This window comes from Loxodonta africana, chromosome 11 (genome assembly GCF_030014295.1).
Source record: "Loxodonta africana isolate mLoxAfr1 chromosome 11, mLoxAfr1.hap2, whole genome shotgun sequence".
Classification (NCBI taxonomy): Eukaryota; Metazoa; Chordata; class Mammalia; order Proboscidea; family Elephantidae; genus Loxodonta; species Loxodonta africana.
Genome location: NC_087352.1, coordinates 61,101,502 through 61,678,217, shown reverse-complemented (window position 1 = coordinate 61,678,217; position 576,716 = coordinate 61,101,502). Strand labels below are relative to the sequence as shown.

At 42.7% G+C, this 576,716-nt stretch overlaps 8 protein-coding genes, 1 non-coding gene and 2 pseudogenes across 21 annotated transcripts; 7 read left to right on the top strand and 4 right to left on the bottom strand.

Moving 5' to 3' along the window:
- Positions 1-118,719: 118,719 nt before the first annotated feature.
- Positions 118,720-174,101, top strand: SLC14A2 (solute carrier family 14 member 2). The gene is made up of 19 exons (XM_003406733.4): positions 118,720-118,995; positions 124,598-124,778; positions 125,951-126,140; positions 129,523-129,651; positions 133,615-133,807; positions 139,063-139,210; positions 140,513-140,647; positions 141,228-141,277; positions 141,827-142,001; positions 156,652-156,777; positions 159,290-159,372; positions 161,125-161,284; positions 162,009-162,198; positions 162,901-163,029; positions 163,884-164,076; positions 168,121-168,268; positions 169,117-169,251; positions 171,209-171,258; positions 173,678-174,101. Exons 1-19 carry the CDS (start codon positions 118,822-118,824, stop codon positions 173,876-173,878), a joined length of 2,790 nt encoding a protein of 929 aa, XP_003406781.2. The 5' UTR covers positions 118,720-118,821; the 3' UTR covers positions 173,879-174,101.
- Positions 174,102-178,897: 4,796 nt separating this feature from the next.
- SLC14A1 (solute carrier family 14 member 1 (Kidd blood group)) lies at positions 178,898-238,325 on the top strand. 5 transcript variants are annotated; one of them, XM_023543836.2, is made up of 9 exons: positions 178,898-179,059; positions 214,578-214,734; positions 215,310-215,499; positions 217,802-217,930; positions 227,602-227,794; positions 228,355-228,502; positions 228,702-228,836; positions 233,599-233,648; positions 235,603-238,325. In XM_023543836.2, exons 2-9 carry the CDS (start codon positions 214,599-214,601, stop codon positions 235,774-235,776), a joined length of 1,155 nt encoding a protein of 384 aa, XP_023399604.2. In that variant the 5' UTR covers positions 178,898-179,059; positions 214,578-214,598; the 3' UTR covers positions 235,777-238,325. The 5 variants fall into 5 exon arrangements, with proteins under 5 accessions (XP_023399604.2, XP_064150656.1, XP_010585050.2 ...); XM_064294586.1 differs by lacking the exon at positions 178,898-179,059 and adding an exon at positions 179,097-179,356; XM_010586748.3 differs by lacking the exon at positions 178,898-179,059 and adding an exon at positions 203,014-207,637 and having other exon boundaries at positions 214,581-214,734.
- Positions 238,326-284,665: 46,340 nt separating this feature from the next.
- On the top strand, positions 284,666-304,618 carry SIGLEC15 (sialic acid binding Ig like lectin 15). Its single transcript, XM_064294581.1, has 6 exons — positions 284,666-285,295; positions 294,868-294,927; positions 295,374-295,757; positions 297,424-297,795; positions 299,116-299,146; positions 299,621-304,618. The coding sequence occupies exons 1-6, from the start codon at positions 284,896-284,898 to the stop codon at positions 299,709-299,711; spliced, it is 1,338 nt and encodes a 445-aa protein (XP_064150651.1). The 5' UTR covers positions 284,666-284,895; the 3' UTR covers positions 299,712-304,618.
- Positions 304,449-418,631, bottom strand: EPG5 (ectopic P-granules 5 autophagy tethering factor). 6 transcript variants are annotated; one of them, XM_064294578.1, is made up of 46 exons: positions 418,464-418,578; positions 416,882-417,294; positions 402,242-403,168; positions 400,722-400,965; positions 399,234-399,370; positions 398,270-398,377; positions 397,282-397,355; positions 394,919-395,024; positions 392,171-392,285; positions 391,600-391,750; positions 388,332-388,487; positions 384,771-384,928; positions 382,635-382,789; positions 381,334-381,474; positions 380,194-380,358; positions 378,982-379,101; positions 378,009-378,268; positions 375,817-375,957; positions 370,307-370,451; positions 369,865-370,062; positions 369,376-369,486; positions 365,520-365,642; positions 364,424-364,590; positions 362,928-363,149; positions 360,969-361,092; positions 356,336-356,480; positions 352,261-352,432; positions 350,728-350,890; positions 342,020-342,162; positions 340,663-340,819; positions 338,708-338,902; positions 337,325-337,538; positions 335,593-335,741; positions 334,765-334,966; positions 333,964-334,036; positions 332,316-332,419; positions 329,116-329,151; positions 328,131-328,306; positions 326,124-326,309; positions 320,908-321,117; positions 319,966-320,110; positions 316,748-316,990; positions 315,210-315,426; positions 313,853-314,068; positions 312,740-312,854; positions 304,449-309,793 (listed from the first exon to the last, which is right to left on the bottom strand). In XM_064294578.1, exons 3-46 carry the CDS (start codon positions 402,992-402,994, stop codon positions 309,611-309,613), a joined length of 7,518 nt encoding a protein of 2,505 aa, XP_064150648.1. In that variant the 5' UTR covers positions 402,995-403,168; positions 416,882-417,294; positions 418,464-418,578; the 3' UTR covers positions 304,449-309,610. The 6 variants fall into 6 exon arrangements, with proteins under 6 accessions (XP_064150648.1, XP_064150647.1, XP_064150645.1 ...); XM_064294577.1 differs by lacking the exon at positions 416,882-417,294 and having other exon boundaries at positions 418,464-418,631; XM_064294575.1 differs by lacking the exons at positions 416,882-417,294; positions 418,464-418,578 and adding an exon at positions 404,724-416,873.
- Positions 318,362-318,443, bottom strand: TRNAS-GCU (transfer RNA serine (anticodon GCU)). Its single transcript has one exon. It is a non-coding gene; the product is annotated as a tRNA-Ser (tRNA).
- On the top strand, positions 372,336-374,108 carry LOC135232729 (protein sidekick-1-like; annotated as a pseudogene).
- Positions 418,632-420,847: 2,216 nt separating the features above from the next.
- PSTPIP2 (proline-serine-threonine phosphatase interacting protein 2) lies at positions 420,848-510,428 on the bottom strand. 3 transcript variants are annotated; one of them, XM_064294584.1, is made up of 15 exons: positions 510,103-510,428; positions 471,968-472,068; positions 465,199-465,276; positions 459,852-459,886; positions 455,030-455,136; positions 448,512-448,574; positions 445,107-445,205; positions 444,478-444,523; positions 443,438-443,517; positions 440,957-441,055; positions 439,080-439,176; positions 438,880-438,958; positions 436,781-436,815; positions 434,452-434,565; positions 434,180-434,219 (listed from the first exon to the last, which is right to left on the bottom strand). In XM_064294584.1, the coding sequence occupies exons 1-14, from the start codon at positions 510,133-510,135 to the stop codon at positions 434,474-434,476; spliced, it is 1,044 nt and encodes a 347-aa protein (XP_064150654.1). In that variant the 5' UTR covers positions 510,136-510,428; the 3' UTR covers positions 434,180-434,219; positions 434,452-434,473. The 3 variants fall into 3 exon arrangements, with proteins under 3 accessions (XP_064150653.1, XP_064150654.1, XP_064150652.1); XM_064294582.1 differs by lacking the exon at positions 434,452-434,565 and having other exon boundaries at positions 510,103-510,268; XM_064294583.1 differs by lacking the exons at positions 434,180-434,219; positions 434,452-434,565; positions 436,781-436,815 and adding an exon at positions 420,848-428,121 and having other exon boundaries at positions 510,103-510,285.
- A 6,337-nt stretch (positions 510,429-516,765) lies between these two features.
- Positions 516,766-517,934, top strand: LOC104845596 (NEDD4 family-interacting protein 2-like; annotated as a pseudogene).
- A 4,929-nt stretch (positions 517,935-522,863) lies between these two features.
- Positions 522,864-532,302, bottom strand: ATP5F1A (ATP synthase F1 subunit alpha). Its single transcript, XM_010586744.2, has 12 exons — positions 532,174-532,302; positions 530,868-530,946; positions 529,509-529,678; positions 527,526-527,699; positions 527,268-527,434; positions 526,751-526,899; positions 526,320-526,471; positions 525,996-526,220; positions 524,565-524,672; positions 524,298-524,442; positions 523,543-523,693; positions 522,864-523,086 (listed from the first exon to the last, which is right to left on the bottom strand). Exons 1-12 carry the CDS (start codon positions 532,231-532,233, stop codon positions 523,005-523,007), a joined length of 1,662 nt encoding a protein of 553 aa, XP_010585046.1. The 5' UTR covers positions 532,234-532,302; the 3' UTR covers positions 522,864-523,004.
- Positions 532,303-532,582: 280 nt separating this feature from the next.
- On the top strand, positions 532,583-551,772 carry HAUS1 (HAUS augmin like complex subunit 1). The gene is made up of 9 exons (XM_064294585.1): positions 532,583-535,381; positions 536,170-536,344; positions 538,062-538,197; positions 540,498-540,632; positions 542,226-542,349; positions 542,722-542,787; positions 543,768-543,839; positions 544,095-544,142; positions 551,497-551,772. Exons 1-9 carry the CDS (start codon positions 535,352-535,354, stop codon positions 551,545-551,547), a joined length of 837 nt encoding a protein of 278 aa, XP_064150655.1. The 5' UTR covers positions 532,583-535,351; the 3' UTR covers positions 551,548-551,772.
- A 4,239-nt stretch (positions 551,773-556,011) lies between these two features.
- LOC100666431 (HAUS augmin-like complex subunit 1) lies at positions 556,012-576,057 on the top strand. Of its 2 annotated transcripts, XM_023543831.2 has the most exons (10): positions 556,100-556,211; positions 556,906-557,080; positions 563,074-563,107; positions 563,322-563,457; positions 566,391-566,525; positions 567,298-567,421; positions 567,795-567,860; positions 568,682-568,753; positions 569,000-569,047; positions 572,898-576,057. In XM_023543831.2, the coding sequence occupies exons 2-10, from the start codon at positions 557,069-557,071 to the stop codon at positions 572,946-572,948; spliced, it is 678 nt and encodes a 225-aa protein (XP_023399599.1). In that variant the 5' UTR covers positions 556,100-556,211; positions 556,906-557,068; the 3' UTR covers positions 572,949-576,057. The 2 variants fall into 2 exon arrangements, with proteins under 2 accessions (XP_003406363.1, XP_023399599.1); XM_003406315.4 differs by lacking the exon at positions 563,074-563,107 and having other exon boundaries at positions 556,012-556,126; positions 572,898-574,741.
- The last annotated feature ends 659 nt before the right edge of the window (positions 576,058-576,716 follow it).

The window sequence follows — 576,716 nt, the reverse complement described above, 5'->3', positions numbered from 1 at the left end:
TTACACAGGAATTTTGCAATGATTAAACTAGAATATATATGTGTGTGTGTATGTATGTATGTGTATATATATATATACATACATATATATAAAAAAATAATTAATCCATTGCCATCAAATTGATTCTGACTCATAGAGACCCTATAGGACAGAGTAGAACTGCCCCATAAGGTTTCCAAAGAGTGGCTGGTGGATTCAAACCACCAACCTTTCAGTTAGCAGGTAAGTGCTTAACTGCTGCACCACCAGGGCTCCCTTGCAGCAGTGCAGTGCTCAGCTGCTAACCAAAAGGCATGCAGTTCGGACCCCCCAGCAGCTCCATAGGAGCAAGATGTGGCAGTCTGCTTCTGTAAAGATTACGTTCTTGGAAACCCAATGGGGTCTTCTACTCTGTCCTATAGGGTCACTTTGAGTTGGAATTGATTTGACCGCAAAGGGTTTGGTTTAGTGTATATATACATGTCTATATACATACATATATATAACCATATACAATGTTTTAAATAATATAAGACACTAGGAGTCTGTGTGATATGATTCTTGTCATTTCTCCTTTCCCTGAGGCTGAAAATCACCCCAAGCCCTGCCCAATCTTGAGATGATAGCCCTCTGCCCTTTGTTCTGACCCTGGCACTGGAGTTAGTAAAGGAAAGCTTTCTCAGAATTCAGTGAGATTTCTGATAGGACTAACAGACTCTTACTCATCTTCTGACCACACATGGTCATCAAAGATGGAATGAGTTGGAAGGTCCAAGGCAGACAACTGAGCAACTGAGTACGTGTTTGTGTGTGTGTGTGTGAGAGAGAGAGAGAGGGAACTTCTTTATCATCAGGATGAAATGTCATACAGTATCATTCCTCTGTCCCTCCTCATCTTTTAAACTCTCCCTCTGACCTACCTGGGGTTTTTTTAACTGTAGTTTCTATTGGTAAAGAAGCAAAGGAAATAGCTTGATAATGGAAATTAGGAAATGAAACAAGGACTGCATGTGATAAGCCCAGGCATACTCTGTCCCATCGCCCTCTCCTGGGAAGGGTCAGGATGGATGTGGCTTGTAGTGAGCGATTACAGGGCTGCTGACACCGTCCATCCTGCATGTCCTCAGGAATGTCCCTTCTGCCACTTCCATGCTCCCCAGGGACACACAGCTTAGATATTCCTTGGCTCCGTTTCTCTTTATTACTCTTTATTAACTCCTTTGACTTACACTGAACATGCACCAAAGCCCTGGGACTGGACACAGAAATGTCTCTTATTAAACACTGGTGATAAAAATATGCTTATATCAACCACGATGATTTCAAAATCATCACAAACTTCACTGATCTTTTTGCTGTCCATTCCAATGAGCATTTTGTAAATCTGCTCAAGAAGTATTTTCACATTTTAGATGAGATTCCTTAGAGGGTGTGTATGTTTTCTGATAGTGTCCTAGATGAACTCTGGCCCATGCAATAGCAACTTCAAACTTATAATAGTACAAATTCAAATGTATAGCAGCTGCTCCATTTTTTAAAGCAGTTGATGGTGGCCATTTTGTTTCTAGGTGTTCACTGAGACATGATGGAATTCGAGGTGTATCTTAGGGCCCTTGAAGCTCTGCAACAAATCTCATCAAAATCAACCCACTAGTTCAAAGGACATTTGTAAGCAAAAAAGACAGGAAACTGAAAAATGCTCAATGGTCAGTAAAAGCATCATTTTATCTGGTTAAAGAGAGAAGGCAGCATGGTATGGAGAAGTTCTCCATATGAGGGACAGCTTCAGAGAAAATGCACTTAACTTGCAGCAGTTTAAGTATTTGGGCTTTACACGGAGGGTCTTCATTGTAGCATATCTTAGCCTGCACAACCATTCTCTTCCCAACAGTGACCCCTCATGGTTTACAGTCACTGAGATTCTCATCCAGAGAAGAGAATAAAAAATCCTCTTTGCTGGTGTAATCTGAGAGAAACATGAGTGACAGCGTCAGAGTCATTGTCTGTGTGTCCCGACACTGCAGCAAAATGATAAGTCCTAATTCTGGTGCCTAATTGAGAGGCGGGCTCTTCTGAAGGTGTTAACAAATGGGTGGATACTGTCGGATATCTCTATCCATCAATAAACTCAGGCTAACTGTGCTTGGCACTGTGGGAGCACAGGAGAAAGAGTCACAGGATATCTAAGTCAAAAGCTTGCAATTTACTTGGGAAGATAAAGAAACTAACCAGAAAATCCAGTAAATGGAGAGCAGTAGGGCCCAGCTAGTGACTCGGATAAGAAGAGATATTGAAGTGAAATGGAAGGGCCAGTGAGGGGCCATAGGGCACATAATATTAGATAATTGAGCCATGGTGGGACGGGGGGACAGACTATCTGACTTAGCTGGAACAGAAAGTTCATGTTAAAGAGGAGAGGGAAATACATGGTGGACAGGCAGGATGGAACAAGATTGCAAAGGCAGGAGGGAGTTGCTAAAGAAATTCACCATGACCCCACACAGCAACCAAACAGAGGAAACAGAACTTAACAAAAGAGAAGGAATTGAACAGGAAGAAGATTCTTTAAAACCAGAATAATAGATGATAGTTGCAATGGAAAGTTATAAACATAGAATGTCAGAACTGCAAGGAGGGATTTTAGTGATAATCTCCCAAAGGCTTCATTTTAGAGACCAGTAAACTAAGGCCCAGAGAGGGGTATGAATTGCCCAAGGCCACACAGCTGGTGAATGACAGAGGTGAGGTGTTCTAGTATCTGTTCCCAAGAACCCTTCAAGACAGGAAAGCTTGGCTCTCTATCCTGGAGGATTTAGACATTTCGTGTCCTGATGATAGGGCCTGGCTGACAGATTCATCAAGGTTCTTTAAACAATAAGATCTTGAATCTTAGATGGCACCTCTCAACTAATGAAACAGAACTGGCAAATTCAAGACTTGAGATGATGAGAAGCAAAGTCACCTTTATGATCTCATTTTTTATCTCTAAAATCTCAACAGTAAAAAAAAAAAATTATTAGTTGTTGATGATGGTGGTGGCAGAGAAAACAGGTTTAAAAAAAAAAGACAATGCTTCCCCTAAAATAAGCAGTCTTGCTAAGATTACATAAATTACCAAAATCACACCTGCATTTATTCATAATTTTCACAAGATTTGCAATGTTTAGAGAAAAAATATATAAATATAAAAAGGTTATTTTTTTTTTTAGAGATCCATGGTATAGAAAGGACGTGACATTTGGAACCCAAAGCCCTGGGTTCAGTTTTAACCCTGACACTTCTGGCAGTGTCCGCTTGGGCAAGTCACTTATTTGAGTCTACTTCTTCAGCTGGAAGAATGGAGATAGCAATATCTGTGTCCTAGCACTGTGAGGATTAAACGCATAATACATTTGAGAGAGCTTTGAAGAACTGTAAATTGATGTGCAAATGTGAAATGATCACAGTTCATGACTCTTCTTCACCACCCACAACTTCTCACCTAGAAAGCTATTCCTGTGGCCAAATTGGCAAACAATTTCCAGGAAAAAATTTGCTTATTGAGAGAGGACATTGATACTGTCCCCCAGGGAATATTACCCTGTAATCAATGTGGAAAACCTTGTGTCTGTGCAGGACCAAAAAATTAGCCTAAAAGGACCTTAAAGCACTCTCATGGGAATTATTGGAAACCCTATGGGGCAGTTCTACTCTGTCCTAAAGGGTTGCTATGAGCTGGAATTAACTTGAAGGCAACAGGTTTTGGGTTTTGTTCCTCCAGGCGGGGGTAGCCCCACCCTGACCTGAAATACACAGGCTCCATTTTGGTCCATCATTTTGGTCTATATTTTTTCCCTCAGCCAGGTGTGTAGCTGTCAACTGTTCATGACAGCCATGTGTGTGTGTGCATGTGTGTGTACTCACACACGCACACATACACACTTCCACAGTCTATGTCTATATGCAAAGGTATTCTGATTTTGAAAACATCCCAGGAGTTCCTCCCAAAAGGTATGTTTTTATCTATAAAAGATAGGATGGTTCTAGATTTAAACAGAAAAGTTGTCACTGCAAGCTACCATTAAGTCCTCAGTGCTAGTTCAGTGGTACAATGCTCACCTTCCATGTGGGAGGCCTGGGTTTGATTCCCAGCAATATGCCTCATGTGCAACCAGCACCCGTCTATCAGTGGAGCCTTGCGTTTTGCTATGATGCCAAACAGGTTTCAGTGGGGCTTCCAGACTAAGACGAACTAAGAAGATAAGAATAAAGACCTGGTGATTTACTTCTAAAAATCAGCTACTGAAAACCCTATGAATCACCACACCCCGATCCACAACAAATCATGGGGATGTTATAAGGTTTTTTATTTGCATATGAAATCTAAGAAATTACGTCACTTTTAGTCTGAATAAATTGTTTTGGCATTATTCTTGCTAAGATAAAGCATTCAGGTCACCACAGACAGAGAAGGCCCAAGGATTCTGCTGTGTAGAAGTTTCTACAAAACTGTAACCATTTCAAGTTTAGACGTGTTCTTTGAAAGATTGTTGCTCCACTCATTTTTCATGGTTAGTTTCAAAGTCTCCGTGAATTAATGCACTCAATTGTTGCCTTGCCCCTCATGAGGACGACTTCACTGGAAACCACCTTCCTTTCATTCAAAGTCCAGAGGCGAAGGTCAGAGAGGGTTTCAGCAGAGGTCAAATGATGACAGCCAGTGAGTCAGGGGCAGTGACCTAATCTCACCCAGACCCAAGAACCCAGATCAGGAAGAAAGTGGAAAAGGAAGAAACGTCCTTGTTCAGGGGGCTTGAGCTGTCGCTGGCTCTTGAGCTTCACAGTGAAGGAAGGGAGAGGTGAGGTGACATTGTAACCTTTACTCAGGAAAGCACTTTGAGTATAAGGACTCAGAGCTACAACTTAAGAGCTGGGAGAGACATTAAAAACCAGTTGTCATGGAGTGAATTCTGACTCATGGTGACCCCGTATGTGTCAGAGTAGAACTGTGCTCCATAGAGTTTCCAATAACTTATTTTTTAGTTGGTCACCAGGCCTTTATTCCAAGGCACATCTGGGTAGACTCAAACTGCCAAGCTTTTGGTTAACAGCTGACCATGTTAACCATTTGTATGATCCAGAGACGACCTTAAGGGCTCTTTTTATATGCACTCCCTCCATTAATCCCACTTCCGCACCTCATCCCTGCAGAGCGTGTCTATTAGCCCTTACTGAAGCTAAACAGATAATTCTATAACACAGTGGCTAGTCCTAGAATCAGGGAGCTGGAAGGGGTCCGAAGACTTGTTCAAACACCTCAATTTATAGACGGAAAAACAATCTGGTGAGGGTCAGTGACTTGCTTAGGACAGCAAAGCTGGTCAGTGGCTAGGTCAAAACTAAAACTCAAGCTCAGTGGTTTTCCCACCACACCGTGAAATACAGCTTCATGGGAGTCTTAATTTTATTTCGCCTTGAACACTTGGAGTGGAGGCATTGTCAATTGAATCCTCTAATAAGAAGCTGGACTGTATGAAGAATGGGGCATCAGGATTGGAGGAAGACTTATTAATAACCAGCGATATCCAGATGACACAACCTTGCTTGCCGAAAGCGAAAAGGACTTGAAGCACTCACTGATGAAGATCAAAGATTATAGCCTTCAGTATGTATTACACCTAAACCTGAAGAAAACAAAAATCCTCACAACTAGACCAATAAGGAACATCATGATAAATGGAGAAAAGATTGAAGTTGTCAAGGATTTCATTTTACTTGGATCCAAAATCAACTCATATGAAATCAGCAGTCAAGAAATCAAATGACGTATTGCATTGGGTAAACCTACTGCAAAAGACCTCTTTAAAGTGTTGGAAAGCAAAGATGTCACTTTAAAGACTAAGGGGCACCTGACTCAATCCATGGTATTTTCAATCACCTCATATGATGAGAAAGCTGGACAGTGAATAAGAAAGACCAAAGAAGAATTGATGCCTTTAAATTATGGTGTTGGTGAAGAACATAGAACACATCAAGGACCGCCAGAAGAACAAACAAATCTGTCTTGGAAGAAATACAGCCAGAATGCTCCTTACCAGGCAAGGATGGAGAGACTTTGCTTCATGTACTTTGGACATGTTATCAGGAGGGGCCAGTCCCTGGAGAAGGACAGCATGCTTGGTAACGTAGAGGGTCAGTGAAAGAGAGGAAGACCCTCAATGAGTTGGATTAACACAGTGGCTACAACAATGGGCTCAAGCATAGCAACAATTGTGAGGATGACACAGGACCAGGCAGTGTTTCATTCCATTGTACACAGTGTCACTATGGGTTGGAACCAACTGAATGGCACCTAGCAACAACAACAATAAAAAAAAAAAAAAATTTTTTTTTAATGGATAATAATAATATAAAGTTAGGGCATGTCAGGTCTCAAAGGAAGTTTAGAGTTTGTCTAGTCCAATCTTCACATTGTACATATACTGTAAATACAGGTTCAGACCCAGGTCAGGACTTGTTCAAGGTCAAGTGAAGGATGAGTGTAGACCTTCATAGAGGATATGAGACCTGGGCAAAGGATTGAAAATGGAGTAGAAATGCATAGAATTATACATTTAGGAACCTCAGAAATCATTAGTACAACTGCACATTAGATGAAGAATGAAATCTGAGAGTTAGAGAGGGAAACTGGTTAGTTCATAGGTCAGTTAATGGTAGACCAAAAAAACAAACAACAACAACAAAAAAAAACCCATTGCCATCAAGTCGGCTTTAACTCATAGTGGCCCTACAGGACAGAGTAGAACTTCTCCATAGGGTTTCCACTTCCATAATCTTTACAAAAGCAGACCGCCACGTCTTTCTCCAGTGCAGTGACTGGTGAGTTTGAACTGCTGATCTTTTGGTTAGTAACTGAGTACTTAACCACCATGCCACCGGAGCTCCTTCAATTAATGGTAGAGCTGGTACCTAAACCCTGATGCTTTTATTCTCAGCCCTATGTGCTGTTTAGATTCCTAAATGGTGCAAGCAGTTTGCAATTGGCTGCCAGCGTAAAACTTGGCAGTTCAAACCTGCCCAGCAGCTCTGCAGAAGAAAGGGCTGGCAAACTGCTTCTATAAAGATTATACCAAGAATTCCCTATAGAACTCGGTCCTATTTTGTAACTCATGGGGTCGCCATGAGTTGGAATCAATGTAATGGCAATGGATTTTTTGTTGTTGTTGTTCACTGTACCACAGGACATCTTTATAGTCGCTGATGGGAAAAAATATATATACCTTCCAAACATTAGCATACTGCAAAATCTCAGTTCACTGGAGTCCTGTGAATGAGGCATCCTGGTTAAATGAATTAGATGGTTAATGAGACCTAAGGTCTGCTCTGTGTCTGTAATTCTTGCCCACTTGCCCATCCGCCGTGATGTTTGATCCTTCACAAAGAGCCAACGAGAGAGCTTTTTTGTTTCTGCTCTGGTTTTTGGAAATATTTTCAAAATGTCAGATTCCCATTTTCCTTTTTATAGTCTGTTGAAGTCTAGTGAACATCACTGGGTCTTTGTTTGCTGATGAAGGATCTTGCTAGCACCATATAACACTTGCTATTAATGACAAGGCTGGAATAGATTATTTTACGTACTTCCATTATTCCTGACAACTTCTCAAACTTGAGCTGAATGTGACAAATAGACAAAGATTTTGTTGAAAATGTGATTTGTTTCTACCTTTTTCTAGTCTGGATTTTATGTGATGAGAATAAAAGTTAAGGAATTAAGGTTCACTGAGCTCCCATGACACACAGGCTCAGTTCCTCGGTGACATTCTAATTGAATCTTCCCCGCCACCCTGGGAGGTAGATATTTCTATCTTCATTTTTCAGATAAAGAATCTGAGGCTTAGGATTAAATAACCTGCCGAAGAGCATACAAATAAAGAGTAATGTGCTGGGATCTGAACGTGGTGCTGAGTCCGTGGTTAACAATGACTCTGCAAGGCGCTAGGTTAGGGGTGGGGGAACGACTATTTGACTTTGAGCAAAAGCTCCAATGTTAACAATAGTATGTGGAAGCAAAATGGAAGTGTTTGGTGTTTTTTGTTTTTGTTTTTTTCCTTTTGGAGGTCACTCTTTCTTCCTGGAACTCAGTTACCTGATCTGTAAACTAGGAAAAGAAGAGGAGAGAGCCAAGCCTCTACTTATTAAACAGTCCTTATCCACCAGCGGCGTGGTGGTGGGCTTGAACTATATAGTTAGACTTGAAACTACAGGCTAGGAAGGACACAGATCTGTTTCTTGTCCTCTGAGGACCTTTTAATCAGAGAGACAACATGGCAATGACTGAACTGTAAGTCAGAGCAGATGGATAAGATGGACCTCCCCATTCTCTCAAACCAGTAGAATGCACATGAATTATGAGTAAAGAAGCCAGTTGTTCCCAGTTTTAACCTTCAAACACAGGGATGCTGACAACATTGACTTCCTTCTCCCTAGGCTGTCTGAGAGGACTTCTTGGAGGAAGTGGAATTTTTCGTATTGTGTGTGAGAGAGAAAACACTCTGGAGAGCATCAAAGCCTTGTGTTCTAGTAGTCTGTTGGAGTTAAGAGAAGGCTCTGAGGGGAAGTCTTAGTGAAAACACCCAAGTTCACTTGATAATAAGGGCGACAAAACTGAGGGGCTCCTGGGCTGCCAAAGGCAGAGCAGTCAAAGATATTTCCTAAATCCTGGTCTCAGCAGCATCCTGAGTGCTGTGGGGGATGTTCCATGCATGCCTTCAAGGGCCTTGCAGTCTAGGTGGGGAGAGGAACTGCATCTACTTAACATCAGTTCGAACCACAATGCAAAAGTGCTCATACAGTGTTGCTCCCTCCCTCCCTTCCTGTTTACATTCTTCCCTCCTGCCATCTCTTCTTCCCTCCTTCCTTCCCTCCCTCCCTCTGCTCTCCCCTCCTTTCTTCCTTCTTTCCTTCTCTTCCTCCTTATCTTCTTCCCCCCTTCCTTCCTTTGTTTTGACCTTTTTACTTTCTTTCCCTTTCTCCTTCTCTTCCTTCCTGGTTCATATCAGTTGCTGACCACCTACTATGTGTCAGGTCTATGTAATGCCATCAGGGTCAGAGATGACATACTATACACAGTCCTTGCTCCTGAGACTTGCACGGGAAAGGTGAGGCAGCCAAGTAAACGAGTAGCCACACCCTGCTCTGTAAAGCCCCAACAGCTGCACAAACAAGGTGCTCTGGGGGCTCGGAGGAAGGAGCAGTGAACTGTAGCTCAATGTGCAGATTCAGAGAAACTTCTGGCAGAATGTGGAGTCACTGAAGAGCCATCATGGGGCTTCAGAACAGCTGGGAAGAGCTTCAAGGGAGAAGTTGGGGACCAGGAATAAAAGGGTGTTGTACTTGTGGAGAAGGTGAACACCAAGACATCCACTATCTCGCCTATCCTGGGCTCTGTCCTCAAGGCCATGTCACTTCCCTGCTTCTAGAAACTGTCCTGTCAGGGCACAGGATGCTCATGGCATCAGAGATGGCCACCTTGGCAGGCTAGGCTAATGAGTTTGAGGCCAAAACCTTGGGGCACCTCCACACAGATGGGAATGTTATTGGTGTGGTCTCAGAGCTGAGGGTCAGATCAAACCCAGACCCGCCTCTGTCCTCACAGCACCGGCACTGCTGGAGCTCAGCCAAGCAGCCCCATCGATCCCCAGACCACGCAGGAGTGCCTTTGAAATATGGCCACCTCTTCCTGGGCCTGCTCCCCTCGCCCCAGTGGTGTCATTTCCAAATCCATTACATTCCAATGGTTTTGGGATCTTTTAATTACATGTGACGAAACCTTGCTGTTGCTGGAATTAGACGGCCTGTGTTGACGATTTATAGGCTTCAGCTTTCACGCAAGCAGGGTAATAAATAACACGAAATGGGCCCTTCAGTATTAAAAACTTCAGAACTACCCACTAAGCCATGACAGGAAGAAAAAGAAAAAGGATAAAAAAAAATGAAAAAATGGAAAAAAAAAAAAAAAACAGTAATGTCTGTGTCTCATGTTTAAAATACTGCATATGAAACAGGGAATGTCAAAAATATGGGGTGCTGAGCTATAGGCAACTCGTAAAATTTTATCTCTGGTATGAGGATTTCCAACCATATAATAAGGTCTTTCCTTTTTTTTTTTCTTTTTAATCCTGGGCACTTCATGCCTGATGAGGTGACTGAGTGGGCGCATTGACTAACACACACATTTGGCATCCTAAGATTTAATAACAGGGTAAGGACTACAGAGCAAACCAAGCCCCACCCTCCAGCCCCCCACTCCGACTCTCCTCCCTGGCCCCTGTTGACCAACATCATTCCCTCCCTAAAGCTTTTACTCTTGCTGTTTTCCATAAACTAGGACATCCTCTCCACTGCTTTTCACCCAGCTGAATATCCCAGCCCCTCAGGCCACTCCTCCAGGCACCTGCCCCTGACTGCCAGGGGCACAGAGGTCTCCTCTCAGCTGGAGCAGGGCTTGCCCTAACCAAAACAATTGCTGTAGAATTGACTCTGACTTAAGGTGGCCCCATTTGTATCAGTGTAGAACTGTGCTCTATAGGGTTTTCAATGGCTGGTTTTTCGGAAGTAGATTGCCAGGTCTTTCTTGGAGGCATCTCTGAGTGGACTTAAGCCTCCAACCTTTCAGTTAGCAGCAGAGCACTTTACCTGTTTGCACCACCCTGGGACTCTTTCCAAGTTTAGCTAGATGGGTGTGATTCTAGACTGAAGAGAGTGACCAGCCTAAAAGCCAGATCTAGCACCATCTGATGGCAGTGAGTCACTAGGATTCCTTTTGGATCTAGGTTTTCAGCTCCCTGAGATGTTGTATGATGTGAATGAAGGAGAAAGAATTGGTAGAGGACAGATGAGAGCATGTGGGGTCATTAGGCTGCTCTACCTTGCCTTTGGCTGGGGCTTAATGAAACATAGTCTCCATGTGGGCAGAAACCAAGGCCATGTTGACTGCTGAACTCTCAGTTCTCAAAACAGGGTCTTACACAAAATATTTGTTGAATAAATTAATAGCGTTAAAAGCCAGATACCCCTGCTTGACAACAGGATAACTTCTTTGACAGACATGATGAGATACATCTATCCAGGGGGCTTCTTAGCTGAAAGAAAAAAGGATCTTTTGCTTGTGGGTCCCTAGGCATTGACAATCAGAACACCTAGCTTAGGTTTTTTGGCTCTCTTGCCTGAAACAGACTATTGCAAAGGTATGTTTTCCTGCTTAATAACAACTTTCCGATCTCCATGGGCTTGACATTCTCGGAGGTTATGACTCAGAATTGCAGTCAGTGGCTTTGGAGGTCCCAGTGGAACCCAGGATGGACAGTCAGGACGAACACATTGCCAGCTGAGAATGGCCCCACCTGAAGTGTGGGCAAGGGGAAATCAGAGAACTAGGCTAACTCAGAATGCCAGTGTCTCTAGTATAACGGGTATTGGAGTAGAAATTGCTGAAGGAATGAACACACAGGGAAGTTAGATTTAAGATGCTGAAAATGGTGTACAACAGGAAGCTTCTGGGTGATTCGTGTATTTTCTTTTATCCATGCCCTTCCTGCAGTGAATAAACAATGATAATATTTATAAAGGGGTATCTTGTTTTTATAGCCACACATGCAAAAAAAAAAAATATTTCTGAAAATATTGAGTAAAGATTGAATTCCATATTTCCACTGACTTGTATTACCAGGTCTCAAAGAATCAGTGAACTATTGTCTAGTCAATATAGACGGTAGTCTAGAAGTAATATAGTTCAAGTCTCTTACTTCATAGATGAAGCCTATGAAACCTGGAAAGTCCACAACAAAAGTAAAAACATGTAGTAGGACTTTTGCAAAGGGAAGGAGGGTGGGCTAAGCAACATGGGCCCTTTGCTCACCATATTGCCCTCAAGGGATTGGGCATGACCTTGGAGCCCTGGGTCTTTATTGATTTAATACTTGTCTTTAAATAGACTCACATTAAAAAAAAAAAAATTAGCCTTATCCTAAGCAATAATATCTGTAGTATCAGAGTTTTACATACAATGTATAAATGTAATATATATGTATATATAACTACATTATATATAACATATAAAAATACTGTCATGTATATTTATATTATATTTAACTAGATGTAAAAATAAATACATAGGTATTAAAAATATAAAATATTCATCCAAATACCACCTAAAATCATCTTGCATACTGCTAATGGTACATGCTCTGCCCTTTGTAAAGCACCAGACTAGGTGACTTCTGAGACCCCTTCCAATCTGCAGAGTCTCTGATGTATAAAAAAAGGTTTGGTTTTGTGAGCATTGTTACACCTGGGACATTTCCCCCTTTTCTCTCCATGGAGGTAGTAAGTGGGTGTATCTTCTGACTTCTACTTTTCAAATGTTCTTCTATAGATGTCTTTTTTTGTTTTTGTTTAAAAAAAAAAAAGTCACACAACTGGACTGAGGGAACCATGGGGGGCCTTGAGCAATATCAACTATGCTAAACTTTATGGAAACATGGAAATGGACAAATTAAGGTGAATCAAAAGAAGTTCCACTTTGCACAGAGGAAGACAAACTCATAGAACTCATTACCAAAAAAAAACTTTAGGTAAATGTATGTGTTGCATCTGAACAAATGATTGAGTAAAACCTTAGAGGAAGTCTCTGGTCCAACAAGTTAGGGCTCCCTGCTTTTGCCCTGCAAAACATCCAGGCCGACCTCTCAGCCCTGCCCATGTCTCCTATGCCCTAGCCACACAGAACTACAGTTCCACCCTGAATTTGCTAGATTCTTCTCACCTCGGTGCCTTTGCCCATACCCTACTAAACCTTCAAGCTCTAACATCAAAGCTTTAAAATCCCATAAGGCGTTAATTGCTCCCTGCTCTGAAATCACAATGAAACTCTTGGTTTCCCCCCATCTCTCTCCTACACTAGAGTGAGCTCTTTGAGGGTAAGGATGGTGGCTTATTCGTCGCTGAATCTCCAGCATCTGCCAAGGTGCCTAGCATTTATTATAGTCTATGTTGTTGTTGTTAGTTGGCGACCCCATGCACAACAGAACAAAACATTGCCCAGTCCTGTGCCATCCTCGTAATTAGTTGTGTATCGAACCATTGTGGTCCATAGGGTTTTCTCTGGCTGATTTTTGAAAGTAGATCCCCAGGTCATTCTTCCTAGTCTGTCTTAATCTGGAAGCTCCACTGAAGCCTGTTCGTCATCATAACAACATGCAAGCCTCCACTGACAGATGGATGGTGGTGAGCCCGAGGTGCATTGGCCAGTAATCGAACCCCAGTCTCCCACATGAGAATGCTACCACTGAATCACCAGTGCCCCCACTATTAGGATCCTAATAGATGTTAATTAAATGAGTGTTTCAATCATCATGACCATCTTAATTTAAATCAAAGTCATTTATTGAACTTCTCCTTAGGCTGGTCAATATGTAGGCAATGGGGTGTAAGGTACTGTCCCCACACTTTGGGGCTCAGCTCACGGAGACCTTTGGCAAAGCAGAAAGAACGTGTGCACTACACTGAACTCTGAGAATTTAACTGACATGATAGGAGTCCAACTATGTGAAAATAGGAGTTCCTCAGGGAAAGATCTAAAGAGACTTGAAGGAGGAGAAGGAGATGGGGAGCATTCCAAGACTCTATTGAGGGTGTCCCTTCTGGGCTTGGTTGTGTGGCAATCACAAGATCAACATGAGGTAATTTCCACAGAGCTGAGAAATACAAAGTCAACACAGCTGAGGCAACCGGAAGAAAACCAAAGACTAAGTACTAAGAAACTTCCCATTTCTGCTATGGAGATTTCCCAGAAGTGAGGGCTGGAGTAATCAGTAAGCCTTCACAGAGGAGGCGACATAGCTGGGCTTCAGAACTACCTTACATTTAGGTACAGGAAGATAGATGTCCCTGACATAAAGAACAACCTTGGGTCCAGAAGCAGTAATTAATCAATATGGGTTGGAACAAGCAGCAAGTAACCCTAAGTCTACACTCTACTCTAGGACAGGTTCTGCTGCAGACGGGAAAGCTATGATACCTTCCTTTGTACCAAGACACTGATTTTTTTTTTTTTTTAATACAGAGAATTAAAACAAAAAAGAAAGAACTCCAGATGGATTTTAAACACAGTGGGGAATTGGGCGGCGTGATGGCAGATGGCTATTTCAGCTGCACATGGGTAAAAATAATTTCAACTCCCCAATACCCAGGACTGCTCTGAACTTGTGAAAACCTCTTAAGGAAAAGCTGCAGTGTGATGCTCAAAGCACAGAGCTGCAGCAGATGGGGGCTGAGGGCTGGGAGCACACCAACAAGAAAATAGCTCCCGCTATTGGAACGGCCAAGGCGCCGGACCAGTTAAGAGCTGCCTTCTCGCCAGGTTCTGTCAGGGCTGGCCCATGATTTCCGCCAGGTCCAGGGAGCCTCTCCAGGCTTCTTCCCCTATGTTGTGGGAGAAGGGAAGTCGGATGGGTCAGTGCAAGGGCTCTGTGTGGGGGTTGCAAGATGAAAACATGGAGGAGCAGAAAACATACAGAAGGGGAGAGTGGGGAGTGTGTGCTTGTTGGAAGTGTGTGCTTGCTGGAGGGAGAGTGACTCCAAAGAACACGGCGGTGACTTTGAAAGTTTGCACTTTGTTTTATTTTTTTATTTTTATTGTGCTTTAAGTGAAAGTTCACAAATCAAGTCAGTCTCTCATGCAAAAATTTATATACGCCCTTTTTTATATACTCCTAGTTGCTCTCCCCCTAATGAGACAGCACACTCCTTCCTTCCACTCTATTTTTGTGTCCATTCAGCCAGCTTCTGACCCCCTCTGCCCTCTCATCTTCCCTCCAGACAGGAGATGCCAACGTAGTCTCAAGTGTCTATTTGATCCAAGAAGCTCACTCCTCACCAGTATCATTTTCTATCCCATTGTCCAGTCCAATCCCTGTCTGAAGAGTTGGCTTTGGGAATGGTTCCTGTCTTGGGCTAACAGAAGGTCTGGGGACCATGACCTCTGGGGTCCTTCCAGTCTCAGTCAAACCATTAAGCCTGGTCTTTTTACAAGAATTTGGGGTCTGCATCCCACTGCTTTCCGGCTCCCTCAGGGGTTCTCTGTTGTGTTCCCTGTCAAGGCAGTCACCGCTGTAGCCAGGCACCATCTAGTTCTTCTGGTCTCAGGCTGATGTAGTCTCTGGTTTATGTGGCCCTTTCTGGAAAGTTTGCGCTTTTGGGGATCCAATGGCTGCAGATGTTGCCACGCTGGCTTCACTGCAGCAGGCTGGTTTTACCCACATTTACTGCTGTCTACACCGCGCCCTAGAGTCCTGAGTGGTGCAAACAGTTAAGCACTGAGCTGCTAATAGCAATATTGAAGGTTCAAATCTACCCATAGGTGCCTCGCAAAGAAAGGCTCTGCAATCTACTTCCAAAAAATCAGCCACTGAAAACCTTATGGAGCAAAGTTCTGCTCTGACATACTTGGGGTCGCCATAAGTTGGAATCGACTGGACAGAAACAGGTTTGGTTTTTGTGGTTCTATACCACACCCCAGTGATGGAAGAGGGAACTAATGTGGAAACGCAGTTTGTCCATCTGACTGGAGAGGGCCACATTCTGGAACACTGACCTTTGTCAAACTGAGCTATAGGGGCTACAAGGATGAACTGAGCACAGCAGTGAGGGGCTCAGCCAGGCCATTGACTGAGAGCTGGCACAATGAATCAGGTCCAATAGAGGTCCAATGCAGGCAGCAGACAGGCTGGTGGGTCACAACCAGGACATGCATCTAAATCACTAGCTTAAGTTCCAAAGACATCATCTAGCATAAGAGTGCCTGACAGAGCTATTGTATAGTTAGTCTCTGGTCCAAGGGTCCAGAAGGTCAAAGATGCAGAGCAGACCCTGAGGAGACCTCTGACCCTAGAGAATAGACGAGTGCTCTCTGCTTTTTCCTATAAGTCCTGGTGATGATAGACTGTGTTCCCGCACTGGTATACACCGCGACTTCCCAGACAATATGGCTTTGGCTGTGTGGCATGCTAGGTGCATATGGCCTGGAGGAGGGCACAAGTCACACCACCTTAATGGGAAGATTAGGGATGCAATGGGGCATCAGGGGAAACTGGGCTCCAGAAGGGAATAGTTTACTTGAGTTCCATCCAATTTGGCCTCCCTGCTTGGAGGTAGTGGGGTTACAGGGGTCCAACCACAAGTTTATATGCAGTGGTGATTCTCAGTGGCAAGGAGTTCTCTCCAAATGGAGTCAAGGGACTCTGGAGTCAGGACTAACCCCAATGAGAAGTAGGTGACAGGACTGATTTAGGACCTGACCTATGGACTGGACTGGACTGGGCCTCAGGGCCCAAATCTGGCCCAGGGAAGACCAGAGTGTGCCTTTCTTTACACGTTAGATCATTCAGAGCAAGGCAGAGAAATTTTGGTACAGACAGAGACCCAAATGGTTAATTGTGTTTGTGTGAGGTAGGAGGGATGGATGTTGGAGGTGTGAGGTGTGGGTTACTGCCCACCAAGCCAGCTCCCAAAGTGGCAGCGTCTGTGTCCAACTCCTTCCTGTCAGCCTGCCCTGGTGCTCTCTGCCTTCTTTTGCTCTCACGCTCCTGGTCTGCCATGCCCAGGTAGGGCCTAACTCCCTAGGAGTCCCCTGCGACCACTCCGCCCTTGTCAATCTCTTCATCTTATCCCCATGGCAGTTACATACCCTTTTCAATCATGCCTTCTCTCCCTGATGTCCTCCCAAAGTCAGGAGCACCTGCTAACAGGATCCAGTACCTTCTGCCCCCAAATGCCAAGTAGGTGTAATGTTGGGGGCAGAGGAGGCCATCCATGAGTGAAGAGAATCTTATGGGAATGTGGAGTATGGCCTAAGCTGCCTCCTAAGCCCAAGTCAGAAGGTACAGAGCTAAATCTGCCCAACCAGAGAATTCAGGGAAAGTAGGGGCGGGAGTGGCAGGGGCAGCCAGGTAGGCTCTGTGGGGAAGCCAGAACTTCCATGGCCTGTGCACCAAGGTGACCTTTGGACAGGATGGGAAAGGGGAGCACAGTCACTGATTTGGGATTTTCTCGAACGCACCTGACATTGCCGTAAGTGTTGTTGTTGTTGTCGTTGTTAGGTGCCATCGAGTCCATTGGCTACTCATGATGACCCCATGTGACGGAGTAGAACTGCCCCATAGGGCTTTCTAGGCTGTAACCTTTATGAGAGCATATCCCAGGTCTTCCTCTCGTGGAGCTGCTGAGTGGGTTCAAGCTGCCAACCTTTCGTTTAGTAGCACGAGTTTAACTGTTGCTGGGCCAGCACTGCATAGTATTCTTATAGGGGTTTGAAATTAATTTGCATCTCGCAGGCCTTTTCATAGTAGAATCAAGCACTTAGATTTTGAGTTATTTTAGACAAATCTTTCATTTCATAGTTTTAGAAATACATCCCAGAGAAGTGAAATAATTTGTTAGTAGCAGATCTGTGACCAGGCTATGTACTCCCAGTATGAAGTGCTCATTCATTTATGTCCTCTATCATTAGCCCAGTCCTTCCTTAGGACTGAAACATACAACTGACAGAGGAGAGAGCAATAGGGCCAAAGCAAACTCTGCAAACAACTCAGCCAGGTAGGAGGGGAGGAGTATTATCTTCATAGTACAGATGAGTTTGGGCGAATGAGCTTCCACTCTCTGACTTCCAATGTCCTTACCACAATAAGCAGGAGGGGGTGCCTCTGGGCTCTCGCACCCTAGCTGCTTCCTCTCCTTGTACTTGTATAGTTTTCCCTCCTGTTTCTTGGTAAACCAGTCCCGGAACTGGGGCACTCACTTATCTCATGAAGATCTACTATGTGGACTCAGCAGTGGACACCACAAAGTTCCTGTTCCCAAAGACCTTATATTCTTGTGGGGGGATACAGACAAAAACAAATATGAAGTTAGGTAAGGTTTGGTGCTGTGGGGAAAAATAAAACAGGAGAGGGATCAAGAATGATGAGGAGGTAGCTATGTTGGAGAGAGTTAGAAGAAAAGTGGCTCTGATGAGGTGACATTTGAGCAGCGACCTGGAAGCGGGAAGGAGCCAGCCAGTGGAATACCTGGGGCAGGTTGCCTTACAGACAGAGGGTAGCAGTGAGTACAAAAGATGGGAGGAACAAAAAGCGAGCCAGAGGCTAGGGAGCTGGGATAAAATGAGCAAAACCAAAAAAGAAAAAAAATCAAACCCATCGCTGTCAAATCAATTCCAACTAGTAGTGACCTCATAGGAAAGAGTGGAACTGCCCCATAGGGTTCCTAAGGCTGCAAATCTTTATGGAAGCAGGTTGCCACTTCTTTCTCCCCCGGAGTGGCTGGTGGGTTTGAACCGCTGTCCTTTCGGTTAGCACCCAAGCGCTTAACCACTGTTCAATCAGGGCTCCTTAAAGGGAGCAAAGAGGAGAAAGATAGCAGATGAGGTCAAGTAGGGAGGCCATGGCAAGCATATGGCTTTGACTTGGAGTGAGCAAGATGACAACAACTATTGGAGAGTTTAAGCATAGCAGGACCTAACATTTTAAAAGGACCACTCAGGCTACCAGGCTGGGGTAGGTGCAGAAGGAGAGAGATGTGTGCACAGGCTATTGTAGTAACCTAGAAGAGAGATGATGGGTTCGAGTGCTAAAGTAGACTTTTTTCCAGTTGCCATTGAGTTAATCCCAACTCATGGCAATCCCGTACGTTGCAGAATAGAACTGTACTCCACAGGGTTTTCAAAGCTGTAAACTCTCAGAAGCAGAGCATTTCCATGGTGCCTCTGGGTGGGTTGGAACTGCCAACTTTTCAGTTAGGAGTCACGCATTAAGCCGTCTTCAACTCATGGCAACCCCGTGTGTTACAAAATAGGACTGTATTGCGTAGGGTTTTCTTGGCTACAGTCTTTGTGAAAGCAGATCACCAGGCCTTTCTTTCATGGTGTCACTGGTTGAGCTCAAACTACCAACCTTTAGGTTAGTAGTCGAGCACGTAAGCATTTGCAACACCCAGGAATTCCTTAGAATAGACTTCTTTTTGTTAGCTGCTGTCCAGTGGACTAGGGGTTCCCGAGCTTTCTCAAAGACTCCTTTTTTTGCATTAAATAACCTCTCAAACTCCTTCCTCCATGATAAGTTACCATTTTAGTACCTGTTGATTTGGGCATACACTTAATGTCTACATTTCTAAAAGAATGCACAGTTTTGGCATCACAATAGCATTTACATACATTTAAAGAAGACTGGGCACATAGGTCTGCAAGTTGCATCATTTACTTAGTCTGAAGACTGCATATTTAATGAGTAGAAGATTTTCGGACCTGTTGTGACCCAAAAATAGGCCCCTGAAACTGTTTCTCTCACCTTCCCCATTACATTGCCCAGGCTAGACCCTATTTCCTTAAACCTCTCTGCTTGTTGTCGTTGTTGTTAGGTGCTATCTAGTCGGTTCCGACTCATAGCGACCCTATGCACAACAGAACGAAACACTGCCCGGTCCTGCGCCATTCTCACAATCGTTGTTATGCTCTAGCCCATTGTTGCAGCCACTGTGTCAATCCACCTTGTGAGGGTCTTCCTTTTTTCCGCTGACCCTGTACTCTGCCAAGCATGATGTCCTTCTCCAGGGACTGATCCCTCCTGACAACATGTCCAAAATATGTAAGACGCAGTCTGGCCATCCTTGTTTCTAAAGAGCATTCTGGTTGTATTTCTTCCAAGACAGATTTATTTGTTCTTTTGGCAGTCCGTGGTATATTCAATATTCTTCACCAAAACCACAATTCAAAGGCATCAACTCTTCTTCAGTCTTACTTATTCATTGTCCAGCTTTCACATGCATATGATGAGATTGAAAATACGTAGCTTGGGTCAGGCGCACCTTAGTCTTCAAGGTGACATATTTGCTCTTCAACACTTTAAAGAGGTACTTTGCAGAAGATTTACCCAATGCAATGCGTCTTTTGATTTCTTGACTGCTGCTTCCATGGCTGTTGATTGTGGATCCGAGTAAAATGAAATCCTTGACAACTTCAATCTTTTCTCCATTTATCACGATGTTACTCGTTGGTCCAGTTGTGAGGATTTTTGTTTTCTTTATGTTGAGGTGTAATCCATACTGAAGGCTGTGTCTTTGATCTTCATTGGTAAGTGCTTCAAGTCCTCTTCACTTTCAGCAAGCAAGGTTGTGTCCTCTGCATTATGCAGGTTGTTAATGAGTCTTCTTCCAATCCTGATGCCCCGTTCTTCTTCACATAGTCCAGCTTCTCCGATTATTTGCCCAGCATACAGATTGAATAGATATGGTGAAAGAATACAACCCTGGTGCACACCTTTCCTGACTTTAAACCAATCAGTATCCCCTCGTTCCGTCCAAACAACTGCCTCTTGATCTATGTAAAGGTTCCTCATGAGCACAATTAAGTGTTCTGGGATTCCCATTCTTCGCAACGTTATCCATAATTTTTTATAATCCACACAGTTTAATGCCTTTGCATAGTCAATAAAACACAGGTAAACATCCTTCTGGTATTCTCTGTTTTCAGCCAGGATCCCTCTGACATCAGCAATGATATTCCTGGTTCCACATCCTCTTCTGAATCCAGCTGGAATTTCTGGCAGTTCCTGTCAATATACTGCTGCAGCTGTTTTTGAACGATCTTCAGCAAAATTTTGCTTGCATGTGATATTAATGATATTGTTCAATAATTTCCACATTCAGTTGGATCACCTTTCTTGGGAATAGACATAAATATAGATCTCTTCCAGTCAGCTGGCCAGGAAGCTGTCTTCCATATTTCTTGGTATAGACGAGTGAGCACCTCCGGCGCTGCATCCGTTTGTTGAAACACCTCAATTGATATTCCATCAGTTCCTGGATCCTTGTTTTTCACCAATGCCTTCAGAGCAGCTTGGACTTCTTCCTTCAGTACCATCGGTTCCTGATCATATGCTACCTCTTGAAATGGTTGAACATCGACTAATTCTTTTTGGTATAATGACTCTCTGTGTATTCCTTCCATCTTCTTTTGATGCTTCCTGCATCATTTAATATTTTCCCCATAGAATCCTTCACTACTGCAATTCGAGGCTTGAATTTTTTCTTCAGTTCTTTCAGCTTGAGAAACGCCAAGCGTGTTCTTCCCTTTTGGTTTTCCATCTCCAGCTCTTTGCACATGTCATTATAATACTTTATTTTGTCTTCTCTAGCCGCCCTTTGAAATCTTCTGTTCAGTTCTTTTACTTCATCAATTCTTCCTTTTGCTTTAGCTGCTCGACATTCGAGAGCAAGTTTAGAGTCTCTCCAACATCCATTTTGGTCTTTTCTTTCTTTCCTGTCTTTTCAATGACCTCTTGCTTTCTTCATGGATGATGTCCGTGATGTCATTCCACAACTCATCTGGTCTTTGGTCACTAGTGTTCAATGCATCAAATCTATTCTTCAGATGGTCTCTAAATTCAGGTGGGATATACTCAAGGTCATATTTTGGCTCTCATGGACTTGCTCTGATTTTCTTCAGTTTCAGCCTGAACTTGCATATGAGCAGTTGATGGTCTGTTCCACAGTCAGCCCCTGGCTGATGATATTGAGCTTTTCCATCATCTCTTGCCACAGATGTAGTCAATCTGATTTCTGTGTGCTCCATCTGGCAAGGCCCATGTGTATAGTCTCCATTTATGTTGGTGAAAGAAGGTATTTGCAATGAAGAAGTCGTTGGTCTTGCAAAATTCTATCATTCGATCTCCAGCATTGTTTCTATCACCAAGGGCATATTTTCCAACTACTGATCCTTCTTCTTTGTTTCCAACTTTCGCATTAAAATCACCAGCAATTATCAATGCATCCTGATTGCATGTTCGATCAGTTTCAGACTACAGAAGCTGATAAAAATCTATTTCTTCATCTTTGGCCCTAGTGGTTGGTGCGTATATTTGAATAATAGTCCCATTAACTGGTCTTCCTTGTAGGCGTATGGATATTATCCTATCATTGCCAGCGTTGTACTTCAGGATAGATCTTGAAATGTTCTTTTTGACGATGAATGCAACACCATTCCTCTTCAAGTTGTCATTCCCAGCATAGTAGACTATATGATTGTCCGATTCAAAATGGCCAATACCAGTCCATTTCAGTTCACTAATGCCTAGGATATCAATGTTTATGTGCTCCATTTCATTTTTTTGATGATTTCTAATTTTCCTAGATTCATACTTTGAACATTCCAGGTTCCAATTATTAATGGATGTTTGTAGCTGTTTCTTCTCATTTTGAATCGTGCCACATCAGCATAGGAAGGTCCTGAAAGCTTTACTCCATCCACCCCTACATGTCTGTCAGTTTGTCGTACTGTGGGGGCTTGCATGTTGCTGTGATGCTGGAAGCTATGCCCCTGGTATTCAGATACCAGCAGGGTCACCCATGGAGGACAGGTTTCAGCTGAGCTTCCAGACTAAGACAGACTAGGAAGAAGGACCCAGCAGTCTACTTCTGAAAAGTATTAGCCAGTGAAAACCTTATGAATAGCAGCAGAACATTGTCTGATATAGTGCTGGAAGATGAGCCCCCTACGTTGGAAGGCACTCAGAAGATGACAGGGCAAGAGCTGCCTCCTCACCTCTCTGCTAGAAGGTGTCTAATGAGCTCACATGGGCTAGTTTGTCAATGGGTAATATTAATAACTGAGCAGGGGTTCATAACTTGGAATTGATCCAAGGCTGGAATTCAAAAGATCCAAGAACACCGTGAAATTGTAGGCAAAGTATGTGTGTGTGTGGTGTGGTCAACTTCCCTTAGATTCTTGAAGGGTCTCTGAATAAGGAAAAAAGGTGTGAGGGGTAAGGGCCATAACTTTAATGAGTTATTCCTCCCAGATACTTTTTTTCATTGTGCTTTAAGTGAAAGTTTACAGTTCCAATTAGTCTCTCATACAAAAATTTATATACATATTATTATGTGACCCTAGTTGCTCTCCCTATAATGTGACGCACTTTCCACCTTTCCACCCCTGATTTCCCAAGTCCATTCAACAAGCTCCTGTCCCTTTCTGCCTTCTCGTCTCACCTCCGGACAGGAACTGCCCATTTAGTCTCATGTATCTACTCAAGCTAAGAAGTATACTCTTCCCGAGTATCATTTTACGTCTTATAGTCCAGTCTAATCTTTGTCTGAAGAGTTGGCTTCAGGAATGGTTTTAGTTTTGGGCTAACAGAGAGACCAGGGGCCATTTCTTCCGGGGTCCCTCCAGTCTCAGTCAGACCGTTAAGTCTGGTCTTTCTACTAGATTTTGAGCTCCGCACCCCACGTTTCTCCTGCTCGGTCAGGGACTCTGGTGTTTACCCTGTTAGGGCAGTCATTGGTGGTAGCTGGGCATTCAATACTTAACCCCAAACAGTGAGCCTCAGATCGGAGTCAACAGACATTTTTGAAACCGTAATACTTCAATTCACCCCAAGCAGAAAGGGACGCCCTATTACATATGTTATTGTTGTTGTTAGCTGTTATCAAGTTGGACCCTCGACTCATGGCAACACGTGTGTTACACATAACCAGACCTTTCTTCCGCAGAGCCACTGGGTGGGTTCAAACCTCCTCGGTTAGGAATGAAAAACACAGCCGTACAAGGGCTCCCATCTGAGAAACAGGAAAGCAAGGGTACACTGTGCCGAAAGATCATTCAAAAGGAACTCGTGTATTTGGAGTAAAAAAAAAAAAAATCCAAAGACTGTCTGCTTTCCTCTGATAAATCATGCTTGATTTGAAGGTCAAGAGCATTACAATGCCCTGCTTCATGGCAGTGCGTGAAGGCTGCAGCCTGTGGTATGGTAGAAGAATTTGCAGGGTGTAATTATGCACCCCTTCAACATCCCCACTGCCTTCCACATGATATGAAACAATGTGTCACAGTCCCGTACAGTCAAAGCAGTAATTTACAAGCGTCAGCAATTCCGCAGGGCAGGTAGGCCATATTTCAAAATGGGAAAGGGAGTTTGGGGAAAGAGGGGGAAATCAACCGATCAATTTACAAAGATCCTGTTTCTCTGCCATTCTGTTGACCTTTCAGGCAAGACCTGATGCCAATTAGCTCAGTTATAAAGTCCATAATTCTTGTGGGGAAGGCTGTGTGTAGCACATGATCATTTTACAACGTTTGCCCTAATTTGCAGCCCCCAAACATGGACTCCTGGGGCTGCAAGGTGGGGGCGGGGAGTTTGTTGGCAAGCGGCGGGAGCAGCTGGAAGGGATCACAGAGCACAATTACTGTCTGCGCATGGCCACATCTGGAAAACAGCTCGGCGCTGGCTTTAAAACAGCATTAATGAAGAATGGAACCTTGTGCTGTGAAGGGTGGGGGGGCTGCGGGGGAAGCGGGGGAGGGGCGTCCTTCTGCCCAACTTGGTGAGGATGAAAATACGACAAAGAAAACAGCAGGCCGGGTACAAGACCCAAGCCCGGGAGAAGAAGGTGTTGACAAGAGAGGGGCAGCAGGGAAAAAAAAAAGAAAAGAGAGGGGCAGCAGGGAGATGTGGTTAATTTAAGGAGAGGTCTCTAAATAACTTTCCTCATTTTTGCCATCTTCAAACCTAGGCACCCAGGCAGGGCTGGCCCTTTTTGCATTGGTTGAGCAGACAGTCTGTCTATATCACATGATTTTAGGACTATCTGAAAAATTCCCAACTAAAAATCTCTATACCCAACCAGTACTTAAATTCTACCCTTAAACATTCTGTCCTTTGGTCAGGTGGTCCCTTTTCCTGTGGTTGCCTTGAAAAGGTAAATGTACCTGCTACCTTTAGGATACCAGTCACCTAGAAGTTGCTCAATAAATGTTTGACTAGAAGGGATCAGATTATTTTGTGATTGTGACCAAATTAATTCATTTCTCCATTTTATATAACTCCAAGAGTTATTCTAGACCAGTGATTCTCCACTGTGAGGGCTGAGGGAAAGGGAGGGGAGAGGGGAACATTCCAGTTTGAAAAAGAAAATTCATAATATAGCCTAATATAGTTTTTTAAATTCGGAAAACCAAAGAGTATGTCTGTGGCTTTCCTAGTACAATCTACAGAAAGAAAAGCTCAATAGAATCTTATTGGCTGGTGAGGATTCATAAACTGACCTTAGAATTCACAATGGACACTGCCCATCCCACCAAAACTCAGGGCATCTCTGGAGCTCCTAAGGGAGGAGGGGAATATATTTTCTCAGGGGTTGAAAAAGGCTGGGAAATTCTGAGTAGATGAATACGAGGCTCCCCAGCTCCATCTACTCCAACTGGCTCCTTCATGTTCCTCGGTCATGACAAATCAGCTGCCTGTGGTTCCAGATGGATGTTTCCACTCGTAGAGACCTCATGTAACAGAGTAGAGCTGCCCCCTTAGGGTTTTTGTGGCTATAATCTTTACAGAAGCAGATCCCCAGGTCTTTCTCCCATGGAGCCACTGGGTGGGCTCAAACCACCAATCTTTCAGTTAGAAGCTGAGTTCTTAACCACTGAGCCACCAGGGCTCCTTTCCCCAAGGGCTAGGTACCCTTAAAGGGACAGCAAGGACAAGCTATAAAGGAAACAGATTCGATGGTGGGGATGTAAACAAACTTCTCACCCCACTTGCCTTGTGCCTGCTTTTCTGCCTATCCAATGCTATGTCCTCAGCATTGCTTTAAAAAACAGACATTTCTTTTTCACAGTTTTGGAGGCTAAAAGTCCAAATCAGGATCTCAGCAATGTCAATTCCTTTTGTGGGCCTCCCTCCTAGTTTCGGGTATCTTTGGTGCCCTTTTACTTGTAAGCAGGTTCTCACATGGTGTCTGCCTTCCCCCTGTGTGTTTCTGTATCTATTCTGCTCTTTTTATAAGACACCACTTACAAGTGATTAGGTTTAGGGCCCACCCTACTCTGGTGTGACCTCATTAACACAGCAAAAGAAAACCTGTATTTCCAAACGGTCATATTTACAGGCACAGGGGTTAGGACTTCAACACACATTTTGTGGAACACAATTCACCCCATAACAATGACATGTCTGCAAACCTGAGCACAGCCAGCTTTCAGCTACGGTGAAATGTGCTTAGCATCAGGCCCTGCACAGGGTAAGCACTCAAGAAACAGCAGGTAATTCTAGCGCAGGCAGCATCCTCCCTTCAGTACAGCCTTCATCGTCTGAAAACCAATATTCTCTAAAATTCTTAGTTTTGCCCACATGGAAGCACTACCCACGAAAGTTCATCGGATGACATCCTGATGGCAGTTCATCAGATATTTGACAACAGCTGTTTTGTACCCTCTACCACCCCCATTCCCATCATCTCTTCCCCATACTTACTATCGCTCCTTCCCTAACAGTCCCTGCACGAGGCCTCATCTCCCCACGCCAACCTAGTCTGGATGCTCTCTGGTTTGCCAATGTCTCTCGTAAGAAGGGGCGTCAAGCCAGGCTGTCAGGCCCCATCATGTGTCTAAATTTTATTTATTTTTCTGACTGTCCTGCCACACTGTGGGCTCTGTGCTTTTGCACTTTCCAGGAAAAAGGTATTTGGAAATAGCCTTGAGCAGGTGGGTTTGACGTCTATGTGACTTTCCTCCAAAAATGTCCCTAAACTCTGCCTCTTTCAAGGTACCAAGCTTCCCTGGAGTTGGATTATGGCCACGGGCCGCTATCTCCTTCATAGGGCATAGGGCATGTCAGAGCCCCCATATATTGGGTCCAGGTCTGTGAGTAACATCCTTTCCCAGTGTGGTCACCTCTCTTACTTTTTCCTGTCCCAAATCATCAGCTGTCCTCCAGGCTCCGTTAAAATGCCGCCTTCTCCGTAAATCCCTAAGGACCTTAACTGGAAAGGAGCCCACCAACTCCGAAATCTCATCCCTTATATCACTAGTATAACCCTGCCTCATGTGTTAATCTTTGAATCTGGTGTATCCCACCCTACCCTAAACGGACTCTAAGGGAGAAATCAGACAGGAATGGCACTGGTGAGGAAGGTTTCATGGGAGGCCACACTGGGCTACCTCAGCAGTGGAAGGGAAGCGGTTAGGAACTGAATAGATAAAGAGCAGACAAGAAACCACAAAAGCAGCAGCACCCCTGCAGGAATACACAGGTGTTGTGTGTTGTATGTTGTATGGAGCCCTGGTGGTGCAGTGGTTAAGAAATTGGCTGCTAACCAAAATGTTGGCAATTGGAATCCACCAGTCACTCCTTGGAAACCCTATGGGGCAGCTCTTCTCTGTCCTATAGAGTTGCTGCAAGTCAGAATTGACTCCATAGCAATGGGTTCGGGGCTTGGGGTATGTTGTATAGAGAATAATAATAAGTCTAGCCTTGCTGGGGTGGAGGTAATTGGGCAGGAGGATATGCAGGTTGGATAGGTGAGCTAAAGCTAGCTAGGTGTTAGTCATCTGTTAATGTTTTCACCTCGGAAAGCATGAAAAGTTCTAATTCCCCACAAATGTCCATTTGTCCAGAGATGCTAAGGAAAAAGATATTACTAGCTTACTAAAGACTCTGCCTTCCCAACCAGGTGACCAATATCTCTGAGTTCCTTATGTGCCCAGCACTATGGTAGGTGAAGTGGGAGATGTAAGGAGTTATAGACTAGACATAGTCGTACCCTCAGGGGAGTTCACAGTGTAAAAGAGGAGACACTTAAACAGCCACAGTGCTAGGCAGGGAACGCTGAGTCAAACACAGAGCAGAGCACTCAGAGATCAGGGAGGTGACACATGGGAGACAGGTAAATCGAAACGTGGAGTTGAGGGCAAACCCCTTGATCCAGCGGGAAGAAGGTGGGATTTGAGGGAGCACTGATGACGTGGTGCAGCTGGCTAGAAAGAAAGGAACAAAATAGCATGTTCACTTGGTTTGGTGTACTCAGATCTTGGCAGAGTGCAAGTTTGTGCAAGGCAGCCAAAGCTGGAGAGAACCCTGGGAAGATGGTCTGGCCAGTGTGCAGACAGCTCCAATGTCAGACAAGGATGTTCAGACTTCATCTCCCAGGAAATCAGGGGGTTAGTTTTCTCAAGTAGCCAAAGCCCTGTGGGATAAAACGTGTATGGTCTTATATTCTCCAAGGTATGTGTGTCCTGCATTTGTGTCAGGGTCTTCCCTAATTTCCTTTCTAGTTGTCGCTTCATTTTCTAAACATGTGGCTATTGTGCTCTGTGTGCCTTTTGGCTAAACTCTGTAAAGACCAGATTACTAACATCTGAGGAACTGCTTTGTTTCCCATGGCCTCTTTGGAGTCGGCTCAATTCTGGGCTCCGCCTATGGTGCTGGAATCCACAGAACCCTTCGTTAACCTCAAACACCAAGTTCTGGCCCAATAGCTTTCCCCTGGGGAAGAGGATGCCTTGACCCAAGGTGGCCTTTAGGAAATAAGGGATAAGCCAAATCAAGGTCATGGAGCAGGGGCTTCCTAGGTGTGGCCCCAAGTCCCAACTAAATGCCCTTTTCTAGGTAGTGACTCTGCCTACATGTCTATACTCTGGGCCTCAGACCACCTGTGAGCCTCTGCCCCACCCCTAGGGAGCTCAGTCCTTCATCCATTCACTCACTCATCCATTGGCCTATTCGTTCTGCGTAGCCAACATCTATCTGGCATCTATTATAATACCACAGTAATGGCATATATTTGTATAACACTCATGAGTTGATAAAGTCTTCACATGTTTTGTTCAATCAAACCTGAAAACAGCCCAGCAAGGTTGTATCATCCCTCATCTAAAAAGAAGGAACCTGAGCCTCCAGAGGCTAAGTGGCTTTGTAAAGGCCACAAGGTCAATAAGTAGTCATTTCTGTATCTCAGACAAGGACCCCATCCCTGCCCCTAAGACCTCCTCTCCACTCTGAAGCCCCCCACTACTTTCTTTCTACCCACAAACCTCAGAGATTTAGCCCAGTTACCTCTCTCCTTTCCTGCCCCAACCTTTGATTCTCCCTCCTGAGCCTTCTGTTTCTCTAAGGCCAGCTAAGGGATCCAGTGCTGATTTCCACCTGGACTTCTGAACAAACTGCCACTGAAATAAACAACACCTTTCAAAAAAAAAAAATTTTTTTTTTTTTTTTTACACTCTAGACTTTTTTTTTTTTTGCACTCTAGACTTATCTGGAGTTTCCACAGAAGAACCAAAAGTGAAAACAAAAATGATGTACAGGTGGAGTCATGAGGTTTAAAGCAGTATTAAGAAATCTTGTCTGAAGTTAGCCTTGGTCTTCCCATCAATGAGAATGAAACTCGGGTCAGGTCCATAGCCCTCTTCCCTAATAGCTTCTTGTAGGGAGGCCTCCATGTCCTTGTCCTCTCTGTCCCTTACAGTCCTGGGCTGGCAGCCCTGCTTGCCCCCTATTTCTCTTCAGGAAGCCCCCCCCCCTTTTACCCTGACTGTCTAAATTCTGAACAATGTGTTGTGAACCCATCAGACTCAACAGAGAACACCAGATTGGAATCTGTTGTTCTTGTCCTCTCCACTTAGAAAAAGTCAACTTGAGTCTTTCCCTCACAGAGGGATACAGAGATAAGGCATTGCCCCTGTCACCAAGATATAAGCAACAACACAGGGCAGTGCATGGTTAAAGCCAAAACAAGCAGTACAGGTAAGAGTTCTGAGGACTGGAGCGGGAGGGGGGAGTGAGGACACCAGCCTGAGTTGGGCAGAAGTGTTTAGCAGTTGAGTACGTGCTGTAAAAGGGAGCCCTGGTGGCCCAGTGATGAAGCACTGTGCTGCTAACAGAAAGTTTGGCAGTTTGAACCAACCCAGAGACTCTGAAGGAGAAACTTGGTAATCGGCTTCCTTAAAGATTGATGGTGTTGTTGTTGGGTGCCATTGAGTAGGATTCAACTCATAGTGACCCCATGTGACAGAGCAGATTGTCTGCTCTGTAGGTAATCTGTATGGGAGCAGATTACCAAGTCTTCCTCCCACAGAGCCACTGGGTAGATTTGAACCACCACCAGGGCTCCTTCCACAAAGATTACAGCCTAGGAAACCCTGTGGGGTAGTACTACTCTGTCATATGGGGTCGCTATGAGTAGGAATTGATTTGACACACCCAACAATGTGCACTGTAAAAACAGAGAGCCGTAGGGAGGACCTTCTGGTAGGGAGAAGATCAGAAATGAGCACTGGGGGACCATGAGGAGGAGACCAGCCAAGAATAATTAAAGGGTAAGTGTCTGTGTGGGGGGCCAGCAGGCAATGCATGACTTCGCCTTTATCCTGTAGGCAGCAGAAGGCTCCTGACACTGTGCTCAGTGGTCATTTTAGCTCCTCCTGTTCCCGGCAGTCCCACTTAGCCTGTAGAACCTGACTGCAGAGGGCAACAGCTAAACCCAGAATGTGTCTGCCTACCACTAGGGCCGCTGACCCAGGCCAGGCATTTCAGGAACCCCCACACCCATGCACATCCTCATCCTTCCTGCATGGTCACATGGCTGCAGTTCACTGCACAGGAGGCTGGGAAATGAGGCCCAGCAGGGAACAGGAGGGGGCAGTCCTTGGGTTGACATCTTGCCAGTCTCTATTGCTAGGACACCAAGTGCTCACCAAGCAGAATTAGCAAACACTGACATGTTCTTATTTGCTTCAGATTTTTATAATGAAAAGAAAAAATATCCAGGAGGAATTAAAGAGTCTTGGGTCCCACTCTCCATCCTCCTCCCTCCTTCTCCAGAGGCAACCACTACCAGGAGTTGCAGTTTTTCTTTCTCATTCATGTGTTCAGACCTGGTATATTCACCTAGATCCCCAAAACACTATATAGTATTGGTTGATAGGGAATATTCGCTTTACATTGATTGTGTCTTAACAAACATATTATTCCTCAACTTGCCTTTTTTATTCAACATTTCTGTTTTTGAGATTTATACATAATGATAATTCAACTCTATTTCCTTTTTTTCATTGCTCTATAGTTTTTTTTTATAGCATGCCAAAGAGCCCTGGTGGTGGTTAAGTACTCAGCTGCTAACCAAAAGGTTGGTGGTTCAAACCCATCAGCCGCTCAGTGGGAGAAAGATGAGGCAATCTGCTTCCATAGGGATTTATAGCCTCGGAAATCTTATAGGGCAGTTCTACTGTGTCCTATTGGGTCACTATGAATCAGAATCTGCTCGACGGCAATGGGTTTGGTTTAGTTTTATAGCATGCCATAGGAGTTCCTGGGTAACACAAATGGTTAAGCACTTGGCTACTAACTGAAAGGTTGGAAGTTCAAGTCCACCCAGAGGCACCTCGGAAGAAAGTCCTGGCAATCTACTTCTGAAAGGTCACAGCCATTGAAAACCCTACGAAGCACAGTTCTACTCTATAACACATGGGGTCGCCATGAGTTGGAATCAACTCAATGACAACTGGTTGTAGCCTGCCGTCATGTTCCATATTTTCTTAATCCAGTGCCAATGATAGACTTGGACATTTAGGTCAGGCCTTTTTTTTCCCCTGTGTAAACAATGCTGCATTGAAATCCTGCTACCTGCTTTCGGGGGCTCACAGTTAACTCTCCTGTCGCAGAGAAAATGTTGAGCCGCCATTTTGAGTCGGGCAATTATTAAACCTTCATCACATGCAAAGCACTAAACTAAATACAATGAATAGTGCAAAGGATGCGGAGGAGGAATCCCTGCCTTTAGTGAGCTTACAGTCTAGCAGTGGAGATAAGTCTGACTTGGCCTGCATGCTAAGAGCCCTACGACTGTGCCCAGACTTCCCACACACATTTAAGAGATGGTAGGCAGCTGACTCCATATAGAAGAACTGAAAGTAGTCAGATTAAAGGGGAAATCTGCATGAATGTGGATTTTATCGTGGTGTGGTTGTTGCTGGTTGCCCTGGAGTCCACCGCAACTCTCGGCAACTCCATATACAACAGAATAAAAGTTGCCCGGCCCCGCATCATCTTCAGGATTGTTGGTATGCTCAAGTTCGTTGCTGTGGTCACTGTGTATTTCCAGTGCCTTCCAACCGAAAAGGTCCCTGGGTGGCACAAATGATTTGAGATCAGCTGCTAACCTTAACGTTTGGTGATTCAAACCTACCCAGCAGTGCCAGGAAAGAAAGGCTTGGTGATCTACTTCAGTAAAGATTACAGCAAAAAAAAAAAAACCCTATGGAGCAGTTCTACTTTTTAAAACATGGAGTCACCATGGGGGCCCTGATAGCATAGTGGTTAAGAGCTTGACCGCTAGCCAAAAAGTTGGCTGTTCGAATCCACCAGCTGCTCCCTGGAAACCCTGTGGGACAGTTCTACTCTGTCCTAGAGGATCACTATGCAACGGAATTGACTCAACAGCAACGGGTTTTTTAATTTTGGGTTGGTCATGAGTCAGAATCAACTTCACAGCAATGGGTTTGGTTTTTGGTTTCCAACCTAGGAAATTCATCTTCCAGCAATATGTTGAACAATATTTTGCTGTGACCCATGGGGTTTCCATTGGCTAATTTTTGGAAGTAGATTTCTATGTCTTCCTAGTCTGTCTTTGTCTAGAAGCCCTGTTGAAACCTGTCCAGTATGGGTGACCCTGATGGTACTTGAAATACCAGTGGCATAGCTTCCAGCATCACAGCAAAAGCAGGCCACTGGAGTAGAATTTGATCTTGATAGGGGCCTCAAAGAAAATATGAGATTTAAGTGAACAGTAGTAAGTGTTCAATGAGTAGGAGAAAGGTCAGTCCCAGCAGGGGCAAGCCAGGAACTAGTGCCCTGCGGCAGGACTAAGCATGGAAGGTGAGAGGTCTGGTCTGGCTGGAGAACCTGGCTGAGATGAGTCTGGAGCTACTCTTGCATTTCCACAGTGGATCTCAGCCCCACACTCGGGAGGCTGTCCATGTGGCCTGGTGCCCTGGGCAGCCAGCCCGGGTGGTATTTTTCCATTACCCTGAGCAGAGAAGCAGTTCAGTCACTTGTTGATAGCAATGTGACCATTCAAGGAGAAAACAATTAGGGATGCTGAGCTCTGGCCCCTGAAGGGGAGGGAGAGAAGGAAAAAATTCTCCCTAGGGGCAAGGGGCCGGGTGGGAAACATCCAAGAGGGTAATTGGTAAATATTATTGTTTCATTACATGTTTGCCTGCTCCGCCCGGGTCCCTTTGCAAGTGGTGCGTTTAAATCACACTGTCTGACTTTGGCAGGTTTAATTGAGTCGCCACTGAAAAAGAAATTATCCCTGTGCTATTAATTTTTATAGTTCCTCAGGGCTTTTAAAAAGTGTTTGGATTTTCTAGGTCTTTGAAAATGAAAACATTAAATTTTATTAAAAGGAAACGCGGGGCGGGGGGGTGCTGGCAGGCCCAGCCAGGTCCTGACGAGACAGTTGCTGGGAGGGTTTGGGCCCTCACCGGCGGCGTGACAAAAGTTTTGCCCCTTTTAGGATAAGAATCAGGTGGTACCCAAGGATACATGTAGTCAGCCAGACCCACATTCCCTGCCAGCTCCTGGTCTTGTCCGTGTCGGTGCCACCCAGACCCACTCCCAAACCCTCTGCTGGCAGACACAGGCCAACAAGGAGCTAGGAGAGGAGCCTCTCAGCAGAGCTTAGGGTACAGGCAGGGCAGACCCAGGTTGGATGGGGCCCAAAGCTCTCACAATTTAGGAAGGGGGGGGTCTTGAAGAAAATTAATTTAAAATGACAAACGCAAAATTACATAGGAAAGTGAAATTTTATTTCAAAACAGAAAAATCACAGCAAATTACAGTTTTTAAAAAGCTGACAAATGCCAGAAGCATCAAAAGATCTAGAGTAACAGTCTGACACACATCCATGGTACTTATCTCACTATACTTTTTTTTTATCACACACTCTTCGATTATCTCTTTAAGTGACTATAATTTTTCAATATAGCTTTTAGAGAGAGAATACAAAGATAATGCTGTCTTTCCTCTAACAAGTTGATCAAATTTTGTATTTTATTATTCATGGTTTGGAAAGGTTTCTTTCAGTCTCAGCATTCATCACTGGTAACGACATGTGAATTTTCAAGATTATTATCAACTTTGGGGAAACCTCTGTCAAGCGTCTCTCATATATGAGCTATGAGATTACAGAGCATATCGAGTTTTCTTTTGCAGTAGCAAATCAAAAATGCTCTTTGAATCTATGAAACTTATTAACCAGATTGTCATCAATGTCCTCATTGTAGTGGTGTATAATGAGTTTTATGTTATCTCTGTCCAAGTCAGTATTTCCTGTCAAATCAGCACAGCATTTAAACGTGGGGATTCTGATAAATTCTGTGTCGGCAATTCCTACCAAAAAAGAAACAAGATGAATGGTGCTTTTATAATTGTATTACTTTGCATGATTGAATATATTCCTGACAAGAGAGAACTTCCATTTTGACCAGGCAATGATGAGAACAGGATCCTCTGCTTACAATTTTACATGCCTGATGACTGGAGGGCTTTCCCACTGAGAGGAGTTTAGGCCAACTGCAAAGTTAGAGGGTACAGCTCCAAGACCACCCTCACTTCTGATACCAACTTCAAGTTCAGAAGGTTCCCAAAACTACCATCAGGTTTGATCATTCACTAGAGGGATTCACAGAACTCACTGAAAGTTCTTATATTCACAGTTATGGTTTATTATAAAGAAAGGATACAGATTAATATCATCCAGAGAAACAAGCGCATAGGGCAGAGCACAGGAGAAGTACCACACTTGGAGCTTCCATTGTCCTCTCCACGTGGAGGCAGGAGAAGTTACTCTGCTAATATCAATGTGTGGGAATACACCCAGAGTATTGCCAACCAGGGAAGCTCATCCAAGCCTCGGCTGATTGAGGATTTTTTACATAGAAATGATTGAATGATTGCCTGTGTGGCTGATCACAGTCTTCAGGTCCACTATTACTGCATAACCCAAAGCCCCAGCCCTAAATCACATTATTGGTCTTTCTGAAATTTCCAGCTTCCACCCTCAGGTGTGGCCAGCACCCAACCTAATTCACTGTCTGGCTAGCCTAAGGCTCCCAGGTAAACAAAGGTCCCCCTCCTCCACACCCAGGAGCCAGGGGCAAAAGCCAAACCTTTTTGGGGGCAAGGTCATGTTCTTTACTACACAACCACACACTAGCTCCTGGCTCTGTACGTTTTAAACTTTGTTTCTCCTCCACTATTCACATATTTGTCTAACACCATAGGACACTTTCATGTCTCCAGACAACTTCAGTGTCCCTTCAAGATCCAACACAGGGTGTGACTGCACAGGGGCAGTGGAATTGTCCTTGTGACAACTAAAAAAAAAAAAAAACCCATTGCCATCAGCCCATCTCCACTCCTAGCAACCCTGTAGGACAGAGTAGAACTGCCCCATAGAGTTTCCAAGGAGTGCCTGGTGGATTTGAACTGCCCATCTTTTGTTTAGCAGCTAGTAGCTCTTAACCACTATGCCACCAAGGTTTCCTGTGACAGCTAAGAGATAAGTTAATTTTACAGATATGTGACTAAACACCACATAGATACATCCCACTAAGCCCAGACCAAACACATCCCCAACTCAACTGCTCTTTAGCCAGTGTTCAAAGTGGCCACATGAAGTGAGGGAGTATGACAGGGGAAATCAGAGTTGAAAGAAACAGAGATATTAACAGATTATGGTTAAAATATCTTACTTTTGCCAATTACATAAAAACACATGATCACAGAAACACATTGCAGGGCCTTGGGAGGTATCTGTGCTAATGAAAGGCCCTGAAGCTTAAGCCTCGTTAGCATCATAGACAATTCATTTCTGCACACTGTGGAGAATGTGGAAAGGGAGAGTGCCTTGAACCTGGAGCTGCTGGGGAATGAGCTATGCATTTGGAGACAACACAGAAATACAAACAGACCCAACATGACAGGGAAATTGAAGTGAGACTTTGTGTGGAGCCACCATCAAAGTTCAGACAAGCAGGCTGGGAAGACCCAGGAAGGCAGTAGAACTTGAACTGGATATCATTCAGATGGCTGGAAAAGAGCGCGTGCATGTGTGTGCATGTATGTGTGTGCATGTGTGCACTGCATGTGTGTACCTGTGTGTCCATCTATGCATGTGTGTGTGCCTGTGTGTGCATTGGATGTACATGTGCATGTGTGTGTCTGTGTGTGCACGTGAATACACATGCATGTGTGTGTGTGTAAGCAGGGAATTATGGGATCAGCCTGAAGTCTCCAAGAGAAATGGCCAGGCATATGAAGGACAGCTGTCTGACCAATGAGGAGGACACTGAGGCTGAGAGAAGTGAGGCCACTTGCCCAGGGTTCTGCTGTTGGTCAGTGGCAGAACACAGAGTCATCCCTGGGTCCCCTGACACCATGTCCATGATGTTCTCCACCACATCACATGCATCAGCCCCTATGCTGAACAGCCTCCCATTTCTCTCCAGGGCTGCGTCAGTGCACCCTGACCTGCTTTTCCAAAGACAGAGAGCCCTTTAAGCACAGGAAGGAAAGTGAATGAGTCCATGACCCTCCTCCTCTTCCCTCTCCTGAGGGGTCACTCTGATCCTATAAATCATCCCAGCCTGCCCTGACTCAGTAGAGAAGAAAGTTGCCTTGCCCTTTTACCCTGACCCTTCGGCGCCATCTCTGTCCCCACTGAAAGCTACAAGGCACTAGAGTGTCAGGAGGGGAAATGAGTTAAGGAAGGTGTGCATATTGCTTCAACAGGCAATCTGTGCACTGCTTGCTTAAGAAAACAAAGTTGGTATGTGTCATTCTGTTGCAGAACTAAGAATTCTAGATGGCTTAGGCCTTCAAGTGAGGAAATGAGAATGTGGAATAACCTAATACCAGTTCAGAGAGAAAACCAAAGAATAATAAAGTTGTTTTCCTTAGGTGCCACCTAGTCAGTTCCGACACATAGTGACCCTACGTACAATAGAATGAAACACTGCCTGGTCCTGCTCCATCCTCACAATCATTGTTAGGTTTGAGCCCATTGTTGCAGCCACTGTGTCAATGATCCATCTCATTGAGGGTCTTCCTCTTTTTTGCTGATCTTCTACTTTACCAAGCATGATGTCCTTCTCCAGGGACTGGTTCTTCCTGATAACGTCCAAAGTACAGGAGACGAAGTCTTGCCATCCTCATTTCCAAGGAGTATTCTGGCTGTATTTCTTCCAAGACAGATCTATTCATTCTTCTGGCAGACCATGGTATATTCAATATTCTTCACCAACACCGTAATCCAAAGGCATGAATTCTTCTTCGGTCTTCCTTATTCATCGTCTAACTTTCACATACATATGAGGTGATTGAAAATACCATGGCTTGGGTCAGACTCACCTTAGTCCTCAAATTGACATCTTTGTTTTTTAATACTTAAAAGAGGTCCTTTGCAGCAGATTTATCCAATGCAATGCATCATTTAATTTCCTGACTGCTGCTTCCATGGGCATTGGTTGTGGATGCAAGTAAAATAAAATCCTTGACAACTTCAATATTTTCTTCATTTATCATGATGTTACTTTTTGGTCCAGTTGTGGGGATTTTTGTTTTCTTTACATTGAGGTGTAATCCATACTGAAGGCTGTAGTCTTTTTCTTTATTAGTAAGTATTTCAAGTCCTCTTTGCCTTCAGAAAGCAAAGTTGTGTCATCTGCATATCCCAGATTGTTAATAGGTCTTTCTCCAATCCTGATGCTGTGTTCTTCATGTAGTCCAATTTCTCAGATTATTTGCTTAACATACAGATGGAATAAGCATGGTGAAAGAATATAACCCTGATACACACGTTTCTTGATTTTAAACCATGCAGTATCCCCTTGTTCTCTTCGAACGACTGCCTCTTTGTGTACAGGTTCCATATGAGCACAATTAAGTGTTCTGGAATTCCCATTCTTTGCAATGTTATCCATAATTTGTTATGGTCCACACAGTCAAATGCCTTTACATAGTCAATAACACACATGTAAACATCTTTCTGGTATTCTCTGCTTTCAGCCAAGATCCACCTGACATCAGCAATGATATCCCTCACTCCATGTCCTCTTTGAATCCAACCTGAATTTCTGGCAGTTCCTTGTCAATGTAATGTTGCAACTGTTTTTGAATTATCTTCAGCAAAATTTACTTGCATGTGATATTAATTCCTCCATTTTCTGTTGGATCACCTTTCTTTGAATGGGCATGAACATGGATCTCTTCCAATTGATTGGCCAGGTAACTGTCTTCTAAATTTCTTGGCATAGGCAAGTGAGCGCTTCCAGAGTTGCATCCACTTGTTGAAACATCTCAATTGGTATTCCATCAGTCCCTGGAGCCTTATCTTTCACAAATGCCTGCAATGCAGCTTCAACTTCTTCCTTCAATACCATTGGCCCTTGTTCAACCTCCTGAAATGGTTGAACGTTGACCAGTTTTTTTTGGCACAGTAACTCTGTATATTGTTTCCCTCTTCTTTTGATGCTTCCTGCATTGTTCAATGCTTTGCCCATAGAAACTTTCAATAATGCAACTTGAGGCTTGAATTTTTTCTTCAGTTCTTTCAGCTTGAGAAATGCCAAGCATGCCCCTCTGTTTTGGTTTTCTAAAGCCTGGTCTTTGCACATGCCTTTATAATACTTTACTTTGTCTTCTTGAGGCGCCCTTTGAAATCTTCTGTTCAGCTCTTTTACTTCATCACTTCTTCCATTTGCTTCAGCTACTCTACCTTCAAGAGCAAGTTTCAGAGTCTCTTCTGACATCCATTTAGGTCTTTTCTTTCTTTCCTGTGTTTTTAATGACCTCTTGCTTTCTTCATGTATGCTGCCCTTGATGTCATTCCACAAGTCATCTGGCCTTTGGTCATTAGTGTCCATTACATCAAACCTATTCTGAAGATGGTCTTTAAATTCACATGAGATATACTCAAGGTAGTAATTTGGCTTTTGTGGACTTGTTTGCATTTTCTTCAGCCTCAGCTTGAGCTTGCATATGAGCAATTCATGGTCTCATCTTTGGTTGGCCCCTGGCTCTGTTCTGACTGATGGTATTGAGCTTCCCCATCATCTCTTTCCACAGATGTAGTCAGTTAGATTCCTATGTATTCCATCTGGTTAGGTCCATGTGTACAGTCACCATTTATATTGTTGAAAAAAGATATTTGCAGTGAATAAGTTTTTGGTCATGCAAAATTCTATCATGTGGTCTCCGGCATCATTTCTATCACTAAGGCCATATTTCCCAATTACTAATCCTTCTTCTTTATTTCCAACTTGTGCATTCCAATCACCAATAATTATCAATGCATCTTGATTGCATGTTTGATCAATTTCAGACTGCAGATGTTTGTGAAAACCTTCAATGTTGTCATCTTTGGTATTTGTGCTTGGTGTGTAAATTTGAGCAATAGTCATATTAACTGGTCTTCCTTACAGGCATATGGATATTATCCAATCACTGACAGCATTGTACTTCAGGATAGGTCTTGAAATGTTCTTTTTGATGATGAATATGACACTATTCCTTTTCAATTTGTCATTCCTAGCATAGCAGGCCATATGATTATCCAATTCATAATGGCCGTACCAGTCAATTTCAACTCACTAATGCCTAGGATATCGAACTTTGTGTGTTCCATTTCATTTTTGACAACTTCCAATTTTCCTTGATTCATACTTCCTACATTCCATGTTCTGATTGTTAATGGATATTTGCAGATATTTCTTCTGATTTTGAGTTGCGCTGCATCAGCCAATGAAGGTCGCGAAAGCTTTACTCCAACCACGTTCTTAAGGTCGACTCTACTTTAAGGAGGCAGTTCTTCCCCAGACATATTTTGAGTGCCTTCCAACCTGAGGAGCTAATCTTCCACCAGTATATCAAACAAAGTTTCACTGCTATTCATAACGTTTTCACTGGCCAATTTTTTTAGAAATAGATCGACTGGTCCTTCTTCCTAGTCTGTTTTAGTCTGGAAGCTCTGCTGAAACCTGTCCACCATGGATGACCCTGCTGGTATTTGAAGTATCGGTGGCATAGCTTCCAGCATTGCAGCAACGTGTAAGCCACCATAGTACTACAAACTTACAGATGAGTGGTGGAGGAATAAAAATAGTAACTTCAAATTTCAGTCCCTATGCTAGGCACATTGCAATCACAACTCTGATGCCATTTCTCTGACCATGCACATTTTTCAGGTGAGGTAATTTAGGCTTAGAGAAGTTAAGGATTTTGGCCAAGCCACACAGCTAGAAGTAGCAGGGTCAGAATTGGATTCGGGTAGTCTGATTTCAGAGCCTATGTTCTTAAAAAAAAAAACCACTGTGATATACAGCTTTCTAGAAAAGGATGTGGGATAATTCTCCCATAAGCACAGAACTTTGACCAAACCCCCTAAAACACTGGACCTTGTAAAGCCCTCTAAATAGAAACCTGATGGCAGTCTTCTCCCTTTTGTCACCCCAACACACATATACACCATGTCCATATCATTGCTCACCCCAACCTCCCTGACCCACCAGACTTCCTTCCCTGTGACTGTCCCTGAACCAACAATGAAGGCTTTAGCCCGTTAGTTGTTGATCTTTGGCTTCTATTTAATCTCCATGTGGACCTTCAATAATTACAGCTTTTGCCTCTTGATATTTCAGTGTATTAAATGAAGGATCTCACAGCGGGAGATGATATCTCCACTAACAAATTACTACAGGACAGTGCAGACTGAGAATACCTCCAGCTTTGCTCAAAAGGTCAGGTTTATGAGAGGTGTTGGTGAGGTTTGGGAGGTAAGATGAAGACTTCCAAGTGGGGTGTGTGTGTGTGTGTGTGTGTGTGTGTGTGTGTGTAAGGTATCTTAAGGTGGCAATTGAAGTTGCAGCTTTAAGTGGTCAATGGGGGGCTGGTGATTGATTTGGCTGAGTATGTGAGGAGATCTAGATGTAAACCATTCCATCAGTCTGTCCCATTTTAGAGCTGAGTATGCATGCATTGTGTGTGTGTGCACGTGCGTGTGCACACATAGGCGTACCTGAAACTCATAAGGAGAGAAAGGGCCAGCGAGTTAGCCTGAGACGGGCTGAGGGGTACCAGTTCTAAATCTTCTTTGTAGCTCTGTTTACCATTGAAGAAACCCACTTGTACATGCCGAGAAATAAAGGCCGACACACCCTCGCCAACCGAACTCATAAATCTCAGGCTTGTGGGAACAGGGCCCACCCTTCCCAAGCAGAGATAGACAGAGACGCTGGCCCAGACACACAGAGTGTGGAAACTTCCACTGACCTGCGTTTGACCCCCCTACCTCTAAGTTCTGCATCTTAAAGGGACCTGGCAGATTCAAGAGCAAGCTCGCTGGATAGCCTGGAGCTGTCTGCTGACTTTGAGCTGTTGTCCTGTACAGAAGGAAATTTCTCTGCCTTATTCCATACCGAGGATGCCTTAGAAAATGGAAGAGAGTCAAATTATCCCTTACATTTAGAAGACTAGAGTTATTTTTACTCCACTTTTGAAAAAGCTAAACTCTGACCAGGGACAATTAGCCAGGATACTATGTGGAATATTGGGAAGTGTGAGGAGGCAGAACTCCTAGTTACTAGTCACCCCACCTTGGGCAAGTTGCCTGCCTCTCTAAGCCTCCTTTGCTGCCACTTCACTGGAGAGTTGTTGAGTTCAAGGTGAAAATGATCAGTTACTTCAAGGGCAGACCTGTAGAAAGGTTAAAAACAGGCAAATGTAGATAATTTTACCAATGACAGACCCACTGCAGGATCTTTCATGAGAAGAAACATGTTTTAGGACACATGAAGACATGCAGAATGGCAGCATGGTTACTCACAATCTGTCCCTCAGGGTCCTAGGTTGGAGGAGGTATTACAGGGCTAGAGCTTGTATGGATGTTGAGCTACCCTTATCGCCTCATCCTGACATTCATGGAAGTGCACACTCCTACTTTTTAGAGGCTTTAGGAGAACTAGATCACTCAAAATGGCAGCACAAGCACCCCTATCATTGTGAGGTACCTTTTTTCTGGTGTCTTACTACTTGTTCCTCATCCTCTATAATCCTTCCCATCCACTGCTTTCCCCATCAGGGCCTTGCCTCACCCATTCTTAGCCTAGTCTGCCTCATGAACTCTGTGGTCTGTGGTCTGTGGCCTGCAGAACTGTGTAAATTGGTGAGCTGTATGGGCACATCCAAGACATGGAGCCTATGTTGTGACTAGTACTGTGGCTGCCCAAGAGAAGGAGGAGGCCCAACCTGGTATTGCCTTCAGGGACCGTGCTGTCTGGCTGAAGAAGGAACATAGTCATTAGTACTGTTTACTAAATAGTTATGGTTCTTATCCGTTCTAGGCATATGGTAGGGTTATTCTTCCTGCTCACTATGCTAGGTGGAGATTCGATAATAGAGCTGGGCAATGAGTTATGAGCAAAAGTATCACAGTACTTCCAGACCTGAGCATTTAACTGCTGAGGTAAGACCTCAGAAAGTATTATTTTCTTTTTGGCATGAAACCAGCAACATTTAAGAAGGTGACTGCTTTGTCAGCCCAAATCCCTGAATGACAATGTACAGCAGAGCCCAACCCCCAGCCACGATAGACCATGATAGACATTTAGTATTAGCAAGAAATTAACCTTGGTGGTTTTAATCCACAGAGATTCCGGGAGTCGTTACTTCAGTACAACCTAACCTACCCTGAATGATACAGATAAGGAGGGTGTATAGATCTTGGAAGGAGCCCTGGTTGCACAATGGTTAAAGCACTCCACTGCTAACCAAAAGTTTGGCAGTTCAAACCCACCAGCCCCTCCTTGGGAGAAAGATGTGGCAGTCTACTTCTGTAAAGATTACAGCCTTGAAAACCCTATGGGGCAGTTCTACTCTGTCTTATAGAGTTATGAGTTAGAATCAACCCTGATGGCAGTGGGTTTTGGGTTTTATAGATCTTAGACAAGATGAAAATCATACAAGGCTGTGGATGGTCATATTCTCTTACGGAACTGGTGGTAAATGCTGGACGCAGTAAAAAATGTGAAATGTATTGTAAGCTGACAGGGTCTAACAGCAATCCCAAGAGTTTAAGTAGGATTTAAATTAGGTTGATGGAAGTGGAAGGAAATGCCCACCTCTCCCATTCCTCTCCAAACATTGGAGCCTAAATCACACTTCTAACATTTCATTGGTTAGGAGGACATCAGCTTTCAACTGCACCCCTTATGACCCCCACCTTATCTAAGTGCTTCTCAACACACACCTTCAATCTTTTATTTATTTCTATCTTTGCCCACCCTTACTTCCAGTCTGAGAAATTATGGTGCCCTCCTCCTGTCCAAATCCAGTCCATCCCATCAACCCTCAGTGCCTTCATTCCCTCGATGACTCAGCCTTCCTCTCCCTTGTGTTTATACCTATCTCCCCACTGGTTCCTTACCAATAGTTTGCAAATGCTCTCAAATGCCTCCGTAATTGAAATAGAAGTCATCTCTTCACCTCAAACCAACCCCTTTTTTATGGTCTAAATGATTCATTAATATACTCATTATACACTTTCATATTCCTTTAGAATCCACTATGAGCGTCTTCTTTATAAAATAAAATTCCAGGTTTAGGGGTCAGCTGCTTTGAAAGTAATTCAAGGTGCATTTAGTCCAGACTTCATATCTCATCCCTGGCCAGTGTTAGCTTTCTCGCGACAATGTTTCCAGGGAAATCAATATTCTATGAAATAAAGATTTCAGGGGGAAAGTTCATGTTGGCTGCCCACATGTGGGTAATTAGGCATGCTGCAGTGACAACTGATCTGATTTACTATGAAACATGCATGGCATGATGGTAAAATTATTTGGCTCATAGGATAATCTGTCTTCCAAGAGTGCTGGTCCACACCACCATGCCCTCCAGAATGACAGTGGGAGACAGAGTCTTGGATGGAAGTTAGGAGTCCTGGGTTCCCATCCCAGCTATTGACTAACCAGCTGTGTAACCTTGTACCTGTCACATTCCTTCTTCAGGCTTCAGTTTGCAGCCTACCGACATCCTACCCTAAACCAAGCGAGTTTGAGTAAAAGCTCTGCCATTGTTCTTTCAACTGCGAAATTCTTTGATTCTTCCTCGTCAGTCTTTTCTGCACTAAATTGTAGAGTCAGAAAGAATGTAGAAACGATTGGGATGTGTACCAATTTGTTCCAGATAAGTAGGAAAAATTCTCTTTCATCCTGCAGCAAATGTGTGCACAGTAAGAGGATGATGGGGACCAGTGTGTGTTCAGCATCTTTTAACGAAGAAGAAGTAGAGAAAGAACACAGCTCTCTGTGTTCTCATCCCAGCTACAAGCCTTACTACCTTTGTGACTTTGAATGGGTTACTTAACCCTCTAAGCTGCACTTTGGCCATATTTTTTCATGGCTATTTTTTCTATGACATCTTACAAGTTCTTTAAGACCCAGGCTGTAGTCTCTTCAAATCCTCCCCCAACCTTCACCTTGAAATGAAGCTCTTCTTGGATCATATGGTTGGTGTTTAACCTAAATGATGGATTTGAAGCCGCAATGACAGAAGACCTTCACCCATATCTCTGGAAGCCTATTGCTTGAGCAACATCCTACCCTAAGACTACCTATGCCCACATGAACCCAAGTACTGGGACCTGACAGTGACAGGAGAGTAAGAAAACATTTAGATAATTCCTAAATGACAGACACTGAGTCTACAATGAGGGGGCACAGAATATATTGTCAACTTGGAGTTATAAAATTTTTTAAAAATCAGGGCCGTCCCTTACTTTTATGTAGCATTTTGAAATCTCCCAGCAGGGTGACTTCCATCATTTTATTTGATCCTTACAATATTCTTGTTCTCAGTTCTCCCATTTGGGACCACATGCCTTTGGCAGTGCACAGCAGAAGGAGCACCATGTGACTCCAAGGTTGTGGAGCATGGGCAAGGGGGGAGTTAAGGAATTTTGAGGTTGTAAATATGTTTCCTTGTTCCCATATTAAAGCAACACAGATAAATTGTGAAGTTTATTGTGTCTCCCTTCACTAGAATAGAAACAACAGGAGACTAGGTCTCTTTTTTTTTTTAGGTATTGGGACGTATATTCAACTTTCTCTTCTATGTGCCTATGTTTATTTATTTATTGTACTTTAGTTTATAGAACAAACTAGCTTCTCATTAAACAGTGTACATATTGTTTTATGACATTGGTCACCAACCTCATGACATGTCAACCCTTCTTGGACCTTGGGTTCCCTTCTACCAGCTTTCCTGTCCCTTCCTGCCTTCTAGTCCTTGCCCCTGGACTGGTGTGCCCCTTTAGTCTAGTTTTGTTTTATGGGCTTGTCTAATCTTTGGATGAAGGGTGAACCTCAAGGGTGACTTCATTACTGAGCTTTAAGTGTGTCTGGGGGCCAGACTCTGTGGGTTTCTCTAGTCTGTCGGACCAGTAAGCCTGTTCTTTTTTTGTGAGTTAGAATTTTCTTCTACATTTTTCTCCAGCTCTGTCTGAGACCCTCTATTGTGATCCCTGTCAAAGGAGTCAGTGCTGGAAGCGGGCACCATCTAGCTGTACTGGACTCAGTCTGGTGGAGGTGGTGGTAGTTGTGGCCCATTAGTCCTTTGGAATAATCTTTCCCTTATATCTTTAGTATTCTTCATTCTCCCTCGCTCCCAAAGGGGTGAGACCAATGGAGTCTCTTAGATGGCGTCTCACAGGCTATTAAGAACCCAGATATTACTTACCAAAGTAGAATGTAGAACACTTTCTTTATAAATTATATTATGCCAGTTGAGCTAAATGTTCCCAGAGACTATGGTCCCCAGAGCCCTGGGCCCAGTAGTTCGGTCCCTCAGGGAGTTTGAATGTGTCTATGGAGCTTCCAGAAACCCTCGTGGTGTAGTGGTTAAGAGCTGTGACTGCTAACCAAAAGGTCAGCAGCTTGAATCCACCAGGTGCTCCTTGGAAACCGTATGGGGAAGTTCTACTCTGTCTTATAGGGTAGCTATGAGTCGGAATCGACTCAAGGGCAATGGGTTTGGTTTTGGGTTTGGTATGGAGCTTCCATGACCTTGCCTTGGACAAGTTTTTCTGGCTTCCCCAGTATTGTGTACTGTCTTACCCTTCACAAATGTTACCACTTATCTATTGCCTATTTAGTGTTTTTCCATCCCCACCCCTCTCCTCCCTTATAACCATCAAAGATTGTTTCTTTTTGTGTATAAACCTTGTCCTTTTGTGATTGACTTATTTCACTCAGGATAATTCTCTCCAGATTCATCCATGTTGTGACATGCTTCGAAGATTCATCATTGTCCTTTATCATTGAGTAATACTCCATTATGTGTATGTACCATAGTTTGTTTATTCATTCATCTGTTGATGGGCATGTAGGTTGTTTCCATCTTTTTGCTATTGTGAACAGCACTGCAATGAACATGTGTGTACATATGTCTATTCATGTGGCAGCTCTTATTTCTCTAGGACATATTCCTACGAGTGAGATTGCTGGATCATATGGTATTTCTATTTCTAGGTTTCTAAGGAAGCACCATATCGTTTTCCAAAATGGTTGTAACATTTTGCATTCCCACCAGCAGTACGTCAGAGTTCCAATCTCCCCACAGCCTCTCCAACATTTGTTATTTTCTGGGTTTTTTTTTTTTTTTTTTTTTTTTGGTGCCAGTAACTCCAGGGTGAGATGGTATCTCACTGTGGTTTTGATTTGCATTTCTCTAATGGCTAGAGATGGGGTGCATTTCTCATGTGTCTGTTAAGCCACTTGAATGTCTTCTTTTGTGAAGTGTCTGTTCATTTCCTTTGCCCATTTTTTAATTGGATTATTTGTCTTTTGGTTGTAGAGGTGTTGAATCTTCCCAAAGATTTTAGAGATCAGACCTTTGTTGAATTTGTCATAGCCAAAGATTTTTTCCCAGTCTGTAGGTTCTCTTTCTACTCTTTTGATGAGCATTAAGTGTTTCATTTTTAGATGATCCCAGTTTTCTAGCTTGTCTTCTGGAGTGTGTATGTGGTTAGTTATAGTTTGTATCCTGTTAATGCTGTGTATTTGGGCCTCTAGCACTGATCCAATTTTTTCTTCTATGATCTTTACAGTTTGGGATTTTATATTTAAGTCTTTGATACATTTTGAATTATTTTTTGTGTCTGGTGTGAGGTATGGGTCCTGTTTCATTTTTGTACAGGTGGGCATCCAGTTTTGCCAGCATCATTTGTTAAAAAGACTGTCTTTTCCACATTTGATAGACTTTGGGCCCTTGTCGAAGATCAGGTGACTGCAGGTGGATGGATTTACATCTGGGTTCTCAATTCTGTTCCATTGGTCAGCGTATCTGTCATTGTACCAGTACCAGGTTGTTTCAACTGTTGTAGCTGTATAGTGGGTTCTGAGGTCAGGTAGCGTGGAGACTAGGTCTTTTTTATTGTTCGTTGTGGGGTCCCGAGTGCCTAGAGTAGAACCATGCACATAGTAGGCACTCAATAAAGCTTTTCTGAATAAATGAATGCACATCACAAATGAATTTTTAAGCTAAAACTTGATCCTTGGGAAAAAATGACATATCATCAGAGACACGTCACTTTGGTCTGTAACCCCAGATTCTTAAAGTTTATCTGTTCATCTTCTTCTGCTTTGGGGACACTTCCTGAAGACTGCTTTCAGGAAGTTAGGATATCATTACCCCATTTTACAAAGGAGGAGACCAGAGCTTTGGGTGAATAAAAAACATACTCAAGGGTACACAACCCATAGGAATGGAAGTCAGGACTAGAACACAAGTCTATATGACAAACACTTATTTCATAAATTTGGAGTGCTGAGTGTTCAGTTAGCTACACATTTATATATGACAGAGCCACAAGGGGCCCCTGCTCCCAGTGACTTTTTTCCTGACAGCCCTGATTTCTTTTCTTTTGAAAGCTGTCCACGCCCAGGCCTGGGTGTTCCTTTCTTCCAGGATATTATGCCACAAAGCCCTCCACTTTTCCTTTAGGCCTTGACAACAAGCATGCCAGCTTTTTCAATGTCAAGGATTTACTGGTAATTGCTACGGGGCTACAGAGGGGAATGTAAAAAATAACAAACACGGGATGGTTATAAAAGTCTACAAAATCAGACAATGTTTTTACAGTTATGGTCCTGATCTGTAGTTCCTGTCTCCTTGCTGGGTGTTATGCAGAAGTCTTCAGATGCCTGCACCCAGAGCCCTTTCCATGGCTATACAAAATGGAATCCACACCTTATGTTTTCTCTTCTGGGTCCATATTTTTGAGCGTGGGAGCCTGGATCACTCCTGTCTGCCATACTCCCCCCCACAACCCCCATCTGCCAAGGCCATGTCATCCTGCTCCATTATTTGGAGAATCAGCAAAAATCAGGGGTAACTAATTCTGAGAAAACAGAAACATTTCCTCATTAGGAGGAATATATTACGAGTCTGTGGGGTTGGCTGAACGTTATCTGACACCTACAATTATATCTGTAGGATCCTTCAGGGGGTGGTGGTTCACAGCCCTGGCTGCACATCAGAATCTCTTGAAGAGCTTTTAAAATATACCCATGCCTAGACCCCACCCCAGAGCAATCAAATCATCTGGAGGTAGGGTCCAGATATGGATTTTTTTAAACCTCCTCAATGATTCTAAATTAAATTTCTAATATGTAGCCAGAAATGAGATCTACTGCTAGGAAAAACTTGCTTCCTTTCCTGTGGGCATCTGAAATGTTGCGGTTGGACTAATTGCTGAAGCTGTTAGGGGTTAATTAACACCTGTGCATTTAGACTGGCTCCACTGAGCCAGCCAAGGTAATTCCCAAAATAATCTAAGCAAGTTTCTAGGGCTCAAGGCTCAGATTCTCTCTTCTTTCCTGAAAACATATGATCAGATGCCCCCGGCTCATCACCAGGTAAATGTCCCACCAACCCTGAGGAAATCTGTAGCATGACCAGTGACCTCTTATGTTGATATTCTCACTTGGAGCTTCCAGGTCCCTTTGCCAACTATCAAGACTCTTGACTCCTGTTCTCAGTATCCCTTTCAAACTGTTCTGTCACTACACCCCTCAACAAAGACTGCGCTTGGTAGTTGGTCTACTCACTGTCCCCTCTCTGTACCCCCATATTGCTCTGCACATTTACTCCTGGCATTCACGTATCTGGGCTGACCAGGAATACCCTTCCTCACTCTCCATCTGTCTGTAGATTCTTTAAGTTCCAACTCAAAACCCACCTTCAGTGTGTAGTCTTCCTGTCCACTTAGCTCTCAGAAGCTGCTTCTTCTTCTGAGTTCATTGTCCATCATATGTATCATTTATTCAAACACAACAAATACACAATATGAGAAAGTGTGTGTGCTTTCCTTACTGGGCTGTATGTAGCACCTACATATGGTGGAAACCAAGATTTCTTAATCATGCAATCCTGTGTAAAATAATGAGAATCTGGGCCCCCTTGAGAATTATGAGAGGTTTTCAGGGGTTTTTTTGTTTTGTTTTGTTTTGTTTTGTTATTGTACTTTAGATGAAGGTTTACAGAACAAACTAATTTCTCATTAAACAGTACACATATTGTTTTATGGCACTGGTTAGCAACCCCATGACATGTCAACACTCTCTTTTCTCGACCTTGGGTTCCCTATTACCAGCTTTCCTGTCCCTTCCTGCCTTCTAGTCCTTGCCCCTGGGCTGATGTGCCCCTTTAGGCTCATTTTGTTTTATGGGCCTGTCTAATCTTTGGATGAAGGGTGAACCTCAGGAGAGACTTCATTGCTAAGCTAAAAGGGTGTCCAGGGGCCAGACTCTTGGAGTTTCTCCAGTCTGTCAGGCCAGTAAGTATGTGCTTTTTTTGTGAGTTAGAATTTTCTTCTGCATTTTTCTCCAGCTCTGTCCAAGACCCTTTATTGTGATCCCTGTCAGAGCAGTCAGTGGTGGTAGCCAGGCACCATCTACCTGTACTGGACTCAGTCTGGTGGAGGTTGTGGTAGATGTGGTCTGTTAGTCCTTTGGACTAATCTTTCTCTTGTATGTTTAGTTTCTTCATTCTTCTTTGCTCCTGAAGGGGTGAGACCAGTAGAGTATCTTAGATGGCTGCTCTGAGTTTTTTTTTATTTTAAATCTTATAACGGTGTGCATGAAACGAATTATTTGATCTTTAGAACAAGCCTGTTAAGTAAGTTATTTTCCCCGTATCACCAGTCCAAAAATCTCTAAAAGGAGAATAGTTCATCTTTACCCCCAAGGACACCTAGATGGAGAGAAAAACAAGCATGAGGAAACTAAGACTTGGAGTCACTCAGTCTTTTAATAACAGAACTAGAGCTAAAATTCATCATCTAAACTGCCAGCTGAGTGTTTTTTCAACAACTAGAGTGGGTCTCAAAATTAGCGTGCATCAGAATCACCTGGAGGCATGTTACACTAGGAGGTCTGGGCTAGGGCCTGATGATTGCATTTGTGAAAAGTTTCCAGGTTACTCCACTGGTACTAGCCCAGAGACCGAACTTTTGAGAACTGCTTCTCTAATCCAAGTTATTTCCTAAAAGAAAAGAGATAGAAACAGGGATTCCGGGCCTACAAGGAGAGATGTTAGAAAAGCAAGCCAAATATCATATGGAAATAATAATAAAAAATAATAAATAACGGAACCTATTTATTTCAACAAATGCATGTCCTCAAAAGTAATTTGTTATAAATTACAAATACAAGCTCAGAGTTGTAATAGAGAAATCATTTTTTATAGGAGTTCAGGCCAAAATATCAATATGTTTGAATGGGTTGAAATAAATTCACCATGATAGAGCATAATGGATTACAAATAATCCAGTGAAATGATGAAAATGGCAGGGAGAAAATGGAAGCCAGACCAGTCCAGTTCTTTGTGAATTCCCTTACATGGAAAGAGGGTTGGCAGCAAATCAACCGATTCCTCCATCAATCTGCCTATCACTTAATTAATAGGTCTTTGTTGGACATCAACTCTATGCTATCAACTCTGTGGCCAATGAGTGGAATACGAAAGTGGTCCAACACAGAGTCCCTGCTCATAAGAAATATATCATCTAATTTTAGAGACAAATCATACAACTGAGAAAATTTGGTGAACAATGTTCAAATTATGTCAGGCTTTTTTTTTTTTTTTAGTAGTATTGATGTTACATGAAGCAGAAATTCAAAAAAACAAAGACTGGGGTGAGCCAGAGTAAAAAAAAGAGTCTAATGTTTGCTGTAACCCAGAGCTTGGTATATGCCAGAGTTTCAATGAATGAATGAGTGAACAAAGTTTATCTAAGAAGTTCAACTTATTAGATAAATGGGCAGGATTTAGATAAGTGTCATGAGTAAATTGAGAGGTAGGAATCCACATACCTGGAGTGTGTGTGTGTGTGTGTGTGTGTGTGTGTGTGTGTGTGTTTAGGGGAGCAGGGGAAGGAGGGGAAAGGAGCATGGAGGAGTAATGAAGATATTTTCCCAATCACACAGAAAGTTCATGGAGGGGAAGAAAATAGTGGTGGGAGGTAGGTTTAGGACAGTAGATTGGGGTCAGAATATCCCATGGGTTCTCAGGGCTCTTCTTATAGACAAGATCAGCCATTGCAGACTCTTGTGAAGGGAGTTAAAGTTGAAGGCAATACCATCTCACAAATACCATCCCACACTCAAGACAGGGCTAGAGAAAGACTGAGCTCTCTGCAGCTGATACAACAGACTGACACAGTCTGCCTCTGCCCTTTGCACAGGCCATCTTCTAACATTTGTGAGGCCTAAAGTAAGAGTACATACGGAGGTCCACATATAGCATATGGCTAATTATACAAGAGTTAAAAATCAAGATAACAAATACATTATGCTCTGCCCTCCTTTGTTGGCAAATACACCTTCATATTGACCTAGAAAACCAGGTTTGAATTTAAAATTCTCAGAATTCTCAGCTTTCTGTACTAAAACCTGGAGGCATGAGGACTGTAGGTCCCAGTGTCTGGCCTGTACCTCTCTTTTCTTCCTGTCCTTAGCTCCATTCCACAATCTAAGGGCCTTAACCACATGCAATGTGAACATCTCAGATCCTGTGTCCACACTTCTCCATAGCCTCCTGCCACCAGTTGGCCACCAAGTCTTGGGATGTGCACAGTAGCAGGGTGGTCTGTCCTCAAAAGAATGGACCAAGGAGGAGGCCCACACAGGCTCTGGAAGTAGGATTGGGGCCATTTGGTCAGGGAATTACAGATCCCAGATACCCATAGTGAGGTCTAGAAAGAGCCATGGACTCCAAGTGAGCACATCTTCTGGCTCCATGAATCCCTTATCCTATGCTGAGGGCATGGCTGGAGGAGGACCAGAGTAGTGGGGAGCCTGTGTCAGGGGCTTCTTTTGCTTGAGTCTAAGGGAGGTTCAACCCTGGAGCCTCTGTGAATCTGGATTCCATTATTATATTCCATTGCCATTCCCCTGCCCCCCACCCCCCCCATCATTCTCACCATGTCAGATATTTCTTCCTCCAACTGGTGATGGAAGGATCACTAAATCAAAATGCCAACCTGGGCTTTTAGATCACCCTTTGATAGAGAACTCAGTCCACAGGGAACCAAGCCAAACAAAGCATCCTGTATGGGTTTCACCTGAAGAGATTGTAGCCCATCCTTCACCTGCTACCCTCCCCACATGGCGGGGTGCCTGCAGACCTGGGCCTTCGGAAGCCCATCGCATCACTTCCTTTTTAATCTTCATGTTAGCACTTGTGCCCTCCTTCAAGTGCTCTGAGGTGATTTTAAAGAACACCTCATTTTGCTTTCATTTTGCTCTGGCCAGGCCTTCCCATAAATCAGAGCTGAGGCAGAACTTGAGAGGACTGGGCTAATCAAGACTTCAATCTCGAGAAATGTTTAAATATAAATCAAAAGAGTTGAAGGCTCTCCAGATTCTCAATTTTCTTTCAAAGCCTAGTTTGTCTTGTTTTCTTTCTTTTTTATTATTATTTTTTCCTCTTTTTTTTCTGATTGGCCATGCTAAGCTCTGAATTTCAACCTGGTGCCCCTAGAAATATTTCTAAATTGTTTTAGATGTTTTCCTTGAGGCAGTGCACCCAGCAATACAAGAGGGTTATTACTGTTACCCTGGGTATGTGGAGGGGGTAGCGACAATCTACGGTACCTCGCTGAAAACAAGGGATTTCAAGTTTCAGGAATTAGATCCTAAAAAGGTATAAACAGTGAGTTGGCAAACTAATGGAGTAGAACCAAAATCAGCAGGAACCGTAACTTTGATCATCCCTCATGTTTTGTGTACCTATGGCTGTGTAACAAACCATCCAAACAGAGTGATATAAAACAAGAAGTCGTTTATTATTATCTCTCATGGTTCTGGGGCTTGACTGGTTGTTCTGACTGGAGGTCTTCCACACAGTTGCAGTCAAAAGGTGGCTGGAGCAGGGGTCATTTCAAAGGCTTCCTCACACGTCTGGCACGTGGGCTGAGAAGCCTTCAACAGCTGGGACTAGAACAGCTGAGGCTCCCGGGCATCTCCTTCCTCCCTATATGGTCTCTCCACATGGTCTCTCCAACATGGTGACTTCAAGGCATCCAGACTCATTGCATGGTGACTCAGGGCTCCAAAGGCACATGTCCAAGTCTACAGAGAGTCAGACAGAAGCTGTATTGCCTTTTATGACCTAACTTTACAAATCACGCAGTATCACTTCCTTTATTTTCTGTTTGTAAGAAGTGAGTCACTAGGGCCAACCCATAATCAAGAGGAGGGGAATGAGACTGCATTTTTTGATGGGAGGAATGTCAAGGAATTTACAAACATATTTTAAAACTACTACATCTCCCATAATATAATTTCTACAACATGTCATTAATGACAAATGGGCCCCTTTCCCCCGTCCTTTACAACCCATGAGCCGTAGACTCAAAAGCTACTAAATCCAAATGCCCATCTGTTAACACTGCAGTTCCCAGGTCAAAACACTAGACAGAGTAGCATTGTTAGTTGCCTTCAAGTTGATACCAACTCATGGAGACCCCATGTGTGCAGAGTAGAACTGCTCCACAGGGTTTTCAAGGCTGTGAGTTTTCAGAAGCAGATTACCAGGCCTGTTTTCCAGGGTGGGTTCGAACCACCAACTTTTCAGCTAGTAGTCAAGCAGTTAATTGCTTAAGCCATCCATGGACTCAGGTCAGAATAATATTCAGGACTCCTTTATATTCTTTCTTAAAATGACAGATGCAGGGTAGGGGTGATGTTGAGGAATTATGATTCCAGTGCTTTGAGACACAGGAACATGTCCGTGGTCAAGGTCAATGCACACATATCAGACTCTCCATATGCATCCACCTCCATGGCTAAAGTAAAGAAAGGAGGAAACTAGCTCTACCCTCCAAGACCATGCACTCTGGTGGGAGAGAAAATCTTGAAGCATTAAATGAAGCACATGAAGTTCAGAGAAATGACGTATTAGCTTTTTGGGGGTGGCCAGAGAAGGTTTCATGGAGGATGTGGACCTTAAAAGACTCCTTTCTGACACTGTCCCATCTAGAGGAAGCTTGGGTCCATTTTTCAGGGTTAACTTCCTCCATTCCAAGGCCTGGAAGTCTCTTTAACCCTGTAGGTAAAACATTCAATCGAGTCCCACAAATATAAAATGCTCCTCCCTCCCCCTGAGCCATGTCATTCCCTTCTTTCCTTTCCCTGTTACTCATTCAAATCCTGTGCTGTCTTTGGGTCCACTTCATCTAAGACCCTTTTTCTGAATACTCTGATTGCCCTCTCCACCACACCCTTAGCTAAGACCTAGAGCTTCTACCACAAATTCCATCACTCACTTACATGTCCCTATTTGTTATTTCAAACTTGTTAATTAATTTTTCCACCATTAGATTGGGGTTAGAATCCCTGGTGGTAGAAACAGTTAACATGCTCAGCTGCTAACCGAAAGGATGGAGTTTCAAGTCCACCCATAGGCACCTCAGAAGAAAGGCCTGGTAACCTACTTCTGAAAAATCAGCCATTGAAAACTGTATGGAAGACAGTTCTACTCTGACACACTTGGGATTGCCATGAGTTGGAATCAACTTTACAACACTTAGAGGTTTAGATTGAGGTTACTGCAGACCATAAACCACACATTCTCCTGGCCCTGATGGCTGCCAACAGTCTTAAGACCAAATTGAAACATACAGTAGCCACTCCATGTCTATTTTGGAGAGTAGAAGACTAATGGTGTACATGTAGCGGTTGTCAGACTGTGTTCCTCTAGGGGTTCCCTCAGAGGTCACCATGCAGGGAAAAGCCACAAGGAGGGTAGTACGGGGCTCTAGGGCTCTGTGCCAGCTTCAGCTGAAGGAGTAGGTATTTGGTTTCCGTACTGAGATTCCCCAGACAATTTCACAGAAGGAAAGACTCTATGTTCAACCAAAGATTAAGAAGCACTGGTTTAAATTTGAAGGAGCCCTGGTGGTATGGTGGTTAAAGCAATCAACTGCTAACCTAAAGGTTAGGGGTTCGAACCCATCAGCAGCTCTGCAGGAGAAAGATGTGGCAGTCAGCTCTCATAGATATTTACAGCCTTGGAAAACCTATGGGGTTGCTATGAGCCAGAATCAACTTGACGCAGTGGGTAGTGGTTTTAATTCAACAGCAATAAATTAGGAACTGGAGCTGTGATTCATTGAGTATCTGATTCCTCACCTATAGAGTGGGAATAACCCCAATCCTGGCCTACTTTTCTCATAAGGAGTGTATCAGTTAGCTAGTGCTGTGTAATAAACCAACCCCAAACTTAGAGGCTTGAAACAACAAGCAGTGTCGTCATTAGGTGGGTGCAGGGAGTATGGACCATACCAGGTGACACTGTCAGAGGGGGTGACACCGAAATGAATCTCTATACAAATATCCTTGTAGTTAGTTATAACAACAAAAACATTTTTCGTAAGCCCAGCCCACTCATAAGCCCAGCTTTCATATGTCAATATACCTACAAGGCTGAAACTCTATGCTAATTTACTTTTTGAACCTTCTAAAACACTCCAGTGAGAGCTGTCATTATTACCCAATTACAAGGATGCTTTGAATCACATTGTTTCATCTGCACTTGCTACAAGCACACATTGTTGTTTTCATTGCTGCCACTGTTTTTATAGTCACTGATTTTGTCAAATTTTCTAGTGTTTTAGCTACAATATTGTGACAAGTAGTATTTGTGAACCTATATCAATATCTTTTCTGAGAATGAAGTAGTAATTAAAGGAAAAGAAGGAGTGATACAGAAATCACAATTTACAAGTAACATTAGTACAAAAAACATTACTAGGGATTCTGTATGGTCTGGTATGGGAGGAGGTCCATGGGAGAGGGGAGTGACACCATGAGTTACCATACTGCGTGACACAAACCCTAGCAATGCTACTAACAACAAGCATTCATTTAGCTTAAGAGCTGAAGGTTGGCTGGGGGCTGGCTGGTCTAGTGTGGCCTCACTCATATGTCTGCAGACAGCTGAAGGGTCAGCTGCCAGTTGACTTTGTTGAGCTTGCCCACCTGTCAGGGTTCTTGGCTGGAATGACCTAGCCTACTCATCTTGTTCTTTGTGATCTGTCATCCTCCAGCTGGCTGGCCAGAACATATTGACATGGCAGTCACAGCTGCCCAACAGAGATAGCCTTTTGAAACCTAGACTCTGAACAACTGTAAGACCATTTCTGCCATATTCTATTGATCAAAGTAAGTCACGAGGCCAGTCCAGATTCAAGGCACGGGGAAATATATTCCACCACTTGATGGGAGGAACTAAAGTCTTTTTGAAAAGGAAAGGATGGAGAATTGGGGCCATATTTGCCATCTACCACAGGGAGGCTTTGAAAATTAAATGAGATCATGGATGTAGGGGTCTTGGGAAAAATATATGGCTTTATGCAAGGGATAAATATGATCATCGGAGTTTTCTTCATCCACAGAGTTAGGGATGGTGGTGATGCTCTAAGACACATTCAGATGTTCACGCTAACAGGGCTGCATACAGTACAGGTAACTTGCTTCCATCTTCTTTAAGGTGTATGTGTGTGTGTATTAATTACAGTTATTCTCAAATATTTTTAAATTATGTTCCTTTCTAAAAAATAGGAAAGAAATCTGCCCTGTCAGGTCCATAAAACAAACAATAATATGCATAGCTCAACTATGTATATAAGACTAAATGGGCACACCAGCCCAGGGACAAGGACCAGAAGGCAGAAGGGGACAGGAAAGCTGGACAAATGGAAATGGGGAGCCCAAGATTGAGAAGGGGAGTGTGTCGACACATCACATCCCAGGGTTGGCAACAAATGTCCTAAAACAATATGTGTATTAGTTGTGTAATGAGAAATTAGTTTGCTCAATAAACCTTCAACTAAAGCACAATAAAGAAAAGAAAAATCTGCTCTGTCTTATTTTAGATATGCCATTGCCATGCTTTCCTAAGTTTTCATGTTAGCAGTGTCAGATGAGAGATGGTCCACTCACCTATTCACGAGGCACAGGCCGGGCACAAGCTTGGCACCAGGCTCACAAAGACACTCAGGCTGCAATGATAAATAAGACCTCATCTCTGACTTCTAGTTGCTTATAGACTAATGGAGGACACATAGTGCAAAGTAGTAGAGGTATGAAGAGAAACCTATAGGAAGCATAAAGAAGAGTGACTAATTTTACCTGGGAGAGTTGGAAGAGTCTTTGAAGCAGAAGTAAACTGGGTGGTAGAGAAAGAGAGGGAATGTGCACCATGTGGAGTCCCTGGAGGAAGGTCTGCCAGGTCGACCGAATAGCGTGTGCAAAAGCATGGAGTGTGAAAGGGGACAGAGTGTTTGGGGAACCCTGAGGTATGCCCTGAGATTGGAGTATGGGGTGCATAGAAGAGAGTGTTGGGATACTGAAGGTGGAGAGATAAGTTGGGGCAGTGTGTACAGAGGCCATAATACCTCAATTCTTAGGCAGAGGGAGTCAACAGAACCATTAAATCAGACCTTTCATTTAGGAAGAAGTCTGCAGCAACAGGGAGTGTTTCAATCATGTAAGAGACGAGACAATGTGAGCCAGAACATAAGCAGGACCAGTGGGGATGGGGAGGAAATGCCATGTTCAGGAGACAGATATAAGGAGGTGGAATGAGTGTGGTGGCTTAGGTGTGGGAGTGTCTCTCTGATACCTAGTCTGAGAGACAGAATAGCTAGAAGCAGCATTTGCTGAGGCTGGGAGAGCAAGAGGGAAACACAAAGTTCTACCTGGAGCTTATTAAGTTTGAAGAGCCTGTGGTGAAGATGACCAATGAGCAGTTAGAAATACAGGTCTAGATCTTCCAGGGCTTTCTTCAAGGAAAGCAGCAACTAACTCCATGGGGCTGCAAGTACCAAGAAGTTTATCAAAGCAACAGGTTGGGAACAGCCTAGATCTGCCACAAGGAACTGGTTAAATGGAGTACTATCCAGCTCATAAACTGACGATAAACCAAAAACCAAACCCGTTGCCATCGAGTCAATTCCAACTCATAGCGACATTATAGGACAGAATAGGACTGCCCCATAGGGTTTACAAGGTTGTAATCTTTACAGGCCGCCTGCAGATGCAGACTGCCACATCATTCTCCCATGGAGCAGCTGGTGGGTTCACACCGCTGATTAGTGAAAGCTTAACCATTGCACCACCAGGGATCCTAAACCAATGATAAAGATCTGTGTTTATTGTTTAAATACTATATAAAAATCAAACCCATTGCCGTTCAGTCGATTCCAACTCATAGCAACCCTACGGGAGAGAGTAGAACTGCCCCACAGGGTTTCCAAGGAGTGCCTGGTAGATTTGAACTTCCAACCTTTTGGTTAGCAGCCATAATTCTTAACCACTACGCCACTAGGGTTTCCAAATACCCATGTATGTGTTGTCTTAGTTATCTAGTGCTGCTATAACAGAAATACCACATGTGGGTAGCTTAACAAGTAGAAGTTTATTTTCTCAGTTTAAGAGGCTAGAAGTCTGAATTTATGGTGCCAGCTCTAGGCAAAGGCTCTCTGTCAGCTCTAGGGGAAGATTCTTGTCTCGGCTTCTGTAACCCCAGAGTTCCTCAGTTCCTTGGTGATCTCCGCATGGCATCTAACTTCCCCCATTCCTGTTTGCTTGCTTCTGATTAGGTGCAGAAGCAAACCCGTTGCCATAGAGTTGTTCGACTCATAGGGTCTTTTTGAGTCAGAACCAGCTAGAAAACAATGGGTTTGCTTCTGTGCCCAATCTTCTCTTCTATATCTCAAAAGTGATTGGCTTAAGACATCCTACACTGATATTGCCTCATTAACACAACTAAGAAACCCCTATTCAAAAATGGGTTCACATCTACACGTTCCTTGTTGTTAGGTGCTGTTAGTTGATTTTCAACTTATACTGACACAGAGTAGAACTGCCCCACAGGGTTTGTAATGGGGGCACAGTGGTTAAGCTTTTGGCTGCTAATCAAAAGGTCAGCAGTTCTAATCCACCAGCCACTCCTTGGAAACTCTATGGGGCAGTTCTACTCTGTCCTATGGGGTCTCTCTGAGTCGGAATTGACGGCAATGGGTTTGGTTTGGGTTTTTTCTTCTTTACAGGATCAGATCACCAGGTCTTTCTCCTGCAGACCTGTGGGGTGGGCTCAAACCACCAACTTTCTGGTTAGCCACCAAGAAGCACTTAACCATTGCACCACCAGGGCTCCTATCTGCATGTATAGGGGTTAAGATTTACAACACTTATTTTGGGGGGACACAATTCCATTCATATCAGGTGTGTGTCATATATTATACACATTCACAGAGAAAAGACTGAGAGAATTTTACCAGACATATAAATACTTGGCGTCTCTGAGTGGCGGGGTTACATGATTTATATTTCTTCTTCTCTTTGCTTATCTCTATTGTGTAATTTTTTCTTTTATTGGTGAACATGGATTACTTGTGTAATAAAAATGCCAAAATTTGAAAAAAGAAATACTGAGTCATCAGCAGATCTATCTTCATTAAAGTCAATAGAGTAGATGAGATCACTGAGGAAGACTATATGGAGAGACTGCGGCGATGAAGGTTGACAGAGGGTAGCTCTCGCGAGGGCCAGCCTTTCAGGAGGGAAGCTCTGCAAAGGAGACTTAGAGAGCTCAGCCTGAGGAAAGGGAAGGCAGCAAGACGATGATGTCAAGAAGCTGCCGGGGAAAACAGTCTAAGGGAGAATGGGATGATGACCACTTTAGCTGATTCTCATTGAGGGCTTACCATGTGCCAGGATCTGTTCTAATGGTTTTGCATGTGTTAGCTTCCTTAACGCCCACAGTAGCTTTATTTGCAAGTAATATTGTTTACTGTCGTTGTTGGCTGCCTCCAAGTCGGCCCCCAACCGGTGGCAACTACAGAACAACATGCTGCCCAGTCCTGTGCCACCCTCATAATGGGCTGCATATTGGACTATTGTGATCAGTAGGATTTGTTGGTTAGTTATCTAGTGCCTCTTTTTGGAAGTAGATCACCAGGCTTTTCCTGCCAGTCCATCTTAGTCTGGAGGCTCCACTGACACCTGTTCAGCATTAGAGCAACACACAAGCCTCCACTGAGAGACGGGTGGTAGCTGTGCACAAGGTGCACTGGCGTGGGACTCCTCTGGCATAGGAGGTGAGAATTTTACCACTGAACCACTGCCCCCATGCAGGTAATATTACATGTCCCATTTTACAGATGAGAAACTGAGGCACAGGAAGGTTATGTAACTTGCTTAAAGTCACGAAACTAGCAAGGGACAAACCTGAGATTCAGACAGAGGCGGTCTGTCAGAAGAGCCAGTGCTATCATCCACTGGGCTCTGTGGTCTCCCGTGATGAAGAGAGACAGGGCTGAGAAAGGCAACGGGGTGAGGGCCCAAAATGGGTCTGTGGTTGGGCAGTAAAGGGAGGGCAGTCTGCTGAAACTTGGAGGCAGAGGTCTGAGAGTAAAGCGTTGGGGGCTGAGGAAGTTGAGCGAGAGAGCAGGGGCTTCCTTCAAAAGTGGTGACAGAAGGAAAGAGAGAGATGATACTGTAATTTAAGGAGGGCAGTGGGAAAGGGATTGACATTTAGGATGAGGGAAGCAAGCACGTTTGCAGGCCAAGAGAACAGAGATGTTAGAGAAGAACTGGAGGCAAAGGAGAAGGAGTGATGGGCAAAGCCTGGCTGGGAAGAGGCAGGAGGCCCGGGCTGTGCTGCAGGCAGGTGGAGACAGGAGGCGACCCCTTCCTTTGTCTGGGCAGAGAGGCACGGAGGCCAGAGGAAAGGACAGAACTCCAAAGTCTTGGGGAGAGGAGGAAACGTGGGCCTGTTCCCTACTTTCTCCAGAAGCATGAGATGCTGTCATTTCCTGGCCCTGAACGTGGAGGATGGAGTAGGGGGTGGGTGGGGGGACGAAGAGAACAGTGATGGTTTAGAAGCAAAACAGGAACAGAAAGGGAGCTGAGAGCAGAGGGCAGGAGGGTGGTGGGCTCAGTGGGCATAGGCACCTGGTGGTGTGGGCTGCTAGTGACACTAGTCACCCTACAGACCTCAACGTCCCAGGGGAGGAGGCAGGGCCAAAGGGCAGGCATGGGACAGATCTAAGAGCAATGGGATCTAGAGCCCCAGAGAGAGGCCACTGGCATGATCTAAGCTACATAGGGAAGCCGTAGAGCCAGGAGCATTCAAGGCAGCAAGGAGAACAGAGATGGAGCCCAGGAGAGCACTCAAAAAATAGGCCTCCAGTGATGCTATTCTGTAAGATAATGTCATGGTGGATGCATGGCATTATGTGTTTGTGGAAACCCGTAAGACTCTGCAGCAAAAGAGTGAACTCTAATGTAAACTATGGGCTTTAGTTAATAATAATGTGTCAATATTGGCTCATCAATTGTAATAAATGTGCCACAGGAAAGCATGATGTTAATAATAGGGGAACCTGTGTGTCAGGGAGAAAGGGGGCATACAAGAACTCTCTGTACATGCTACACAATTTTCCTGTATATCTAAAACTACGCTAAAAAATTAAGTCTACTAAAAAAAAAAAGAAGAAGAAGAAGAAAACTAGGTTTCAGAAGAGTAATGGAGGGTACAAGTTTGAAGGAGAAAAGTCACCGTGCCAGGCATATTGGGTGGTGGCCAAAAGCCACACCAATGTTAAAGGTTCTCAGTCAGATAGTCTGGGTTTGAGTCCTGACTCTGCCACAGACCTGGGGCAAATGTCTTATCTTCTCTGAGCTTCAGTTTTCTCAACTGCAAAATGGATATAATACTAGTTCTGCTCAACAAGATGTTGGAAGAATCGCTTGCCACATAAGCAGTGGATATTAGTTATGTTGTTATCAGTGGTGTTGCCAAGTGGCCCCGGAATCCTCAGTGAGCTGAAAGGACAGACATTCAGTCCAGCAGCACTCCCTCTAAGGTGCCCAAACAGAACCACAGTCTGACCTGTTTCTAGTCGTTCTGGAGGAGCTGCCCTCATTTCCCACCCTATGCTCAGCCTGGTGAATAAGCCCTCTGGTCTGCATCCCCTTTCTAGGCACCCTCTGGGTTCTCTGATGCCCACAGCCTCCTAGCTCACAGGACAGCTCTACTCATGAGAAATTTCTTTCCCTCCTCAGACATCTGCCTCATTCTGCTTCCACCCTCCAGATTCAAAGGGAATTAGCCAACTATTCTTCCACCTGGCAACACCTGAAGTGTTTCAAAGAGCAATCACCTTTTCTGCCCATCATCCATGTCTTTCCTTCCTTTTTCTTTTAAACTACACTTGCTCAGTTCTAAGCAAACCCATGTCCAATTTTTCCTGCTTACGTATTTGGTCGAGAAAGAGCTCAGGGGAAACATCTCTGGAGCAATTTCCGCGACACTGAATCAATCCATCAGCAAGTGTTCTCTGAGGGGTCTGGAGAGCAAGACCCCATCAGAGGCAGTGATACTAACAGCACCTCAGTTCCACCTAACCCTTTGTCACTTACAAAGCCCTTCAACTACTATTATCTATTGTCCATTTTGGTTCTCAAAAGGTCCGGGGAAAGCAGGATAGGCAATACTATTCCCATCTTATAGGCAGATCAGCTGAGGTTGCCAAAGAGGTGAATTCATGTGTTCAGTCTTAGGAAGTTCATTCCCAGCTGGGAGGTCCACCCCTCCTGATCCCCCACGTACAGAATTTCTGTACTCTCTTCCTCTTGAAAGCCTTTCCTGCCCCTGCTTCTCACCGCCATTCAGGTATACAAGCTGTCCTGTTAACTGGACCCCACCATCACCATTGCCCTGGTGGTGTCATGGTTAAGAGCTATGGCTACTAACCAAAAGGCCAACAATTTGAATCTACCAGGTGCTTCTTGGAAACCCTGTGGGCCAGTCCTACTCTGTCCTACGGGGTTGCTATGAGTTGGAATTGACTCAATGGCAGTGGGTTTTTGGGGTATCGCCATTGCCACAGCTCTTTGTCTCAATGCCTGTTCTGTCACAGCTGTCACCCCTGCTAGATCATGAGTGTTCCAAGAGCGGGATTGTGAATTATTCATCTTAACCTCCATATTCTAAAGCAATACTGGATACATAGTACTTATTGAATGATTATGGAGGAATGGATTAATCAATGAGATATTCTAGGCACTAGGGAAATGAGACAGAGGAAAGCACACCAAACTTTCAAACTGAACCTCCACAATCAAAAATCTTAGGAAACAAAACATTACACTGAGAGTAGCACAGACCTGTAGCAATGTAATGAGAGGAATGGGGAGCTGGTAAACCAGCGCTCAACAGCAACAACAAAGCCCTAATTTGTAGCACTTGCCAATTTCCAGGATGTAAAAACTTCTACCACAGCTGACTTCAAGAAAGGTGCATAAATAGTCTCATGAACCAGTGTAAGCCAGCTCCAGCACACCATTGAATGCAGGCCACATGTACATATATATAATTTTAAATTTTCTGGTAGTCACATTAAAAAATGTAAAAAGAAACAGCCAAATTTAATTTTAACAATATTTTCACTTAGCCCAATATATGAAAATTATAATTTCAATATGCAGTCAATATTTTAAAATATTATTGAGCTATTTTACTTTTTTTAATTTTGTATTAAATCTTTGAAATTAGAATGTGTATTTTACACTACAAAACATCCCAATTTGGACTAGCTGCCTGTGGCTAGTGGCTAGCCAGGTCTAGAATGTTGGACAGTACAGGTCCAAAATTCACAAAATCATGGAATTAGGGCCACAGAAACAGAGTAACTGGATCGTTGTGCAACTTTTATGGTTTCGTCGATGACAGCTATTTTTAAAGTTATGTTGCATTTTTACAACTTCAGGCAGAAACAGTGCTTGTCCCATAACCAAAAAACCCACTGCCATTGAGTCGATTCCAACTCATAGTGACCCTATAGGACAGAGTAGAACTGCCCCATAGAGTTTCCAAGGAGCGCCTGGTGGTTTCGAACTGCCGACCTCTTGGTTAGCAGCTGTAGTACTCAACCACTACACCACCAGGGTTTGGTTGTCCCATAGGCTGGATTAATTTAAGAGGAGGCTGGATCTGTTGCACCTTAGCAGGATCTCGTACCTCCTCTCACCGACATGCCTGCTCCATCAGGATCCTGTGGCACATGCCTGCACTTATTAATTACCATACATGCTTTCCAGCTTTCAGTAGGTTAGATTGAAGGCAACTAATGAGTGAGTACCCAGCTGCACTTTTTCCTCTGTTCCACAAGGCAATTTAGCATCAGAAATTACACTTCTTCCTGCTCCTCCCATCACGTGACCGCTGGAGACAGCACAGGCACACAGGTAATGAGGCTCAATTTTTCAGAACCTTAGTAGAAGTGAGTAGGACTTGTTCGGAATTGCATCTGTTGTTTAGCCAAGGCAGTAAGCTGAAGCACAGGGGTCTCAGGATAAAGAATTCGAGGCCTTCTTCTTTGAAAGGAGAGGTGTACAACTTAGAAGCCGTAGCTTGGGCTTCAGAAGCCATGGCTTCGGACTCCAGCTCTGTGCAAACTTCAGAAAATCTCTTAATCTCTGTAGCTTGGTTTCCATTACTGTAATCTTACACGAGAATCTAACAACCTGTTTCTGAGTATAAAACAAAATCATGTTTGTGAACATGCTGTTATGCTCTGGAAAAATGTCTAATGCCAGAATATTGAAACCAAAAGCAGCAGAGCTTAGTGAGAGGAGCACAGAATGGAAACTGGAACACCTGTGTTCATTTCTTGGCTCTGTGAGAAATTGACTGTGCATCTGTATTCAAGTCACTTAACTTCTCTGGGTCCGTTCCCTTATCACTAAAATGAAAGGGCCCATGCCATCCTCTACTAACACCCTGCAATGGCTTCACATCTCCCTCACAGTCAAATCCAAGTCCTTGCAAACACCCTCACCCACCTCCCTAATACTACCTCCTGCTCTCTCTCCCTCACTCTCTGCTGCAGCCACACTAGCCTTCTTGCTACTCCCTCCACTCTCACATCTCCCTCCAGTGAAACCTCCTCAGTGAGATACTCCCTGACCACCCTATTTAAAATTAAAGCTCCCCCCCTCCATATTTTATTTCTTTCATAGAAATAATCATCTCTTATCGTATCGTAATATAGGAGTCCCTGGGTGGTGCGAACGGTTAACACCCTTAGCTGCTAACTAAAAGTTTGGAGGTTGAAGCCTACCCAGACATGCCTCAAAAGAAAGGCCTGACAATCTACTTTTACTTCTGAAAAATCAGCGTGGAAATCTCTATGGAGCACAGCTTTACTCTGACACACATGGAGTCGCCATCAGTTGGAATTGAGTCCGCAGCAACTTGATCTTGGTGTTTTGTTATCCTAATACATCATTTACTTATTCTGATGTTTATTTCCCTTCTCGAGAATATAAGCTCCATAGAGACAGAAACTTTTCTCTGTTTGCTTAGCCTGACGCATTTCCAGTGCCCAGAACAACACAGAGTAGGTACTCAACAAATATTAATTGAATGAATGAATAGGGACCTAAGTCTATTCTGGCTCTAACATACTGAGATTATGGCTTCCTATTAATAAAAATGAGCACTCAAAACAAAGAGGTTAAGAGCTAAGTTTCTAGAAACCTTCCTACTCCATCTTGTACCTGAATTGTCTTTTCCCCTGTGAGGTAGGTCCAGCTTAGTATTCCTGGAGCTCTGAGCCCAGGGAACAGAAGTGAAACAACTAGGGTGGCTTCATTCTTCTGATGACCCCAGCCTCCCCCTTCCCAGTGCCTGCTCCAAGCCTCGACACCACTCCTCCCAGAAGATGCTCTGTTGACCACCTCTGATGATGCTCCACATGAATGTGGGTCACAGGGCCGCCTCTCCCTGAGAGGGTGTCGGCTACACCCTATTTCACACCTAAAGTAGGTTCAAGGTTTTCCTTGTGATGACATCCCTCATTGGAAAAAGTAAGGTTTTAGTCACTCATTCATTTGACAAGTATTGATTGAGTGTGTAGGCAAATGGGACAAAGTACCCTGCCCTCAAGAAGCTGATGTTCTTGTGAAAGAGATAGGCTATAAACAATATGCTAATAAAGATGTACTACAATGTCAGGTGGTGATAAAAACTATGAAGAAAAGTGAAGTACTCCTCTATCCTGAAACCAGAAGAACTAGATGGTGCCTGGCAACCACAACCATTCTGACCAGGGACACAGTAAATGGTCCTGGATAGAATGGGAGAAAAATGTAGAGGAAAATTCAAATTCCTATTAAAAAAAAAAAAAAAAAGCCAGACTTACTGGACTAGTAGAGACTAGAGGAACACCTGAGAATATTGCCTTGAGATACCCTTTAAACTCTGTGCTGAAGCCACTCCCAGAGTTCACCTTTCAGACAACGAACAGACTGGCTCATAAAATAAACAATATCACCCATAGGTACTGTGCTTCTTTAAATAATCATCTATATGAGGTCAAATGGTCAACATTTACCCTAAAACAAAGATGAGAAGATAAAGGGGGCCAGAAAAGCTAGATTAATGGAAACAGAACGATGAGAATGAAAATGAGAATGCTGACACATTGTGAAAAATGTAACCAATGTTACTGAACAATGTGTATAGAAATTGTTATATAGGAACTTAATTTGCTGTGTAAACTACAAAAAAACAATAAAACGTTATTTTAAAAAACCTAAGTGGGTCGGGGAGAGAATGGCAGGGAGTGAGTGCTATTATAGGTGAGGTGGTCAAGGAAAACCTCACTGAAGAGAACCGAGTCAAGTGAGGGAGTGAGAACAACCAATACAAAGGCCCCGAGGCATAAGTGTGCCTGGCTTGTCCAAGGAACACCAGGCATGTCGCTGTGGTTGTGTAGTGGGGCGTGAACGTAGAAGGCATGGGAATTCAGGTAGGAGAGATAGCCAGAAGCTAGCTCTTCTAAGATTTGGAGGCCTTGGCATAGATTTGGACTTTATTCCCAGGGTGATGGAAAGTCTTCAAGTATCTAGAGCGGGAAAGTGACATGATCTGATTTCAGTTTTCAAATAAGCCTTCTGAGTGCTGGGTGGAGTATCTTCTGAAGGGGAACAAGAGTGGTGGCAGAGAGACCACGTGGTAGGTGAAGTGACTGGCTCAGGGCCACGGAGCTAGGTGAAGAGGAGAAGAAAGTGAAGATGAGAAGTCATGGGAGGCAGTGCCCACTCTCAACAGGCAACGCCAGTCAGTGCTATGCCCATGTGTCAGTGCTGAAGAAAAAACGCAGAGGGAGAAAATACAGAGGGAAGGAGCCTCTTCATCCCATTGCAATCTTCACTGTCATTCTAGAAGGTAGGAAAGAATGGCATAAGCATCCCATTTTGTAAATAGAATAAGCAAAGACCAAGATTATGGTGACGAAACTGGGTTTGTCCTTTTTTTTAATCCTGGAAAATGTAAAAGTTGGAATGAATTTGACCATGGAAAGACAGTCATTCAAAAGGGATTTGAATTCTTGTATGTAGCTCAAGAGAATAAAAAAGAATGAGCAAAGGCAAGCAGCAGGAACGTGGATCTGGGCTCAATAGGAGGGAAAGCTTTCAGATAATTAGGGTTCCCTAAACACTGAGGCAACTGGCTCAGGAGAGGTTGGTTCCCAATTGCCGAAAGGACTTGGGCTGAGGCTGGAAGTTGGCCTGTCAGGGCACTGTTGAGGGGGCCCTGTCTCTTCAAGAGCAGTCAGTTGGGCAGGATGAGCTCTGAAGTCCCTTCCAAGACTGATATTCAGTAATTCTATGCACAGAAAACTTGGCATTGGATTCCCTCCCTTTGAAACCAGAAAAAGTTTATTCCACCCACTTGGCTGGAGGCACTCACCCCAATGAAGTCATCCCAGAAGACGACATCCAAATGTCTCTTCCATCCCCAAGGATGGCATGAGGAGGAACAGTCTTAACTCACGTGACTTCCATTGGATCCATGAAAGGCTTCTTATATTGTGAGCTTAGAGGTAGGGTTCAGTTGTCAGAAAATCTTACAGAAACTCCTCTCTGGGTGAGCTCTAAGGAGGTGAATACCTGTGGACTTCAGTGCTTTAGATAAAACCGTGAGGAGGTAGGGGGATGGACTTCATGACCTCTCCCAGTGCCCTCCAGCCTGCTCCAGCTATAATTCTACAATAAAACCATTAGAGGGCCCAGAGGTGGCTTAACCTCATTTCTCCCATTCTGGTGATTGAACACATTTTTTAAAACCCTATAAACCCTAAGCCATAATTCTTTTACAGCAAAGGGAAAGATAGGACAGTCATGCACAGTTTGGAGCAAGGGAGCTGCAGGGAAAGGTTAAAACAAGAGGAAGGTTTGTTTGCATTGCGGTGTCTTTTTTTGTTTGGGGTTGGTGGGGTGGAGGGGGGGTATTAAATGTGAAGTTTGATGACTGAACAAAAGCAGAGCAAAAGAGAAAAAAAGAACATGAAATCCTTCAAACCTGCAGTTTTCTGATACACGGAAGGGAAACCCAAACTCTGCTCATTATGGCGCATATTTATGGCAGATCATAACATTAAATTACAACTCCACCGCCTCAGCCAGGCCTGCCCAGCTCTTCCCATGTGCTTCCAATTAAGCTCGTTTGAAGTTGCCCTGGATATTTATTTGTAGGGGATTTACTGCGCAGAACGATTAAGGTTTGTTCTCGTTAGGAGTTTGGGGCTAGTTTTGGGGGTGGGGCAGACGGAAAAGGAAAGAGTGAGCTAAAAAGAGAAAGGGGGGCTGCAAGAGGACCCCGAATAAATATATGTATATGTATTGAAGTCCACACAAACACACACAGAAGGGTCCTTTGTTTTCAACATGGTGAGGGGCCAAAATCTCTGACTGTGATTTTGTTTATAGGAAATCCTTTACAATGCAAGTTTAGTGTTTCCATATGGAATTCTCATAGGACCTTTCCTTGCAGCCCCCTTCTCCTTCCCCTTTTTTTATTTGGATAAGGCAAGAGAAAAGGGACTGTACATTCCAAAGATTCGTAGTCATTCCGGATCAAATTCAATGGATCTTGGCAAGAGTTGAAAAACCCAGATGCAGGGTTTCAGGCTCCCGCTGAGCTGCCTCCAGCTGGGAGTGTCTGGTGGAGGCACTTTGTAAAATCATGAAAACCCTATTAAATTCGTGAAATATGATATACTGTCGTTGCAAACTAACTTTCCATTGAACTGTCCCATGAAGAGAGAATTTGGTTAGCTTTCTTAAGAAGGGGAAAGGCGGCGAGGCTGAGGCGGGTAGGGGGCAGGAGGGGCTATTGAGGAACAAACCCAAAGAAGTGGTGGGAATTCTTCAGTGGTTGCAAATGTCTGTGTCTGGGTATGAGACCTCCCTCAGACCCCAGCAGAACCAGGCTTTCTCAAGGGTTGATTCTTCTCAGAAAAGGAGGCGGCACCATGATTCCTCTCCCTGTCAAGTTGCTCACATCCAACCGTGACCAGTTTGAGCCAGAACGATTAGTTTCAGAGAGCATAAGATGCCAGCAATCCCTTGCAGGACATTTCGGGTCCACCCCTTATTTTAAAGCTGAAGGCCAAGGGCAGAGAGAAAGAACGACTTGCCCAAGGTCTAGCAAGTTGGAGACCCAGGTCTCCTGAATCCCAGGTTAGTTATTTCCAGTAAAGCCTGCCACTTTCTGGAGGAATTGAGAGGAAGACTTTCAGTGGGGGCACTGTGCCTCAGATCAGAGCTGCTGACAACTTTGTTTTTTTGTATGAACTCATAGTCCTAGACCCCTCTCAGCTATGAAACCTCTCATCCTAAAGAAGTTGGACACTCTGAGTTCATTTCCTATTGGACTATAATTCACATCATAAAACTATCACATGTTTATTTTCAAACAGAACAGGGTGAGGACTCCCTAGAGGTGAATTGGTTTTGTTTTCTGGAAACCACCACAGGACATGGGTAATTACAAGTGCTTATGTGTGTGCACAGAATGTGCCTTGCAGGAAGCTAAGTTAGACCCTCCTTCCCCATATGTCTGGGTCCCTAGAGGTCTAAAGTCCAGAATCCTGGAATGGAAGGGCAAATGTGATCATCTGGCCCCCCCGTTATCCATGCAGTGGACATGGGAATGTCACACCTTGCAATCAGCAACATATCTGACCCAGCTGTAATGAGCAGCTTCATGCATGGAGAGTGATAAGAGTAAGCTCACTTCGAGAGTTTACAACGTACCAAGCCACTGATACAAGGGTTTGGTTTGAATTCAGTCATCTCATCCTAACAACCCAACAATGCAGTGATACTATTATCCTCATTTTGTAGATGAGAAAACTGAGGCAAAGAGAGGTTAAGCAACCTGCCCAAGGTCTCATAACCAACTAAGATTTCAGAGCAGACATAAATGACTGGGGTAGAGTTTGAACCTTGTCAGTAAGATTCCAGAGCTTGAGTTCTTAAAACTGCCCCTACCCCTCCGCCCCCCAACTAAATATCAAATGTCAGTCCCTGAGGTCTTAACTGCCCCCTTCCCACCCCAGTGAAGTTGTATTTTTTTAATTGAGTAGTTCATACTCTGTCCTTACCCTTTTGATATGCAAATAGCCCTGAGAGTGGTAACACATGGTTACTAATATCCTAAAGCCTACTTCTCAAACTGTAATGGGCTTACAAACCCCCTAGCAATCTTGCTGAAATGCAGCTTCTCATTCTGTAGCTCTACAGAGGGAGTCCCTGGGTGGCACAAATGGTTACCTCGCTGGGCTGCTAACCAAAAGTTTGGAGGTTTGAAGCTACCAGAGCATCCTCTGAAGAAAGGCCTGGCAATCTACTTCCAAAAAAATCAGCCATTGAAAACCCTGTGGAACACAGTTCTACTCTGACACATGTGGGGTCGCCATGAGTCAGAATCAACTCAGTGGCAACCGGTTTTAGATCTGCAGAGGAGCGTGAGTTTCCACGTTTCTAGCAAGCTCCCAGATGCTGCTGCAGGGCCACAGGGCCCACACTAGAGCAAGGTTCTGTGCAGTTAACCCAATGCTTTCCTCCACCAAAAGGGGCATCCATAATACCCTGAGAGCAAAGGCACGTGTGGCTGGGAGGGCCAGAGGCGTTTCATCGATTTGGCGCAGGCTAGCCTTACTGCCCATCAGTAGACCCACTAGATTTCCAAGCTTCAAGTCCCAGTCACCAGGAGACATGGTGAAGGGCGGGGAGTCTCTGGGGCCGCTGGATTGGCACCTTTGCAGCATCTGGCAACAACCAGGTAACACAGGAACAGAAAATCCAGTCTCTCTATTTGTGATGTTGTTGTAGGCCATTGAGTCGATTCTGACTCACAGCAACCCTGTGTATAACAGAATGAAACACTGCCCGGTTCTGTCTCATCCTCACAATCGTTGCTATGTTTGAGCCCTTTGTTGCAGCCACTGTGTCAATCCATCTCATTGAGGGTCTTCCTCTTTTTCGCTGACCTTCTACTTTACCAACCATGATGTCTTTCTCCTGGAACTAGTCCTTCCTGATAACATGTCCAAGGTATGTGAGAAGTCTCATCATCCTCGCATCTAAAAAGTGTTCCGGCTGTACTTCCAAGATGGATTTGTTTGTTCTTCTGGCAGCCCACGGTATATTCAATATTCAATAACTAACGTACAGTAATCACTGGGGTCAGGAACAGGCAGCACCTAATGCTTGCCTTACAACCTGGAGGGAAGATTGCTGACCAAGGGGAATTGGCAGTGATGGCGGTTTCCACGCTCTTGCTGGGAAAGTTTGGGCAGACATTTAACCTTTCAGGCTCAATTTGTTTGACATGTAAAATGAGAAGATTACATTAGATGATTTTTCAACCTCTCCCTACTCCTCCCCAATCTATGAGTTTATAAAAACCTACCCATTAAAAAAAAAAAAAAAAGAATCCAGCTAATTGTCTGGATATGTCTAAATATCCCTACGTCATTGTTGGTAACGCCACATCTCAGGATATCAGACTGAACCAGTTTCGTTTCCAGCTGGAGAGTGAGGGACATAAAAACACAGCCTCCACGTGAACGCAGGAGCTCCAACCTCAGTCCCCATCTTGGGAAACGGCTTCAAGAAGGTTGATTCTCTGCAGTGGCCAAGCATCCTGCCTGAGACCATGACTACAAGGCGGGCGTCTAGTCCCCAGGGCTCTGCTCCACGGCAAAAACACTCTGCACTGTATTCCTACAGCTCTGACGGCCTTGCACAGCCAAGAGAAACAGGCATCTGAGAGCAGGAAGGGGCAGCACTTGACCCTTGGCCTCTTCTGTCTGGCTCGCTCTGGCAATGGAAGGCAATGCTCTATGGCTCCATAGATAGCACAAGAACAACAGAGCAGGGCTCCAACCCTAGCTCGTCCCTGTTGGGTTACTTACTCTCATCCTCTGTGACCTTTACCAGTATTCTGTGGACTAATGAAGTAACCCCTTATAACGGTGAGGCACAGAGTAGGTGGGCAACAAGGTGAAGCTATTCCTTTGAGAATTGTTGGCAATAAACCCAACGTTCCCGAGATCCAATCTCCAACCTGACAGAGTCCGAGAGGGACCCCTAGAACCTGCAATGACTCTTTCAAGTAACTGAATATCCACGGTTCCGACCAGCACTGTCCAAAAGAACTATAATGTGAGCCATCAATGTCAGTCACATGTACAATTTTTAGTTCTTTAGTAAAAAAAAGAAAAAAATTAAAGTCTATTAGAAAAGTAAAAAGTCAAATGCATTTTAACAATTTATTTTATAAATTGGGATATGTTGTTGTTGGTAGATGCCGTTGAGTCGATTTTGACTCATAGAGACCCCATGTGACAGAGTCGAATTGCCCCATAGGATTTTCTTGGCTGTAATCTTCGCAGGAGCAGATTGCCAGGTCTGTCTCCCGTGGAGCCACTGGGTGAGTTTGAACTGCCAAAATTTGCACCAGCTGAGCTCCTTCAAATTGGAATATAATATACTCAATATATACAAAATAGTATCATTTCAACATGTAATCAATATTAAAAATACATTAATGTAATATTTTATGTTCTTTTTTTTGTACTAAATCTTTGAAATCTGGTGTGTATCTTATACTTACAGCCTATCTCAATTGGGACAACCCACATTTCAAGTGCTCACTAGCCACGTGTGGCTCACGGCTACTGTACCAGAGAGTACAGGTATAGAACATAGGTCCCAGTGGGTACCACATCCGTGGTGGCACCAGAAGCTGGCTGGGGAGTAGGTAGGCTTTTGCCCTCCTCTATCTCCATCAACCCTCCACCAGCCATCCCCAAATAATCACAATAACAGTAAAATCCTAAGAAAAAATAGGCATTTTCTCAATCTTATGTAGGGAATGACCAGAGGGACTTTCAGAAAACTTTGCTATTTTTATTGATCTTTATCATTTGGCCTAAGTTATGACTTTGGGCCTGCCATCCAAATGCAGCTTTAAAACATTAGCACCCCCACCTTCTAGCCAGGCTATTGCTCCTCCATAAAGTAATTCTGGGGCCACAACTGACCGGTGTAAAAAGACATTCCCGTTGCCATTGAGTCAGTTCTGACTCATAGCAATTAGACAGCATAAAAAAGCACCTACAAGAGTCCCCCAACAAGTGAAGCGTTTAATGCTATTTTTTTTTTTTTAGTTTAATTTTGGGCTTTGATTACTAGAACACAGGGGGCTGGTAGAATATAGACTACATGGGAGCAGAATCTTAGAAACCAGAGGCTGGACATTGGGGGACATAATTTATGGCACAGATTATTCACTACCAGAGCAGAGAGTCTGAGAAGGACCACAGAACAGACTACTCAAGCACATGGTAGAAGGCTATAGTGCACAAGGATGCAGAGTATGAGGAGATACACTCTAGTGGGGGGGATTTGGGTGCAGAACACGTCACAGAATACTTGAACGTTAGATGCAAGGCTCAAGGGAGCCAAGGCACGGGCCAGGAGAAAAGCAAAGGTTGAGCAATCTATGGCCTCCTCCAGTCAAAAGATGGCTCTGCAGGTTTCCTCTGCTGCTTTGGGAGTGGCCTGCCAAGCTGTCATTGTCTTTTGCTTTATCTTTAGGATTGCAAGGTCCTACTTGTCCCTCCCTTCTTCCCTGGTACTCTTCTGTCCTCTCTCTCCTTGACTTCTGCTAACAGAAGGCACCAGGACAGTGGGGTGGACAATGAAAAAGTAGGGACAGACTTTCAAATACAAGTGATACCGGGAACATCACAACTTTTGGCACGTGTTTTCTCTTTCTTATAAGAATTGGGGTAAAATTTACTAGCTTGATAGACTGGAGGTGGAGCCAGATGTCTTCTAGCTCTAAATTCTGGAATTCTGGGTAACAAGCCAATTCCTGTTACCAAAGTCCCACACTCAGATTACCTGGCTCGCCACTACCTTGACTTGACTACCCTCACCAGTGGTCACGCCCCAGTCAGAACAGGCTCCCACTGGGCAATGGCTGTCCTCACTGAGCACCACTGCCCATGACACACACACACAACTTCCTCCCATCTCTGTGAGTCTTCACCCCCCTCCACGAATGCCTGCTTCTTTCTACCAAAACATAGCCTTTTCCTTCCTCCAAACTCTGCCCAGATTTTTTTTTCTTTTAAACACCTTTATTGAGATACGTTCACATACCATAAAATTCACTCATTTAAAGTGTACAATTCAGTGATTTTCAGTATGTTCACAGAGTTGTGCGACCATCATCACAAGCAATTTTAGAAGATTTTTATCACCCCAAAAAGAAACGCTGACTTTTCCCCATCCTTCCATTCCCCTAGCCTCAGGCAATCACTAATCTACTTCCTTTTTTTATGGAACTCCCCATTCTGGACATTTCACGTAAATGGAATCATACAATATGATGCCTTCTTTCACTTAGCATGATGTTTACAAGGTTCATGCATGTTGTAGCATGTATCAAAACTTCATTTCTCTTTATGGCTGAATGATACTCCATTGTATGGATATACCACATTTTGTTTATCTGTTCATCTGTTGATGGATATTCGGGTTGTTTCCAGTTTGGGGCTATTATGAACAATGCTGCTATGAACATTTGTGTACAAGTTTTTGTGTGGGCACACATTTTCAATTCTCCTGGGCATACCTAGGATTGGAATTGTTATGGCCATATGACTCTGTGTTTAACATTTTGAGAAACTGTTTTCCAAACTGATTGTACCATTTTATATTCCCTCCAGAAGTGTATGAGGGTTACGGTGTCTCTACGTCCTCACCAACAATTGTTATTATTTGTCTTTTTAATTATAGCCTTCTGAGTCTGTGTGAAACGGTATCTCGTGCGTGCGTGCATGCGTGTGTGTGTGTTTTCCTTCTAAATGTTGTCTATTTTGTTGTTGTTGAGAATCTACACAGCAAATCATACAGCAATCCAACAGTTTCTCCATGTGCCTTTTAGGGACATTGATTACACTCCTCCCGTTGTGCAACTATTCTCACCCGCCTTTTCTGAGTTGTTCCTCTTTCATTAACATAAACTCATTGCTCCCTAAGGTTCTTATCTAATCTTTCAAATTGCTGTTGTCAATTTGATCCCATATAGATAGTTCTTAAAAGAGCATAATGCTCAAGGAAGACCTTTTTTACTAGTTAAGCTAAACTATTGTTTGGTTTAAAGATAATTTCAGGGCATATTTTTGGTTTAAGGTTTAAAGATGATCTCAGGGCAATAGTTTCAAGGGTCCATCCAGACCCCATGCTTCCAGAAAGTCTAGAGTCCATGAGAATTTGAAATTCTGTTCTGCATTTTCCCCCTTTTGATCAGCTCTTTTCCATGGAATATTTGATCAAAATGTTTAGTAATGGTTGCCAGGCACCATCCAGTTCTGCTGGTCTCATGGTAAAGGACCTGCCCAGATTTTTACTCTTCCCTGAAACCTTTCCGCATTAATTACCCCAAAATCTGATCATCTTGTTTGTTCAGCCATCTACTCAACATTCTTACCTACTTGCAAAACTAGCTTTTTAAAATATCCCCTTGCATTATAAAACTATTGGTATGATTTATATCCTTTTAATATGCTTGCATATTTGTTACAGTACCAAGCATAATGTTATGCAAGAAGCAGGGGCTCAATAAAAATGAGCTAAAACAATTATCTCAACAATTTCTTTTTGAGGAATTAATAATAGCAAACATTTACTTAGCACTTACAATGTGATTGGCATTGTGCTAAGCACCTTATATGCAATATCTCATTTCATCAGCAACTCTATAAGGTAGGTACTCTTTATATCCCATTTAAAAAAAAAAAGCTGAGGCCTAGAGGGTTCTAGGATATAAGGCAGTCTGACTTCAAACCCCACACTTTTTCCACTGCACTAAACTATCTTTCCATTTGACCATTAACAAAACTGAGGCACACAGGCACTAAGTAAATTACTCAAAGCCTCCACCGAGCCTCATGGCCTCTTTCAACCTTCCTTTGTGCAGCTGGATTCTCTATCCATAGGAAATATGTTATGTGTAAAGGAAACAGCAAAGACAGTAAAGCCAAGCGGGACCTCAGTTTCCCTTTCTATAAAAATAAAATACTAATAATTATTTCTAATAATCATCTTCACAGGGTTGCTGTGAAGATTAGGGTCAAAAAAGACTCTCACACATTTTCTGGCATGTATTAGGTATTCCCACCACCTATCTGTCAGATTGTTGTACTGTGGTGGCTTGCGTGTCACTATGATATTGTAGGTTATGTCACTGGGATTTCAAATACCAGCAGCATCACCCATGGTAGACAGATTTCAATGGAGCCTCCAGACTAAGACAGATTAGGAAGAAAGGCCTGGTGATCTGCTTCTAAAAATTAGCCATTGAAAACCCTATGGATCACAGAATATTGTCCAAGACTTTGACTCATTTGCTTACTTTGGAATGTCATCAGTAAGGACCAGTTGCTGGAGGACATCACGTTTGGTAGAGTGGAGGGCCAGCAAAGACAAGGGAAACCCTTAGCGAGATGGCCTGACACAGTGGCTGCAACAGTGGATTCAAACCACCACCAACCATGAAGATGGCACAGGACCAGATGCTTTGTTCAGTTAAACATGGGGGTCACCATGCCAACCTGACAGCAATTAACAGCAACAATATTGTTGTTAGTTGTTGTTGTCAGGTCCTGTCTAGCCTGCCTTCAGGTTGATTTGGACTCATAGCGACCCCATGTCACAGAGTAGAACTGTCCCATAGGGTGGTGCAGTGGTTAAGAGCTCAGCTCTTAACCAAAAGGTCACAGTTCAAATCCACCAGCCACTGCCTGGAAACCCTACAGGGAAATTCTACTCTGTCCTGTGGGTCACCGTGAGTCGGAATCAACTGGATGGCAACGGTTTTGGTTTTGGCTTTGGTTTTGATTTTTTGGGTATCTATTACAGGAGCAGATCTCTAAGTCTTTCTCCCCCTGACCCTTGGAATGGGTTCGAACTGCCAACTTTTCAGTTAGCAGCTGAGTGCTTAACCATTGTGCTACCAGGTCTCCTTACAACATTATGTACTCAGCTTGTGGCAGCCTCCAGCCTTTTCTCCCCTTCCCAACACCCCTCTTTTGTATACACTCCACAGCCTGGCAGGGAGCATCCTTGCTCAATCTGCCTGCCTGGCTCAATCCTTCGGAGCCACCGTCCGATGGAACAGGCCGCCCCAGCACACTCATTAAGGAGGTTCTGCTCCCCAGCAATCACGAGGACGCAGTGCAGAGATGAGCTCACAGCCTGAGATGCTCACACTTCAGGGAGCCTCTCCTGCTGAGTGGGGTAGGAATTTCAGCCAAGAAAGAGAAAGCCACCCGTCAAGGGTGGGAAGAACGCATCTGTTCCTGGTGCTTTGTCAGAGAAGTTTGTGCCCTTGGAGGGGCCGCAGCGACCCTGAGAATCCTCTTCTCCCTCCATTTACTCCTCCCCTTTAGCCCTCCTTTGAACTAGACCTTTGTACCCCAGTTACCCTCCTGTCTCACCATGGTGGCCTGAGGCTAAATTAATTAATGTGGGTAAACCATGTGGAAATGCTTGGCTTGCCAAGTCCTCTCTATGAGTTTGAAATACTACTGGAAGCAGTGGAAATTGGCACGACTATCTGGAACAAAATGAATCGCACCCCCAGGACTCCCCAAGTTTTGGTTAATAGAGGCATATGCAGATAGAGCAGGATCCTCATTAAAACACAGTGGGTGTATTTCAAATCCTTATTGGGGAGCAGGGAGAGATTAGAGTTAAAAGGGAAGGAAGGACAGCCAGAGTAGGCATTTCCTGTGATGTATTAAACCCAAAGGGAATTGTCTGGGAGCCGAACAAGAGGAGGGGGGTGACTTATTCCGTGTTGGTTTGGGTCTCACAGTGTGCCTGTGTATTTGTGCACACACAGGACAGGCAGGCATCTGCTTCTCTTTCCCACAGAGACTTAGCTGTGCTGCCTGCTACTCCACAAGGCTGTGGATAAAGGAGCCAGGGGAAGAGGCCCCTTCACCTGGGGAGTGACTATCACTGCCCAGACAAGGGGCCAGGTTTGGTTCAACTAAACCAGCTAGGGTTCAACCAGAGAGCCAGAACCAGGAGGAGATACATAACCAGTTGCCGTCAAGTGAATTCCAACTTACGGTGACCCCATGTGTGTCAGAGTAGAGCTATGCTCCGTAGAGTTTTCAAAGGCTGGTTTTTCAGAAGTAGATCACCAGGCCCTTCTTCCAAGGCACCACTGTTAACAGCTGAACATGTTAACTGTTTGCCCTACCCAGGAATTCCAGGAGATACATAAGAAATTTAAACAAGGAACTGGCTTATGCAGTTTGTGGGGGTTGGCTAGGCAAGTCCAAAATCTGTAGGGTAGACCATGAGGAAGGTCAGGCTGGAACTCTCAGGCACTAGTTGAAGTTGCTGTCCACAGGAGAACTTTCTTCTTTTCTCAGGGGATTTCAGCTCGACTTTCAAAGTTTTTCAACTGATTAAATCAGGCCCACCCAGATTATCTAGGATATTGTCTCTTACTCGGATCCCTGTTGGTGTAGTGGTTAAGAGCTCAGCTGCTAACCAAAAAGTTGGCAGTTTGAATCCACCAGCCGCTCTCTGAAAACCCATTGGGGCAGTTCTCCATTCCTATGGGGTTGCTGTGAGTCAGAATCAACTTGACAGCAGCGGGTTTGGAGTTCATCACATCTCCAAAGAACCTTCAGATAACATCTAGATTAGTGTTTGATTGAATAAGGGGAACTGTAGCCTGGCCAAGTTGACACATCAATAAACCCATCACCTCCCCATGCCCCCCTCTCCACTCAGCCCCCTCCCCACCTCCTCTGCTGTCACACCTGTCTCCTGCCTCCAAAATCCCCCCTCTTCAAGCAGCTCTTTTGAGTCCCAGTCCACCAATTCCATCTAAACCTTGAACAGATCTCCAAACCAGGGTACTTTCACATCCTTATCCCTTCTCAAGTGAATTCCTGAGATGCCTCCTGACCGGCCTCCCTGTCTCCAAACCCACATTGCCAACAGAATGCATTTCTATGGTTAGAACACACCGTTTCCATGCTAAGAACCCTCCAGCAGCTCCCCACAGCTTTCAAGGTAAACTGCATACTGCTCAGAGCACCGTCCGGCCCGTCTTCCCACCCTGCCCACTCTCCCTCCTGGCTGCAGCTTTTCTAGTTGCTGCAACTAGCTACACCCACTCACTTCTCAGCACCAGGGTCCATGCTCTCCTTAGGCCTTCCTCGTGTCTCTGATTCACTCCCTCTTACTCATGATCAAAGACAGCTCAGACTTCATGGCTCTGCAGGGGTGGAGGGTCCTTATCCTGGGCTCCTTAGCACTCTGGGGTCCCCCCTTCATCTGGATACTTATCACTTGCAGCATAATTTCCTGCTTGCTGCCTGCCTCCACACTAACCTACAAGCATTGCATCTTTTGGGTGTAGATTGCCAGGCCTTTCTTCTGAGGTGCCTCCAGGTGGACTTGAACTACCAGTCTTTATCCCCATATCATCTGGCTCACAATGAGTGTTGCAGAAATGTTGGTTGAATGAATGGACAAAATCTTTACCAATAAAACTTCCCCGCTCTCCTATTTTACCTCCAGCTCTTGCAGAGTCCCTACTTCCTTCCTCCCTCTCCCCACAGTTCCATAGGAAATTTATTGTAGTGGGAGATCATTTTTACCTTCTACCACTCTCTTCCGGTCAGTTTGAAAACTGTGGCAAGCAACAATAGTGCCATGATAATTTATGGTCTACAAAACTTATGGCTTGAGGCAGTGGGACCTCTTTCAGGAATTGTAAAGCCCAGGATGGCTGCACCCAAGAGCACAAGGTGGGCAAGGTGAGGAGGCACCTCAGCGCCTTTCTGCAGAGTGTGCAATTCACTTCAAGGCCGTGGAGCCACTGAAGGTTTCTCAGCCCCCTTGCCCCACCATCCCACCCAGTGACTGTTGTTACCCTGAGTACCTGGCAGAGGCCTGGGCACAGGCAGAAGGAGGGCTGGAAATGGGCTCGTTCATCCTGGTGCATCTCCACTATGCCATGGTAATGGTTGTCCCTGTCCCTGGCGGTGCCAGGACATGTTCAGCCAGTAACTTGGCGAAGGTGGGACCCTCACCCACCCCCAATCCTGGTACCAACTGCACCCTGTTGTAAAAGTTGTGGTCCCCCAGGTGTCACCTCTTCATAGTGGACTGGGGAGATACCTAATTCAGCTTCTCCACTCTTGGCTGGGCATGGTATGTCGGTCCACAGGTTGGTGGGAGGGGACCCTGGCAGCCAATGGGGTAAGCTTACGTGCGTGGTGAGTCACAGGGTGGAGCCTGGGGTGCCCACCAGGGTCTGCACTCACAAGTATCTATATGCCCAAGGGAATGCAACATTAAGTAGCAAATAAAAACACCATGAGAGGTCAAAATAGAGACCATGGAAGAAAGAAAAACATTTTCTATTTTTTTCCTTAATAGTACTCCCTGCCTGCTTTGGACAAGGACCCTGCATTGCATTTTGCACTCTGTCCCCTTGAATTTGGTACTGGCCTTGTATCTGCTTCAGGGGCTGTCTTGAGGAGGAACTGAAGGATTACCCAGGGCTCAGAACAGCGCTTGGCGTGTGGGCAGTTCTCTTCATCTGTATCCATGCTACAAGCGCAGAGCGCGGGGCTTAACTTTGCTTCCTGCTCCAAGGGAGGTGAGCCTCCACCAGCCAAGTCCATAACAAAATAGGGTGTTATCTGGTCCCTTCCTAACTTCTGACATACTTTCTTAAACCGAGCCAGCCAGGTAGTCGAGGGATTAAAAAGAAAAAAAAGATCGTCATTTCAGTTCTGACTCATGGTGACCCCATGTGTGTCAGAGTAGGACTGTGCTCCATAAGGCTTCCAAAGGCTGATTTTTGGAAGCCAATCACCAGGCAGGCCTCTCTCTTCGAAATGACTCCAGGCGGACTTGAACTGCCAACCTTTCCATTAGTAGCCAAGCATGTTCACCATTTGCACTACCCAGGGACTCCAATTTGAGGGGTAACTACTTTTGTAATAGAGCAAGCGGGACAAGGACTGTGGTAGGCATCTCACTGAACCCAACTGGAAGAAGTCCACGGGGGATAGTCGTGTGGCCACGCTTGCTGCAGATTCAACTCATTTCCAGCACGATAATGAATTCAAGAATGAGCTTCTGAGTGAATCCTCAATCAGGGAGAGGCAGTAACTGTGCTGGTTATTAGCGATTACTCCTGGACGGGAGTTAGGGGTATGAGCCATAGAATTAAATGAATTTCCTTTGCAAGTTCTGCTGCACAAAGTGAGAGATATAAATGCTGGATTACGCGTTTAAAATACCTCCTGGGCTTGGTTTATAGACTTGTTTATATTTATATATTTATTTGAATGTTTATAACTTTCACTGTCATTTTCACACTGGTATCTCCATACTCATTATGGTTTTATGGCCATGTTTTGGAAATCAGCAGCACACATGGGCACGTGATTGGATGGGAAAAGGAGATCCAGAAAAGGAAAACAAGTTTAATATTGTAGTTGGGAGAAGAGCCTTCCCTGGGGGTCAGAAAACTACAAATGAGGCTAAAGATCTGCAAGCTTTAGTTAGAAACTTGGAGAGTTAGTGCTAGATGGCCCCTGAGAGATGGTCTAGTCCCTCCCCTCCTTGGAAAGATGGGGAAGAAGAGGCCTTGAGAGGTACTGGTCAGAGGTCTCATAGCTTACTGTTCAGATGTCAGGATGAGGGTCTCGTGATGCCAAATGCTATGCCAGACTCAGCTTCCTATACACAGCAGGCCCAGTGCCTAGGGCCCAGGATATTTTTAGGGGCCCACGTGAATGTTTTCACTTCTTTTAAAATTAGAAGAAAGAAATGCATATAATCCAGCCTGCATTATATTTGTCTTGATACCAACATAGTCATAAAATATCATTTCTAATATGTTTTATGGAGGAAGGGGCCCATAAAAGCAAAGTGCATAGGGCTCCCACAAGTCATAATGCGTCACTGAAGGTACAGATCAACCAAGAGAGGTGTGGGAGAAACGCTGGGGCAGCCCCCTGAGCAGGTCCCTCCACAGCGCTGATGCTCTGCTCTATCCTCGGCTCGGCCCTTGTAAGCCCCAGTCTCTTAAAGGTCTTTTTAACTATCTCTCTGCAGACCATTTCACACAGGGAAGAGGGGGTTCTAGGTAATCCGCTGGGATGGGTAAAGAGTAGCAGAGGTAACCTATATGGGAAATAATCACCTAATACTAAGCTCCTGCTGGCTCAACTTGGTTCACTCAGAAGGCACTTGAGGAGGCTGGGCCTCAGGGTCTCCACGATGGGTGTGAGTGATAACTGCTGTGTCAATGCCTGGGTGGCCCTGGCCGCCAGGAGGCGGGGAAGTCAGTGGTCAAGAACTTGTCCCAGGGAGATAGGACCACAGTGTGTGAGCCAAGGAGCCAAGGGTTCAAGACAACTGGCCCCCCACCCCGTACCCCATTGTCTCAGGGATTTTCCTTACAAACACTATCAAAGATAACACTGTTAAGAATTCCGAGACCATTAAACCCAAGCCCAGAGCCATTCTAAGCATAAGGCCATGTCAGCCACGCATGCCAGAGAAGCCGATCACTGGTAGGTTTTATTACCATCCTCGGTTTGCAGATGAGAGAACTCAGGCCCCATCATTTGCCCAAGGTCATGATGCTAAACATTGCGGGGGGTAGGGGTTGGCCTGAGACTCAAACCCATTTATCTGGCTCCAGAGTTTCATTTTTCCTTCTGCTACCCCTTGTTCCACCAGGCCTGGCTGCCTCTCCTCAGCACCAGTGGTCTGGTAGAAAAGCAAATGAATGTGTGAGTAGATCTACCTGCACTATCAAGCCTTCTGGGCCACCCACTGGCTGTCTGACCTTAGGCAACTCAACCTGCCACGCGGCGGCGCTGTGAAAGGAAAAAGATGAGGTCAGGGGCACAGTTGATGCCCCCTCGAGGTAGTTGCTTTAAACACTGAGTTAGCAAATACTGAGCTTTTGTTCCAGGAGAAATACCGGGTTAGATTCCTGTGAGTCTCTGATCACCACATTTTCATCGACTGATCAATACATAACCTTGCTTTATGAGTGCTTCTGTTTAAAGAGCCCTTGTTTAATTTTTATTGCTGATTTACTAACACTGAACTCACAGCTAGCAGCGCTACAACTCGGGCCGAAACGAAGCCTGTCTAACGCACGTATTTTCTCCATAAGGCGTGCCACAGCCTTGAGCTTAGGAACACTAGACAGCACTTCAGCACTCTGCTTGAGGGCTATTTTAACAGCAAAAATCATCAACAAAAAGCACAAACATGTGAAAACGTGACACTAAATAGATCGTGGAAAAGACACTTGTCTCGCACTATGAGAGCTGAGACAAGAAGGCAAGAGCATTGCCTGGTTCGTCCTCGTCTAGGAACATCCGGCCACTCACATTTTTCACCACTCTGCGCATGTCTGCAAATGACCACAGAATCGCTACAAGTATTGGTGTTGGGTTACAAATAAATTTTAGCAAGTAGGTGAATTTGCAAACACAGAATCCACAAATAATAAAGATCAACTGTGTATTTATATACAAGCATTCAGAATCACATAAAATATAGAAAACTAGTGGGAAGTCACCTAACCAGACCCAGACCTCTCTGCCATCTCCTCCTTTCCCAGGCTTTGCCCGTGTCCTCTGGGCCCCTGACCCTGGCCCTGAATGTCCATGAAGGACAGTATGGACACTTTGTAATGTGACGGCTCTGTGGCCACATAGGATACGATACCGGTGAACAAGGTTAGACCAGTTCACCTCTCAAGTCTCTTGGGCTGGGATGTTTTCTGGGTCTGTGTATAGTGCTTTGGTTTCCTTGTCTTCATTCCAGTGGTTGTTCCCCGCATCTGTTCAGCCCAGTGTGTCCTAAGGAGTCCCCTGGCCCAGCCTGGCAGCTACACCACTACAGACACTTAGCAGATTTTTGCTGGATGAGTGTTGTTACAGAAAAACTCTGCATGACATTTTCTCCTCAATGAATTGATCAGATTGACCCACGAATTGAGGGGACCCATGCTTATAGTGCAACGAAGCAACACGCTAGTGACACTCCAACTTTTAGTCTATTCTGCTGAACTAGAGTGATTAGTGGGAGCATTGATAGTTCAATGGTAGAATTCTCACCTCGTATGTGGGAGACCCAGGTTCGATTCCCAGTCAATGCACCTCATGCGCAACCACCACCTATCTGTCAGTGGAGGCTTGCCTGTTACTATGATGCTAAACAGGTTTCAGCGGAGCTGCCAGACTGCGACAGACTAGGAAGAAAGACCTGGTGACCACTTCTGAAAATCAGCCAGTGAATACCCTATGGATCACAAAGATCCAATTCATGACTGATCGTGGGGATGGCCCAAGGCTGGGCAGTGTTTCGTTTCGTTGTACTTGGGGTCGGGGAGGATTATCCAATAAGCAAGGTAAGCTTAGTTACTAATCTTTAGTGAACAATTTCATGTGGGTTTCACCACAGTGAAATTGTTCACTACAGATTAGTAAATAAGCACAAGCAAGCCCATGCTTACCTTGCTTACTGGGTAATCCATCCCTGTCAGGGACTGCAAATTTGCAAAGAGACTGATTCTGTAGGAATGTGCCGTGGGGTTGGGAGAGAGACAGATGCCAGCCAAACCTAGAAGCAGAATCTTTGATGTGGTTAAAAAATACGAAATTGGTCACTACAGATTAGTGAGCAAGTGAGCAAGTGCTTTCTTGGGTAATCTGCCCCTGCATGGGGTCACCATGAGTCAGGGGTAGACTTGATGGCAGCTAACAGCAATAACAGTGGCTTGTGCTTTCTCAGACAAGGTTGGGAGCATTTCCTTTGGTCTTACCCAAGAAGCTTCTGCTTTGGAAGGACAGGCTAAACGTTCTGAACAGTCAGAGCCTTGGCATCGTCCACTGCACTACAGTATGTATGTGAGGTGAGGACATACACTGCTGTACCTGATGCTGAGGGCCCTCCATCCTTCTGCCATCAACATCCTGATCTAGGCATCCAATTCACTGACCAGATCAAGCCAATCCATCAAAAAATCCACTCAAACTTCAGCTCAAAACTTCAGCCAAGGAAGCTTAAAAAAAAAAAAAAAACCACTGCCATCTAGTCAATTCTGACTCATAGTGACCCTATAGGACAGAGTAGAACTGCCCCATAGAGTTTCCAAGGAGCACCTGGTGGATTTGAACTGCCGACCGTTTGGTTAGCAGCCATAGCTCTTAACCACTACGCCACCAGGGTTTCCTAAGAAAACTTAGTTCTTGAAATATCAAAAAGGCTGTAAATAGCCACAGGGTGAGTAGCAGTTGTTATGGACATTAGATGAGGTAACATGTGTAATATGCTCGGCACAGTGCCTGGTAGATAGCAAGTGTCAGTTCCTATAAAAATCTGATTAATCTCTCTTGAGGAGAGTTAGTGAGTAGAGTGACTCATCACTCCCTCCTTAGGGGAACCAGGGGATATTTGCCCTTGAAAGGGAGAATATGAGGGCACTGGATACCCTGGTGATCAGAAAGGGGTTTAAAGTAGGACAGGGTGGCAGAAGAATCGATCATGGAATACTGACAGCCAACTTTACCTCCACCCATCCATCCAGTTGCTGTCAAGTGAACTCTGACTCGTGGTGACCCCATGTATGTCAGAGTAGAACTATGCTCCATATGGTTTTCAATGTCTGATTTTTTTTAAGGTAGATTGTCAGGACTTTCTTCTGAGGTGCCTCTAGGTGGACTTGAACCACCAACTTTTCAGTTAGCAGCTGAGCACATTAACTATTTGCACCACCCAGGGACTCCACTTTACCTACTGCATGGCTTTTCCATTGGCTGGCTCTGTGCTGCCCCAAGGATGGGGTTAGTGGAAGGTCACTGATATAATGTCTTCCCCAGATTCTTGAAAAATGTTAACTGCGATGGGGCACACAAGTTTGTCTTTCCTTGAGAAACATGGGTTCTTGCAAGAGATCAGAAGACTCAAAAATTCGGTCAGATACTTTCAGAGAATTCTCCTCTAGGATCAGCTTTTTTGTGTCTTCGGGCCAAATGCCTTATGGCTTCCTGGATGTAAAATGCAGACACTTGAGCGCTTTCCCCAGAGCAAAAATTGGTTGACGCTCCCTGGTGATGGCTTCAAACATTTTGACTGAATTCATTCAAATTCTCGTCAGTTTAGTCAATTGATGTCATATCAGATATCTGTCAGCACAAACAGCCAAGTCGATTAGACACCTGGTCTTTTTGGTAAAAGAGCTAACTTGTTATTTCCGAAAACAAAAATAAGAAATCAAGTTAAAAATAACCTATCAATTTAGCTAACAACTGATAAAATCCACCCAAAAAGCACATTTGGGCAAACTACTTTGATTTTTTCCCCCCACTGAGCCTATTAAATCAATCGGTTGTTGGGAGGGGGTATTATTGCACAGATGTGTCAGTTTTCTGAACTAGCAGACAGGTGAACGTCAGAAATGAAATCATCAAATAGATTTCATCAGACTGGTCATTGCTCAATCATCCACAATAACAATGAGAAATGGGATCCTGCAAAACGTAGGAGAGCTAATCCCCCAGTCACAGCAATTTTGTGCTTTGAAGAGCATTTTTCTATTCTTTCTAGAAATTCGCCCTTCCTGTCTCTTGTTTGTCTATAATTGATAAGAAAATGGATGTGATTTCCCAGAGAGGGCTCTGATCTGAGTTCCAGATTGCCCATCAACCATCCACAAGCAGATGATTCGCTCACTGGAACATAAGGGTTGACTGCATTCATTGGGGTCCCTTGCATGTTGTATTATACTGAACTAATTCTGAAAGATGTGCGTTTCCTACCCAAGTCCAATGGATGATGGTAAGTTCAGTGTTGATGTGGTGTGTTTTAGACCTGCACTAGAGGGTTAAAAGGAGTCCCTGGGTGACACAAAGAATTAAGTGCTTGGCTACTAGCCAAAAGGTTGGCAGCTGGAATCCACCCAGAGGCACCTCTGAAGAAAGGCCTGGCAATCTACTGCCAAAAGATCACAGCCATTGAAAACCCTACAGAGCGCAGTTCTACTCTGACACACATGAGGTGGCCATGAGTCGGAATTGACTTGACAGCAACTGGCTTGGCTTTTAAAGGGTTAAAATCAGGCTCTGTCAAAACTGAAGCCATTGAAACTGGCCTCTGGCATTCTCCTCTCTCTACTCTTACCCTAGCCCTTAGTGGCTCACCACTATGCCTCTCCCCAAGATGCCCAGAGCCCTAATACTGCCCCAGAACTCTTCTAGCAGGCCAGAACTCATTTAATAGCCCAAGTTTCACTAAGAGGTTGTTGACTTGATGGACTCTTTCCAAGGGTGCTTGTTTTTCTAAAGACGATACCCTAAGATGTCAATGCTTAACCCAAAGAAGTGAATCACTAATGGTGTAATTTCAGTTGCCAGGTAACTGGAGAGGGTCAAAGTGTCAGCAGAGGTGATTGTAATAATACCAGGTATTTTGAGAAGCCATCGTGCTTGGAGAGTCAGAACACAGCCACCCTTGAGTATATTCATATGGAATTAAGCTGCCCACTTTTGTCCCACTCATTTTTTTCCACAGGTCAAATTGTCTCCTGGTCACATACATTTCTGCAACAGGAATAAGCTGATGATTTATTACTAGGTGCTCACCACCTACAATTCATTTTTCCGATTTTCCTCTGTGGCGTGTACAGTGCCACTCTGTCAATCCCTACGGATTATTGGCTGAGTTCTGATGGCTGGAGTAATCGAATTGCTTCAAGAGTGACCAGGGTGCAAAAAGGGCATCACTCGCTAGGTTCTAAATAACAGGATTGGTGTGTGATCCAACTGGTCCTAACGTCAGGAGGCAATCCACCATCATGAGGATGCAGGCTACCATAACCCATTCTTCAGTGACATAATGTTGTATGGAACATAACAGTTACCATTTTTTAAATTCTGAGTGAAAATCTGGTAATATCCAGATTGGATGATTTATAGATAAAATACTCCAAACCGTAAAGCCTACTCCTTTAAAACTCACTGAAAATGGACAGAAATATACTGCATAATAACAATTCTGCTTTATAAATAAGTCAGGAATATCAATAACCAAGGTGCCTACATTCTTGCATTAGATCAGAGAATATCATTGGGTCTAGGGCAAGTCTTTGCACAGATCCAAGTCCATGCCTAACTCAGTGCTCTCTAAGTTTTCCTTACTATACAACTCTACCGGAACACAGTTTTGAGCAGGCATCCCCAATATATTTGATTATAAGTTATATACATGTCCTTACTGAAATTGGAACTCCTTGGTGGTGCAAACAGTTAATGGGCTTGGCTTCTAACCAAAAGGTTAGAGGTTTGAGTCCACCCAGAGGTACCTCGGAAGAAAAGCCTGGCAATCTACTTCCAAAATATCAGCCTCTGACACACATGAGGTCACTAAGAGTAGGAGCTGACTCAACCTCAACAGCAACTGATTGCTTACTGACGTCAGCCAATACATTAAGGCATAATACAGTGAATGTTAATCTGTGCGTAAAGGAGATTTCATGAATTTTGAAATGTTTTTGATGACTGTCTTGTTGTGGCTGATTAGGTTGACATTGTCCTTACTTCATAATGTGGGTGGTCACAAGCTTATAATCTGAACCAGGGAAGCAATAGCCCACCACTTGCTATTCATTTGGCCTTGCGTTAGTCAATCTTTCTTTGAAGCTTCTTTGCAGGAATCTTATTAACCCACTTGTCCATTTCATGTAAATCCTTCTGCACTGTGGGACTTTCAATCTTCCCCAGCATGATCATAATAATAATATAATACTAATAACCAATAAAAAAAGCATTTATCCAGGCTGTCTGGCTCCAGAGCCTGCACAGGCAACTGCCAACCCCTTACCCTTGCAATGCTGACCTTCCCACATGGTAGACAAAGACCATCCATGAAACGTGGCAACCTGAAAGATGATCTGAGCCAGGTCCCTTCATATTAAATGCTGATAAAGCTTAATTTGCTTCTTAATGTTTTTAAATAAAAATACACATGAAAGTTCTAATCATTTCCACTCACACCCCAATGGACTGTCTTGTGTACCCCCCCAGGTGAGCTGCCCAGTTTAGGGACCACTAGCTCTTGTTACTCTTAAGATAAAGCCCCCTCTGAAGAAGAGGGTAGAGATGTCTACTGAGACCAAATCAGACTTAATGTCCTGCCCAGGAGTTTTGACATCCTGGAGGCAATGGGAGAATTAAAGTGTTTTAAAGGAGAGGTGATATGATCATATTTACATCCTTACAAGGCTATCCTGGATGCACCAAGAAAAATGGATTGTGAAAGATGCATGGATAGCAAAAGTTATAACAGGAGTAATGACTAAGGGTCTGATTTGAGGTTGCAGCCTTTAAAATGGAGAGAAGCAGGCAGATCGGCAAGAAATTAAAGATTTGGCTCTTAATTAAACTTGCCCAAGGTTAAACAGCTGGTAGGCAGCAGAGCTAAATTTAGATCTCAGGCCTCCTCATTCCCAATGCAGTGATTTTTCTTCTGATTCACCGTGTCAGAGAACACCTGGTCCCTCCATTTCATCCTTCCCCAGGGAGGTAGGTGATCAGGAGCTGAACATGGGACAGCAGCCCGTAGTTTCCAGCAGGGTGATGAAGGAAGGCAATGGGAAAGAAAGGGCCTTGCATTTTTCAGGTGCATTTGTCTTTGCAGGATCCACAAGGGAGGGCTCTGTGAAGATCTATCTTCTGGGTGTTGAAGCCCATATTGAAATAACACATTTCTCAGTGACGACAAACAGAAACTCCAAGTAACCATTCACCTCCAGGTCTCAATAAAAACCATAACCCATCCAGCTGGGGTGTGGAAGGTGGTGAGGAGGTAACAAACTTGAGGGAAAGAGAAAGCGACTCTTTTAACCACTCCCACCAGGAAGCCCTCATCTCTCCTGGGCTGTTTGAAATCTTTACTCCTTTATGCTAAAAAATTACCTCCTCCAAAAATTCCTTCCTAGTTACCAATACTTCCCCTCCCCTGAGCCAGTCTCATATAATACCGTCTGGTTCCTTTTTTATGGCACCTATCAGCAAGGGTTCAACACAGGAAACAGAAACCACTCTAGGTATTTTAAGCAGGAAGGGATTTAATACAGGGATTCAAAGGCTTACAAAATTTAAGTCAAGGTTGCAAGAAGGGGCTTAAGGTTGAGCCAGAAATTGCCCCTGGAACACTACAATACCGACCTGCCCGAGGAGCTACTACTTCTGAGGGCACCACTGAAACTCGAGTTCAAGAACCCAGCACCATAGCAGCAATCCAGAAATAAGGAAGCCAGAATCAGCAAGTCACTGTAGCTACAAAAACTTTGCATATCCATGGCCTTACTTTCGTCAGAAAACAGCCAGAAGGGCAGGAAGAAGTGCTCTGCTTCACTTCCACGTTAAAGATTTTGCCTAAGTGCATATAATGGGCAAACATGATTTTCTTCTAAAACCCTACCTGCAAGCGATGCTGAGAAACTTGATTTTTAGCTTTCCAGCCTCTTGGGTAGAGTAAAATGCCCTAGAAGGGGGATTAGGCAGGCAAAGCTACAGGTTCCACCACAAAAATTATCTACATAATACCTTCTATCATATTTTAATGTGTCTCACCACTTCTCAGTTCCTGGAGGACAGGGATCCTGTATTTCACATCCTTCAAGGCTACAAGTCTTGCAAATGAGAGGTCATTGCTAAGGACAGTCAAATAACTAAATAATGGAGCTCTTTAACTGTTTCAGTGCTCTATTACTTTGCTCTCTGGTTTTTCAAATGCATTTAAGTGTTGCTTCTGCATTAAATACCCTTGAAGGCAAGGCAGTTATTATTTTTCTGGTATGTGCCCACAGGGCTGAACACATATGTTCCTCCATTAGTCAGTTGATTATGTTTTCCAAATTGATCCCCAGTCAAGGTTTTTCTCCAAGAGATTCCTGCCCCATGAGATTCTGATCCCTGATGAGGAATTAGTGGCTAATATATAAATGATCTGTTTATGCTTAACAAATTGCCCCCAAGCTCAGCAGCTTAAAACAAGAGGCAATTATTATCCCTACAAATTCGTAGGCCAAGAATTCAGGAACAGCATAGGTGGGTGATTCTGGCTTAGGTTATCTCATGAGATCACAATCAGGATGTCAGCTGGAACTGCTGTCATCTGCAGGCTTGACGGAGGCTGGAGGATTCACTCTCAAGATGGCTCACTCACACGGCTGGCAAGCTGGTGCTGGTTGTTGTCAGGGGGTCACAGTTCTTACCCCATGGACCTCTCCATAAGGCTGCTTGAATGTCCTCACAACATGGCAGCAGTTTCCCCCAGAACAAGTGACCTAAGAGTGCGAGGCTGAAGTGAGAACATCTTTTATGGCCTAGCCTCAGAAGTCACAGACCATCATTTTTACAATGTTCCGTATGTTATACAGGTTAGCTTTGTGAATTCTAGGAAGCAAGAATAATTAGGGGCCACCTTGGAGGCTGGTTACCACAGCTAATATTAGCCTAATGTATTAGCTCTCCAGATACTTTAATTGTGATTTTAGGAGGGATTTTGAAGGCCTCAATACAACATTGTGAGATATTCGTAAAGTTCTTTTATCTTTATCAATACTTTATATTTAAATAATATTTTATTGTTTTTTAAGTGAAAATTTACACAGCACGTTAGGTTCCCATCTGACAATTTCTACACAAATTGTTCAGTGGCATTAGTTGCATTTTTCACAATGTGTCAACATCCTCTTTAATTTGTATTCTTGTTGTTCCATTTCCAGTACTCTAGTTTCCCTACTCCCTTATCTTCTCGTCTTTGCTTTAGAGTAATTGTTGACCTTTTGGTCTCATATAGATGGTTTTTTAATAGAGCACCATACTCACAGGTAATACCCTTATTTTGTGTGCCAATCTGTTAATTCTCTAAAGGTGACCTTGGAGATAGATTTGGTTCAAGGTTTAAAGGGTATTTCAGGGCAATAGTCTCAGGAGTCCTCTAGTCTCAAAGGTAAGTAAGTCTGAACTTTTTAAGAATTTGAGTTCTGTTACCGTTTTTCTCCCACTCTATCAGAGTCCATCTATTGTGGCCCTGATCAGAAGGGTCGATAGTGGTAGCTGGGTACCATCTGTTTCTTCCGGTCTCTGGGTAGATGAGGCCATGGCTCTTGTAGGCTTTCAGCCCCGTAGATTAGTTTCTTCTCTGAGATGCTGGTTTCCTTCTTTCTCTTTTGCTCCTGATGAATACAGACCAGTAGTTGTACCTTAGATGGTTGCTCGCAAGCTTTTAAGACCCCAGGTGCTACTCGTCTCACTACAAAACCAAAAACCAAGCCCAGTGCCGTCGAGCTGATTCCGACTCATGGTGACCCTATGGCACAGAGTAGAACTGCCCCATAGAGTTTCCAAGGAGTACCTGGCAGATTCAAACCACCGACCCTTTGGTTAGCAGCCATAGCACTGAACCACTATGCCACCAGGGTTTCCTTCATCTCACTAGGATGCAGAATATAAACTTTGTAAATGTATTCTGTCAATTGACTGATTTGTCCCATGAGACTAAAGTCCTGAGCCTTCAAACCTAAAAAACGAGTCTCACAACGTGTTTGGTTATGTCTGAGAAGTATCTGTAACTCTGTCTTCTATAAGTATATGTGTCCAAACCCACATCTGTACAAACATGTACCTATAGATATTTCTGTCTGTGCATGTACGTGCACTCACTTGTACCTACCTGTACCTCCCAGGGTCTTCACCCATCCTGGAAAAGCTCTGCAGACTTCGCCCACATTGGGTCTTGCCCTTCCCACCACCAAAAATAACAAGCATCTACCACCTAGTAAGTGATTCCTCCTCCTTCCTCCTCCCATCCCTGGCAACCATCAAAGAACACCACCTCTGTGTGTATACCTATTTCCAACTGTCCACAAAAGTGAGACCATACAATACGTGTCTCCCTGTGTCTTAGGCTGTGTTCTCTAGAGAAGAAAAACCAGCAAAGCGTATACGTATACACAGAGAGAGAGATTTATATAAGGAAACGCCTCACGCAGTTGTAGAGGCTGGAACATCCCAAGCTTGCGGGTCAGGACACAGGCTTCTCCTAATTCACATAGCTGCAGGGGCTGGTGAACCCAGGATTGGTGGGTCAGACAGCAGGGCTCTTGCTCACAGTCTGCAAAGATCTACAAATCCCAAAATCAGCAGGCAAGGCCACAGGTAAGCTGCTAGCTCAAGTCCCAAGAACTGGAGGTCGGATGAACAGCAGCCAGCTGCAGGATCCAAAGCAAGCAAAAACCCCAAAGCCTTGCCAGAATGTCCACTTATATTTGACGCAGGCCACATGCTCAGAGAAACTCCCTTTCAACTGATTGGCTGCTCACAGCAGATCCCATCATGGGCATGATCCCATTATATCAGATCTCATCATGGAAGTGATCGCAACATCATATGACTGCCAAACTACATCGTAACTGCCAAACCACCAAAAATCATGGCCTAGCCAAGATGACACACAACCTTAACTATTACATGCTGTGACCAACTCGTTTCACTCAGCACAATGTCCTCCAGATTCATCCATGGTACAAGACGTACAATCTAGAGAGTGATTCCCTCTCTCCACCCCCATTCCTGGTAACCACCAATGAACACTAGTCTCTGTGTATATATCTATTCTGTCTTCTTATAAAAGTGGGATCATACAATATTTGTCCTTATATGATTGACTAATTTCACTCAGCGTGATGTCCTCCAGACACACCCATGCTATAATATGTTTCATGGACTTGTTCTTTACGGTTACGTAGTATTCCATTGTATGTATTGTACCACATTTTGCTTACCCATTCATCCACTGAAGAGCACTTAGGCTGTTTCCATTTTTTTGCTATTTTGAATAATGCTACAATGAACATAGGTGTGCATATATCTATCCAGGTCTTTTTATTAACTCTTTAGGGTATATACCTAGGAGTCAAATTTTTTTTTAAGGTCATTCTATTTCTAGTTTTTTGAGGAAGCACCATACTGTTTTCCATAGTGGTTGTACCATTTTACAATCTCACCAGTAATGGATAAGGGTTTCAATCTCCTCACATCCTCACCAACATTTGTTCTTATTTGTTTTTTTTAATCAGTGGCATTTTAGCTGGGGTAAGATGGTATCTCATTGTAGTTTTAATTTTCATCTCTCTAATGGCTAATGTTTGTGAGCATCTTTCCTTGTATTTGTTGGCCACCTGAATGTCCTCTTTGGTGAAGTGTCTGTTCATGTCCGTTGCCCATTTTTTAATTGGGTTGTTTATATTTTTGTTGTTGAGTTGTTGAAGTTTTCTATATATTTTAGAGATTAGAACCTTACGGGATCTGTTGTTTCCAAAGGTTTTTTTTCCTGGTCTGTAGGTTTTCTTTTTACTCTTTTGATAGTCTTCTGATGAGCATAAGTGCTTAATTTTTATGAGGTCCCAGTTGTCTGATTTGTCTTCTGCCACCCATGCATTTGTAGTTATGTTTGTTAACCTATTTTTATAAAAAATTAGGTCCCATAGTTTTCTCCCAAGAATTTTACAGTTTTAGATTTAACATTTAGGTCTTTGATCCCTTTTGAGTTAGTTTTTGTGTATGTACCAGGTATGGGTCCTGTTTCATTTTTCTACAAGTGGATATCAAGTTTCACCGGCACCATTCATTAAAGCGACTCTTTCTTCCCCAGCAAATGGACTTTGACCCCTTGTTGAAAACCATTTGTACATAAATAAATGGATTTATTTTTGGATTCTCAATTCTATTCCACTGATCTACATGTCTGTTATTGAACCAATACCAGGCTGTTTTGGTTTCAGTTGCTGTATAATGTGCTTTGATATCAGGGAGTGTGAGGCCCCCGATTTTGTTCTTCTTCAATATCACTTTGGCTATTTGGGACCTCTTTCCTATCCATATATGAGTTGGTCATTAGTTTTTCTGTTTCAGTAAAAATGTTGTTGGGATTTGTATTGGGATCACATTGTATCTGTAAACTATTTTACGTAGTATTGAAGTTTTCGCTATGTTAAATCTTCCAACCATGAGCACAGAATATCCTTCCGTTTTGCAGGTTTCTTTTAGTCTCTTGTAGTAGTGTTTTGCAATTTTCATTGTATAAGTCTTTTATGTTCCTGTTAGATTAATTCCTAAGTATTTTATCATTTGCGGGGCTATTGTAAAAGGTATTATTTTCTTGATTTCCTTTTCAGAATACTCTTTGTTAGTGTATAGGAACCCAACTGATTTTTGTGTGTCAATCTTTGTCTTAGTCATCTAGTGCTGCCATAACAGAAATACCACAAGTGGATGGCATTAACAAAGAGAAATTTATTTTCTCACAGTCTAGTAGGTCACAAGTCCAAATTCAGGGTGTCGGCTCCAGGGGAAGGCTTTCTTTCTCTGTCAGCTCTGGAGGGAGGTCCTTGTCCTCAATCTTCCCCTGGTCGAGGAGCTTCTCAGGTGCAGAGACCCCATGTCCAAAGGACACACTCTGCTCCTGGTGCTGCTTTCTTGGTGATATGAGGTCCTCAACTCTCCGCTTGCTTCCCTTTCCTTTTATCTCTTGAGACATAAAAGGTGGTGCAGGCCACACACCAGGGAAATTCCCTTTACCTTGGACTAGGAAGGTAACCTGAGTAAAGGTGGTGTTACAATCCCACCCTAATCCTCTCAACATAAAATTACAATCGCAAAATGGAGGACAACCAAACAATACTGAGAATCATGGCCTAACCAAGTTGACACATATTTGGGGGGAAACACAATTCAATCCATGACAGTCTTGTACCGTTTCACATTGCTGCATTCTTCTATTAGAACTAGCAGTTTTCTTGTGGAATCTTTAGGGTTTTCTATATATAGGATCGTGTCATCTATGAATAAATATAGTTTTACTTTTTCCTTTCCAATTTGGATACCTTTATTTATCTTTCTTGCCTTACTGCTCTGTCTAGGACTTCCAGTACAATATTGAATAAGAGTGGTGATAATGGGCATCCTTGTCTTGTTGCCATTCTCAGGGGAGTATCTTTATGAATGTTTTAAAGTGTACTTATTAGGTACTCAGAACTACATAAATAACGAATGAATTTGTTCCTTAAGTAGACATACTGTATTTTTATACAAATAACACACGCATTATAGCTTTTTGGTTTGGTTAGGCACCACCCCTGCACTATTTTTGTAAGTGTGCTATGCTGCACATTTCATGTGTGGGTACCTTATTTACGTGAGCACATTATTTGCGAAAAAATATGGTAGGTTCTAAAACATGTATTAATTCAAGGGATGCAGCACCTATGGGCCTTTCTTTAAAATATGTATATATATGAATTATGTATTACGTGTATGTTCATGTGTGTGATAAAAATTTGTCATCCACAAAATGAAATAAATTTAAAAATTAGGAACCCCTTGCCATCAAGTCAATTCTGACTCATAGTAACTCTATAGGACAGAGTAGAACTGCCCCACAGAGTTTGCAAGGCTATAAATATTTACAGAAGCAGACTGCCACATCTTTTTCCCATAGAGTACCTGGTAGGTTCAAACCACCAACCTTCCAGTTAGCAACCAAGTGCTTAACCACTGCACAACCATGTCTCCTAGGAATACATTTAAAAAAGCTATGATAAAAGAACTGAGGATGATCACTGAATTCTTTTATATGTAGAAATAATATATAGATATAATCTCTATATATGTGTGTGTATACAAAAACAACTGTAAATTATAATAAAGATAGAATGAAATGGCATAAACCTTGACAAAGTGACTATAATAATAAAACTAATAAAAATTGATAAAAGTATTAAAAAAATTTTTTTTTCTTATTTTTCTTAGGAGGCAATCAATACTGCCTAAGTAGAAACCTGGGTTTTTTAAGAAGTTACTAAATTCTTTGTTTTTTCAAAATAATTTTTCTTTTTTTTCTAAGTCTTAGAGAGTTACAAAAACTAAAAAATATTCCTTGTGATGAATAAACATTTATTTAAAGTTTAAAGGTTTCTCTAGTTTCACCTTAATTCGTTTTTCTTTTGTTACATTCAAGTAAAATTAAATATAATACTTTTCAAATATAGCTCATAGAGCATGATCCTGTTCTAGAAACTTATTTTTGTCTGTCCTTTCTCTTTCTGCTTGTGAATATACGTGCAGAGATGTCTGGAAGGAAAGTTCCCTGATGTTTATAATGGCCATTTCTTCATTTGGGAAATAGCAGTAATCGTTAGCTCACTTCATTATACTATTTAGTCATTGAAGTGTCGAAATGAATATGTAGAATTTTATGAATGAGATAATGAAAGGATTAAAATAAGATATGGTGGACTATATTGTCACCTCATTTTTAATGTATATCCCCCAAAAATGTTTCTATATTGAATCTCAGAAGTCTTTGAAGATATTATAGTATAGATGGGTGTCTTCGTCATTGAGGGCCGCTACAACAGAAATACCACAAGTGGATGGCTTCAACAAATAGAAATTTATTCTCTCATAGTCTAGTAGGTTACAAGTCCAAATTCAGGCTGTCAGCTCCAGGGGATGGCTTTCTCTGTCAACTCTGGAGGAAGGTCCTTGTCATCAGTCTTCCCATGGTGGGGAGCTTCTCAAGCGCAGGGACCCTGGGTCCAAAGGACGCGCTCTGCTCCTGGCCCACCTTTCTTGGTGGTATGAGGTCCCCATTCTCTGCTAGCTTCCCTTTTCTTTTATCTCTTGAGAGACAAAAGGTGGTGCAGGCCACGCCCCAGGGAAACTCCCTTTACATTGAATCAGGGAGGTGACCTGAGCAAGAGTGTTATATCTTACCCTAGTCCTTTTAGCCACAGGCAGAGATTATGATTTATAACACATAGGAAAATCACAAAATGGAGGACAACCACACATGGCCTAACCAAGTTAATACACAAATTTTGGGGGAGACATAATTCAATCCATGACAATGGGTCATCAGCTTTTAGAACCATGTGCTCTACCTATTTCTTGTCTCAGTGGGTCACAGTGTGGGCTTAATGAAGCCAAGACAATGGTTCAGATCCCCGAACATGCCAGTTGTCTTCTCTCAAGTCTGAGATCCCCATCTGCACCCCTAACCAGAGATGGACCCCTTGTAGGGGCAAATCACTGATCAAAGGGACCTGGAACCCAGTTAAATCTCATTTCCCCTTAGCTCACAGTCAGTCATATCAGCCTTATGTATGACGGAATTAGGAACATTACAAAAAACTAACACAGTCACTATGTAGAAGAAATGGAGTAGGAGAAGAGGGATGTGCCTAGAAAATCGGCAAAACAGAAGGAAACAGGACACAGGATCCCTTAACGCCCAGCTCAGAAATCTCCTGAAAGATGATCTTAGGTAAAAAACAATATGAAAAATCTTTCTAACAACAGGCAGGCTTCTGGTTTTCATGATTTTTTTTTTCTACCCATGGTCTACCAGAGTTTCTCACTGAGCCTTTTGAATGGGACAATCCCTTGTTATATCGGGTTGTCCAGCACATCGCAGGGTATTTAGCCTCCCTAGCCTTCACTCAATAAATAGTAGGGACACCCCTCCATCATTGAGACAATCAAAAGATGCCCCCCCTCATTTCCACCTCATCTCCTACACTCACCCTCCACAAGGAACCACTGCAACCCTGTCCTGGGCATTTACAGTTTTCTTTCTGTTTCCATTAGGGCAAGAATAGCTTTTTCTTGCTCACTGTTGCATCTCCAGTGCCTATCACATACTAGGTGCTTAACACATACCAAAAAAAAAAAAAAACCAAACCCAGTGCCGTCGAGTCGATCCCAACTCGTAGTGACCCCGTAGGACAGAGTAGAACTTCCCCATAGAGTTTCCAAGGAGCACCTGGCAGATTCGAACTGCTGTCCTTTAGTTAGCAGCCCTAGCACTTAACCACTATGCCACCAGGGTTTCTGCTTAATACATACTAGGTGCTTAATACATATTTTTGAATCAATGAACAACATTCAATGCTCTGCCAAGAAGAAATTGACGTTTTAGGAAGATTGTCGTTCTTGTTGGGTGCCATCAAGCTGATTTTGACTCATAGTGCACCCATGTGACAGAGTAGAACTTCCCTATAGGGTTTTCTGGGCTGTAATCTTCACAGATCACCAGGCCTTTTTCCTGTGGAGCTACTGGGTGGGTTCAAACTGCCAACCTTTGATTTAGCAGCCCAGCACTTAACCATGGCACCACCAGGGCTCCTTTTAGGAAGATTAACCTTCCTAAATACTGACATCAGCAAATCCACTCTCATCAAATCCCTGGGGACTCCTAACCAAAATGTTGAGGATTCGAGTCCACCCAGAAGGATCTTGGAAGAAAGTCCTGGCAATCCACTTCCAAAAAACCAGCCACTGAAAACCCTATGAAGCACAGTTTTACCCTGACACACATGAGGTAGCCATGAGTCAGAGCTGACTCGTCAGCAGGTGGTAAAGTTGGAGACTTCAGAGCTTGTGAACAACCCCAGAAAAGATGGGAGGACGGAGGTAGGAACGGACATTTGTCGACACCTACTATATGCCAGGGAGGGAAGGCCCTCTTCATGTTGTCTTATGAGGTAGTCATCACAGTCCCCATTTCACAGATGATCAGGGGATGTGCCTGACGTGGGCTGCAGAGCGGGACCTGACCGCACTGGTTGTACTCCAGCCATGCTGTTTGTTCCACTGGGTTTTGCTCATCAACAGTTACCTTCCTTTCAGATGCTCTCAAGAAAACTCATTTTCAGAGGTTTCACAACAGGCTCCATTTATTTTCCAGTGGTGTCCAGACAATTTCCATCTTTCCAGAATCTTGGCTATTTAGATACAGCCAATTTATCTCTCTCATAACCTTAGTCAGGCCGCAGAGGGATCAGAGAACAAGGGTCTTGGCAAGTGCCTTTAGCCACTTCCAAAATGCATACGTTCCTCGTGACTAAACTAAAGCAACCCCTAGTGGCTTTGCTGGGGTTCTGAAGAAAGCTCTTTGTGTAAGTCTGATTAAGCACAAGGGAGGACAAAAGGTGGGCTGAAGCTGGGATTGTTGAGTGCCCGTCTCCACACCAGGTCCCCTCAGGGTTTCCTTCTGAGAGGGCCAGTCCGGGACTGTTTCTAAGTCCAGCTGGTTTGCCAGGAGCTAGAGGACAATGGAAAGAACAGCTCCGTTCCTATCCTTAGGGTAGAGTCTTGCTCTGTCCTTACAGAACATCAAAGGAGATGGACAAGAGAGAGGACATTTCTCAGGGAGTCTTTGGCAGCTTGAAGGCTATGGCCCCCTTCTGAGAGGACAAATGACTCAGGAGCTTCTTCTGTCTCCCTCACCTCATCATCTCCTCTTCCTCCTTGTCATGCTTTCTTCTCAGCATACCCTTTACCAGCTCTCCAGCTTCTCCCCTGCACTACTGCTTTTTATTGTCTCACCTCTCCTCTTGTACTGTTTCTCCCACTCCTTCTCTTCTTTCTTCTACTGTCTATAATTTCCATATACTTTCATTTTTTTCCCCCTCTTTCTCATCACTAACTGAAGGGTTGGCATTGGAGTCCACCCAGAAGCACCTCAGAAAAGAAGCCTGGCAATCCACTTCAGAAAAACCAGCCATTGAAAACCCTATGAAGCACAATACTATTTTGACTCACTTGGGGTTGCCATGAGTCAGGGTTGACTTGTTGGCAACTAGATTTTTGGAAATTTTTTCTGCCTACCTGAATTGTATGTCTTTGTCAAGGGTCAACTCTCTCACAGCTTCCATGAAATTCCCTCACCACTCCAGGTGGGCTTTCCCTATCTTCTTCTTCAGTGCTGCACAAACTTAACGTTTCATGATTTATGGTCTTTATGTGTGCTCTCCACTCCTGCATCCCTCCCCTCACCCCGGCATGCTCCATTGAAGTTTAACACAGCCAAGAACCAGGGTAGCACCACAGCTAGAGCCTCCTAACATTGACTCATCCCAACATAGGTTGGGAGGATCCATCCTTCCACCCTCTTCAGTGGTTGGGCAAATCTACAACCCATGTGTCTCTCCTCTTTAGGACCATGAAGCTTCCATGGCAAAGGTAAGCATTCTATTTAGATATTTCAACAACTTACTGAGCCTCCATTTGCAAAAGTGGTACAATGTTCTTTCTGAGATCATGTACCATGGACGCTAGCTTCCTCAGAAGCATGTGGTTGCTAAGCCCCTGAGCAGGTTGCGTGGGAAGCAGGGAGTTCGCCTCCACAAACCAAGACCCACACTGAAAAAAACTGGGGTGTCTGCCACTTCCTTTCATCTGGAGAGGGAGAATGTAAACGAAACTTAATTAAAGTCATAAATCTAGCTTTTGTTTCCTGTTGTTTGGGCTGTTGCTAAATCTAATGTGGTTTTGCTTGTTTACTGGATGCTTTAACCACAAAGTAAAAAACTCTGAAATGAATGAAGATTGTCTCCAGGCCCTCTTCTGCCCCCGACCCCCACCTCCTTGTAGCTGTGCACACACAGAGCCCACCTCTCAGCAATACCCCTGCCCCGTTGGTCTCCAACACCTGGCCTTCTCAGCCGTGGTGGGCATAGGAATCCCCTGGAGGTCTTGTTAAAATGCAGATTCTGAGTCCAGGGGAGGGCCGAGAGCCTGCCTTTCTAACCAGCTTCAAGGTGATGCTGATGCCTCTGATCCTCAGCCCTCACGTTGAGCACCAAGGGTGTAGGATGTGTGTGGCAAGGACATATAAACAAGGGTCTAGATGAGTGGCCCTCCATCCTGCAGGCACACTACAATCACCTGGAGAGCTTTCAAAAAATTCCAATGCCCAGACTACACCCCAGACCAATTATTTCAGAATCTCTGGGGGAAGGACCCAGGTATCCGCATTTTTTTAAAACTCTTTAAGGTGATGATGGAGTCCCTGGGTGACACAATTAACACAATGGGCTGTTAACCAAAAGGTTGGCGGTTCAAGTCCACCCAGAGATGCCTCAAAAGAAAGACCTGGAGATCCACTTCTGAAAAATCAGCCATTGAAAGGCTATGGAGCGCAATTCTATTCTGATACGCATGGGGTCGCCCTGAGTCAGAATTGACTCCACAGCAACTGGCTTAAGGTGATGATGCCATCGTTGAGAATCTCTGCTCTAGGGGGGGCTTGAAGGAGGGAATGTGCACATACAGCTGAAAGGGAAGGTCCTCAGAGAACAAGGCTTTAGCTGAAAGGAACCATCCCTCAGAGGGTTTCAGCTCTTGGTGACAGGCTTTTAAAGCTCTGTAATCCCATCACTCCTCTGAATTCCAGGCTGGCCCTGTGTGGCCACACCAGTCCATTGCGTGTCTCCTTTCCTTCAAGGTCTGCCTCCTCGAACCCCGATCTCTCCCAGAACCCACAGGTCATCAGCAAAATGGCAACATCACCAGCTACTCACCCTGTCAGTTTTCCATTAAGTCAGGCTAAGAGGGTGCCTCGGGTTCCTTGCATGCAGAAAATTCATTATGTGGGGCTGATTTTGAAAGACTGTGGGTTTACTGGGAAAGTCAGTGACTATGATGACGCCTAAGTAAGTTACATCCTGCTGAGAAGAGCTATCAGAAGGCAAGGAAGATGGGGCACAGCCAGCTGCTGTGGGAGAGAACCCAGCCCTGGTGGCCCCTTTGGCTGGTGCTTAAGAAAGATCCGAGATTTAACATCAGCCCATTAACTACCTCCCCCCACCTAAGACCACTCCTCACTCCATTCTCAACACCTCCATTCTCTGGCAAGTTGCCCTTTTCCCACCTCCGATATTAGTCCGACTCTTGAATTTTACCTGAATAAGAGGCTCCAGGGCCAGCACTTGATGGGATTTGTCCCAATTCCCATCCCCTCCCAGGGACAGCCCTGCCTCCCACTTCAAATCGGTGTCACTTTCAGAAAACAAACATCTGTGCAAGGAAAAATTATCAAGGTTTTCTTGAAAAGGAAGGAGTGGCTTAAGGACTTAAACCAAACTGTTTGCCGTTGAGTTCTCCAACTCCAGGTGACCCCATGAGAGTCAGAGTAGAACTGTGCTCCGTAGAGTTTTCAATGGCTGATTTCTCGGAAGTAGATCGCCAGGCCTTTCTTTCGAGGATAAATTTGAACCTCCAACATTTCCATTATCAGCTGAGTGCATTAACCATTTGTACCACCCAGGGATCCCCAAGGGCCTAGAGAACAAGCCAGACTAGGTCCTTGGAGAGGTCAAGTGTAGAAGAACTGTATCCCTGCCAAAAGAGAGGGGTTACACACAGAACCAGCTGACACAGAGGAAACTTTACACCATGGCCTAGTTTCTGCACAGAGGTGTGCGTCTATATGCATTGAACCCGAAGACCAAAAAACCAAAACTACATAAAGCCAGGCTCCACAGGGAATCAAGGACCTGCCAGGCTGTGGACACTGCTTGAGAGGGGAGAGAAATTCTCAGGGAAGAGCCCAGGCCCATAGCAAGGGGGTTGGCTGATTGTGCTGCTGTGGAAAGAGCCCAGGTCTGAGCTCTGGCGGGCAGGGTCAACTCCTGTGCCAACTTGCTGTGTGACTTCAGGGAGGTACCCTACCTTCTCTGGGCCTGTTAAATGAGAAGGGCATCACCCTACCTCTCTCTCCCCATCATGGGATTGTTCAGGGAAACAAATGCAGTTATAGAAAGTGCTTTGTAAAGCATGAAGTAGTAGATGCATGAAGGTTCTAAACAGTGAAGAATTTGCAAAGTTCCTAGTCTCCAATCCCCAGTGAATACTTCATTCATTCATCAACTATTTAATAAGTACCTACTATGTGCAGGATAGAGCCCTGGTGGCACAATGGTTAAGAGCTCAGCTACTAACCAAAAGGTCTGTAGTTTGAATACACCAGTCACTCTTTGGAAACCCTATGGGGCAGTTCTACTCTGTCCTACAGGGTTGCTATGAGTTGGAATTGACTAGACAGCAGCGGGTTTGGGGTTTTTTGGTTTTTTTGGCATGCAGGATGGGACTCCCTGGGTGGCACAATGGTTAAGCACTTACTGAAAGATCAGCGGGTCAAATTCACCCAGATGAGGCTTGGAAGAAAGCCTAATGATCTACTTTCAAAAAATCAGCCACCGAAAACCCCGTAGAACAGTTTCTACTCTGACACACTGTGGCCACCATGAGTCTAAGTCAACTCAGCGGCAACTGGTTTTTAATGAGTTCCTGGGCAGCTCAGTTAACATGTGTCTTAGTCATCTAGTCCTGCTATAATAGAAATACCACAAGTAGACGGTTTTAACAAAGATAAATTTGTTTTCTCACAGTCTAGTAGGCTAGAAGTCCAAATTCAGGGTGTCAGCTCCACAGGAAGGCCCTTGTCATCAATCTTCCCCTGGACTAGGAGCTTCTCCACACAGGAGCCCCAGGTCCAAAGAACGCCCTCTGCTTCTGTAACCTGACACTCCAAGGTCTGCTAAGTGCAGCTGTGAAGACAGAGGGCACTGATGAAAGCGAAAGAAGCTTTATTTAGTCGGCCAAGTAAAGGGGAACACCGGGAGAACACCAAGACTTGGGTCGCCAAGGTGTCTCCCCAAACAATAGCCCAAGGGGTTTATATGGATAAAGTAAATCAGGTCTGGGGTCCTCAGCAGAACCCCAGAGTGGGGCCAGCTTGCTGATTGGTTTGACATGAGAGGGCATTCTTAGTGCTGTCCGGTCTTCTATGCCTATTAAGTCTGCAAAGGGGGCAGCAAATATGGCATTTTGCCCACGTCCAGGGTGTAGATGGCCTCTGAGGTCAAAAAGTTGTCTGAGGGGCAAGGTGATCAGTATTACGCAGTTCAGGAGGGCTTGAGCTGGTCCCAGACCGGTTTTAGCTGGACTGAGGACCCCAGTCTCTTGTTTTCTTTAGCTGAGTCGGAACGGGAAGTATTGCTGAATAAGGAGATACTTTTAAAGCAGAGGTTAGTTCCTGTTTTGCCTAATAAGGGAATAACTTCTACACTGGGAGTTAACTCTCTATGTTGCTGAATATAGTAGGCTCGGCCCTTTGGCACAGCCCCTTGTTTACCCAACATGGCCAGTGTACTGCCAGTCTCACTCCCGGCACTGCTTTCTTGGTGGTATGAGGTCCCCAACTCTCTGCTTGATTCCCTTTCCTTTTATCTCTTGTAAGATAAAAGGTGGTGTAGGCCACACCCCAGGGAGACTCCCTTTACATTGGATCAGGGATGTGACCTGAGCAAAGTGTTACAATCCCACCCTAATCCTCTTTAACCACAGGCAGAGATTATGATTTATAACACATAGGAAAATCACAAAATGGAGGACAACCACACAATACTGGGAATCATGGCCTAACCAAGTTAATACATATTTTGGGGTGATACATTTCAGTCCATGACAAAGTGCTTGGCTACTAGCCAAAAGGTTGGAGGTTCAAGTCCACCCAGAGGCACCTTGGAAGAAAAATAATAATAACCATTGAAACCCCTATGAATACACAAGGGGTTGCAATGAGTTGGAGCCAACTTGACAACAACTGGATTTTTTAGTCTGGCTCTACTACACTGCCTCTATTCAGTAACGTTAAATTAACAGCCCAAGTCAACTTGGGGCAGCTTGCAGTGCATATATATGTGGGGGTGAGTGTATACGGGTGAGTGTGTCATGTGTGGGGGTGACTATGTGGGGATGAGTGTGTGAGGGTGAGTGTGTTTACACGTAGGGGTGTGTGCATGCATGTGGGTGAGTGTGTGCATGTGTGCAGGCGTGTGTGGGTGTGTGCACATGTGTGAGTGAGTGTGTGGGGGTGAGTGTGTCTGGGCATGTATGGGGCAAGGAGGAGTACCAAGAAGAGAGCCCATTGCACTGGGACATAGATCCTCACCACCACAAGAGGCAGAGAGAGGTCCAGGTACCCGGGGTGGCCAGGAAAGCGTCGAGACGATGATTGAGCTGGGGCATGTGGGCAGAATTTGAGTGGGCAAAGAGAGCAGCACACACAGGAGCAGAGCGAGCAGTAGCCATGGGGTGGAGGAGGCGTCTGCCCAGAACACCGGGCACGTGCTGCAGAGCAGACACACTGGCTCAGCCACAGGTGCAGCCATGCAGGGCACAACAGTAGGAGAGAAAGAACAGGTGTTATCTTCAGTGCTTCCTAACTTGCCCCCTAAGTAGCCCCACCTGATAAGGACAATTGACAATTTCTTCCCAGAAATTTTTGTTTTAGAAATAAAAAATTTGCACTTTACTCTTTCATAATGCAGGTTTGCTTAAATATAAAGATACTATTCTATGTTCTTTCCCATTAACTACAATCTAGAAAGCAGTGCTCCACTGCGCCCTGGGCCTTGGCCAACCCCGGGCTCATAGCTTCTTGTCCACGGGGTAAACATGCCCAGTTCAAACAGCAAGGAATTAGACATGGACCGCCTCAGATGTTTTGAGCAGTGATCTGACCAAAAAGTTTTAAGATGATCTACCCATCACCCTCTACAAGGTGAAGAAGACCTGGAGAGCCTGAAGTCAAGCAGACCAGCTAGGAGCTGGCGTGCGGGCAGGGCCTGGCCCAAAGGGAAAAACAGACTGTTCCAGACAGAATCACTTGAAGACAAATTTCACAGCTCAGTGATGCTATCAACGGAATGCGACGAGGCAAAGGCTCAGTATGCAGAACATCGAAGGGTCACCCTACTGTCTGTTTATAGTAATGGAAAACTCGGCAACAGTTATTGGCTGCACAGTGTGATTAGTATAGTTGATATCGCTAAGTTGTACGCGTGAAAAATGTTGTGTTGCCAAATGTGTTTTTATACATATATACACACACATATTTGTTGCTGTTGTGTGCCAGTGAATCAATTCCAAATCATAGCCACCCCACGTGACAGTAGAACTGCCCCATAAGGTTTTCTACGCTGTAATCTTTACAGGAGCAGATCACCAGGCCTTTCTCCTGCAGAGTGGCTGGTGGTTTCAAACCGCCGAACTTTTGGTTAGCAGTCAAGGGCTTAACAATTACGCCACTAGACAATCCATTGCTGTAGAGTCGATTCCAACCCATAGCTACCCTGTAGGACAGAGCAGAACTGCCCCACAGGGTTGCCAAGAGCACCTGGTGGATTCAAACTGCCGACATTTTGATTAACGGCAGACTTTTTGGTTAGCAGCCAAGCTCTTAACCACTGCGCCACCAAGGCTCCACAACACTAGATTTCCTTACATGTATCTTTACAACAATAAAAGAAAAAATTCATGGTAGTGTAGTAGTTAAGAGCTACAGCTGCGAACCAAAATGTCAGCAGTTCAAATCCACCAGGCAATCCTTGGAAACTCTATGGGGCATTCTGCTCTGTCGCACAGGGTCGCTATGAATGGAAATCAACTCTACAGCAACGGGTTTTTGGGGTTTTTTGGGTATCGGAGGAGCGTCAGTTGAGAAGGGTGGAGCAATGCACTGCGATTGTCCCTGCAGACACAAGCCTATATCTGAGAAGCATGGAAGGAGGGCTGGCACCTTACCCCACCTCCTCCCCATGACCACTGCAGGTAAAAGCTCCTCATAGACTTTCAGCTGAGGTCAGAGTTTCCTTGCTGGCCCTGAATCCCAGCCGCCATGCCCCAGTCCCAGCCCTGTGGGAGAACCCAGAAAGATGCAGCCCCAGGTCCGCAGGTCGCTGCCTGTAGGTTACCCCAGACAGGCTGCAGACGGCCCAGAGAGCTGTGCTGTCCCACCCAGCCTGACCCCCTCACTGCGGTGAGTCAGGCTCTGTTCAGCCCAGATCAGACTGCTTGGACTGGAACTGCCAAGAAAAGCTCTGAGCCGCCCCCCATAGAAGGTAGTACTCGGCCAATCTGTTGCACAACCCAGCCCCGAGAAAGGCACCTCAGACCTCAGCCAGCTGCCACCAGGTCCCCTTCTCTGTCTCCCTGCCCATCACTGGCCAGCGGCCATGCCTCTTCTAGCTCCCTCCCCTCCCTGACCTCCCTCTGGCATGACCCACCAGCCCATGGGCCTATCCTGGTCCCACAGCGTGACTTAGAACCCTCCTAGCCCCACACACCTTTCTGCCTTTTGGCACTTCTTCACTCGTTCGGGCCTCAGCCTTAGCCCCTGCCCCCAGTGACCCAGCTTAGAGTAGCAAGGCAATTTTGGAGTTATGTGTCTGCTATTTATCCTACTGCCACAGTGATGCAATGGCAGGGTGGCAGAGGGTCTGGAGACCTGGTCTAGTAAGCAAGACCGAAGGACAATCAAGGGAGCTGCTCCAGACAAGGGCAGGCTTGGGGTCACTCTCATGTGGAAAAGGGAGTCGATGCGACCTGTGAAGACATGGTGGACAGAACTGGAACCAGAAATGGGTAAAAGGCCCAGGGAGCCAGTGTCAGCTGAACACTTACAGGATTTCTAGTCATCAGAGTTGTTCATAAGAACAGTGGGGTCGTGGGACCCTGGCCAACAGGCACTGGGTATCTGTTTGTCAGAGGTACTAGGGAATGCATTTCTTCCCCGTTTCAGAGAGCGCAGACAGCATCTCCTTCAGACTTAACCAGTAACCAGTTGCTGTCAAGTCAATCCTGACTCATGTCTATCCCATGTGTGTCACAGTAGAACTGTCCTCCATGGGGTTTTCAATGGCTGTGATTTTTCAGAAGTAGGTTGCCAGGCCTTTCTTCCAAGGTGCCTTTGGGTGGACTCGAACCACCAACCTCTTGGTTAGCAGTCAAGCATGTTAACTGTGTGCACCGCCCAGGGACTCCCTTTCAGTCTTAAGGTTGTATAAGTTTCTGGACACTCTTCTTTTTCTCAGTTGTACGGCCTTGAGACAAAATGTATCACTTCAGGAAATACTGTGAAGAACCTGTTAATTGCTTTTCTTTCTCTAGAGCTGCTGCAACCTCAATAACTCAGTTGGTTAGAATGTGACATAAATGAGGCCATTTTAGATTCAGCTCCAGGTGAACAGTTTACTCACATGCTTAACCCCAAGGGGCCCCGAAGGAGGGAGAGAGCTCTGACTGCACTGATTCACACCAACAACTCAAACACCTCCAAGCAGGGACCCCTTTCCATCCGTGACAGCAAGAGCATGCTAAGCAGGGCTCAGAGAGGGTGCAGCCTCTCCCCCAGGCAGGGGCGTGTCCTCGCATTCCCACTAGAAAGGATGATGGTCTTTTAGAGAAAAGAGCCAAAACAGTGAAGTTAGCAGTAAACCAACTGCCTTTGAGTCGACTTTGACTCACAGCAACCCCAAGTGGATCAGAGTAGATCTGTGCTCCATAGGGTTTTCAATGGCTGGTTTTTTGGGGAGCAGATCGCCAGGCCTTTCTTTTGAGGTACCTCTAGGTGGACTCAAATCTCCAAGCTTTTGGTTCAACTGAGTTCATTAAGTATTTGCCCCACCCAGGGGCTCCGCAATAGAGTTATGAGCCACGTTTTCTAAACTTTGGAAGAAGAATTGGGTCCAAATATAGGGACCGAGAACTCCTTACACTCTGGCTTCTGATCCCCTCCCCCTCCCCGCCCGATCCCCTCCCCCTCCCCGCCCCAATTTTGCCTTTCATTCCTGCTGACACCCCTCTCCATGATCCAGCAGGATCCATAGCTGGGATTTCCTGGCACAAGCCATGTCCTTTCTCAGGACTTTTCTTGGCCTAGAGTATGTTCCTCCCTCTTGGTTGCCCAGTGAAGTCCTGATATAGAAGCCTAGGCCCCATCTCTCCAACACTGGGAGGTTAGGGGCAGCTGTCTGTGACCCTAGAGCTGCCCCTGCTTACCCTCTGCCATTGGCTTTCTCTCGGTAGTGAAATGCCTGTTCACACCCCTCTCCCTGCTACTCCATCGTCAGGTCTTTTGAGCCTTTCAGCTTCATTCCTTCCAAGATAGCCCAAGGGTGCACACGGTAGGTACTTAACAAATGTTTTGTTGAATGAGAAAGTTCTTACAAAGAGGATAGAGGAGCAAGTGTGTTTTTGGAGGCCTCTTGCAGAAACGTTTGAGGGCTGGCTCTTTGGAGAGATGTGGGGCTGATCCAAACAGCCCTTTTTATTCCTATTTCTGAGGGAGAAGAGGAGGTGTGGGCAGCCAAGGAGAGTGTGAGCACGCCAAACAGATAATTATGTGTTCTTGGAAGCAAGTTTAATGTACTGGCTCAGGGCTGAGTTGGGAACGGCTCTGAGGCCTGCTGTCTTCAGATGGAACGTGGCTCGGGCAAGGATTTCAGCGTCCAGTTCTAACAAGTGGCCGACGCCTTATGGAAATTTTTTAAAGGCTTTCTGTTTCAGACAAGCCAGCTTGTACTTCACCGTGTTGCTCTAGCCATCTTTCGCTTCAATTTGGGAGCACAAGAAAAGGGAAAACTAAAAATCACTGGGTGCATACTATCCGCCAAGAACCGAATCAGCAATGTCACTGTTCTAAAAATCCTGTTTCCTTTTGAGGAGCGGGAGATGGAGGCCCACGCAGCCCCCAGTGGCAGAGAAAGGAAGCGCAGGTGTCTCAGCCTCCGGACTCTTCCCAGGCACAGCGACTTCCTTTTTAGAAGTCCTTCTTAGCTGCACGTCTCACCCCTGCCCCGAGGCCAAAATTTCCCCCCATTTTAACAGGATAAGCATCCCTGTGGCAAAAGAACGCTGTGTTCCCCAGAGTTGAAGCAAGTGCGTTGTTTTGGCTAAGACTTTGTGTGCTTGTGAAATAGAACACGGCACTGAGGGCCTGGGCTGAGTGCCTGGACGCGGACCTGGAGGCACCCTCCCTGCTCTGCCTCCCCAGCTTGTGCCCTACAAGGCAGTCGGAGTATCAGAAGAAGCCCAGGGCTGGCAACTGGGTCTAATCTTGACTCTGCGGCAAGCCACACCTTTCCCTGGGTCTCTGCATCCTGCAGGCATCATGGTGTGGCCAGCTTGCTTTGGAAAGTGTAGAGAGCAACGCACCTAAGAATAGGCTCCCATTTTGCTTTTCTGGGCCTTTTTTTGCCATCTGTAAATGGAAATACTGTTCCGCACGTCGGAAGGACTCAAAGGTAGAGAAGAAAGTGTCATGTTGGGGAGTACTTTGGGGAGTTCGTCGTCGCTCAATCTTCGTTCGCTTTTCCTTTACTCATTTTAGGTATCCTGGACTGGGGGCAGAGAGGGGTCATTATATGTCGGGCTATCTGCTGCGCAGTTCAAATAAGAGAATGAGCAAAAAAAAAGTCCCTGCACATAGTTTTCGTCAAAAGAAATACAGAAATGTTTGAAGTCTCATCTTTACAAAATAATCCCTGGACATATCACTCTCAACTCCCACCTATACACTTGAGCACTTCGCTAAAAAAACACTGTATTTCCTTTGATTTGATGATGGACATCGTTTTCATATTTTAACATTTCTGAAATCAAGATGCATATTAAAATTGATGACATCTTACAATTATATTTGGCAGCATTTTCTTCTTTCTTGGTAATACATAAAAACAGTTGCTAGCATCTTAAATTCAAGGAGATATGATTGGGAAAAAAAGTCATCATTATTCATCTCGTCTTTTAATGGATTTCACAGCCGCTGGACTTAACATAAGGTTTTTCCAGCATTCTTCTAGTTCATCCAGATGTATGGTGTCGCACAGATCACATGTCAAAATATCTGATTGCCCCTTGTCACCTGGACAGCTTCAAAAGAAATTTACGCCAACAGGCCAGAATGCTGTATCACTCTTTGGCCACTAGAGGGGGAGAGTGCATCGGAGAGGAACAGACAGGTTCCCAGGCTTGTTGGCTCTCTACTAAACCTTTGCCAACGTGACACGCCCTTCCACAGGCAGTCCGCCCACTGCTCGGAAACTCTCCCTGCAGACTCAGATTAGAGGACAAATCCCCCATTCCAGAGCAACCGCAGCACCAAAAGGAGAGTTGGTTTGATTTGAATGATGTTTGATGACCCACGCTACAAATCAGCTGTAGTTTAATGAGCTATGTGGGGCCAGGTGCTGGACAGGGCCAGGGTCTCACCTAGAAATGCAGGACTGGGTGCAGCTCCTCACCTTCTTTAATCACTCTAGATTCCTGAGGCCCACTGTGATTTCTCCAAGCAAGTGTTCACGCGCTAGCTATCACCTGAGCCCTTGCTTACCTATCTCTCCTTCCTTCTTCCCTTTCTTCCATCTTTCTTTCCTTCCTTCATTTAACTACTGTACTTTTATGCAAATAACATGCACCTTCTGGTTTGTTTGCCAACCTTGCCCCCTCCCCAGGAGGTATTTTCTGTAAGCTAATTTTCTTTTACAGCAACATGAAAAAAAAATATTGGCGTCTCAGCGCTTATGAAAATACTTCACGGGGGATGGCACTGTTGGCAAACAAATGTTGAAGGTTCACTTATTTGCATAAAAATATAATATTTATTTACTGAGCACCTACTACATGCCAGACATTATGCTAACAGCTGGGGATATAGCAGGAAACAGAATAGAGAAGGTCACTGTCCTCGTGAATCTTGAGTTCTGCTAAAGAGATGAAGATTATGCAAATATACAAATGAATGCATCATTGCTTGGTGCAAAAAAAAATGCAATAAAAAAAAATATGGGTACCATGACAGCATGTGACATGACATATAGGGGGTTGGGTCTGAGAAAGCTTCTCTGACAAGTGATAATTGAGACAAAGCCGGAAGGCACAATAGGAACTAACCAGGTAAAGAATGAGGGAGAGGCCTTCCAGGCAGATGGACTGGCATTTGCAAAGGCCTTAAGGTGTCAAGGAGCCCCTCAGGGGTGCAAGTGGTTAACTTGCTTGGTGCTAACTGAAAGGTTAGAAGTTCAAGTCCACCCACGGGAACCTTGGAAGAAGAGCCTGGTGACCTACTTCCAAAAATGCAGCCACTGAAAACACTATGGAGCACAGTTCTACTCTGACAAACATGGAATCTCCATGAGCAGGAGCTGCCTCAGTGGCAATTGGTGTGGTGTGGCATGGCATGGTATGGTGTGGTAAGATAAGAAAGAATTCGACATCTTCTAGGCCAGTGTTGAGCCCAGAGATGAGGGGCAAGAGAAGCACAAAGCGGGCTAAAACATAATGGGAACTTAGTAATGCAGACCCTTGTGTGCCATATTAAAGACACTGCTATGGATTGCATTGTGTCCCCCAAAAATATGTGTATTAATTGGCTAGGCTAGATTCCCAGTATTGTGTGATTGTCCACCATTTTGTCATCTGGTGTGATTTTCCTATGTGTTGTAAATCCTATCTCTATGATGTTAATGAGATAGGATTAGTGGCAGTTACGTTAATAAGGCAGGACTCAATCTACAAGATTAGATTTTGTCTTAAGCTGATCTCTTTTGAGGTATAAAAGAGAGAAGCAAGCAGAGAGACCGGGGACCTCATACTACCAAGAAATAAGAGCCAGTAGAACAGCATGTCCTTTGAACCTGGGATCTCTGCACTGAGAAGCTCCTAGACTATGGGAAGATTGATGACAAGGACCGTCCTCCAGAACCAAAAGAGAGAAAGCTATGCCATGGATCTGGCACCCTGAATTTGGACTTCTAGCCTTCTAGACTGTGAAAGAATAAATTTTTCTTTGTTAAAGCCATCCACTTGTATTTCTGTTATAGCAGCCCTAGATATCTAAGACAGATGTATTTTTAACCTAAAGCCGTTCAAGGATTTGAAGCAGGGGACTTACATGAGTGGATTTGGGTGTTAATATGACCACTCTGGCTACCCTGCGGAGCATGACTTGGAGGAGAAATCTGAGAAGTAGGGGTGTCCAGCTGGGAGTTTATTGAAGAAGAGACAATAGGCAATGATGGTGTATGGTGACAGTGGACATAGGGTATATTCCAGAGACAGAATTACCAAACTTGGAGTGGTGGAGAAGAGCATAATAAGCCAACTCCTGAGCTTTCTAAAGGAGCAGAAAGGGGAAAATGTATTTACCAAGATGGGCACCTCTGACAAGGATCTGGTTTGGGAAGGGAAGATTATGAGTGTTTTAACGTATTAACTTTAAGCTACTTCTGGAACATCCACATGCAGGAGTAAAGTAGACAATTAAATCTATGGATACAGTGCTCAAAACTAGGCTGCAAACATTAGATTTGGGAGTCATAGCATGTCTATCAAACTTAAAGCCATGGCAATGTCTGAGATCACCTAGGGAGTTACAGCAGTGAAGAGAAAATGACCCAGGATAGACCTCTGAGGGTTGCTAATACTCACAGGAGGAGGAGTCAGCCAAGGAAAGTGTGATGGAGCAACCAGAGAGAAGACCAAGTGTAAAGGCCAAAGAGAAAACAGTGTGTCCAGTAGACAGCCGGCACTGTGGAATACTGCTGAGTGGTCTCATGAGGCAAGGACTGAGACATATTTAGGTCTGCCAACACAGAGATCGCAGAGCTCTCAGCAAGGACAATGGCAGAAGAGATCAGACTGAGGGGGGCCAGAAAGTGAAAAGGAAAAGCCAAGTGCTCATTTGAGGAGGGTGATCATAAATTTAGAGTAAAAGCTGTCTACCCAGTTATGCCATTTTTCTCTAGCAATGTTCAGTTGCTTGGTGAAGGCCAGGAAAAAAAATGAAGCACTGGGGTTTATCCTGGGATTTCACTACAGGGGAATGACAGGGGAAGAGAGGACCTAGGGAATTGAAGAAAGTAAAATGGTGGACCCTGAAATCTAACTTGGTCAAGGAGGGAAGAGAAGATAGGCAGCTGGTGGAGCTAACGGATTGGAGGTCTCTAGGAGGTCACAGGGCTGTGTTAGTGGTGACAGTTGTCAGGAGGTGGTGATCAGAGGAGAAAAAATGACTTGAGATATCATAGTTTGTGTGATATCAAGTCCATGCTGTGACCATAGAAATTGGTGGCCGAAGAGAAGAGGTGGAAATGGTCACTGGAGATGAGGAGGACAAGGATCTGAGAAGTCAGAGAATAGGATAACGAATTACCTGCCTGGAACTGAAGTTGCTGAAAATTATTTGGGATGGAAAAAAGACTGCTAGGAACACCTAAAGCCTTCATGAATGAGAGTGACCAGAAAGTCGGTAATACAGCAGTGGGGCTTGGCTGGGTGTTATAAGCCTCAGTGGAAAAGGGGTCACTACAAAAGCAAGGTGAATGGTGTTTTGGAAGCAAGAGTGGAGAGCAAAAATTCCTCTCATTGGAAAATGTAGAACAAAATTGTAACTCACAGAAAAAGACCAGGCTTACTGGCCTGACAGAGACTGGGGAAACCCCAAGAGTATGGCCCCCAGACATCCTTTTAGCTCGGTAATGAAGACACTCCTGAGGTTCACCCTTCAGCCAAAGATTAGGCCCGTAAAACAAAATGAGAGAGACTAAAGGGCACACCAGCCCAGGAGCAAACTAGAAGGCAGGACGGGACAGGATAGCTGGTAATAGTGAACTTAAGGTTGAGAAGGGAGAGTGTTGACATGTCATGGGGCTGGTAACCAATATCACAAAACAATATGTGTACTAATTGTTTAATGAGAAGCTAGTTTGTTCTGTAAACCTTCATCTAAAGTACAATAATAAAGGAAATAAAAATAAAGGAATGAGAGAATAAAAAAAAAAAATCTCTAACAAAATAAGTTGGAATTTAATGCTATACAGAAGTAGTCACTTCCTTTTTTTAATTATCATTCTATCTTGGGTCTTTCCTATACCACTCATCACATTCTTCTTTACATTATAGTAATTCACATTTATACCTTTTCTCTTTTACGTGTTGAATTTCATTCAACTAATTTTCTTAGACCGGTGCCTTGAAAATAGTAGTACAGAATTCATGTTGGTTTAGTTAATATATATTTTTAAAACTTTTACTGTAAAGTCTTATCAGAATGCACCTAAAGCTAAAAATTCTTATTGTAACTTATTTTCAACATAAAATCTACAAAAAATGATGCAAACCGCTTTCTGAATGCAATCTTATGATTCATGTTCAGTTATAGTAATAAAGGCTTTTTACCCTTAAAAAAATAATTTCTCTAATTGGAAGTAGAAGAGTAAATAGCCCAGGGAAATGGTCCTAATGTAGGGATAGAAAAGGGACTTCATTCCCTTTGGAAGAGAACTCTGCAATCTGTTGACAGTGTCTTCCATGGTCAGTTAAGGAATGATAGCACCCATGCTAGTGATCTGCAGTCACTCTCCTAAAATAAACTGTCCTGCAACCCAAATTCCTCATGCAGATATCTTAATTTCTTTGGATTATTTCCTCATTGCAAAATGAAGGCGCTAAATCATCTATCTGTAAGATTCTTTCCACCATTGGGATTGGGGAACCAGAAGGAAGGCTGCTCACTGGACTTTTGAGGGGCTTTGAAAGCTACACCTCCTGTGGGCAGGGAACTTGGGTGACCACTTGGTATAGGTAATCCAGTCCTATACACATGACATTCCATGGCCAGTTTCACAGGTGATGGAGGGGCCTAAGTCTGCTTTGGGTACATGCTTAGTCACCAAGGTTAATATTTTCAGAATTGTCATAACCAAGTAATCTTTAAGGTGAGGTCTCTTCAATCCTGAGATCTGAAAGCTGAGAAAAGCAGCAGCTGAAAGCTATAAGTCTATGAATGGGAAGGAGACAAGAGGGGGGACAAACTCGGGCATGCTCTTGGACATCACCCTCATGGACCAAGGACACCCACGTTCTTCCATGCGTGGTGCTCATGATTTATCTAAAACCTTTTGGAACCAATTTATATTTCTATTCTTGATTTGTGGTACCCCTTACATAAGGAATTTAATTAATTAATCACCTGTTGTGTAATGGAGTGCTTCAACTTGTCCTAGGATTATTTCTTTCAAGCTTCATGTCCCTAGTTCTCATCGTTTGCTGTTTCCTGAACAAACCTTATTTGCTCTTCCATGAACTTCTATCATCTACAGATTCATACATTTGTCAACCATCCTACAGCTTTCTTAAGAGCTTGCAAAATGGGAGCTTTGAATTGACAACAGCAACTTGAAAGATTAGATAGGAACCTTAGGGGGCAGTGAGTTTATGTTAATGAGGGAGGAATGACTCAGAAAAGGAGGGAGAGAGTGCTTGCACAACTCAAAGAATGTAATCAATGTCACTGAATTGTACATGTAGAAACTGCTGAATTGGTGTATAGTTTGCTGTGTATATTCTCAACAATGAAATAAAATACATTATTTGTAAAAATGGAATCCTGGAATGTTTAATGCAGGAAGAGATCCTAAAAAAATACAGTCTCTCATGTAATAGATGAAGAAATTGGGGCCAAGAATTGAGAGTGACTTGTCCACAGTTACCCCAGTAGACCAGGTCCAGTTCTCTGAACTCCCCCAGCATGTGGCAGCTAACAATGTTAATAATGATGATAATAACAATAAAGCCCACCATTCATTGAGCAGTTACTTTGTGTTCTCATATTGAAAGAAGACTGTGTACAGGTCAGTCATGGATTGAATTATGTTCCCCCAAAAAAGTGTGTATCAACTTGGGTGGGCCACGATTCCCAACATTGTGTGGTTGTCTCCATTTTGTGATTGTAATTTTATGTTAAAGAGGATTCCGTTGGGATCATAACACCCTTACTAAGGTCACAGCCCTGATCCAATGTAAAGGGAGTTTCCCAGGGGTGTGGTCTGCACCTGCTTTTATCTAACAGATGAAAGGAAAGGGAAGCAAGCAGAGAGTTGGGGACCTCATACCACCAAGAAAGAAGCACCAGGAGCAGAGCACGTCCTTTGGGCCCAGGAATGGGATGAGTTTGAAAGGCAAAGGTCAAATGGGTGGAGGAATGGCTCTAGGCCCCCTGGCAACACAAGCTACTGGAATACTAGATTCCTGTGTATGCCACTGCTCACCCCATCAGGACAGACCTCGTATTTCCTGAGGTCTCAACCCAGACTCAGCCTTTCTGTGCACTGCTGACCCGACTCACCTGTTGTTTGCCTCTCTCCAGCTGCATGCCAAATGAGCAGCCACTCCCTGAAAGAGATGTCTGACACCCACAGCAGCCCTCTCCTGGCAGAGCCTCTTTCCAGCGGATACAAATTCTATGAGTCAGAGTTTACCAGCCCTACCTGGCCCTCAAGCTCCCAGGACACACACCCAGGCTTGCCCCTCCTGGAAATGCCTGAAGAAAAGGTGAGGAATGTCCCTCGCAGGATGTTTCATAGGTGAGGGCCAGGAGATAAGGGTAGTGAAAGATGTGGCTTGCCCGGCTTCCCAGTATACTTCATAGGTACCCTGGAAGTGCCACTGCCCTGAAAGATTCTGCCCTAGTCAATTCGTGGTTACACCTGTCCTACTTAACCATAGACAGAATATGTACCTCTGTTTGAGGCAGGATTTGAAGGGCAAGTAGAGAATACACACACTCACACACCAGCCTTCCTACCAATGTCTAAAATCATTCTCCTGAGATCTGCTCCCCTGAATTACTACCCTCAAAAAGAAGGCCTCTGTTAAAACGCAGGCCATTAGCACCCGTTGAACACAGTAGCAGGGATGTAGATTAGCTGGCCAGTGCAGAGAAACCAGGCTATTAAGGTAGTGTTGTTTTTTTGTTTTGTTTTGTTTTTTTTAATGAGGTATAATTCACGTACCATAAAATTCCTCCTTTAAAGTATACATTTAGGTGTTTTTTAGTATACTCACAGCTTACGCAAACATCACCACTATCTAATTCTAGCATATTTTCATCACCCCGAAAGGAAACCACCGTACCTATTAGCAGTCACTAACCACTCCTCTCCTCCCCTGGCAACCTACTCTAGTTTTTATCCCTACTATTATCTATTCTGGATATTTCATATAATAGGAATCATATACCAAAAAAACCAAGCCCAATGACATTGAGTCAACTCCGACTTATATCAACCCTATAGGACAGAGTAGAATTGCCTCGTAGGGTTTCGAACTGCTGACCTTTTTGGTTAGCAGCCGAATGTTTAACCACTGCACCACCAGGGCTCCAGGAATCATATAACACGTACCTTTTATGACTGGCTTCTCTCATTTAGCATTAAGTTCTCAAGGTTCGTCATGTTGTAGCATAAATCAGTATTTCATTCCTTTTTGCAACTGAATAATATTCCATTGCGTGGACATATCACATTTTTTTAATCCATTTATCAGTTGCTGCACATTTGAGTTGGTTCCACTTCTCGGCTACTACGAGTAATGCTGCTATGAACATTGGTTTATAAGCTTTTACATGGATATATGTTTTCAGTTCTCTTGTGTATATACCCCAAAATGGAATTGTTTGTCATATGGTAACTCTATGTTTAACATTTTGAGAAACTGTCTCTTAAAGAGACTACACCATTTTACATTTCCGTCAGCAATGAGTGAGGGTTCCAGTTTCTCTATATCCTTGTCAAAACTTGTTATTATCAGTCTTTTTTATTACAGCCATTCTTAGTGAGTGTGAAGTAGTAACTCACTGTGGTTTTTATTAACATTTTCATAATAACTAATGAAGTGGAGCATCTTTTCATGTGCTTATTGGTCCCTGCATTTCCATCTTCTTTGAAGAAATATCTGTTGAAATCTTGTGCCCATTTTTAATTTGGATTATTTGGTGTTTTGTTGTTGTTCTTGTTAACTATATAATAGTTCTTTGTGTATTCTGCATACAAAATTCTTATAAGATACACGATTTACACATATTTTCTCCCACTCTGTGGGTTGTCTTTCGCTTTCTTGACAGTGCCCTTTGAAGTACAGAATTTTTAATTCAAATAAAGTCCAATTTTTTAAATTTTCTTTGGTTGCTTGTGTTTTTGATGTCATAGCTAAGAAATTGTTGCCTAATCCAAGATCACGAAGATTTACACCTATGTTTTCTTCTAAGAAGGAGCCCTGGTGGTGCAGTAGTTAAAGCGATCAACTGTTAACCAAAAGGTTGGCAGTTCAAAACCACCAGCAGCTTTGTGAGAGCAAGATGTGGCAGCCAACTTGGAAACCCTGTTGGGGTCGCTATGAGTCAGAATCGACTCGACGGCGGGGGTTTGGGTTTCTTCTAGAAGTTTACAGTTCTAGTCTTATGCTTAGATTTTTGATCCATTTTGAGTTAATTTTTGTATATGGTATGAGGTAGGGGTCCAACTTCAATCTTTTGCATGTGGATATCCAGTTTTCTAAGCACTGTTTGTTAAAACACTATTCTTTACCCATTGATTTGTCTCAGCACCCATATCAAATATCAACTGGCCATAAATGTAAAGGCTTAATTCTAAACTCTCAATTTTATTCTATTAATTTATGTCTATCCTTATACTAGTACCACACAGCCTTGAGTACTGTAGCATTGTGATAAACTTTGAGATCAGGAAATGTGAATCCTCCAACTTTGTTTTTCTTTCAAGATTTTGTCTGTTCTTAGCCCCTTGCATTTTCATATGAATTTTAGGAGCTGCTTGTTCATTTCTGCAAAAAACAAAAAGGCAATTGAGATTTTGATAGGGATTGCACTGAATCCATAGATCAAAATTAAGAATATTAAATCTTCCAATTTATGAACACAGCATGTCTTGTCATTTATTTAGGTCTTTCACTCCTTTCAACAATGTTTCAATAGTTTTTGATGTATAAGCCTTACACTTATTTTGTTAAATTTATTCCTAGGTATTTTATGCTTTTTGATACTATTGTAATTGAAAATGTTTTCTTAATTTTATTTTTGGATTGTTCATTGCTAGTGTGTAGAAATAAAATTTATTTTGTATATTGATCTTATATCCTGCAACCTTGTTGAACTTGTCTATTTTCTTTAATAGTTTTTTGTAGATTTCATAGGAGTTTCTATATAAAAGTTTGTGTCATCTGCAAATAGAGATACATAGCTTCTTTCTTCCCAGTTTGGATGATTCTGTCTCTTTTTCTTGCCTAATTATCCTGGCTAGAATTTCCAGTACAATGTTGAATGGAAGCGATAAGACCAGACATCCTTGTCTTACTTCTAGTCGTAGGAGGAAAGCTTTTAGCCTTTCACTAATATAAGAATGACATTAGTAGTGGGTTTTTCATAGACACCTTTATCAGGTTGAGGGAGTTCCATTCTATTCCAAATTTCTTGGGTGGTTTTTTCAGGAAAGGGTATTAAATTTTTTCAAATGCTTTTTCTGCACGTAAGGAGATCCTGTGTGTTTTTTCCTTTATTCTCTTCATATGGAATATTACACTGATTGATTTTCATACATTGAACCAATCTTGAATTCGTGAAATAAATCCCACATGGTCGTAGTATGCAATCTTTTTTCTATATTACTACATTTGGTTTTAGAGTATTTTATTAAGGATTTTTTATTTATATTCATAAAGGATATTGGTCTATAGCTTTCTTTTCTTGTGATGTCTTTGGTTTTTGTATCAGGGTAATACTAGCATCATAGAATGAGTTGGTAAGTGTTTCCTCCTCGTTTGTTTTTTTGGAAGAGTTTGTAAAGGACTGGTGTTAATTCTTCTTTATATATTTTGTAGCATTTACCAGTGAAGCCATCTAGGCCTGGGATTTTCTTTGTGGGAAGGTCCCTTTTTTCTTTTTTTTTTTTAACTAATTCAGTCTCTTAATTGTTATAGGTCTATTAAGATTTTCTATTTATTTTTGAATAATTTTGGTAGTTTGTGTCTTTTTAGGAATTTTTCTATTTCACGTAGGTTCTCTAATTGCTTATCATACAATTGTCCGTAGTATCTCTTACAATCCTCTTTATATTTGTAAACCCATTGCCATCAAGTCGATTCTGACTCATAGTGACCCTATAGGACAGAGCAGAACTGCCCCTCAGAGTTTCCAAGGAGCGCCTGGTAGATTCAACCACTGACCTCTTGGTTAGCAGCTGTAGCACTTAACCACTACACCACAAGGTTTTCCTTATATTTGTAAGGTAATAGTAATGTCCCTCTTTCATTCTGGATTTTGGTTGAATCTTCTCTTTTTTTTTTTTTTTTTTGTTTTGTTTCTCTAGTTAAAGATTTGTCAATTTGGTTGATCTTTACAAAAAAACAACTTTTGATTTTGTTGATTTTTTAAAATTGCATTTCTATTCTCTGTTACATTTATTTTCCTCAATCTTTGTTACTCCCTTCCTTCTGCTTGCTTGAGGTCCCCTTGTTGGCCCAGACAGTTTGCATTCAAATACTAACCTAAAGGTTGACTGTTCAAACCTACCCAGCAGCACCACAGGAGAAAGGCCTGGAGATCTGCTTCCATAAATATTACGGCCAAGAAAACTCTATGGAGCAGTTCTACCCTGTAAGACATGGGGTCGGTCACCATGGGTCAGAATTGACTTCATGCCAACGGGTTTTGTTTTTTGTGCTTGCTTTGAGTTTAGTTAGCTCTTCTTTTTTTAGTTTCTTAAAATCGAAGATTAAGGTATTGATTTGAGATCTTCTAAATTTCCTTCTAATCACTGCTTAGGCGCGTCGGCAGCTTTTCCTTTTAAGCTTTTTGATTAGCCTGTTGTTTGTCCAAACTTATCCACCAACTCAGGCACAATTTCTGCCAGTGTTCTTGTTACATTTATGGAGGAAATAATTTTGAAGGTCCTTATACCACCATTTTCACTGATGTCCTCAGAACTGTTAAGTTTTGCTGCAAGAAAAAGGCCAGGAAAATCTCTACATTGGTAGTGTCCCGTAGAAATATAATGTGAACCACATGTATGAGTTTAAGTTTTCTAGCAACCACATTAAAAATGTAAAAAGACACATAAAATTAATTTTAATGATATATTTCATTTAGCCTTACATATATTATTTTAATATGTAATCGATATAAAATATCATTGAGATATTTTACATTCTTTTTTCATACTAAGTCTTCAAAATCCACTTAAAGTACATCTCAGCTCAGCCTAGCCATATTTCAAGTGCTCAGCAGCTGTATCTCCTACTGGCCTCTGTATTAGACAGAATACTTCTAGAACATGGGTTCCTGGCCAAGGGGTCCACAGAAAGAATTGAGGGAAGTATGAACCTGGATGGGGGAAATAATTGATCCTTATTTTCACTAACCTCCAATGAACTTCAGCATTTCCTTCAATTATGAATATGGGCAATGAACAGTCATTTCAACAGAACACGAGATTTATGCCACTGTCAGAGATCAGGTTTTCCAGAAAGCAGAAGTTGAGATGGAGATCTGTGTGTAAGAAATTTACCGGGAAGTGCTCTTGGGATCAACACTGGTAGAGGAGTGAAGGTAGCAGGAGAAACCAGGCTGTGATGCAGTCACAAAAGACCTTACCGATCCTGTGTGAACTCTGGATCTGGGGTGAGCCTACAGAGTTGTCTTAAGTTGGGGTGAGGGGGCCCTGTATATTCACCCATCAGTATTTTGAAATGATAATGATAATGATAATTGGATCTACTACACGAACAAGTATATCACATTCTTTTTATATTTTGGTAACTACATCTCAGTTTCCTTTGTAATCCTTTTTATTTTATACATTTAAAAATATTATTCTGGGAAGAAGTCCAGGGGCATCACCAAACTAGCAAAGGAATTCATGGCACAAAAAGTTGAGAAACCCTGAATGTAGGGTGAATAGTAGTCCTAGAAGAGCAGGCCCATGTGGGGCAATCTGTGTAGCATTAGTTGAGCACGTGTTGTGCCTTTTGACTTCATGATCTTTTATCTTTATCCAAAAAATTGGCCCCCTCCCCCACCTCTAATGCCCCTGTTCCCTGAAAGCTATCTTATCTGACATCTTGTCATGGCTTCTCCTGAAAGGATCTTCGGCCATCCAATGAAGGTAGCCACATTGTGAAAATTGAGAAGTCAAATGAAAGAAGCAAAAGGAGAGAAAGCAGGGTGGCCCATCGGGGCTTTGCAGGTCGTGGGGGCATCGGCCTCTTCCGGGCAGTGGGCTACCTCACAGGCGATATGAAGGAGTACAGAAGCTGGCTGAAAGGTAGGTGAATACCTGGTGGGAGCAGCCGGGCCAGGCCACCGAGACAGCCGTCCCTCTGGCCTCGCTGAGGAAGCTGCCCCCTCACTCACCATGGTGAGGGTCCCCTAGGCTGCACAGCTACAGCCCGGGTTGACTCCCATTGCTATCAAGCCAATTCCAACTCATAGTGACCCTACAGAACAGAATAGAACTGTCCCATAGGGTATTCAAGGAGCAGCTGGTGGATTCAAACGACTGATCTTTTGGTTAGTAGCCAAGATCTTAACCATGCCCTAACATTCCCATGGAAACCCTGGCAGCATAGTAGTTAAGTGCTACAGCTGCTAATAGGTTTGGGTTTTTTGTTTGTTTTAACATTCCCATAGTTTCAGAACTAAACACCCTTCACTGGGCTAAGTTCTTTGCAAATTGTTCACTCCTACATGGAATCCAGTACAACCACACCAGCAACATACAAGCCATGTCCCAAACAAGCAGAATGGTCGCCCCTTCACTCGTTCCGTAGTGGTTTATTATGTGCCATGTACCAAGGAAATATTGGCATCACCCTTCCCAATGTTTCTGGGTTCTTTCCTTTTAACTTCTTCCCACTCCTCACCTCCCTGAGCTACATGCTGCAACGAACACCCCCCACTCAACCAGTCCCACCTGCCTCCACCTGGATAGGTTGTCCTGGAAACCAAAGTAGAGAATGAAGCAGAACGTATGTCCCCTCTTCTGTACTTGGCTTCCCCTGGGCCTGACTCCATACTGATTTTCACAGCTGGTCTGAACAGTTTCTTTCCTAGTTTCCTTTCTCTGCCTCCAGGCTACTTTCTTCGCTGCCCAGATATCAGCCCTCAACTGGGTTATACAGCACTATGCACTCCCCGCCCCACCCCTCCCCCATGCATTTCCCTTGGAATGCTCCTGGGGCTTCTTTGCCAAACAAGTCAATGCCTGGAACAGTGTTAAAACTGATCTCAGCATGGGTTCTCCATCTGTATGGGAAAAACTACTACCCCCTGCAGCTGATTGCTTGGCCACTCCGGGACTTAGGCTAAGTGCCAACCACTCCCCACCAACCCTACCAGGCTTGTACATCCCTGTCTGCCTTGGTTTTCACTCCAGCCAGTGGCCCAGCAGGGAGGCCCAGGCTGGACCCTGCTGATGGCTCTGTCTGTCTCTTCCAGATAAGTCCCTGGCCCTCCAGTTCATAGACTGGGTCCTGAGGGGTACTGCTCAGGTGATGTTTGTCAACAACCCTCTCAGCGGGCTCATCATTTTCATTGGACTCCTGATCCAGAATCCCTGGTGGACAATTGCTGGGGGCCTGGGAGTCATGGTCTCAACCTTAACTGCCCTCGTCTTGAGCCAGGACAGGTGAGCCCCTCTCTACAGGGAGGTTGGTGAGATGCACGGGGCAGACAGTTGGAGAGGTGTTTACTTGAATATCAGCCAACCTTATCCTCCTAGCCAGCCCAGTCTCATGGGTATCAACTTTGACCAAGTCATGGGAAGTCCTTACAAAACAAAACTACTCCTAGTACTTACAGCAAGGGACTGCGCCAGGCTCCGTGTGACTGCAAGGTCTGCTCTGAACACCCCTTCTAAGTGAGGACAGAAGAACCTCCTTATCTTTTTTGAAAGCTGTCCTACCTTTCTGGAGGCCACAATCTAGTTGAGGGAGTCAAGATTAATGGGTGGGAGATGTCTTGGAATAATACAAAACAATACATAATTGAAAGTTCAGAGAAGGCAGACATCAGTAAATCAGTCCCAGTGGGAGATTAGAGAGAACAGCCATTGAGCCATCAGCTATGGGGAAAGGAGGGCAGGGAAGAGGGGACAGCAGGTACAGGAAGGACAATAAGCTGGAGAAACTCGAGGCACAGCCCAGCAGGGGTAGAGGAGCCAGTGTTGGCTAGAGGCAGGCACTAGAGGCAGAGCTGACGAACAGCAACAACAGCTAGCATTTTGTGGAACTTGACCATTTCCTCAGACTTTGCCATCTGTTATTGCAACGGCTCCCCAACTTCCCTGATGGTCAGAATCACATGGGGCACCCCTCAGGCTCACCTACCCCCCACCCTCCATAGATATTCTGATTCAGTGGATCTGGGCTCAGAAATCTGTTTTGTTTTGTCTTTTACAGGTTATGTGTGTATGTGTGATACAAGCATATATAATAAAACATTTTCTATTTCAATAATTTTTATTGTGATAAATACATAAGTAAAAAAATCTATCATTTCAACATTTTTTAACTGTGGTAAATATATAAGTAACAAAACTTTCGCCATGTCCACATTTTTTACATGTGTAATTCACTGACATTAATTACACTCGGCCAAGTTGTGCAACCATCACCAGTATACTGCATGATACTACTGATGGCCAGCAAATTTGGGAAATACTGGATTATCCCAAGCTTAACCCATTGCCGTGGAGTCAATTCTGACTCACAGGGACCCTACAGGACAGAGTAGAACTGCCCCATAGGATTTCCAAGGCTGTAAACCTTTATGGAAGCAGACTGCCACATCTTTTCCCTGCAGAGCAGCTGGTGGGTTTGAACTGCCAACCCTTTGGTTAGCAGTCGAGTACTTTAACCACTACACCACCAGGGCTCCTTCATCCCATACTTAGTGTTTTTCAATTTGTGGGTCACCAATCTGTTTGTTGGAGCCCTGATGGCACAGTGGTTAAGAGCTATGGCTGCTAACCAAAAGGTTGGCTGTTCGAATCTACCAGATGCTCCTTGAAAACACTTTGGGGCAGTTCTATTCTGTCCTATGGGGTTGCTAAGAGTCAGAATCGACTTCATGGCAATACATTTGGTTTGGTTTTTGTAATCTGTTTGTGGGTCTATTACTTTGTGAAATTTTTGTTTTACTTATACTGATGAGAGAGAGAACATACAAATTGGGTCATAGTATGAAACATATCCCTCACAGCGATTATTCTGTCATGCATTATTACCTGGCAGACAGGAAAGGTATAGGGTCTGCATTTTGCAAGTGTGGAAGAGAAGACTGGAAGGGGTAGAGTGCTCACCTGAGGTGCTACAGCCAGGTACTAGCAGGACTCGGAAGTGTGACCTGGGTCTTTCATGTCCAAGGGCAGAGCTCTTCCTGTCGTGGCATCAGTGCTGGCAGGGTGGCCAGAGGCTCCTTAGTGAACTCAGAGTCTCAGGAGCAATCAGCTGGTTGAGTTGTAACCGACGTCACACTGCCTCCAGGCCCATCTGGCATTCCCAGGTCCACTGAGGCAAATGCATGGGCAGGCTTGTCTCCAGTGAGAAGCTGCTCCTGGCATCTCCACCAGCTTCGGTGGGGTCACTGTGATTTTAGCAAACAGGAGGTCATTTGAAGTCAGATGAATAAGAGGCTGAATTCTTTTGGGGCAGGTCTGGTGAGATGAGAAACAGGCTCCAGCCACGATTTTGTGTTCTTTGTTTCAACCTGTGGGTTCCTTCTTCTTGGCTTCCATTTACCTATGATCTCATGGGCAGCTGGTACAGAAATGGCCCCTGACAGGATCAACTTGTAGCTTATTGCTTTCTCTTATCACTGGTTACCAAAACCCACCAGGCATGAGCTCTGTCCAGCTTACTGCCCTGTTTGCTGTGTGACCTTAGACAAGCACTTCCCCTTTCGGCCGCAGTGTCCTCATCTGTGAGACAGACAGTTCAGCTTAGATGCACCTGCGTCCCTTTCTGCTCTAGCAGTCTGATTCTCTGATTTTCCTCCCCACCATATCTGCTGGTAAACTTGACCAAGCCAATCAAATAGTCACTGCAGATTTCCTTCTACACCTAACAGTCTGAGGCTCCTCTGAGCGGCAGAGGAAAGCTTAGCCATAAATAAGACAGAAGAGTGTAATTCTAGTTACCGTATTTTTATGCAAATAAAGTGTTATAGTTTTTTTTTTTTTTCTTTTGCCAACTGCACCATCCCCTCACCAGGAATTTTTTTCAAGCTTGGTATACTAATTTTGGAAACCTGGCAGTGTAATAGTTAAGTGCCACAGCTGCTAACCAAAAGGTCAACAGTTCGAATCCACCAGCCACTCCTTAGAAACTCTATGGGGCAGTTCTACTCTGTCCTACAGGGTCGCTGTGAGTTGGAATCAACTCAACGGCAACGGGTTTGGGTTTTTTTGTTTTGGTTATACTAATTTTGGAACCTTAGTGGTGCAGTAGTTAAGAGCTTGGCTGCTAACCAAAATGTCGGCAGTTCGAATCCACCAGCTGCTCCTTGGAAACACTATGGTTCAGTTCTACTCTGTCCTATAGGGTCGCTATGAGTCGGAATCGACTTGACGGCAATGGATTCAGGTTTTTTTAATACAATTCTTTTTTTTTTACATGTACACAAGATAATCAAGGTATGTGTCTGTGTGTTTGTGTGTCATCTAGAAAGGTGCTAGCAGCTATGAGGCTGCCCAATATTCATGGAGCGAGCTGACTTTTTTCTATGTGGTTTTATTAAAGGAATCATTTAATTAAGCATATCCTCGAAGTACCAGTTGGCCTTGATAACCAAAACCAAACCAAACCCAGTGCCATAGAGTCTACTCCGACTCATAGCGACCCTATAGGACAGGGTAGAACTGCCCCATACAGTTTCCAAGGAGCGCCTGGTGGATTTGAACTGCTGACACTTTGGTTTGCAGCTGCAGCACTTAACTACTATGCCACCAGGGTTTCCGTTGGCCTTGATAAGTATCATCAAATTCACATGCAAAGTGACTGTTTCCTCAGGTCCACCATCGCCTCTGGACTCCACGGGTACAATGGGGTGCTGGTGGGGCTGCTGATGGCTGTGTTCTCCGAGAAGAGGGACTACTACTGGTGGCTGCTGCTCCCTGTGACCTTCACAGCCATGGCCTGGTGAGGTGTCTCATTCTTTCTGCTCACAGATCCACAGGGCCCTGAGGTGCTTGTGTCTTAAACTGGGCAGGGACTTGCACACTTGTGGAGCCCAGCATCTTCATACTCGGGCTGGTTTGTCTAGCAAGACAATGTGAAAGTCTATGAGTTCAGTTACAACACAATGGGGTCGTTCTGAATATGGGCTAATGGGACCCTTTAAGGCAGCAAAAGACCATATTGTTTTTGTTGTGCTTAAAATTTCCTTGAACGATAGGCTTTATAATATAGGCTAACACTTACCCAGTACTTCCTTTAGGAAAGCTGCCAGGCACAGTGCTAAGCAAAGTCAAGCTATTATTGCCCCCAATTTACAGAAGAGAAGATTGAGGCATGCAGAGGTTAACTAGCTTGCCCCAGGTCATACTCTGCAAAGGTTTTTGAATGCTGGCCACCTGAATCCCAAATCAATACTGTTAAACAACAGACCACATGGGAATCATCTCTTTCGTGGCCTAGCCAAGATTTAAAAACTCCTTTGTGTAGACTCAGAGGGCTTTCTTGGAAAAGAATTTCTACATTTCAGTGTAGAATCTTTGAAGTTGAAGTATCAGTTGAGATCTTTCAATACAATCACCTCATTTTGCAAATAGAATAAAAAGGTCAAGATGTAAGGCAGTTGAGTGCAGGGATGTGCTAGGCCTTCATCCATTGGAATTGGCAGCAGCTCTGTAGAGGGTCCAAGGGTGTCAGTAGCACAACCGCCATTACACAGGCAGGAAGCCTGAGATGGATCCGCATCACCCAACCCCTGGCCTCGCATGAATATACCACCCTGTGCTCTATGCCTCCCAGAATGGTGATTTATTTTTAACATCTCTAAGAAGTAGATGTCTTCCTGTGGTTTCAAACTCTGGAGTTACTATAACCAGTTAGTTTAATTCAGCTTAAAAACTGTTTCATTACGTTTTAGTAGTGCTTACAAATAAATTACTACATTAAGCATTCTGGGCAATTTATTTTTCTTCATAGGGTTTCTGTCTTTCTTAATCAGTTGGGACAAAAAGCTAAAGCCATCATTTAAGTGGAGAGTTCCTTAATGCCTCCCACATACCCCTGTGTGAAGAGCAAGAGAACTCGTCTTCATTTGCATATATTTGGTTTTTAACTATATAGATTAATCCCCTTTGCACAGCCCCTCAGCCATACTGCACTAGGTGGTAGTTTGTCTTCAGTACTCCCCACTCCCCAATTCCAGTTTAAAAGACAAGAAAACATTGAACACCCCTACTCTGGGCTAAGCGCTTCACTTCTAATTCAGTACATTCATTGATCCATTCACGTGGTTCTTGAAATTCAATCATACAGTAGGTATTAATAGTTCCTTTTTCCAGGTATATCCCACAAATATTTGTTGAGCACCTACTGTGTGCATTCTAGGCACTGGGGATTGCTGTGAACAAGGGACGTTCTCTATTCTATGGAGCTTACATTCTTCTTGGCAAAATAACAATAAACTCATAGACCAACTAATAAAAAAGAAAATTTCAAGATGCAATAAATGCTTTGAGGAAAGCAAAATAGGACAAATGGGACAGAGAGTGATTCCAGAAATGAGTGGTCAGAGAAGGTCTCTTTGCAGAGGGTCTATTTGAGCAGTCACCTAAATGATAAGAAGGTACCTGCCATGTGAGGATCTGGGTGGAGGGTGTTGGGGCGGAAGAAGGAGCATATGCAAAGATCCCAACGGGGGATGTGTGATGTGTTCAAGAAACAGAAGCAAGACCAGAGAGGCCCAAAGAATGAAGGAAGAGGGGTAGGAGGTGAGGTCAGGGAATAGGCGAGAGCCGGTTCCTGTCCGCCTCGTAGAGCCAGTAAGTCTTTTTACTTTATTACAGCTGTGGTAGGAAGCAGTTAAAGAGTTTTAAGCAAGGGAGTGATGAAATATGGTTTCATTAAACAACTCACTCTGCTTGCAGTGTGGAGAATGGATTTTAACCGGAGCCAGGGTGGCTGTGGGAAGCACAGTTAGGAATCTGCTGTAATAATCAGCAGAGAGATGGTGTGAACTAGGGTGATATCCATGAAGGTGGTGAGAATTGGTTGGATTGAGAGTAGAGGCAACAGGACTTGTAGTGAGGCTGTGAAGTATGAGGGGGGAAGACGAAAGAAGATTCAATGTACTCCTAGGATTTTCCTGAGCAGCTGGGTTGGTGGTGAAGATTGAGAGAAACAGGTTGGTGGAGGCAAGGGAGTGCAAATCAAGAGTTCTGTTTGGATAAATTAAATTTTAGACTTCCAAGTAGAGCTATTGAGGTAGTAATTGGATGTACAAATTCGGAACTTAGTAATATGATCAAGATTTGTAAGGCGGAAACACATAGAAGGTATTTCTTCCAAGTGACTAAAGGATATCACTCAGAAAGAGAAGATAAAAAAGAGAAGACCAAAGATAGAGCCCTAGAGTCTTCCAACATTTAGATGTCTGGCAGAAGAGGGTAAGGAACATGGAAGGGGACTTAAGAAGGAACAGGTGGAGAGGCAAGAAGAAAATTAGAGAGCCCAGTGTCATGACTACCTAGAAAGAAACTGTTTCAATACTTTAGGAAGGTTCAACTATAAAATGAAGGGGACAGGGAATTGACCATTGCATTTGGCAAGACAGATGTCTTCAGTAAACTGGACAAGAGTCATTTCCACAGCATGGTGAAGACATGGGCCTGATTGGGCTGGGTTTAGGAAAAAAAGGGTGGGGAGTGATTGGGAATAGCAAAGACAGACAACACTTTTGAGGAGTATTCCTGTGAGGAGAACAGAGAAATGGAACAAAAGCTGGAGGAGACATAGGTTAAAAGGGAATGTTTTTTATAGGTAGAATATACTAGAGCCTGTTGTATACTGATGAGAGTGATCCAGAGGAGAGGGAGAGAGCTACAGGAGAGAGAGGAGAGAATTTCAGGTCTGAAGTCCTTGAGACAATTGGATTCAGAGTACTAGGAGAAGAATCAGCTTAACAAAAGAGTAGGGCCACTTCTTCCATTATATGAAACAGACCGGGAGGCAGAGTTTGTGTGCATAAATCAGGGAGGGTGTGGGTTTCGTGATTGGGAAAGTGAAGCATTTCTGTTCCCATGACATGTATTTTCTTAATGAAGTAATCAAGGTGGTTAGCTGAGACTAAAGGGACACAGATAGTGAAGATTTGAGGAGAAAAGAGAAAACGTGAAATAATTGTCTCAGCAAGTTGGAGAGTTAATTTTTTAGGGGTGTGTAACAGAACTTTTAGGAAGTCTTGAATGCCCATTTAAGATTCATGGTCATTAATTAAGAACAAGCCCATCAACATAATTATGTGATTTCTTGTTTTGTCCAGCAACTCACTAAAGGTGGGAGACATGGGGTGTAAGGCTAGAGTGGCTGGTCCCTTCCGGAGGAAACCAGAGCTAAAGGAAATTAACTACCTAAGGTTGTTTGCTCAGCCTAAAGTGTAGGAGTTAGGGTTCGCACCCAGCTCTGTTTCCAAAATCCAAACTGAAGGTTTCATTTTCACCTGGCAGTTTCTAGAGTGTCTCAATGTATCTGTGCTGAATCCAGGCCTTTGCTTACCTAAGTACATAGAAGACTCCTCCCAGAAGGTCAGACTTCTAAAATGGTGTCACAGACCAGGCCTAGCACCAATAAGAAAAGATTATATTTTGTTTAGTTTTTATGGTTTAAGAAACAGGAATTTTTTTTTTTTCTATTCGAAACAGGTCACAATACTTTTAAAATTTGTTTCTCAAAGAAGTAAGCTTCAGATGACTGAAACAATTGCTTACATTGAGCATATTATTCCCAACCCCAGACCAAAGGACCACTAGAGTCTCAAAGGAGCCAGGAATCCTTGTGCTAAGGAGAGGGTACAATGGATGGTACACTGGCCAGAGATGATGAGATAGTGGAAACCTAAAGATATGATTAACTCTATGTCTCTTCCGTCTTTAGCCCAGTTATTTCCAGTGCCTTGAATTCCATCTTCAGCAAGTGGGACCTCCCTGTCTTCACACTGCCCTTTAACATTGCGGTGACCCTGTACCTGGCAGCCACAGGTCACTACAACCTCTTCTTCCCCACAACACTGGTGAAACCCGTGTCTTCAGTGCCCAACATCACCTGGACAGAGATTGAAATGCCATTGGTAAGTTACCCAGTGGCAGAAGGGTTGGGACCCCTGATCCTGCCACAGACCTGACTAACTTATTCGTGGATTACCCATGCTCACATTTTCTCTAGATGCATCTCCACCCCATGATGGGCTCTAGGCCAGAGGCAGACAGGAAAGGGCTGCTACCACATCCATACATTCATACAACAAACCCTTATTGGACTCCTAATATGTGCTGGGCACTTTTCAGATACTGTGAATACACAGGAAGAAGACAGACAACATCCTTACCCTCATGAAGCTTACACTCTACATGTAGAAACAAATAATAAACAAATGAACAAATAAGTGTCAACTTGACAATTTAGAATGGTGGAAGCTGAGGGGAAAATATTAGATAAGATGGATAGTTTGACAAAGGGACCAGAGACTAAAATAAATGTTTAAAATTAAAATTTTAAAAGGCACTACCAATGGAAGACAGAGGGTGAGTTTTCATGTACTTACTGTATCAGTGCTTCTCAACCAGGGGACTTTGCCCCCCAGGGGACATTAGGCAATGTCCGGAGACATTTTTGATTAATACAAAAGCTGGGGGAGCTAATACTGGAATCCTGTCAGTAGAGGTCAGAGATGCTGCTAAACACCTAACAATGCATAGGACAGCCCCTAAAGCAAGGAATTATCCACCCTAAAATGTCAATAGTGCCAAGTTTGAGAAACCCTCCTTTGTATCCTACTATCACTGCTGACTTGTAGACATCGAAGACAAAGGCAAGTAATAAAAATCTAACATAAGATTAAATATATAGAATTCTACAATTTGCCCTGGTTAACATACATACAGATACCTAGCACCAAAACTATTACAAACTTACTAGGTATCAGGCACTGCCCCAAGCACTTAACATATTAACTCATTTAACCTTCATAATAACCGAGTATTGCAGGTACTATTGTTATTCCATCTTACAGATGAGAAAACTAAGGCACAGAGAGGGTAAGTTGGCAAGGTCAAACTACAGCTAGTACCTGTGCTTAAAATCCAGTTAACCCCGCTGTGGGATCCAAGCTTGAACAAATGCAGTAAGGCAACGCCTGCTGCTTCAAAATGCAGTCCACCCATCATTAGGTTCCTGTAAGTGTTGGCATATTCTTCTTTACATTCCTCTGTGCCTGAGTTATCTAGTGCTGCTATAACAGAAAAGCTACAAGTGGATGGCTTTAACAAATAGAAATTTATTCTTTCACAGCCTAGGAGGCTGGCTAGAAGTCTGAATTGAGGTTGCCAGCTCCAAGGGAAAGCTTTCTCTCTCTGTCAGCTCTGGGGAAAGGTCCTTGTCATCAATTTTCCCCTGATCTAGGAGCTTCTCTGCACAGGGACTCCGGGTCCAAAGAATGTACTGTTGTCTTGGCTCTTGTGTCTTGGTGGTATGAATTTCCACCATCTCTCTTCTCACGTCTCTCTTTTATATCTCAAAAGAGATTGACTCAAGATACAGCCTAATCTTATAGATTGAGTCCTTCCTTATTAACATAACCGCCTCTAATCCTGCCTCATTAACAAAATAGAGGTAGGATTTACAACACATAGGGAAATCACATCTGGTGACAAAATGGTAGACAGTCACACAAAACTGGGAAACATAGCCCAGTCAAGTTGACACACATTTGGGGGGATGCAACTCAATTCATAACACTCTGAAATCTGTCTCTCTTTACTTTCACCCACTGGTTCTAGCTCTGCTTTCTAGAATAATTTAGAATATTGCTTCCACGATAGTCTTTTGGACATTGGAAGACATAACCCACGTCCTCAAATGTTATTTGTGTGATCTGATTTCCAAGACCTCACCATGCAGGCTGTGCCCGTTCACTATGTGGGCTTACCTTGCCGGTGCTCTGCTACTGGGGTGCTCAGATCCAGAGCCACTGCTCAGGTCCTCGGGTGGGCACAGCAAGGTGCAACCTCCAGGGACAGCCACATTCTGCTAAACCTATTTAAAAAAAAAAAAATGTCTCCCTGCCTCTATTGGCAAAAGCTGCTGCAAACAATGCAAGACCTTTTTAAAGTTTTGTCTGGGCTTGGGACTGGGGTAGGATCAGAGGCAGTGTTAGCACCTAAATCCACCTAAAATGGCAAAGTCAGCTCTGCACTTAAAGGGAAAGCCCTGGTGGCGCACTGGTTAAGTGCTCGGCTGCTAACCAAAAGGTCAGCGTTTTGAACCCACCAGCTGCTCTGCTCCATGGGAGGAAGATGTGGCAGCCTGCTCCCATAAAGATTACAGCCTAGGAAACCCTATGGAGCTGTTCTACTCTTTCCTATAGGGTCGCTATGAATTGGAATCAACTCCACTGCACACAACAACCACAGCCCTTTCACATGTAAAACAGCCAGAACAAGAACTTTGAAAGCTCAAACTATGAAAGAATCATCAATGACCTGGCCTCCTGGCAATCAGGCAAGCTGTCTTTGGGTGCACTGGCCTCACTGTCCCTGATCTCTACCCATGAAGCACTGTCCAAGTGACAACAACGGGAATATGTGGCATTACCAGAAAAAAAGGCCCACCGAGCCCCCATCAGGACGGTTAGGCTGCACAGCCCAGCGCTAAGAGGACCAGAGTCATGTGGGTCACAGGGAAGAGATGCCTCTTTGGTTCATCTTCAACATAAGCAGTTAGAAAGTGGTAGAGCCAGGACCCAAGCTCAGATACCCAGAGGCCCAAGTTCATCATCTTAACTCCCCACCATACCACCACTCTGACCACTGGCTTCTTCTCTTCCATACCATTTGGGTCCAAGTTTTGAAGAACCAATGCCGTTTCCCTCTTTCTCCTTAAAACAATGGGGCAATGACTTCCTTTTTGTTTAACCATCTTGTTGTTGATAGATAAGAATTTATCAGTTTGGAGGAGGTCAGTGTTAAGTAAATTTCCACCACACACCTGACTGCCCTTCACACCAGCATGTCATCTGTGACCTCGACAACAGCGTGGAGGGAGGACAAGGGGCCCTGGTTCCACAGTTCACCAGGCTAAAATATGGATCCCAGCTGAGGACACTTCCCTCTAAGCCCAGGCTCCATTCCAAGGCAACTCGTTCCCTCATTCCTCTCATTCTTGACTGTTTGAGCTTAAAACTTGTGTTCCCTGATTGAAGAGTGGAAGTTGGATTCCCCTCAGCATCCAGCATTCCTCAGACATTGGGAAGTTGTAGGTGGTCATGGGATGTTTACTGAGTAGATTTCCAGCCTGTTCCCCACACTTAAGCTGAGTTCTCCAGTCTGTTTTCAGAGCCACCACTCAGGTCCTGGGGTGGACACAGGGATGAATAAGACTGGGCACCATGACAAGTCTGTAGGCTCTGATCCAGACAGTGTTTGGCTATTAAAACGCCACTCATTAGGAGACAAGGGTGGGCAAAGCTTAAAAGCTCCCTGGGACTCCTCAGACACTTATTCCATAAAGAAATCAGACTGATTCCAGAATCAAATCAAGTTGTTAAAAAGTACAAAATTTTATCCAAAGGGAGAAATGCAATCAGCTCCCAGCTTCCACAGTAGATTATCTGTAACTAATGCAAAAAACAAAAACAAAACAGATGCAGTGGAGTTGACCTCTACTCGTGGCAACACCACGTGTGTCAGAGTAGAGCCCGATGCTTCACAGGGTTTTCATGGCTGATTTTTCCGAAGTAGGTCACCAAGACTTTCTTCCAAGGAGCGTCTGGGTGGTCTGAAACTGCAAACCTTTCAGTTAGTAGCCAAGTGCTTAACTGTACGTGCCACCAAGAGACTCCGTTACTAACCCATTAGTCCCCAAATTCTGTTGCACTTGAGGATCACCCAATGCCTGGGTCCTATCCCCCCAGGCCAATTAAATTAGAATGTCTAGGGGGGAACTTGGCATCGGCAGGTTTTTTTTTTTTTTTTTGGAAGTGATCCCAATGTGCAGCAAAGTTTGGGAATCACCAAACTAATCACAGTCACTGCGTATCTAGTAAGCACCTATTATGTACCCAGCCCAAAGGGTCCCTGTCCTCAAAGAGGTCATATGGCTTGGTAATGGAGAAAAGAATTATAGGATTCTAAAGCTGGAAGGATCATCCGCTCGGCCAGCCTTCACATGTTACAGACGGGGACAAGAAAGCCCAGAATGAGGGAGTGACATGCCCATGATCACACAATGAAGCTGGAGCCCTGGAATCACAGACCAGTGCCCTCCCTACCTTGCCATATTCCCCCCTTTCCTGCCCTAAAAGGACTGCCAAAATGTGGATGAGTCAGCCTGGGCAGAGAAAGGCCATCTGACGTTCCTGCCAAACAAGCCAGTTGCTGTTGAGTCAATTCCGAATCATGGCAGAGTAGCACTGTGCTCCATAGGGTTTTCAATGGCTAATTTTGTGGAAGTAGATCACCAGACCTTTCTTCTAAAGCACGTCTGAGTGAACTTGAACCTCCAACCTTTCAGTTAGCAGGCAAAGGCTTTAACCATTTGCCCCACCCAGGGACTCTCACTGCCGAATCAATCATCTCAAATTCCAACACCACCAAGTCATACTCAGGTTCTGGGATATTTGGGCTTCCTGCTGTTCTCTGGATGCCCCACACACTACCTTTTCTTAATGCTAAGGGCTCCTTGAGAGCAGGGGAAATGCCATCTACTTCTCCTGGGAACCCACAGATCCCAGGGTAGCACCGAATACACAGCAGCCACCAAAGAGGATTCATCAATGGTGTCTTGATGGAGAGATGATGAGAGTGGTAAAGAGCCTTAAACTAGGAGTCAAGGTCAGAGGCTCTAGCCAGGTCTTGGCCACCAACAAACTGTGTAACCTTTGGGGAAATCATCCATCAAAATGGCCTACAATATTTCCAAGAACATTTCCTAGAATATCCCCAATATTCCTAGAGTATTTTTAGGCTTGCAGAATGTCTAGAGAAAATCCCTCAGTGCCCTGATACCTCCAGTGGCAGTCTTGGTCCCCTAGACTCTCTGATGCCCTCAGAGCTTCCACTCTCCAAGCAGAAACCTGTGCTCCTCAGAAGTGTTAGTGCCCAGCCCCTGTGTCAGGGGTCTGCCTGCCTTGCCCAAGGGATGCTCAGATGCCTGCTAGGTTGTGGAGTGAGGCACTGTTTGTTCCAGTTCTTGCCTTCCCATGTTCTCTCACACTCTGAAGGGCACAGTCAGCCTCCCGTTCCACCCCATTGCTCCCTTAGGAGTGGCTCAGTCTTGCCTGGCACATCAGCCCACACTTGAGTGACCTGGACCCTGTTGACTTTGCAGCTGTTACAAGCCATCCCCATCGGGGTCGGCCAGGTGTACGGCTGTGACAATCCCTGGACAGGCGGCGTGTTCCTGGTGGCTCTGTTCATCTCCTCACCCCTCATCTGCTTGCATGCGGCCATTGGCTCAATTGTGGGGATGCTAGCAGGTAGGACATGGCCCACACTCTGCAGGGAGGTCCTGGGATGCTTTTCCTGTGATTATTTCTCCTGTGAGCATGGCAAACACTCTGGACTTAAGGTTCTTCACTGGGGTCTTAAGGCACTGTCAGGGGTAGGGGTTTATTTTTCCCTTTCTGAAGTCTCAAAGGGAGCAGATTGCAGTAGCCAGACATGTGGAGGGAGAGACATGTGGGGGCTGAAGACCCAGTCAGCCTGTAAATGGGGCTCCTGGGTGCTGAGGGGCAAGAGGAGAACGGTACCATGGGAGGAGATGGGAAGCAGTAACAGACCAAGCAGGGGTATAAATGACCCAGCATGCTGAAATTTTGAGTAAGCTAAAAGGAAAACATGGCAACCTCAAGTGTGCAGAGTAGAACTGCACTCCGTATGGTTTTCAAGGCTGTAACCTTTCAGAATTAGATGGCCAAGCCTTACTTCCAAGATAATTCTGGGTAGGTTTGAACTGCCAACACTTCAGTTAGGAGTTAGCACTTAAACTATTGCACTACCCAGGGACTCACTTGGGGTCGCCATGAGTTGGAATTGGCTTGACAGCAACTAACAAAAAAAGGGAAATGTTTTCTGAAAAATTAGATTGCCAGTTGACAAATGTAATTTAATACATATACATGTATGTATATACACACATTTATGTATGTATAGGCTAATAGTAGAGTTAGAAATTGGGGTGGAGGGATTTGGGAGTAGGAGTCTGTTGACTTATTCCAATGTTTTTAAATACTTTTTGGAAGCAGCACTTTTAACATTTTTTAATTTGTAAATAATTTCAAACATCAAAAAAAATCACAAAAATATACAAAACACACCCATAAACTCTTGACCAAAATTCACCTATTATTAACATCTCATCCCTTTTATTGTAACACGGCTATATTTATCTATACTTGTCTATATGTGTATATACATAATTTTCTGAACCATTTTTGAAGTGACATCCTCCTTGCTAAAAATGCAGCTGCTCTGGTCAAAGGCATAGAGAAGGGCTGGAGCCCCACCTCCTTGATTTTCCCTACCCCAGAAGTAGACATACCTGAGTGTTAAGCCTTTGGCTTCAGAAAACAGTATGAAAACCACTGCTCCCTTATCAGCGTTGGTTTCCTAAGACTAGATATCATTCGTGGAGGCTCATCTGACATGTAGGGCATGGGCCGTGGAGTGAATGACAGGAGCAGTGTCAGGCCTGCCATCCTGAGACCTGGTGCCAGCCACAGGGTGGCCTTTATGCTGTGACCCAGAACCGTCCAGAAAAACCACATGTTGTCCCACAGCCCTGACGGTGGCCACCCCTTTTGAGACGATCTACATGGGCCTCTTGAGCTACAACTGCGTCCTTTCCTGCATCGCCATTGGAGGCATGTTCTACGCCCTCACCTGGCAGACCCACCTGCTGGCCCTCTTCTGTGGTGGGTATTCAAGAAAGCTGACAGCCAAGCCACTCTGGCTATTCTTCTCTCTTCTTGGTTATGTGAAACCCACGGTGACCACTGATAAGTAGAGAATCAGTGGTAGAAGGACCAGGAGCTTGGGCCCTAACACCAGTGCTGCATTTAACAGGTGGATTAGAAGTTCCTTTTCTATCAAAGGGGGTAAAGGCCATTATTACTTCCATTATATTTACACAGTGTTCTAAAGTTTGCAAGGAAATCACACATGCATTTTCTCGTGTGCTATTGACAGCATCCCTGCTCTCTATAACTCTTCATTCAACAACTATGTGCTGAGAACCACTAAACGCCAGACCCTAGACTAGGCACAAAAGATACAATGGTGACAAAGACACATAAGAAACCTGTCCCCATGAAGCCACGCTCTAGCAGAGGAGAAGTAATTACACAGATAATCAATAAGACTGTCATATGGACGAAGATTGTGGGATATTGTGGGAGAGAGGGTGGGACCACTGCTCTAGGTCTGAGCAAGTGGCTGGGAGGCAGGGGCAGGCTGGGGGAAGCAGAGTCTCTGATGGTCCTTGTTCCTCCACAGCCCTCTTCTGTGCGTACACAGGAGCAGCCCTCTCCAACATAATGTCGGTGGTAAGTGCAGGCTCTCCTGAACCCCTCCCTAAAGTGTCTTCCCTGGCCAGGGCCTCAGAACACTTGGAGACTCTTGGAAGAATCCAAGTGGCTTATAGTAGCTGGTGTCCACACAACGCCTCCGTCAAGTTTTATCCAGGGTTTGTCCAGAAAATGCCTGGCATGTGTGTACACTGCCTCTGGTTGGTGTGTGTGTGTGTGTGTGTGTGTGTGTGTGTGTGTGTGTGTGTGTGTGAAAGAGAGAGTGATGTAACCAGCAGTGGAAAACATGAATGAACAGATGGAGGTACTGGTGTATGGCTGAATGCAGAAGACCATCCCTAGGCTAATATTCAGCTCCATCATTAAAAGATTCTGATTGTGCCCAAAAGTACCAATATCTCAAATTTCCTGACCAGCTACTCTGTCATTATGAGTCCAGAAACACCAATGCCTTCCCTGGCAGAGAGTCCCCATCCTCAACCCTTTCCACACTCTTCTCCACCAGGGCCCCTGGCTCCAGACAGGGGCCTAGGAACATTCCTCAGGCCCCTATGCTTTTATCTTCAGGTTGGCGTGCCACCAGGCACTTGGCCCTTCTGCTTCTCCACCATCATCTTCCTGCTCCTGACGACCAACAACCCTGCCATCTACAAGCTCCCGCTCAGCCAAGTCACTTACCCAGAGGCCAATCGTATCTACTTCCTGACAGTGAAAAGTAGTGAAGAAGAGAAGTCCCCCAGTGGTGACTAGCCAAGGCCCCTTTGCCTGAAGCTGGTGTCTGCTCTCTCTGTCTGTCCCCTGTGGTCTCAACTCTGGTCAATCAATTGCAGCACTTCTTGTCTTGCCTTAAGCCTGTGTGGGCCCAAACAAACTTATAACTCTCTTTCCCAGGAGCTGATTTCCTCTCTCTCTCTCTCTGCCTAAATCTCCATAACTTTCCTTCATAGGACATTAGAGGACGTTAGTAACAGGCTTGCTGGAGTTATAAATAAGGAGTGTGTTTTAAATGCCATTGACTTATAACAAAAACATTATTTAGTCTTTTAGGAAGGTGATTAATTGATGAACTTGGCTTGTTTAACCAGATCATAGATGTTCCCAGGCAAGAGGAGCAGGGAGGTTCATATACTCTCAGGGCTGGAAGGGTGTGTGAGGTTCATGTGGTCCCACCATTCTGTGCTACATGAGTCCCTTTTATAACGGAGGACAGGGACTTCAGTTCCTTGCCAGGCTTCCAGAGGGGGCTCAATTACCCAAAATGGAGGAGAGATCCCCAACATATCCTAACAAAGGTAACCAAACCAGAAACCTTATTGATTCATTGTGGCCTGCTTGCGCTAGAAAAGCCCTTCCCTTCTCCATTAATCCCCATCCAAAGCACTGGGACTGAATGGGAATGGTCCTTTAGCCATGCTTTTTATTGGATTTTCAGGAAAGTGACACTATTTAAATATGAAAAAATCTTTCAGTTCACTTGGACAAGATTGTCCCTTCTCTTCCCACCCACTTCATAATTTGTCATTTACAAGGTACCACTGGTCACAGGTATCTGGGGTTTTTCCCCCCTCATGTTCGCATTTTAGCCCCTGATAGGAATTAAAATTTAACTGTATTACAAACTGCCAAACCCACTCGAAGACAAGTGGATAAAGGCTAAGCTATTCAGAAAAAGGAAAAAACATGTCCAGCAAGTCTGAAAAAACCACAGGGTCCCAGAAATTCTCTATTCCACACTATGACCAATATGATCAGATATTTATGTAGAAAATAGAAAATCAAATTATTTCCTACTTTGTAATAAGAAAGAACTGCCTGACTGAAGTGTTGTTAATCACTGAGTTAGCTTGCCAAGAGAAATCATATATGAGTGATGAAATGTTTTAAAACCATCTTTGTGGGCTAAGAGGAATAAAATTGATGGTATTTCCCAAATGTATCAAGAGGAACTCCTCCTGGAGGCTGAACAAAACTCATTAGGTCTGGCTGGTGAACAGAGATTGCATCCCTTCCATGGGCACGGATAAGGATGGGGCAGAAGTGAAAAATCCCCACCACTCTAAGAAAAGCCTGCACAATGCCGATAACCCTGCCCAGAAGCCAAGGAGAGATGCCCAGATGGCCTCTGAAGTAGGTAGCCCAAAGTGTCTTGGAGTGATCTTATCTCACCCTTACCAGGGCTTCCCATCTCACTGACCCACTGAAGGAGTGGGCATAGGAACCCTGGATGTACAGATTCACACTAATAACATGAAGTTATAGGAGGCAGCCACTCAAGAGAAATAAAACTTTGGGACCCCAGCTACCACTGTTTTCTACACTTTCCCCCAAATTACTGATAGCTCTTGGTTGTACAAATGGTAGTACCTATGTTGAACATAAATTTGAAACCATTCAAGACAGCAGAAATGTATGGGGAGGGGAAGGCTTTAGTGGAGGACATCACACCCACTTCCTTCCTCCTAATGGCCCCTCCCCCAATCTTCGTATCTCCTCTCCCTTTGACCTCACCGTCTCCCCCTTCCCTTTTTATCTCCTCTCCTTCAACACTGATGAGTTTGGCCATGAACCATACCATAAGCAATGATATGGTCTTGTCCTGCTGCATTTTTAAATGGTAGGTCTGGAAAGATCTTTCCATTCTCTTCTACGGTAGTTGACATAGTCAAGTTTGCTACTTCTTCTTGGGTCAGCTTTGAGAGTTTATGTTTACGACAAAACATTTTAAAATGTTTTGCCATAGAGTTACTCATGATGTTTTCATGTAATAATTTTCATCTTTCCTGTATCTGTGGTTGTGTCTCTTTTCTCTTTTCAAATCTTCTTAGTTTTGGTCTGTTTTCTTTAATTAGGTTTGTGAGGGTTCATCCATTTTACTGGCTTTTTCAGAAAGCCGATTCAGATTAATTTGTCCTTTCTACTTGTTTTGGTTTGTTTTCTATTTTATTGATTTCTTCTTCCTGTTTTCTCATGGTTTATTTAAATTTTCTTTTTTCCTAATGTCTTAAAATTGATGTAACATTCCTTCATTTTAGATCTCTCTTTTTTAACAATAAAAGCATTTAAGGCTATTAAATTTTTCCTGAGTACAGGCTGTAGCTGTGTACCATACCCAAAACCAAACCCAACTCATAGCAACCCTATAGGACATAGTAGAATTGCCCCACAGGGTTTCCAAGGAGCAGCTGGTGAATTTGAGCTGCCAAACTTTTGGTTAGCAGCCTGGATTCTTAACCACTGTGCCACCAGGGCTTTTGTGTACCATGGGTTTTGAAATAAAGTATTCTACTTTCGTTGATTTTTTAAATAATTTGTAATTTGAGTTTTGATTTCTTCTTTGAGCCTATGATTATATACGAATGGATTTCTTAATTTCTAGCACTTAGGAATCTTTTGCTATTTTTTAATTTTATATATCTAGTTTTATTGGATTATAAACAGAAGATATGGCCCATAAAATCTCTGCTTTAAAATTTTACAGGTTTTTCTTTGTAACCAAGTACCTGATTGATTTTTGTACATATAAAAATGCAAATTTTTTACTTGAAGGAAATATATATTAAATTCAATTGTTAATTGAATCATTCATTTCCTCTATGTCCTTATTTATTTTTGCCTATGGAATCTTAATTCTGAAAAGGTTTATTAAAAATCATGCTATAAATGTATAGTGTTACTAAGTTCTCTCTAAAAGATTTGCTTTGTATATTTAGCTGCTATGTTTTTTGATACCTATTGATTTATTACTATCATTGAGTCTTCATAAATTTTGCCTTTTACCATTATGAAAGACCCCTCTTTATCCCAGTTAGTGCTTTTAACCTCCCTTCTACTTTATCCAACATCAGTGTTGCCATACCTGCTTTCTTTCTGGTATTATCCCTTTGTTTTTAACCTTTACGTTTTTCTTTTAACTAGATTTCTTAAAAATAACATACAGCTGTATTTTATTTTTTAAGCTAATCTTAGTGTTTCTATGATTTAATAGGATAATTCAGCCTGTTCACACTTAGGATAATAATCAATATGATTATTTTATTTCTTCTAGCTTATTTTTTTACTATTTATTTTTCATATTGCTTTTGATTTTTAATTTTCCTTATTTTGTAAGTTTGATCATGTTACTACCTTTTTTCTTTCTTCCTTCTATTAATATGGGAGTTCTACCATTCTTTTCCATTCTAATAGTAGTTACTGTCCCTTTCCCAACACTCATGATGAAAAACATCTTTCTCTATTATTCTGCCAATATACCCCATTTCTTCAATGCTCCTTCCCTACCTTGAAGAAATAAAGGCTTTCAAACAGACCTTAAAACTCTTTTACTTCTCTCCAGTCATCTCTTATCCTTAGATTTTGTTTCTTAATTTTAACTCTTTGCCCTGCACAAATATGCTATATCGTTTTTCAAGAATCCTTATTTAGCCCCTATATTAACATTCTCAGTAATTCTCTAATTGTCTATTTGGAGTTTACTATTTATATTCAACATGTTACTTTTTATTACTGGTTCTTCTTTTCTTAATCTTCCCCTGTCTTGCAATCTTTGTTTGATTTATTTATTATTTGTTTAGAACTCTTTCTTGAGTACTTTTCTTAAATTATATATGAAAGATTATGATGATATATTCTTTGAATCCTTGCATGTCCACAAACCTTCTTACCTCCTGGCAGGTGAATGAAATTTTGGTTGGGTACAAGGTCCCTGAGTTGCAACCTTTCCTCTCAGTCATCTGTGGGTGTTATTCCTTCTTTATCTGGATTCCAAGTATTACAGAGAAGAAGCCTGATATCAGTATCATTCTTTTTCCTTTGTAAATAACTTGCTCTTTCTTTCCTGATGGTTGTAAGATTTTTCTCTTTATCTTTGGAGTTCTAGAATTTTATCAAGTTACACCTAGGTTTGTGTCTTTTCTCATTAATCCTGCATTTTAATCTGCAAATTCCAAGTCTTTCTTCAGCTCAGCAATTTTTCTTCTAACATTTGTTTGATGATTGCTTTTTTCCTCCATCTCTTCCCTTTTCTTTATCCAGAATACCGATTATTCATGTTAGTCCCCTTGATCTCTGCTCCAAGTTGCTTATCTTTTTCTTTACAATCTTTGCCACTTGTATATTTGCTCTGCTTTGAGATATTCCTTCTGCTTGATCTTCCAGGCCACTGCTTCAGGTCTCAACAGGAGCTATTCTTTTCTTCAATTTACCTGTTGAAGTGTTTAGCTCAAAAATCATGTTTTTTAACTTCAGAACATCTTTGCGATGAGGGATGAAATTGAATCTCCGTATGTGTTTTTATTACTCTTTTGTTGTTGTCTGTCTTCTCTCATTCTAGAAATCAGATAAAACTTCTGGTAGCTTGTGGCCCCCGATTTTTTACCATTCCTCTCATTTATTCACAGATGGGCCACTGTGCTGGTTTCCCAGGGCTACTTTCATGAGCCAGTTCCCTAGAAATTCTGCTTTGTGGCTTGACCTCATTCACTCATTCATCCAGATGACATTGCATGAGGAGCTATTAATATGTTACTCAGGCCCAGGGATTAACAACAAACCAGGAAAGAACCAGATGGGTCCTTGCCTTCAAGGAATTCATTTTATGGACATTTGCCTAGCCAGGTGAGTAGTCTCACCTGAGATGAAAATGAGGTTGGAACCACAGATTGCCTGAGCCCACCTAAGTTCACAGCACCAGTTTTATAGAGTTATCTGGTTGAGTTGGTGTTCTATTCAGGAAAATATCAAGCATAATTTTAAGGGTTCCAAGAAAATTTCTATCCCTCTTGTTGCCTATCTTGCTACCCAAACATTCCCAGCCATCTCTTCCGTTCAAGGCTTTAAACTTGTTAGAATGTAAACAGCCTCGGGACAGTCACACAGTAAGCATGATCAATCATTTGCATCCTAGGTTGAAGGAGCCATTCCTGAGAATGGGTTTGATGAAAGAGGAGGGGAGAGTACACAGAAAAATAGGTAGCACATCTTCAGAGGGGTTTTTTTTGCAAGGAAATGTATGTTGAGATGAGGACAAGGTGGGTGAATGGGGGTCTGGAGCCGTCTTGTCTCATAGGGAATGATGATGAAGCCGGTAGTGTTTATCTTGGAGAAGAGAAGTCCTGGCTGAGACCACAGCTGTTTATAGTATGAGGTACCACATGTGGAAGAAGAGGTAGACTTACTCAGCATACTTCCAAGCATAAAGCAAGGACCACTAGGTAGAAGCAATAAGCAGGCCAACTTTGAATCGGCGAAGGGGAGGCTTTTTAACAATAGAAGTTGCCTGAGAAATGATTGCCCTGTGAGTTCTCTGCTCTGGCAGTAAGTAAGCAGGGACTGAAGACCTGTTGGGGATACTTGTTTTAGGTGGGAAGCTAGACCAGTTGACCCCTGAGGCCTCTTTCTTCCAACTCCAAGCTCCTGTGATTCTATGGCCCTGAGAACCTATAGCGTAATAAGGAGGAGGTATCACTGAGTTGGCAAAAAGCTGAGAGCATGGAGACCATATGTGCCAAAAAAAAGTAGTTGCTGCCTTTAGAGCTTTTCCTAGAGCTTCCAGTTACTCAATTGGTTAATTTATCAGAATGCTGAACATGGTTACTTATGTGGACACAAACCTGGTCAACACTCTTAAGATATGCCCATCAGAAATCCAGTCTCCCAGTCTGTGTTTGTGGTTACGTCAGACCACCAGTGTGCATGATGCTGAGCCTTGTCTTCTCTAATTATAAAGGTTTCTAGGGCCCAGGGACAGCTAGAAGGTAAAACCAGAGAGGAGTGGGGGGCTGGTAGTTGCAGTACCGGCTTGACTTCTACTTAATAAACCATAGTCTCACTTGGCAACTTTAAAGGTATTCACTTTTTATGAGGGATTTTCGACATTCCTGGCAATTCCTGTCTGTAACCATTCAGAGAGGATAGAAGAATCCACAGGGAACTCTACTGCCACTAGTGGAACTAGAAATTCCAAGACCTCAAGAAGTGAGGTGGGGGAGCCAGAAAAGTTCCTTTACCCTCTGTGAATTGATAAATAGGATTTTTCCTTCAGCTGCAGGGGCTGCTAAGACAAAGGAAGCAACTCTCTGGAGACCTCTAGCTCAGTTTGCATTTATTCCACACGGACTCTGGCCCTTTCTACTTGAGGAATCTGACTTTTCTGAGTTTAGCCCCTGGCAGTCAAAGCAGGCCTCCTCCCACTAAACCAGTTGCCTTTCCGATTCATAGTAATCCCATGTGTGTGAACTATGCTCTACAGGGTTTTCAATGACTAAGTGTTCAGATGTAGATCATTTGGCCTTTTTTCTGAGGCATGTCTGGGTGGACTTGAACTGCCAACCTTTCGGTTAGGAGCCTAGGGTTAACCATGTACACCGCCCAGGAACTCCTTCCTCCCTCCACAAGGTTGGAAACATAGAGATGGAGTCTCAAATGTTGTAAAGAAAACATAGTTCTGAAGTGAATTCTGACTGACTGGGCCTTCAAGAGAGGAAAGTTCTGTTGGTATAGACAGACCTCTTGGGATCCCTTGGCATCTGAGCTCCAGCCTTCTCTAGGACCTGTGGGGGATATGATTCCATCTTTGCCTTGTGCTCAGGCTGAGAGTTGATTGCCCCACCTTAAGTCTAGCCTGTTTGACAGACACAACACTTCTAAGCACCATGGTTCCATTTAGCTTATGGAACACATGTGAACTTCCTGGATGGCTTCCTGAAGGATAATTATTTCCTGTCTTTTCAAATAGGTTGCCTGTTGTCATGGGTGGCATCTTCCTGGGGTGGGTAGGTGCTTGGAGGGCTGGATTGAGCCAAGTGACCAGCCAGCATGGGGACCAGGACAAGGTGAACACTCAAGTGTCATCAGGGAATGGCCACCGGCCCTGAACCAACAACTAAAGAAAGGCTGCCATACCTGTGCTGGGAACCAACCTCCCCCAACCCCACCTCTACCTGGAATGTGGGGCCTCTGGGTTCTGCCTACCTCCTTTGTTTGCTTTCCTTCCTTAGAAGGCCCTCCGTGATCAGGACCCCTCTTCAGCAGTTCCAAAACACCTGGCCAGGTGGGACAAGGCCTTTGACGTCAGTGAGAGTATTTGTCTACTCAAGTGTAGCTAATTTCCTCAGGGTACGGTTTTGTTTCTGAACCTGGGTAGGCCCCTCACAATCAGCCACTGTGTGAGTTTGCGTGAGGGGAGAAGGGAGGCGTGGGGGATGAAGCATGACCCAACATACTCACAAAGCCAAACAAAGCATGTTTGGATTGGGCCCCCTCCCCAAACTCCAACCCATCAGACCCCATGATTTCATGGGACCTGGGAGGCCCGCTTCTCTCATATATAGACCTCAGAGTCCTTTCAGGAGGCAGGGGTTAGGTCATGCCCCTTCTTGCTCTGAGGTGGCCCCGTTGTGGTTCCCAGGCCCCCAAGAGTCTGGTCAGCAAGAGTCAGAAGGAGGAGAGGTCTGAAAATTTCCACAGAATCAGGAAGACAGCACCTAGTATCGGGCTGTGCGGAAATTTTCATCGAGAAGCAGATGGCGATACTCAAACAGTGCCTGGCCTGTGAGGGAAATTAGGGGAGCTTATGGAGTTTGGAAGGCAAATTGGCCCCCTGAGGAGACGACACTTAGATAATTGCTTAAAGACAAATACTGGGTCTAGAATTCTAATGAAGGAAGTAATGGGAAGGTAATACCTGAGGGCAGACAGGGACACTAATAGACTAGTCTCTAGCTCTTTCCCTTAAAGAAAACCTGCTGGATCAACCCCAGTGCGGGGCACCGTGGTAGCGGGAACCGGTCATCCCCTGGGAGTTTAGGAAGTAATCATTTGGCTGGAAGACCAGAGAGACCTGCATAAGAGAATTTACCCTCTTCTCCCTCCTCCTCCATGGTACCTTCCTCACCTGGCAGGGGGGCACCAGGCATAAAAGCAAGCAAGGGGGTAGGATGGAGGGCTCCAGGAAGTAAAGGGGTTTGGGTTTAGGGAGAAGTCACAGCTCCTGGAATTGAAGACTGGAAACGCCGCCCCCATCAGAAAGAAACTTCTTTCCGTATCCCGATGGTCTGGATCCTTCCAGACCTGTGCAGAAAATCAAAGGAGGCCAGGTAAGAGACCCCAGGGGAGAGAAGTGAAACAGGGAACAGGACCAGGTAGCAGGACCCTAGTCAGTAGGCCGATCAGACTTTTCAAAGGAAAAGCCAAAGGAAAGGCTCGTCTTGTTCCTTCCTCCTGTTAAGCTTCCTCTGGGAAAGCCAGTCCTGGGGTGGGGAACCTCCCTAAGAGCTCCAATGCAAATTTTGATCCTGGAAGCTTCAAGCTGGAAGGGCTTATAAAATATTAATAGTTCCAACCCCTTATTTTGTAGATGAGAAAACCATAGCTTGTACAGAGATTTGCCCAGGTGATCAAAGATTCCAAGTGTCCTAACTCACAACTCCGAGTTCTTCTTGTTGACCTGCTAATAGAACCAAGCTAAGCTATCACCCCTCAGATCCCTTTTCCACCCCACCTGGCCACTGGATCAGGCTTTGTATTGTTTATGTCATCCTTTCCATAAATCACTCACAGGTCCCACCTTGCATCTCTGGAACTTAATCCTACATCACTCTTGACTTCCGTGCTATGACCCACAGCTCTGGCATGGGTATATTTCTCGAGTAACACCAACACTGAGTTCAGCCTGTGGGATGCAACCTCTGGGTAATGAGGTAGAGCTGAATACCTTCTGCCCAGGGCACAGACTAGGGCGGGAACAGTGAGAGTGCAGAGATAATTTGTAGAAAGTGTGTAGGCATGGACCTCTTTGGGTAAAAGCTGATTTTCAGTAAGTTAGTCTAGATTATTTTTCCCCTTCTGAAAGATGTTATATACAGTTTGGGTTTGCTTTGTTTCCCTCAAATAAACTGCAATGAGCTTCAAAAATTTGATTTGACAGGTGCTTTTTCTACAAAATCTTTTTTATCCCTGATATTTGAACAATTGGCATTTTCTGAGCATTAGAAGGCAGTAGAAGCATGAGCGCTTTGGGATCACCACTCCTCAGAAAAAGAGTTTGGGAACAAGCTGTTCCTTCTTTCTCTGAGTCAGGGGAGGAAAGCATTGCTGGACCCTTGCCTGTTAAAACACAAGATGATGGCAATCCTCGAGGGCAAGGACCGTGCCTCTGAAATGACTCTGAACAACCCCCAGCACGAAGCTACATGCATTGGGACACTTAATAAGGCTTGTTAGAGGAGGAGAGCAGCAGGTTCAACACCAGGTGGGCATGCCAGGAGTTTCTCAGCTGCTAAGGTGCACCACAGGTTATCCAGGATCAAGCTTCCCAACCCATGTGCCATAGCACATGTGCAGCTGTGCTAAGACAGCAACCCTCTGGCCCTCTGAACAGCCAGGGGGGCCTTGGAATGTCCAGAGTCTCTGGGCCCAGGCCTTCGGGCCATACAGCATCAACTGTTTGCTGCACCATGCCGCAAAAGTACTATTATCTATGTGCGCCATCATGTTAGGAGAAAAGTTAGAAAGGACCCAAAAAAGGTGCGGGAGTATTTATTGTGAAAGAAATTTACTCTTGAGCTATAAAGCACCTTCAAGCAGCTTTGGGTATTGTAGCCAAACAGATGAACTATGCAAACAGCTTATTAACCAAAACAAATCACATCAAGCAAGATCTTGGTTTACAATGGATTATTTTCTTCTATCTCATTAACTCAAGGTCTTCCAGCCACTCTTGCAGGGATTTCTGGTTGGGTGATCATAGGTGGCCCACCAGTTTAGCACCATCTTAGATGCTCTTTTATCCATGTAATCCTGGAAATAATCAGCCCTTAAACCAAACCTGTTGCCGTCAAGTCAATTCCAACTCATAGCGACCCTACAGGACAGAGGAGAGCTGCCCCATAGAGTTTCCAACGAGTGCCTCGTGGATTCCAACTGCCAACCTTCTGGTTAGCAGCTGAGCTCTTAACCACTGCGCCACCAGGGCCCTGTAAATCCCTGAACAAAAAACTCTTCTCTGCACAGGGAATCAGGCACTATAATAAAATTTTGAATCAAACTAAGGTTCATTTTGCTTAAAAAGCATTTTTCAGTACTTCCTTAATCTTTAAGAAAAGGAAAAAGTTATCATCCCCAAGGCAAAGCTTCTATTGCAAGAATAACGTATACTTTAGATGAAAGATGTTCTGAATACCTGAAATATGAATGTGACGGTAAAGTTAATAAAGACAGCGCTGAGCAGGAAAAAAAAAAAAAAGTCACTGCAGGTAGGTGTAAAAAGCCGGAAGGGTGGTGAGGATGAGGAACCAACTAGCCTGGAGCAGAAGGCCTGGTGCCACCAGACAGTAGTGTCCCCCCTAAGGAGGTGCCTGAGGGGTGAGCACTTCAAAATTATCTCCCTGAGCAATTTGCAAGCTCATCTTAGCTCATTTTCAGAACAATATGAGAAAGAAATGGCAGGTACTAATTGGCACAAACGGTTAAGCTCTTGGCTACCAACCAAAATGTTGGTGGTTCCCATCCACTCAGAGGCGCCTCGGAAGACAGGCTTGGCGATCTGCTTCCGAAAGGTCGGTCACAGCCTGAAAACTCTACAGAGCACAGTTCTCCTCTGCACACTTGGAGGCATCGTGAGTCGGAGTGACTGGATGGCAACTGTTTTTGTTTTGGGGGGTTTTCTTAATGATCTTTTTTTTTTTTTTCCTGAGATATTTGTCATCATTTTATAGGTTGGGTTTACAAGATCAGCTCTACGGTGTCTGTGTATTTCTTCCTGGAAACCCCTCCTGCAATTGAGGAAACTGGCAAGGGGATGACATGACTTGCAAAACGTCATGCAAAACTAGTGACTCTGGCTCCCAACCAGTTGTTATTGTTTCCATTGTCCCCACCATAGCACTGGTGTATTTTATTTCTAGAACATTTGATATATGTGTCCATGATATTCTAGATATTGTCTTTATCTGTTATAAAATTGTCCTGAGATTCTGTCCCAGAGGCAGGTGCTGAATTGCTATCACCTTAGCTTTAAGTATTTTCACAGCCTCACGTAGTTTGTTACTTTGTTACCAATCTTCTTTGTCGCATCTCTTCCAGCCTTTTGTCCTCAGCTCTTTAATGGGCACATCTGGAAGGGCTGCTGCCCTCCCTGGGTGGTGTGCAGCTGGCCTCCCGGTATCACCCATGGGAGACACGGAACCAACACTACATCCACCCATATTAGGTACCACCTCCCAAAGTTACCCCAGATAAGAGCAAAAACATTTTCAATGGAAGGAAAAGATGCTCTTTGGGGTTTTTTGTGGCTGGGACTGTAGTAACACAGAGTAATCTGTATTACTGTCCTGCTTTCCCAGGCTCTGAGCAGGCAGCAGAACCTGGGTGCTCATGTGAATAGACAAGGAGTAGAAGGTGAGCCACTGGCCTTATGCAGTCAGCTCTAAGCTTTCTGGCGGGGGTGGGCTCGTCCACACCTGGCAGCCTTCACACACAAGCCCTCGGCCAGCAAGACCAGCTGTCCCTGCTGTGTTACTGTGGCTGACTCCTTGGGAAAAAAATCTGGGGTGTCCTAACAACCAACAACTTTCTTTTTCGTATTTCTTTTAAAGTTCCAGGTAGATGTTACCTCGGTTCATTAAACTGAAGCACCCTCTCTGTATTTATGAAAAATAATCCAGGTTAGTAAATGGCATTGGTCATGGCCACCAATGTCCAGGACCAGGCCCTGGAATAAAGGGAGAGCTCCTCTCTTTCACCAAACAGGTCTGTGCTGTACAGTACAGAGCAGTATTGGGGTGGAAAGAGCAGCAAACGGGACCTGGGTTTGGTTCCCAGCTTTGCCATAATTAAGAGCTGTGTGACTTGCATGAGTTGCTTAATTTCTCTGGACAAGGAAAGTGGACTGTGATCTGGAAGCTCCTCCCCAGCTCAGAGTCTGTGAGGCTCAGGTTGGAACACTGCTCTGCCCAGGATGTGGCTGGGGTAACTGACTCTTGGCATATCAGAAGGAGAGCCATGGACAGACAGAGGTGCCCTTGTGTACCTGCAAGCATGTTGGCTTTATGGGGAATCCCAGCTTTGTCAGGTGATGTGATGATACCCCCTCAGGGCTCGTCCCCCCACATGGGCCCTGCCTGTAGAGGTGGCCCAGGGTCAAGGGGGACTCCTTTAGCCTTGGGAGTTATGGCTCATTGCTGATCTGTGGGGAGGATACTGAAATGGGGCCTTCTTCCCATCCTGAGCCTAGAAGGAAGGCACTTGGTTGTATGTTACCTTTCAATCTGACAGTGTAAATGAGGCCTCCTTCCCTGCTTACTCATAACTGTCCCACCCAGTCGCTAGAGAAGGACATCATGTTTGGTAAAGCCGAGGGTCAATGAAAACAGGGAAAACCCTCAATGCAATGGATTGACACAATAACCTCAACAATGGGATCAAACATATCAAAGACCATGGAGGTGGAGCAAGACCTGGCAACATTCTGTTCTGTTATACGTAAGGTCACCATGAATTGGAGCCCGCTCAACAGAAACTAATATCAACAAGATATCCCATAAACATCGGCTGTCGACCCTTCTGTATTCCAAGCTTTGCTGAAGTAGTGTTTACATGAGTAGTTTCTAGTAGAGCAGTGCTTTCAAGCTTTAATATGCACACTGATCAGCTGGGGATCTTGTTAAAAAGCAGATTCCAATTTGGTAAGTCTAGGTTGGGATCTGCAAGTCTGCATTTCTCTCAAGCCCCCAGCACTGTCCCTGAAGCTGGTTCATGAGCCAGACCCTAAATAGCAAAGATGCAGAGAAAAGAACGGGGGCTGAGAGTCACGTGGCTCCACTCTTTGCATGATGCCAAGGAAATCATTGCATACTTCCATTTCCATCTTTTGGAGATAGCATTGCCCACTCTGTCAGTTTGAAGGTACTATGGAAAGGGCCATGTGAGTTAGCTTTGAAAGCATGCAAATCTGATGCATTAATAGTGTGAAGGTTCTCTGCTATTCCAGGCAGCCACTGCATTACCCAAGTCTAGTGTGCGCTGGGACCCCAAGCAGATCTGTGCAAACTGCATACTCCGGGGGTCAGCAAATCCTCCCATTCAGTAGACCTACGTGCATGCTAACCAGCCATCAAGGTGGTCTGGTGCTGTTGTTTCTTGGACCACAGGCCACACTTTGAGAGACCCTGTCCCAAGTGGTAAGAATGTCCTGTTCTGCCCAGTATGTGGAAATTTATGATTATAGGGCACAGTAGAGGACTGCTTGTAGCTGATCACAGAGTCAAGACTCTTAGTTCTCTGTAGAGTGATGTTTCTCAGGCTTTAGTGGGGAATCTTGCTGAAATGGAGATTCGGATTCAGTCAGTCTGGAGCAGGGCCTGAGATTCTGCATTTCAAACAAGCTCCCAGGTGACGCTGATGCCACTGATAAGGACCACACCTTGAGCAGCAAAAACCTAGATCAGTGGTTCTCAACCCAAGCAGACATTACTGCCATCTTTTAAGTACCATGGGTATTAAAACTTTTATTTTTTACATTAGTCTGGGGCAGAGATCAGCCAGTTTGTAAAGCACCTGGGTGATTTTAATATGCAGCCAGCATTTACTCCCCAGCACAGGTGGAAGACAAAGCACCAGAGAAGAATAGGAACGGGCAGTCAGCTGAGGGTCCATTCAGTCATGATACAGGTCCAGGGTCTAGTTAGGTGGAGTTTTAGTTTCTTGGTGCTGCTGTAACAGAAATATTACAATGGGGTGGCTTTAACAAACAGAAATTTATTTTCTCACAGTGTAGGAGGCTAGAAGTCTAAACCCAGGGCACTAGCTCTAAGGGAATGCTCTCTCTATCCACCTGGGGGAAAATCCTTGTCTTAACTTCTCTGCCCAGGCGTTCTTTGGTTCCTTGGAGATCTCCAGGTGGCATCTGTCTTCCCCTTCGTGCTTGCATGTCCCTGTGCCTAATCTGCTTTTTTTAATATCTCTCAAAAGTGATTAGGTTTAGGACACACCCTACACTTATATGGCTTCATTAACATAACAAAACCTTGTTCCCAAATGGGATTACATCCACTGGTATAGGGGTTAGGATTCCAACATTATTTTGGGGAGGCACAATTCAATCCTTAATGGGTGGGTCTTACAGTAGTTCCTGGCTGGAGAAATAAAGCACGATGGCTCACCCACCTTTTGGCACTGATATAACATAGGTCACTGTGGGGAAAGGAAGTGGAAGGTTTCACGGAGGAGTGGAAAAGCTGGATGTCTGATACAGACACTGATCTATTTACTAACCCAGCTTCATACCTCACCGCACTTTCCTTCCCAGCTTCCTGTGATTGTTCGTGTGCTCTCTGTCGGGCTCTTTCTGGGTGGGGACCGTGGTGGGCCACTGACCTGTCTCATTTTGCCCTGGCTAGGCGGCAGTGGGAAGCAGCCACCAAGAGTGGGGGGCCCGAAAGCCAATGAAGGCTCAGAGGCCGTGCTCCTCAATCACAGAAGCGTGTTCCACATCGAGTGGCCATCCATTCGGAGGAAGAGCAAAGGTGTGCACTTCCTCCCCTCACTCTTGGGGCCCTAATTTCCTCATCTCTATAATGGGCACGGAAACCCTGGTGGCATAGTGGTTAAGAGCTACGGCTGCTAACCAAAAGGTTGGCAGTTCAAATTCACCAGGTGCTCCTTGGAAACTCTATGGGGCAGTTCTATTCCGTCAGTTCTATAGGGTGGCTATGAGTCGGAATAGACTCAACGGCAACGGGTTTGGTTTGGTTTTGGGTTTTAAAATGGGCACAATGGCAGTAGCATTGGGTGGGGCTCATTCCTATCGCATCTGACTTCTGAGCTCTGACCACAGCCAGCTTTCGAGGTATCTGGACTCCGCCCTGGGTGGGGAAGAGTGGACCTGGGACAGGCAGTGGACCTGGGACAGTCAGCCTAGACCAGGGGTCCTCAAAACTTAGCTCTGCCTTGGAATCACCTACATCCCATCCCCGGAGACTCTAATTTAATTGGCCTCGGATCAGCCTGGGTGGGCACCAGGATTTTTAAAAGCTCTCCATGAGATTCTAATTGACTGCCAAGTTGAAAACCACTGGTCTAGGAGGCTAGAGATGAAAGGTTCTCACCTACAGCAGAGATGTGGAGCCATGGGGAAGGGAGTTAAAAGGGTAGCTAAGGCTGAGCAAGTGGGGAAACCAGAAACTTGGGCTTGGAAGATGAGAATATGTGCTAGCAAACAGAGAGGAGTTGGTGAACTTCTTAATCAGCTGCAGAAGTGCAGCAGCCCCAGGAAAAACCAGGGCAGAAGAAAAATAGAGCTAGAACCCCCACCCCCAGCTAGGGGAACAGACGTTCCCAGAGTCATCCATCCAGCTGGGGAGCTCTGGGGGATAAGATTGCAGACTTTAGTGCCCATTTGACTGCACTATGTGTTTCCCCAACGATGCGTTTAGTGACTCTCTTCCTCCAGTTTATCTAAACCCCATCATTTCATACCAAAAGTCAATTGGCCCATGATTGAACTTGGGGTGGTTTATGGGAGCATCATACGAGGTGGGAAGAGCATTACATATGCCTCAAGGGTCCCTCTGGCCCCGGAGCTTGGTTTTGCCAGGGCTCAGAGAATGCAATAGAAGGGATCGTGTTTGCCTCAAAGATTAGCAACCCCCATCCAAACACCCTCTTAAGATAGTGGCTGGGGCTGGGTGGGGAGGACTTGGAAGAGAGCCCCCTGCAGAGGAGCCTGGGAGACGGAAGCTGGTGGCAGTCGCTGCAGCATTGGCTGGCAGAAGGGAGCTGCAGACAGAAGCAGCAGGTGGATCCTGTCAGCACTCTGGTGTCGAGGTTCAGAAGAATCCTCTCTGCTTCCTCCCCACTTTTCAAAGCTTCCACAATTGTTTTGTTTCTTCTGCATAGTGTAAATTCCCAACCACACTGGTATTTGCAGTTTCTGCTCCTTCAAGAGTGCAGACACAGTGCCTTTGACGCGTCCCGTCAGATAGCCCGAGGACTCATGAAACAGAAAGGAAAACACCTACTTCTGTCTGAAAACAGAAGTTCAGAGCCCAGCCTGCCATTCTCAGAGTTGACCACTGGGGGGAACCAGAGCATCAAGACTGAAATTCCAAATGCCTTTATTTTGTTGTTGGGCGCCATTGAGTCATTATAAATTATCTAGTAATAATTAAAAATATGCTTAAAGCCACATTAAAAGAATTTTCTAGAATTAAAAGGGCTTTCCAAAACCTGTTTCAAGTGGCTACAGGGATATCACTTGTCCTAATTTAATGCAACCAGCAGCTGCTCCTAAAATACCTAAAATCCAGACATACACTCTAAAAAACAAAACGAAAAAAGGCCAAAACAGCCCCCATTTATCCACTGGGGAGAGTAATGGCCAAATTCAGACCTCACATGACCCAGGCAGCCTATTACTCTATGAGCAGGAAGACAAGGACTCCAGCAAAGTACAGCTTCTCTTTGTATACCTGCAGTTCTCCCTGGGGTACAGGAGAAAGAGCCCTGGACTGGGGATCATGAACAACCCACTGATCCTCTGGGCTGCTGTTTCCTCATCTAAAAAATTAAGGGGTTGAGTTAAATTAGGGCTTCTTAACTAAAGGTTGGTGAGTCCCCCTAATTCGTATAAAAGTCCTGTTTATATGAGAGGCCCCAAAGGGGTCCATGACCAATAAAAGAAAAAGGGGGCCTTCCAGCTTCAAGACTCCATGGTTCTGTGCTTCCTTAAGAGGGATGAAACCAAAAAAAACCCAAACCTTCTGCCACTGAGTCAATTCCAACTCATAGCGACCCTATAGGACAGGGTAGAACTGCCCCCATAGAGTTCCCAGGGAGTGCCTGGTGAATTTGAACTGCTGACCTTTTGGTTAACAGCTGTAGCACTTAACCACTAAGCCACCAGGGTTTCCTCAAGAGGAATAGGAAATACTAGATATTCCAGTTCAAGCCTTTTAAGAAATTAGCTGCTGGGGGGAGGGGGTGGGGGGTGGTCAGGGTAAAGATGTTCTAATTGATATGCTTTCTTTCTGACTCCAGTGTTTGGAAAAGGCGACCACCAGGAGAGAGCAACCAGATACCCACTTCTCTATCAATACCGGAAGGCCACCCTTGAACTAGTTGTGAGTATGGAGTGGCCTAATCAGGGGCAGGCCAGCAATCTCAGAGCCTGCAGGAGGGGAAGGAGCTGACGACCAAAATAGACCTTCTCTGCTTTAGGCAAACTTTTCTTGAATTCATATATTCACAGAAGTAATTACTTGGAATAAAAAAAATGTCTTTTTCACAGTTTACTTTGTCAAGTTTCACAGTCCTTTTATTTATTTATTATCAGTCTTTCTCTAAATCAGAATTCTAGGATTTAAAAGAAAAGCATGTACCAGTTTTCAAAAACAGAATCTTGACGTGTGCTATTTCATACCTTTATGTGTATGCACCGTTAAATGTTAAGGACTGGATATGCTGGGGTGAGACTAGGTACCATGCTCTGGAAGAAATGCGGTATACAGGAAGTAATGATTTTTTAAAAGAATCTGAAGATCAATCGTTAAATCTTCATTCTGCCATTTGAACTTGACCTTTGCAATGAGAACGTCTCCATGCCCAAGTCTTCATCCACAGTATTATGATAAAGATATCATCTAGTTGTACCTTGTAGTGGTAGGTTGCCCATATTAAATGAGATAACATGTCAAACAAAGCAAAAGACATTCTAATCTATAGAAAAGGAGCCCTGCTGGCACAGTGGTTTAAGTGCTTTGCTGCTAACCGAAAGGTCAGCGGTTTGAGCCCACCAGCGGCTCAGCGGAAGAAAGATGTGGAAGTCTGCTTCCACAAAGATTCCAAAAACCAAACCCATTGCTGTGGAGTCAATTCCAACTCATAGCGACCCGTAAGGGATTGAACTGTGTCCCCCAAAAACGTGTCAACTTGGCTAGGCCATGATTTCCAGTATTGTGTAATTATTCTCCATTTTGTGATCTGATGTAATTTCCTAATCTCTACCTGTGGCTAATGAGGCAAAATTAAGTTATGTTAAAGAGGATTAGGGTGGGATGCAATACCCTTACTTGGGTTACAACCCTGATCTGATGTAAGGGGAGTTTCCCTTGGGCATGGCCTGCATTACCTTTTATCTTACGAGAGATAAAAGAAGAGAGAAGCAAGCAGAAAGAGAGGGACCTACTACCACCAAGAAAAAGAGCCAGGAGCGGAGTGCATCCTTTGGGCCTGGGGTCCATGTGCTGAGAACATCCTAGAACCAGGGGAAGACTGATGCCAAGACACGTGGCGATCTCCAAGGAACACTGGGCCCACAGATGTTGAAAGGAGACAAGGACCTTCCCCCAGAGCCAACAGGGAAAGAAAGTCTTTCCCTGAAGCTGGTGCCCTGAATTTGACTTCTAGCCTCCTGAACTGTGAGAGAATAAATTTCTGTTTGTTAAAACACTTGTGGTGTTTCTGTTATAGCAGCACTGGATAACCAAGACACAAATCCTATAGAACAGAGAACTGCCCTGTAGGGTTTCTAAGGCTGTAAATCTTTACCAAAGCAGACTGCCACATCTTTCTCTCATAGAGCGGCTGATGGTTCGGATGGCTGACTTTTCAGTTAGCAGTCAAGGGCTTAACCGCTGCACCACCAGGGCTGTTCCATAAAGGCGACGGCCTTGGAAACCCTGTGGGTCAGCTTTACTCTGTCCTATAGGGTTGCTATGAGTCAGAATCAAGTTGAAGCGGGAGCTGATTAAATAGCAACTCCCAATTTCAAATGAAAATCTTAGCTGGGCCCCTGAGCAACCATGCATACCCACTCCTCAGTGTTAGAAGCACAGAATGTGAGCACTTCCCGCCCATCTCTTGTCCCTGCACAGGATCTGGACAGCATGGAGGAGAGCTCAGAGATCAAGGTGGAAACAGACATTTCCAAGACTTCCTGGATTCAGAGCTCCATGGCTGCCAGTGGGAAAAGGGTCAGCAGAGCCCTCAGTTACATCACAGGAGAGATGAAGGAGTGTGGAGACAGCCTTAAAGGTAAAGGTTCTGTGAGAGAAGCCCAAACCCCACCCTAAAAAGGTCAACTCCAGTCATCCCATGGAAACACGTTGCTACAGTTCCCGCCAGACTAGCCTTAGTTCCGTTTCTGTGGTCTTCCAAGAGAAGACAGAAGTTTACTTTCATAGCAGACATAAAGTCTTTTGGGATGTAAACACCAATACATTTAAGTGTGTGAGCTCTCATTTCTGAACACAAGAGCTATGCTCTGTCAAATATGCCAGCAGAGGGTTGCAGACTTGCAGGCTTTAGCAGTGGGATTCTAGAGCCAGCATGCCAGAAAAACGCCTTCTGAATGGCTCACAGAAGAACCATGTCTATTATTCCAGTAGGTTCTCTTTAGCAGTCTCCCCAGAGCTCAGGCCACGGATTTGATACATCTTCACGCAGCAAGAGAGTTTTATTCTAGAAATCAGCCTTCTTAAAAATCCATGTCACTGTCATGGGGGGGGTGCACATGTTTAGGTCCAGGTACCCCATCCCCACTGCTTGGAAACCTGCCTAAAGACCACGCCCGGCTAGCGATGGGTGTAGAGTCATCCGGGCAGTCAGATGCCCTCTCTGGTTCTTTCTGACTCCCTTCTGTGGTGATTGACAACAGGTAGCTGGCTCCCTGCAGACCCTCTTTGGGTGCTGGGATTCCCTCTCACCCAAACGGAGGGCCAACTGAACATTGCTGATGTTCTGCCCCGGTCCATTCCAGACAAATCCCCCGTGTTCCAGTTTCTCGACTGGGTCCTCCGGGGCACGTCCCAGGTGATGTTTGTCAACAACCCCCTCAGTGGCATCCTCATCATCCTCGGCCTCTTTGTCCAGAACCCCTGGTGGGCTATCTCAGGCTGCTTGGGAACCATCGTCTCCACACTGACAGCCCTCATCCTGAGTCAGGACAAGTAAGTTCCCACAGCCAGGGCCGGAGGGACCGCCCTGTGGAGACCGCTTCCCACCTGCCCACCCCACACACTGCTGGTTTCCCCTCCAAGTAAGAACACTGTAACTAAAAATGACGAGTCTCTCTGGTTATTCTTTTCTACTATGGTCATATATATATATAATTTTTTATATACACACATATATCAAAACATTTGCCATTTTAACCATTTTTAAGCATTCAATTCGATGATGTTAATTACATCTACCACATTGTGCTACCATCACCACTATTTCCCAGATTTCTTCACCACCCCAAACAGAAACTCAATACGCCTTCAGCCACAACTCCACTCTTCCCCTCCTCCCAGCCCTTGGTAACCACTAATAAACTTGTGCCTCTGTGTATGTGCCCACCCTAGATATTTCCTAAAAGTGGGACATACAGTACTTGTCCTTTTGTGTCTGACCTATTTCACTCAGCATAACAGCTCACAAGGAACCATGTCTACTACCAGTTGGCTGTGTTTTCGTAACTATGCATTGTCTAGAGAAATATGAAGGGCTGGTGTCTGCTCTCCCCATTCCTAGAGGGGCGGTTGGTTTGAAGGTGTAGTCAGGCCGCAGGAGAGAAAAACCTGAATCAGAGGACCATTAACAAGGGAGTACCCCACAGTCGGCTATGTGGGAAGCCTCCTGACCAGCCCTCACCCCTTTTTCCCCAGATTCGCCATCGCGACAGGACTCCATGGGTACAATGGGGTGCTGGTGGGGCTGCTCATGGCTGTATTCTCTGACAAAAGCAACTATTACTGGTGGCTTCTGCTCCCCATCATTGTGATGTCCACGTCTTGGTAAGTTTGCAACTGAGGTTGTGGGTTCAGCTTGAGGGCTGCCACCGTTTTTATCCCAGGCCATTACTATTTATGCAAACATGATTTGAAAGTCACATTTACTTAGCTTGCATATCAGAAACACCTCCTGGAAATGACTAACATTGCGCAGCGCCAGGCACCATGCTAGATGCTCCACACAGAGTATCTCATTACCTACTTTTTTTTTTTTTTAAGGTATTAGAGGACTAATCTCTGGACCCACCTTGCTAGAGTAGAAAAACTGAGGCCCACATAGGTTAAGAGTCTAGTGCTGTGGGGTCCTATCAGCTTCTGTAAATCTTCTCATCCCTCCTCCACCCTGTCCAGATTTCTTCTCCTTGGGACCCCTGATCAGACCAAGACAATCTACATGGGTAGGCTGAAGACAGGCCACTGGGCAGAGTCCCCAGAACACCAGATGCCAGCACATCCTCCCCTCCAGGCAGCTCAGGGCCCTCTGGCCACAAGGTTCAGCACACTCAGACACCCAACAAACATCTGTTGAGTGAATGAATGTGATTCCCTTCCCTCTCCCAACTCATCCTCTCTCCTCACATCTGTGGCTGAAGCTATGTGACTCTGGGACTTCCTGTCTCATAACTTCCCCCAGGAAGCCTCCTTCTGAATTAGAGTCTGGACATCACATCTGCCATTGTGCCTGGCCCAGGGAGGAGGCCAAGGGAAGGCCCACTCAGGCCAGTCATGCTCGAGGATGCTGCTTTTCTCCAGAAGGCACAGGGAGCCCAAGTCCCCCTCAGTCAGTCCTTGACCACCCCTCAAGTGTCAGGGCCAAGTGACTTCTTGAACAGCATCTCTTGTGCTTCTGCCACCAGTCCCATCCTCTCCAGCGCCCTGGGCACCATCTTCAGCAAGTGGGACCTCCCAGTCTTCACGCTGCCCTTCAACATTGCGGTGACCCTGTACCTGGCAGCCACGGGCCACTACAACCTCTTCTTCCCCACAGCACTGATGGAGCCTGTGTCTTCAGTGCCCAACATTACCTGGTCGGAGGTCCAAGTGCCGCTGGTAGGTATCATGGAAAGTTGAAGGGGAGCATATGTCCAAACTTGATTTAAAAGTAGAGTTTGCTTATTTATCATGTCAGAAACATCTATGAGTGATGGTTGTTGTTTGCGCCATGGAGTCAGCTCCAACCCATGGTGACCCCATGCACAACAGAACGAAACATTGCCCTGTCCCGTATCATCTTCACAGTTAGTATGCTCAAGTCCATTGTTGCAGCCATTGTATATTTTGAGTGCCTTCTAACCTAGGGGGCTCATCTGCCAGCACTATACCAGACAACATTCTGTTGTGATCCATAGGGTTTTCACTGGCTAATTTTCAGAAGTAGATCAACAGGCCTTTCTTCCTGGTCTTAGTCTGGAGGCTCTGCTGAAGCCTGTCCACCATGGGTGACCCTGCTGGTATTTGAAATACCAGTGGCAAAGCTTCCAGCATCACAGCAACATGCAACCCACCCCAGTATGACAAACTGATGGATGAGTGGTGGCCACAAGTAATAAAAAAAAAAAAAGTTATTAATAATTCTACAGTGTGAACCACTCTACATATGATAACTCATTAAATACCATCCTTTTCTCTTCTTAAGAGCTGAAAGGGCCATCTCTGGTCCCACCCTGATATAACACAGAGGAAGAAAATGAGGCCAGGTTTTAAAACTTCCCTGAAGCCACACAGCTAATTAGGAGCAAAGTCAAACTTAGCTTTCAGGCCCCCTGACTTCCAGGCCCCCTGACTTCCAGGCCAGGGTTCTTTCTTTCTTTCTTTTTTTTTTTTTGAGATCTCTTTGATGCTTTCCTCCAGCCTTAATGCAGCTTCTGCTGTGCATTTTCTTTCATTCAATCACACTGGATAATTAAAGACGGACACATCACACTACCATCTATTGGCTTAAGAAGTCGCTGTGCTCGCCTCTGGAGTTTGTCCCAGCCACTTGTGTAGGAGTGATCATGCCGAAGGCACAGGCGCTTCTCTACTCAGAGTCCCATGACAGAACACTTCATGTTTTTTACGAGTGTTCTGTACCTGACGCTGACCTCTGGAAGTCAACCAGTGTGATGAATAAGAACCTACACTAAACACAGTAAATCAGCACGGAGAAGCAGGCCCACCAGCTCCTTATCTAAACAGACTTGTGGTCTGAGGCCCCCTACTTCCCGTCACCCTAAAGGGCCCAGGCCTGGGGCTCAGTCCGCTGCTTCCTGATTGGCAATTCATCCTCTAACCACAGGCAGCTGGGGCTTGCTCAAGGAACCTTCTCTCAGAAATCGTGGGGCAGCGTCTCTCTTTAGCATCCCATAGCTGGCAGCAGCGGTATGGCAGAGCAGAATGAGGCCTGCATTAGCAGTGAGGAGATCGTGATTTAGGAAGAGAACTACTGGCGTTAGGCCCATCCTCGCTGATTTTTGTGTGTGAGGACTTCATGGGCCAGACCCTATCAAAGACCCTCTCAAAAAAAAAAAAAAAAAAAACCCATTGCCATCTAGTTGATTCTGACTCATAGCGACCCTATAGGACAGAGTAGAGCTGCCCCATAAAGTTTCCAAGGAGCCCCTGGTGGATTCGAACTGCTGACCTTTGGGTTAGCAGCCGTAGCACTTAAACACTACACCACCAGGGTTTCCAAGTCTCTCAGAGACAAGAAAAACATGAAAAGAGGTATGTTAGCAATTCAGCTTCTAGGCTTCTTACCCACCATGTTCATGCAATCAATATCCTTTAGAGGCAAGATGACTCAAATTGATGCACTCTGGGGAGACGATGTTAGAATAGGCCAGTTTAAGATACTTTGCATGCTTCATGCCACATTTTCAATGAAAAAGATATTTGGGAATCTTGTGCAAATGAAAAAAACAGTATTTAAGAATCCAGTTGTCTTAGGCATCTAGTGCTGCTATAACAGAAATACCACAAGTGGATGGCTTTAACAAAGAGAAATTTATTCTCTCACCATCTAGTAGGTTACAAGTCCAAATTCAGGGTGTCAGCTCCAGGGGATGCCTTTCTCTCTCTGTGGTTCTGGAGGAAGATTCCTGGTCCTCAAACTTCCCCTGGTCGAGGAGCTTCTCAAGCGCAGGGACCCCAGGTCCAAAGGACACACTCTGCTCCCAGTGCGGCTTTCTTGGTGGTATGAGGTCCCCATTCTCTGCTTGCTTCCTTTTCCTTTTATCTGTTGAGAGATAAAAGGTGGTGCGGGCCACACCCCAGGGAAACTCCCTTTACATTGGATCAGGGAGGTGACCTGGGTAAGGGTATTACAATCCCACCTTGATCCTCCTCTGTAACATAAAATTACAATCACATCATGGGGGGCAACCACACAATACTGGGAAATGTGGCCTAACCAAGTTGACACATATTTTGGGGAGGACACAATTCAACCCATGACACCGGTAAAAACACTTTGGAACTCCGAAATTCCAAGAATAGTAGGAAAGAATTTCATTTGGGGGTGTTTTTTTCTTTGAGAAATAACTTTTTGACTAACTGAATGGATCATGGGCACAATTAATATGTTGTTCTTTCTGACTATTATAATTAGAGCCTTGAGTTTCTGGGAAACGAGCAGCAAATGTCAGAGGGAGGGTCTAAAACCCCTGACAGTGTTGAGTCCTGCGTGCCCCCTGCTCTTGTGCATGGACAGCCCCCTTCTAGAGGGCACAACCTGCTGAGAACTGAGTGGTCGTGCAGCTCTGCTATCTCTCATAGGCCTCTTTCCCATCCCGCCTTTCCCTGCATGATGGTGCCAGAGTCTCATCCTGTTCTCTGCCTTGGGCAAAGGGGATACTGAGCCCAGAGGGTGAGCCCTTCAGGCCAGCCCAGGGGCTCCTGCCTCAGCACACTCCCCCCTTGTGCGAGGGCCATTGAGCTACAGGATTTCCCTCCCCTGACACCCCCAAGAAGCAGAGGCCTCACAGAGGACATGCCTCACATAAATACACACACCTCAGACTCTGCCCCTTCTCCACTTACAGCACCGGAGTGAGACGAATCCCAGTGCACCCCAGCAGGGCCCAGGGTCTCCTCCCTGAGCACTTGCTTAGCTGAATGGCCTTTGGCCAACCCCCCCAAAACTCAGGATCCTGTCCCAGGCATAGGAGGGCCAGTGTCCCCAGGATCCACCAATCACACTCCTTTTCTCAAACACCAGAGCACAGGTACAATGCCTACAAGGCAATGGGTCCTGCACCCTCACACACTTTTTCATCCAGCAGGCAGGCCCCGCTGATCCCAGAGCTACAAGGAGGCCTGGCTCAAGCAGTGTGCCAGTCACATCTGTCAGTCAAAAGAGCAGATATGTAACAATACCACCTTCTCAGGGGCTTTTCTGTGGATACCGGACCCATTGCTCACAGTCTGGAGTAATATACCCGCACCCCAGACTCATTCTCAGAAACACAAAGGATCCTTTTCCATCAATATCTGGCCTTCTACTCATCTTTCAAAGGTCCCTAGATGGCACAAACAGTTTGCTCTTGACAGCTAACCTAAAGTTTGGCAGTTTGAACCTACCCAGCAGCACCACAGAAGACAGGCCTGGCAATCTGCTTCTATAAAGATTACAGCCAAGAAAATCCTGTGGGGGGAGTTCTACTCTGCAACACATGGAGTTGCCTTGAGTCGCAATCGACTTGACGGCAATGAGTTTGGTTTTGGGTACTCATCTTTCTATAACTAGCTTTTAAAAAATAAAAGTTATAAGAGGGTTTTTAAGCCCTAACTTTGATCAGACATCTATTGCTTTCCTAATAAATAATGCCCTAATCTGAAAGGCTTTCCATTTCTCTTCACTGAGGGCATAATGCTTTATGCCCATGTTTCTAAATAAAAGAAACATACCATCCTCATCCCTAAATGTTCTAAGAACTCAAGAAGAAGGTAGTAAAGTCTGTGTTCCTTTTAAAGCTAATCTACTTGAATGAAAAATACCTTGGGAACCCATAGCAAAGTGCTGGTGTGGAGGGTCGGGTGCCAAGTCTTCTTCAGCCATGGTGCAAGTCATCTCCCTTGCTTTGTAATAAGCACGTGATCCTGTCGTACCTACAGCTTTTGAGGGCCATCCCTGTTGGAATTGGCCAAGTGTATGGCTGCGATAACCCCTGGACGGGAGGCATTTTCCTCATCGCGTTGTTCATATCCTCACCTCTTGTTTGCTTACACGCGGCAATTGGATCCACCATGGGGATGTTAGCAGGTCAGTGTCATCATGCCCCCTGTGGCTTGGAGCCCGGGGCCAGCTCCAATGGTGGCATGTGTCTTCAATGACCCACCTGCTCTCCTGCAAACTTTTCTCCTCCCCAGAGTAGATTAACCAGTTAGCAAGGTATGTACGGGCTTACTTGTGCTTACTTATGAATCTGTAGTGCACAATTTCACATGGGTTTCACCATATCCTTGATTAGTAAGCACAAGTAAGCCCATGCATATCTTGCTTGTTGGGTAATCCATTCCCGACCCTTCCGTTGTGCCCTGTTTCTCCACTGATGGTGCCAGTGCCTTCATGCTCCCTGGAGCAAAAGCTGCCCTCAGGAAAGGTTTTGGTATTAGTCATTTACACCTTAGTATAAATTTATAAATTTAAGGTATAATTTATTAAAAAAAAATTTTTTTTTTTTTTACCTTAGTATAAATTTAAGGTATAATTTGTTGGGGGGGGGTGTTTTCTCCCAGACATATTTCTATTTTAAGTCTTATCTCTAACAACGATAAGAAGGATTCATTTTCCATTAGAGAACATTAAGATATCAGTAAGGAGGGAGAGGTCTCTTTTGGGGAGAACTATTTAATTCCCACCGCAAAGTCTTTACTCAAAGGGCCTCCTACCCATGCTAGTTTAACTACTAGTATACATGTGGCTCTGTGGCCATTTGTTTCCTTTAGATGTTTTTTCACTGAATAGAAATCAGAAGTCCTTTCTATAAATACCTTAGAGAATAAGGAGTCCTGGGCTTTGAAGACTGTAGTGGTCAGCCCAGGAGGTCAGGGCAGGCAGGAAGGCTCAGGAGATACAAACTCAGCTCTGTCACCTGCCTTCTCTCACAGCTCTCACTATCGCGACACCCTTCGACTCCATCTACTTTGGCCTGTGGGGCTTCAACAGCACCCTCGCATGCATTGCCGTAGGGGGTATGTTCTACGTCATCACCTGGCAGACGCACCTCCTCGCCATTGCCTGTGGTACGTACTACAAACAGAATTCTCTTTCCACCTTAAATGATGCCTGCGTCTGTCCCATGAGGTTATTCTCTGAAAATTCTGCTAATTCCCCAAAGATACACTAGAAGAATTACTTGCTTTATAAAAGGATTTTTGTTCAAAAAAAGTTTTAATGGTTCCAGTTCCAGCTGCTGTCAAGTTGATTCCTACCCATGGCAACCTCATGTATGTCAGAGAGAACTGTGCTCCATAGGGTCTTCCATGGTTGATTTTTCAGAAGTAGGATTCCAGGCCATTCTTCTGAGGTACCTGGGGTGGACTTGAACCTCCAACATTTCAGTTAGCAGCCAAGCATGTTAACCGTTTGCACCATCCAAGGAAAACCAAAAAAACCTGTTGCTGTCGAGTCAATTCCAATTCATAGTGACCCTATAGGACAGAGTAGAACTGCCCCATAGAGTTGCCAAGGAGTGCCTGATGGATTTGAACTACTAGACCTTTTGGTTAGCAGCCTTACCTCTTAACCACTACGCCACCAAGGTTTCTACCACCCAAGCACTCCTTTTAACTGTTAACCCAAACCCACTGCCTTCGAGTTGATTCCAACTCACAACGACCCTATAGCACAGAGTAAAACCACTCTGTGGGGTTTTCAAGGCTGTAATCTTTAGGGAAGAAGATGCCACATCTTTCTCCCACGGAGCATCTGATGGGTTCAAACTGCCAACCTTTCAGTTAGCAGCTAAGCTCTTAACCACCATGCCACGAGGGCTCTTTTTTTTAAAGGTTACTTAGTGATTAATACATTAAAATCTTTTTTCACTAAGCATGAAGTGTTCAGCCATATGAAGACAGATTTTTTTAGATGGTGGTGACTTTTTTGAAGCCTGTCCTGACCCATGAAATTTTTTCCTGCCCCACACCTCATTTCGTATTTGTTCTTTAATCTCCTCTCTCCCTTCCAACTTGAATCCCCACTTCTAAACAATAGCGACTTCTCCAACTGAAAGACAGAACAGTCATGTTAGTTAACTTCTCTGAGCCTCAATTGTCTCATCTGTAAAATGAAGGCAATAATAGTGCTTACTTTGTAAGAATATTGAAAGCATGGTCAAGATTACTACCAGCTGGGCACACAGTAACTCTAATAAAGGTTAACTGTCATTAATTTGAGTCCTTGAGTGGTGCAAATGGTTAGCGCTTTTGTAGCAGCCAAAGGGTTGGAGGTTCAAGTCCACCTAGAGATACCTCAGAAGAAAAGCCTTCCTAAAAATTAGCCTTTGAGAACCCTATGGAAGCACAGTTATATTCTGACACACATGGGGTCACCATGAGTCAACTCAATGGCAACAGGATTTTTTTGGGGGGGTCATTAATATCCTAGGGGCTACCAATGCTTTCACTTGAGAGATTAAGAGTTCAGAAGCAAAGCCCAAACACCCTGGCCCATTTTCACGGCATCTCACCTCTCACTGGCACTTGGCTCTTCCCAAAGGCAACATGGCCACACCCTCCGCCAAGCCTGGAAGATGAGGCAGTTTAGGCACGTTTGTGTTCCTTAAGCTTCCAGAACACTGCTCCTCCCTGGAAACCCATATGATGTTAATAACCTGTGCCGAAGTATTCCAGCAGGGAGCTCTGGGATTCACTTGCCTTTGCTGAGCAGTAAAATTTTCATTTATGACTTATGCTGTTAAATGTTCCTTTACTGGAACGCAAGGTGGTGGAACCCATGAGGACAGTAACAGCTAAATTCTGGACCTTTTAACAAAGTTCATCTGTTGTCTTAGCTGTGCCGGCATTTGTATGGAATTTAACACTTTTCAAAGCTGCCAAGCAATGGATACGTAACTCAAGTTCTTTTTTAAATCTGTGAGATGGCATTTGTGGCATAAAATTGATGGAGAGAGCATGTGTAGACTAAGCTGGAGGGACTGTTAAATAGTTACTAGAATGTTCCTTGTGGTTCTTTTTCCAGCACTGTTTGCGGCCTACCTGGGTGCTGCCCTGGCTAACATGTTGTCTGTGGTGAGTCACTGTGAGCTCAGAACAAGCCCACAGCACCATCCTGATGTTCACTCCAGTTCCCAGAGCCTGCTGCTCATACCCCTTCCTCCAGGAGCCCCTCCCCAGCCCACCCCTTCATCTCAGTCACCCCACTCACCTCAGCACCAACCAGACAGAAGGAACAGGGCCTCAAAAGTTTAAATGTCAACCACTGGGTCCATCAAATCCCCTTGTCAATAGGCAGTGGAGCTCCTCCTAGAAAGACAATTTGTAGAGCATCATCTTGTAAATCAAAGATTTAAATCACACTTTTTTCTATGATATCATCCTTCACAGCTGTTTTGAAACCTTTCTTATTTAAATTTGTTTTTGTATTGATAGATTGTCTGCCCAACTAGGTGGTGGGTCACTAGCACAGTGCTGGTCACTTTGGTGGATATGAGGAATTTAGAGGTGTTACTCCCATCCCTTCAGCAGTACGGACTCTAAGTGGGATGGGAATTTAGAGGAGGAAGAAAAGGGGGGTCACTAGTGAAGGCTTCAGGAAAGAAGGGGTGTTAAGCCCCAGCCAAGCCCAGCGGAAGATAGAGCTGGAGCTCATGGGCCCTGGGCAGCAGTCAGAGACCCTGGTCTTTGTCTGAGACCCAATGTACCGTGGTTTATGGAGTCAGAGGAGCCACACAGCCAGCCCTAGTCCCCCTACACCTACCAAGAAAGGCCTAGTCCCCAGATGGCAGCACAGAGCACTCAGGACCCAGCTGCAGTCCTTGTCTCCCAGCTTTGGATAAAGGCACAGGCACACATCTCACGTGGCCAACCAGGAAAAGATCCAATGATCCTGCGGTGGTACAGGGGTGGGCATTCTACTCACCCTGTCTAAATCCTACCCCCACTTCTAGTGAAAATGAGTGGTTTGGACTCAGCATAGGAAGAAATTTTCTAAGCAGTAGAACTAGCCTTCCCTGATAGTGTTCTGTCTCCCCAGATAGACTAAGTCCCTCCCTCCTCTGGGCCCTCATTTGCATTTTGCATGCACCTCTGCTACACCATTTGACCTGCAGAACTATGACGAGTCAAGTATATATGGTCTTCTTCCACCTTCAGCCCCTGTGCTCCTTCAGAACAGGGGCCCTGTCATATTCTTATCTTTATCTCTGGCACCTATTTTAGAGCTCAGCACATAGTAGGTGCTTGAGAAATGCTGAATGAATGAAACCTTAAGGTAATGAGCCCCACAACAGGAAATATGAAAGCTGGGACTGAAGAAGACTCTGAAAAGGATTTGGAGAAACACGTTGAGTGGAATTCATCATTCATCGGTATTCCTTGCAGCAGCATTTCTGATATCAAGCTGTCACTGTCCTTCCCCAAGTCCCACCCAACAGCGCCATCTTTGGACACACACTTGTCTGGTATGCTCTGTGAGCTCCCAGACCAGTGCTGGATTACCCCTCTGTGATGCCTCCTGTTGGGATAGCAGGGACCCATGCTTTGACTAAAATCAGTGTTACCCAGTGGTACTGCCTAAGGTTTTTAGTACTTATAATAAAATGATCTTCAGGGGAGAGGTGACAGGATTTGATCTACCTGATAGTTAAATTTGCAGGCTTTTTATTAGCAAGCTCTCCACTCAAGCTAGCTCAAAAGAAGAGTAAGGAGGGATATTAAAAGGCCTCGGGGCATCTTAAGGAAATAAAAAACAGCTCAACATCATGAGAAAGGAAGCTGGGAATGGGAGACTCCTTGAGAAGAGAGGCAGCTACTCTCCATCCGGAGATCCCTGGGACTTGGATTTCCTGTCTTTGCCTCTCTCCGTATTTCTGCTCTGTTTCCCTGAGTCTCTTTTTGATGAGTTTCCTCTGCTGCACACAGCCCCAAATGCCACCCAGCCTGGTCCTCTAGACCTTTCAGTTCATGGACTCTCACACCATTTCTGGACACAGGCTCTGTGCCTCTTAGTTGGAATTCTCAAGAGAGAGAGTCTGTTGGGCCAGGTCATCATCCTATGGGAAAGCTGCATTTGAGTGAGCTGCCTATCTGTAGTCCAGTCAACTGCAACCAAAGAGAAAAGGCTCAGAGGATACAAAATGGCTGCCAGTGTTACTCCTTCAACAGGAGCTGATGACAGAAGGTGGGAGAATAGCCATAGTTCCAAGAGTTTTAAGTATAGCCTGGCCAGACACCCCAAGACATGCCTTCTACATAAAGGCATATTATAATAGCATTCTAATGGGTGCATTTTGAAGCATGTCTGTTCATCTGTTACAAGGCAGACTGAATCACTGACATGATTTTATATAGGTCAACATTAAGTATCACCCGTATCAGTGCCCAGGAAGAGTCCCCTCCTCTGCAGGGCTACAGGTGACTGGTGAGGGCTAATAAAACAAACACAGGCATCTGATGTAATCAAGGCTTCTCTTGTGTTCTTCTCCCCCAGTTTGGATTACCACCCTGCACGTGGCCCTTCTGCCTCGCTGCGCTCACCTTCCTGCTCTTAACAACCAACAACCCTGCCATCTATAAGCTCCCACTCAGCAAAGTCACCTACCCAGAGGCCAACCGCATCTACTACCTGTCCCAGGAGAGAAACAGAAGGGCATCCACCATAACCAAGTACCAGGCCTACGACGCCTCCTAAGTTGCCCCTTCCAAAACATGACACTGGAAACTCAGCCTCCTACAGACTGACTGGGTCCCTTAGCTAAAGGCCACTGAACCTTCCCTTCTGTCTGTTCTGTGATTCTCCCCCAAGCAAGCCTACCCCAGTTACTCCCAACCACAAGGAAGTGGTATGTGTGATCACCACTCAGGAACCTCTCTGTTCTAAGATGCACAAGGCTTATTGAGGATATGGTTAGTCTAGACTTTATACCCATAGCACACACCATAGGACCTCCCTTTGAGACGCATTTGCCCTCATCTGCAAAATAAGCCACATCTCCAAAGAGAAGTCACTGAGAAGGTAACAGAGATTGGCGACATGATCATCCAACTCAGCCATTTGATGTAGGGAAGCTCTGTGTCAGGGAACATGCTGGAAGGTAGGCGTGCTGGTTCTACCCCCAGTTCTGCCTCTAACACAGTCCTTTCCTGCTCTCAGCCTCCATTTCTCATTGGCTCCGTGATGGGGTGGAACTCCACAGTCCCTCCCACCTCAGACGTGTTGATTCTCCCTCCCCTGCAAACTGATGAAATCAGCATAACCAACAAGTAGTTACTTTGAGTTAAGTGAGAGATGGAAATGTTACCCAGAGATGAGGTGGGAACTGAAGTTTACTCCTGGGTCTGTAGATTTGGGGTGAAGACTCCAGATTCACTGAAAATGCCAAAATGCCTTCCTTTATATAATAGAAATATTTCTGGAAATGTCATGAAATGAAAACTGATCTTTTTCAACATTCAAATCATAATTTAAACAAGCGTGTTTATTATAATATCCATGATCATGTTCTCATTAAACTGTAACCTTATGAGTTGGTGTCAGTTTTTTAGAATGAGGCTCACCTATGCTGTCACACATCACACACCTGAGGAGTTTCCACAGTCAACATGTGTCTGAAAAGAGATAAGGATGGGCTAAAAATGATTGGAAGAGGGCTTAATTTGTTTATGGAGGGAATTATTCAGAAATGACCATGGACATGATTTTATGTGAAGGTGCAGATTATCAATAAGCCATCTCATTTTTTAGGGAATAATCTCTTGGCCTTGCACCCTAAAATTACAAATCTACTCCCTCTTGAATAGCCACTAACTCTTATTATTTAGTTATTCTGCTGATAGAATTAAGCTCCTAAACCACAGGATCCCTGTGTGGGAAACCATATGACCCCAGAGGAGGGAGGTGAACCTCTTATAGGGCCACAGTGGGACCTCTCCCCCCACAAAAAAAGTCGCCATTCAGTCGATTCCAACTCATGGCAACCCCATTTATTGCAAAGTAGAACTGTGATCCATAGAGTTTTCAAGGCTGTGACTTTTTGGAAGCAGATCACCAGGCCTCTCTTCCAAGGTGCATTTGGGTGTGTTTGGATCGCCAACCTTTCACCCAGTAGTTGAGCACTTAACTGAAATGGGAAGAGGAGAGAGGGAGGGGGCAGAACCCTCTGTAAACGCTGCTTTAAGGAAAGAAGTACACTTTACCAAAATCCATCATTTTTGAAAAGGCTGGATTCTACATTTGTCCCTTCCTTTTCTCTGTCTGCCCTGAGATCTCTGACCGCCTCTGCCAGCCCAAGAGCACTGGGCTGTGTGTATTTCTCTCCCAGATCCTGTCTACCCAAATGTGACTTCTATGGAAATATGGAATGCTTCTCGCTAGAAACAAATCCACCTCACAGGAAAGGGGAGCAAGTCACACTCCAGAGGCTCCCTCAAGCAATCACACCTTGAGGCCAGGAAGGTCTCAGCCTGTAATTCAATGGCCGTGGAATTACGGCTCCCTGAGGATTGAGCATCCAGGAATTCCACAGGGGCTGTTTATGCTCACAGCTCACTCAGCTGCTCCAGAACCTCTAAGTGATGACACGGAACTATTAAAGTACCAGTTTGCATGTATTTTCCACCAAAGAGTTATAATGTGGTTTTCTTAAGAACAGGAAACCCTCCACGTGCTTGTAGTTCTGATTATTGACCACCAATAAAACCCTTAGCTGTTCTAAGTATTGCAATATCCCCACCCATCAAGCAAGCTGAGTTGGCCCAGGAGTCCAAGCAAGATGGAAATAGATGGGGTAAAAGAATTAGACCTATTAAAATGTACATGTCTATAGGATACACTGAAGTCGGCAGGCAGTCCAGTCCAGCACTTCAATTAAGCATCAAGCAGTGGAGTGCTGGAACCAGGTCATCCCAGCTCCTGAGAGTCCACTGGGTGACTAGGCGCATTTCTCCCAACTCCAAGTTCAGTGGCATCACATTGATAGCTTGAAATAAGCCATAGTAGGAGTATTTACACCACAGGAATCAGCAAACTCTACAAATATGCCCTCCCCCCAGTTGGCTTACCAACATACCACTGGTAAATCAGTGTAACCGGAAGAAAGAGGCAAACAGTTGTAGAGCTCCTGACCAAAGACTCAGAGACTGGGGCCAAAGTATTCAATCCAGTAATGCTATGCAGATGCCATTCCACATACAAATGGAACGTATCCTCGAGCTCCGCTCAGCCCTGCCAGAGCCACTGATGGTCAGTGTCAGAGACCCAAGAATGGGGGCAGTTGCAATCTGCTAAGCCCCTTAGAGCTCTGCTCTGTCCCCACTAGCATTTTAAGAACTCAGGCCACACTACGGCCAAATTATAAAAAACAAACAAAAAATGCTCTGCACTTAGCCTCCAAATTAGATCAACACTTTAATCCCTACAGTAACAATAGTAATGACCATATTATGTATTTGTTTCTGCTTTTTGGATGTTTCAGAATCTCCAGTGAAATAAGGAAATAAGGGGGAAATTTTTGCTGTTGCTTCGCTCCCTCCTCACCAGAGCAGAGCACCACCTGTTTTAAGAAAACTTCCTCAGTGTGACGTCCCCAGAGGCCTCCTGTTCTCTCAGCCCCTTAGGGTCCTTACCATGGAGTGGACTGCATGCTTGTTCTCTGTTTTGATTATATAAGCCTTATCTCTCCAATTAGATTGTAAGCCCTGGGAGGCTAGAAATTGTGCTATAGACACCATGTGATAGATACACACACATACATACATATGTGTCATGTACACACATACACGTGCATATATATACAGGAGTATGTACACAAGGGTATATACATGCATACAGACATAACACATACATGTACATGTGTACACATACATGCATGCACACATACATCTATATATCCATGTGTATACATGCACACACACACACACAATCGTTTTGTTATTTGTCTCTTTTCTTCATGGAACTAGCTCATTGATGGGCACATAGTAGCTCGAAGAAACATTTGATTAATTAATTGATTGAAACATCCTCGCATCCTCACCCTTTCTCCCTCTGAGTCCATTCACTCATACAAGCTGGAATTTAAAATGTTTCGCACTCACCACTACATACACAAATTCTTTGGAGCGCTGTCTTAGTTATCTAGTGCTACTGTAATAGAAATACCACAAATGTGGGTTTCAATAAACAAAAATTTATTTTCTCATGGTTTAGGAGGCCAGAAGTCCAAATTCAGAGTGCCGGCTCTAGGAGAAGTCTTTCTGTCTCTGTTGGTTCTGGAGGAAGGTCCTTGTCCCTTCTGAGCTTCTGCTGCTGGGCGATCTTCATGTGGCTTGGCAACGCTCTTTCCCCATCTCTGCTTCCTAGCTTGCTTGTTTTCTCTCTTTTATATCTCAAAAGAGATTGACTTAAACACACCCTATACTAACCCTGTCTCATTAACATAACAAAGACGAACGATTTCCAAAGGGGATTATAACAACAGGAATAGAGTTAGGATTTACAACACGTATTTTAGAGGGACACAATTCCATCCATAACAGAGACCCAACCCCAAAGAATCTGAAATGTTTCACGCTCACAACCACATGCACATAATAGGCACAGACTCTCAGGAGGGCCAGCTGATTGCCTCTTGTCTCCAAATTTACTGCCAGTAGCCTCTTCCCAACATATGTGAATCATGTTCAAGGAAAAAGCACTTCAGAATGGCACACACCACCTAACCCTGAGCACGGGATCACTTTATGGGCAATAACTTCGAGCCCCTCCAAACAGTCCTTTGTAACCATCCTTATCTTCCAGAGCCTCCCGTTCGGTCTCGGTGGTGGCAGATGAATGATAGATCATTGATTGTCAGACTTGAGTGTACAGCAGAATCACCTGAAGAGCTTGTTAGAACAGATTGCTGGGCCCAGCCCCCAGAGTTTCTGATTCAATAGGTCTGGGGTGGGGCCTGAGGACCTGCATTTCTAGCAGGTTCCCAGGTAACGGTTCTGCTGGTCCAGGGACCACACTTTGAGAAGCACAGTGGAGACTTAAAAATAGGGATGTCACCTGCAATCGTCCCTTCCCCCTTCATTGCATATTGCCATGCACTTGTTCACAAGCTCTTGTGTATGTAAGAATCAACTAGAAAAAAAAAAAAATATCAACTAGAGGGCTTATTAAAACACAGATTCCTGGGCCCCCACCCCAAAGATGTTGACTCAGTAGATCTGGGGTGGAGCCAAGACTCTGTGCTTGTAACAAACTCCCAAGACGCTGCTGCTTCAAGGAGCACACTTAGTGGCTCTTAATCCTGGCTAGATTAGAGTCACCGGGGGAGCTGTTTAAAATACTGATGCCCAGGCCCAACCCAGACCAGTTAGATCAGCAGTGGGCCTGGGCACCGGTGATGTTTTGTTTAAACTCCTGAGGCAATTCTAATGTGCAACCAGGATTGACAATAATTGCGGGGTGTCTATTTCCTGGGCCCCACCTGTCTCTAACCAGTGTCCTCCTAGAGGCCGTCAGCCCCCCAGCCTGTCCTCAGTCCCCAGGATTTTGATAAGGGGCAATAGGCCCAACATGGGCACCTCAAGGCAGGAGGGGCACACACAGAAGGCACAGAGAATCCTTAGAAGTGAAGCTTACCTCTTTCTCAATGTAGTTAGGGGCCAGCCCTGCACCCCAAAGGAGATTAGATAAAAAATTTAAAAAGTGAAACCACGAACCAAACATCCGGCTCAGTAGGTCGAGCAGACAGCAAGGCTTTGGTTGGCCCCAGAAGCCTGCTGAGAGAGCCACCCTGACCCTGGAAAGGAAAGTGGCATGGTTGTCGGCAATGCCTCTGCCACCCTGCACTCAGCAGGGCAGCCTAGCCGAGAGGCGTGAGCAGAGGTAAGAGGCAGCAGCCGATAGGGGGCTGCCCTGGGGAGTGGGAGACAGGATGTGGGAGGGTCAGGAGGTAGTGACAGAAGCAGCACCGCAGGTGCACAGGCAGATGGGCAGGTGGTGAAAATATAAAGCCAGCTCCCTCGAGACTGGCAGAAAGCCCTGACAAGGCAGACATCTGAGATCAGAGGTAAAAAGATGAAGAAAACTGAACACGAGAAAAATGAGAGAGAGAGCACGCTTGCTGGAGGTCAGGTGGTGCTACAAGAAGGGGACAAAACACAGGCTGGTTTGGGTGGCTAGGTGAGTGTTCACGGCTCCACCCCTCTGTGAACCGCCTGCTGAGGCCGGGAATGGAGACAGGGACCAGGGTGGAAGGAATGGTTCTCACCTCAGTTCCCAGCACTTGCTTTTTGAGGGGCCATCCTGAGTCATAAGGAGCCATCATAATGCTGGGGAGAGACTGTTATCTCTAGTGTTGCCTGAGCCAGCATGGCAAGGAGGGTCACAGAGTGGGGTGGTAACAAAATAAGGCAACAGAGTGTTTAAAAATCCTGGTGTCCAGGCCACAGCCCAGACCAGCGCCATCAGAATCGCTAGGGTGGGCCCAGTCATGCGTCGTTCTCAGATGTCCCCTGGGGGTTGCCACTGTGCAGCCAAGGCTAGCACCCCCTGCAGTAGGAGGTGTGGAGAGGCCTCAGTGTCATCAGTGCTGGGCAGAGAGCCCAGTGCCCTTGAACAGCTATAAATTTTGTGTAAAATTGACATCTTTATGATGGTGATGTTTTCTTAACTATGTACATGAAAAATGTCTCTTCATTTAGGTCTCTTAAACAGGGTCACTATGAATTGGAATCAACTCGGTGGCAATGAGTTTGGTTTGGTTTGGTTTGGTTTGGTTTGGTTTGGTTTGGTTTGGTTTGGTTTGGTTTGGTTTGGTTTGGTTTGGTTTGGTTATGAGTCAGAATTGACTCATTGACGACAGGTTGGGTTTGATTTGTGTAGTATCATTCAATACATTTTTATAATTTTCTCCAAAAAGTTTATACTTTTTATTAGATGTATTCCTAGTCATCTTATTTTTCTGTTGTGTGTGTCTGGGTGTCAGGGCTTCAAAGTGGTTCTTTCTGGTTCAAACCCTACTGAGAACTTGCATTTCTAACAAGTTCCTAGGCAACGCTAATGCTGCTATTTAAGGACTAGTTCTGAGAACCACTAACAGAGCAGTGGTTCTCAAATTTTATTATACATAAGGATCGCCCGGGGAATTTGTTAAAATATAGATTCTGTTTCAGTGTATCTAGGGTGGAAATGCAAATTCTCGGTAGGGGTTCCAACTGGAACGAGCTGATTTGAAGCCCTGGTGCGTGTACGTAAAAAGCCTGAACTGCTGATAATGTTGATGTGTGCCTATTCATTTTTGATAGACTCTTATACTTTGCATATAGTTTCAAAACTCTCCTTTATTTCTGTGAACATTTTAAATTTATTTCTTTTACAGTCTATATCTGAAAATTCTAAATATCTAATGTCTTTTTTTTTTGGGGGGGTCTTAAACTATTGCTCATTGTTTCTGCTGATTCTCCTTCATGGTGACTTACTTCCTCAGATACTTTGGTAAATTTGTATCTTAAGCTCACATTTGGCTTACCTAGATCTGTAGGAATCCTGGGGCTTGGCACTGAGGATGCATCTCACCAGAAAGAATGTGATTTTCCTTCACACTGTAGGGGGTGCAGGAGTCCCCGAGTGGCACAAATGGTTACATGCTTAGACTACTAACCAAAAGGTTACTGGTTCAAACCTATACAGAGGTGCTTGGGAAGACAGGTCTGGATGTCTGTTGAAATCTTGATATCTTGAAAACTCTACAGAGCAGCTCTACTCTGCACACATGGGGTCACCGTGAGTCAGAACGGACTTCACAGCAACTAACAACAACAGCAGGGCATGCTACCAGCCCAATACTTTTTAACCTTAATTTCATTTCTCAGCCTAGGATTTTTCTGAACCATTAAAAAAACCAAAAAACCAAACCCATTGCCACTGAGTCAATCCTGACTCATAGCAACCCTATAGGACAGAGTAGAACTGCCCCATAGGGTTTCCGAGGAGCAGTTGGTGGATTCAAACTGCCGACCTTTTGGTTAGCAGCCAAGCTCTTAACCACTGTGCCACCAAGGCTCAAACCCCAAAACCACGTGAATATAGTGTTTGGACATTGATTCTCAAGAGTTTTTTTTTTGTTGTTGTTTTTTTTCCTATGTAGAGCCCTGGCTGAGATAGGCAAGTTACCTTGTGACACTCTTTCTTTGCCAGTACATTTTGGAATGTTTTTTCTAGACCATTTCTTCCCTAAGAATATAGTTATGTAAGAGTTCCAGTTTGATGGGATAGAAAATGATCCTGGTGAAAAGTGAGCATCTTGGATCAAGTAGACACCTGAGACTATGTGGGCAGCACCTGTCTGGAGGGGAGATGAGAGGGCAGAGGGGGTTAGAAGTTGGCCGAATGGACACAAAAACAGAATAGAGGGAAGGAGTGTGCTATCTCATTAGAGGGAGAGCTACTAGGAGTATATCACAAAAGGTACATAAGTTTTGTATGAGAGACTGACTTGGTTTGTAAACTTTCACTTAAAGCACAATAAAAAAAAAAAGTCACAGTTTGATATTGTGTTCTCAGGTCCAATTTCTCACCTTACCAAGGCCCCAGGCCTTGTCTCCTTCTCCTGTGTGTCTCTTAGCTCCAGGTTCCCAGTTCTCAGGAGCAGTAAACTGCCTCTCCAGGGTGATCAGGGCTTCAGCATCAGCCTAACATTCTAATTCCCTCTTCGTCTTCATCTTTGGCCACTGGGATTTTCTTTAGTTTCTTGGATGTGCTTCTATTCATTTAAGAAAGAAGTGAAAGCCACACTTGAACTTCAAGAGCCCTGCTTCTAGTCCCGTGCTACAGGAGGGTTTCTCACCACACCTGAGCAGCTGTGAACCCACAAACTGTCATGGCTCACTTTGTCTTGGGGTCAGGCTCTGAGATCTGCCCACAATCCACAGATGCTCTTACATTCAACCAGATGACTGGGGAGCAAATGTTCTGACCTCCTGTGGTGGTTAAGTTTGTGTGTCAACTTGGATGACTTTCAGTGGTTTGGCAGTTATGTGATGATGTAATTTGACATTTATGTAATGATGTAGTTTGGCAGTTATGTAGTGATGTAGTAATCCTCCATTCTGTGATATAATGCAATCATCTCCATGATGTGATCTGATATGATCAGCCAAACAGCTATAAGGGGAGTTTCCTCGGGGGTATGGCCTGCATCCAATACATATGGACATTCAGGCAAAGCTTGCTGGCTTTTGCTCACTCAGTATCCTGCATTTGGCTTGTCATCTTCTGACTTCTCTTCTTTGGACTTGAGCCAGTGGCCTGCCATATTGTCTGCTGATCTCGGGGTTCATCAGCCTCCACGCCCTGTGAGCCAGCAGCCTGCCATCTTACCTGCCAATCTTGGGGTTGTCAGCCCCTGCAGCTACATGAGTCAGAAGAAGCCTCCAGTCTCATGCCTGACCCACGGACTTGGGACTTGCCAGCCTTTAGAACCATGTGAGCTATTTCCTTGAGATAAGTCTCTTTGGGATAAGTCTCTCTCTCTCTCTACATATATACACACCCATATGTGTACACATACACACACATACTTATATGCATCACTGGTTCTGCCTCACTAGAGAACCTAGCCTAAGCCTTTTGGTACCAAGAGTGGCTCTAGAGAGACAAAATCATAAGAATATGTTTTCTAAATTAATTCTCTGGTTAGTCTTAAAGATGTTGATGTCTCTGATTCCAGCAGTAAAGAGGACATTGCTAACATATGGCATGAGGTGACAATAGAAATATGCAAAATACCACCACCAACAGATCAGGTATTGGTGAGAGGCAAGGCTCTGGGTGATCACACATTTGGTGCCTTTCTACAATTTTGTCAGAATGAGAAGTATAAGGAGGCTGCTTGGTTGGTCCTACTTTCACCTGAAAAAGTAGTGAAAGAAGAGATGAGCTCAGGACTTCAGAGTCACAGCTCAAGTGCCATATAAACTACCTCGGAGTTGCCACTTGTGCCCTGAAATAAAGCTCTTTTTTGTAGTAACAGAGCTGATATTGCCAAAAGCCAAACCCAGAGTCTTATTGTAACAGTGGCAGAATTACAGTGCCAATTGAATTCCCAACCATAAATCGTGTCTGAATTTAAAGCGAGGGCTTTGATTGGGAAGAAATGGGATGCTGAAACTTGGGATGGGGACATATGGGCAGATAATCAGGAATCTGGAGATACTGAGCCCCTAAATTATGTTGGATCACTCCTGCCAACAGGACCGGCTCTCTCACTCCCATCTGAAGAGATTATTCCATGTTCATCTGCTAAGCCACCCTCCCCAGTAAAACCATTAGCCCCTCAACACCCATCTGATGAGATTAACTCAGCTGTGTCTGAAGAGCCTTTGTCTGAGATATTGCCTGGGGAGGCACCTGAATCATTGCCTGGGGCATCTCCTTAGGCAGAGGCCTTACAAGACATTGCTGAATGTTCTCAGAAAACATCCCCACCATCTATTTTTGCTTTTAGACCTATAACTAGACTTAGTACCAGTAAGCCCCAAAAGCTGAAGTACAAAGTGTGACCCAGGAGGAGGTACGTTACGCTCCGAAAGAACTGCTTGAATTTTCTAATATGTATAAACAGAAACCTGGGAAATACGTGTGGGATTGGCTAACAAGGGTATGGGATAATGGTGTAAGGAACATAAAGTTGGATCAGTCTGAGTATATTGATATGGGCCTACTAAGCACAGATTCTTCATTCAACATTGCAGCTCGAGAGGTTAGGAAAGAATCCAATAATTTGGTTGGGTCACCGAAGCACAGGTTATGTGGTGTCCTACACTAAATCAAGTTGAAGTACCAGACCTGCCTTGGAATAGTGTAGAAGAAGTTATCCAAAAGCTTAGGAAAATTGGCATGCTAGAGTGATTTATCAGGCTAGACTCACAGATCCACACATGGAGTCCCCAGAGGACACATCTTTTACTACAACAGTGAGGAACAAATTTGTGAAGGGAGCCCCAACATCCTTGAAGACTTCTATGATTGCAATTTTATGTGTCAGATTTCACAGTGGGAACTGCTTTAACTGAATTAAGGCTCCTAACTATAATGAGGCTGATTGGATCCCGTGATGGTAGGGGCCAAGTGGTGGCACTCGATCAACGAAGACAAGATGAGTGTGGTTACCATAATGGAGTCAAAGCAGTAATCAGAATAGTCTGACTTGTATGAACGTACGGCATCGGCTACTTAGTCATGGTGTCCCTAGGAGTGAAATAGATGGGAAATCTACTAAGTGTTTACTTGATCTGTACAAGCAGAAGAATTCTAGATCAAATGAATGGCAGACTAACTTAAATCACCAGAATGGAAAGTCACAACCCCTTAATCAATTCCCAGTCTTGAGCCAGTTTACAGATGACAATCCTTTGAATGAAGGGAAGCTAGGTACTCTTGAGGAAGGATCCCACTATACTACCAAAAATATATACTGTTAATCTTTCTCCCAGCCTTCCCCTTTAATGAGAGTGACAGTTCATTTGGGAAACGGAGATAATCAGAATTTGGGGGGATTACTGGATACTGACTCTGAACTGATGTTAAGTCCGGGAGACTGAAAACGTCACTACGGCCCACTAGTCAGAGTGGGACTGTATGGCGGTCAGGTTCTTAATGAAGTCTTGGCTCAGGCTGATCTCATAGAGGGTTCTCGAACCCATCCTGTAGTGATTTCTCCAGTTCCAGCATGCATAAGTGGAATAGATAGATGCTCAGCAACTGCCAGAACACCCACATTGGATCCCTGACAAGTGGAATAAGGGTTATCATGGTAGAAAAAGCCAAGCGGAAGCCATTAGAACTGCCCCTACCTTGGAAAATAGCAAACCAAAAGCAATACCACATTCCTGGTGGGATTGCAGAGATTACCGCCACCATCAAGGACTTGGAGAATGCAGGGGTGGTAATTCCTACCACATCCCCATTCAACTCGCCTATTTGGCCTGTGCAAAAAACAGATGGATCTTGGAGAATGACAGTAGATTATCACAAGCTTAACCAGGTGGTGACTCCAATTGCAGCTGCTGTTCTAGATGTTGTTTCATTTCTTGAGCAAATTAATACATCTTCTTGTACATGGTATGCAGCTGTTGATTTGGTCAATGCCTTTTACTCAATTCCAGTTTTGAAGAAACACCAGAGGTAGTTTGCCTTCAGCTGACAAGGCCAGCAATATACCTTCACTGTCCTACCCAAGAGGTATATCAACTCTCCAGCTGTATGTCATAATTTAGTCCGAAGAGACCTTGATCACCTTTCCGTTCCATAAGACATCACACATTGATGACATTACGCATATTGAACCTAGACAGGAAGAAGTGTCAATGACTCTGGACTTACTGGTAAAACATTTACATGCTAAAGGGTGGGAAATTAATCCTACAAAAATTCAGGTGCCTTCCATCTCAGTGAAATTTCTGGAGTCCAGTGGTGTGGTGCATGTCGAGGTATTCCTTCTAAAGTGAAGGATAAGTTATTGCATCTGGCCCCTCCTACAAATAAAAAAGGAGGCACAACATGTAGTGGGGTTCTTTGGATTTTAGAGGCAACATATTCCTCATTTGGGAGTGCTACTCCAGCCTATTTATCAAACGATTTGAAAAGATGCTAGTTTTTCAACAGGTTCAGGCTGCCGTGAAAGCCACTCTGCCACTTGGGCCATATGAGCTGGCTGATCCAATGGTGCTTGAAGTGTCAGTGGCAGATACAGATGCAGTCTGGAGTCTTTGGCAGGCTCCTATTGATCACAGAGCAGACTCTTAGGATTTTGGAGCAATACACTGCCATGCTCTGCAGATAACTATTCTTCCAAGAACAATTTTTGCTTGTTACTGGGCCTTAGTCGAGACTGAACACTTAACCATGGGCCACCAAGTCACCATGTAGCCTAAGCTCCCTGTCGTGAGCTGGGCATTGTCTGACCCCGAGAGCCATAAAGTCAGACGTGCACAGCAGCACTCCATCAATAAATGGAAGATCGGGCCCAAGCAGGACCTGAAGGCACAAGTAAGTTGCATGAGAAAGCGGCCCAAATGCCATGGTCTCCACTCCTGTCTCATTATCTTTCATCTCCCAGTTTGTGCGTATGCAGGCACCACTCGAAAGTGGACAGTGGTAGCACTAAAGCCCCTTTCTGGGACCTCCCTGAAGGACAGTGGTGAAGGGAAATCCTCCCAATGGGCAGAACTTAGAGCAGTGCGCCTGGTTGTTCATTTTGCTTGGAATGTGCGATTATATTATATGCTGATTCATGGGCTGTGGCCAGTGGTTTGGCTGGATGGTCAAGGACTTGGAAGGAGCAGGATTGGAACATTGGAGACAAGGAGGTATGGGGAAGAGGTATATGAATAGACCTCTCCGAATGAGCCAAAAAGGTGAGGATATTTGTGTCTCATTTGAATGCTCACCAAAGGGCGATCTCAGCAGATGAGGATTTTAACAATCAAGTGGATAAGATGATACCTTCTGTGGAAATCAGTCATCCTCTTTCCCTAGCCACTCCCATCACTGCCCAATACACCCATGAACAAAGCGCTCATGGTGGCAGGGATGGAGGTTATGCATCTGCTTAGCAACATGTACTTCCACTCACCAGGGCTTACTTGGCTACAGCCACCGCTGAGAGCCCAATCTGCCAGCAGCAGAGATGAACACTGAGTGCCTGATACGGCACCATTACTAGGGGTGATCAGTCAGCAACCTGGTAGCAGGCTGATTACATTGATCTTCTTCCATAATGGAAAAGGCAGCATTTCATTCTTACTGGAATAGACACTTGCTCTGGATATGGATTTGCTTTCCCTGCAAAAAAAAAAAATATATTCTGCCAAAATTACCATCCGTGGACTTACAGAATGCCTTATCCACCATCTTGGTAGCCCACACAGAATCACCATGGATCAAGGGACTCACTTTACAGCAAATGAAGTGCAACAGTGAGTCCATGCTCATGGAATTCATTGGTCTTACCACATTCCCCATCAGCCTAAAGCAGCTTCATAGAAAGATGGAATGGCCTTCTAAAGAGACAATTACGGCACCAGCTAGGTGGCAATACCTTGCAGGGTTGGGGCAGTGTTCTTCAGGAGGCTGTGTGTGCTCTAAACCAGCGTCCAATATATTGTGCTGTTTCTCCATAGCCAGGATTCACGGGCCCAGGAATCAAGGTGTGGAAATAGGAGTGGCATTACTCACTATTACCCCTAGTGATGCACTCGCAAAATTTTTGGTTCCTGTTCCCACAACCTTATGCTCTATGAATCTAGATGTCTTCATTTCAAAGGGAGAAATGCTCCCTCCTGGAGACACAGCAAGGATTCCATTGAACTGGCCGCTTTGGGCTCCTTATGCCTCTGGATCAACAGGCAAAGAAGGGAGTTGCCTTATTGGCTGGTGTGATGATCCTGATTACCAAGAGGAAATTGGGTTGATATTACGTAATAGAGGTAAAGAAGAGTCTGGAATACACAGAATCCCTTAGGACGTCTCTTAGTACTACCGTGCCCCATGATTAAAGTCAGTGGAAAACTATAGCAACCCAATTCCAGCATGGCTACTAATGGCCCAAACCCTTTGGGAATGAAGTTTTGGGTCACCTCACCAGGCAAAGAACCACAACCAGCTGAAGTGCTTGCTGAGGGCAAAGGGAATATGAAATGAGTGGTGGAAGAAGGTAGTTCTAAATACAAGTTACAACCACATGACCAGTTGCAGAAAGAGAACTGTAATTGTTATGAGTATTTCTTCCTTGTGTGTGTGCATCAAACATTTTTTCTTCACTTATAAAATATAAGATGTAAACAGAGCTAGTATGTTTTCAGTTGCATACATGCTTGTATCATATTAGGCGCAAGTATGGCTTTGTAATTGTCTTAAGAGACTGTGTATTGTTTAAGGATATGTGTACAGGTCCAACTTGACAAGGGGTGGACTGTGATGGTTAAAGTTGTGTGTCAACTTGGGGATGGACCGTGATTCTCAGTGGTTTGGCAGTTATGTAATGATGTAGTTTGGCAGTTATGTAATGATGTATTTTGGCAGTTATGAAATGATGTAGTTATCCCCCATTTTGTGATATAATTATCTGTGACGTGATTAGCCAATCAGTTGAAAGTGAGAGTGGCCTGCGTCTAATATATATGGATGTTCTGGCAAGCTCACTGGCTTTTGCTCTCTCCGGATCCTGCATTCAGCTCATCATCATCTGACTTCTGGCTCTTGGGACTTGAGCCAAAGGCCTGCCATCTTACCTGCCAATCTTAGATTCATCAGCCTCCACAGCCTGTGAGCCAGCAGCCTGCTATCTGACCTGCCAATCTTGGGTTTATAAGCCCCTGCAGCTACATTAGTGAGGAGAAGCCTCCAGTCTGATGCCTGACCCACGGACTTGGACTTGCCAGCCTCTACAACCATGACAGCCATTTCCATAAGTATGATACGTATCACCAGCTGCTCCTTGGAAACCCTATGGGGCAGTTCTACTCTCTTCTATAGGGCCTCTATGAGTCAGAATCAACTTGATGGCAATGGGTTTGGTTTTTTGGTTTTTGGTTTTTTTGTTTTGTTTTATTTTACACTTCACTGATTTTGCTTCTCTAGAGAACTCAGTGTAAGATGCCTCCTTTATAACATCTCCTCAGAAAGAAATGCTGAGCCCTTGGGTTTATCTCATCATAATCGTTTTACTTCAGAGAGGCAGTGCTTTCTCCACTCACTATAGAAGCATAGAAAGCAAGCCAGCTCAGTCTGGCTTTGAGCAAGCATTGACATAAGTGATTACTAGGTGCCTAGAATCATGCTGACTAATATGATAGGAGCAAACACACTATAACCTCTGGTCTCAAGAAGCTTAGAATTTAGTTCCTGACTACTGTGTATACGTTGTTGTTTGTGGTGTTGTTGTTAGGTACAGTTAAGTCAGTTCTGACCTATAGCAGCTGTATGTACAACAGATCGAAACACCACCCAGTTCTGTACCATCCTCATGATTGTTGTTATGCTTGAACGCATTGTTGCAGCCACTGTGTCAATCCATCTCACTGAGGGTCTTCCTCTTTTTACTGACTCTCTACTTTACCAAGCATGATGTCCTTCTCCAGGGACCGCTTCCTCCTGATAACTTGTCCAAACTATGTGAGACATAGTCTCACCATCCTTGCTTCTAAGGAGCATTCTGGTTGTACTTTTCCAATACAGATTTTTCATTCTTTTGGCAGTCCATGGTATATTTAATATTTTTTGCCAACAGCATAATTCAAAGGCATCAATTCTTCTTCAGTCTTCCTTATTCATTGTCCAGCTTTCACACGCATATGATGCAATTGAAAACACCATGGCTTGGGCCAGGCACGCTTAGTCTTTTCAACACTTTAAAGAGGTCCTTTGCAGCAGATTTGCCCAATGCAATGCATCTTTTGATCTTTTGACTGCTGCTTCCATGGGTGTTGATTGTGGATCCAAGTAAAATGAAATCCTCGGCAACTTCAATCTTTTCTCCGTTTATCGTGATGTTTATTGATCCTGTTGTGAGGATTTTCGTTTTCTTTACATTGCTTTGTAATCCATACTGAAGGCTGTGGTCTTTGATATTCATCAGTAAGTGCTTCAAGTCCTCTTCACTTTCAGCAATGAAGGTTGTGTTATCTGCATAATGCAGGTCGTTAATGAGTCTTCCTCCAATTCTAATGCCCTGTTCTTCACAGAATCCAACTTCTCAGATTATTTGCTCAGCATACAGATTGAATGTTTCTGTCAAGTCAATTCAAACTCATGGTGATCCCATGTGTGCCGAGTAGAACTGTTGCATAGGGTTTTCAAGGCTGTGGTCTTTCAGAAGCAGATCGCCAGGGCTGTCTTCTGAGGCACCTCTCAGTGAGTTCAAACTACCAAACTTTGGGTTAGCAGCCACACTTGTTAACTGTTTGCATCACCCAGGGACTCTCTCAGGGGGATAGACCTCTTAATTTGAATACTTTTGGATTGTTTTAACTTTGCTCCTTGGGAATTAGGCCACCAAAATGGTTGGGGTCTGCGTGTCTTGTAGAGTTGTCTCTATTATCTTTAACCAGGGCAGGGCAGAAATAAGACAGTAACCTGTAGACTTTTCTGGGTTCCTTTGGAAATTGGATGTAAGAGCCGCTTTTTAAAGAACCTAACTGTTAAACAGTGAGTTTTTTCTTTTTTTTTTTTAATGTAGTCCAGAAACCACCTGCATCAGAAACACTTGGGAATGATTAAAAATGTAGATCCCTGGGGCCCCTTCAGACCTCATAGGCAAAAATCTGGGGCTGGAGCCCAGATTCTACACTCAAGCTCCTGGGTGATTCTTGTGCAGACCAACATTGGAGAACAACCTTGGATTGAGTCATCTCTAAAAGGATGGGGGCAGAAGCTGACAGTTAGCTAGGACTAAGATGGTTCTTCCTGCACCTTCTTCTCCTCACTTCCCTGTCTCCACTGCCCACTTTTTTCACCTTTCACGTGTTGACACAATATAGCCACTGAACTCTGGCACCATGAGCGCTCTTTGGCATACAGTACCTTCAAATTGTCACCAGAGGGCTCCAGAGCAACTCCAAAAGCCGTGCTGAAGTCTTGCTCCTTGCTCTCCATTCATATGGCAGAGTCTCCACTCCCAGCACGTGATCTCCCAGTCTCCTCCCTGTCCCCAATCACTGATCCTCAAAAGGACATCGAATCACATGGGAGTGCACAGCTGCCAAGATAAGCACTTATTAGTTGTCTAATGAGTGCTTAGCTTAAGTTTCACAAGGAATTAATACCTTGCTCTGTGTGTGCGTGCGTACGTGCGTGCGTGCGTGTGTGTGTGTGGCTGAGATATATTGGTATGCATTTTTTCTTCTGCATTTCTGCAGATGCCTTGGTGTTTCATGTGGTGTGTGGTAGTCCCTTCTGTCTTGGTATTTTCCATGAGAGGAAATGTACTGGCTCTGGTATTGACACACCACCCCAGGCCCTAACATTACGGAGGTGTATGGGATGGCACACTGACCTTCTGACCCCACGTGCTTACAGGAAAAGCAGGAGCCCAGCGGCCCAGACGGGATGACGGACAACAGCCCCATGTCACTGCTGTGTGTGTGTATGGATTCCAGCATGTTCCCTTTATCTCGAGAGGCCCTGCTCCTGAAGCACAGGGTGCTGGCAGCTCGTACCCACGCCCCTCAGGCTGTCCTTCAAGGCCCTTCCGCAGGTCAGCCCACCTCCACAGGCCTCTCCACACCCTGCTGCTGGCACCCCTGGAGGTGGAAGGCTGGCCTGGGCCCCATCTCCCACACACCAGCCCAGGGCCTTGGACTGTTTGCCCCCAACAACCCTGTTTATCTTTTAGAAGAAAGATGGTGTCACCTGAAGGGCCTAACAAATGTGTTCCCTCTCCTACCACCACCAAAATGTAGGCCTGAAAGGCAGAAATCACAGCTAGCACAACCAAGCAGAAGGGCCTGAAGCAGGGAAGTGTTAAGTAAGCTTCCCATGAGAGGCTCTGCTCAGCCTCAGCCTCTCCTCCCTTCTAACAAGGCCCAACACAGGTTCTACCTGCTCCCCTACCTGCCTCGGGACACAGACCCTTGCTCTCTTCCCTGTCACTTCTGCGTAGACAGTTCCCAAATCACTGCCTCCAGCCTGGAGTCCTCCCCAGACCAGGGTCCCACATCTCCAACTGCACCCCAGGCATTGCGACCCAGCTGTCCAGACATCTCAAATTCAGTGTCCCAAACAGGCTCCCAGTTGCCTTCCTGCCACTGAGGCACCTCTCAGGCACCCAGTGTTGAAATCATACGGTCGTGGGTTTAAATTCTTATTGAAATATAAGAGACTAACATTGTTGCCAGCTGCCAGGGAGTCAACTCTGACTCCTGGCAACTCCAAGCATGTCAGAGCAGAACTGTGCTCCATGGGGGTTTTAATGGATGATTTTTCAGAAGTAGATCGCCAGGCCTTTCTTTCAAGGCACCTCCGGGTGGACTCCAACCTCCAACCTGTTGGTTGTCAGTCAAGAATATTAACCGTTCGCACCAGCCACAGACTCCGAGACTTACATTACAAGTGTACAGCCTGATCAATTTTTCACAAACTGACCCACCATGTAACCAGCGTCCAGGTCAAGAAATGGCACCCTACAAGCCCCCCTTATGCCCCTTTCCAGTCACTACCCTTTTCAAGGTGATTACTATCTTGACTTCCAACAGTTTAGCTGGTTTTTGAACCTTGTATAAATGGAGTTACACAGCCCGTTCTCTTTTGTGCCTGATTTTGTACGTGTGTGTGGTAACTATATATGCAAAACATTTGACATTTCAACACTTCTATGTGCACAGTTCAATGACATTAATTATGTTCACCACGTTGTACAACTATCACCACTATCCATTTCCACATTTTCCAGCACTCTTGACAGACACTCAGGGTCCGTTAAGAAGCCCTCGTTGCATAAGAGTTAAGCGCTCTGTTGTTAATCAAAAGGTTGGTGGTTAGAACTCACCCAGCGGCTCCGCAGGAGAAAGATCTGCTGATCTGCTCCTGTAAAGATGACAGCCTAGAAAACCCCATAAGGCAGTTCTACAGTCACATGGGGTAGTTGTAAGTCAAAATCAACTCGACGCCACCTAACGATAACTTAAGCCATCGCTACCGTTTCACACACTCACACTCCCATCTACCGCTGGCAGCAGTTAATAAACTTTGGTCTCTATGCATTCGCCTCTTGTAGATATCTCATACAGTATTTATCCTTTTGTGTCTGACTTACTTCACTCAGCATAACGTTTTCAAGGTTCATCCAGCTGGTGCCTGGTTCCTTTGCTCAGTGTTGTTTGTGAGATCCATTCGTGCCATTGCACAGAGTTGTAGGTCATTCATTCTATTGCTGTGCAAATAAGCCATCGTTTATGTATCCACTCTACTGTTGGCAGACAGGTGGTTTCCCAGTTTGGGCTACTGACCTTTGTCGCACACGTCTTTGGGTGAAGATATACGTAGCGTTTCTGTGATGCACACTCCTAGAAGGGAACTGCTAAGCCTTAGGGGATGCAGCTATCTGCTCTCACGGATACCGCCAGGCAGCTCTCCAACACTCTTGTGTCCATTTACACTTCCACCAGCAGCATATGTGAGTTCCAGTGCCAACACCGCTTCATCAACACTTGCTGCAATTTTAGATTTATCCTTTTTTCATCCATGCCCCTCAGTGTCTCCTTTTCTCCCAAAGTATCTCATATGTGCAGCCCTTTTCCCTTGCTGGAGTCCCTGGGTCGTGCAAATGGTCAACGTGCTCCTCTGCTAGCTGAAAGGTTAGAGGTTCAAGTCTACCCGGAAGTGCCTTGGAAGAAAGGCCTGGCAGTCTACATCCAAAAAAAACAGCCACTGAAAATTCTATGGAGCACAGATCTACTCTGACACACATGGGATTGCCATGAGTTGAAGTTGACTCAATGGCAACTCATTTTCCCCTTGCTTCTGCCCTGCTGCAGGTACTGTTAGCTCATGCCAATCCTCCCAGGCTTTCGCCTTCAGGACCCCTGTGGATGCTCCCACGTAAGCCCCCTAAATGTGGCTTCCGTCATCACACTATTCTGTCCACAAAATACAATCACTCCTGATTTCCAGTTACTTCAGAGGTGTATTTGTTTGAGGTCCCTGGGTGGTGCAAGTGGTTTGCAATCAGTTGCTAACCTGAAGGCTGGCGGTTCAAACCCACCCAGCGGCACTGCAGGAGACGGGCCTGCTGTCTGCTTCCATTAAGATTACAGCCAAGAAAACTCTGTGGAGCACATGTGTAGGAACTGACTCCACGGCAACACATTCACATCTGTTTGTCTGGCTTTTGACAGTCTCTAGGGACCTGGCCACTGACCAGGCTGACCCCACCTTTCCCCCAAGCCTCAATGCTGCCTTTGTCATTCCCATGTGTCCTGTTCCAACCCCGTAATCCCTCTTCCTGTAAGTCTCCCACAGCAGCTTGTCTGGCGGGAAAACTGTCTTCTTTGTTAGCAGTTCTGTAAGAAACCACCACGCTGGAGACAGTTAGTGCTGGCAGAATCCAGCCAGCCGGTGCCAATGCCCTCGTTCTTGGCGGAGCCCCGAGTCTTAAAGAACCTTTAAAAAAATCTTAAAGACTTGGCAGATGTTGTCATGGCTTTCTAAAGTGACAACAGTCACTTCTTATTTGTCGGTGGCCTCTATTTGGTCTGAAAGCAGGCAGAGCTTAGAATATTAAACAAAGAGAAACCTCAAGTCAGCCCTGCTTCTGTTGTTGTTATTGCTGTTTTGTGCGTTTTTGTTTTTTAAGTATAACTTTTATGTTTTCATAAGATTAATGCACAATAACCATGGAAACTTGAAAATTGCAGGGAAGTTTAAAGAAGAAAACAATCACCCATACTTCTGCAACTATGCAATTACTACCTTTAATATTCTGGTGTTTATTCTTCCTACTTTCCTATATATATTTATATTATCTGTTTATCTAAACACATCCACACACATTGTTTTTGTGGTTGGGTGTCATCTAACCAATGTGGACTCACAGCAACCTCCTTGTGACAGAGTACAACTGCCCCATATGTTTTCTCAGCTGTAAGCCTTATAGGAACAGAGCTCCAGGTCTTTCTCCCACAGAGCGGCTGGGTACGTTCTAAGCACCAAGCTTTCAGATACATTACATACTTATTTGTTCTACATTTGTTTTTATTAGGTCTGCCCAGCTTTTAAAACTGCCTCTTAGTGAGAGAAACTTTCTCATCAACTACAGCTATGGAGCTTCTGCCACATTTGCAGTGGCGCTTGACCCATAAAAATTTATTGAAACCTCCCATCATTATAGTCAATCACAGAAAAGGATAGAAACTAGAGAGCAGCCCCAATTCCGCTCAGCTTAAAATCCTCCCAGATTTTAAGAAGGCAAATAAAACTGCTGTGTGTTTAATGTTTGCTTTCAGTTTCAATGGTTATTAAATGTACACAAGGATGCCAATGCAGTCAGGTCCACACGTAGTGGATCCACATTTCTGCCCCCGTTATACAACTTGGAGCATAATTTTTGCTATTTTAAATGGCCACAGATGTTCATAGTTCCATCTTTTCTTTCATAACGTAGTATTTTTCTTATCTGTATTTTATTTGCGAGCCTCTGGGCGGCGCAAACAGTTAATGCACAGCTGCTAACTGAAAGGTCGGAGGTTCGAGTCCACCCAGAAGCCTGGTGATCTACTTCTGAAAAGTCAGCCTTTGAAAACGCTACAGAGCACAGTTCTCCTCTAAGACATGGGAACACCATGAGTCAGAGCCAACTTGTCGGCAACTGGTTTATTCTTTATTTGATGCTGAATCCATTGGTAGGGACTCAGTGACTGGTTGTAGTATTGGAGCACATAAGGAAAGAGATGTCAAAGTGACCTGTGAGTTCTGATGACTTAGGCTAATGTAACGGCCACGGCTCTCCTTGTAGGTCTGGGTGGGGGCTGGACACACTACCCATGACTCATGGCTCACCCTCCGTCCAGGCACAAGGCGGTTCGCAGACCCACAAACAGGCCACGCTTCTCTCGGCTGATATTCAAGTCTCTGCCTGGAAGGCCGTTCTCTCTTTTCCTGCCTTCTGTAAATTCTACTCCCATTGGAAGTACTCCCATTTCAAGGGCCTTATTAGGCCTTTATCTTCAGTAAAGCTCTCTCTGGCTATTCCAGGCACTACCGCTATTATCCAAACTTTTAGCTTAAGTCACTTGTGCCCACAATTTAGCAGTTAAATCGCACAGCGCCTTGTATAATTTAAGAGAGCCTTAAAATCTGACAGAGTGGGACAAATGGTAAACACATGCAGCAGACTGAAAGGCTGGTGTTTCAAACCCACGCAGAGGCACCTCAGAAGAAAGGCCTGGCAATCTACTTCAAAAAAATCATCCACTGAAAACCATATGGAGCACAGTTCTACTCCAACACACGTAGGGTCGCTATGAGTCAGAGTTGACTCAACAGCAGCTGCAAAAAATAAAATCTAGCCACTCTTGATCAAACTTGGCTGGCACCGTGTCCCTCCACTGGAGAATGTGTGATAGGACCCCTTCCAGCCTGACATTGATGCAAATCCCTCGGCAGTAAAGAAAAAGTGCCATTCTGTCCATAACACAACAAGTAATCATATACAGCCTTGACTCTGATATTAGTGATCCTTTGTGTCTATTGGTATGCCAGGATGTGAGAGCTATCTCACATCTTATGCCATCCCCTAGAGTCCTGAGAACTTACCTAGATACACAGCAGGATGGGAAAGTGGCGATGGACCAATGACACAGCATGGCCCACAGCTATAGAGAAGATGCTGGGAAACAGGGCAGTGGGAGGGCAGGGATGTGGGCAAGGCATCACGTGTTTACAGCCTAGGACCTGGGATGCAAAGGGGCCACCCCTCCCTGTGGAAGAGCTGGCCACATCCCACAGCTATCCTTGGGAGTTCAGCTGAAGCCTGGGTTGGGCATCTAGGATTGGGACTCCACCAAGGAGGCTCTGAAGATGCTTGGCCCACCCTCAGAGTGGTTCAGGTGCCCCCACAACTGGCCAACCTGCACACCTGGAGCTGCGCGCTCAATGCTGCCCAATTTCAGGGCAGTCCTAGAGGCAAGTGAGGAGCCTCTGGCTGCTGGGGGTAGATCTGCAAGGCTAGCAAGCTGTGTGCTTCGTGCCTAAGGCTGACTGGTCTGCTCAGGAGCTGATGAGGAGGGCCTTCCTGTGTGTTCCGGATGTCAGGGGCATCCTAGTCATAATGCCGCACCCTGCTCTGAGGGATATGTTTAGGGGAAGTCTACCCCCACCCCATTGCCACACCAAAGACACACACCTATCACAGTACTGCACAAGAACTTGCCCCAGCCCTTCAAGTCACCAGACTCACAGAACCATTCATTCTTCCATTCATTTATTCACCCACCCATCCATATACTCAACATATAGTTACTGAGGGCCCCCTATCCACCAGACGCTGAGTCAGAAACTGGGACGATAGTAATGAACCAGGCCAGCCCAGACAATGCCCTCAGGGAGAGTGCAGCCTAGTGGGCAAACTCAGCAAAGCAAATGCAGCACAATTATCTAATTACATTCATAAATGCTGTGAGAGAAGAGAAATACACTGGGAGATCCATGTCAATGGTTGAGGCCCTAGTCTGAAATTTCACCTTTTCTCAACCAGGGACACTCCCCTACCCCTCCCTGGATGAGAGGGACAGAAAATGGATTGCAAGGGTGGTTTGAAAATGTGTATTCAGTATTTCTATCATTGTCACATAAGCTATAGGAAGTAGAGGTCCACACAGTATTTTCAGCCAAAGGAGTAGTATACAGAAGAGAGAGAAAAAAGAGAGAGCATTATATCATTGCAGGGACCCTGGGTTAAAAAGGCCTAAGAGCAAGGTGAGAATCAATGGTTGGGGACCATCCAGGGAAATGCTTGGGGAAGATTCCCAAGACCCCCAGGGGCTTGCTCCTGCACTGCTGGGGTGTCAGTCCCGTGAGTGGGCCGGAGGCAAAGGCCTCTGGCTGGACCAATAGTAGCCACTGCCAGCCTCCCTGGGGCTGGGGGAGGCCCTGGCCCTCTGCGTGCAAGCTTCACCCTCCTGTGACTTATGATAATCTCTCTGGGTGACTAATGATGAGGCACCCAGCCTATGTGAAGCAATGAACACCAAGCAGAGCGAGGACCTGATGAAGTGACTTGATGAAGTCTAAAGGGATGGGGCTTCGCCTGGAGCACTGCCTTTGGCTGGCATGGCCCAGCGTGTGACACTCACTCTGTGCTGCCAGTGGAACACAACTATGACTCACTTGGGCTCGCCAAGGCATTGGAATTAGGAAACTGCTGCCACTCCAGGCACCCGAATTCATCCTTTTTCCCCAAGTCTCATGACAGAGATGCTTCAGAGCTCTGCTTTCATGTATATATACATCCCCAGGGGATCTGATTCAAATACTGATTTTGACTCAGAAGATCTGGGAGCAAGACTTGAGAACATTAACAGGAGTGGGTGAAATGAACCCTTCACTTCACCTTCATGAGTGAGGATGGTCAGATCCACCATCCACTCCTCACTCAGCAAGCATTTGTTGAGTCTAAGAACTGGGATAATGATGGCATCATTGACAGAAATAAGGAAATCAGAGGTGGTGTTTGTTAGTTGCTGTCCAGCAGATTCCGACTCATGGCAACCCCATATGTGCAGAGTAGAACTGCTCCGTTGGGCTTTCAAAGCTGTGACCTTTTGAAAGAAGATCGCCAGTGCTTTTTTCCAACACAGCTCTGGGTGGATTTAAACCACCAACTTTCAGCTAGAGGTCAAGAATATAATTGTTTCCATTGCTCAGGGACTCCAAAGTCTGAGGTAGGAACTGTTTTTGAGGGAAATAATAATAAAAGTGACCATGGCTTGAATGCCCATCATGGGTCAGGATCTGATTTAATCTTTACATTAGGCAAGGTAGATATTTTTAATCTCCATTAATTCCATAATGGAATTAAGGCTCAGAGAGGTGAAGTAATTTTCCCTGGGGTGGTAGAACTGGCTAGAATTTGTACCTGGTCTGTCAAACTCCAAAATGCATCTGATCCCATGATGACACACTCCCTTGTTTGGGAGGTTGAAGAATTAGGGTTAGACAGTTCAGTCTGGTGGTTGTCAACCCTGGCTGCATGTTCAACTCAGTGAAAGGACTTTTAAACTCCCAGTGCCCACCCACAGCATAAACCAAATACATCAGACCCTCTAGGAGGGTGTCTTAGTTTCCCGGTGCTTCTGCAACAGAAATATCACAAGTGGGTGGTTTTAAAGGATAAAAATTTATTTTCTCACAACTCAAGAGACTGGAGTCTGAATTCAGGGCACTGGCTCTGTCAGCTCTGGGAGAAGGTCCTTGTCTCTTTTCAGCTTCTGCTCCTCAGTTCTTCAGTGATCTTCATGCGGTGTGGCATCTATCTTCCCATTTGTGCTTCCTTGTTTCTGTGTTTAATTTGCTCTTTTTATATCTCAAAAGTGATTGGCTTAAAACACACCCTATACTATATGGCCTCATTAATATGACAAAGCTAACCCTATTCCCAGATGGTATTACATCCACAAGTACAGGGGGACAAAATTAAATCCATAGCAGATGGGGACCCACTCTCAGCACTTTTTAAAGCTCTTCAGGAGATTCCACCGTGCAGACAAGACTGAGAATCACTGACTTAGCCACTAACCGATGAGACAATTGAGAAGCTAACTCCTCTCTCAAGAGCCCATCCCAACCACCACAGGCCACATGATATAGCTCAATATCAACTCGACAGCAACAGGTTTGGTTTTTTATTCAATTACATCCCTTTATTCAGGTGTTGGGAAAAAATAACCTGTGCTGAGTAAGAAAAAGGTTACAGGCAAGGAAAGTGGATAAAGCAATGGGCAATATAGGGTGTCTACACCCTACTACTTCCTGTATTTCTATGTCCCCAAGACCCAGAATTGCCACATCAGTTGGGAGGAGGCACCACTGGTCCCAAGAAGCTGAGTTCTAACCTGGCTGCTTCCATAACTGGAGACAAAGTCAAATATGGGTGTTTCTCCAACCAAGCATCGCAACAGCATTGACAATTACCATCTTTTATTAAGAAGCAGAAACTCGTGATTAGTTAGGAGACCTTCTAGTTCCATCACCATTTTTACATCCTAATTTTAAAGAAGAGCTAAGTAATTGTTATTTTTAAAAGCTTTATAGAAAGGATAATGGTGCAAATGCAGAACAGAATTTCAAATTCTCACAGACTTCAGACTTTCTGGAGCCACAGAGGCTGGATAAACCCCTGAAACTATTGTCCTAAGATAAACCTTTAAATCTTAAACCAAAAACATCCCCTGAAGTCTTCTTAAAACCAAACAATAATTTAGCTGAACTAGTAAAAAATGTCTGTCTTGAGCATAATACTCTTTTAAGAGCTATCTATAAGGGATCAGTTTGACAACAGCATCTCAAAAGATTAAATAGGAAAGGTAGAGGGTTGTGAATTTATGTTAACAGAGGAAGAGCAACTCAGAGAAGGAGAGTGAGAATGGTTGCACAACTCGAAGAATGTCATCAATGTTACTGACTTGTACATGTAGAAACTGTATGTTTGTTGTACATATTCTAAACAACAGCAATAACAAAATTAATTAAATTACAAACAAAGGAAAGAAAGAATGGCGTTATAGTGCTTTGCTGGCTTTTTGTAGAAGATATGTCAAAAAATAAATAAGATCTTCTGCATTGGGTTTAATTTTGGTTTTGGATAAACCACTGAGTCAAGTTTATTCTTTTACACCAGAAAACAATGTCAGAGAGATGCAGAAATTCTCCTCCACATCCCTGCACAATTGGGCCAACACCACTATACTGAGGACTGTTAAGGCTCTGGTATGAATGTGTGGTCAGTTAAATCATAATGCCTCAGTTTATCAGCTCAAGAAGTTGAGCATGCAATATGGCCCAGCTTCAAGTTGGTGGATGAGATTGATAGTTGAATATTTGTTGTCAAGGCCCATCAGTTTTTGGCCCCGATCCCAGCTTTGGCAGATGCCAGCGGTAAGAAAAGAAGAGGCAAGGGAAATGGGAGAAGCGGTGAGCGTGAGAAGACTTTGAATCTCTAGTTCTTGGCTGCCAACTGGCGTAAGGCAGGAACATGGTAAAAGGGAGCATTTGGTAGCCAAGAAAGGTTCTTTAAACCAGGCTGAGTGACAAAACTGTACAGACAGAAGACACTAAGCACCCAATTGGGACAACTGTTAGGGACCTGAGCTAACTGCCACTTTCTCTAGCTCCAGAAAGCAGCCTCACTTAGCTGTCTACCCCATTCCTTGCAGCTTTTTGGCTACATTAATGCTGGCTCTCTCCAAGAGAGAGCTCCGTGGTGAGTAACCTAATTTCTGAGAGCTTAGGTAGGAGTGAGCCTCAGCCCATCCCACTCAATGTCTGGTGACAGAGGTCTCTACCAAGAGCCTGGTAGCCCCCAGCTCAGAGAGCCCCATTCACAATGGGGGTGCCAAGCCAACTCACCTTCTCTTCCCAGCCCAATTATGGGATAAAGCTCCATTTCCTAAGCTTGGGACCAATTTCACAATGCCTTTAACAATGAGGAAATAATCCACTGGGCTGTGGATTGCCCTCAGGAGAGTACCAAGGAAAATAGAACCACATCACTCCCCAATCCTCATTTTCCCCAACTCTTTAATCTCTTCCTCAACTTAGCCTGAAGATTGAAAAGATTCTCCTCCTGCCCTTTTCCCTATTGTTCCTCACCAGGAATTGATTTATTTTCTTAATCCTGAAGAAACAAAAGCATCAATATGGTTAATGCTAGCCAATAATGCCCCTTCATACAAAGGGACCCCCCAAGCCCCCCGTGCCCATTCCTCAAGACAGTTCAGTGTCATCAGCAGAAATGTTGTTGCAATAAATATACAAATGTCTAGAAAGCTAATGCTGCCCCTTAGACATGGTCATTTATGCAGTGCACAACCTACACACCCTTAGGTGTGACCCTAGATACCAGAGACCTACATTATGGGTTTTACACTGGCCTGAATATACTTTAAAAGCTGGAAATGAAGTGATCACATGTGAACATCTGATGAAAGTTGTAGGTAGAGATGGAAATTTCCTCATCTTTCTTCTTTGTGCAGGAGGTACAATCTCTGGGTGCTCTCAGCTGTTCGGCCTCTTTCACATCTTAAATAAAAACTCATTTCCACCAAGTCAATTTCGACTCACAGTGACCCCGTAGGACAGAGTAGAACTGCCCCATAAGGTTTCCAAGGAATTTGGACTGCTGGTCGATTTGAACTGCTGACCTTTTGGTTAGCAGCCTGAGCTCTTAACAACTGTGCCACCAGGCCTCCCACATCTTAAATGAAGCTGATTAATTGCATGACTGCATTTAAGAGCTAAAAACGAAGGCACCTCTGTGCCTCCTGCCATCACTCATCCCCGCGGTCCCTGGGCAAGGAGTTGAGCAATCTCGCCCTGCAAGCCTGGAAGCCTCTTGGTTCCACACCTGGGCAATGCCAACCGTAAAGGGTGCCTGCAAGGGGCGTCTGGGACAGTGGAATTTTGACTTTCATCTGGTGCCCTTTTGTCTGACTGTTTACAAGCCAAAACTTTGTAGTGCAGAACACACTCGGGAACATTCTATCCAGGACTTGCCATTTGGCTTCTCTCTTTTTGGGGAGCAGCAGGTAGGAAGAGAATGAGGATGTGTTTAGTGAGCGCTCTCTTTTCCACTTAGGAAAGCCCTGCTCAAGATGCAGAGAAGCCCTCGTGGCATCCTTCTCATGTAGAATTCCTGAGTGTGGGCACTGCCTAATCACACATGCTTGAGGTGCAATTATTTGCAAAGTTATGCTACCTATAGATAAATCAAGAGCAAGCAGCAATCAAAATGAAAGAGTCAAATTTCTGAGTCAAACAACGTATAAATCTCTACCAAGGCAAGAACACTGTCAAAAAACATTAAAACCATGTTATTATCCACAGTTTTGCTTTCCCTTCTTCCCCATTTCTTCATCTAGTCCTTATCTCCTCTTACGTATACTTGATAAACGGCCTCAAAATCTTTCTGGAAAGGAAGAGGCCTGTTATGAATAAAGAGAACTATTGGGTACAAACCTTGTCCTCTAGTATCTTCCGGTCCAGGTGGGATCATGCAGCATAAAATATTTTTAAAAATATAAGACAATACAAGAGTGGTTGTGAGGCTGGGGGGTGGGGGGTGGTGATCACTTGTTCAGTGAGGAACATAAACACAAGTTCAGAAGAACACACTGCGGACGGGAGTCAGCTGGGAAATCCAAATAGAGAAGGAAAAAAGCTGAGTCTGAAAGTTTGGGCGAAGTGTGGGTAAGGAGAGAGAGATCTTTCTAGAGGCAGAAACTCCATGGAGAAAGTTCAAAAGAAAGGAAAGCCCTGTATGTGTTCAATGGTGATTTATAGTCAGATGGAGGGATGGAAGGTAAGTCATTGGGAACAGGGAGAGGAGGAGGGGCAGACAAAGAGGGAGAGGTGGGGGGAGCAGGAGAAGGGCTGGGAAAGATACAGAGAAAAGACCAGTTGCCATTGAGTTGGCTCCAACTCATGGCAACTCCTTGTGTCAGAGTAAAACTGTGCTCCACAGGGTTTTCGATTTTTTGGAAGTAGATCACCAAGCCTTTCTTTCCAGGTGCCCCTGGGAAGACTCAAACCTCCCCCTTTTTGGTTACTGGTTGAGCACATTAACAATTTGCACCACCCAGCAATTTGAAAGACACAGGAGTGACATGGAGAGGAAAACAAAATTAAAGCATGAACCCTCAGCAGATGATACTCCATAAATGATACTGAGAAAAGTCATTGAATCGTGCAGTTAGGGCTGTTTAGAAACACCTAATGCTGAAGATCATTCAAAAGCGGCTGCAGCGGTGTATCCACAGGGAACTGCCAGAAATTCAAGCCGGATTCAGAAGAGGATGCAGAACCAGGGATATCATGGCTGAGGTCAGATGGATCCTGGCTGAAAGCAGAGAATACTAGAAGGATGTTTACCTGTGTTTTATTGACTATGCAAAGGTATTCGACTGTGTGGATCATAACAAATTATGGATAACATTGCAGAGAATGGGAATTCCAGAACACTTAATTGTGCTCATGAGGAACCTGTACATAAATCGAGGCAGTCGTTCAGACAGAAAAGGGGATACTATATGGTTTAAAGTCAGGAAAGGTGTGTGTCAGGGTTGTATCCTTTCGCCATGCCTATTCAATCTGTATGCTGAGCAAATAATCCGAGAAGCTGGACTATACGAAGAACAGGGCATCAGGATTGGAGGTAGGCTCATTAACAACCTGCGTTATGCAGATGACACAACCTTGCTTGCTGAAAGTAAACAGGACTTGAAGCACTTACTAATGAAGATCAAAGACCACAGCCTTCAGTACGGATTACATTTCAACATGAAGCAACCAAAAATTCTGACGACTGGACCAATAAAAAACATCATGATAAATAGAGAAAAGGTTGAAATTGTTGAGGACTTCATTTTACTTGGATCCACAATCAACGCCCATGGAAGCAGCAGCCAAGAAATCAAAAGACGCATCGCATTGGGCAAATCTGTTGCAAAAGACCTTTTTAAAGTGTTGAAGAGTAAAGATGTTACCTTGAAGACTAAGGAGTGCCTGACCCAAGCCATCGTGTTTTCAATCGCCTCATATGCATGAAAAAGGTAGACTACGAATAAGGAAGACCGAAGAAAAACCGAAAGCTTTGAGTTATGGTGTTGGCAAAGAATATTAAATATACCACGGACAGATTTGAATGAACAAATCTGTCTTGGAAGAAGTACAACCAGAATGCTCCTTAGAGGCAAGGATGGCGAGACTATGTCTCACATACTTTGGACATGTTGTCAGGAGGGATCAGTCCCTGGAGAAGAACATCATGCTTGGTAAAGTAGAGGTTTCAGCAACAAAGAGGAAGACACTCTATGAGATGGACTGACACAGCGGCTGCAACAATGGGCTCAAGCATAACAATGTAAGGATAGCGCAGGATCAGGCAGTGTTTCATTCTGTTATACGTAGGGTCGCTATGAGTTGGCACCTAACAACAACAACAATAACACGTGTGAACTCTCATTATTGGATGCCAGTTGTCTCTCTGATCTCCAGCTCCGGGGCTCTCTCCAAGCCACAGCAACTGGGAGGCAGAGACCTGACCCAGGCAGTGACTACTAGGAGCCCCTGGTTTCACGGAATCTTGTAGTGTGAGAACTTGACAAGGTCTGCGTCAGCCACGTACCCAGCTCAGGGCTCTTAAAAATAATTGTTTCATGCTCATAAAGGCACCTTTTCAGATGCAGAAGCCAGGAAGAAGAATTTCCTCTATTTCTAGCTGAATACTTATTGCCATCAAGTCAATTCCAACTCGTAGCGACCCGCTAGGACAGAGTAGAACCACCCCATAGGGTTTCCACGGCTGTAATCTTTATGCAAGCAAGACCCACATCTTTCCCCCTCGGAGCCACTGGTGAGTTCAAACCACTGACCTTTCAAGTGCTTAACTGTTGTGCCACCAGAGCTCCCTTCTTGCTGGATAGAGGGACCCAAATGGGGATTGTCAGGGACAAACCAACCCTGATTGAGTGGGGCAGACATCAAATTGTTGGCATTTTTTCCACACGTCAGGCAGGCATGGTGCTTTACGTACATCATCGCCACACCTCATCCCAATGCTATAAAGGAAGTAACCTTACCCCATTTTGACAGAGAGGCATCTGAGGTTCAGAGAGGGCAACATATCTAAGGTCACACAGCTAGTAAAGGACAAAGCTGGGGTGTCAGGATTCAAACTCAGGCCCGACACCAAAACCCACAGGCTTTGTACTCTTGGGCACGCCATAATGCAAGGTTGTATTTTGCGAGGGACCAGCACTTAAGGTGTGGCCTTACAGGGACAAAGAGAGAGGCCACGGAGGGAAGGTGAGGAGGAGGTGTTCTACCAAGAAGGCCTGAGACTCAGCCCCTGACCAGGACCAGTGAGGCAGACGGCTGCACATGGGTGCCATGTGGAGGCGGAGCAGGATTGGGTCAATAAACGCACATTGACAGTTAATTGGTTAATTAGAGCAAACAATGGGCGGAAGTTGGAAATATTGGAGGGCACTAGAGTGGTCAAGGAAACCCTGGTGGTGTAGTGTTTAAGAGCTAAGGCTGCTAACCAAAAGGCCAGCAGTTCAAATCCACCAGGCGCTTCTTGGAAACCCTGTGGGGCAATTCTACTCTGTCCTATAGGGTCGCTATGAGTTGGCACCAACTTGATTAAAAAAAAAAAAAAAATAGCAATGAGTTTTTTCTAGAGTGGTCAAAAGTACAAACTTTGATGTTTAACTTTGGGCGAGTTATTTAAACTCTCTGAGCCTCAGTTTCATCATCTTCAAAATAGGCATGGTGTTTACCTCAGAGGATTTCTGTGAGGCTGAAATGAATAATGTGTGTAAAGTGCTTAGCCCAGTGCCTGCACACAGAGTGACTGCTCAACCATTTGTAGCAATTATACTCATTACCTTACTATCTGTCATGTTACTGTGAAGAATTGTAGTCCTTTTGCATTAGCAGCTCATGGAGACACTAATGTGGTTCACTTTATTCCCAGACCAGGCTGTCAGACGGGTGTGACTCAGTTTTCTTCTTCAAAGTAACCCTAAGAGTTTATTTTCTCTTATTTTACCAAGAAAAAAAACTTTGCCCAAACCCCAAAACTCTAACCATGAGCCTGGGGCCTTTGGTTTCTCTCCCAGGACCCGGAGGCACATCCGTACATCACAGGGGGCCACCTGGAGGACCGGCTTCCCGGAGCTCAGAGCTGGTCCCTCCCTAGAGGACCAGGATGCCTGTGGTCTGGCGAGTGTCCAGGGGGTGGAGCCAGAGAGGACCCGGGCCGCCTTGTGAAGACAGACCAGGACTATCAGAGCGTCCAGGCAGCGGCCGGACAAGGCTTTACTTGGGGATTTTTCTTTAATTCTGTGCTCATAGACGTGTACTGAGTTAGTTATATTCTTGCCATAAGAGAAGAAGCCACAAAGGTGAAATTTAAGCAGACAGGGGAAGGAAGGGATTTTTTTACCTCAGCTATAAATTCCCCTGCTGTAGGAATGCCTCCTGACTTTTAAAAGGCAGCAGAGTTGTGTTCTGAGATTCTCACCTGCAAAGAGAGACGTTCCAAGGGAACATTTGTATGTTTGCTTTCTCCTCATTGGGGAAAAGGGCAGGCTGGCTTACAGAAAGCAAGTTGTGTACATCTCCCCCTCCCCACCTTCCCTCCACGCCCCTGGGGATCTGACTGGATTCTGACACCTGTGAAGAAGCTGTTATCAAGCTAGGAGAAAATTCCAGCCCAGGAGCAAGGCCTTCTCTCCAGGATCCACTCTGCTGCAAACTGCCCCGAGTTTTACAGTTTAAGTGAGGTTATGTTCACCCTTTCCAGCTGTAAATCTTTCCAAAAATAGTTGACGGTGAGGGTAGGAGCTAAAGGAAACAGCGGGGAGAAGAAAAGATGGACTCAAGTAGGACTATCGCTGGGCAAAGACCCCAGGACGCCGTGGACATGATGGAGAAGGGGTTGGCACCGTGTCAAGAAGAGAGAGAGACATCAGGTACAGGAACCTAGGGACCAGTTCACCGGCATTGCTTTGGCTCTGGTGCCCAAAGTGGGAGGGGAAAGCCATCCATGGATATGCAGAGTGGGGTTCCAGTATAAAACGGTTGGTGCCTCCCACCCAGCACTATCTCCTCCTGAACACTCTTCCTTTTCATAGCGCCCAGCAAGGCTTTATCAGCCCTGCCTTCTGACACCGGGAAGCCAGGTGGAGCGTGAGTACCCTCCTTGTTACTATTAATTTCCAACTCTGTATTGCTTGGGGCTTGTGTTATTTTCCTAATTTTTGCTTTTTCCCTTTTTGTTTTGTTGTTGTTAGCTGCAGTCAATTTTCAACTCATAGCAACACTGTGTGACAGAGTAGAACATAGGGTTTTCTTGGCTGTAATCTTTACAATATGGGCAGTTCTACTCTGCCCTACAGGGTCGTTATGAGTCAGAATTGACTGGACAGCACACAACAAGTACAACAATCTTTACGGGAGCAGATTGCCAGGCCTTTCATGGAGCCGCTGGGTAAGTTCGAACCACCAACCTTTCAGTTAACAGCTGAGCACTTAACTGTTGCACCACCAGGGCTCCTTATTATTATTATTTTAAGGGAGGAACATGTTTCAGATTGTCAGAACTGTGTAGAAGCAACAAAAGCAGAGTTCTGGTCAATTAGAAAAGAGTTTATTAAAGCCAGGTGCATCTTCCAGAACCTAAAATGCAGTGTCTTTATTCATGGTTTTGGAAGCAGGACTTTAGCCCATGTGGAAGAGGGTATGCAGCAAGGTGTCCACTTAATGTGCTGAACGGTTGAGTTAATCAACACCGTATAGGAGTTTCAGGCTGTGTTCTCGAAATAAGTAAAGTTGGAGGCATGTATCTATAGGACTCAAAAGAAGAAAGTGGGGTTGTGGGTATGACCTTTTCCAGTTGTAGCTTATGGGCTCCCCTGCATGTGATACCATGCCAAAGGGAGTCTGCAGAGAACAGCCTTCTGGAGAACTGTTGTTGTCTTGTGCCATGCAGTTGGTCCCAACTCATGGCGACCCCATGTGATACAGTGTAACTGCTCCATAGGGTTTCCTTGGCTGTAATCTATAGGGAAACAGATCACGAGGACTTTTCTTCCGTGATGCCTCTCAGTGGGTGCAAACTGCCAGCCACAGCTTCTTCACCACCTGAGCACAAACTGTTTGTGCCACCCAAGGACACTGGGATAATAGTCCACCACAATTTTAATTTGGCAGCTTCTTTGCAGCTACACTTTCTGGCAGGTGGAATTCAGACCTCAAGGCTTCTAGGAGTGCTGTGTTCCAAGGAGGGAAGTGTTTTCATCAGGAGATGAGAATACCTGACAGTATCTTCTCTGTTTCTGATTACAGCTTTAAAGAACACAGAGCACCTCCTGCCACTTAAAATCAAAAACTACCTAAAATAAAGATTATCATAAGTACCAAATCAATGTCAATACTGCAAGCCTCTTTACAATGATAGAGCATGAATGTTTGAATACTTTCTTTCATATTTATACCCAAAACATTATCTTATTTTTAGAAATGATATACGAGGCATAGAAAATTGAAGACCTGCAATTGTACAAATTTCCAGTATGTGCTGACTATAGAATGCATTTTATTTTGTGCAATAAAATAGGGAATGTTAGTTGAACTGAAATCTTGGTATTGTCTTATATTAAAATGATGAGCACTTTTGTGATCTGTGCTGTGAAAGGTGCTTTCGGATGCTTGCCGGAAAGCTAACCAGGTGCAGCTTCCATTTGCTTGGGATGTAAATTTCAGCACACATAGGCCTTGTGGTTGGCATGGCAGTGGTGCAGGAGAGGGAGGCCCACTTGAGGCATGGGGACATGTTTGTCAGAAGAGCCACTGCCTCTGGTAAGGGCACAGGGTAGAACTAGGAACAGCAGAGCCCATTCTTTGTTGTTGTTCAACCCCCACCCCAAGGTTATTTCAAGGTGGCTATGAAGACATTCTGCGTCTTCTGCATCAGTGAGCACTAGCCTCCATTGCAGACCCTGGCATACACAGCTATACTCCCACTGGTCATTGACTTGAACAGATTCTTGGGTGGTTTTAATGTGCCTGGCCCCACAGTGGAAGACAAGAAACACTGGGGCTTCCCATCCATAAGGCTGACTGCCTATCACTTGCTGAGTGAACTCCAATGGTCCTCACTCTGGACCTCAGTTTTCTCTTCTATACAGTAAAAGGTTGAGCTTTGCAGTCTTTAAAATCTCTTCAAACTCTCAAATTTTTCGAGTTTTTTCAACTCTGGGCTCTAAGAAAGTGTTGATGTTGAGCTCAAGGATGTGGTTCTCCAAGATGCCTGTGATTTCGGCAGAGGAAATGGGGGAGACATCTATACTGAAAGAATATGACTGTCTCCTCTTGTCTCTTTCTTTCCTGTTATCTTTCATTCTTCTTTCTTTGTTTCTCTTAACATTGTATAAGATGACAGCCCCATTATTGAGTTTCTTAATATTATTCTCCATCAAACAAAAATATGCATAATCTAACCCCCAGACACAACAATCTGGTACATAACTAGATAGATTATTTCCCATGGACAAACAGTTTTTTTCTAAGACATGTCAGAAATATCTTCCACAATTGTGGATTTTTCTAAATCACTCTGGCAGAGTGTTTGTTTTCAAGTTTCAGACCAAACCAGTAGAAGAGAGTAAAAATGAAATAAAAGCAGATAAAAGAAATACCACACATATAACATTTCTGGAATTTCCAAAGGATGAATGATATCCTTAGACACAAAGCAAGTTAAAAAAAAAAAAACTTATAAAAAGGTGTCAGACTTGTTGAATTGAACTAAGAATTATTTATTAATAAGATAATTTCCAATATTTAAAAATTCTTATTCAGATAAAAGAAAAAATGCCATTTAGCAGTCTTGCACTGAGCTTAAGCTATGCCTAAAGTATAGTAATCTTACTACAGAAAATAGAGCCCATACCATCTCTTCCTGTTCTCACATTTCATAAAGAACAAGACTTGTTGTGTTGGTGTTAGTCCCCAAGTTAGAGCCCTGGTGGTTTGCCCTAAGTGTTTTGGGGGCAGGCTTCAGATCTGCCAACCTCCTGCCAGTGCAGCAGAACAAAAACTGTTGTCTCCCTTCCCGTTGGCAAGCTCTTTGCTGATGGAGAACTGCATTACCCCTTAAAGGCCTCCACCCAGGGCCACATCTCATCAGGAATTCATTGGGTGTCCTCCTGCCTCCCTCCATCTTGCATTTCATGCGCTCATCCCAGCCAGGACGAGCGTTCTGATAGTTCACATATTTTTGCCTTTGTCATGTACAGAGAGAAAGGAAGGATGAATGGACAGTCTTTGGTGGTGCTGGTGATGCCCCTCATGGTCCTCTTTGGGCGGACCCTTTTGGAAATAAATCCAGTAAGGCAGTACACAAAAGGCTTCAGCCAGCTAAGTTGGCCCTTGCCCATGGGCCAGACAAAGAGGTATGAAGCCTTTGTCCAGCTTCTAGCACTGGGGAACCTCAGCGCTGTACTCCTAGCTGGTGTGCTTTTTCTGAACAAGACTGGGAAGCGGGGGTCAGCAAGCTCTGCTGAGCAGTGCAGCTGTGGGTGAGTCAAATGCATAGGGGTCTTGGTCCAAAACGTCACATGGCATCTGTCTTGACAGGTTAGATGCTGACTGCTGAGCTGCAGGGTTTTGACAGCCATGGAAAAGCTAGGAAAGATTACCTGGGGTTTAAATTTTATTCTGCTTCTAATTTATTCGTTTCTTCCCTTTTCTTCCCTTTACTTTATTGTCCACTCTTCTTTGTTGAGATTAAGTGGCCTACTTGGTTGGGATTGAAACATTTCCATCAGTGGGAGGTCCTGGCTTAATAGTCTAGCATTGCCTTTCCAATTAGGATGTGTGGCTTCTACAGTTCTCTAAAGAAATACAAATATTCTAGCATGAGAAAATTCTAGGGCTAACTACAACTTAAAGGTACTCATTTCTCATAACCAGTTCTCATAACTGAGTTCAGTAAAGGTGGAGCCAGTGGCCAGTGCTCCCAGGGGCTGGAAAGATTCAGTAGTTCAGATAAATGGGCCCTGGGTGGTGCAGATGGTTAAACACTGGCTATTAACTGAAAGGTTGGTGGTTCAAGCCCAACCAGAGGTGCCTTGGAAAAAAGGCCTGACAATCTGCTTCCAAAAGGTCACAGCCATGAAAACCCTGTGGACAGTAGTTCTACTATGACACACCTGGGATCAGATGAGTCAGGATCGACTCGGCAACTGATGGGGGTGGGGCTCTGCAACAGCAGCCAAGTGTCTGCTGGAGTCATGAGGAGAACCCTGTCTCTAGGGTATCATAGCCCTACAACCCACCCCAAGAAGTGGATATTAGAGACAAAAATTGCAATAAGCCCTTTGTATGTCGGGCTGTGGATTTGGACAAAAATGGTTTAATCTTTAACTTGGGGTGGTTCAGCAGGAAACTCAGGCCATTCAGGTTCTCAATTGTGTCTGGCCAGTTTATAATATCAGGTTTCATATCTGTATCTTCAAAATCTCTGAAGTGACGGATTATTTAAAACCCTGTAAATAAATACATGCTCAAAATTTTGAGAGCATGAATTTGTTTATTCCGGAATAGACTGTATGCCTAGTTGTTCCTGTAGTTAATAGAAAAGGCCATTTTAATGTTTTCATGTCATGTTGTCTCTTTAAAAAAAAAGCCAAACCCATTGCCATCTAGTTGATTCTGACCCTAAAAGACAGAGCGGGGCTGCCCCATAGGGTTTCCAAGGAGTGGCTGGAGGATTCAAACTGCAGACTTTTTGGTTGGCAGCTGAGCTCTTAACCACTGCATCACCAGGGCCCCACTGCCTTTTTCCAAAAAAAGCAAACTCACTGCCATCAAGTCGATTCCAACTCATAGCAACCCCATAGGGTTTCCAAGACTGTAAATCTCTACAGAAGCAGACTGCTACATCTTTCTCCCATGGAGCGGCTGGGGGCTTCAAACTGCCAACCTTTCGGTTAGCGCTCTATCATTTTAACCACTATGGCACCAGCTGCCTCTTTAGGACTTGTTATATTCACCTATAGAAACTCCAGGTGGTTTTATCTTTGAGCTTCTTGTCATTTGCTGGACTGATGCCTGATGCTTCTCATAACTTGGTGTGATCTTGAAAATAGGTCACTGAGCTGAGGAAGGGGCCTACCAAGTAATATTTTCAGTTATGAGGTTTAAAGAGGGAGATAACCGAAAATAAATGATAGACATCATTTAGACGGATTATGAAGTAAATGGCAAATTTTCATAGTTGCTTAATTATTCAAACAGTTTTATAGGCTTAACTGTGGGGTCAGCTGAGCTCCATATGGACTTAGTTTTGGCTCCTGATCTCTAACAGTTTTCAGTTTAAGAATTTCTTAATGCAGAGATTCATTGAAAGTCTCACAAATGCTGGTGCCTAATGTTGCTTTGCAAAGAGAAAATGAGCTTGGTGTGGAATCCGTTATATAAATAGCTCATACTTTGTGTAATGATTAATGGTTCACTGTTGTGAACCATTGGTGGCATAGTGGTTAAGAGCCACAGCTGCTAACTAAAAGGTCAGCAGTTGGAATCCACCAGGCTCTCCCTGGAAACCCTATGGGGCAGTTCTACTCTGTCCTGTAGGGTCACTATGAGTCGGAATTGACTCGACAGCAACGGGTTTTGTTTGTTTGTTTTTTTGTTTAAAAAATAGAATGGTTCATTGGGCAGTGAAGTAATATAATCAAAATGTAATTGTTAATCAGTAAAAAATCAGCTATCCACATTTGATTTCTGTACTGGGATTAATAGGAGCAAAAACTAGGGTCAGAATTTACCAAAAAAAATTACACGACTTTGTTATCTGTTAATAGCTATATTTGTTGGCTATGGTGAAAGAACAATTATGGGGCCAAAAACCAAAAATAGCCATGAGGACCGCTTGCTCACAGCCTGGCCACAGGGAGAAGACGAACTGGTGTATCTGCAGGAGCTTTGGGTATTGCCTTGGTCATGTCGTCTGTGACTATGGCCTCAGCAGCCCACAATTGTGCCTTCAGGGTCTGATGGCTTTGGTGCTTCCCTACCTCACCCTTACCTGGCTGTGCTCCCGGCTTTTCTTGCATACTCAGTGTGGTTTTGCTATTGTCCTTGGCGCTTTGCCTAACTCTGGGATTTCACCGTTGGTATTCTTTTGTATTTACCAGCGGCACCATGAAGCATTCTCTGTCTGCAGGGTACCAGATTCTGGTGATGTTAATGTTTTCCTGTTACATACTTATCATGAGACGTGAACAGTGTCCTAATGAATACGAGTCATGGTTATGTCATTAGTATTTTCCTGAAATGTGCTCATTTCAGTTATGTACATTCATGTATCATACAACCCTTAGGTGTTCAACAACTTTGCCCACTTCCACCTTTCCAGTTTCTATGCCTTTGTGGAATATCATTCTGGTCTATTTTAAAACACTTGAATAACAAACTTAAGAAGTAATGGGTATTTGAGGCAGTTGCCTGATAATAAAGACAAATTCATGTAGTCTTTGATGTGGAGTGTGTGAGGGCGTTTTCCTTGGCTGTTCTCCACACACAAACTGTTCTTAAAAATAAAACGCTTCATAGTAAATTAAAATTTTAATTTGTAAGGCTTCTTTTCTTGAAAGTAGCCAGTCTGTATGAGTGAGCAGGCCATTCTGCAACCTGGTTTGTTGCACCTCCAATTCAGAGCGTGAACCTTAAGCACTTGATCTTCACCCTTCCTATATTGTTATTTGACTTGTGTTGAAATGAACTCTTTTCAGCCTCCTCCACTAAACTGAGCTCCTTGAGTGCAGGAAGCAGGTATTCAATACTTGTTGAACTAGAAACTGAACTTTATGAAATAAAAGACCAAAACCATCATCTCACCCTTGACATTGATGACAAGAGTGATATGGGATTCAGATTTAGGTATAATCTCCTTCATGATATGTCAAGAGGAATATGGTGTTTTCTCAGTCCCATGGGTCATCATGGTCCTGATGAAGAGCCTTTAAACTCATGTTCTGTAGCTACTGTGACCAAGCCTAAAGCTGATCAGTCTGGAGTGTGTGGCATATGGAACATCTGTGAGCTCTGTTTTTTTCTCAAGGAGCCAGAGGAAGAGAAAGCCATGGAAGACGGCTCCACTATTGTTAAACTGGACCGGGGTGAAAACCAGGTTTCCCCACGTGGAGGGAGAAGATACTTTCCCAAGGCACTTGGCTACATCACTGGCAATATGAAAGAATTTGCTGACTGGCTAAAAGGTATTTATCTTCCATCCCCTACAGAGATGGGAGAAGCAGCTTTGGGGGGAATGGTTTGCTTGCTCCTTTACATATATGTTTAGTTGTATCCCCCAACCTTATATCTATCTCTTTCCTCCTCTTTTGTCTACTTTTCACCTTCTACTTTCCTGCAAACATCTTCTATTATTTTCATAGAGATAGTCATCAAGGCCAGGGACCTGCTTATATTAGGAGAAGACATCTGGCTCAACACTGTCATTTCAATATTTATTAACTGAAATTTTACCATTAGTAATTTATTCCTTTGGCTTGAAGGTCTGCACCTCTGAACACAGTAAATAAGTGCATTAGCTGCTTTCTGGCGTTTAGGTTCTAATAGGGGCAGTGTGGGTTGGGCATAAAGAAGCTAGATGATTTCAGGATCTGGGTACCGCTGAGGAGCCAAAGGGTTCGGAGAGAAAAAGCTTAAAGGAACATCAAAAATAGGTTTCACCTTGATCACAGGTAATTGTGATGATTTTGCTCAGGGTATTGGGAAGGCGCGTCATTGGCCCTGGCCACTTCCTCAGGTCTGCCTGTGTCATTTCTTCCAGACAAGCCTGTGGTGCTTCAGTTCATTGACTGGATTCTTCGGGGTATGTCCCAAGTGGTGTTTGTCAGCAACCCCATCAGTGGAATCCTGATTCTGGTGGGACTTCTTGTCCAGAACCCCTGGTGGGCTCTCAATGGCTGTGTGGGAACCGTGATCTCCACTCTGACGGCCCTGCTGCTCAGTCAAGACAGGTAGGAGGCCAGCCAGTGACTGTGGGCTGAGTGATAATGCCACACCCTCCTCAGGAGAAACAACCTTTATTCCACAGAACTCTTTATATTTGCTTTTAGTCAGAGGTCAGAGAATCATTTATAGTCTTTGATTTACAGCGCCTGAACAACAACGAGTAAGTGGTCAGTCTGAATGACTCCAGATTCTCATGGCAATGCATGTAACCAGAACTAAGCTGCAAAGTAATTTCCAGGAGAGGTCCTGTAAGGATCTTCTTTACTGATTGATAAAATTGTTTATCATCAGCATTTTGTTTGGGCAAAAATTCTTATGAGTTCATGAAAAGTCTTAGTGGGCTTAATAACCTTCATTATCATGTTTCCACAGTTAGTTTAGCAAACTTAATCTTCATAGATAGTGCAAAGGTTAGGCTCAGCTTCTATAGAGATGAATGACTGTAAATTCCAAGTTCGCAGATTCTGACTTAGGAAGTGTGAGTGAGTCTTCTGAAACGTGTGTTCAGTTAAAAGTAGCATGTACTTCATAAATTGATCTATCATTGAATAAGCAATGAGCTGACTCCCACCAGGGAAGTAGCTGGGACCTGGCTACTAATTCCTTCAGGTGTCCAGGGTCAATGCGTAATTACCAATGGGTGACCCTTCTGCAGCTATGATCCTGTAACACTTACTGTAAATTGCCTTAGGACGTTCTCTAGGGGAGAGTCAGCAAATGTGCCTCTTTTCCATCAGGTCCAAGAAGCCTGGTTTGCTGCCTGTAGAGGATGGTTTTGTATCCTAAGTTTAACCCTATTCCAATGTGCACCAACAAATGGTCTTCCGGGGTTGGGAGGTGGTGTGACCTAGACTTGTGCCATGTTGAATATTCCTTCACTGTCATGTTCCAATCAAAGTTGATCTCATTTTCCTTATCAGATATTATTTATAAAACAAGCCATATTTACAAGTGTTAATTTTCATATCTCTTTTTACTTCCCTTGGTCTTAAAGGACCGAATTAAAATTGCAGTCTTCATTTTAAGTGAATGCCCATCTTTCTATTCCTTTAACCAAGGCATCTCATAAGCTGTTACCGCACTTAACCATTTGTGCCCCTCCAGAGACTCCTTTATCACTTCCTAGGCTAAACCAATACAATTTGTATCACCTCCCACAAGTCCTGAAGACTTACTTAAGAGAGGCAAAGTTCTTTTGAACAGGGATTCCCATCTCGAATGCTCTTGCTCAGATGAATGACCCTGACATCATCTTGCATGTTGCATTGTTGCCCCCTTGCCCCCAGGTGAAAACAGCCAAGAAGCTCTCGTGCCTTCAGTACTGCCTCATAGTTGCAAGGCTTCCTAGCTGCCATCACCTCCCTCTAAGGCCATACATTCGACCTCACTCACACAGGTCACCACCTTCACACGCCCATGGCCCTCACAGACGTGGTCCCCTAAGGGCTGAATTCTTGGGAAGTCAGTCTGAGCCCTTCATGGTACCAGATATTGCCAACTCTCAGAGCACTGATTTGGGGGGCAGTGGGGCTGGCTCATCAGCTTTGCAGCATATTCTACAGAAATCATTCCATTTCTCACTCAGGGCTTCTAGTTCCCAATTATGAAATGGGAACCACTTTGGCCCTGAGTAAAAACTAACCTGTGGGATAACCTTTGGAAGTAAGGTTAAATATTGAGGAGAAAGAATTAGGTATTAAATATGCACATAATTAAATGGAGGTAAATTTGCCAGGTAAAAGAAAATAATTGTTTTTCTTTTTGATACCTTGGAAATGTATGTTTAGAAAAACAAAATGGAAGCATAGGTGTATGCAAAGTTGGAAGGTTCATGTTTATAGGGTCAAAGATACTATAGTTTTACGTTTCAGGAGCCTTATATCCCTCCCAAGAAATTAGATTTAGGAACCAGTTTATATGTAAAAGCTGTATTCAAGGCAAAAGCCCTTAATGATACAAAGAAACAATAATAACTTTCTCAAGGAAAGACTAAAAGGAAGAACATGTAGTCTTGCTAATTTCTCTTTCCTCCCCTTAGATGCAGGAGGTCTATCTTGAACCACAATACTCTGTGTGTGTTAGAGGGGGCGGAGGTGTTACACATGAACGTTTGTATTTTTTAATCTATTTTACTTGTTATGTTTTTATTTGTATCGGTATAATGCTTACCTAGTTCTTGAGATGTATTTCCAAATATTAGTCTTGTTTTCTAATATGGGAATGATCTGGAAGTTTACAAGTGTGATTTTTGTGCAAGGCCAGCTGAAGTCCACCCAGACGTATTCATGCTCTGCCTCCCACCCACAGATCAGCAATAGCCGCGGGGCTCCAGGGATACAATGCCACCCTGGTGGGAATACTCATGGCTGTCTTTTCAGACAAAGGAAACTATTTCTGGTGGCTATTATTCCCCGTATGTGCTATGTCCATGACTTGGTAAGTTGTACCTGGTTTTCAAAGTGCCTTTACTTCAAAAATTTAGATTCAGGTTATGTCACTAGAACCAGAAACAACCATTTTAAAAGATGTAAATTTCCTTACAACCAGTTATTTGGCCTTTGTGTCTGGTCTCTCTACAACATTCCCCAGTACTTTCCCCTTAGCCACCAGGGCCAGATGCCATTGAGTCAGTCCAACTCATGGCCATCCCAAGTGTGTCAGAGCAGAACCGTGCTCCCTAGGATTTCCAATGGCTAAATTGTTCCAAAGTAGGTGGCCAGGCCTTTCTTTCAAGGTGCCTCTGGATGATCTTGAACCTCCAAACTTCTTTTTATTTTTATTTATTTATTTGTTTTTACTGTGCTTTACAGGAAGGTTTACAGAGCAAATTAGGTTCTCATTAAAAAATTAATACACATATTGTTTTGTGACTTTGGTTACCAACCCCAAGACATGCCAGCACTCTCTCTTCTTGGCCTTGGGTTTGCCATTTTCAGCTCTCCTGTCCTCTCCTGCCTTTTTGTCCTTGCCCCTGGGCTGGTGTGCCCCTTAAGTCTCGTTTTGTTTTATGAACCTGTCTAATCTTTGAGTGAAGTGTGAACCTCAGGAGTGACCTCAGTACTAAGTTAAAAGGGTGTCCAGGGGCCATACTCTCCAGGCTTCTCCAGTCTCTGTCAGTCCAATAAGTCGTCTTGTTTTGTGAGTTAGAATTTTGTTCTACATTTATCTCCAGCTCTGTCCAGGACCCTCTATCGTTATCCTTGTCAGAGCAGTCAGTGGCGGTAGCCAAGCACCACCTAGTTGTACTGGACTCAGTCTGGTGTAGGCTGTGGTAGTTGTGGTCCGTTAGCCCTTTAGGACTAATCTTTCCTTTGTGTCTGGTTTTCTTCATTCTTCCTTGCTCCAGACAGGGTGGGGTAGTGGAGTGTCTTAGATAGCCACTCACAGGCTTTTAAGACCCCAGACACTACTCACCAAAGTAGGATGTAGAAGGTCTTCTTTATAAACTATGTTATGCCAATTGAGCTAAATGTCCCCCAAGACCATGGTCCCCAGCCCTCAGCCCAGTAATTTGGTCCCTCAGGGAGTTTGGATGTATCTACGGCGTTTCCATGACCTTGCCTTGGACAAGTTGTGCTGGCTTCCCAGTATTGTGTACTGTCTTACCCTTCACCAGAGTTACCTCTTATCTCTTGCCTATTTAGTGTTTTTCTTTCCTTACCACTGCCCACCCTTGTAATCATCAAAGATGGTTTCTTTTTGTGGGTAAACATTTTCATGAGTTTTTATAACAGTGATCTCATACAATATTTGTTCTTTTGTGATTGACTTGTTTAATTCAGCATAATGCCCTTCAGATTCATTCATTTTGTGAGATATTTAGCAAATTCATCATTGTTCCTTAACGTTGTGTAGTATTCTATTGTGTGTATGCACCATAGCTTGTTTATCCATTCCTCTGTTGAAGGGCACTTAGGTTGTTTCTATCTTTTTGCTATTGTGAATAATGCCTCAATGAACATGGGTGTGCATACATCTATTCGTGTGACATGTCTTATTTCTCTAGGATATATTCTTAGGAGTGGGATTGCTGGATTGTATGATATTTCTATTTCTAGCTTTTTAAGGAAGCGCCGTATCATTTTCCAAAATGGTTGTACCGTTTTACATTCTCACCAGCAGCACCTAAGAGTTCCAGTCTCCCCGCTGTCTCTCGAACATTAGTTATTTTGTTTTTTTAATTCATGCCAGTAATGTTTGGGTGAGATTGTATCTCATTTTAGTTTTGATTTGCATTTCTGTAATGGCTGGTGTTCTCGAGCATTTCCTCATGTGTTAGTTAGCTGCTTGAATGTCTTCTTCGGTGAAGTGTCTGTTCATATCCTTTGTGCATTTTTTAATTGGATTATTTGTCTTCTTTGTTGTAGAGGTGTTGATTTTAGAGATTAGAGCTGTCAGATTTCTCATAGCCAAAAATTTTTTCCCAGTCTGTAGGTTCTGTTTTTACTCTTTTGTTGAAGTCTTTTGATGAGCATAAGTGTTTAATTTTTAGAAGACCCCATTATATAGCTTATCTTCTGGTGTTTGTATATTGTTAATTATGATTTGTATCCTGTTTATGCCCTGTATTAGGCCCTCTAGCATTGACCCTATTTTTTCTTCTACAATCTTTATAGTTTTTGGTTTTATATTTAGATCTTTGATCCATTTTGAATCAGTTTTTTGTGTATGGTGTAAGGTATGGGTGCTGTTTCATTTTTTTGCAGATGGATATCCAGTTTTTCCAGCACTGTTTCTTAAAAAGCCTGTCTTTTCCCCATTTAATGGACTTTGGGCCTTTTGTCGAAGATCAGGTAACCATGGTGGGTGGATTTACATCTGGGCTCTCAGAACTGTTCCGTTGGTCAATGTGTCTGTCATCGTACCAGTACCAGGCTGTTTTGACCACCATAGCTGTATAGTAGGTTCTGGGGTAGTGAGAGTCCTCCTACTTTATTTTTCTACTTCAATAGTACTCTTCCTTTTCCATATAAAGTTAATGATTAGTTTTTCCATCCCATTAAAGAATGCTGTTGGTATTTCAATCAGGATTGCACTGTATTTGTAGATTGCTTTGAATAGAATTGACATTTTCACAACGTTGAGCCTACCTATTCGTGAACATGGTATGTTTTTCTATTTATATAGGTCTCTTTTGCTTTCTTGCAGTAGTGTTTTGTAGTTTACGTTGTATAGATCTTTTACATCCCTAGTTAAATTTATTCCTAAGTATTTTATTTCTTTAGGGGCAATTGTAAATGGTATTGTTTTCCTGATTTCCTTTTCATCATTCATTTTATTGGCGTGTAGAAATCCAACTGATTTTTGTATGTTTATCTTGTATCCTGCTCCTCTGCTGAATCTTTCTATTAGTTTCAGCTTTCTCGTGGAGTCTTTTGGGTTTTCTATATATAGTATCATATCATCCACAAATAGGGACAGGTTTAGTTCTTCATTACCAATTTGGATGCCTTTTTTTTTTTTTTTTCTTTATTGCTTTAGCTAGGACTTGCAGCACAGTGTTAAATAGGAGTGGCAATAAAGGGCATCCTTCTCTTGTCCCTGTTCCCAAGGGGAATGTTTTTAGCCTCTCTCCATTAAGAATGATGCTGGCTGTTGGTTTTGTATAGATGCCGTTTATTATGTTGAGGAATTCCCCTTCTATACCAATTTTATTTCGTCAAGAATTTTTATCAGGATTAAGTGTTGGACTTTGTCAAATGCTTTTTCTGCATCAATTGAGGTGATCAAGTGATTCTTTTCCTTTGTTTTATTTATGTGGTGGATTATGTTGATTGATTTTCTAATGCTGAAACATCCTTTCATACCTGGCATGAATTCCACTTGGTCATGGTATGTTTTTGATATGATGCTGAATTCTATTGGCTAGAATTTTGTTGAGAATTTTTGCATCTGTATTCATGAGAGATATTGGTCTGTAATTTTCTTTTTTTGTGGTGTTTTTGCTTGATTTGGGTATCAGGGTTATGCTGGCTTCATAGAATGAATTTGGAAGTATCCCTTCCTTTCTATGTTCTGAAATATTTTGAGTAGTACTGGTGCAAGCTCTTCTCTGAATGTTTGGTAGAATTCTTCAGTGAAGCCATCTGGACCAAGGACTTTTTTGTTGGGAGTTTTTTATTACCTTTTCAATCTCTTCTCTTGTTAAGGGTCTGTTCAGATTTTTTACTTCAGTTTGTATTAGTTTAGGTAGGTAGTGTTTTCTAGAAATTTGTCCATTTCCTTTAGGTTTTCAAATTTTTGGAATATAGTTTTTCATAGTACTCCGTTATGATTCTTTTTATTTCAGTTGGGTCTTTTGTAATGCCCCCATTTCATTTCTCATTGGGTTATTTTAGTCCTCTCCTGTTTTTCTTTTGTCAAGTTGGCCAATGGTTGTCAATTTTGTTGATCCTTTCAAAGAACCAACTTTAGACTTTGTTGATTCTTTCGTTTTGCTGTTCTCCATTTCATTTATTTCTGCTCTGATCTTTGTTATTTCCTTTCTTCTAGGGGCTGTGGGCTTCTTTTACTATTCTCCTTCTATTTGAGTTGTTTAGCTAATGTTTTGATTTTGTCCCTTTCTTCTTTTTTGATGTGTGCATCTATTGCTATAAATGGACCTCTGAGCACTGCCTTTGCTGTGTCCCAAAGGTTTTGGTATGACGTGTTTTTATTCTCATTTGATTTTGGGAATTTTTTATTCTATCTTTGATTTCTTCTCTTACCCAGCAGTTCTTAAGTAGGATGTTATTCCATTTTCAGGTATTGATTTTTTTTCCCTTGCTCTTCCTGTTATTAATTTCTACATTGTGATCAGAGAAACTGCTTTGTACTATCTCAATGTTTTGGATTTTGTTAAGGGTTGCTTTGTGGCCTAAGACATTGTCTATTCTGGAGAATGTTCCATGTGCATTGGAAAAGAATATGCACTTTGCTGCTGTTGCGCACAGTGTTCAATATATGTCTATGAGGTCAAGTTGGTTGACTGTGGCCTTTAGATCTTCTGTATCTTTGTTGAGTTTCTTTCTAGATGTTCTGTCCTTTACCAAGAGTGGTGTGTTGAAGTTTCCTACTATTATTGTGGAATGGCCAATTTCTCTTTTCAGTGCTGTTAGGGTTTGTTTTATGTATTTTGGAGCCCTGTCATTGGGTGTATAGATATTTGTTATGGTTATGTCCTCATGGTGGATTGTCCCTTTAATCATTGTATAGTGCCCTTGTTTGTCTTTTATGGTGGATTTTGTTTTAAAGTTTATTTTATCTGAGATTAATATTGCCACTCCTGCTCTTTTCTGTTTGCTGTTTGCTTGGTATATATTTTTTTCCGTCCTTTGATTTTTAATATATTTATGTCTTTGTTTCTAAGGTATGTCTTTTGTAGACACCATATCGATGGAGTCTGTTTTTTAACCCGTTCTGTCACTCTCTGTCTCTTTATGGGTGCATTTAGGCCATTTACGTTCAGTGTAATTATTGGTAGGTGTGAGTTTATTGTTATCATTTCGCAGTGATTTTTTTTGTGATGCTGACAGTTTCTTTGTTCCTCTTACTCTGCTGTGCTGAATTCCTTTTATTTGTGGATTTTTTTTTCTTTTGTTTTTGTAGATTTTGTGTTTACTGAGACTTTATGCTTTTCTTCTTTGTTGTGATGAGTAGGTTTGCTAACTTCCTTTGTGGTTACCTTGAAATTTACCCCATCTTCCAAAGTTTAAACCAATCTTTAATTTCTGGATATTGCCTTGACTTCCTTTCCATTTGAAAGTTCTGTACCTACACTGTTTTTTCCCTCTTTTATTGTTCTGATGTTGTTGTCATTTACAGATAGACCTCTCTGGTTCCATATTGTAAATCTTTTAGCTTTGTTTTATTCTTGAGGTTGGTATCTGGCTGATGCTGTCTTGCGTCCTAGATTCAGGTTGTTGTCTGATGTTGTTGGTTCTCTAACTGAAGGACTCCCTTTAATAATTCTTGTAAGTTTGGTTTGGTTTTTACATGTTTTCTTAATTTACATTTATCTGGAAATGTCTTAATATCACCATCATATTTGAGCAAGAGTTTGCAGGACATATTATCCTTGGTTGGAAATTTTTTTCTTTCAAGGTTTTATATATGTCATCCCATTGCCTTTTTGCCTGCATGGTTTCTGCCAAGTAATCAGAGCTTAGTCTTATTGTTTCCCGTTTGTATGTAACTTTTTGTTTTTCTTGAACTGCTCTCAGGATTCTTTCTTTGCCTTTGGTTTTAGTGAGTGTGAATATGATATGTCTTGGTGATTTTCTTTTGGGGTCTATCATATGGGGTTCATTGAGCTTCTTGGATGGTCAGCTTTTCATCTTTCATGATATTAGAGAAATTTTCTGTCAGCAAATCTTCAATGATCCTCTCTGTGTTTTCCATTTTCTCCCCCTGTTCTGGAACTCCAGTCACTCACAAATTTTGCTTTTGGTTGTATCCACATAATTCTCAGGATTTCTGCATTTTTCTTCATTCTTTTCTCTGAGTTTTCCCATACAAAGTGGTATAAAAGGATTTTTCTTCAATTTCTTTGACCCTGTCTTCCATTGTTTCAAATTTGCTCCCGAAACCCTCTATTGCACTGTCCATTTCTGAAATCTTGTTTATCTTTTGGATTTCTAATTGCTGTTTGTTTTTTTTTTTATGATTTGTAGTTGTGTGTTTGTTTTGACATTTTGTTCCTGTGTTATTTTCCTGAATTCTTCCATTGTTCTGTCTGTCTTTTCCACGCTTTTATCTATTTTTCCTTATTTTTATCTGCATTTTCCTTCATCTCTTGGAAGCCCTGAACATTAGAGTTTTGAATTCCCTATCAGGTCGTTCCAGTGCCTTTTCTTCTACTGGAAGGTCATCTGGTGTTTTATTTTGGACACTTTCTAGTGCTATCCGGTCCTTTTTTTTTTTTTTTAAATCTGTTTTGATACTGTCTGCTGTCTTCAGGACATTGAGGAATTATTTTCTTCGTTAACTGATTTATTTGTTTTGTTCTGCTTTTTTGTTTTATTTGGGTATGTCTGGGTAGGCAGGCTGGGCATGCTTTGTTGCTTGCTTGTTTGTGGGCACGATACTTCTCACCACCTTGTCCAGGTGGGCAGGGCCAGTCGCTCAGCTATGTGCAGCAGGGCATATCCAGGGAGGGGCAGGGATGGGTCATTTGTGGCATGTACTGGGGCTGACCGGGCAGGGCCAGGGGCCAGTTCCGGGTGGAGTCCTGTGGTCCATGCCTCTGCCACTTGGGGGTGCAGCGCTCAGCACATGGTAGAGATGGGCAGGTGGGAAGGGAGAGGATGTGATGTGTGGAGCTCATTGGGGTGAGAGAAAGAAGAGAGAAACAGAAGAAAAGAAAAAACTGAAGGAAAAAAAGAAAAAGTGAATAAAATGGCAGCAAGGTAAGATTCAGTGGAGGCTGCATAGAGGAAAGAGGTGTAGGGGGTTGGAAAGCGTGTATCCGTGGTTACTGGGTGCCCTGTCTCCTGTTGGGAGCTCCATGAAGTTGCCTTTCCTATATTCCCTGTCCATCGTTCTTGGTGGCTAAGGTCCAAGATGGTGAGTCCATGCCATGTTAACTCGTAGGGGACCTCCACTCCATAGCTCTCCTCATTCTCTGTTCTTTGCCTATTTCTTATTCCATTCAGTGCTAGGTAGAGTTCTTTATCCCTTCATTTGAACTTAGATTTCCAGGATTGATGTTTGAACCTGTTTTACTTAGTTTTTTGGGGTCTTTGCTATAGAGGGACAGCATGGTACTTCTGTCTGTAGCACCATTTTGGCTCCACCCTTCAAACCTCTAACTTTCTGATTAGCAACTAAGTGCATTAACCGTTTACAGGGACTCCTCCCCTCAACCACCACCTGCCATCACCTCCCCCTGTACATTAACATCTGCACTTTAAAATTTCCTGGGGAGCATTAAAACACACCGATGTCTGTGACCCCCACCTTGCCCTCCCCCTGCCCCAAGATTCTGATGTAATTGGTCCATGGTATTACCTGGGTATTCGAATTTATAAAAGCACCCAGGTGATCCTAAAGTACAGCCAAAGTTGAGAAATACTCCCTACGCCAGAAGTCCTCAAATTTGAAGACATATCAGAACCACCTGGAGGGCTTGTTAAAACACAGAGCACTGCTCTTCCACATCAGGGTCTCTGGTTCAGGGTAGTCAGTAGGTCTGGGTACAGCAGTCCCTGAGTTATGAACAATATCTGCTCCTAAGTGTGCCTTTAAGTCTAATTTGTAGGTAAGTTGGAGCAGATGCATACAGTTATTATTTAGCCTTATTTTATTGCAAGAAAAGGCTCAAAGCCTTTTTAATGATTTAAAGCTGCACATGCAATAAGTAGAGGTGATTGTGAGAAAGAATCTGTTGCAAGTAGGAGTTAGTTCTATCATTTCAAAGTGAGGACAAATATACATAACATTAAAGGGCAAGTTCAAATTGTAAGTCTGATGTTTGTAACTGGGGATCTTGCTTATTCAGTAGGCCCGAGAATTTGCATTTCTAACAAGTGACCGAGTTATGTTAATGTGGCTGGTTGGGGACTCCACTTGGAGAACCAGTGTGCCTACATGAGCTCCTCTTCCCACCTGCCCCTTCAGAAAAAACCTTGATACAATCCCTTTTTTTTTTTTTACCACCATAATCTTTTAAACTTTCTATATGTTGACACAGCCTTAAATCCTTTTTCTAGAAGCAAACATTTCTTTCTTACTATGGCATATTTGGAGTATAAAATAATAATGTACACAAAATGAGAAGTTCAATATGGACAGTCTAAATGGGACCACCCACCCACGACAGGTATGTCGGGGAGGATCTACTGCCAGAGCCAACCTTCTCAGTAGGTAATCCCGAACCTGCTCTGAAAACCAGACCTAAGCATCACCCAAGGCTCGTGCTCACCACCACTCCTCCCACAACCCAGGACATCTAGAGTTCTCATCTTAAAATGATGGCCACTTGATTAGCTCACCAAGTGAGAGCTACAGAAGAGGCCCAGGGACCACGTGTCTGGGTTTCCTGGGGGCTGCCTTAACAAAGTATCATAAATTGGGTGGCTTACAACAGCAGATATTTATTCTATCACAGTTATGGAAGCCAGAAGTCCAAAGTCAGGGTGTCAGCAGGGCCACGTTCCCTTGGACAGCTCTAAGAGAGAATATGTCTTACCTCCTCCAAGTTTCTGGTGGTTGCTGGCAATCCTTGCTGTTCCTGGGTTTGTAGCTTCATCACGCCAACCACTGCCTCTGTCGGCACGTGCTGTTCTCCCTGTGGGTCTTTGTATCCAAATTTTCCTCTTCTTATAGGGACACTAGCCACTGAATTTAGGCCCACATTAAATCCAGTATGACCTCATTTTAACTTGATTACATCTGCAAAGACCCTATTTCCAGAAAAGGTCACATTCACACGTACTGAGAGATAGGACTTTAACATATCTTTAAAAATATATATATATCTTTTGGGAGGACATAATTCAATCCACAACACCATCTAATCCAGTCCCCCAGTTTACAGACAAGGTAGCTGAGGGGAAGTGCCTTGCCCAAGGTCTCATAGTTTATCAGTAGCTCAAGGATTTAAACTCTACCCTCCTGAGTTTAAGATCTTTTCCCTCCAACTCATACCACCTGCACCCTCCCTTAGACAAATGTTTCTCTTTTCCAAAATTAAATATGTTAATGACAGGTGGAAACGACATACACCAAATTCAGGATCAGATCATGCTTACCTCTGGTAGGGACGGAGGAATTATGATCAAGTGGTGTTACAGAGAAGGCTCTAACTGTGTAGATAATATTCCATTTCATATGTCTTAAATACTTCAAAATTATTTTTAAAACCTTGATATGTAACTCATTCTGAGCAACCCCAGGGTATAGTTTTCCAGAAGCAGAATAAGCTGAGAGTTGGTTTTTGTTTTCTTTTTTTTTTACTTTACATAAGAATTCTCTCTATGGCAGGATCTATCCCGGGTTTTCTTTCTTTGGGAAGTTTCCCAACACTAGGGCCATATTTGTAGATGAAAGAAAGTTCTTCCATAGTATAGAGATTTGGTTTGTCCCATGGCTTGTCTCATGTGTGTTCTTATCTTCTATTTTGTTTTTAGCCCAATCTTCTCAAGTGCATTGAGCTCTGTGTTCTGCAGATGGGACCTCCCCGTCTTCACCCTGCCTTTCAACATGGCAATATCAATGTACCTGGCAGCCACAGGACATTACAATCCTTTCTTTCCAAGCAAATTGATCACACCTGTAACTTCAGTTCCCAATGTCACCTGGCCTGACCTTAGTGCCCTGAAGGTAAGGCTCACACCATCTTCTTACATTCTCCCCACCTCTGGAAGACACCCCAAGTCCTCTTGGTTAATTGGGTAGTAGAGCCCACTAGAGTCTAATAGGTACTCAGCTCTAGGGTGACCTTTCTTGCCATCTAAAGAAGGCACAGGTTCTCTTCCAGTGCTTTGAGAGTCTAAGAAACTTTTCAAAGACCATTTGGTCAAAGCTAAATTTCCCTCCTCATCTTTTCCTAGAAATCTGCAGCACTAACTCCAGAGGGGTAGGCTCCAGCGGAAGCCAGGCACTCTGTTAATCAAGGTCATTGTCAGTGCAAGTAATGGAGTCAGTACGTGGAAGAGGAGTTAGGAAAGCGTGCTTAGTGGGTACCCTTCTCTGGTACCAAAGCAGATGAATGACTGGAGTTCTTCTGTGGCTAAAATGACAGAAAGAGAATTAAAAAATCAGTAACACTGATTTCGAAAGACAAGATATACTAAGTCTAAAAGTAAATTTTCTGTGTCTGTGGGTCCCATGGGTTTCTGTTCAGTTGTTTTAGTGGCCGCGTTTTTTAATTGCTTTTGCAGTTATTAAAATCTGTGCCCGTGGGTGTGGGTCAGATATATGGCTGTGACAACCCATGGACAGGGAGCATTTTCCTGTGTGCCATTCTGCTCTCCTCTCCGCTCATGTGTCTGCACGCTGCAATCGGATCGCTGCTGGGGATAGCAGCAGGTAAGCAGAAGATTCCTTACCAATATTGAGCACCTCCTCCGCCCCATGCGTGGTCTCAGGCATTTTCTGTATTCCTTGAAGTCTTTGCTTCCAAGGGACCAATGGGAGTTCTCAGGATACTGTCTGACCTGTCTCGACTCCTTCCAGAATATCCTGCTGTTTAGTGCACAGCTCTGAGCTCTCCTGTCTCGTCTAATAGGGCTCAGCCTTTCGGCTCCATTTGAGAACATCTACTTTGGACTCTGGGGTTTCAACAGCTCTCTGGCCTGCATTGCAATAGGAGGAATGTTCATGGCGCTCACTTGGCAAACCCACCTCCTGGCTCTTGCCTGTGGTGAGTACCCCTGGCATCTTAGGGGTTGTGGGGAGAAGGTGTGCTCATGACTATGGGATCAAAATCAAGGACACAAACAGTAAAAAAGGACTGTGAGCAAGAAATGTGGACTGGGGTTCTAGTTTGGGGTCCCTGCTATCTAAGTGTGTGACCAGGATAAGTGACTTCCTCTCTGGGCATGCTAAAGTCTGCTCTGCCTACGTTACTGCTTATTGTTAAGACAAGAGATCCTGTTGAATCATAGTAAACATTCTGTTGTTTTTGTTGGCTGCCATTGAGTTGGCCCAGTTATGGCGACCCCACACACAACAGGATGAAACACTGCCCGGCCCTGGTCCTGCACCATCAGCGTGATAGATTGCAATTGGGACCACTGTGCTTCATAGGGTTTTCACCGGCTGGCTTTTGGAAGTACGTCACCAGGCTTTTCTTCCTAATCCATCTTAGTCTAGAAACTCTGCTAAAACTTATTCAGCATCATAGCAACATGCAAGCCTCTACTGACAGATGGGTGGTGGCTGAGCGTGAGGTTCATTGGCCAGGAGTCGAATCCAGGTCTCGTCTCCTGCATGTTGTTGCTGTTGGGTGCCATCGAGTCAGTTCTATTTCATAGCAACCCTATGTACGACAGAACAAAAACACTGCCCAGTCCTGCGTCTCCTGCATGGTGCCGTTGCCTGGCACAGAAGGGGAGAATTCTACCATTGAACCACCAAATGCCATTAAGCATTCTGCAATATGTAGATTTTGGAGGATAGAAACTTGATTTTTCCTTTGTTCTTCATACTAATTGTTTGACCCAAGAAACTGAAAGGAAATAACTCTGATTCAGTGCAGGGAGGTAGGGAAGGAATTTGCATCTCTAACAGGCTCCCAGATGGTGATGATACCGCTGCTCCAGAGACCACACTTTGAGAACTGCCATATTAATCCTTTTTGATCCCCAGTATTCCAGCCAGACTCAGTCCATTGGAAGTAGAAGGGGTCCCAGAGATCTCCACTGCATTCCTCCCATTTTACTGTTGAGATACTGAGGCCAGAGAGGGTAAATCCTGTACTGGAGTGCAAGCAATGAAAGGTAAATCTAAACCTGGAATTCAGACTCTGCTTCCCTTTAGTAGCATCGAGGCCCTTATGGCAACCCCTTAGGTGAAAACAGAACTCCGGTGATGTAGATTTGAAACCGCTAAAGGATTTCCCATGTTAATTATAAGGGGAGGCTTATTCACCCATAAAGATCCCTGGGTGGCACAGTTTGCACTCAGCTACTCAATGCAAGGTTGACAGTTCGAACCCTCCCAGCAGTGCCAGGGAGGAACAGCCTGGCAATCTGCTTCCGCAAAACTTACAGCCAGGAGAACCCAACGGAGCTCAGTTCCTTACTGTAATAGGGGCATCATGAGTCAGGATCAACTCAGCAGCAACGGGTTTGATTTGGGGTTTATTCACCCGTAGCATTTTTATTTAGTTCATTAATTAAACTTTAGTATACGCTGTTGTTTGTTGTCTTTCTTTTATGCTGTTTGCTGTCCTTAGTGTCTCCTTTCCCCTCCCTGTAAGGCTTACATTTCCCCAGCTATCAGCCGTGTGAGAGATGTGTCCCTGTGGGGGACATGAAAGCCCAGCACTGAGCTGACATCTCTCCTGGTACAGCCGAGAAGTAAGGAGCAGGGGCAGTATACTGGCAATGCTAGAGCCACTGCTCTTTAAGACAGTGGAGGTAGCCAGGTGTAAGTATGTATTTAAATAACCCTCTTGCTGGGGAAGTTTAGATGGCTTCTAGTGTGGAGCTAAAACAGTGCCACAGTGAGCATTTCTGCACAAATATCCTTGTGTATTTTCCAAAGTATTTCTGTACGATAATTTCTAGAAGCAAAATTGATGAGTCAAAGGGAATGCCAGTTTTAATGTTTATATATGCCAGATTCATCTCCAAAAAGATCATGCCAATTCCCACTGCCACCAACAATGCGTGAGAGTTCCTGCTTCATCCACACCATTTACAATTAGTCTTTTTAGTCTTTGGGTGTGAATTTTTGAGAAAAAACTTCAGCCCTCTGTTAAGCAATTTTCAAATGTAAAATGCCACAGCAGGTTTCAGCATGCCCATATCACCCCAATACTGCCAAACAAAAGACCAGCCTCATCAACTGCAGTCAATAAATAATATTTATTTCATAGCTGCTCTTTTATTAGTTCTGAGTGTCTTTATCAGAAACAAAACTTGGGAACCCGGCCATGCTGCTTGCCCTGTGCCTCTAAACCAGAAATGGCATGATCAGGGAATTTCTCAATTTTGTTATTGTATCAGTGCAAACTGTGAACACATTTTGCACCTCTTTTTAATGGTTGGCTTATCATAGTAGAACTTGCACCTAGCAGTCTATTGGGAGGAGCATTGTCCACGATGAGCTGAAATCCAGTCTTCCCTCCAGCACTCAAGGGTCTTTTCTCTCCCCCATTGCCTACAAACTGAGTGTAGTGCACAGAATTTTACCTTTAATGTAAAGCTTTCACAGTCTGACTCAGCAAGTCTTAACTGATGGTTGGTCACCTACCATTAAACAGCCTGACACTCTTATTATGAAGACGAAAGCAACATACAATTGGAGATCAAAACTCCAAAACATTAGAACAATATGTCATAAAAGTGCCTTATAAATACAATAGGCTTTAAAATGGGGGAGATGGCAGTAAGGTGTCATATACTCAGAGGAGGTATTGTAGAAGAGCTAGGACTCAAGAGGACAGGCACAGAGTAGCCCTGGTGCTTAGCAGAGGGCTAGTGAATATTTGTTGAGTGAAATGAAAAAAAACAAATGAAATTGGGCAAAACTAAGGCCACGAGCCCCTCCTGTTCAGAGCAATATCTCAGTCCCATGGTGACAGAGATGAGCTGACAGCTGCTGTCCATGGAAATACATGAGCTCATTTGGGATTCATCACTCCCCTGTCAATCAGGTCTTCAGGTTGTCATATGACAGATGATGAAACTGGGCTTCAGAGAAATTCAGCGATTTGTTATACAGCAAGTAAAGACAAGCTCTTTTCACTAGCATGAGACAATTTATTGTTCAAAGAATGGAAGTCTATAGTAAATTAAATGAAGATCGTAGAGTCCCTCCTGTCATTTCATGCCTCTTCCCCAAGTTAAAACCAAAAACCCATTGTCATCAAGTCAGTTCTGACTCATGGCAACCATATGTGTATCAGAATAGAACTGTGTTCCATAAGACTTTCGGAGCTGTGAACTTTTGGAAGCAGATCGCCTGTCCTTTCTTCTGAGGCACATCTGGGTGGGTTTGAACTATGAACCTTTCAATTAGTAGTTGAGCGCTCAACCATTTGCACCATCCAGGGACTCCTTCACCCAAGGTAGATGATGTGATTTCTCCCAGGACATGAAGACTAGATGGTGAGTGGGTCTATCAGTGAGAGCTGGTGTCCTGAGTGGTTGTGTGGCCATTATAAGAAGGTCACTCTTCTGCTGCTGCCCCTGTGAAACCTGGAGCCTTCCCTGAACCAAAATGTTGGTGGTTCAAACCCACCCAGTGGTTCTGCAAGAGAAAGACCTGGCAATCTTCTTCTGTACAGCCAAGAAAACCCTATGGGGCAGTTCTACTCTGTCACACCTGTCACCGAGTTGGAATCCGCTCCACAGCACCCAACAACAACAATACATTAGAAGTTACACTTATACTCGAATTACCCATACTGTGATTTTGACTTCCTGAAAGTGAATTAAAACATGGCATGTTTATTCCTTGACCTCTGTGCCAACCGTAATGGTGTTTGGGGAAATGCCATTGTGGAGAGGAACCGCAAGTTTGTGCTCAGTTGCTGCTAATCTCTAGTTGTTATTTTATACCATGATTTTTTTGTAACTGCATATTCTAACTATTAATACTATAATCAGAGCCCTGGTGCTACAGTGGTTAAGAGTTCAGCAGCTAACCGAAAGGTCAGCAGTTCAAATCTGCCAGGTGCTCCTTGGGAACCCTATGGGGCAGCTGTACTCTGTCCTATAGGATTGCTATGAGTCTGAATCGACTCGATGGCAATGGGTTTGAATATTAGAATCCTAGATGCATTGAGATTACATGGAAACCATACTACCTCAAGAAAACATCCATAAATTTTAATTCAGCTATGCTTGCATAAAATAACTGGGAGGTTATTTGCCATAAGAATAGCAATAACAACAGCAAAACGGTAACCACAGACAGACTCCTTTATTGAGCACCTATGGAGTGCTAAGCACATGCATCATCTCCTTTAATGCTCTGTGACGGAGATAATCCTCTTACCTCCATTCCACAGATGAGGAGATGGAGGTAACCAAACCCGTTGCCATGGAGTCAAGTCTGACTAACATCAACCCTGTAGGACAGAGTAGAACTGCCCCATAGCATTTCCAAGGCTGTAAATCTTTATGGAAGCAGACTGCCACATCTTTCCCCCACAGAGTGGCTGGTGAATTCGAACCGCTGACCTTTAGGTTAGCAGCTAAGAGCTTAACCACTGTACCACCAGGGGTCCTGATGGAGGTTTAGAACAGTTAAGTAACTTGCTGGAGGTCACCAAGCTCCTAAGTGGTGGAGCCAGGATTTGAACCCAGGGCTCCTGACTCTAAACTCATAACCACGATGTTGGGCTAGCCAGTGAAGGGAAGTATACTTGCCAGATGGTTTATATTGCAAGGCAATCTTTCCTGTAAGGAAGCGTGCATCTACCAAGCATTATTCCTTCCTTTTGTTTGCAGCCCTGTTCACTGCCTACCTTGGAATCAGCATGTCACAAGTGATGGCTGTGGTGAGTTTGCCTTACTCTCTCTTTCTCATCAGCATGATTGATTTTAGAGCTCTCAACTATGGGAAAAGCCCTCCTGACGTCTACCTGGGTGGTGCCCAGTGACAGAATCCATGACTGTGAGAGTCAGTATTTTCCCTTCTCCTAGACACATCTGTCCTCTCTAACCTTCCAGTATCACCAGTAAACTTTAGTCCAAACCACCATCACTGGGCTTCTTAAAAATACCGGATTGAACTTTCACCTAAAGCACAATAAAATAAATAAATAAAAAGGAAACAAATCAGATTGCTTGGTTTCAAGAAGTGAAACTTAGGTTGTATAACATATTGTCAAGTTCATAGTCAAACTTGGGGTGTCAATGATTGATTTCAGAGCTCTCAACTATAGGAAAAGCCCTCCTGACGTCCATCTGGGTGGTGTCCGGTGGTGGAGTCCGTGACTCTGGTAACCAGTATTTTCGCTACTCCGGGACCTGTCTGTCCTCTTACCTTCCAGCATCACCAGTAAACTTTAGTCCAAACCACCATCACTGAGTTTGCCAGAAATATCAGGTTGCCTGGTTTAAAGAAGTGAAACTTAGGTTGTCTAACATATTATCAAGTTCAAGTTCGTAGTCTAATTCTGAGTGTCAAGAACTTGACTTTTAGAATATTTGTTCTTTAAACGGAAAGCCAAGACTATGTATTTGAGGAATCAGGAAGGGGAAAAAAGGAGAATCAGCTAAATACCCAGATGTGTTTTTAAAAAAAAATCTAATCAAAAGTTTTTGTGCTTATTGGCTTTTTTAAATCCCCAGTCAGTCATCAATAGAACTTTATTCAGCCTCAGATCCTCCCTGAATTACTTAGTAGGCAGAATCATTGCCCGTTGCCTCCTGCCATGCTTTTTTCTTCCTTTGCAGCCCTGTCTTCCTGCCCTTTGACCTTCTCCTTCCCCACCCCCAAGGAGCCAAGTGTCCTCATGTTCTAGGGTCAGTGAGATATCCAAGCTAGGTCCAATGCTCTGTGCCCCAAACTTTTCTCTCTCTTCCCCACACACTGTTGCCATCACCAGGCCAGTTTCTGATAATTCAATCCATGTTGATGTGGTCATGGCTTCAAAGCATTATCTCAGCAGCAGCATAGAGATTTTACCTGGGAAAGTCTTTAGGGGGTGCAATCTCTTTATGGTGAAAAGTCCAAGTCCCATGACCAGCATGATGGGGGAAATACATTAGAGCATTGTGGAGTCTTTCACATCCCAACAAGGTTCACAAACATCTGTCCATGATCAGAACTGGGCAGGCTGCACAACACAGTCAGCTGCGAGATTTTGAAAAACACAGATCCTTAGGCTCCAATGCTGTTACAGTGGGTCTTCCATAGACATCTGTATTTTTAAAAACTGTACTCAATCATACCTGAGGGACTCCGTGCATAAGGCCAGACCTGATCAAGTACGTCGTGGTATGTGCTCAGAATTGCATGAGCTGCCATGGACAGCCCAGAAGAAGGACCTACCCTCGAGGACCTTCGAGTCCTTTAGGGGGACAGGATGGAAAGAAATGAAGCAAATAGAGACCAAGACCTAGCCTGGGTAAAGGTTAAGGCGAGAGAATTCATCATGGGCTGACTAAGAGAGAAGGCCTGTGGGCATGATGTGTGCTCAGGGGCCATTAACGATTTGCTTAGTGTCATCTCTGTTTACACATCTTGTGTAGGAAGTCTGATGGTATGAGAGGGAGGGAAAGACATACAACATGGAGACGTAGCCGACAATGGAAACATTTCAACTGCTACCTGCTTTGAGATCTTAGATTCAAGAGGAGTGGACGCAAGAGGAGTACAGAGCCATGCCCCAGTGACTCATCCCTCTGGGCTGAGTGACAACACAGGGATGGGAGAGGCTTTGAGTGTGTTAGCTTTCCATGCAGTGGGATTTCAAAGGAGTGTGTGGCTTGTTTCTTATTTTCCAGGTTGGACTGCCAACTTGTACCTGGCCCTTTTGTTTGGCCACACCACTGTTCCTGTTGGTGACCACAAAAAACCCCAACATCTACAGGATGCCCCTCAGCAAAGTCAGTTATCCTGAAGAAAACCGCATCTTCTACCTGCAAGCCAAGAGAAAGATGGTTGAAAGCCCTTTATGAGAGCCACACCCATCCGGAGCCATGATCACGAGTCATTTCTGACTGGCTGCCTCAGTTGACTTCTTGCTTCCTCTAATAACAATTTCATAGTAACCCGTTGGCCATCTGTTCTTGTGCTCATTTTTCTTTTAGACCCCAGGGGACACCCCCAAGCATATAAGAGACACCTGTACTGATGTGCTCTGGCTATGGAATTTTAAACCCCAGGGGGTGATTGGAGCTAAGACTGTAATCTATTTATAAAGTCAAAAGGCACCAACAGAGAACAAGTGAGACTGGAGCTAATTTTTGATATTTATTGATAGTCTTGGTGTTTGATCGGCTGGATGATGTTAACAGTATTAAAAATTAAGCTCTATAAACCAGCTAAGCCTTAAATGAATGGAATTTAGGGGCACAAAATCAAAGTCAACAGAGAACTTTCAAATTAGAAGTTTGTTTGTTTGTTTTTTTGTTTCAATCAATACAAGTTACACATTACACCTGTGGTCAACATCTCAAGAGCATGGGCGATGCCTGTTCCTCAGTTCTTCCACAGCCTCAACACTGTCCACTGTGTGTGGGACATTCTCTGACTCAGGAGATAGTTGGGTTTTTTCAGGTGGACAGAGCTGCAGAAGGGGGAAAGAGATTTTGTCAGTCAAAACTGTTCTGTAATTGCCATTTTTCAGGATATTGCCAAGAATTTTTAAATGAAGCTTTTTTTCTTTTTCTTTTCCTTTTCTTCTTTCTTTTCCTCTTCCTTTTTCTTATGAGAATGGAGTTGTTTTTGATAAAATAAGAGAAGTTCCTGACTTACCAGCTTTTAGATATTAAAGAAAGTTTGCGTATTTCAAAAATACTCAGCATGGCAACAAAGGCATAAAACTGAGTCATCAAAATCCATTGGCCTTTTTTATTTTTTATGTTTCTTTTTTAAAATTTTTTATTGTGGTAAAATATATGTAACAAAGCATTTGCCATTTCAACCATTTTAACATGTATAATTCAATAACATTAACTACAGTCACTGTGTTGTAGCCACTGGTCCTTTTTCAGTTCATTTGTGAATGTCTTATAAGTTATAAAGTCTGAAGGTTAAGATTATATTGCTTATGGGTGTTTATTCCTTAAAAGAAAAAAAATCATTATTTTCTACACAATATTCTCTCTCAGAAACCAATGATATTTGAATCACCAATAAAGGATAAAAAAAAATTTTTTTGAATTCTCCAGACCTTTTTATTATTATTATTATTATTATTTTAAAATTATCAACTGTACAAGGAGCCCTGGTGGCACAGTGGTTAAACACTCAGCTGCTAACCAAAAGGTTGGTGGTTCGAACCCTACAGCCAATCCACATTAGAAAGATGCGACAGTCTGCTTCCAAAAAGATTACAGCCTTGGAAACCCTATGTTGTACTCTGGCCTTATAGGGTCACTATGGTTTGGAATTGACTCAACGGCAACGGGGTTTTTACAGGTTTTACCAACTCTACCAGAATTTTATTACCAAACATACTGAAGATGGTGGTGGAATGTTATACTTATTACCTTCAATAATTTGGAGGATTGGAGACCTGAAACATTGGGCTCTTGAAGGTTTTTTCCTCTTTGGTTTGCAGCACTCGGTGCCAGGTACACAGTTTGCTGGGCAAATAAACAGAAGCCGAGAAGTACACCTATAAATATTTTAGGGAGAGGTTCACGTCTTCTATTTCTCAGGAAAAACAAACATTGTTCCAATTTATAAGCCCTGTGACCAAAGCCTTTTTGCAACTTATGGATATTCCTGTGGAAAATGTAGACTTGCAGTGTTTGAACTGAAGTCTCCCCATTGGGAAACTGATGAAATGAGAGTTGGAGGAAATAAAAAAGCAAGTACAACCAAAGACAACCAGGAGTGAGGAATCTGTGCTGTGGTGGTGTGAAGCAGAGTGTCCCACAGTCCGTCCTCAGAAAGAAATTCTAGCACCTTCTCAGGGTGTGCTCACACAAATGTATAAATGGGAACATTATAAATCTTTGTACATGTGCAATTTAAATGGTATTAGTTTTCTCAAGCTATTTTTTTACTAAGCATTATCCTAACATTAAGTATTGTATCAGTTTTCTTAGAGAGCACTTGTATTTTTCCTGCGGTCTATATAACATCTATGTAAGTATACCAATAAATTATACTCACAGCACAGTTTCCTGTAAATTTTGTTTAAAAGTCACATGTGCCTGCTTCAGTTAGCGTGATCGTTGGCAATCACATGCATAAGTATGTGCTGCTTATGCCTTTTTAACAATTGGTAATGGCACCAGATGTACCCTTGAGCAAAAACCAGTTGCCATCAAGTTGATTTCAATTCATGGTGACCCCATGTGTATCAGAGTAGAATTGGCTCAGTAGGGTTTTCAATAGCTGATATTTTTCAGAAGGAGATTGCCAGGCCTTTCTTCTGAGGAGACTCTGGGTGAAATCCAACCTCTAGCCTTTTGGTTAGCAGGCAAGCGTGTTAACCATTTGCACCACTCAGAGATGCATCCTTGAGCAAACCTTGTTCAATTTTAGATTTATGGGCCCATCCCCTCAGGTGTCCTTTCAACTACCCATTGTTCTCTAGACTCAGGGATGAGACCTCCAGAATGGATTACTCAGGACAGTTACAGATAGTCAGGGCATGTTCTTAAATTTTGAGATCAATATCCTGGGATCCAGTTTCCCCACACATTTCCAGACAAGCCCTTGGGTATCCCCATAAGGGGCCATGGGCATGCCTCAGGTCTCGAGGACAAGCCACTATTCGAAATGACACTTTATTCTTGCCACCTGAAGCACCTCTCTTCCATGTCCTTTTACCCATGGTTGATATATTTGAGAGAAAAATTGATAAGAATGGAAATTTAATATGTTTCAAAAATGAGTCCCAAAGCAGCCCAAACCCCAGTGCCGTCGAGTCGATTCCAACTCATAGCGACCCAAACAAGGAATAAAAGGAGGCCACAATGGAGTTCCCCCATGGGATGCTTTCTGTCAAAACAAAACCTCTCCAACCTATTGTTCCAAGATAATAAACTTACCAGAGTCATTTGATACTTACTAAATTTCCCCTTTGGTCTGAGGGAAAAGAGACCAAGGGAAGGTTTTGAGGCTCTTATGCTAAAGACACCAGACACTATATAGGTTTAGGCGTTACAGGCACCAATTTGCATGTTGCTCATTACACCCAAATGGCATGGAGTATGTCAAGATTGAAGGTTGCATTCTACAGGAGATGAGGAATTTCCAAGGTGGCTTCAATCATGCAAGAATGTAGTCATAGTTATTAAATAGAAAACAAGGTTCTATGATTATGAGTATTTTCTGCCTTCACCTTTATCTAGTAAGTTCCTTCCAAAAGGTTTTAATCTTTAGAATTCCATCTTCTTCTTGAACCTGCATTGACAGCCCCCAGACCATTAGAAGGTAGCTTCAAGGCTACAGATAGAGTTCCATTGCTAAGACAATCAAGCAATGCAGATTCTGAAGGAATCTAAGCCACAATTAAAGAATATAGTAAGTAACAGACTTTTAAAGAAGAGAATGCGAGTCCTATAATAGCCTGCTTTCACAGACTCTTAAAATAACTATAAAATAGACAGAGTAGATCAGAACAGAGATATGCAAAGTCACCTAAAAGAGAGAGCTTGCTCCCAGGTCTGACCTTAACCTTATTTGGTATTAACCTAAAAAAAACCTAGTAGATGTTAATATACCTAAAGCAAGCTTATGTCCACCTGATGGAGTAGCAGGTTAACCACTGATGCTTAGGAGATGAGGCAAACCTAGGTGGCGGGGGAAGGTGGGTCTTCGGCACTGGGGGTGGTGGCCCGAGACCAGATGTCAGGGGAGATCCCTGTGGTAGAATGGGTTCACCAGGCTATCGTAATTGAGCAAATTTAGCCAGCTAATGCCTTTTGTCTGATCTTGTACTCCCAAGCTATTTAGCTTCTTAAGTAGACTTGCTTTCTAGAAGGAACAAGGTACTGGCCCACCCACCTGGGTTTCTGATCCTTGATGGTTACTTTTCTCATTTGAATTAATAATTCTGGTTTTTATATATAAGCCTTTTATAAGTTTTATTTGCCTATATATGCCACAAAATCCAAATCACCCATGGCGTTCCAACAAAGTTAAATTTCTGAGGCTACCAAGGTGGATGGATTGGGAGGTAGTCAGGAAAGTCTTCCCGAGGAAATGAAGTTTAGGCTGAGACCTACAGGATAGGCAGGAGGTGGGCAGGGGGAGAAAGGTGGAGAGCAGAGGAAGCATTTCTTGGCGAAGGGAGCGTCATGGACAAAGGCAAGAAGACTGGTACTTTCAAGGGATGAAAAGAAGAGTGATATGGCTGGAATATGGTGAGTGAAAGGGGGGAGGCAGAACTCCAGTGGTGGCAGTGGGGATAGAGAGAAGCTTATGGGTGGGAGAGACGAAGGCCGAATCATCAGAAATCGGTGATGGGTTGGATGTTGGGGGTGAGGGAGAGGGAAGCACCATGGATGACTTCCTGATTTCTAGCTTGGGCGACAAGGCAGCTCACGGTTCCACACAATGAGATGGGAATTCTGAAGGTTCATTTCTCTTTTCAAGTGCTTCAATCTAGACCTTACATTGGACTGCCTCTACGGTTAATTCCAAAACATCTCCTCAAACTCAACACATTAAGGCCAAAACTCATTTTCAACTATTCTGCTCCCTCCCATGTTTTTACTCATGGGGAAAATTATCCTCTTCTAGCCAACCTACAAGTCAGAAACAGGATGCCATCCTTAACTTTGTTCTCTCAACAGCCGAGTTTTGGGGGTTTTGCCTCCTTGACAGCCTGCATTCGTTCATTAGTTGGCAAATATTTACTGAATGACTCTTACATAATAGGAACTTGGACCATAGTAGTAAACCAGACAGTCATGGTCCTTGCCCTAACAAGATCTTTATGAGGTGAACTGATAGGTAACTATACTAGTGTGGAGATGAAGATGAGTAAGAAATAGCCAGTCAACAAGATTGAATGAAAAATATTCTACTGACCTCTTCCTTCTAGGAAGTAGAAGACAAGAATATATCATTAAATAATAAACATCCATACTAATTAGAATGCTTTCGGCTGCAAGTAACAGAACACCTGACTAAAAGTGGTTTAAACAAGGGTTTCATTCCTAAAGACAGAAATTTCCAGGTTTGGTACAGCTGCTCAACAATGTCATCACGGATGCAATCTCTTTCCATTCTGAGAAGGTTCTACTTTCAGCCCCAGGCTTGTTGTCTTATAGTCCCAAAATTACCTCCCTGGCTATAAACACCAAAACCACAACAGGAAGAAGAGGGCAATCAGAGTTTCAAGAGAGACATTCTGTCATCTCGTGTCTCTCTCTTTTTATTAGGAAGCTTTCCCGGAAGCTCACCCATAATACTCACTTATGTCTGTTTGGCAGAAATGGATCATTTTGCCATTCCTGGCTGCAAAGGAGTCTGGGAATGCATCTGGCATTGTCATCCACTATTGTAGAAGGTGAGCTCTGCCATATTTGCACAAAAGCAGGAGGAATAGCTACTGGACAGGCAGCCAACACATCTGCCACAGTGGTGTATAGCACTATATTCCCTGGCCACATTGGAGAGAGCCATGTGGTAACAGACAAGACTATCTATTGCAGGATTCATAAAGGGGTTTAGGTCAGAGACCTAGACCAAGAACCTTACACAGAGATATTTTATGGAATACTTGCTGTAATTCTCCCAGAGTTCTTTAGGATATAGTTGTCACCCCAGCCTCATACAAGTTTATGTAGCCTCTAACAAGATTCTAAGCAAAGAATGGAACACCCAGTTGATAATGATCAGAGCAAGGAAAGCTTAGGGTCAACTTATGTTCTAAATAGTCCTCTTGATTAACAGTTGAAACCTCTAAATCATTCCACATTGGAAAGCCTCATTGGAAATGATCAAGTTTTGATTCAGTTCCAACTCAATGAAGCAATGAAAGCAAGTGTCTGACATTTTCTGGTTCATGGTTCCAAATAAACAATGAGAAAGCCAGCTTCCTGTTTGAGCTGGGTCCATTGGATTCTAGCCCACTGGAGCTTTGAATTATGTCAAAATGGCATACAAGGACTTGAAGGGGAAGAGATGAAGCATAGAGGAAAGTCGGCAAAGCACCAGGAAAACTGGCTGAAATTAAATCCTTCAGAGTCCAGGACACGACGGTAGTATGAGTCAATGGCCCAAGTGCATACTGTCTTGGTACAACAAAAGCACACACAGGCAGGCCAGGGGACTGGCCAACCCAACAAGGAGGCCTTTCTATGTTCTAAGACCGCTATGGTGTCCTCTCAACAAGAGACTAGATATGCACTGTCCAAAATACAATAGCAGCTAGCCACAGTAGCCCTTGACATGAAGCTAGATCTTCACATTGAGATGTGCCGTTAGTGTAAACCACACACATTTAAGACCAAAGAAAACGCACAGTATCTCAATAATTTTTTATATTGATTAAGTGTTGAAATTACAGTACTTCACATATGTTGGCTTAAATAATATATATTATTAAAATTAGCCTTTTTTACTTATTATTAATGTGGCTGCTAGAAAATTTAAAGTTTCATATGTGACTTGAATTTGTGGCTCCCGTTATATTTCTTTTTGACAGTGCCCCAGGCCTGGGCTCTTAATGGTTTATAAAGTCTCCATGGCAAGTTGGATGGTACTAAGTTGTTGGAACACAGAGTTCTAGAGAATTCGTTCTTCCTTTGGGAAGAATGCATGGGCAATAAGCCTTCCCTCTGTTGAATTTTGGGGATAGAATGAGCTAATTCTGTAGTCTTCATCTCAAATCTATCGGTTCAAAGATTATAAATGTGAATTCCAGGTGACATGTTACACCTTCCTCAGGAATGGTATACTCTGCGTACCTTGAGGATGTATCATTATTTAAAATTAACATAGTACAGGCTACAGAGCGAGGAGACTGATTTTTCTTGCGTGTGGTATAAAATTATTTTGAAGTGGAGTCTTCGAAACACTCAGAGCTACACTTGGCTAGGGTCTCACCTCGGGTCTCACCATTGAGGTGAGTGGACTGCCTCCCAATGTGCCTATGTGAAGGGTGACTCTCACCTGGATATACAAGTGTCCCTCAGTCACAAGTAATTTAAAAAAAGTGAAGCACCTGGTTATAAGGCAATAGGGAACAGTGGGGACTATAGTAAAATGAAGATTGCTCCAAAACCCATTGCCATCGAGTCAATTCCAACACATAGCAACCCTCTAAGGACAGAGTAAAACTGCCCCATAGGGTTTCCAAGGCAGTAAATCCTTCCAGAAGCAGATTGCCACATCTTTCTCACACGGAGCAGCTAGTGCAGCTGAGTGCTTTAACCACTGTGCCACCAGAGCTCATTGAAGATTGCACACCACACCTAAAAGCATTCCCATTCGGATTTTTTAAAAATCACTATGGTGGCCAGATAAAGTGCATTTGGAAGGTGGATTTTGCCTGTGGGCTCCACTTTGTAAGTGCTAACTGAAAGGTCAGTGGTTCAAAAATACCAGCTGCTCAGCAGGAGAAAGATGTGGCCATCTGCTTCCATAAAGATTACAGCCTTGGAAACCCTATGGGACGGTTCTAGTCTGTCCTATAGGGTTACTATGAGTCAGAGCTGGAAACCCTATGGGGCAGTTCTACTCCATCCTATAGGGTTGCTATGAGTCAGAAACAACTCGACAGCAGCAGGTTTGGTTTTTGGTTTTTATTCCTAGGCATCTCTTATAAATGCTCAACCAGTGGCTTTTATCAGAATTATGTGCAATGGTCCTTGAAAAAAATCAATTGCTCCTACCCCATGTTGGAATCTTTAAGGGCTCCCCTCCTTAAAAGCACCTGCCAGTTCAGAGATGTCAGAGACCAAGGAGGCTGGAGAAACTGAGGATGATTTCTTGGAGGAGGCGCAACTCTGTCCTTGTTCAGACATTGCCTCCCTGGCTCACCTGGACTTGGCTTTGAAAGCTCATTTGGGTTTCTCCTGGATCCACTGATTACTGTCTTCTCCAGAACCTCCACAACGCTGCCTGGGTCCAAAGAACTGGTGCTTTTACCCAGGGGTCATGTTTTGATGGGTCCTCAGGTTCACAATGGAGGCAGTGGATACAGAAGGTGACTGCGGGCAGAAGGAGGAGGCTATGGCAGAATAATTTTCTTTAAATGTCCAAAGCTTGCAAACATCAAGTCAGCTCATATTGTTGTTGTTAGGTGCTGTCAAGATGGTTCCAACTCATAGCAAACCTATGTACAATAGAAAAAACACTGCCCAGTCCTACACCATCCTCACAAGTGTTGCTATGTTTGAGAGCATTATTGCAGCTTCTGTGTCCATCCATCTCATTGAGGGTCTTCCTCCTTTTTGCTGACTTTCTGTGTTATGAATCATGATGTCTTCTCCAGGACTGGACCCCTGATTACACATCCAAAGTATGTGAGATGAGCTCTTGCTTGCCATTCTTGCTTCCAAGAAGCACTCTAGTTGTACTTCTTCTGAGACAGACTTGTTCATTGTTCCAGCAGTCCATTGTATATTCAATACTCTTCATCAACACCATAATTAAACAGCATCTATTCTTCTTTGGGGCAGTTCTACTCTGACCTACAGTGTCGCTATGAGTCAGAATTGACTCAACAGCAATGGGTTTGGTTTTGGTTTTGGTTTTGGTTTTATTCCTCTTTGGCCTTCCTTATTCATTGTCCAGCTTTCACATACATATGAGGTAATGAAAATATCATGGCTTGGGTCAGGCACACCATAGTCCTCCAAGTGACATCTCTGCTTTTCAACACTTTAAAGAGACCGTTTGCAGTATATTTCCTCAATGCAATGCGTCTTTTGATTTCTTGACTGCTGCTTCTGTGGGCGTTGATTGTGGATCTAAGTAAAATGAGATCTTTGACAACTTCAATCTTTTCTCCATTTATCATGATACTGTTATTGGTCCAGTTGTGAGGATTTTCATTTTCTTTATGTTAAGGTGTAATCCATACTGAAGGTCATGGTCTTTGATTTTCATCAGTAGGTGCTTCAAGTCCTTTTCACTTTCAGCAAGCAAGGTGTGTCATCTGCATATTAAAGGTTGTTAATGAGTCCTCCTCCAATCCTGATTCCATGTTCTTATTCATATAGTCCAGCTTCTAGGACTATTTGCTCAGCATACAAAATGAATACGTATGATGAAAGGATACAACCTTGACTCACATCTTTCCTGATTTTAAACTACACAGTATCCCCTTGTTCTGTTTGAAAGACTGCCTCTTGGTCTATGTACCTGTTCCTCACGATCACAATTAAGTGTTCTGGAATTCACATTCTTCGTAATATCATCCATAATTTGTTATGATCCATACAGTTGAATGCCTTTGCATAGTAAGTGAAACACAGGTAAACATCTTTCTGGTATTCTTTGCTTTCAGCCAAGATCCCTATGACATCAGCAATGATATCTCTCCACATCCACTTCTCCTTCCTTCTCTTGGGGACCTCCTTCAGCACCTACACCTGTCCCACCTGTCCTTCCTCTGACCTTCACAGTTCCTGTGAAATATACCCTGCTGCCTACAGCCCTGCCTCCCCCCGACCCCCGCCCATCACAGGGTTCTCAAGACACAATGCCCAAAGTAGCCTGAGCAGCACCTGCCTCAGCATCGTGTATCTACCACCACTGTCTCCTTATCCCAGGAGAGTTTCCAAACTCAGGCCCTTCTGAGCCTTAGAACCCCAGACCATTCTTTTCTATACCCCACATCTAGGACTAACATGCTGGTAGTTCACACCAGTACGGCTATTCCAGTATTAAAATATTGAAATCTTTACTTGGCATTTGGTAAATATCCATTGCCCTTAACCCTGCCACCCTGGTCCTTCTCCAAGACCTCCAGGGATTTCCCCACCATCTAGCAACTAAAAGGTTAACACTCAGGACAGCTGAGATTCCAGCAATCGTTCTGATTGGTCAGGACCCTTGTCATAATCAAAAAGACTGAACTGCCAACCTTTCCGTTAGTACAACCATTTGCCCCACCCAGGGACCTCCCTTACCATACAAGTTGTTAAAGTTTTTGGAAGTTGCCCTGCCATATATTGGTCAGAAGACACAATGCAGGCAGGTTTTATAGACCTAACACTGGTTGTAACTTAATGCAAAGCATTATTTCTTTCTAAGCCTCAATGTGAGGGCAGGGTCTAAGCACTCAGTACCTAGCATTAGGTGTATGAGAGGTATGTATGCACCCGGTATCAGGATCGGTGCCATCAGCCACATAACATGATCTGAGAGGTACCAGGAATGGTCCCTAAGATAACTTCACCAGCAGTCCACCATGGAACCTAAAATTTCTCCACTCTTCCCCTTGAATTTTCAATAAAGGTATTAGGTAGTGATCCCAGACAGAGCTGGAGAAAAATGTAGAACAAAATTCAAACTCACAAAAAAAAAAAGACCAGACTTACCGGTCTGAGAGAGACTGGAGAAACCATGAGAGTATGGCCCCCAATACCATTTTAACTCAGTACCGAAGTCACACCGGAGGTTCACCCTTCAGCCAAAGATTAGACAGGCCCATAAAACAAACAATAATACACGTAGCTCAACCATGTATATGAGACTAAAGGGGCACACCAGCCCAGGGGCAAGGACAAGAAGGCAGGAGGGGGTGTGAAAACTGATCGAAAGGAAATGGGGAACCTGAGATCAAGAAGGGGTGTTTCAGGGTTGGCAACCAATGTCACAAAACAATATGTGTATTAGTTGTTTAATGAGAAACGAATTTGCTCTGTAAACCTTCATCTAAAACACAATTTTTTAAAAAAGTGTTACATAGTAAGAGCACCAGCACGTACAGCTCTTCTCTGATATTAAAACCCTAGTCAAATTCTTCTGGAGCCCTGGGTGGTACAAATTTTTAAAGTGCTCAACTGCTAGCTGAAAGGTTGGAGTTCAAGTCCACCTAGAGGCACTTCAGAAGAAAGACCTGGTGACCTACTTCTCAAAAATCAGCCGCTGAAACCCTTAGGGAGCAGTTCTGCTCTGACACACACCGGGTCGCCATGAGTCGGAATTGACTCAAGGGCATCTAGTCAAATTCATTTTTTCTGAACTCTTCTCACCTGATAGTCAGCAAGAGCAAGTCCTACAGGAAAGCGTTTCTAGAAAGATTAGCTTTGATGGACAAATCCAAGGGAGGCAGTCACCCAGAACTAGGGCCGTGGCCATGCAAAGGAAAGGAAAGAGGAGGAGGGATTGTTTAGGACCTACAGGAGGAACTCCAAGGATAGTGCACGATTTAAGAGAAGATCACAGTGAAGAAAGAAGCCACTGGGAGAAGACCAAACAGTCATATTAGGGGTGTCCCTGTGCCAGCAGGCCAGTGTGTGGGGGTTGGAAACCCATATGGGTTGAGAAGTAGCTTCCCTACTCTTTGACATTTGTAACATGGCTACTTCCTCTTTTTGTTATCCTGAGATCCCATCTTACCTACTTTAATGGCCAATTGTTGTTTTTGTCTCCCCAGCATGCTTCCCACCTTCTTCTGATAATTACACCTCCCTTTTCCTTAAGGGATCTATCTCTTCCTTTTCCATTCTTGTAGTTCTTTTGTGGCTTCCAGCCTCAAAACCCTATCCCTGGGATACAGGGAAATCAAGTGACTCAGACCTGGCTAGTCATAGTACTCCAATACCCTGGCTACAGGGATTGGTCCAAGGGGTAGACATCTGACCCAGCTGAGTCAATCAGATTCTGCCTTGCAGGAATCTGGAACCTGATCAGGTATCACAGCATAGAAGGAAATAGAAGCTGGGCCTGACTGCAATAATCTGGAGAAGGGCCATGAGATACCCAGAGCAGTGCCAGCATTTTCCCGCCCAAGGCCAGGTTGCTATTACTTCAATGGCTTGAACTATCCCCATATCTTTCTAAGAAACTCTTGTTGATACTTAGGTTAGTCAGAATCTGTTTCTATTGCTTGTAACCATCAACCAAAACTGATACAGAATATCGCAAGTAACATACCTAAAATAAGGAATAGGCTGAGCGAAGAGTCCTTGGATGGTATAAACCATTAAGTGTTTGGCTACTAACTGAAAGATCTAACCAAAAGATTGGCAGTTCAGGTCCACCCAGAGGCACCTTAGAAGAAAGGCCTGGTGATCTTCTGCTGAAAACCAGCCACTGAAAACCCTCTGGAGCACAGTTCTTCTCTGACACACGTGGGGGCTCCATGAACTGGAATTGACTCCACAGCAACCGGTTAGTTAAAGCCAAGATGGTGTCGAAGCTGGGGGGATTTCCCTTTCCTGTCCCTGGCTGGGATTCTGATGGTCCTTACTACATGGTTAAACTACTAATGGATGTGTCTTGTGACCCAATCCATGTGTCCCCATGGATATAGCTTTAGAAGAGGCTTGGTAGGAAGATGTCTGGATTTTTTGGCTTATATGTTAAAGCAGGATGCATGGGCAGGTGGAGGTCATCTTCTCCTGCCTTTAGCCAGTGCTCCAAGCCCCTGGGAGGTCAATGATTGTGCTCCCTGCCTATGCAGGTTATTAAGCTTTTGTCTCTCAGCTCCAAACCCACCCTCCTGTGCTCTGTGAGGCTCGGGCTGGGGCTCTGCTGACCACGTTTCTCCTTTGCCTGCTGGCTCCATTGGACTCTGCTAGTAGGCGAACTAGAGGGGAACTGAAAGGCAGGAGGGAGAGAGAAATTTGCCACTTTCAACAGTAGTTTCTAGCTTCTTTTCACTCTTGCATAACCTGACCCATGACACCTCCTCAGAAGTCACAGCACCAGCTGGAGTGTCCCTTCCTCAGCAGAATTCTGTCCCCATACTAAAATTAATGCCCTGATAATATAATGCATTCGGCCAAATTGCTTGGTGCCTGTTATCCCTTCTTTTCCTCCAGTTTCTCCCATTTGTAATGGAAATGTCTAGCTTGTACCTGTTCTGCCATTGTACCTTTGGAAGCAAATAACTTACATTCTAGATTTCACAGATGAAGAGGAATTTTTGGATTTTGGACTAGGAGTTAACACTTTTGCTATGCTATGACGGGGTGAATATGTTTTGCATGTTTCAAGGATGTGATTTTTGGGGGGCCAAAGGGTGGAATGTCATAGATTGAATGGTTTCCCCCCAAAATATGCATCGACTTGGTTAGGCCATGATTCCTAGTATTGTGTGATTGTCCTTCATTTTGTGATTGTAATTTTATGTTAAAAAAAAGGATTAGGGTGGGATTGTAACCCCTTTTCTAAGGTCACATCCCTGATCCATTGTAAAGGGGGTTTCCCTGGGGCGTGACCTGCACCATCTTTTATAAAAGGAAAGGGAATCCAGCAGAGAGTGGGGGACCTCATACCACCAAGAAGACAGTGCTGGGAGTAGAGTGTGTCCTCTGAACCCAGCGTCCTTGTGTGGAGGAGCTCCTAGTCTGGGGGAGGACTGATGAGAAGGCCAACAAAGAGAAAGCCAGCTAACGCCCTGAATTTGGACTTTCAGCCTACTTTACTGTGAAGAAATAAATTTCTCTTTGTTAAAGCCAAAAAAAAAAAAAAATTAATGCCCTGAACTCCCAGACACCCTTTAACTCAGAACTGAAGCCACTCCCAAAGTTCACCCTTCAGCCAAAGATTAGACGGGCCTACAAAACAAATAATAACACAGGTGAGGAACAGGCTTCTTAGTTCAATCATGTATACGAGACCAAAAGGGTAACACCTGCCCAAAAGCAATGACAGGAAGGCAGGAAGGGATAGGAAAAATGGACTCATGGAAATGGGGAATTGTGGCATGGAAGGGGAGAGTGTTGACACATCATGGGGATTGCAACCAATGTCACAGAACAATTGTGTGTAAATTGTTGAGTGAGAAACAAAATTGCTCTATTAAGTTTCAATTAAAGCACACTAAAAAAAAAAATTAATGCCCTGAATAGGAAGCAGCTACCTGGGAGGATGAGGAGAAATGGGGAGCTCTGATCCCCCCAGATCACTCTGATCATGCTTTGCCTAAAAGGTTTGTAATTCCTGACCTTGATGAAGTGTCATCCACTGGGGTGCGGCCTGGGGACCGAGACAATACTGGCCTTAGACCTGGACAAAAAGGCCATATCCTGACCCCCAATGCTTTAGACTGTCCCCCTCTGACCTTCCTCTGGACATGCCCTTCCTCATGGGAAAAGGAGTCCATGGGGTCAAGAGGACATGTCCACCTGGAGCCTGGGATCACCTTCTAGACGATGCTCTGAGTACCCAGGGTCACAGAGTGCCCTACCCAAATGGCCCAGAGCCTGCTGCCTGGGTGCCCAGGGGCTCCTCCCTTGAGTCCTCCTTCTGAGTGGGCCCTGTGCCTCCTGGGTACACAGCCTTTGGCCCCAGGCACTGCCAAGAGAGTGCTGACAGCACTGGATTTAGGGCAGGCCTTAGGCAAGCCCTGGGCAGCACAAATGGTTAAGTGTGCAGCTAATAACCAAAAGGTTGGCAGTTTGAACTTAGAAGAAAGGCCAGGGGAAGAAAGTCCTGGCAATCTGCTTCTGAAAGTTCACAGCCATGAAAATCCTATGGAGCTCAGTTCTACTCTGCACACATGGGGTCACCATGAGTTGGAATTGACTGGATGGCAACTCGTTTTGGGTATATGCAGAGTCACTGGGGGTACTAGGCTTGATGGGGTGCCAAATTTGATATATGTCGAAAAACTAATTTGACTAAAATATTACCAAAACAAACTAAATATCAAGTTAACAGCATAAGTTATGCGGACGTTCCCCATCTATGCGCAGTGGCACAGTGTCGTAAGCAGGGTCCATGAAGCTGTGCTCAGAAAATGCTCTGGTATTCGAGAAATTCATTACCGTTTTAATTCTGCAGGAAAAGTTCACTATGATGGTAGAACAACTTCAGACAATTTACGAGGCTTGCAGCACAAGCAAGGCCCTGAGTTGTTGCTGTTGTTATGTGCTGTCGAGTCAGTTCCAACTCACAGCAACCCTATGCACAACAGAACAAAACGCTGCCTGGTCCTGCACCATCCTCACAATCGTTGTTATGCTTGAGCCCATGTTGCAGTCACTGTCTCAATCCATCTCATTGAGGGTCTTCCTCTTTTTCGCTGACCCTCTACTTTACCAAGCATGCTGTCATTCTCCAGGGACTGGTCCCTGCTGATAATACGTCTGAAGTATGTGGGACGAAGTCTCACCATCCTCACTTCTAAGGAGCATTTTGGCCTTGAGAGGGACCCTGAAAGCGGGTGTGTCACGGGACCACTGCACCAGTCAGCACCTGAAGCTCTCAGGAAACATTAATTGACAAGGGTTTGCATAATTTTAATTGAAATTTTACCTCAATTTGTCAATTTATTATTTGAAATAAAGTACAAGAATAAGTAGTTTTTTTTTTTCTGGTGCTATTATATTAAAGGTAAGGCTGATGCCCTCTGCTCGGGGTGGGAAAATGTCTTTCTCCAGCCCTGACTGCTGAAGGGGGTGGTGGACAGAGCGTGGCTGCCCAGACTGAGCTGTCCACATGCACACATGTGATCCGACCATGCAGGACATAGCCAAGAGGAAAGGGAAAGGAAGGCAAGTTAGACCAGAGACCACTCTTTGTCCTCTTGCCCCAGGCACCATGAAAGTCAGGGAAGGGTCTGACCAGAAGCAAATCATTCCTGCTCCCTGGATCTATGGCAAAGACCAGAGCAAATCTGAGGTCTAGGGGGATGAGCTATGACACAGAATTGCAAGGCTGAGTCCAGCTTCATATATCTTCTCTTGCCAGCAAATTTAAAAAAAGATAAACATTGCTGTGAGTCAATTCCGATTCACGGAGACCCCAGGCGTTATAGAGTAGAATTAATTGTTCCACAGAGTTTTCTTGGCTATAATCTTTACGGAAGCAGATTGTCAGGGTTTTCTTCCACAGCACCGCTGGGTATGTCTGAACCACCAACCTTTAGGTTAACAACCAATGGCAAACTGCTTGAGCCACCCAGGGACCACCTACTGACCAATGGTGTTGTTGTTGTTAGGTGCAGTGGATTTTCGGCTCATACCGACCCTATGTAACACAGTAGCACTCCTTGTAAGGTTTCCTAGGCTGTAATCTTTATGGAAGCAGATCTCCAGGTCTTTATCCTGAGACTTGACTGATGGGTTCCAACAATCAAACTTTCGGTTAGCAGCTGAGCACTTAACCTTTGCGCCACTAGCACTCCTTATTGACTAATGTTGTTGAGTGCCACCAAGTCAATTCTGACTCATAGAGACCCTATAGTAGCCCCCAAATGAAATCAGTGACAGCATTGCAAAGCTGTATTGCCAAAGAAACCCCCGGCCAGGCAGGTGAGCCTATGACTGCGCAAGCCCAAGGCCAATCCAGGCCCCAGAACCCATGCCATGAAGGAGTGGGCTGCCCAAACAAGGGCAGCTCCCACAGCAAAATCCTACCCCTGGTGAGGCCTGGACAGGGGGCCCCAACCAGCAGACACAGGAAGCCTTATCGGAGCGGAGGAGTCGTTCACGGCCAGCACAGTGAGTCAGCAAACATGTCGGCTGCTTGCTTGCCGTTCCCGACCAGCGTGACATGCTGTCCTCTGGGCCAGCAGCCATCATCTCCTGTTCCCTTTCCCCTTTCTAAAATGGAAACTTTTGCTGTTACCCTGCCTCCCCTCCGCCATCATGGTTATATATCAGGTGTATTGGGTGGCACACTTAACTGTTTCCGAGGTCAGAGGACTCATCCAGACCTGATGGGGAGGGATAGCTGGAGTTCGGGAGACTTCTGGGTGTCTTCCGAGGGAAGGAGGTATGAGCAATGGGGTGTTTTCTTATGTTGTTGTTAGTTGCCATTGAGTCAGCTCCAATTCATAGCGAATTTATGTATAGCAGAATGCAACATCGCCCGGTCCGGTATTTTCTTAAGCAGGGACATTTCTGAAATTGTGTGTGTACAAAGACCTGGGGATGTCTGTGATGAACACTCCATGGATAGATAGAGGTCCCACAGGAGAACGCTTATGGGGGGAAGGGCAGTGCAGTCAACAACTGCTGATGCTAATTCTGGACCCAAAACCAATTCATGGGACCTTGGGCAAGGGGGGTCGCCTCTTTGCACCCCCATTTTCTCCTTTGCCTGTGAGAGGCTGGCTGCATTAGAAGTTTCCCAGGCTAGCACTGAGCTGCCTACGTGAATCACTTGGAAAGTAGTTTAAAATGCAGATTCCTGGGCCCACCCTGAGACTGATTATAGTAGCCTAGAGTGGGGTGTGAGAATTTGTTTTTTAATGTGCATGTGTTTTCAGGGCCAATGAGAGTAAGAAGAGGATGGACGTGGAACCCTGGAGAACATTAGCCTTTAAGCTACAACAGGAGATAAAGGGCATGAGAGGGAGGCTCAGAAGGAGAGGTCAGAGAGATAAGGGGAAAACTTGGAAAGGTTTCGGTACCACAGGAGCCAAGGGAAGAGGGATTTCACAAAGGGAGTGGTGATAGTGATGGCTGCTTCCAAGAGGGTGTCCGTGAGATTCTACAACAGGGAGGCCTCGATGACCTTGGGAGGCAGAGCCTGGCATGGTGGGAGAAGCCAGAGAACCTTGGATTTAGGAGGCAATGGGAGCCTTTGTGGCACAGTGGTTAAGCACTCCGCTGCTAACCGAAAGGTCTGCAGTTCAAACCCACCAACCACTTCACAGGAGAAAGACGTGGCAATCTGCTTCCATACAGCCTTGGAAACCCAATGGGGCAGCTGTACTATGCCCTACAGGGTGCTAGGAGTTGGAATCAACTGGATAGTAAAAGGTGTGTGAGGTAGGAAGTAGAGACCCAAGTGCAGAAAACCTTTGGTAAAGCTAATCTGTGAAGAGTTAAAAAGAGCAGAGCTGGATGGGACATGGGAGGGTGATTATTTAAAAGAGGGGAGACATTTGAGATAATTTAAATGACTTAGATTTTACTGAGCATGCATATAATTGACCTCACTTGACCCTCAAAATAACCCTTAGGAAACTTCCCATTCTACAGATGTGGAAAGTGACCCTGAGAGGCTAAGTGACTCTTAAGAGATGCAGGAGAGTAAGGGGAAATCGGGAGCCCTGGTGGTGCAAGTGGTTAAGCGCTCAGCTGCTAATCAAAGTTTGAAGGTTCAAACCCAGCGGCTCTATGGGAGGAAGACCTGGCCATCTGCTCCCATAAAGATTGAAAAAAAAAAAAATTTTTTTTTTTTTTTTTTATTACAGCCTAGAAAATCCTATGGGACAGTTCTACTCTATCACATGGGGCCACGATGAGTCAAAAATTGACTTGATGGCAGCTAACAAGAACCACAAGGGGAAAATCAATGATGGGGTTTGGAAGAGAGCTTCCCCACATCCCTGCTGCCGCTCTATCACACAGGAGGTGGGAGACAGGGAAAGGTCAAGAGAAAGAAGGAAAAGAAGATGCTGAGGGAACGCTCGCACTTCTAGGTCTCTACTAGGTTCAGGAACTGCTGGCCACTTTAAGTGCTTTATCGCTTTAATCAAAACCCACCGACCCTCCAAGGTAGGCACTGTTATACATTCTCACCACTTCCCACGAGCGCTTCATCTCAGGCCACCGCCCTGCTTCTACATCCCACACGTTCCACTACTATGAGTGTTGCTTTCATTCCTGTGTGGGCCCAGGTCAGCAACCGTATGAGACGGTATGCCTAGAGAAAGAAAACCAAAGGATATCACACCAGGTCCTTCTTTTAGGCAATGGTAAAGGATTTAAAAGATCATTTTTACGTTAAAAATAAACATGGAGATATTGAATAAAATAACCGGAATTCATGAGATAAAACACGAAATTTCTTACTTGGAGTTGCTGCTTTGGATTCCAACCATCTCCTGTTTAGAATGTTTCAGTAAAAAAGTATAAAAAGCAACTGGCCAACAGGATAAAGAGTTTAAGGTGGAATTTCACAACTTCCCCAATGTGTTCCACTCACTTTCCAGGCTTAGGTAACCCCACTGCCCCACAAGAAACTTGCTTGATACTCTCTCTACAGCCCTTCAGTCCTCCCCGCCACACCGATCTTTTGCTTCCCGTGCAGCCTTGAATGAATGCCTCCTTCTGATCATTTATTTGAAACACACTCACCTCCCATGAAGTTATTAAGCACTTGTCACAGCTACCATGCATTGTTCTGTTAGGTGTGTAGGTGAAGGTGTAGGGCTTGTCCAGCTCAGCAGCTTAAGGACAGATTGCTTCTGCTGCATCTTTGTGTCCCAACGCATGGAGCAAGAGAAATAAAAACAACAAAACCACAGCACTATGTTAGATTCATTGAGCATTCATTTGAACCTCATAATAACCCCACAAAAAAAAGTTTGTTTTTCTCTTCTACCGATGTGGAAACTGATACTTAGAGAGAATAAGTGACTCTGGCAAGACTACACAGCTGGGAAGAGGCCGGGCCATTCTGACCCCAGAGCTTGTGCTCGCAGCTACCACACTAAGTAGATGCTCAATGAATGTGTAATGATTAATTTTATCTCTTCCTTCTTCCTCCACTTCCTTCTTCTCCTTTTCCCTCCTCCTTCTCTTCCATCTTCTTCTTTCTTTTCCTCCTTCTTCTCCCTCATCCTCCTCCTTCTCTGCCTCCTCGCCTCATCATCCCCTCCTTATCCTTCTTCTTCTTCTGCCACCAGGCTACCATCTAGTGACCTTTGTAGACTCCATGTGCAAGAATCACTCAGCAGAGCCCTATCCTAATTTCTGACTCACAGATTTGTTAGATATAATAAAATGGTTGTTGACTTACACCACTAAGTTTTGAAGCAATTTGTGAAGCAGCAATAGAAAGCTGGAACACTCTCACTGGGTCTGGAACAGCCTCCTCCTCACAGTTGGCTATTAACACTTTTTTGACTTATTACCACTGACTGCACAGTAGAAAAAGTTTGTGTGTAGTGCCTTCCCAGCTCCTTGTCCATGACCTTTCCCCATGCCCAGTGCTCTTCAAGGTCCTCCACCACACCCTAGGGTCTTCACTGAAGAGCCTGTCCCTGGCCTCCCTCCCCCAAGGTGCCCCAAACCTCAAAATACCTCTTGCCCTTCTTTTTCATCTCCCTTACTCTCCTTCCCATTATCCTTCCCATCTCCTCATTGAGGATATGTGTTCCAAGTGTGTTTGCATTGTAAAAGAGGATTTTGGTAACCCCAAGTAATCTCCAAGTTGAAGACTAAAAACCAAACCCATTGCCATTGAGTCGATTCCAACTTATAGCGACCCTATAGGACAGAGTAGAACTGCCCCATAGGGTTTCCAAGGAGCAGCTGGTGGATTCAAGCTGTCAACCTTTTGGTTAGCAGCAGAACACTTAACTACTGTACCACCAGAGCTCCAGTTGAAGACTAGGAGGAGATAAATTAAAACAGCATTGTGGGGAGGCACAGGAAAAGAGGGCCTGAACTCTCAGCAATCTCCCCAGGATTTCTCCTCCATTTTCGGTCCTTAGCTTCCTACATGAATCAGAAGACCCTCAGTTCTACACCAAAAGTGAAAAGGTAGCTAATCTCACTCTCCAGCAGTAGGTCCTCATTAATGCTTGCTACCTTCTGAATCTAAAAATGCCTTCACAGTTCTTTTCTTTGAAGTGATGGCATTACAGATTTCATTATCTTTTCAGGGAGAAAAAAAAAAGTCTGTTAGGATATAAATCAAACATTAATACATGCAAGCATATTTCAGAGCCTCACGTTAATGTCAGTCTCCCCTGGGAATCTATCTCTTCTGCTGCGTTCATCACATCCCATCCTGTCCTTTCAGCCCTACTCTGATTACTAAGAATTCGCTGAAACTGAGATATCCTTCAGTTCTGCATAACTAGGGTTTGAGTGAGCCATTAACCTTGTCGAAACAGGCCTTCCTAATCAGAAAGATCACGCTAGAAGATAAACGTGGCTGTCCTATTACGTGTCTGCCCATAAAAATCCCAGACAGCTTCCTGTTCATGCACCATGTCCCCAGTGACTCTGGAAGAGGCAGAAAAGCCAACGCCCATAGGTTTGAACTACTCGGCCTTTGTCCTAGGTCTCTGGTAAGGCCTCCTAGGAGGAAGAGTGTCACATCCTGTGGCCTTACCAAGGCAGCTGGTCACCTGAAATACAAAGTTAGGACTGTATCTGCTGGAGGAAGTGAGGCTACACCTGCGAACACACATCACACCCATGTGTACCCTCACCCACTTGATCATGCCTCTCCTTCTGCTCCACTTCCCACTGGAAAGGTCCCCTCCTGCTCACCCAGCTAATGGCTACCCATTCCTCCAAAGTCCACTTCAAATCCTAACTACTCTCAGAAGTTTTTGATGACCAATTGAATGACCTTTCCTCCCAACACGAACACTGCAGATAATACTATGTGTTCTGTCTGTATTATTCCCAAGCCTAGAGACATCCCCAAAATGCTGGAACAAAATGGTTTATGAACTCTGCCTGTGGTATTTGTCTTCCCAACATTATCTTTGAGTTCCTGACAGGCAGAAAGTGTGTGCTGCTTATGTTTGGATACCCCACAACACCTAGCAAAGGACAATATAGATAGTAGACCCATGATAAATACTCACTGAATAAACACATCTGTCAGTTTGTCATACTGTGGGGGTTTGTGTATTGCTGTGATGCTGGAAGCTATGCCACTGGTATTCAAATACCACCAGGATCACCCATGCTGGACAGTTTTCAGCTAAGCTTCCAGACTAAGACCAAGAAGAAGGACCCGGCAGCCTACTTCTGAAAAGAATTAGCCCGCGAAAACCTTATGAATAGCAATGGAACATTGTCAGATATAGTGCTGGAAGAGGAGCCCCTCAGGTCGGAAGGCACTCAAAATACTACTGGGGAAGAGCTGCCTCCTCGAAGTAGAATAGGCCTTCATGGCATGGATGGAGTCAAGCTTTTGGAGCTTTCATTTGCTGATGTGGCATGACTCAAAATGAGGACAGCTGCAAATATCTGTTGATAATTGGAAAGTGGAATGTACAAAGTATGAATTTAGGAAAATTGGAAATCATCAAAAATGAAATGCATAAACGTTGATATCCTAGGCACTAGTGAGCTGAAATGGACTGGCATCCATTTTGAACTGGACAGTCATATGGTCTGCTATGCCAAGAATGACAAATTGAAGAGGAATGGCATTGCATTCATCGTCAAAAAGAACATTTCAAGATCTATCGTCAAATCAGTGATAGGATAATATCCATACGTCTACAAGGAAATACAAGGAAAACCGGTTAATACAACTATTATTCAAATTTGTGCACCAACCACTAAGGCCAAAGATAAAGAAATTGATGCTTTTTACCAACTTCTGCGGTCTGAAATTGATCAACATGTAATCAGGATGCATTAATGATTACTGGTGATTGGAATGCGAAAGTTGGAGACAAAGAAAAAGGATCAGTAGTTGGAAGCTATGGCCTTGGTGATGGAAACAATGCTAGAGATCGCATGACAGAATTTTGCAAGACCAACGACTTCTTTATTGCAAATACCTTTTTTCACCACCAACATAAATGGTGACTATACACATGGTCCTCACTAGATGGAATACACAGGAATCAAATTGACTACATCTGTAGAAAGACATGATGGAAAAGCTCAGTATCATCAGTTAGAACGAGGCCAGGGGCTGACTGCAGAAGAGATCATCAATTGCTCATATGTGAGTTCAAGTTGAAGCTGAAGAAAATTACAGCAAGTCCATGAGAGGCAAAATATGACCTTGAGTATATCCCACCTGAAGTTAGAGACCATGTCAAGAATAGATTTGACATACTGAACATTAATGACTGAAGACCAGACGAGTTGTGTAATGACATCAAGAACACCATGCATGAAGAAAGCAAAAGGTCATTAAAAAGACAGGAAAGAAAGAAAAGGATGTCAGAAGAGACTCTGAAACTTGCTCTTGAATATCAAGTAGCTAAGCGACAGAAAGAAACGATGAAGTAAAAGGGCTGAACAGAAGAGTTCAAAGAGTGGCTCAAGAAGACAAAGTAAAGTATTATAATGACATGTGCAAATACCTGGAAATCAAAAACCAAATGAGAAGAACACATTTGGCATTTCTCAAGCTGAAAGAACTGAAGAAAAAATTCAAGCCTCGAGTTGCAATACTGAAGAATTCTACAGAGAAAATATTAAATGATGCAGGAAGCATCAAAAACAGATGGAGAGAATACACAGAGTCACTATGCCAAAAAAAAACTGGCTGAAGTTCAACCATTTCAGGAGGTACCATGTGATCAGGAACCAATGGTGCTGAAGGAAGGAGTCCAAGCTGCACTTGAAGACATTGGTTAAAAAACAAGACTTCAGGAATTGATGGAATACCAATTGAGATGTTTCAACAAACAAATGCAGTGCTGGGAGAGCTCAGTCATCTGAGCCAAGAAATTTGGAAGACAGCTACCTGACCAACCTGCTGGAAGAGATCCATGTTTATGCCTATTCCCAAGAAAGGTGATCCAACTGAATGCAGAAATTATAGAACAATATCATTAATATCAAGTGCAGGTAAAATTTTGCTGAAGATCATTCAAAAGTGGCTGCAGCAGTATATCCACAGGGAACTGCCAGAAATTCAAGCCAGATTCAGAAGAGGACATGGAACCAGGAATGTCATTGCTGATGTCAGATGGATCCTGGCTGAAAGCAGAGAATACCAGACTATACAAAGGCATTTGACTGTGTGGATCATAACAAATTATGGATAACATTGCGAAGAATGGGAATTCCAGAACACTTAAGTGTGCTCATGAGGAACCTGTACATAGATCAAGAAACAGTCATTTGAACAGAACAAGGGGATACTGCATCATTTAAAGTCAGGAAAGTTGTGCATCAGGGCTGTATCCTTTCACCATACCTATTCAATCTGTACCTGAGCAAATAATCTGAGAAGCTGGACAACATGAAGAAGAACAGGTCATCAGGACTGAAGTCTCATTAACAAACTTTAATGTGCAGATGACACAACCTTGCTTGCTGAAAGTGAAGAAGACTTGAAGCACTTACTGACGAAAATCAAAGACCACAGCCTTCAGTATGGATTACACCTCAATATAAAGAAAACAAAAATCCTCACAACTGGACCAATAAGCAATATCATGATAAATGGAGAAAAGATTGAAGTTGTCAAGGATTTCGTTTTACTTGGATCCTCAATCAACACCCATGTAAGCAGCAGTCAGGAAATCAAAAGCTGCGTTGCATTGGGCAAATCTGCTGTAAAAGACTTCTTTAAAGTGTTGAAAAGCAAGGATGTCACCTTGAAGACTAAGATGTGTCCGACTGAAGCCATGGTGTTTTCAATCGCCTCATACGCATGTGAAAGCTGTACAATGAATAAGGAAGACTGAAGAATTGACACCTTCTAATTGTGGTATTGGCAAAGAATATTGAATATATCGTGGACAGCCAAAAGAACAAACAAATCTGTCTTGAAAGAAGTACAACCAGAATGCTCCTTAGAAGCAAGGATGGGAAGACTACGTCTCACATACTTTGGACTTGTTATCAGGAAGGATCAGTCCCTGGAGAACAACATCATACTTGGTAGAGAGTCAGTGAAAAACAGGAAGACCCTCAACAAAGTGGATTGACACAGTGGCTGCAACAATGGGCTCAAACATAACAACAATTGTGAGGACAGCACAGGACTAGGCACTATTTTGTTCTGTTGTACATATGGTTGCTATGAATCAGAATTGACTCAAGGGCACCTAACAACAACAACAACAAATTAAAGAGGAAAAGGCATGGTACTGTTCAGCTATCTATTAATAATAGCAACTAATAATATTAGTTGCTATTATTAAGCCTGAGCTCTTAATTCTCAGGGAATAAGGCAGGCATAGGGGCTGTGCTGCAAGCTGCAACACTCAGAGGACTGGACAAGCTTAAGAATACCCTCTTGGGAAGGAACTTATACTTGTTTGGAGGGTGGAAGACCCTCGGGAGGGCGGAACTATTGGGCTCGGGGTACCAGGGGAAGGGTTTGCGACGCTCCGGGCTGCGGGAGGAAGTGGGGGAAATAAGAGGACAACGCATTGTGCTGACAGGAGCCTGTCCCTTGCCACCGGGCGTGTCCCCCCTGTCCCCAACACCACCACTACCCCGCCCTCGTGCTAGTCGCTTTTGAGGCTAAAGGCTCAAGTCCAGCCGTGGAGGGGGCCGACGCTTCGCTGAGCGGAACCTGGCGCTGCCCCGCCTCTCCCCTGGGAGCCCGGGACGCTTGCCTGGGGACGCGCAGACCCCGCTGTCTGGGGCCGTTTGGTCGCCGTCGGCAAGGGAGGGTTTTTAACCCAAGACATCCGACCCTGCTCACTGGCGTGTCCACCCTGCCCACCGAAGTCGCGGTGCCTGAAAATCCTCTCTTAAGGATGCCCGCCCTTAGGTTAAGAAGTTGCCCTCCTTACGGGTCTTCTCTAAAAGAATGCTAAAATTGACGCAACCGATTATTTACTTCCCTTCTAGATGCCTGAAATCGGAGAGGGTGGAAGATTTGAGGGGTAAAACCAACCAGTAACTAGTTGCCATCAAGTGGATCCCGACTTAGGGCGACCCCATGTGAGGTAGTAAGGAAGGGCTCTGCTGTAAGGGCTGCGGAGGGAGGGAGCCTGACAGCTCTGGTCACTTGGGAATTTGCCTTACTTAGCGTGTGACCTTGGTTAATGCACTTCCCCGCTAGAGTTCAGCTTGTTCACCTGGAGGAAAAAGAGACTGGACTAGACCAGTGGTTCTCAAAGTGTCCAGCAACATCAGCATAGCTTGGAAACTTGTCAGAAATGCAGATTATCTGGCCCACCCTAGACCTATGGAATCAGAAACTCAGCAGGTGAGGCCAGCAATGTGTGTTTTAACCAGCCCTCCAAGTCATTCTGATCCATGATCAAGTGTGAAATTTGCTGGGCTAGATGACTCTAAACCAGGCTGCAGTCCCTGTGAGGGCACCTACTTCTGGTTTACCCTTACACCTATGGTGTAGCCATTTGGGGCCTGACTCTAAGTGCCACATAGTAAGCAGTGGACTCCAACTTCTGTGTCCCTAGCTCCTTAAAAAAAAAAAGCTCCTTAATGATTTTCAAATGCATAGCTCACTTATCAGCCATCTCTGGAGCAGCAAATACCCCTAGACAAGAGCAGCCCTAAATACCAGGCTTACATCTCTGGATTCCATCTTCTAGCTCTTGGCTTGCTAATTCCTCACTATTCTATTGGCTTTTTGATGCTTTAGGAATTTCTTTTTTCCCCATATTTTTTGTTTTTAGAGGGAAGTTTGATCCAGATTACCTAGTCTGCCTCTGTTAGCAGCAGAAGTCTGAGTAGACGTGAGGATCCAAAGCTTTGAGCAGTGAAGGGACGCAAGCAGAGGGATGTTTGGGGACATGAATCAGAAAGTGGGATATAGGATTATTTGAGGGATATACTCAAGGTCATATCTTGGCTCTCGTGGACTTCCTCTGATTTTCTTCAGTTTCAGCTTGAACTTGTATATGAGCAATTGATGGTCGGCCCCTGGCCTTGTTCTGACTGATGATATTGAGCTTTCCCATCGTCTCTTTCCACAGATATAGTCTATTTGATTTCTGTGCGCTCCATCTGGTGAGGTCCATGTGTATAGTCGCCGTTTATGTTGGTGAAAGAAGATATTTGCAATGAGGAAGTCGTTGGTCTTGCAAAATTCTATCATTCGATCTCCAGCATTGTTTCTATCACCAAGGCCATATTTTCCAACTACTGATCCTTCTTTGTTTCCAATTTTCGCGTTCCAATCGCCAGTAATTATCAATGCATCTTGATTGCATGTTGATCAATTTCAGACTGCAGCCGCTGATAAAAATCTTCTATTCATTTTTGGCCCTAGTGGTTGGTGTGTAAATTTGAATAATAGTCGTATTAACTGGTCTTCCTTGTAGGCATATGTATATTATCCTATCCCTGACAGCGTTGTAGTCCAGGATAGATCTTGAAACGTTCTTTTTGACAATGAATGCAACACTATTCCTCTTCAGGTTGTCATTCCCAGCATAGTAGACTATATGATTGTCCCATTCAAAATGGCCAATACCAGTCCATTTCAGCTCACTACCACCTAGGATATCCATGTTTATGCATTCCATTTCATTTTTTACGATTTCCAATTTTCCTAGATTCATACTTCATATATTCCAGGTACCGATTATTAATGGATGTTGCCCCCACGTGTCAGTTTGTCCTACCGTGGGGGCTTGCATGTTGCCATGATGCTGGAAGCTATGCCACTGGTGTTCAGATACCAGCAGGGTCACCCATGGAGGACAGGTTTCAGCTGAGCTTCCAGACTAAGACAGACTAGGAAGAAGGACCCAGCAGTCTACTTCTGAAAAGCATTAGCCAGTGAAAACCTTATGAATAGCAGCGGAGCATTGTCTGATATAGTGCTGGAAGATGAGCCCCCCAGGTTGGAAGGTACTCAGAGATGACTGGGGAAGAGCTGCCTCCTCAAAGTAGAGTCGACCTTAATGATGTGGGTGGAGTAAAGCTTTCGGGACCTTCATTTGCTGATGTGGCACAACTCAAAATGAGAAGAAAGGTGGCTTATACTTCGGATCAATTGTACGTCTTTTTATGCTTATCTTGATAAGCGATGTCTTGAAATCTAATTGCTTCCCAAATCTCAATACCAACCATTTTCTTCTGTACAAAGAGTAGCCAGTGAAACTTCTCAGGAAAAGAAATATAGACATGGGCAGGTCCTGTCTCAAGGCACCTGGCTCAGTAAGCAATGTGTCCAAAAAATAACAAAGGGTTAAACAATATAGACATGGGCAGGTCCTGTCTCAAGGCACCTGGCTCAGTAAGCAATGTGTCCAAAAAATAACAAAGGGTTAAACAACTGTCAGAGCATTTTTCTGTGGCCTTCTTCCATAGGAAACCCTGGTGGTGTAGTTGTTAAGAGCTACAACTGCTAACCTAAAGGTCAGAAGTTCAAATCTACCAGGTGCTCCTTGGAAATGATATGGGAGCAGTTCTACTCTGTCCTATAGTAGGAGTCAGAATTGACTCTATGGCAGTGGGTTTGGTTTGGTTTTGGTTCTTCCGTCCTGTCCTGTTTATGCCTCCTTTCTTCAGGCCTTCACCACCCTGGAGATGGACCCAGTGCTCCTTTACTCTGTATCAAAATATTCACATAAAGATCTCAGCGTGCTACATAAAGATCTGACCCTCAGCCTAGCATAGCTCCAGTGGAGGCTATATCCTCTTATCTCTGATAAGAGAAGGAAAATCTTGCCCTTGGAAAATTCTATTTCAGGCTCTGGGGCACAGGAGAGGGTGGAATTTTGTGTGGTGATTATGATGAGGGTGGGAGGCTCTTTTCTCCAATTCCTCAGATTCTATTGATGAGTATTATTGCCTCCTTCTTATAAACCCAAATCTGACTCTTTTAGATCAACTTATCCCCATTCCTCAGGTGAGCAGTATCAGATCCGAGAGACTAAGTAACTTATTCAGGGTCACATAGCTAAGTGCCAAAAAATAGCATTTAATTCTCAGTGTGCTCAAGCCCAGAGACCGTGGCCATAACACTCCTAAAGAAGAGGAATGGGAAGCGGCACTGAAGGTACAAAAGTGTATTATGAAAATCTGTTAACCTCGGTGGAGCCAGAATTTCAGTGAAGGTAAGTGAAAAAACAGAAGTGTACTCATGCTGGAAGTACACATACACACACACACACAGTCGTATCAAAGGTCTGGCTGTTCCTCCCCTATTGTTGTTTTTGTTGTTAGCTGCCATCAAGTCAGCACTGACTCACGGCTACCCCATGTACAACAAAAGAAAATGTTTCCCAGCCCTGCGCCATCTTCATGACCGTTGGCATGCTCAAGGCCATTTTTGCAGCCACTGTGTATTATGAGCGTCTTCCAACCTAGGGGACTCATCTTCCAGTACTATTTCAGACAGTGTTCTGCTGTGATCCATAGGGTTTTCACTGGCTAGTTTTCAGAAGAAAATCCCAGGCCTTTCCTCTAAGTCTGGAAGCTCTGCTGAAACCTGTCCGACCTTGGGTGATCCTGCTGGCATTTGAAATATGGGTGGCATAGTTTTGAGCATCATAGCAACACGCAAGCCACCACAGTATGACAAAATGACAGACAAGTTATGGTGCCCCAGTAGACATCACATAATACACCCAGAAGCAGGCAAGCCCAGTGGTGGGGATGGGGGCAGGGCCTCTGCTAAAATCATCACACCTGATAAAGTATTGCCTAGCCTCTCTGACAATTTTAAGTGAGAAAAGAGCAGCAATTACCTGAGGAAGTGGTATGACTTCTCAGCACTTATTTCTGAGCAAAAAGAATGAAATAGCTGAGGCCATGAAAGTGACAAGGACTTTGGGAGACAGTGATTTCTCTGCTACTGTTAAAAATGAGTTTAAATAGAACGTGGACACATAGTTAAGTATCCAAAAACAGGAAGATAGAATATTAACAATATTTTTCTTTGGATGCAGGGGTTACATTCTTTTATTACGTTGTTATTATTTTTTTTCTCTTTTTGCTATTTCTGGCTTTTCATGTTTTTTATACTGAATTTATATATACATATAAAATAATTTTTAAAAGCATGTATATGTGTAGATACATAACCAAAAAAAAAAAAAACCCGTTGCTGTCAAGTCAATTCCGACTCATAGCAACCCTATAGGACAGAATAGAACTGCCCCATAGGGTTTCCAAGGAGCACCTGATGGATTCGAACTGCCTACCTGTTGGTTAGCAGCCACAGCTCTTAACTGCTACGCCACCAGGATTTCCAAAATAAGGGTAATAAAAGGCAAGATCAAAAAATCGGAGGAGGAGCTTTAGAAGTTTAGACTAAAATTCTAAGACGAGTGTGAAAATATTCAAAGTCCAGAGTAAACGGGATTTATGAAAACTGCTAAGAACCCAGGTGGGCAAGTAAGTTCCGCTCAGAGAGATCAGACAGTGAGGGAAAGGGAAAGCGACCCACCTGGAGAGGAGGCTATAACGATGACAAACAGTAAAGAGAAAGCAGGACTCATCAGCGCCCCCTGTTGCATGCATCTTCTGCACCAAAGAAAATTATCCTTAAGTTGGAAGAGGTTGAATAGACTCACAAAGAAAAGATTCAAGCCCAACATGTTATTTTAATGAGGACTCTTGGATGCAAGTGACATAAACCCAACTCTCGTCAGTTTATAAAAGAGGGAAGGGGATTTTGGAGGCGGACGGAGGGGGCTGGTACCCCTGGGAGCAATGTGGTGTCACTCTGAGAATCAGAATGGCAAGTCCTTGGCCCCCTGGCTGGAACGCATCCCAGCGCAGTCAGGTCCGTTGCCTGACTGTGTCTTACTACTTCACTGCCTTGGTTTTGTCCTCCCTCCCTCTTGTTCTCATGATCTTCCTCATCTTCACTTGGCTTTCTAGGCTTCTTTCTACAGAGACCCTCTCCATGTGACTGAGATGACCACCAGCAGCCCAGAGTCTCAGGCTCCACAGCCTAACAACCCCTGTGAAGAGAGGGTTTCTGCCTCCCAAGGCTTCATGCACCAATCCCAGGATAGGGCTCCAGCCATACGTCAGTCTCCACAGCTGCAACCAATCGCCATTGCCAAGAATTTGAGCTCCACAATAACCAGGCCTGAGCTATGAACCCATTCCTCTAGCCAGGTACTGGGACAGGAATTTCCTCAAAGGAAGAATTGCAGAGCAGACATGACAGCCTAGGTCCATGCCTAGAGGAGAAGAGAACCAGAGAGCTCCTAGGTCCATGTCATGAGTTTGTCTCCAGACTCAGCTATCTTGTTAAAAAAAAGTTGCTGTCAATTCTGACTCATGGCAACCCTGTGCGTGCAGAGTAGGACTGCTTCATAGGGTTTTCAAGACTGTGACCTTTCAGAAGCAGATCGCCAGGCCTGTCTTCTGAGGCACCTTCTGAGGGTGGGGTTGAACTGCCAACCTATCAGTCAAGCACTTAACTGTTCGCACCACCCAGGATCTCCTCAAATATCTTACACACTGTCCTTTTAAAATAAATGTCCAACGTGTCCTCAGACCCAGCAACAGTAATATCTGATAAATTATTTAAAAAATGGAGCACATGCCAAAAAGGAGGCAACATGTACATTTCCTTAAGGGGGACAAGTAGAGTTTCAGAAGACCCTCTGGAAAATCCCCAACATGGGGCCTGAGTCCTCGTGATACTTCCCTGCAACACTGTCTCAAGGGAAGTAAGTTTGGCTTAATGGTAGTCACTGTTTGCTGTTCCTAAGTGAGGTACACCAAGGCCTTTTTGCTCCTTCCAAGAAAGTGGTGGCGTATGTGTAGTGAGACAGGAGAGCATGTAGCATCGACAAATCCACCACTCAATGTCCCTTTTGTCTGGAAATCATTCCGGCTTTGTTTCTACAATTGGTGAAAATCTTGTCTATCAGTGTTCCAAATGAAAGTAAAAGAAGGTTGTGTTTGGATGTCATCTTGGGTCCTTAATTTCTGCAGGTGCATGCCCTGGACAAACTTCTCTGCTGTCTACCTCACCCCTGCCTTCCATACCTGGGAGCATTCTGACAACTGGTGACCCCCTACCGACAGGCAGAGTGCCAGACAGGGCAGCAACATCAGATGTTATAACCAGAAGGGAATAAAGACAAGTGAAACCCCTTGACCTCAGATTCTTGGGTTCTCAAAATTCCCATTCACCGCCATCAAAGAATTAAAATTGGACCTGCTAGGAAGGCGGCCCCAATGTTGACAGATGTACTAGAAAGAATAATTCAAGAAACTACAAACTATTTAGTTTCATTTAATGCCTGCAAAATAATTTGTTGCCTGAGACACATGACCCAACATACCTTTACCAGAACTCCACGCTGGGGGAGGGAGAAACATAGTTGGTTTGGAGCATGGGCCCAGATGATAATGAGGTACACTTGCTTCATTTCCAGTTGTTCCTTGTGGATTCAGGCCTCCCAGGAACCTTGTGGATGGAAGACAGATTGGCAGAGTAGGCATTAGGCAATCCAGATGCTCTGGTCAACTGTCTTAAATCTAAAGTCATTCATTCATTCCACTGCATGTTAGCCACCATGGTAGGTTCTGAGGACACAAGGATGAAAGACAATTCTATATTCAAAGTTATTTCATAGGTGGAATGATGGCCTGAAACCAACAAGAGAAAATTAAATGTAAAGTCCTTACATTTCAGTTGCAAAACTTCAAATCATTCAATTACATAGAAGTAAGGGCACCTTCACGCCCCTCTGTCTAGCCTCTTCCTCACTTCTCCTCAAGAAGAAGGAAGACCAATTCTATTGCTGAAATTTCAGGATGTAGAAAAGACCATGTCACTGTGGTACCCAGATCATTGAAAGTCTCCCACGTACTCGTTCCTGGGAAGACCATTTGAAACAGTACTCAGGTCTAAGCACTATGCTTACAGGGGACACCACCTAAGGCAGTGAAAGTTCTAGAAAGTGAATATTGGGTTTACAAAAGAGAAGACTTGGAGGTGGGATGGGGGTTGGGGAATGGTACTCTTGTACCAGTCATGGTGCTTGTTGTCAATAATAAAACCCAACTCTGGCTAACTTAGGCAGAAAAAGAGCATCTTGGTAGACAATGGAAATAACAGGAAGGCTGAGGAACCAGGCTTGGAAAACAGAACCCAGGGAGGCTGGGCAGCAAGTCATGCAGCCAGTACAGCCCCAGGGGACAATCTGGCTGTACAGCTCTGCTGGCACCACTGGCTCCACTAGACTCTTGCTGCCACCTTCTCCAGACTCTTGTCTCCACTGCTGATTGGTGAACAATCTATAACTGGTTCTTGCATATTGTGTCATTCCCTCTAGGCTCACAGTCCAGGTGGGATCCTCCAGCTGCTCAACCTTGGTCACAGACCCACACCTGAGCTGCCTAGGGCATGGACAGGAACTGCCTGGCCCTTTTCAGACACCATATGGGAAAGGAACTCCTGCCTCCCACTAAATCCCATGGAGTGGGACATCTTCCATATATAGAAGAGACTGAGATGCAGACAAAAACAAAATAAAACACCACACAAATGTCTTCAAAAATCTGCAGGGGTGGACTTATTCAGCTTGGCTCCTGAAGGCAGAGCTAGGGCCAGGGGATGCAGGTTTCAGTTCAGATAAAGGAAACCTCTTACAGGCTACCTCCTGACAGGCAGCCCTCCACACCCAACTTACTGAAGCAGCTTAGAATGGGCCTCTTCCACTGGTTCATCCTGCAAATCCCATCTCTTCTTGCAGTCCTCATTTTCTCCCTTGTTAGAGTATAAGTCTTTGAGAGAGGGGACTGAGTTTTATTTATTTGTGGGTCCCCACAGTGTCCACCAGTATGTGTTGCACTGAGAGAAACTGAATAAAAGTTTGATAATATAAAAATAAGCAGCCCTGAGGGCTGTGGGGACCGTAGTCTCGGGGAACATCTAGCTCAATTGGCATAACATAGTTTATAAAGAAAATGTTCTACATTCTACTTTGGTGAGTAGTGTCTGGGGTCTTAAAAGCCTGTGAGTGGCCATCTAAGATACTCCACTGGTCTCACCCCCTTCAGGAGCTAGGGAGAATGAAGAAAACTAAAGTTACAAGGGAAAGATTAGTCCAAAGGACAAATGGACCACAACTACCATGGCCTTCACCAGACTGAGCCCAATACAACCAGATGGTACCTGGCTATCACCACTGACTGCTCTGACAGGGATCATGATAGAGGGTCCCAGACAGAGCTGGAGAAAAATGTAGAACAAAATTCTAACTCACAAAACAAGACCAGACTTATTGGCCTGACAGAGACTGGAGAAACCCTGAGAGTATGGCCCCCAGACACTCTTTTAGCTCAGTAATGCAGTCACTCCCAAGGTTCACCCTTCAGCCAAAGATTAAACAGACCCATAAAACAAATGAGACTAAAGGGGCACCTCATCTCAGGGGCAAGGACTAAAAGGCAGAAGGGCACAGGAAAGCTGGTAATAGGGAACCCAAGGTCAAGAAGGGAGAGTGTTGACATGTCATGGGGTTGATAACCAATGTCATAAAACAATGTGTGTACTAACTCTTTAATGAGATGCTAGTTTGTTCTATAAAGCACCTAAAGTATAATAAAAAATAATAAGATTATATATTTTATGAAATACCACTTACCACAAAAAATAAATTTTAATCAGTGAAATTTAAAAAAGGGTATGGAAGAAAAAAAGAAAAAGCAGCTCTTGTCTACCACCCCACTGCTTGACTTTGGGAAAGGCACTTATCCTTTTCAAATTTCATGTCAAACAGTGGTCAAGACTTCTTCTTCCAACCATATAGCAGACAAGATCTGTGAAATTCCTCCAGTATAGCACAATTAAAAATGCCGAATTTTTTAAACGTGTGTTTGAGCTGGGAGGAAAGAAAGAGAATTCTCCAGAGGCTGAAAAGATTACAAAATGCATACCTAGGAGGCTAAGAAAGCCCTGGAGGCAACCTAGGAGGCTAAGAAAGCCCTGGAGGCAATGTTCACCCTGAAGGTATCTGTCAATGCCTGGGGCCTAAGGCCCACAGAAGGAGTGGGCAAAGTCAAAGCCTGGGGACGCACAGAGTACTAGTCATGTCAGACATACCTGCATAGACCCCAAAAGGGCAGCATCCTTCAGGATGAACCAGAACAGTCCCCACTCCAAGAGGACAATGCTGCATAGTTATACCTGCTTGGCCTTGGCTCTGGATGGATCCAGGAAAAATACAAAGAAAACTGAAAATTCTTAATAAGTCCACATTCATATGGAGTGACCAGAGCAGTCACCCCAGGCACAAACAGCCTCAATGAGTTTTCACCAGTTTTCTGCAAAAATTATGTGCCAGGCCTTGAAAAAGGTTGAGAAGCACTGAGTTGAATGTTACTGGATGCTGAATTCACCAGTCTCTCCCACATTCAGCTCCTATAAAACTGGGAGCCAAGCCTATACTCCCAAGAAAGAGACTTTAGGATATTTCTCTGGAGAATACCCTCAACACAAGAGGAAACACCTAAAGATACTGACAATGCAATAGTCCACTCAGATCATCCTATAGTGAAGACCAAAGTTGATGAACCCCACTCTAACAGTAAAACCAAAACACTAAACCCATTGACGTTAAGTCAATTCTGACTCAGTGACCCTATAGGGCAGAGTAGAACTGCTGCATGGGGTTTCCAAAGAGCAGATGGTGGATTCAAGCTGCCAACTTTTGGTAAGCAGGTGAGCTCTTAACCAGCGTGCCACCAGGGATCCACCCACACAGTAGGAGCTTTAAATTCACTTTTTAGCCTCACTATTACATACAAACAGAAAACCAAGCATCACTAGGTTTTTGAGGAAATCATCTATTAAGAAAGACAGAGACGAAAACAATTTTTTTTTTTTTTTAAGCCATCTAGAGGAAACAGAAGCCTATGCAGGGAGGAGAAAACTTAAACAAACAAACAAAATTGCCTTTAATATCCTCAGAGAGGTAAAACAAAGCATAGCAATTATGAAACAAGAACAGGAAGTTATATAAAAGTAATTTCAGGGCACAAGGAAAAGCTCTTGAAAATTAAAAGCATGATTGCAGAATTGAAAATTTTTAATATTGGGGTGGAAGACATTGTTGAGGAACTCTCCTAGAAAGTAGAGCAAGATGGAAATCAGCAGAAAAAAAGATCATTAAACTAGAGGACAAGCCTAGGAACACCAACGTCTGAATACAGGAGTTCCTGAGCAAGGAAACAGAGAAAATCATCAAGGAAATAATTCAAGAAAATTTCCCAGAATTGAGGGACAAGAGTTCCCAGATTGAAAGGACCCATCAAATGCCCAAAGTAGTAGATTATAATAGATCCACACCAAGGCACAAATTTCAGGACACAAAGTGGGGGGAAGAAAAAAGACCCTCAAGGGGTGAAGACTGCGAAACAATCACTTGCAAAAGATCAACAATCAGAATGGCATCAGGCTTCTCAGCTGGAAGCTAGAAGACAATGGAGGAATGCCTTCAAAATTATGAGAGAAAATTATTTTAACCTAGAATTCTCTTTCCTTTATACTATTAACTAATCGGGAGGGTAAAATAAAGATATTCTCAGATATGCAAGGCCTCAAAATAATTTTCCCTCTATGTACTCTTTCTCCAATAGCTGCTGTAAGATGTGAACCAAGAGAGAACAAAGGATTGATTCAAGAAAGAGGAAGATAATAGGGTCCAGGTGTAAGAAAACTGCCAGATAATTATGAGGGGAGATACCAAGATCACAGCTCCTGACCAGGCTAAGCAAGGAACCAGTCCCAGTTGGAGTAGGGCAGAAGGTACCTGGAAGGATATCATACAGAAGATGAGATTGATAGAATAAGAATGCAGTTGAACACTTAGAGATGAGATATACCCAAAGGGGGTAGAAATTGATTTGGTTTCAATTAGTGATAAGTACTTTAAAAATGAAGCATCTATACACAAGAATAAGAGAGAATTTTGTAAATGCTATAATATACATAATTTTGCAACAATAGTAATAACAACTAAAAAATATGTGTGTGGTTACAAAGATATGTAAGCATATATATGTATAGGTAGGCACATGTGATATATAGATTGCATGTACAGGTGTATCTGTAGACATGGATATACATGTTTATGTGTGCTGCATATATATTCACATATAAAATAAAGCACATGGGGGCACAGTTACAGATACTTCCTACACATAACCACACACCTTGTCGGATTTGTTTACTGGGTTTGAGGGCTTAGGACCATAGTCTCGTGGGGCAATTTGGTCGATTGGCACGATATATAGTTCAAAAAGATAGTGTTCTACATCCTAGTTTGGTGAGTAGCATCTGGGGTCTTAAAGGCTTCCAAGTGGCCATCTAAGATACAACTATTGGTCTCTACAAGTACTCGTCTGTAGCAAAAGACAGAGACGGAAACCAAAGACTCAGAGAAGAAACTAGTCTACAGGGCTAATCCCCTACATGAACTATGGCCTCACCTACCCTGAGACCAGAAGAACTAGATGGTGCCTGGCTACCACTACTGAAGGTTCCCACCAGGGACACAGTTGATGATCCCAGATAAATGGGAGAAAAATGTGGAATGAAACTCAAATTCCTAAAAAAAAAAAAAAAAGCCAGACTTACTGGACCAGTAGAGCCTATAGGAACCCCAGAGACTGTTGTCCTGGGATGTGCTTTAAATTTGGAACTCTAACCACTCCCAGAGGTCACTTTTCAGCCAAATGACAAATTGGCCCATAAAATAAATATCACCCGTGAGTACTGAGCTCCTCTAAATAATCATCTAAATGAAACCAAATGGTAAACATTTACCCTAGACCAAAGAGGAAAATGTAAGGAGGGACAGGGAAGCTAGATTAATGGAAACAGAACATCCAAAATGAAAATGAGAATGCTGGCAGGTTGTGGAAAATGTAGCCAATGTTGCTGAACACTATGTATAGAAATTGTTAAATGAGAACCTAATTTGCTGTGTAAACTTTCACCAAAAACACAACAAAATATTTTTAAAAGCAATAAAAATTGAACAACAAAAACAAGTATTAATTATAGAAAACACAGAAAGTTTTACAAGGAAGAAAAGGTAAACAACCGTGAAAATCACTTCTATAGCCATAATATTAATCTAGCAAAAACTATTACATGTGTCAGCACGACTTGACCAGGGCCAAGTCATAGAAGCTTCATGGACACATCCAAACACCCTGAGGGACCAAGCTACTGGGCAGAGGGCTGGGGACCGTGGTCTCGGGGGTCATCTAGCTCACTTGGCGTAACAGTCTAGAAAGAAAATGTTCTTCATCCAACTGTGGTGAGTGTTGTCTGGGGTCTTAAAAGCCTGTGAGTGGCCATCTAAGAGACATTTACTAGTCCCATCCCAGCTGGAGCAAAGGAGAATGAAGAAAGCCAAAGACACAGGGAAAGATTAATCCAAAGGACTAAGGACCACAACTACCACAGCCTCCACCAGACTGAGCCCAGAACAACTAGATGGTGCCCAGTTACCACCACCAACCACTCTGGCAGAGGTCACAATAGAGGGTCCCAGACAGAGCAGGAGAAAAATATAGAACAAAATTCAAATTCAGAAAAAAATTAAGGACACCGGACTTGCTGGTCTGACAGAAACTGAAGAAACCCTGAGAGTTTGGACCCAGGCACCCTTTTAACTCAGGCCTGAAGTCAATCCTGAGGTTCACCTTCAGCCAAAGATTAGACATTTGTATAGGGCCACCAATAACACACTTGAGGAACGTGCTTTATATTTCAAGCACGTATATGAGACTAAATGGGCAAATCAGCCCAAAAGCAAAGACAAGACAGGAAGGGACAGGAAAACTGGATGAGTGGAAACAGGGAACCCAGGATGGAGAAGGGGAGAGTGTGGACACATCACAGGGTTGGCAACAAATGTCACAAAACAATTTGTGTATTACCTGTTTAATGAGAAACTACTTTGCTCAGTAAACTTTCACCTAAAGCACAATTTAAAAAAAAAAAAATTCTGCGTGAATAAAAAATTTTTTAAATTACAACATGGAAGGATTGGGGAATGGAAAGATGGCATATGTATGGTCTAATTGTGAGAGATTTGTACGAGAAAGAATAAAATTCTCAAAAGCTCGAGAAGTAGCAGTGTAAGTGTGTCATTTGTTGTTGTGTGCCATTGAGTAGATTTTAACTCGTAACAACCTCATAGGACAGAATAGAACTGCCCCATAAGGTTTCCTGGGCTGTAATTTTTTTTAATCTTTACGGGAGCAGAATGCTATGACTTTTCTCTCACAGAACCGCTGGGTGGATTTGAACTGCAGACCTTTGAGTTAGCAGCTGAGAGCTGGGCACTTATCCATTGAGCCACCAAGGCTCCTCGTATGTTATTTAGAGACGTGGAAAGACCAAAGTAATCAGTAAAAAGCTGAAAGTGGTTGGCTCTGAGGAACAGAAAAAAGGGTGGGGTGGGGATGGAGGAGAGAGGACTGATGATTTTTGTGTAAGGCTTTATATATATGTGCATATACAGCCTTAATAAAAATTACAGCTAAATTAAAACAAATTTTTGAAATATATTTAAAAACATAAATATGCATGCATAGGAGTAAAATATTGGGAACAACCCAAACCTTATCAGCAATAAAATGTAACACAGTACTAAAAATTAATGAGCTACAGTTGATATATTAATGTGCATAAATCTCAAAAACAAAATACTAAGCTAAAAAAATTACTCTAAATAATGTATTTTTTAGGATACCTACAAAGGTTACAAAAAGTAAGAGAATGAGTAGCATGAAATTCAGGATAGTGGTTATCTCTGGCAGGCAGGGAGGCGAGGCTCTAAACAACTGTTGTTGTTAATTGCCATCGAGTCAATTCCAACTCATGATGACCCCATGTGTACTGGAGTAGAACTGCACCATAGGGTTTTCAAGGGTGTGACCTTTTGGAAGCAGATAGCCAGACCTGTCTTCTGAGGCACCACCAGATGTGTTTGAACAGCCAAACTTTTTGCTAGTAGTTGAGTGCTTAACTGTTTGCACCACCCAGGGACCCCTATAAGCAGCCCATTCCAGCCATTTTGGATAAGTTGTCCCATATGTAAGTGAAACCATATTAAATATTCCAGTCTGAGCCAAGCTCTCAGCTGAATGCCACCACATGAGTGAGCCCAGACAACACCATACAGAGCAGAAGAAACTCCCAGCAGAGCCCAGCTAACACAGAGAATCATAAAAAATAATAAATGTTTGGTTTAGGCCACTAAATTCTAGGTGGCTTGTTATGAAACAATAGATCATTGAAACAAATACAAAAGCTGAATAAAACTATAGCCAAAACCAAACCTGTTGCCATCGTGTGGATTCCAACTCAGAGTGATCCTATAAGACAAAGTAGAACTGCCCCATTAGGGTTTCCAAGGAGTAGTTGGTGAATTTGAACTGCTGACCTTTCGGTTAGCAGCAGAACACGTAACCACTGTGCCACCAGGGCTCCATATGAAACTACATTACAGTCAAAAGAACAACAACAAAAATTTGTGTACCACCCTCCAGCTTAGAACTAAACATTACTAATCTAAGCAACATGGGGGCAAGTCCCTGGATGGAGAAAGAGAGGAAGGTAGGAATGAAAAGCAACCAAAAAAGAGAAGAAAAAGAAACTGCACATGGAAGGGCATGCATATAACACATTTTTGCAGTTAATAAGTTTGTGTTTAGAGGAGGTTAGATGTTCAAGGATATTAAATTAAAAGTGTTTTGCCCATCAGGGCAGTAGATGAAGTGCACTGTCTCTATTTAGGGAAATCCAGGCCCCAGCACCCTGCACCTTGGACTTAGTCATTGGAACAGAAGGACCCAAGCTTTGGAAAGCCTCTGCCTGCATCATAATTACCGTAAGACCTGTCCTGCGGAGACACAGCAAACACCCCTCAGCCACCTGTTCATCCCAGTGGCGGGTGACTCAAATGGTACAGCCAAAACCACAACCAAAACCCAGATCAGGCAACCCCCCTACAGCCAGCTCTGAGCCCCAAACCCTGGTCAGCCTCAGCGTTCAGCCACAAGTTCTCTCCTGTTTTCTTCAGAGCCCTGTAGCATGGATCATGGAGAGCTGGTGGTGCAGCGGTTAAATGCTACAGCTGCTAACCAAAAGGTTGGCAGTTCAAACCCACCAGCCACTCCTTGGAAACCCCATGGGGCAGTTCTACTCTGTCCTCTAGGGTCACTTTGAGTCAGAATCTACTCGACGGTAATGGATTTTTTTTTTTTTTTTTACATGTGGAGCAAGAGCAAGGTTTTAGGAGCCAGACAACCTGGGTTTACAGTGTAACCTTGGACAAGTTCCTTATCATTTCTGCATCTCTACTGAACGTTTTTTACTGAACGTCTAGAAAACAGGATGTCACTATCTCACAGTGTGTTGTCAGGATTATATTCTACGTACAGAGCATTGTCATTATTTATTTGTGACAGGCCCAGCGAACTGGCTCTGGTGGGTAGATCAGGTGTGGTTTTCCTCGTGATCAAAGCAACATAAGGATTTCTCCAGTTTACAAATGACCTCTCGAAATACCCTGATTAGTATCCAGTGCTGGTGGAAATGTGAACTGGTACAAGCTTCGGGAAAGTAATGCGCTGGAACATGTAAACTGTCTTAAGAGTGGCCCAAAAGCTCATAATAGGGCAGGAGGAATGGAGGTTGAGAAAGGTTCTGCCTGCCTGGGATTAAGCAAAACCTGCCCTTCTGGTCATCCCATTCCTGGCAGTCCATTTTAAAGGATTTGTACACCAAGATGCTCATTTCAGATTTACTTATGATAATTTAAAAGTAGAAGTAACTTAATTATCAAAAAAAAAAGCAAAATTGTTAGCTAAAATCAGCATATTATTTTTAAAAAATATTCATTTTGTTGTTATTGGGAAGACTAGTTAAGAAGATTTCAGGGGATATTTTTGGTTTATGGTTTAAAAATTACCTCAGGGCAATAGTTCTGGGAGTTCACCCAGCCTCCATGGCACCAAAAAGTTGGATTCCATGAGAATTTGAAATTCTGTTCTGCATTTTGCCCTCTTTTGATCAGAATTCTTCTATAGAATATTTTCTTTTTTTTAATATATGTATGTATATAAATCTGATCTTTATTTGTCTTTGGGGGTTGGAAACATTACATATAAACTTACAGATATGATGACATCAGAAAATCACATACTGCAACCTTGTATGCAGTACGTATTACTAACAATAAAACATACAAAATAAAAACAGACGATCACAAGTGCGGTTTGTCATAACTCGAATAGGCGGTAAGTCAAGGACTACCCGTAACTGATTTTGTTTTCTTCTAAATCTTATTTATTTTGTTGTTGTTGTTGAGAATATATGCAGCAAAATATAAACCAATTCAACAGTTTCTACATGTACAATTTAGTGACATTGATTACATTCTTTGAGATGTACAACTATTCTCACCCTCCTTTTCTGAGGTGTTCCTCCCTCATTAATGTACACTCACTGCCCGCTAAGGTTCCTATTTAATCTTTTGAGTTGCTGTTGTCAATTTGATCCCATAAAGATAGTTCTTAAAAGAGCATAAAGCTCAAGGCAGTCATTTTTGTTGGTTAAGCTATTGTTCAGTTTTAAGAAGACTTCAGGGGGTATTTTTGGTTTAAGGTAAAAAGATTATCTCAGGGCAATAGTTTCAGGGGTTCATCCACCCTCCATGGCTCCAGAAAGCCTGGAATCCATGAGAATTTTAAATTCTGTTTTACATTTTGTCCCCTTTGATCAGGACCCTTCAATCAAAATGTTCAGTAATGGTAGCCGGGCACCATCCAGTTCTTCTGGTCTCATGGCAAAGGTGCAAGTCAGTCATGAAAGCAATTACCCACAAATTCTATATCCTGCTCCTATTCCTTCTTCTTCTGTTGCTGCAGGTGAATAGAGACCAATTGTCGTGCTTTGGATTGCCGCTTGCAAGCTTTTAAGACCCCAGGCACTACACAATGAGCTAAAAGTAGAACAGAATCACTAAACACGTTGTTAGCCCAATTAACTGGGAGGTCCCATGAAACTGTGACCTAAACCTCCAAACAAAGGAACCAAACCCCATGAGGTGTTTGGTTGTACATAAGCAGCCTCAGCAGCTACTCTTTTTTTTTTTTTTTTTGTCCCTGTTGTAAACATATCTACCACACTACTTTGCCAATTCAGCTTTTTACAGGTGTACAACAGCAATTACAATAATGGGCTGTGCAACCCTGCCCTTAATCAATGCAATTTTTCCATCTCCATTAACCACACTTTCCCTCTCTCTCCCAGCCCTGGTAACCACGAATAAACTTTGCTCTCTATACGTTTGCCTTTTCTTGTTTTTTTTAATATAAATAAAGTCATACAATAATATTTGTCCTTTGGCCATTGGCTTATTTCGCTCAGCATAATGTCTTCAAGCTCTATCCATACCGTAGCATGTATCAAAACTTCATTTCTCCTACAAGCTGAGTAGTATGTCATTGTATGTATGTACCACATTTTGTTTATGCATTCATCTGTTGGTGGGCATTTATGCTGTTTCCACCTTTTGGCTATTGTGAATAGTGGTACAATGAACGGTGTGAAAGTCTCTGTTTGAGCCTCTGCTTTCAAGTCTTCTGGTACCTAGGAGTGGAATTGCCGAATCATATGGTAGTTCTGTTTTCAGTTTTTTGAGGAACTGCCACACTGTTTTCCACAATGGCTGTACCATTTTGCATTCTCACCAGCAATGGATAGGGTTTTCAATTTCCCCACATCCTCACCAAGATTTGTTATATTCTGGTTTTTTTTTTTTTTTTAATCTTACCCATCCTAGTGGGAGTCACTGTGGTTTTGATTTGTAGGGTTCATCTATAGACTTTTTGATTAAAATGTTTAGTGATGGTAGCTGGGCACTGTCCAGTTCTTCTGGTCTCATGGCAAAGGGGGCAGTTGTTCATGGAGGCAATTAGCCACACATGGCATATGCTTTTGGTGGGATATTATACAACCATTAAAAATGATGTTCACAAAAGTTTTAATATCAGAGGAAAATCCTATTGATATCTGGTTAAGTTTTTCTTTTTTATTGTTATTAGAATATACACAACAAAACATTCACCAACTCAATCATTTCTACAAGTATAATTCAGTGATACCGATTCCTTTCTTCATGCTGTGCAATCATTATCGCTATCCTTTTCCAAACTATTCCACCATCATTAACATAAACTCCGTGCATACAGGGTTAAGTTTAAAAACCATTATAGAAAGTAGTATACATTGCTTGATCTCAACTATATAAGGAAAAAAGGAATGGAAAAAGAAGAGACTGAAAGGGAAATGCCGGAATGTTACCAGTGGGTACTAAGTGTATGGATCATTTTCAACCTCTTCATTATTTTCTCTGTTTTCCAAAATTTCTACAACAGGGAGGCAGCACCACGAAGACAGAGAAGAAAAGCAGAAACTGGTGAGACCCTCCATTGCACCATAGCGGCACATCTGTGATCGGAGATCCTGTCCCTGGACAAATGTGCAAACCCTCACTGACTTGACCTGGGAGCCACCTCCTCATGCTCCGACCGTTATTCCTGGAGAAAGGTGCGTCCCTAGTGTTGGGCCGCCCAGGGCAGTCAGGTGGGGACCCTGACATCCCAGAGCAGGGAGGCCTCAGGCTGTGAGCTGCATGCTGAGGCCAAACGTCTTCAGGAAGCACTCCAAATACAGTGCTCTGGATTAAGGAAAGCCTCTTAGAAGAGGACAGTGTTGATACGTGTTTAGAAAGCAGAGAAATTAATTATGGGGAAATCTGATATGAGAGAGTTTTTCAAAAGAGGGAGTGTGTAGAATCCAAAGCATCATCCTCTTGTTTTTTTAAGTGTGAGGGAGGGTGCTGGTGAGCAAAAACTCAACAGTTTGTAGACAGGAGGCCAGGTGCCAGCAGGAAGAGTGTCCTCCCAACGTGGAGGAGGAGGAGGCGCCAGAGACAGGGGAGCGGCCACAGAGCTGAGTCAAATCCGGAACACATAATTCATGACATTTGGCCTACACACAACCTGTTGCCATCCTTTTCCGTTTGATTCCCCACCCTTCAACTCCTTTCCCACCCTTTAGCCCCTTGTCCCTCTCTTTCCCCCTCCCCCATCTGTTTTAATCTAACTGGAGTCCCTTTAAGGTCTCTGTCAGCAGCTGAAGCAGGGCTTAGCCGGTGAAAGAAGCCCAGCTCTTGGGATTTCAGGTAGCAACAACAGCCACCAAGGGAGGACTTTGGCACTCATACCTTTCCTAGCTCTCCTGGGAGGTGAGGACAGTGTCCACCACAGCAAGACCTGAGCTTTATCACAATCTATGGGGTTGTCTGCGTCTTGGCCACCCCCGACTCCCTACCCCCAGCTCCAATGGTCTTCACAGTAGAAGGGTTAGAAGGGAAGGGCGAAGTTGCCTTTGGCCTCTGGCACCTCACCCTCCAGTGTCCACTCCCTCCTGCCCCCAGCCCTCCTGTCCCGGCTCCCAGTTCTCATAATTCCCTTCTGATGAGTGCTGATAAGGCAGAGTGACCCTTCCAGAAACTCATGGAACCACTCAAGGTAAGAGCTAGAAGGACCCTTCAAGAGCATCTGATCCATTGTCACAGTTTTGTAGAGGAGAAAAAAAAAGATTATTGTATGGAGTTTTTCAACTGCCCCAAAGTTCTGAAGTCCTGGAAGACTGAAACTATAACAAATGCTGGCTTTGATTTTTGAGAACTGGGTGATTTCCAGCTACCCCCCAAAGTACCACTCCCACCTCAGTGCCCAGAGACTGGAGGAGGAGATGACTAAGCCTAGCAGGCCCAGGTGTGCCTGTGCCTCTAACCCTTCCCTACCTGGTCCTACCACCTCCCTGCACCTTCCACCCCACCCACCCTCACTCTGCGTGACCAAATGACTTCATACAAAATGCATTTACTTACTCATTTCTAATCACATCCTAGGATCTCATGGCCTCTTGAAGGTAAATAAAAGGGAACAGAAGATGCCTCCTAATGACCTGGTAAATCAAGTTTATACTTTTCCCAAATCAGAGTCAGCGTGCCCTAAATCAGGCCAAGTCAGAACCAGGCCTTGGCAGACGGCCTGCCCACTTGGAGGAGTGAGTCACTCTCAGGGGTGGGCTTTGCCCTTCACGATCTTGCTTTCTCTTCAGAAACGGCCCATCTTTAGAAACAGACTGGGCATTGTAATTCGAAAAGCATTGGGAAAAAATCCCATTTTCCAAAAGACATCACCAGTCTTATAAAAAAAAAAAAAAAAAATTTTTATGTTACCTGAAAACCCATTATACAAGATAATTCTCAGAGCAATGGCCCTTTATAGACTATTTTATGAGGCCAGACTAGCCATTCTACTAAGTAGCAGTCAGTACATCTCAGTGGTTAAGAACCCAGGATCTGGGCTGGATTCATTCTACTTCCGGTATCTTAAAATTTTATGTTTAAACCTTACTATTTAAAAATGTAAAACTCCTACATGGAAAAAAAAACTATTGAAGCCAAAAGCAAATGACAAAGTGAGGAAAAACATCTACTGCATATACGACAGGTAAAGGCTAGTTTCTTTTATTTTACAAATTAATAAAGACAAAGGGTTATACGTGAAAAAAATAGAAATGATTAATAAAAAGTAGAGATGACTTACTTAATAGTATTTAGGGAATTGAAATTTAAGCCAACAATGACATACTTTGTTTTGCCTATCAGATTGGTGGACATTTTAAAGCTAGATTAAAACCTCTCATTACTGAGGAGAGAGAAATGGACAGTCAGCAAAAAAAAAAAAAAAAAAAAATCACCATACAATTGGATGATTTGAATAAACATTCACTTATAGGCTTTTCATAAACCTAAGTTTTCACTTCACTTGAGTAAATACCCAGGAGTGGAATTGCTAGGGCATAACGTAAGTGTATTTTTAAACTTTTAAAAAACTGACAAACTGCCGAAGTGGCTCTACCATTTTGCATTCCTGCCAGCAGTGTCTGAGCAGTCCAGTTGTTCATTCGCATTTGATATTGTCAGTTTCGTTGATCTTAACCCTTCCTATGTAGTCCCTGGGTGCTGCAAATGGGTTAATGTGCTCAGTTGCTAACCGAAAGGTTGCCCCACCCAGTATACCCAGAGGTGCCTTGGAAGAAAAGCCTGTGGATCTACTTCCAAAAAATCAGCCACTGAAAACCCTGTGGAGCACAGTTCTGCTCTGACACCCACGGGGTTGCCATGAGTTGGAGTCGACTCGATGACAACTGGTTTTTCTTGGTTTAATTGGCGTTTGGTGGTATCTTAGTGTGGACTTAGTTTCTGTTTCTTTAGTGATTAATGATGTTGAGCATCTTTTCCTGTGCTTATTGGCCATCTGTATGTATTCTTTGGTGAAGTGTCTGGTCAAATCTGATGGTTTCTTATTGGATTGTTTTCTTGTCGTTAACATTTGAGAATTCTTTTTATATTCTGGATAGTTTCTTGGTCAGAAATATGATTTGGTAATATTTTCTTCCAGTCTGTAAATTGTCTTTTCATCCTCTTAATAGTTCTTTCAGAGAGCAAAAGTTTTTAATTTTGATAAAATCCAATTTATCGATTTTTTTTTAATGAGTCAAGCTTTTGGTGTCATACCTAGATACTCCTTACCTAACCCAAGGTTACAAAGATTTTTTCCTATGCTTTCTTCTAGAAGCTTTATCATTTTACATTTTACATCTAGGTTTATGATACACTTTGAGCTCATTTTTGTTAAGATACAACTTAGGGGTCAAGGTTAATTTGTTCGCACATGGACATCCAGTCATTCCAACACCATTTGCTGACAAGACTATTCTTTCTTCCTTGAATTGCCTTTGCACCTTTGTCAAAAATCATTGATTCAAAGAAACACATTTTTCACATTTTAACACTTCTGAAATCAGGATGCATATTACAGCCAATGGCATCTCACAATTATAAAAAAAAGTGTCATTTTTTCTTCTTTAGAGTTATATCAAACACTGGTGCATCTTACAATCAAAGACATCTTAGATTTTATGAAATATAGTCTCCAAAGTTTAGTTTTCTAAACTTTTAGCGGCCACCTATGGACATTGTCCATCAAAATCTGTCCCCCTCTTCTTCCATAGTGATAACACTTCATCTTGACCACTTGGTCACCAGCTAGTGACTACACTCTCAGGAGTCCCTAACAGTTGGTATGATTATGTGACTAAGTTTGGACCAATAAGATGTAAAGGGAAGTATGATATGTATGACATTTGAATCATCTCCAACCTAAAAGACAAGCCAACTGGCCTAGAGTTTCTTTCCCCTTCACACAAGCTGGAGCTTAAACAAGCCTGACTCCAAGCTGCAGCCAAGAAGGCAATAAAAATACCCTGGGGGTGGCCAAGCAACATTATGAAGGAACGTGGGTCTCTTCTTGCCCAGGAGAAGCAGGGCCACCTGCCAACACAAATGGCTCACTTGGGGACTGACACACGAGAGATAAACCACCTCCTATTTTCTTTGAGCCATTGTATTTGGAGCCTCTTTGGAGTAGCAGGAGGTGTATTCATTAAGGTAGAGGCTAACCTGATGCAACAAAGAGGCATGAGATTAGCCTTTGCCTTAACTAATACGCAGCACGTCACTCCCTAGAAATGGCTGGTCCCTGCCAACCCCTTGCCTGGGCTGCTTCTCTCTCCAGCTTTCTATCTCCTTCCAACTGATGCTGAGTTTCTGCTTCCATCGCAGGAGATTTCCATGTGGTATTCTGATGTTCCGAACATTTTGACTTGCTTGCTGCGACTGACATGATGCTTAATAATTTTCCTAATTCCAGTTTATGCTACTTGATACTGTAACCACTGTCAGTGGTGACTACATTTTGGAGACAATATTCCTCCATTAGTAATCACCACTTCAAATTCTATATGGCCAAGGTAAAACAGCGGCAGCAAAATGACTCTTCCTAAAAGTCATGCCCCTTATGTCCTTTGGAGCCCCAGGATGGTGCTAACGGTTAAGCACTTGGCTACTAACCAAAACACTGGCAGTTCGAATCCACCCAGAGTTGCCTTGGAAGAAAGGCATGGTCACCTACTTCCAAAAGGTCAAAGCCACTGAAAACCCTATGGAGCAGTTCTACTCTGAAGCACATGATGTCACCATGAGTCAGAATCAACTAGACAGAAATTGACTATGTGCTTTATGTTGGGTTTTCTGGAAGCAGACCCCGACAGAGAATTTGAGTGCATTTTATTTAGGAGTGGTAGTTTATCTGGGAAATGATCCCTGAAAGCAATAGTGGAGAGCTTTCCATAGCCTTACTTCCATGAGTTATTATGTTGGCAATCTCTTGTTCTTGGTCTCTTTCCCCATCTTGCCAAAAACAGAAGGGGGTTAAGAAGAAGAGAAAAGGAGGTAAAGTGAGAAGAAACCTATCCTAGAACACTAAAAACATAGGAAGGAAGGTCAGCATATGAACAACAGTTTTCGAAAAAGCAGCCAGTTGTCACAGGAAAGGATTCCACATCCTCCCTGCCCACTTCCCTGTTTGCTGTCCTGGAAAATCATCCGAGCAGTTCCCCTCTTGGTTTTCCACATGACTAAGCCCCACGGGTCTCATCTTATCAGACCTCTGGCTGCCTGGCTGCCTCTCCCCAGTGTCTTCAGCTTCCGCAGAGCCCAGCGGGCCCTGCAGACCTGGGCACACTGCCCACCCCCTCCCACCTTCGTTCCTCCACACCCACACCCACACCAAAGAGAGTCTCACCGGTGGCCTGGCCCAGTGTGGGGGTGTCCCAGGGTCCCTGGATGCTCAGGCAGCATGGAAGGACCCATCCAACTCCTGGTCTGCCTGGCCTGCATCATCCCCATGGGTGAGTTTCTCCTTGCATTCTCTGGCTCATGCTGGAACAGAATAAAAACTTAGAAAGTTTTGGGCATGGTCTTCTCCCCTTGAACATAGGCAGCCGGGTTTGCCCAGAGCCTCTAGGCTTGTGGAAGAGGAAGAGCTGGGCTCTGAGGGACTGAGGCCACAGCAGCGACAAGTTCAAGTCCAGGCTTTGCCTTGGATTTCCAGCTGACTTGAGTCAGCCCCCTGACTTCTCTCAGCCTTATTCGCCATCTGCTTGTCTCACTCACTGCTGTGAGAATCCAGGGAGATAATGAGCAAGAAGATGTCTTAAATGGTACTAGCTCTGAACAAAGGTCAGTTGTTGCTGTCGTTGAAGTGCTTTGTGTCTTGATGGGAAAGCCCTGGGGACGAGGGGAGGACTAGCACATGGTTGTTGTGGGCAGTGTTGGGGGCAAGGGAGGGGATGATTTCATGTGGGATAGAGGGCACCCTGCCCTCTCAGCAGGAGCCCCAATGGCACAGTGGGAACTCTTTGTGGCAGGCTTAGGTTGCAATGTCATCGGTCACTTAGCTCAGTGAACTAAAGTGTCCCTCCGAACACTGTCTCTCAAAGGGTCATCACAGGCCATCTGCATCAGAATCCCAAGGGAGGTAGCATTTGTTAAGGTGCAGATTCTTTGGCTCCACCCCAGACCTGCAGAGTCAGAATACATCAGGCAGCAGGACCAGGAATCTGCATTTGCAGCCATCCTCTTGGATGATTCTGATGCACAGTGGAGGGCGGCTGGGATGAATGACAGCTGTGACCCTTGTGAGCCTCTCTCCGGGCCCAGGTCCTTCCTGCAACCCCAGCCTGGACTTCCCTTTCATGACCATGCTCAGCAACCATGCCACCATGTGTGTAGCCACTGGCCATCATGTGTCACATTGAGGTATCGCTGACATCATTGTGTCCCAAGCTGTTAGCCCACATTTCTCACATCGGGTCCTGTCTCGACAACAGGATTATAAACTCCCATGCTTAGGCTCCTCTTACCTCCTCTCTAGAATCTAGCACAGGAGGTTCCAGTGAGCAACCAGCTTGGAGAGTAACAACGAGCACCTATATAGCACTTACTGACTACTGGGCATTTTAATATATTAACTCACTTGAGCCTAAAATCCTATGAGAAAGGAACTATTTTCCCTTTTCACAGACGAGGAATCTGAGGCACAGAGAGGTTCAGTGAGTGGTCCAGGGTAGAACTGAGATTTGAACCCAGGTGGATGTGACTCTGGAATCCCTGGATGGTGCAAATGGTTAAAGCATTTGATTGCTGACCAAAAGGTTGACTGTTTGAGTCCACCCAGAGACGCCTCAGAAGAAAGGCCTAGTGATCTACTTATCAAAAAAATCCACCGTTAAAAACCCTCTGGAACACAGTTCTACTCTGACACACACGGGGTCGCCATGAGTCAGAACGGATTCAAAAGCAACTGGCTGGGCTAGACCCAAACGCCATACCACATCACCTTGCCCCTTATCCCATGCATAGAGCCCTGCAATGGGTGCTGATGGGAACAGCCTATTTTTCCTAACCTGACCTAACACAGTTGTCTTTCTGGAATGATTCAGAAAGGGACCGACTTAGACTCTGGGAGCTGGAGGAAATGGTCCTGCCCAAAACAGGGCTGGCAAATAGGAGAGTGGTTAAGAACACAAGTGACGTTAGACACAACTTTGAATCCTGGCTCTGCCATTTATTAGCTGTGTGGCCCTGGACAGGTTGCCTAAATTCTCTGAGCCCTGTAACATGGCGTCACTGCAGCATGTGGTGTTGTTGGAGGAAGTATTAAATCATGCGCTTGAAGCACCAAGCAAGTTCCTGGTGCTCAGTAGTTGTGCAGTAAATGAGAATGAGCATTACCAATGTCCCATAGCTTCGAGAATGGCTAGTCTTTGGGGTGTTTTGGTTTAGTTTGCAGAGGGTCAGCTGCTATGAATCAGTCAAAGACAAAAAGATTTAGAAGAAAATGAGGAGTCATATATCCAAGAGAAAAAGCAAACCACATAAATACTCAGGGCGGCCGAGCCACACCGATGGGCAGGCTCATAACTGCTAGCACTTCAACGCTAGCACTGTTCCATGGCTAGACCACAAAGCCCTTGAACCACAGCCCCTCCTGATCGCTGTTCGTCTTGAGCCTGTCCACATGGCTCAACCACAGAGGTCTGGGCCGGAGATCCCCTCCCACCCCCACCCCACTAGGCTCAGCTTGACTGTGCAGTGTGAGAGCCCCAGGGGGCTTGGTGATCCAACACAGGGCCTGTAGGGCAGTCACTGCCCTGTGCACATCTCCGAGTGTGGGGCCCAGGGGCATATCCTTGACATAAGAGAAGTGGGGGAAATCTGGCCCAGGCAACACCCCCTGCCGCTCTCAGCACCCTTCTCCCTCCCTGCTGCCAACCCCAGCAGACCTAATTCTTGTTAAAGTGCCATTCAGAGGGTGAAGACACCTGGGGGGGCCCCTCTGGCCATTGCCCCACCGTTACCACCACCAGGCTTTCTGGTCTGTGGCCCCCTGAAGAGGTCTTTTAACTCCAGGCATTAGGAGAACGTCAGCAACAGAAACAGATGATCAGTGTTCTCAACGACTAACAGAAGCATAATTGCATAGGACACACTGCCAGTGATCTACAGGGAGGTTCCCGTGCAAGCTCCTGCTTCCTTCCTCACCGAGGAGCTGGTGGAAATCTTCAGTCAGCTGAGGCCAAACCGTGACTTCTATTTCTGACCCCATCCAGCTTCCGCTTCTGCCCGCCCAAGGTCTGCAGTTGTGTTTCTGTCTCCCACGTGTTCTCTTCCCGCCTGGCACCACTGAGATGGTGCTTTAGGATACTAGGTCCAGGGTCAGTCAACTAATCCTTAGCTGAGTCATAATTATGATTATGTCGGAGCTGTTACCCGCTGCTGGGCCCCAGCCTTCCCCATTTAACGTCCGTCATCACAACAAGGCGTAAACAGGCTTATGGTGGAGAGTCTAGTAAACGGCTGTGCAGGACCGTCAAGGCATGGATGGGGCTCACTGGGTTAGGTGAGTTTTCTGAGTAGCTAATGGCTCATTTGTAAGCACCGGAAAGCCTAAGATGATGGTTCAGTGTTATGATTCCATGCGGGAGACCCAGATTCAATTCCCAGCTAACCTACCGCAGGCACAGCCTCCACCTGTCTGTCAGTGGAGGCTCACGTGTTGCTCCGCTGCTGTTCAGGTTTCAGCAGAGCTTGTAGACTAAGACAAACTAGGAAGAAAGGCCCGGGGTCCACTTCTGAAAATCAGCCAGTGACAACTCTGTGGATCACAACAGAATAGTGTCTAATACAGTGCTGGAAGGTGAGCCTCCTAGATTGGAAGGCACTACAAGATAGAGCAGTGCCATCGGCAACCAATCATGGGGATGGTGCAGGGACCAGGCAGCGTTTCACTTTGTTGTGCACGGGGTTCCCATGAATTGGGGCCGACCTGACCGCAGCTAACAACAACAAACAATAACAGCCTTTTATTTCTATTTCAGATAGACATATTTCTAACATGTGTTATGTGCTTTTTTGTCATTTTTACCCAATATATTTTTTTGGATATGGAATCTTAGATGTCATTTCCTGGATGAGCCTACTGAGGCAGAGAGCTGAGGGGTCTTGTCTAAGGTGACAAAGTCAGTGTCAGAGCCAGGGCTAGAGCCCCAGGCCCCTGACACCCCATCTGAGGCATGCGTCACTGCAACAGGATGCCCCTCATGGCAATGAACCCATGGTTCTCAGGGTCAGTACCTGAGTGTCTTCTGTGCGAGCCAGCTGCAATATCGTGATGTTTGAAGGCGCCCTGTTTACTTCCACTCTACTGTGCTCCAGACTGCTGTGCTTTCACAGCTCTGTCCTCAGCCATCTTTTCATTATTTTTACTGAACCCTTCCTCCCTCCCTGACTGAATGTCAGTTGTCATTTCTCCATGCTCTCAAGGGGCCTACAAGCAGAAACCACTTCCCAGCTTTTCATTTTGTATTTCCCTGGTCTGGGAAACTAATCAAATAAACTTGTTAGAATTTTGTCTAATTTAAAAGCAAGTAGTGGCTGAGCAATGGCCAGACTCTAAACATGCTGAGGAAGCCTTTAGTATCTTAATTGTCGCTGTAATTGTATCCCCAACACCCAGCAGAGCCTACAGCAAGCAGTAACCAAAAACCCAAACCTGTTGTTGCCGAGACAATGCCGACTCATGGCAACCTTACGTGTTACAGGGTATAACTGATCCACAGGGTTTTCTTGATTTTCTCTACAAAAGTAGATACCCAGGTCTTTCTTCCATGGTGCTGCTGGGTAGCACACAGCAGACCTCAATAAACATCTATGGAGGGAATAAATGGACGAATAAATAAATGACTAGCTTTCCAGTGAGTTAAGGGCAAGGAGTGGGCTATGGTATTTCACGTGATCTAAGATGCCAACTTGAGCCTCAGATGTGAATGTCAGAGATCAATGTCTTCACACCCTGCTGCACGGCCCTGACTTAGAGACCCAAAGCACTTCCCCACCACTGGTTAGCACACCCCTCTCCGCCACTTCTGCTCCGCAGGGACAGGTGAGCACACATTCTGGGCGAGGGCTTCCCTTCAAAGGTTAGAAAGTGGAAAAGGATACAGGGCCAGCAGCTCTGAGGAAGAAAGACCTGGCCTTCTGGTCCGGTAAAGACTGCAGCCAAGAAAACCCTATGCGGCTGTTCTACTCTGTCACATAAGGTCACCATGAGTCAAAATCTACTCAATGGCACCTAACAACAACAATTAGTTTTCTATCACCATGTAACAAAGTACCACAATCTTAGTGGCTTAAAACAACACCTGTGTATTAGCTCACAGTTCTGCAGGTCAGACATCTGTAATTCCAACTCATGGGGCCTCCATGTGTGTCAAAGTAGGACAGTGTTCCATAGGATTTTCAATGGCCGACTTTTTGGAATTAGATCGCCAGGGCTTTCCTCCAGGGCACCTCTAGGTAGACCTGAACCTCCAACTTTTTGGTTAGCAGGCGAGTGAGTTGTTTACACCACCCAGGGACTCCCTGCTCAGGGTCTCACCAGGCTGAAATCAAGGTGGGCGGGGTTCACTCTCAGCTTTAGAGGCCCTCGATCAGGAGTCACAACATAGCTGTTGCCTTCTTCCAGGCCAGCAGGAACGCGCCTCTGACCTTTCCCTCTGCCACCAGCTGGAGGAAACTCTCTGCTTTTAAAGGGCCCGTGTGATTAGGTCAGACACACCTAACTTAAAGTCAACCATGTTCTATATAATAACCTAATCCTAGGAATAACATCCACTATATTCACGGTCCCAGGGATTATGCCAGGCATGTATACCAGGGGGCAGGACATCTTGGGGCCATCATAGGATTATGCCCACCAGGGGCCACTGCCATCAGTATCACAGCATGGCTCCCAGTGTTGGTGTAGGAGCGGAACTTCTGCTGAGGATCTTCCATCTTCCAAAGGCTCCGGGTAGACGTACAGGTGGAAGAGCGGATATTTGTGTGCTGTGGTTGGCTTGTGAGGAAAGAGGACTAATGTGTACTGAGTGTGTGCTGCGTCAGGCACCGTGCTGGGTGACCTACACAGGTGGGGTCATCCAATTCCCAATCCTAACAGGGAGGGATTACGTTTCCCATTTTCAGCAGAGATGCCTGAGACCTGGGAGAGTAAGTAATTTGCCCAAAGGTGACCAGGTGAGTGAGTGAGCGAGCCCAGAGCAGGTGGTAGGCACAGATAAAAGAAGGAAGTAGAATTGTCACCTGGTCCAGCTGTGCCAAAGCTAGCACGTTTTCCACATGCCCTGCTGCCCACCATTGAGAGGAGGCATTTTGGGCAATGGGAAGAATGTGAGCCTTCTGTTGACCTCCAGAGGTTGACAGACATGAGGCAGGGAGATGAGAGACCCTATAATGAGGGGTCATAGAGTTCTAGCTCAAAGTCATCCTTCCCTGTCCCAGGAGACATAGTGAGCTGCCAGGGGGGAACCGTAAATGTCACAGGATGCTGGGGAGCTTGGATTCCTGCCAAAACAAATGCACGTGTTCCCTGAGTAATTCCTGCCCAGGCCTTCCCACTCTCACCCCTGTCTGAGAGGGAGCCCCGTTGCCCGCCTCTTTGAACACTGTTCATCAGGCAAGCAGGAAGCACAAATTTCCTGATGGGGGCCAAGATCGCAGGACTTGGTCAAAGAGCCTCTGTGTTCCCTTTCTGCTCCCAGAGCACAACCCACCCAGGCCTGCTGTTTATCACACTTCAGGGTGTTTCCAAACTCAGCTGTCATCCTTGAACAACCCAGTGCAAGGGTTAAGGTAAGAACGTGACCAAAGGAGACAGCTACCTGGGGTAAGCCCGCACTCTTGCTTCTGGTTAGGCAAATGACCTTATCAAAGGCTTGGGCTCTCTGCACCTCAGTTCCCCATTCTCCAAACAACAGCTAATGATGCTACCTTATGGGGTTCTTGTGCATATTAAGTGAGATGAGGAATGTCTCCCAGGGATCCCCCAAAGCACTGTGTTCTCTGGCCTCCTTACCCCATCATGTCCTGCTCCCTCTCTGATGGCATCCATACCTCCATGGTTTTCCCCATGCTGTTTCCTTTGCCTGTTGTTTTTAGCTACCACCAAATCAGCTCCAACTCATGGCAACCTCATGTACAATAGAAGAAAATGCTGCCCAGTCCTATGTCATCTTCACAATCGCCAACATATCCAAATCCAATCACTACCCCTCTGTCACTGTGTCATACTGTGGTAGCTTGCATGTTGTTATGATACTGGAAGCTATGCCACTGGTATTTCAAACACCAGCAAGGTCACCCAGGGTAGACAGGTTTCAGCACCACTTCCAGACTAAGACAGAGTAGGAAGAAAAGCCTGGTGATCTACTTGTGAAAATTAGCCAATGAAAAACCTATGGATCACAACACAACGTTATCTGACTTGTTTGCTTTGGACACATCATCAAGAGGGATCAGTCCCTAGAGGAGGACATCCCTTTGCTTAGAATGACTTAAATCCTCCTCAAGGTCTAGTAAAACCCCACACTTTCTGCAAAACTCTTTTGAAACAGCTTCTCCTCTCTCACAGGTTCACCAATCCCTACCTAATATCTGTGTATCTCCACCCCTAATTGTTGCACTCCCTCTCCTGTCAGCCACGATCACTCTCCCTTCTGTTCTCTGTTCAATTCTACATCAGTTATTACATGGCAATGCTGTGCTAGGCAATTCTGTTGTTAGTTGCTTTCCAGTCAATTCCAACTCATGGCAACCCCATGTGTGCAGACTACAGTTGTTCCATAAGGTTTTCAAGGTTGTGACCTTTCGGAAGGAGATTGCCAGGCCTGTCTTCCGAGGCACCTCTGGGTGGGTTCAAACTGCAACCTTCCATCTAGTAGTCGAGTATTTAACCATTTGGACCACTCATGGACTCCTGTGCTGGGTAGTAGCAACACAAAAACAGTGGCACAGACATGGTCCATGCCCTCCCAGAGCTTCTGGGGACGTGGGAGAGACACAGAGAAACAAGCAATGCCCATGCTGAGAGAGGGCCAGGGCCAGGCTTGGGGCTAAGGGAAGGCCACCTCCTGTAGAACAACTCCATGGAGACATGAGGGAAACAGCTGGTGAGTGAGGACCGATGTTCACACAGAGGGAACATTGTTCATGTCCTTCATGAGTGCACCTGGCAGGCTGGTGCGTAATTATGTGTTTGCCTACCTGTCTCCTGCCCTGAGCTGTGGGCCCCAGCAGATTGATAACGGGTCCTGTTCATCTTTGTAACCCTAGCTCCATCCCAATGCCTGGCGCAGAGTGGGGACATGTGGGATAAATGTCAGCTGAACTGATGAATGCACATTGGCAAACAATAGGTTGAGACTCATTGCCTGGCCATGTGATGCCAGCAAGATGCAGAAGGTCAAAGGAGGCTGAGGTCAGAGAGGGTGAAAGTGGCAGGGAAACGGAGGCAGGGCTGAGCCTCCAGATAAGGGACATGCTTTCTACATCTGGCAGTACTGACTGAACCAGTAAATCCCAGACAGCGTTTCTCAGATTTGGAACTAGGCCCCTAGACTATTAACAGCTGAGCAAACAAGCTCTGAACAGGGATATATGCAACGCCCTCCATTTGCATTAAAAACCACAATTCTACTTGTCCAGAATAAGAGAGATTTGGCTTTAAAGCAGATTGTGTAAGAAAAATAAACTTGTAGTTTTACTCAGTTTTGAGCTCCACATGAGCCCCAAGTGTGATTTTACTTCAGGACACAGTTCACATCACCTGAGGCAGTACTGTTGGACTCATACCACACTGGGCTAGTCTAGCACACCTCAGGCCACACCTGGAGCCACCCAAGGCCACCCACACAGGACACTACAGACTTCCTTAACCAGTGGAGGGAAGGCTGAACAGGTCTAGAATAGCCAAGATGGAAGACTGCAGAGCCATCAGGATGGACGCCCTCCAAAGCGCAGTGGCAGTCATGTGACAGTACAATGCCCTGAACCATAGACAGGCTTAAGATAAGATGAGCTCCTGGGGGAGTGGCCTGCCAGCAGGGAACTGGGATATTCCTGCTCAAGGCGAGAGTTGGGCTAAATTACCTCAGAAAGCACTAGGCTTGGAGCCAGAAAAGCTGGGTTTCTCTCACCTTCTACCTGTAACTCTGGTCCTTCATATTCTCATTATCTACAGCAATACCTCTCCCCTTGGGTGTTCTGAGAGTCCTGTGACATGGTCTGGTGTATGGGAGAGAGCTGTGTTTGCAAAGCCCTTTGGCAATACAGAAAACCTTGGTGGTGTAGTGGCTAAGTGCTATGGCTGCTAACCAAAGGGTTGGCAGTTCAAATCTGCCAGGCGCTCCTTGGAAACTATGCGGACAGCTCTACTCTGTCCTATAGGGTCGCTATGAGTTCTAATTTTCTCAACAGCAACGGGTTTGTTTGTTTTTCGGTTTTGGGCAACACAAAAACTGCGATATTATTCCCTTTAAAGATGCTGCAATCCCTTTACATGAACTGCATTCTGGGGCACTGGCTGGGCAGGCTTCAGCTCCCTGGGAAGGTACCACTCCTGAGGCCCAGCACTGATACCCACTCACTCACTCAGCTCACTTCTCCCCCAAACCAGCACACATATGGGTCAACATGGGAGTGCTGTTCCCCCTGCTGACTGGGGGCAGAGCACAACCTTCAGATCTTGGTTCAACCATGGCTCACTGCTCACAATTTAGGAGGTGGAAAACACAGCCTACTTGAGGTGAGCTGGACTCTAGAGGAGTCTTGGCTACCAACTCACCACGTGAGCTTCAAATCATACTGTTGCCACCAGGCACCTCAGCTTCCCCCTCTGTAAATGGGAGTGTTGGTCTCCTTGGATTAGTGCCAAGGTTCCCTGTGCTGGAGCACTAGAATGCAGACTGTGGAGTCAGGCAGTCCTGAGTCTGAATGCCAGCCTTGCCTCATCCTAGCAATTACTCAACCTCTCTGTGCCTCAGTTTACTGCCAGTAACCCGGGGATAACTATGTTTACCTCTAGGGTCATGTGTGGAAACTAAAAGAGATACTACCGGGAACCCACTCAACACAGAGGTGCACAGTAAGTGTTTTTATAATTATCACCATCAATCTTGGGGGTTTTGGGGGCTCTATTGTACCCACAGGATACCAGGGCTTTTCTGGGGTTTTGTGTGTGTGTGTGTGTGTTTTTCCGCACCAGGGTTGGTTTTGTTGAAAAAAACTAAGGGGAACGGTATGGGGCCTGTAGGTTGGGTACGGATCGCCCTGAATGAAGCAAATAGTCACCACAGAGAAGGCAGGGGTGCCCAGGCACCTCCTGAGTCATAGGGGTCCAGGCCGCGGGAGATGCCTCTAGAATCCTGGGGTGAGTTTCCAGACCCTGGGAGGCGGGGTGGGGGGGCCGCTTCTCGAGTCTTAGGGTGGGTTTCCAGGCCCCCAGAGGCCGAGGTGCCCCGGGGTCCCGGGGCAGGGGGCGCCCGGCCCAGCCTGGACGCCTGGCAGGGCTGACGCGCCCCCTGCCCGCAGGCGCGCCGTCGCAGCGCTGGTCCATGCAGGTGCCGGCCGAGGTGAGCGCGGTGGCGGGCAACGCGGCGGTGCTGCCCTGCACCTTCACGCACCCGCATGGGCATTACGCCGGGCCGCTGACGGTCATCTGGCGCGCTGGCGAGCCCTACGCCGGGCCGCAGGTGTTCCGCTGTGCGGCGGCGCGGGGCAGCGAGCTCTGCCAGACGGCGCTGAGCCGCCACGGCCGCTTCCGCCTGCTGGGCAACCCGCGCCGCAACGACCTGTCGCTGCGCGTGGAGCGCCTCGTCCCCGCCGACGCTGGCCGCTACTTCTGCCGCGTCGAGTTCGCTGGCGACGTCCACGACCGCTACGAGAGCCGCCACGGCGTCCGGCTCCGCGTTACGGGTGAGCGCGACAGGGACGCGGGGCCGTCCTCTGCCGGGCGTGGGGGGCAGTCCCTTCTTCCCTCCCTTCGCGGCCCAGTCCCAAGGGCAGGCACTGTGTTAGCCGCTGGGATGGGATGGGGAATCATACATGGCCCCTTTCCTCCAGAGCACGGGTCTCAAACCTGGAGGGGATTATGTTCTCACGGACTCCTGACTTTCTGGAGCCAAAGAGGCTGGATGAACCCCTGAAACTATTGCCCTGAGAAAATCTTTAAATCTTAAATCAAAAATATCCCTTGAAATTTTCTTAAAACCAAACAATAATTTAGCTTAACTAGTAAAAAAAAAAGTCTGCCTTGAGCATTATACTCTTTGAAGAACTATCTGTATGGGCTCAAGCTGACAACAGCAAATCAAAAGATTAAATAGGAACCTAGGTAGGCAGTGAATTTATGTTAATGGGGGAGGAACAACTCAGAAAAGGAGGATGAGAATGGTTGCACAACTTGAAGAGCGTAATAAATGTCATTGAACTGTGTATGTAGAAACTGTTAAACTGGTGTATGTTTTGCTGTGTATATTCTCAACAACAAAATTAATTTTTAAAATAATAATAAATGCAGAATCCTGGCTCCAGGAAGGGATTGGGGTGGGGCCCTGGATTAGGCATTTCAATGAAGCTCATGGAGAATGATTGTCCCCAGTAGCTTGTTATTGTTAGGTGCCATCGAGCTGATTTTCGACTCGTAGCAACCCCATGTGACAGAGAACTGTCCCACAGGGTTTTCTAGGGTGTAACCTTTACAGTAGTGGATTGCCAGGTCTTTCTCCCATGGAGCCGATAGGTGGGTTTGAACTGGCAGCCTTTTGGTTAGCAGCTGAGCACTTAACCTTTGCACCACCAGGGCTCCCTGCTCCCAGACTAGAGGGAGAGAAAAATGAGTAAACAATAATCCTAAATACGGCAAGAGCTACAATGGGGTGTGTGCTAAGTGCACTGACAGGCACCCATAGCCCTCCGAGGGGTGCACAAGGAGCACTTTGTCAGAGATGCATGAACCAAGGTCCCTGTCCCTGTCCCTAGAGCAGTAGTTCTCCACCCTGGCTGCACAATGGAATTACCTGGGTAATTTTTACAAATGCTGGAGCCACTGCATGGGAGACCCAGGAGTTCTGGGTTCAAGTCTGACTCTGCTCTTGGCCTGGCTGGCCAGCTTCTCAGAGTGCATTCCCATTTCTTCCCAGGGTGGACAGTGCTGTCCAGCGGAGTCAGTCATCAGTCGCAACTGTAAAATTTGGTGAGGTTGTCTGGGAGTGGGCGATGCCCTTGAAATCACACCAGCTGACAGCCCCCAGCCCTGTACTAGGCAGTAATAACCACCGTTTACTGGGCACTCCTTATGGGCTAGGCCCTATTCCAAGCACCTCACATGTATTAATTTACCAAATCTCAGCAACCTCATAAGGTAAGTGCTATTATGATCCCCATTTTACAAACGGAGAAACTGAGGCACAGACAGGTTGAGTAGCTTGCCCAAGGCGCACTCCTGTGGCCTCACCAGGCAACCTGGTGCCAGAGGGACACTCCATCCTCTCTGTGGCTCCGACCCCTCCAGCTCTCCAGCGTCCAAAGGGGGCAGGGAGAGCTGCCCCTGGCCGTGACGCCGTCGTCTTCTCTCCCGTAGCCCCGCCGCGGATCATCAACATCTCGGTGCTGCCGGGCCCCACGCACACCTTCCACGCGCTCTGCACGGCCGAGGGGGAGCCGCCGCCCGCCCTCGTATGGTCCGGCCCGGCCCTGGGCAACAGCTCGGCCACCGTACCTGTCCCCGCTCACGGCCACCAGGTGACAGCCGAGCTGCCGGAGCTGGCCCACGACGGCCGCTACACGTGCACGGCCGCCAACAGCCTGGGCCGCGCAGAGGCCAGCGTCTACTTGTTCCGTTTCCGCGGCACCAGCGGGGCCTCGGCGCTCGCCCTGCCGCTCGGCGCGCTCGGCCTCAAGGCCCTGCTGTTGCTCGGCGTCCTGGCCGCCCGCGCTGCCCGCCACCGCCCAGGTGTGTGCGTCCTGGCCGGGTCAGGCAAGACCGCCAGGATTGACAAAGCCAAAACGTTTATTGCGCCTGCGCTTCACGTTATTTCCGCTCCCTGCGTCAAGAGGAGGTGGGAAGCAGCGTGAGCCTCGTTTTACAATAAGGACGCTGAAGCTCGAAGAGTTTATATAACTTGTCTCTTGCTTAGAGCCACAGAGCTAGAATCTGGTCATGTCTAACTCCAGAGTCCACCCCTTTACCACCAGTTCTAAGTGGATTCTGACTCTTGGTGACCCCATGTGTGTCAGAGTAGAACTGTGCTTCATAGGGTTTCAGTGGCTCAGTTTTCAAAGTAGATCACCAGACCTTTCTTCCAAGGCACCTCTGGGTGGCCCTGCACTGCCAACCTTTTGGTTAGAAGCCAAGCATATTAACTGTTTGCACCACCCAGGGCCTCCCACCTTTGCCACCACCCCATAAATGACTCCTCTGTAAGGGCTGTTAGGGTAGGCTTTCCCAAATAGCACCGTTCAGTTATGTGACTGCCAGCATCTTGAGCACTATGTGCTGTGTAAGTGCTGGGAATAAGAAATCAAGACATGGTCCCCTGCCCTCAAATGGGATGCTGAGGAGTAAGCAAATAATTGCATTAAGCTATGAGAAGTGCAGACTCAGGTACTTTGGAAGCCAGGAGTATGGTGTGCCTTACTCTGGTGGGAGCCTGGATAGGGGCCAGGAGGAAAAGCTTTACCCAAGAAGTAAGGTGCGAGCTAAATTAAAATATATAGGTAAGCATGAGGCAGGAAAACAGGGTGAATGGCATTCCTAGTGGCGTGTGCACAGTGGTGGATGGTGACCAGTAGTGTGTATAACGAGCTGCAGTTCATCCCACACTGCTATAGTTGAACTTGGCAGGATATTTGCCCCATGCCCACAGTTGGGACTCTTAGAGCCTCTCAGACCAGGTCAGCAGCACTGGCCTCAAATAGTCCTGGGGTGAAATCTAAAATGTATCAGAGTTGTCCTGGCTGCTCACACCACTTCTGCAAACTGACCAAGCATTTTGTGCTTCAGGGGCCTTAGAACAAGCGGTTCCTTCTCTTGGACCACTCTTCCCTCCACCCTTCTGCTCATTAAGTTCTGGTCATCTTTCAAGCAGAGGCTTAAATGGCACTTCTTCCCACCCTGCTAGGCTGCCATTTGTTGCACGTTCAACCATGGGGTGGGGGTGGGGGTGGGGTGGGGGTGGGGGTGGGGGTGGGGGTGGGGGTGGGGGTGGGTGGGCAGGGTGGGTGGTGCATGGTGGCTGGAGACTCATGCCTCCTTTCTCTGTCCCTCACACAGAGCACCCAGTCACCCAGGATACTCCACCACGGTAAGTGAGCAACCCCACCTCCTTCCGCCCCCCTGCCCCTCAATTCCCCTGGGCCCAGTGGAGGAGCGTGTTGTGGGGACAGGAATCACAAGAAGCCCTGAGGACACTTAGGATTGTAATGAGTGTTAAGATGTCTCAGAGAGAAGTCAGGAAAGCAGTGGGAGCTCAGGTGGGAGGCCAGAGGCTTAGAGCTGGTTTTGGAAGCCACAGATGAAATCCCTTTGGGAGGGGCAGTTGGTGAAGAGGATGAGAGACTGGTCTGAGATTCTGTGACCAGCGTAGTCCCCTCCTTCCCTATTCCTTGGATTCCACCAGGCCTGGCCTCCAACATCAGTTAGTCTCCAAGTCCTGTGGGTTCCAGCCCCACTGCCTCACAGTCTCATCTCTACTTTCTGGCCCATGATGGGGTGTGGTTGGGCAGGCGGGAACCTACCTCCTGTGTCAGGTGGTCCATCAACTTTCTCCTGTCCACAGGCCCCAGGCTCAGGAGTCCAACTATGAAAATTTGAACCAGATGAGCCCCCGCAGCCCACCAGCAGCCGTGTGTTCCCCATGTTCACCATGACGAGCCTCTCGGCCCACTGGCAGCCACGTGTGCAGCACAAGAAGGGAAGACCAAAAGAGGTGTGGCTGGTACAGCCCTTGAGGCCCAGGCACCTGGCAGCTGCCAGACTGGAGGCCCCTCAGGGAGTCAGGACCCCACCCACAGACACTCAACTAATCTCCTACATGGGTGTCTCTGTCTTGAAGCCCCCATGTCAGTGAGTCCAGCATTTTGAAAGTGTGTGTGTGCGTGTGTGCACACATGGGTGAGCTCCAGTGTGCAACTTCCTGAATAGCTCTTTTGCCCTTTCTGACCTAGAACACCACAGTAACACAGACAGGAAACCAGTCATGGAGTCTGGAGGCCAAGCTGTGTCCTGGCCCCGTCACTGACTTTTTGAGTGGACTGGGACCCTTTCTTCTCTTCTTCACTATTCTTCCCCCTTGGCTGGCAGGACTATGAAGATCTGAGGAAATCATGGATATGAAGGGACTTCAGAAAGTACAAAGCTATCTACAGATGTGAGGGTGTTGCAGGCCCTCCTTGCTGAGCAGCCTTGGACATGCAGAGGTGTCTTGGATAGGTGTGGCCCCCACACCAACCTTGAAGATGACGGTGGGTTCCAGAGAACAAGCCTGGGGATGGGGCTTCAGGGCTGAGGTTATGCAAACCTGTGATCAGAGGAACATCAAGTTCTGGGATCATGGCAGAAAAAGGGTTGGAGCCCTTGCCTCCTGGAACTCCTCTGGGACTATCATATACCCTCTGCCCACCTCACACCCCATCTGCTGCCCTGCACTGCTTTGAAAACGGAACAAAACACCCATTAGCTCAAAGCTCCTGATAGTCACTCTTCTCAGGGACCAGAAGCTGGGAGGCCCGAGGGGAGGCCTGGGCTTGCAGGGTCCCCAAGGATCAAACAGCCACGGCTGTGACCCTCTGCAATCTGAATCCTCCCAACCTGTGCCAAGTTCAAAAGCGCTGGCAGTCTCGCCCCCATTTGCCCTTGTCCTGCCAGGCTGGTTTGGAGGGGTGTTGCATCTGGTATTTACACTTCAGTGTGAATTAGCTGATCACATTCCTGCAGTGCCTGGGGCTTAGGAAGAGGGCTTACAGAGGCAGGCGCAGGCAAGCTTGGGACCTGGGCAAGCTGGCGAGAGGAAAGCATCACAGAGAAGGCAATGAGGACAAACTTTCTTCCTCTGGAACTTTTCCAAAAGCTGGGATGTCAACCTAAAGTCAGCATAGGGTCTTCTCTGATGCTTTTCAGGGGAGATGGCCCAAAGGCTGAGGGCTATCTTCATAAGTTAATGAGTAAGGCAGGGGTTATAAGTGTCCTCTCTGGCCAGAGTCTTCTCTAGGGCAAGTGGGTGGTGTCAGCTCTCCTCTTCTGGGTGACTTGGGATCCATGCAAGAGCCTGTGTGGGCTGCTAAGAAGTCAGAGGAGTCGGCATGTGTAACCCCTTGTATGGGGGTACTTTCGCCACCTCTGTGGAGAGTCCTGTGTCACAAGGCAAGAAGTTAAGTACACAGGGGTGGTGTGTATTGGAACATCTGCCTAGTCTTTGAGGCCAGTTTCACAGCCAAGAAGAATAGTGATAGGAATTACTTCTTATATGTCTGCTTTGAGCTAGGCATTGGGCTAGGTGTTTGAGGCTACGAAAATAAGTCAGGCATGTGTATTGCTCAGGGTAAGGAGCACTGGATGTGCAACAGTTAAACGCTCCGCTGCTAACTGAAAGGTTGGTGAGTTCAAACCAACCCAGAAGCTCCATGGGAGAAAGACCCAGCAAACTGCTTCTGTAAAGATTATGGCCAAGAAAACCTTATTGGGCAGATCTGCTGTGTCACATGGGGTCACTGTGAGTTGGAATTGACTTGATGGCACCCAACAACAGCAACACTAGTCAGGGTGGTATGTTGTGCTGCGGTAACAAATAAAGCCCAAAATCACAGTGGCTGATAACAACAAGGGCTTGTTTCTTGCCTGTCACAGATTGGCAGGGGCTTTGCTCACAGTAGTTACTCAGCACCCCACCATCTCTAATGTTGCCGATTACTGGGCCAGAGGTAAAACAGTCTTCCAATTGTAGTCATAGCTCATTGGCCAGAACTAGCCACAGGCCCCACTCACCCACAGAGAACCAGGCAGTGCAATTTGACGTTGCACCTGTAAGGGGGAAAGCCCGAAGCATTTAGGAACAGCACTGCTGACTTCACAGGAGTTCTCTAGGAGTTCTCGGGCTAGCGAAGGGCACAGACCAGGAGTTGGGAAATCATGTAAGGGCAACAATAGAGGTAAGCAGGGGGTGCTATGGGAAGGGGGCACATGAAAGGGGCAACTGGCCCAGTCTTGGGAAGGCTTCCTGGAGGAGGGGATGTGGAGATGGTACAAGTTGCCCATGCAAATGGGGGCAAAGAGAGGTTGGGAGGTAAGAAAGAAGGCTTTTAAGCAGAAGGGACCGTCTAAGCAAAGACCAGGAGGTCGGACACAGTGTGGTGTTGAAGCAGGTGACAGCTGCTGGAGTGTGAGGTAGAGGTAGGGTGGGGTCAGCTGACGCTGGAGCAGTGGGCAGGTCAGACGCCAGGGTGAATGGTGCTGGCCTTGGTACCTGGCGCTGTCCCTGTGAAGGGTCTGAGTGGATCAGAGCTGCCTGTCCTTCTGCATCTGATACTCTCGGAGCATCCAGGGCTCTGTCCTTGACAAGCAAGGACCAGGGCCATAGGCTTAGCACAACGTCCTAGGGCCACAAAGTCAAGGAGAGAAACAATTTCTGAGACCCAGTGTTTTCAAGACTGGACTTCCCAGGGTGGTGCAGGATGCAGAGCTAGGGCTTTCCCCTTCCTCAGCACAGAGAGCCATGAACAGGAGCCCTCTCTTTCCCAAACGGGCTTCTGACAAGCATGATTCCCTCTATTCTCAGGCGCCCACCAGAAGGTTTCTCAAGGCAGGCAATGACTGAGAGATAGCAGTGGGAGGAAGAGGCAGACCTTGCTCAGATGCCCCCCAGGTCCACCAAGGGTCCATCATGCTTTCCCTGCCTCAAGGAGCTGATAATCTATGTTGTAAAACTAGATGTAGCTACATGAGAAGAAACTGCCCATAAGACGATCCATGATGAAGGTAGGCCCTGCCTGGAGATGAAGACAAGGACTTGGCTGGAGAGGCGGTTGGGGCCAAGTTTTCAAGTATATTCCCTTAGCCAGAGTGGACGAGAGGCAGGGCCACGGTGAGTACTCCGGTCCTACCATCCCCACAGCCTCCGGGCTGGAAGGGGCCTTAGGAGCATTAGGAGTCCTGGGCTTTGTCCCCAGCTCCAGCCCTGGCCACTTAGGTCCAACCTTCCCCCTCTACCTCACCCCAACAACATTAACAGCCCCTCATGTTTCTGGAGCCCCTTGTCATCCTCAAAGTCCCTTTACCTCTGTGATCTCAGATACTTCTCACTAAAAGCCCTGGACAAAGTGAGGCCGGAATTACCTTCATTTTAAAATCAGGAAAAAGTCCCAGGGAGGAAAATGATCTGGCCAGGGTCACGTGTCTAGTGACAAAACTGCAACTGGAATCCAGAACTCATGGCTCTGGTCACAGCTCCTTCCACTTCCTCTGTCTTTTCCTTGCTGGTGTTTTCTCTCCAGTGTCTTTCCTCCTCTCCTGTGCCCCCTTCTCTTTATTTGTCGTATTTTAAAAGGAGAAAAACATGATCTGACAATACAAGGATTCAGAATCATTTGGGATTGGGACTCTATGTTAGGCTCTATTAAAATATGGTGTCCAGGCCAGAGACTGTCTTGGTTCACTCTGACCAATAGACTCTGACCAGGAGTGTGGGTCTGTTTCCTAAAAGAGTTGAGGCTAGCAAAGGAAGGTCAAGAGGGGAGAAGGCTGAGTTCAGAAGAGGAGCATTTTTGGAGGAAGGTCTTGGCTCCTTCATCCCTTAGATCTTTCTTAATTCTCAGAGTTGCCTGTGGCAGCATGGACCACTTCCTGAGGGGCACTTCACCTTCAGTGAGTGTTCCAGCAAGGATGGCCACTGGTCTGGAGACAGTTAACCTCATTGCTACACTAGGCGGCGGTGGGACAGTTTGAACTCCAAGGCACTTTCCCACTCATAAATCCTGTGGTTCTATCTGGAAAAAGAGGCCACACCTAGGCATGGGTGGGGGAAACACACCCTATACCTAGAAGGTTCTGCCCCTGGGAAATCTCAAATTGATGTTAATCCCAAATTGAAGGTACAGACCCTCCCACCCCTTTGTCAGCCTCGGTTGTGTTATTACCAGCAGCCAAGGTGTGTCTTACAAATGTTACTGAAAATTAACAGCAAGGAGGAACTCCCTAGCATATTCCACCACTGATGGTAGATTGCCAGGACCAACCACGACCACGCTCAGGTTACAGTGCCCTCTCCTGGCAGCTCAGCCCTCCCCCACTTCAGGAACTCAGGTGGTGGGAGCCTTTGTGCAGCTTCCGTGGCCCCCTCCTACCAAGGTCACGGCCACATTACAGACCCGAGAAGGCTCTCCTTACCTCTCTGGGATCATCAGGTAGCTTTCCATCCATGCCAATTCTTATACCCTCAAGTTTCAAATTCTCTTTGAAACTAGAGGCCTTGCCCATCGTGGTGACATATCACCACAGAATACAGACTCTACCCATTACAAGCCTTCTAATTTCAAACTTTTCTCAGTGTGATTTCTGGATGCAAACAAGACCTGCCAACCAACTTGCCAAAAACAAGACATGTCTACCATGTGTAAATCAAATCTGAACCAGGTTTATTTGCAGAATTTTACTTAACCAATCCCCATTTCTTCTTGTTTCTCACTATGATATAAAAACCCCAGTGTATAGACATGTAAAATGCTGAACAACGAGAAGTGAATCTTGCACAGGTTAATGATCAAAATAAAGTCATGATTTTAAAGATCACGCTATACATTTGCGAAGGAAAAGAGTTAAACGCAGTTCAATATTTGTCTCCTCATAAGTGATTTTAAACCACTGGAAGAAAAATTCTCTTAGTGCTCAATGAGAGAGATTACATCTGTACATTCAAAAAGTTATAGTAATCAACAATGTCCCTTAGCAACTTCTTTATTCCAAAATAGTGGGTTTTTTTCCTTCAAGTTATTATCATCAGAAATCAGTAACCCACCCACAGTGAAGAAAACTTCAAACATAGGTGCTTAAAGACAGACGATGCTCAGGCAAATGCCTAGGACATGTTCTATCATCATGGACCAGAACAAAGTCGGTATCACTGCCCGGCTGTAAGCCAAGAACTTTACCCAGCACAACCCAGACACAAATGGAAGATCACAGAAAAGTATATATATTTTTTAAAGCAATATGCTTATTTACCAACATTACATTCTCCATTTTGCTTAACAGGACAAATTTAACAGAAAAATAATCAGCTACTGCTTCAGAAGTTGGAAAGTTGGCTCAAAACCAATAGCAGACAATTCTCAAGGATAAGCACAAAGTGCCTTATCGATTGTTAGACCTATCATGAAAACATGGGACAAGACCAGTCTTCAGCAGCAGCTTATATAAACCAAGGTCTGAAGTTTGAACTAGGCACTAGCTGAATCTGCCCACCATCTGGCACAGCTACTGAAAAGCTGACGCTGCCTCAGTGTCCAGGGGAGCAAACCACATTGCTTGGACCACAGCTAGTGAAACTCTAATCCCCAGGACAGGGACTACGGTGAGGCAAGCCAGGCATCTAGGGCACAACATGGAAGGGGGCATGCTTTTGGGGCCCTGCAAGGAAATGCCTACAGTGAGCACATCCTGAAATTTTACACCCTAGGTGCCTCACTTGCCTTACCCTACTCCTGGCCCTGCTAATCCCAGACACAGCCCTTTTAGAAAAACACAAAGTTAGATACTTTTTCAAAAGTCCAGCCCGATGAGATACCATTATGGTGGAAGAGGACTACCTAAAGGCATGGGGGCATCTAGCCTGGAGAGGACTATGGGGTGAGTGTTATCAGAGAGGTGATGAGATCTGAAAATGTCTGAAGGGTTGCTGTTAGGGCAAGAGTACCCCAGTCTGGATTGCTCCAGATGGAAGCATGATCAATGGGCATGGTTACCAGGAGGCCAATTTCAGCTCAGTATCAGAAAAAACTACAAATACAGCCTTCTAATCACATGGACTTGCCCACGAGGGACTAAGCTAAAACAAGTCACTAGGATGGGTCGGAGAGAGGCTGAAGGATCCCTTGTTGGGGATTTCCTGCTGAAGGTGGGTCCAGATGAGCTTTAATGCCCCTTCTAAGAATCTGTGATTCTATGACATTTGCTTCAGGTTCCAGAAGAAATAATTCATTTTATAATTAAAAACCCAATGAAAAACTGTGTATCACTGTCTTAGTTATCTAGTGCTGCTATAACAGAAATACAAGTAGATGGCTTTAACAAACAAATTTATTCTCTCACAGTTTAGGAGGCTAGAAATCCAAATTCACAGCCCCAACCTAGGGGAAGGCTTTCTCTGTCGGCTCTGGAGGAAGGTTCTTGTCCCCTTTCAACATCTATGGGCCCAGCATTTCTTGGAAATCTCCATGTGTCTTGGCATCAATCTTCTCTGGGGTCTAGGAGATTCTCAGTGCAGGGACCCCAGGTCAAAAGGATACACTCGGCTCCTGGTTCTTCTTTCTTGGTGGTAGAGGTCCCCTTCCTCTCTGGCCGATTCTCTTTTATATCTTAAGAGATATACTCAAGATACAACCTAATCCTATAGACTGAGTCCTGCTCATTAACATAACTGCCTCTGATCCTGTCTCACTGACATCATGGAGGTCAAGATTTTTAACATGTAAGATTATCACATCAGATCATAAAGTGATGGACAGCCACACAATACTGGGAATTATGGCCTAGCAACGTTGACACACATTTTGGGGGTACACGATTCAATCCATAACAGTCTCCGACACTCTAACTGGTACAACATGGACAGCAATGATTTTGGTGACTGATCAGGAGAATGAGGAAGGTGACACTTGGTAACAGTGAGGCTGGGCTGGTCTGTGGGTTTTTACTTTCTGGACTAGGATTCCCCCAACTTCAAAGAACTGAGAGACTGAGGCACAACTCAGGAGAGGGAGAAGTAGCTGTAGATTGACTGCCTTGTGAATGAGCCAACAAACTGACCATGAAAATAAGAAATGAGCCATGTCTCCGGGTTGAGGTCCTGAGTGTGGCAGGAGCTTGGGAAACATGTATGGGTGGGTCCTGGCTCCAGCTGCCACCATCAGGCTCTGCAGGCGCATCTGCAAGACTTCCCTCCCTCAGTGCTCTGTGCCTCCCAGCTTTCAGCCGTTCGCTAATTCCGGAGTTAGGAGGTGGAGCAATAGATAAGGAGGATCAAGTCTGATTCTCTGACCCATCCTTTGTGTACCCCAGAGTGAGGAATGGTGAGTGGAGAAGCAGAAAAGATGCTTTTCATTGAGACCAAAGTGCTGCCCCCTCCTCTCAGAAGCTGTTAGACATCCTCATCTGAAGAGGCCTCTGATGGCCTCATCTGATGGCCTGGAACGTGCACAAGTTCACCTTCAACACTGCTCAACACACAAGGCAGGCCTTGGGCTCGGTCCAGGTATCTACCTGCAAGGCACGTCACTGTTTCTGAAATGGTGCTGCCTGCACTCTAGCAGCAGACTGTTTTTGCTCATTACCCCTGAAAGCTATAGAGCATGCTGGTCTACCTGCTTCCTTCTTTTCCAAGAGTCTACAGCAGTGCTGTCATGTTCTGAACTATCTCAGTGTCTCTGAAGCACTTTCGTAGCCTAGAACCTCTCACAGGAATCTAGGCAGTGAGTAAACTCTCCAATGTTGAGCATGAAGAAGTTAATGAGGGAGTACTTTCACTGACCATCTCCGATCATCTTTACAATGTCAAATAAATTTGGTGACATCAGGCATTAAGATCTACATGGATTTTAACAACTGAGATGCTTTATAAGAAACTGTGATAGCCTTGTAAATTGGGTTACCAGCTACCACCAAATTTTTTTTTTTTATGGTTTTTACAGACCAAAATACATTACAAATATTATAAACTTTCAAATTAACAGGTTAAACTTCTCTTTAAAATGTACATACTGTCACTCAAAAATTTCACATTCTAGGAGATCCACAATTACATCCTCCTCAAAGAAAACAGCACACCAAATATTTCCTGTGAGAAAATCACTGTTCTCAAACCAACCATTCAAATTGTTCACAGCTTCTAAAATTTCCCAGGGAAGACGACCAATTTTGACGGTGGAGAAACATTATCTGACAAAGAAGCAAGCACAAGGCAAAGCTCTAAGACAGGTCAACTCTGAGGTGGCCACTGGGGTTAACAACACTTGGGAGGATGAACAGGGATGATCTTTATCAGAGCTCCAGAGCAGGTCTGTGAGGTGGAATTCTTCTGCCCAACTACAGAAATTCAGTAAGAAGGGCCCCTACATACTTCCAAATGCTGGGGAAATACTCCAAAAAAGAGACTTGAGAAGAGGTTATCGCTCCATTAACCTGTATCACTAGCATCCCACAATAAGCTGTCAGTGACTGGCCATTCTTCAGTAAGTGTTCTTGGGCTATTGATAACCCATAAACAAAAGAAACATTATGCAAGCCGGACAAATAAAATCAAGTCTGAGCCAAAAGAATTACAAATATGAGTACAGAAGTCAATTTGCTAATTCTTGGGGGAAATGACATGAGCGAGAAGATAGCAACAGAACAAGGCAACACTACAGACAGGCTTTGGTAATGGATGCATTGTTAACAACAGAAGGCACATCACTACTGAAAAAAAAGCCAAACTTCAGCAAGTCTCCTGCTCTGATTCGATTTCCAAAGACACATTTCCGCAGGTCCACGATCTTCTTTTGAGTTTAAACAGAGAATGAAGAAACAAGTAGGGATTACAGAATCATCCAGTCTTCAGTCTCTCTCAGCAGTGGGCCTTCAGATACCCAGTGTAGTGTCTATCAGGAGTTACAAACTCGGACGCTGACAGGAGCTGAGTGAGTGATGGGAACGACGGGAGGGCTGGGAGAAGGATCAAGAGGAATGGAGGAATGGCAACGAAGTGGAGAGTAAGTCCCGCCTACACACTCCACCACACGGACCAAGGAAAACACACTGTGCCCAGGATTCTCATCACAAACCTTCAGCATGCAACCCCGACGTGGATGGATGGCTCCTCTCCATGAGGACACACAGCTGGATGGAGACAAACCTGACACCATCTCCTGGGTCCGCTACACCCAGGATCAAGTGGTCACATTCTAGACAATGACTCACTTTAAATGCCAGTCTTTTATTGTCAGTTGTTAGCAGTGGTTGGAAACAGAGGACCTGCAGTCGTGAATGTGGCTCCTGACTAGCTCAGCACTCTTAACTCCCTTCTTAGACAGGTAACACAATTCCTTTAAGCTGATGTATTTCCTCACTTTTGAGAAACGCAGACATTTTCAAAGTTGGTATGTTTTACTTTGGAAGAACTCAGACGGTGTTCAAAAGTGAGGCTTCTACATGACGCCCAAAGTCTTCACATTTCAACAAAACCAGAGGAGGCAGAAGTGAAGACATACAAAGAACCCCACCCTGGGGTCTTGTGAGATGACTGGTGAATTCGGCAACTGTGAGGGGTACTGTCCCCAAGTGGAACTTACTAAGTGTCTCTTGTTGGATGACATAAAAACTAAAAAGTTCTAGGGAAGTCTTAGGGGCTAATAAAACACACACACGCGTACATGCACAGTAGTTTTCCAGGGCCTGCAGCGTGCATCCCAGTCACTACTCATTGGCTGAACTGAGCTCTGCAGTGAAACTGAGCAAAGTTCCTTGTGCAACAGCAAAGTTAAATGTAAACATAAACAACAGATTTTCTATGGGCCTCGGTGTACTATCGTATGTTGTCCAAATAATGCACTTCTGGATAGAGACAGTTAACGAGAAGAGCCAGGAAGCTTTTCCCATCTTGGAGGCAATGGCCAGGATGCTTTATAAACTTGGCAGCTTGAGATATCTGATCCTGGTATTCAACATACTGCTTATTTGATGTCATGGATTCCAGAGCATTCAGAGCCTAAAAGACACAGAAGATAAGACGGTTAACTTGATTTCTGCAGGTATAGCACATCCTTCTATTACAATCCGGTACAACTGTGAATCTTGGGGGAGACCAGAGAACTGGAAATAGGAGTACAGAAGGCAGGCCCTGATTAATCACAACCAGATGGATTCCAGCAACTCAGATTTCGCTGGGTTTTGCAGCTTCCACATCCAGCCTTCCCTCCTGTCCTGTGCCATTTCCCTACCCTTCCCCCAAGAGCCCCTGCTGAGGTCAGGCTGGTCTTGCTGCTATATTCCTCACCTGCCACACTCATTCCTGAAGCCATGTCTTGCCCTCATTCTCCCCAGTAGCACCTACTGAGTCCTCCCTGACAGATCAAGCCCTGGCGACAGGGTGAACCTTGCCTCTGTTCCTGGAGCCCCAACTATACCCACAGTCGGCCTGACCGACAGTGGTGACTCTTGGCTCTGGATTGCTTCACAAGACCGGCGGCATCTCACTAAGCGGAGACCGCTTTGATGTGCTGTTTGGCTTGTTCTTTGGTTACAAAATAATGTCATGCTCAACTGTCCAACTAAACTAAATTCTCAAGAAATCGGTTGCTAAGTGTCACTGAGGATAAACAACAAAGTCATTCAATCAGTAAACAAGTATCAGATCACATTTCTGCCACTACCATCTGACAAACAGCACAGAAAGGATAGAAGAAAAGCTTTCCACACCGCTCCTTCAGAGGAAAAAAAAAATTTTCTTAGTTTTCATTTTTCCTTCCTATACAGTGGGAGAAGAGGGGAAAAAGACCGCAAGTGGAGAAAACAAGCTAACAAAAACCCAGAACAACGGTTCTCGAGGGTGCAGGGTCTTGTTTTGCACCTGCACAAGCTCACCCAGCCCAGGACTGTAAAGGTGTTCCCTGCCTCTTGGCACATACCCACCACCATGGCAGTCCCCACCCTTCCCTCCCATTTATGAGAAACAGTGCACTAGAAAATATGTATTAACAGCTGGAGTTTGCTTACCTCAAGAAATGGGCAGGAGGACTTTTGGAAGGATGGTAAATGAACTGACAGCTTAGAAATAAATTACCAGGATATTGATACCAAGTTAAGAGCTGTGTAAACAAGGTTCAGTCTCAGAACAGGAGTCAGTGTGGACAGGCCTCCCGTGAATCACAGCATGTCTGCTTCTCTCCCCATCTCTCTGGCTTTTGGAAGTTTAGTCCTCAAAATGATCTACTTTGACACTTGCCTAAGATAAACCATTTTATAAGGAGATAACTTTATTTTAAAAAGTCTGAACGCCTTGATAAGTTTGGCAGCCTATGCACAGGGAGTCATCATTTTAAATGTAAAGGAATGCAGGCAAAGAGATGCAAGGCCTGTGTAACCTGGTGGCCACCGGAGAGTCACAGGTGCTATCACCCCTCTGACTTCTCAAATCTACCTTCAAGTGCAGCTTCCTGACTTCACATCTGCCCTTGGAAGACTCACCTGCCTGCTCGGGATGTTCCATGAAAGACATTTTAAAAAAACCCATTGCCATCGAGTCAATTCCAACTAACAGCAACCCTACAGAACAGAGCAGAACTGCCCCATAGGGTTTCCAAGGAGCGGCTGGTGCCTTTGAACTGCCAGCCTTTTAGTTAGCAGCCTGAGCTCTTAACCACTGTGCCACCAGGGCTCCATATAAGACATAAGGGGGGAGCAGGGAAAGACATTAGGACTTATACAGCAATAGTCTTGCCTTTTAATTTCCGGTGTCAGCATTTTGTAAACCCAGACCCCTGAAGAACCTGCAGACTGTACCATTTGATCCTTGTTCTTAAGAACCGAGATAGCACACTACACATGGCTGGCTTAGACATTACAAAGCTGCAGAAGAAACACTTTCAGAAGACCTAAGGATGTATAAGCATCTACCATGGAAACAGACAGGGCAGCAGAGTGATAAGAGTATGAGCCTGGAGGCGCCAGACTGGCTAGGTGTGAATCCCAACCCCAACAGTTTTGGACAAGTTACTTAGCTTCTTTCTGTCTCCATTTCGTCATCCAAAATCAAGGGTAATACCAGTCTATGAGTTGGAATTGACTGGAAGGCAATGGGCTTTGGATATTATAGATTGGAGGTTCGAGTCCACAAAAAGGTGCCTTGGAAGAAAGGCCTAGTGATGTACTGAACAATTAGCCAATGAAAACCCTGTGGAGCACAGTTGTACTCTGACACACATGGGGTTGCCGTGAGTGGGTGTCAACCTGACAGCTACTGGTACTGGTTAGCATTACAGGATTGTCATGAGGATTAAATGAGTTAAACTTAGAACAGTGCCTGACATGTGCAGGCACTCAAGAATGCTGGCTAGTGTTATGTTGTACACTGTTGTATGGGGCCAACCTGTTTACAGGTGAAAAACAGAGCTTCATGGATGTGACCAATGCTGTGTGGCTCACCTTTTTTAGAACAAAATATAATTTCTTACAGCTACCGTTCTGTCAGTGTTAGGTTACTCCAACATTAGGCAATAGTGGTCAACCTCTAGACTCACAAAACAGGAAATACCTCGATGGTCTCAAGTTAAAGCTCAGCTTACCTCCATCAATCTCAACTCTGGCCGTATTTTCTGTGCCAGCCCTCAACCCCCAGGATATGGCAGATCAATGTATATTCACTTTCATCAGAAGTGAAATTAAATCTTACACTGGATTCATATCATCTTGCTTCTTCTACAATGAAAGTCATAGTGCTAGAGGCTAGTGCCTACAAAACACTGGTTGAAAATCTGAGGTGGGCACACACCATAAGCATTCTCCAGTAAGTGCAACCTACTAAGGGGAATGCTGCACTATTGACAATCATCACGTCATGACGTGTAAAAAACAAGGGAGCCACCACCTTTCCACCTTCTGGGGAAGGTCTGATGGAAAATTTCTAGCCCTGAATGGTAAAGCTGTTTTTACTGACCTGCTGAGCTTTCAGAGTCAGATGTAATTCAGAGGCAGGCTTCAGTCGAATCTGGTCATCTGTAGGAACCTGAACTGAAAGGAAGGCAGCCATGCTTCGGGCAACCACTCGGAACCTTAAACATTATGGGGAGGACAAAAGAAGTAAATTATTTTGGGTAAGCATTTTAAATTAAACACCATATTTTCTATTAAAAAACAAAAAACATTTCTAGAGCAACTCTTGTTAACTTCTTCAGGAAAATCTTATGATCAAGAAAGAACCTTATCTTCCTTTTCCATTACCACCACTCAAACAATGTATGCATAATTCAGATTAAAAAATGGAAGAGCCCATTCAACCAGAAGACCCATGAACCCAATTTAAGAGAAACAAAAATCATACAGTCCTGCTAAATTCTACCATAAACAAGGAAACATGATGTTAACTGGTTTGGACTGGGTGGTTCTCAAAGCTGCAACAATACAATGTCTTATTCCACAAGAATGCTAACATCTGAATGATAGGAGAACCCTTGTCAACACTGATACGGACTTCAAAAAGAAAACCATGATATACATAAATATTATGACTTAAAGTGAGGGACTAATAGAAAATTCTTTCGTGCTTTAGAATATTTTAGCAACAAAAACCTAGACTCATTTCTCATTCCTTATCTTTCCTACCAACGACCTTAACCCATCCTGATGACTTACCAGTTCTTCTGTACTGAGCCCTTTCCAGCTCTGTATTTCCTGAACTCACAGCATGATGACAAAATGCTCCCCGTGAAGCAGCTGGCTGGGGTATGCTAACCTAACCTCCTTCACCATCACTGGCCCAAGGCCAAAAAGAAATCAGTAGTGCGATAGGGTAACAAAGTAAAAACATAAGAGATACTACTAAAATAACACTGTTCAAACTTAAAAACAAAGCTGTTTTAAAGTGAAGAAAAACTAAACACTTTTTAAAATATAAAGATAGAATCAGGCTATAATTTTTTTTTTCTTTCTATCTTAATTTTTGTGGAAAACTTAGCCTCTAACTCAAAAACCCTGTTAAAGTATCACAACCCCTAAGCAGGTGCAGACGTTAGAGGCCTGTTTACTAAGAGCAGTGGCAGGGCTTCCTTACCTGTTAGACAAGGGTGACTTCCGGCCCAACCCAATTGCCCCCAGAATCCCAGAGCTGAGCCTCTCCTCAGCCACCAGGCTCTGTCTGCTCTGAAGCATGAGCAGAATTCGAATGACAGATTCTGTCAAGATAGAGTCGTTCTGCTCCGTCTGAATCAGGGACAGCTGCAGAACCTGGTGCCACCACAAAAACAGCTTTGCCTCTTCCTGCACAGAGCTGGGGGAAGGCACAGGAGGAAAAGAAAATCAGAAGTGGAGTTTTTCCATACCCATTTAACTGAAAATCCACGTTTAGGTTTCAAGTATAAGGGACATTTAGTACTTTGAAAGCTTGGGCTAACAGGTAATGTTAACAGAGTATTGTTGTTAGGTGCCATCGAGTTGGTTTCTACTCACAGCGACCCTACGTACAACAGAACAAAACACTGCCTGGTCCTGCACCATCTTCACAATCATTGTTATGCTTGAGCCCATTGTTGCAGCCACTGTGTCAATCCATCTCATTGAGGGCCTTCCTCTCTTCTGCTGACCCTCTACTTTACTAAGTATGATGTCCTTCTCCAGGGACTGGTTCCTCCTGACAACATATCCAAATTATGTGAGACAGAGTCTCACCATCCTTGCTTCTAAGGAGCATTCTGGTTAATAAGAGTAATGGAATTGTAATTGCTACCATTTATTGAACACTTACTATCCACCAGACACTGTACAAGGGGTTCACATTCTTTCGCTTAATCCCTATTACAATCCTAAGAGGTAGGTATTATTATCTCTACTGTTAAGGAAACTGAAGATTGGTGCTTCAAAATGCTGGTTTTAGGAAATAAAACCTGTTCAGAAAATTAGCCCACAAATGTAAGAATATTTCTACCATGTGGTACGCATTTTTAGAACAAAATATAATTTATTACAGCTACCATTCTGTCAGTGTTAGGTTACTCCAACATTAGCCAATAGTAGTCAACCTCTAGACTCACAGAGCAGGAAATACCTCGATGGTCTCAAGTCAAAGCTCAGCTCACCTCCATCAATCTCAACTCTGGCCATATTTTCTGTGCCAGCCCTCAACTCCCAGTCTTTTTGCTTTTTTTTTTTTCACGTATCACTTGGTTCTATGTGGAAACCCTGGTGGCTAAGTGCTACAGCTGCTAAGCAAAGGGTCGGCAGTTCGAATTCGCCAGGCACTCCTTGGAAACTCATGGGGCAGTTCTACTCTGTCCTATAGGGTTGCTATGAGTCAGAACTGACTCAACGGCAATGGGTTTTTGGTTCTGTGTACTTAAATATAGACTTAAATCCTAAACTCTAAGTTAACCAAAAGCAACGAGTTTGATACAGCAGCCAGGGAGCCAACGTACCTTGGATACACCTGTTCCAACCACTTGCTTAAGATGAGCAGCACTTTCATGTCATTCCTTAGAGTCTGTTCACTATTTAAACACTGAAGCAAGTAGACATAAAGAGTCAAGTAACTGCCCAGGGACAGGCACTCCTGCAGAAATTCTTCTATGGTGAGCTCAGGAACTTGAAGGGACACCAGAATGGGGCCCCATCCTACATTTTGATTGAGGGAGTCTGAGAAAAGAACACCAAAAAAGGAAATCAAGATAAAAGCAAGAGTCAAATTAATGAACCATTTCAATGAATCTTTAGACTTTAAGCTTCAAGTCAAGAAAACATTTCTCACATTGGTGCTAGATTCCAAAAGAGCAGAATGTGTCTCGGCGATTAGAAAGCCCTCAGCGACTAAATGTCTGCACCCAGGCTGGCCACTATTGCGGCTAAGAAATCAGAATTCAGCGCTGCATACTCGTAAACCACCTTTCTTACCATATTGTGAGCAGTAAAGTCACTTACAGACACTGCCTGCCCCCGTTACGTAAGTTATAACTTTATCTACTGCTGTTATTAATATGTTATGACTACTCATGCTTTTCCAAGGGAAATTATTACCACTCTATCCATAATGAATATTTTTATATATCAAAGCTTAGTTTGACTCATATCCCAAAAGAAACCCTTGAAAATGTTTCACAGACTGGAAAAAAAAAAAAAAACCCATTTTGATTTTAGTAACACAAATGAATTTGGAGCAGGAATGTTATTCTAGTGGTTCTCAATTCTTTGCGGGGGAGTGAGGGTGGAAGTCACATGGAGACATGCACAGCACCTCCCTCAGGTGGACATGGATTGTCCATGGGTTGTGGAGACAGGACAGAGGGCGGGTTATGTGTACTTGCCAGCATCCTCACTCCAACACCCTCGCTTGTCTCCTACTGTCTGCAATACGATGTGTACCTGGGTATCATAGTTGAGAACTACTGTTCTGCACAACATTTCTTAACCAGGCCACATCTTTTAGAATCTGAGAATTCAGAGACAGGGAGTAAGAAAAGATAAACAGAAGGCTGGAGACAGGGTGACCTCGTCATAATAGCTTAAAAGGTGAGACAAGAAGCAATAAAAAGACTTCTATGAAAACTCATCTTAACAAAAGTGACAAAAAAGGGGAACAATTAGTACCATGGAGCATGATTATACAGCTGCTGGTTTATAGCATGTTTTGAGGACTATGACTTGGCCTGTGACATAACACAATTTGTCAATAATAAAAGGGTTGGTCTGACACTCCAAAACGAATATAATAATGAATTAGAGATTCCCTCCTTTTAAATATGCGACTGCACCAACAGACCTGGATCAGGGGTTCTCATGCTAAATTAAGATCTTCACAAATAAGACAAAATGTACTCGGAAATATCAACATTTACAAAGCAGAAATTAAAACGGTGCAACCCCTCATAGAAAAGTCTCCAGAAAGAGATACCGTGATGACAAAGCTTTACTATTCCCTGGAAAAGACCAATAGGAGAACATGAGATGACTGTTATCTTACCTTCCTTGAAGTAGGCCGTGATGCAGGCTTCTGTGGTCTCAGCCATATGGCGGACGGAAGCCAGGCTCTGGCAGGCTGCTGTTAAAAGGGGCAGCACCCCCAGCCCATGCACTTTTTGGCTAATCCAGGTCCGGATACTGCCCTGGAGGAACTCAGCAGTTGGAATAGTTGCGTTGTTCATCATCATTAGGACTTCCACAAAGAGGCTACTGAGGGCCATGTGGCGGGTCTGGCTGTCCATGTCTGTGGGGAACACAGACACACACTTGAAAAAGACTGCAGCAGTGGTGATACGAGTGTGATCAAGAGAACAACAGTGCTTCTATCTCTGCTGTTTGCCGGGCAGACTTTACAGTTCTAGTGGCTGATCCCAAGAGGACTAGAAGGAAGACTCCAGGTAGAGATGCTTAGCTTTTCAGGATAGGAGATGGCACATCAGTACTTTGTAAGGGCAAAAGTAGGAAGTACTGCCAGTTTCTTGGGTATAGCAGTGTGGCAGAAGGTACTTTAACAGACATATAACAGACTGATGTGAAAGAGTAACTTACTTATCGTAAGGAGCCTAACGAATCTTTACTTTCTAACCTTTCCTCACAGAAACCCAAATACACACATCTCAGCAGTCATCTGCTAAATTAATTAGAAAATCACTCTAAAAATTATTCCCCCCACCCATGCCAAAGCTGTCAATATTCTAGAGTGATTTACATGGAATAAGATTATTACTTAAAACTAAATTTAAAAGTAAGGAAAGGAAAAATCTTTTTAGAGGTTCTTAACAACTCTTTCATTTCTTTGGTTTTTGTTTTTTAAGTGGGCAGAGTAGAAGCGCTGGCAGTATAAATGGGTCTTTCCAAAAATTTGGAGGTGAAAAGGGAATGGAAGGCAAAGAAAACAGCTAATTCGTTTTTCAAGAAAAATAACTGCAAGTGAGTGAAGAAGGTCACTGAGGTTGATTCTTTTTTTACAATCAAAAACAGAAAATATGCTTCACTACAGTGTGTGGAGGAAACTACCCAACAGTCATAATTTTTGCCAACTATTTCTAGCTCTCCTTGAGTTGGGTACATTGTCTTCCAGACTAGAAATGTGACTTCAGTATTTATGTCAATGGGAATGGGAAGAAGTTGGAAGATCTTACTCATCACACTCATCAAAACAAATTCATCTACTTGCACAGTGTCAAATAAACCCTAACTTACTGCTACTATAAAAAAAAAAAAAAAAAATGAAACCGGTTGCCATCAAGTCAATTCTGACTCATAGCAACCCGATAGGACAGAGTAGAACTGCCCCGTAGAGTTTCCAAGGAGTGGCCAGTGGATTCAGACTGCCAGCCTCTTGGTTAGCGGCCAAGCTCGTAACCACTGTGCCACCAGGGCTCCTAATGCTACTATACAAAAAAAAAAATAAAGAAAAAAAACCTGTTACCATGGAGTTGATTCCAACTCACAGCAACCCTATAGGACAGAGTGGAACTGGCCCATAGGATTTCCAAAGAGCAGCTGGCGCATTCGAATTGCCAACCTTTTGGTTAGCAGCCATAGCTCTTAACTGCTGCACCACCAGGGCTCCAAAGGAAACTCTCCACTTGGGGAGGCAGAGAACTGATATCGACGAGGATGGGATTTGAACCCACGAGTGCATAGCACAATGGATTAGCAGTCCGTCACTTTAACCACTCGGTCACCTCGCCCACAACACTACTATTAAAAAAATAAAAACGTTGCTGTCGAGTCGATTCCGATGCATAGCAACCCTATAGGACAGAGCAGAACTGCCCCATAGGGTTTCCAAGGAGTGCCTGGTGGATTCGAACTGCCGACCTTTCGGTTAGCAGACATAACTCTTAACCACTACACCACCAGGGTCATAAAACCTACTTATGTCAACTAAACACTAAAGAAAAAAAAAAAAGTTTTAGAGAAATAGTAACAGTATGTGTATTAATATATATTTTTCACGTATTTCTATGAGTGTGAACATTCTTGGTAATAAAAGCCTTATCTCTAAATTTCAGCTGAATGGCAGTTTTATCTTTTAATTATGACTCATAGTTAACAATTAATTACTGCAATGAACCTCTTAACTGATCCAAGTATCTCCTCTTCCTGATCATCTTCAACATGGCCAACAGATGCTTTTCCAAAAACTAGATCTGATCCTATCGCTCTTCGGACTAAGATCTTTCTAGAACCCCCTTCTTCTATTTGTCTGGCCAGGTATTAACCAACGTTCATGGCCCAAGCACATATGACCAACTAAAGATCAGTTTCTCCAGCAATGCCTGGTGATTTTTCTTTTCCTTTTTTTAAACACTCATTGAGTGTTGTTGACTTGCCAGGCTGTTGCTCATCCTTTAGGTAATTATCTCATTTGATCCTTATGAAATATGTACAATTATTATCCCCATTTTGCAGGTGAGGTTATTTAACTTGTCCAGAGTCACGTAACCCCTAAGTGGTGAAGCCAGAATCTGGTTCTAGAATCTACATTTGTAACTACTTTATTATCTACCTTCCGTAATAAATCTATATTGCAGACACATTTAAAAATTTCAACTGATTTTTTGTTCACCAGTTCTAATCAACTCATTCACTATACCAGCTTTACATTAGTATGCTTTCCTACATAGAGCAGTTGCCTATTTTTAAACATTATTTAAATAAACATAAAAACATTTGTGAGAATCATCTATGTTGGGACAGATTTTCACCACTAGAGTGTACTCCATTTTATGACTATGTAACAATTTATCCCATCTAAAAAAAAATTTTTTTTTTTTATTGAACATACAGGTTCTTTCCAGTTTGGGATCTCCTCAGGTACAAAGCTATGACCATCCTTGTTCATGTTTTCCAGTACACGTGTGCATATGTCTCTTTTGGTTCATGGGACATGTAAATTTAAGTAGATGACGCTAAACTTTTACAAATGGTTATACCAATTTACTCTGTGGTCAGCCGTATATGAGAGTTAGGTTGATACACATCCTTTCCAACAGTTGGCATTTAAATCTTAATTTTAGCCATTCTGGTGGGCATGTCATAGTATCTCACTATGGTTTTACTTTATATTTCCTTGATCATTAACAAGGTTTAGCATCTTTTCATGTTTACTGGTCATTTGGATAGCCTCTTTTGTGACACAAATGCCTTTTGTAACACAGCAGGTATTTAGTTACTGAATACATACACGATTTCCCACTAGTCACTTACCAGGTGGGTTAAAGATAATGATATCATCTAAGAGTTTAGACATTTGCTGCTCAAGGACTGCTAAAGTGATTTTTCCATTTTGCTCCAGGGTACTGAGAAACTGGACCACCTGATGAGTGAACGCTTGGCATTTTGGAACTGCATCCTGACAAACAAAAAAAGAATCATCAAACTAATCCAAGCAAGCAGTGTCAAACAAGCCCTCCCTAGGAGGCTGGTGCTGCACTGGCTGCTTGGGTAGGGAATGAAGAGGAGAGATCAGGAATCCACAAGGAGATCTAATGCCCAAAGTCCCTATGTCTAACCCAGAAACCCAGTGCCGTCGAGTCGATTCTGACTCATAGCGACCCTATATGCAGGGTGTGCAAATCTGTGGTAACACTTCGAGCAGAACCCCTGTTCTCCCAAATTTCAGTAGGACACTCTTCCTTTTTACTACATTAATAACAGCATTAATTAAACATTAGTTACTTGCCAGGAACTTCTCTAAAAACTTTCATGTTCATTATCTTATTCCTCGCAACAATCCTTTAAGGCAGGGTATTATTATTTCCAATTCAGATGAGAAAAATCAAGGAACTTGCCCAAAGTCACAAGGCAGTGAGTCGGGCACCCAAGCTTGTGAGACCTCAAGCTCATGCTCGTAACTTCCCTGTTACTCTCCTGCCATTAACATTCAGATCACTAAACCAACTGCCTACGCCCAGCCCTCAAACCTTCCGCCCACTCTTCAGGATGTGACACTGCTAGTAAGTAAAGGCTTACCGAAAGAAAGAAATAAAACTAAAAGATCCAGAAGGAGGCCAAAACAGAAGTACACTACAAAACACATCCAACTTTCTCTGCTGTGAACTCACTGGGTTCAAGGTTGTCCTCAGTAGTATTTATGCTACAACTGGTCCGAAAGAATATTCTGTCTCTTAAATTACACACTCAACTTACAAGATGTTTCTGGCCATCAGTTGGAATGGAAAGGCCTGCAGACACTTTTAGGAGCTTCACTATTAATTCGGCAGAAGATTCTTTAGCCAGGATGATGGACGGCGGATAATGGCTACTGAAATAACCTATCACACTCTGGTATGACACAATATCCACAAGATGCCATGAAAGTGAGCTTGTCTGTCCAAGGAGACTGACTAAAGCCGAATCCTAAAAATGAAACATACATTCTTTTAGTTCCAGAGCCCCTATTCTCCCAGAAATATGTATCTCAAACAAGTCAGACACAACACATCTGTCAGGTTAGAATCTATGCAACGTAGGAGCACCACTAAAAGTAATAGCCAAAGTCTTGGCAAAACCCCATTAATACCAAGGTTTTTTTTTTTTATAAGCGTTCAGAGCCCAGTTTTCATAGGAACTCTCTGATCTGGTGGCATTCCATAAAATAAGTCTGACAACAACGGGAACATTTGTCCTCTGGTCATAAGGGATAAGATAGCTGAACAGACTGACATTTTTTTTTTTTTTGCGGGGGGGGGAGGTCAGTGAATTAATTTATGTTCTAGCCAAATACACTTTAAGAATTGCAGCATACGTTCAAAGACGATTTATCTCTTACTGACTTTGGATTATTGTATGTGCATGCAAAAAAGAAAAAACAAACTAAACTAAAACCAAACACTTAGAATTAAGTACTCAGTTTTCTTAATAATGAACAACTAAAAACCAATAATAAAACTGTATTTTGTCTAACTTATGTTCATATCATCATTCTAAAATATTACAGATGTTACTATTATTTATAAAGCCTGAGGCTAATGGATCCAAACTATTCTTTGTCCATAGTGAACATTCTATATGAACTTCTCTAATCTCTAAATAATTTGAAACCATCAAACTATGTTAAATTTTACAATGATAATTTGGATGTGGAACGGTATAATTTCTTTTTTATATATATATTCTAATTTTTTTATTGTGGTAAAATGCAAACAACATGAAATTTACCATTTTAACCACTCTAAAACATACAATTCAGTGGCATTTAGTACATCCATAATGCTATGCAACTATCACCATTATCTAGTTCTAGAACATTTTTATCAACCCAAAAGGGGAATCCCATATCCACTAAGCAGTCACTCCCCGTTGTTCCCCAAGCCTCCCAGCCCCTGGCAACCACTAATCTGCTTTCTGTTTATAGATTTGCCTCGTCTGGATATTTCATATGAATGGAATTACACAATATATGACCTTTTGTCTGGCTTCTTTCACTCAGCATCATGTTTTCAAGATTTATCCATCTTATGGTATACATCAGCACTTCCTTCCTTTTTATGGCTGAATAATATTTCATTGTATATTCCATACACCACAATTTGTTTATCCATTTATCTGTTGATGGTCATTTGGGTAGTTTCCACCTTTTGGCTATTGTAAATAGTGCTGCTATAAACATTTGTTAATAAGCTTTGTTTGAGCACCTGTTTTCAATTGTTTTGGGGTTACAGGAGTGGATTTCTGAATGATAAAGAAATCGTACGTTTAATGTACTGAGGAACCACCGACCGCGGTTGCACCATTTTACATTCCTATCAGCAATGCTCCAATTTCTCCATATTGCTAACACCTATCTTCCTTTTTTTTTCTTTTTTTTTTTTGGTGCTTTCGGTGAAAGTTTACAGAGCAAATTAGTTTCTCATTAAACAATTAATACACAAATTGCTTTGTGACATTGGTTGCCAACCCCATGATGTGTCAACACTCTCTCAGCCTCAGGTTCCCCATTTCCATTCACAGCCAGTTTTCCTGTTCCTTCCTGTCTTCTTGTCTTTGCTTTTGGGCTGGTGTGCCCATTTAGTCTCATATATATGGTTGAACTGCGTGTGTTATTATTTGTCTTATAGGCCAGTCTAAACTTAGGCTGAAAGGTGAGCTTCAGGAGTGACTTCAGTACTGGGTTGTCTGGGGCCATACTCTCAGGGTTTCTCCAGTCTCTGTCAGACCAGTAAGTCTGGTCTTTTTTTGTAAGTCTGAATTTTGTTCTACATTTTTCTCTTGCTCTGTCCTGGACCCTCTATTGTGATCCCTTTCAGAGCAGTGAGTGCTAGTAGCCAGGCACCATCTGGTTGTTCTGGACCCAATCTCCTGGAGACTGGTAGTTATGGTCCGTTAGTCCTTTGAACTAATCCTTCCCTTGCATCTTTGGTTTTCTTCATTCTCCTTTGCTCCAAGTGGGATGGGACCAGTAGATATACCTTAGCTGGCTGCTCACAAGCTTTTAAGACCCCAGATGTTACTCACCAAAGTAGAATATAGAACATTTTCTTTATAGGCCATGCAATGCCAATAGAGCTAGATGTCCCCTGAGACCATGGTGCCCAGCCCTCAGCCTAGTAACTCAGTCCCTCAGGGAGTATGGATGTGTCTATGAAGCTTCTGTGACTTTGCCTCAGTCAATCTGTACTGACTTTCCCAGTATGCTGTCTTACCCTTCACCAAAGTTATCACCTATTGTCTAGTTAGTGTTTTTCCATCCCTACTCCTCCCCTCCCTCGTAACCATCAAAGATTATTTTTTTCTGTGAGTAAACCTTTTCATGAGTTTTTATAATATGGTCTCATACAGTATTTGTCCTTTTGTGATTGACCTATTTTACTCAACATAATGTCCTCTAGATTCATCCATGTTGTGAGATGTTTTGCAGATTCATCGTTGTTCTTCATCACTGCGTAGTATTCCATTGTGTGTAAGTACCATAGTTTGTTTATCCATTCATCTGTTGATAGGCACTTAGGTTGTTTCCATCTTTTTGCTATTGTTGCAGCACCCATGCTGCAATGAACATGGGTGTGCATATGCCTGCTTGTGTGACGGCTCTTATTTCCCTAGCATATATTCCTAGGAGTGGGAATGCTGGCTCGTATGATATTTCTATTTCTAGCTTTTTAAGGAAGCACCATATCATTTTCCAAAGTGGTGGTCCCATTTTGCATTCCCACAAGCAGTGTATAAGAGTTCCAGTCTCCTCACAGTCTCCAACATGTGTTATCTTCTTTTTTTTTTTAATTAGTGGCAGTAATGCCAAGGTGAAATGGTATCTCATTACACTTTTGATTTGCACTTCTCTAATGGCTAGTGATCTTGAGCATTTCCTCATGTGTCTGTTAGCCACCTGAATGTCTTCTTTGGTGAAGTGTCTGTTCATATCCTTTGCCCATTTTTTAACTGGATTATTTGTCTTTTTGTTGTAGAGGTGTTGGATTTTCCCAAGGATTTTGGAGATAAGACCTTTGTCGGGTATGTCATAGCCAAAATTTTTCTTCCCAGTCTAAGGTTCTCTTTTTACTCTTTTGGTAAAGTCTTTGGATGAGCATAAGTATTTAATTTTTAGAAGATTTCAGTTATTTAACTTTTCTTCTGGGGCTTATGTACTGTTAGTTATGGCTTGCACCCTGTTTATCCTGTATATTAGGGCCCCTAGCATTGACCATATTTTTTCTTCTGTGATCTTTATAGTTTTTGGTTTTTGGTTTTATGTTTAGGTCTTTGATCCATTTTGAATTAGTTTTGTGTATGGTATGAGGTCTGGGTCCTGTTTCATTTTTTTATAGATGGATATCCAATTTACCACCATTTGTTAAAAAGACTCTTTTCCCCCATTTAATGGACTTTGGGCCTTTGTCAAAGATCAGGTGACCCTGTAGGTGGCTGGATTTACATTGGGGTTCGCGAGTCTGTTCAACTGGTCAACGTATGTGTTGTTATACCAGTGCTAGGCTGTTTTGACTTCAGTAGCTGTATAGTAGGTTCTGAGGTCAGGTAGTGAGAGGCCTCCTATTTTTGTTCTTCTTCTTCAATATTGATTTTTTCATCTGGGCCTCTTCCTGTTCCATATAAAGTTAATGATTAGTTTTTCCATCTCGTTAAGGAATGCTGTTGGTATTTGGATTGGGATTGCATTGTATTTGTAGATTGCTTTGGGTAGAATCGACATTTTCACAACATTGAGTCCACCTATCCATGTTTTTCCATTTATGGAGTTCTCATTTGGTTTCTTGCAGCAGTGTTTTGTAGTTTTCTTTGTACAGGTCTTTTATGTCCCTGGTTAGCTTTATTCCTAAGTATTTTTTTTGAGGGGGGAGGCTATCATAAATGCTATCACTTTCTGGATTTCCTTTCCATACTTCTCTTTATTGGTGTATCGGAATCCAACTGATTTTTCTTGTTTATCCTACTACTCTACTGAATCTTTCTATTAGTTCCAATAGTTTTCTTGTGGAGTCTTTAGAGTTCTCTATGATAGTATTGGAGACTCTGATGGTGTAGCAGTTAAGAGCTATGGCTGCTAACCAAAAGGTCGGCAGTTTGAATCCACCAGGCACTCCTTAGAAACTCTATGGGGCAGTTCTACTATGTCCTATAGGGTCGCTATGAGTCGGAATCGACTCAACAGCAATGGGTTTTTTGTTTTTTTTTTTTATGTACAGTATCATATCATCCATGAACAGGGATAGTTTTACTTCTCCTTTACCAATTTGGATGCACTTTATTTCTTCTTCTTGCCTTACTGCTCTAGCTAGGGTTTCCATCACTATGTTAAATACGAGTGGTGATAAAGGGCATCCTTGTCTTATTCCCATTCTCAGGGGGAATGTTTTCAGCCTCTCTCCATTGAGAATGATGTTGGCTGTTGGTTTTGTATAGATGCCCTTTATTATGTTGAAGAATTTCCCTTCCATTGTTGTTTTATTGAGAGTTTTTATCAGGAATGGGTATCAAATTAACATATTTTAGACATTAACTCAAATCCTATCTCAATTTATAATTTGAAGAATTAAGAAAGCAGTTATTTACTCTATGGCAAAACAGACAAATGGAAGCAATTGCCTAAGAAAGAAGTAAAACTCATACACTCAAGAAAAAAAACTGAAAGTGGTATAGGCCAAAACTGACTTGAAGAAGTATATGTGAGATAAAACTAGGAATTAATGAAATATAAAATAAAATTGACTTATATATTCTAACTCAGTGTGGCTCCCTTCATAACCTACAATTAAATTATGAGCTATCCAAGAAAATCAGGCATCTAGATGAAAGCACATCTCATACGCTAAGCATACATTCACACTGACAGGCGTTAGCGGAACATGCTAGAAGGTGGGGATCTAAGGAGTCTTGCCAAGTCTTTATTACGAGCTCTTCAGACTTACTGTTTGGTCTACTAGTTGATCTTCCTTTGCCAATAAAATCATCATGAAAAGGAGGCAGACAATCATGCTTCTGGTTTCAGGGCGGGGATTGGGATTCCAGGCATCAGAGAGCACACTAACCCAATTGACTTCACAGAGTATAGACCCCAAAAACAAGAAACAGCTCTTGGGGCTTCCTCGTTCCACCTAAAAGGAAACAAACAAAAATCAATGCTTTGCTTTAAGCTGCCCATGTATCTTGAAAATGTGTATAAATCAATGTTTCATAAATGAATTGTATTTTTAAAAATAACACCTATTTTTCCAGATGGGATAGGACAAAAGTCGAGATCTACTAGACAGTGGTTCCCAAATTTGAGTGAGAACTTTTTAAAACGCAGATTGCTGGGCACCACCCCTAGAGTTTTTTATTTCCTGGATCTGGGGTGGGAACAAGAATTTACATTTCTAATGAGTTCCCAAGTGATGCTGATGCTGCTGGTCCAGGAAAAAACACTTTTAGACCCACTACACTAAGATATATAATTTTATACTGCTTTTTTAGTGCAGTGTTGTATTATAAAAATGTATCCATACATTAGTCTTTACAATGTTTGATGAATGCATAATATTTAATTAAATCTTATTTAAAATGCATTAGGGAATTCTGGCACATAATCACCCTCAAAGTTATCTTTTATAAACCTATTTCAATATTTCTAGATCATTTAAAATGAAGCATGGCTAGACACAATTTTATCCTTTCAAAATGAAGATTAAAAGCTCTACTCCATTAATAAAATAGCAGTCAATGGAATTTGATGACGACTCATGTCTTCACATGACCATCATTATACTAAGCTAACTACTTCTTTCTCCCTTTTGGAAACTTATTCTTCATCCTTCTTTATTATATTCTCTATTCCTAACCCCATCCCACCCACTCTCCCCTCCAAAAAAACATCCTTTATTATGCCAACAAGATACAAAGAATTAAAAGGTTCCCAGCTTCTGGGCAGGTCAGGGCCATCAGGGCTGTCTATCATTAAAATAAACCCCCCTGAGATACAGTGCTTGCCTCATGTATTAAATCCAGCTATAAAATCACTCTTAAACATTTTCTCTAAAAACATATGCCCTTGGCTTTCCTTAGAGCTCAGGTAATGAGGAGTGGCTGACAAGCAACACCCGGCTGGGATCCACTTACAGGACGACTACAATGACAGCACTGAAAGACTGAAGTACCTTTTACTCATTGTCATAAATAACTGTATATCTGTATCAATTAAAGCACTTACGTGTCTCAGTAATAAATGTGACATTAAGAGTAAACACAAATGAACTGGTGACCAAGAACAAATGAAACAATGTCAAAAAGCTAAGACAGGTTTTTTGTTTGTTTTTTTTTTTTAAAGAGAAACTTAAGAACAAACAAATCTCCAAATGCCTGACTGATGTCTAAGTCAGACCACAGTGCCTACGCTTTAACTACTGTTCCTACTGCAAAGACTTACACTGATTGCTGCTCTTCCCAGGTCATTTCGGGGCTTTATATGATCAAGATGCAACACTGGTTGCTACACTGCACTTTATCTCCTCCAGCTTCATTATTCACTGCTAAAAGAAACTAATGGCCTGTGTACCTATTTACATGTTGCTTTAATAGAACTTTTAACAGTAAAAAGTTGTAAAGATACTATCCTAGCTCATGCATACACATGAACTCCAACCAAGACTGCGCAAGACAAAGTCATTAAACTATGTTCTCACACAATATTACTAACACCTAGGGGAAGACTGACATGTTATAGACAGTCTTTCCCTGAGGTTTACAATGCTCCCGTAGGTGTCTTCCAGTTATCGACAGAACGACAAGGTTTGCACGGGCTGCTGCTTTACACAACACCATTCGGACAACACAGCACAGGCGCCACGTGCACTGCAACTGTGCAGAACGACCACAGTGACCAGGCTGCTCCCCACAGGCCAGAAGCCTCTGGGCTGCGACCTGGAGAGTGAGGGGCTTACTTTGAAGAAGGCCTCCATAAGCATCTGATCGGGGTGCAGGTCCCTCCACTTGAGTTTCTGGTACGCACTATGGAATGTGTACAGAATGAACTCTGGCATTTTGGGTGCTGTACAGGCTTCGCAATAATGCATCAGGTGTAATCGAAGGGCTCCTTCGTCACCTGGCAGCAGCTTATCTAAAATTCAAAGAAAATACAGCTGAAGACCTTTTGGGTTATCTTTAACAACACACACAACACAAAAACTAATACAAAATGCAAATTTGAACTAAATGTCTACAACCTAAGGTTTTTAATGTTTACCCAATTTCAAAGCTTTTCAGATTGATAAGAAAGATTGTAAGAAAACATGGTACTTATAGGGGCCACTGGAATGAGCATTTGGTGTGTGGGAGATGGTGGCAATGATCTGCTTTTCTTCAAAACGTCTAAATGTATGGCTTTTTAACTCAAATACAGCCTACAGCACCAACCAACTCTAGGCATCTCTTTAGTCTGTTGGCCTCACTTGGCACTTCATTTGGCACCATGGACTATCCAATGTTTCTCAAATGGAAATGTTCCAAATGACTAAAATTGAACCCTTTGTGCAATTAAAGACTATTGACTGTCATTCATGTAAATCATTCTGAAATGAATCTCACATTCTTTTGCAACCTTGATCACGCAGTACCATCCTCAAACAGTATCAATTACTTTAATGTCCTCATGGGCTAGTGGCTATATAACGGATATTTAGTCTAAAACACACGGTTTCAGACTTTCTGCATCTATGGGAAGGAATGGAACATGGTCAAGAAGAGAGAGCTGCACGCAAAGAGAACGGAAGCCTGATGCATTTCCAAACACCGATCCTTTGAAAGATGGCCAATGAACACCAACACGTGGTAGCAGCCAGTTTATCATTTCTAACATTCCTGTGCCCTCAATTCCCAGACTCTTACTTTATTCTATGGCATGAAATATTAACGTATATTTTTACCAACCTTTTAAGACAGGGGTCAAGGGTAGCATTTGTTGATCTACACACAAAAGAGAGTTTTCTTTAGATAAGTAGGTACAAGACATCTAGGAGGTAATCTCTTACGATAAAATTGAGCTTCTAGTCCCAGTTCAAAAACAAATAAGCTCTATGACCTCAGATGCTTTTCAGGTCTTCATTTTTCTCGTCAAGAAAGAGACAGAGCTGGATCAAATGATCTCTCTAAAGAGTACAATTTAATAATTCTTCATTCTGCTTTACACTGTCCTTCTGTTTCCTGCATCTGAACTTAGCTACCAACTTCTGATGTTTTCAGTGTACCATACTGTTCCTAAGCCACTGTTTTATATCATACACACAGGCAAGAGCCTGAGGGTGCTTACCCTAATATCAAGACATTAAATACATACAGCCTTTGTGACTATAATTTGATGCTCAAATATTGTTCTCACTAATCAATATATTCTGGATGGAAAGAACAGCTAAAATACTACCTTTCAAAAAAGTGGGTACTCTTAAGATTTCAGGTGTTACTCATTGGACCAACATTTATCAAACACTGAGAATACAGCACTATCCTATGTCTTGCGGAGGATAAAAAGAGGTGAAAGATAATATTTTTTCTCTGAAGAATTTACAACTTATTGTTGGGCAAAATAAGTAAGATCAGGCATGAAAAAGGTCATCCGAGAATGCTGGATGATAAACTGTTAGCTCTATGGCTAAATGCCACATACACCTGTTGTCAGCCATGGAGGTGCACCATGTGAATCTCTCTCCCTTCAAACACAACTTGCTGATCCCCCTGCAGCATCTGAGTTAAGGCTACATTCTTCTCAGGAAGCCCTCAGCAAACTACTGGGCACAGGCCCGGCCATTCCTGCCCAACACAGGCACTTCTCAGTAGGAATCTTGGCACTGGAACTCCCCGTTGGGCTGGCTGGTACTTTCTCAAAGCTGCACAGTAGTCTGAATCTCTTCCTCCCATCTCTACTTTCACAGGCTGTCAGACCTGCATTGAAGTCTGAAGGTTTCTTTGCCTACCTCCCCTATCCCTCATCTTTACAGGTTTACTCCAGATAAACCTCTGGCATTCTAACTCCATCTTGATGTCTGCTTCCCAGGGACCCAAACTGTAACAATGTACTATGAAGATTCAAAGATTCAAAGGCAGTAGAGGAATGTCTGAGCAAAAACAGATATGCAGGAGAATATAGTGTCTGAGGATTCATCCAGGTAGTGGAATCTACATGAGCAAGTAAGCAGTAGAGGGAATATCCAAGGATTTTTGGAGGATAGTAAGTAGGGTAACAAGGCTGGCATAGAAATCATCAAGAAAATCATCACCACAATGTTTCTGACGTGTACCAGGGCCAGACATCTTTGAATACTGAATTAAAATACATGAAAAGGAATATGGCATAAATAGTATTCAGGAAAATTAGTCTAGTAAGTATATTCAATATTCTTTGCCAACACCACAATTCAAAGGCATCAATTCTTCTTCGGTTTTCCTTATTCATCATCCAACTTTCGCTTGCATTATGAGGTGACTGAAAACACCATGGCTTGGGTCATGGATTCCCAAAAGAACAAATAAATCTTTCTTGGAAGAAGTACAACCAGAATGCTCCTTAGAAGCAAGGATGGTGAGACTACGTCTCACATACTTCGGACATGTTATCAGGAGGGATCAGTCCCTGGGGAAGGACATCATGCTTGGTAAAGTAGAGGGCCAGCCCAAAAGAGGAAGACCCTCAACAAGATGGACTGACACAGTGGCTGCAACAACAGGCTCAAGCGAAACAACATTTGTGAGAATGGCACAGGACTAGGCAGGGTTTCGTTCTGTTGTACACAGAGTCACTATGAATTGGATCTGACTCTATGGCACCTAACAACAACAAGAATCTAGTAAGCAAGTAGAATGATTTGGAAGGAATAGAAACTAGAGATTGGAAAAATAGTTAGAAGACTACCAAAGAATTTGGGTAGGTGAGTTTAATATTCTTAAAAACCTCCCAACATAAAGCCTTATATACTAGGTAAAATAGGACATCTCTGAAAATGCATAGCTAGTACGCTAAGTAGGAGAAAACACCAGAGGCCAGAAGCAAAGAGGCACTAGGAAACCAGAGTGTTAAACTGTTGCTGAAGCCACAGTTGCCCTGGAGTATTTGCTTATGTCAGGTTTTAACAACACAGGTGGACAAATAAGATCGTCTAAGGAATACGCCCTCACTGAAAAGACACACTAGGGAAAAACGGGAACTTCTCTGTCTTAGCCTGGACTTTGAGTCAGAGAAGGAAAAAAAGCTTACTGTGAGAATTGAGGCCTGCCTGCAAGTGAGTTTGGGTTTTGATTTCATAGAACTATGTGGTGTGGGAAACCCCAAAGCAAGAAATTAAATAATTCCACTTGGCAACAAATGCAAATCTTCTCTGGAGGTACACATCCTCATCATAGGCCTTACAGAATTTTCATAGATAAAGTCTAAATATGGACTTACATTACAAAATTACAAAACACACAAGGAAAGGAGCCTCTAAAAACAAGAGTCTGAAAAAATAACAAACAACACAAGCCACTCCCTAAAAAGAACTTCGTATAATGGAATTATTGGATATAGATCATAAAGTAAAGTAAACCCACCAAGCATGTTTAAATAATGTAAACAAATAAAAACCAGAATTCTAAACAAAACAAAGTAATAAGATGCTATCAAAAAAGATCAGAGTAGATTTGAAAAACAAATACAACTTTTAGAAATGGAAATACAATCACTGAAATGAAAAATTCAATGGATATAATTTTTAAGCAGATTAGACATAGCTGAAGAGAAACTGAGTAGCCTGAGAGTAAAATCTAAAGAAATTATCCAGAATGAGGCACAAAAAGACAGAAAATATGAAAAAGAGATTAAGAGTCATAGAGGACAGAATGAGATTCAACATGGCGGACAGGCAATATAGACAAGAGAATGGCTGTAAATTTTTCATAACTGATGGAACTCAGAGCTACCTCACAAAAAAACCTAAGAGTTTATAACCCTTAAAATGTATTACTGACCTTTCTCCTGTCACGAATGATTGGATACCAGCTAAAATAATATTATACAAAGTAGGAAAGCAGAAGCAAAAGATTAGCTGAATGACTTAGGGGGAAAGTGAAAAATAAACAAATATAATGTAACATTTTCTTACCTTTAAAACTCTCATGTAATGAGTCAATAGAGTCAGTGAATAATTGCACTATACTTGAGGCCACCACAGCATCACTCTCTAACCAGGGGTAATGTCGTTGGTTGCTATAAAGAAACAAAACATACAGATGAAACAAAACACAGAGATGAAAGCACCATCTTTAAATTACTCTAGGTCCCAGAGTCTAGAGCCTGCCTTAGTCCTAGAACACCCTGAATTCTGTACCTCTAACATACATTGAGACCACCACCTCAAAGGCTATAAATTCCTGGAGGTGAACTGCGGCTTATAACATCAACCATGTAATTTTATTTACTCTCCCTCCTACTTTTTTCCCCAATGCAATTAAGTTTCAGGAGTGTGCTATCTAAAAACACTATCAAATTAACATCTTTTTACATCTAATTTACACCCTTGAGCTCATCTCTTGTGTAACTTAGTTAAATGGAAATGCCCTATAAAAACACTGTAAGGTGGCTTCAACAGTCTTCCCTACCCAAGGCATGGTGGGAAAACCAAATTCATGTTAACAAGATAGCCAAAAATTAACAGAAAGAAACTAGCCAAAGAAAAAAATTCCTTATATGAAAATTTTAATTTCTGAAATCTAGTCCTGAAAACTGAATCAAAATAAATTCCATTGATTCTTCCTTCAAATAAATGGACAGCCTTCACTGTGGTCAGCACTCTATATATAGTCACCATAATATCTCAAAGATTGAAGATTGTTTAAGGATAGCCATCTAGCAAAAGCAAAGATCCAGGACCTTTTATATATTCTTCAAGGAGCTCTTGAAGCAGCAGGAGTTAATGCAAAGAGTCCTGACACAAGTCAAAACACCTGAGCCCTAGTTCCAGTTCTGGCACTAACCGACTGCGGGCCTCTGAGTCTCGGGATCAAATTAATGGTTGTGAAAACACCTTAAAAACTAACACTGTTGTAGTTTTTATAAAACCCTCGGCAAGTTCACCTAGCTTCTGACTGCATACTTTTAGGGAAAAAGAGATACACAATACAACACACTGCGTATGGATACCTCTAAAAAAAAAAAACTTTTTTTTTTTTTTTAGAGTTTTTTAGAGGTATCCATAGGCAGTGAGTTGTATTGTGTATCTCTTTTTCCCTAAAAGTATGCAGTCAGAAGCTAGGTGAACTTGCCGAGGGTTTTATAAAAATTACAACAGTGTTTAGTAAACACAACAGTTCTACACCTCTAAATATTTAAAAGTTCATGAAATAATGCTTTCGATTTTAGAATTCCAAGTTAACGGGGTAATTCCCACCCAATAATTTTATAGCCAATTTGTTGCAGAAACTAACCGAGGCGGTGGAGAAAATTTAGTTTCACATTTCACAGTGTCATATGGTATCAAAACTCAGACCTTAGGAGAGTAGCATCCGTTGTTTTTTTGTTTGTGTTTTTTGAAATTAGGCACCAAAACTCATTCAGTTACTTTACTGTAAAAAACTGGAAATAGTGTCCAGTTTTATTTCAAAATTAATAACCAGACAAGAGTTCTGATCATACTACACTAATGCTTCCACACTGAAAAGTAAATCTGTGAGCTCATCGCCTCTACCAAAACACCTTTAGAACTTTCAGTCTGTAAATTTCGAAGGCATTTGAATAGCTAAAAAACTATTTACCTCTCATTGTCCTCTAAGACCAGGATCCACGGCTTAAAGAGCTGGATGATCACTGAATGTAGGGATTTCAGAACTGAAACACCACAAAATTTTTAGAGGCAAGAAACAAGCTCAACCTTTGTCAACATCAATGATAACATTATACAGAAAATCTACCTTTTATCTGTAGGCTCATAAACCTATGCTGATATACAAACGACATGCTAGTAAACTGTGTTTTCATTTGCTACAATGGAATTTCTCTGAATGAAGAATTTTTATCACAACACAATGTCATGAAGAATTTTATGTTTTTTTCAAGATAAATGCTTAAATATTCAGAACCCTTTCCTTAGAGAGATAAATAAAAGGAAGAAAGAGTTGAAGATTGAAACCTACTGCTCTGTACTACACATCTTACAAAGGAGGGGCAGAGACAAGCTGCTGCAAGCATCCACCATGTAAGTGAATACAGACAAGACACATACATGGGTTCACACCTGTACTATGGAAACCCTGGTGGTGTAGTGGTTAGAAACTACAGCTGCTAACCAAAGGGTCAGTAATTTGAATCCACCAGGCACTCCTTGGAAACGCTATGGGGCAGTTCTACTCTGCCCTATAGGGTCACTGAGTCAGAACTGACTCAAAGGCATTGGGTTTGTTTTTGGTTTTTGGTTTACCAGTACTATAACTTTTCTTCCTCTTGACATTCAGGTATCTAGTTTGATCACACAGACTTAAATCTCTATGTGTCTATGCAAATATCTTCTAATGGAAGGTCAGAACACCTAGCTCCATGTTACACTAAAAGCATATTACCTGTTTTGCTGCTGGCAGATGGGTCTTGGACCAAGCATGCCATTTCAGAGTCAATCAGCCTTTTCACAAGATAGCCCAACAGTGTCTTCACATCAGCCATGTAAGGACTCCATTTTGAGAATAAGCCAAAGCTCTTAAAGTCCAACTTGGATAACCGAAGCTTATAAAAAAAGTTTGAGAGCCACTGTATAGTCTCCATTACCTGGAAGAGAATGATGAGTCAAAACACGCTTACTGAATGTCTACTTTTAGCAGAGTATGACAATAGCCTTTGATGGGGGATACTGTAGGCCTTTGATTTTATAAAAGAGCTGCAAAGCTAGCCTTTGATGGGGGATACTGTAGGCCTTTGATTTTATAAAAGAGCTGCAAAGCTATATAGCATATGAAAAATAAATCAGTGGGTTTCAAACCCTTTCTAAAGCAGTGGAAACATTATTTCAAATAAATTCTCATGTGGACCTGTATTGGATAAAATTGGTAAAACCAAGAGCTCTGTGAGACACTGCACGAAAACCCAACCAAGGGAGCTAATGGCCTCAGGGTTGAGAGTCAGACGGGCAATGGTGGCTCACACAGGGGGAGGGCCCGGGCTGGTCTTGGACAGATGGGTAAGAACCAGACTCATGGTGTGACGGAAAGGCAATCCAGGCAAAGGGGGCATGGGAAAGCAAAGGGCTGACTAGAAACAGAGATCTTAAAGATAATACACAAAAAGCAGCTTTCTAGATATAAATTTTAAATGTGTTCCAATTATTTAAAAAATAAATAGCAAAGGAACTGAAAAAGAAATGCAGACAAAAACTTCACAGATCAAAAGCTACACACCTGCTTGTCTGACAAGAGAACATCTGGTGAGCTTTGAAGCGCAGTGCTCTCGGCAGAAGCTGCCCCCTGCTGGCAGTCAGGGGGGCAGCAGCCCAGGGCTCTCAGAGTGGCTTTCCAACACTCAGGGCTCAGTAGCTGCTCAGCAGAGCCTTACGGGATAGACAGAAAAAAACAAGTCAGCATCTTTCTTAACTTCTTCAACTTGAATCAAAGAACATGTATACTTTATACAGAAGTAGAAATTAAATAAAAACCCAAAACAAATTCATAAGGATACCTGTGGTATAGAGACCAAAGAAAAGAGGGCCTATTAAACAACTGACAACCTAGACATTTGACTTTCCTTGTCCCTAGTGACCCTGCTTAGAGTGAGCTGGAACCTGTGTGGTATCTATGCGACAGTGAAGAGTCTGTGTCTAATAGCTACTGTGGTCTGGAACTTTAGACAGAGGCCTTGACTCAAGCTATAGATGTGGGAGTCAACATCCAGAAAATGGGAGTGAAACTAGGAGAAAAAATGGGCTCATCTGGGGAGAAAAAAAACAGAGTGCAAGGGCAAAGGATGGAACTCTAGGGACACCAATATGGTGGCCAAGGATAGAAGGGAAAACCGGGAAGCTAAAGGTCATGAAATCTGAGGTGTAGTCTTGTTATTCTTAGGCCTTTTATGGAATTACTTTTCCGGCTAAACACATGTCAGTGGTTACCTATATAAACAAGTTATAATCTCTTAGAAAGGTTTCAAGGAAAATAATCCATAATACCTAATTGATCAAACTTTAAAAATGCAGAACAAAAATGAGCTATGCACATATTCATAGAAACTTGTATCAACACATTTCCCTACCATCATTCTCCACTCACTCTGCAACTTGCCTCTGTAGAAAATGATAGAAGTTTGAAGTGCTTTGAAAATGAGAGACCATACATTTTAGGATCCTGCAGGTAGCCCATTCCATGAAATTATTAACTTATTCATTAAACAATTTCTATGAAGTAACTCGACGATGTGGCATAAAGCAAAATATAGTTTTCCACTATATAAAAATATGAAAAAAGTAAACACTATTTCACTTATCAAGTTTCAGTAAAATTACTGCCTAGTGAAATTCTTAAAAAAAAAGCCTACCTACACCTTTTATTCCTCCTCTAACCTCCAATCCTTCTATGGAAACCTGCAGCATGGACAAGACAAACATGGTGCGGATGTGGAAATTTTAATGTTGCCCTTTTCCTCAGCAAATATAAATACAGTCTATGTTTATACAGAGATAAAATTCATTTGCAAAAAGGGGAAGGGGGAAAAATGTATCTGCTATTTGGAACTACAGAGAAATCAACTGGCATATTAAACTTATTACAAGGGGGCAACCTCCCTCCCTTGCCAGATCTGTGGTCTACAGAGGAAGCAGCCTCTACTCCCACCCACCCCAGCTCTGAACAGCTGCAGTCAAGGTAAAGAGGTGAGTGAATGACTGTGGACTCCAACACCAAAGACTAAGCACTACCTTGCCCCACTAGGGCACATTCTAACATCGAGGTCAATAGCTGACCATTTTTAGATATCATAACTTTTTGGTTATTGTTCACTGAGCACTTTAGGTGAGGATGAGTGATTCTAAACTCCTGTACTCGTATTATTTTAACAGCTTTGGACGACATCTGTAGGACGGTAAACGTGATATTAAATATTCAGTGATCTAGTTAATCGCAACTAAATGAAGGCACTTACTTTGCATCAGCAGCCTGAGAATGTCACTGTACTGGTCAGGGAACTGATAGAGAAGAAGGTAAGTCCAGTGCTTACAGAAAAGATTAAATGGCATCAAAATATCCTCATCTGGTTCAAGGCCCCAGGCAGTAAGTGCCAAATGAATGGATTCCAGAAGCCTGGTACGATCAGACAGAGGAGGTTTAGTGGAGTTTAGCCATTGGTTAAGATCGAACTAAAAAGAAAAAGAAACAAAAGGCAATTTTATTTCTACTAGAAAACTAATTAGAGAGGTCTGTGCAAACTTCATTTAAAAACTGAAAACAAAATGTATCTACAAGTACATAAAGAAATATTAAAAAAACCAAACCCGCTGCCGTTCAGTCTGATTGATGACATGCCTCTATCTCTATATTACTCTCCAAGATATCAGAAGTAGAATTTTCTGTAGTTCTGCAGGCTTTTTTGTAAAATTTAAAAATATTACTGACCTTTCATTATTGGTTTACAATTCTATTCTGTTCCTGAATGGTCCACACATTTGTATCTGTCTAATCATTAATCACAGTACAGGGTCGCTATGAGTCAGAATAGACTTGATGGCAACAAGTTTAATCACCGTATATTTTCTCTACAAGACATGGATCAGAACTCTGTGGTTCTCCTTCACTGGTCACAGTGCCACCAACAAGCAGCCACTTTTACAGAACTGTCTCAGTTTAACAGCCATGTTTCTAAGTCTGCAGTTAACCTATTTCAGCCAATAAAAATCCAGAGTATTGATAGCGCCGTCCAGGATCCCAAACTATAAAACATCTTGTCCCTTATTACAGTCTCCAGGCCCTAAAAAATGCCCAGGATTTATTGATTCATAGGTGTCAAGTGAAGGTAAAATGGCTAAGGCTGCGTAATTCTCAACTGCTTAACTCACTGCCTTGGACCACAAGAGTTAATATTCTACTCAGAATGAAAACAAAGACAATTTGCTTACAAGCAGCTGGTCCTAAATATGAGAGACTTGGATATGTTGCAACTCCTTTATCAAATACTTGTTAGGCATAAGTTCAGAATAAATTCAAAAGAGGGATGTCAAATTACTAATATTATCAAAATTGTATTAAGTTTTTAAAGCGGACTTGGGAGCTAGTCTTTTTTTTTTTTTTTGGAGCTAGGTCCTCTTTATACTACACGAAGTAAGACTGTATAACAAAATACAAGTAAAGTCCCCATAAGAGGAAGCTATGGGATCAGGCTGTTCAAAGATCATACAAAATGTAAAAAGGGCCTGTCAGCCTATGCTCAACCTGGAAACAGGCCTCCAGAGCTTCTCTCATTTCTATGGGGTGGGAAACTATAATCATTTCTACAGTTGAGTGATAACATCAGGGCTGAATCACATCTTACCTTAGTTAGCAGCATGAAAATCATATCACTATTGTCCTCACTTAGAAACTTGACCACTTTCTCATACAGCTCTATGAACTCTGCAGGCGCAGCATTGGGAGTGAAGAAAGGAGACAGAAGAGAGCAGAGCCTTCTATTCTTCAGGATGGTCTGAAGTACCTTCTTGCACTCCGATTTAGTGCCACTGATAAACACCTTGAAAGAATAAGGAGGGAAAATGTCACCAAATTCTCCCCGCTACAACTGTTATCTAAGCAAACAGGTTTTAAGGGGTTGTGAATAGAACTTTTTCTAAATGAAAATATGCAACAGTCAAAAAAAAAAAAAAAAAAAAAACCTAAATCAACATAGATAATCCTATCACTTCCAACATAGGTGACATTAAAAACTCTACCAATCTGATTTGGACAATCATATATAAAAAAAAAACTGAGTTAAAATAAGGCAAAGTTATCATGATTATATACTAATTATGAAAGTTAGTGTTTTAAAAGTAAATCTCCACAAAATCTATAATCTAGAAGTGTTGTTTTCTTGGCATTATATAGAATCGCCTTTGATATTTAGTAATCGTGGTAGGCTCATTGCAAATTTCTACATTCAGATTACCCTAATATTTTAATCTTTGAAAAACCTTCTAGTACACTTATGCCAGTGTTTTCTATATAAACCAAAAACCCACTGCCGTCGAATCGATTCTGACTTATATGGTTGCTATGAGAATGATGTTCAAAAGATATTTTTAAATGAAAAAGGCAGCTTACAGAACAGCATGTAACTGTTTCTGAATGTCTACTGCATATATAAATATATGTAGGAAGGATACATCATCTTTACATTTATACACGCATACACTATATCCAGAAACCCTGGTGGTTAAGGGTTCGGCTGCTAACCAAAAGGTCAGCAGTTCAAATCCACCAGGCGCTCCTTGGAAACCCTATGGGGCAGTCTACTCTGTCCTATAGGGTCGCTATGAGACGGAATCAACTCGACAGCAATGGGTACACTATATGCTTGGTTTGGTACATTACGTGCTTTCACCATACTTATTCAATCTGTAAGCTGAGCAAACAATCCGAGAAGCTGGACTATATGAAGAAGAACGTGACATCAGGATTGGAGGAAGGCTTATTATCAACCTGTGATATGCAGATGACACAACCTTGCATGCTGAAGGCGAAGAGGACTTGAAGCACTTACTGATAAAGATCAAAGACTACAGCCTTCAGTTTGTATTACACCTCAACATAAAGAAAACCAAAACCCTCACAACTGGACCAAAAAGCAACATCATGATAAACAGAAGATACTGAAGGTGTTAAAGGATTTCTTTTTACTTGGATCCACAATCAACGCCCATGGAAGCAGCAGTCAAGAAATCAGATGATGAATTGCACTGGGTAAATCTGCTGCAAAAGACCTTTTTAAAGTGTTGAAAAGCAAAAGTGTCACTTTGAGGACTCAGGCGCGCCTGACCCAAGCCATGGTATTCACCATCACCTCGTACGCATGCAAAAGCTGGCCAATGAATAAGGAAGACCGAAGAATTGATGCCTATGAATTATGGTGTTCATGAAGAATACTGACTATAACTGCCAGCAGAACGAACAAATCTGTCTTGGAAGAAGTACAGCCAGAGTAGCATCCTTGGAAGCAAGGATGGTGATACTTGGTCTCACATACTTTGAACATGTCATCAGGAGGATCAGTCCCTGGAGAAGGACATCACGCTTGGTAAAGTAGACGGACGGCGAAAAAGAGGAAGACCCTCAACAAGATGGACTGACACAGCGGCCCAAACAATGGGCTCAAACATCCTCAACTGTGAGGATGACATAGGATTGGGTGGTGTCTTGTTCTGTTGTAGATAGGGTCGCTGTGAGTAGGAACTGACTTGATGGTAACTAATAACAACAATAACAATGAGGCTAGAAAACACAGAATAACCTTACCTGACCCAAGATCTCAATGCATGACGTAAAGAACTGCCTTGTAGGAGGATGACGCTGTGTCTCATCGCTGACATAATCCACAACAGTAAAGAAAAGATCAATACCAACTTTCTGAACTCCAGGTGTAGGCTGTAACTTATACGCATTCACTAAGGCCCTGTGGGAAAATTGAGGTAAGAGTATTGGTCCACAGTGAGAGAACCCATATTCACAAGTGTTTCTTTGTATACCCTACAAATATACATAGGCAATAACCTTAAGAGTCCTCAGAATCCTATACAGATGTTACTTTAGAAATATTTCACAGGGAAAGTGTGTATCTCTCAACTTATTTTCAATATATAGTAATGATTTCATGCCCTCCTGCAGGAGGAAAAATAACATCAGCTATATTTAAGGACTAATTAACATTCTTACCCTTTTTAAATTTTCATATGTTATATGTAATTTACAGTTTGTCATTTAACTTCACGCGTATCTTACATAATATATATTTTTAAACCAAGAACCCTGATTTCTTTAAACTTAATAATCCAAAAAGCTGACTGAGGCTGAGGAAAAAGATTTTTGTACAGAATAAGATTCTAGAAAAAAGATATCCTTTTTAATCCTCACACTTAAGTTCCTTTCGTGGTAAAAGAAATATCAACCTCTTATTTTATCTTCTTCTCCTCCTTCCCAGGCCCACAAAAGGACTCAAGGCCCCCTTCCACCCCACCATCCCAATCTACTGACGTAGCTGCTGGTACCAGAATATAGAGTCACCTTAAAGTCAGAGAGTCCTCTCCCCTTTCCTGAGTATGGCCTGGGGCTTTAGGAAGAAAGGAGATGGTGAGAATAAGCCAGGTGCTCCAGGAGAAAACCCACAGTGGACAAATTCAAGCTAGCAACTACAACTGAGAGACATTAATTCCCCCAAGCAATTCTGCTGCAAACTTTGCTCAATAACCTAAGAGTTAACAATGATGACTTCTAGGTAAATGTAACTTTGACATAAAACTTAAGCAGTAAATCTCTCCATGACTGAATTTCAATGCACTGTACATCATCTCATAATTCAAGTGTTAGCAAACGTTTCTTATAAACAGCCAGATAGTACTCTATGCTTTGCAAGCCATACTGTCCCTGTCATAACTAAACTCCACTACTGCAGCATAAAAGCAGCCACAGACAACATGTAAATTGTTGTCATCCAAGAAAAACTTTACTTACAGAAATAGGTGATAGGCCAGGTTTGGCCCAATGGTCGTAGTTTGATCTCTGTACCAACTGGTAGGTCTGGGGGATGCAGCGGCGTAGACAATCACTATCGATAACAGCGAAACAGTAGTTTAAAGTATAAAGCCCTCAAACTTACGTAATCAAGTTTTCTGCATGCACAGCAGCTTCCACAACGCGCAGCGACGGCGGCTTAGCGGCTTCCGCCTGCAAATGCTTCACGTCTTTTCGCAAAACATGGAGCTGCTGGCTTACTGCTTCGTTCTTATGCATACCTTCAAACTAACAAAAATTAAAGTGGTCAACAGACTTTCTTCCCTATGTGTTTCCAGAACAGATACTTTATTACAGATATGCTAGGCACAGAATGAAGGAACAATTATCGTTAATACTGTAACTCAAAACGCCCCCCTGAACCTGAAAAGGATGGGAAAAATCGTTAAAAAGAATCTCAGGTTTGTCATAAAGAATCAAGCTCAAATTAAACAGAATTTTATTATAAAAATTCCAAGTTATATATACATAGATACACGCACATATTTGCTTTTTAAACTGATATGATCCTGAGTTAGTTTAGCACTGGTTCCAAGTCTTTTGTAGTGTACGTTCTACTTCACTTATGCTTAGACTTCCCAAATCCTTATCATAAACAGGCTCAACGTCTTCCACCACTAAGGCTTTTTCTTCTCCTTTGCCGTCAGAAGCCTGATGGTCAGGCCTGTGTTCTCCCATTCCAACAGCACGTACAATTCAACTCCGAACGCCTGGGCCTCACATCGCCTGCATGCCCGGTATAAAAAAGGATGTCACAACAGATGCTGTTGACAAAACAACTGCCATTTTGAAGGGAAGAAAAAATATTTAATCATAAAACAAACAATAAAATAGGATAAAATATGAGAAAGCATCCAAATTGGCTGGGTGACTAAAAAAGAAACTGGATAGTCCGGTGGTTCCTGAAAGCTGGTCTTTGATAAAAAATTTTAGTGGTTCTCAGTAAAGAAGTGAGAAATAAGGGAAATTTATTGAACGTTAAAAAACTTAAAACCAAACTCAATTTTCTAAAAAGCTACCCTTTATTCTGAGACTACGCCCTTCCTCCTTGAGGGAGTTGCCGACTAACGGGGACATACGTGACAACGGGTTTTGCTTGTGTATTAACGTCCTTTTCTGACAAAACAAAAAAATTGGCGCTCATATGTTGAGCCCTGCTTCTCCCTCAATTTTTATTTTTAATTGGTTTATAAGATCAAAAGTTTAAGAACTACTAGGCTTGATCAATGTGTCCTTTTTGGAGGCAGATAGATGCAGGGGCAGAGAGGATGCCCAGGCCCAGGACGTAACACAAAGACAGAAGCAAAGTGACAGGTGTGGGGGTGCGCAGGCAGTGGGGAGCAGGAGGAGCCCCCCAGGTGGACGCAGGGACTGGTGCTGAAGCACGCAGTGCAACTGAACTGAGGGTGGGAGGGCTGTCATGGGGAGGTTTTTAAGACCAGGCTTAGGACATGGCAAAGAATGCTGACGAGACTAGAAGCGGAAATTTGAAATCCTACGCTCTTCCTGAAGGGTCTTTCACAGCTACATGGGTGAGCAGCACGATCCACATTTGCCTTTTACACACTTGCCCAGGGCCACTCTTCAGCCCCCACTGCAACAACTACAGAGCCCTTGTACATAATGCACATGCTGAATTCACACAGGCATTTAATCAAGGCCCCCACGTCCTTGTTGGGGTTATGATCACAAACGCCACATCAAAGCTCCTGAAGGGCACGGTCAGTTTGCTATGCTTTACCCAGAAGCCAGCGCAGCACAGCACAACCCGGACTGTACGCTTAGCACCTATTTTCTATGATCATGATGATAACCTTACTTCTAGAAAAATCACCAATGTTGTGTTAAAAATCTTAACAAAATCTCGTTTTAAAGAAAAAAGAAGCTGTCAGTGTGACATTAAAAGGCATGAAAAGGAGTATCTAAAAATATATAATGTTAACAGTAATTAATTCTTACTCTTGGAGAAATAAAATATTAAAAGTTAAATTACTTGCATTAAAACACACAGTAAGTCGATGCAACTATTTAAATTTCAAATCTTTCAAGTAACAGACCAATGTTTAATCGCCTAGAATGTGATTAGGAGTATGTACAGTCAGCTCTTTGCCTAATATGTCATCAACTTCAGTTGGACTGGGTCTGTCGGCATCAGAGTGCCCTTGACCAGCCTGAAGAGAAACCAGCCTAACAGAGGAAAAGAGAACCTGAGAGGTGGAAGGAAAACAGTGAGAACCCAGGAAAGCAAAGAGACAAAGGATGAGAGAGACAAGAAAAAAGTTCACTTAACTGAGAAATACAGAGACAAGACTAAAATCACCACATAGCCTGAACTTTAAAATTGCCACCACACGTTGTAGAAATGACTAACGCTGAGGAAAAAAATAAAATGAACTAGTTTAGCAGAGTTTAGACACTCACAAAAAATAGCCTAAATTTGTCATTATTTTCTAGTCTACATATTTTTGCTCATTGTTCCCACCCACTGCTGAAAGCTTTCTTTTCTTGTTAGAACAGAAGTGAGAGGTTGAATGACTACCAGTTCACGATTACAAGAAGTTGTGGACAATAGAACAAAGCAGCATGGTGGAAGCCCTTCCACTTAAGTCATTTAAAGTAGGCAAAGAAATTTAAAAGTCAGACAAACCACGTCCCTCAGCAATTTCATACAATAATGTGAGGACCTCAGTGGGCCTTTTCCATCTTTCATTCCCAGGAACGAACAGATTTTTCACATGGTAATAAATCAATCCTGGGTCCAGCAAACGTGCCCCACAATACCGAAGTACAACAAAAGGGACCCTATTATAAATCACCCTATTTCCTCAGGGAATATCACTGAATCATTAGAAACTTATTTTAGGAAGGGAAACGACAGAAGAACCACGTCTCACTTCCCATAAAATATATTTGGTTTTTGTATGCCCCAAACAAGCAACACATAGTTCAAACATTTGCAGATAACTGGAAATTTCCAGGACTTCCCTTTCCAGAAAAATTCTATTAGGCAATAAAATACTTTCATCATACAATCTGAAAACTACAACTGTGCCATTAAAAATTGTGATTAAAGTATAAAATCACTTCCCATGAAGTTGATTTTTTTTAAATTAGTGTTCTAACCCACAGTGCTCAACCAAGAGCATGGATTCTCTAATCCCTGGATAAAAGGGTAATCCTAGTGCACAAACTCAGAGAGAAAATGGTATACATGTTACTTTAAGGGAAACCTCATCATTGTGATCAGCTGACTTAGAACCACGCTGCTAATCTTCAGATACTGGAGCTGAAGTAGCTAAAGCAAAATGGCAGGCAATGTTGAATGGGAAAAGCCTAGGTCTTGAATTTAGATGGACACAGGTTCGAAGTCTGACTGAACCACTTACTAGCTGTGTGACCTTGGCAAGTTTCCCAGCCTTTCTGAACCTCAGTTTCTTCACCCTTATTCTGTAATGATAAAGTGAAATGGTGTATGCAGTACCACCATCCTTACTAAGATTAAATGCCTGGAAGACAGCAGTATTAGAGTAAAATGGATAGTTGAGCACTGTGGAGTATTTAAGTTGAGATTTTCTTTGGAAATCATTAAGCTGTTTAAAGTAGAAAAGGGTAAGCACAAAGAGGAGCCCTGGTGTCACACTGGTTAAGAGATACAGCTGTTAACCAAAAGGTCAGCAGTTCACATCTACAACCTGCTCCCTGGAAGCCCTATAGACCAGTTCTACTCTGTCCTACAGGGTCGCTATGAGTCAGAATCAACTCAACAGTAATGATTTTTTTTTTTTTTTTTTTTAAAGCACAATGACTAATGATTTCTAGTAGGAAAAAAGTTACAATTTTCATGTCTCTCACAAAGTTCCTGAAAATTGTTAAAATCAGGCAGCTTACCTCTCAAGAGTATAAATCTATAGTTGTCCATTCCTTCAAACACATCTATTATATGGTACTGTGAGGGACTGATGACATAAACAGGAATAAGGTAAGGTCCCTGACCTCATATAACTCAAAAACTAGTAACATCGATAGATGTAATCACAACAGAAAATGAGTTGTAGCACAACCAATGAGTGGTATGCTACTGGCGTTCATTCAATTATTAAAGGGCACCTATTGTATGTCAGGGGAAACTCTGATGGTGTAGTGGTTAAGTGCTACAGCTGCTAACCAAAAGGTCAGCCGTTCAAATCCACCAGGCACTCCTTGGAAACTCTATGGGGCAGTTCTACTCTGTCCTCTAGGGTTGCTACGAGTCGGAATCGACTCAACGGCAGTGGGTTTGGTTTTGGTTTACTATATGTCAGGAAGTATCTGGATATACAAGTATACAGATAAATAAGGATGGCAGCAGTATTCCCAAGGAGCTCACAGTCTGGCAGGAAAAAAAACAGCAAGTGACTACAACAGCACTTATACATAAGGGAATATCTCAACCTGACTGGTGGAGTGAGGAGAGACCTCAAGAAGAGGTATCACTCTTAACCAAGCATTGAAGGATGAACTGAGCTCAGAAATGGGTGAGGGGTGAACAAGAAACAGGATACATATACAGCTGAAGGTAAGACTGTACAAGCTGTGTTTGGAGAAAGAAAAAAGTCTGAAGTGTATAGAAAATAGAACATTTGGGGAGTGCGAGTGGGGGTAAAGAATGATGCTAGAAAAAGATCAACAACAGATTATGAAGGACCCTAAAAAGTCATATTCCTTTTAGATACTGGGGAGAGAATTTTGGTTTTAGGGGTAGTTCAGAGACGAAGTGATATGGCCTACTGTGAGACAATAACAATGGAAACAAAAAGAAAGGAATGAATTTAAAGCCATTTCAAAGGCAGAACCAAGATGACCTGGAAAGCCATGAGACAAGAAGTATGGAGGTGGGGCGGGGTATGTGGAAAAGATGACACTGATGCCTAGGTCTCCAGTTTGGGAGATGGGATAGATGAGAACTGCAGAAGGAACAGGTGTGGAGGATAAGAAGAAATTAGTGGGAGACCTATGGAGTTTATTATAGAACATCCTAGTAGAATGAAGCTATGAATTTTCCAGAAAAAAAGTTTTACATACACTTTCAGGGGCTTCACTGACCCCATGAATACCATTCACAGACCCCAGGTGAAGAGCTCCAGCACAGATGGTAGGTGAAAGCTGACTATGTCACAATGAAGAAGGGAGTCAAGAGTTACCACCACGCACTGAGTAGAGGAAGAGAAACCCTGGAAGGAAACTGAGAAATGGTTAGAGATGCATGGGGACTAGACGAGATCTCAGGAAGTTCAGCATCGCTAAATGATAAAAAGATACTAATAAGCAGGATCAAAACTACTAGATATGGCCCTGAGGTGGTCACTGGACACATGTACACAGAGAGGCTACCATTTTATGTGTAAGTATACCACAACTCACCTTTTGCAGGACATTCTCTGTGGTATTTCCCCAGTAACAGTTTCATGATAAGCCGCAAACACTCAGAAACCACCCTCTTTACCCCCCTGACAAACACCTTTCTTCCCAAAACTAAAGTTATCCAAAACCAAAGTCATCTATTTATGATGGCTTCAGATTCAAGTACAATCTTTGGCCAAAAATCTGAGTAAAACTGACTGACTTGCATAGATAATGCCCAAACTTCACAGCAGCTAGTTTCAACTTCCCTTTACCTTGCTCTAAGCTATTGAATAGCCAAAAACTAACTTCATATTCAATTCCTAGAAGGATCAAACAGCACTAAAGGAGGCCTGGTGGCACAATGGTTAAATACTTGTGTGCTAACTGAAAAGTTGATGGTTTGAACCCACCAGCAGCTCCACAGGAGAAAAGACCTGGCAATCTGCTCCATAAAGATTATAGCTAGGAAATCCCATGGGGCACTTCTACTCTGTCACATAGGGTTGCTATAATCAGAACTGACCTGACAGCATACAACATGTAGCCTTCCAGGGAAATTCTACTTAAGTCACAGACTACAGGAGCTGCTCACTGTCTTTACATTTTTAATTCCCCTGGCACATCTACATAATCAGGCAGAATAATGGCTGTAGTGGATACTGCTGTTGACACTGATGCTTCTAGGAGCCATCGGCAGGGGTTCTCAAGCTGCAGGATCTTCCCAAGCGGAAGTAGAAGCCAGGGCACTGGGCAGGCAAGTGAGGCCAGCAGAAAATTAAAAACTGTTTTAAGAAAACTTGGATATTTCTAATGAGTAGCAGTTAAAGCCACAAAACACAGCTAGTATTCAAATTCTTTAGGCTTCTATAAAAAAGCTTCTCCTTTTTCTTCCTCTGTTCCTTCTTATGTTTTTATTTCTCTTCTTTCTTCAGGCAATATTAGCATCTACCAATTTTTCTTCTGAGAAAAGAAAGCACAAATATTTTGCTTGCCCGTAACAACAAAATCTAAGCCATATTCACCACAGTCCTTATCTTAAAACATCTTTTCACTCTCCCTCCAATTAAAATGAGTTTGAAGGTATTTTAGGAAAACTAGACCTTTTTATTTCAAAATTAATAAAGCAAAAAATTATAGGACAAATTTCAATTCAACAGTTCAAATACTTAAGATTCCTTTTTCTGAAAAAGAAAAGAGACAAGTCACTGGCAGGCTTGTAGCTAAAGTACCCTGGTCTGCGTGGTGGTATTTTCCACTGCCAGGTCCTGAGAGTTAACAGAAGACCTGTTCTTTGACTAGGGTGGCAAATATTTACAACTCTTCACAGAGCAAGCTAGCAGCCAGAATTGGAAAAACATTTCTTTGTATGTATCTCACCAGTCACTTATAAAAATGCATCTTAGGAGAATTCCCTTCTTTACATAGAGTTAACAATCTGGCAAAGATACGTAGTTTCAAAATATGGAAAAATACTGTTGTTTGTAAAAACACAGATTGGTAATAAGACATTCCTTTTTTATTAGGACCAGATACATTTTCAGCTTTTTTTTTGCCACCAACTTGAACTCAATCTTAAGCTGGCAAACTATTTTTCCAGCTTTATTACTTTATAAGACATTCCTTCTCTATTATGACTGGATACATTTTCAGCTTTTTTGCCACCAACTTGAACTTCACCTTAAGTTGGCAAAATATTCTTCTAGCTTTATTACTTTAGCAAGCGGTCTTTCTTAAAAAACCTCTACCCTGATCTTACTAAAGCATTAGTAAGTGGGGGAAGAAATACCAATAAGGAAATAAACTTCATAAAGCACCTTGCCAAAGATATTTTCTCAATGTTTAAGAGTCTGCCATGTTTCCAGTAAAATGCAGGAAAATAAGATGGATTCATCTTGACTTCCAGGTCAACTCCTTAAGTGGAAAATACATACAACTTTAGATACATACAACTATGTTGGAAAAATCAGAGATAAATGTTGAAGTTAATTAAAAAGATAAGAAGTATAAAAGATTATTTCAGAGAAGAAATTTAGAGAAAACAGTCTCCCGAGAAGACTGATGAATGCATTAGAACAGGTAAAATGTGAATTAGCAAAAAAATAAGGCAAACACTTGAAAGACAAGCAGGAGTCAGTAAAATAAAGTCCCCTCAATTTCAAAAATGGAGCCCTGGCAGTGTAGTGGTTCAGAGCTCGGCTGCTAACCAAATGGTCTGCAGTTCAAATCCACCAGGTGCTCCTTAGAAACCCTATGGGGCAGTTCTACTCTGTCCTACAAGGTTGCTATGAGTCGGAATTGACTCGACAGCACCTAACAACAACAACAATTTCAAAAAGAGAACAAAAAAGAAGAGCCCTTTCTGTGAGCGTAGTCAGACAACAGATAGTGCTCATCTCCAAGCAGTTCCTTCCCTACTCAGCGAACACTGAGCTCACTGGAGAAAGAGGAAAGTGCTGTGATAAAGGAGCACAAGCTCTGGGGCCAGCCTGCCTGGGCTTCACCTGGATCCGCCACTCACTGGCCACGTTACCTTGGGTTTATAACTTAACCTCTCCATGCTTCTATTTATTTCCTCATCTGGAAAATGAAGACAATGATAACACCCACCTCATAAGGCTGTTGTGACAATAAAATAACTTATAGAAGTGTTTAGACAGTGCCTGGCATATAATAAGTGCTATGAAGTGTTAGCTAAAGCTAGGCTTCCATCCTGAAGTCCTCATGAGACCGCGCTTCCTACTCTTGCCTATATTTCCAGCTCAAGAAGGTCTCTCTGAGAAGCGGATGAATTTTTAAGTATATTGTTGCACATCCCTCCTTTTGTCTCTTGGCAAGCTATACCCAACTGATTCTGCATTCCACATGTCCTTCACATGTTCATCTTCAGCAGCTCCCCACTGTAATCGTCCCATGTAATCGTCCACACCAACCTTTGCAACAGCATTCCTGAAAACAATTTTAAATAGACTGGTCTACTCACTAACCCCTAGATGACATCATGACGACTCCATCCCCACATTCCTTCTAACTGAATCCAAACTACCATCACCCAACTCTTGGAAGGATCAGTTTAAGTGTCTCTAAGAATCTTCTCAATGATTCTGCTTTTCTTTGTATTCCTATTTGACTACCTGTCTGTAGGGCTTATCTGGCCCTTATGGAAACACATGATTCTCTGTGTCTTCATTCTCCTAAAAAAATATCAAATATTTTGAAACATGGATCATGTTCTATAGTTCTCTCAATCTTTCTCAATGATATGCCAATATTAGAGAACTGCTCCCATAAAGATTATAGCCTAGAAAACCCTATGAGGCAGTTCTACTCTGTCACATGGGGTTGCTATGACTCAAAGCTGACTTGACTGCACACAACAACAATAACAACATGAAGAAATTCACACAAGCTTACTTGAACTGTTATAACTGCTGCTCCTTGGCACTTCTTACCACTACTGCCTCTACACTCCACATGTAGTGTGATCTGTTCTTCTCGATTAACATACTGCTTGGGCATTGTGTCCAACAGCTCACTATCCAGGGCAACCTGCTGAGATTCTCGAAGAGCTGCAGCTCTGAAAAACATCATCAGGAAGTAAAAGACTTGGGACAGGTTATATGATAAGTGATAAAGGCTTCCAGTTACCTAGTTATCCTCTACCTGTATTATAGTACAGCAAGACACGAGGATCCCAAAGCAACAAAGGACCAAAGATGTGTGTCCTAAGACTCACTCAAATCCTCCCCCTGTCAGTCAGGCTAAGAAAGGAAGAAAAAGTCTCATAGAAACGTGGCACAACTTTTGAGCCACAGATGATGATCCATTAAAAATCTGAGTTATATCAATGATATTTTTTAAATGGACCCTTAAATATAGAAGAAATGATCATTCATCCAAATTTAAACACCCTAAAGGGGTGCCTTGCTTGTAAGTGCCAGTGACTTCTTAGGTATTAGCAGCACAAACTGGTATGTCAATGATGAAGAAAGCTAATTCTGTACATGGTGTCAATACTATTCTAATTGTATTTATTACGTTCATGTGCTCGTGTGTGTACACAACACACACACACACAATAAATGCCTGAACCAAAAACAGCCAAGAAAGAAAAGGCCAATAAGAGACTGATATACATGGGATTTGCAAGATAAAGCCTCACTCATTTACTGTTAATAACGCAGGCTCCACATACTCTCCTCCTCACAATATCGTAAGTTAGAATCAAAACCTTCAACAGCTGATGTGATCTTAAAACACTTTGTTCAAGTGTGTATGTCAATTTTGAAAAGAATATGGCTTTAAAAAGATATCTCATTATTAATTTTTTTTAAATCATACGCTGAAGTAACTTTTTGGGTATATTAAACCCAAAAAAAACCCAAACCCACTGCCATCAAGTCAATTCCGACTTATAGTACAGCGACCCTATAGGACAGAGTAGAACTGCCCCATAGAGTTTCCAAGGAGCGCCTGGCAGATTTGAACTGCCAACCTCTTGGTTAGCAGCTGTAGCACTTAACCACTACGCCACCAGGGTTTCCTTGGATATATTAGGTTATATAAAATATAGTTTAGAAATTAAAAAGAAAAGATAATATGGCTTTAGAGAGCAAAGCTGTGACCAAAAACAGTAAATCTCATTTTGTATGCTTTTAACATCATCTTTCCATCAGTAGGTTTCGTCAGGGGAAGCACGAGAAAAAATCAGTTGGCACTGATGACACACAGAAATGTCACCCCAGGAAACACGTAAAACTTATAGCCCATAAGAACACCACATTATTTCTATGTGAAAGTAAAACACTTGTCACAACTCGGTTAAACAAGTGTCTGGGCCAGTGTGGTCAAATTATCCTAATGAGGAAGCCATTCTAGGTACTAAATCATCGAAGCTGTCAAAGCAACAAGCATGAAGGCATGATCTTTGAGGCCTCCTGGTCTTACCTGGCCTGCTGTTGCAGCAGGTTCAGGTCCGTACGCACAAGCTGGGTGGCATCCTTCTGACTCAGTAGCGTGGCTGAGGAAATCACCGGGACGGGAGGTCTCATTGGGTGCAGAGCAAGGGAAGGATGGGGAAGCTCATGTTTTCGCAAGTTACCTAAAACCCTTTCTTTAGCTGAAAGAAAAGAGAAGTCATACTTATTGAGTAATGGGCACTAATGGGTATTAATGTTCTAATGGGTACAAAGCCCTGGCCTGTTGCTTTCATAAAGAACGCTGGAGAGCTACAGAATAGTTACTTAAACTACAAGAGGCCTAAACAAACAAAATCATTATCTTCCATTACTTAGAAGTTTTTAGGGCATACCCACAAAGCTAAATAATTTCCCATTGGGAGCTAGGAGCATGGTAACACGTGGTATAATTAAACAGATCCCTACTCTCAAAACGTTTACAGTTGAAAGATGGTTAAAGAGCTAAAGCTCATGATCTTGAATTACTACACTAGATTGCTTTGCATGACATGCTAAGAAGTTTAGCATCGATATTGGTATAAAGGAGATGCAGTGAGCTCTAAGCAAGCTTGAAAAAGATGGCGGCTATCATCTGGATGATGGATTGGGAGAAAGAGGTCTGAGGGAAGGTAGGTAGCCCAGTTAAGAGATTAATACAGTTATTCAGACATACTTCACAGGAATGAAAGGAATGGGCATTATGGAACAAAGCTGAGTGAAAAATAAAACACAGGAGGACTGGGAGTAGTACAGTTAAAATGAATGAAAACACAGGTATAAACTCCTACAGCACTTGAACTTACGCAATCATACAGTAATTCATTCACTCAACAAATGACTTATGGAGTTCAAATAAGACATAGAGCATCACAGCAACACAGATGCAGACCACAGAACTTTGCACTAGATTTGCACAAGGGCTCATACTGGTCAACCCAATTAAAATGTTATATATCTCTATACCTTGTACAGAGCTGAACACACAGTAGATGTCCAATAAATTCCTATTTTCCCTCCCTCTCCTCACCACACTACACACATATCACCCAGCAGGTGGAAACTGAAGAAAACTGCAGCTATATCTCCAATTCTTTTCAATAGTGGGATAGCAGAGGGAGAGGTCAAGGGCATTCCAAGTCAGCAGGTCAACAAGCGCTTAAGGGACTCCTCTGAATTTCCAATTTCATTCCAGAGGTAGCATTCAATTTCCTATTCTTGTTGAGAAAAATTAGAGAAAATTTAAGAGTCATGACTTTACTTGGCATAAGAAGACCTGCATTGTTTATACCCCAAACAGATGGAACTAAACATTCCAAACAGGTCAAGCACAGCACTGCGCCTCACAGCTGGTGTTTTTCCACTAGCAGTACCATACTTCGCACAAGATGCAACAAGGCTGAAGAGCCCTCCCTGGGATGTGACTACTGTGTATGTTAATGCTTCTTTCAAGTAGCATGTAGGCCACAACACTGAAGGAAAACTGAGGTCTCTTTATCAAGCCCAATATAAAAATCAAGAATAATGTTTTAAATACAAAATAAAAGATAGAAATTTAGATTCAGAGCATATTTACCTGTAATCACCACTCTGGACCACAACTGACCCTAAAATTATGAAGCCCAACAAAGCAAATTTAATTCAACAAAAAGAACCTGGGTCACAAGTGTGCAATACTTGTGAAGTACTGGTTAAATTTTCCCTACGACCACAACCACAAGTTCAGTTGTTTCAGGTAATCGTTACCTAGCCTGCTATCATCTGAAAAAATTTGAAACTTATTATTCAAAAATATAGGTCTTAATTTCGTTTAGAATTGCAACCTGTGTTATCACCAAAAACAAGAGTAGGAAGGATAATAACCTGGTTAAAAGCAGGGTCTCCAGAGGCAGACAGCTCTGCCACCTACCAGTTGTGCGACTTGGTTGAGTTAACTAGCTACCTTACATCTCAACTCCTTCTCTACTCCTCATTATTCCCATTATCTAATGGAATAACTTTCATAGGGTGACTGTGAGAACTCAGTTAATGCCTATAAAGTGCTGGGACAATGCCCAGAATAAGCTGAGGGCTTAATAAATCACTAGCCTAACTCCGGAGAAAATAATTACCCTACTAGGGCAGTGTTAGGGCAACGTGAAAGCACTGCAGAGAGAAGACATGGGCAGAGGAGCATTCAACAGTTTCGAGATCTATCAACACATTTCTTCTTCTCATTTAACAAACTTTCAGAAATAGAAAATGAGAATCTATGTGGTTTGTGGGCAACTTTTATTTCCCTCTTTATACTTTCCTATATTGTTAAATTTTTTTTCAATGAGCACATACAGCTTTCATAATCAGAAAAAAAAAAATTATTTCAAGGAAAAAAAGAGAAAAGAGAGGTGTTGGAGGGAGACATCTGAGAGCAGACTGCTGCACCTTTATTTTACGGATGACTGAACTGAAGCCCAGAAAGGTTCTTATTTTCCTCTGATCACATAGCTATCTCACTGGCTAGTGGCAGAGGTAGAACAAGAAGGTATTTTTACCTTTCCCTGAATCTCTTTAGTGCTCTATTGCACTACATAATTCAATATTTGGTCAACAATTATGTATTTACAGTTTCATGATGTGTTCTGCATTTTTAAAATATATTCAGTAATTAATATTAAAAGATTATCCTGAATATTATTTTCTATTATTTTTTTGTTCAAAAGTACATCAGCAACTTTGCAGGCTAAATGGACTTTTATAGCCTAGTATACAAAACTAAGGGATAGTTTGTAACACTGCTTCTCTAGAAAAATGCACTGTGAGAAACAACCAATTTAGAAACTCTGGGAATGTGATCCATTTGTATGGTAAGAGTTCCAGGTACAGCGAATACAAGTTTATAAAAGAAAAAAGATAGACTTATGAATTTTAAAACTGGAAATCCAAAATATGCATTTTACACATAGTTCATAAGTCAATTAAAATGTCTCTTTAAAAAATTAACCTTGGGAGAGGGGGTTAGAAGCTGGAGAAATGGACATGAAAAGTGAGAGTGGAGGGAGAGAGCGGGCTGTCTCATTAGGGGGAGAGTAATTGGGAGTATGTAGCAAGGTGTATATAAGTTTTTATGTGAGAGACTGACTTGATTTGTAAACTTTCACTTAAAGCACAATAAAAATTACTAAAAAAAAAAAAAATTAACCTTGGGAACCCAAGGTCAAGAAGGCAAAGCGCTGACATATCGTGGGATTGTTAACCAATGACATAAAACAGTATGTGTACTATTTAATGAGAAGCTAGTTTGTTCTCTAAACCTTAATTAAAAAAAAAAAAACTAATAGCTTATAGAAAAAAAAGTATATAAGAGAGGAATTGATGTTACTACTCAATTCTTTGTAGCTAGCACATCAGAAGTTGTGCTCCAAATAAGACTTTTAACTGTATATGGGTGACAATTCAGTACTCAATAACAAATACATACTCTGTGTCAGTTTTTGTTAACACATAAATTTTCAACATAACAGAAAAAAATTAACCATGAAAAACAACGAGATAAATAAAATTAGAAAATAAAGATAAACCATGAACATACTTGGCGACTTTCTTTTCAGCTAGGTACAGCCATGTGCCTCAGTTTGGGACAAAGAGATGTAATAAGAAAGTCTTTGAGGGCCTTCTTAAAAGAGTCCTTAAAAGGAGGAGACTCCCTTGCCTGCTGACTGGAACGCAGCGTGTCGGCTTCAGCTTAGGCAGCCATCTTGGATGGTAAGTGGATGCCTCGTGTGATAATAGTGGCGCAGCAAGATAGGAGGAGCAGGGGTCCTTAAAGCTTGAAGGGGTCATGAATCTACCCTATTACCCTGAACTGCCTGCCTCCAGACTTACTTTATGTGAGAAAAAACAAATTCCTGTTTCTTTAAGCCATTATGTTTTGGAGTTTTCTCTCTCTCAGCCTAACCTATGTGATAGGCTAACAATGAATTCCTAAAAAAGCAATCCTCGCTGAAGGATAGATCGTATAAACCTTAACCCTCGGCGGCTCTGATTCAATCATTTACTCACTCAAGGGGGCGGATGCTCACATGACTCACCCAACAAAGGATCGGTGAAGTCCAGCTGCACTGACAAACTGCAGGGCGGGGAATGGGACTCAAGCTTGGTCTGGGTCCACAGACCAACAGCTTCCTGAAACTCGTGATGAATGCGCTCCATGTTCAAATACTCCATCCACAGATCCTAGAATGGAACCACAGTACTTTTAACTTTGACAGATGAATCCTATAAAGCTACACATTTAACTACAAAGTGATCAGCAAGTTTCAGCACGACATGGTTCACGCCAATCTCTCCAACATTAGAATAAATCGCATTTAAAATGGCCACCTGGCAGCAGTCTCAAAACTTTTTTCATTGTGCACCACAATCAGAAAAAATAATTTTAAGAGCCCCACTATATGTACATTTATAAATTACATACATACACTACTGAGCTAAGAAATTATGTGCATTTTAAGACACAGGTAAAAAACAGAAATGTTTAAAAGGGTGAGATAAAAAATAAATATGCTGGAAATAATTGAACCTGGACTGGATCAAGCTTCTAGATCCAAATACCAAGTTACAGGAAATACAGAGAATAGAAAAACATGCTAAACTACATCTTGAAGATGCAATCAGCAAAAATCCAGAATATGGGGAAACTCTATAGACAAACTACCCAGTTTCTTCAACAAATAAATTTTAAGCAGGGAAGGGGTGAGAGGAAGACTTAGGGATTCAATAGACATATCAACCAATCAAAAAATGTGGTTCCTGATGGAAACAAACTGTAAAAATAAATAAAAGCTTTTATGACATTTATGTGACAAATGCAAATTTGAACACTGACTAGATATTTGTTTTTGTGGGATTTTTTTAGTAATATTTTATTGTTTTCGATGCAAGTTTACACAGATATTAGGTTCCCATTTAACAATTTCTACACAAATTATCCAGAGCCCTGGTGGTACAGTGGTTAAGAGCTCAGCTGCTAATCAAAAGGTTGGCAGTTCGAATCCACCAGTTGCTCCTTGGAAACCCTATGTGGCAGTTCTACTCTGTTCCATAAGGTCGCTCTGAGTCGGAATCAACTCGATGGCAACAGGTTTAACGGATGTACACAAATTATCCAGTGATAAATATTTGTTATTAAGAAATAACTATTAATAGTTTTCAGATGTAAATGTTATTGGTCTTTTTTAGTACTTATCTTGGGTTGGAATCAACTTGATGGCAACAGATTTGGGGTTTTTTTGGGCATCTTTAAAAAATACATACTGAAATTTTTATGTATGAAATGGTATGCTCTCTGTAATTAGCTCCAAAATGAGATGGTTAGAGGAGTGGATGAGATATAGATGAAACTAAGCACATAGTACATGGGGGGATAAAGAAGGGAGAAAGGGAGAGTATGTCCATTATACTATTCTACTTTTCTGTATGATTGAGTTTTCATAATAAAAATTTAAATAAATAAGTAAATAAAAAAAATACAAGTTGTACTGTTTACTGTCTACACTCCAGAGGGCCGTGTCTAGCATATTCTGAACTATATGTACTTCCTTTTGATGATGGCTATGTGTTAGAATGGTGATCCACCTTTAAAGAAAAAATTTCAAATACCACGGAACACTAAAAACTACTTCAATTAGCAGGTGATCAAATATGGACTATGGTTTTGTGGACCATGATTTTCTTTTTTCTGACTTTAACTGTTCTAAAAGCCAAAGGAGTTCCTCTAAACCTATAAACATTCCCAGGCTCTCAATTAGTACACTGCCATGAAGTCCTAAATCATTATTTCCAAACCAGCCATGGCAAAAGGATTCCAGACTCAGATGAGGAACTCCAAAGTATAATCCTGATCACAAGCCTGAACCCTATATGCCCCAAACTGTTCAATGTGCTGTACCGGATCCTGCTGTGCACACGCTTCTCCTCAAAGTGTGGTTCCTATGTCACCACTTCTGCTCTGTGCTAAACAACTGGTGACAGAGGCTAACAATCAGAGCGAATACTGGGAATTGATGATGGGTAAGTAAGCAGAGATGTCTCAGAAACCACACAAGGAGAGGACAACCCTGAGCTTAAACTACAGATCAAAAATAAGAGTTATGCATCAAATGGCAAGCAAAGACTAACTGTAAAGAAAAAAAAAGCAATTAAATCTGTGGATGCTGGGTGAGCAAGCTAAATCTCAGGAAACCAAGAAAGCTATTACTAGTTTTTTTGTTTTTAAGTGCGGTACAATTTTTAAGAACACTGACCAAGTACGTACTACGTGCAAAGCCTTGGATAAGGCCTGGGACGTGAGGTATAAAAAAGAGATGAGTCTGGAACTGCACTCAGAGGATTTCAGGACACCATGACCTCTTACTTTTCTTATTTCTCTGGCACTATATTCTCAGCCTTATTAGTCTGTGCCTTAAATGGTTTTTCCCAGGGTTTCATCTTCAGTCGTCTTCTTAATCTAAATATTCTACCACTATTAAAGCCCCATCTCCTAGGTGCCCTCATTCCTGAGTTCTAGACCTATATATCTCCTCCTCCCCACTCCTGCCCCCAACTCCTTGACAGAGAGCTCTCCTTGAAGTCTTTCAGGCACTTCTTCATCTAGAAGTCCCTATCTCTGTAAACAGCATCTCTAGCTGCCCAAGCTTGAAATTTGGGAGTCCTTAAGTCCTGGTGGTGCAATGCTTAACAGCCCGGCTGCTAATGAAAAGGTTGGCAGTTTGAATCTACCAGCCACTCCCTGGAAACCCTATGGGACAGTTCTACTCTGTCCTATGGTATCACTATGAGATGGAATCAACTCAACAACAATGGGTTTGATTTTTTGGTTTTGTGTTATCTAATCAATCACAAAATCTTACTGACACTTCCTCAATACATTTTTAATATATCCATTTCATCAGTCACTGCCACTATTTCAATGGCTCTCCAAACAAAAGACTTCAGAATAAAGCCCAAATTCTTTAGAAAGTTATATACGACCCTCAGTAAATGGACCCCTACTTACTTCTCTGGTTTCATCTGCCCCCACAGCTGCTATGCCCCAACCTGCACTTTTCTGAACATGCCATGATCTCTCTCACCTGCTGTCCTTTGCACGTACTGCTCTTCCTGACCATAACATCCCATCACTTCCCACTGCCGTGCCCTTGCTTTCAATTTGACCAACTTCTACTTGTCCTTCTGCTCCAAGATCCCCACTCTAGCCCCAGTCTGAACCAGGGGCTGTTCCCCTATGTTCCCACAGCACCCTGTGTATTCCACTCCCACAGTCTATCACAAGATGGAATAGTTGTTTATTTAGTCCCCCATTTGAAAATAAGATCCTTGAAGGCAGGGACTTTGTCAGATTTCATTTTGTATCCTTGGTATCAAATACCTGGCACCTAGAAGACACTCAATAAACACTCTTGGGGGAAGGAAAGAAAAGAAGGAAAAAGAGAAAACAGAAAGTCAAAGACTGGAGATGAAATATTACCTAAAAGTGAAGTAGGCTTAAGTATCCAAAGGGTTCAAATTAAAGTCTTTCTAGTCTTAAAAAAAAAAGCACACCACCATTGGAGCTGATTCCGATTCACAACGACCCTATAGGACAGAGCAGAACTGCTCCATAGGGTTTCCAATGCTATAATCTTTTGGGAAACAATCTGCCACATCTTTCTCCCATGGAGCAGCTGGTGGGTTCAAACTGACCACCTTTCGGTTAGCAGCCGAGCACCACTGTGCCACCAGGGCTCCTTCTCAAGTCTTAGAGGTTCCTAAATCTCATTCCAATATTGGGGTCAAGGACCAATAGAGTCAAGCCTCTGGGTAAAAGGCACTGAGACAGGAGAGGTATCCTATATGTGCCAGTCCCCCATCCCTGAAAGTGACTACAGAAGTTTAGAGAAAACATAGACATTTTGGCCTTAGAGATCCCAGACATTTTGGGGTTTTAAGGAAAGAGGAGCTCAGGCCATGTAAAGACCAGAATCAAATGGCCCGAGGGGCAGCGGGAACTGTGACACCTGTAAGTTAGACATCTCTGAAGCCAAACAAAGGTGAGCTCCTTATCTTCTCTTTGTAATTATCCTCCTATATAAAGTATGAAACCCATTGCCGTCGAGTTGATTCCAACTCATAGCAGCCTGACAGGACAGAACAGAACTGCCCCATACGGTTTTCAAGGCTATAATCTTTACTGAAGCAGACTTCCACATCTTTCTCCCACAGAGCAGCTAGTGGGTTCGAACAGACAAGCTTTCGGTTAGCAGATGAGTGCTTAATCACTGAATGACTAGGGCTCTTTTATAAAGTATGAGTCCTTACATAAATCCTTACGCTACACTTTTCACGGGAGTAGAGGTGATTGCTTAAAAATGTTCAGTTACTGACAATTTAAAGTAAGAAAGAATACAAAGAGGCAAAGGAAAGCTCTGTTTGTGAGGTGGCAGAAAGTCCCAGAATGAGCTCCATGCTTTAGGGGAGACAATAGTGGGGCCACAGATTCAAAAGGGAATGTCCCTTTAATACAATGACTTATATACTATATACCCACTGACAAAACCCACAGAAACAATGACCATCTGAATAACCACCCATTTCCATATCAATAAATGGTTTCACTAATAGATTATGAATGTGACCAATTCAAATTTGTCAGACATGTTCAAGAAGACAAAGCTGTAATTTTACCTGCTGATTCTGCATCACTTTTGCTAGCCTGTGAATATCATAATGCTTTGGTAAGGAAGGGATATAAGTATCTCCTTTTTGAAAATTCTCATCTTCTAGCCATAATATATATACATTGAAAAGCCTGAAAGACAAAAACATAATTATATAAAACTTTAAAAGATGTGCAGGCAAATGAAGTTTCTTACATGTCCAGGAACTCTGGCTGCCCTGCATAAAAGTAAAGAAAAGCACACAATACAGAAAATGTTTCCAACAACCACCACAATTCCCAGGGAACAATCCAGCAAGGGAGAAAGACGTGTCCCAAATAATTAAAATACCATGCAATAATTGTTAAAGCAAAAAGATATGAAGACAGGACTCTGAGAACTCTATTATTAAAATAGGGTTAAATACAGCATACAGAAAAAATAACTAGAGAAGGTGATTTTAACACAGACCTAGGATCTGAATTGAGAGCTTTTCCTTCCTGAGACAGAGTGAGCCTTAGTGCTTGCAAAAGTTAAAAATAACAGTGAAATAAACACATTTTCTGTCTTTCAGAGAAAATAATGAAAACCATGTTAAATTTATGCACTGGAAGAACCTGATGGCTTTAGGCTCAATGTCAATATCCTGCTCAAGGAATCACAAACAAAACTCCTGGCATGCATGAACCTGTTCCCATTAAGAAGGAATAGAACAAAGCCAGGTTTAAAAAAAAGCAATTTTCCAGCAAAAACTTTTTTAAACATTTAATAGTTTCTTTTGTTTTTATTTTGTTTAGTTTTTACAAAGAACACACTGCATTTAGCTAAGATCACTGGTATTTTAAGCAGTTGTTTGCAGCAACAGGTCCTAGAGAAGTAATCTACAATACACACATTACTGTGTGGGGGACCAGGAGATAGGGCATTGCTTTGTTCGATAAAGTGGAAAACTACCTCCTTCACCTCTGAAGCAGTCTGTAGGGACAGAGACACACACGGGTAACCCTTTGAGGCTCTTAAAGGGACTAAAATGGGTAGCTCTCTTTTAGCTTCTGATTCTGTGGGACAGATGGTCACTTTATGAACACACCAAAGGAAGGAGGATTTAAAAGAGGCAGGAGGGAATATCAAAGGTTTTCTTTGCTGATTAAAAATGCTCAAAGAAAAAGGCTTCCCAGTGGTTAAGTCTGATTAAATATGTTTCCCTTCACCCAAGCCAGATAAAGGCAGAAATCATGTTAGAGGCTGAGAAACCATGTTAGAGGCTAAGAGACAGCCCTCAGGGCTTTGCAGTCAGGCAAGCCTAAAGCCGGTGCTGGATGAAAATCCTGGGCTTCCTCACCAAGACAGTTTGCCTTCAGGGTTAATTATTAAGAACCATTTTTATTCAGTGTTAATTACTAATAACCGTTTTTATCAAATCTTACTTAAAGACTAATATTTGGTTTATTTAGGGATAGTGTAAAAGGGACCCAAACTTACCTCAGAGTTCTTAACCTTTTAGGGGATGCAAATATCATGCCTAATTTTATAAGCAGCTTTGGGAGATTCCTAAGTACCCCATCATCTCCCCAGGGGATCCATGAATCCTCTAGAGGGTCCATGAGCCCTCTTTTAAGGACCTGCCTTGGTCATTTATTTCCTTTACTGAACTATCCTAGAAGGTTTTAAGAGTTTACTTGCTATGATGAATCATTTGGTTTCCTTCTGTTTTACATAAAGAAATAGAAGAGGATATCAGCCCTCTAATTTATGACCTGTCACTCAGACTCCAGCCATTTGACAGAAGTACATCCAAATTACTGATTTCGCTTCTCATGAGGTGCATAAATATTTCAAGATGCAAACCTGTATGAAAGCCATCTTCCATACTCAATCTAACAGGGTTAAGACAGTAATATCTGGCAAATCGTAACACAAATAACAGCTCCAGGACAATACCTGCGCTGAAAACAACAACGTAAAGAAGTTAATAACCATGTGTCACCTCACAAGTTCCGTGTGCAGCTCTGGTGATGTGAGGAAACCAGGGGTGCCCGCCTGGCTCTCACATGGCCCTTCACTGCCCTCTGCTGGAACGCGCAGGGCTTTGCTCGCAGCATGGTGGAAGTCGGCCACCTCAGTCAGGCGCCTCTTCATGTCTTTCAACAAATTCATATGAGCAGGGCTTTGAAAAAACTTTCTTCCAATACAACCATCAATGGGTAACCTTAAAAAATACAAACACAGATCTATAACCTTTCGATACATCATACACTTTCTATATGGCACAAAATGGCAGTAAATTAGTCAGTCACTTTACTGTGGCTGTGTGTAACCGAAAAAAAAAAAGCAAAAAAGCTGAGCCTATTGCCTTCAAGTCGATTCCAACTAATGGAGACCTCAAGCATTACAGAGTACAACTGAGCTCCATAGAGTTTTCTTGACTGTAATCTTTACGGAAGCAGATCACCAGGACTTCCTTCCATGGTGCCACTGAGTGGGTTTGAACCACCAACCTTTCAGTTAGTAGCCAAGGGCAAACCGTTTGCACCACCCAAGAACCAGTGGCTGTGTATAAACCAAAAAAAAACCCATTGCCATTGAGTCGATTCTGACTTATAGCGACCCTATAGCACAGAGTAGTACTACTCCCATAGGGTTTCCACGGTGAAGTCGAACTGCCAATCTTTTGGTTAGCAGACACGCTCTTAACCACTACACCACTAGGGCTCCGTGGCTGTGTATATGCAGCATTAAACTAATGCCTATTATTCCTATCTCCAAGGCTCCCATGAGAGGATCCAACAAGATGATAGGCATGAAACAGTTTAAAAAAAAAAAAAAAGAAAGAATAGCTACACAAAAATCAAGATATTATAAAGAATAGATTAAAGATGATCCCTACTCTTGAAAAGCTTACAATCTGGTAGAAAATTGAAGTGACAAAGAATCAACGTTCATAGTTTCAAAGGAGTAGGTTAAGGAAACGAGGCTGAGCTAGGAACTGAGCTGGGAGCTAGAGAGCACCAGCCGGCTAGTTTCTGGCTGGCTGAAGACCTTCATACCTAGTGGAAATGCTGGACACCCTCAAGCATGGCCCATGGGCTGCCAGACACAGTCTGGTCTTGGTTCATCCCAGCACTACTCAGCACAAGGTCCCCTCACCAGGAGCCCATGACAGTTCTGTGGTTACACAAGCAGCCTCAGTTTGGGGCACTTTCTCTCCCTTTGCGTTCCCTGAGGTCCTGTGCTAAACCCTGCCCAGACCACCTGAGGGTCTAATCAGTTCCAGGGTGTTACCTTCTCCATGCCAGTTAAGGTGGAGAGTAAGGAGGGAGCTGACAGAGAGACCTCACACTCCAAAAAGGAGTTAAACAGAGGAGAGGTGAGACTCCTAACACCCTGTCACCAAACAGTGATTCTAACTCACACTGCACAAGAAACTCAACAGTGCAAAGGCAGGAATGGAGTCACAGAAATTTATAATACTGGGTACCATACCCATATTGAGGTCCTGGGCGGTGAAGATACAGGAGGAAGAACTTCTGCCAAATGAGTGGCAGAAGAGGGTGATCAGAAGGCGTGACCAGAGCCTGGTGGGCCCAACGATAAATCAGCAGCCTCTGGAGGGACGGGATGATGGCGAGCTTCAGCTGGGCCTGGGCTTTCTACAAAAGAAGAGGGCTTTGAGCAACCATGACATGAACACAATGGCAAACACAGTCTGTGCTAAGTGATCCAAATGAAATGCTTGAACGTTTTGTAAAGACAAAAAAAGTCACATAAAACTTCAACCCACTACCTAACACTTCCCTGGTAGCAAGAAATGTGACAGCTTTTTTTCTGTCAAAATATTTCACAATCCCCAGAATTGGAATGGGTTCTAAGAGCCACCCAGTCAAACTTCATTTCCAGTCTTGAAATTCTTTCGCATTTAAAATGCTATAGTGCAAGGCAGTAGAATGACAGGGAAAAAAAAAGAAAAGTAAATTTTACTGTCAAACTTTATCAATCTTTTGAAAATTTAGACTTTCAAAGACCTTTTGAGAATGATAAATTCCTTGGCAGGCTCTCAAACCCAAAAGCAAAGTCTATACCATAAAAAAAAAAAAAAAAAAAATACCATGGGACCCTAAAATAGAAGGTTTTTAAATCTAAAGCCTTATTCCAGTTTTCCTCACACTTTCATAAGACTAAAAGTCAGCTGGGGAGCTTTTAAAAATAAATTCCTGGGTCTCACTCCAGACTCAGAGTCTCAGAAGATGGTCCAAGGATCTGACTTTTAACAGACTCTCCAGGAAATTACGATGCACATGAGACAAGCTGAAACTTGCTTTAAAACGGTGGCAATCACCTTCACACAAGAAGTGTGCACACCCTTCAATTACTAGGCTGTGACTCTCATTGTTAAATGAACCTTGGTAAAGAAGTAGACATTGCAACTGTACAGTTTTAAGTACTGGTTTGGTTATTAGGCTTTCCAAACATTCAAAACAAAAGGAAAGAAATCACAGCAGTTCAAAAGCTACAGATGAATCCATCAGCATCAAAGTATAAGCCACCTTCTACCACTCAAATGCAGAACTGCTATTTGCACCTTCAGAGCTTGGTCAGGGGTAAAAGCAGGGTTTATAACCAATTCCCCTTCGACAACTCTTCGGAGCTGGGAGTCTTCTTCAAAGATGGATTCCATGTTCAGTACAGTCCATGCAAACCAGACCTACAATGACACCACACAGAGGAAGGGGAATGAGCAAATAAACTCAGACTGACAAAACACATCCTAATATTCCACAGATGAAAATCTTCTTATCACAGCTCTCTGTTAACAAATATTTACAGCTTCTAAAGTTAGCACTGGTAAAAACACAAATATTTTATAAGCTATCCTCATTCTTCTCACAGATATACATTTAGATAAAACATATCACTGGAAAACGTTAAATTCCTTTTGAAAGATTACTCTGGTAATAAAAGAAGGATGTTCGTTCACTCAGTATTTACTGGGCAGGTTCTGCACGCAGAAGGGACAGGAAGGGGGATCAGACATGGGCCCTGCCCTTAAGAAGTTTTCCATCTAATAGAGAAGACAAGACTAACATATAAGTAACCAAGATGGGAAGTGAGCAGTGGTGAGTACTGAATCAGAGGTGGGAAAACAGTGCCATGGGAAGCTAGAGGAAGGAGAGCAGAATCCCAATAAGTACAGGTAGTCCCTGACTTACAACAGGGTTCCATTCCAACAACTCATTCATAAGTCAGTTCTGACACGTCAAATACTTTTTTTTTTTTTTTAGTTTGCATTATTATTGCCTTTTATTATCACCAAAAAACCAAACCAAACCTGTTGCCATCAAGTCGATTCCGACTCATAAAGACCCTACAGGACAGAGTAGAAGTGTCCAATAGTTTCCAAGGAGCGCCTGGCGGATTTGAACTGCCAACCTTTTGGTTAGCACTTGTAGCACTTAACCACTATGCCACCTGGGTTTCCTTTTATTATCCATATCTTTATAAATCCGATCTTTGTCTATGGGGGTTGAATCATTACATACAAACTTACAGATATATTTTAATACATAAAAATATACAAATCATAAAGCTTTACTCAGACGATGAAGAAGAACTGGATGACGGTGGCATTTTGTCAGTTGCAGTAATAACTCCACTTCTAGATCATCTGGATTATCCCTGGGAATGGGAGTGGCGTTTCCAGTCAGAAGATCAGTGAGAGTTGTCTATATGGTCCTTTCTTTTCTTCATATAGTTCATGGTAACATCTCACTGCTTCCTATATCTGCCTATCTACTTTAGCAAAGCGATCAGTGTTTGGGTCCGTGTTTTCAAGCAACTGAAGCCCCTCACTTAGTTTAGAAAAAACTTCAGCTAATCTTTCGCTGTAAAATATCTCTCAAAAGAGCCTTTCAACAACTGAAAGATAAGTTCCTCTTCCTCATTATTTCTTCCTTTTTCAGCATTTCTTTCCTCTTCAAAATTGATTAAGTCTTGATCTGTCAATTCCCCTTCTAAATTCAGCATTCTTGCCATATGGACGATTTTTCCGCTGATCTCTTCTATCACGTTATCCTGATGCTTCTTATGGTATGAAATGATGAATAAGATCATGCTACAGGCCCAGGCAGAGAAAGATGTGGCAGTCTGCTTCTGTAAAGATTTATAGCCTTGGAAACCCTATCAGGCAGTTCTACTCTGTCCTATATAGGGGCACTATGAGTCAAAATCTACTCCATAGAAATGGGTAATAGGCCTGGGCTACAGAGAAGTCAGGGTCAGTGTCAGAAATGAAGTTGGAGTATTAACGGCCGTCAGGATTGTGCAGAATTCAATTGCCATATGCCATTAAGTTCAACTTTGTTCAGCTTTCTGTTAATGACTCCCAGCACCAATACTGACATCACTGAAAACCAGGCCATAGCCTGCTATTCGGCAGTGTTTTAAACAGTAAATCATAAAACTGAATACCTGCGAGAGAGTATCTGAGAATCACAACATTGGCAAATTATGCGTTGTAACATTTTATGTAGCAGGACTTCTAACTGGTTTGAACCAGTTCGGTCAGGGCTGGCAAAGCATAACAGCAACAGACTAGAAGTTTTACGATTTGGCAGATACAGCACTGAGAAAAATTATGGGTCAAAGCCCTGGAATGGGAGACTCGGAAGAGGCATAATGAGCCCTTTCAGGAGCCTGATGTGTGAGACTGGATTGTTGGCAGGGCTGTCGAGAGTATCACACATTCAAAGCAGCTCAGCTGGCAGCCATCTTTGAGCAGGGCGCCACCATCTTTGAGTGGGGCACACTGCTTGCAACTGTGCTCAAAATCTAAGGGCAAGAGATTCAGCTGCTATGCAATGTATATGTTGCCCTTGTTCTCTAATAGGGAGAATAAATTTCTAGCAGAGCTTCAACTGGTAATTTTTTCCATTCCGGTTATCTTTCCAGTTCACCGTAACTTTAAAAATTCAGGTCTACAGAAGAACTAGACGGTGCCCGGCTACAACCGATTACTGCCCTGACAGGGAACACAACAGAGAACCCCTGAGGGAGCAGGAGAGCAGTGGGATGCAGACCCCAAATTCTCATAAGACCAGACTTAATGGTCTGACTGAGACTGGAAGGACCCTGCTGGTCACGGCCCCCAGACCTTCTGTTGCCCCAGGACAGGAACCACTCCTGAAGCTAACTCTTCAGACATGGATTGGATTGGACAATGGGTTGGAGAGGGATGCTGGTGAGCAATGAGCTTCTTGGATCAGGTGGACACTTGAGACTATGTTGGCATCTCCTGCCTGGAGGGGAGATGAGAGGGTGGAGGGTGTTAGAAGCTGGCGAAGTGGACACGAAAAGAGAGAGTGGAGGGAGAGAGCGGACTGTCTCATTAGGGGGAGAGTAACTGGGAGTATGTAGTAAGGTGTATATGGGTTTTTGTGTGAGAGACTGACTTGATTTGTAAACTTTCACTTAAAGCACAATAAAAATTATGAGAAAAAAAAAAATTCAGGTCTATTCCAGTGACACTTCCTCAGCCATGACTGAACTGGGCAGAACTGATTCAAGGCCCTAGTGTGTAGTACATATTACTAATGATAAGACATACCAAAAAAAAAGGAGTCATGAGTGCAGTTCATAGTAACTCGAATACATCATAAGTTGAGGACTACCTATGTATCCAATAAGGCTCTATTAGAGACTAGAGGGAGAGTCATGCGTGGTAAGGGAATCAGCCAGGCAAAGGCAAAGAGGAGAAAAGCCAGGGAATTTGGGTCAGCTGGATCACACAAGATATGAGGAAGAGCAGCAGGTAAGACTGTGAAGGCAGGATGAAGGATGTTATTACCTGTTTAAGTAACGAAATGGAGACTTACTAATTCACACAAAGTCAAGAGGTGATAAATAATAATGAAACCAATGCTGCTGCTGATAATGATGACAACAATAATAATAACCAACACTTAGTGAGCCCTTACTATGTGCTAGGTGATGTTCTGAGTGCTTTACATGTAGATGCAAACATTATTCTCATTTGACAACTGAGGATACTAGGAAAGAGAGATAAGTGAGTTCCCCACACCACACAGTTGGCAAATAGCAGAACCTGGATTGAAATCTGGGCCATTTGGCTCCAGGACCCACACTCTTTACCACTCTGCCATCAGGCTCTGTAGTCAAGTAGACCGGAGTCTGATCACAAGCTGTTTAAGCCTAAACAAGCCACTGAACCTCATTAAATCCCAGTTAACACCTCTATAAAACAGGAATGACAATAACACGACTTAGGCAGAGGGCTGTTGTGAGGATTAAATGAAAAGGTGCACTTACACGTGATTAAGTGCTAAATAAATGTTAGTGATTTTAGGCTATTAGGATAACAATACTAAAGTTCACAAAGATAACAAATAGTCCTACCTCCCTCTTCCTAGTGGGTTTCCTACCTGAGTGGGCATGGCCAAGCCCTCCACAAAGGAAGGAGTGATGTTGCCAGCCACAATCCAGCTCACCAAAGAAGACAGCAGACTCCGGTCACAGTGGTAGCCCAAAGCATTCTACACCGGGAAAAGACATGGGACAAAGAGAAAAAAACTTACCAATGATCTTTTCAAGTACATCAGCATTTGTCTTATTACAGCAGATTCTGCTAAGACATGAATTTCTATAACTGGCCCACCAGCAGCGACAGTCCCAGGCAGTGCACTACAGAAAAATGGAGTGACCTGGCTCTTCCTGGGGTGCTCTTTCTTCTGACTTCACTGGGCTCTGTGCTAGTGGACTGTGGTTATTGATATAAGTCACCAGGGGGAATAAGCTTTAAAAGGGCAGTGGCCACCGGGTAGTACTGAGAACTGTGCATTTTGGTGAACATTTTTAGAAGGCTACGATGGAGCCTTTTAATGAATGAAAGAGAAGGTCTCTAACAGGTTTACCTTATGTTGCTGGTAGAGTAATTTCTGCACACAGTCTTCCTGCATCAGCTGAAAAGCTGTTTTACACAAGTGGTCCATGAGAAAGAGGATGGGTTGTTCTCGGTACCAAAGATGTTGGCTTATAAGAGCCTGAACCCAGAACTCCAACACGGCAACGGGGCCCACTTTGTTGGGCTGAGTGCTTACAGATATGTGCGCCTGTGAGAAAAGGCTCAGGTGATGTGACGGTAATAACCAGCCTCCAATCTCCCACTGTCCCACATTTCTAAAACACCAACAAAATAACATCGACTTCTGCTGCAAAGCCTGAAACTGTTAACCTTCTTGGCCAAGCATGCCGTGCCAACTTTTGAGATGATGCAAACATAAATGCGTTGATGCTAGAAGCTTCCAGTTGGGAAGATGGGCGAGGGTGTGCTTAGGGGCTTGCTAGGGCAATGACCTGGATCATGCTGTTGAGAAGCTTCACATTGTCCCCATGGCTGGCTCCTGTCAGGTGCTGTGCCACCTTGTGGGTGACCTGCTGCGTGACACCCTGAGGGACGCCGCTGTCCAAGTGCAGGAACAGGAGGAGGTGTGACAAAAACCTGCCAAGCACACAGGATGACAATTTACCTTCCAATCAGGAGTCAACAGAATTTCCAATGTCTCATTACTTATAAAAAAAAAAAAAATAATAAGGAAACAAAAATTTTAGACCAAAGCTCTACACAGGGTTTCTAATGTATCTTCAGGAATTTCAGAGGGATACAGTTTTCAAATATAAATGGGGGTTAAATTAAAAGGAATTCTGCCAACCTGCAAAAGTGTAGTGAACAGATCCAAGACACACAAACACATGCAAATTAAAGAGTATTACAGGAAAAACACCTAAAACTGTGCTCCACCACTCCCACCAATAAAAGCAGAGGTGTTTTAAAATCATCAGTAAGCTTCTATCGGTTGTCAACTTTATACAAGGTGGTGTATGCAGCGCTATGAGGGATTACCACCATGATGAAGATGACCTTCCCTCAATTCCTTGGGTGCACTGGGCTCTCTCCTCTCTCAGGGCCTTTGTGTCTGCTGGGTTTTCTGCCTGAAAAAGTCCTTCCCCCACACCTAACCTAGCAACCTCCTACTCATCCCTCATGTCCACCCACAATGTCCCTTCCTCAGACCATGCTTCCTAACCACCCTGCATCTAAAATACATCTATCTCATTAACCTCTCTCACAGCACCCTGTAGTGCTCCTTCACAGTCCTTAAAGTTGGTAAGTACATCCTGAGGAGGCTGTAACTTCCTACGTGTCTCAGGGCAGAGCCAGGGTCTGCTTTGACCCCCGCGTGGCAGGAGTCAATAAGCAGTTGTGACTGGAGAATGAAGGCACTTCTTATTTCACAGGAGGCACAGATACAGGCCCAAACCAATCTAGAATAGAGGAAAAGTTATGGCAGGGAAGGTACCAGTAAATTGCTGTAAAGAGTTCAGACAACAGGACCTAGAAAGAGTCTCACTACTCAAGATTTAACAATCAGAGGAAAAACATTAAAGACTATTATATCCAATTTTTAAAATATAGTCTAAAAAAATCACAATACTATTTAACCCTTACACTCATCCTGTATGAGAGGTGGTATCATCCCATGATACAACTGAAGAATCGAAGCCTATGAAAAGTTAAGGAACTTGCCTGTATTCACACACTAGTAAATGATGGACTAAGGATGCACGTGCTAGCCAGGCAGCTCTGGTGGCACTGTGGTCAAGAGCTCAGGCTGCTAACCAAAGGGTTGGCAGTTTGAATCCACCAGCTGCTCCTCGGAAACCCTATGGGGCAATTCTACCTGGTCCTATAGGGTTACAAGGGGTCCTATAGGGTTATAATTGATTAGACGGCAACAGGTTTGGTGTGTGTGGGGGTGTGTGTGTGGGTGTGGGTGTGGGTGTGGGTGTGTGTGTATGTGTGTGTGTGTGTGTGAGTATGCTAGCCAGAGGGCAGTTCCCAGACTTGCTCGGTGCCTCAGTGCCTATTTACAGAAAAAAAAAAAGGTTCTCAGGCCCTGCCCCATTCCTACTAAAGCAGAATCTTCAGTGGAGGGATCGAAAATTATTTTTTAATAAGCTCCCCCAGATAATTCTCATCATCAGGCAGCTTTGGCACACTGCTTTAAAAAATGGCCCCTGTCAGCTCCTGTCCAGAGGCAAGATGAGAAGGCGGAGAGGGACAGGAACTGGTTGAATGGACACGGGAAATACAGGGTGGAGAGGAGCGTGTTGCCACGTTGTAGGGAGGGCAACTACGGTTGTATGGGTAGGTTTTTGTATGACAGACTAACCTGAATTGTAAACTTTCACTTAAAGCACAATTAAAAAAAAAAAATGCCCCCTATAATGTTGCCCTTGGCCCTTGGATATTCTATGTTTCCCTCACCCACCCCATCAACGGCTCCTCTACATCTGACCTCATCCCCTGGCCCTATCACTCTTCATGAGGCCCCTGTAGGTGATCTTCTCCCTGCTCCCTGGATGGATGGTCCTTTTTCCACCTCTCTACCTTCACTCATGCTCGGTCCCAGCCTGGCCCCTCTAAACTCTCCTCTCAACCCCCTATCGAGTGAAAAAGCCCTGCCCTACCGGATCCTCTCCACTGACCCAAAATCCACACACCCTTCAAAACTCAAATAGAGATCCACCTCTTCCATGATGTTTTATTTGTAGCGCCATTTGTTACTTCTGTTCACCCCACATTCTCTCTCTCCCCTTTAATAACTGTACAACCCTTCCTTAGTGGGACTGGCCCTCTCCCATGCCATAGACTTTTGGAAGGCAGAGGCTGTCAATACAGAAGCCCCACGCACCTTCCTCTCAATCCCACTAGACACAGAGACTGGCCCAGGGAAAGCACGTGATCTAAGTTGGACCAATCAGGGATCGTTTTATAAGAGCAATGAGAAAAATAGTCTGTCTTTCCCAAGTGGAATTAGAATGACACCCAGTCCTCTCTGTATCCGGGCACCTCATTCTCAGGGAAAAAGTACACCTCCAAGAGAAAGCCAAAAAGAGAGAAGAGAAGCAGGGCCAAAGGACTTCGGAGGGGGGATATACAGAGAGAAAGAGAAACACTAGCCCAGTGTTTCTCCATTTCGACACAACTGACATTTTGGGTCTGCTAATTCTTTGGGGGCTGTAGTGTGCACTGTAGGATGTTTAACAACATCCCTGGCCACTACCTACTAAATAACAATAGCACACCACCACTCCCAGTTGGTTGTGGCAACCAAAAATATCTCCAGACATTACCAAATGTCCGCTGGAGTCAAAATCACCCCTGGTTGAGAACCATGGCTCTAGACTGACCTGATGTTATTAGAAGCCTCTGACTTCCACTCTGCCAGAGGTAAGTTCTCTCTTTCCCAATTACATGAGCCAATACATTGCCTTCTTGGTGAAACTGGTCTGTACTGGGTTTTCAACATGCAATCAAAAATCTTCATTAATATCCCATCCCTAACTTCCTCCCTCCCTCCTCAAGCAGCTATTTCTTTTACCATAAACTCCATGTAACTTTACCCGCTCTATCTGGCAGTTAAGTGAGGGGTGCACTAGAGAACAGTAGTGTGAAGTTGTATTAGAAAAAGAACCAGAGCCTCAAGAAGAGCAGAGACGCACCGAGTGGTTGCAGACAGAGTCCAGGCCAGAAAAGCACAAATGGAAGCCCCATTCTACAGAGAGTGGTGGTTCTTCCTGGTGGTGGTGACTTCAACCTGATCATCATTCTACTGGTGGTCTTTGCCCTGATCTTGCATGGACAGAATGAAAAGTACAAGAACTGCAGCACAGGTAAGAGCATCTCCAGTAGGCAGGAGTCCGTGATCCTGGACAATGGAGTATTTGTTGCCCTGGAGCTCAACAATCACCACCTCAACATCAATACAACTTGTCCATGAAGAATGGAACCAGATCCCCTCCTCAGCCCAGTCAGGGTGGACTGCACTGCTCAGACGAGGATATCTGCAGCAAGAACAACGTGGCCACGCTAAGTGAGAGTGTGAACCTCAAAGAGAAGTCCTTGGAGACGACCAAGTCCAAGGTCACCAACTCTGACAAAGATGAGCCACCCAAGCACTCCTTCGTAAACCACTACATGAGGAACTCCACCTGCAATTCCTGGGAGCACTGGCCCCTGGTGGCAAGGACCCAGCACCTTACCACTACGAGGAGTGCCAGGCAGCTGAGCCTGGGCCCCACCTCCAGATGGTAGTCACCATGAAAAGCTTGGGTGGTGAGTACACACCCCCAGGCGTGGAACCCAGTGCCCACGTGCTGCTCACTGGCTTCTCCTCGTTGGTGTGAGCATGGCCACAGGGCCAGTTATCAGGGTACAATGGATGCAGACATTCGTACATTTACTTATTTTTAAGACAAATCAACTCTAATAACTTGACCTGAAGTATTTGTTTAAAAACAAATTTCTGATAAGTGATGTTTTTACTATTTGTGAACACTAGATTCAATTAGAATGGCTTTTTAGTGGCTTTTGTAACATGGCTGCAGGAAGCAGATTTTGTTCCTTTTTCTTTTCTTTGAAAGAGATGGTGTATCTCCCTGGTGCAATGGTATTCAGTACCTCTGTGACTTCGGGAAACCTCAGAGCTCCTCTCTATCCTAAAGACCACCTAGGAAGGCTGGAAGGCGGGAAATAGTACCGGGGATGGGGTTGCAATCTCAGAGCTACTTCCTGGCCAACTTCTTTCTCTTTTCTACCCCCTCTTTCAGCTGAATCTCATTCTTCTCCATCTTTCCATATCTTCTGGCTAGAATTCACTCCTGGGATTCCAACCACCAATGTTTCACCTGGGCTCAGTACTTTTTGACCCAACTCCATGCATTTCTAAGATATCCTTACTCAGCAGTCTCTAAGCACGGAATCAGCTCTAAGGTTCCAGGCAATGGGGCACATGAGTTTAAGATAAGGTGGTGCCACTGGTCACTGCTGAGACATTCCTATTGCATTGACACTGCAGTGGTACAATATCCGGGGCTCCCCACATCCTCTTAAACCTAATCTCTTAGAAAGAAGTTCAGGTGGTACAATTGGCTGCTAACCAAAAGGTTGGTGGTTCAAACCCACCAGCGGCTACATGGAAGAAAAGACCTGTAAAGACTACAGCCTAGGAAACCCTGCGGGGTAGTTTTACGCTGTCATACAGGGTCACCGTGAGTTGGAATTAATGAGACAGCACCCAACAATTTTACCATATAATGAAAACACCGTTTATACACCACTGCATGGCCTTCCCAATATTTTGTTATAAAACCAAAAAAAACCCAAACCCACTGCCATCAAGTCAATTCCAACTCATAGCGACCCTATAGGACAGAGTAGAACTGCCCCATAGAGTTTCTAAGGAGCCCTGGCAGATTCAAACTGCCAACCTCTTGGTTAGCAGCCGTAGCACTTAACCACTACACCACCAGGGTTTCCTATTTTGTTATAGAACTCTGATATTACCCCCCAAATGTCTTATTTTCCCAACAAGGTTATAAGTGTCTCATGGACAAGCATCTTCCTATGTAAATTAACAATTTGTAAAATACTGTACTATGCATACTTCAGGCATTTGAAATTAATCTGTTTTACTATTGTCACAACGACATAGTCATTTTCTGCTCAATGTCAAGAGCACTATTCCCAGAATCTAATGGAAATGACTGATTTTTCAAATACTAATAACTTTAAGCCATCCAAAATTAAATTATAAAGGAAAATATCTTTCATGATAATAAAACCTAATCACCTAATAATCTGCATTCTAAACTGGGATACAAGAAGTTGTCTACTTTACAAAAAATATACTACTGAAATAACAATTCCCTATATTTCAACTGAGAAACCAGAAGTCACAGCCATTTGCACTTGCTGACCTGTTCTCCAAAGAATGTCCCCTGCCACAGATGCCGATACTCACTGCTCATTCTTCAGAAGGTAATACTGGCAGGGGTAGAACAAAGGGAGAATCTTATCCAGAACATGGACCACTGTTCTCAAATGTCTTGACTGGACCAGAACTCCCAGCAGTAGAATGCCTTCTGCACAGAACTTCTCAATGCTATGGAAAAAGGAAAGGACGATGATACAAGGTTGCCCATTCCTAAAACAATGCCCTTGTGGTGAACTATTAACCTACATGCTACGTGGATTACCTCAGCTCTCCAACACATTTTTTGCATACCGGATTTTCACAAAGGAATTATCAGAATCAGAACTCTAAAAGTGGAAAGGAACTTGTTATGGATTGAACTTCATCCCACCAAAATATGTGTTGTAAATCCTAGCCTCTATGCCTAAGGTTTGGAGCCCTAGTGGCGCAGCAGTTAAGAGCTATGGCAACTAACCAAAAGGTTGGCAGTTCAAATCCACCAAGCACTCCTTGGAAACCCTATGGGGCAGTTCTACTATGTCCTATAGGGTTACTATGGGTCGGAATCGACTCTCAACAGCAACGCATTCAGTGTACAGTGTATCTTGAGTCAATCTCCTTTGAGATATAAAAGGGATTAAATGCAAGCTAGCAAGCAGAGATGGGGAAAGAGAGGTGCCAAGCCACATGAAGATTACCCAGGAGCTGAGGCTCAAAGAGACAAGGACTTTCTTCCAGAGCCAACAACAACAAAAAAGAAAGCCTTCTCCTGGTGCTGGCACCCTGAATTCAGACTTCTAGCCTCCTAAACTGTAAGAAAATAAATTTGTTTGTTAAAGCCACCCATTTGGACTATTTCTGTTATAGCAGCACTAGATAACTAATACCCAACCAAACCTAAACCTGCTGCCATCGAGTCGATTCCAACTCATAGTGACCCTGTAGGACAGGGTTTCCAAGACTGTAAATCTTTACAGAAGCAAACCGCCACATCTTTCTCCTGTGGAGCGGCTGGTGGGTTTGAAATGCCTACCTTTCTGTTAGCTAATGAGCATTTTAACTACTGTGCCACCAGGGCGCCTTGATAACTACTTAAAATTTTATCTATTTTTCATTTTATACATGAGAAAAATGAGACCAGGGGTAAAGTATTGTGTCTAAATTCATATAAATGGTTATTAGCTTAGGGTCAAAATGAGAACCCAGGTTTGCATATTTCTAGTCCAGAGCACTTGCTATTCTCCCATTTTGTTTCTCCAACGGTAATTCCAGCAGGTTCTCCTTGTGAAGACATTCCCACAAGATATTACAGCAAAGAGAAGATTCCAAAGTTAGCTCAATCTGTCAGTATAAACTGGCATAAAAATTTGCCTATCCTTTGCCACACTTCAGACAATCTATCCTTAAGAAACAATCTCAAACATGGAAAAAAATACAAAAGATGACCCATGTAAAAATGTACATCCCAAGAATTATCTATAATCACAAAACTTGGTGGCAGAAATGACAAGTTAATTTTGGAAAAATCCATTCAATAGGGATATTACTGCATCATTTCAAAATGACATTTATGATGGCCAAGGGCAACATGAAAAACTATTTATGTTATAATGATAACTGAAAAAACACAAAACTTTATATTCATGATTATAGCTATTAGCAAAGAAGAGTTACATGGGGGAAAAAAACCACAGGGACGTCATCATGCCAAAACGGTCTCTGTACTGGAGTGATAGAAATATGAGTAGCTTCTCCATTTTCCAAATTCTGCAGTTTGGAAATAGTGCTTTAACTCTAGGCAAAAAAAATCAGAGAGGCACATGAGCTGATTGGGCATTTCGTTCCCCAAGGCAGGTATAGCTCTTTAGTTGAGGAGTCTAAGTTGGGCTGTCATCACTTTAAAAAAAAAATTCACTACAGGTATTCAAAGATTTTTTATGTCATCATTATTCTGAGGAAGAGAAGACATCTACTACTGACATGAACATGCCACCCTGGGTGACAGGTATAACTCTCATCATAATGTCAGAAGGGGATACGCTGGTACAACTCTGTTTCATGTGAATTAGGGCAGTACCTCCCCTTGATAAGCTATTAATCAAGGCTTGTTATTTGGCCCCAATTATCCCTAGATAGGTTTGATGGAGTCCTCAGACCTGTGAGATGCGACAGATGAGATCCTAGAACCACTGGCTACAACAAGGTTCAGCAACCTTTGAGGTTCAGCCTAAACACTGTACCTGTGGCCCACGGCCGTCATGGACAAGGCAAGATAACAGCCAATGGGCATGCCCGCTTTCACAGCCTTCAAGAGAGGATGAAACGTGGGTGACTCAGTCATGTCAGGGACAGTGCTGGAGAAGGGTACAGTCGGACAATTCTGCTGCATTCCGTAATCATTTTTGTGCAGTTTTAACCTCAAGATCAAGTTCCAGGCCCATTGGTTAAATGAAGTCTCAGGTGTCTCTCCATAACGAACAATACTGGCCAAATATGACACCTAAAACAATTATTTATTTTATACCACATTAGTCACATATAAATCAGTAAGCTCACCCACTCATCTCCTCTTAAGACCTACAAAGTCCTCAAAAGAGGAATACACCATCCCTTAAGTAATGGTTGCTGTACTGCATTAAAACAATTTTCCAACTGATGTACGTTTTGCTGAGTATATCCTCAACAACAATAAAATTAAAAAAAAATAATAATAGTAATTTCTCACTTACAACTGACCACTTTTACTTACTTGCCAGTCACTTTGTGAACCTTATCTAAGTCAGCTCAAGCAAAAAGGAAATGATGTAAAAGTTGATACCCATTCAATGGTGTGCTGGTAAACACATTTAACCACCAGTGGGAGGAAGGCATTTGCCAGTTTTGGTGGTGTAAAAACCTCCACCATGGCCAATTTCAAGCTATCAACAGTTTAACAACCAGCTTTCAAAGCTCCTAAAAATTTAACAATCGATTCTTTTGAGCCAATATGAGCCAGCTCCCAAAAACCACTGTAGCTGAACTCAATTCTACAACATTAAAATGGTCATATAAAGACTACTTCTTAAAGAAAAATCTTTGACAATAATAGAACTCAATTTCGACATCTTAAGTTGCCAAAAAATGGTCTTAGGAAACCTAGGGGTCAATACTTTATCCACCCAGCCCCTTCATCAATAAAAATTTATGTTCTCAATACACAAGAAAGGGAAATACCTGCTTCATACTTTCAGAAAGAAGCCCAGCATATGGCTTCTGTGCAAGATACTTCTGGTAAGCTTCAAGAACCATTAGAGCCACTTCAGCATGGACTGCTTGATTCAGATGAAGGACTCCCTTTCAAAGAGAAAAATAACCACAAGTATACCATTTTGGGTTTTTTGTACCTTTGAATTAAAAGATAAAGCGGAAAGGTAAAAGAAGATCTTGAATGCAGAACCTAAGTTTTCCAAAAATCACGTCCCTTAACAGCAAAGTTATAAAATGACAATGGGAAAAAATAGAAATCTTTAAAGAACCATTAAACTGCACCTAGATAGATTTCAACCTTAATCACCCCCCACCCCAGTCAGAAAAAGTATCTTTGAATTTAACCCCCACCCCAACCCAAAACAAAATCTCCATAAAGATTTTGGGTTATAAGGGCACTGCCCTAAGCCAGGAAGATGTTTAATAAATTAAGTCTACATTCCCTTTTCTTTTTCTATCATCAGCTTAAGTAATAAGTGTTCAACAAAACACGTTGAGATTGCTACCCAATTTGCCATCCAATCTTCCTTTGCACCCTGAAGAAATGGAGGCAAACCCCCCAATAATAATAAACTATTATTAGTAGTAACTACCACTACTGAGTACTTAATGTGTGCCAAGGCTGTCCTAATTGTTTTACTTGTCCTAATTTTTTGAACCCTTAAAACAATACTAAGAGGTAAGTCCTATTAATACCAATGTTGACAGGTGAACACCTGAGGCCCAGAGAGTTCAGGAAGCTTGCTCAAGGTCACACCACTGGGTGGTGGCAGAGCCAGGATCAGAAGCCAGGCAGCCTGGCTGAGTGCTCAGCCTCTTCACCAATATGCAGTGCTTCAGAAGACAAGTCTAGCAGTGACATGCAAGACAATTGCAGAAGGAAAAGGAACCACAAGCAGGAGAGCAACTAGGAGGAACTGCAATAAACAGCCACAGATAAAACCACAGATGCAAGTGGTCTAAGGACAGACGGAAGAATTTCCAGTGTGGACCAATTTATCTTCATTTAAGAGAATGCTCACTTTGCAAAACAAAAGAGAAGATCCTAAACTCTGACACAGCTAAAAGAATTCGCAGATCTTGCAAATGATAATCTGAAATATTAATGTTTTGAGAAACTGTTTCTTTGAAACTGGTGTGTACAGAACCTAGGCTACAGGAAATGGTTTCAACACGTACCTGTTCACCAAATCCCCAGTTCAGTCCTTCGAGAATAACACAGGCCAGTTTATTCTTGACTGCTGTCAGGTTATAATTCAACAACCAATCCCGAATTACAGCTATCTCGGAGGTAGAGGGTCGCCAAAGATATAAAGGCAATTCTTTAAACAAGTATAAAGAAACCTTATTAAAAAGAAAACCATAATTAAAAATAAGATTTAGGGACAATTCTATATTGCTACAGTACTACATTATTAAACAGCTTGCAAAAATTTTTTCCCAAAAGGAAGTGGAGTTTTGTTTGGTTTCCAGGCACGTGGAATGGCAACTGTGGTCAACCAAATCAAATAGGAACTAAATCTGATGATACACCAAAAGCACGTTTTTGCAATCCTTTGTAAAGGTCCATTTTTTTGTATGTAAATTGGTACACTTCAATTTTAGGAAAACCACCATACTGAGACCCAAATTTAAAATCATGATAAATCAAGAGACAGACATTCATTTTACAACAAATGGTTACAAAGTATAACCAGTAACTAGTTGCTATTGAGTCAATTCCAACTCATGGCAACCTCATGTGTGTCAGAGTAGAACTGTGCTCCATAGGGTTTCCATGGCTGTGACCTATTGGAAGCAGATCACAGGGCCCTTCTCCTTGAGGTACGCCTGGGTGGGCTGATACAGAAACCACAAGACAGAAAAGCCCTTTGCAAATACAAGCACAGAGAGAAATGCTATCAGTTCAAATGTTCCTTTTGAGATTATGAAGTATGACTATCTGCCACTAGAAGAACCCACACATTATAGCCTTATTTTAGGTGATCGTGCAGCTTTATAACAAAATCTTCATTAAGCATACCTTTTCTTAAATGGTATAACCATACAATGGAATACCATTTGGCCATAAAAAGGAATAAAGTACTGATGCATGCTACAACATGGATGAACCTTGAAAACATTATGCTAAGTGAAAGAAGCTAACACAAAAGACAATACGCGATTCCATTTATACGAACTGCCCCGGGTAGGCAAGTCTACAGGCAAATCACCCTGCTGGGCCCTTAAGTGACCAGTCATTCCCAACAGCTTCCCTTTTATTTTCCATTATTCCATTACTTCAGCGTTTAAAAACAAACAAAAAATCAGTGCTCTTACCATTCCAACCTGATCAATGGTCTCTCGAACTCTATCCAAAAGAATAGAAGTAATCTCAGGGTGAACAGCTGTGATGGCTCCTAAAAGCTCTCGGCCAACCTTTGAAAAAGTCTCTCTGGTGGACAGGGTAACATAAGATACCTAAAAAGGCAAAAAAAAAAAAAAGTACCCTTAGTGACAATAATCAGTCAAAGCACACTTCCATAATTTATTTAGAACGTTTTCAAGTAAAGCAGAAAGAATCTCATTGAGCACAGCATGTCCAAACAGATGTCAGAACTTCAGAGGTCGAACTGTCTACCCTGAAGGCTGGAAGATGGGAGGAGAAGAAATAGAGGAGGAAAGCAACTATTTGTTTGTAACAATGACTTCAAGTAACGGATCTAGAAAGTACACCCCAAAGTTTGTCAGTAGCAATAAAGCAGCCCCTTTGTTCTTAAAATGTCTCTCAACTTGAGGAAATCACTAAAATGATGAAAACTGAATGCATCTCCCCTACAAAATAAGACCCTCAACTACAAAGCTTCTAAAATATCAAGTGTTCACCAACTCCTCCTGAACAATGTCTTTCAAATGATAGGTTGCAACCCATTAATGCCAATGACAAGCATTTTTTAAATACAATGAAACAGAACAGGAAAGCAACAGTGCAGAATAAAATAGAATAGAAAAACACGAAAGTACATCACACTAAGATTAAGTGTTGCTTCAGTTATACACACACACATGCACACACACACACACACACACACACACACTACCAAAACACAACATAGGATGTAACTTTTACTGTGCATTCCAGTCAAAAACATTTAGAACATCAATCAAGAGCAAAAATTATTACTTTAACAAAGGAACTGAAGAATGTCATTTCATGTATAAAACATATATCTTCCGTCCCTAATTTTTTCACACCATTAAGAGAGTCTGGAATTCAAGACCCACCTAGGCCTTAATCTCACGCACAGTTCCAGTCAGTCTATTCCTTGCCAAAATTCACCCGCTAAATGTCAACAGGTAGTAGGGGGAAACAAAATGAGTATATTTCATGTTTTAATATTCCCTATAGCAAAATGAGGAAACCCTGGTGGCGTAGTGGTTAAGAGCTATTATGGTTGCTAACCAAAAGCTCGGCAGTTCCTTGGAAACCCTGTGAGGGGCATTCTACTCTGTCCCACAGGGTCGCTATAAGTCATAGATAATAAGTGCAGATTTTTTTAAAAGCAATCCCAAAAGAATCAATGAATGGACAGCCCAAAAGAAAACATTTTTAGCTTATTTTTAAGACTTAATATTCTAACCTCATATATCTCCAGAACAATAATTTTTATGAAGTCTTCATCCACGTTGGTTCTTCTGGCCTGTGCCATCTGAGCAAATGTAGTCAGAAGGCAAATCTCTTCTGAGCTATTCATGGAAGAAAGACACTTCTCAAAGTTCACAAAATGCTCTGGGTCTGCAAATTCATATCAAGAAAATTAAAGAGGAAAAAGAGCAAATTTATATCAGTTTAAATAACTCTACTAGAGGGAAAGAGGATATAATGTTAAGAGACATTCAGAAATACTTCACGATACAAAAGGTCTTTTTTTTCCTAGAATGGATTTCTACAGGCATGTAGAATGGATTTCAGGAAGAAGGCTAGATCAGATGGCCTCTGAGATTCCTACAAACTCTAAGTATAATGTAGTCTCAGAGGAGACATTTAACATCTCCAGCCTGTACTTCTCCATCTGTTTCAAAAGGTTACTTAAGATTAAGTGGCATGTCACTGGTCAGTGCTTTCTTAGCTGCAAAGCACTATCACTGTCATTAGGTGAGACGTCTTTGAAGGCAGTACTGCCAATACCAGACATGTTGAAGATACTTGATGACTGTTAGCCAAACAAATGAAGGCCCTACTAAATAAAACTGCCAAGACTAGCCAACTACTCAGCACAAACATGAGACTTAAAACAAAATAGATTGAGGCAAGAATTATAACCATGAGTGAAATACCAATAAATGTAATTAACAGTATGGTGCAATAGTTGAGCACTTGACTGCTAACCAAAAGGTCTGCAGTTCGAACCCACCAGCAGCTCCATAGAAGAGACTGGCAATCTGCTCCCGTAAAGACTTCAGCCTAGGAAACCTTATGGGGCAGTTCTACTCTGTCGTCTATGGTCGCCATGAGTCGGAATCGACTCCATAGCACACAACAATTATGTTTTGCCTATTTGTCAGAGGATGCTATGAAAGCAATACTATATTTTGTCACTAGGTGGCAGCATGAACAAACTTTGCAATACAGGACAGAGGAAAGTTTGCAAAGGACAAATTTAAGGTTTAGAGGGGTGGGGGGCCTGAAAAAAAATTCCCTGATGAAACTATTTATGCTAAAAACACAATAAGCCAACACCTCTTTTCACATACACACAAATTTGAGACATCAAAAGTAGTTCATCAAATTTTCTCTACTTTCAAAATCATGTGGCACTTACGAAACCAATTTGTATTTCCCATTCCCAGACTAGGTTTATAACAGAAATTAGTACAGCAAATTCAGAAAACTGGAATTATCATTCTAACTTACAGTGTTTCAAGGTACATATCAAGAGATATGCCTTACATTTTTAATAATTCTATAAAAAGAACAAATGGAAAAGAGAAAAAAAATTCCTAATTACCTTTTAAAATATTGCCATTAGGGAGAAGGAGGTATGGCAAAAGCTTTGAAAAGTCAAAGCCAAGTGAACAAAAAATATCAATCTAAAAAGAATTTTATCTTGGTATTTTTAAAATCCTATTAGCATTTTGGTATTTTCTACCAGGACTCTTTTTTTTTTTTTTTTAATGTATGGGTGATTCTTAAAAATAATTATGACATCCAGTTAAATAGTTTTGTTTTGTTTTTAACATTATAACCAAAATAAATAAACACCCTGTTGTTGATTAACGGGACAACATTAAAGCTTACCAAGTCTTCACCAAAATTTTTTTTAAGTACATCTGTCTACATCTTTACTTCGTTGATTAAAAAAATATGACTGGAAAAAAAAAAGGCTGTAAAAGTTATCATTGGAATAACGGGGAACAAAACCTGAACAAATTTCTAGACAACACATACTTGTTAATCAAACTTTAAAGAAAGGGTAATTTCACACACACATGCAAAAAGGTGCTTCCTAAAAGCTAGAATACTGTGTTTACTGACACTGTGTTTGAGACTAATCAAATTTGGATTTAAGATATGCCTGTTGCCATCTAGTAAACCAAAACAACTAAGGAGCCTCTCAAAGTTCAAAATCATTATGCGTGAGCACACAGAGTAAAACACTCTCTCTTAGTCATTCTAAAAGTAAAAAGAAAAAAGCAATGAAGAGGGAAGGCACACAGAGGAAGAAAAAGATGGCCGTTCTACATCTTTCCAAACACCAGGCCAGGTGAGGCTATACCTTGGAGCTGCTTCTTGCACTCGGCGGGCTGCAGGGTGGCACAGAGCTGCTCCAGGCTCCCACTTTCCACCTGGTGCATGAGGTAGAAGAGCTTCCACTGCATCTGGACCGACAGGGTCCCAAAGGGCATCTCAGACATAAACAGCCAAATGCCAAGTCTGCATGTTTTAAAAAGAGCAGGAACCATCGTATGTATTAGCTTGACCACACTGAGAAATAGAAGCTTTTGGCTCTATCAGAGAAAAAAACCTTAAATCACACTATAGCAATTTTTCTACCATGCTTCTGTCATAAACACCTCAGGTGTGGATAATAGTTAACAGTGAATAATCAGGGAGCACCTACTCTGTACCAGTTACTGTTCTAATCACGATAGGTAGGAGGGAGGTAGAGCAGGTAGGTAGGTAGGTAGATGGGTAGGAACGTAAGTATAGAAATAGATGATAGATAGGAGAGACAAGATGGACAGATAGGATGGATGGATAGGTAGACTGACAGACAGATCAACTCATTCCATTCTCACTAAAACCCTGAAGGAAGTACCTTATTGATATTATCCTCAATTTATATATGAGGCTACTAAGGCAGAGAGAGGGCAGGAGGCAGAGCTGGGTTTTGAACCAAAGATCCTTTTAAGACCTGGGTGACAGAGAGACTACTACTGAGATGAGGCTATGTGAGCACACCTGCAGGTACACGTGTGCACACATATGCACATGTGCAGCGGATGGCAGAGAATCAAATGCCCTGCAGTGACGTCTCACTGACCACGGAGTAAAGCTGAAACTTCTCAGCCCAGCATTCAAAGGCTCCCACAATATAGCTCTGACCCATACTTCCAGCCAGAGCCCTCTCTGCACTCAGAACATGAGGCCATTCCAAAAAGCCTGGTAGGACCCCGTGCCTCCAAGCTGACATCCCTCCACTGATGTGTGCCCCTTCTGATTTCCCCTCAGCACTACTGCAGAACTTCATCCATACCTGACTCTGGCATTATCTTGCCTTTTACCAGTGTTCCTCACACTGTCCAACCAAAACCAAACCCAGCGCCGTCGAGTCGATTGCAACTCATAGCGACCCTTTAGGGCAGAGCAGAACTGCCCCATAGAGCTTCCAAGGAGCGGCTGGCTGATTTGAACTGCCGACCCTTTGGTTAGCAACCATAGCACTTAGCCACTACACCACCAAGGTTTCCCCTCACACTGTAGTGGGCATAAAATCACCTGGAGACTTTGTGAAAAATGCAGATTCCCAAGCCCCACCGACAGAGATCCTGACTGTGTAGGTCAAAATCGGATCCAGGAATTTGCAGTTTTCATAGTCACCGCAAGTGATTTGGCACCAAGTGGTCAGAGAAACAGCTCGAAGTTACTGCTCAATGTCCTCCCTATTACCCTACCAGCAACTTGGGAGCAGAAGCCAGGTCATATTCATCTTTGTATAAATCAGTACATAACCTAGAGCTCTGTAATTCCATTATCCAGTACCTAAACCAGTATCTCCAAAATAACCAACTCAATAAATGCTCATTAAATCTGCAATATGAGTTCTACCTCAACTTGAAAAAAATCTGGGAAAAAAAAGAAGAGATAAGCATTCAAAACTGTTGTACAACTACAAATTGACTGATTACAAATAAACCAAATTTATTAAAAGGAAAAAAAATTAAACAGTGCATGGCTGATCCACTTCCATGAAACCCAGGCAGGCTGCTGGTGCCTCAAGCCCAGGGTGGCAAACCAACAGCTACTCCTGTGAAACGGGTGGAGACACTTCCGTAAGCTCAGGTGGGCCAGGCGTCTGTCTCAGTAAGTAAGGATCCTTACACCTCACGTAAGAGACCTGACACTGTTTTAAAGGATCCCAAACCACTGGAAGAAAATTGTAGAGACCTTAAAAGTAATGCTATAAAACAGGATATATTTCAGGTTACGAAACTTCCCACACGCAAGTGCGCAGTTAAGTTTTGACTTAGGTTTTTGTTGTCTGTGTTTTGGGTTTGTTTTTAAATTGGGGGATAGCCGCTCAAAGAACTTCCCACAGGAATGCCAAATAAATTTAAATTCCCTGGCTTTAAGTATTTGGTTCTTTTATATATTTCCTAAAATAAGTAATACTTAAGAACAATGGATTGGCAAACGCTGTATTATTTTCACACAATAAAAAAGAACAATAGTTCTCAACATTTTAAAACTTAAAACAAATGATCATCTTTGTGGAATACATACATATTGCCATACACAGAGTTCACAGCTCAGGATGTAAGAGTTAGTAAGTAACCAGAGCAAGTGTCCTGCCACTCAGCTAAGCCAGCACACGACCGAATGACAGGAGATGGGAGGTGAGAGGCTCTCCCCAGGCACTGGGACAGCTGCACTGACTCCCTGGCAGGCTCCTGCACAGGGCTGGGTGCACCTCATGAGACCATCAACTTTATGGTCACTAGAGGATGTGCAATAACAGTAATCTAATAATACATTTCTAAGCTTAAGTTCTATTAATGTTAGACCCAAGCCTTACTGAGTGCCTAAAAGTGCTAAGACTTATTTAGCCAAGGAGCCCTGACCTTTCTCTAAGTGAGGAGTTAATCTGTTCTTCATCTGAAACCACACAAGGACAACAACGACTTACATTTGAAAAGTCCTTTATGGTTTAAAAAGTATCTCCACATATGACCTCATTTCATCCTCACAATATATCCGTGAGGTCAAGGGAAAAGGTAGTATCATTATCATCATCTCCATTTTATAAACGAAGAAAGTTGACACCATAAATATTAAGTGATCTGCCCAAGGTAACACTAAACGGCAGACACGACCCAGCCATCAGGGCTGAGACTCAGAGTACTATGGCAAGAAGAAGTTCAGGCAGCTCAGGAGAGGTTAAAGGAGGGGGAGCTAGCAGTTCACAGGTGGAGCTGGGCTGGGGCGGAGGCTGGCTCCCATCCCCTAGCAAAGGGTGCAGTGCTGCTACAGAATCCGCTCCTGCTTCACCAGAGGCACAGGGAAGGCAGTGAGGGATACACAACTGTGCACCTGCCTATGCCTCAAATGCATCCCAGGCCATAAGCGGCAGCAAAGATGGTGTGATCAGAAGACATTATGTACACAACCAAGACAGGGGACCAGAATCCATGACAGTCCTAGCTAGGCCCTAAAATCCTAGAGTAAGACAACTGAAAAATAAAATCACAGGATTGTGTGTACTGTTTACTAAGCACCTACTATGCCTGACTATAGGCACGACAGTTGGATGTGTAATAGAGTTTATCCCTGTTTTCCTCTGCTCGAGGCTGCCCCAAAAGTTCAGGGGTGGCAAAACTGAAACATCAGAATCAGGGTATTTTAAGATGGAAAAAAATCTGAAAGAGGCCTCATTTCAGTTAGCATGAGGTATACTACAGATAAGGAAACTAAGGCTCAAGAATTTGTCCAAGGTAAGAAATAGATAAAATGCACGATGACATTATTTTAAGAGATCTACTTCAGTCAATGACTTTCATGCCAACCTTTCTCACTAACCAGGGGGTTATATCTCAACAATTATCCCCAGGCTTCTTACCTTTTGGCTTTCAGCACGTGTAGAACAGCCCTCAAAAACAGCTCATCAAACTCAACCTGTAGTTTCTCTGTGGAGTAGGGCTGCAGGGCCAGTCCCAGGCCTTGATTGTGGCTCACATACTGTGCCCAATGGTCACTCACATAACCAAGGGTCATCCTGAGAATGAAAACAGATAATATATCACTTACACTAACTCACTCAATTATCAGCATCCTCATATTAGACTTGAAGCATTAAATTATTCAACACACATTTACTGAGCACCTACTATCTTCCAGGTTCTGAAGGTAATGCAGTGAGAAAAAATCAAATAAACCAACCCCTACTCTCACAGAGTTTACATTTAGTGGGAAGCAGACATCCAGTAAACACAATTAAATATATATACATACACACACATACACATACAGTCTGTCACAAAGTAATAAGTGATATAGAGAAAAATAAAGCAAGGATGCAAATACAGTTATATTAGCGGTTGGCAGTAGGAGAGGCCTCCCTGAAGAGGGACACTTGAGTAAGGACCTAAGGAAGGTGAGGAATTAGCGACAAGGGTATCTAAGGGAAAGGCATCCAGATAGGAGAGAGTGCAAAGGCTCCTGGGTATATCTGTCTGAGGAACAGCAAGGTGGCCAGAGAGGTGGCTAACGCAGAGCAAAGTGAGGGACGCAACCTGAAGGTGGAGATGAAATAAGAAAGGTGACAGGAAACCAGACCATGACGGGCCCTGTAGGTCACTGTGAGGACTCTGGCTTTTCCTCTGAGTGACTTAATATTTCTAAACTTAATATTCCCAAATATTAAGGAGTGACATGAGCTGGCTCACAATTTAAAAGGAACACTCCGGCTGTTGTAAGAACACACTGTGGTAGGAGGAGGTGGGTTGGGCATGGGTAGAAGCAGGAAGGTAAGTTAGGAGGCTACTGTGATATTCAGGTGAGAAATAACTGTAATAAACTAGGGTGGTAGCAGTAAAGGTGGTAAAGACAGGCTGAATTCTGGAAATAACATATTTCATTGATTCGAAAAGATGCACATCCTTCATACTTTACCATCTCTGAAATTGGGATGTATGTTAAAATTGATGAGATGCCCTAATTTGACATTTTTTCTTTCTTAGTTGTACATAATACACATACTCGAATTGGTGGCTTCTTATATTTGACAGAAGATGATAATCGGAAGATAAAGATGACAGAATTTGCTGTTAGGGGTGTAAAAGAGGAAAGTCAAGGATGAATCAGGATTTTTTTTTTGCCTGAGCAGCTAGAACAGAGTTGCCATTTCCTGAAACTGGGAAGGCTGTGGGAGCAGCAGCTTGGGAGGTTGGGGAGAGAGATTTCAGTTTGGGAGTATTAAGCTACAACGTTCATGAGTCATCTAAGTGGAGGTGCCGAGTTGGCAGCTTGATGTACAAGTTTATGAGAGAGAAAAGGGCTGGATATCTAACTCAGAATTAGAATGGCATATAAATGATATTTAAAGACTTGAGTATGGATGAAAGCCCAAGAAGGGAGTTTGGATAAAGGGAAGAGGTCCAGGGGCTGGGCCCTGAGGCATGCCAACATTAAGAGGCCTGGCGGGTAAGCATTAAAAAACCAAGGAGGCAGAAAATGAACAGCCAGTGAAATGGAGGAGAAACCAGTAGAGTGTGGTATCCTGGAAGCCAAGTACAGAAAATGTTTTAAAGAGAAACTGGCCACCTAAGTGAAAGGCTGCTATGTGAACTACACAAAAGATGTCAAGTGGGATGAAGATTTAGAATTAACCATTGGATACAGTAAGTAGCACCAAGTTCATTAGCATCATTCACAAGACTGTTCTGGGTAACATTGTGGTGAAAAGCCTGATTCTGGTGAGTTCAAGCTAGAACGGAGGGGAAAAACCAGAACCAACAGGCAACCTAAGGAGAGGGGCTTTGTGGAAAACTGTTCTACAACTGGAAGGTATGAAAAGAATGTGCAATAGATACAAAAAGCAGTAAGCAGATGAAAAAATAAAGGAAACATCACAGTAGGCTACAATAATCAGATGTAAATATTTACATAGAAATAATAATGTAAGGACTGAATATTGGCCTTAAAATATAATAACACCAGTATCTTTCCTAAAAAGTTAATAAGAGAAGGAAACGAGAAGGCACTGTCCCGCCACATAGTACACAGGCAATCCTATATTCTATATATGCACCCAAGGACAGTTTTTATTTATGGCCTTATTTAACAAGCAGAAGCAGAGAACCAATGTCTAGACTTCTGATAATAACAAGCAGATAAGCTTTTACGTTTTAAGAAATTACTCTCCAAGTTGCCAGCCATTCCCCCTCCCACTTTCTCATTTTCTTTACTCTCTACTAAAGACTTTCTCTAGACTTTAAAAGTAGCCCCAGCCTTTCAGGGCATCCTGTAATCATTTACCTGGCTTTATAAGGCTGGTGGGCTTATACATAAAGTGAATTAAAGTGTTTTTTGCTTTGGAAACAAAACTGGGGAGAGGAAAAAGTTTTTCAATTGGTTGGCAGGTTTTTGTTTTATTTTTGGTTTTTTTTTTTTTTTGGATGGAAGAAATAGCATATTTATACGCTGAAGTGATTACAAAGGTATATGATATAATAATAACCTAGTAAAGACAGAAAAACTGAAAATGTAGAAAAGAGGCTACAAAATTAATTCAAAGAAAAGCAGTACATATTCTCATATTTACTCAGACATTATATAATAAAAACACAAACCCACTTTTAACTCAAATAAATGACAGTATAAGAGAGTAGCCACTGATTGGTAAGTCTTTTAAATTTTTTTAAAAACGCTACTTAACAGAAATTAGAATAAGTAAGAGAGAAAACAGGGAAGCAAAGACCAAAAGAGCTACTGTCAACTTTCCAGAGCAAAGTCACAATCCCAAGGCAAAAGCTCAGAAGTAGAAGAGCAGAGGGAGCAAAGGAAAGGGAAAGGGTCTGCATTTCCACTGACCCCTTTCTCTTCCCTGTTCCACCTAGTAGTAGTCTCAAGGATCCTGACTGACTCCAAGAATAGTCATCTAACAACCCAGTTAAATTTGAGATAATTAACTCAGTATTTTTCCTGGAAATATTTATAAAATTGCCATCTGGTAGATGGTGAAAAAAACCAACAAAAACAAAAATTCTTACTTTTTGGTAAAATGAGACTGAAAGTGTCACCAAAATGTACATCATCTCCAATTATGAATGTCTGTGCCCAATGAGGGCAAAAGCAAAGAGAGGCAGATGTACCAACGGCAGCATTACCTGATCATGTAACCAATGCGCTTCACAAACTGCCTGTAGCGTGCTCTATTAAAGGTTTCTAACCCCACAGCCAGAAGTTCCACTAAGGAGTTGGCAAAGGCAAAAATTTTCATCATCTCTTGAGGTCTTGTTGTTTCAGCTAAATAATCACCTAGAAATTAAAAAAGAAAAGGAAAAAAGTATTATTACTATAGAAAAATACTGAAGGATACAGGTGTAAATACTTCAAAGAGGAAGCAAGCCAAAATGGGTAAGAATTAACAATCCGTTACTCCTATATCAACGTGAAACGGGAAACTTGAGACAAAGTGCAAAATTAAAACAATTTATTAAAGTTGGGCAAAGTGCAAGCTAGTTGACCTTCTCGAATTTAAGCACTAAGTGGGAAATTACAACCACAAAAGAAAGGAATGAAATCTTATCAAGGTGATGTAATCATCTCTCTGTAGTGGAGTTGGACAAAGGGGAACATGAATCAGGAGCCTGCATAAGAAGTCAGACTTAATGCCAAATTCCTATGTTTGAGTTTGTCACTACCACATTTTACATATGACAAAAGAAATTCACCTACCTTTTGCCTTAAACCCAAGAAGATATTGAAAGAGTTCATGAAATGGAAACTGTGATAACAGGATAACCAAGTCATCTTCATTAAGGAGAATCCAACTAGTCTCAGGGTCTTCGTCCTAAGGGAAAAGATGCAAAATCATGTCAGCTGATTGGATCAGATTGTACCGTAGTCTAGAGTCATAGGAGCTAAATGATCTCAATGGCACACGTATGGGATTCTCATCTGAGTCTTCATGGACTGTTCCTCCAAGACAAGGATTCATAGTCACAGTTCGACAGATGGGCTGTAAATCCCCGGAAAATGCAAGTACAATTTCATGTGTATCTGAGTCATGTCTATTCTTCAGTGGCTGAAACTTCCATCCAAAAGAAGGTAATCAAAAACATGTCTCTATAGTGGGGATCTTACTATAAAACTCGGTGCTTTGACAACATCAATTAAAGAACCATGACACTACAGTCCAAGTTATTTTAGTCACAATTCTCTTCTCCCCAAATCAAGGCCCACTCTAGTGCCCAACAGCATTATCAGGAGGCAATTAGCATCTACTACGGATGACTGAAGTTCTGTTGTCAATTAGTGCAGCTGAAAGCAGGATAAAAACACCTGTGGTCATACAAAGGGATTATATAAGGGTTCTTTGTAAGACAAGTCCTAAGGTATGCTACATTCAAAAACTAATACTGTAAAAAGATTCAGAGATCCAAAGACTACATCATCAAAATTTCAAAAAGAGACTACCAAACCAAAACCAAAACCACTGCCGTCGAGTCGACTCCGACTCATAGCAACCCTACAGGACAGAGCAGAACTGCCCCATAGAGTTTCCAAGGAGTGCCTGGCGGATTTGAACTGCCAACCTCTTGGTTAGCAGCCATAGCACGTAACCACTACACCACCAGGATTTCCCAACAAGAGACTAATGCAACTTAATTATAATTTCTTTAAGTCACCTCATTTTTATCCTCCAAGGAGCTCTGGTGCTACAGTGGGTAAAAGCTACGGCTGCTAACTAAAAGGCCGGCAGTTCAAATCCACCAGCCGCTCCTTGGAAACCCCGTGGGGCAGTTTTAATCTGTCCTATAGGGTCGTTGTGAGTGAGAATTGATTCTATGGCAGCAGGTTTGGTTTTGGGGGGCTTTTTATGGGTCTAAAATGGTGAACGAACAAGAACCTCAGAAACTCTACTTGGAGTAGTTCTCAACTCTGGCTGCACATAAGAATAACCAGGGAGGCTTTTAAACATTTGGGTGTCTGCAAGCAGGCCTGGGAAAGGTTTTTAAGTTGCCCAGGTGATTCTAATATACAGCTAGTGCTGAGAAACCACTGATACAGAAAATCCACAGTGCCTTCCTCCCCATAGCCTTTTCTGACTCAACAGCACTTCATTTTCTCATCTACTCCTCAAATTCTTGAACTCACTCAACATCTGGTGAATACTGACCAGGAGCCAGGCACCAGGCAACTCACTCAGCATCTGGTGAATACTGACCAGGAGCCAGGCACCAGGCAACTCACTCAACATCTGGTGAATACTGACCAGGAGCCAGGCACCAGGCAACTCACTCAACATCTGGTGAATACCGACCAGGAGCCAGGCACCGGGCAGGGTCCTTACCCATTTTCTGTCTCTGGGATTAAATCTAGTAAACCAACCAGAAAACAAAAGGAGAAACCACTCTAAAAAAATTTTTTTTTAATTCCCCCCTCACAATCCTTAAAAGACCAATTTGAGAAGCTCTCTTCAGGCTCCTGCACAGGTGTTCACACATCGACATCATTTACCACCATCTCCCAACCTCCTGTAAATCCCAGGAGGAGTAAAACAGCCCCATTTCCGAATGAGCACTGAGTAAATGCAGACATAGTCCCCGCAGCTGCGGTGACTGCTGTTCTGAAAACTGACCACTGTGCACTTTCATCTCCTTTTTAGAGAGACAGAGTGTTAGCAAACCCTGTCCCTAGCCATCCTGGACAAGCACACCAAAGGACTTAGACCATAAAAAAGCACTAGAGCTGATAATTAGCTAGAGGAAAAATGTCTTCCAAACACACCAGCCATGTGTACAATACAGAAAAACTCACAACGGTTATCTCCAGGAACTGAATTGCGATCACTAAATTCTCACCAAATAGCCATCTTGTACCTTTCAAATGAGAAAGATCTGGGTAAGATTTAAGGTAGAACCTTCCTAAAGGCCAGATCTTCATTACACAGGCTATTTGTGGGTGAGCTCCCCCCAATCCCAGAAACTTGTTAGTACATAAGAGAAATCCTAATATAAACTGAATACAATTTGGCTGGCTGCTAACCAACAGGTCGGCAGTTCCAACCCACCAGGAGCTCCTTGGAAACTCTACCGGGCAGTCCTCTGTCCTATAGGGTTGCTATGAGTCGGACCAACTCAACAGCAACAGGTTCAGTTTGTTTGTTTGTTTCTGGTATTTAGTTTCCAGGTTCCAAATCCTCCCAGGTGAACAGAAGACCTTCTTGGAGGAGGGTGGAGCAAAGCACACTGTTTAGAGCACAGCCTCTGGACGCTCCACCAGTTAATGCCCGTGTGACTAGCTGATAAGTGACTTCATCCCTCCCCCCACCTCAGTTTCCTCTTCTGTAAAATGCTTAACTCATAGGACTGCTTTGACAGTTAAATGGAGATAATATGTGCAAAGTACTGAGAACAATACCCATCGCGTAAGAAGAGCTCAAAACCTGTTAATAAAAATAACGGAGATCCCACGAGTTACCTCTTCTCCTCCCTCATCTACTAGCGTCCAGGTCCCCGACGCCGGCCCCGAAGAGGATGGTATCCGCTCACTGGGCTTCATGTGGCACATGAACTCTGCTCGATTTCTAAAGGACAAGGGAAATGACTCCAATCGCAAAACACAGAAAGCCACACAGGAGTACATTCTGGATCACCTTCTCACCCTGCAGTAGAATCCGCATTGACCCCATCTTCAAATGGTTGAAATCAGTAAACAAAAAATGCCAACTGGATAAAAATCAAGCGACAAAAGCTGCACTGATTTTGGTGGAGAGGCCATGGGCGTTCTGAATCAGGAACGACTGGGAACTGCGGAACAGCAGTTACACCAGCTCCGTCCTCGATCCCTGTGGGCTGTTGCACAACCTTAGCTCTAACCAGCTTTACGAAGTGTTGCTGCTGGGTAGCCAACTTTAGAAAACATGATTTGCTGAATTAAAAAAAGGGTAAACTGCAAATAATGCAGAAGCTAGTTTAGGGCAAAAAAGTACATCTAAATGCAAAACCATTTCTGAGCCAAATCCCATCTACCACGTGCAGGAGCAGCGACCTGTACCCAGGCAGCGAGAGGACTCTAGCACTGCTGCCAGCCAGGCTTTCACGAGGTGTCAGCTGGATCTGAAGAATAAGTGCAACCAGAAGTTTCTTCTCTTAGGCCACAACCCAGTTCTGTCCTCTGATCCTTCTCCTCTGTGCTGATCCTAAAAATTCATCCATTCCTTCCTTTAACCAGGAACTTTCTTTCAGGACCTCCAGCTCCACAGCTCTAGTGCTGTTCTTTCAACTGGGCTCCAATCTTGAAGCTCCAAATGTACACTGGTATGTGTCACTTGTATGTGTCTATTTGTACACATCAATGACCTCAAGTCTTTCTCCCTATAAAACAGCTCTCTTTTTTCATTTTTCTGTCTGCTAGGGCAAATAATACCTTCTCAGCCACTCAGACTCAGGAGTCTAGAGTTAGGTCTGACCCATTCCTTCCTAGCATTCTCTTTATTTAGTCAGCTACCTAGTCCTTTCCAGAAAAAGACAACCTGTAGGTTCCCCTCATTCTCTTCCCCACTACTATTACCCTAATTCAAGTTCTGAGAAGACATAGGCTTTCCAGGACCCTAAAGTCAGAGGCAGTGACACCGTTCAGGTCATCAGACACAGACCCTGCTTTCTCTGCCAGTTGAGGATGTGTCCTCGTGATACGGGGTTAGGTTCCAGAGTCAGGAGAGTCAGATGTCTGTCACCACTCAATTAAGCAGAAGCACCTATTCTTCTAGAAAAGTGTTATAAATCCTGAGCAAGAGAGATTTGTGACATAGCAAGAATTCAACTGTTTTTTCAACTCTGACAGGACCTACTGTAAAGACACATTCCCCATAGTGGTGCACCCCACAGGGGACTCCAGGTCAAGGGAACAGCCTTGCTAAAACATGATGCACCTACTTCTCTAATAGGCAGCCACCTGACTTCCAGAAAGACCACCATTTGCGGCTGTGAAATAAACCAGGAATTAATGTAGGTGAGGGCTGCTCTTCCTGCCAATTGATGATCTACCTGAAATACTGGAGATACTGTATCTGCCTGACCTCCCTGATGTCAAATTCTTCTCCCTCCAGTCCATCCTAATCTTCTTTAAATACAACTTCTACCCTTGTCCAGAAATCCTCAATGGCTATAAAGGCTGGACCCTATCAAATCTAGACTCCTCTGTCTTAAATTCAAGGCCTCCTATAATTCAACCCACCCTACTTGTTCACTATTATTACTGTCTCCCACATACCCCTTCACTCCAGCCAAGCTGATCTCCTCACTACCCCCTTCATGGCTATCCTCACCAGAACTCTGGTTCTTTGCTAATATAGGGCCCTTCCTAGTCCTTTTCTACTGAACAGAACTGGTCCATTCTTCTTCATATCCCCAGCTCATCCACTGTGGAAACCACTCTGATGACTCCACTCAACTCTCTTCATTTCTACTGCATCAACTGTAGCTTCTCTTTGACTATTTTTTCCCCTGCCACTAAATCTCTTCTTCTAAGGAACAGATCATATTTTTGTATTTCCATGGCACCTTTCACAGTAGCATATACAACAGGCGAGGAATCCTGGTAGAACAAACATACTCAAAGAAGCATCCGAGAAAGGTTAATCATTTATACAATAAAATAAAAAGCCGTTAAAAGGGTCACTTTGGAAGGAGGGGTATCAAGCCCCAAAAGTTTGCAAAGTTAAATTCTGCAATGCTGACAGTTCCCTTAGCAGTTCTTTGGATCCAGGCAGTTTAGGAAGCCAATTCTTTGATAGGAAAAAGCATTTCAATTTCTACTTCACAGAGCTCTTCCACACTTACTTGACAGGAGACATGAGCAGAGCAAGGGACTGCATAAAGTGAAAGACCCCTGACGGGTTATTCAACACTTTGATCTGAAATCAGAAAAAGAAAAAGCACATCTTAGAGGACCAGCAATTCGAGTGTCCATAATCTTAGTTCACTAGCATTATGACAAAAGGAGGTGGAATGAGAACAAATATGGAGCTGGACCTAATCCACAAGAGTGAGGACACAGCTCATGGGTTATCTGGCAGCACTGACTGAGCCGTGGTCAAAGAATAGAGGTAAATGATCAGTTTACGTCAATCACCTATAACAATATGGGATGAAGGACAACACTGCTAATTTAATCCAAAGAGAAAACAATGACCAAAAAAAAATTCTCTATCTACCTAAAAAGATTCAAACTTATGCACCAGAAACACTAAGAAGGGAAGAAAAGGAAATAGGGAAAGGTTGAACTTGGCATGCTTTTTGGCTCCTACACATCTATGTGGTTGCTATAAGCATATGACCCAAAGGCAAGCAGCAGAGAGGAAAGCAGTAGGCCATATAATCAACTCCTGGATATATGAGAGTTGATCACACAGAACGAGAGCTCTCTGCTAGTACTTAAAGAACTCTGATTTTGCTGGTTGTCCTTGTTTTACCTGGACCAGCTGTGGTGTGGGATGGATTAATTCAGGAAGCTGTGTTGGGTACTACAGAAAAAAGCCCTGGCGAGCCTCCCCGCACAGAAATTTTTCAGAATTACATACTACACCTGCCAAGCCAGGCTACAAATGAATGTTTGCAATTCTATCATAATTTCATCAGTTGTGGGTAACCCAAGAACTTTCAGCATAAAAACTCTTATAAATATGTACTAGATGTATTCAAAGAATTTTATTTTAAATATCTGTATTTTTAAGTAGTCTTTTTTGGGGGGGGAAGGATAATTTCTTCAGGAAAAGTTCCTAATAAGACCTCCCCAACCTCGTCACAATCAGAAGGCCATTCCTCATACCTGGATGAAAGGAACAGCCCATTTACTAACACCAGCGGGGCATCGAAGAATATGGTTCAGAATGAAGAAGTGATCTCCAGGACAGCCAACTCTCTGTAACACTGATACCTGAACAATAAGGAAACATGGTTTCACTATTTTAAAAACAGAAAAATTTATCTAGGGGGTCTAGTAAAGCCACTTATCTATTGTTTAATTACATGTAATTTTTAAAAGAGTAACCAGATGTAAGATATATTATGAAATGATTCAGTTCCCACCACACATAGGCAGTGTGGCCTAAGAATCTATATATGAGTACTACAATAAAATTTGCATAAGTAGTTTCTCTGCAAATAGTTTTTACTTTCTGACAAGTTGCTGGCCGTATGTCAACAGATATAAAGCAAATAGTTTAATCTATTCTCAGTTTTCCATAGCTTCTCAAATCCATATTTAAGGACTCTAGTATGAACCTAAAAAAGCATCAAAGGCAGCCCCATTGAGAAACATAACCAATAAACAAATAACCGCCCCCTCTGCAGCACATATAACTTCTTTCCTGAATTTTCCAAATCCTGGTATCTTTCATCTTCCCCTTAAAAATAAAAAAGTATGACTAAGTGTAAAATTAAACATGATAAAAAGAAATGAAATCTATGTGGAAATTTTTCAGATCAAACACCTATATTCTGAATACATATCTAGTCTTAAATTTGGTTTATTTGCCATGTTTCCATTTCTTCCTAAAAGCTAGGGTTCGTTTTCATATAAGGTTTATTGAAGAGAAAAAGCACTCTGTGCTCAATAATGCACTAGATAAATATATTACCATGTGTCATGATCAGTGAAAATGTCACTAACTCATTAAGTGAAATAACTAAAGAAGCTGCTGAAGAAAAGACTAAAATGAAGATATAACTCTTAATTCCTTTAAATTATCAGCTGAATAAAAGACAGACTATGCCTATTTCTGTCCCCTTACCAATTTCTGCAGCCAGAGAAGAATGTCGTCATGGAATTGAGTATCTTCATTAACTCTCCTGGTGAACATGAATAAGACACTAATGCACTCCTTTAGCTGACACAGGTCAGAGGGGATACTTTCTGCCTGCTTAGGCACTATAATTAAAAAGAAAATTACATGAGTCCCATATAAATGGGTTTTTTGGCAGAATTCTTAGAGACTTCATTTAAAATAAACCAACAAAAAAAAGAAAAACCTTTAAAACATTTGGCTCAGATAAAAACCCAAGGAGAAAAGTTGTATCAAAATATTATCTGAATTTCTACCAAATATATACACAAAAAGGTATTTAATTCTGTGAAGTTCAAAGTAAGGGAAAATTAACTTCATCAAAATTCACTATATGTTCTTCTTAAAACCAAACAATAATTTAGCCTAACTAGTAAAGAATGTCTGCCTTGGGCATTATTAGTAATCTTTTAAGATTTACCTATATGGGATGAAATTGACAACAGAAACTCAAAATATTATATAGGAACCTTAGGGGGCACTGAGTGTATGTAAATGGGGGCAGAACGACTCAGAAATGGAGGGTGAGAATGGTTACACAACTTGAAGAATATAATCAATGTCACTGAATTGTACATGTCGAAATTGTTGAACTGGTGTTATGTTCTGCTGTCCACATTCTTAACAACAAAAATAAATTATATTTACAAAAATCCATTTTATGTTATTTGAAGATCAGCAGATTTTTGGCTTGCCCCAGCTCTTTGGTTAGTTAAGAAAACCCGGGGAGAAGGGAGGAGGAGTATTTGACTTTAAAAAATCCTAATATCTCTTCCAGAAATAAAAATTCCATAATTCAGTGGCTAATACTTAACACACCATGTAGTAAGAGCTAACTTTTTAAAACTTCCCCAAACATGAGATACTCAGAATATTACAGATCTTCTGTGGAAAGTTAAGCAAAATAGTCCAACAAACTAGACAAGCAAAAACTGCGACAGAGGAAAAGAAGGTATTTTATTAGCTTCAGGATCAAAAACTACACGGACTCCCCTAGATAAATAAGCCAGAGCAGCAAGGGATGTCAATGATAAAGAAAGAGCTTTCTGCATCCTAGAGAAGCAGAGAAGGACAGCCCACAGGGAAGGGAGACCTAGCCCCGCTCCCGATATCTCTGTCCTACATCGGGAAAGGCCAGGTAAAATAGCGAGGACAAATGGTACCTTGTATACCAAATCGGGAAACCCTGGTGGCATGGTGGTTAAGTGCTACGGCTGCTAACCAAAAGGTCGGCACTTCGAATCTGCCAGACACTCTTGGGAACTCTACAGGGCAGTTCTACTCTGTCCTATAGGGTCACTATGAGTCAGAATCGACTCGACGGCAGTGGGTAGTGGGTTATACCAATTCGTGCACAGACGATTTAACCAGATGGTACCACTGCATTTTTTGCACTTCAGATCACAATAAAGAGCAAGACCTTCATTACTTACACACCTCGGCCTTGCTGATGAATTGCTAGAGATCTCAGAACAGCTGAACTATTGAGCAGTGCATAGATGTAAGACTCCACTTGCAACCGCGAGAGCACGGATGTGTAAGAATGCAGAGCCAGGGTCTGGTGGAGGTGCTCAGATTTGGCATCAAATAGCTTCTTTAGCTCCCCCAGTGCATTTTCATTCATCTCTACTGTCTGGTAGCGATGATAGCCTGAAACTTTCACTTGATCTGCACAGATACCCTAGTGGTGGCCAAGAGAGTAAAATATGAAAACAGTTACTCTTTGCACTTGACATAATAGGGCGGCAGGGACGGAACATCTAAGATGCATAGATTTCAGTACCATCCTCAAAGACCTTATAGTCTCAGTAAGGAGGCTATATTGCCAAGTGGAGAATAATACAAGCAAATATATGATCAGGTGCCAAGGTGTATAATGCCAATTACCAATGCAGCACAAGTTCGGACAACAAGAGGAATCTAAAGAATTAGGTGGGGAAAGGTCCAAGAAAATGATAGCACCTGTTCTAGGACTCTCTTGATTGATGATCTTACCTTCTACTTCATTACTACTGAGGTCAATCTGATCTCTCCTCAACCTCAAGGCCTCAATATCTGTTATCTATCATTATTCTTTGCGGTTCTGCTCAAAAGACAGAGATCCTTTCCTTTCCAGTACTAACTCCTGCAACTGTGTTCTTGATTCTATCCTCATTTTGTCAATATTTCCAAATGCTTCCTTCTCTATAGACTCTTATCTACAGAGAGATACACGGGTCTCCCAATAAGTGTGGGTTGGGGTGGGGGGAAATCCCATGTTTCTCCCTAATATCTCGTCTGGCTTCCCTTTACTGCCAAACTTGTCAAGACTGGCCTTCTCTTTTGTGCCACCCTTCCCAGCCCACTATGAAATTGCTTTCCTGATGGTCACCCTGGCTCCCACTGGGTCACAACTAACTGCCATCCCTGTTTTCCCATCTCTTCTCTACCTTGTTCCTATGGATCATCCTTTCCTTGACATTCTCTACCCATCAAATGGTCATGGCATTATGCCCAAGGTCCAAAGTAATGCCGCACAGCTGAATTTAGTCTGGAGACATGATTTTCTTGGCCTATACTCTGTTTGTGTACGTATTTAATTAGTTGCCAGCATTTACAAATCAGGATCCTTCAATAAAAACCCAGATCTCTAGCTTATCTTGGAAAAATCAAAAGACGTGGCAATGCTGGATCAACAAAACCATCCCCTAGAACTCAAGAGTGGCTGCCCCTCTAGACAGAGCAGGAGATTCCCAATCACCACTGTCCCACGTAGCCTGCTTCACTCCTTCAGGTTACCTGCGTGGCCCAGTAGGCACCTGATTTTGTGACCTCTGTGTGGTACTACTCCAGACCAAGATAAGGTCAGTGTGGGAAGGAGGAGTCAACTCCAGACCTAGAAGGCATCACAGGGATTGCAGCATCACTGCAAATTCCCAAGCTCCTGCAAGCTCTACAGAACACTAGTGAAAAAATACCTGTACAGACATTTGCTCCTCCTTAAAGTGCCACAGTCGGCTTTTAGCATTTTGGCAATCAGACGTCAGGGTAAGTAGCTCAGCTTCAGCCTGCAGCAGCTGCTTCCTACACCGTGAGTAGTTTAAAAGCAACTCATAAAATTCATGCCTGTCCTGATGAGCCATGCTGTCAAATTCTTCTAAGTATGACTCAACATTTTCCAGCCATGAACCAGGCTCAAAGATTTTCAACTGTTCTTTAGTAAATGGTACTAGTTCTGGTTGTGATGGGAGTTCCGGGTAGAGTCGTTCGTTACGAGCTAAGGGTTTCACGGCCACCAAAGCTGGTTCTTCTCCAGTCATCTCAGCTGGCAACTGGGGATAGAGTTTTTTCACTCTAGGTGGCTGAAGAACATCTGTGACTTCACAGGAACTCTGCAAGCCGACACTGTGTAGCACCTCTAAAGAAAGACCCTGGGCTTGTTTGTCTTCTGTCCTATTGTGAGTCTCTCTGACATGTAAATTTCCCACTTCCTGCTGAGGATGAGAAAAATCAGACTGCAACGTGCTTTCTGAAGGTCCACATTGTACAGATTTATTTTCCTCTACTTCTGTAAAGTTCTCGGGAGGCTCTACTTTGGTTCCAGTGTTGTCTCCGGGGTCAATCTTTGGCTTGATTTCTTCATCCTCGACACAGTCCTTTAGGGTCTCGGTGTTACATGATGCGGACCCATCACTGCTCACAGTTAAGGAGGTGAGTGGTACATCAAACATTTCACTCTCATTTTGTTCACTGGCATCATTCTGCAGCTGGGAATCAGCTAATGCTTTCAAATGGTCTCCTTTGATTTCACAAACTGGAGGTGGGATCTCCTGCTCTCTGGAAGTTTTTGGAAGGGAGATTTCATCAGGCTCTTCTCTCTGAAGGGTTTCACATTTCTTTTTTTCCTAAAAACAAGATTTATAATGTGAAATAACTTATAACAGTAATTGATGTTTTCAACATGAAGAATTTTTAAACTGTATATAAAATCTAAATTTTATCATTTAACAAATAGAATCTAAATTCACTTCATAAGCAGTATGTTTTATATTCTGTATTATGCAATTTTGAGTGTGTTGAGTTTGGAGCTTTACTACTCTAATCCTAAAAGCAGCAAATCATGACTTAAAAATGGAGAAAGAAAGTCTTAATTAGCTTGCTCTTCATTCTGCTAGAGGTTAAGTAAAATAGAACAGTCTCAAGTATCTTAGGCCTCAGGAGGTTTTTGTCTTCATCTGGGCAAACATATTTGCTCAAAATTCAGGCAGGAAAAGTTGGAACAATTTGAGAAACAAAATAAACAAATACAGTATTAAATTATAACTCACAACCCACTGCCATCGAGTCAATTCCAACTCACAGCGACCCTACAGGACAGAGCAGAACTGACTCCTAGGGCTTCCAAGGAGTGGCTGGTGGATTTGAACAGTCAACCTTTCAGTTAGCAGCCAAATGCTTAACCACTGCACCACCAGGGCCCCTATAACTCAGAGGTAAAAATAAATACCCGTGAGCCCCTACTACCACAAATAACTGAATAAATAAACAAACAGAAGAATCTCAATAAATAAATATAGAAGGAATGAGAAAAACAGAAAACCACCATTAGAACACCACGGTAATAAGTGCCACAAGTAAGATCTACTGATGGATGATAGTGAGATGAATAAATAAATGTTTAAGCAGAAATACAATATTTACATAGTCTCAAAGTATCTCCTCCTAAATATTTAGTAATAACAAAGGGAAAAATAGTAAATTTTGGTGAAGAATCCTGGCAGACAATACCTAAGCCAAGTGGTCAGTATTAACATCAACAGTAAGACACATTGACATCATACACCCCCTGATGTGGTATTCAGAGAAGGCACATCATTTCTGTGGCATCCTTCCTAATAATGCATAATCTCAAACTAAATTCTGAGAAATCACCTGACAAACCTCCAAATTAAGGGACAGTCTACACAATAACTGAAGTGTTACAACCAGGAAAGGTTAAGAAAAGACTGAGGAACTATCAGAGATTGAAAGAGACAAGGAGATATGACAATTAAATGCAATGAGGGATCCTGGATTGGATCCTGCAGCAGGCAAAGGACACTAGCAGAAATACTGTTGAAAATTCAGAATATATAAAGTTCCTTTATAATTCAATAATAAAAAGATAAATAACCCAATTTAAAAATGGGCAACAGTTTGGCAGTTCCTCAAAATGTTACTATATGATCCAGCAATTCTACTCCTAGGTATATATGCAAGAAAAATGAAAACATACATCCACACAAAAACTTGTACATGAATGGTCACTGCAGCATTATTCATAATAGTCAGAAAGTGGGAAGAAACCAAATGTCCATCAACTGCTGAACAGATAAATAAAATGTGGTTCATCCATGTAATGGGCTGTCATTCAGCCATAAATAATAATGAAGCATTCCACTTAATGGTGCTACTCCCAACCTTGCATGCCCACACCCTGCAAATCTTCAAACACTCCTGGGGGACGCAGGACCTCTGGGATGGATATGGGGAGAAGTAGGGGTTTGCTGTGATCATCACCAAGCAACACGGCCTCAAGAGCAGTGGTGAGGGCTCCTCGTGGCTCCACTTGACTTCTCTACAACATAACATGGATGAACTTTAAAAACATTATGCTAAGTGACAGAGCCTAGTCACAAGGACCACATATTACATGATTCCATTTATATGAAATGTCCAGAATAGGAAAATCTCTACAGATAGATAATGGTGGCCCAGGTCCTGGTGGTTTGGAGAGGGAATGGAAAGGGACTTAATGAGTACGGAGTTTCTTTTTGGGTTGTTAAAAATATTCTAAAACTGATTTTGGTGATCATCGTACAACCCTGTGAACATGCTAAAAACAATGAATTGTACACTTTAAATGGGTGAATTGTATGGTCTGTGAATCATTTCAGTAAAGCTGTTAAAAAAAGAAAGACATTCGGTGAGTTTAGAGCTTAATGAAAAGTACATAGCTGAAAATGAAATGTAGAATGGACGGAGATTTTTATTCTCTTTCCTTAAGCAAAAGAGATCTCTGAGGGTATTAAATGCTGACTGGGAGAAAGACAGAGAAGTGAGCAAGCTGGAAGCAGTCAAGAGATGAGCCAGAGGATTCAGGAACACTCAACAAACCCACCTCTCCATCAGGCAGCCACACCAAGGGTTCTTCCCTAGACTGTTCCTCAGGTGATTTTTAACCTCTTTTTCCCTCTCCAACACTTTGCTCCAGCTCCAGCTATCTGGTTACTCTCAAACCCCTGCAGAATTGCCATGGCAATTTCAAATTCTCCCTTTCAACTAAGCAAAATGATGCTAATGCTACTACTATACTCCCAAATTTGCACACCCACACCCAACAGATCTACCTTCTGGGAATAATCATAATCATCATAATAGCAACAGCTAACGTCGTCAACATAAAGAAAACAAAAATCCTCTCACAACTGGACCAATAAGCAACATCATTGTTGTTGTTGTGTTAGGTGCCATTCAGTCGGTTCTGACTCATAGCGACGCTATGTAGCACAGTGCCCAGTTCTACTGCCCACTCCTACGCCATCCTTACAATCATTGTTATGTTTGAGCCCACTGTTACAGCCACTGTGTTAATCCATCTTGTTGAGGGTCTTCCTCTTTTCTGCTGACCCTGTACTCTACCAAGCATGAGGTCCTTCTCCAGGGACTGATCCCTCCCGACAACATACCAAAACTATGTAAGAGGCAGTCTCATCATCCTTGCTTCTAAGGAGCATTCTGGTTGTACTTCTTCCAAGGCAGATTTGTTCATTCTTTCAGCAGTCCATGGTATATTCAATATTCTTCGCCAACACCACAACTCAAAGGCATCAATTCTGCTTTGGTCTTCCCTATTCGTTCCCCAGCTTTCACATGCATATGATTCAATTGAAAATACCATGGCTTGTGTCAGGCGCACCTTAGTCTTCAAGGCAGTATCTTTGCCTTTCAACACTTTAAAGAGGTCTTTTGCAGCAGATTTGCCCAATGCAATGCATCTTTTGATTTCTTGACTGCTGCTTCCAAGGCTGTTGATTGTGGATCCAAGTAAAATGAAATCCTTGACAACTTCAATCTTCTCTCTGTTTATCACGATGTGGCTTATTGGTCCAGTTGTGAGGATTTTTGTTTTATGTTGAGGTGTAATCCAAATTGAAGGCTGTGGTCTTCGATCTTTATTAGAAAGTGCTGCAAGTCCTCTTCACCTTCAGCAAGTGAGGTTGCGTCATCTGCATAATGAGGTCATTAATGAGTCTTCCTCCAATCCCGATGCCCCGTTCTTCTTCATATAGTCCAGCTTCTCGTATTATTTGTTCAGCATACAGATTAAATAGGTATGGTGAAAGAATACAACCCTGACGCACACCTTTCCTGACTTTAAACCAATCCGTATCCTCTTGTTCTGTCTGAACAACTGCCTCTTGATCTACGCGCAGGTTCCTCATGAGCACAATTAAGTGTTCTGGGATTCCCATTCTTCACAATGTTATCCACAATTTGTTATGATCCACACAGTCGAATGCCTTTGCATAGTCAATAAAACATAGGTAAACATCTTTCTGGTATTCTCTGCTTTCAGCCAGGATCCATCTGATATCAGTAATGATATCCCTGGTTCCATATCCTCTTCTGAACCTGGCCTGAATTTTTGGCAGTTCCCTGTCGATATACCACTGCAGCTGCTTTTGAATGATCTTCAGCAAAATTTTGCTTGTGTGTGATATTAACGATATTGTTTGATAATTTCCACATTCGGATGGATCACCTTTCTTGGGAACAGGCACATCATGATACCCGCCCCCAAAAAAAACCAAACCTGTAGCCATCAAGTAGATTCCAACTCACAGTGACCCTACAGGACAGAGTAGGACTGCCCCATAGGGTTTCCAAGGAGTGGATGGTGGATTCGGACTGCCGAAATTTTGAGCTCGTAAACACTGCACTAGCAGGGCTCCAACATCATGATAAAATGAGTAAATATTGAAGTTGTCAAGGATTTCATCTTACTTGGATCCAGTCAATGCCAGTGGAAGCAGCAGTCACGAAATCAAGCAACCCATTGCACTGGGCAAATGTGCTATAAAAGACCTCTTTAAAGTGTTAAAAAGCAAAGATGCCACTTTGAGGACTAAGGTACCCCTGACCCAAGCCATGGAATTTTCAATCGCCTCATATGCACATAAAGCTGGACAATGAATAAGGAAGACTGAAGAAGAATTGATACCTTTGAATTATGATGTTAGCAAAGAATATTGAATATACCATGGACTTCCAGAATAACAAACCAATCTGTCTTGGAAGAAGTACAGCCAGAATGCTCCTTAGAACCAAGGATGGTAAAACTTTGTCTCACATACTTTGGACATCTTATCAGGAGGGACCAGTCCCCGGAGAAGGACATCATGCTTGGTAAAAGACAGGGTCAGCGAAAAAGAGGAAATGGATGGACACAGTGGCTACAACAATGAGCTCAAACATAGCAACAATTGTGAGGATGGCACAGGGCCAGGCAGTGTTTTGTTCTGCTGTACATAGGGTCACTATGAGTCAGAACCAACTCGATAACACCTAACAACAACAACAATGTGGCCAGATGATCAACACAGAGACCATTTTTTTTTTTTAACCTATCTAGCCCCTCTTGGGAAGCAGCCCTGGTGGTACAGCAGTTAAAGTGCTCTGCTGCTAACTGAAAGGCCAGCCATTCAAACCCACCAATTGCTCCACAGGAGAAAGATGTGGCAGTCTGCTCCTGTAAGGATTATAGCCTTGGAAACCCTATGGAGCGGTTCTATCCTTTCCTATAGGGTTGCTATGAGTCGGAAGTGACTCAAAGGCAGTGGGTTTGGTTTTCTGGATTTTTGGTGCAAAAGTTAGTGCATGTGTAAGTTTATTTTAAGCAAAAGGCATTTTTCTTACAACTAAATATGTCCAAGCATACCATTTGAGGAACTTAAGAAGATTAGAGAACAGCATAGTGACAAATTTAATAGTCTGCAAGAATTCACAGAGAGACAAAAAAACAGAAATTCAGAATTAGACAACTCAGTCAAAGTCATAGGAGCAGAACTGAGGCAATGGAGGTCAGAATTAGTGAGAGTGAAGATAAGGCACTTGACACCGATGGGCGGTGCCAAGATGGTGGAATAGCGAGACGCTTCTGGCAATCCCTCTCACAATAAAGACCTGGAAAAACAAGTGAAACAATTATATTTACGACAAGCTAGGAGCCCTGAACACCAAAGCCAAAGTTAGAAAACAGACTGAGAGGCAGGGGGAGGGAGAGACAGTTCAGAAGCTGAGAGGAGTTGCCAGACCTAAATCGCCAGGATCCCTCAGCACCATTCCCAGGAGCGGCTGTGGTGGGCTGGCAGTTTCCTCAGGGAGAAGCAGCCAGCCGCATAGCTTACTCACACCTTCAGAACCAGAGAAGAATGGCACTCTTGGCAAAAGCTAAGTACTTGCATATATTTTACCATGCCCCCCGCCCCCAAGCTGGCTTCAGAGGCTCTTGATTTCCCTGGGCCTGAGATAGGCCCTGTGAGCATCCCGAGCCATTCTCCTGGCCTTGGAGAAGGAATAAATTCACAACTGGGGGAAAAGATCATTTGCCAGGTCCACTAACCTGGGGAGCTCAGGACAGAAGCGGCTCCTGTCCAGGCATAAACGGTCTATGGACTTTGAATACCTTTCCCTCCTGCATGGACCTGTGTGGGCCTGTTTCAGGGGAACAGGCCCTTGTTGCCAGACTGCAACCGTTATAGCTGTGCAGTGGAGAGGTGGGTATCTGATGTTTGACACCGCTTTGCCTATTAAACAGGGTCCTCACCTACCCACATCAGGGGCCTAAGGACTGGTGGCTCCACTCAGGTCACCCAGCCACCTGCAACCGGGGTCCAAGGATAACTGGTACCTCCTAGTCCTTACAACCAGAAGCGCTGGGTGCCCATGGACCATCTGCAAAACCCACCTACCTATACGCTCTAGGGAAGAGGGACGTGCTTTCCTCAGAGACACTCGGGGGATGATTCTCAGCCCCCTGCCTTGTTCATAGCGTGACCCCCTGCTGCAACCAGATACCAGTACCTACACCAATCACCCCTGCCCCTCTAAGACTGTAGGACGGAGCTTGTACCACACATTTGATGACCAGCTACCTGGACACCTGAGCTGAATCCATACAAGAAAAGTGAATGGACTCCTAGACTAATATACCTGATAACAGCTCTAGCCATCTGGTGACAGAACGTGAGAGCTTCAAAGGTGAAAACAGTCAAGCTAGCTCACTCAAGCAACCCATATGGGCATATCAAAACAAAACAAAGCAATAAGCTAGGATACAGTAAGCAAACATAAAATAAACTAATAGAGTAGCTCATAGATGGCTCAGAGACAACAGTCAATATCAAATTATATAAAGCTCTGGATGCTAACAAATTTGAGGAAAAATCAGATAAAAGAATTCTAAAAAATGAAGAAACCCTAAGAATTATGTGGAACTCTATCAAGAGAAACAACCTATGAGTGGTTGGAGTACCAGAGGAGGGCAGGGCGGGCGGAGGGGCGGGGGAATAACAGGAAATACAGAGAGAATTGTTGAAGATTTGTTGGCAGAAAACTTCCTTGATATCGTAAAACTTCCTTGGTATCTATCCAAGATGCTCATCGAATCTCACACAAGGTAGATCCCAAAAGAAAGTCACCAAGACATATTACAATCAAACTTGCCAAAACCAAAGACAAAGAAAGAATTTTAAGAGCAGCTAGGGACAAACAAAAAGTCACCTACAAAGAAGAGTCAATAAGACTAAGCTCCAACTACTAAGCAGAAACCATGCAGGCAAGAAGGCAATGGGATGACATACATAAAGCCTTGAAGGAGAAAAATTGCCAGCCAAGAATTATATACCCAGCAAAATTGTCTCCCAAATATGAAGGCGAAATTAGGACATTTCCAGATAAAGTTTAGGAAATCTGCAAAAAACAAATCAAAATTACAAGAAATACTAAAGGAAGTCCTCTAGTTAGAAAGTCAATAACATCAGATAATAACCCAAGACTAGAACACAAAAAGGAGCAACCAGATTATCAACCCAGATAGGGGAATCACAAAAATAAATCAAGGCTAAAACGCTCAAAACAGGGAAACAGAGACGTCATTATGTAAAAGACGACAACATTAAATGAACAAAAGAAGGGCTAAAAAATGTAGTCATAGATCTTTCATATGGAGATGAAGTCAAGGCGATATAAAGAAATAAAGGTTTGGTTTAAACTTAGAAAAATAGGGATAAATATTAAGGTAACCACAAAGGAAACTAACAATCCTACACATCAAAATAAAAAACAAGAAAAACATAAAGACTCAGCAAGTACAAAATCAACAACAACGAAAAAGAGGAAAAGACAATATATAAAGAAAAACTACTCCGCACAGAAAATTAACTGGAAAAAAGAAACTGTCAACAACACACATACACAAAAAGACAGCAAAATGACAGTACTAAACTCGTACTTATCAATAGGTATGTAAATGGACTAAACGCACCAATAAAGAGACAGGGAGTGGATAAAAAAAATGACCCTATGTATATGCTGCCTAAAAGAGACACATCTTAGACTTAAAGATACAAATAAACTGAAACTCAACGGATGGAAAAAATTTATCAAGCAAACAACAATCAAAAAAGAGCAAGAGTGGCAATAGTAATTTCTGATAAAAATGTCCAGGCAGATTAAGAAGAATCTATATTTCTTTACTTTTTGTCTCCAAGTAAGAGTTGCATACAGTAGAGAACCAATAATGAAATCATTCCACAGGAGAAAAAAATTTCAGGAAATTATATAGATGAGTTGTTAACAAACACAGAAAAACACAATTCTATCATTACAGTAAATATGCTCTGGAGTACTGACGCATTCCTGGGAAGAAAAGAAGAACCCATAACAAACTGCTATCAACAGTCATCTCCAGGAGACCGAATTCTGGGAATTTCATTTCTGGGTTGTACGTGCGTGGGGACATACATTCATATGTACATTTTTTTAAAGTAAGCACTTTTATAATCAGAAAAAAGAAGTTTTTTTTTTAAAGTTCTATATAACAAACTGTTAAGCTTCTACCCATCATTTGAAGTTCTATGAATTTTATTCAATAAAAAAGTTATAATTCCTTTCCTTCCTTTAAAATAATGATGAGCTGCTTCTTCACAAATGATGGAAGGTCTGATTTTACACATTTTGTAGAATACTTATCATCGGATTATTTTAAAGGCAGTGTCAGTTTACCACTCATGTCTGTGTCTCTAGCACTTTGCACAACGTCTGGAACAGAATAGATAAAAAAAGGGCTTGGACACATTGGCCTAACTGTCAAATCAGGAGCTCTCAGAGCAACTTCACCAGCTCTCCTTGGGATATACAAGAATGCTAAACAAGTAGAAAGGCTGTGTGGAAGGGTAGGTGTTCTGTATGTTTCTGTAACAACCTCAGATCCCATAAGGTATATGTTATCGTTATGCTTTCAAAACACATATGTATAAGCACTCATAATATGAATTTAGAAATAGAAATATGTATACCTTTATGAGACTCTCTAACATTAACTACAACTCATTAGTAACCTGTAAGTCATAAGAAAGTTTCTTAGAAAATTTCTGAACTTAGACATAGGAACACAGAAGCATGTGAAGTATGTAAAGAACATAAACAATCTTGAAGTTCACTATGACCCGGCAAGCTGTGACACAAGAAAACGATATAAATCTAAACAACCTCCCTAATCTTTAACCTTGAAGAAAAGATGCATCATTCAGCTACTCTCTAAGCTTGGACAAAAGACATTCTGTACTAGTCTTTGCCATCGCAGTGGTCCTTGTCCTGTGGAGCCAAGGTGACAAATTCACATATAAACCCTAGATTTCTGCTCACTCACCAAGAGAAGGTAGCAATGGAACTAAGATTTTGTCTACTGTAGCCCACCTTGGACTCTAGCTATGATGGACCTCCGCCAAGTTCAAGCCATGGTTAAGCCTTCCTCCTGAGATGTCCTGTTAAAGGTAAAAGCCTGAATTCTAAAGATTTCAACTTCAGCCATTTAATTAACATTGTAATTGTTAATTTTGATTCTCCTGTTCCAAATCAATGTTGTGAGGTCTTACTTGTGTGCCTTGCCATGACTTCCTTGCAATAAACAAGTTTATGCATGATAAACCTGAGTATCTATTAATTTCTAAGATAAAATCCTACACAACAGTGGAGATTATACATTTTGTTATGAATACAACATAACAATGCTACTTCTGTGGTGTTGCTCTTAATAATCTTATATTAACAGCATTTTATATGATTAATCTCTCTCTCCTTCCTGATACACTTTCTTCATGCAGCTTCCAGAACACTACACTCTCCTGGTTTTCCTCCTATCTCACTGCTCGCTCCTTCTCATACCCCTTTGTTGGTTCCTCCTTTTCTCCCCAACCTCTTAAAATTGGAGTGTTCCTGGGTTCAGTCCTTGGTCGTCTTTTTTATCTACACTCACTCCCAAAATGGCCTCATTCAGTCTCTGGCTTTAAATACCATCGATATGCTGATGATGCCCAAATCTTTACCCCTAGCCCAGAGCTCTCTCCATACTCCAGATTCCCATAACCAACCCTACTCTACATCTCCATGTGGATGGCTAAGAAACATTTATTCTAAAATTATCATGTCCAAAACCACACTCCTGATCTTTCCCTCAAAACCTGTTCCATCTTCAGCCTTCTCCATCTCAGAGTCATCCTTGATTAACTTCTCTCATATCCTTCATCCAAGCCATCAGCCGATCTTGACTCTACCTTCAAAAACTCCCCAGAAGAGAAAGCGGGCTGTCTCATTAGGGGAAGAGTAATTGGGAGTGTGTAGCAAGGTGTATATGGGTTTTTGTGTGAGAGACTGACTTGATTTGTAAACTTTCACTTAAAGCACAATAAAAGTTATTAAAAAAAAAAAACTCCCCAGAATTCAAGCACTTCTCACCAGCTTCAATTCCACGACTCTGGTCAAAGCCACCATCACCTCTTGCCTGGATTATTGCAGTAGTCACTTACTGGGTCTCTGAATCTACCTCTGCTCCCTTTCAGTCTATTCTCAATATAGCAGCCACAGTGATCCTTTAAAGCTTAAGTTGGATCATGTCACTTCTCTGCTCAAAATCCTAAAATGATTCCATATTTCACTCAGAGTAAAAGCTAAAGTCGTCACAATGGCCTACAAGATCCTACATGACCTGCTCTTCTTGTTACACCTTTCTGATTTCAGCCCCCTACTACCCTAACTATGCTGCCTCCTCCCAGTTCCTGGGACAAGAAAGGCATGTCACTGCCTTAGGGCCTTTGCCCTGGCTCTTGCCTCTGCCTGGAAAACTATCCCCAGTATCCACATGACTAACTCATCTCTTTCACAACTTGAGTCAAATGTCACCTTCAGGAAGAATTACCTTGACCACCTATTTAAAACTGCAACCCATCCTGATCTCTCACCAGTAATCACCACACCCTTGCCCTATTCTTCTTCTTTTTTCCATACCACTTCGCCTTCTAACATATATTTTATTGATATTTTATGTTTGCTTTGTTTATCTGTCTTCTCCCTCTAAAACATAAACCTCATTAAGGCCACATTCTTTTTATTTTCTTGTATGTTACACACCAAATGCCTAGAACAGTTCCTGAGACCAGAAGGTGATCAACGAGTATTCGTTCAACAAATGAATGACTCTCAGGAGGCACCAAAAAAAACCAAACCCATTGCCATCAAGTCGATTCTGACTCACAGCAACCCTGTAGGACGAGTGGAATTGCTCCATACGGTCTCCAAGGGGCGGTTGGTGGATTCAAACTGTCGGCCTTTTCATTAGCAGCCAAACTCGTAACCACTGTGCCATCAGGGCACCATAGGAGGCACAAAAGGAGCTAAATAATAATATACAGCATCCCCCACCTCCACTCCTATAAACACTCATGAAAGGGAAGAGTCAAAAGGTAGAAATCATCTCGGCTAAGGAGCAAGAGGCATCCTGGGTAGCGCAAACAGTTAAGCACTAGACTACCAGCCGAAGGTTGGCAGTTCGAACCCACCCGGAGGAGCCTTGGAAGACAGGCCTGGCAGTCTGCTGTCGAAAGGTCACAGTCTTGAAAACCCTATGGAGCACAGTTCTACTCTGCATACATGGGGTCGCAGTGAGTCAAAACTGACTCCAGGGCAACTAACAACAAGGGACAATGGAGGATGGGAATTATAAACAGCTCACTGTTATCAGCTTTCCAGGACACATCTCAGTCTGTCATTAGTAGTTACTATACGTTCTTAGTGTTAGTGAGTTGTTGGCATTTACAAACTAATATTAACTGTAAAAATACTTTATATAACTTTAAAACACACTACTTCTGCAGAGTAGTTTCAAATCTAAGCATCTACTGTTTCAAATCCATAGTCTACCAAGATCAGCAAAGTCAGGGTCCTCTAGCTTGGGTGATATTTTAGCAGAGAAACATATTAAAAGAATGAAAATATTATTAGGACTATCTCTTAGCTATCAGGCGATAAGCACCAAATAATAACAAGCTAGCAAGGTGAAATCATCTATCAGATGATTAACACTGAGAAACGTAGGTCAGCTGCTTGCTAAAATCCAGAAGCCTCTCAAACTATCTAAAGGAAAAACCACATGACACTATTTACTTCCTGATCTGAAACTTGGGCCACCACTTTATGATTCCATAACCAGGTAACTAATTATACCACAGATAGTAAAGGTTTCATTAATGCAGGGCTTTATAACCATGACCAAACTATGGCCAGCACTAGGAAATGAATCTATTTACTCTGAAAGAAGAATTAATTTTCTAGACTAAAAAGTATGAGGGTCCTCCTGGTGACATGGACTTCTTCCATTTGCATTTTCACACAAGTCAGGGGAAAGTTTTCTGGAGTAAATCATTCTGAGTGACAAAGCCTGGAAATATCTTCAATACTGGCATTTACTCCTTCATTCAACAAACATTATCCAGTGACCACTAGTGCTGTAATGGGCACTGGGAATACATCTGTGAACAAGACAGGTTCCTCCCTCATTAGTTCACAATCTAAAGGGGAAGAGAAATGTTGACAACATAAAGACAAGTGAGATAAGTGACACAAAGGGGTACAGAGTGCTACTTTGGGGCAGGGGGGTAACATGAGGGTAATCAGGAAAAGCTTCTCTGAGGAACTAGTGTTTAAACTAAGACCTCATGAATAAAGCATGTCTGGCTGCTAACCAAAAGGTAGGAGGTTTGAGTTTACCCAGACGTGCCTCGGGAGAAAGCCCTGGCATTCTATTTCCAAAAATTCAGCCATTGAAAACCCTATGGGACACAGTACTACTCTGACACATAGGGGGTCACCGTAAGTCAGAGTGGACTCAGTGACAACTGGTTTAAGTGGAGCGAGGTAAAAGGGGGCAGAAAGACTGCCAGGACAGAGGGTACAGCATGGCCAAAGGTCCTGAAGCAGGAAAGGACATACACGGTTGGAAATCCAAAGAGATAGTGGTGGTAGGCCTCAGTCTGAGGAGGAAAATGGAAACCAGGTCATGCGGGGCTCTCTGTCCAAAGTAAGGACTTCGGACTCTAACTTCCAGATAACAGGAAACCTCTTAAGGGTTTTCAGCAAGAAAGTGGCCTGAGCAGTTTTATTTTAAAAATACCGGGCCAGCTTCAGTTCAGAGAATGGGCAGCAAGAATGATGAGGAAAGGCCAGGTTAACAGAAATCCAAAGATGAAGGTATTCTGGAGAAAGGTCGTGGTAGTAAGACTGAGAGAAATGGGCAAAATCAGGAAAATACTTAGGAAGTACAACTAGCAAGACATAATGACTGATTAGACTTGGAGGGTGCAGAAAAGCTTGTTTCTTGTTTGACCAAATGCCTCTGAAATGTAGACTTCTTCATAAACTTTACAAATATAGAAACAAAATATGTTTGCATAGGGAAGTTGCCTAAAATATGTCAATAAACTGAGCAATTGGTTTTTCATGATGGATTTAAAAGTTTAACATTTTTAATTTTTTCATTTAGAAACTTTGTTTTAAATAACTTGAGAGAAAAAAATCCTCATAACTGACCATTTTTAAGTATTAAACATTCTCTCTATAGACAGATAAACCAAAAACCAAACCCAATGCCACAGATTCCAACTCACAGTGACCCCATAGGATAGGGTGGAACTGCCCCATAGGGTTTCCAAGGAGCAGCTGGATTCATACCGCTGACCCTTTGGTTAGCAGCTGAGCTCCTAACTACTGCACCACCAGGGCTCCATAGGCAGAGACATATAAATATAAATAAATAAAATAATTATTAAGCTACTAGACTGAGTGTCAGGATTTTTTACTTTAACCTAAGTTTCCTCATTAACTGCATTACTATGGGCTTATCATTAACCTATCTAGGCTTTACTTTCATTACTTATTTGGAGAAAAAAAAACGTGATTAATATTTCTAATTTCTCTAATTAAAAGTTTTAAGATTTTGCTCTCTACAGACAAATGATATTTACATGTTACACACTGCTTTGGTCCAGGGGTCTCACGCATGGCTGGTAATGGTTTTTCTTCCTCCTCCTCTTCTGGATAGTCTTCTACCAGCTCAATACGATGCAAAATTATTTCTCTTGAAAATGTTTTGGAAGTAGGTAGCAATATGGCTTTTGCAACAAAGAGTGCCTCCTCAGAGACCTGGGTCAACTGATGTCCAAAACTCCACTGTTGTTAGTTGCCGTCGTGTTGATTCCAACTCATGGTGACCCCTTGTGTTGCAGAGTAGAACTGCTCCGTAGGGTTTTCAAGGCAGAAGCAGATCGCCAAGCCCATCTTACACGGTGCCTCTGGGTGGGTTCGAACTACTACTTGGCTAGAAGTTGAGTGCTTAATGTTTGTGCCACCGAGGGACTCCTCATAATTCCACTACGGCCTTTTAAAGATACATTATAAAGAAAAGGGTCTACATTAAGTTATTTACAATTTATTAAACATGGTACTACTCTCCTGTTATAACCTAGTTCCTATAAGAAAATCTGACTTTTGGATCATTTTTAAGTTACATATGTTCTTGAGCATCAGTGACTTCTAGGAAGGGACTGCCTACTTCATTATTTCCTTAATGTAAATACCAACTTCATTGTTTCCTTAAATTCAGTTACAGGTAAGTCAAAATCACCTACGTCCATCATCCAGGGGAACCACTGCAAAATAAATATTTTAGAAAATATGTAGTATAGTAGAAAATATACAAGGGACAAAATAAAAATCTAGACTGCACCTGGTAACAAATCAACTTAAAACCACATCAATACATCTCAGTTTAATCCAGGAAACCCAGAAGATTCAAATGCTTCCCTACTGCGTGAGTCACACCCTGGCTTAATTTCTAGACCTTCGTGCCCCATCACAAATAACCAGGAGCAGGAGAAACAAACAGGAGCAGCACCACTACCATCCTGAATTTTGGGAGTGAAAAGGACTGGCACATCACTAGTCTAGTTTATATCTGACGCTATCCGTAAAGCTCTGCCAAAGGGCACATTCCCCGCGTGGAGAAGTGCCTTCCCTCTTTATGCACAGAAAACCAAAACCAAAACCAAAACCAAACCAAACTCAGCGCCGTCGAGTCGATGCCGACTCATACCGACCCTACAGGACAGAGCAGAACTGCCCAGTAGAGTTTCCAAGGAGCGCCTGGCGGATTTGAACCGCCGACCCTTGGGTTAGCAGCTGTAGCACTTAACCACTACGCCACCAGGGTTTCCTTATGCATAGAAGGGACTGCAAATGTTCCCAGGTCACAGAGGAGAAGAGAGAGTCAAAGGCGGGCCTGGGAGGAGAAAAGCTGCTTCGCGGCAAGAATCGAAAAGGAAGAACCCAGTGAGCTCAGCAGAGGGAGAAAAACAAATGGGCTCCTCACAAAGTGAGCCAGGGAGCGTGCCGGCAGAGAGCTGGGCCGGTGTCCATGGGTGTAGGGATCAAACACGGGAAAGTGAGGCAGGGATGAAGCGGGCTCAGAGAGTCAGCTGGAGGGCGAAGAGGAAAGGGTAGCCTGAGCGCACACGCCGGGGCTTGAGGGAGGGAGAGAGAAGGCCTCACCTTGGTTTTACTCCGGCTGCCCTTGGCCTTGGCCCGGCGAGGGGGCCTCACCGCCTCGGCCATAGACCCTGCGGTGGAGCCGTCGCCGTTTGTTGTTGTCAAAACCCTGGGCGCTCCTTAACCTGCCCAGTTCCGGCCTCCCGTCTCTCACATGATCGAATCTCCACCACTCCCAAAGAAGGGGCGGCAACTCGGCACCTCTACGGGTCGCGACGTAGAACAAATCACAAGACGCATTTTCACTGGCAGATAGTGGCTCCGCCCCCTTCTTAGCACCCAGGCTCCACCCCCTGGGCCAGGAGCGCTAGGTGCCTCGCCCTGCTAGCCTCGGGTGGGCTACCGTGATGTGTCGTGTTGGCCCGGGACAGTAACCCTCCAGGCTGATGCGTACCATCTGTCTCCCAAGCAATGCGGCGCTCTCCTCATTCCGGGCCGCGGGTTCTCTCGCACACCTCAATCACGTTGGTTTAAAGGAGGAGCCGGGGGAAAGGTGCTTGTCAATCTTATTTTGACCGTTAGATAATGAGTACCAATGAGGCTAAATCTCTCGAGTGTCCTCAAGGAAACCGCGTGGAGCTTTGGTTTCCGTCGGGATGTGCACTCAGTAAAGGGGAATGATGATAAGTCCCTTTTCAGATATAATGAGGATTAAATGAGCTAACCGTGAAGGGTGCATTTTTCAAGTAGGGGATGTGGTGGACATGAGAATGGAAACTGGAAATGCCAAAGAGAACCAAATTGCTTTGTATGAGCAGAGATTTAGAGAGTTTAAAGGAGCAGGAGGAACCAGATAAAGGGAGATGGGGGTCAGTTGGCTGGCAGAGGGTTAACTACTAAACAAAACTAAATTTTCCATCATGAAGGCATCTATCATTGGAATAACTTTAGAATTGTGGCCAACATCCAGACAATTCAAGTTCTGTTTTTGAAAAAGTACCAAATTCAATCAGGAAGCACAGAGATGGATGGAGTCTGGACAAGTGATAAAGCAACCAGGTTGTCTGTTAGTCAAAACAGGAGAATTGGATGATGATGTATTTTGAACCCAGAAGTTGGTTGTCAAAACTATTCCATTTAAAGGATGTAGACTTGGAATTCCTGTTGCCACAGCAACTAATTAAGAGGAATAGGGGGACTCAGAAAATTTCCCCGAGAGTGTGCAGCCCAAGATTTCATTTCCCAGCCAAAAATCTGACTCATAAGCAACCCTAGTTGGCTAAGCCGGTAAACCCAACCTGCTCCAGACAGTAGATTGAAAAAGTAAACCGATTATTTGAAGTGAAGTGTCATTTCAGGAAAGTTCAGAATCAAATACAAAGAAGATAAAGTAATTCAAACCAACAGTATAAAACCCTTTTATATTAAATTAGGAATAATCTCTGTCTTTTTTAAATGGTTGTACTGGATAAGAGAATTTGGCAAATTAGAGGATCTAACAGACCCTTAATGACATGGACTGACACAGCGGCTGCAACAATAGACTCAAGAATAGGAACGATTGTGAGGATGGTGCAGAATCAGGCAGTGTTCTTCTGCTGTGCATAGGATCGCTGAGTCGGAACTGACTAAGCGCACACGAAACAAAAACAACAGACCTTGTGATTCCAAATTAAAATATGTATTTGACTAACGGAATTTATGTTACATATTTTTGGTTGAAAGCTATAATTCTACAAAGTTGTACATAATTCTGGAATATATATGAGAAATTGAGATCCATTGTATCTATAAACTGCATTTGTTAGACCATAGGAGAGTGGTTTAGGTAGTTAGAAAGGTTTGTTGGTCAATTCAGGCAATATAAGAAATTAAAATACTATTAATATTGTAGGTTAAAATGTTTGAAGAAATTTAAATCCTAAAGGGGACTGATCATTTAAGGGAGTTTGGTCTGTTGAATTTGAGGCGATCAACTGTTCATTAAAGTTCCCCCTTGAAAGTAATTATTAGCATTTATTTGATTTATAAATACAATATTAAGATTTATAAAGATAACTTGAAGACTGAAGAAAAGCTAAACTTTGAAATGTGTATGATGTAAATAAATTGAAGATTAATTTAAAAAATAAATAATGACAAATAGTTTTTTCTATACCTTAATGCTCCCTCAAAGACATGAAAAAAATTCATATTGTTGGCAAGCAGGTTAATCAATGGCCTAATAGCAACCAAACGTTTGCTACTACTGATCCCTAGGCGGTAACCATCCCCAACATTTCCTGAGCTCTTACTGTCTTCAGGGCACTGTTCTGAGTACTTGTCACGTATTAACTCATTTGACTATCATAATAACCCTACAAAGTCAGTAATTTTATTCTTATTTTATAGATAAGGGAACTAAGGCCCAGAGAAGTTAAATAATTTGTGTAAGGTTTTACAGCTAGTAAATGGGAAAGCTGGAATTGGAACCAAGGCAGTTGTACAATATAAATAAATGGACTTTTAAGATAGAAAGCCTGATTTACTCTCTCCATGTTTACAATACTCTATACTTATATACTGGGGCCACAATGAATATCAGAAAATTTTCATGTAGAAGACACTAGATTATTCATAGTAGTTCAGTGTTGCCTGTTGGGTGTTAGGATTATTTTTTCCTTTCCTTCAAAAATTTCTATAATAATTTTTTAATTATATTTCTAATGTCTACAAATAATATAGAAGTATATATGATAAAAAGTTAATGTTCCCTGTCATGGATTGAATTGTGTCCCCCAAAAATATGTGTCAACGTAGGCCATGATTCCCGGTGTTTTATGGTTGTCCTCCATTTTGTGATTGATAAAATTTTCCTGGGTGTTATAAATGCTAATCTCAGCCTGTGGTTAATGAGGCAAGGTTAGATTATGTTAAAGAGGATTAGGGTGGGTTGTGACACCCTTGCTCAGGTCACATCCCTGATCAAGTGTAAATGGAGTTTCCCTGGGGTGAGGGCTGTACCGTCTTTTATCTTACAAGAGATAAAAGGAAAGGGAAGTGAGCAGAGATTTGGCAATCTCCTACCACCAAGAAAGTAGTGCCAGGAACAGAGTGCATCATTTGGACCCAGGGTTCCTGTGCGGAGAAGCTCCTAATCCAGGGGAAGATTGATGATAAGGACCTTCTTCCAGAGCCAACACAGAGAGAAAGCCTTCCCCTGGAGCTGACACCCTGAATTTGATTTCTACCCTAGTAGACTGTGAGAGAATAAACTTCTGTTTGCTAAAGCCACCCACTTGTGGTATTTCTGTTATAGCAGCCCCAGGTAACTAAGACACTCCCCTCCCCAGAGTTAACCATTGTTATCAGTTGAGTGTGTATTCTTTCAGACGTTTTTCTACAGATGTGCAAATATCACACTCCTAAATACTCAACGTCTATGAGACATTGTAATTCATGTATTTTGAAGATCTTTCCTTGTAGGGCAGATTGCTGTACCCCTTTTGTCCCTTTAATTAATTAAAAATGTTGTAACTTTATTTAAACAGACTTCTGGTGGACATTACATTATTTTCAGTTTTTCACTATTAAAGACAATGTTTGCAAGTAACCATTCTTATATGTATATTTTTGTGCATGTGTATTTCTATAAGATAGATGATGCCTCAATATGAAATTGCTAGTCAAAGAGGCATTCTCATTTTGAATTTTGATAAATATTTGCCAAATTTCTCTTCAATAGGCTGTATTAACTTTCACTGCAACATTCAGAATTTAGACTAATTCTGAATCTAATGAGAAAAATCCCCATCAAGAATCAGGCATTTAGTAAAAGGGCTATAAACCAAACTCGTTGCCGTCCAGTCAACTCTGACTCACGTTGTTGTCATTGTTAGGTGCCGTCGAGTCGCTTCCGACTCATAGCGACCCTATGCACAACAGAACAAAACACTGCCCGGTCCTGCGCCATCCTTACAATCGTTGTTATGCTTGAGCTCATTGTTGCAGCCACTGTGTCAATCCACCTTGTTGAGGGTCTTCCTCTTTTCCACTGACCCTGGACTCTGCCAACCATGATATCCTTCTCCAGGGACTGATCCCTCCTAACAACGTGTCCAAAGTATGTAAGACGCAATCTCGCCATCCTTGCTTCTAAGGAGAATTCTGGTTGTACTTCTTCCAAGACAGATTTGTTCATTCTTTCAGCAGTCCATGGTATATTCAACGTTCTTCACCAACACCACAATTCAAAGGCATCAACTCTTCTTCGGTCTTCCTTATTCATTGTCCAGCTTTCACACGCATGTGATGTGATTGAAAATACAATGGCTTGGGTCAGGTGCACCTTAGTCTTCAGGAAGTCTACTACTAAAAAGCATTAACCAGTGAAAACCTTATAAATAGCAACTCTGACTCATACCAACCCTTATAGGACAGAGTAGAAATGCACCATAGTGTTTCCAAGGAGTGGCTGGTGGATTCGAACTGCTGACTTCTTGATTAGCAGCCAAGCTCTTAACCACTGCTTCATCAGGACTCCAAAAGGACTATAATTCATACAGTATATTATGACATTCCAAAGTGTAATATCACTGTGATTCATACGTGCCTTGGTGGCACAGGGGTTAAGACTCGGCTGCCAACAAACAGAACAGTCAGCGGTTCAAACCCACCAACCATCTGTGGGAAAAAGATGTGGCAATCTGCTTCCGTAAAAATTTACGGCCTTGGAAACCCCGTGCGGCAGTCTATTCTGTCCTCTAGGGTCGCTAAGAGTCTGAAACAACTCAACAGCAACAGGTTTGGTTTTTGGTTTGATGATTCATAAGTCAGCAAATATCTGGCACAGGGCTTGTCACAACGGAGGTTCCTTCCATAAAAACTGCAGAACTCTTGAATGAACCCTGAGTAGACCTTTCTTAAAAAAACCCCTTACAAAATTAGATTCCATGAGTCTCTGTTGCCATCTAGTGGCAATTCCCATTAGTGAAACCTCCTTTCAACAGATAATTTCCAAGAAGTCATTCATTCTACAAATAATTACTGTACTTCCTGTACATCCCTCTGTATGGGCATTATTTCATCATTCTTGGTTACTAAATGCATTTGGTAAGATTACAAAAGGAATCTTGTTATTTCTAAATTATTGCAGCTTTCTTGAGATAATTAGCTGATAGTGCAACTAAGTACCAAAAATTTCTACCCACTCTACGCTGGGAAAGAGCACTGGCGGCAAAGTGGTTAAGAGCTCAGGCTGCTAACCAAAGGATGAGCAGTTTGAATCCACCAGCCGCTCCTTGGAAACCCTATGGGGTAGTTCTACTCTGTCCTGTAGGGTCTCTATGAGTCTGAATCAACTTGACGTCATATAACAACTACACTGGTATGATCTCAACTGGCTGATTCATTACGTTAGATTAGATGGCGTCATAGAAGATGATTAGATTAGATTACATCCACAGATATAAGGGTTAGGGTTCCAGCACATATTTTAAGTGGACACAATTCAATCCACAGCAGTCTCTAATAGGTAGAAAACACAAGTCTAGGAGCCCAGAGGTAAGAATGGCTTCTGTAACTCTGTAGCCCACTGGGAGAATTTGTGTTTCCCATCCCTTCAACTTGCAAAAAGTACAACCAGAATGCTCCTTAGAAGCAAGGATGATGAGACTACATCTCACATGTTATCAGGAGAGATCAGTCCCTGGAGAACAACATCATGCTTGGTAACCACTGCCAAAAACCCACCGCCGTTGAGTCGATTCCGACTCATGGCAACCCTATAGACAGAGTAGAACTGCCCCATAGAGTTTCCAAGAAGCACCTGGCGGATTCGAACTGCCGGCCTTTTGGTTAGCAGTTGTAGCACTTAACCACTACACCACCAGGGTTTCCAAATCATGCTTGGTAAAGTAGAGGGTAAATGAAAAAGAGGAAGACCCTCAATGAGATGGATTGACCCAGTGGCTGCAACAATGGGCTCAAGCATAGCAATGATTGTGAAGATGAAGCAGGCCCTGGCAGTGTTTCATTCTGTTATATGCAGGAACCAACTTGACGGCTCCTAACAACAACAACATCCCTTCAACTTTAGGCTCTGATAGGCTAGAGTTCATTGCTCCTGGGGGTTGGTGGGGAATATGTCTACTAGGGGACATAAGAGTTTCACTCAACCTAAAACTACAGCTGATGCCTGGTCATTGGGGCTCCTCATGTTAGTAAACCAGCTAGCAAAGAAAGGAGTTACTGTACTGGCAAACAGAGGTGATTATCATGAGGAAACAGGGGCAGGACTGGGGACAAGGGGAAATATATCTGGAACTCAGGGGGTCCACTGGGGTGCCACTTTGTGTTCCCATGCTTGGTGATAAACATAAACTGGCAATTTTAGCAAACAGGATTGGACAAGAGCCTAATAACCAGGGACTAAGACCCCTCAGGGATGAAGTACCCCACCTTTCAAGCAACCTAGACCAGCAGACCTAACCAAGCGTGAGAGGAACCTAGAATGGGTGGTAGAGGACAGCAGGTCAGTATCAGTCATGGGCTCAGGACCAACTTCAGCAACAGGGACTGGAGCTTGTCTCACTAAACTTCCTGTTTATGTGTGTTTGTTTTGGAAATTGTGACTTGGAGAAGTAGTGACAAGGTGGAGTAAAAGTAATGTGGGACACAAGTGGATCTGAGCAGAGCAGGGGGCAGACACTATCAACGGCCCATCCATATTCCCTCAGTGCCTACCATTTCCATAAACCCCATCTCAGCTCTCAACACCAGAAACTGTGTCCCTACCCAGGAGTTCCTGCAGACTACCTGAGCCTACTCTGTCAGCATTCATGGCAGGTCAGGACTGCCTCAACCAGTGACGGATGGAAGTTGGTGAATAAATATCCCAATTCCCTCACCCCTCAGTTGAGATATCTAAGGTGTGAGTTCTACATCGTTTCCCAGGGTTCCCCAAGAGGATTAAATTCCACTTTCCCACAGAGGGAACTTGCTTGATAATGCATGCTTTTGGGGTTTCCTCCCCTTTCCTGTCTCGTTTCCCCATTTCTGTACTGATGCTTCCTGGAATTGCCCTCCAGATAAACTACTTGCCCTAAATCGTTGTCTCAGAGTCTGCTTCTGGGGGAAGCCAAATTAAGATAACAACCACCTACAGAATAGCTCATATTTACTAGATGTAACATACCTGTTTGACTGGCTTCACCCCCTTTACTCTCCTTTAGGTCTTCCTCAAGTAGTTGTTTCTCTGCTACCTTTTCTTATAGGCCACTAATTCTTTCAGTGAACTCATATTTACTACCACCTGCAAAGTGCTGGGAATATATCAGTAGAAAGGATAGACAGGAGCCTTCTCTCAAGGAAATTAAAGTCTAGGAGGGAGGATAGACATGGAACAATTAATTTCAAGAGTGAGTCATGTTGGCTGAGTGAAGTCAGTCACAAAGGGACAAATACTGTATGAGTCCACTTACATGAAATCTAGAATAGGCAAGGGTATAGAGCCCAGAGTTTATTAGTGTTACCAGGAGTGGGTGGGAGGGAGGGGAAAAGGAGAACTCACTACTTGAGGGACACTTAGCATCTGTTAAGGGTCATGGGAAAATTTGAAAATGGAGCACAGTAATGGTTGAAAGACATGACAAACATAACTCATATCACTGAATTGTACATGTGAAGAATGTTGAAAAGGCGAATGATTTGTTACATATATATTTACTACAATTAATTTTTTTTAAAAAAAAAGAATAAATCATGTAATAACAAGGAAAATAAAGGAGAAGGAAAAGTAGTGGGATCCAGCCTAGTCTGGAGGCTGGGATGGGGCCTCCCTGAGGAAGTGACATCGGGATTAAGGTAGAGAAGATAATACGGCACCAGCCTCCACTTGGTCTCCTTGACCAGCAGTATGTCTTTCTGTAGTTTAAAAACAGCAAGTGTGACAAGGGATGAAATAAAGCTCAGAAGAGAGATCAGGTTAACATAAAAATGAAAAATAAATTCCAAATCACCAAAAACTTTTATTTCATATCAAACCGAAAGAGCAATAAAATATACTGTTTTCAATTCACAAAATATGTTCACATCAATTACACTGGTCAATAAAGAGAAAAGTGAAATCCCTGAGGAATTGCCAACGGTAAATAAAACTCTTAAACATAGAATGTTCTGAGTTTGAAGGGAAATGTCCTGAGCCTGTTTAGTTTGGGGAAGTCAGTGACGCTTTGCACATGTTAGTTTCTCAAAAGGATATCTAAATGATGCAAGTTTCCTGCCTGACAAGAAGCTACCACATTCAGGAGCGTCTTACATTAAAGGGGAGGGGAGTGAGAATCAATCTTCCCTCAGTCAGTGTGTTCATATTCTGGGAAAGCAACTGCATAGAGCAGGAGAGAAAAAAATTTTTTTTGCTCTTTGTGGTAACAGGACTTTCCAGCATACCAGTGCTGGAAGTTAATGGTAAGTTAAAACAGCACTGGCTGTTTTAACTTACATTAACTAAAACATACCATTCTCACAGTGTGCAAATGTTGTAAAAAAGGTACCTAACCTCCCTGTAGAGCCCTGGTGGCACAGTGGTTAAGAGCTCAGATGCTGATCCAAAGATTGGCAATTCAAATCCACCAGCCACTCCTTGGAAACTCTATGGAGCAGTCCTACTCTGTCCACAGCAATAGGTAACCTCGCTGCTGTTTGTGGATGACAAAAAAAAGGCTTAAGTATTTGTGAAAAGGAAAGATTGACACTTTAAGGATTCCAGAGTCTAGCAAAGGAAAGGTTTTCTGTGAAGACCCAGGATTGAAGATTGGCTTTATAGAATTTTCTAGAAAATTCTCAAGACAAAACACCATATTTCATTGATTCTAAGATGTGTATTTTTTCACACTTTAAATTCTTAAGGTCTTGGCCATCAGTGACTTGTCGCAGGTTAATTGGCAACTCCCCCACCTCACCTTCTTAGTGGTACATAAACTAATGGTGTGTTTTACAATCAATGGTTTCTTAAATTAAGTTCAGTATACACAGTGATCCACATAAAAATAAGTCTGACATTTAAACCCTGGTGATTTTCCCAACTGAAAAAATGCTGGCAAAAATATTTGGTGTCTTAAATTTCAGCATGAGCATCACAGCCTCAAGCAGGGTTAGAAAAACAGGATATGGGATGACATACCTGGGCCCTAGTTCTGGTTCTGCCCCTAACCAGCTGGGAGAACTATAAGGAAATTGGTTTAACACTTCTGGGCCTCATTTCCTCATCTGTAAAATGATAAAGTGTGATCAGATGGCCTCTAAGTCTTCCATCCAAAAAGGAAAGCAATTAAAAAACTCGTGCCACTGAGTGTGTGTGTTTCTGTGGAAATTCCAAGCCATGACCCCGCTCCCCTCCAAATCTAGAGAAGGTTCTTCTGCAGGCTGATGACTTGCATTTCTCTGCTCCAAATCCAAAAACTTCTCCTGCTTCCCAAGTAGAAAATACAATTCATTCACAACTTTAGTAGCTGACTGGGAAGATAATTCTTCAGTCTGGATAATTTGTAAACTTCTTCAGAAAACTGCAGACTCCTATTAGCTTAAGTTGAACTAAATGTCTACCATAAATTTCAAATATCAAAAAACTACCACAAAGATTCACTTCAATGTCTTCATGACTGTCACACTTCGGCTGTAGATTCTGCTACTCTCGGTGCTTCCTTCCACGCCGTAGAAGCACTAGGTGAAAAAGCTTTGTTTTCTGGAGGAAAATAGCAAAGCAATTTCATTTGAATGAATCATTCATGTCAGCACCCCCTCCTACCTTAAGAGTATCTTCAGCAAGAGTAAATGTGCTTGGCCAAGGAAAACAAATGCTGGAGAATGGGTATTCCAAGCCGTGAAAAATGGAACGTGACAATAATAGCACTGCATTAGTAAATACTATGTGTATTTTTATTTTAAAAACATATATTCTTAAATCCAAAAGTTAGTCTGTCATATCAGAAGCATGTTAGAAGGCAAAATGGGAAGAGCAGCTAAAATCAACAGCTGCAGAACAAATGACAAATTCCTAAACCTTTCTATTTAATTTTCAATTCCAAGATTCACTCAAACTATTTTCAGTGTGAATAAACTAGGCTCCCTTCTTTAAAATTCTCTTAAATTCAGTCAATTATACATGTATATACTGAACCTCTATTCACTGAAACTTACTTTTTCTTCTCGAGAGGCCCTTTAAAATCTTCTGTTCAGTTCTTTTACTTCATCAATTCTTCCTTTTGCTGTAGCTGCTCGACGCTCAAGAGCAAATTTCAGAGTCTCCTCTGACATCCATCTTGGTCAAGAACAGAACAGAAGATTTCAAAGGGCCTCTTGAGAAGACAAAGTAAAGTATTATAATGACATGTGCAAAGAGCTGGAGATAGAAAACCAAAAGGGAAGAATATGCTCGGCGTTTCTCAAGTTGAAAGAACTAAAGAAAAAATTCAAGCCTCGAGTTGCACTAGTGAAGGATTCCATGGGGAAAATATTAAACGATGCAGGAAGCATCAAAAGAAGATGGAAGGAATACACAGAGTCATTATTCAACCATTTCAAGAGATGGCATATGAACAGGAACTGATGGTACTGAAGGAAGAAGTCCAAGCTGCTCTGAAGGCATTGGCAAAAAACAAGGCTCCAGGAATTGATGGAATATCAATTCAGATGTTTCAACAAACAGATGCAGGCTGGAGGTGCTCACTCGTCTATGCCAAGAAATATGGAAGACAGCTTCCTAGCCAACTGACTGGAAGAGATCCATATTTATGCCTATTCCCAAGAAAGGTGATCCAACCGAATTTGGAAATTATAGAACAATATCATTAATATCACATGCAAGAAAAATTTTGCTGAAGATCATTCAAAAACGGCTGCAGCAGTATATGGATAGGGAACAGCCAGAAATTCAGGCTGGTTTCAGAAGAGGACATGGAACCAGGGTTATCATTCCTGATGTCAGATGGATCCTGGCTGAAAGCAGAGAATACCAGAAGGATGTTTACCTGTGTTTTATTGACGATGCAAAGGCATTCGACCATGTGGGTCATAACAAACTATGGATAACACCGCGAAGAATGGGAATTCCAAAACACTTAATTGTGCTCATGAGGAACCTGTACATAGATCAAGAGGCAGTTGTTCGGACAGAACAATGGGATACTGATTGGTTTAAAGTCAGAAAAGGTGTGCGTCAGGGTTGTATTCTTTCACCATACCTATTTAATCTGTATGCTGAACAAATAATACGAGAAGCTGGACTATATGAAGAAGAACGGGGCATCGGGATTGGAGGAAGACTCATTAATAACCTGTGTTATACAGATGACACAACATTGCTTGCTGAAAGTGAAGAGGACTTGAAGCACTTACTAATAAAGATCAAAGACCACAGCCTTCAGTATGGATTACACCTCAACGTAAAGAAAACAAAAATCCTCACAACTGGACCAATGAGCAACATGATGATAAACGGAGAAAAGATTGAAGTTGTCAAGGATTTCATTTTACTTGGATCCATAATCAACACCCATGGAAGCAGCAGTCAAGAAATCAAAAGACGCATTGCATTGGACAAACCTGCTGCAAAGGACCTCTTCAAAGTGTTGAAGAGCAAAGATATCACCCTAAAGACTAAGGTGAGCCTGACCCAAGCCATGGTATTTTCAATCACATCATATGCATGTGAAAGCTGAACAATGAATAAGGAAGAACGAAGAAGAGTTGATGCCTTTGAATGGTGGTGTTGGCGAAGAATATTGAATATACCATGGACTGCTGAAAGAACAAACAAATCTGTCTTGGAAGAAGTGCAGCCAGAATTCTCCTTAGAGGCAAGGATGGCGAAACTGCATCTTACATACTTTGGACACATTGTCAGGAGGGATCAGTCCCTGGAGAAGGATATCATGCTTGGCAGAGTACAGGGTCAGTGGAAAGGAGGAAGACCCTCAACAAGGTGGATTGATACAGTGGCTGCAACAATGAGCTCAAGCGTAACAACAGTTGTAAGGATGGCACAGGACCGGGCAGTGTTTTGTTCTGTTGTGCATAGGGTCGCTACGAGTTGGAACTGACTCGACGGCACATAACAACCTAACAACTATTCACTGAACTGCTGGAGCCCTGGTAGCACAGCTGTCAAGCGTTGGGCTGCTAACCAAAAGGTTGGCAGTTCGAGTCCACCAGCTGCTCCTTAGCAACCTTATAGGGCAACTCTACTCTGTCCTGTAGAGTTGCTATGAGTTGGAATAGACTCAACAGCAGTGGATTTGGCTTTTTCTTTATTGATTGAACTGGTCAGGGCATTAACGCAACACAATGAAATGAAATAACTCAAGTGAGATAACTGGAATAGTGCATTGGTATTAACATCTTACATTCAAACATCAGCATCTTGGGCTCTGAGGAACTAGGGTTGTTGGGTCAAATGCTATTATTAAGCAACTAGAATAAATACTTCACCCAAACTAGTGATGACAGGAAAGAAAAAGGTGACAAGAAACACTTGGAGTGGTCAGCACCCTGCCCCATAGCCATCATCCACATGGTGTTCCAGAGAGCAGGTTTTACCTCCAAATCCCAAGCCGTTTATTTCCCGTGTTCCTGCTCTGCCTTTAGTTTAGGCCTTAAGGGAGGAAAAAAAAAAAAAAAAAATCAAACTTATTGGCTTTTAGTCAACCTCATGTGTTACAGAGTAGAACTGCTCCACAGGGTTTTCTTGGCTGTAATCTTTATGGAAGCAGATCAAAAGGCCTACAGGCCTTTCTCCTGTAGGGTTGCTGGGTGATTTTAAACCACCAACCTTTCAGTTAACAGCTGAACACAAACCGTTTGTGCCAGCCAAGAACCATCTTGAGAAGAAAGATGGAGGCTTATGAAATGAAGAAGAAATGATGACTGGTTGTAACGATTACAATTTGTTTGTAGGTCAGAAAGTTGGGGTATTTTATGTCTTCAGTTTCCATTATCTTTTACTGCAAAGTTGCTGAAATATGAAATATATTTCTTAGCAATTTAAGAACTTATGTTTAAATATAAATAAATAATAGCCAATTATTTCTATCTAATTAAGACAACTTGACTTCTATACTAGCTATATAGCTACTTGACTACAAGTCCCAAAGTAGGTATTTTTTAGGGGACTGAAAACAAGTAGCATTTGATGTGTTCACTTCTAAGCACTTTTAGGTGGTATAGAACACTGGAGGAAAATCAGCATGGAATACTGTTAAAAACCTGCTTTGTTTCGCTACCTCTTCAGACAGAAATTGGACTAGACTATGGGATAGACAATGATACTGGTGAAGAATGAGCTTCTTGGATCAAGGAGACATAGGAGACTATGTTGGCATTTCCTGTCTGAAGGTGAGATGAGAGGGTAGAGGGGGTCAGACGCTGGCCGAATGGACATGAAAAGAGAAAGTGAAGGGAAGGAGTGTGCTGTCTCTTTAGGGGAGAGCAATTAGGAGTATACAGCAAGGTGTTTATAAACTTTTGTATCAGAGTCTGACTTGATTTATAAACTTACACTTAAAGCACAGTAAAAATTTAAAAAAAAAAAAAAAAAACCAGTTTTGTTTCATAAGAGAGAGTAAATGTCACCAACACCCAACTAGGAAGGGTGGAAAGGAGGTCATGGCCTTTCTGTCCCTCCCAGATCAAGAACAAGTAAGAGGATCAACACTTTTAAACAGTTTTTAAAGAAGTAATAAATTTTCATTGTTGATAAATTAGAAAACACAAGTAAACAAAAAGAAAAAATGTTATTTTTTAGAAATGTATCCTTTTAGAGTTTTTCTTTGGTTATAGTCATACCCCAAGATATGCCTATTTGATTTAAAAGAACTATAATTTATGAGAAGTCCCTAAATGGTGCAAATGGCAAATGCACTCACCTGCTAACTAAAAGGCTGGAGGTTCAAGTTCACCCAGAGGCACCATGGAAGAAAGGCCTGAAGATCTACTTCTGAAAAATCAGTCATTGAAAACCCTGTGAAGCATGGTTCTACCCTGACACACATGGGGTTGCCATGAGTTAGAATCAACTCGACAGTCTCTGGCACTGGCTTTTCACTTAATATTTCTCCTTTGGCTTCTGAGGTATTCCTTCACTGTTAAGAAGATTGATTTTTCTTTAGGGCATGCTGTAAGCAGCTGAGTGCCAGAGGAACAGCCACCATGTGGTCATCTTTGCGGCCATGTTTGGAAACCCTGGTGGCATAGTGGTTAAGAGCTATGGCTGCTAACCAAAAGGTCAGCAGTTCAAATCCACCAGGCGCTCCTTGGAAACTCTATGGGGCAGTTCCCTGTCCTATAGGGTCACTATGAGTCCGAATCGACTTGACAGCAGTGGGTTTGGTTTTGGTTTTTTGGTTAAAAAATGTTCAGTTCTGCTCTCAGAATCCTTGTGGTTTGCTAGTTAAGGGCAGTGATAATCTGGTAGAATGGTCATCATACCAGATGACCCCCATGATACTGGTTTGTTGCTGAGTGTGGTATCATTTGCATTGATTTCACTGACTTCTTCTTACTTGACTTTTCCCCTTTTAGTGGGTAGGGGGTGTACACTAAAGGCTTAACTACCTTAACAGTGAGGATCATGTGTGTTTTGTTTGTGAGCTTTGCCTTTAGATGTGTAATAGCTACAAAACAGCTTAACAAGAACAGTTAAGAGTTGTAGGATAACTTTGGTGAGTAGTGTCTGGGGTCTTAAAAACTTGTGAGTGGCCATCTAAAACACATCTATTGGTCCCATCACGTTTGGAGCAAAGGAGAATGAAGAAAACCAAAGAGGCAAGGAAAATATCAGTTCAAAAGACTAACGGACCACATGAACCACAGCCTCCACCAGCCTGAGCCCAGAGGAACTAGATGGGGCCTGCTGCCACTACCGTCCACTCTGATGGATTGCAATAGAGGGTTCCAGACAGAGCAGGAGAAAAATGTAGAACAAAATTCAAATTTACAAAAAAAGACCAGACTTACTGGTCTGAGAGAGACTAGAGGAGCTCCAGAGACTATGGGCCCTGGACACCCTGCTAACTCAGAACCGAAGCCATTCCCAAAGTCCACCTTTCAGCCCAAGACTAGACAAGCCTGTAAAAGAAACAATAACACACATGAGGAACGTGCTTCCTAGTTTAGTCAAGTATACGAGACCAGATGGGCAACATCTGCCCAAAAGCCAAGACGAGAAGGCAGGAAGGGAAAGGGAAACTGGATGAAAGGACACAGGGAACCCATGGTGTAAAGGCAAAAGAGGAGTGTGCTGGTGGTACATTGTGTGGATTGCAACCAATATCACAAAAAAATTTGTGTATAAATTTTCAAATGAGAAACTAATTTGCGCTGTAAGCTTTCACCTAAAAACACAATGAAAAAAAAAGAGTTATAGGATAAGTAATGAAGGAAAAACACCCTCATTCAAACAGGCATTGAGTGGTCTTCAGTCCCGTTTCAGATATAGAGTCCATCAAGGCCACCCTGCAGAAACATCACATCTACCGGCATGCTGGCCTGACCCAAGGCCATGTTTGGTTTTGGTCACTGTTCTGCAGTTAGCAGTTTTATCCATTCTTCCCACTTTTACTTCTAACATGCTTAGTCAAAGATAGGCTTTAACTTTTGGATTTAAATATACGTATTTAAAAAATAAAAATACATGTATTTTTCATTGCTTAGAATCCCCATTTCCCGCCATTCGTCCTCAGTTTCAAAGGCTTCAGAAACACAATGTCCAGTCTAAATGTGATTATGTGACAAGTAAAAATTCTTACCATCAATGCTACTGATAGAGCAAAGAATAATCAGAGTTGTCTGCAAAGGAGAGAGCACAAAAGGAACATTAAGGTAATATTTTTCATGATAAGATCCTAAAAAAAACCCAGTGCTATCGAGTCAATTCCGACTCAAGATCCTAGCCCTTTTCAAACCAAGGTATTTCACTTAAAGACTGGTGACTGCTTTTTTGTAAGAAGAAAATCTATCTGGCAGCAAAACTTACAACCGGTAGTCATGGCTACAGACCAGGGAACATTTTGGCGATTACCATTATGATTCGACTGTCCTTTTCAACTATGTCCAGGCAGCAACACCCACAGTAAAGTCATCTTCAAAAGTGGACAATAAAGTGCCATATTATGAAATGGTAATTTTTTTTTAACTATAAGGCAACAAGAAATGAAAATTACTTGAATCCCCAGATCGTTCAAAGGTTTCACTTCAGCCACTATTTTTTTTTTATTGTAGTAAAATATATGTAACAAAACATTTGCCATTTTAACCATTTTTAAGTGTACAATTTGGTACCATTCACCAGGCTGTGCAGCCATCACCACTTATCTATTTTCAAAAGATTTTTATCACCCCCTTTTTCTCTTTGTTAGAAAGAAACTCAATAGCCCCGTAAGCAATAAATTCTAAGCCCTACCTCTTACCCCAGCCCCTGGTCCTCTCTCTAATAAACTTCTGTCTCTATGCATTTGCCTACTCTAGATATTTCATGATAGGTGAATCATACAATGTTTGTCCTTTTGTGCCTGACTTATTTCACTCAGCTTAATATTTTCAAGGTTCATCCATGTCATAGCATGTATCAAACTTCATTTCTCTTTATGGATATACCACATTTCGTTCTCCATTCATCTGTTGAGGGACACTCGGGTTGTTTCCACCTCTTGCCTATTGCCAATAATGCTGCAATGCACACCAGTGTACAGGTATCTGTTTGAGTTATTCTAAAACCAAACCCACTGCTGTGAAGTCAGTTCTGACCCTACAGGACATGGTAAAACTGCCCCACAGGTTTCCAAGGCTGTAAATCTTTAAGGAAGCAGACTGCCACATTTTTCTCTCACTGAGCTGTTGGAGGGTTTGAACCACTGACCTTTTGGTTAACAGCCAAGCACTTTAGCCACTGTGCCACCAGGGCTCCTTCTGAGCCATAGTAGCAACTATAAAAAAAAAAAATTTTTTTTTCTTTTTTTCCTTTAACAAAGAGAAATGTATTCTCTCACAGTCTAGTAGACTACAAGTTCAAATTCAAGCTCCAGAGGAAGGCTTTCTCTCTGTGTCGGCTCTGGAGGAAGATCTTTCTCATCAATCTTCCCCTGACTGAGGAGCTTCTCAATAGCCACTAAATTTTTATTAATCTGCTAAATGCAGTTGCATGAGTTGTCCTTTTTCCTCATTTCCTTGAATGTAGATAGGTGTCTTTCTTTTAATCAAATAATAAATATTTGTTGAGGACCTACTATGTGCCCAGTACCATGTTAGGGGTTGTGAGTGGTACAAGACAGGGGCCCTGGTGGCGAGTGGTTAAGAGCTTGGCTACTAATCAAGAGGTCAACAATTCGAATCCACCAGTCGCTCCTTAGAAACCCTATGGGGCAGTTCCACTCTGCCCTATATGGTCGCTATGAGTCAGAATCTACTCGATGGCAGAGGGTTTTTTTTTGTTGTTGTTGTTGTTTTTAATGCAGTCACATGAGTTGTCCTTTTCCCTCATTCCCTTAGATGTAGATCGGTATCTTTCTTTTAATCAAATAATAAAGATTTGTCAAGGACCTACTATGTGCCCAGTACCATGTTAGGGGTTGTGAGTGGTACAGGAGAAGACTAAGTCCTTGTCCTCAAGGATCTAAACCCAGGGAATATCATGAAGAAAAATGCTAAACTGTGTGGTTCTCCCAGAGGTACAACAGGAATTCAAAAAAAACAGAGGCACATGTAACCAGTGACAGCATACAATTATAGACAGCATACAAAAAATATAATATTAAGTTTTATGTTTTTATACATCTATTACCCATTGCCATCAAATCAATTCCAACTCATAGCAACCCTATAGGATAGAGTGGAACTTCCCCCATAGGGTTTCCAAGGCTGTAATCTCTGTGGAAGCAGACTGCCACATCTTTCTCCCACAGAGCTACTGGTGGGTTCCAAGCACTGACATTGGTTAGCAGCTGAGCTCTTAACTATTGCACCACCAAGGCGCCTATACACATCTATAAAAAAAAAAAAAAAAATTTTTTTACCTACTATAAATTATATTTGTGTATAACCCAAAACAAACTAGATTTTTATTCTGCTGTTCTCATGATCCAAGTTGAAATAGTCTCTTAGATAAGATTGCCTTATAATAAGGTTCTTTTCACATTTTGGTAACTCAATTCCCTTGGATAAACCATAAAGTAGACCACCAATCACTAAATTCCATTCTGTGACAAATAGCATAAAAGCAATGCTCTAATATAGATGTATTCTCTCGGGAATTTGATTCTATTTGTCCTTTTCCCTTATTTCAAAATTCTAGCTACTCAACTTTAGAGAAAATCTGACATAAGCATTTCAAAAAGAGTTTCTTGACAACATACCTGGTACACTTTTAGGCACTGGGGGAGGTTCTCTCCTATAAGAAATCAAAACCAATGTCTTTCAGATAAATTCTTGTTATTTTTATAATTTTCAATTTCACATCTCGTTTCTGCTCTGGGTAGGGGAGGGCTGTCAATAAAAACTCAGACAAAGCAAAAGATGTGCAGCACTGACCTACTGAAATCTTTTAAAGCTTCAACATGATTATTAGGCAAGATTGTTAAGTGGTTAGAAGCCCAGACTCCTGCCCCCAACCCAGACTGGCAAGATTAAAATATTAGTTCTGCACAAGGGAGAATGAAGAAAACCAAAGACACAAGGCAAAGATTAGTCCAAAGGACTAATGGACCCACAACTACCACACCCTCCATCACATTGAGTCCGGTACAAGTAGATGGTGCCCGGCTACCACCACTGACTGCTATGACACGGATTACAATAAAGGGTCCCAGGCAGAGCTGGAGAAAAATGTAGAAGAAAATTCTAACTCACAAAAAAAGACCAGACTTACTGGCCTGACGGAGGCTGGAGAAACCCCAAGAATATGGTCCCCAGATACCATTTTAGCTCAGTAAGGAAGTCACTCCTGAGGTTCACCCTTCAGCCAAAGATTAGACAGACCCATGAAACAAAATGAGACTAAAGGGGCACGACAGCCCAGGGGAGAGGACTAGAAGGCAAGCGGGGACAGGAAAGCTGATGACTGGGAACCAGAGGTCGAGAAAGGAGAGTGTTGACATGTCATTGGGTTGGCAACCAATGTCACAAAACAATATGCATAGTAATTGTTTAATGAGAAGCTAGTTTGTTCTGTAAACCTTCATCTAAAGTATAATAATAAAATAAATAAATAAAATATTAGCTCTGTGGGCAAATTCCCTGATCACCTTCTGCAGCAGTATCTTCATATGTAAAATGGGGAAGACAGAGTTCCTCATTGTGAGGGTTAAGTGAGTTAATTCATGTTAACGGTTTTGAACAGTTCCTGGCATTCTTAAATATTGATAATGATCAAGCAAACTTCTCCCCTGCCACCCCATCTTTACTAAACTGAACTGAGAATTCAACAGCTTATACTCCAAACTGATTTTATGTGAAAGAGAAGTTCTCAACCCTCAGGATTCTTTATATCAGGGAATAGCAAACTTTGTCTGTAAAGGGCCAGAATCTTACATATGAAGATACTGATGCAGAAGGTGAGCAGGGAATTTGCCCAAAGAGTAAATATTTTAATCCTGCCAGTCTGGGTTGGGGACAGAAGTTCAGTTCTAACCACTGAACAACTCTGCCTCTTAGCATCTTTTAAGCTTTGCTGATCACGTATGATCTCTATCACAGCTACTCAACTAGGGGGCAAAAGCAGCCACAGACAAAACATAAAACAATGAGTGTGGTCATGTTCCAATAAAACTTTATATATGAATACTGAAATTTGCATTTCATATAATTTTCATGTGTCATGAAATAGTATCCTCCCGATTTTTTTAACCACTTAAAAATATAGAAACTATTCTTAACTTACTGGTCCTATAAAAATAAAGGTCAAATTTGACCCACTGAGGGCTATAGTTATTGCCTAACTATAAGCTATCAGAAAGGCATACCCATTAAAACTCACTGCCGTCAAGTCAATTCCGAGTCATTGCGACCCTATGGGACAGAGCAGAACTGCCCCACAGGGTGTCCAAGGAGCAGCTGGTGGATTTGAACTGCTGACATTTTGTTTAGTGGCCTGAGCTCTAAGCCACTTTGCCACCAGGGCTCCTCAGAAAGGCATAGGATTCATAAATGAGTAATAATTATCACACTCAAGCACGATATAGTCCTCCTTGAACTACGATTAGTAAAATCCATTTAACATTTCTCCTAAAAACACTATTTCCAAAAATCTAACAACTTCACCAAGCAAATATAACAGTAGATATATTCAAATTCCAACATGTCTTAGAACATTAATGATAAAGTGTGTATTAAAAGTATTTTCACTGAATTGGTAAATGTTCTGCTGTGCATATTCTCAACAGCAACAAAAAATAAATAAAATTAAAACAAAAAACTTTAAGTATTTTTCTTCATGTGAAAGATAGCTAGTTCCTACCTTGCCAAGTTAGGTCCAGGCTTTCCTGGTGGGGCTGCACTCTTCTTGGGGCAGTAGAAGTTCTCATATATAACTGGTGCTAGGAGAGCCATCAAGAAACAAAACATTAAGAGGCATGTGTCTTCCATCCCCAACAATGTGACAAGAAAGGCTAACCAAATGGCTTAAACAATCTCCTCACCCCCACCGCCCTGTTTCACCTGGTGGACTCTGCCCAGTTTTCCGTTGGTTCACAAAGTACTCAATGTCTTTCTCAATGCTGCACATTTCTAAACTCTTACGGATTCCTTCATACATCTAACAAAAAGAAGAATAAATCAATAGGCAGAGGTATGCTTGTGTTAATTGTGACACAGTTTATTAAAACAGGAATTTTGACACTTTAAGGGACAGAGTAGCAGGGGTGGGGGTCTGGGGACCATGGTTTCAGGGAACATTTACACGTAGATCAATTGGCATAACAAAGCATATTAAAACGTTCTGCATCCCACTTTGGTGAGTGGCAAAAAGCTAGGGTCTTAAAAGCTAGCAAGCAGCCATCTAAGATGCATCAATTGGTCTCAACCTACCTGGAGCAAAGGAGAATGAAGAACACCAAAGACACAAGGAAAATACGAACCCAGGAGACAGAAAGGGCCACATGAACCAGAGACTCGATCAGCCTGAGACTGGAAAAACTAGATGGTGCCTGGCTAACATCAATGCCCCAGTAGGGAACACCACAGAGAATCCCTGGTGGAGCAGGAGAAAAGTGGGATCCAGACCTCAAATTCTAGTAAAAAGGCCAGACTTAATGGTCTGACTGAGACTGGCGAGACCCCAGAGGTCATGGCCCCTGGACTCTCTGTTAGCCCAAAACTAAAACCATTCCTAAAGCCAACTCTTCAGACAAAGATTAGACTGGACTACAAGACATAAAATGATACTGATGAGGAGTGTGCTTCTTAGCTCAAGTAGACACATGAGACTATGTGGGCAGCTCCTGTCTGGAGGTAAGATGAGAAGGCAGAGGGGGACAGGATCTGGTTGAATGGACACGGGAAATACAGGGTGGAGAGAAGGAGTGTGCTGTCACATTGCAGGGAGAGCAACTAGGGTCACATAACAATGTGTATGTAAGTTTTTCTATGAGAGACCGACTTGAATTGTAGACTTTCACTTAAAGCATAATTTTGAAAAAACATGAGGTTTGATGAATGGCTGACTCTTTTCTGGATTTAGTTTTGAAAGGAAAAATAAGACATTCCCAAATTTCTGGACTCAAATAAAGGATTCTCTGATGCAGATCTGTTGTTAAATTAAAAAAAAAAAAAAAGGACAGGGGTTTTACCTTTGTGGCTGCACAAAACCCTTGGCTGAAAAATTTAAAAAATATACTAATATAACCAAAAAAAAGATACCAAGTCCGATGACACAAGACCAATGCCACACATAAATGCAAAGACAATTACTTGGAGAAAAGTTCTTCCATTCAATCCTTACGGTTTTCTTAGTGCTTAATTGTTCTTCTGAAGTTTCCCATCTAAATGGAGATGGCTATTTCTTAGCAAAGAAGGTTGTGATGACTTGATTCTGGTTCCTCTGAGATCTGGGGGCCCAGTGACTATTGCTGTGTACAAGTTAATCCTGGGTAATGGCTTTGGGAATGTCACTGAAGTAAATCCTGGGCCCTGGAGTGACCACGAGCCTGGGCCTGTGTCAGTGTGCGTAGTGCTGAGCTGGATGGCTCCACACGTGTCTGCGAGCACTTTGCAGACTGCAACAGGTTCTGGGACTCACATTCGTGACATGACATCTGTCTTCCATAAATTAAACTATGTCTGGGTTTCCCTTCTCTGCTTTCCTGCCCTAACTCTGATTTCTTAAAGAGAGAGTCAGGGTGGCAAAGTGGACCAGGAGTCAGTCAGGTTAGGTTTCCATTTGGGTCCTTCTGTTAACTCACTGCATGGCTTTGGGCAAGTCACTTTACTTCTCTGGGCCTCAAATGAGAGGGATTGAGCAAATAAATATCTAGAGTTCCTTCCACTCTAATGATCCAACATGCAGAGCCACAATCCTCAAGATGCCTTTAACTTACCTCATCGCTTGTGACACACTGTTGTGACAGCTGATTCATGTGTAACCACAATGCATTCCGGAAGAAGTTTATTCGTTCACATTCTTGAGCCTCAAACACCTACAGAAACATAACTACATGTAGATACATACGCACAGAAAATGGACCCTTTGTTTAGACTGGCTGTAACTTATGAAATAGTGTCAAGTCTCAATTATCTGTAAGCTTACTGGCTGATTTAGGGTACATTCCCAGCACCTGGAGTCCCTGGGTGGTACAAATGGGTAATGGGTTCAGCTGTTAAGCAAAACGTTGGACGTTTGAGTCCACTCAGAGGCACCTCAGAAGAAAGGTCTGGTGATCACCTTGCAAAAAACCCACCATTGAAAACCCTATGGAGCACAGTTCTACCCTGAAACACATATGTCAGAGTCAACTCAGTGGCAAATGGCTGGCCCCACCACCAGGAAGCTTATAAACTCTTACCACAAAGAATATAAATGGATTCTAATACTGTATTAATGCAAACAGAATTGGATATAGTTCTGAAGGTAAGTAATGATGATCCCAGACACCAATATTCTAACATGAATCCCAGCTCAGGTTTCCAATTGCCTAATGGGCCTTTCCAAGGAACCCTGGTGGTATGGCAGTTAAACGCTTGGCTGTTAACCAAAAGGTTGGTGGTTAGAACCCACTCAGCATCTCTGAGAGAGAAAGATATGGCAGTCTGGTTCCACAAAGATTACAGCCTTGGGAACCCTATAGTGGTTCTACTCTGTCTTATAGGGTTCAGAATCAAGTCGGTTGGCAATGGATTCAGTTTTCTTTTTTTAATGGGCCTCTCTACTGGGCAGCTTGGCAGAGTCTCAGATCCAAAACTCTGCCCACCCCCCAGGATGATAGAACTCGACTGGCAAGTCCAACTGTTGGTCATAATTTTGAAGCTGGTTGATGAGAATGTGAGAGTCCTTATCTTTGTGTATGCTTGAAATTTTCCTTAATAAGAAATTTAAAGTCACCGACTGAACAGATAGTTTTTGGGGGTGTAAACACATATCAACTTTTGGAAAATCAAGCTATTCTACAAAGCTTTTTAACAGTATATATTATATATTAAGGTACTTTTTAAAATATTAAATACCATAGCTATTACATCTTTAAACTTTCTGTAATATAAAACTTCAAACATATACAAGAACAGAAAGAATATTATGATGAACTCCCACGTACTCATCACCAGCTTTAACATTAATCCATTCTCAGCCAATCTTGTTTACCTATCTTACCTACCAACTCCGTGCCCCCTGGATTATTCTGAAGCACACGCATTACAGTAATCATCTGTAAATATTTTAGCTTTTATACACTAAAATATTACATTATTTTTGTTATAGACTATTTCACAGATAGGATCATAGAGAGTAATGGACTAAATACCCTTACCAACCACATCGCTTTGTCTACAATTTTGTCCATATTTGTTTCACATTCTGCTTTCTCCAATCTCTGTCACCTTCCTCCTTCACCAGAGACAACCACTCTCTTAAATTTTATCATTCATATGCAGGTTTTTATAAAACATACCAAACCAAAACCAAATCTGTTGCAGTCGAGGCGATTCTGACTCACAGCGAGCCTACAGAACAGAGTAAACTGCCTCATCAGGTTTCCAAGGAGCGGCTGGTGGCCAACATTTTGGTTGGCAGCCAAACTCTTAACCACTCGGCCTCCAAGGCTCCTTATGCTACATATGTATCCATAAAATGTGTATAAAATTGCTTTGCACGTTTTTAAACCTTATGAAAATGAGCTTCTTCCAGGTTTTTCCTAACACAGTTTGCTAGGCCCCAGCCCCAGAGTTTTTATTTCAGTAGGTCTGGGAGAGAGCCTGAGAATTTGCATTTCTAATAAGCTCCTAGTTGATGCTGGTGCTACTGGTCTTGGGACCTCACTCTGAAAACCACTGGTGTGGTGGTAAGAAAATGCACACATAGGTTGACGGAAACTTCAGTTTCCACATTATGTCTTTTATCTTCTCTGGGAAATTGTAAGTGAGATCTTGTGCTGAAAATGAAGAGGGAAGTGAAGTCAAAAGTGTGAGGAGAGTAAAAGGCTCTAAAGCCTGCTCACCTGCTATCTGCATCCTTCTCGGCCCTTAACAAGTACAGGTGAGGCTCTTAAAGCTTCATTACTTAATCAATCATTAATTGATTCCGTTGTTTCAGGCCTGCACTAACCAAATGTTAGATGAAGACCTTGAACAGAGTTGGACAGCATGGTCAAGATGGGGCAAGGGGTGTAGAAAGATGAGATTTGGGAAAATATTCTAGTTCCTTCCATCCTCCTCTTAAATTCCTGATTTCTAGTTTGTCCTCAAGCTAGTTATCGCTATGAGAATTGGGGCACTATAGTAAGGGGGTGGGCATTTCTACAAAAGGGGAATCTTCTGGCTCTAGGAGGAAGACCTGTCCCCTCCTGAGCAGTTTCTGGTTCAGGTACCTCACAGGCCTTGATGTGCTCCTTCTGCCACTCTTCTCGGATCTTCTCCAGCGTGTTGACGTGCAGCATGTAGGCTTTATCTGCAATGAAATGGACGGGCCTGGGTTCACAATCTAGAGAGAGGGCGGCTCCCTGACCCACTACACGGGCTCTTCCCAGGTGAGAAAAGAAACTTGTTGAGAGTTGAGGGGAGTTCGCAGACCCCAAGAACTTCTCAACATTGGAAAGACCTAATGACATCTCACAAGATCTTTGTGAAAAAAGGATAGGTGGGCATCACTTTCTTTTTAAACACTGAATCATGCAACCAACAAGAAACCCTTGTGATCCAAGGAAGGAGAAGTGAAAGCTGACTAGAAACCTCAGCCAGAGTTTCTTTGTCTAACTCTGCCTCAATAGGTCCATTGCTTTCCATTTTTGGGAAAATTATCAGATGAGGGTACAGGGAAGAAAACTACCTCAAGCCCAGAAGGGGCACCAAGTTTCTTTAGTTTGGGATTTAGAGACTTCTTAAGGTAGTCATGGTCACAAGAGGCTTGTTTCCTACAAGATACGCTGAGAATTAGAAGCCATTCCAAATTCTTGGTTTAGATCTCAGATTTCAGTGAGGATAAGGCCTTGAAACTTGGCTATTTCTTTCAGAGCAAGTAAGAGTTACCAAGGCTGAAATGAAATTTTAATGCTTTAGGTAGATGCTCCCAATAAATCAGAGAGTCAGAGTGACCAGCTAATTACAAAGCAACTGCCACCAAGACCACTCCTCATCCCCCGTGCAGACCACTATCACCACTCACACGTGAGGCAGCAAGACCTAAGAAGATGGTGGCTAGAAACTGCTGCCTCATTTGCTTCTTCCCAGTTTTCCAGATTCTGATATACTCACTCACCCTTCCCTTCCTTCCGATATGATACATCTGCCTAATCCACTGTATAGCCACGTATTCCTTAGTGTAAGACATATTAAATTACCTCAGAGACACATCTAGGATAATATAAACCTCACCACCAACCCTCCCCCATTTGTGGGAGCAGCCCCTCACCAGAATCCTCTGCTGCAGTCTTCGATGTTGCCAGTTTCACAAAAAGCTGTGGGACAAAAAAGCACAAGGGGTTGGGAATGCTGGGCCAGGTTTCCATAGACAGAACAGATATAAGAGCAGTGACTAGGATGAGACGAGGTCTAGTCCAAGTCCTTCCTACATTTCCCTGATGAGAAAATCATTCAACTTGCCCTCTAATCTTACCGCCATTGGATAATATTCATAAAGTTTCTTGCCCTATGTCTTCCTAAAGATATATCCCTGCCCCCTGGTTGCTGACAATTTTGATATCCATGTTTTTATAAAATTATAATCCACCCCAACAGAAGGTAGCCTGGCCACAAAGAATACATGAGCTGAGTTTTGCAGAAAGATGAAAAACATCAGAATACATCGCCACCTTTTATCCTCCTACCTTTTACCCCACGGCCACATTTCTCTAGCTCTTCCCCCAGCCCCAACAATGTGATTAGGGTTTTTCTGGTTCGGGGGACCCTAAAAGCCCGAAGGAGCTTAGGGTGCATGTCCATTCCTTACTGAAATTTTTAATTGGCTTTAGCCTGGTCTATGTAATTCTCAGATTTTTCAGGCCATCAGCCCTTGAATAACACACATTTCCTTCCAGGTACCTTTTCTTGTTGCTTTGGGTTCACAAGGTTGGCACTCCTGTGGACAGCCTGTTCTGCTTCATCCTTGTCCTGGCATTTCTGTTCATAGTTCTTCTTTGCCTATGTTGTTAGCAACCAACAGATGAACAGACTGTAACCTTGAAAAGCAGCCACCCTAGCCCATCAAGCCCGGCACAGAACACAGCACTCTATTGGGGTTGAGATCGCCACTAAACCTTGAATTCTTAGCAGGAAGACACTCATTCTTACTCATCTTGAAAGGTCTCTGTAGCCGTTTTCCAAACTACGTGAAAAGACAAACCACAGACTAGGAGAAATTATCTGTAAATCACATATCTGACAAAGGACTAGTATCTAAGAAAATATTTTTTTTTAAAACCTCTCAAAGCTCAAGAGTTAAAAACCAAACCATCAGAACATGGGCAAAAGACATGAAGAGACATTTTACCTAAGAAGGTAAACAGCAAATAAGCACATGAAATGATGTTCAACATCATTAGCTATTAGGGAAATAAATGCAAATTAAAACTACAATGAGATATTGTTACACACCTATAAGAATTGGCTAAAATTTTAAAAATAAGAACATGAAATGCTGGCAAGGAGGCAGAGAAACTGGATCTTTCATCCACTGCTGGTGGGAATGTGAAATGGTACAGTCACTCCGGAAAACAGTTGGCCATTTCTTAAGAAGCTAAACATACAACTACCGTATTTCCCAGCAATCGTACTCCTGGGCATTTATCCCAGAGATAAATATTCACACGAATTCTGTACACAAATGTTTATAGCAGCTTTATTTGTGATGTAAAAAAACTGGTTATTCCAGATGTCCTTTAGTGGGTGAATGGTTTAGACAAACTACACTACATCTAAAACATAGGATACAACTCAGCAATAGAAAGGAACCAACTATTGATATACACAACCACTTGGATGAGTCTCCAGAAAAGTATGCTGAGTGGGGAAAAAAAGACAATCCAAAAGGTTATATACTGTATGATTCCATTTATATAACATCCTCTCTTTTTGAGGGGGGAGTGTAACAGTTTCATTGAGATATACTCACCTATCATACATTTCACCCATTTAAAGAGTACAATTCAATGGTTTTTATTATCTTTACAGAGTTATGTAATATATAAGATTCCTGAAATGACAAAATCATGGAAATAGAGACTGTTAGTGGTCACCAGGGTTGAGGAGGGGACAGGGACCAAAGGAAGTGTGCGTGGCTTTAAAAGGGCAACATGAGGGATCCTTGCAGTGATGGAAATGTAGTGTATCTTGATGATATCAATGTTAATATCCTGGTTGTGATATCCTACTTGGTTTTGCAAGGTATTATCACTGGTGGAAAGTGGGTCTGGGTACAGGGGCCCTCTCTGTATTTCTCACAACTGCATGTAAATCTACAATTATCTTAAAATAAAAAGTTTACTTTTAAAAAAGGGTCATTCAAAAAAGTTCTCTGGACTGTATTTGCAACCCTTCTGCAATTTCAAGATTTTTTTTAAATAAATACATTTAATTTTAAAAAAGAGATTGTACAATCCACCCCCTCTAGCACCGGATTTTTTTTTTTTCTTAATGCCCTTTTTTTTCTTTTTTTAAACAAGATGGATAAAAGCAGATAGGACCACCATCTAGGGAAGATGAGTGGTACTAAAGCCTAGCAACATGGAAAGGAAAGAAAAAAAAACACATGAAACTGCTTTGTTGCTTCTGTCTCCTCCAGAAAGGAAAACTGATTCTCAAACTAGGAAGGATATGAGAAATGGCTTTAAGAAAAACAAAAACCCATGACAAAATAAGAGATGTTAAAAGTTCACCAGACCATGGAGTAAGTTCAGATTTCCAGGCCTAGGTAGGATATGACAAATTACAGAAAGAAACCTCAGATAGCCTTGGAGCACTTTAGTAATCTTGGGGCAGGTGCAGAGAAAGGGAGAAATGTCAGAATACAAGATACCCTGGTCTAATACCCAAAATGAGGCACAATGTAGAGCCTGGAAAACTGAAACTTGACATCAAACCAAAAAAAGTGCAGAAGATATTTCTGAAGTTATTTTTGAGACCTTAGAAAAATTACATGGCAATTACTATAGAAGGCATAGGTTCATTAACTCAAGTATTTCTGCTGTAACACCGTATCTGCTTTCCTGGGGGAAAAAAAAAACAACCTCAAGTTCTGCAAAATTTCACACTGTTTAACAGCTTACGGGAAAGTAAAATTTAAAGTCTAGCCTTCTTCCTTAATCTTTTTTTTCACAGGGAAAAGTGTCTTTATAGCTTCTTCATCTGCTTTTGCTGCCAAGCTTAACATGATGGAAAGCACGGCTGTTCTCAAAGCCACTATACCAGCCACTCCTTCACTAAAGGAAGGTTCTTCCATAGGTTTTTCAGCTTTTCCTTAAGGTCATCACACAATTAGCCTTTCTTTTTAATTGTGGGAAAGCTTGCCGTACATTGCTTCAAAACATAAATGTCTAGGGGGGAAATCATATATTAACCAATACTATTTCTCTATCACCTGACATCATTCTGTATTTATCAGTCATTTATGAGGTGATCTGCATCACAGAAAAATTCATTGCAGAACAGATGTGTATGCCATAAACATTGGTGAGATTTTCTTTTTGGACTGGGATACTGGATCTATGTCACAGTCATAGAGTATCTTGATAATACCTCTGTACAAAGATGGAGTCATTGATGTTCCAACAAAAGCGTTCATTGTATCTAGAGAAGAATGGAGTTGCAACAGACAGAAGTGAAGTCCCTAGCAACTTGTATTAGCTCTGTCTTATTAAGCCTTTTTTGTAAATTACTTAATGGAATGCAGGCTTTTACAATTTGCAGATACCATAAGAGAAGTCACTCAATAAAATAATTGAGAAATCAAAATTTAGCAGTCACAGAGAAAAAATTCAGCAAGATAAATGACCTCATATAGTTTATATGCTTTTGTGCCTTGGCCCAAAATATTTAAATTGACTTGCTATACTTGTCTAGGTTACCAAAAAGACAACATTGATGTCATCCTTCCAAGGCCTTTGAAAAGAAGGAAAGCTAAACTACTAAAGGTCGTTTTCTCTAAAACACTGCACTGGTAAATAACATGATTGGAATGCTATTTGAGTGGGAATATGCTTATATAGGAAACCCTGGTGGTGTAGTGGTCAAGAGCTCCAGCTGCTAACCAAAAGGTTGGCAGTTTGAATCCACCAGCCGCTCCTTGGAAGCCACATGGGGCAGTTCTACTCTGTCCTATAGGGTCCCTATGAGTCGGAATCGACTCTATGGCAGCAGGTTTTTGCTTTTTTCTTTGGTATGCTCATATACAGCACAGGATTTCAGAGAATGTCACCATTACAAAAAAAAAGGCAAGAAAGTGTGACTCACATCCATGGTTTTCTTGAATTGTAAGTTCCTTTGTTTATGGACAGCATCCATTATAAGCTCTGTCTGTGGAGAGAGAACAAGCACAATTAAAATGAAAACAGAAAATATTACTACCAGCTAATTGTGATTGCCCCTACGTGTCTTCCAGTTTGTCATACTGTGGGGGCTTGCATGTTGCTGTGATGTTGGAAGCTATGCCACCTGCCACCGGTATTAGGATACCACCAGGGTCACCCATGGCAGAGAGGTTTCACCTGAACTTCCAGACTAAGACTAGGAAGTACAACCAGAATGCTCCTTAGAAGCAAGGATGGCGAGACTGCATCTTACATACTTTGGACATGCTGTCAGGAAGGATCAGTTCCTGGAGAAGGACATCATGCTCGGTAAAGCAGAGGGTAGCAAAAAAGAGGAAGGCCCTGAATGAGATAGATTGACAGACAGTGGCTGCAACAATGGGCTCAAGCATAATAACAACTGTAGGCATGGTGCAGGACTGGGCAGTATTTCATTCTGTGGTACATAGGGTCACTATGAGTCAGAACCAACTCGACAACACCTAACAACAACAACAACAACAATTGTGATTGAGGGCTAAGTCTTCAACATGGATTATCTCATTTAGTCCTCACATAAGGTAGGTATGCTATTTTTAAGCCCCATTTTACAAACTAGGGAACTGCAGCACAGAGAGGCTATACAACTTGCCCAGGATCTTAAGGCTAGTAATGGTGAGGACTGCCTTTGAACTTGGGCAGTCTGACCCCACAGAGATTCCTTAATCACCTTAGAGCAGTCTCTGCAGTAAATCAGGACTTAAGAAACTTTGGTTTCTCCCTGAGGGAGCAGGAGAGGAGCAGGGGGATGCAGACCTCAAATTCTCATAAAAATACCAGACTTAATGGTCTGATTGAGACTAGAAAGACTCCGAAGGTCATGGTCCCCAGACCTTTTGTTAGCCCAAGATAGGGATCATTTCCAAAGCCAACTCTTCAGACAGGGATTGGACTGGACTATGAAGTAGAAAATGATAATGGTGAAGAGTGAGCTTCTTAGATCAAGTAGACACATGAGACTATGCTGGCATCTCCTGTCTAGACGGGAGATGAGAGAGCAGAGGGGGTCAGAAGCTGGCCAAATGGACACGAAAATAGAAAGTGGAGAGGAGTGTGTTGTCTCATTAGGGGGAGAGCAATTAGGAGTACACAGCAAGGCATATATAAATTTTTGTATGAGAGGCTGACTTGATTTGTAAACTCGATTTGTAAACTTTCACTTAAAGTACAATAAGAATTAAAAAAAAAAAAAGAAACTTTGGTTTCAAAAAGAGGTTTTAAAACTTTTGTTAAAGCACCGTTTATATTTTAAAAGGGGGTTGTTTTCTGTAAACTTATACCAGCACAGTTATCAGAGACTTATAAACGTTCGCTTTTATGATAGTCATCAATGATACACACTTGACCAGCAAGGAGCCCAGGCAGCATGAAAGGGATCGATGGCTGTAGGGCAGCTAAGAGAAGCTGTCCTGCTACTCTGTACTCCTTCCAATGCAGGAAAGGAGAACCTGGGTGGTACAAATGGTTAATGTTCTTGGCTGCTAACCAAAAGGTTGGAGGTTTGAATCCAACGAGAGACACCTTGGAAGAAAGCCCTGAAGATCTACTTCTGAAAAAAATCTGCCATTCAAAACCCTATGGAGCACAGCTCTACTCTGACATGCGTGCGGTTGCCATGGGTTGGAACTGACTCAAAGGCGACTGTTTTTTAATGCAGCAATGGTAGCCTCCTCTGTCACGTTCACCTGGGAATAATTTATCTGCTATTGTTGGGCGTTAGTACTTGTATTAGTCAAAATAACGGAACTAATAACAAATATACCTCTCAGATGCAATAATAGTTCTCATTTATCAAGCCCTTATTAGTGCTAGGCAGTTTTCCATGTGTTACAACTGTGAGTACCCTTGTCCCCATTTTCTTGATGGCAGGCTGATGTTGATTAATTTACCCAAGGTAACACAGTAAGCAAGTAGAAGAGCTGGGATTTGAATCTGAGAACCAGTGGCCTTGTTTCTAATCTCTACCCTAAATTACCATTATTCTTATGGTAGCTCTAGAAAACCAAGAGAGATGTAAAAAATCGAGACACGCAAAAATTTGAAATGAGCAATGATATTGCTTTTGTGCAAAAACGCTACTGTACAAAATAATAACATTAAAAATGAAATTCAGATGTGGTTTCTTTCTTCTGGGTACATAAAACTAAGGTTTTTTTCTATTACCATAATACACAAACACGGCTGGATGGATTCTCAAGAAACCCAGATGGAATATTTGGAATGGCCTCACTTCAAATATGTCCTCAGCAAACCAGGCAGTGATCTTCCAGCCCGCTGCAAGTGAGGGATCTGGAGGTGGCCATGCGCTTGCTAATGGGGAGACACCATAGACACAGAAAACAGAACTCCAATATGAGCCCCTCATGGAAAGATACACAGGCAGATCCTCGGAATCACAGGCCAGGGAGCTGTGGTTCACACAAGCCACTGAGTCTACCTGCCAGGAGGAGGGGCAGGGTTTATTCCTTTAATAATAATTTATGATTTTCCCAGGTTACACAGACCAGGGTAATTAGTAATGTTGATCTATTCCATGGTCCTTTCTAGTCGAAATATACACATTGTCATTCATCCATTTGGGGGCTGCTACTATTTTATAGTTTGTGGCACAAGCCTGGCCTCCTTCTCTCCAAGTCCCACATAACACCTGGTTCAAGCACCACCCAGGTGGCTGCGAAGCACCATTAGCCAAACCTCTTTTACTTCATAGTATACCTTCATTTGCCAGGGATCCTTCTGTCTTCAGGGATTCCTGGCAAATGAAAGTTGGCAGGATTCTTAGAAAGCAGCAGTCCAACCCTCTAACCTGGCAGCTGTGACCTCTGCTCAAGGCCACTCAATGAGTTAGTGGCCAAGCCTTTGAATGCCAAGTCCAGCTTTGTCTGCTACACCACTTTGATTTAAGTCTCTTCATGCCCATGTTTACTTATTGGGTGACCTACTCGTAATGACCCCAGGTGAGTCAAGGATTCTCTTTCAGGTCTCCTTGAGGAAGTGTTTCTAGGGCTCTGAGACTTTCTACTCAAACCAAGTTCAATGGAAATTTGATTGCATTTTATTATCGATAACACAGAGGAGCACAAAAAACATGATCAGCCTGCTATAGTGTGAGAAGAAGCAAGAGGGAGGGGAAAAGGAAAAAGAGATTTGCAAACTGTTGAAATAGCTGCTCTGTGACCCATTCGTCAGGCCACCTGCACTCAGACTGTATTCTGAAGACTGGAAGCATTGCTCTCTGTAAACAAGGAGGTTCCCTTCTTTGGAGATGGCTCTCCACAGATGGCACAAAATTCTGCTGTGATCGCTCCAATCTTAGCCGACATGATAAAACTGGATGTGGGGACCAGAGGAGAGAGTGGCTGGCCATGTGCTCTCTCTGCCTGCTAAGGATGTTCAGGCTGGGGAAGGAACCTGAGCACCCCCAAATGTCAAGGCCCCTGAGAATGGCTCCTAAGGCCCTCCCTACTCTGCCAATCCCCAAGAGAGACACCCTCATCTCTCACCCCTTCGCCTATCCTGCCTTTCATTCTGCCGCTTTTAGCATCAACTTCACTGCCTCCAGAAGGGCTCCCCCAGCCCCATAGGTGAGGTTAGATGTCCCCAGTGTACGTTCAAGTGGCAACTTCATTCCCGTATCATACAAGGCTCATCACACTTTGTTTCAGCATTGCTGTCTTGTGTCCATCTCTCTAGCCATACTCTAAGCTTTCTGAGGGAAAAACGGCCATGTCCACATTTGTTGAATGAGTTACTCTATCATAAACTTTCTGACCTGCCGTCCCACCCACAATTCCCACATTCAATTTACTAAACGAAACCAACAGAAGCTTTCCTTGATGGTTGGAAATAGCTTGATTTCCAGGAAGTGACAGACCAGGGCGTGTAGTGTTTGACCAACGAAAATGAGAAGTTAGCACTGATGACATTTTCTCCCGAAGTTTGATTTAAAGAAAACATGGCATCTAAGTACAAAAATGGTACAATTCAGAGTCTGCTGTGAGACAAGTAATAACAAATTTATTAATAAACTTTAGACTTCTTAAAGAAAGCTCTGAAGGTACTTCCCTGCTGTGGTAGGGAACACAGAAAACAGGGAACTTGTGTGAGAGTGGTGAATTGAGCACAAGCTACTATATTGCCTAACAAAATTCAGAGTGTAATTCTAGCTATGTGAATTTGAGCTCTGTCACTTGTTAGGAGGGGAAGTTTCAGAAGGCTTGCAAAATTAGCAAAACTCTCCCTTTGAAATGACTAGGGTTACCGATGGCTCTTGAAAACATGAAGAAATGACCCTCCTTCCCTCTTAGTGGAAATCATGCATGTACAGACTCTGGTTGTCTAAGGTACTGTGCTTTTGAAATATTGTAATTCTCCCAGAGAGGTGGGCAAAGCTGAAAATGTCAGCTAAAAAGGGTTTGACCCTGCTCTGGGTTTAATATACATGCTATGTCTGCTCTAAAAAAGTGGCTAGGATTTGCATGGAGCAACAGATGAAGAAGGAGAGTCAGGAATAGGAGGAGGAAATGGAATGTGTAGCTAACTGCCTCCATGAACAATTGCTTCCTTTGCCATACGACCATCTACCATTACTAAACATTTCAAGCAAAGATTCTATAGAAGAATCCTGATCAAAAGGGAGAAAATGCAGAACAGAATGTCAAATTTTCATGGAATCCAGACTTTCTGGAACCATGGAGGCTGGATGGACCCCCAAAACTATTGCCCTGAAATAAGCTTTAAACCATAAACCTTAAACCAAAAATATCCCCTCAAGTCTTCTTAAAACCAAACAATAGTTTAGCTTAACAAGTAAAGAATGTCCGCCTTGAGCACTGTGCTCTTTTAAGATCTATCTATATGGGATAAAATTGATAACAGCAACTTGAAAAATTAGGTAGGAAACTTAGAGGGCAATGAATTTATGTTACTGGGAGAGGAACAACTCAGAAAAGGAGGGCGAGAATGGTTGCACAAATCAAAGAATGTAACCAGTGTCATTGAATTGTACATGTAGAAACTTCAATTGGTGTATTTTTTGCTGTGTATATTCTCAACAACAGCAACAAAAAATAAAGTATAGTACAAAAAAAATTTTTTTTAAGTGTTTAGGTCCATATGCACCCCTCAAACCTGATACATGAACCTGAAGAGTGTACACGAAAGTGCTTGTTGACATGGTGTTCCATGAATGTTAATTTCCTCTATTTCTTCTTAGTACAGGGGCATCACAAGTGCAGGCCATAAAACAAGAAAAGACTGTTAAAAGCAGCTCATGAAAAGACAGTAGATGTAAGGCAATCAGGCTTTTAAGATGCTGCCGCCCACCCCAGGTGCCAACTGGCCATCAAGGAAGCTGAAACTAAACCCTGACTTAGAACCAAAAATGCTGAGATTGACCTAAGGGTAGAATCAGCCTTAACAGCTGGCTATTTACTGCATATACACATTGCAGACAACCACCCCAAAGGATAATAAAGGGCCAGGATAAGGAAAAGATTTCCAGAAGGATCTCGAGAAAAAGTGAAGAAGGTCATCAAAAGTCCGTGCGGAGTTATCAGGGAGGCCTGGGAGTGGAATTTTTGGATGCCAGATAGGAAAGAGCTTGTCTCTGACATGAGGGCAGGGTTCCATCCCTGGAGACCAGATTAAGAAAGAGATTCTGGAAGGGCCCTACTTGGCCACAGTCCAACCTTCGTATACATGTTTTTTAGGAACTAAATAGAAAGGAGTCACCAAAGTGTCTGGTCTAGTCTAAGTAACACTTTAATATAAACCCGGACTTCTTTTCTCTATCCTTATAACTTCCCAAATGTTTGCCAGGTTTGTTAATCCTTGTTCACTCCTGTCTCCTTCCATATAGTGGGTCTGAGTAAAATACCATCGATGAAAAAGTGCCTATACATATCTGCTTTAAAGACAAAAAAGACTTAGAATGTCCCAGGAATTCCCCCATTTGGAAAATATAGTGGTTGGACTGCCTTATGGTCTCCAGGGAGAGTATGAGTCTCCTCCACCTCTTTGCCCTTCCCTCACTGCCCTTTCCAGGTGGAGGAGGGTGGTCTGGGAGCCCCAGACTGGATATGCTAGACTCTACCAAAGACATAGTGGTTTTCCTTTCCAGCCAGAGGTTGAATAGCAGCAGCAGATATGAAAAGAAGAAAGCAGGCTGGGCCCCAGAATCCTGCAAGAATTTTAAAAAGGTGAACTGTCCTGGGATGCAGAATGGGCACAAAGGCATAGCCACATGGGTCTCCACATGGGTTCTCAAAAAGTAACCTTAGGTTAAAAGAAAAGCCTGGGTTCATGACGGGTTGAAGATGAACCAAGGAGTTCACTAGACAAAAAAGCCCAAGATTTTCTGCAGGAGGAAAGGCAACATCTTAACACATATGCAAAACCAACCTTTTTCTGTTGTAGCTTTTGCTTTTCCCTGAATTCTTCCATTTTCCTGGCCTCTTCTCTTAGAGTCTGTGCAAGCTGAATGTGACACTGCGCCACATTGTCTACCTCTGCAAAAAGAATTTTTTTTAAATATAATAAACAAGGTCTATATACATCTGAATTCAAATATGCAATACTGTGTTAAAATGCCAGAGCAAATGATAAAATTAACATCACTTCATTTGGTCACTATTATTTAATGAACCCCTCCATGTGCCCACATTGCCTTGGTTACCAAGACCAGGGCTAGAAAATCTAGCTTAGCCTCCTACAACTCACACTGTCCAGGCCCCTCCAATGTTCATTCACTCATTTAACAGGTGTTTATTGACCTAGTGTACGCTGATGGCTGGAAAGAACAACAGCCAAGGTCCCCACGCTCCTGGAGCTTATATCCTAGGAGGCATTACTAAGCCCACTGCAATTTCAAATTTGATCCTTGATTCTTATTAGATTGCCTCTAAGGTCCTTTCCATCTCTAACATCCCATGAGCCTGAGAGTTTGTGATGGTTAAGGTTCTGTGTTACCTTGGGTGGCCCATGATTCTCAGTGGTTTGGCAATTATGTAATGATGTAATTTGGCAAATCTGTAATGATGTAATCATCCTCCATGATATGATCTGATGTGATCACAATCTGTTGTATGGGGAGTTTCCTCAGGGGTGTGGCCTGTATCCAGTATATATATATGTACGTTCTGGCAAAGCTCGCTTGCTTACTCTGGATCCTGCATCCGGCTTGTCATCATCTGACCTCCGGTTTGTGGGGCTTGAGCCAACTGCCTGCTGTATTACCTGCAGATCTTGGGATTCGTCAGCCTCCACAGCCTGTAAGCCAACAGCCTGCTATCTGACCTGTTGATCTTGGGTTTGTCAGCTCCTGCAGCTACATGAATCAGGAGAAGACTCCAGCCTGACACTTGATGACAAACTTGGGACTTGCCAGCCTCTAGAACCATGCAAGCTATTTCCTTCAGATAAATCTCTCTCTCTCTCTCCATATATATATATATATATATATATATATATATATACTTCACTGGTTTTGCTTCTCTAGAGAACCCAGCCTAAGACAGTCATATACCAAAAGGCTCTCAATAATTATCTCTGGGTAGAAAGATTATTAGTGATTTTTTTCCTCTTATTTTCTTAGTTTTTTACAATAATCATGGCTTACCTTTATAACAAGAAAATAACCTTTATATTTTACTTGTTCTAAAAAAATTGAAACACATCATTAAAGTTAGAAAGACTGACAGATGTGATCTAAGAAAAAACCTTAAACTTGTGTGCATCATAATACCCATGAACAAGGTCAGAAGGTACATGGCATATGGGAAAAATATTTGTAATTTATATAGCAAAGGGTAAATAGCTATATTAAAAGGACTTTCACAAATCAAAAGAGAAAAAAGTATATTCCTATATAGAAAGTGGTTAAAGAGTATGAAATTCACAAAAGAGTGGCTACAAATGGCTGGTAAACATTTGAAAATACATTCAGCTTTACAAATATTAAAAGAACTATAAAATTTAAGAACTAAGAAATACATTATTTTTTACCTTTCAGTTTGGAAAGCATAGTTCTTACTATTGACAAGTGTGCAGAAAATGGCTCTGTTGGTGGGGAAAAAAATCAGTACAACATTTCTGAAGGAAATTTGGCTACATGAATAAAAACATTTAAGTGTAGAAAAATGAGGTGAATCTGTAAGCACTGAAATAGAAAGATATCTGTGATATATTGTTAAGTAAAAAATCAAATTGTAGAGAAATAGGTATAGTATTTATATAAAAACTCATGTCTGTGAGTGTATATGTGTATTTGTGTGTGTGTGCAACAAAGAGAGTTGGAAATGCATAGAAAAAAGTCTGGAAGGATATACATCAAACTCTTAGCAGTGGTTACCATTGTGAATGGAAATGGAATTTAGGCTGGAATAAAATGTGACATACTTTTACCCTAGACACTTCCGAATTGTTTTGATATTTTACAATAAGCATGTATTAATTTTTACTTTTAAAAACTATTTTAAAAATATGATCTGAACTAACCCCATAGATTCTGAGCCACTGACATGGTATAAACCTACTTTTACATATCTATATATAAAATTTAAGAACCTAGAAATTCATCATTTTTTATCTTCAGTTTTGCAAAATTTTTGACAAGTATAGGGGAAATGTCACTGTTGATGGGGAGATAAATCAGTAAAATATATTCTTATACATATATGTTTAATTGGATAAAAATGAAAAATGTCTGGAGGCACATTCACCAATAACAGTGCTTATCTCTGAGAAGTGGAAATTCAGGTGTTTGCTACTTTCTTTATAATTATCTCATTTGAATCTTTAAGATAAATACATGTTATTTTATGGTGAGAAAATTAAACTCTTTTTCTGAAGGGAAAAAAAGAAATCAAGTAAAGTAATACGAAAAAAAACTTTTTTTTTCCTTTAGTAGACTCAGCCTATCCTAACGTCCTCTGGGGCCACACCATACTGGACTGGCTGTGGAGACAAGAAAAATGAAAAGAAAGGGAAAGATTCTATCACCCTGAGAAATGTATCCACTGACACTTTCTATGGAAAAGAGAAGATGAAAATTTATTCAACTACCATTTACAAAAGCCTAGAACAATTCTGACTGGCTGCAGAAACACTTTAAGCACATGTCTTAGATACTAAACCTTGTAAAAATCCTGAGCATGTAAGTACCAAGTATATATTCTGGAGAACAGGAAGCCTTAGAGGCAGTTTCTTAATAACAGGCCTAGGAAATATAGGACTGGACAGGACCCTTTGAAGACCAGAGTGCTGACGAGGCTGGCGCAGTGCCAGAGCCTCACCCCTGATTTCGAAATTCCTGATTACCATCATATTAGAATAATCAAAACTAGATTAAAACCTGATGGCTGAATTCCAAGTCACACTTACGAGCAAAGGCCACAATCAGAAGCAGAAATAACTGAGAAACTAAGGAAGAATGGATGATTTGCGCCTTCCATTTTGATCTCCAGATAATGATATCAAATAATTAGCCACCAAACAAAAGTAAAGATGGCTACCTCAGGAAGAAGTTAATTCCTTATCCTCAGAAAGATGCAGAGAAGTAGAACTTCACCCCAGCAGAGTTGAACCATGATAATTTTATTTGACATTTGGAAAATCCTCAGACTTTCTAGTCTCTTTCAGAATCAAACTTGACCATTCTCAAGAGGTATGATAAAAAAATTTTTTTTATCTCCAATGGGAGGTAGTTCCCCGATGTTTTCAACTTATTTTCTTATTTTGAACGGGTATACTAGCTTATCATACCTCTTGAGAATGGTCAAGTTTGATTCATTGGAGACTCCTCTTAAATTGCTAAGGGAGAAGATCAGGAACAGAGCCCCACTATTTCTAGTTTCTAGCATCCTGCCCTTGGAAAGCAAATAATAAATCAATAAGAATTCCTAGGGAGACAAAAGGATGTGGTTCAACTATTGGAGACTCCTCTTAAATTGCTAACGGAGAAGATCAGGAACAGAGCCCCATTATTTCTAGTTTCTAGCATCCTGCCATTGGAAAGCAAATAATAAATCAATAAGAATTCCTAGGGAGACAAAAGGATGTGGTTCAACTACCTTGTTCTTTAAAAAAAAAAACCTTAAACATTCTTAGGCAATCAGCCTGGAAGATCATGAGTTCAATTTCAAGCATTGTTGATTTACAGTGCCTTTGAAACATCCAAGAAGAAATGTTAAGGAGGCAGCAGGATGCCAGACCTGGTGCTTAGAAAGCTCTAGACTTGAGGTATCCAACTGTACATTATCTGTGTAACGGAGACAGCTGATGCCATGGGTGAGGATGAGTTTACTCAGGCAGACAGAGGAGGGCTAGCACCAAGCTCCAAGGACCTGCGACACTGAAGAGCTGGATAGAGGACAAAGAAAGGGGTGGAATACCAGAGGCGGGAAGAATCCGAAGGAGTCAGAAGTCAAGAAATGAAGGCATTTCAAGGAGCCAGAAGTCAAGAAATTAAGACATTTGATGCTGTACAACAGTGTCAAATGCTACTGAGTAATCTAGTAAGAAAAGAACTGAATTGCCCACAGGATTTAGTGACATGAAGGTTACTGGTGTCCTTGGAGAGCACAGTTCCAGGTGAGTAGTAGGGCCACAGGCTAGACAAAAGAAGGAAGTGGGGAAACTGAGACCATGTTTCCCTTGATGCTTGTTTTAATTAAAGATTTCTTCTGGAAAAAAAATATTTGATGACATAGGAGAAATGGCAAGACACTTTCCCAATCTGAACCCATGCAGACATGGCTCTGGGAGAACACCGCCAAGCATAAAAATTTGGGCTGGTAGACAACTCTGGCTGGAGAAGGTGGAGTGCAGACGAGTACTTAGGCAACTGTCTCTGAGCTACAACGAAGCAATGAAGATAACCCTCTAAAATACTGGTTCTCAAAGTGTGGTCCCTGGACCAGTGGAAATTAGCATTACTGGGAACTTGTGAGTCATGCAAATTCTCACGCTCCTTCCTCTTAAATCACAAACTGTGGGCTGGGGCCTAGCAATCTGTGTTAGCTACTCCACTCTGAGTAAGTTGACCACACATCATGATGGGCAGGTATACACAGTTCTCCAGCTCAACTCAGCAAAGCTATTTCTCACCTTAGAAGTCACACTTTTTTTTCACCCAACATGAGATTGCTCTTCAAATTAAAACCCACCTTTGGTGACAGACATAGAGCTTGCCAAGGGCAGCAAATACACTTTAAAACTCACTTACGCTGCTTGAAGACTTCAAGAGCCCGCTTCAGAGTGCTAAAAAACAAGCACATGTATAATTTCAGTTCTGGAAATTGTCAGCACAGTCTTATTATAATGCTTTTGCATACTTCTCTCTGCACACAACATATAGCCTACAGACTCATCTTTGCCATCTTAAAAGCACAGTAAAAGAGCAAAACTTCTATGTCCAGTTTTCCCTTATATGCTCAATTCAAGGTACGAGCATCATAAACTCTTTGCTGTCTGCCTGGGCTGGACCAGATGTCAAAACTCTTTGTGTTTCATTTTCCCCAACTATAATCCAGGGATTATGGTCCCTATCTCATAAGAATACCATTCATTCTTTAAGTATGGCAATTAGAAATACAAATTAGAGGTAATAAAAGAAGGGTTCAAATCCTAGCTCCTGACGACCTCTCTTTTCATTCATTCAATCAATCATCGTATATTTATTGACCATAAACTATGGGCCAGCCATTGTGCCAGATGTTGGTGATTCAATAATATAAGACAGACATCTTCCCAACCCTCAGAATCTAGTGAGAAGGCAGATACTAAACAAACTGTATTAGTTTTCTATCATTGCATAACAAACTATCACAATCTTAGCAGCTTAAAACAATACACATTTATTATCTGAAAGCTTCTGTGGGTCAGGAGTCTGGACATGGCTTAGCTGGTGATATGGATTGATTTGTGTCCCCCAGAAATATGTGTCAACTTGGCTAGGGCATGATTCTCAGCATTGTGTGGTTATCCACCATTTTGTGATCTGATGTGATTATCCTACGTGTTATAAATCCTAACCTCTGTGATGTCAATGAGGCAGGATTAGAGGTAGATATGTTAATGAGGTAGGACCCAGTTTAAAGGGTTAGGTTGTATCTTCGGTCAATCTCTTTTGAGATATAAAGGAGAGAAGCAAGCAGAGAAGAAAGGAACCTCACACCACTAACAGGGAAGCAACAGGAGTAGAGCCTGTCTTTGGACCTGGGGTCCCTCTTCTGAGAAACTCCTAGACCAGAGGAAGACCGATGACGAGGAACTTCCCCAAAAGCCGACAGAGGGAGAAAGCCTGCACTTGGAGCTGGCACCCTGAATTTGGACTTCTAACCTCCTAAACAGTAAGAGAATAAATCTTTGTTAAAGCCATCCACTTGTGGTGTTTCTGTTATAGAAGCACTAGATGATTAAGACAGCTGAGTTCTCTGCTTAGACTCTCCAAAGGCTGAAATCAAGGTGTCAGCCAGGCTACATTCTCATCTGGGGGCTTGACTGGGGAAGAATCTCATTATAGGCTCACTCAGGTTGTTGGTAGAATTCACTTCTTTGCAGCTCTAGGACTAAGGGCCTCAGCTTCTTGCTAGCTGCCAGCTGGAGGCTGTTCTTAGCTCCTAGAGACTGCCTGCATTTCCTAGCAGCCTACCAACATGGCCATGTACTTCATCAAGCCATCAAAGAGCATCTCTAGAACAAGTCTGCTAGCAAAATGGAGTCTTATCTAATGTAATCACAAGAGTAACATCCCGTTACCATATTGTGGACATGGAAGACCATGACTCATTTTTCATACCTTCTCTCAATAGCACCCTCTCTCTCTTTTATAACCAGCTTCCCATTGCCTACCATAACCCTACAATTCCTGAAGTAAAGCCCCCTTTGAGGTGACTTGACCATGGGAATGTTCTTGCTCGTTGCTTCCTTCATGGAGGCTGATCTCATTGTGCTCACTCCAGCCACTCGAGCTGGAATGAGACTTTGTGAATTCATAGTCCTCTAGCCACAGCAGCATAGGATCATGGATCATTTTGTGTATGTATTGATACCTGGAAATTCTGCAATTTTTCAAAGTAAAGCCATTATAATTTTCAACTGGTCCCTCCTTTTAGCTACCTCACTTTTACCTCTCTATTTATCCCAAGATAAAGGGTATTTATTTCTCCCTGCCTATTCTCATACAAATATATCCACCAATTATTACAAACACACCAAGAATAAAAACATAATTGTACATCTTCATCCACTTTACCCATCTTATGATACAATTTCAAGGAGTAGTAATGCACTAGAAAAGTGTCCTTATCCAAACAAATGCATCAATGGCTTAGAGAATGAATGAGCATTGCTGAAGAGTAGACTTACTGCTGTAATTATTGAGAAAGAAAAATGGTTATGGATGCACATACTATGGAAAGTATCTCCCTACAGGAGTTACGGGATCCAAAAGCCAGCTCTATAGATAAACGGTGTCCGTTTATTGTCTAAAATCAATATGAACTCACATTTTTAAAGTCTGTTCCCTGGAAGGGCCTAGAAATAGTGATTTCTCCATGACAATGACTAACCCTAGACCTGAGAGCCTGCTCTGTAAATACGATTAGCCAAGAAAAGGAACCAGATATCACTGATGAAATAGCTGACTCCAGGTTTCAGGCAAGAAAAACAAAAAATGAGCTTCAGATATCTTGTGGTAGAAAGCAAGGAAATTCTCAGAGGCAGGTCAAAAGACACAGGAGTCAGCTTAATGATTCCCACTGGCCAAAGCTGAGGTAATTTGAGATCAAAAATAAAAATGACCGTAATTAAATATAATGAATATATGAAAATCTATGAGTGTTTAATAATACTTAAAACTGAGAAGGTGAAACAAAACAAGCAAAAACCATCATTTATTATCATTGAAGACAACAATTGCATCAATACCTTAGTCTTCACTTGGTAATTAAAAAGGAAGTAGACATTTAAACTCCCATCCCAATAGGAACTATATTTCAGGGTAACTAACATGGGGTTGCCATGAATTGGGGGCTAGCTCAACAGCAGCTAACAACTACAACAATAATAACAACAACAACAAATAGACACAGTTGATACAGGAAAGCTCTTCTTTACAGGAAGATGCCAACTACTAAGTGTAAAAGGAATGCTAGAGTTAGAAAAATCACCATTTTGCAATCCAAATGAAATAACTACTTCAGGCAAAGATCATCAAATGGAAACACAGAGACTAGGACAAGGTAAAGCAAACCGCAAATATACACACACACTCAAAAATTTAAAAATAAAAGACTTTTTCAGGATAACTGATTGGCTCAAATTCTTGACACTCTTTCCAATGAGAAGTGGGGGTCCATGTTTCCTCCTCTTAAATCCAAGGGGGCTCTTTTCAGACAAAGATAAGACAAGCCCATAACACAAACAGTAACACATTTGAGGAAAGTGCTTCTTAGTTCAAACAAATAGACAAGACCAATTGGGCAACTCCTGTCCAAAAGCAAGACGAGAAAGCAAGAAGGGACAGCAACTGGACAAATGGACACAGAGAACCCAGGTGGAAAGGGGAAGAGTGGTGTCACACTGTGGGGATTGCAGTCAATGTCACAAAGCAATATGTACACAAATTTTTCAATGACAAACTAACTTGAGCTGTAAAGTTTCACGTAAAGAGCATTAAAATTAAAAAAAAATCCAAGGGGACTTCAACCATGAGTATGGCAGAAGTGATGCTATGTGACTTCTGAGCAGGGTCATCAAAGGCCACACAGCTTCCACCTGGCTGTCTTGGAATGCCCACTCTCTGGAGGCACCCTCTTGGGACACTTCCTCTCGTTACCCAGCTACCTTGCTGTGAGAAGCTCAAGTGGCACGCAGAGACCACATGTGCTTATTCCAGTGACAGCCCCAGCTTATCCCAGCCTTCTAGTCCTCCAGCCAAGGGTCCAGATATGTCCATGAAGAAGCTTCCAGATGAGTTTAGGCCCCAGACTTTGAGCCTTCCCAGCTGAGCTGACATTGTGGCACAGAAACAAGAGATCTGCCTCCCTGTTGTGTCCTGTCCAAATCCTTGTCCCACAGAATCCATGAGCATAATAAAATGGTCATTTGGAATAGTATGTTTTATAGTACTAGTGACTGGTACAATAACCAAATGCAATACGTGAATCTTGTTTGGATCCTAGTGTGAAAAAACAGCCATAAAATTCATTCTTAGGACAATTAGGTACATGAGAGTTCAGGGTCCTATGCTTTTTACTTTTGCGTATGTTTGAACATTTTCATAATAAAAGCAATTTAAATATTTTCACAAAAAAAATTATATTAAGCAAATATGACAAAAGTAAATAATTATTAAACTAGGTGACAAGTATACATCTGTTTATTATGTCATTCTTTTTACTGTTTGGCGTATATTTTAATCTTTCATTGTAATTGTCAAAATAAAATAAAATAAAATATAATCTATCAATCAGTTAAGAAACTCTCCTTGAAGAAATGTCCTATGTCTGAGGGTAATAAGCTTTTAGGCTTATGTACAGTATTAATATTTTAAATATTTTCCAGTGTTTTACATTTTCCTCCCTTCTCAGTAATCCAGTGTCTCTCTTTGCAGTGTGGGATGGATGGGTCTGTGTGTGCGTGTGCGTGTGTGTGTGTGTGTGTGTGTATGTTTGCAGTAGAAGCAAGAGAAGGGAAGAGGAGGAGTAGTGTCCTGTCTGTCCCATTAGGATGACTGAGGGGACATGACCTCTGGGCATCCCTGCAGCTGTCTGCCATACAGCCAAAGCAGCACGTGGATAAGTACGTGGTGTGAGTAGGTCTACAGAGAAAGGGCTTGAACTGCTCCTCCAAAGACTCCTTCAACATCCTCATGTCAGGAAAGGAATTTAGAAATTCCCATATAAGCAGGACCAATTACGTAATTTGTGGGGCCCAGTGCAAAATGAAAATGCAGGACCCCTTGTTTATAAATTATTGAGAATTTCAAAATGGGGACAGCAGAGCTTAAACCACATATACAGCCCTTCTAACTGGGGGGTCCTGTACAACTGTCCATGAAGTAGCCCTGCAAAGGAGGCAGTATGTTCCTAAATAGGCGCCATGTCCTGGTCATTTCCACATCCTCAGAGTACTCAACAAACAATCAAAGAATAAATAATCGCAGGAGCGAAAGTTCACTGTGGTGGTGAGAACTATAAAATGGTACAAAGAGAGACACCACAAATATACACACACACGTGTGTGCATGTGTGTGTAAAACAAAAAAAAAAAAACTCCTCCATTTAATTTCTAGCATAAAATTACAAATAATATAACCCTATCTATGAAAAGTATGAATAGGAAAGGGCTTGAAGGGAAATTGTGAACATGTAAATAATGGGTTGGGGCGTCTTCTTTCTGCTTTTCTATATTTTTCACCATTTGAAATAAGAAAAAAAAATACTTGATTAAAAAATTATTTTCACTCAACACACTGCATCCTACTGCCAAACTCTGTCTGCTGAAGTGATGGGAGTCTCTGGGCCATATTAGCCAGCCTGAAAACCAGAAAGAACTATGGCACCTACTTGATCTCAGACTGTCCAAATGGCTTCTTCCTAGAGAGGTTGAGCAGGTCTTTGCCATATTTCTCTTCAATTGCTGCCCTAAGGGGAACAGAAGAGAGGGTGATAAGTCCTTTTCAGGGCTGACTCATAGCTAAGACGCACATGGCACTCCCCTTGAAGACAACTGCACCTTCGACATTAGATGCTTGGCTATAATGACATTCTCTAAAATGCAGTCCTCTGGCTTGCAAAAAGACCAGAAGATCTTCATCTACAAGGTAGTCTTCGCCAGCTACAAGTCCACAGCACAGACTCTACAGCAAGACCAAACATGACTCCCTAGAAACCACAGGTTAGTATTTTACAGACTAACTTTTCAAAACCATCATCCAAGAATTAAAAAGAAAAAGGTGGGGTAAGAGATATTTTCATCAAATTTCCATCAAATGTTACACCCCTAAGGCCCAACCTTCCTTCCATCTTCCCTAAGCCTGTCCTTTCAGTTCAAATACACATGTAAACTGTGCCAGAAAGAGTGAGAACTTCAGAATATAAACTCTACAGTTGGTATGTCTCACAAAAACAACTGATTGTTACTCAGTGTTATTCAAGTCTAAAGCACTAAACACTCTCCTTGCCCCCGTTCGATGTTCTCTGTCACCATATGCACTTTTTGTCCCAGCCCTAGTCTTATCTAAACCATATTATTAGCTGAGGGTGCTTTAGGCTAGTCTAAGGATCTCTGGTAGTGCAATGGTTAGGCTCTTGGCTGCTAACCAAAAGGTCAGCAGTTTGAACCCAACAGCAACTCTGTGGGAGAAAGACCTGGTGATTTGCTCCTATAAAGATTGTTGTTTTTAGGTGCCACAGAGTTGGTTCCAACTCATAGCAACTCTATGTACAAAGGAATGAAACACTACCCGGTCCTACGCCACCCTCACAATCCTTCTTATGCTTAAGTCCATTGTTGCCGCCACTGTGTCAATTCATCTCATTGATGGTCTTCCTCTTTTCACTGACCCTCTACCAAGCATGATGTCCTTCTTCTGGAACTGATCCCTCCTGACAACATGTCCAAAGTATGTGAGACATAGTCTCGTCATCCTTGCTTTTAAGGAGAATTCTGGTTGTACTTCTTCCAAGACAGATTTGTTTGTTCTTTTGGCAGTCCATGGTACATTTAGTATTCTTCTTCAACACCAAAATTCAAAGATGGCAATTCTTCTTCGGTCTTCTTTATTCATTGTCCAGCTTTCACATGCAAAGGAGGTAATTGAAAACACCATGGCTTGGGTTAGGCGCACCTTAGTTTTCAAGATGACATCTCTGCTTTGCAACACTTTAAAGAGGTCTTTTGCAACAGATTTGCCCAATGTAATGAGTCTTTTGATTTCCTGACTGCTGCTTCCAGGGGTGTTGATTGTGGATCCGAGTAAAATGAAATCCTTGACAATTTCAATCTTTTCTTTGTTTATCATGATGTTGCTTATTGGTCTTCCTCCAATCCTGATGCCCCCTTCTTCTTCATACAGTCCAGCTTCTCAGATTATTTGCTCAGCATACAGATTGAATAGGTATGGCGAAAGAATACAACCCTGATGCACACCTTTCCTGACTCCACACCACACTGTATTCCCTTGTTCTGTTGGAATGACTGCCTCTTGATCTATGTAAAGGTTCCTTATGAGCACAATTAAGTGTTCTGAAATTCCCATTCTTCGAAATGTTATCATAATTTGTTATGATCCACACAGTCAAATGCCTTTGCATAGTCAATAAAACACAGGTAAACATCTTTCTGGTATTCTTTGCTTTCAGCCAGGATTCACCTGACATCAGCAATGATATCCCTGGTTCCACGTCTTCTTCTGAATCTGGCTTGAATTTCTGACAGATCCCTGTGAATATACTGCTGTAGCTCCTTTTGAATGATCTTCAGCAAAAATTTACCTGCATATGATACCAATGATACTGTTCAATAATGTCCACATTCGGTAGGATCGCCTTTCTTAGGAATAGGCATAAATACAGATCTCTTCCAGTCAGTTGGCCAGGTAGCTATCATCCAAATTTCTTGGCATAGATAAGTGAGTACTTCCAATGCTGCATCCATTTGTTAAATATCTCAATTGGTATTCCGTCAATTCCTGGAGCCTTGTTTTTTTCCAATGCTTTCAGTGCAGCTTGGACTTCTTCCTTCGGTTCCATTGGTTCCTCCTTATATGGTACCTCTGGAAATGGTTAAACGTCAACCAATTCTTTCTTGTATAGTGACTCTGTATATTCCTTCCATCTTCTTTTGATGCTACCTGAGTAATTTAACGGAAACCCTGGTGGCAAAGTGGTTAAGCGCTACAGCTGCTAACCAAAAGGTTGGCAGTTCAAATCCACCAGGCTGTCCTTGCAAACTGTACAGGACAGTTGTACTCTGTCCTGTAGGGTCACTATGAGTCAGAATCGACTCGACGGCAATGGGTTTACGAGAGTCATTTAATATTTTCCCCATAGAATCCTACGATACTGCAACTCAAGGCTTGAATTTTTTCTTCAGCTCTTCCAGCTTGAGAAATGCAAAGCATGTTCTTCCCTTTTGGTTTTCCACTTCCAGGTCTTTGCACATGTCATTATAATACTTTACTTTGTCTTCTCAAGCTGCCCTTTGAAATTTTCTGTTCAACTCTTTAACTTCATTTTTTCCTTTCACTTTAGATACTAGATATTCAAGAGCAAGTTTCAGGGTCTCTTCTGACATCCATTTTGATTATAGCCTAGAAAAGCCTTTGGGGCAGTTCTACTCTGTCACATGAGTCACTGTGAGTCAACAATGACAACAGGCTAGTTGTCTTAGTTATGAAGTGCTGCTATAATAGAAACACCACATGTGGATAGCTTTAACAAACAGAAATTTATTTTCTCAGAGTCTAGGAGGCTAGAAGTCTGAATTCAGGATGCCAGCTCCTGGGAAAGACTTTCTCTCTTTGTCAGCTCTGGAGGAAGGTCATTGTCATCAATCTTCCCCAATCTAGGAGATTCTCAGCAGAGGGACCCTGGGTCCAAAAGATGCACTGTTCCTGGCACTCCTTTCTTGGTGGCATGAGGTTTCTCTCTTCTCTCCTCACTCCTCTCTTTTATATCTCAAAGAGATTCACTCAAGATACAACCTAACCATCTAGATTATGTCCTCCCTCATTAACATAGCTGCCTCTAAACCTGCCTTATCAACCTCATAGAGGTTAAGACTTACAACACATCAGATAATCACATTAGATCACAAAATGGTTGACAGCCACACAATACTGAGAATCATGGCCTAGCCAAGTTGATACATACTTTGTGGGGGATACAATTCAATCCATAAAACTAGTCTACCCCACTTTATTTTAAAATTTAAAAAATCATACAAGTAATAAATGAACACATTTTCACTGCAAAAGATTCAAGCAACAAAAAACTATATAGAATAGTGCACAAAGGTGCCCCTTCATGCTCTTCTCCAATCCCACTTCTCTCCCCAGGGATAATCACAGTTTATTTGGCACAGGAATAATTACTTCCTAAATGATCCTCCTAAGATTAAGAAAGTTTATGAAAATGATTAAGAGGATACTGGTTTCAGGCTTAGACCATTTTAGATGTTTGGCAGCACCCTATGGAAAATCAGATAATTAGCACTATTGCCCACCTCCCATGTCCTTAAAGAGAAAGGAAAGTTGTAATGGGATGCCATTGCCATCAACAATCTTGAGTATAAAAGTGAGATGTCCGTCACCTCAAAGAAGGAGGAACAATGGCCAGTTCTCTCTCTGTTCACCCCTCCTAAGACACACAATATCATGGATTGAATTGTGTCCCCCCAAAACATGTGTTGTAAATTCTAACCTCTATGCCTGTAATTATAATTCCATTTGGGAATGTATTGTCTCAGCTATATTAATGAGACAGGATTGATGTAGGGTGTATCTTCAGTCAATCTCTTTAGAGATATAAAAGATTAAACAGGTGAGCAGAAACAGAGATGGTGTAAGATAAACGCCAAGACACATAGAGATCTCCAGGGAACCAGGAACCAGAAGCTAAAGAGACAAGGACCTTCCTCCAGAGACAAAAGAGAGAGAAAGCCTTTCCCTATAGCCAGCACTCTTAATTTGGACTTCTAAACTCCTAAACTGTGAGAAAACAAATTTCTTTTTGTTGAAGCCATCCACTTGTGGTATTTCTGTTATAGCAGCACTAGATAACTAAGAAAAGGACCACCCCTGGGGCAGCTCAGAGATCGGCAGAACTGTTGGAAGGAGCACAGAAAGCAGGGCCTTCTTGGTTTCAAAGGGTGGGGCTACGGTCTCCTGGACCCAAGGTTTGGGCCACAGCCTCCTAGGTTTCAGAGTCTGATGTTCACTAACTTGGTTCATTAAGGTATATCATGGGAATGGGATGACCATCCAAAGTTGAGAGGATGGGACTGCCAGAATCAAGGGGGTAGGGTCACCACTCAGCTGCACTAGGAGAATGGGGCTACCTAAAGCTGATGGAACAGATTTGCCATCCTAGTAGACCTGGAAGGCAGGGCTGAAGCCCAGAGGCAAGGGGTCTCCACCCAGAATCCAGAAAGCATGGCCAACGCCCAGAGTCTGAATGTTGAGGCCATTGCCCGGATGGTTTCAATGAGGACAGGGTTGTTTTCAAGGCTTGAGAACTAATGTAAATTGTTCTGCTGGGTTTTAGACTTGCTTAGTGCCCCTTATCCCTTCTTTCCCTCCAATTTCTCCCATTTGTAATAGAAATGTCTACCTTGTGCCTGTTCCAACATTGTACTTTGGAAATAGATAACTTGTAGTCTAGATCTCACAGGTTCACAGATGAAGAATTTTGTCCCAGGATGGACCAGACCTAAAGTCCCACCCATATTTGAGTTACATGAGATGAGATTTTGGGCTTGGAGTTGGTTTAAGACTTTTGCAGTGATGTGATGGGGTGAATGTGTTTTATATGTGGCAAGGACATGAATTTGGTGAGGGGGCCAAGTAGAATGTTATGGATTGAATTGTGTCCCCCAAATATATGTGTTGTAAGTCCTAACCTCTATGCCTGTGGTTATAATCCCATTTGGAGTAGATTGTCTTTGTTATGTTAACGAGACAGGATTAATGTAGGGTGTACTTTGGGTCAATCTCTTTTAAGATACAAAAGAGATTAAACAAGCGAGCAGAAGCAGAGATGGGGTAACATAGATGCCAAGATACATGGAGATCTCTCAGGAACCAGAGAGCAGGAGCTAAAGAGACAAGGACCTTCCTTCAGAACCAACAGAGAGAGAAGGATTTCCCCTAGAGCCAGTACTCTGAATTCAAACTTCTAGCCTCCTAAAAAAAAATGTGAGAAAATAAATTTCTGTTTGTTAAAGCCATCCCTTTGCGGTATTTCTGTTATAGCAGCACTGGATAGCTAAGACACACAGTGTGGCAGTGCTCTAGTCCCCTTGTACCTCTGTAACAGCTCAAAGACAGAGGCCTCATTATAAAGGGCTAGGCAACCACTGTGGTAAGTTTGGTCATTACCTAATATTCTCTTGAGAAGAAAATAAAGAGATTTTATTGAAAACACTCTGATGTTTCCAAGTTCTGAAACTATCACTCACTGCCTTACAACTAGAGCCTGTTAATTTTTTTGGGTACTGGCAAGGGTCCTCATCTTTGGCCAAAATCCCCCTTCAAGCGCTTTTTCAGCCAGAATCACTGAGAAATGGAGTATTCTGGATGAATAAAACTTTCCACAATATTAACTTACCCCATTAAGTATAGAACTGAAAAAAAAAAAAAAACTTACGCATTAAACAAGAAAAAGAAGGAAACTCCTCTAAGCCATGCCAGTTTCCCACAAACCACCAAGCTCCACTACCTGCTGGACCATTCCAAAATCTGCCCCTCCACATTTCCCACAACTCCCTTACCCTCAGCCGGCTCCGAGTCAGGGTCTGCCCACCTCTCATTCCTGCCTCCCAGTCAGGGGCAGATTACCCAGTAAGCAAGGTAAGCACAGGCTTACTTGCGCTTACTTACTAATCTATAGTGAAAAATTTCACATGGGTTTCACCACATCTTTGTGAAATTGGTCACTACAGATTAGTAAGTATACACAAGTAAACACGTGCTTACCTTGCTCACTGGGTAATCCATTCCTGCCAGGGATTCTAAATTTGAAAATAGGCTTTGATTCTATGGGAAGGTGTTTGGGGTTGGCAGAGACACAGATTCCAGCCATACCTAGAAGCAGAATCTTCGATGTGGTGAAAAAATGTGAAATTGTTCACTAAAGATGATCTGGTAAGCAAGGTAAGCACTGGGCTTACCTTGACTATGGGATAATCCGCCCCTTCTCAAGCTCCCATTCTCCCACAGGTATCTGGAAACTCTTCCCCTATCAACCCCACCTTACTCTCTGAGGGCTGCCTCAAGGATCTCTTCCTCCATGAAACTGTCCCTTCTCTTGCCAATTCTTCACAACCTCCCTCTCCCCTGAGGCCTTTCAGTGTTACGCGGCCACACCACTTGGTATTTTAATATATTCTGTTTGCTTTACCACTTATAAATCTTATCTCCCAAACTGGTTTCTAAGAACTTTAGTGCAGGATTATCGTTTACTTCTTGGGTACCATCCCACAGCAGCTAGCAGAGGGTCTTGTGAACCATTAAAAACAAAAGAAAAAAACAGTTCATTGTTCCTCATTCATGTGGGAGAATCTTGCCTCCCAACCCCCTGGCCCCCAGTCTTCAGAGAGGAAACATCATTTTACCTTTCTTTTAAAAAATCTTCAAACTCTTTGCAGCTCTTGCGGCCATTGTTCAGATGCTGGACCATGGTTTCATAGCCGATGGTGCTGAGGATGTCCGAACTCTGCAGAAATGAAAAAGACAACCTTGTGTCAATAAGGAAGGGCATGGACAGCAGCCTTGAGGCCTGAGGGGTGGAGGAAGAGGTCAATGAGAGATTTCTGGAAATATTTACCTCCTCATGAGACCAAGACAAACAAAATAGAAGAAGAGCACACATAGCTGTAAACGGGTTTTTAAAATTATGAAACTGAGGAGCCATAGAACAGGAAGCAAGTGGCAGAGAATCCAGAGGCACATGGATGAGGGAGCTGGCGGAGCCCGAGGCATGTGTGCTCTGTGTGCTGGATGCATGGGCTAAGTCCTGGAGGAGATGGAGAAGGAACCACGTGCAGGGTGCCCACATCCAGCCTTCTGCTTTGTGCTTCTTCATACTGCTGAGTGGAAACTGACACACATTATAGGTCCGTTTTAACTAAGGACTATAAAAATTTTCCATCGTTTGCCCGTCAGTTTGTCTTACTGTGGTGGCTTGCCTGTTGCTGGGATGCTGGAAGCTATGTCAGCAGAATTTCAAATACCAGCAGGGTTACCATGGTGGACAGGTTTCAGCGGAGCTTCCAGTCTAAGCTAGACTAGGAAAAGGGCTGGTGATCTACTTCTGAAAATTCACCAACAAAAATGCCATGGATCATGATAACAGTATAGTATCTTATACAGTATCTTATATAGTATCTTCCCTGGGTTGGAAGGCACTCAAAATATACATGGCCTCAATAATGGACTGGAGCATGCCAACAATCACAAAGATGCCGCAGGACTAGGCAATGTTTCATTCTGTTGCACATGGGGTTGCCATGAGTCGGAGCTGACTCAATGGCAACTAACAACAATGACAAAATTTTCACTTTGTCCTTAAACTTATCACAGAGCTTGACCCTGACATTTCTTCCCACAGCCAGTTAGCCCCATCTGAGGGTCAATGGCATCTCTGCAAAAAATAAGCAGGTCTGTGCTGAAAGAGACCCTGGGAGTGGGAGTGTGGGCCTGGTTTCCCACTGTCAGCAGGATAGGCACCCCAGCAGCCTGCATGCTCCTGCAGTCAGTGGCCCCAATTTTGGAGAAGGAAATTTTTTTTTAATTAGCATCTTATTCATATTTTATTCTACTGTGCACTCTGAGGCTGAAGATGCCTCTACTGTGCTAAGTCCCCTAAACGAGTAGCCCAGATGCAGTACATTTAAAAAGTCAAAGTTCCCTTGGCTATCCAAACCAACAAATCAGGGGCTCTAAACAATACCAGGAGGCATTAAAAGGTCGATGGCAGACTTCTCACCTCCCATGCAGGAGATCCGGGTTTGATTCCTAGCCAGTGTATCTCATCCACAGCCACCACCCATTTATCAGTGGTGACTTGCATATTGCCATGACACTAAACAGGTTTCGGCAGAGCTTCTAAACTAAGACAGATTAGGAAGTCTGGTGATCTACTTCCAAGTATCAGTCAATGAAACCCTATGGATCACAATGGTCCAATCCACAATTAATCATGAGAATGGCACAGAAACAGGCAGTATTTTGTTCCAGTATGCTTGGGGTCACATTCAATGGCAGCACACAATGACAAACAGTATCAGAGTATCCCCCTAATGGCTGAGTCCCTGGTTTCCATCCCCAAATGAATGCAATAGGTAATTCTATTTTATTTTCTATTTTATTTTTAACAAGGATTCTCTGAATTTTTTTTCTTTTGCTTTTTAGATGAAGGTTTACAGAGCAAATTAGTTTCTCATTAAACTATATATATATATATATATATATATATATATATATATATACACACATACATACTGTTTTGTGACATTGGTTACCAACCCCATGACATGTCAACACTCTCCCTTCTCGACCTTGGGTTCCCCATTACCAGCTTTCCTGCCCTCTTCAGCCTTCTCGTCCTTGCCCCTAGGCTGGTGTGCACATTTAGTCTCATTTTGTTTTATGGGTCTGTCTAATCTTTGGCTGATGGGTGAACCTCAGGAATGACTTCCTTACTGAGCTAAAAGGGTGTCCGGGGGCCATATTCTCAGGGCTTTTCCAGTCTCTGTCAGATCAGTAAGTCTGGTCCTTTTTAATGAATTAGAATTTTGCTCTACATTTTCTCCAGCTCTGTCTGGGACCTTCCATTGTGATCCCTGTCAGAGCAGTTGGTAGTGGTAGCTGGGCATCATTTAGTTGTGCTGACTTAGTCTTGGGGAGGCTACGGTAGTTGTGGTCCATTAGTCCTTTGGATTAATCTTTCCCTTGTGTCTTTGGTTTTCTTCATTCTCCCTTCCTTCAGATGGGGTTGGACCGGTAGAGTATCTTCGATGGCTGCTCAACAGGTAGTTTTTTTAATAGACTGTTGCCTGATCCAGACTTCTGTCCCTTAAGAAAGTTGGCTAGGCTGCCTTAGGTTGTGCCCTGGGAAGCTTTGAACTTCCCCCACACCCAGTGCAGGCAGAGTGGACCATCCCTTCCCAGATGCCCAATCTGCAGAGGGAGGTGTAGCTCTGCAGTGGGCAGGTGGTGGGGGACCCCTGAAGATACCTCTCTACCCAGCCCTGGACACTGGAAAAGCAGAATATGTTCACTTTTCATGATGGTTTCGCTGAGAAGACAGGATCCCAGAGAGACCCACCAGGACCAAGGTCTGGGGCTGATTAGCACATGGTATTTGAACACTTAACTGGCCTTAACTCACAGTGCATTTTAAAAACAGGTTTAAATAATCATCATAAATTTTGCATGTGGGTGTATAAATAAATCTGTATCAGAAATTAGTTTAATTCTGTTTTGTAGCTGTTGCTGAGCATAAATTTAGGCCTCGAGAAGCCCAAAGAAACACAGCGTTCATTACACCAACCTCTTTTTTTTCTACCAAGGCCTATTTTCTCCAGTTGCCCGTCATACACACACCCTCTGTCTTAGTCAGGTGGGCTTCTTATTGCCCTTGAAATGCTGTCCTCGGATGCAACTCTAAGACAATGCTTACATTATCCCCTCCTCATTCCAAATCCAACTGGCTCTCAACCCTCAAACCCCAGGTATCCTGGAAGCCCTCTCTGAGTAGCCCCAGTGCTTCCACCTCTGGGCTATCAGAGCACCCAGCATCTGAATTTGGTGTTTGGTATGACTCATGTAAGTAGCCTTTTTGTCCCAACTCTAATACAAGTCTCTGGTGCTTCTTCCAAGTTATTTACTACCCCTGTCCCCTCCTTTTCAAAAAATATAGCACATCAAAGGTCCACAGTAAGATTCCATAGAATGAAAATGCCTAGCGTGTTCCCAGCCAGATGTATCAGAAGAGGACAGTAAAAACAAAGACCCTTGAGTGAATGAATGAATGAGCGAATGAGTACAAAGGGCCAGTGTTGATTGGTAGACACAAATGCTTTGTTCTTCTCAGGGAAAAGTACTTGGTTTCCCTATCTTATGATGCTCATTTGGAAAAGGTGGTTTCCATTTTCTTAATCAAGGGTGTGGATAATCTTTGAGCTGGACTAGGAGGGTAAATTAATGAGACCAGAGTTTCCTGGAAACAAACCAAAACACCAGGCCTCCCAGCCACCAGCCCTGAAAAACCAGAATTGCTGCTTCAGGGGGGTGGCTGGGCTAAAGATACCCCCAAACCAAAACCCAGCGCTGTCGTGTTGATGCCAACTCATAGTGACCCTATAGAACAGAGTAGAACTGCCCCATAGAGTTTCCAAGGAGCACCTGGCAGATTCAAACTGCCAGCCCTCTGGTTAGCAGGCATAGCACTTAACCACTATGCCACCAGGGTTTCCAAAGATACCCCCAGCAAAGTAAATTCCCAGGAGAACAAAGAGTTCCCAAGGTCAAGTTTAAAGCAGAGGAGGATTTGGCCTGGAAACTGCTGGCTGTGCTACTCAGAGGGCATGGGTGGTAAGCTCTGGCTGGCAAAGGAAAGAGAACAGCATGGCCCCAGTGTGCAAGCCTGTATGCACCAAGATGGCATTATGGATCTGCCATCAGAAGTGAGTGCTCCAAACCTATAACCCCAACAACCTTATCCCGTGATCAGAGCCCTCTACACAATAATCCTGGCTTCTCTTTCCCAACTTTTCCCACACTGATCTCTTCCTGCCCTCCAAATGGGCAGTGCACATTTCTACCCCTTTGCACCTTTGATGCACATGCTTTGCACTACTTTTACACACATTTTTCCTTTGCACATACCTTTCCCTCAGTGGAAATGGGATCTCTTCCCTCTTCACTTAAATCCTGTCTCTCCTTCAGGGCCAGTTCAAACCCCATTTCCTTTCTGAAATCTTCCTCAAACAATCCATCTAATAGTCCCCTCTCCCTCTTCTGAATGCCTGGAGTGTTTAATGTCTATGCTTCTTATTTGGCTCTTAGCATATACTACTTTGTATCATTAGTTAATGTCTTTTTAAAAGTTAGTTAATTTCTTCATGAGTATCTGGATTATGGCCATCTTTTATCACCCGTAGTAGCTTCCATGTTAATGGATGCTTGAGAAAGGGCTGTTTTGTGTACCATATACATACAAAGTACTCAAAAGGACACAAAGCTAGCAAAGATAAGAGTTTTTGCAATCAAGGAGCCTATCCACCGCTTAGGGAATCCGTGAAAGACATGTAGATAAAACAAGCATGTATGCACAAGGAAAATTAGAGAACAAGAGAACAAGATAGTATGTAATAAAAGATTATACAGAGAAAATAAGCAATGAATGCAGTAGAGAAGGGAGGACAGACTGGGGTCATCAGCAAAGACAAGAAATAAGATTTAAACTGAGTTGTTTAAAATGATTCGGATTTATATAAGGGAAATTAGAAAATATTCCAAACCAATCAATACTGAAAAAACAACACATCAACATTTGTGAGATGCAACAAAACAACGCTTAAAGGGAAATTTGTAGCTCTAAACGCTCATATTAGAAAAGAAAAATACGTTTTAATACTAAAGATCTAAGCTTTCACTTTAAGGAGCTAGGAAAAGAAGAGCAAATTAAACCTACAGTAAGTAGGAGGAAAAAAAAAAAAAACGTTGACTTTGCATTGATTCTGACTCATAGCAACCCTATAGGACAGAGTAGAACTGCCCCATATGGTTTCCTGGTAGATTCCAACTGCCAACCTCTTGGTTGGAAGCTGTGGCTCTTAACCACTACGCCACCAGGGCTTCCAAGTAGGAGAGAGGAAATAATAATAGTGGAAGACAATGAAGTAGAAATGGACAAACAATAGAGAAAACTAATGAAACCAAAAGTGAGTTCTTTGAGAAGATTAATAAAATTGATAAATCCATATGTAGGTTGATTGGAGAGAGAGCACAAACTACCAATGTCAGGAATGAAAAAGGGGGTCATCAAATCGGAGCCTAAAGATATTAAAAGAATAATAAAGAAATATTATGAACCACAATGAAATATCCTTGAAAGACACAAATTACCAAAACACAGACAGAAAATCTGAATAGCCCTGCATCTTTAAAGAAACTGAATACATAATTTGAAATCTTTTCATAAAGAAAACATTGGGCTCCAATGTCTTCACTGGTGAATTCCATAAAACACTTAAGAAGGAAATAACACCAACCTTACACAAACTCTTTTAGGAAATAGAAAAAGAAGGAATACTTCTCAACTTGTTTTATGAGGCCAGCATAACCTCATCCCCCCTGCCAAAAAACGAGGGCATTACAAAACAAGAACATTACAGACCACTATCTCTTGTGATCAGAGATGTAAAAATTTGTATCACAATGTTAACATAAATCCAGGAATAAATAAAAGTATAACACGTCATGATTCGGTGTGGTTTATCAAAAAAAAAAAAATGCAAGGTTAGCTTAACATTTGAAAATCAATGTAACTTATCACATTAACAGAAAAAAAGAAAAATCATAAGATCATCTCAATAGATGCAGAAAAATGATTTGAAAAACTTCAATGCCCCTTCATAATAGGAACTCAGCAAATTAAGACTAGAGGGTAACTTCCTCAATCTGATAAAAAGCATCTACAAAAAACCTGCAGCTAACATCCTACCTACTTAATGGTGAAAAACTGAATACTTTTCTCCTAAAATCAGGAGCAAGGCAAGGATATCTGCTCTCACCGTTTCTATTCATCATTGTATGTCCTAGCCAGAAAAGAAATAAAGAGCATACGTATTGAAAAGAAAGAGGTAAAACTGCTTTTATTTGCAGATGTGATTGTATACATAGAAAAAGCTGATGAATTTACAAAAACAAAACAACTAAAACTAATAAATAAATTTAACAAGGTTACCAGATACAAGGCCAATATACAAAAATCACATGTATTTCTATGTACCAGCAACAAAGTAAATTTTAAAAATTTTAAAACATCATTTACAATACACATACCCTATGACCCAAAACTCTACTCCTAAGCATTTACCCAAGTAAAATGAAAGCATATGTCCACAAAAAGCCTTGTACAAGAATGTTTGTTGGCATTTTATTCATAACAGCCCCAAACTGGAAACAGCCCAAACGTCTAACGACTGATAAGTAGATAAATAATTTGTGTTATATTCATATAATGGAATACAACTCAACAATAAAAAACAAAGAACTCCTGATACATGGAACATGGATGAATCTCAAAAACATCATGCTCAGTAAAAGATGCTCATCATGTGCCGTCCAGTCAATTCCTACTCATAGCGACCCTATAGGACAGAGTAGAACCGCCCCATAAAGTTTCCCAGGCAATAATCTTTACGGGAGCAGTCGGTCATATATTTTCTCTCAACAGTGGCTGGTGAGTTCAAACCCCCAACATTTCAGTTAGCAGCCTAGCACTTAGCCACTATACCACCAGGGCTCCTTAAAAGATGTGAGACAAAAGTATTTACTGCATGATTCCATTTATATGAAGTTCTAGAATAGATAATACTAATCTACAGTAAAAGGAAATATTACAATGATTGCCTGAGTCAGGGAATAAATTGGGGGTTGACTGGGAAGAGTCATGAGTACAGTTTCTGGGGTGACGGAAATGCATACACACTCATGTGACCCGCATCCCTGTCAACATATGTCTATACAGGTATGGGCTGTGTGAGGGTATGTATTTCTCAAAGCTCATCATTCTGTGCATTTCAACTTATGTAAATTACATCTAGAAAAAAATTAAAAGCGCCCCCCCAAAAAAGATTAAGATTCAGAGGAATAATGCCAGCCATCAGAAGGAACACGGGAAGCAAACCTTGAAAGTAGGTCTGCTCTTGGAGTCCTAGCTGCAGTGGGAAGATGAGAGTAGAGGGAGAGGAGAGAAGGAGTCTGGGAAAGACAAGGAAGGCAGTGACCAGGGCCAGCTTAGGCTGTTAAGTGGGGATCTGAGAACAGATCCAAGCATCCAGCAAACCTCCCAAAGACCTAGAATGTAAGGTTTAATAACATTCAAATTATAAAAGAAAGAAATGGCATTCAAGTTTTAACCAATGTATTATTCCTTTCATCAAAAACCACTTAACACAGGAGACATCTAGCTCAATTGGCATAGCATAGCCTATAAAGAAAATGTTCTACATCCCACCGTGGTGAGTAACAACTGGGCTCTTAAAAGCCTGCAAGCAGCCATCTAAGATACACCTACTGGACCCATCCAGGATGGAGCAAAGGATAATGAAGAAGACCAAAGACACAAGGGACAGATTAGCCCAAAAGACTGATGAACCACAACTACCACAGCAACCACCAGACTGAGTCCAGCAGAACTAGATGGCGCCCAGCTACCACCACTGACTGCTCTGACAGGGATCACAATAGAGAAACCCAGACAGAGCTGGAGAAAAATGTAGAACAAAACTCAAACTCGCAAAAAGACCAAACTTCCCAAAAGAAGATTGATGACAAGGACCTTTCCCAGAGCCAATAGAAAGAAAGCATTCCCCTGGAGCTGGCACCCTGAATTCAGACCTCTAGTCTCTTAGAATACCTAATATCCAATTTTTGTTTTTGTGACAATTTCACATTTCATGCGTTATTCCATAATTTTTTACCTTAACACTTTTTTGCTGGTATTTCAAAATTTAATCCTTAGTATGTGACCTCTACCAGAAATTTTGACAGTAGTGAAATATCATTTATCATTAGACTTCCCACAATAAAATCTAATAACATTGTTGAAATAGGAAGGTCATTATCCTTCATTTCTATAGGATTCATTACCTATTTCACCAATAATGTGGAGGAAATCATATTCAGTCTTCAATGAAATCTGTTCATTCATTAATGCATACATGTCTTCTTTTCATGTCCATTCTTGAGAAGTTCCTTTAGACTTGAAGCAATACTTCCTATGCTACCCCTGTTCTATCTGAATTTAGGATTGGTTTATCGTGGCTTCTATTGCAACTGACAGAAGTGAGTCTCACAGATCTTTTGTTGGCATGAAAAAGAAAAGATAAATCAGTGGAAGTTTTAGTTTAGAGGCAAGGCTTGATTTTAAGAAGCAGATATATATACTTGATTTGAAAAGCATTGGTGAGCTAAGGAGAGGACTGGAATGGACAGAGTGTTGTAGTTTCTTAGTAAGTGGAAGCATTGAGATTATTTTGGTCAAGTTGAGATGGGCTTATTGGAGAGGAATTAGATCAGAGGTAAAGAGTTCATGAAAGACAATATGTTAAATTATTCAAAAATGAATAATTTGTATCTTGGGAATACATATGAACTGAATGAATTTTGAACAGGAGGGAAAAAAAGGCAGCAACTGGATCTGATGGTGATTTAGATATGTAGTATAATGACATGAAGGAGTCAAGAATACTGAAATGTCAGTCATTCTTTATTATTATTGATAACCCAAGTGCCAGAGCCTAATTTCCCTCTGCTTCAGTACGGACCGGATTTAGTGACTCATATCTAATAAATAAAATGGAAATGATGGTGCACAACTTCCAAGACTAGGTCACAAAAGGCATTGGGGCTTTCCCTTTGCTTTTTTTCTTGAGGGTTACCTCACTCCTAGGTGCTGAGAACACTTAAATGGCCCTATGAGGGATCTATGTAGTGAGGTGCTGAGGATCCCTGTCAACAACCAGCAACAAAGTGAGGTCTCCAGCCAATAGTCATGAAAATAAGCCTTCTTGGAAATGGATCCATCAGCCTCAGTCAAGCCTTCAGGTGACTGTAGCCTTGGATGACATCTTGCCTGCAACTTCATGAGGGACCTGAACCAGCCCCACCCAACCAAGTTGCTCCTGAATCCTGACCCACAGAAACTGTGTGGAATAATAAATGTTCGTTGTTTTTAGTTGCTAAAAAAGAAAAAACAGACTTACTGGTCTGACACAGACTGGAGAAACCCTGAGAGTCTGGCCCCTGGACATCCTTTTAACTCAATACTGAAGTCACTCATGAGGTTCACCCTTCAGCCAAAGATTAGATAGGTCTATAGGGCCAACAATAACACACATGAGGAACATGTTTTGTAGTTCAATCATGTATACAAGACTAACGGGCACACCAGCCCAAAAGCAAAGACAAGAAGGCAGGAAATGACAGGAAAACTGGACGAATGGAAACAGGGAACCTGCGTGGAGAAGGGGAGAGTGTTGACACATTGTGGGATTGGCAACCAATGTCACAAACCAATTTATCTATTAACTGTTTAATGAGAAACTAATTTGCTCTATAAACTTTCACCTAAATCACAATTATAAAAAAAAAAAATCACTTACAATTTTTTAAGACATGACTCCCAGATACCCTTTTAGCTCAGTAGTGAAGTCACTCCTTAGGTTCACCTTTTAGCCAAAGATTAGACAGGCTCATAAAACAAAGTGGGACTAAAGGGGCACACCAACCCAGGGGCAAAGACTAGAAGGCAGGAGGGGACAGGAAAGCTGGTAATAGGGAACCCAAGGTCGAGAAGGGAGAGTGTTGACATGTTGTGGGGTTAACTAATGTCATAAATGTGTACTAGCTGTTTAATGAGAAGCTAGTTTGTCCTGTTAACTTTCAGCTAAAGTTCGATTTTAAAAAAAGAAATAATCATCAGTAAGTTTTTAAATTTTAATTAAAGAGAAATTGTATGGGTTATCTATTTTATAAAGTGTTTTTTCCACTTAAAACATACTGGACCACAATGAAATATCACCTCATCCCCATTAAAATGGCAATGATCAAAAAAAAAAAATGGAAAACAAGTGTTGGTGAGGTATGGACAAACTGGAACCTTCATCCATTACTGCTGGGAATGTAAAATGGTGCAGCCACTGTGGAAAATAGTTTGGAGGTTCTTCAAAAAGTTGAAAATAGAATTGTCATACGACCCAGCAATCCCAACCCTAATCCCAATCAATATCCACAAGTAGTGAAGGCCCAAACACAGACACCTGTACAACAGTGTTCACTGCAGCACTTTTCACAACAGCTAAAAGGTGGAAACAATCAAAATGTCCATCAACAGATGAAAGGATAAGCAAAATGTGGTATATATGTTGCTAGAATTGAAGAAGGTTCTTGCCTCTCACTTGTCAAGAATGAGCAGGTAGGGCACAAAGAGTTTTCCACACCAGCAAAGCTTTATTGAAGAGACTTGTGAGCAGAGACAGGAGGTTCTAAGCTATGCTTACCTCTGCCTCACAGAACAAAAGACTTACCTAGGTTTTTTAAAGTTTTTGGTCGTAAAAAGACTCATGTTTACTCATAGGCATAGGAGGGGATATGTTAATTACAGTGCGCCACGCAGCAGCTTTCTAAGATGGCTCCTGTCCCGGAAGCCTCTGAGATTCATGGCAGGACTTATTTTGGGGTGTCACGCCTGTGCAGTCTCTCGCTCCCAAAGTTTGATTCCCAGCTGAGGCTGCAGCCCTTCACTGCCCCTGGTGGAAGGTCACACTGCGGTCACAGGTGGATGTTATGGGCATGTTCCTAGGGCTGGTTTTATCCAGCTGTTTTCTGATACCCTGCCCCATTGTTCTGGGGAATGGCTTTGTTTCTGCGCCCTGGCCCATTTCCTGTTACTTTGTTACTTTAATTTATTTACGTGAATTGCAGATTTGGTGGCTCCTCTGTTTCCTGTCTTACATACATACAATGGAATATTATGCAACCATAAAGAGAAATGAAGTTCTGATCCCTGCCACGACATGGATAAGCTTTGAAAACATTATGCTGACCAAAATAAATCAGTCACAAAAGGACAAAAACTGTATAATCTCATTTATATGAAATAAGCAAATATACAGAAAACAAAGGCAATTAATGGTTACCAGGGGTAAAAGGGAGTGAGGGAGGAAAGGGGAGTTTTTTTTAGGGGGTGCCATGAATTGAATTCTGTCCACCCAAAAATGTGTGTATCAATTGGTCTGGGCTGTGATTCCCAGTAATCCGTGATTTTCCTATTCATTGTAAATCCTGCCTCTGTGATGTTAATGAGGGAGAATGGGCAGCAGTTGTGTTAGTGCGGCAGGGCTCAACCCACAGGATTAGATTGTGCCTTGAGGCAATCTCTTGAGATATAAAAGGTAGAAGCAAGCAGAGAGACGGGGCACCTCATACCCCCAAGAAAGCTGTGCCAGGAGCAGAGCGTGTCCTTTGGACCTGGGGTCCCTGAGCCTGAGAAGCTCCTCGACCAGGGTAAGATTGATGAGAAGTCCGACAGAAAGAAAAAGCCTTCCCCTGGAGCTGACGCCCTGAATTTGGACTTTTTGCCTACCTCACTGTGAGAAAATAAACTTCCTTTGTTAAAGCTGTCCACTTGCAGTACTTCTGTTACAGCAGCACTAGATGACTAAGGCAGAGGGCATTATGTTAATGCCAGTGGAATATCTTGGAAAATAATAGCGATAATACTGGCACAAGATGAAAAATGTAATCAATGTCAAAAAAAAAACTTTTTTTAAGACAAAGACTGTACCAGACCCAGCCGTGACCACATGTGTGCCACACCCAGCAGATATGTGAGCCAAAGAACAATGAAAATAGCCTTGTCATGAGCACAACAGCAGGCAGTCATGACTGTAAGGGGGTGTGGGTTCAAGGAGGAAGTTTCTGTGGGCCACAGGGTGAAGGTTAATTCCATTGCTTGCCACCTCCCCAACTCTAGTCACAGCGCTAGAGGTCTGGTTTCCTTAGCCAAGACACAGGTACCACACCCCTCCTTCCTCCTCAGCCCTGAGCACCGTGCTATAAGAGCATCTGACAACTTATTTCTATGCTCTTTCTCTACTTCTTCTAGCCATTGCTAGGCTCTGGGCAGAAGGCAGAAAGAGCTCAAAGGAAGCAAGGAGTGGCTGCATGCCTCCAATGCCACCATCGGGATACAGGTGGATGTTGCCAACAGAGCATCCCCACATTTGGTTCAATGCTGCGTCTCACGCCCACTCCTATCATGATGTCTGCTACACGCTCTCTAGAAATGAGCTCCAAGGACCACCTGTACCAGGAACACCAGGTGGCTGGTTAAACATGCAGACCCCTGGGGCCTCACCCCAGACCTGCTGATTCCAAACCTAGAATGGGCTACAGAAATCTTCACTTTTTATATTCCTTCCAAACGATTGCAGTACAGTTTGAGAACGGTTGCCACTGAAAATATAAAAAGAGCAATCATGATTCCTCCCTAGAGAAGCTTACAACAGGAAAGAAGCAGGATACTTGCCAAGAAACTAGAGGACACAGCTGAATAGAGAGGTGAGAGGGAATGATGTTAGAAAAGTACAAAGGAGAAGAGTCCAAAGAAGACTCTTCACGGTTTAGCATTTCGTTTTAAAACCTCAAATTTTGAATAAAAAATGCAAATTGGCATTTTTTGTTTTTAGAGTTCTGTAAAGAGGAGGCTGCTTACTTCGCATTACATACAAAGGTGGTGTTTGTTTGTCCCCTGGGCATACAGTGTATAAATGTGTTGCACCTTGCATTAAAGGGCCACAAAATGTTCCATAAACACAATGAGACAAGAGCTATTTCCATGTTCTACAGGTGGATAAAATAAGACACTAGGAAGAAAAAGTTCTCCTTATCACTGCCTCCAACCACAATGAAGTATCTTAACTCTCAACCAACAATATTATCCAAATCTTACAGTTAGCTATTAAGAGCTATATGACAACAGTAGAATTGGGATAAAGACCAAGGAGTTCATTTAACCTCCCTACCCTTTCAATCCTGGTCTTACCCAAAGAGGTAAGTCTTACCTTATCTGTAAATATGCATTAATATTAATAATTATGTCTAACACACATTGAGCACTTGCTATGTGCCAAACAGCATACCAACGATTTTATGGGGACTATCTTGTTTAATCCTTAAAACAACTCTAGGACACAGATATCATTATTATCTCCAATTTATAGGGCAGGAAACTGTAAAGGCTCAAAGTCTGTATTTTTAAACCACTAAAGTCTGTATTCTTAAACTACTCGATGACCCAGCCTCTCTTAGGTCAAGAGATGTGAGGACAAAAACCACAACTAACTTTTGTCAGTTAGTCAATTTTTCTGCAGTCCTAATGAAAAGCACCCAGGCTTTCATGCCAGGCCTGGATTTGGGTCCCAGTTCCACCACTTACAAATTATGTGACTTTGAGCTAATAGCTCGATCTCTCTAAGTGTCTACTTACTAGACTGTAAAACGGGGGTTGTTAGAAAGATCAAAAGAATAATGTACTTCAAGTTTGTCAGATGCTTCACAAACTGATTAAAAAATTCCTTGAAAGGAATTTTTCAAGATGGGGCCACATAAGCAAAAATGGATAAGTGATAGGACCATGTGAATTTGTCAGTGAAAGCCAACGATGATATGCAGCATGTTAGAATCCTCACCTTCCATGCTGGAGACCTGTGTTCGATTCCCAGCCAATGCACCTCATGTACAACCACCACCTGTCTATTAGTGGAAGCTTGTGTGTTGCTGTGATGCTGAATATGTATCAGCAGAGCTTTCAGACTGAGATTAGGAAGAAAGGCCCGATGATCTACTTCCAAAAATTAACCAGTAAAAATCCTATGAATCACAATGGTCCAATCCACAACTAGTCATGGGGATGGCACAGGACCAGACAGTGTTCAGTTCCACTGTACATGGGGTCACCATGAGTCAAAGGCCAACTCAACAGCAACTAACAACAACAAATCTGTTCAAAAATATGTATTTTGCAATCTGAGAAAACACTGGGAAGGCGTCAGGCATATCTCAGCAAGGGATATAAAACCGTCTTCAGGGTTTTCAGCCATGCTCTGTTACAGATTGAATTGTGTTCCCCAAATATATATGTCATAAATCCTACTCTACATGTGGTTACAATTCCATTTGAGAATACAGTTTTCTATGTATGTCAGTGAGGTAGTATCAGTGTACAGTGTGTCTTAAATGGATCTCTTTTGAGATTTAAAAGAGCAGATTAAGCAAGCAGCAAGCAAGCAGAGATGGGGAAGATATATGTCACATCACACGAGATCTCCAAGGAACCAAGAGGAGCTAAAAAGAGACAAGGACCTTCCCCAGACCCAACAGAGAGAAAAAGCCTTCCCGTATAGCCAGTGTCCTGAATTCAGACTTCCAGCCTTCTAAACTGAGAAAATGAGTTTTTGTTTGTTAAAGCCACCCAGTTGTGGTATTTCTGTTGTAACAGCACTAGTAACTAAGACACTGTGATAAGCCTAAAGTCAAAGTCACTATAATGGTGTGCCCTTCAACTTTCTCTTAAGCAGTAATAGTGGATTATGAAGGCAATAATGAAATCTCACCCGAGTTCCTGCTTCAGCATTATTTTATAAGCCTACAGTCCACTCTCCTCACTTCCTACAACCTTTCCTCAAACATCCCCAGCTTCACATCTGACATTTTCTCAGGTCTAAATGTCTCTAATGTCAAGTCATCAGGTCGATTAAAAAGGTAATTTCACTCAATTAAATTAAGTGAGAGGGCATCCGAGGAAGTTACTGTGCAAGGCAAGAACATATTAGAAAAAAATGTTTTCTTAAACTACCGGAATATGCACCAAAATGTTGAAAGTAATTCTCTTCTTAGCTTTTTTTGCATTTCCAAATTTCTACAATATTCTTACATTACTTTGATAATCTGTTTTTTCTCTCTATCCTCATCCCTTTAAAGAGGGCAAATTGAACTCTTAATCTTCTCTTATCTGTTCCCAAGCCCCACTGAAATAGCAAACAGTCCACAGCAACAACAGAACATTGGGAAGGACTCAATGAAGAAACTTGAAAAGTGTAAAAAATTCTGTAATATAAAAAGATGACAGGACTAGATGATCAGAGGACAGAAACTAGTATTCCAACACAGTCAAAACAGAAGAAAGTCCACGTCAAAGGGCTAGCAAGCCCCACACGCCTAACCAGCAGGGGTTGAAACTGGAGCAGCCGTGGAGAAATGGCAACGTGTTTGGAAGACTCGGGAATGCAGCCAGTGCCCTGCCCCACTCTGGCTGGAAGCAGAGCAGCTGGTTCTGACATTTGTGGCAAAGGCACAGATAGTGAGAACTCCACCCTGCATCAGGCTTCTAACATGAGCATGAAGACCACAGCAGCAATGGGGCAGTGTCCCCAGGCGCCTTCAAAGCTTCCAAAGTAAAAATTGAAAGAAAAAACAGTTCAACACAGCTCTGAAGTCCTCTAGATGTCCTCCACTTCCAAGGAAACTCTTTCCCACTTTCTCATTCCAGACAGAGGCAAAAATATCAGAAGTTGTCATTATTCCTAGATGATATCAGCATATACTTAGAAAAGTGAAGATAATCAAGTGAAAAGCTAGCAACTGAACTATACAAAAAAAGTAATAGCTTTCCTGTATGTCAACAATAACCAGTTAAAATGTAATTTAAAATGCAAAGGTGCTATTCATAATGCCAACAAAATCTATTAAAAATGCCTAGGAATAATAAGCCCTTTTGAAGGAAAACTATAAAACATTACCAAAGAACACAGGGGAAGCTCTCTATAAGAGCCGAAATATACCCCAGTCCAAGATGGGAAAATCCAGTGTCAGAAAGATTTAATTCTCCCAAATAAATGTATAAAATTAAAATAGTTTCAACCACGATCATAATGGATTTCTTTTTTTAAGTTCCATCTAAAGCCCACCTAGAAGAGTAGGTGAATGATAATATGTTAAGAAGATAAATAATGCGTGGACTTAACCTATCATATAAAAAACCAGTATAAAGCTGTGGAAATTTTTTAAGTATATTACTGACATTGATGATCAGGCAAATAAATTATAAAGGACAGTCCAGAAGTGGCCTTATATACAATGGAGATTTAGTACATGATAAAGGGAGCATTCGAAATCAGAAAGCAAAGGATGGTTTATTCAATAAATGTTATTGCGACAATGACTACCTGTTTTGCTGAAAACTAAAAATAGAGCCCTTCCTAACATCATAAAAAACATCATACTCTAAAATAAATCTCTTATGAATTAAAGGTCTAAACATGAAAATAACAAACATGTAAAAAGAAATATATACATACGTGAATATTGGGGTGAGAGATTTTTCTAAGCATGACTTTTTTTTTTTTTAGAAGATGTAAAAGTCTAACAGATCAGCCTATTGTGATTAAGAAAATGTAGTTTACCAAAACTGACCCCACTTAGCTTAAACACGCCATTTTCCATAGAAGAAATAATAAATGCAGACAGAATGATGGAATTAGAAAATCGCCATACAAAGACTTGTATACAAGTGTCCATAGCAGCTTTATATGTAAGAGCCAAAACCTGGAAATAATCAAATATCCATCAACAGGCCAAGGGATAAGCAAGCTGTTACTGTGGTATGCCCATAAAATGAAATCTTACTCAGTAATAAAAAAAGAAGGAACTATTAATACATACAACATGGATGAATCTCAAAATAGGTTAAATGAAAGAAGCCTGGAAAAAAAAGAGTACTTAGTGTCTTCCATTTATTTAAATTCTAAAAAATGTAACTAATCTATAGAGACAGAAAGCAGATCAGTGGTTGCCTGGAGAGGGATGATGGGATGGAAGGAATTACAAAAGCGCATGAAGAAACATTGGGGTTATGGACATTATCTTTGTTATCTAGTGCTGCTGTAACGGCAATACCACAAGTCGGTGGCTTTAATAAGCAGGAATTTGTTTTCTCACAGTTTAGGAGGCTTCAAGCCTGAAATCAGGGCACTGGCTCTAGGGAAATCCTCTCTCTCTCTCTCTCTCTCTCTCTCTCTCTCTCATCTCTCTCTGTAGGCACTGGGGGAAGGTCCATGTCTCTTTTTAGCCTCTACTCCTAGGTTCCTTGGCAATCATGTGATGTGTATCTTCTCCTCCATTTGTGCGTGTTTGCTTCCTTGCTTAGTCGGCTCTTTTATATCTTAAAAGATACTGATTTAAGACACACACTACACTAATACTGCCTCACCAACATAACAAAACTCATTCACAAATGGAGTTACAACGACAGGATAGGGTTAGGACTTAAACAACACATATTTTCGGGAGGACACAATCCAATCCATAACAGATTTGTTCATTACCTCGAAAGTAGTGATGGCTACAAGGGCATATACATATGTCAAAATCTATCAAATTGTATATTTTAAACCAAACCAAAACCAAACTCACTACCGTCGAGTCGATTTCAACTCATAGCGACACTATATGACAGAGTAGAACTGCCCCATAGAATTTCCAAGGAGCACCTGGAAGATTTGAACTGCCGACCTCTTGGTTAGCAGCTGTAGCACTTAACCACTATGCCACCAGGGTTTCCATATTTTAAACAGGAAAGGTTTATTATCTGTAAGTTATTCTTCAATAAAGCTGTTAAAAAAACCTTCATCACCATTTGGCAACCCTGATAATACCTGATTCAGGCAAAGAATCATCAGTGGATGCCAAAACTAATGGATGAAAGTTTGAGGGAAAATGGGGTGTTTACATAGTTTCAAAGTATCTCCTCACAAGATACTAATTACAAAGGGGAAGCAGTAATTTTACATTGGAGAAACCTAGAAAATGCCACTGTAATAAGCTAAATAATGCCCCGCCCCAAAGATATCATGAACCTGTGAATATGTCACCCGACATGGCAAAAAGACTTTGCAGATGTGATTAAACTAAAGGTCTTGAGATGGGGAGGTGACCCTGGATTATCCAGGAAGACCCACTGCAGTCACAATGGTCCTTATAAGAAGGAGGCAGGAGAGTCAGAGATGAAGTTGTGACATTGTGAAGGAAGACATACGGAGGTCAAAGAGCAAGAGATTTGAAGATGCTTCACTGTTGACTTGAAGGTGGTGGAAGGAGCCAGAAGTCAACGAATGCAGGCAGACTAGAAGCTGGAAGAGGCAAAAAAACGGATTTCCCCTAGAGTCTCCAGAAGGAACCAACAACCCTGCTGACACCTTGATTTTAGCCAAGTGAACCCCATCTCTGCCTTCTGACCTACAGAGCTGTACGATAATAAATTTGTGGTGTCTTAAGGTTGTGGTGATTTGTTTCAGCAGCAAGAGGAAACTAACACAACCAACTTAACCAAAGGATCCAAGTTACCAACACCAGTAATGGGGCAAATAAACACCACGTGCCTCCTGATGTTGACAAGAGCACAGTGTTGCCTCTGTGACAGGCCTACCAAAAACGCACAGCCTGAATCTAATCATGAGGAAACAGGCAAACTCAAATAGAGGAACACTTATGAAATAACTGGCCCGAGGTCCTAAAAATGTCAAAGTCATTACTGACTAGCTGATACTCTGGGTATGCTACTTGTCCTCTCTTGATGTGGGTTCTACATTTATAAAAATAAGAAAATTGTCTAAATCAGCATTGCCCAGTAATGACAGCCCTTAGGCCCATGTGGCTGTGGAGCCCTTGAAATGTGGCTGCTCCAAATTTTGAGGCTTTAGTGTGGGGGAAAAAAAAAGGTAAACTATCTCATTAATATTTTATATTTACTACATACTGAAATGACAATATTTTAGATGTATTGCATTAAATAAAATACGTTATTATTTTTTTTATTTTTTAAATGTTAAAGTCATAAATGACAAAGAAAGATTAAGGAACTGCTCCAGATCAAAGGAGACCAAAGGGACTTGAAAACTAAATACCACACAGGATCCTGGGTCACAAATGGTTTGTTTTTTGTGGTTTTGTAATTTGTTTGTTGGGTTTTTTTTTTTTTTTTTTTTTTGGCTATAAGGACATTTATTGGGACAAATGAAAAAAATTAAATGAGATTTTATTGAGGCTATTTCCTGATTTTTTTTAAATAATTGAAACTGCTATTACATAAGAAAATATCCTTATATTTAGCAAATACACATGAAGTATTTATGGATTAAGGGAAGCCATGACTGTAACTTTACCTTTACACTTCTGGTGTAAAAAATAAAAAGTAAATGTATGTATACATATGCACAGATATACAAGGAGCCCTGGTGGTGCAATGGTGAAACGCTTGGTTGCAAACCAAAAGGGTGGCAGTTCAAACCCACCAGCATCTCCATGGGAGAAAAGACCTGGCAATCTGCTCTGGTAAGGATTACAGCCCAGGAAACTCTATGGGGTAATTCTACTATATCCTGTACGGTTGCTATGAGTCGGAATCTACTCAACGGCACACAACAACAACAAGTAGATAAGCATATATACAGAGAAAGAGAGAGAATGACAAAGCAAACAAGGTAAAATGTTAACATCTGAGGAATCCAAGTGAAGAGTATATGGGGATTCTTTGAGTATTATAACTTTTCTGTAAATCTAAATTTATTTTTTAAGTTAAAAAAATTAAAATTCAGCATAACAAAAGGAGCTCTAAACAAAGACAAAAGGCAAGTTGGGAAAAAAAAGCAGTAACTTTTAGTAAAAGATTATCATGCATAATGAGCAGCTGTTATGGATTGAATTGTACCCCACAAAAAGATATGTTGAAGCCCTAACCCCTGTACTTATGAACATGACCTTGTTTGGAAATAGGATTTTTCTTTTGTTACCAGTTAAATGAGGTCATTCTGGAGTAGGGTGGGTCCTTATCCTAACTCCTTTCAGTGGTGATTTATAAAAAGGCAGAACAGACCTAGGAACAGAATCAACACGGGCCATGTGACAATGGAGAGAGATGCATCTGGAAGCAGTGAAGTAATGTCAAGGATTAGCAGTAGCCACCAGAAGTGAGGAGAGAGGAGGCATGGAGGAGTCCTCTCAAAGCCCTCAGAAGGAATCGACACAGTCAATACCCTGATTTGCATTTCTAACTTCAAGAACTGTGAAAAAATAAATTTCTGTTCTTGCCACCACCCACACTGTGGTATTTCATTTTGGCAGCCCTAGCACATCAAGACAGCACCTAATATCATGTTGGTCATAAAAATGAACAATTAGTTTTTTTTCAAATGGGTAAGAGATGTCAACAAGCAGCACCCCTAAGAAGAAAACCAAATAGCCAATAGACATTTTTAAAAAAGGACAATCAACACTACTAACAATCAAATAAATGCAAAAGAGCAAGATGTCATTTTTTGCCCATCAGATTGGGAAAGGTTGAAAATATCCAACATTGTCAAGGAAGTATAGGAAAATAGTCACGATCATATTCTGCTGGCAAGACTGCACAGTGGTACGGCCTTTTTGGAGGGCAAATTAACAATATCTATTAAAGTTTTAAATGTATATGAACTTTGTATACTAGGAGATCATCTTATAGAAGTAATTACACAGATACAAAAAGATACACACTCAAGGGTGTTCCTGAAGCATCATAATAGCAAAGAATTGGAAACAACCTAAATATCCAACAATATTCTTTAAATAAATTATGAACAGTCACATGGTGGAAAACCAAGCACTTATGAAAATAAAGCAGAAATGGAACAACCAGAAGGAAATAATGAGAACGCTCATGCATTGTGAAGAACGGAAGCAAATGTCACTGAACAACTTGTGTAGAAACTGTTGGACTGGAAACTAAACTGCAGACTAAACCTTCAGTGAAAACATAATAAAACACTAGTTTTTTAAATAAATAAATAAAGTAGGATGCATACTAACATACGAAGATATTCACAATGTATTGTGAAGAGAAAAATGAAGTTGCAGATATAAGCCCATATTTGTCAAAAAAAAAAAAAAAGCATCACTCCATTTTTACATTATATATAACTGCAAGGACAAAAGTCTGGACTGGGACACACCACACATTTACCAGCAACAAACTCTATTTCTGAAATGTTTGGATTCCTATAACAAAATTGGTAATAAAATTAGAAAAAAACTTCACATTTTACTACATACAAAAAAATTTATATTATGTATAGTGAGATCATGGCTTTGTAAAAGATGATTATTCCTGTACATTTCATATATAAGCTGTAAGATTTAGTAGATTCCAATGTTCAGAAAGTTGGCTAACGTCCAACATTACCCATCTAATCTTCAGTATGATCCAAATCTCACACACACACGTACACACACACAACACCTCAAGGGCATGAGAAATTTAATTCACAAATTTGTTGCGAGAGAAAATCTGAGAATTGAAGGTGGGTGTTTTAATACATAAGAAACTTTAGACCATTCCTGAGGGTTTTGCTAATTGCAGTGCTTTTCCAATTAAGAAAAACAAGTTGAAGATCTGTAGGTTACCCTGAGAACTGCACGACCATACATATCATGGGGAAAATCAGTGATGTATCAATGGCCAGAAATACAGACCCAAAAGTCCTCCTCCTGGTCCATGGCATCATCTGGGGAATGCCCTCGACTTGCCTAAAACACTACCCAGCACTGGACAGGCAGGCAAGTAAAGAGGCTGCACCTGAAAGTGGAAGTAAGTCCCCAAATATGGGGTCAGGGGAACAGAGTGGGATCTCAACTCCAGAGGTCCAGACAGACGGTGAAGCCAAAGAAAGCAAGCCAGATCAAGCCACACATGGGCTGTCACTACTGTCAGAAGGAAACACAGAACTCAGAGCTAGGAATCCAAACTAGGTCAAACAGGGGAAAGTTCAAAGTTGCTGGGCCACTGACTTGTATTCCTTCTCACTCCAGGTCAGAGGTTTCCGCCCAATCCATGCAAATTCCACCTTCCATGTTATAGCCCCAATACAACACAATTTTTAAGGCCTTTAATCTTGCGATCTGCTTTTCTGGTTGACCCATTAGGCAAACCAGATAAGAAAGGCAGAATATATCTTGAGGTCTTCAAACATTACCTCTGTGATACATCTATACAATGGAGTCATTAGTCAGAGATAAAAAGAAATGAACCAGCATGCTAGGAGGCAACCACATCCCTGCAGAGTACCTAACGGCTGGGATGCATTTCCTGTCTACTAACTGGGAAGCCTCAGTTTAACCCTTTATCCTATGCTCAAGTAATCTGGATATTCAATTGCCTGGATTTTTTTTTTTCCATGACAGTTAACAGAATAAAGAAATTTCAAAAAAAAAAAAAAAAGTAACGATTCTAAGGTAAAACCTGGGCTCCGTACATTCACTTTCATTTAATTTCTTTCACCTTCTCCATCTCCATTTCTGAAACCCTAATACATTGTCAAAAGAATCCTCAAAAAATATTCCCTTATGTTCTCCAAACTTACATGTGCCAAAGCAAAAAACGGGCTTAGAATTTCTAACAAGTTTTGAACCAAAAATCAATCAGGGTTAATTATCAATCAAAAAGTACAATTAATCAGAATATTCTGTTTCCTAAACCGTCTAGGTAATCAAATGGTCCTTTTACTTTCCTGCAGCGTTTTAGCCTTGACGTGTTAAGATACTAGAGGACAGCTGAGAGATCAACCATAAAATTAATTTCCATTTTTTTACAAATAAAAAAAAAGAGGACTAGGCTGCAATTTGACTAAAATAATCGTATCCTTAGTATGATAAAAAAAAAAAAAATTTTTTTTGTTTTTGAAATGCGAAAAGTGTTACCCCTCTCTAAAAAAGTGTTACCCAACCAATAACATTCAGATAAATGCAATGATCTCCAAGCTGGCACCATCTGACTGACTAAATTTGCTTCTCAGGAATAACGCCACATAATCCATTTTTTATTCCAGTACATGGTACTCATCCCCAAGCCTCGGTGATTCAGCCGTGGCTGACCCCTGAAATCTGTGGCTCTTGTTTCTACTCATTTTTGCTTATATTTTATAAAACTGACAACAATTTGTGTTGTTTTGGAGGATTTTTTTTCAAAGTTTTCGTTTAAATTAAGTTTTAGTTTAATTTATTTTTAGTTTCACCACTGCCATTTCACTGAGGCCAGTTCAAGTTCAAGTGTATTTTGGGTTTTCTCTATTTCAGGTCCATGACTTTTGAGAATGAGAATGTTGCCGTGTATTTAAACTAAGACTTACGTGTGTCTTCAGTGTCAGGATTTTAGAAGCAATTTATAGGAAGTATTTCTTCCTGCACATTTTTATCTGAGTCCACTGTCTGTTCACCTTCTCTAGCTTGCTGATTTCTTACCCAGCTTGGTGCAGTGAACATCTTGCATGAATTTGAGCACAGAGGAGTGCTCAGGTGTCTTAGATGTGAAAATGACATTCGAGCGAGCTAGACCAATAAATCTGATTCATTGAAACTAAATCTCAACTACATTGAGTTAAAAAATTCTGTCCACACAAAAACCTGCACATGAATGTTTATAGCAGCTTTATTCACAATTGCCAAAAATTGGAAGCAACCAAGAAGTCCTTCAATAGGTGAACGGATAAACTATGGTACATTCATACTGTGGAATATTACTCAGTGATAAAAAAAAAAAAAAAAAAAAGTGAGCTATCAAGCCACGAAAAGACATGGAGGAAACTTAAATGTATATTGCTAAGTGAAAGAAGTCGATCTACACACTGTATGATTCCAACTACATGGCATCTGGAAAAGGCAACGCTAGACGGACAGTAAAAAGACCAGTAACTGCCAGGAGCTTAAGGTTCTGAGGGAAGGATGAATAGATGGAACACAGGGCATTTTTAGGGCAGTGAAGCTATTCTGTATGATACTATAATGGTGGACACATTATGCATTTGCCAAAACCCATATAGGGCTGTACAACACAGAGTGAATTTAAATAAACTAAGGACTTTAGTTAATATTGTATCAATATTGGTTCAATTGTAACAAATGTACCACAGGAATCCAAGATGCTAATAATAGGGAATAATAGGGGAAACTGTAGGAAAAGAGGGGGTTTATGGGAACTCTCTGTACTTTTCTCAATTTTTCTATAAACCTAAAGCTACTCTAAAAAATAAAGTCTATTAATTTGCTTTAAAATGATTAAAACCACACATGCTTTAACTTTCTAGTTACTTGGTAAAAACAAGTTTTTAGTGACTATCATTTCAGCATATTGACTTTTCTCAAACCGATTTTCAGCCATGTACCTGCTTCCTGCTGAAGCCATATTGGTCTTCCTCTTCCTCAAACATGACAAGCCCTTTCCAACCTCACTGTTCTATCTCCCCCTTTCCCTAGCCATTGAATCTAGTGTTCAATCTTACACACTTCACATCTCAGCTCGTGTCATCTCCTCAGAAAAGTTTCCTATGACAAGTCTGTGCCCACATACACACCCAGCTACTTACCATCCAATCACCGTACGTAAGAGGCAGAGAATGCCCCCACAAAAGACTCCAAGTCCTAAGCCCTGGAATTTGTGAATATGTTACCTTATATGGCAAAAGGGACTTTGCAAATGTGACTAAACTAAGGGCTTTAAAATGGGAGCAATTTTCCTAAATTGTCCAGGTGGGCCCAATCTGACAACGGTCCTTAACAGAGTCTGAGAATCAAGTGATATGATTGCTGGCTTTGAAGATAAAAGAGAATCACGAGTCAGGGAATGCAGATGGCCTCTAGAAGCTGGGAAAGGCAAGGCACTGATTGGCCCCTAGAGCCTCCGGAAACGATACAGCCCTGCAGACCCTGATTTTAGCCCAGTGTGAGATTTCTGACCTATAGAAGGATAATTATTCCTCAAAGGATAATTCTGTATAATTACTGTCACGGCAGAAGTATAAAGTGACCCCTGTGAGAACACAGAGGAAGGAAAACCACCGCCAGGGCTGGTAAGGTGAGGCCCCACAGAAGGGGATGCTCTGGGAGCCTTGAGGAGGAACTCTCTAGGTGGAAAGCAGGGATGGAGAGGGTTATTTTCTACAATGAAAACCTTAGCAAAAAAGAAAATTAAAATCATCCATAATCTCAAAAACCACAGACAACTTCCATTTATATGCTTTTTAAAAATACAAAAATGCAGTGACGGGGAAAGGGATGGCTTTTAACCTGACTTTCCTTAAGATGATAATAAATATACTTCCTCAATATCTTATATTGACAAGCTATACAAGGATATGTGTATGGGATTATGTGCACCTGGAAAAACCTCTGGAAAGATCCTGTATAAGTAATTACCTCTAGAGGTTGGGATTTGAGGGCCTGAGAGAGGGATTTTTACTTTTTTTTTTTTTTGCTATGTACACATCTGCATCGTTTTTGCTAGTTTATGAAGAACATGTGTTGCATTTCTACTGTTTAAAACCAGTTGCCATTGAGTTGACCCCATTCACGGCCACCCCACGTGTGTCAGAGTAGAACTGTGCGCCACAGGATTTTCAATGGCTGATTTTTTTGGAAGTAGGTCACCAGACCTTTCTTCCGGGGCACCTCTGGGTGGACTCAAACCTCCACCCTTTGGGTCAGCAGCTGAGTAGGTTAACCATTTGCACCACCCAGAACCCCACATTTTTAAAAGTACTAACACAGGAGCTGGTTGAATGGACACGGGGAATACAGGGTGGAGAGGAAGAATGTGCTGTGTCATTAAGGGGAGAGCAGCTGGGAGTGCACAGTGGGGGGTGTATGGCTTTTTGTATGACAGGCTGACTTGGTTTGTAAACTTTCACCTAAAGCACAATAAACAAATTTTTAAATAAATAAATAAAAGTACTAATAAAAATTAAAAACAAATGTCGGTTGTACCCACAGGAGGTTCTTCCTGCTTGAAGGACAGGGTGGCAAGGAGAGGTCTGGCTGAGAGAACACTGTGACAGTGACAGGGCTGGTCCTGTGTCTGTGGGAGTGAGGCATGAGGGGGGGCTTCCCCTGGACTTGACTTGTTTCTGTAGGTGGTGGGGCCCCTGTGCAACCTAAAGAGAAAAACCCTAGCCACTCATCCTAGCCTTGGAGTGAGTGGGTGGACTGGCCCCTTTTTTGCAGGCTGGTCCTTTTCCATCTGGGTTTGATACTTGGATCTACTTCCTGAACGTGTGTGCTTGTCCTTTTTTTAATAATTAAAAATACCTTTAATTCTGTACTTTAAAAACTATGCTTATTTTAATGCAGAAAATTTTTAAAGTACAGATAAGCAAAAATAAAATAGTTGTATTTTTCAAATCACATGAAATCCCAGAGAAAACAACAGTTACCATTTTGTTATACAACCGCAAGGTATTTTCCTAATGACGTATGACTATGTCTTCTTTTTTTTTTTGTAATGAAAATGAAATCTTATCTTAAGGATTGTTTGGTAACATTCTTTTTAACTTAATATATTATAAATATCTTTTCTGTTGCTATTTTAAAGAATAAATTTTAGGAAATAAGGACTGTACTTCACTTGGTCTAATAATTTGAATTTTAAAAGTGATTTCCACCAATCATTTTCATTCGTTATCTCAATTTTTAATTATTAACTAAACTGTAAATACAGTACAATACTGACATACTACTGCATTACCCACAATACCCCTCCCTAACACAACTATAACCTCTTTTATCATTGAAGCCATTACAGTCCTAGGATTGGGCTGGACAGATATTAACCTCATTGCACAACAGGAAACTGAAGCCCAGAGTGGTTAGCTGGGTGGCTTTGGACAAGTCACTCACTTAGTCAGAGGTAGAATAGGGTGTAGACACCAAATAACATATGGCCAGGGTGGGAGGGCTGTGGCTGTTCTTGGCTGGTGGCCTCTCTCCCCACTTCTTGTTCTGTCTTCTGCTTAATCAATAACATGTCCTTCTGAATGACTATGGTCTTTGCACACTCAGCTTCTCTCAGTCACCTAGGCTTTGCAGGCTTCTAACTTCCCCTTCTCAAATCCTGCCCACAGGACTCATTTCTTTGCCTTCTAAAAGCCAATAGGCTTCTAGCCTGCTAAACCCTTTCGCGCTGGGGCCTTTCATTTTATAGCCGGACCACAGGGCTCGAAGGCATGTGCCTGCTCCCTTTGACTTAGAGCTGCGGGCACCTGGGAGGAGCACCAAGGCCTCTCATGCAGACTCCCCACCTGTACTGTCTAGACAGGGGCAATACCAGGTGTGTCAGCCAGGGAGAGGCCTGCTGGGCTGTGGCTGGTCAGAGTCAAGGCTGACCATTCTTAGGGGCAAGAATTAGAAGGAAATATGGATTGGACAGGTACTAACAAAGAACAGGTAGATGAGCCTGAGCTTGGGACAGACAGCCCACAGGGCTGGTCAACAGTGCCCAGATTTGGCCATTAGCAGGAGTGCTGTCAAAGGCTGAAAGTAGATACTTTTTATCCCTGAGAACTTATGTCTTTTTGGACCCCTAGTCCAGCTCCCATAGGAAAATGATAACTATACCTAAACATGTATATGTATATATTGAAAAATCTTCATAAATCAAGTTTATTGAGCTATCTTTTGTGATTTCATCCATTAACATCAGGTTTAAAAACCCCTCCCCTTTCTGAAATCTTGACAAATATTCAGTTATTTTTCTTCTAGCTTTTCTATGGTCAGATTTTTATTCGATATTTAACTCTGAGTTCATCTGGTGGTCTTTGTGAAGGAACACTTCGGAGCTAGGACATTTGCAGAAGGCAAAGGTCTATGTGAACCTGTAAAGTCAGGAGTAGATTGAGCTCGGCTCTCAGGGGGCCAATGCTCTTGTTAAATGACAAACACACGTGTATGACACTGTATGAATAATAGTCAACATAAGGTTAATTTCCAAAATGTGATGATAACTCGTATCCTTACTTTTCCATGTCTTCATCCTGACTCCAGTCACCCATGTGGCTCTTTCTCCCTCTGACCCTAATCACCCAGAGTTGGGTCTCCCCAAGTTAGGGCTCTGTCTTTCCAGCCCTGCGAAATAGGCAAACGCCAACCCCTCTGCTGGCTCTCACTGCCCCATGTGGGTTTGATAATTTGCTGGAATGACTCTTAGAAGTCAAAAAAATTGTTACTTATACTTACAGTTACCCATTTATCATAACCAGAAAGGATACAAATGTAGAGACAAATCAGGCAAGGTCTGGGAGAGGTCCCAGCACTACAGCACCATGAGCCTTCTATTTTTCCCAGGAACGTACCACACCCTCTCCTGTGCATAAATACTCTTACCAACCCTTGAGACCCCAAAGAGAGAGTGCTCCGAGGTCCCAGGTGTCTTAGTCATTGAGACCTCAATGAATATGCATGACTTGGGCCTTAATGTACAGTTATGATGGAGCCAATAAATGAATATGCATGACTGCATCAGGCCCCCTCCCTTCCTGAAGTTAGTTCTCCTGGTATGGAGCCTGTGTAACCCCTACTTGCCCAGCTATTTTAGAAAGAAAAAGAGCAGCTAAATTGCTCAGGCTGTTTTCAGAAACCAGAGTCAACAGTCCAAACCAAGTTCTTTGTCCCACAGACACTACGTGGAAACAGGATGACCTACCCTCCTCAGGCTAAAAGGAATGATTTAACAGTGCAAGACTGGGGGCAGGCCCTGTTGGGTGGGTGCCAGGGGGTACCAGTCCCTAAAAAGTGCTAAGATAGCACTCAGAAAACCTGTATCTGCAGAAAGCCTCAAAAGGAAGGTATGGCACAGAGATAGATGCTTAAATAGGCTACCTAGGGTGTGCTACAGTTGTGTGCCCTGGAGTCCATTCATAGCAACCCCGTGTAACAGAGTAGAACTTCTCCTTAGGGTTTTCTAGGTTGTAATCTTTTCAGAAGCACACTGCCACATCCTTCCCCCGTGGAGTGGCTGGTGGGTTCAAACCGCCTACCTTTTGATTATCAGCTGATAGCTTTAACCACTGTGCCACCAGGGCTCCTCATCCACCCCTACTTGAAAACATGCTTGAGTAAAAACACTTAGTTGTTCAGCTGCCCTCTAAGAGGTAGGAGCCTAGACAACTTTCAGGCTTGGTTTTGCTGAGAGACAGATGGAAAATAAATTGCCAGCGAAAAGTCCCTGCAGTCTTTCCTCTCCCTGTAGCCCCACAGTGTTCAGTCTCCATTCCTACTTGCACACCACTTTTTCTACTTAAGGAATAGCTGTTTGAATTAACAGGCTTAGAGGTGGCCAGGAGCCCACATGTGTCTGAAAACCCTAGAAATTCAGCAAGTGTCTAGGGTTGCTATGAGTCTAAATCAACTCGATGGCAATGAGTTTGGTTTTTGGTTTTAAGACCCTTCAAGCAAGCCCTGGTGGCACAGTGGTTAAAATGCTCAGCTGCTAACCAAAAGATAGGCAGTTGGAACCTACCAGCCACTCCACAGGAGAAAGATGTGGCAGTCTGCTTCCATAAAGATTATAGCCTTAGAAGCCCTATGGGGCAGTTCTACTCTGTCCTGTAGGGTTGCTATGAGTCAGAATTGGCTTGACACCAACAGGCTTAGGAGATCAGTTTGGTTCTATATGTCAAAGTTTTAAAACATCCTACCTGTTAATTAATGCTATTTTCAGTCATTCAGCAGATTTTACTGTGAGCCAAACATTGAACCAGGTACCCTTAGGAGTAGCCAGAAAGGTCCTGACAGACCAGCCCTAGAATGACCAGCTCAGGACTTCACGGATGTGAGCAAGAAATAATCATCACCCTTGTCTAGGCCACAGTTGTTTCGAGTTTTTCTGTTGCCCGTGACCGAGCCTAATCCTAATTATACAGAAGATAGTGAGTTCTATCTGGGAGCTGCTATGAGGTTTCTTAGCAAGGTAGAAGGCAAGATCACCAACAAAGGATGGGAGTGTGGAAAGGGGAGGTTTCAGTAGAGTGGGGCAGGTATGACAACAGTAAAACTTGGCTGGATAATGCCAAGTTCTTTCATAAGTTTCCAGAACTAGATGCTTAATAAAGAATCCAAACTATCAAAAAAAAAAAAAAAAAAAACCTTCAGGAATGAAAACGTGCATCACAATATTATATATTGTAGAAAACTTTGGAAATTACATAAATGTCAAACATCAAGGGAAGAATTACATCATATAATAAGTTTTAAAATAATCAGAAAAATAGTATTTTTTTTAAAGTTTATGATATTTTGACTGAAAAAAATACATACACTGTGATTACAACTATGTATGGAAAGGAGCCTGGGTGGTATAAGCAGTTTGCCATCAGCTGCTAACCAAAAGGTTGGTGGTTTGAACACACCCAGCAGCTCTGTGGAAGAAAAGCCTGGTAAACTGCTTCCATGAAGACTATGGCCGAGAAAACCGTCAGGGGCAATTCTACACTGTAACGCATGGGGTCACCATGAGTAGGGGGCTGACTCTGTGGCAGCTAACAACAATCACAGCTATGCAAGGGGAAAAAAATTAGAAAAAGTACCAAGTTACTAGTAATATATTTTAAATTTCCTTAATTTTGTTATATTAATTTTAAAAACGATTATTTTAAAACTTCATGTGAGACTCCTCTCCTTGAGTCGACAATAATCTTAAAGGGAGATGCCATGTGTCCATCGCTCTGTGGCCCTGTAGTAGCTACACAAGGCCGACGCCCAGCGCGCCGGAGATACATGTTGAGTTGAACTGCCTGAGATCATGCAATGAATGGGGAAGAACCTTCCGCTCGCAAATGAGCTGCTACGTTTTCTTTGTTAGTCCCAAGGTCTCTCACCAAGTGGTCAGCACGAAGCATGTGAACTTGGCTCCTCACTTGGATGTTGTGCCCCTTCTCAGGTATGGTGCTTGTAGAATTCTTGCCTTCCATGCAGGTGAGCTGGGTTCAACTCCTGGCCGATGCACTTAATGCGCAACGACCACTCATCGGTCAATCCGCAACCAACCGTGGCGCAGAACCTGACAGCCTTGTGTTCCGTTCTGCGTGGGGCTGCCATGAGTCAGAGGCTGACTCAACAGCAGCTAGCAACAACATGGAGTCAGAGTCCACCCTTGGCAATGTCATTCTCCCGAGCATGAGACCACCAATGGTCAAAGTGGAACGGGTTCCTTAAGAGCACAAAATGACACTTCCCACTGAAGGGAGCGCAAAGATGAGTTTAGATGAGTGAGCAACTTCCACTCACTGTCACACATGTCTCTCCCTGATCCTTCATTTGTTCACTCATTCATTCTGATGGTTAGTCAGTGTCTGCTACATGCCAGGCACTGTGCTAGGTGCTGGGGATACAGTGCTGAATGAGTAAGACCCATCTCTTGGGGCTTACAGTGTGATGGGGAAGCAGACATTGAAGAGGTATTTATGTATGTTGTGTGTTATGACAGAGGGTGCACAGGATGCTATGGGAACAGATGGCAGGGTTAGCTAATCGGTTAGTAGGAAACAAGAGTTCATTGTTTGGCATTCAGTAATTGACGTAGGAGTGCTGCGGTAAAGTGAGGGGATGTGGTAGGTGTTAAGTTCAGAAAGGAGGGTAGGCTGGATCAGGCAGGGCCTTGTCAGCCAATGTCAAACATTTGGATTCCAAGTGCAGTGGGAAGCCATTGGAGGAATTTAAGCAGAGGAACAACATGACCTGATTTATGTTTTTAAGAGTGCTATTCAGATGACATGGGATCTGGAAAACAGTGAAGCCAACTCAAGAGAGTGCAGAAGGGAAGCCCCAGGAAGACAGCTGTGTTTCAGGCCTGGAAAATCACCCAATCCAGGCTGGCGCAGGGGACAGAGGGCTCCAGGAACTGGTCTCCACAGAAGGGTGGAGTGGGGAGGGTTTGCTGATATACTAGAGCATTTTTTGGTTTGTTTCTTAGTTTCCATCAAGTCAGCTTCGACTCTTGGCAACCCTATATGTGCAGAGTAGAATGCCCCCACAGGATTCTCAAGACTGTAACCTTTCAGAAGCAGACCACCAGGCCTGGCACCTCTGGGTTTGAACTGCGAACCTTTCAGTTAATAGTTGAATGCTTAATCATTTGCACCACCAGGGTCTTAACAATCTCAAAAAACAGGCAACTAAGAAGTCTGGAAAAAAATTAGGATGGAGATGTAATGATAGTATACTACTTGACTTTGAAGAAAACGATCTTTATATACTATGACAGTGTAAATAGTGATTATTGATTTCCAAATCAGTGATATTTACTCTCAATGGTTCAGGGAAAAATATGTATACCTGTCTACCTATCTATCTACAGAGAAATTAATAAAGGAAATGAAGTTTAATAATTGGGGACTCTAGTGAAGGGTATATGTGTATTCTTTGTGCTCTTCTTAAAATCTTCTGTAACTTTGAAATTATTTCAAAATAAAAAGTAAAAACCAGTGATATAGCTATATTGGGAAGTAGAGATGATGGTATAAAAGAGCTAAATTCTCCTCTACTGTAGCAGTAAATCGATAGATAATGTTTAAAGCTGCTCCATCAGGAAAGAGCGGTATAATCATATTATTTTGTGAAGTGGTGATCACTACCAGAAGAAAGTACTACGAATTTCTGCAATAGTGATGTTGACAGACAGAAGCTGGGGTACAGGAGCAGACAGGAAAAATACTGTCATCATAAGCCTTAGAAATATTTGGATTTTTTAAATTTTCTTTAAAAGGTAGGTCCTAAGTCTCTCTTCTCAAAGTTTTAAGATGAGAAAACAAGATAAAAGGATTTTGACAATTATTTTAAAGACAGGTCTCGATGGCTGCTCTAGGAAGAATGATTTGAAGAAGGGCAATCGTCGATGACTTCTGCCACTAGGCAAGACAACACAAAGTAGGTCTCGTGGTGTGTTTCTAGGGACCAGTTTCTAAAAGAGTTTTTAAAAATTAGAGTAACAAATTATAAGCACAAAATTAAGAATGAGAGTTACCCCAGATAGAGGAGGAAATGAGATGTGATCAGGGAAGCATTCAAAAGTAAAGCTGCTATATTCTTTTATTAAACTGGATGGCAGGGAAAAAAATTAGAGCAACAGCCTAAACATTGTATAAAATAAGACATAGGGTCAGCATGGAGGGTCTGTTGTAATAACTTGTTTTCTTCTGTTTCTTAAAAAAAAAGGCAGCCTCCTACACTGATCTAGAGTACTTTATAGAAAAAAAAAAAAATCATGAGCAAAGCTGGATACAACATCCTTCAAACTATGATGGAGCCCCGGAATGACAAAGGTCAATCTGGTCAAAGATTCTGAGCAGAGGGACCTGGGATGACAGCAGAGCAATGAGCAAGTCAGACAGCACCGTGACTTCTCCTCGTCAATCACTCAAGACAGCAGGGAGGCCACCCCCTGCAGGTGCAGTAGGAGGGCAGGAGTGCTGGGAACAGGCACTAGGGAAGCTAGTCTAGACCAAAAGCCTTGGGAATCGGGAAGGCCAGGTCAAAATGAGGATCTAGAGCACTTCCTGGGGGCAAATTGGGCCTCACATCCAAGTGAAAACCAAAAATCAAACCTGTTGCCATTGAGTTAATTCAGACTCATAGCAACCCTATATGACTGAGTAGAACTGCCTCATAGAGTTTCCAAGGAGCAGCTGGTGGATTCGAACTGCCGACCTTTTGTTTAGCAGTCAAGCTCTTAACCACTGCACCACCAGGGCCCCACACCCAAGTGAGGAGCCTGGAAATTCCCTGGGGTAGGAGGACACTGCTTACATTTACCTCTTCTGGAACAGGTTCTATAGTCACCTGTCCATGTTCATATCTGAAGGACACCTGGATCTCATCATGCCAAAGACTGGAATTCTTCCCCCACTGTGGCCCAGCCGTGTCCCTGGGACTCTGGAAACCATACCCGTGGTTCTGATCAGGGCTTTGAACCAGTTCATTCCAGTTCTTATGTATACATAAGAATTAACTGGGGACTTTGTTAAAATGTAGATTCTGATCCAGTATACCTGGGGTGGAAAAGCAAATTCTTCAGTAGTGGGGTAGAGCCAGAATAAACTGTTTCGAAGCCCTGATTCTGTTGAGGTACCATCAAAGTTAACCAAGGTAAATTACACACCACTGCTTAACCAAACAACAACCACAAAGAAGGTAGCCTGGGGAAGGGTCGAAGAAGAACACACACAGGTAGGCACTGTGTCAGGCAAACTGACTCGGGCCAACCTCAGTTTTAAAGAACACTGATATTTCCTTTTTCCAACAGACCTACTAACAAGTTCCTTTAAATAAACACTTTCACAGGCATTCAAATAATATTATTTATAGAGAGTGTATTGACTCATAACTTTTCAGGACCATCTACCTAACTTGACCACGGGCCTCTCAACTTCCTTAGAATTGTCCTCCCTTGGCCCTGGGGTGGTGTTTTTCTAGTTGTAGCTCTACTTCTCTGTCTCTTTATGTCTGGCCTCCTTTCTCCTCCTGCCTAAATAAGGCATTCACAGGCAGGGCTTTTTTTTTGGACTTCTTATCTCTTCATTCTTTCTCCTTGGCTAACCATCACCCACTTTCTTTAACTGTCATCTACTTGCTCACGATAATAATAATCACAATTACAAGCCTTCACTATGTGCCGGGCCCTGTACTAAACTCTCTCATTTAATCCTCACAGTAGTCCTAAAAAAAAAAAAAAAAAATGGGATAGGCACTGTTATTATCCCTGTTTTTACACATGGAAAAACTAAGGCTGAGAGGGTTGAAGTAACCTGGCTCAGGGTCACCCAGAGAGTAAAGAGCAGAACAAGGATTCAAACCAGGGCCACGGCACCTGCATGTCATTCGTGATACTCTGGTGTATCATGACGCTCAGTGCTCTCTCATGCCCAACACCCTTCCCAAGGGACTGCCCCAGCCCTGCCAACCCAGAACACCCACCACCAGGCATCAGGCAGCACTCACTGGCATGTCTGCGATGGTTGTTAAAATATTGCAGTACTTCCAAACCCTGCTGCCTGGCCACCTTGTGCCCTGCCTTTGGTTCCCCCACCAAGACCTCCCCAGATCCAGCAACCTGGCATGGTGCTGGGGGTTAGGGAGAGGAGTCTTCAGGACTCTGCTGGCCTTGGTCCTTCCCAATGCCACACCTCTAGTTCAATATGCTTAATATCACTTCTGCCTTTTCCTCCTCCTTCTCTCTCCACAAACCAGTTCCTCCTCCTGACTTCCTTATTTCTGGGTCCCACACCTCATCCGCCAGTTTGTCTGACACAGCTTCCTAGGAGTTGCCTTTCCTCTCCCCACTGTTCACCAACAATTGGTTGTCTTGTCCTGTTGCTTTTACCTCTGTTATTTCTCTTACCCATCTCCCCCTCTTTGCTCCTCTTCATGGTCTCCATCCTGGAACAGACCCTCTCTACCTTTGGCCCAGACAGCTTTTTGGCCCCTGATAGACTCTTCCCACTCCCAAACCCTTCCTCCTCCACATTCTTGAGGTCATATGCTCCAGGTCACCCTCCCTGCTTTGTTTCCTCATGGGGAATCTACCTCCTAACCAAGCTTACTACAGGTGGTGGTCTTACCCCTGCAAATGCCACAGCCATTAGAGCATCTTATAGTGAGAAGCCATTTCATAAATTTAAATTTAATAAACTTTTTAAATTTAATAAATCAAAACTTACTTGTTTTCCAAAGTTTTCTAGCTTATTTAATCATAACCTTCTCTTACCCCTGAAATACAAAAGTTATTGCCATCACCTCTGTTCTATCACCAGCCTTGCCTCCCCTACCCCTTGAGGGTGTGAAGCCTAGCAGGAACCCCTTAGGTCTCCAGCCTTCCCTTCTGCTCCTTTTCTCCCAAGCCCTGGCTATATTGTGTGCCTGATCCCTGCATCTATACACAAGGCACTATATCAGGCACTGGGGCTTCAGCTGATGGTGACACCCAGTGTCTACCCTCCAGGAGCTCATGGTTGTAGCTGGAGGAGGGAGACATATTTACATGAAGGCTCAAATGTCTACCCTTTGACAGTGTCAAAGGGGCCATACAGACAGCTAGACAGGGATGTTCTTACTCAGCGCCAGCCTTGTTACTGAGCAGTTAGGCCAAGTAGAGTCGTGCTCCGCTGTATAATAGCTCTAGAACCTTAGGAATGTTGCTTAACCTCTTGCCACTCAGTTTACTTATCTGTAAAATGGGATGGTAAGGAAGCTACCTTATAGCATCATTGTGAGGCTTAAATGAGTAGTGCATCTAAAGTATTTAGAATAGTGCTTGACACAGAGTCTATGGGCAGTAATGTTAGTTATAACTGTTTTTATTATTTGGCAAAAAGGGTCACAGGAAGTTAGAGGTGGAAGTCACCTTGGCAAGCTAGGACTATCTCAGATGCACCTCTGAATATCTAAGCCCAGAAACTTATCTCTGCAGGGCTTTCACTCAACCTCTAACTCCCAACCCAGACCTCATTTTTGCCACTTCCCAGCTATTCCTGCCACTATGCATCAGCTACAGCTGGAGGGCTGCCTTCCAGTGGCCTGGGAACCCTCTGAGGGTGAGGCAGTGGCTCTCACCCCTACACATGCCCTGCTGGCCTTATAGACCCACTTCAATAAGTGTTTGGTGAGCACGCCCGGGCACCAACCAGTGCCAGGGCAGTGGCATTCAGAGCAAGCACACTGTCCACAAGGTGCCCATGTGCTTGTAGGCTCCCAAATTCAAAACCCACACATGGTATGAAAGGAAAAAACATGTGCCAAGTGAGCAAGTAACAGGGTCTATCGTACACAATCAGGAAGGACTTCCCTAAGAGGTGACATGATCTGAAAACCCAAAGTATGCCACTGTGAGTTACATTTGAAGAGGGAAAGGTGGGTCTTCCTGCCCTGCTTTTGCCCACAATGACTGTCAAGTGGTCCAAAAGCCCTATACCGTATCTAAGGAATCTCCAGGCCTCTTGCTGGGCCAGCTGCAAGGTCATTCACCCTCTCTGTGAAGTTCCCACAGCCTTGGCCCTACAGGTGGGCAGTGTACCAGGAGAACCTCAAGAACCGCAGGAAAAGGGGCCTTACAAGGCAGGGTCTAAACTGTGTCCCTGAGGCCATGGAGCCAGTTTTCTGGCCTTAGCACCCACTGTGGGGCAAGGAGACCTGCTAATCTGCTGTGAAACTAAATGGGAAAAGGAGAGAGAGGGGAGAAGGGTCCCAGGCAAAGAGCTGGGACCTTGGCAGCCCCTTGGCAGCCACGGGTCAACTTTGAGGTATGCAGCTTCTTATTTCTGTCCTAAAAGGATAGGGGGGTATGGTACCCTTGACTGGCACCTGGGAGTGGGAGGACAGGAGGGAAGAGGACAGGACAGAGGAAGGGGGGACAGGCAGACCTGCTGCCTCCCAGCTGGGACGGCCCCCACCAGCTTCCAGACCTCCCACCCGCGGTGACGACACCTCGGGTCTCCCCACGGTGCGCGACTGGGGTGGGCGATGACCTAGGGAGGGAGCTCTGGAAACCCGGCTGCTGGACAGGGGTCGAAGCGTCTGCAAAGGGAAGGCCTCTAGAGTCTGAGAAGAAAACTCGGAGTCTGGAAAAGTCGATCCCCGGAGAGCGACTGTCGCTGTCAGTCCAACGGAGCTCACACGTACCCCCCAGGACCCACAGCTCCGCTCCCGGCGCAGCCTTGGGGACACCGGACGGGTTCCCCCTCCCTGTAGGTCTCAGATTCCTCATCTGTGAGGGGAGAGAGGTGTCCTGCCTCTGGCGCGGCTCCAGCTCCAACAGCCCCCGGAGCCCACGCTGCGGGGCAGGGGCGGCGAAGGGGGGACCCCGGGCCGGACCTCGAGGACTAGCGGCCTGGCCCCAGAGCAGACCGCGGGGTCTCCCCTCGAGAGGTCGGACACGGGCCCCGGGCTGGCGGCCGGGGAGCGGACGCGCAGGCCGCCTGGGCCAGACCTCGCCGCGCTCGAACCCCTTAAAGGCCGGCGGCGCGGGGTCACCGAGTGGTGCCGAGCCCGGGCCTCCGCCGGTGCACAGCCCCCACCCCCACCCCGACGGTCGGCTGTCCGCCCCTCGACTTACCCAAAAGTTCTCCTTGAACAGTGAGCCCTTCATGGCTGGCGCGGGGCGGTCGGGGCGGTGAGAGTCGGTGTAACGGGCGGGACCTCCCAGGAGTCCTGACTGTCGCCGCCTGCAAGCTCGCAGCCACAACTTCTGAGTTCCACTGACAGCAGGGAGGCCCGCCCCGGGTCCTAAACCACTCCCGTTTCGGACAGCTCGGAAACCCCGCGCATCAGCTGGGGACTGACAAGGCCAGCCAGCACTGTGTCGCCTAAGGTGTAGACACCTCGGAGAGTCCTGTGCACTGCCCCAGGTGCTCCCGCTCCAGATCAGCCCCCGGGGCACGTTTTAGTCCGAAATGTCACGGAAAGGTCATTGATGCTGTTTTCTCTCTCTAGGTCCCTAGGTGGGGCCCTTACAGAAGGCCCAGGAGCTCAGCTCCTCCCCAGCCCTCTCCCCAATCTTAAAACTCAATCCCAGGTCAGCATTAGAAGCCCCGAGCTTCCCTCCCCCGCCTCCACTCTTCATGCGCATAAAGGAACCCCAAGGCAAGGCAGTCCAATCCCTGCTTTGAGTAATGCCCGGCTCCCTGACTGAGTGCTGCGTGCTACACGTCCTGAGCCCACAGAGGCTGAACGATTTGACCAATATCACAGCTTATTTAAGGGCTCAGGGTTAGAGCTCTGGCCTTCTAAACAGAGCCACAGCCAAAGAGATTGTCATTTCTGTGGCAGATCCACCTTGGGCAAAAAGTAGGCGCTCAAGGAGGGGTGAGGGAAGGTCAAGTGTACCAAATCTGAGGATTCTTGCCCAGCAAACAATTCCAGACCTAGAGAGGCAAGCCTTTGACTCTTGAGCAGGTTCTAGCTAGGTACCAACACAGTGAGAGGGCAATTCTTGGGGTGGTTTAAAGGACACCTAAAAGCTTCTGCTCAGTAATGCCACTCCCAGTCCTATTGTGATGATATCCTACCCAGAGTCATTCACAACTACAAAAGTGGAGCTCTGGCTTCCGATCGGTAGCTCCAACGCTATGCCATTTATTGTAGCTCCAACGCTATGCCATTTATTTGGCCGTTAATCTCCTTGGAAAGCAGCAAGGTTAGAGGGAAGGATGTGATGCCTGGCAGTACCATCAGGGCACAGCACAGGCCATGGAGACAGGCTAAACCACAGGTGGTTGTTGTTAGGTGCCATTGAGTCGGTTCCGCCTCATAGCGACCCTATGTACAACAGATGAAACACTGCTGGGTCCTACACCATCCTCACAATCATTGCCATGCTTGAGCCAGTCGTTGCAGCCACTGTGTCAATCCATCCCATGAGATCTTCTTCTCTTTCAATGACCCTCTACTGCAGGAGGGGTAAGAAATAGTGCTAACTGGGGAGATGACGGAAGCTCAAGTGCCAAAGACAGAACAAAGATTTTTCCCGGAAACTTTAAATATTTAGAACAAATATTTTCAATACAATGCTAATTGTAAAGTTTTTATTTTAATACCTGTATCGTTTTAGAAGTCTTAGAAAGTCTTACAAACTCTGAAAGTACGTTGTGCTGGATTTTTCCTCAGACTCCAAAGATGCCTAAATTTTAACTCTCTTTCTCCATCTGGTGGCAAGATTTCAAATTGCAAGTGGTTGCCCATGCAGCCAGGAAATACCACTCATTGGTTCCCCAAATATTTATTAAGCCCATCACCAGGACAGGTGCTGTGAGTAAAAAGATGAGTAAAATGTGTACTACATCTGAAATTCTATAATCAATTTGGGAGATATTTAGTAACAAAGATAAGTAATACTATCACAGCAATTATAAAATAATGAAATTAAATAACCAGGACAATTTACGATAACCACTGCTACTGTTTTGGCATAAACCCGTAAAAACAAAAAAAAGTTTTTACAGGGTATAGTCTCTTCAAATTAAAAACAGGTTGTATAGTTCAGTTCTTACTGCATGTAAAAATATGAGTCTTCCTTTTTAAACTTAGTATTTCATAACCATTGTTCTAAAGTAACGAAATATATTTTTCCTAACAAAATTTTGACAGCACACTGTGCTGGTCCTGGTGTGAGCAGACAGACATTCCTGTACATAAAAACTGGAAAACCTCTGTGAAGAGAAATGTGAGCATGCCATAATATTTAAAATGTACCTGTCTTTTCACCCAGCAATTCCATGTCAAGGAATTTACTCTTCAGATACATCTTCACCTGTGTAAACTGAAATATGTATACAGTTATTCATAGATGCATGCTCACTGTAGCAAAGGGTTTGAAACAACCAAATGTCCGTCAGTGTAGAACTAGTTCAATAAATTGTGATATATCTATACAATGAAATAATATTCAAGCATTAAAAAAAGGAATGAAGAGGCTGTTTATGTGTTGATATGGAACAATCACCAAGAATTATTATTAAGTGAAAAAAAGAAAGATACAAAACACTCTGCCATTTGGGTGAGGGGAAAAAAAAATACACAGGTGTTTTTAGTGGTTTCCTTTGGGGAGGGGGTTTCGGTGACTAGGGAACATAGGCAGAAGAAAAAAAACTGTTCCCATAGAGTTGATTCCAACTCACAGCGACCCTATAGGACAGAGCAGAACTTCCCCAATAGGGTTTCTGAGCAGCAGCTAGTGGATGCAAACTGCCAGCCTTTTGGTTAGCTAGCAGCCAGGCTCTTAACCACTGCACTACCAGGGCCCCAGAGGAGGGAGGGACCTACTTTTCATCTTAACCCCTTTTGGACCTTTGAACTTGTACCATATAAGTTTATTACAAACTCAAAAGAAAACTCTTCAGTATAGTTTTTGATTTTGCAGTCTTCCATCAAGTGGATATACCAAAATTTACTTAGCATTTTCCTAATGCTTTTAGAAATGTTACTATGATAAATATCTTTTATATAAATTTTTGTTAAAATTTCTCATTGTAGAATTACATGCTCGAAGACTATAAACATTTTTTTTTCTTTTCTTTTTATTGAACTTCAGATGAAGGTTTACAGAACAAACTAGTTTCTCATTAGTTAGTATACATATGGTTGCATGAGATTAGTTAACAACCCCACGACATGTCAACACCCTCCCTTCTCAACCCTGGGTTCCCTATTACCAGCTTTCCTGTCCCCTCCTGCCTTCCAGTCCCTGTCCCAGGGCTGGTGCACCCCTTTAGTCTTGTTTTGTTTTATGGTCCTGTTCAGTCTCTGGCTGAAGGGTGAACCTCAGGAGTGACCTGATTACTGAGCTCAAAGCATGTCCTGAGGCCATGCTCTCAGGATTTCTCCAGTCTCTGTCAGGCCAACAAGTCTGGTCTTTCTTTTTGAGTTAGAATTTTGTTCTACATTTTTCTCCAGCTCTGTCTGAGGCCCTCTATTGTGATCCCTGTCAGAGCAGTCAGTGGTGGTAGCCAGGCACCATCTAGTTGTTCTGGACTCAGTCTGGTGGAGGCCATGGTAGATGTGCTCCATTAGTCCTTTGGACTAATCTTTCCCTTGTGTCTTTAGATTTTCTTCATTCTTCCTTGCTCCCAAAGCAGTGAGACCAGTGGAGTTCCTAGATGGCCACTCACAAGTTTTTAAGACCCCAGATGGTACTCACCAAAGTAGAATAAAGAACATTTTCTTTATAAACTAGGTTAGGCCAATTGAGCTAGATGTTCCCCGAGACCATGGTCCCTGAGAATATAAACATTTTTAAGGCTCTTGAAATATCTTGCCAGGTTGTTTTTCAGAAAAGTGGTATCAGCTATGTTCTCAGCAGAGGACCAGGATGCCCTTGTCCCTGCCTTTTCAAAGCATTGTATAGCAACAGTCATAATCCTTCTTAATGTGATCAGTGGAAGTATCTTATTATGGTTTTAACTTGTATCTCTGATTGCTACTGGATCAGGTTTCTCATATGTTTGTTTTTCAGGCTGTGCCCTCTTTTGGAAATTGTCTCTGTCCTTTGCCTATTTTTCTATAGAAGTCTTGTTGTCTTTCAAACCATTTTATCATCTTTGTTGCAAAAATGTTTTGTCCTGTATTCTCATGGCCTAGCCATGGCTTAATTGAATTAAGTGAATTTTCATTTAATTAGTTTTTTTGACCCAGTTTTCATGTTTGTGCAGCTATATTTGTTAATGCCCTTTGTGGGTTTTTTTCCGTTGCTTTCTCTTGCATTTCCTTCCATTGCGTTCTTCCCCACACACATATGAATGAAACACAGACGTGTGTTCTTTTTCAATCATTGTAAGAACCTTGGAGCTTTCCTATCTATCCCCTCATTACTAGCCTAAGCTGCCTTCAAAAAGAAAGAAATTATCCCACCGAGCTTGTATTAGTTATCTATTGCTGTGAAATAGATTACTTCAAAATTTACCAGCTGAAAACAACAAGCATTTATTATCTCATACAGTTTCTGAGGGTTGACCTCATGAGCTGTGTGATTCTGGCTTGGGGTGTCTCATGAAGTTGTAGTCAAGCTGTTGGCTGGGGCTACAGAACCAATAGGATACACATACACATATACGTAACCCAAAACATTATATGTATATATATACACATGGACAGAGAGAGAGGTTTATTTTAAGGAATTGGCTCATACGATTATGAGGGCTGGCAAGTCCAAGTTTACAAGCCAGGCAGGCTGGAAACTCCAGCAGGATATCTATATTACAGCCTTGAGGCAGAATCCTTCTCTCTCAGAAGCCTCAGTTCCTGTCCTTAAGGCTTTCAACTGATTAGATGAGGCCCACCCACATCACTGAGGGTAATCTCCTTTATTTAGAGTCAACTGATTGTAAATGTTAATTACATCTACAACATACCTTCACAGAAACATCTAGTGTTTGATCAAAAACTGGGTACAGTAGCCTAGCCAAGTTGACACATAAATTAACCAGTACACCCATGACAGCATTAACACTTCCAATGGGTGTCAGGTTTGGCTTTGGGCAGGAAGATCCTGCTACACTGAACCAGCCCTGCCACTTAGGAAAGCACCTCAAGAGAAGGAAATTTCTCTTGTAATCTCACAGATTGAACAGTGATAGAGATAGCCAGGGAATTCAATGAATTCTCTCCCAGCTGATCATCAACAACAGAACCAATTTTTATTTCAATTCCCATAATCTGATCCTTCCCTTCAAGGGAGCAGGAGCAAACCTGGTAGGAGGGCTGGCCAGGTAGGCTTAAGTGAGGCAAGAACCCAGGGACAGAACCTAGCAAAGCTGAGACCATGGTGTGGAAGCAGCAGAGAGCAGAAAACTATAAAACATGATGAAAGAAAACAAAGAAGCCCTAATTAAACAAGGGTCTATACTATAGTGATAGATTAGAAGACAAATTGGTTTTACAAAGTCAAGTATTTCCAAATAGATCCAAGGCAGTTCCAGTTAAAACCCTAGTAGGTTTTTATGTAGAAATTGACCAGCTGATTCTAAAATTTATTTGTAAATACAAAGAATTTAAAATAATCAAAGCAATTTTGAAGAAAAGTAAAGCTGAGAACTGAAAACCTCTAGATATCAAGAATGACTATAAAACTACAGTTATTAAGAGAGGGTGGTATTGGTTTATAAGACAGGTGCCCCTGCAGTTTAGTAGAGAAAGGGTAGCCTTTTTAGTAAATCACATTGGCTGAATTGGGTATCTATGTGAAAGAAAAAAGTGAACTTAAACACTTTAACTGATATCATACACAAAATTGACTAGAGATGGACCTTGACTCACTGAAAGGGGCCCCGATGGCACGATGACTAAGCGCTCGGTTGCTAACCAAGAGGTTGGCAGTTGGAAACCACCAGCTGCTCCAGGAGAAAGCTGTGGCAGTCTGCTTCCGTGAAGATTACAGCCTTGGAAACCCTGTGGGGCAGTTCTATTCTGTCCTATAGGGTTGCTGTGAGTTGGAATTGACTCAACAGCAGTGGGTTTGACTCACTCACTGAAATTTGGCAAAAGCATTGTTTGGGAGAAAGGAAGGTTGAAGGGACTAGGGATAATGTATCTACTGAGGTATGAAACAGCTACTGAACTACTGTGTTGTAAAAGGTAAAAGGTAAAAATGATAGTTCCAGCCCCAGGAGAATTGGCTCTTGGGATCTCTTTGGTTAAAAAAACCAAAAAACCAAACCCGTTGTGTCGAGTCAATTCCGACTCATAGTGACCCTATAGGACAGGGCAGAACTGCCCCATGAGGCTTCCAAGGAGCACCCGATGGATTCAAACTGCTGATCTTTTGACTAGCAGCCGTACCTCTTGACCACTACGCCACCAGGGTTTCCCTGTGGCTAAATGGAGGGGAAGAAGGCTCCTCCAAGGTGATGCCTTTGGTTTTTGTTCTCTCCTCTAGGTGAGCAGAGAAAGGGCCTAAGCTTGCCAAAAGGTGAGCTTTGGATGGGCCAAAAATGTTCAAAGTTTGTGTTGCTGTCTCCCCCATGTGGAAGAAAAAAGGTTAAATCAGTTCCCATGGCTGAAGCGACGGTTTATATAAATCAGAGAAAAAAGACAAATGAAACAACCACTCCAGCATTTTTTGAGCCTAGTTGATGCTGTGCACGCATGTCCCTCATACGCCCGCCTCCCTTGCTTTCCAGCAAGGAGCATTGCCAACAGCTGTAATGTCAACCCTGTAAAGGCTGAATTTTCTGCAAGGGGTTCGAGTAAATTTGCAACGAGGAACAAAAAGAAGACTTCTAAAAAAATGGCTTCGCATTTTGTGGGTCTAACAGTAAAACCTGTGAAAGCCAGAGACTGGGTAAGTTGGAAACTGGATTGTCGGAGAAGGAAAACTCCAATATTTTCCACTAATAAAGAGCGATAGAAAAGTAGTAAGACTGCACTCTGTCGAAGGCAGAAAACTTGTGAGACCAGGAAAAACAAGGCAGTCCTGCTGAGTTCTGGCTCTCACAGGTTTCACTGTACTTCTGGATGTATGATAAAAATTGATGTAAAATGTTATATGCTTGTCATTTCATAAATGCTAGAGGGATTACGTGGATCTGGAAAGCTGCCAAAAAAAAAAAAAATTTAGTGGGGGTGCTGAGCTCCGAGAGAACTCACCTGCTCGGAAGCTGGATTCCAAGTCGGGCAAGATGATCTCCGCCAGCTGGGCACTTGAAGCTACTAGGTGCTTCACAATGAAGAGGGTAATTCGGAATCATCTGCTACAGAGCAACCATCAACTTCAAACCCAACCCTACAGACCGTACAGACTGCTCCTTCAACACCAGTGCTTGAAACTGACTCTTCTCCACCTGATGGTGCTGTTACTGTAGAAGTACCTACTTCACATACAGAAGCTTACAGTGACTTTTATCCTGTTCCACCTCCCTACAGTGTTGCTACCTCTCTTCCTACAGAGGACAAAGCTGAGAAAGCCAAAGCTGCTGCAATGGCAGCTGCGGCAGCAGAAATACCTCGAAGAATTCGGGAGGAAGAACGTTCACCAAGAGGTGGCTTCGGGGATGCCAATCAGCTTAGAGTGGGTAATGATGGCATCTTCATGCTGGTGTTTTTCATGGCATTTATTTTCAACTGGCTTAGATTTTGTTTAACCTTCTGTATAACCAATACCGTAGCTAGAAGGTATGGTGCTGTCTGTGGATTTGGCCTTTTATTGATCAAATGGATCCTTATTGTCAGGTTTTCTGATTATTTTACTGGATGTTTCAATGGGCAGTATTGGCTTTGGTGGATATTTCTTGTACTTGGCCTACTCCTTTTCTTCAGAGGATTTGTTCAATTATCTAAAAGTGAGAAGAAACATGTCTGAAAGTATGGCAGCTGCTCACAGAACAAGGTATTTCTTCTTATAAAGACTGCATTGACCAGACATTCCTTTCCTATAAACCAAAAAAAAACAAACCAAACCCAGTGTCATCGAGTCGATTCCGACTCATAGTGACACTATAGGACAGAGTAGAACTGCCCCATAGAGTTTCCAAGGAGCACCTGGCGGATTCGAACTGCCAACCCTTTGGTTAGCAGCCGTAGCACCGAACCACTACACCGCCAGGGTTTCCTATACCAATGTGAAATTTCCAGATGATCCGTAAGCCTATAATTTTAATAGGATAGAAGACTACTCATAACAGAAGAAAAATTAGTGAAAAGATACAGCTTCAAAATCAAATGGCAGTGTTACCCAATTAGGGTCCGTGCCCTGGAGCAGTTGAGCCAACAAAACATACTCCAAGTCAGAAAGAGTGAGACAGTTTATTAGGGAGATGTATACCTCACCGGGGACTAAGCAGCAACACAGGCTGTCTCTGTGGAGTCCCAAAGAGCAATTTAACATTAGAGCTTATATAGAATCTTACAAGGGTTAGAAGTGTCTTTGTAGTCAGCAGACAGCATGGCCAGAGGAGTTATGCATTACAAGATGGTGACAAAAGACTATCAGACTAAAGAGACACATGCCAGACATCTCTTATCAAGCTAAAGATATACATATCAAACATCTGGATTCTGGTTTGGGGGGGGTAAGTCACAGGTTGTCAGAACAAAACAAAGTTATCTGCGTCAGATTAAAACAAAGACATTAACATTAGGTCAAAACAAAGTCATTAACCGAGGTATGTGAAGGAGGTAGACAGAGGAAGGAGAAAAACTTGTGGATTCAACATGGCCTTAGTTATGTCAAGCTGTCAGTCACTCATTTTGAAAAAGGAGAAAACATGCTGGGGAGTACTGGGGTCACAGCAGGGTGGCTTATGCTTAAAAGCTATTTCTGTTCATTCTCTTAAATATTTATATTTCATTTGTTTTGCATATTGGCATAGGTATTCATTTAAAAGATTTGCGTATACTTGAAATAACCATAAAGTCCATAACAGTAAAATCCAGTCACATTTGGTTAATCAGTGTTTGATGTAATTGAAAGAGTTGAATAATGGTCTTCAGCTTGTTAGTGCCATTGACTTCTAACCTGACATTTAATATAATAAATACGAAACTATTAACCAAGTCGAATGCTTTAGTTTCTGGCTCTTAGGTTTATCTAGTAACTCTGCACAGAAAACACCCTTTGTTATATATAAAGTTTATTGAAATCTAGAGTGCCAATTATTAGAAAGCTTTTGTCAGATTTCGACCATGATTTTTACATTATTCAGCAAAATTTGTTCTGCAAATAACCATGAGTTAAACGTCTCCATTGTTTTCTTAGAAATTGTATCTAGATACCTTTTCATTAATTTTCAATTAAATGAACTCAATATATACACAAAATTTGGGTGTTAAAAATATAGATTGTTTTAGAACACATTTTAAGAAAATGTGAGTGTACCAAATGTCCTTTATAAGGAAAAAAAGTTTGTTTTTTTTTTTTAAGGGTATACCACTTCTGGGGATTCTCAGATGGGGAGCTTAGTTTTCAGCATAGCCCATCTTAGAGATTCTTGCAGAAAGAGATTGTATTAGATATTATATTTATTTCATTTAAGGACATTTTTTAAAATTAATTCTCTATAAACAAGTTATTCTCATTTGCAATTGCCTTTTAAAAAGCCAATAAAAGTATTTCAATGTCATCGTAATAATTTTCCTTTAAATGTTTAAGTTTAGCAAATAAAAACTTTTACTATTAATAGCTTCTTGCTTTATGATAATAGGATTAACTTGTAAAAATCATACTCTAAATTGAGATATGCAAAATTTGTTTTCCAGTTACGGAAATATGTGCATTTGTTTAGGGGTAGGGTGTGTAATATTGAGGGGGGGAGGGAGATTAAAAATAGAACGTAGTGACCATAATTACAACTGGAATCTACGTTCATAAGCTACTGTGTTTGCATCTGGCAAATCATTTTGTATCTCATTTGTTTGTTTTCAGTTATCTCTCCCTTTTGAATGCCAGTGTTAAAAATGGTGGCAATTTATCATCTTTTAAACTTAAAAATCATTTAATACAGCCATATAAGACATAAAATTGCTTGTTTATTAGTGACTACTACTAAAAGGTACATCTAACTGTTCAGGGACATTTTTCCATTTCTTAAAAATAAAATTTATTATGCTTCATAAAAAAAAAAGTTTAGTGGCACATAGCTTTCCTTGCTTTTGCTGCCAGTGGCCAGTTGAAATTTAAACTCTGAGTTTAAATTTAAATTTTAAACAGAACAAGTCTCTGTAACGAATGTTTTTACTATGATTTTTGCCTGTGGGAACCTCTCAGGGGCAGGGAGGAGAGCCAACACGAAAAGAGAAGCAACCTCCAGACTGAAATACACTTCTGGAGTTGTACAAAGCAGCTGTCCAGAGTAGCTCGCTTGCTAATGAAAAAAAAAATGAGCTCTGATAAAATCAGGTGTCTGATTCTTAGAGACTGATGGTTTTCCAGGCTGATGTGCATATTTTTGAGTGGTTCAATTAGGACTCAGACTGACAAGGTAAAAAGGCCTAAGAAAGCCTTGCTTATCACTTGGACTTGGAACACAGCTGGCTGGCCCTGCAGAGTTTCAGCTTTGCTACTGCAGAAAAAAGTCATTGGCTTTCCTGGAATCTTGAATTTACAGATGCTTATTGCCAGGACCTGACTTTAAGCTGAAACCTGACACTGCTACGGTTTTGGAGAACAGCACCAGCGGTATCAAACTGAAGGCAAGCAAAGGCTCAATGAACAGAACTTGAACTCAGACCCCGGGATGACTGCAGGTCTAAGATGCTCCTCTGTGGGGCCATAAACTATGAAAACATCATGTGTAGCTGGCTGGACCATATGGGTCACCTAAAGATGCCGAAGGGAACGAATTTGTTCTGTCATGGGGGTGCCTAGAAGAGCTGTGGATGGCTCTATATTCTGATAGACTCATTGCATTCTTGACTCCTGTCCAAAGCTGCAAATAGGGAGGGGGGGGTGTGACCACTCCTGAGACTGGACTGGAGACCCCCCTCAGAGATGCCTCACTGCCGACTTGTGTTCTGCCGACTTGTGTTCTGCAGTCCAGATTAGTTGCAGTTTGCAACAAGGGACTGAAAGCCTGACTCTACTTCCCTTGTTTCTCCTTACATATACACCTTAATAACACAGTTTGATTATTAAACACAGGGGTTGATCTGAATAAACAATTAAGACAAAAGAGGTGAGGAATTATTCAAACGCATGGTAAAAATTTTTGAAAATTCAGGATTTTGTCCTGACCAATTCCCGAATATTATGTCTTTCTGGTTAGGGTATATAAAAGTATTTTCCTGTGAAAATGTTTTTCTCTCTCTTGGAGTCTTTCCAGACATAAGGGATCAGTAATTCAAACAGCTTTGGCCTTCAATTATAACATTAGTGCTCCAGCACGGTAGAGTATACCTGCCCACCAGGAGAGCCACGAGCCCAGATGGCTCTGAGAAACATCTTCAAAATGCCATTGATAGCATGCCTGATATGTTTGAACATTCAGACAACTTTAAGAGATTGGGGTTGAATTAGTGATATCACATAGCTTTGCTGAAAACAGCATTTAAGGTCTAGGAAATTACAATCGTGAATAGCTTTACCCCAAATCCTAATCTGTTCATACCGGGACAACGGGTTAATAGAGAAGCGTGTTTATGGCATGGTGTTTAGTGTTTGCACACGAGAGGTTCTCATCATTCAGTTGGTCAAATTGAGATTGTATATCACCTAAAATTCAAGTAGCACAACAGCAACAGTAATAAGGAGGTAAATGACGCAACAAAGGGCCATAGGTCGTTTCGGAGAATAGGAAGAAGTTGGGGATACCCAAGGGATTGCAGTTATACAGGAACAGCCTTGTCAGACTTCCTAAATCTTCATACTATTATGTACATGTATTAACTAAAACAATTTAAAAATGGACAGACTAGAGCGAGGAGGCTCAGACATGGGCGAAACTTCAATGATAGGGGTGTCATGGCAAGTGAGGAAAGAGCAATTATGGCCGGGTGTGAAATGGAGCTCAAAAATTGGATAGGCATATGGAAAATGGATTTCTGACCTCTACACACACACACACACACACACAAACTTCAGATGGATTAAACTCTGAGATCACGAAGATAAGCTTTTAAAACTCTTGGTAGAAAAGTTATCTTTGTGATTTCACACACTAACCATTAATACTGATCAATTTATAGTTTAAAAACTGTTTAGGAAAGGTTGAAGTGAAACTACACAAATATGAGATGTTGTTTTCATAATTCTATCCATTCTCAGTTTTTCTAATTTTTCACGCTTCACCTGGCAATTTTCTCATTTCCTTCCTTGAGAATTTTTCTTGCCTACAGGACTCCTTTACACAGGTTAAGTCTTCTGGGCAGGAAAACAACCAGGCTCAATATTATCAAATGTGAACTTTGCCACATACATCCAGTATTCCAGTTTCTGAACGTCTCTTTAACCAATCGTTAAGCGCTGTAGGGTCTGTCTTCCAAATAGTTTAGCTTAACTAGCAAAGAATGTCAGCCTTGAGCATTGTGCTCTTTTAAGATCTATATGGGATCAAATTGACATTAGCAACTTGAAAGGTTAGATAAGGGGGTGGTTAGTTTATGTTAATGGGGAGGAACAACTTGGAATAAGAGGGTGAGAATGGTCACACAACTCAAAGAATGTAATCGGTGTCACTGAATTGTACCTGTAGAAATTGTTGAGTATGTTCTGCTACATACGTATTCCCAACAATTTTTTTTTTTTTAAACTCCAGCGTCTTGTAAAGATCTTGGCCTTGAATTATCTAGTCTTGTCGATCACACCAATATTCAAGAAAAATAAGCTAAGAAGCACGATTATCCATTTCTCAAAGTAACGTTAGTTCTTTTGAAGAATCACGCTAACTACAGAAAACCACCAAGCCATATGGAACCTTTATTTTTAACGTGATTTCTGTACATCAAGGACACGGATAATCCTTTTACAAATAAAACTGATTACGAGAAGCAACAATGACAAAACCAAACTAGTATCTGATATGAATCCACAGGAGTTTAAGCTTCAAATCCAGCCAAGAAGTTTGTTACAATCTCTTTCAGCTTTGCATCTGACTGTTCTGATATCTTTCCATCAGTCCTAGATAGAAATGAACACAGATTGTTAGTTCTGACCTGGAAAAAATTCAATCACTGTAAATAGCCTAACCTTACTGTTCAAAAGAATTCTAACAAGACTTAAAACTTTTTAACTGTTTACAAAAAGAGTATGTCAAGCCCACTCTTCAAAAATTAGACTGGACTATAAAACATAAAATATTCATGCAGAGTGTGCTTCTTAGTTCAAGCAGGTACATAAGACCAAATGGGTGGCTCCTGTAAGGAGACAGAATGAGAAGACAGGAAGGAACAAGAGCGAGTTGGATGGACACAGGAAACCTGGATGGAAAGGGGGAGTGTGCTGTCACATTACAGGGACTGCAACTAGGGTCACATAATATGTGCATAAATTTTTGTATGAGAAATTAACAAGCTGTAAACTTTTACCTAATGCACAATTAAAAAAAAAAAAAGCATGTGTCAATTGTGTTTATACCTGATAGTGCCCAACAGGGCCTGGTGCTGGCTGATGACATGAGACAAGAAAGCATTCTCAAACTTTGTGATCTTGCTGGGCTCTAGTTTATCAAGGTACCCCCTTACACCAGCATAGATGACAGCCACTTGTTCCTCAATAGCCATGGGAGCTGAAAAAAAAAGAATGTCAAGTGACTTGCTCAAATAAGTGCCACTGTACCACTGTCAGAGGAATTTCCCTTCTCTTCCAAATACTAACATGGCCCTACCATCACCTACTCTCACCTTCTGAGCAACCCAAAACTCTACAGTAACACTCCCTCCCACGAAATAGTTTTTCTGTGTATCTGCAAGCCTTGATGTGTAATCTTTGGGCATATCCTGGTAAGTACTCTTTATAATCTGGCAGTGCTTATATTGTTTGGGGTATAAATAATTTGCTAACATTTTATGACGAAACAAACACACTAAAATCCTTTTAATTCTGCCAAATTCCTTAGTCATATAGCTGGGGGTAGGGAGGGAATATAGGTCTTAATTCTGAAAGGAAGTTGTTCAATATTCTTAATCATTTTTCCTGGTTATTAAGTTCACAGACTTTACATTCAAATGGTGATAAGGAATGTACTTTGAGTAAAATAGCAATCATTGGCATTCAAAAAGTAACACCTTTAATGAAAGATTAACAGCGTGTATTATGGCTTACAGGGAACTCTGTGGTATTCCCAGACCTTAACATACAGAAGGAGCACAACCAAACAAAGTACAACTCACCATACTGTCCTTGCTTCAGCAACTCCGTCAGACGCACACCACGACTCAGGAGTTGTTGAGTGGCAGCATCAAGGTCGGAACCGAACTGGGCAAAAGCAGCCACCTCACGGTACTGTGCCAATTCCAGCTTCATGGTACCTGCCACCTGGGATACAGAAATTGCTGGAACTTACCTCAAGGGTACAAAATATTCTACAAATAAAACCCATATATTTTAAGATTTTAATCTAATGATATCCCCTCCCTGCCAAACTGATGCAAAATTACCTGCTTCATGGCCCTGGTTTGCGCTGCAGACCCGACACGGGACACAGACAAGCCAACATTAATGGCAGGACGGATACCTTTGTAGAACAATTCTGTTTCCAAGAAGATCTACAATACAAGAATACACACACTAGAAAGTCTGAAGTAAAAAAATCAGCTTTTTTCAAATTTAAGTCACTGTGCAAAAAAAGTAAGCCCAAAACCTCTGAGAAAAAATACTAATTGTCGTCTTACACTAAAAACCAAACCCGTTGCTGTCAAGTCGATTCTGACTCATAGTGACCCTACAGGACAGAGGAGAGCTGCCTCGTTTGGTTTCCAAGGAGCCCCTGGTGGATTCGAACTGCTGACCTTTTGGTTAGTGGACGCAGCTCTTAACCATTAAGCCACCAAGGTTTCCTCTTATACTAAAGGGCCTTCCAAGTCTTCCACAACCCAAATTGACATACGTATCTTATTGCTGAGATTAGGAAACATACACAGCATGAGAGAAAATAACACTTATACTGAGATATATACACATGAAGAGATATGATCTCAAGGATTTCTTTCAAAATTATCTTGGAAGTGAGGGCAGAGAATAGGTGTAAGTAAAACAAAAATGAAGTACATTAGGCTATAAACTGATAATTGGGCAAGATGTGTGAAGTTTTGTTATACTACTTTCTCCTTTTACACGTATTTGAAATTTTCTATAATAAAAAGTAAGATGAGATCTCTACTTGTTCAGAGCAAAAGAGAAAGAAGGAAACCAAAGACTCAAGAAACTAGTCTATGAACCTAATAAAAGTCTCCATGAACCATGTCCTCATCTACCCTGAGACCAAAATAAATAGATGGTATCCAGCTATCACCACCGACAGTTCTGACCAAAGATACGACAGATGGTCCTGGATTGAATGTGAGATAAATGAGGACAAAACTCAAAATCCCAAAAAGGCCAGACTTACTTGATGGGTTGAGACTAGAGGAACCCCAAGACTAACACCCTGAGATACCCTTTAAACTGAAACCACTCCCAGAGGTCACCTTTCAGCTAAATTAACAGCTTGGGTCATGAAATAAATATCACCCGTGAGTACTCTGCTCCTTTAAAAAAAATAATCATCTATGTGAGACTGGAAAGGTCAGCAAGTTATCCCAAAGCAAAGATGAGAATGTGGGAGGCAGGGTGCCTAGATTAATGGAAATGGAACAATCAGAATACAAATGAGAATGCTGACACACTGTGAAAAACGTAAGCAATGCCACTGAACAATATATACAGAAATTGCTGAAAGGGAATCTAATTCGCTATGTAAACTTTCACCAAAAAAACAACACTGTTTAAAAAAGGGGGGGGGGGGCGTTTAACAAATTAGTTCATAACCATTAATCTGAAACAACACTGAAATCATCCAAAGCTATTGCCCTCAATCACTAAAATGATACCTGTCCGTCAGTAATGGAAATGACATTCGTTGGAATATAGGCAGACACATCACCAGCTTGTGTTTCTATGACTGGTAAAGCTGTCAAGGAGCCACCACCAAAAGCGTCATTCATTTTGGCTGCTCTCTCCAGCAGGCGGGAGTGTAGATAGAACACATCGCCAGGATAGGCCTCACGGCCAGGAGGTCGGCGGAGCAACAGAGACATCTGACGGTAAGCCACAGCCTACAGTAGAGAAAAGGGTTGTGAAGTTCGCCTATCAGACAAAAGCTTTCAATTTAGTGCAAACATATAAACAGATTCTACAAATACATTTTTTTTCACCTGTTTGGATAAGTCATCATAGATGATCAAAGCGTGCTTGCCATTATCCCTAAAATACTCTCCCATAGAACAGCCAGAATAGGGAGCCAGGTACTGAAGTGGGGCCGCATCAGAAGCAGTGGCTGAAACCACAATGGTGTACTTCATGGCATCTGAGGAGAAAATGAAGTTTTACAAGATTATCAATACTGTGATTTTAACTAAGAGGCTACCATAATAAAAATTATCTAAGTGCTAAAAAGCTTTACCACGAAGAATTAACCACAGTCAAAGAGCTTCTACTTTAAAGAAACTGACAAAATCTTCAAACTTGTTTTGTATTTTTTTTTACATTTACAGAAAATCCAGTTCATCAGGGAGTAATTAAAATCAGTCTTAATTAGCAGCACAAGAACTTAAGATAACAGCAATGGGACTAAAGTTCTCAATACCTGCATCTGTCAGTCTCTTCACCAACTGGGCAACAGTGGATCTCTTCTGACCAATAGCAACGTAGATACAGTACAGCTTCTTCTTTTCATCAGTTCCATCATTGAAGCGTTTCTGGTTAATGATTGTGTCAATAGCAATTGATGTCTTGCTTTAAAATGAGAAAGTAAATATAAAAGATATTAAATACTACGAAATATTTCCCAACCCAAATTCTACTACCACTAACCTCATAAAAGGATTAACTGTACAACTGGTTAAGCGCTCTGCTGCTAACAAGTTTGTCAGTTCAAGTCCACCTCAGAAGAAAGGCATGGCAATCTATTTCCAAAAAATCAAGTCATTGAAAAGCCCATGGAGTCACCGTGAGTCAGAACTGACTGGCCAGCAACTGGTTTTAATCCTTTTAACACATTCTACTCTCCCTACCATATCCAAAGCACAATTCCATGCCTAAAAAGTCATCTTTCCATAGAGTAAATTTTAGCTACAACTTTTAACATGCTATTGAGACTTTACCCAGTCTGTCGGTCACCAATAATCAGTTCACGCTGACCACGACCAATCGGCACCAAACTATCCACAGCCTTAATGCCAGTTTGCATTGGTTCACGTACAGAGATTCGAGGAATGATTCCAGGGGCTTTCAGCCCAACTCGCCTACGGGTCTTGGAACCAATTGGACCCTGTGGGAAAAACAAAGAAAGGAATCCACAGATTAATTGGGTTTGATGTTTGTTAGAAGCTACGACCGCATCGAATAAATTCTCTACCTACCTTTCCATCAATGGCATTGCCAAGCGCATCTACTACACGACCCAGCAGTTCCTCACCAACTGGGACGTCCACAATGGCTCCTGTCCGCTTCACGATATCTCCTTCCTTAATTAGTTTATCATTTCCAAACACGACAACACCAACATTGTCAGGTTCCAAGTTCAGAGACATGCCCTATACAAGACACAGTTGAACACCAATGAAGCTTGAGTGCCACTCCTCCCTGTATACCAACACTACATGGTATGAAAATAGCTATAAAAAAAAGATTAAAAAGTATTGCCTCTTTCATCTAGTTTACTCTGTGTATTTTTCTAACTAACAAACTGCTTTCTTTGGTTAAGATTTCTTAAAGAGTCACATGTTCCCTTGAATCATCTTAAGGCTTATAGGATTATAATAAGCCTAACATGCCCATTATCACATCCTCAAAGAACTAAAAGATGCAAACAAATTATATAGGTTAAGTTTTTTTCCACTATATCTCCTTTGGCTACAGCTTTTGAACTGGGTGATCTGTATGAAATAAAGTGATCAGGGTCAAACAACAATTTTAAGACAGAATCGATTTACATCTTTTTATCTATGGGAGGCTCCATAAACAGTCTATAAAATTATCCAGTCGGAATTTGTACTCATTAGGTTAGTAGAAAGTAAAAAGGCTATCCCAGGAATACAGAGTTTGAAAAGTTATGAAACTCAGAGGAATATCATAGTACATCGCTGCAGGTGTAAAAACTTAGCCCTAACCTATACTGCTCAATATAACAAACACTACTCACATTTGGCTATTTAAATTTAAATTATTTAAAAATAAGTCAAATTTTAAAAATTAAAGTCAGTTCCTGAGTCACATTAGCCACACTTTACGCACTTAAAAGCCACAGGCATATAACAGCTACCATATTAAAACAGCACAGATACAAAACATTCTAATCACTGCAGAAAGCGTATTGGACAGCGCTGGCCCGGACTCTTGGATCTTAAAAGCTAAAAGGGAACTGGGAGTTCATCTACTTCAATCTCATCTTTCAAAGATGTAGACAATGAAGATGAGAGAGGTTAATTTTTTGGCCAAGGCCTTATGGGTAACGATAAAACTTTTGGTGCTATAACTAGTCTTCCACATCAAACTGCTATTTCATTCAAGTGGTTCTTTTTTCATACTGGATACTGGCAAGAAGCCCTGGTGGCATAGCGGTTAAAACATGTGGCTGCTAATCAGAAGGTCGGAGGTTTGAACCCACCAGCCACTCTGTGGGAGAAAGATGTGACAGTCTGCATCCGTGAGATTTATAGCCTTGGAAATCCTATGAGGCAGCTCTACTCTGTCCTATGGGGACGCCATGAGTCGGAATCGACTTGACAGCAGTGAGCTTGGTTTTGTGCGGACACTACCTGGAGGATCGAAACTATTTTTCCCTCTATCCATGTGCTTAGTGATAGTACATCCAGATATCATGCTTAGCCTTTCTCTGAGACTCCACAACTCCTGTAACTTTTATTTCTCATCCCACTGGCAGACTAGGTTCAATCTAAAAGCCAGGTGGGTTTTTATCATCAGAGAGCTTCTATTAGCTACTTCGCTAACTCACCTTTCAAGAAAAATAGGCCTACTCTTACTAGAAAAACAAAGTCATTGACTTTCAACTTTCCACCAGAAGTTATCAAATGGTTATATACAAGATGATCTTAATAGCTACAAAGAACAGACTTGAACCTCTTTCAATTTGGGTGAAGATTTACTCAATTTTATGTTTTGGGGTCAGTGGCTATGACTTTTGCGTAAATCAGTCCCAGAGTAAAAGACCTGGTTAACCAAGACCCCTAAATTTAATCATTTCGTAATCTACAACAATGACAAAAAAAGCTAAAGCAAGCCAAGATTTAAGGTTAAAAATATGATACAGTCTTTAAATTACTAAAAGAATAAATGAGAACACATTGATCTTAAAACCCCCAAAATCTGATTTCATAATTTACCTTTAGTCCGGAAGAAAACTCTACCATTTCCTCTGCTTGAACATTCCTCAGCCCATGTACTCGGGCGATGCCATCACCAATACTTAAGACACGCCCAGTCTCTTCAAGGTCAACAGAAGTATCAGCTCCAAGAATACGCTCTTCAAGAATAGAGGACACCTCAGCAGTGCCTATCGAGAGAGGACAATTCCATTAAAAGATAACCCAGCTCCAAGATCTTTTTAAAACCTATTTTCCCCAACAACATAAAACTACGGTTTTGTAATCTAAGAACCAAATTACATTCTAAAATAAAACAAGATTCTATTAAAAAAAGTTGGATACCTACCACTATGAAAACAAGTCCAAATGATTGAGAAAAAAAAATTCAGAATGTAAACAAGAAACTAATAAAATTAAGCAGATCCCATAAAATAAACATGCTCTACTTCCTATTCGTTTGGTTTAATTTCTAAGGAATCTGTATCTATGTTGAAACCTGAATTTTTGACAAAAACGTACTCATATTCATCTTAGCAAGTGACAACAGTTTTAACTTTTACTTAAAAATTGATTTAGAAAGCACTAACACACATCTCAAGAACAATGCCCCAACCTACAGCACCCTTCTACACTCACCTCTGCACTGCTCTTATCACACAGCAACATGCAAATTTAGATAGTCAGATGCAGATTAGCAGTTATTGCCTCTGAAAAACCTAAGGGTAAAAATTACTTTTTTCTAAAGCTTTTGGGGACAGGAAAAAAAACCCTTCATAGATCAGAAAAGGTACCCACTACCTGGTGTGTGTCCTTTCTGCTTTTACCAAGAGAGCATTATCAGAACAAAGAAGCCATATTAATAGCCAAAACATAAAAAGTACCTATAATGTTCACTAAAACAAAAGAACTTATCAAGACAGGGTTAAATGGCACATCACAGGTTAAGAATATGAGATTCCGAAGTGAGTAAAAACGAGAAAATAAATTAACCAAAAAGCCAAACCCACTGCCATCAGGTCAATACCCACTCAGTGACCCTACGGTAGAACTGCCCCATAAGGTTTCCAAGGAGGGGCTGGTAGGTTCGAACAGCCAATCTTTTGGTTAGCAGCTAAACTCTTTAACCACTGTGCCACCAGAGCTCATAAACACCAGTAACTAAAAGCAATTAGAAAATACGCTTACATTTTACATTAGTACAGACAATGCTATATAAATGTTATCAACATTTAAAATCATAACTACTTAATAATATGATGCCACTAAACAAGTGAAAAAAACCCGCAACAGCTACATAACTGTTGTAATCTGTCTTCATATAATAACAAAGCAGACTTAAAAATAAGTAAGGTTGCAGACTCAGAAATAAAAACTTACCAGTCTTCTGAAGACAAGTGTTAGAAGCATGGAGGTTCCTTGCAGCAATGAAGGACGACCCAAAAGCATTTCTGGAGACCTAGTGCAAAAACATTTCTTAAAAAATTGAATTTTAAAGAAAATTCTTTATATAACTGACAAGCTTAATCAAATGCAGACTTAGTTTGATCAAATTATCAGTGAGATATTCTGATAACTGAGAAACTATTAGACAGTGATTGAGAACTCGTCCAGTAAAATAGGCCTCAAGGTTGGAAAAATTAAAATTGTTAAAAAGACTTCTACTACAGAAAACCACTATGCTACCAACGACTGTGTCAGAGTAGCAAAACAGCCAGTGAATTTATTTAATCTTGCAGATTGAGATTAATTTTAAGATGAAAAAATATGTAAATATAAATGTATCTTTTATTTCTATGCTTTTGTATTTTGTTTCAATATAAGCCTTTTTATGTTCTTAACATCAAGGAGAGGTTACAAGGAAAGGCAATGACCTTTACAGACATTTTTCAATTACAGTTTGTTTTACTTGTGGAGTTCTCAATCACTGTCTAACAATTCCTCAAAATACCAGGTGGGCAACTCAAAGTCTAAATCTTTTAAACATGCCAAAGTGCCACAAGGCACAATCTTCTTTCTGCCAGATTGAGACAATCTAAAAACCAGCTTCATTGCTGTCACTATATCGGGCACATGAACTGATTCTCTGCACCTGCACCATGTTTTTACAAAGCAGTCGTTTCAGAATTCAGCACTTAGAAGTCGCCTACTTCAGAATTCAAAAAACCACCTTCATTTATCCCTTTCCTCTGCACCGACCTCCAGACAGAGGTGAATACCTGGGCCTGCTGACCTTCATACAATGTCAGGCTCTCCTTAGTCGCTTCGACAGGAAAGGGCAACGGTCTGCTGACCTTCAGCGGGGCGAGTCCCGAAGAATCAGCGGGGACAAGTCTAGGGGTTTCGGAGCAGGACTGTAGGATCTAGCGCCCAAGTCCTGACCTTCAGCCAAGGCCTCCTCTCGGGCAGCTCTCGGTCGGAGAGCGCAATCCTCCCGCGACCTCGTCTCTGGGCAACATCCAGGTCACTATCTCCCCTGCACCACAGCTCTACACCCTTCTGCACGGGTGGCGAGCAAAAGAGGTCCCCCTGCCGCACCCAACTTGGGCGACAGCCACCGGGGCAAGATGGCGGCACCCGCCATAGCCCCTCACCCTCCTTGCAGAAAGCGCCCGAGCCAGCGCATCACCACCCGCTCGCTGCAGCCCTCGCGGGCCACTTCCCTCCCGCCGGTCCCGTCGCTCACCAGCCCGGCTCGCCGAGGAAGGGCGCGGGCCAGGGCCGCGGCAACGCGCACGGACAGCATCTTTGCAACTCTCCTCCGGCACTAACTCTACAGGCGCAGCCTCCCGACTGACTGGGACAAAATGGCCGAGCGACGAGGAAGGTCAAGTCTGCCGGCCCACCTGACCCGGAAGCACCGCCCCCTAGCTGTCACCCCCTCCCAAAGGAATCTGCCTTTTTGGTAGGTTATTTTGGGCTTTTAATATTATTTTCGGATTTAAAACCTAAAAATCGGTGGTTAGACCTTTGCAATCTTCGGCCCAGGCATTCGTTACACATTAATTTTCGTCTTTTGAATCGACCTTGTGGTTGCCCTGCGCAACCACGTGGGTAGTGGAACTTGCTGAGAAGCCGTTTCCAAGCCCCATTCAGGGTGCAAGATGCTGTTGGCGTCACCCGGTCCGGGGGCGCAGCCATGAAGCGGGCTGATAGTGTCGGTTCCGGGACTGGAGCTGCGAAACCATGGTGCGGTAGCAACAGTGAACAGCTATTCCCCGCCCCCTCCCCCTGGGCTGGCCACCTGGACAGCGTCTCCTGCCAAAGCCTTCTGAGTCGAAAACTCAGGGCAATCTGAATTTTTCACAAACACACACACTAAAAGAAATCCGTATGTGAATTAGAATAAATTGCTTAAAAATTGTAACAGGAAGTTTGAGTAAAGTGGTTGTCTCTCCTACCAAAAAGAATGGTGCAGAATCAGAAGTGTCACTCCAGACTAAACTAGGTTCAAGTTTTCCTCTACCAGGAACTAATTTTATGACATTGAGATTTCTATTTTCTCACCTGGAGACGATGAAAAGAATACTTTCCATACCTACCCAATAGGATTGAGGAGAGACCTTTCTTCTCCCACGGAATCTTTGTGATATCGAGATTTTTGTGATAACCACAGAATATTTTGTGATGTTGGGTATTTTGCCGTAGTGGGCACTGAAAGCATTGCCTTTGCTTGTAACTGTTCCGGAGAGTATCTTCTGCTCCATCCAGATCCGCTCATCAAAATCTTGGTTTAGCCCAAAACCTTAATATGGGTGGTGCACATGAACATCTGGGTTAAAAGGGTTATCTTCTGAAAGATGACTTGCAAATGCTTGGTCAGCAATCCCTTTCTCTAATATTCTACTTCCTTTTTGGGGTGACACTATCCTTCTCCTGGTAATGAGGTGTAGGAATAGGCTAAGAGCCAGGAAAAAAATGTGGTTGGTTAAACAAAATTGTAGGGAAATTTTGCAAAATTTGTAGTGATGAAAATGAAGAACATAAAGGTAGCATTTTTCCCATACTTAGGAGCTGCCCCAATTTATCTGATATTTGGTTACTGAACAGAGATATATTTGAAACAAAAAAATAAGCAAACCATGTAACATGGTATTGAATCGCTGGTAAGATTCCTTTAAAAAGAAAGATTTTGGTCTCAACCCACCTGGATCAAAGGAGAATGAAGAACACCAAGGTCACACGATAACTATGAGCCCAAGAGACAGAAAGGGCCACAGGAACCAGAGACTTACATCATCCTGAGACCAGAAGAACTAGATGGTGCCCGGCCACAACCCATGACTGCCCTGACAGGGAGCACAACAGAAAACCCCTGAGGGAGCAGGAGAGCAGTGGGATGCAGGCCCCAAATTCTCGTAAGACCAGACTTAATGGTCTGACTGAGACTAGAGGAATCCCGGCGGTCTTGGTCCCCAAACCTTCTGTTGGCCCAGGACAGGAATCATTCCTGAAGACAACTCATCAGACATGGAAGGGACTGGACAATGGGTAGGAGAGAGATGCTGATGAAGAGTGAGCTACTTGTATCAGGTGGACACTTGAGACTGTGTTGGCATCTCCTGTCTGGAGGGGAGATGGGAGGGTAGAGAGGGTTAGAAACTGGCAAAATTGTCAAGAAAGGAGAGACTGATAGGGCTGACTCATTAGGGGGAGAGGAAGTGGGAGTATGGAGTAAAGTGTATATAAGCTTATATGTGACAGACTTGATTTGTAAACGTTCACTTAAAGCTCAATAAAAATTATTTAAAAAAGAAAGATTTTATTATTTTAAATATACACATGACTTAGAAGATATTTGGTACTAAATCTAATCCACAATTTGATATTAAACCACACATCACAGGAAGGTGAGAACACTAACCTTCTTCAATCTGGCCTAATGCAACATAGTATCTACAGTGTTTTGGAATGTTGCAGGCAGCAGTGTGTTGTAACGTAAGGAGGCTGAGTAGCCTACTGGCGTTTGTGGCCTAACCTAGGTTAAACCATTTAATCCCTGTGTTTTTTTTAATATGAAAGTAGGTAAAATAATCTGTCTCACCCATTTTACAGAGTTCCCGCAAAAATGAAAGACGAATACGAAAACATGTTTTTTTTAAAAAAAAAAAAAACCTATGCACTGCTGTATAAGTACAAGGAAACTCTCACAGTGTTAACTACAGCGTGATGGAGGGAGCTGAGGGAACTTCAGGTAAGGCAAGAAATGAATGGAAGAATGGTTGAACGACGGTGAAGGTACCAGCAGAAGAATGCAGTTAGCACATTTTAAATTCTCCTGCAGCATTTACCGCCCTGGTAGTGGGAAATAATTGCAAAGATAGGATTGCTGCAGCTAAAATAGCACGCTTTAAATTCTCCTGAAGAATTTGGCTCCCTGGTAGTTGGAAATAACAGCAAAGGTGGAATTACTGCAGCTCATATTGCCAGTATAAAGTAAAATTTTAAGGTAATGTAATCAATGTGAACAAAAGACAAACATAATATGTTAACCGCCCCCAAAAGCTTCAGATAAAATTTTTTAAAGAAGTGATTGAAACTAGAAATAGAAACGTAAGGAAAAAGAAAAGAGCGTGATTCTGAGTGGCTCTCCCCGTCCTGGAGGAGATTAATTGCACAGAGGACAGAGAGGACTGGAAAACCGCACGGGAGAAAGGCTTCCGGTACTGCAGCCTTGGACCAACCCTGTCCAGGACCTAAGTGGCCTGGAGTCAGAGTAAAAACCACAACTCCCAGAAACGCCGAGTCTCAGGCAGGGGCTTGGCCACCGGCGTGTGGGCGGGACCTGGGGCGGCCCCGCCCCAAAAGCTAGTGGGGCGAGTCCTGGGAGAGGAGCATCTCGGGAAGTGGCGGGAGCGGCAGCTATGGAAGCAGAGCAGGAGAAAGAAGCGCGGGTATCTAGGGTCTCCTGGAAACAGGGTTTTTGACACACCTTCCGCTGACTGTGGGTTTCGCACGTTGGACTCCACCTCCTCGGCACTACGTCTACATTTCTTTGCCCTTACTTTCACACGTCCATCTTCAGTGCTGCCCGCAGCATCTGCGAGCCCCGTGTCGTTTAGATCCTCCAGGAAAGGGCGGTCTCTTTCCGGGCCTTCCCTCGCTTGTACTCGGGCTGGGACAGGCGTTTAGTGAACCCCCTAGTACGAATCCCCTCCCAACAGACTGGAGTGGGACTGCTGAACTCAGACCTACCTGCCAACCAATCCTCGCCCTTCTCTGCTGTTCCCTCCAAGAATTTCCACACCTGAGCTGCTTGTGTGCCCCACATCCCAGCTGGGCGCTTATGGGCACTGAGGGGGTTATGTTGGGGACAACAAGTGTTGGAGACAAGACTTTCGTTCTGCACGTATAATAATGCTTTCACATCTGTATATATTGAGCTTTACGGTTTTTCTAGTGATGCAAATTATTAACCTAAACTACTGTTTGTAGCTTTGGGAGAGAATGTATTGTTCTCCAGTAATATTGACTCTTCTCCCGTTGGCATTGTACTTACTTTTAGATTTTTAGTTTATTTCCTGACATCTCTTACCTGCCTCAGACAAGTTAGGATGTGAAGTGGATGCCAGGATATTCATGGAAAACATCTAGTTTGCTTTTGGTAACTTCTCTGTCACATTTGCTGTGGGCCATTCCACTGAACAAAACTTGTAATGTCTGCCTTCCTTTTAATGGTTAGGTTGCTGCCTGGTTGAAAAAAATATTTGGAGATCATCCCATTCCACAATATGAGGTGAATCCAAGGACCACAGAGATTCTGTATCACCTTTCAGAGCGCAACAAGGCCCGGGACAGGGATGTCTCCCTGGTAACAGAGGACTTGAAACAGAAAGCAAGTGAATATGAATCAGAAGGTGAGATTACTTCCAGAGTTTGAAGAGAATAACTAAAGGTGACCACATTTTGTAACCTTAAAGAAGATTAATTTACTGTAGACTACTTGTCAGCATTGCTTCTTTATTTTACACAGATTTTCTTCCACTCTGTTGTCATAGTAACTTTCTACATCCTAAATCTCATGACAGTATACACTTGCTTAAATATTTTATTGGTACTCTGACAGCAAAACAGTAAGTCCTAAAAGAGTTGTCATACTTGAGGGGTGCTACTGGCATCTAGTGGGTAGAAGCTAGAGATGTGGCTAAACATCCTCGATGCACAGAACAGCACCCCAAACAGAGAATTATCCAGCCCTAAAAATCAGTAGTGCCAAGTTGAAAAATTCCGGTGTGGAAAAATAATCACTTTTCTTAAGCTTTGGAAATCACCACCAAAACTACTTGACGTATTTGAAGCCATGCCTGAATTCTTTGAAATGAATGATCAGATTAGAATAAAAATATACAAACAGAATGTGTGATTCCCCAACCCCAAACCCACTGCTGTCAAGTCTGTTCTAACTCATAGCAACCCATAGGGTTTCCAAGGCTATAAATCTCTAAGGAGGCAGACTGCTACATCTTTCTCCCATGGAGCCACTGGTGGTTTTGAATTACCTACCTTTTGGTTAGCAGTCAATTGCTTTAACCACTGCACCACTGGGGCTCCTTGTATAAGTAATTAGGCTCCAGCAGTTCTAAGTTTGTGCCCAAGAGTATGTGGCCAAACTCGAAGGATAAAAACCGTCTAGGGTGTACGGTGGCATTTACTGCCATGCAGTGGCTTTGAAAACTCTGGGAGTCTATGAGAAGAACTCAACTTAATACCTGTTATAGTCTGTTTGTTAGGCATATGTGAATATCAATAGAAAAGATTATTACTCTATACTCAGGTTTACTTTAGTGTTAGAGAAATGTAAAGACCATACTTGTACTATCTGGGGAATATCAGAGAATGATTAAATACCCCACTCCCCAAAAAAGCCCTCTAGTACAGCACTACAGCACTGGGTTTTTGGGTTAGTACAGCACATTTATGTACATAACATATACAAACATATATGTATTTTTGAAGGTTGAATATATTGAATCTTAAATTTAAAAAGCCACACAATACTGGCATTGTTGGTCACTGTGATATATTTGAATGGCTTATCATCAGTATGTCTCTACATTTTTCTGAAGTAGATGAAGTTTTCAAGAACAAATTCTTCAAAGTTTTTCATGGAAAATAGTAAAATACTTTATGCAGGATGAATCCAGGCAATATTTTCCAGAAGGGAAGCCCAAAACTCACATTTAGAAGACATTTTTCCAGCAATATTTAGTCGTGGTCACTCTGCCAAGAGGACTTGTTTTTTTAAACTCATGTTCAAGTTCAGCAATAGCTTCTTGAAATCAAGAATTAGTAAAATAGCCTCCTGGGGGGAATGGGGTTGATGGCCAAGGGGAAGAGGTTTCTTTCTAAGGCAGGGAAAATGTCCTAAAATGGATCGTAGTGATGGTCACACAGCTCTGATTATACTTCAAGCCACTGAATTGTATTCTTTAGTTGTTTGTTTAGCTATTATTTTTTAAGTCTTATTCAGATGTAATTCAAATACTTTGTGGTATTTGAATTACATCTGAATAAGACTTAAAAAATAAAAATAATAATAATCTTAGTCACCATGAAACTCTTATATGTTTTCAGCTAAGCATCTTCAAGACCTTCTCATGGAGAGTGTGGATTTTTCCCCTGCCAGTCTCTCTAGCACAGGTTCCAGGTATCTGAATGCTTTGGTCGACATTGCAGTGGTGCTTGAAACAAAGGATACCTCACTAACTAGGTAATTCTTGTGACAATTTTCATTTCTGCCATCATATTTGCTAACGACTTTTTAGTTCTTTCTGTAACTCTACCTAAAAATTAATAATAAATGCAAAAATACTGAATTTAGTTAACTCCTTATCTTTGCTAGTGAGTATAGTTCCAGATAAATTTGGGCATTGGTTAATTTTTACTATTTTCTTCTTCCAGGATTAGGTTTCTAAGGTTGGATCTCAGGTATATGTGGGGAGGGATTAGGTATCACACTGTTCCCCATAAACAAGAAAAGCAGTAGAATAATAAAATCTGTTAAGAAAACATTCTGCATCCCACTTTGGAGAGTGGCTTCTGGGGTCTTAAACACTAGCAAGCGGCCAGCTAAGATGCATCAATTGGTCTCAACCCACCTGGAGCAAAGGAGAATGAAGAACACCAAAGACACAAGGTAATTATGAGCCCAAGAGTCAGAAAGGGCCACACATAAACCAGAGACTACATCAGCCTGAGACCAGAAGAACTAGATGGTGCCTGGCTAGAACCAATGACTGCCCTGACGGGGAACACAACAGAGAACCCCTGAGGGAGTAGGAGAGCAGTGGGATGCAGACTTCAAATTCTTGTAAAAAGACCAGACTTAATGGTCTGACTGAGACTAGAAGGACCCCGGAAGTTATGGTCCCCAGACCTTCTGTTAGCCCAAGACTGGAACCATTCCCAAACCCAACACTTCAGACAGGGATTGGACTGGACTGTAGGATAGAAAATGATACTGGTGAGGAGTGAGCTTCTTGGATCAAGTAGACATATAAGACTGTGGGGATCTCCTGTCTGGAGGGGAGACGAGAGGGCAGAGGGGGTCAGAAGCTGGCTGAATGGACACGAAAATAGGGAGTAGAGAAAAGGAGTGTGCTGCCTCACTAGGGGGAGAGCAGCTAGGTGTATATAGCGAGGTGTATATAAATATGAGAGGCTGACTTGATTTGTAAACTTTCACTTAAAGCACAATAAAAAAAAACATATATATGTATACCTAAAAAAAAGAAAAGCAATAGACTAAATGATCTGGCTGAGAGTAGTAAATTTTGGTTATGTCCCTACCCTGTTGAGTGTAGTAGGTTAGGGTTACTCATTTCTTATATCAGACATTTCAACTATATAATGACCCAGGAGCCCTAGTGGTGCAGTGGTTAAGAGCTACAGCTGCTAACCAAATGGTCGGCAGTTCAAATCCACCACACCAGCCGCTCCTTGGAAACCTTATGGGGGCAGTTTTCCTCTGTCCTATAGGGTCACTGTGAGTTGGAATCGTCTCAACAGTAATAGGTTTGATTTTTGGTTTAATGACACAGGAGCCGATTAACAAATAAGCAAGGTATACAAGGGCTAACAGTAAGCAAGGTAGCAGGGGCTTAATTGTGTTTACTTACTAATCTCTAGTGCACAGTTTCACCTGGAGATGTGAAAAACAGGTGAAATTGTGCATTACAGACTAGTACATAAGTGCAAGTAAGTGGTGCATACCTTGCTTATTGGGTAATCCATCCCTGTTAAATGATATGATTCATCCAACAACCCTAAAGGAAAACTGAGGCTCAAAGATAAATAACCTTTCCAAGCTAGTAAATGGGGTTTAAACCCAGTCTGACTCCACAGTCCATATGACTATTACTGGTGGCCATATTTTAGCTACGACTACCCCTCCAACTTGCCATTATAATGAGAGAACTGCACAGCTGTTTTGTTTAATGGTGTATACAAACCCAGTACCCAGGCAGTGTTTTTTTTTTTTTCATTTTTAATGGCATATATAAGGGCTTAGACTTTATATATATGCTCAAAGAGAGGTGTTTTAACTAAAAGGACGTGTAGGCTGTATGGCGGCAGAAATCTTACCTTGAATTCAGTTCAGCAGACACCAAGTACCAGTTACATTCCAGGCATTATTGCTATAAGCATGGGGAGGCAGAGATGAATAGTAAGTACAAGGACATCTCTGTTCAGAGTCAAATAAGGAATATGGACAAACTGTGATACAGTGTGACAGCTTCAACAATACGAGAAAGTACAAGCTTGGCAGCACACAGAAAGGAATAGTAAATTCTAGAATGGGAGGAAATTTTACCTGAGTTTTGAAGGACAGAAATTTGCCAGCTGAGGAAGGGCATTCTAGGGAATGGGGAGAGCTTATAAAAAATGCATAGAGGTATGAAACATAGTGCTTATGTAAGAATCTACACGGAGATAAAAAATTGTTAGAAATGAGAGATACTGTAGTTATTTTCCTTAATGTCCATTTATATGACCAGATTCTTTTTTTAGTTTTATCCCTGCAGTGAATGATTTGACCTCTGATCTTTTTCGCACCAAGTACAAAAATGAAGAAATAGAGCTTGAGTTGGCAAAACTTGGAAAAAACCTAACTGCAACTTTAGTATTAGAAAAACATCTACAAGAGTAAGTGATTGAGTTGGAAGTTGTTTCCTAGGGCTGCCATACCAAATTACCACAAGCTGGGTGGCTTCAAACAACAGAAGTCTATTCTCTCACAGTTCTGGAGACTAGAAGCCCAAAATCAAAGAGTTGGCATGGCCACACTTGCCTCCAAGGCTCTCGGGGAGAATCTTTCCTTGTCTCTTCCGGCTTCTGGTCGGCTCCTGGCATTCCTTGGCTTGTAACAACATAAGTCCCACCTTGGCCTCTGTCTTCCATGGCCTCCTTGTGGGAAGACCTGTGTCTCTGTGTATCCTTCTGTCTCTTATAAGGACTCTGTCATTGGATTTAGGGCCTGGGTTGCTATGAGTCGGAATCAGTTCGACTGCAGTGAGTTTTTTTACGTCCAGTATGGAGCCCTGGTGGCATAGTGGTTAAGTGCTCAGCTGCTAGTGAAAAGGTCAGCAGTTCAAAATCCACCAGCTGCTCCTTGGAAACTATGGGGCAGTTCTAGTCTGTCCTATAGAGTCATTATGAGTCAGAATTGACTTGACAGCAACAGGTTTAGTTTTTTTATGTCTAATATGATCTGATCTCAATACTTTTTTTTAAATTACATCTGCACAAACCCTATTTCCAAATCAGCTCACACTCTGAGGTTGTGAGTAACGTGAATTTTTGGAGACACTATTTAACGCATTACAGAAGCGGTATCAATTAATGTCAGATTCATTGTGACCAATGGTATGATTTAAAATAATACATGAGGAAATGGAGCCCAAAAAATGTTTTTTGAAGTAGAAAATGGAGGTGGGAGGGTGAGTTCAGAGTTTCACTGTTTACATAATTTCTTATCTTTTGTTATTATTACAATTAACGTAGGTTTTATAATTTTTTAAATATATGTGAATACTTTCATTTATAAAACTTCTAAAGTACTATGCCACTTAAAGTCAAATACTATTTTTTTGCCTTTTCTGACTATAACTGTGGTATCTCTCTTTTGATGCTATGGATCTTATTTGTTGCCCCAGATATTACATATAGAAATAATTTGGTGGTATAGAAATTCATTCAGCAAATATTCACGTCATATTTAGTAGAGAGGCCTTTGGCACCTCTGCATTTCGGACTGTCTTTTGGATATATTAAATCATTCTTTTTGCTGTTGTTAAAAGTATGCCCAGCAAAACATACACTAATTCAACAATTTCTACATATACAATCCAGGGACACTGATTACATTCTTCATGTTACGTAACCAATCCTGCCCTCCTTTTCTGAATTGTTCCTCCCCCATTAGCATGAACTCACTGCCCCCTAAAACTAAACTGCTTTTTTAAAGCAGATTTCCTTTCTCCAACTATATTTTATATAGGTTAATCTTAAAATTATTTTGTATACTTTGAGATAAATTCCAGCTGGCCATGCACAGGGGCCAATGACCTGGAAGAATGTATGGTAGCTAGACTGGGATGTGAAATTTATGGGATATAATCCATCAGGTAGGTTGTCTCCTCTTCACTGATCCAGAGTTGCACCCAAACAGTAGTAGAGTTTGCTTTTAGAATAATCTCACCGAAAGGAAGAAAATGTTTTTAACTTTACTTTTTGAAGGGATCTTAAGAAGGCAGAGCAACATCTCTCTACAGAAAGGGCCAGAGTTGACCATCGTCTTCAGAACATGGACTTCCTAAAAGCAAAATCAGAGGAGTTCAGATTTGGAATCAAAGCCACAGAGGTTTGTATGAAGGACTAAATACAGTGAGTTTGCCGTTACACCTTCTCCGTCACAACCAGGCAGTATTATTATTCCCTTTTTACAGATGAGAGAGCTAAGGCACAGAGGACATAGGTAATTTGCCCATTGTCACATAGCTACTTAGCAGCATATCCAGGTCCAAATGCAGGTGCTCAGGCTGCAAAGCTCAGGCTCTTAAGCATTGCAGCCATATGGAAGTGATTCATAGATAACATAAAAGCGCTTGGATATACGTACAGTTTTTTAATCTATGCCTCATAGATTCTCTTTACTGTTGTATATGTTGAAAACGTTTATGATGGTCACTTTGAAAATACTTTTTTTCACTGAACCGTCATTTTGTAATTGTAGGAGCAACTTTTAGCCAGAGGCATGGATGCTTCTCTCTCTCACCAGTCACTAGTGACACTATCAGAGGTGAGCTTATTTTAACCTAATTCACCTTTTTTAAAAATACTTATCCACAATCTCTTTTTCATTTGTTTCTTTTTACAGAAATCTTATTCACTATTAAACTGATCTTTTTTCTTTACTTTTGTACTTTATATTCTTTATATCCTTCTTACTTGTTTAGCTGTATATCTCTTCACATTTGGTTTCCTGTACTTATTACCGTAGACTAGAAACTCTTTGCCACAGTCAGTTATATGTTATCGGTTTATTAAGTCCACCATCTAGGTACTCATCTGTTTCAATGTACAGTAAAAATGCAGACCCCAAAACTCCTATAGTTTCCAAATGCAATTCTGGGTTTTCAGATTGTATAAGGGTTTTGGAAACCCTGGTGATGTAGTGGTTAAGAGCTACAGCTGCTAACCAAAAGGTTGACCATTTGAGTCCGCCAGGCACTCCTTGGAAACCCTACGGGGCGGTTCCACTCTGTCCTGTAGGATCACTATGAGTCAGAATCAGCTCGACAGCAATGGGTTTGGTTTTTTTAGTAAGGGTTTTATCTATTTTGGAAAAGTGAGAAATAGGGGTTTTTGTTTTAGTTTATTATTCTTAAAATTTTTTTCTACTTTGATTCTTGGAATCTAAAGTTGACTGTTCATAAATTTGTATTTGAGACTCTGGTTGTTCCCTTATATTCTGACTCCTCTTAATCACATTCTTTTGTGTTCCTACACAGTTTACTTAAATTCTAATCTTAATTAATACTTAAATCCTACTCTTAATAAATGGAACTTTAACTTTCCTATGTAAGTATCCGGTAAACATTTTTTCCATTGGAACTGAGTTCGTCTATCCATTTATCTTTGAGACTGTTTATTGGATATATTATTTTAAAATATCCTAATTTTAATGCGTTATTGTGTTTTATTTCAGAAATGGGCTGTATTTAGTTACATTGCAAATGTCTCTGTTACTCTGTGACTCTTTATATGTTTTACCCCCAGAAACTGGCAGAACTAAAACAACAGACTAAACCTTTGAAGAAAAAATTGGAATCTTATTTAGATTTAATGCCGGTAATTATTCTTATGAATTTTTTTTTTTTTTTTAAAAAGGTCATCCCCTCCAGCTTCCGCCAAGGGTACTACATATTCATGAAAATAGTGGGTCCACGTTTAGGGATTTAAAGTCAGTTGTGAGTTTCAGTATTGCATGTACGTTGGATATACTCTCTGTAAGGTTTTTTGCCTTTTGAAAAACATTATTGTGTTTTTCCCCTTGAGTCAAATTGAGGCAATATAACCTTTCCTTGTTTTATTTGTCTTTAAAAGAATCCATCTCTTGCCCAAGTGAAAATTGAAGAAGCAAGGAGAGAATTGGTAAGTAATTCCATGTTTTCCTTCTGATTTTTTCCTAAATAAACTAAATACCGATACAGCTAAAGCGCCCTTCATCCTTTTTTTTTTCCTTCCTCCTCAGAGGTAAACCACAGTCCCAAAGTTGCTATGTGTCATTCCAATGTGTGTTTTAGTAATTTTTTGGCATGTGTGTATATATTTTTTTTCCATTAAAAATACATGTTTTATGTCCTTAAAGTTTGAGAGTGTAGACTATTATAAGCAAAAGGAATTACAGAGACAAAAGAGCTGAAAAATGGAGGACTTTTCCAAGCCACAGCAAATGATGAGGAGTATCATAAACTAGTCAAGGGTATGCAAGAGAAGACAGCGTTGAAAAGGTCAACTGGTTTATAATATAAAGGGCCTTACCTATTAAAAATGATTGAGCTTGGAGGCTGTCGGGAACCATGGAAAGTTTTTTTTTCTTTTCTTTAAGCTGAGAAGAAATGTGATCAAAGCTGTGCTTTTTAATCAGGCCAGTGCTTTAGGAAGATTATTCTGGAAGCAGTGTATAGGGTGGATCAGAGAAGAGAGAAGGGAAATTACAGAAACCAGCTGGCTTATTTAGGCCAGATGAGATGGAATGAGGACAGTGACAATGAGAATAGAAAAGAGTTGATGCGAGAGACATTGTGGAAGTCTGTTGCTTGAGGAGTAAAGATCAGAAAAATCTATTCATGTAGCCTTACACTGACTCAGGCCTCTAAAGAGTTTTTTCCCCTTGAAATGTTTATTAGAATCAGTAGTCTGAAAACTTGTTTTTTGGTGGTGGGGGGAGGCGTTTGGGAAGTGTAAAAGTAAGGGAATGGTGAAAAGCATATTTAATATTTGTAGTAGTATTTTTTTTAATTTCAGTTTTTTTTTTTGTGGTCTTAAAGCATAACTTTTATTTATTTTTTTTTTATTAACTTTTATTAAGCTTCAAGTGAACGTTTACAAACCCAGTCAGTCTGTCACATATAAGTTTACATACATCTTACTCTGTACTCCCACTTGCTCTCCCCCTCTTGAGTCAGCCCTTTCAGTCTCTCCTTTCGTGACAATTTTGCCGGCTTCCCTCTCTCTCTATCCTCCCATCCCCCCTCCAGACAAGAGTTGCCAACACGATCTCAGGTGTCCACCTGATATAATTAGCTCACTCTTCATCAGCGTTTCTCTCCCACCCGCTGACCAGTCCCTTTCATGTCTGATGAGTTGTCTTTGGTGATGGTTCCTGTCCTGTGCCAACAGAAGGTCTGGGGACCATGGCCGCCGGGATTCCTCTAGTCTCAGTCAGACCATTAAGTTTGGTCTTTTTATGAGAATCTGGGGTCTGCATCCCACTGATCTCCTGCTCCCTCAGGGGTCCTCTGCTGTGCTCCCTGTCAGGGCAGTCATCAATTGTGGCCGGGCACCAACTAGTTCTTCTGGTCTCAGGGTGATGTAGGTCTCTGGTTCATGTGGCCCTTTCTGTCTCTTGGGCTCTTAGTTGTCGTGTGGCCTTGGTGTTCTTCATTTTCCTTTGCTCCAGGTGGGTTGAGACCAATTGATGCATCTTAGATGGCCGCTTGTTAGCATTTAAGACCCCAGACGCCACATTTCAAAGTGGGATGCAGAATGATTTCATAATAGAATTATTTTGCCAATTGACTTAGAAGTCCCTGCAAACCATGTTCCCCAGACCCCCGCCCCTGCTCTGCTGACCTTTGCAGCATTCATTTTATCCCGGAAACTTCTTTGCTTTTGGTCCAGTCCAATTGAGCTGACCTTCCATGTATTGAGTGTTGTCTTTCCCTTCACCTAAAGCAGTTCTTATCTACTGATTATTCAATAAAAAACCCTCTCCCACCCTCCCTCCCTCCCCCCGCTCGTAACCACAAAAGTATGTGTTCTTCTCAGGTTTACTATTTCTCAAGATCTTATAATAGTGGTCTTATACAATATTTGTCCTTTTGCCTCTGACTAATTTCACTCAGCATAATGCCTTCCAGGTTCCTCCATGTTATGAAATGTTTCACAGATTCATCACTGTTCTTTATCGATGCGTAGTATTCCATTGTGTGAATATACCACAGTTTATTGACCCATTCATCCGTTGACGGACACCTTGGTTGCTTCCAGCTTTTTGCTATTGTAAACAGAGCTGCAATAAACATGGGTGTGCATATATCTGTTTGTGTGAAGGCTCTTGTATCTCTAGGGTATATTCCGAGGAGTGGGATTTCTGGGTTGTATGGTAGTTCTATTTCTAACTGTTTAAGATAACGCCAGATGGATTTCCAAAGTGGTTGTACCATTTCACATTCCCACCAGCAGTGTATGAGAGTTCCAATCTCTCCGCAGCCTCTCCAACATTTATTATTTTGTGTTTTTTGGATTAATGCCAGCCTTGTTGGTGTGAGATGGAATCTCATTGTAGTTTTAATTTGCATTTCTCTAATGGCTAATGATCGAGAGCATTTTCTCATGTATCTGTTAGCTGCCTGAATATCTTCTTTGGTGAAGTGTGTGTTCATATCCTTTGCCCACTTTTTGATTGGGTTGTTTGTCTTTTTGTGGTTGAGTTTTGACAGAATCATGTAGATTTTAGAGATCAGGCGCTGGTCGGAGATGTCATAGCTGAAAATTCTTTCCCAGTCTGTAGGTGGTCTTTTTACTCTTTTGGTGAGGTCTTTAGATGAGCATAGGTGTTTGATTTTTAGGAGCTCCCAGTTATCTGGTTTCTCTTCATCATTTTTGGTAATGTTTTGTATTCTGTTTATGCCTTGTATTAGGGCTCCTAGGGTTGTCCCTATTTTTTCTTCCATGATCTTTATCGTTTTGGTCTTTATGTTTAGGTCTTTGATCCACTTGGAGTTAGTTTTTGTGCATGGTGTGAGGTATGGGTCCTGTTTCATTTTTTTGCAAATGGATATCCAGTTATGCCAGCACCATTTGTTAAAAAGGCTATCTTTTCCCCCAATTAACTGACTCTGGTCGTTTGTCAAATATCAGCAGCTTATACGTGGATGGATCTATATCTGGGTTCTCAATTCTGTTCCATTGGTCTATGTGCCTGTTGTTATACCAGTACCAGGCTGTTTTGACTACTGTGGCTGTATAATAGGTTCTGAAATCAGGTAGAGTGAGACCTCCCACTTTCTTCTTCTTTTTCAGTAATGCTTTACTTATCCGAGGCTTCTTTCCCTTCCATATGAAGTTGGTGATTTGTTTCTCCAACACTTTAAAAAATGACATTGGAATTTGGATCGGAAGTGCATTGTATGTATAGATGGCTTTTGGTAGAATAGACATTTTTACTATGTTAAGTCTTCCTATCCATGAGCAAGGTATGTTTTTCCACTTAAGTATGTCCTTTTCAACTTCTTGTAGTAGAGCTTTGTAGTTTTCTTTGTATAGGTCTTTTACATCCTTGGTAAGATTTATTCCTAAGTATCTTCTTGGGGGCTACTGTGAATGGTATTGATTTGGTTATTTCCTCTTCGGTGTTCTTTTTGTTGATGTAGAGGAATCCAAGTGATTTTTGTATGTTTATTTTATAACCTGAGACTCTGCCAAACTCTTCTATTAGTTTCAGTAGTTTTCTGGAGGATTCCTTAGGGTTTTCTGTGTATATAATCATGTCATCTGCAAATAGTGATAACTTTACTTCCTCCTTGCCAATCCGGATACCTTTTATTTCTTTGTCTAGCCTAATTGCCCTGGCTAGGACTTCCAGCACGATGTTGAATAAGAGCGGTGATAAAGGGCATCCTTGTCTGGTTCCCGTTCTCAAGGGAAATGCTTTCAGGTTCTCTCCATTTAGAGTGATATTGGCTGTTGGCTTTGCATAGATGCCCTTTATTATGTTGAGGAATTTTCCTTCAATTCCTATTTTGGTAAGAGTTTTTATCATAAATGGGTGTTGGACTTTGTCAAATGCCTTTTCTGCATCAATTGATAAGATCATGTGGTTTTTGTCTTTTGTTTTATTTATGTGATGGATTACATTAATGGTTTTTCTGATATTAAACCAGCCTTGCATACCTGGTATAAATCCCATTTGATCATGATGAATTATTTTTTTGATGTGTTTTTGGATTCTATTGGCTAGAATTTTGTTGAGAATTTTTGCATCTATGTTCATGAGGGATATAGATCTATAATTTTCTTTTTTTGTAATGTCTTTACCTGGTTTTGGTATCAGGGAGATGGTGGCTTCATAGAATGAGTTGGGTAGTATTCCGTCATTTTCTATGCTTTGGAATACCTTCAGAAGTAGTGGTGTTAACTCTTCTCTGAAAGTTTGGTAGAACTCTGCAGTGAAGCCGTCCGGGCCAGGGCTTTTTTTTGTTGGGAGTTTTTTGATTACCGTTTCAATCTCTTTTTTTGTTATGGGTCTATTTAGTTGTTCTACTTCTGAATGTGTTAGTTTAGGTAGGTAGTGTTTTTCCAGGAATTCATCCATTTCTTCTAGGTTTGCAAATTTGTTAGAGTACAATTTTTCATAATAATCTGAAATGATTCTTTTAATTTCATTTGGTTCTGTTGTGATGTGGTCCTTCTCGTTTCTTATTTGGGTTATTTGTTTCCTTTCCTGTATTTCTTTAGTCAGTCTAGCCAATGGTTTATCAATTTTGTTAATTTTTTCAAAGAACCAGCTTTTGGCTTTGTTAATTCTTTCAATTGTTTTTCTGTTCTCTAATTCATTTAGTTCAGCTCTAATTTTTATTATTTGTTTTCTTCTGGTGCCTGATGGATTCTTTTGTTGCTCACTTTCTATTTGTTCAAGTTGTAGGGACAGTTCTCTGATTTTGGCTCTTTCTTCTTTTTGTATGTGTGCATTTATTGATATAAATTGGCCTCTGAGCGCTTTTGCTGTGTCCCAGAGGTTTTGATAGGAAGTATTTTCATTCTCGTTGCTTTCTATGAATTTCCTTATTCCCTCCTTGATGTCTTCTATAACCCAGTCTTTTTTCAGGAGGGTATTGTTCAGTTTCCAAGTATTTGATTTCTTTTCCCTAGTTTTTCTGTTATTGATTTGTGGTTTTATTGCCTTGTGGTCTGAGAAGATGCTTTCTAATATTTCGATGTTTTGGACTCTGCAAAGTTTTGTTCTATGACCTAATATGTGGTTTATTCTAGAGAATGTTCCATGTGCACTAGAAAAAAAAGTATACTTTGCAGCAGTTGGGTGGAGAGTTCTGTATAAGTCAATGAGGTCAAGTTGGTTGATTGTTGTAAGTAGATCTTCCGTGTCTCTATTGAGCTTCTTACTGGATGTCCTGTCCTTCTCCGAAAGTGGTGTGTTGAAGTCTCCTACTATAATTGTGGAGGTATCTATCTCACTTTTCAATTCTGTTAAAATTTGATTTATGTATCTTGCAGCCCTGTCATTGGGTGCATAAATATTTAATAAGGTTATGTCTTCCTGATCAATTGTCCCTTTTATCATTATATAGTGTCCTTCTGTATCCTTTGTGGTGGATTTAAGTCTAAAGTCTATTTTGTCAGAAATTAATATTGCTACTCCTTTTTTGCTTATTGTTTGCTTGATATATTTTTTTCCATCCTTTGAGTTTTAGTTTGTTTGTGTCTCTGAGTCTAAGGTGTGTCTCTTGTAGGCAGCATATAGATGGATCGTGTTTCTTTATCCAGTCTGTGACTTTCTGTCTCTTTATTGGTGCATTTAGTCCATTTACATTCAGCGTAATTATAGATAAATAAGTTTTTAGTGCTGTCATTTTGATGCCTTTTTATGTGTGTTGTTGACAATTTCATTTTTCCACATACTTTTTTGTGCTGAGACGTTTTTCTTAGTAAATTGTGAGATCTTCATTTTCATAGTGTTTGACTTTATGTTAGTTGAGTCGTTATGTTTTTCTTGGCTTTTATCTTGAGTTATAGAGTTGTTATACCTTTTTGTGGTTACCTTATTATTTACCCCTATTTTTCTAAGTAAAAACCTAACTTGCATTGTTCTATATCACCTTGTATCACTCTCCATATGGCAGTTCAATGCCTCCTGTATTTAGTCCCTCTTTTTGATTATTGTGATCTTTTACCTATTGACTTCCATGTTTCCCTGTTATGTGTATTTTTTTTTTAATTAATTAATCTTAATTTGTTTGTTTTTGTGATTTCCCTGTTTGAGTTGATATCAGGACGTTCTGTTTTGTGTCCTTGTGTTGTGCTGATATCTGATATTATTGGTTTTCTGACCAAACAATATCCTTTAGTATTTCTTGTAGCTTTGGTTTGGTTTTTGCAAATTCTCTAAACTTGTGTTTATCTGTAAATATCTTAATTTCGCCTTCATATTTCAGAGAGAGTTTTGCTGGATATATGATCCTTGGCTGGCAGTTTTCCTCCTTCAGTGTTCTGTATATGTCATCCCATTCCCTTCTTGCCTGCATGGTTTCTGCTGAGTAGTCTGAACTTATTCTTATTGATTCTCCCTTGAAGGAAATCTTTCTTTTCTCCCTGGCTGCTTTTAAAATTTTCTGTTTATCTTTGGTTTTAGCGAGTTTGATGATAATATGTCTTGGTGTTTTTCTTTTTGGATCAATCTTAAATGGGGTTCGATGAGCATCTTGGATAGATATCCTTTCGTCTTTCATGATGTCAGGGAAGTTTTCTGTCAGGAGTTCTTCAACTATTTTCTCTGTGTTTTCTGTCCCCCCTCCCTGTTCTGGGACTCCAGTCACCCGCAGGTTATCCTTCTTGATAGAGTCCCACATGATTCTTAGGGTTTCTTCATTTTTTTTAATTCTTTTATCTGATTTTTTTTCAGCTATGTTGGTGTTGATTCCCTGGTCCTCCAGATGTCCCAGTCTGCATTCTAATTGCTTGAGTCTGCTCCTCTGACTTCCTATTAAAAAAAAATCTAATTCTGTAATTTTATTGTTAATCTTTTGGATTTCTACATGCTGTCTCTCTATGGATTCTTGCAACTTATTAATTTTTCCACTATGTTCTTGAATAATCTTTTTGAGTTCTTCAACAGTTTTATCAGTGTGTTCCTTGGCTTTTTCTGCAGTTTGCCTTATTTCATTTGTGATGTCTTGAAGCATTCTGTAAATTAGTTTTTTATATTCTGTATCTGATAATTCCAGGATTGTATCTTCATTTGGGAAAGATTCATAGATTGTTATGTATGTGATCGATTCACTTGTTTTTCCGTGTCTTTGTCGCAAGAGGGATCCGAGGTAGCGTCTGCCTAGTCCGCCATCTTGGCCCCGCCTCCCTAATTTCAGTTTTAATGGTTTTTTATTTGTTTGTTTTTGGCTTCCCTTATTTTAAATAGTATTTGAAGTTAGGATGCTTACTTTATGTGCTTATTTATACTATTTTTGCTATTCCTTTCATCCTTTAGGATGCCATTGAAGCTGAACTTACACAGAAAGTGGAGCTGATGAAACTGTGACCCAGCCAAATGAACATCGTTTTTTCCTAACAGGGGAAATTGAAAGGATTTCAAAGAATGTCTTTCCTCTTGGCATTCCTTAGTAACTTAATTTCTGTGCTCTTAGATGAGATAATAATGCCATTATTGATAGAATACTGGTTTCTGCTTGTATATTGCATTTTTGTGCCCAAATACAAAATAGTGTTTGTACTAAAAAGCATTCTCTCTCCATTTTTTTTTTTTTTTTTTTAAATAAAAAAGGCTTTTCTCTTGGTTGGCAATTTTCTCTGTTGCTGGTGGGTAAGTATCCTTCAACAGATGCATTAGGTGAACATCATGGCAGCTATCACACATCCGCTCAGTGGGTCAGGTGAAGTGAGAGGGAAGGTTCTGCGACTCCAGTTATGTTTCTCCCACTCCCTTCCCTCTCCTGGGTTCTGCTGTTGTCTTTTCTGATCAGCTCACCTGCCTACCTTGTGCCTCCCCTTCCCCCGAGTCTCTCTCACACTCCCATTCTGGAAATCCAGATCAATTGTTTTCCTTCCCCCAGGCTCCCTGTATATGGTCATCCACTGAAATATGACTATAAAGTCAGGATGTGTTTACCCTTTCACTGTAGTCATATTGACACACTGTACCAGAACCAGACTCATTGTCATCAAGTCAATTCTGGCACACTGTATGTGCACTTATTTAAATCACATATGACAGACAGCCTTTGAGTTTCTCAGGTTTCCACTCCCCAGAGTTAACAATTGTTAGGAGTTTATTTTATAAATGGGGGTCCTTCTCATCCAAGTATTCATTTTCTGAATTTCTGCAGTTAAGAGGTGGGATGGCAAGTAGAAGACAAAAATATTTGCTAACATGACAACTTAAGTGCCCATCAGTAGAGGAATAGATAAACAAATTATGGTACATACACACAGTGGAATACTATGCAACAATAAAGAAAAATGGCAAATCCACCAAACATCTAACAACATGGATGAACCTGGAGGGCATTATGTTGAGTGAAATAAGTCAGTTGCAAAAATACAAATATTGTATGAGACCACTGTTTTAAAAACTCGAGAAAAGTTCACACACAGAAAAAACATTCTTTCATGGTTACAAGGGTAGGGAGGGGAAATCACTGACTAGATAGACAAATGTTAACTTTGGTAAAGGGAAAGACACACAATATAGGGGAAGTCAGCACAACTTGACCAAGACAAAGGCATAGAAGCTTCACAGACACATCCAAACACCTTTAGGGACTGAGTTACTAGGGCTGAAGGCTGGGGACTATATTCTCGTGGCATATTCAGGTCAATTGGCATAACATAGTTCATAAAGAAAATGTTCTACATCCTACTTTGGTGAGTAGCATCTGGGGTCTTAAAAGCTTGTGAGCAGCCATCTAAGATACATCTATTGTTCCCATCCTATCCGGAGCAAAGGAGAATGAAGAAAACCAAAGACATAAGGAAAACATTACTCCAAAGGACTAACTGACCACATGAACACAGCTTCCACTAGCCTGAGCCCTGAAGAACTAGATGGTGCTGGGCTACCACCATAGACCACTCTAACAGGGATCACAATAGAGGGTCCCAGACAGAGCGGGAGAAAAATGTAGAACAAAATTCAAATTCACAAAAAAAGACCAGACTTACTGGTCTGACAGAGACTGGAGAAACCCCTAAGACTATGGCCCCTAGACACCCAGCTAACTCAGAACTGAAGCTACTCCCAAAGTGCACCTTTCAGCCAAAGATTAGACAAGCCTATAAAACAAACCAACACAAGTGAGGAATATGCTTCTTACCTAGTTCAATCAAGTATATGAGATCAAATGGGCAAAACCTGTCCAAAAGCAAAGACAAGAAGGCAGGAAGGGACAAGAAAACTGAACAAATACAGGGAAGCCAGGGTGGAAAAGGAAAGGGGGAGAGCGCTGACACAGGGATTGCAACCAATGTCACAAAACAATTTGTGTTTAAATTTTTGAATCAGAAACTAATTTGCACTGAAACCGACTGTCTTAGTCATCTAGTGCTGCCATAACAGAAATACCACAAGTGGATGGCTTTAACAAAGAGAAATTTATTTCCTCACAGTCTAGTAGGTTACAAGTCCAAATTCAGGGCGTCAGCTCCAGGGAGAGGCTTTCTCTCTCTGTCGGCTTTGGAGGAAGGCTTCTTCTGGTCTAGGAGCTTCTCAGGCAGAGGGACCCTGTGTCCAAAGGACAAGCTCTGCTCCTGGTGCTGCTTTCTGGTGGTATGAGGTCTCCAACTCTCTGCTTGTTTCCTTTTCCTTCTTTTCTCTTGAGATAAAAGGTGGTGCAGGCTACACCCCAGGGAAACTCCCTTTACATTGGATCCTTTTAACATAAAATTACAATGACAAAATGGAGGACAATGGCACAATACTGGGAATTATGGCCTAACCAAGTTAATACACACATTTTTGGGGAGACATAATTCAATCCATGACACTGACCTAATGCAAAATAAAATTAAGAAGGAAAAAAAACATTTGCTAACAAAAACTGAATCCCTTTTCTTAGCCCTATATTATAGCAAAGCTTTACCAATTTAAAATAGTGCGGTTTTGACACAAGAAATTAATTGAGCAGTTGGACGGTAAAATATAATGTCAAGAAATAGACCCGAATGTCCAATTACCCGGAGTTGGGCCATACTTCATAGGTTAAGGATACAGTCCTCCACAGGACTGCCCTTACTTTAGATACCAACTGCAAGCTTGGGGTCCCCAGACCACCCTTGCTTCTGATCAGCTGGCTACAAATTTGGAGGTTTCCACTACCCCCTCAGCAAATTCAATAATTTGCTCAAATGTCTCACAGAACTCAGGAAAGTTCATACTTAGTGATCATCATTTTGTTTTGGTAAAAATCAGAGTCAGCCAAAGGGCGAGATACATGAGGAGATGTCTGGGAGGTTTCCAAACACTAAACCCATTCATTGAGGTGTGACAATACACAGACTATTGTCATTCAGGGATCCGCACCCTGACCAATGGCCTAAAACCAAAAATCCAAACCAATGGACCCCATGTATACAGAGTAGAACTGCACTCCACAGGTGCAGTTTTTTTTGACCTTTTGAAAGCAATCGCCAGGCCTTTCTTCCAAGGTGCTTCTGTTGTTATGTGCCATCGAGGAGATTCAGACTCATAACAATCCTATAGCACAGTGTAGAACTGTCCCATAGGGTTTCTAAGACTATTAGAATCTTCACAGAGGCAGACTGCCACATCTTTCTCTCACGGAGTGGCCAATGGGTTTGAACTGCCGACCTTTCAGTTAGCAGCCAAGCACTTAACCACTGTGCAACCAGGTCTCCTCAAAGCACCTCTAGGTGGGTTCAAACTGCCAACCTTTCACTTAGTAGTTGAGCATTTAACCATTTGCACTACCCAGGGACTCCTATGGCCTAAACCAAAAAACCAAACCCATTGCCAATGAGTCAATTCCAACTCATAGCGACCCTACAGCACAGAGTAGAACTGCCCCATAGAGTTTCCAAGGAGTGCCTGGTGGATTCGAACCACCAACCTTTTGGTTAGCAGCCGTAGCTCTTAACCACTATGCCACCGGCGTGGCCTACTCCCTCTTTAAAGGGCTTACACCTGATTAAGGCAGGCCCACTATCCTAGTTTCTCTTTTAAGTCGTTTGAGACTTTAATAACTTTTGCAAAATCCCTTCATAGCAGCCCTAGACTAATGTATGATTCTATGACTGTGAGAAGGTGTGTGTGTGTTCTACAAAATGGCTGCTGCCTCCCTTGTGTTCTCCAGCTCTCCTGAATTTCCCATGTAGCTTGCCCTAATTGGTAATATACTGGAATGGGAATTCTAAGAAATATAGTTTCGACCTAGCCAAATGACACATCACGAAGTCATCACACACAGATTCAAAGGACCTAACAAATTTCAAGCAGAATATATGCACAAAAATTGCACATAAACACAGTACAGGTAGTCCCTGAAGTATCTGAGTAACCATGAACCACACTTAGGACGTTCGGGTTTTTTTTTTTTATGTATTAAACTGTATCTATAAGCTTATAAGTTTATACGTAAAGTTTCCAACTCCCAAAGACAAATAAAGATCGGATTTATAAAGATACTGATACTAAAAGGCAATAATAATGAAAACTAAAAAAAAAAAAAGGCGTATTCGACTTGTATCAGACCTGATTTAGGGTCAGAACCGACTTACAGTGGAGAAGTCTGGACGGAACCCCGTCATAAATCGGGGACTACCTGCGCAGTGAAAATGCAAAAAACCAGTCCTGTTGGACGGAGTGGGCGGGGGAGGCTGCAAGGGCAAACAGGCTTCCAGCCCTGGAGCCTTGGACCAATCTCGTCCAAAGACTCAACGTCTGGAGGCCGAGTGAAAACCACAACTCCCAGCAACCCTAGGCCCAAAGCTGAGGCGCGGCCAAAGGCGTGTGGGCGGGGCTTCGCTAAGACCCCGCCTTAGGGGGCTGGGCTAGTCGCCCCCAAGAAGCGTCCCAGGAAGTGGCGGGAGCTGCCGCTATGGCGGCGCAGCAGGAGAAAGGCGATCAGCTGGAGAAAGGAGCGCAGGTGATGGATGGGCCGGGAGTGGGGATTTAAAGACTCTTGGAGCCCGCGTCTTTGACACAGTCTCCCCCGAGAGCGAATCTCCTGGGTACCACGTCTACCTTTTCTATCTCCCTACTTCGAGACGCCCATTTTTAGTGCCGCCTTCAGGCCCTGCGAAACCCCACTTCCCCGTAGACCCTCCAGGAAAGAGCGTTTCCCTTCCTTCCTGGGCCTCTACCTTGCTTTTACTCGGGCTGGGAGAGGCGTTTAGGAGCCGGCTAGTGGGAATCCCCTCCCAACAGCCTGGAGTGGGTCTCCTGAACCCAGACCTGCCAGCCAGTCTATCCTCGCCCTTCGCTGCTGCTTCCTTCTAGAATTTTCACACCTGAGCTGCTTGCGTGCCCTGCACCCCAACTCTGGGAGCTTACGGAGACTGCGAGGGTTATGATGTTTTGAGGGCAGCTCTTTTTTTCAAACTGCACGTAAAATAATGCTTTCACATCTGCGTACTGAGCTTTACGGCTTTTCGAGGGATGCAAATAATTAATTGAAACTGCTTTTTGTATCTTCGAGAGAGAACGGATTTTTCTCTGGTCTTGTCCCATTGTTCATTGTATCTATCACTTTTTTAGTTTATTTCCTGACATTTGCTATCTTCCTCAGACAAATTGGGATGTAAAGTGGACCCCAGGACATTCATAGAAAGCATTTAGTTTGCATTCTGGTCATTTCTCTGTCATGTTTTCTGTGGGCCATTCCACTGAACAAAACTTGTAATGTGTCTTCCTTTTAATGGTTAGGTTGCTGCCTGGTTGAAAAAAATATTTGGAGATCATCCCATTCCACAATATGAGGTGAATCCAAGGACCACAGAGATTCTGTATCACCTTTCAGAGCGCAACAAGGCCCGGGACAGGGATGTCTCCCTGGTAATAGAGGACTTAAAACAGAAAGCAAGTGAATATGAATCAGAAGGTGAGATTAATTCCAGAGTTTGGGAAGAGATAATAACTAGAGGTGACCACATTTTGTAATCTTAAAGAGTAGACTACAGTCATGGCATTGCCTAATGTCCACGATGCGTTCTATCAAATAAGACATTATGTGATTTGGTTGTTGTGCGAACACCATATTGTATAGTATAACCTTATGGGACCACAGGCATATATGGGGTCGGAACTGGCCCGAATGAACGTTATGTGGCACATGACTATACTTGTTAGCTTTGCTTCTTTATTTTACCCAGATTCATCTCCCACTCTTGTGATCGTAACTTTCTTAAATCCTAAATCTCATGAGAGTACACACTTGATTAAATATTTTATTGGTACTCCGATAGGAAAAAAAGTAAGTACTAAAGCTTGTTAACCTGACACACAGATGCCTTTGTGATTTGGTCTATCACCTGTTCCCATGCTTTAGTTGTAATGACCTACTAAGACACCAGCAGTGCTCTGCCATGAACCGTTAGACCTGACAAATCATCCCATTCTGTGTACTCGAGATTACATTAGAATTTTCTGTTGGGCAAATATCGTTTTAAAAAAGTATATTCAAGACAGCTATTGTTTTTATGATAACAAGCCACAAAAACAAAGTTTAATAAAAATCTTTTTAGGTGGTGAGAATATACAAAAGAGAAAGGAAGCGGGGCCTCCATTTGGCCTATGTTTAACCAGGTGCACTGACATCTGTTACATATGATGTTTTGAATGCAATTTGATCTATGTTGTAATTCTATTACATATTTGCTCTTTCCACAATTAAAAAAAATTAACATAGGGTAAAATTGCCTTTTTTGTTTGGTGTACAGTTCTGTGAGTTTTGACACAAATACAAAGTCTGGAGCCATCATCACAGTCTGGACACAGAACAGTTCCATCACCCCAGAGCTCCCTTGTGCTGCCCCTTTTCGTCACACTCTCCCGTATATATGCTTTTAGAACTGTTTTGTTTTTAAATAATTTTATTTTGTCGTTAAAATACTGTATGAGGAAAGGAGCTTTGAGTCTAGAAAAATCTTGTTTTGGAAGGAGCGTTTTTTTGTTCTATTTCTGTAAACTAGAAATTGAGGAATTTTCAAAGTAAAATGATTTAGCTCTGTCTTTAAACTTAAGCACCCTTTAGAGTGACAGATATTCAATAGCAAATGTTTCTGTTAATATGTTGTTGTGTTCTGTCAAGTCAATTCTCACTCATAGAGACCCTTTAGGATAGAGTAGAACTGCCCCATAGGGTTTCCTGGGCTGTAATCTTTACGGGAGCAGAACTTCAGGCCTTTTCTCCTGTGGAGCTGCTCTTAGGTTTGAATCAACAACCTTTCAGTTAGTCGCCAAGCACTTAACCATTGCACCATCAGGGCTTCTTCTGTTAATATGGAATGTCGTTAATATAAACAAACAAACAAATACGAACTTGTTGCTGTGGATAGAATAGGATAGAATAGAACTGCCCTATAGCGTTTCCAAGGAGTGGCTGGTGGATTTGAACTGCCAGCCTTTTGGTTAGCAGCCAAGCTCTTAACCACTGCACCGCCAGGGATGGAATTCTGTTAATACAGACTATAGAATTTTGGCACAATTTTCTATATTAAGGTATCTATAAGAGTCCTGCCAACATCAGTACCAGTGAACTATCTGCATAGTCATGCATTTTCATCATTCCTTCTCTTTCCTAAGATTTCCCTCTTTTTAGTCAGTGGAACTGTCAACCAGCAAACAAAATGAGTGGAACATGGTGACAAGCGTATATTCACGTGTATTTCAGAGGATGAGGACAAGCGACCTCAGTTTGTAATTAGAAACATTCTGAGTGGTGACACCATATTGCGCTCAGGACCTGAATGACTTCTGAGTTAAAAATTATAACAAAATCATATAAACCGTTATTAAGGTGAAATTTTTATTACTGCAAAATACAGTGCTTTGCAGCACAGGAGATTGGACCACTTTGGAAATATTTTCAGGAGTTGGGAAAGGATGGACAATTTTGTATGAAGCAGTCTTTCTGTAATCATAGGGAGTTCAGATGGAACTAAGGAAGCTGCATCCTTCAGTTGGGGGGAAACAAGAAACAATTCCAGAGCGTTTCTTGGTTCTGTTCCACTCTCAAGGCTAACTCGATTTCAGATGTCAGACTGCAAATTTTATGGAAGATCAAATCATCATCATTTTTTATTATTAAGCATGATGGGTCTGCTAACAAAGAAAGCTGAGTTCTGCTACTTGTTTGTGCACAAGTGTTAATACTGTACCTGGCAGGTCACTGGTAGGCCATCTAGTATTTTTCATCGAATTGAGTGTAGCTCAAGATAGTATGGAACAGTGGTTCTCCGTCAAGGGTAATTTTGGGATGTTTGGCAATGTCTGGAGATAGTTTTGGTTGTCACAACCTGAAGCTGGAGGGATGCTACTGGCATCTAGTGGGTAGAAGCCAGGGATACTGCTAAACATCCTACAATGCACAGGAAAGCCCCTTAAACAGAATTATCCAGGCCAAAATGTCAGTAGTGCCAAGTTTGAGAAACCCTGGTATTGAAAAAGAAACCTTTCTTCAGCTTTAGAAAATACCACCAATATTAGGTTGACATATTTGAAGGCATATCTGAATTCTTTAAAAGGAATGTTCAGATTAGAAAAAAACAAATGAACAGAGTATGTATTTCAAACCACTGCCGTTGAGTCGAGATTCCGACTCTCAGCGACCCTATAGGACAGAGTAGAACTGCCCCATAGAGTTTCCAAGGAGCACCTGGAGGATCTGAACTGCCAACCTCCTGGTTAGCAGCCATAGCACTCAACCACTACGCCACCAGGGTTTCCAAATATGTGTTTAAAAACCCCACTGCGGTCAAGTGGATTCCGACTCATAGCGACCCTATTCTAAGTTTATACTCAAGAGTTTTTGGCCAAACTCAAAGGATAAAAGCCTTCTGTTTGGGAATGTACGGTGGTGTTTTCTGTCGTGCAGTGACTTTTGGAAACTCTGCCTGGTGGTCTATGAGAAGACCTCAACTAAATACTTATTACAGTCTGTTTGTTAAACAGACATATTTGAACGTCAGTCAAAGATTATTGTCCTATACTTAGGTTCATTTTAGTTTTGAAGAAATATAGTTGGCCATTTAGGAGCTAAAGCCCATACTTACCCTCATTAGGGAGTATCAGAGAAAGCTTAACTGCTTTAAATTTCAAAATTAAAAAACCTTCCTGTAGATAATTAGCATATTTGACACATATATTTTTAGTTATTGAACACAGTGACCCTGAAACTTAAAGAGTCACCAACTGGCATCATTGCTCGTTATGATCTATTTGATTCACTTATACTCAGTATATCTCTTCATTTTTCTGAAGTCGATGACGTTCTCGAGGACAAATTCTTAAAATGTTATCATAATAAAATACTTCATGGTCTGTGTTTAGGATGAATTCATGCACTGTTTTCCAGAAGGCAAGGCCAAAAATCACATTTAGAATATTAGGAAAAACTGCTTTCTCACTCATACTCAGTCTTTGGCAGAAGATCTCCAAGAGGAGTTTTTTTTTTTTAATTCCAGTTTAATTCAGGCATCAGAAATAGCTTCCTGAAAATCAAGGATTAGTAAAATAGCCCCCATGTTCACTCCCAAACAACTAAGTAGGCTTTGCCCATCATCATAGTCTCTTAATTGACATATTTGTGAAGTGAGTTTTTCTATATTTCAGAATTTGAAAACAAAGTCATGTGCTAATATTGATGTGATCTACACCATGCCTTATTATAGTAGATAAAATGGCTAATAGTTGTGTGGTTATCGTTTACTAGACACTGTAAGAAGTACTTAACTTGTATTCATTAATCCTCAAAACAATCCTATGAGGTAGGTTTTATGAGGTACCCATCATGCAGATGAGAAAACTGAGGCCCAGAGAAGTTAAGTTACTTTGTCAAAGTCCCACAACTAGTAAGAAGTGGTAGAGCTGAGATTTGAATCAAGACACTCTGATTCCAGAGCTTATACACATTATGCTATCCTCAAATTTCTGATCAATTAGGGTAAAAAGCTTGTGCCTTATACGTACCACTACCAGTTGGAGGGGGAGTGCTGTACCTGAGGTCTTCTTGGTTTGCCTTTCCTGGTGTAGATCCATGCCTCATGAACTGAGGCAAGGCCAGTCCAGGCCCCAGAATTCTCAGCACGCTGCCCCCAAGGTAGATACGCTGTTATATGAGTGGAAGCTGGACAGAAGAGGGGAGCCCACACCTCTGACTACACTCCCCTGGGACAGCCTCAGCAGCAAGTAACTGGCAGCAGGATGAGAATTGCTGAAATTCTGCTTCCTCTGGGAAGAAATGCCTCTGACTAGGAGCTAGAGAGAAAGGGAGTCTGTGTTTTTGGCTGTAGCAGTCTGGAGTGGAGTTTCAGCCTCACTGAGCTGGAAGGGGGAGAGAGAGAGTGGCCTTGGACCTTTCTATAAATTTTCTAGAATAGATGGTTTCTTCATTTGCTGTATGCCCTTAGGACCATTCCTAGGGGCTTAAAAAAAAATTTTTTTAATTATTTTCACCGGGGAGAGGGTCAATGGAGCTCCTCACACTACGATGTGGTAAGTCAATCTCCCAAATGATTTTTGACAAGAGTGATAAGACAATTCAATGGAAGAAAGAATAGTCTTTTGAACTAATGGCTCTGGGATGACTAGATATCCACGTGCACAAGAATGGAGCTGGACCTTTACCTCACACCATATATAAAAACTAACTCAAAATGTAACAAAGACATAAATGTAAGAGCTAAACCCAAAACTCTTAGAACATGGGTATATATATTTCTCACCTTGGGTTTGGCAATGATTTCTTAGATGTGACACCAAAGCCCAGGCAACAAGAGAAAAATAGGTAAGCCTCACATCATCAAAATTAAAAACTTTTGTTCTCAAAGGACACCATCAAGAAAGTAAAAAGACAGTCCACACAATGGGAGAAAATATTCAGAAATCATCTCTCTTAAGGGACTTGTATCCAGAAAATAGAAATAACTCATCTGAGTCAATAAAAGACAAATGGCCCAATTTAAAAATGGCTAAGGGATGGATATGAATGAGCATTTTTCCAAAGAAGGCATGCAAATGGCCAACAATGAAAACATGCTCAACATCTTTAGTCATCAGGGAAATGCGAATCAAAACCACGATGAGATGCCACCTCATAATCACGAGGATGGCTAGAATCAAAGTCAGGTAACAAGTGTTGGGAGGATGTGGAGAAGCTGGAACTCTCGTACACTGCTGGTGGATATCTCAGATGGTAGCGTTCTGTTGGAAAACAGCCTGGCAGTTCCTTAAATGGTGAAACAGATTTTCCATATGACCCAGAAAGTCTACTCTTATGTATATACCTAAGAAGAATAAAAACATTCACATAAAAGTATGCCCATGAATGTTCATAGCAGCATTATTCACAATAGCCAGAAAATGGAAACAATCCAAATGAACATCAACTCATGAATGAATAAACTATGCTAAGCCTGGTGGCATAGTGGTTAACTGCCACGGCTGCTAACCAAAAGGTCAGCAGTTTGAATCCACCAGGAGCTCCTTGGAAACTCTGTGGGGCCATTCTACTCTGACCTATAGGGTCCCTATGAGTCGGAATCGACTCAACAGCGAAGGGTTTGGTTTTGGTTTTATATCCGTATAGTGACATGTTATTTGGCAATAAAAAGGAATGAATACTGATGCGTGCTACCACATGGATAAACCTTGAAAATGTTACGTCAAGTGAAAGGTCCCTGGCACAAGGACCATATGTAGTATGGTTCCATTTATTCGAATTGCCCAGAGTAGGTAAATTCTATAGAGACAAAAGGTCGGCAGTTTGAATCCAGCAGCCATTCCTTGGAAACCCTATGGGGCAGCTCTACTCTGCCCTACAGGGCCGCTATGAGTCAGAATCAGCTCAACAGCAATGGGTTTTTTGGTTTACAGAGACCTAAAGATTCGTCATTGCCTAGGAATGGAGGTGAGAAAGTTGGGAGATGATGACTAAGAGGTATGGAGGTTTCTTTTTGGGGTGATGAAAGTGTTCTAAGATTGTGATGATGGATGCGTTGCTATGAATATACTGAAAGCCACTGAATTATATATATGGATGAATTGCATGATATTTGACTTACACCTCAATAAAGCTGTTAAAAAAAAAAATCTCAGTCACCATGGAACTCATATCTTTTCAGCTAAACATCTTCAAGACCTTCTCATGGAGAGTGTGAATTTTTCCCCTGCTAATCTCTCTAGTGCCGGTTCCAGGTATCTGAATGCTTTGGTTGACATTGCCTTGGTGCTTGAAACAAAGGATACCTCACTAACTAGGTAATATTTGTGACAGTTTTCATTTATGCTTTCATACATGCTGAGAACTTTTTAGTTCTCTGGGTAATTCTACATAGACAATAATAAATGCAAAAATGCTGATTTTAGTTAACTCTTTAGTTTGCTAGTTAATTCAGTTACATTTGACATTGGTTAATTTTTGGTATTTCCTTTCTTCTTCCAGGATTACTTTTCTAAAGGTTGGTTCTCAGGTATATGTAGGGAGGGATTAAGTGTCACACTGTTCCCCATAAACAATAAGAAAAGCAGTAGACTAAGTGATCTGGTGCGAGAAGTGAAGTTTGGTTATGTACCAGCCCTGCTTGGTGAAGTACAGGGTCAACGAAGAAGAGGAAGACTCAGTGAGATGGATTGACACAGTGGCTGCGACAATGGGCTTAAGCATAATGATCGTGAGCATGGTGCAGGACTGGGCAGTGTTTCATTCTGTGGTCCATAGGGTTGCTGTGAGTCAGAACTGACTTGACGGCACCTAACAACAACAACAACCGGCCCTATTGGGTAGAGTAGTTAGGGCCCATCATTCCTTATGACAGACATTTCAGCTATATACTGACATGATTCTTCGAACAACCTTAAGAGGAAACTGAGGCTTAAAAGGGGTTAAATAGCTTCTAAGCTAGTAAATGAGAGAGTTGGAGTTGAAACAGCCTGACTCCACAGTCTGTATGAATATTATTGGCAGTCATATTTTAGCTGGAGCCCTGGTGGTGCAGTGGTTAAGAGTTCGGCTACTCAGCACAACTGGACTAAACCAAAAGCTAAGAAGTTTGCAGGATACAACCAAACACTTTGAGGGACAGAGTAGCAGAGGCTGGGGACTGGGGACCATGGTTTTGGGGGACATCTAGGTCAATTGGCATAACAAGTTTATTAAGAAAGTGTTCTGCATCCCACTTTGGTGAGTGGCATCTGAGGTCTTAAAAGCTTGCGAGTGGCCATGTAAGCTACATCAAGGTCCACCTGGAGCAAAGGAGGATGAAGAACACTAAAGACACAAGGAAAATACTAGCCCAAGAGAAAAAAGGGCCACATAAACCAGCTTGAGACCAGAAGAACTAGACGGTGCCCGGCTACCACTGATGACTGCCCTGACAGGGAGCACAACAGAGAGTCCCTGATGGAGCAGGAGAAAAGTGTGGAGCAGAACTCAAATTCATGTAAAAAGACCAGACTTAATGGTCTGACTGAGACTGGAAGAACTCCCAAAGCCATGGCCCCCAGACTCTCTATTAACCCAGAACTGAAACTATTTCCGAAGCTGACTTTTCAGACAAAGATTAGGCTGGACTATAAAACATAAAATAATACTTGTGAAGAGTGTGCTTCATAGTTCAAGCAGATACATGAGACCACATGGGCAGCTCCTGTCTGGAGGCAGGATAAGGCAGGAAGGGACAGGAGCTGGTTGGAGGGACATGGGAAACCCAGGGTGGAAAGGAGGAGTGTGCTGTCACATTATAGGGATTGCAACTAGCGTCAGATAACAATATGTGTATAAGTTTTTGTATGAGAGATTAACTTGAGCTGTAAACTTTCACCTAAACCATAATAAAGAAAAAAAGAGTTCAGCTGCTAACCAAAAAGGCTGGCAATTTGAATCCACCAGTCACTCCTTGGAAACCCTATGGGGCAGCTCTGCTCCGTCCTGTAGGGTCACCAGAAGTCGGAATCAACTCGACAGCAGCGGGTTTTTTTTTTTTTTTTGGTTTACCACTCCAACTTATCATTATAATCAGAGAACACCACAGCTGTTCTGCTTCATTGCCTATATAAGGGCTTAGAATTTATGTATGCGCTTAAAGAGAGGTATTTTAACATGAAGAACAAGTAGGCTGAATGGCAGCAGAAATCTACCCTTGAATTAAGTCAGTTCAACCAAAAACCAAATATCAGTTACATTCCAAGCATTGTGCTATAAGCATGGGGAGGCAGAGATGAATGGTAACCACCTTCAAGGACATCTCTGCTCAGAGCCAAATAAGGAATATGGACAAAATATGATACAGTGTGACAGCTGCAACAATAGGAGAAAGTGCAAGCTGCAGCTGGGTAGCACAGAGAAAGGAGTAGTGATTTCCAGGAGGGGAGGAATTTTATCTGAGTTTTGAAGGACAAGTGGAAATCTGCCAGTGGAGGAAGGGCATTCCAGGAAATGGGAAGAGCGTGTAAAAAATGCACAGGGGCAAGAGACTGACTTGATTTGTAAACTTTCACTTAAAGCACAATAAAAATTATTAAAAAAAAATATACACAGAGGCATGAAGCAGCATGTTATGTAAGAATCCACATAGACCCTTCGACCCAGCAATTCCACTCCTAAGTATGTCCCCAAAAGAATGCAGAGCAGGGACTCAGACACTTGCACACCAGTGTTCACTGCAGCATTACTCAGGATAGCTAAAAGATAGAAACAGCACTAGCATCCATCAACAGATGAATAGATAAAGTGTGGTGTATACAATGGAATATTGTTCAGCAAAAAAGAGAAAGAAAATTCTGATACATGCTGTGATATGGATGAACCTAAAAAAAATTAAGTCAAATATTGTATGATCTCACTAATATGAAATATTTGGAATAGGCAAGTTTATAGAGACCAAAGTTTATCAGTGGTTACCAGAGGTGGGTGGGAGGGGTAAGAGGGAGGTATTGCTTGATAAGTAGTGAGTTTCCATTACGAGTGATGAAAAAATTGGGAAACATATTGGTGATGGTTCTACAACATGGTGAACATAACATCATTGAATGGTACACACCAAATGGTTGAAATGGCAAATGTTTTGTTTTATTTATTTCACCACAATAAAAACACGTATAAAAAAAAAATCCATACGGAGGTAAAACGGTTTTTATAAATGAGGGCTATAGCTGTTATCATTAATGTCCATTTATGTCCATTTTTCTTTTAGTTTTATTCCTGCAGTGAATGATTTGACCTCTGATCTTTTCCACACCAAATCCAAAAATGAAGAAATCAAGCTTGAGTTGACAAAACTTGAAAATAATCTAACTGGAACTTTAGTATTAGAAAAACGTCTACAAGAGTAAGTAATTGAGTTGGAAATGGTAACAGTTTTACAGAGCTTCAAACCCATTTGGTCCAGTTCAAACCCCTGCTGAGAATTTCCATTTCCTCCCCAGATATACTGAATCAGAATCTGCATTTTAACGAGATCCCCAGATGATTCTTAGTATAGTAAATTTTGAGAACCACTGCTCTGCTAGTGTTTCTCAGAATTGGTCCCTAACCAGCAGCATTAGCATCACCTGGGAACTTGTTAGAAATGCAGATTCTCAGCAGGGGTTGAACCAGACTGAACTGGTTTGAAGCCCTGCAATTTTAGCTTGGCAGTAGGATTTTTAAAAGGACACATGAGGGAATGAGGCTCGTAAAATGTTTTTGAAGTAGAAGATGACTAAGGTGGAGGTGGTCGGGTACAGATTTACATTTTACTTCATACAGTTTACTTTTTTGCATTTCTTAAAATTGACATAGGTTTTTAAATGTATGTGAATTTTTCATTTTGTACTATACAACTGAAAGGCACATTGTATTTTGTTGCCCTTTCTTATTATAGCTCTGGTATCTTAAAACTGTTTTGTATTTCTTGAGTAAAATCTGAGATGGCAATGCACAGGGGCCAGTGACCCGGAAGAATGCATGATAGCTACTCTGTGATGTAAAATTTGTGGGAGATAATCCATCAAGCAGGTTATCCACAATTTGGTAATCCAGATTTGCACTCCAAAAGTAGTAGAGGTTTTTTTTTTATAATAATTTCACTGAGAAGAAAATGTTAACTTTACTTTTTGAAGGGATCTCAAGAAGGCAGAGCAGCATCTCTCTACAGAAAGGGCCAGAGTCAACCATCGTCTTCAGAACATGGACTTCCTAAAAGCAAAATCAGAGGAGTTCAGATTTAGAATCAAAGCTGCAGAGGTTTGTATGTAGAATTGAATACAGTGAGTTTTCTTTTATACCTTCTCCCTCACAACTAGGCAGTGTTACAACTCCGTTTTTACAGATGGTGAAACTAAGGCACAGAGAACATAGGTGACTTGCCCACTGTTACATAGCTACTTAGCAGCAGATCCAGGCCAGACCCAGGTGCTCAGGCACTTAAGCCTTATACCTGTATTGCCACAGATACATTAGTGTGGAAGTGATTCATTCATAAAAGTCTTGGACGTACATAGAGTTTTTTATCTGTGCCTCACAGATTCTCTTTATTGTTTTATATGTTGAAAACATTTCGTGATGGTCAATTTGAAAATACATCTTTTCACTGAACTCCCTTTTTTTGTAATTGTAGGAACAGCTTTCAGCCAGAGGCATGGATGTTTCTCTCTCTCACCAGTCACTAGTGGCGCTGTCAGAGGTGAGCTTATTTTAACCTAATTCACCTTTCTTTAAAGTACTAGTCCAGGGTGTGCTTTTTCATTTGTTTCTTCTTATAGAGCTTTAACTCACTATTGAACTGATTTCTTTTCCTTTATTTTTTTATACTTTATGTTCACCAGTGTTTATATCTTTCTTACTTGTTTAGCTGTGTATTTCTTTGCATTTATTTGGTTTCCTTTACTTGTTACTATAGGCTAGAAGCTCTTGCTGCAGACAGTTATATATTATTGATTTACTTATTAAACCAATATTTCTTGAGGGACTGTGTGCCAGCCATCTAGGTACTAGTATTTCTTCTCTTTTGGTGTACAGTAAAAATGCAAAATACCTCAAGTTTCCAAGTGCAATTCTGGGTTTTTAGTTGGCATTAGAGTTTTTAGCTATTTCGATAGGAAATAGGAGAAAAAGAGGGTTTTGATTTATATTATTGTTCTTAGGATTTCTTTTGACTTTCATTCTTGTAATCTGAAGTTGACCATTCATAAATATATGTATTTGAGTCTCTGGTTGTTCCTGTATGTTCTAATTCCTATATTTTTCTGTTCTCAGAAAACATACTTAAATCCTATCCTTGATAAGTGGGAGTATAACTTTTCTATTTTAAGCATCTTAGAAGTATTATTTCTATTGGAAGTGAGTTTATGTATTCATTCGTCATTGAAGCTCTTTATTAGATACATTATTTGAAAATACCATAACTTAATGCTTTACTGTGTTTTATATCAGCAACAGGCTGTATTTAGTTCCATTGTGAATGTCTGTATTACTCTGTGACTCTTTCTATGTTTTACCCCCCAGAAACTGGCAGAACTAAAACGACAGACTATACCTTTGAAGAAAAAATTGGAATCCTATTTAGATTTAATGCCGGTAATTATTCTTATGAATTAGAAAAGGAAAAAAAGTCATCCTCTCCACCCTCTTCCAAGGGCACTACATTTTCATGAAAATAGTGGGTCCACGTTTAGGGATTTAAAGTCAGGTGTGGATTTCAGTATTACATGTACATTGGGTATACTCTCTGTAAGGTTTTTTGCCTTTTGTAAGAGGTTATGTTTTTTTCCTGAGCCAAGTTGAGACAATATAACCTTTCCTTATTTTACTTTTCTTTAAAAGAATCCATCTCTTGCTCAAGTGAAAATTGAAGAAGCAAAAAGAGAATTGGTAAGTAGTTCCATTTTTTAAAGAAATAAACTAAATACTGATATAGCTAAATCTCCCTTCATCCTCCTTCTTTCCTTCTTCCTCAAAGGTAAGCACAGTCCCAAAGTTGCTATGTATCATTCCCATGCATGTTTTAATACTTTTTTGACTTGTGTGTACATATATGTATATTTTTTTTTTATAAAAAATACATAGTGGTGTTTCCCGAAGAGGAAATAACCAAATCAATACCATTCACAGTAGCCCCCAAGAAGATAAAATACTTAGGAATAAATCTTACCAAGGATGTAAAAGACCTATACAAAGAAAACTACAAAGCTCTACTACAAGAAATTCAAAAGGACATACTTAAGTGGAAAAACATACCCTGCTCATGGATAGGAAGACTTAACATAGTAAAAATGTCTATTCTACCAAAAGCCATCTATACATATAACGCACTTCCGATCCAAATTCCAATGTCATATTTTAAGGGGATAGAGAAACAAATCACCAATTTCATATGGAAGGGAAAGAACCCCCGGATAAGCAAAGCATTACTGAAAAAGAAGAAGAAAGTGGGAGGGCTCACTCTACCTGATTTCAGAACCTATTATACAGCCACAGTAGTCAAAACAGCCTGGTACTGGTACAACAACAGGCACATAGACCAATGGAACAGAATTGAGAACCCAGATATAAATCCATCCATGTATGAGCAGCTGATATTTGACAAAGGACCAGTGTCAGTTAATTGGGGAAAAGATAGTCTTTTTAACAAATGGTGCTGGCATAACTGGATATCCATTTGCAAAAGAATGAAACAGGACCCATACCTCACACCATGCACAAAAACTAACTCCAAGTGGATCAAAGACCTAAACATAAAGACTAAAACGATAAAGATCATGGAAGAAAAAATAGGGACAACCCTAGGAGCCCTAATACAAGGCATAAACAGAATACAAAACATTACCAAAAATGATGAAGAGAAACCAGATAACTGGGAGCTCCTAAAAATCAAACACCTATGCTCATCTAAAGACCTCACCAAAAGAGTAAAAAGACCACCTACAGACTGGGAAAGAATATTCAGCTATGACATCTCAGACCAGCGCCTGATCTCTAAAATCTACATGATTCTGTCAAAACTCAACCACAAAAAGACAAACAACCCAATTAAGAAGTGGGCAAAGGATATGAACACACACTTCACTAAAGAAGATATTCAGGCAGCCAACAGACACATGAGAAAATGCTCCCGATCATTAGCCATTAGAGAAATGCAAATTAAAACTACGATGAGATTCCATCTCACACCAACTAGACTGGCATTAATCCAAAAAACACAAAATAATAAATGTTGGAGAGGCTGCGGAGAGATTGGAACTCTCATACACTGCTGGTGGGAATGTAAAATGGTACAACCACTTTGGAAATCCATCTGGCGTTATCTTAAACAGTTAGAAATAGAACTACCATACAACCCAGAAATCCCACTCCTCGGAATATACCCTAGAGATACAAGAGCCTTCACACAAACAGATATATGCACACCCATGTTTATTGCAGCTCTGTTTACAATAGCAAAAAGCTGGAAGCAACCAAGATGTCCGTCAACGGATGAATGGGTAAATAAATTGTGGTATATTCACACAATGGAATACTACGCATTGATAAAGAACAGTGACGAATCTCTGAAACATTTCATAACATGGAGGAATCTAGAAGGCATTATGCTGAGCGAAATGAGTCAGAGGCAAAAGGACAAATATTGTATAAGACCACTATTATAAGATCTTGAGAAATAGAAAAAACTGAGAAGAACACATACTTTTGTGGTTACGAAGGGGGGAGGGAGGGAGGGAGGGAGAGGGTTTTTTATTGATCAATCAGTAGATAAGAACTGCTTTGGGTGAAGGGAAAGACAATACTCAATACAAGGAAGGTCAGCCCAATTGGACTGGACTAAAAGCAAAGAAGTTTCCGGGATAAAATGAATGCTTCAAAGGTCAGTGGAGCAGGGGCTGGGGTCTGGGGAACATGGTTTGAGGGGACTTCTAAGTCAATTGGCAAAATAATTCTATTATGAAAACATTCTGCATCCCACTTTGAAATGTGGCATCTGGGGTCCTAAATGCTAACAAGCGGCCATCTAAGATACATCAATTGGTCTCAACCCACCTGGAGCAAAGGAAAATGAAGAACACCAAGGTCACACAACAACTAAGAACCCAAGAGACAGAAAGGGCCACATGAACCAGAGACCTACATCATCCTGAGACCAGAAGAACTAGTTGGTGCCCGGCCACAATCAACGACTGCCCTGTCAGTGAGCACAACAGAGAACTCCTGAGGGAGCAGGAGATCAGTGAGATACAGACCCCAAATTCTCATAAAAAGACCATACTTAATGGTCTGACTGCGACTAGAGGAATCCCGGCAGCAATGCTCCCCAGACCTTCTGTTGGCACAGGACGGGAACCATCACCGAAGACAACTCATCAGGCATGAAAAGGACTTGTCAGCCAGCGGGGAGAGAGATGCTGATGAAGAGTGAGCTAATTAAATCAGGTGGACACTGGAGAGTGTGTTGGCAACTCTTGACTGGAGGGGGGATGGGAAGATAGAGAGAGAGGGAAGATGGCAAAATTGGCATGAAACGAGAGACTGAAAGGGCTGACTCAATAGGGGGAGAGCAAGTGGGAGAAGGGAGTAAGATGTATGTGAACTTACATGTGACAGACTGATTGGAATTGTAAATGTTCACTTGAAGCTTAATAAAAGTTAATTAAAAAAAATACATAGTGGTGTTTTATGTTTTTCAAAAATTTGCACAAATTTTCTTGGGTGGAAAATGGAGGTTGAGAGCTATAGAATATTCTAGGCAAAAGGAATTAGCAACTGCATTTAAAAAAAAAATTGCCGTCAAGTCGGTTCCAAGTCATGGTGACCCTCTAGGACAGAGTAGAACTGCCTCATAGGGTTTCCAGGGCTGTAATTCTTTACAGAAGCAGACTGCCACATCTTCTTGTGGAGCGGCTGGTGTGTTTGAACCACTGACCATTCAGTTGGCAACTGAGTACTTTAACCACTGCGCCACCAGAGCTCCTTGATAGCAACTGCGTAAGAGCTGAAAAATGAAGGACTTTTCTAAGCTATGGCAAATGGCGAGGAGTACCACAAGCTAGTCAAGAGTATGCAGTGGAAGATAGCTTTGAAAAGGTCAACTGGTTTATAATCTAAAGGGCCTTAAATATAAAACGGCTTGAGCTTGGAGGCTGAGGGAACCCCTAAAAGTGCTGTGCATTGCCTAGTTTTGTTTTTTAAACTGGAGAGAAATGTGATCAAAGCTATGCTTTTTGATCAGGCCATTGCTTTAGGAAGATTATTCTGAAAGCAGTGTATAGGGTGGATCAGAGAAGAGAGAAAGGAAATTACAGAAACCAGCTGGCTTATTTAGACCAGATGAGAATGAGGACAGTGGAAATGAGAATAGAAAAGAGGTGATGCGAGGGACATTGTGGAAGTCTTGCTTAAGAGGTAAAGATTAGAAAAATCTAGTTGTGTATTTTCACACTGATTCATCTCTGTAAAGTGGTGTTTTTTTCCTCTCTTCTTCAGATGTTTATTAGAATCAGAAGTCTGAAAACTTTTTAGGGGGAAGTGGGAGTGGAGGGTGGGGAGCATTTAGGTGTAAAAGCCAGGGAGTATCAAAAAGCATATTTGATATTCATAGTGGTATTTTTTATTTCAGTTTTAATGTTTCTTTATTTTTTGCTTGTTTTATTTTAAATAATACTTGAAGTTAGAATACCTGTCTTATTTCCTTATTTATTTCCTGATTTTTGTCATTCTTTTCTCTGTTTAGGATACCATTGAAGCTGAACTTACACAGAAAGTGGAGATGATGGAACTGTGACCACAGCCAAATGAACGTCGTTTTTCCCAACAGGATAAATTGAATAGGATTTCAAAGAATATTTTTCCTCTTGGCATTCCTTAGTAACTTAATTTCTGTGCTCTTAGATGAGATAATAGCATCATTTTTGATAGAATACTGAGTGTTCATATTAAAAAACATTTTCTCTTTTTTTTTTTTTGTTTTTTATAAAAAAGCCTTTTCTCTTGGTTGGTTGTTTTCTCTGTTGCTGGTAGATAAGTATCCTTCAACAGATGCATTAGGTGAACGTCATGCCAGCTGTCACACATCTGCTCAGTGGGTCAGGTGACGTGAGAGGGAAGGTTCCACGACTCCAATTATGTTTCTCCCACTCCCTTCCCTCTCCTGGGTTCTGCTGTTGTCTTTTCTCATCAGCTCACCTGCCTTCCTCCAAATGTTAATATATGCAGGAATTTTATTTATGGAAAAGAACTTTTAAATCAATAGTAGAAAAATGGATAATTCAATACATGGTGCTGGATCCATACTTTATACCTTATGTCAGGATGAACTCCAAAAACCAAAGGTTTATTTGCAAAAAATTTTAAAATAAAGGTAGTACAGTAAGTCCCTGGGTTTTGACAACTCACACTTGCCCTTTAATACTGTGTAAATTTGTCCTCACTCTGAAATGACTGAACCAACGCCTACTTGGAATAAATTCTTCATCACCGGCATCTTCACCTGCTGCACATGCAGCTTTTAAATCATGTTGCAGTAACATAAGGCTAAATGAGAACCGTATGCACTGTTCTGACTTACCTACAAATTAACTTAAACACGGGAACAGATCTCAGTGGTAACACCAGGGTCTGCCTATATAATCATAATATATAATATTACGTATATCAATATGGTATATGTTATATACCCAGAAAAACCCCATTGCCATCGAGTCAATTCCAACACAGAGCAACCCTGTGGGACAGAGTAAACTGCTCTGTAGGGTTTCCAAAGCTGTAAATTTTTATGGAAGCAGATTGCCACATCTTTATCCTGAAGTGTGGCTTGTGGGTTTGAACCACCAACCTTTTGGTTAGCAGCTGAGCACTTTAACCACTGTGCCACCAGGGCTCCTTATGTGTTTTATATATATATATACATATAAAATAGAAATCATAGGGAGAGTTTTAATGTCTTGTTTCATAAATAATCTTAGGTCAGAAACATGTAACCAAAACCCAGGAGCCATAAATGATTGAAACATTTGAAATTTTTGAAGTATTAAAAACTATGCAAATTAAAAACCGCAATGAGATACTGTTTCATTCCCACTAGGATGGCTATGATATTTAAAAAAAAAAAAAGGGGAAATAGCAAATGATGGCAGAGGTGTAGAGAAATTGGAATCCTGCCCCTTTGTTGGTGAGAAGGCAAGATGATACCACTGCTGTTGAAAACAATTTGGCTGTTTCTCAAAAAGTTAAACCAATTACCATCTGACCCAGCAATTCCAATCCTAGGTATATACCCAAAAGAATTGAAAGCAGGAATGCAAACAGAAACCTGTACACCAATATTCATTGCAGCACTTTTCACAATAGCCAGAAGGTAGAAACAATCTAAATGTTCAACAGATAAATGGATAAACAAAATTTAACATATCTGTGTAGTGCAATGCTACTCAGCCGTAGAGATAAATGAAGACCTGATACATGCTACAACATAGAAGAACTTTGAAAACATTACGCTGATTGAAAGCAGTAACAAAAGGACAAATATTGTGTGATCCCACTCGTATGAAATAGGCAGATGTATAGAGACCAAAGCTTATTAATGGTTACCAGAAGTGGGATTGGGAGGGTAGGGCGGAGAGGAAGTCATTGCTTAGGGGACACTGAGTTTTTGTTAATGATAGAATAATTTGGAAGAGGGTATGGTAATGGTTGCACAACATGATGAGTATTATCAGTATCCCTGAATTGTACATGTTATACACATCTTTACCACAATTTAAACAAAGGAGGGTAAAGTACTGTGTTAGTACCCTAGTGCTGCTGTGGGTGGCTTTAAGGAACAGAGATTTATTTTCTCACAGTTCTGGAAGGTAGAAGTCCAAGACAGAGTGTGGGACGTGTTGATTCCCTCTGTGAGCCTTTCTCCTAGTTTCTGGTATCTGCCAGTATTCCTTGGTTTTCCTTGGCATTCTTGGGCGTCTGTCTTCCCTGTATGTCTCTGTGTCTATTCTGCTTTTTTTATAACTCAGAACTGCCAGGAGTTCAAGCTAGATTCAGAAGAGGATGTGGAAAAAGGGATATCGTTGTCCAATATCTCTTGTCTGAAAGCAGAGAATACCAGGAAGATGTTAAGGTGTGTTTTGTTGACTATGTGAAAACATCTGACTGTGTGGATCATAGCAAATTATGGATAAGAAGCTGTACTATATGAAGAAGAACATGGCATCAGGATTGGAGAAAGATTTGTTAATGACCTTCCATAAGCAGATGATACAACCTTGCTTGCTGAAAATGAAGATGACTTGAAGCACTCATGAAGGTTAAAGACCATAGTCTTCCGTATGGGTTATGCCTGAATGTAAAGAAAATGAAAATCCTCATAACTGGACTGATAACCGAGATCGTAGTAAATGAAGAAATTGAAGCTGTCAATTATTTCATTCTATTTGGATCAACAATCAGTTGTCTATGGAATCAGCAGCCAAGAAATCAAATGACGAATTGCATTGGGCAAATCTGCTGCAAAAGACCTAAGATTTTAAAAAGCAAAGATGTAACTTTGATGACTAAGGTGTGCCTAACCCAAGCCATCTTTTTTTTAATTGCCTCACATGCATGCGAAAGCTGCACAATGAAAAAGGAAGAAGAATTGATGCATTTGAATTGTGGTGTTGGCAAAGAATATTGAATATATTTACTGCCAGAAGAAAGAAAAAACCAATTTTAGAAGAAATACAACCAGAAAGCTCCTTAGAAGCGAGGATGGTGAGACTTCAGCTAGCTTACGTGTGCAACGGTTTGTTCTGTTATACACAAGGTCACTGACTTGATAGTAACTAACAACAACCTGCATGTTTCTTGGAAATACATACAAGGGTAAATCCAAAAGTATTGTTATAAAATTATAGAAACCTTTATTAAACAAAAATATCAAAATATGAAGCTATTGTTTTTCAACATATCCTCTATCTAGGTCTATGTACTTCTGAAGGCGGTGTTTTCATCCCTCTAATTTTTTTTTTTTTTTTTTTTTAGCCCTTCCCTGAGACTTCTGTGCTCTTCAATTTATACCATGTCAAAATAGCAGTTTTGACAGCCTCAAGGGACTTAAATTGTGTTTCTTTTAAATGTTCTTTGAGTTTTGGGAACAAAAAGAAGTCTGAAGGAGTAAGGTCAGGGCTGTAGGGTGGATGGGGTAAGGTTTTCCAAAGAAATTCTCATAGGACAACCCTTGCTACCTTTGAAGAATGAGAAGGTTCATTGTCGTGATGGAAAAAAAATTCCTTGGTGCAACTTTCCTGGCCTTTTTCTCACCAATGCAGTTTCCAGTTTTCTCAAAACTTCATAAGTCCTCATGATCATCCCGTGTCCTTTGAGAAAATCTGTCAAGATCACCCCTCTGGAATCCCAAAAATAGTCGCCATAACCTTCTGAGCCGTCTTCCTTCTCCTGGCTTATCTTGAAATTTTCCCGACTTTCCTTAAAATGCTTGATCCGTCTAAAAACTCTTATGTGGGGCAGCATTCCCATAAACTTGTTGTGAAGCTTCAGTGGTTTGGCAAGATGTTTC

Coding starts and splice junctions, on each gene's coding strand:
- SLC14A1 (XM_023543836.2), top strand. CDS start 214,599: ATGGAAGACGGCTCCACTATTGTTAAACTGGACCGGGGTGAAAACCAG. Junction 215,500..217,801: donor CTGCTGCTCAGTCAAGACAG/GTAGGAGGCCAG, acceptor TCCCACCCACAG/ATCAGCAATAGCCGCGGGGC. Junction 228,503..228,701: donor GCTGCTGGGGATAGCAGCAG/GTAAGCAGAAGA, acceptor CTCGTCTAATAG/GGCTCAGCCTTTCGGCTCCA.
- ATP5F1A (XM_010586744.2), bottom strand. CDS start 532,233: ATGCTGTCCGTGCGCGTTGCCGCGGCCCTGGCCCGCGCCCTTCCTCGG. Junction 529,679..530,867: donor CACTTGTCTTCAGAAGACTG/GTAAGTTTTTAT, acceptor CTCTCTCGATAG/GCACTGCTGAGGTGTCCTCT. Junction 523,694..524,297: donor GCTGAAGCAAGGACAGTATG/GTGAGTTGTACT, acceptor TTTTTTTTTCAG/CTCCCATGGCTATTGAGGAA.
- PSTPIP2 (XM_064294584.1), bottom strand. CDS start 510,135: ATGAAGGGCTCACTGTTCAAGGAGAACTTTTGG. Junction 455,137..459,851: donor TCTTGAAGTCTTCAAGCAGC/GTAAGTGAGTTT, acceptor TTCTTTTTGCAG/AGGTAGACAATGTGGCGCAG. Junction 434,566..436,780: donor AGTGCCTAAAAGTGTACCAG/GTATGTTGTCAA, acceptor GTTGCCTTATAG/TTAAAAAAAAATTACCATTT.
- HAUS1 (XM_064294585.1), top strand. CDS start 535,352: ATGGAAGCAGAGCAGGAGAAAGAAGCGCGG. Junction 535,382..536,169: donor AGCAGGAGAAAGAAGCGCGG/GTATCTAGGGTC, acceptor TTTAATGGTTAG/GTTGCTGCCTGGTTGAAAAA. Junction 544,143..551,496: donor AAGAAGCAAGGAGAGAATTG/GTAAGTAATTCC, acceptor TTCATCCTTTAG/GATGCCATTGAAGCTGAACT.
- SIGLEC15 (XM_064294581.1), top strand. CDS start 284,896: ATGAACAACAGTTTTCGAAAAAGCAGCCAGTTGTCACAGGAAAGGATT. Junction 285,296..294,867: donor GGCCTGCATCATCCCCATGG/GTGAGTTTCTCC, acceptor GTTTACCTCTAG/GGTCATGTGTGGAAACTAAA. Junction 299,147..299,620: donor ACCCAGGATACTCCACCACG/GTAAGTGAGCAA, acceptor TCCTGTCCACAG/GCCCCAGGCTCAGGAGTCCA.
- LOC100666431 (XM_003406315.4), top strand. CDS start 556,079: ATGGCGGCGCAGCAGGAGAAAGGCGATCAGCTGGAGAAAGGAGCGCAG. Junction 557,081..563,321: donor AAGTGAATATGAATCAGAAG/GTGAGATTAATT, acceptor ATATCTTTTCAG/CTAAACATCTTCAAGACCTT. Junction 567,422..567,794: donor TTAGAATCAAAGCTGCAGAG/GTTTGTATGTAG, acceptor TTGTAATTGTAG/GAACAGCTTTCAGCCAGAGG.
- EPG5 (XM_064294575.1), bottom strand. CDS start 404,894: ATGTTATGTTGTAGAGAAGTCAAGTGGAGCCACGAGGAGCCCTCACCA. Junction 350,891..352,260: donor CTGCTGCAACAGCAGGCCAG/GTAAGACCAGGA, acceptor GATGTTTTTCAG/AGCTGCAGCTCTTCGAGAAT. Junction 316,991..319,965: donor CATTATCTTTAACCCACCTG/GTAAGTGACTAG, acceptor TGTTCCCCACAG/ACATGGACAGCCAGACCCGC.
- SLC14A2 (XM_003406733.4), top strand. CDS start 118,822: ATGAGCAGCCACTCCCTGAAAGAGATGTCTGACACCCACAGCAGCCCT. Junction 133,808..139,062: donor CAGAGATTGAAATGCCATTG/GTAAGTTACCCA, acceptor TTGACTTTGCAG/CTGTTACAAGCCATCCCCAT. Junction 159,373..161,124: donor AGGCCACCCTTGAACTAGTT/GTGAGTATGGAG, acceptor GTCCCTGCACAG/GATCTGGACAGCATGGAGGA.